Here is a 576716-nt window from a genome sequence, read left to right on the forward strand (position 1 = left end):
CTCAAGTCTGGATTGTTTGGACATGAAAATGAAGAGCTGACCACAGTTGTGTGGATACCCAGTAAAAAGCAGGGCTTAGAGTGTGAACAGACCGCTGAAAACCAGCATTGTGTTACTTGGACATTCATAAGTGGTGTAATGAAAGCCTACCTGGAGTGCAGATTCAGATGAATTCCAGATTGGCAGTGAATGAATGGAACATTCTGTACTGGCGATTCCAATGATTTCTGAAGTCTGATATTGTGGAAAAGAAAATGAAAGGCTGACCAGGTTTGAGTGGCTAGACAATTGAACAGCACACTGCGAGTGTGAAAAGGCGGCTGAAAACCAGCATTGGATTACTTGGTCATTCACCAGTGCTGTAATGAAAACCTGCCAGAAGCGGAGAGTCAGATGAATTGCAGAATCGCAGTGAATGAATGGAACAGTCTGTAGTGGAGATCCCAATGATTTCTGAAGGCTGGTTTGTGTGGAGAGGAAAATGAAGAGCTGACCAATATTGAGTGGATAGCCCATTGAACAGCACTTCTGCGAGTTGAACATGCCTCTGAAAACCAGTATTGAGTTACTTGGACATTCACCAGTGGCGTAACAAAAACCTGCCAGGAGTGGAGGTTCAGATTAATTCCAGATTCGCAGTGAATGAATGGAACATTCTCTAGTGGTGATTCCAATGATTTCTGAAGGCTGGGTTTTGTGGACACGAAAATGTAGAGCTGAACAGGGTGGAGTGGATAGCCAAATGAACAGCACGTCTCTTAGTATGAACAGGCCACTGAAAACCAGCATTGGCTTACTTGGACATTCACAAGTGGTGTAACGATAACCCGCCGGGAGTTGAGAGTCAGATGAATTTAAGATTCGCAGTGAATGAACGGAACATTCTGTGGAGGAGATACCAATTATTTCTGAAGGTTGGGTTATGAGGACAGGAAAATGTAGAGCTGAATAGGGTTGGGTGGATAGCAAATTGAACAGCACGGCTGAGAGTATAAGCAGGCGGCTTAAAACCAGCATTGGCTTCCTTGGACATATACCAGTGGTGTCACGAAAACCTGCCGGGAGTGGAGACTCTGATGAATTCCAGATTCGCGTGATTGAATGGAACATTCTGTAGTGGAGATTGCCAAGATTTAGAAATCTGGATAGTCTGGACAGGATATTGAAGAGCTGACCAATGTTGAGTGGATAGCCAGTGAACAGCACGGTTTCGAGTGTGAACAGACCACTAAGAAGCAGCATTGCATTACTTGGACATTCATCAGTGGTGTAACGAAAGCCTTCCTGGAATGCAGATTCAGATTATTTCCAGATTCACAGTGAATGAATGGAAATTTCTGTAGTAGAGATTCCAATGATTTCTGAACGCTGGGTTGTGTGGACATGAAAATGAAGAAGAGCTGACTAGGTTTGACTGGATTGCCAATTGAACAGCAAGGCTGTGAGTGTGAACAGCCGCTGAAAACCAGCATTGGATTACCTGGTCATTCACCAGTGTTGTTAGGAAAATCTGCCTGGTGTGGAGAGTCAGAGGAATTCCAGATTCGCAGGGAACGAATGGAACATTCTGAAGTGGAGATAAGAATGATTTCTGAAGGCTCGGTGTGTGGAAGGAAAATCAAGAGCTAACCAGCGTTCACTGGATAGCCAATTGAACAGCACGGCTGCGAGTGTTAACACGCAGCTGAAACCAGCCTTGGGTTGCTTGGACATTCACCAGTGGTGAAACGAAAACCTGCTGGGAGTGGAGAACAAGATGAATTCAAGATTCGCGTGAATGAATGAAACATTCTGTAGTGTAGATTGCAATGGTTTCTGGGGTTTGTATTGTCTGAACTGGAAAAAGAAGAACTCACCAGTGTTGAGTCGCTAGACCGTGAACAGCACGGGTTCGAGTGTGAATAGACCGCTGAAAACCATCATTGCGTTACTTGAACATTCAGCAGTGGTGCAATGAAAACCTGCCGGGAGTGGAGATTCAGATGAATTCCAGATTCACAGTGAATGAATGGAACATTCTCTAGTGGTGATTCCAATGATTTCTGAAGTCTGGGTTTTGTGGACACGAAAATGTAGAGCTGAACAGGGTGGAATGGATAGCCAAATGAACAGCACGTCTCGTAGTAAGAACAGGCCACTGAAAACCAGCTTTGGCTTAATTGGACATTCACAAGTGGTGTAACGAAAACCTGACGGGAGTTGAGAATTAGATGAATTTCAGATTTGCAGTCAATGAATGGAACATTCTGTGGAGGAGATAGCAATTGTTTCTGAAGTTTGGGTTATGTGGACAGGAAAATGGAGCTGAAGAGGGTTGAGTGGATAGCAAATTGAACAGCACGGCTGAGAGTATGAGCAGGCCACTTAAAACCAGCATTGGCTTACTTGGATATTTACCAGTGGTGTCACGAAAACCTGCCGGGAGTGGAGATTCAGATGAATTCCAGATTCGCTGTGAATGAATGGAACATTCTGTAGTGGAGATAACAATGATTTCTCCAGTCTCTGTGGTGTGGACAGGAAAATGTAGAGCTGGCCAGGGTTGAGTGGATAGCCAATTGAACAGCACCACTGCGCTTGTGAAGAAAACACTTAAAACATTGGGTTACTTGGACATTCAACAGTGGTGTAACGAAAACCTGCCGGGAGTGGAGGTTCAGAGGAATTCCAGATTCGCAGTGAATGAATGGAACATTCTCTAGTGGAGATTCCAATGATTTCTGAAGGCTGGGTCGTGTGGAAGGAAAATCAAGAACTAATCAGGATTTAGTGGAAAGCCAATTGTATAGCATGGCTGCGAGTGTGAACATGCAGCTGAAAACCAGCATTGGGTTACTTGGACATTCATAAGTGGTGTAAGGAAAACCTGCATGGAGTGGAGAGTCAGTTGAATTCCACATTCGCAGTGAATGAATGGAACATTCTGTAGAGGAGATTCCAATGATTTCTGAAGCCTGTGTTGTGTGGACAGGAAAATGAAGAGCTGACCAGGCTTGAATCGATAGCCAAGTAAACAGCAGGGCTGCGAATATGAACAGGCCGCTGAAAACCAGCATTGGGTTACTTGGACATTCAACAGTGGTGTAATGAAAACCTGCGTGGAGTTGAGAGTCAGATGAATTCCAGATTCGCAGTGAATGAATGGAACATTCTGTAGTGGAGATAACAAAGATTTCTGAAGGCTGGTAGTGTGGTGGGACAATGAAGAGCTGAACAGGGTGGAGTGAATTGTCAATTAAACAGCACGGCTGCGAGTATGAACAGGCCTCTGAAAACCAGCATTGGCTTACTTGGACATTCACAAGTGGTGTAATGTTAACCAGGCGGGAGTGGAGAATCAGATAAACTCCAGACTCGCAGTGAATGAATGGAACATTCTGTAGTGGAGATTGCAATGATTTCTGAAATCTGGATTGTGGGGACACGAAAATGAAGAGCTGACCAGTGTTGAGTGGATAGCCTGTAAAAAGCCTCGGCTTCGAATGTGAACAGACCACTGAAAACCAGTATTGCATTACTTCGACTTTCAGCAGTGGTGTAACGAAAGCCTGCGTGGAGTGCAGATTCAGATGAATTCCAGATTCCCAGTGAATGAATGGAACATCCTGTAGTGGAGATTACAATGATTTCTGAAGGCTGGGTTGTGTGCACAGGAAAATGAGGAGCAAAACAGGTTGAGTGGATAGCCAATTGAACAGCACGACTGCGAACATGAACAGGCCTCTGAAAACCAGCATTGTTTTACTTGGACATTCACAAGTGGTGTAAGATAAATCTGCAGGTAGTGGAGATTCAGTTGAATTCCAGATTCGCAGTGAATGAATGGAACATTCTGTACTGGAGATTGCAAAGATTTCTCAAGTCTGGATTGTTTGGACATGAAAATGAAGAGCTGACCACAGTTGTGTGGATACCCAGTAAAAAGCAGGGCTTAGAGTGTGAACAGACCGCTGAAAACCAGCATTGTGTTACTTGGACATTCATAAGTGGTGTAATGAAAGCCTAACTGGAGTGCAGATTCAGATGAATTCCAGATTGGCAGTGAATGAATGGAACATTCTGTACTGGCGATTCCAATGATTTCTGAAGTCTGATATTGTGGAAAAGAAAATGAAAGGCTGACCAGGTTTGAGTGGATAGACAATTGAACAGCACACTGCGAGTGTGAAAAGGCGGCTGAAAACCAGCATTGGATTACTTGGTCATTCACCAGTGCTGTAATGAAAACCTGCCTGGAGCGGAGAGTCAGATGAATTGCAGAATCGCAGTGAATGAATGGAACAGTCTGTAGTGGAGATCCCAATGATTTCTGAAGGCTGGTTTGTGTGGAGAGCGAAATGAAGAGCTGACCAATATTGAGTGGATAGCCCATTGAACAGCACTTCTGCGAGTTGAACATGCCTCTGAAAACCAGTATTGAGTTACTTGGACATTCACCAGTGGTGTAACGAAAAACTGCCGGGAGTGGAGGTTCAGATGAATTCCAGATTCGCAGTGAATTAATGGAACATTCTCTAGTGGTGATTCCAATGATTTCTGAAGGCTGGGTTTTGTGGACACGAAAATGTAGAGCTGAACAGGGTGGAGTGGATAGCCAAATGAACAGCACGTCTCTTAGTATGAACAGGCCACTGAAAACCAGCATTGGCTTACTTGGACATTCACAAGTGGTGTAACGATAACCCGCCGGGAGTTGAGAGTCAGATGAATTTAAGATTCGCAGTGAATGAACGGAACATTCTGTGGAGGAGATACCAATTATTTCTGAAGGTTGGGTTATGAGGACAGGAAAATGTAGAGCTGAATAGGGTTGGGTGGATAGCAAATTGAACAGCACGGCTGAGAGTATAAGCAGGCGGCTTAAAACCAGCATTGGCTTCCTTGGACATATACCAGTGGTGTCACGAAAACCTGCCGGGAGTGGAGACTCTGATGAATTCCAGATTCGCGTGATTGAATGGAACATTCTGTAGTGGAGATTGCCAAGATTTAGAAATCTGGATAGTCTGGACAGGATATTGAAGAGCTGACCAATGTTGAGTGGATAGCCAGTGAACAGCACGGTTTCGAGTGTGAACAGACCACTAAGAAGCAGCATTGCATTACTTGGACATTCATCAGTGGTGTAACGAAAGCCTTCCTGGAATGCAGATTCAGATTATTTCCAGATTCACAGTGAATGAATGGAAATTTCTGTAGTAGAGATTCCAATGATTTCTGAACGCTGGGTTGTGTGGACAGGAAAATGAAGAGCTGACTAGGTTTGACTGGATTGCCAATTGAACAGCAAGGCTGTGAGTGTGAACAGCCGCTGAAAACCAGCATTGGATTACCTGGTCATTCACCAGTGTTGTTAGGAAAATCTGCCTGGTGTGGAGAGTCAGAGGAATTCCAGATTCGCAGGGAACGAATGGAACATTCTGAAGTGGAGATAAGAATGATTTCTGAAGGCTCGGTGTGTGGAAGGAAAATCAAGAGCTAACCAGCGTTCACTGGATAGCCAATTGAACAGCACGGCTGCGAGTGTTAACACGCAGCTGAAACCAGCCTTGGGTTGCTTGGACATTCACCAGTGGTGAAACGAAAACCTGCTGGGAGTGGAGAACAAGATGAATTCAAGATTCGCGTGAATGAATGAAACATTCTGTAGTGTAGATTGCAATGGTTTCTGAGGTTTGTATTGTCTGAACTGGAAAAAGAAGAACTCACCAGTGTTGAGTCGCTAGACCGTGAACAGCACGGGTTCGAGTGTGAATAGACCGCTGAAAACCATCATTGCGTTACTTGAACATTCAGCAGTGGTGCAATGAAAACCTGCCGGGAGTGGAGATTCAGATGAATTCCAGATTCGCAGTGAATGCATGGAACATTCTCTAGTGGTGATTCCAATGATTTCTGAAGGCTGGGTTTTGTGGACACGAAAATGTAGAGCTGAACAGGGTGGAATGGATAGCCAAATGAACAGCACGTCTCGTAGTAAGAACAGGCCACTGAAAACCAGCTTTGGCTTAATTGGACATTCACAAGTGGTGTAACGAAAACCTGACGGGAGTTGAGAATTAGATGAATTTCAGATTTGCAGTCAATGAATGGAACATTCTGTGGAGGAGATAGCAATTGTTTCTGAAGTTTGGGTTATGTGGACAGGAAAATGGAGCTGAAGAGGGTTGAGTGGATAGCAAATTGAACAGCACGGCTGAGAGTATGAGCAGGCCACTTAAAACCAGCATTGGCTTACTTGGATATTTACCAGTGGTGTCACGAAAACCTGCCGGGAGTGGAGATTCAGATGAATTCCAGATTCGCTGTGAATGAATGGAACATTCTGTAGTGGAGATAACAATGATTTCTCCAGTCTCTGTGGTGTGGACAGGAAAATGTAGAGCTGGCCAGGGTTGAGTGGATAGCCAATTGAACAGCACCACTGCGCTTGTGAAGAAAACACTTAAAACATTGGGTTACTTGGACATTCAACAGTGGTGTAACGAAAACCTGCCGGGAGTGGAGGTTCAGAGGAATTCCAGATTCGCAGTGAATGAATGGAACATTCTCTAGTGGAGATTCCAATGATTTCTGAAGGCTGGGTCGTGTGGAAGGAAAATCAAGAACTAATCAGGATTTAGTGGAAAGCCAATTGTATAGCATGGCTGCGAGTGTGAACATGCAGCTGAAAACCAGCATTGGGTTACTTGGACATTCATCAGTGGTGTAAGGAAAACCTGCATGGAGTGGAGAGTCAGTTGAATTCCACATTCGCAGTGAATGAATGGAACATTCTGTAGAGGAGATTCCAATGATTTCTGAAGCCTGTGTTGTGTGGACAGGAAAATGAAGAGCTGACCAGGCTTGAATCGATAGCCAAGTAAACAGCAGGGCTGCGAATATGAACAGGCCGCTGAAAACCAGCATTGGGTTACTTGGACATTCAACAGTGGTGTAATGAAAACCTGCGTGGAGTTGAGAGTCAGATGAATTCCAGATTCGCAGTGAATGAATGGAACATTCTGTAGTGGAGATAACAAAGATTTATGAAGGCTGGTAGTGTGGTGGGACAATGAAGAGCTGAACAGGGTGGAGTGAATTGTCAATTAAACAGCACGGCTGCGAGTATGAACAGGCCTCTGAAAACCAGCATTGGCTTACTTGGACATTCACAAGTGGTGTAATGTTAACCAGGCGGGAGTGGAGAATCAGATAAACTCCAGACTCGCAGTGAATGAATGGAACATTCTGTAGTGGAGATTGCAATGATTTCTGAAATCTGGATTGTGGGGACACGAAAATGAAGAGCTGACCAGTGTTGAGTGGATAGCCTGTAAAAAGCCTCGGCTTCGAATGTGAACAGACCACTGAAAACCAGTATTGCATTACTTCGACTTTCAGCAGTGGTGTAACGAAAGCCTGCGTGGAGTGCAGATTCAGATGAATTCCAGATTCCCAGTGAATGAATGGAACATCCTGTAGTGGAGATTACAATGATTTCTGAAGGCTGGGTTGTGTGCACAGGAAAATGAGGAGCAAAACAGGTTGAGTGGATAGCCAATTGAACAGCACGACTGCGAACATGAACAGGCCTCTGAAAACCAGCATTGTTTTACTTGGACATTCACAAGTGGTGTAAGATAAATCTGCAGGTAGTGGAGATTCAGTTGAATTCCAGATTCGCAGTGAATGAATGGAACATTCTGTACTGGAGATTGCAATGATTTCTCAAGTCTGGATTGTTTGGACATGAAAATGAAGAGCTGACCACAGTTGTGTGGATACCCAGTAAAAAGCAGGGCTTAGAGTGTGAACAGACCGCTGAAAACCAGCATTGTGTTACTTGGACATTCATAAGTGGTGTAATGAAAGCCTACCTGGAGTGCAGATTCAGATGAATTCCAGATTGGCAGTGAATGAATGGAACATTCTGTACTGGCGATTCCAATGATTTCTGAAGTCTGATATTGTGGAAAAGAAAATGAAAGGCTGACCAGGTTTGAGTGGCTAGACAATTGAACAGCACACTGCGAGTGTGAAAAGGCGGCTGAAAACCAGCATTGGATTACTTGGTCATTCACCAGTGCTGTAATGAAAACCTGCCTGGAGCGGAGAGTCAGATGAATTGCAGAATCGCAGTGAATGAATGGAACAGTCTGTAGTGGAGATCCCAATGATTTCTGAAGGCTGGTTTGTGTGGAGAGGAAAATGAAGAGCTGACCAATATTGAGTGGATAGCCCATTGAACAGCACTTCTGCGAGTTGAACATGCCTCTGAAAACCAGTATTGAGTTACTTGGACATTCACCAGTGGTGTAACGAAAACCTGCCGGGAGTGGAGGTTCAGATGAATTCCAGATTCGCAGTGAATGAATGGAACATTCTCTAGTGGTGATTCCAATGATTTCTGAAGGCTGGGTTTTGTGGACACGAAAATGTAGAGCTGAACAGGGTGGAGTGGATAGCCAAATGAACAGCACGTCTCTTAGTATGAACAGGCCACTGAAAACCAGCATTGGCTTACTTGGACATTCACAAGTGGTGTAACGATAACCCGCCGGGAGTTGAGAGTCAGATGAATTTAAGATTCGCAGTGAATGAACGGAACATTCTGTGGAGGAGATACCAATTATTTCTGAAGGTTGGGTTATGAGGACAGGAAAATGTAGAGCTTAATAGTGTTGGGTGGATAGCAAATTGAACAGCACGGCTGAGAGTATAAGCAGGCGGCTTAAAACCAGCATTGGCTTCCTTGGACATATACCAGTGGTGTCACGAAAACCTGCCGGGAGTGGAGACTCTGATGAATTCCAGATTCGCGTGATTGAATGGAACATTCTGTAGTGGAGATTGCCAAGATTTAGAAATCTGGATAGTCTGGACAGGATATTGAAGAGCTGACCAATGTTGAGTGGATAGCCAGTGAACAGCACGGTTTCGAGTGTGAACAGACCACTAAGAAGCAGCATTGCATTACTTGGACATTCATCAGTGGTGTAACGAAAGCCTTCCTGGAATGCAGATTCAGATTATTTCCAGATTCACAGTGAATGAATGGAAATTTCTGTAGTAGAGATTCCAATGATTTCTGAACGCTGGGTTGTGTGGACAGGAAAATGAAGAGCTGACTAGGTTTGACTGGATTGCCAATTGAACAGCAAGGCTGTGAGTGTGAACAGCCGCTGAAAACCAGCATTGGATTACCTGGTCATTCACCAGTGTTGTTAGGAAAATCTGCCTGGTGTGGAGAGTCAGAGGAATTCCAGATTCGCAGGGAACGAATGGAACATTCTGAAGTGGAGATAAGAATGATTTCTGAAGGCTCGGTGTGTGGAAGGAAAATCAAGAGCTAACCAGCGTTCACTGGATAGCCAATTGAACAGCACGGCTGCGAGTGTTAACACGCAGCTGAAACCAGCCTTGGGTTGCTTGGACATTCACCAGTGGTGAAACGAAAACCTGCTGGGAGTGGAGAACAAGATGAATTCAAGATTCGCGTGAATGAATGAAACATTCTGTAGTGTAGATTGCAATGGTTTCTGGGGTTTGTATTGTCTGAACTGGAAAAAGAAGAACTCACCAGTGTTGAGTCGCTAGACCGTGAACAGCACGGGTTCGAGTGTGAATAGACCGCTGAAAACCATCATTGCGTTACTTGAACATTCAGCAGTGGTGCAATGAAAACCTGCCGGGAGTGGAGATTCAGATGAATTCCAGATTCGCAGTGAATGCATGGAACATTCTCTAGTGGTGATTCCAATGATTTCTGAAGGCTGGGTTTTGTGGACACGAAAATGTAGAGCTGAACAGGGTGGAATGGATAGCCAAATGAACAGCACGTCTCGTAGTAAGAACAGGCCACTGAAAACCAGCTTTGGCTTAATTGGACATTCACAAGTGGTGTAACGAAAACCTGACGGGAGTTGAGAATTAGATGAATTTCAGATTTGCAGTCAATGAATGGAACATTCTGTGGAGGAGATACCAATTGTTTCTGAAGTTTGGGTTATGTGGACAGGAAAATGGAGCTGAAGAGGGTTGAGTGGATAGCAAATTGAACAGCACGGCTGAGAGTATGAGCAGGCCACTTAAAACCAGCATTGGCTTACTTGGATATTTACCAGTGGTGTCACGAAAACCTGCCGGGAGTGGAGATTCAGATGAATTCCAGATTCGCTGTGAATGAATGGAACATTCTGTAGTGGAGATAACAATGATTTCTCCAGTCTCTGTGGTGTGGACAGGAAAATGTAGAGCTGGCCAGGGTTGAGTGGATAGCCAATTGAACAGCACCACTGCGCTTGTGAAGAAAACACTTAAAACATTGGGTTACTTGGACATTCAACAGTGGTGTAACGAAAACCTGCCGGGAGTGGAGGTTCAGAGGAATTCCAGATTCGCAGTGAATGAATGGAACATTCTCTAGTGGAGATTCCAATGATTTCTGAAGGCTGGGTCGTGTGGAAGGAAAATCAAGAACTAATCAGGATTTAGTGGAAAGCCAATTGTATAGCATGGCTGCGAGTGTGAACATGCAGCTGAAAACCAGCATTGGGTTACTTGGACATTCATCAGTGGTGTAAGGAAAACCTGCATGGAGTGGAGAGTCAGTTGAATTCCACATTCGCAGTGAATGAATGGAACATTCTGTAGAGGAGATTCCAATGATTTCTGAAGCCTGTGTTGTGTGGACAGGAAAATGAAGAGCTGACCAGGCTTGAATCGATAGCCAAGTAAACAGCAGGGCTGCGAATATGAACAGGCCGCTGAAAACCAGCATTGGGTTACTTGGACATTCAACAGTGGTGTAATGAAAACCTGCGTGGAGTTGAGAGTCAGATGAATTCCAGATTCGCAGTGAATGAATGGAACATTCTGTAGTGGAGATAACAAAGATTTCTGAAGGCTGGTAGTGTGGTGGGACAATGAAGAGCTGAACAGGGTGGAGTGAATTGTCAATTAAACAGCACGGCTGCGAGTATGAACAGGCCTCTGAAAACCAGCATTGGCTTACTTGGACATTCACAAGTGGTGTAATGTTAACCAGGCGGGAGTGGAGAATCAGATAAACTCCAGACTCGCAGTGAATGAATGGAACATTCTGTAGTGGAGATTGCAATGATTTCTGAAATCTGGATTGTGGGGACACGAAAATGAAGAGCTGACCAGTGTTGAGTGGATAGCCTGTAAAAAGCCTCGGCTTCGAATGTGAACAGACCACTGAAAACCAGTATTGCATTACTTCGACTTTCAGCAGTGGTGTAACGAAAGCCTGCGTGGAGTGCAGATTCAGATGAATTCCAGATTCCCAGTGAATGAATGGAACATCCTGTAGTGGAGATTACAATGATTTCTGAAGGCTGGGTTGTGTGCACAGGAAAATGAGGAGCAAAACAGGTTGAGTGGATAGCCAATTGAACAGCACGACTGCGAACATGAACAGGCCTCTGAAAACCAGCATTGTTTTACTTGGACATTCACAAGTGGTGTAAGATAAATCTGCAGGTAGTGGAGATTCAGTTGAATTCCAGATTCGCAGTGAATGAATGGAACATTCTGTACTGGAGATTGCAATGATTTCTCAAGTCTGGATTGTTTGGACATGAAAATGAAGAGCTGACCACAGTTGTGTGGATACCCAGTAAAAAGCAGGGCTTAGAGTGTGAACAGACCGCTGAAAACCAGCATTGTGTTACTTGGACATTCATAAGTGGTGTAATGAAAGCCTACCTGGAGTGCAGATTCAGATGAATTCCAGATTGGCAGTGAATGAATGGAACATTCTGTACTGGCGATTCCAATGATTTCTGAAGTCTGATATTTTGGAAAAGAAAATGAAAGGCTGACCAGGTTTGAGTGGCTAGACAATTGAACAGCACACTGCGAGTGTGAAAAGGCGGCTGAAAACCAGCATTGGATTACTTGGTCATTCACGAGTGCTGTTATGAAAACCTGCCTGGAGCGGAGAGTCAGATGAATTGCAGAATCGCAGTGAATGAATGGAACAGTCTGTAGTGGAGATCCCAATGATTTCTGAAGGCTGGTTTGTGTGGAGAGGAAAATGAAGAGCTGACCAATATTGAGTGGATAGCCAATTGAACAGCACTTCTGCGAGTTGAACATGCCTCTGAAAACCAGTATTGAGTTACTTGGACATTCACCAGTGGTGTAACGAAAACCTGCCGGGAGTGGAGGTTCAGATGAATTCCAGATTCGCAGAGAATGAATGGAACATTCTCTAGTGGTGATTCCAATGATTTCTGAAGGCTGGGTTTTGTGGACACGAAAATGTAGAGCTGAACAGGGTGGAGTGGATAGCCAAATGAACAGCACGTCTCTTAGTATGAACAGGCCACTGAAAACCAGCATTGGCTTACTTGGACATTCACAAGTGGTGTAACGATAACCCGCCGGGAGTTGAGAGTCAGATGAATTTAAGATTCGTAGTGAATGAACGGAACATTCTGTGGAGGAGATACCAATTATTTCTGAAGGTTGGGTTATGAGGACAGGAAAATGTAGAGCTGAATAGGGTTGGGTGGATAGCAAATTGAACAGCACGGCTGAGAGTATAAGCAGGCGGCTTAAAACCAGCATTGGCTTCCTTGGACATATACCAGTGGTGTCACGAAAACCTGCCGGGAGTGGAGACTCTGATGAATTCCAGATTCGCGTGATTGAATGGAACATTCTGTAGTGGAGATTGCCAAGATTTAGAAATCTGGATAGTCTGGACAGGATATTGAAGAGCTGACCAATGTTGAGTGGATAGCCAGTGAACAGCACGGTTTCGAGTGTGAACAGACCACTAAGAAGCAGCATTGCATTACTTGGACATTCATCAGTGGTGTAACGAAAGCCTTCCTGGAATGCAGATTCAGATTATTTCCAGATTCACAGTGAATGAATGGAAATTTCTGTAGTAGAGATTCCAATGATTTCTGAACGCTGGGTTGTGTGGACAGGAAAATGAAGAGCTGACTAGGTTTGACTGGATTGCCAATTGAACAACAAGGCTGTGAATGTGAACAGCCGCTGAAAACCAGCATTGGATTACCTGGTCATTCACCAGTGTTGTTAGGAAAATCTGCCTGGTGTGGAGAGTCAGAGGAATTCCAGATTCGCAGGGAACGAATGGAACATTCTGAAGTGGAGATAAGAATGATTTCTGAAGGCTCGGTGTGTGGAAGGAAAATCAAGAGCTAACCAGCGTTCACTGGATAGCCAATTGAACAGCACGGCTGCGAGTGTTAACACGCAGCTGAAACCAGCCTTGGGTTGCTTGGACATTCACCAGTGGTGAAACGAAAACCTGCTGGGAGTGGAGAACAAGATGAATTCAAGATTCGCGTGAATGAATGAAACATTCTGTAGTGTAGATTGCAATGGTTTCTGAGGTTTGTATTGTCTGAACTGGAAAAAGAAGAACTCACCAGTGTTGAGTCGCTAGACCGTGAACAGCACGGGTTCGAGTGTGAATAGACCGCTGAAAACCATCATTGCGTTACTTGAACATTCAGCAGTGGTGCAATGAAAACCTGCCGGGAGTGGAGATTCAGATGAATTCCAGATTCGCAGTGAATGAATGGAACATTCTCTAGTGGTGATTCCAATGATTTCTGAAGGCTGGGTTTTGTGGACACGAAAATGTAGAGCTGAACAGGGTGGAATGGATAGCCAAATGAACAGCACGTCTCGTAGTAAGAACAGGCCACTGAAAACCAGCTTTGGCTTAATTGGACATTCACAAGTGGTGTAACGAAAACCTGACGGGAGTTGAGAATTAGATGAATTTCAGATTTGCAGTCAATGAATGGAACATTCTGTGGAGGAGATACCAATTGTTTCTGAAGTTTGGGTTATGTGGACAGGAAAATGGAGCTGAAGAGGGTTGAGTGGATAGCAAATTGAACAGCACGGCTGAGAGTATGAGCAGGCCACTTAAAACCAGCATTGGCTTACTTGGATATTTACCAGTGGTGTCACGAAAACCTGCCGGGAGTGGAGATTCAGATGAATTCCAGATTCGCTGTCAATGAATGGAACATTCTGTAGTGGAGATAACAATGATTTCTCCAGTCTCTGTGGTGTGGACAGGAAAATGTAGAGCTGGCCAGGGTTGAGTGGATAGCCAATTGAACAGCACCACTGCGCTTGTGAAGAAAACACTTAAAACATTGGGTTACTTGGACATTCAACAGTGGTGTAACGAAAACCTGCCGGGAGTGGAGGTTCAGAGGAATTCCAGATTCGCAGTGAATGAATGGAACATTCTCTAGTGGAGATTCCAATGATTTCTGAAGGCTGGGTCGTGTGGAAGGAAAATCAAGAACTAATCAGGATTTAGTGGAAAGCCAATTGTATAGCATGGCTGCGAGTGTGAACATGCAGCTGAAAACCAGCATTGGGTTACTTGGACATTCATCAGTGGTGTAAGGAAAACCTGCATGGAGTGGAGAGTCAGTTGAATTCCACATTCGCAGTGAATGAATGGAACATTCTGTAGAGGAGATTCCAATGATTTCTGAAGCCTGTGTTGTGTGGACAGGAAAATGAAGAGCTGACCAGGCTTGAATCGATAGCCAAGTAAACAGCAGGGCTGCGAATATGAACAGGCCGCTGAAAACCAGCATTGGGTTACTTGGACATTCAACAGTGGTGTAATGAAAACCTGCGTGGAGTTGAGAGTCAGATGAATTCCAGATTCGCAGTGAATGAATGGAACATTCTGTAGTGGAGATAACAAAGATTTCTGAAGGCTGGTAGTGTGGTGGGACAATGAAGAGCTGAACAGGGTGGAGTGAATTGTCAATTAAACAGCACGGCTGCGAGTATGAACAGGCCTCTGAAAACCAGCATTGGCTTACTTGGACATTCACAAGTGGTGTAATGTTAACCAGGCGGGAGTGGAGAATCAGATAAACTCCAGACTCGCAGTGAATGAATGGAACATTCTGTAGTGGAGATTGCAATGATTTCTGAAATCTGGATTGTGGGGACACGAAAATGAAGAGCTGACCAGTGTTGAGTGGATAGCCTGTAAAAAGCCTCGGCTTCGAATGTGAACAGACCACTGAAAACCAGTATTGCATTACTTCGACTTTCAGCAGTGGTGTAACGAAAGCCTGCGTGGAGTGCAGATTCAGATGAATTCCAGATTCCCAGTGAATGAATGGAACATCCTGTAGTGGAGATTACAATGATTTCTGAAGGCTGGGTTGTGTGCACAGGAAAATGAGGAGCAAAACAGGTTGAGTGGATAGCCAATTGAACAGCACGACTGCGAACATGAACAGGCCTCTGAAAACCAGCATTGTTTTACTTGGACATTCACAAGTGGTGTAAGATAAATCTGCAGGTAGTGGAGATTCAGTTGAATTCCAGATTCGCAGTGAATGAATGGAACATTCTGTACTGGAGATTGCAATGATTTCTCAAGTCTGGATTGTTTGGACATGAAAATGAAGAGCTGACCACAGTTGTGTGGATACCCAGTAAAAAGCAGGGCTTAGAGTGTGAACAGACCGCTGAAAACCAGCATTGTGTTACTTGGACATTCATAAGTGGTGTAATGAAAGCCTACCTGGAGTGCAGATTCAGATGAATTCCAGATTGGCAGTGAATGAATGGAACATTCTGTACTGGCGATTCCAATGATTTCTGAAGTCTGATATTGTGGAAAAGAAAATGAAAGGCTGACCAGGTTTGAGTGGCTAGACAATTGAACAGCACACTGCGAGTGTGAAAAGGCGGCTGAAAACCAGCATTGGATTACTTGGTCATTCACCAGTGCTGTAATGAAAACCTGCCTGGAGCGGAGAGTCAGATGAATTGCAGAATCGCAGTGAATGAATGGAACAGTCTGTAGTGGAGATCCCAATGGTTTCTGAAGGCTGGTTTGTGTGGAGAGGAAAATGAAGAGCTGACCAATATTGAGTGGATAGCCCATTGAACAGCACTTCTGCGAGTTGAACATGCCTCTGAAAACCAGTATTGAGTTACTTGGACATTCACCAGTGGTGTAACGAAAACCTGCCGGGAGTGGAGGTTCAGATGAATTCCAGATTCGCAGAGAATGAATGGAACATTCTCTAGTGGTGATTCCAATGATTTCTGAAGGCTGGGTTTTGTGGACACGAAAATGTAGAGCTGAACTGGGTGGAGTGGATAGCCAAATGAACAGCACGTCTCTTAGTATGAACAGGCCACTGAAAACCAGCATTGGCTTACTTGGACATTCACAAGTGGTGTAACGATAACCCGCCGGGAGTTGAGAGTCAGATGAATTTAAGATTCGCAGTGAATGAACGGAACATTCTGTGGAGGAGATACCAATTATTTCTGAAGGTTGGGTTATGAGGACAGGAAAATGTAGAGCTGAATAGGGTTGGGTGGATAGCAAATTGAACAGCACGGCTGAGAGTATAAGCAGGCGGCTTAAAACCAGCATTGGCTTCCTTGGACATATACCAGTGGTGTCACGAAAACCTGCCGGGAGTGGAGACTCTGATGAATTCCAGATTCGCGTGATTGAATGGAACATTCTGTAGTGGAGATTGCCAAGATTTAGAAATCTGGATAGTCTGGACAGGATATTGAAGAGCTGACCAATGTTGAGTGGATAGCCAGTGAACAGCACGGTTTCGAGTGTGAACAGACCACTAAGAAGCAGCATTGCATTACTTGGACATTCATCAGTGGTGTAACGAAAGCCTTCCTGGAATGCAGATTCAGATTATTTCCAGATTCACAGTGAATGAATGGAAATTTCTGTAGTAGAGATTCCAATGATTTCTGAACGCTGGGTTGTGTGGACAGGAAAATGAAGAGCTGACTAGGTTTGACTGGATTGCCAATTGAACAGCAAGGCTGTGAGTGTGAACAGCCGCTGAAAACCAGCATTGGATTACCTGGTCATTCACCAGTGTTGTTAGGAAAATCTGCCTGGTGTGGAGAGTCAGAGGAATTCCAGATTCGCAGGGAACGAATGGAACATTCTGAAGTGGAGATAAGAATGATTTCTGAAGGCTCGGTGTGTGGAAGGAAAATCAAGAGCTAACCAGCGTTCACTGGATAGCCAATTGAACAGCACGGCTGCGAGTGTTAACACGCAGCTGAAACCAGCCTTGGGTTGCTTGGACATTCACCAGTGGTGAAACGAAAACCTGCTGGGAGTGGAGAACAAGATGAATTCAAGATTCGCGTGAATGAATGAAACATTCTGTAGTGTAGATTGCTATGGTTTCTGGGGTTTGTATTGTCTGAACTGGAAAAAGAAGAACTCACCAGTGTTGAGTCGCTAGACCGTGAACAGCACGGGTTCGAGTGTGAATAGACCGAGAGCTGAACAGGGTGGAATGGATAGCCAAATGAACAGCACGTCTCGTAGTAAGAACAGGCCACTGAAAACCAGCTTTGGCTTAATTGGACATTCACAAGTGGTGTAACGAAAACCTGACGGGAGTTGAGAATTAGATGAATTTCAGATTTGCAGTCAATGAATGGAACATTCTGTGGAGGAGATACCAATTGTTTCTGAAGTTTGGGTTATGTGGACAGGAAAATGGAGCTGAAGAGGGTTGAGTGGATAGCAAATTGAACAGCACGGCTGAGAGTATGAGCAGGCCACTTAAAACCAGCATTGGCTTACTTGGATATTTACCAGTGGTGTCACGAAAACCTGCCGGGAGTGGAGATTCAGATGAATTCCAGATTCGCTGTGAATGAATGGAACATTCTGTAGTGGAGATAACAATGATTTCTCCAGTCTCTGTGGTGTGGACAGGAAAATGTAGAGCTGGCCAGGGTTGAGTGGATAGCCAATTGAACAGCACCACTGCGCTTGTGAAGAAAACACTTAAAACATTGGGTTACTTGGACATTCAACAGTGGTGTAACGAAAACCTGCCGGGAGTGGAGGTTCAGAGGAATTCCAGATTCGCAGTGAATGAATGGAACATTCTCTAGTGGAGATTCCAATGATTTCTGAAGGCTGGGTCGTGTGGAAGGAAAATCAAGAACTAATCAGGATTTAGTGGAAAGCCAATTGTATAGCATGGCTGCGAGTGTGAACATGCAGCTGAAAACCAGCATTGGGTTACTTGGACATTCATCAGTGGTGTAAGGAAAACCTGCATGGAGTGGAGAGTCAGTTGAATTCCACATTCGCAGTGAATGAATGGAACATTCTGTAGAGGAGATTCCAATGATTTCTGAAGCCTGTGTTGTGTGGACAGGAAAATGAAGAGCTGACCAGGCTTGAATCGATAGCCAAGTAAACAGCAGGGCTGCGAATATGAACAGGCCGCTGAAAACCAGCATTGGGTTACTTGGACATTCAACAGTGGTGTAATGAAAACCTGCGTGGAGTTGAGAGTCAGATGAATTCCAGATTCGCAGTGAATGAATGGAACATTCTGTAGTGGAGATAACAAAGATTTCTGAAGGCTGGTAGTGTGGTGGGACAATGAAGAGCTGAACAGGGTGGAGTGAATTGTCAATTAAACAGCACGGCTGCGAGTATGAACAGGCCTCTGAAAACCAGCATTGGCTTACTTGGACATTCACAAGTGGTGTAATGTTAACCAGGCGGGAGTGGAGAATCAGATAAACTCCAGACTCGCAGTGAATGAATGGAACATTCTGTAGTGGAGATTGCAATGATTTCTGAAATCTGGATTGTGGGGACACGAAAATGAAGAGCTGACCAGTGTTGAGTGGATAGCCTGTAAAAAGCCTCGGCTTCGAATGTGAACAGACCACTGAAAACCAGTATTGCATTACTTCGACTTTCAGCAGTGGTGTAACGAAAGCCTGCGTGGAGTGCAGATTCAGATGAATTCCAGATTCCCAGTGAATGAATGGAACATCCTGTAGTGGAGATTACAATGATTTCTGAAGGCTGGGTTGTGTGCACAGGAAAATGAGGAGCAAAACAGGTTGAGTGGATAGCCAATTGAACAGCACGACTGCGAACATGAACAGGCCTCTGAAAACCAGCATTGTTTTACTTGGACATTCACAAGTGGTGTAAGATAAATCTGCAGGTAGTGGAGATTCAGTTGAATTCCAGATTCGCAGTGAATGAATGGAACATTCTGTACTGGAGATTGCAATGATTTCTCAAGTCTGGATTGTTTGGACATGAAAATGAAGAGCTGACCACAGTTGTGTGGATACCCAGTAAAAAGCAGGGCTTAGAGTGTGAACAGACCGCTGAAAACCAGCATTGTGTTACTTGGACATTCATAAGTGGTGTAATGAAAGCCTACCTGGAGTGGAGATTCAGATGAATTCCAGATTGGCAGTGAATGAATGGAACATTCTGTACTGGCGATTCCAATGATTTCTGAAGTCTGATATTGTGGAAAAGAAAATGAAAGGCTGACCAGGTTTGAGTGGCTAGACAATTGAACAGCACACTGCGAGTGTGAAAAGGCGGCTGAAAACCAGCATTGGATTACTTGGTCATTCACCAGTGCTGTAATGAAAACCTGCCTGGAGCGGAGAGTCAGATGAATTGCAGAATCGCAGTGAATGAATGGAACAGTCTGTAGTGGAGATCCCAATGATTTCTGAAGGCTGGTTTGTGTGGAGAGGAAAATGAAGAGCTGACCAATATTGAGTGGATAGCCCATTGAACAGCACTTCTGCGAGTTGAACATGCCTCTGAAAACCAGTATTGAGTTACTTGGACATTCACCAGTGGTGTAACGAAAACCTGCCGGGAGTGGAGGTTCAGATGAATTCCAGATTCGCAGAGAATGAATGGAACATTCTCTAGTGGTGATTCCAATGATTTCTGAAGGCTGGGTTTTGTGGACACGAAAATGTAGAGCTGAACAGGGTGGAGTGGATAGCCAAATGAACAGCACGTCTCTTAGTATGAACAGGCCACTGAAAACCAGCATTGGCTTACTTGGACATTCACAAGTGGTGTAACGATAACCCGCCGGGAGTTGAGAGTCAGATGAATTTAAGATTCGCAGTGAATGAACGGAACATTCTGTGGAGGAGATACCAATTATTTCTGAAGGTTGGGTTATGAGGACAGGAAAATGTAGAGCTGAATAGGGTTGGGTGGATAGCAAATTGAACAGCACGGCTGAGAGTATAAGCGGGCGGCTTAAAACCAGCATTGGCTTCCTTGGACATATACCAGTGGTGTCACGAAAACCTGCCGGGAGTGGAGACTCTGATGAATTCCAGATTCGCGTGATTGAATGGAACATTCTGTAGTGGAGATTGCCAAGATTTAGAAATCTGGATAGTCTGGACAGGATATTGAAGAGCTGACCAATGTTGAGTGGATAGCCAGTGAACAGCACGGTTTCGAGTGTGAACAGACCACTAAGAAGCAGCATTGCATTACTTGGACATTCATCAGTGGTGTAACGAAAGCCTTCCTGGAATGCAGATTCAGATTATTTCCAGATTCACAGTGAATGAATGGAAATTTCTGTAGTAGAGATTCCAATGATTTCTGAACGCTGGGTTGTGTGGACAGGAAAATGAAGAGCTGACTAGGTTTGACTGGATTGCCAATTGAACAGCAAGGCTGTGAGTGTGAACAGCCGCTGAAAACCAGCATTGGATTACCTGGTCATTCACCAGTGTTGTTAGGAAAATCTGCCTGGTGTGGAGAGTCAGAGGAATTCCAGATTCGCAGGGAACGAATGGAACATTCTGAAGTGGAGATAAGAATGATTTCTGAAGGCTCGGTGTGTGGAAGGAAAATCAAGAGCTAACCAGCGTTCACTGGATAGCCAATTGAACAGCACGGCTGCGAGTGTTAACACGCAGCTGAAACCAGCCTTGGGTTGCTTGGACATTCACCAGTGGTGAAACGAAAACCTGCTGGGAGTGGAGAACAAGATGAATTCAAGATTCGCGTGAATGAATGAAACATTCTGTAGTGTAGATTGCAATGGTTTCTGAGGTTTGTATTGTCTGAACTGGAAAAAGAAGAACTCACCAGTGTTGAGTCGCTAGACCGTGAACAGCACGGGTTCGAGTGTGAATAGACCGCTGAAAACCATCATTGCGTTACTTGAACATTCAGCAGTGGTGCAATGAAAACCTGCCGGGAGTGGAGATTCAGATGAATTCCAGATTCGCAGTGAATGAATGGAACATTCTCTAGTGGTGATTCCAATGATTTCTGAAGGCTGGGTTTTGTGGACACGAAAATGTAGAGCTGAACAGGGTGGAATGGATAGCCAAATGAACAGCACGTCTCGTAGTAAGAACAGGCCACTGAAAACCAGCTTTGGCTTAATTGGACATTCACAAGTGGTGTAACGAAAACCTGACGGGAGTTGAGAATTAGATGAATTTCAGATTTGCAGTCAATGAATGGAACATTCTGTGGAGGAGATACCAATTGTTTCTGAAGTTTGGGTTATGTGGACAGGAAAATGGAGCTGAAGAGGGTTGAGTGGATAGCAAATTGAACAGCACGGCTGAGAGTATGAGCAGGCCACTTAAAACCAGCATTGGCTTACTTGGATATTTACCAGTGGTGTCACGAAAACCTGCCGGGAGTGGAGATTCAGATGAATTCCAGATTCGCTGTGAATGAATGGAACATTCTGTAGTGGAGATAACAATGATTTCTCCAGTCTCTGTGGTGTGGACAGGAAAATGTAGAGCTGGCCAGGGTTGAGTGGATAGCCAATTGAACAGCACCACTGCGCTTGTGAAGAAAACACTTAAAACATTGGGTTACTTGGACATTCAACAGTGGTGTAACGAAAACCTGCCGGGAGTGGAGGTTCAGAGGAATTCCAGATTCGCAGTGAATGAATGGAACATTCTCTAGTGGAGATTCCAATGATTTCTGAAGGCTGGGTCGTGTGGAAGGAACATCAAGAACTAATCAGGATTTAGTGGAAAGCCAATTGTATAGCATGGCTGCGAGTGTGAACATGCAGCTGAAAACCAGCATTGGGTTACTTGGACATTCATCAGTGGTGTAAGGAAAACCTGCATGGAGTGGAGAGTCAGTTGAATTCCACATTCGCAGTGAATGAATGGAACATTCTGTAGAGGAGATTCCAATGATTTCTGAAGCCTGTGTTGTGTGGACAGGAAAATGAAGAGCTGACCAGGCTTGAATCGATAGCCAAGTAAACAGCAGGGCTGCGAATATGAACAGGCCGCTGAAAACCAGCATTGGGTTACTTGGACATTCAACAGTGGTGTAATGAAAACCTGCGTGGAGTTGAGAGTCAGATGAATTCCAGATTCGCAGTGAATGAATGGAACATTCTGTAGTGGAGATAACAAAGATTTCTGAAGGCTGGTAGTGTGGTGGGACAATGAAGAGCTGAACAGGGTGGAGTGAATTGTCAATTAAACAGCACGGCTGCGAGTATGAACAGGCCTCTGAAAACCAGCATTGGCTTACTTGGACATTCACAAGTGGTGTAATGTTAACCAGGCGGGAGTGGAGAATCAGATAAACTCCAGACTCGCAGTGAATGAATGGAACATTCTGTAGTGGAGATTGCAATGATTTCTGAAATCTGGATTGTGGGGACACGAAAATGAAGAGCTGACCAGTGTTGAGTGGATAGCCTGTAAAAAGCCTCGGCTTCGAATGTGAACAGACCACTGAAAACCAGTATTGCATTGCTTCGACTTTCAGCAGTGGTGTAACGAAAGCCTGCGTGGAGTGCAGATTCAGATGAATTCCAGATTCCCAGTGAATGAATGGAACATCCTGTAGTGGAGATTACAATGATTTCTGAAGGCTGGGTTGTGTGCACAGGAAAATGAGGAGCAAAACAGGTTGAGTGGATAGCCAATTGAACAGCACGACTGCGAACATGAACAGGCCTCTGAAAACCAGCATTGTTTTACTTGGACATTCACAAGTGGTGTAAGATAAATCTGCAGGTAGTGGAGATTCAGTTGAATTCCAGATTCGCAGTGAATGAATGGAACATTCTGTACTGGAGATTGCAATGATTTCTCAAGTCTGGATTGTTTGGACATGAAAATGAAGAGCTGACCACAGTTGTGTGGATACCCAGTAAAAAGCAGGGCTTAGAGTGTGAACAGACCGCTGAAAACCAGCATTGTGTTACTTGGACATTCATAAGTGGTGTAATGAAAGCCTACCTGGAGTGCAGATTCAGATGAATTCCAGATTGGCAGTGAATGAATGGAACATTCTGTACTGGCGATTCCAATGATTTCTGAAGTCTGATATTTTGGAAAAGAAAATGAAAGGCTGACCAGGTTTGAGTGGATAGACAATTGAACAGCACACTGCGAGTGTGAAAAGGCGGCTGAAAACCAGCATTGGATTACTTGGTCATTCACCAGTGCTGTAATGAAAACCTGCCTGGAGCGGAGAGTCAGATGAATTGCAGAATCGCAGTGAATGAATGGAACAGTCTGTAGTGGAGATCCCAATGATTTTTGAAGGCTGGTTTGTGTGGAGAGGAAAATGAAGAGCTGACCAATATTGAGTGGAGAGCCCATTGAACAGCACTTCTGCGAGTTGAACATGCCTCTGAAAACCAGTATTGAGTTACTTGGACATTCACCAGTGGTGTAACGAAAACCTGCCGGGAGTGGAGGTTCAGATGAATTCCAGATTCGCAGAGAATGAATGGAACATTCTCTAGTGTTGATTCCAATGTTTTCTGAAGGCTGGGTTTTGTGGACACGAAAATGTAGAGCTGAACAGGGTGGAGTGGATAGCCAAATGAACAGCACGTCTCTTAGTATGAACAGGCCACTGAAAACCAGCATTGGCTTACTTGGACATTCACAAGTGGTGTAACGATAACCCGCCGGGAGTTGAGAGTCAGATGAATTTAAGATTCGCAGTGAATGAACGGAACATTCTGTGGAGGAGATACCAATTATTTCTGAAGGTTGGGTTATGAGGACAGGAAAATGTAGAGCTTAATAGTGTTGGGTGGATAGCAAATTGAACAGCACGGCTGAGAGTATAAGCAGGCGGCTTAAAACCAGCATTGGCTTCCTTGGACATATACCAGTGGTGTCACGAAAACCTGCCGGGAGTGGAGACTCTGATGAATTCCAGATTCGCGTGATTGAATGGAACATTCTGTAGTGGAGATTGCCAAGATTTAGAAATCTGGATAGTCTGGACAGGATATTGAAGAGCTGACCAATGTTGAGTGGATAGCCAGTGAACAGCACGGTTTCGAGTGTGAACAGACCACTAAGAAGCAGCATTGCATTACTTGGACATTCATCAGTGGTGTAACGAAAGCCTTCCTGGAATGCAGATTCAGATTATTTCCAGATTCACAGTGAATGAATGGAAATTTCTGTAGTAGAGATTCCAATGATTTCTGAACGCTGGGTTGTGTGGACAGGAAAATGAAGAGCTGACTAGGTTTGACTGGATTGCCAATTGAACAGCAAGGCTGTGAGTGTGAACAGCCGCTGAAAACCAGCATTGGATTACCTGGTCATTCACCAGTGTTGTTAGGAAAATCTGCCTGGTGTGGAGAGTCAGAGGAATTCCAGATTCGCAGGGAACGAATGGAACATTCTGAAGTGGAGATAAGAATGATTTCTGAAGGCTCGGTGTGTGGAAGGAAAATCAAGAGCTAACCAGCGTTCACTGGATAGCCAATTGAACAGCACGGCTGCGAGTGTTAACACGCAGCTGAAACCAGCCTTGGGTTGCTTGGACATTCACCAGTGGTGAAACGAAAACCTGCTGGGAGTGGAGAACAAGATGAATTCAAGATTCGCGTGAATGAATGAAACATTCTGTAGTGTAGATTGCAATGGTTTCTGGGGTTTGTATTGTCTGAACTGGAAAAAGAAGAACTCACCAGTGTTGAGTCGCTAGACCGTGAACAGCACGGGTTCGAGTGTGAATAGACCGCTGAAAACCATCATTGCGTTACTTGAACATTCAGCAGTGGTGCAATGAAAACCTGCCGGGAGTGGAGATTCAGATGAATTCCAGATTCGCAGTGAATGAATGGAACATTCTCTAGTGGTGATTCCAATGATTTCTGAAGGCTGGGTTTTGTGGACACGAAAATGTAGAGCTGAACAGGGTGGAATGGATAGCCAAATGAACAGCACGTCTCGTAGTAAGAACAGGCCACTGAAAACCAGCTTTGGCTTAATTGGACATTCACAAGTGGTGTAACGAAAACCTGACGGGAGTTGAGAATTAGATGAATTTCAGATTTGCAGTCAATGAATGGAACATTCTGTGGAGGAGATACCAATTGTTTCTGAAGTTTGGGTTATGTGGACAGGAAAATGGAGCTGAAGAGGGTTGAGTGGATAGCAAATTGAACAGCACGGCTGAGAGTATGAGCAGGCCACTTAAAACCAGCATTGGCTTACTTGGATATTTACCAGTGGTGTCACGAAAACCTGCCGGGAGTGGAGATTCAGATGAATTCCAGATTCGCTGTGAATGAATGGAACATTCTGTAGTGGAGATAACAATGATTTCTCCAGTCTCTGTGGTGTGGACAGGAAAATGTAGAGCTGGCCAGGGTTGAGTGGATAGCCAATTGAACAGCACCACTGCGCTTGTGAAGAAAACACTTAAAACATTGGGTTACTTGGACATTCAACAGTGGTGTAACGAAAACCTGCCGGGAGTGGAGGTTCAGAGGAATTCCAGATTCGCAGTGAATGAATGGAACATTCTCTAGTGGAGATTCCAATGATTTCTGAAGGCTGGGTCGTGTGGAAGGAACATCAAGAACTAATCAGGATTTAGTGGAAAGCCAATTGTATAGCATGGCTGCGAGTGTGAACATGCAGCTGAAAACCAGCATTGGGTTACTTGGACATTCATCAGTGGTGTAAGGAAAACCTGCATGGAGTGGAGAGTCAGTTGAATTCCACATTCGCAGTGAATGAATGGAACATTCTGTAGAGGAGATTCCAATGATTTCTGAAGCCTGTGTTGTGTGGACAGGAAAATGAAGAGCTGACCAGGCTTGAATCGATAGCCAAGTAAACAGCAGGGCTGCGAATATGAACAGGCCGCTGAAAACCAGCATTGGGTTACTTGGACATTCAACAGTGGTGTAATGAAAACCTGCGTGGAGTTGAGAGTCAGATGAATTCCAGATTCGCAGTGAATGAATGGAACATTCTGTAGTGGAGATAACAAAGATTTCTGAAGGCTGGTAGTGTGGTGGGACAATGAAGAGCTGAACAGGGTGGAGTGAATTGTCAATTAAACAGCACGGCTGCGAGTATGAACAGGCCTCTGAAAACCAGCATTGGCTTACTTGGACATTCACAAGTGGTGTAATGTTAACCAGGCGGGAGTGGAGAATCAGATAAACTCCAGACTCGCAGTGAATGAATGGAACATTCTGTAGTGGAGATTGCAATGATTTCTGAAATCTGGATTGTGGGGACACGAAAATGAAGAGCTGACCAGTGTTGAGTGGATAGCCTGTAAAAAGCCTCGGCTTCGAATGTGAACAGACCACTGAAAACCAGTATTGCATTACTTCGACTTTCAGCAGTGGTGTAACGAAAGCCTGCGTGGAGTGCAGATTCAGATGAATTCCAGATTCCCAGTGAATGAATGGAACATCCTGTAGTGGAGATTACAATGATTTCTGAAGGCTGGGTTGTGTGCACAGGAAAATGAGGAGCAAAACAGGTTGAGTGGATAGCCAATTGAACAGCACGACTGCGAATATGAACAGGCCTCTGAAAACCAGCATTGTTTTACTTGGACATTCACAAGTGGTGTAAGATAAATCTGCAGGTAGTGGAGATTCAGTTGAATTCCAGATTCGCAGTGAATGAATGGAACATTCTGTACTGGAGATTGCAATGATTTCTCAAGTCTGGATTGTTTGGACATGAAAATGAAGAGCTGACCACAGTTGTGTGGATACCCAGTAAAAAGCAGGGCTTAGAGTGTGAACAGACCGCTGAAAACCAGCATTGTGTTACTTGGACATTCATAAGTGGTGTAATGAAAGCCTACCTGGAGTGCAGATTCAGATGAATTCCAGATTGGCAGTGAATGAATGGAACATTCTGTACTGGCGATTCCAATGATTTCTGAAGTCTGATATTGTGGAAAAGAAAATGAAAGGCTGACCAGGTTTGAGTGGATAGACAATTGAACAGCACACTGCGAGTGTGAAAAGGCGGCTGAAAACCAGCATTGGATTACTTGGTCATTCACCAGTGCTGTAATGAAAACCTGCCTGGAGCGGAGAGTCAGATGAATTGCAGAATCGCAGTGAATGAATGGAACAGTCTGTAGTGGAGATCCCAATGATTTCTGAAGGCTGGTTTGTGTGGAGAGGAAAATGAAGAGCTGACCAATATTGAGTGGATAGCCCATTGAACAGCACTTCTGCGAGTTGAACATGCCTCTGAAAACCAGTATTGAGTTACTTGGACATTCACCAGTGGTGTAACGAAAACCTGCCGGGAGTGGAGGTTCAGATGAATTCCAGATTCGCAGAGAATGAATGGAACATTCTCTAGTGATGATTCCAATGATTTCTGAAGGCTGGGTTTTGTGGACACGAAAATGTAGAGCTGAACAGGGTGGAGTGGATAGCCAAATGAACAGCACGTCTCTTAGTATGAACAGGCCACTGAAAACCAGCATTGGCTTACTTGGACATTCACAAGTGGTGTAACGATAACCCGCCGGGAGTTGAGAGTCAGATGAATTTAAGATTCGCAGTGAATGAACGGAACATTCTGTGGAGGAGATACCAATTATTTCTGAAGGTTGGGTTATGAGGACAGGAAAATGTAGAGCTGAATAGGGTTGGGTGGATAGCAAATTGAACAGCACGGCTGAGAGTATAAGCAGGCGGCTTAAAACCAGCATTGGCTTCCTTGGACATATACCAGTGGTGTCACGAAAACCTGCCGGGAGTGGAGACTCTGATGAATTCCAGATTCGCGTGATTGAATGGAACATTCTGTAGTGGAGATTGCCAAGATTTAGAAATCTGGATAGTCTGGACAGGATATTGAAGAGCTGACCAATGTTGAGTGGATAGCCAGTGAACAGCACGGTTTCGAGTGTGAACAGACCACTAAGAAGCAGCATTGCATTACTTGGACATTCATCAGTGGTGTAACGAAAGCCTTCCTGGAATGCAGATTCAGATTATTTCCAGATTCACAGTGAATGAATGGAAATTTCTGTAGTAGAGATTCCAATGATTTCTGAACGCTGGGTTGTGTGGACATGAAAATGAAGAAGAGCTGACTAGGTTTGACTGGATTGCCAATTGAACAGCAAGGCTGTGAGTGTGAACAGCCGCTGAAAACCAGCATTGGATTACCTGGTCATTCACCAGTGTTGTTAGGAAAATCTGCCTGGTGTGGAGAGTCAGAGGAATTCCAGATTCGCAGGGAACGAATGGAACATTCTGAAGTGGAGATAAGAATGATTTCTGAAGGCTCGGTGTGTGGAAGGAAAATCAAGAGCTAACCAGCGTTCACTGGATAGCCAATTGAACAGCACGGCTGCGAGTGTTAACACGCAGCTGAAACCAGCCTTGGGTTGCTTGGACATTCACCAGTGGTGAAACGAAAACCTGCTGGGAGTGGAGAACAAGATGAATTCAAGATTCGCGTGAATGAATGAAACATTCTGTAGTGTAGATTGCAATGGTTTCTGAGGTTTGTATTGTCTGAACTGGAAAAAGAAGAACTCACCAGTGTTGAGTCGCTAGACCGTGAACAGCACGGGTTCGAGTGTGAATAGACCGCTGAAAACCATCATTGCGTTACTTGAACATTCAGCAGTGGTGCAATGAAAACCTGCCGGGAGTGGAGATTCAGATGAATTCCAGATTCGCAGTGAATGAATGGAACATTCTCTAGTGGTGATTCCAATGATTTCTGAAGGCTGGGTTTTGTGGACACGAAAATGTAGAGCTGAACAGGGTGGAATGGATAGCCAAATGAACAGCACGTCTCGTAGTAAGAACAGGCCACTGAAAACCAGCTTTGGCTTAATTGGACATTCACAAGTGGTGTAACGAAAACCTGACGGGAGTTGAGAATTAGATGAATTTCAGATTTGCAGTCAATGAATGGAACATTCTGTGGAGGAGATACCAATTGTTTCTGAAGTTTGGGTTATGTGGACAGGAAAATGGAGCTGAAGAGGGTTGAGTGGATAGCAAATTGAACAGCACGGCTGAGAGTATGAGCAGGCCACTTAAAACCAGCATTGTCTTACTTGGATATTTACCAGTGGTGTCACGAAAACCTGCCGGGAGTGGAGATTCAGATGAATTCCAGATTCGCTGTGAATGAATGGAACATTCTGTAGTGGAGATAACAATGATTTCTCCAGTCTCTGTGGTGTGGACAGGAAAATGTAGAGCTGGCCAGGGTTGAGTGGATAGCCAATTGAACAGCACCACTGCGCTTGTGAAGAAAACACTTAAAACATTGGGTTACTTGGACATTCAACAGTGGTGTAAGGAAAACCTGCATGGAGTGGAGAGTCAGTTGAATTCCACATTCGCAGTGAATGAATGGAACATTCTGTAGAGGAGATTCCAATGATTTCTGAAGCCTGTGTTGTGTGGACAGGAAAATGAAGAGCTGACCAGGCTTGAATCGATAGCCAAGTAAACAGCAGGGCTGCGAATATGAACAGGCCGCTGAAAACCAGCATTGGGTTACTTGGACATTCAACAGTGGTGTAATGAAAACCTGCGTGGAGTTGAGAGTCAGATGAATTCCAGATTCGCAGTGAATGAATGGAACATTCTGTAGTGGAGATAACAAAGATTTCTGAAGGCTGGTAGTGTGGTGGGACAATGAAGAGCTGAACAGGGTGGAGTGAATTGTCAATTAAACAGCACGGCTGCGAGTATGAACAGGCCTCTGAAAACCAGCATTGGCTTACTTGGACATTCACAAGTGGTGTAATGTTAACCAGGCGGGAGTGGAGAATCAGATAAACTCCAGACTCGCAGTGAATGAATGGAACATTCTGTAGTGGAGATTGCAATGATTTCTGAAATCTGGATTGTGGGGACACGAAAATGAAGAGCTGACCAGTGTTGAGTGGATAGCCTGTAAAAAGCCTCGGCTTCGAATGTGAACAGACCACTGAAAACCAGTATTGCATTACTTCGACTTTCAGCAGTGGTGTAACGAAAGCCTGCGTGGAGTGCAGATTCAGATGAATTCCAGATTCCCAGTGAATGAATGGAACATCCTGTAGTGGAGATTACAATGATTTCTGAAGGCTGGGTTGTGTGCACAGGAAAATGAGGAGCAAAACAGGTTGAGTGGATAGCCAATTGAACAGCACGACTGCGAATATGAACAGGCCTCTGAAAACCAGCATTGTTTTACTTGGACATTCACAAGTGGTGTAAGATAAATCTGCAGGTAGTGGAGATTCAGTTGAATTCCAGATTCGCAGTGAATGAATGGAACATTCTGTACTGGAGATTGCAATGATTTCTCAAGTCTGGATTGTTTGGACATGAAAATGAAGAGCTGACCACAGTTGTGTGGATACCCAGTAAAAAGCAGGGCTTAGAGTGTGAACAGACCGCTGAATACCAGCATTGTGTTACTTGGACATTCATAAGTGGTGTAATGAAAGCCTACCTGGAGTGCAGATTCAGATGAATTCCAGATTGGCAGTGAATGAATGGAACATTCTGTACTGGCGATTCCAATGATTTCTGAAGTCTGATATTGTGGAAAAGAAAATGAAAGGCTGACCAGGTTTGAGTGGATAGACAATTGAACAGCACACTGCGAGTGTGAAAAGGCAGCTGAAAACCAGCATTGGATTACTTGGTCATTCACCAGTGCTGTAATGAAAACCTGCCTGGAGCGGAGAGTCAGATGAATTGCAGAATCGCTGTGAATGAATGGAACAGTCTGTAGTGGAGATCCCAATGATTTCTGAAGGCTGGTTTGTGTGGAGAGGAAAATGAAGAGCTGACCAATATTGAGTGGATAGCCCATTGAACAGCACTTCTGCGAGTTGAACATGCCTCTGAAAACCAGTATTGAGTTACTTGGACATTCACCAGTGGCGTAACGAAAACCTGCCGGGAGTGGAGGTTCAGATGAATTCCAGATTCGCAGTGAATGAATGGAACATTCTCTAGTGGTGATTCCAATGATTTCTGAAGGCTGGGTTTTGTGGACACGAAAATGTAGAGCTGAACAGGGTGGAGTGGATAGCCAAATGAACAGCACGTCTCTTAGTATGAACAGGCCACTGAAAACCAGCATTGGCTTACTTGGACATTCACAAGTGGTGTAACGATAACCCGCCGGGAGTTGAGAGTCAGATGAATTTAAGATTCGCAGTGAATGAACGGAACATTCTGTGGAGGAGATACCAATTATTTCTGAAGGTTGGGTTATGAGGACAGGAAAATGTAGAGCTGAATAGGGTTGGGTGGATAGCAAATTGAACAGCACGGCTGAGAGTATAAGCAGGCGGCTTAAAACCAGCATTGGCTTCCTTGGACATATACCAGTGGTGTCACGAAAACCTGCCGGGAGTGGAGACTCTGATGAATTCCAGATTCGCGTGATTGAATGGAACATTCTGTAGTGGAGATTGCCAAGATTTAGAAATCTGGATAGTCTGGACAGGATATTGAAGAGCTGACCAATGTTGAGTGGATAGCCAGTGAACAGCACGGTTTCGAGTGTGAACAGACCACTAAGAAGCAGCATTGCATTACTTGGACATTCATCAGTGGTGTAACGAAAGCCTTCCTGGAATGCAGATTCAGATTATTTCCAGATTCACAGTGAATGAATGGAAATTTCTGTAGTAGAGATTCCAATGATTTCTGAACGCTGGGTTGTGTGGACAGGAAAATGAAGAAGAGCTGACTAGGTTTGACTGGATTGCCAATTGAACAGCAAGGCTGTGAGTGTGAACAGCCGCTGAAAACCAGCATTGGATTACCTGGTCATTCACCAGTGTTGTTAGGAAAATCTGCCTGGTGTGGAGAGTCAGAGGAATTCCAGATTCGCAGGGAACGAATGGAACATTCTGAAGTGGAGATAAGAATGATTTCTGAAGGCTCGGTGTGTGGAAGGAAAATCAAGAGCTAACCAGCGTTCACTGGATAGCCAATTGAACAGCACGGCTGCGAGTGTTAACACGCAGCTGAAACCAGCCTTGGGTTGCTTGGACATTCACCAGTGGTGAAACGAAAACCTGCTGGGAGTGGAGAACAAGATGAATTCAAGATTCGCGTGAATGAATGAAACATTCTGTAGTGTAGATTGCAATGGTTTCTGGGGTTTGTATTGTCTGAACTGGAAAAAGAAGAACTCACCAGTGTTGAGTCGCTAGACCGTGAACAGCACGGGTTCGAGTGTGAATAGACCGCTGAAAACCATCATTGCGTTACTTGAACATTCAGCAGTGGTGCAATGAAAACCTGCCGGGAGTGGAGATTCAGATGAATTCCAGATTCGCAGTGAATGAATGGAACATTCTCTAGTGGTGATTCCAATGATTTCTGAAGGCTGGGTTTTGTGGACACGAAAATGTAGAGCTGAACAGGGTGGAATGGATAGCCAAATGAACAGCACGTCTCGTAGTAAGAACAGGCCACTGAAAACCAGCTTTGGCTTAATTGGACATTCACAAGTGGTGTAACGAAAACCTGACGGGAGTTGAGAATTAGATGAATTTCAGGTTTGCAGTCAATGAATGGAACATTCTGTGGAGGAGATACCAATTGTTTCTGAAGTTTGGGTTATGTGGACAGGAAAATGGAGCTGAAGAGGGTTGAGTGGATAGCAAATTGAACAGCACGGCTGAGAGTATGAGCAGGCCACTTAAAACCAGCATTGTCTTACTTGGATATTTACCAGTGGTGTCACGAAAACCTGCCGGGAGTGTGGAGATTCAGATGAATTCCAGATTCGCTGTGAATGAATGGAACATTCTGTAGTGGAGATAACAATGATTTCTCCAGTCTCTGTGGTGTGGACAGGAAAATGTAGAGCTGGCCAGGGTTGAGTGGATAGCCAATTGAACAGCACCACTGCGCTTGTGAAGAAAACACTTAAAACATTGGGTTACTTGGACATTCAACAGTGGTGTAACGAAAACCTGCCGGGAGTGGAGGTTCAGAGGAATTCCAGATTCGCAGTGAATGAATGGAACATTCTCTAGTGGAGATTCCAATGATTTCTGAAGGCTGGGTCGTGTGGAAGGAAAATCAAGAACTAATCAGGATTTAGTGGAAAGCCAATTGTATAGCATGGCTGCGAGTGTGAACATGCAGCTGAAAACCAGCATTGGGTTACTTGGACATTCATCAGTGGTGTAAGGAAAACCTGCATGGAGTGGAGAGTCAGTTGAATTCCACATTCGCAGTGAATGAATGGAACATTCTGTAGAGGAGATTCCAATGATTTCTGAAGCCTGTGTTGTGTGGACAGGAAAATGAAGAGCTGACCAGGCTTGAATCGATAGCCAAGTAAACAGCAGGGCTGCGAATATGAACAGGCCGCTGAAAACCAGCATTGGGTTACTTGGACATTCAACAGTGGTGTAATGAAAACCTGCGTGGAGTTGAGAGTCAGATGAATTCCAGATTCGCAGTGAATGAATGGAACATTCTGTAGTGGAGATAACAAAGATTTCTGAAGGCTGGTAGTGTGGTGGGACAATGAAGAGCTGAACAGGGTGGAGTGAATTGTCAATTAAACAGCACGGCTGCGAGTATGAACAGGCCTCTGAAAACCAGCATTGGCTTACTTGGACATTCACAAGTGGTGTAATGTTAACCAGGCGGGAGTGGAGAATCAGATAAACTCCAGACTCGCAGTGAATGAATGGAACATTCTGTAGTGGAGATTGCAATGATTTCTGAAATCTGGATTGTGGGGACACGAAAATGAAGAGCTGAACAGTGTTGAGTGGATAGCCTGTAAAAAGCCTCGGCTTCGAATGTGAACAGACCACTGAAAACCAGTATTGCATTACTTCGACTTTCAGCAGTGGTGTAACGAAAGCCTGCGTGGAGTGCAGATTCAGATGAATTCCAGATTCCCAGTGATTGAATGGAACATCCTGTAGTGGAGATTACAAAGATTTCTGAAGGCTGGGTTGTGTGCACAGGAAAATGAGGAGCAAAACAGGTTGAGTGGATAGCCAATTGAACAGCACGACTGCGAATATGAACAGGCCTCTGAAAACCAGCATTGTTTTACTTGGACATTCACAAGTGGTGTAAGATAAATCTGCAGGTAGTGGAGATTCAGTTGAATTCCAGATTCGCAGTGAATGAATGGAACATTCTGTACTGGAGATTGCAATGATTTCTCAAGTCTGGATTGTTTGGACATGAAAATGAAGAGCTGACCACAGTTGTGTGGATACCCAGTAAAAAGCAGGGCTTAGAGTGTGAACAGACCGCTGAAAACCAGCATTGTGTTACTTTGACATTCATAAGTGGTGTAATGAAAGCCTACCTGGAGTGCAGATTCAGATGAATTCCAGATTGGCAGTGAATGAATGGAACATTCTGTACTGGCGATTCCAATGATTTCTGAAGTCTGATATTGTGGAAAACAAAATGAAAGGCTGACCAGGTTTGAGTGGATAGACAATTGAACAGCACACTGCGAGTGTGAAAAGGCAGCTGAAAACCAGCATTGGATTACTTGGTCATTCACCAGTGCTGTAATGAAAACCTGCCTGGAGCGGAGAGTCAGATGAATTGCAGAATCGCTGTGAATGAATGGAACAGTCTGTAGTGGAGATCCCAATGATTTCTGAAGGCTGGTTTGTGTGGAGAGGAAAATGAAGAGCTGACCAATATTGAGTGGATAGCCCATTGAACAGCACTTCTGCGAGTTGAACATGCCTCTGAAAACCAGCATTGAGTTACTTGGACATTCACCAGTGGCGTAACGAAAACCTGCCGGGAGTGGAGGTTCAGATGAATTCCAGATTCGCAGTGAATGAATGGAACATTCTCTAGTGGTGATTCCAATGATTTCTGAAGGCTGGGTTTTGTGGACACGAAAATGTAGAGCTGAACAGGGTGGAGTGGATAGCCAAATGAACAGCACGTCTCTTAGTATGAACAGGCCACTGAAAACCAGCATTGGCTTACTTGGACATTCACAAGTGGTGTAACGATAACCCGCCGGGAGTTGAGAGTCAGATGAATTTAAGATTCGCAGTGAATGAACGGAACATTCTGTGGAGGAGATACCAATTATTTCTGAAGGTTGGGTTATGAGGACAGGAAAATGTAGAGCTGAATAGGGTTGGGTGGATAGCAAATTGAACAGCACGGCTGAGTGTGTTAGCAGGCGGCTTAAAACCAGCATTGTCTTCCTTGGACATTTACCAGTGGTGTCACGAAAACCTTCCAGGAGTGGAGACTCTGATGAATTCCAGATTCGCGTGATTGAATGGAACATTCTGTAGTGGTGATTGCCAACATTTAGAAATCTGGATAGTCTGGACAGGATATTGAAGAGCTGACCGATATTGAGTGGATAGCCAATGAACAGCACGGTTTCGAGTGTGAACAGACCACTAGGAAGCAGCATTGCATTACTTGGACATTCATCAGTGGTGTAACGAAAGCCTTCCTGGAATGCAGATTCAGATTATTTCCAGATTCACAGTGAATGAATGGAAATTTCTGTAGTAGAGATTCCAATGATTTCTGAACGCTGGGTTGTGTGGACATGAAAATGAAGAAGAGCTGACTAGGTTTGACTGGATTGCCAATTGAACAGCAAGGCTGTGAGTGTGAACAGCCGCTGAAAACCAGCATTGGATTACCTGGTCATTCACCAGTGTTGTTAGGAAAATCTGCCTGGTGTGGAGAGTCAGAGGAATTCCAGATTCGCAGGGAACGAATGGAACATTCTGAAGTGGAGATAAGAATGATTTCTGAAGGCTCGGTGTGTGGAAGGAAAATCAAGAGCTAACCAGCGTTCACTGGATAGCCAATTGAACAGCACGGCTGCGAGTGTTAACACGCAGCTGAAACCAGCCTTGGGTTGCTTGGACATTCACCAGTGGTGAAACGAAAACCTGCTGGGAGTGGAGAACAAGATGAATTCAAGATTCGCGTGAATGAATGAAACATTCTGTAGTGTAGATTGCAATGGTTTCTGAGGTTTGTATTGTCTGAACTGGAAAAAGAAGAACTCACCAGTGTTGAGTCGCTAGACCGTGAACAGCACGGGTTCGAGTGTGAATAGACCGCTGAAAACCATCATTGCGTTACTTGAACATTCAGCAGTGGTGCAATGAAAACCTGCCGGGAGTGGAGATTCAGATGAATTCCAGATTCGCAGTGAATGAATGGAACATTCTCTAGTGGTGATTCCAATGATTTCTGAAGGCTGGGTTTTGTGGACACGAAAATGTAGAGCTGAACAGGGTGGAATGGATAGCCAAATGAACAGCACGTCTCGTAGTAAGAACAGGCCACTGAAAACCAGCTTTGGCTTAATTGGACATTCACAAGTGGTGTAACGAAAACCTGACGGGAGTTGAGAATTAGATGAATTTCAGATTTGCAGTCAATGAATGGAACATTCTGTGGAGGAGATACCAATTGTTTCTGAAGTTTGGGTTATGTGGACAGGAAAATGGAGCTGAAGAGGGTTGAGTGGATAGCAAATTGAACAGCACGGCTGAGAGTATGAGCAGGCCACTTAAAACCAGCATTGGCTTACTTGGATATTTACCAGTGGTGTCACGAAAACCTGCCGGGAGTGGAGATTCAGATGAATTCCAGATTCGCTGTGAATGAATGGAACATTCTGTAGTGGAGATAACAATGATTTCTCCAGTCTCTGTGGTGTGGACAGGAAAATGTAGAGCTGGCCAGGGTTGAGTGGATAGCCAATTGAACAGCACCACTGCGCTTGTGAAGAAAACACTTAAAACATTGGGTTACTTGGACATTCAACAGTGGTGTAACGAAAACCTGCCGGGAGTGGAGGTTCAGAGGAATTCCAGATTCGCAGTGAATGAATGGAACATTCTCTAGTGGAGATTCCAATGATTTCTGAAGGCTGGTTCGTGTGGAAGGAAAATCAAGAACTAATCAGGATTTAGTGGAAAGCCAATTGTATAGCATGGCTGCGAGTGTGAACATGCAGCTGAAAACCAGCATTGGGTTACTTGGACATTCATCAGTGGTGTAAGGAAAACCTGCATGGAGTGGAGAGTCAGTTGAATTCCACATTCGCAGTGAATGAATGGAACATTCTGTAGAGGAGATTCCAATGATTTCTGAAGCCTGTGTTGTGTGGACAGGAAAATGAAGAGCTGACCAGGCTTGAATCGATAGCCAAGTAAACAGCAGGGCTGCGAATATGAACAGGCCGCTGAAAACCAGCATTGGGTTACTTGGACATTCAACAGTGGTGTAATGAAAACCTGCGTGGAGTTGAGAGTCAGATGAATTCCAGATTCGCAGTGAATGAATGGAACATTCTGTAGTGGAGATAACAAAGATTTCTGAAGGCTGGTAGTGTGGTGGGACAATGAAGAGCTGAACAGGGTGGAGTGAATTGTCAATTAAACAGCACGGCTGCGAGTATGAACAGGCCTCTGAAAACCAGCATTGGCTTACTTGGACATTCACAAGTGGTGTAATGTTAACCAGGCGGGAGTGGAGAATCAGATAAACTCCAGACTCGCAGTGAATGAATGGAACATTCTGTAGTGGAGATTGCAATGATTTCTGAAATCTGGATTGTGGGGACACGAAAATGAAGAGCTGACCAGTGTTGAGTGGATAGCCTGTAAAAAGCCTCGGCTTCGAATGTGAACAGACCACTGAAAACCAGTATTGCATTACTTCGACTTTCAGCAGTGGTGTAACGAAAGCCTGCGTGGAGTGCAGATTCAGATGAATTCCAGATTCCCAGTGAATGAATGGAACATCCTGTAATGGAGATTACAATGATTTCTGAAGGCTGGGTTGTGTGCACAGGAAAATGAGGAGCAAAACAGGTTGAGTGGATAGCCAATTGAACAGCACGACTGCGAACATGAACAGGCCTCTGAAAACCAGCATTGTTTTACTTGGACATTCACAAGTGGTGTAAGATAAATCTGCAGGTAGTGGAGATTCAGTTGAATTCCAGATTCGCAGTGAATGAATGGAACATTCTGTACTGGAGATTGCAATGATTTCTCAAGTCTGGATTGTTTGGACATGAAAATGAAGAGCTGACCACAGTTGTGTGGAAACCCAGTAAAAAGCAGGGCTTAGAGTGTGAACAGACCGCTGAAAACCAGCATTGTGTTACTTGGACATTCATAAGTGGTGTAATGAAAGCCTACCTGGAGTGCAGATTCAGATGAATTCCAGATTGGCAGTGAATGAATGGAACATTCTGTACTGGCGATTCCAATGATTTCTGAAGTCTGATATTGTGGAAAAGAAAATGAAAGGCTGACCAGGTTTGAGTGGATAGACAATTGAACAGCACACTGCGAGTGTGAAAAGGCGGCTGAAAACCAGCATTGGATTACTTGGTCATTCACCAGTGCTGTAATGAAAACCTGCCTGGAGCGGAGAGTCAGATGAATTGCAGAATCGCAGTGAATGAATGGAACAGTCTGTAGTGGAGATCCCAATGATTTCTGAAGGCTGGTTTGTGTGGAGAGGAAAATGAAGAGCTGACCAATATTGAGTGGATAGCCCATTGAACAGCACTTCTGCGAGTTGAACAGGCCTCTGAAAACCAGCATTGGCTTACTTGGACATTCACAATTGGTGTAACGATAACCCGCCGGGAGTTGAGAGTCAGATGAATTTAAGATTCGCAGTGAATGAACGGAACATTCTGTGGAGGAGATACCAATTATTTCTGAAGGTTGGGTTATGAGGACAGGAAAATGTAGAGCTGAATGGGGTTGGGTGGATAGCAAATTGAACAGCACGGCTGAGTGTGTTAGCAGGCGGCTTAAAACCAGCATTGTCTTCCTTGGACATTTACCAGTGGTGTCACGAAAACCTTCCAGTAGTGGAGACTCTGATGAATTCCAGATTCGCGTGATTGAATGGAACATTCTGTAGTGGTGATTGCCAACATTTAGAAATCTGGATAGTCTGGACAGGATATTGACCGATATTGAGTGGATAGCCAATGAACAACACGGTTTCGAGTGTGAACAGACCACTAAGAAGCAGCATTGCATTACTTGGACATTCATCAGTGGTGTAACGAAAGCCTTCCTGGAATGCAGATTCAGATTATTTCCAGATTCACAGTGAATGAATGGAAATTTCTGTAGTAGAGATTCCAATGATTTCTGAACGCTGGGTTGTGTGGACAGGAAAATGAAGAGCTGACTAGGTTTGACTGGATTGCCAATTGAACAGCAAGGCTGTGAGTGTGAACAGCCGCTGAAAACCAGCATTGGATTACCTGGTCATTCACCAGTGTTGTTAGGAAAATCTGCCTGGTGTGGAGAGTCAGAGGAATTCCAGATTCGCAGGGAACGAATGGAACATTCTGAAGTGGAGATAAGAATGATTTCTGAAGGCTCGGTGTGTGGAAGGAAAATCAAGAGCTAACCAGCGTTCACTGGATAGCCAATTGAACAGCACGGCTGCGAGTGTTAACACGCAGCTGAAACCAGCCTTGGGTTGCTTGGACATTCACCAGTGGTGAAACGAAAACCTGCTGGGAGTGGAGAACAAGATGAATTCAAGATTCGCCTGAATGAATGAAACATTCTGTAGTGTAGATTGCAATGGTTTCTGAGGTTTGTATTGTCTGAACTGGAAAAAGAAGAACTCACCAGTGTTGAGTCGCTAGACCGTGAACAGCACGGGTTCGAGTGTGAATAGACCGCTGAAAACCATCATTGCGTTACTTGAACATTCAGCAGTGGTGCAATGAAAACCTGCCGGGAGTGGAGATTCAGATGAATTCCAGATTCGCAGTGAATGAATGGAACATTCTCTAGTGGTGATTCCAATGATTTCTGAAGGCTGGGTTTTGTGGACACGAAAATGTAGAGCTGAACAGGGTGGAATGGATAGCCAAATGAACAGCACGTCTCGTAGTAAGAACAGGCCACTGAAAACCAGCTTTGGTTTAATTGGACATTCACAAGTGGTGTAACGAAAACCTGACGGGAGTTGAGAATTAGATGAATTTCAGATTTGCAGTCAATGAATGGAACATTCTGTGGAGGAGATACCAATTGTTTCTGAAGTTTGGGTTATGTGGACAGGAAAATGGAGCTGAAGAGGGTTGAGTGGATAGCAAATTGAACAGCACGGCTGAGAGTATGAGCAGGCCACTTAAAACCAGCTTTGGCGTACTTGGATATTTACCAGTGGTGTCACGAAAACCTGCCGGGAGTGGAGATTCAGATGAATTCCAGATTCGCTGTGAATGAATGGAACATTCTGTAGTGGAGATAACAATGATTTCTCCAGTCTCTGTGGTGTGGACAGGAAAATGTAGAGCTGGCCAGGGTTGAGTGGATAGCCAATTGAACAGCACCACTGCGCTTGTGAAGAAAACACTTAAAACATTGGGTTACTTGGACATTCAACAGTGGTGTAACGAAAACCCGCCGGGAGTGGAGGTTCAGAGGAATTCCAGATTCGCAGTGAATGAATGGAACATTCTCTAGTGGAGATTCCAATGATTTCTGAAGGCTGGGTCGTGTGGAAGGAAAATCAAGAACTAATCAGGATTTAGTGGAAAGCCAATTGTATAGCATGGCTGCGAGTGTGAACATGCAGCTGAAAACCAGCATTGGGTTACTTGGACATTCATCAGTGGTGTAAGGAAAACCTGCATGGAGTGGAGAGTCAGTTGAATTCCACATTCGCAGTGAATGAATGGAACATTCTGTAGAGGAGATTCCAATGATTTCTGAAGCCTGTGTTGTGTGGACAGGAAAATGAAGAGCTGACCAGGCTTGAATCGATAGCCAAGTAAACAGCAGGGCTGCGAATATGAACAGGCCGCTGAAAACCAGCATTGGGTTACTTGGACATTCAACAGTGGTGTAATGAAAACCTGCGTGGAGTTGAGAGTCAGATGAATTCCAGATTCGCAGTGAATGAATGGAACATTCTGTAGTGGAGATAACAAAGATTTCTGAAGGCTGGTAGTGTGGTGGGACAATGAAGAGCTGAACAGGGTGGAGTGAATTGTCAATTAAACAGCACGGCTGCGAGTATGAACAGGCCTCTGAAAACCAGCATTGGCTTACTTGGACATTCACAAGTGGTGTAATGTTAACCAGGCGGGAGTGGAGAATCAGATAAACTCCAGACTCGCAGTGAATGAATGGAACATTCTGTAGTGGAGATTGCAATGATTTCTGAAATCTGGATTGTGGGGACACGAAAATGAAGAGCTGACCAGTGTTGAGTGGATAGCCTGTAAAAAGCCTCGGCTTCGAATGTGAACAGACCACTGAAAACCAGTATTGCAATACTTCGACTTTCAGCAGTGGTGTAACGAAAGCCTGCGTGGAGTGCAGATTCAGATGAATTCCAGATTCCCAGTGAATGAATGGAACATCCTGTAGTGGAGATTGCAATGATTTCTCAAGTCTGGATTGTTTGGACATGAAAATGAAGAGCTGACCACAGTTGTGTGGATACCCAGTAAAAAGCAGGGCTTAGAGTGTGAACAGACCGCTGAAAACCAGCATTGTGTTACTTGGACATTCATAAGTGGTGTAATGAAAGCCTACCTGGAGTGCAGATTCAGATGAATTCCAGATTGGCAGTGAATGAATGGAACATTCTGTACTGGCGATTCCAATGATTTCTGAAGTCTGATATTGTGGAAAAGAAAATGAAAGGCTGACCAGGTTTGAGTGGATAGACAATTGAACAGCACACTGCGAGTGTGAAAAGGCGGCTGAAAACCAGCATTGGATTACTTGGTCATTCACCAGTGCTGTAATGAAAACCTGCCTGGAGTGGAGAGTCAGATGAATTGCAGAATCGCAGTGAATGAATGGAACAGTCTGTAGTGGAGATCCCAATGATTTCTGAAGGCTGGTTTGTGTGGAGAGGAAAATGAAGAGCTGACCAATATTGAGTGGATAGCCCATTGAACAGCACTTCTGCGAGTTGAACATGCCTCTGAAAACCAGTATTGAGTTACTTGGACATTCACCAGTGGCGTAACGAAAACCTGCCAGGAGTGGAAGTTCAGATGAATTCCAGATTCGCAGTGAATGAATGGAACATTCTCTAGTGGTGATTCCAATGATTTCTGAAGGCTGGGTTTTGTGGACACGAAAATGTAGAGCTGAACAGGGTGGAGTGCATAGCCAAATGAACAGCACGTCTCTTAGTATGAACAGGCCACTGAAAACCAGCATTGGCTTACTTGGACATTCACAAGTGGTGTAACGATAACCCGCCGGGAGTTGAGAGTCAGATGAATTTAAGATTCGCAGTGAATGAACGGAACATTCTGTGGAGGAGATACCAATTATTTCTGAAGGTTGGGTTATGAGGACAGGAAAATGTAGAGCTGAATAGGGTTGGGTGGATAGCAAATTGAACAGCACGGCTGAGTGTGTTAGCAGGCGGCTTAAAACCAGCATTGTCTTCCTTGGACATTTACCAGTGGTGTCACGAAAACCTTCCAGGAGTGGAGACTCTGATGAATTCCAGATTCGCGTGACTGAATGGAACATTCTGTAGTGGTGATTGCCAACATTTAGAAATCTGGATAGTCTGGACAGGATATTGAAGAGCTGACCGATATTGAGTGGATAGCCAATGAACAGCACGGTTTCGAGTGTGAACAGACCACTAAGAAGCAGCATTGCATTACTTGGACATTCATCAGTGGTGTAACGAAAGCCTTCCTGGAATGCAGATTCAGATTATTTCCAGATTCACAGTGAATGAATGGAAATTTCTGTAGTAGAGATTCCAATGATTTCTGAACGCTGGGTTGTGTGGACAGGAAAATGAAGAAGAGCTGACTAGGTTTGACTGGATTGCCAATTGAACAGCAAGGCTGTGAGTGTGAACAGCCGCTGAAAACCAGCATTGGATTACCTGGTCATTCACCAGTGTTGTTAGGAAAATCTGCCTGGTGTGGAGAGTCAGAGGAATTCCAGATTCGCAGGGAACGAATGGAACATTCTGAAGTGGAGATAAGAATGATTTCTGAAGGCTCGGTGTGTGGAAGGAAAATCAAGAGCTAACCAGCGTTCACTGGATAGCCAATTGAACAGCACGGCTGCGAGTGTTAACACGCAGCTGAAACCAGCCTTGGGTTGCTTGGACATTCACCAGTGGTGAAACGAAAACCTGCTGGGAGTGGAGAACAAGATGAATTCAAGATTCGCGTGAATGAATGAAACATTCTGTAGTGTAGATTGCAATGGTTTCTGGGGTTTGTATTGTCTGAACTGGAAAAAGAAGAACTCACCAGTGTTGAGTCGCTAGACCGTGAACAGCACGGGTTCGAGTGTGAATAGACCGCTGAAAACCATCATTGCGTTACTTGAACATTCAGCAGTGGTGCAATGAAAACCTGCCGGGAGTGGAGATTCAGATGAATTCCAGATTCGCAGTGAATGCATGGAACATTCTCTAGTGGTGATTCCAATGATTTCTGAAGGCTGGGTTTTGTGGACACGAAAATGTAGAGCTGAACAGGGTGGAATGGATAGCCAAATGAACAGCACGTCTCGTAGTAAGAACAGGCCACTGAAAACCAGCTTTGGCTTAATTGGACATTCACAAGTGGTGTAACGAAAACCTGACGGGAGTTGAGAATTAGATGAATTTCAGATTTGCAGTCAATGAATGGAACATTCTGTGGAGGAGATACCAATTGTTTCTGAAGTTTGGGTTATGTGGACAGGAAAATGGAGCTGAAGAGGGTTGAGTGGATAGCAAATTGAACAGCACGGCTGAGAGTATGAGCAGGCCACTTAAAACCAGCATTGGCTTACTTGGATATTTACCAGTGGTGTCACGAAAACCTGCCGGGAGTGGAGATTCAGATGAATTCCAGATTCGCTGTGAATGAATGGAACATTCTGTAGTGGAGATAACAATGATTTCTCCAGTCTCTGTGGTGTGGACAGGAAAATGTAGAGCTGGCCAGGGTTGAGTGGATAGCCAATTGAACAGCACCACTGCGCTTGTGAAGAAAACACTTAAAACATTGGGTTACTTGGACATTCAACAGTGGTGTAACGAAAACCTGCCGGGAGTGGAGGTTCAGAGGAATTCCAGATTCGCAGTGAATGAATGGAACATTCTCTAGTGGAGATTCCAATGATTTCTGAAGGCTGGGTCGTGTGGAAGGAAAATCAAGAACTAATCAGGATTTAGTGGAAAGCCAATTGTATAGCATGGCTGCGAGTGTGAACATGCAGCTGAAAACCAGCATTGGGTTACTTGGACATTCATCAGTGGTGTAAGGAAAACCTGCATGGAGTGGAGAGTCAGTTGAATTCCACATTCGCAGTGAATGAATGGAACATTCTGTAGAGGAGATTCCAATGATTTCTGAAGCCTGTGTTGTGTGGACAGGAAAATGAAGAGCTGACCAGGCTTGAATCGATAGCCAAGTAAACAGCAGGGCTGCGAATATGAACAGGCCGCTGAAAACCAGCATTGGGTTACTTGGACATTCAACAGTGGTGTAATGAAAACCTGCGTGGAGTTGAGAGTCAGATGAATTCCAGATTCGCAGTGAATGAATGGAACATTCTGTAGTGGAGATAACAAAGATTTCTGAAGGCTGGTAGTGTGGTGGGACAATGAAGAGCTGAACAGGGTGGAGTGAATTGTCAATTAAACAGCACGGCTGCGAGTATGAACAGGCCTCTGAAAACCAGCATTGGCTTACTTGGACATTCACAAGTGGTGTAATGTTAACCAGGCGGGAGTGGAGAATCAGATAAACTCCAGACTCGCAGTGAATGAATGGAACATTCTGTAGTGGAGATTGCAATGATTTCTGAAATCTGGATTGTGGGGACACGAAAATGAAGAGCTGACCAGTGTTGAGTGGATAGCCTGTAAAAAGCCTCGGCTTCGAATGCGAACAGACCACTGAAAACCAGTATTGCATTACTTCGACTTTCAGCAGTGGTGTAACGAAAGCCTGCGTGGAGTGCAGATTCAGATGAATTCCAGATTCCCAGTGAATGAATGTAACATCCTGTAGTGGAGATTACAATGATTTCTGAAGGCTGGGTTGTGTGCACAGGAAAATGAGGAGCAAAACAGGTTGAGTGGATAGCCAATTGAACAGCACGACTGCGAACATGAACAGGCCTCTGAAAACCAGCATTGTTTTACTTGGACATTCACAAGTGGTGTAAGATAAATCTGCAGGTAGTGGAGATTCAGTTGAATTCCAGATTCGCAGTGAATGAATGGAACATTCTGTACTGGAGATTGCAATGATTTCTCAAGTCTGGATTGTTTGGACATGAAAATGAAGAGCTGACCACAGTTGTGTGGATACCCAGTAAAAAGCAGGGCTTAGAGTGTGAACAGACCGCTGAAAACCAGCATTGTGTTACTTGGACATTCATAAGTGGTGTAATGAAAGCCTACCTGGAGTGCAGATTCAGATGAATTCCAGATTGGCAGTGAATGAATGGAACATTCTGTACTGGCGATTCCAATGATTTCTGAAGTCTGATATTGTGGAAAAGAAAATGAAAGGCTGACCAGGTTTGAGTGGCTAGACAATTGAACAGCACACTGCGAGTGTGAAAAGGCGGCTGAAAACCAGCATTGGATTACTTGGTCATTCACCAGTGCTGTAATGAAAACCTGCCTGGAGCGGAGAGTCAGATGAATTGCAGAATCGCAGTGAATGAATGGAACAGTCTGTAGTGGAGATCCCAATGATTTCTGAAGGCTGGTTTGTGTGGAGAGGAAAATGAAGAGCTGACCAATATTGAGTGGATAGCCCATTGAACAGCACTTCTGCGAGTTGAACATGCCTCTGAAAACCAGTATTGAGTTACTTGGACATTCACCAGTGGCGTAACGAAAACCTGCCGGGAGTGGAGGTTCAGATGAATTCCAGATTCGCAGTGAATGAATGGAACATTCTCTAGTGGTGATTCCAATGATTTCTGAAGGCTGGGTTTTTTGGACACGAAAATGTAGAGCTGAACAGGGTGGAGTGGATAGCCAAATGAACAGCACGTCTCTTAGTATGAACAGGCCACTGAAAACCAGCATTGGCTTACTTGGACATTCACAAGTGGTGTAACGATAACCCGCCGGGAGTTGAGAGTCAGATGAATTTAAGATTCGCAGTGAATGAACGGAACATTCTGTGGAGGAGATACCAATTATTTCTGAAGGTTGGGTTATGAGGACAGGAAAATGTAGAGCTGAATAGGGTTGGGTGGATAGCAAATTGAACAGCACGGCTGTGTGTGTTAGCAGGCGGCTTAAAACCAGCATTGTCTTCCTTGGACATTTACCAGTGGTGTCACGAAAACCTTCCAGGAGTGGAGACTCTGATGAATTCCAGATTCGCGTGACTGAATGGAACATTCTGTAGTGGTGATTGCCAACATTTAGAAATCTGGATAGTCTGGACAGGATATTGAAGAGCTGACCGATATTGAGTGGATAGCCAATGAACAGCACGGTTTCGAGTGTGAACAGACCACTAAGAAGCAGCATTGCATTACTTGGACATTCATCAGTGGTGTAACGAAAGCCTTCCTGGAATGCAGATTCAGATTATTTCCAGATTCACAGTGAATGAATGGAAATTTCTGTAGTAGAGATTCCAATGATTTCTGAACGCTGGGTTGTGTGGACAGGAAAATGAAGAGCTGACTAGGTTTGACTGGATTGCCAATTGAACAGCAAGGCTGTGAGTGTGAACAGCCGCTGAAAACCAGCATTGGATTACCTGGTCATTCACCAGTGTTGTTAGGAAAATCTGCCTGGTGTGGAGAGTCAGAGGAACTCCAGATTCGCAGGGAACGAATGGAACATTCTGAAGTGGAGATAAGAATGATTTCTGAAGGCTCGGTGTGTGGAAGGAAAATCAAGAGCTAACCAGCGTTCACTGGATAGCCAATTGAACAGCACGGCTGCGAGTGTTAACACGCAGCTGAAAACAGCCTTGGGTTGCTTGGACATTCACCAGTGGTGAAACGAAAACCTGCTGGGAGTGGAGAACAAGATGAATTCAAGATTCGCGTGAATGAATGAAACATTCTGTAGTGTAGATTGCAATGGTTTCTGAGGTTTGTATTGTCTGAACTGGAAAAAGAAGAACTCACCAGTGTTGAGTCGCTAGACCGTGAACAGCACGGGTTCGAGTGTGAATAGACCGCTGAAAACCATCATTGCGTTACTTGAACATTCAGCAGTGGTGCAATGAAAACCTGCCGGGAGTGGAGATTCAGATGAATTCCAGATTCGCAGTGAATGCATGGAACATTCTCTAGTGGTGATTCCAATGATTTCTGAAGGCTGGGTTTTGTGGACACGAAAATGTAGAGCTGAACAGGGTGGAATGGATAGCCAAATGAACAGCACGTCTCGTAGTAAGAACAGGCCACTGAAAACCAGCTTTGGCTTAATTGGACATTCACAAGTGGTGTAACGAAAACCTGACGGGAGTTGAGAATTAGATGAATTTCAGATTTGCAGTCAATGACTGGAACATTCTGTGGAGGAGATACCAATTGTTTCTGAAGTTTGGGTTATGTGGACAGGAAAATGGAGCTGAAGAGGGTTGAGTGGATAGCAAATTGAACAGCACGGCTGAGAGTATGAGCAGGCCACTTAAAACCAGCATTGGCTTACTTGGATATTTACCAGTGGTGTCACGAAAACCTGCCGGGAGTGGAGATTCAGATGAATTCCAGATTCGCTGTGAATGAATGGAACATTCTGTAGTGGAGATAACAATGATTTCTCCAGTCTCTGTGGTGTGGACAGGAAAATGTAGAGCTGGCCAGGGTTGAGTGGATAGCCAATTGAACAGCACCACTGCGCTTGTGAAGAAAACACTTAAAACATTGGGTTACTTGGACATTCAACAGTGGTGTAACGAAAACCTGCCGGGAGTGGAGGTTCAGAGGAATTCCAGATTCGCAGTGAATGAATGGAACATTCTCTAGTGGAGATTCCAATGATTTCTGAAGGCTGGGTCGTGTGGAAGGAAAATCAAGAACTAATCAGGATTTAGTGGAAAGCCAATTGTATAGCATGGCTGCGAGTGTGAACATGCAGCTGAAAACCAGCATTGGGTTACTTGGACATTCATCAGTGGTGTAAGGAAAACCTGCATGGAGTGGAGAGTCAGTTGAATTCCACATTCGCAGTGAATGAATGGAACATTCTGTAGAGGAGATTCCAATGATTTCTGAAGCCTGTGTTGTGTGGACAGGAAAATGAAGAGCTGACCAGGCTTGAATCGATAGCCAAGTAAACAGCAGGGCTGCGAATATGAACAGGCCGCTGAAAACCAGCATTGGGTTACTTGGACATTCAACAGTGGTGTAATGAAAACCTGCGTGGAGTTGAGAGTCAGATGAATTCCAGATTCGCAGTGAATGAATGGAACATTCTGTAGTGGAGATAACAAAGATTTCTGAAGGCTGGTAGTGTGGTGGGACAATGAAGAGCTGAACAGGGTGGAGTGAATTGTCAATTAAACAGCACGGCTGCGAGTATGAACAGGCCTCTGAAAACCAGCATTGGCTTACTTGGACATTCACAAGTGGTGTAATGTTAACCAGGCGGGAGTGGAGAATCAGATAAACTCCAGACTCGCAGTGAATGAATGGAACATTCTGTAGTGGAGATTGCAATGATTTCTGAAATCTGGATTGTGGGGACACGAAAATGAAGAGCTGACCAGTGTTGAGTGGATAGCCTGTAAAAAGCCTCGGCTTCGAATGTGAACAGACCACTGAAAACCAGTATTGCATTACTTCGACTTTCAGCAGTGGTGTAACGAAAGCCTGCGTGGAGTGCAGATTCAGATGAATTCCAGATTCCCAGTGAATGAATGGAACATCCTGTAGTGGAGATTACAATGATTTCTGAAGGCTGGGTTGTGTGCACAGGAAAATGAGGAGCAAAACAGGTTGAGTGGATAGCCAATTGAACAGCACGACTGCGAACATGAACAGGCCTCTGAAAACCAGCATTGTTTTACTTGGACATTCACAAGTGGTGTAAGATAAATCTGCAGGTAGTGGAGATTCAGTTGAATTCCAGATTCGCAGTGAATGAATGGAACATTCTGTACTGGAGATTGCAATGATTTCTCAAGTCTGGATTGTTTGGACATGAAAATGAAGAGCTGACCACAGTTGTGTGGATACCCAGTAAAAAGCAGGGCTTAGAGTGTGAACAGACCGCTGAAAACCAGCATTGTGTTACTTGGACATTCATAAGTGGTGTAATGAAAGCCTACCTGGAGTGCAGATTCAGATGAATTCCAGATTGGCAGTGAATGAATGGAACATTCTGTACTGGCGATTCCAATGATTTCTGAAGTCTGATATTGTGGAAAAGAAAATGAAAGGCTGACCAGGTTTGAGTGGCTAGACAATTGAACAGCACACTGCGAGTGTGAAAAGGCGGCTGAAAACCAGCATTGGATTACTTGGTCATTCACCAGTGCTGTAATGAAAACCTGCCTGGAGCGGAGAGTCAGATGAATTGCAGAATCGCAGTGAATGAATGGAACAGTCTGTAGTGGAGATCCCAATGATTTCTGAAGGCTGGTTTGTGTGGAGAGGAAAATGAAGAGCTGACCAATATTGAGTGGATAGCCCATTGAACAGCACTTCTGCGAGTTGAACATGCCTCTGAAAACCAGTATTGAGTTACTTGGACATTCACCAGTGGCGTAACGAAAACCTGCCGGGAGTGGAGGTTCAGATGAATTCCAGATTCGCAGTGAATGAATGGAACATTCTCTAGTGGTGATTCCAATGATTTCTGAAGGCTGGGTTTTGTGGACACGAAAATGTAGAGCTGAACAGGGTGGAGTGGATAGCCAAATGAACAGCACGTCTCTTAGTATGAACAGGCCACTGAAAACCAGCATTGGCTTACTTGGACATTCACAAGTGGTGTAACGATAACCCGCCGGGAGTTGAGAGTCAGATGAATTTAAGATTCGCAGTGAATGAACGGAACATTCTGTGGAGGAGATACCAATTATTTCTGAAGGTTGGGTTATGAGGACAGGAAAATGTAGAGCTGAATAGGGTTGGGTGGATAGCAAATTGAACAGCACGGCTGTGTGTGTTAGCAGGCGGCTTAAAACCAGCATTGTCTTCCTTGGACATTTACCAGTGGTGTCACGAAAACCTTCCAGGAGTGGAGACTCTGATGAATTCCAGATTCGCGTGACTGAATGGAACATTCTGTAGTGGTGATTGCCAACATTTAGAAATCTGGATAGTCTGGACAGGATATTGAAGAGCTGACCGATATTGAGTGGATAGCCAATGAACAGAACGGTTTCGAGTGTGAACAGACCACTAAGAAGCAGCATTGCATTACTTGGACATTCATCAGTGGTGTAACGAAAGCCTTCCTGGAATGCAGATTCAGATTATTTCCAGATTCACAGTGAATGAATGGAAATTTCTGTAGTAGAGATTCCAATGATTTCTGAACGCTGGGTTGTGTGGACAGGAAAATGAAGAAGAGCTGACTAGGTTTGACTGGATTGCCAATTGAACAGCAAGGCTGTGAGTGTGAACAGCCGCTGAAAACCAGCATTGGATTACCTGGTCATTCACCAGTGTTGTTAGGAAAATCTGCCTGGTGTGGAGAGTCAGAGGAATTCCAGATTCGCAGGGAACGAATGGAACATTCTGAAGTGGAGATAAGAATGATTTCTGAAGGCTCGGTGTGTGGAAGGAAAATCAAGAGCTAACCAGCGTTCACTGGATAGCCAATTGAACAGCACGGCTGCGAGTGTTAACACGCAGCTGAAACCAGCCTTGGGTTGCTTGGACATTCACCAGTGGTGAAACGAAAACCTGCTGGGAGTGGAGAACAAGATGAATTCAAGATTCGCGTGAATGAATGAAACATTCTGTAGTGTAGATTGCAATGGTTTCTGAGGTTTGTATTGTCTGAACTGGAAAAAGAAGAACTCACCAGTGTTGAGTCGCTAGACCGTGAACAGCACGGGTTCGAGTGTGAATAGACCGCTGAAAACCATCATTGCGTTACTTGAACATTCAGCAGTGGTGCAATGAAAACCTGCCGGGAGTGGAGATTCAGATGAATTCCAGATTCGCAGTGAATGAATGGAACATTCTCTAGTGGTGATTCCAATGATTTCTGAAGGCTGGGTTTTGTGGACACGAAAATGTAGAGCTGAACAGGGTGGAATGGATAGCCAAATGAACAGCACGTCTCGTAGTAAGAACAGGCCACTGAAAACCAGCTTTGGCTTAATTGGACATTCACAAGTGGTGTAACGAAAACCTGACGGGAGTTGAGAATTAGATGAATTTCAGATTTGCAGTCAATGAATGGAACATTCTGTGGAGGAGATACCAATTGTTTCTGAAGTTTGGGTTATGTGGACAGGAAAATGGAGCTGAAGAGGGTTGAGTGGATAGCAAATTGAACAGCACGGCTGAGAGTATGAGCAGGCCACTTAAAACCAGCATTGGCTTACTTGGATATTTACCAGTGGTGTCACGAAAACCTGCCGGGAGTGGAGATTCAGATGAATTCCAGATTCGCTGTGAATGAATGGAACATTCTGTAGTGGAGATAACAATGATTTCTCCAGTCTCTGTGGTGTGGACAGGAAAATGTAGAGCTGGCCAGGGTTGAGTGGATAGCCAATTGAACAGCACCACTGCGCTTGTGAAGAAAACACTTAAAACATTGGGTTACTTGGACATTCAACAGTGGTGTAACGAAAACCTGCCGGGAGTGGAGGTTCAGAGGAATTCCAGATTCGCAGTGAATGAATGGAACATTCTCTAGTGGAGATTCCAATGATTTCTGAAGGCTGGGTCGTGTGGAAGGAAAATCAAGAACTAATCAGGATTTAGTGGAAAGCCAATTGTATAGCATGGCTGCGAGTGTGAACATGCAGCTGAAAACCAGCATTGGGTTACTTGGACATTCATCAGTGGTGTAAGGAAAACCTGCATGGAGTGGAGAGTCAGTTGAATTCCACATTCGCAGTGAATGAATGGAACATTCTGTAGAGGAGATTCCAATGATTTCTGAAGCCTGTGTTGTGTGGACAGGAAAATGAAGAGCTGACCAGGCTTGAATCGATAGCCAAGTAAACAGCAGGGCTGCGAATATGAACAGGCCGCTGAAAACCAGCATTGGGTTACTTGGACATTCAACAGTGGTGTAATGAAAACCTGCGTGGAGTTGAGAGTCAGATGAATTCCAGATTCGCAGTGAATGAATGGAACATTCTGTAGTGGAGATAACAAAGATTTCTGAAGGCTGGTAGTGTGGTGGGACAATGAAGAGCTGAACAGGGTGGAGTGAATTGTCAATTAAACAGCACGGCTGCGAGTATGAACAGGCCTCTGAAAACCAGCATTGGCTTACTTGGACATTCACAAGTGGTGTAATGTTAACCAGGCGGGAGTGGAGAATCAGATAAACTCCAGACTCGCAGTGAATGAATGGAACATTCTGTAGTGGAGATTGCAATGATTTCTGAAATCTGGATTGTGGGGACACGAAAATGAAGAGCTGACCAGTGTTGAGTGGATAGCCTGTAAAAAGCCTCGGCTTCGAATGCGAACAGACCACTGAAAACCAGTATTGCATTACTTCGACTTTCAGCAGTGGTGTAACGAAAGCCTGCGTGGAGTGCAGATTCAGATGAATTCCAGATTCCCAGTGAATGAATGTAACATCCTGTAGTGGAGATTACAATGATTTCTGAAGGCTGGGTTGTGTGCACAGGAAAATGAGGAGCAAAACAGGTTGAGTGGATAGCCAATTGAACAGCACGACTGCGAACATGAACAGGCCTCTGAAAACCAGCATTGTTTTACTTGGACATTCACAAGTGGTGTAAGATAAATCTGCAGGTAGTGGAGATTCAGTTGAATTCCAGATTCGCAGTGAATGAATGGAACATTCTGTACTGGAGATTGCAATGATTTCTCAAGTCTGGATTGTTTGGACATGAAAATGAAGAGCTGACCACAGTTGTGTGGATACCCAGTAAAAAGCAGGGCTTAGAGTGTGAACAGACCGCTGAAAACCAGCATTGTGTTACTTGGACATTCATAAGTGGTGTAATGAAAGCCTACCTGGAGTGCAGATTCAGATGAATTCCAGATTGGCAGTGAATGAATGGAACATTCTGTACTGGCGATTCCAATGATTTCTGAAGTCTGATATTGTGGAAAAGAAAATGAAAGGCTGACCAGGTTTGAGTGGCTAGACAATTGAACAGCACACTGCGAGTGTGAAAAGGCGGCTGAAAACCAGCATTGGATTACTTGGTCATTCACCAGTGCTGTAATGAAAACCTGCCTGGAGCGGAGAGTCAGATGAATTGCAGAATCGCAGTGAATGAATGGAACAGTCTGTAGTGGAGATCCCAATGATTTCTGAAGGCTGGTTTGTGTGGAGAGGAAAATGAAGAGCTGACCAATATTGAGTGGATAGCCCATTGAACAGCACTTCTGCGAGTTGAACATGCCTCTGAAAACCAGTATTGAGTTACTTGGACATTCACCAGTGGCGTAACGAAAACCTGCCGGGAGTGGAGGTTCAGATGAATTCCAGATTCGCAGTGAATGAATGGAACATTCTCTAGTGGTGATTCCAATGATTTCTGAAGGCTGGGTTTTTTGGACACGAAAATGTAGAGCTGAACAGGGTGGAGTGGATAGCCAAATGAACAGCACGTCTCTTAGTATGAACAGGCCACTGAAAACCAGCATTGGCTTACTTGGACATTCACAAGTGGTGTAACGATAACCCGCCGGGAGTTGAGAGTCAGATGAATTTAAGATTCGCAGTGAATGAACGGAACATTCTGTGGAGGAGATACCAATTATTTCTGAAGGTTGGGTTATGAGGACAGGAAAATGTAGAGCTGAATAGGGTTGGGTGGATAGCAAATTGAACAGCACGGCTGTGTGTGTTAGCAGGCGGCTTAAAACCAGCATTGTCTTCCTTGGACATTTACCAGTGGTGTCACGAAAACCTTCCAGGAGTGGAGACTCTGATGAATTCCAGATTCGCGTGACTGAATGGAACATTCTGTAGTGGTGATTGCCAACATTTAGAAATCTGGATAGTCTGGACAGGATATTGAAGAGCTGACCGATATTGAGTGGATAGCCAATGAACAGCACGGTTTCGAGTGTGAACAGACCACTAAGAAGCAGCATTGCATTACTTGGACATTCATCAGTGGTGTAACGAAAGCCTTCCTGGAATGCAGATTCAGATTATTTCCAGATTCACAGTGAATGAATGGAAATTTCTGTAGTAGAGATTCCAATGATTTCTGAACGCTGGGTTGTGTGGACAGGAAAATGAAGAGCTGACTAGGTTTGACTGGATTGCCAATTGAACAGCAAGGCTGTGAGTGTGAACAGCCGCTGAAAACCAGCATTGGATTACCTGGTCATTCACCAGTGTTGTTAGGAAAATCTGCCTGGTGTGGAGAGTCAGAGGAACTCCAGATTCGCAGGGAACGAATGGAACATTCTGAAGTGGAGATAAGAATGATTTCTGAAGGCTCGGTGTGTGGAAGGAAAATCAAGAGCTAACCAGCGTTCACTGGATAGCCAATTGAACAGCACGGCTGCGAGTGTTAACACGCAGCTGAAAACAGCCTTGGGTTGCTTGGACATTCACCAGTGGTGAAACGAAAACCTGCTGGGAGTGGAGAACAAGATGAATTCAAGATTCGCGTGAATGAATGAAACATTCTGTAGTGTAGATTGCAATGGTTTCTGAGGTTTGTATTGTCTGAACTGGAAAAAGAAGAACTCACCAGTGTTGAGTCGCTAGACCGTGAACAGCACGGGTTCGAGTGTGAATAGACCGCTGAAAACCATCATTGCGTTACTTGAACATTCAGCAGTGGTGCAATGAAAACCTGCCGGGAGTGGAGATTCAGATGAATTCCAGATTCGCAGTGAATGCATGGAACATTCTCTAGTGGTGATTCCAATGATTTCTGAAGGCTGGGTTTTGTGGACACGAAAATGTAGAGCTGAACAGGGTGGAATGGATAGCCAAATGAACAGCACGTCTCGTAGTAAGAACAGGCCACTGAAAACCAGCTTTGGCTTAATTGGACATTCACAAGTGGTGTAACGAAAACCTGACGGGAGTTGAGAATTAGATGAATTTCAGATTTGCAGTCAATGACTGGAACATTCTGTGGAGGAGATACCAATTGTTTCTGAAGTTTGGGTTATGTGGACAGGAAAATGGAGCTGAAGAGGGTTGAGTGGATAGCAAATTGAACAGCACGGCTGAGAGTATGAGCAGGCCACTTAAAACCAGCATTGGCTTACTTGGATATTTACCAGTGGTGTCACGAAAACCTGCCGGGAGTGGAGATTCAGATGAATTCCAGATTCGCTGTGAATGAATGGAACATTCTGTAGTGGAGATAACAATGATTTCTCCAGTCTCTGTGGTGTGGACAGGAAAATGTAGAGCTGGCCAGGGTTGAGTGGATAGCCAATTGAACAGCACCACTGCGCTTGTGAAGAAAACACTTAAAACATTGGGTTACTTGGACATTCAACAGTGGTGTAACGAAAACCTGCCGGGAGTGGAGGTTCAGAGGAATTCCAGATTCGCAGTGAATGAATGGAACATTCTCTAGTGGAGATTCCAATGATTTCTGAAGGCTGGGTCGTGTGGAAGGAAAATCAAGAACTAATCAGGATTTAGTGGAAAGCCAATTGTATAGCATGGCTGCGAGTGTGAACATGCAGCTGAAAACCAGCATTGGGTTACTTGGACATTCATCAGTGGTGTAAGGAAAACCTGCATGGAGTGGAGAGTCAGTTGAATTCCACATTCGCAGTGAATGAATGGAACATTCTGTAGAGGAGATTCCAATGATTTCTGAAGCCTGTGTTGTGTGGACAGGAAAATGAAGAGCTGACCAGGCTTGAATCGATAGCCAAGTAAACAGCAGGGCTGCGAATATGAACAGGCCGCTGAAATCCAGCATTGGGTTACTTGGACATTCAACAGTGGTGTAATGAAAACCTGCGTGGAGTTGAGAGTCAGATGAATTCCAGATTCGCAGTGAATGAATGGAACATTCTGTAGTGGAGATAACAAAGATTTCTGAAGGCTGGTAGTGTGGTGGGACAATGAAGAGCTGAACAGGGTGGAGTGAATTGTCAATTAAACAGCACGGCTGCGAGTATGAACAGGCCTCTGAAAACCAGCATTGGCTTACTTGGACATTCACAAGTGGTGTAATGTTAACCAGGCGGGAGTGGAGAATCAGATAAACTCCAGACTCGCAGTGAATGAATGGAACATTCTGTAGTGGAGATTGCAATGATTTCTGAAATCTGGATTGTGGGGACACGAAAATGAAGAGCTGACCAGTGTTGAGTGGATAGCCTGTAAAAAGCCTCGGCTTCGAATGTGAACAGACCACTGAAAACCAGTATTGCATTACTTCGACTTTCAGCAGTGGTGTAACGAAAGCCTGCGTGGAGTGCAGATTCAGATGAATTCCAGATTCCCAGTGAATGAATGGAACATCCTGTAGTGGAGATTACAATGATTTCTGAAGGCTGGGTTGTGTGCACAGGAAAATGAGGAGCAAAACAGGTTGAGTGGATAGCCAATTGAACAGCACGACTGCGAACATGAACAGGCCTCTGAAAACCAGCATTGTTTTACTTGGACATTCACAAGTGGTGTAAGATAAATCTGCAGGTAGTGGAGATTCAGTTGAATTCCAGATTCGCAGTGAATGAATGGAACATTCTGTACTGGAGATTGCAATGATTTCTCAAGTCTGGATTGTTTGGACATGAAAATGAAGAGCTGACCACAGTTGTGTGGATACCCAGTAAAAAGCAGGGCTTAGAGTGTGAACAGACCGCTGAAAACCAGCATTGTGTTACTTGGACATTCATAAGTGGTGTAATGAAAGCCTACCTGGAGTGCAGATTCAGATGAATTCCAGATTGGCAGTGAATGAATGGAACATTCTGTACTGGCGATTCCAATGATTTCTGAAGTCTGATATTGTGGAAAAGAAAATGAAAGGCTGACCAGGTTTGAGTGGCTAGACAATTGAACAGCACACTGCGAGTGTGAAAAGGCGGCTGAAAACCAGCATTGGATTACTTGGTCATTCACCAGTGCTGTAATGAAAACCTGCCTGGAGCGGAGAGTCAGATGAATTGCAGAATCGCAGTGAATGAATGGAACAGTCTGTAGTGGAGATCCCAATGATTTCTGAAGGCTGGTTTGTGTGGAGAGGAAAATGAAGAGCTGACCAATATTGAGTGGATAGCCCATTGAACAGCACTTCTGCGAGTTGAACATGCCTCTGAAAACCAGTATTGAGTTACTTGGACATTCACCAGTGGCGTAACGAAAACCTGCCGGGAGTGGAGGTTCAGATGAATTCCAGATTCGCAGTGAATGAATGGAACATTCTCTAGTGGTGATTCCAATGATTTCTGAAGGCTGGGTTTTGTGGACACGAAAATGTAGAGCTGAACAGGGTGGAGTGGATAGCCAAATGAACAGCACGTCTCTTAGTATGAACAGGCCACTGAAAACCAGCATTGGCTTACTTGGACATTCACAAGTGGTGTAACGATAACCCGCCGGGAGTTGAGAGTCAGATGAATTTAAGATTCGCAGTGAATGAACGGAACATTCTGTGGAGGAGATACCAATTATTTCTGAAGGTTGGGTTATGAGGACAGGAAAATGTAGAGCTGAATAGGGTTGGGTGGATAGCAAATTGAACAGCACGGCTGTGTGTGTTAGCAGGCGGCTTAAAACCAGCATTGTCTTCCTTGGACATTTACCAGTGGTGTCACGAAAACCTTCCAGGAGTGGAGACTCTGATGAATTCCAGATTCGCGTGACTGAATGGAACATTCTGTAGTGGTGATTGCCAACATTTAGAAATCTGGATAGTCTGGACAGGATATTGAAGAGCTGACCGATATTGAGTGGATAGCCAATGAACAGCACGGTTTCGAGTGTGAACAGACCACTAAGAAGCAGCATTGCATTACTTGGACATTCATCAGTGGTGTAACGAAAGCCTTCCTGGAATGCAGATTCAGATTATTTCCAGATTCACAGTGAATGAATGGAAATTTCTGTAGTAGAGATTCCAATGATTTCTGAACGCTGGGTTGTGTGGACAGGAAAATGAAGAAGAGCTGACTAGGTTTGACTGGATTGCCAATTGAACAGCAAGGCTGTGAGTGTGAACAGCCGCTGAAAACCAGCATTGGATTACCTGGTCATTCACCAGTGTTGTTAGGAAAATCTGCCTGGTGTGGAGAGTCAGAGGAATTCCAGATTCGCAGGGAACGAATGGAACATTCTGAAGTGGAGATAAGAATGATTTCTGAAGGCTCGGTGTGTGGAAGGAAAATCAAGAGCTAACCAGCGTTCACTGGATAGCCAATTGAACAGCACGGCTGCGAGTGTTAACACGCAGCTGAAATCAGCCTTGGGTTGCTTGGACATTCACCAGTGGTGAAACGAAAACCTGCTGGGAGTGGAGAACAAGATGAATTCAAGATTCGCGTGAATGAATGAAACATTCTGTAGTGTAGATTGCAATGGTTTCTGAGGTTTGTATTGTCTGAACTGGAAAAAGAAGAACTCACCAGTGTTGAGTCGCTAGACCGTGAACAGCACGGGTTCGAGTGTGAATAGACCGCTGAAAACCATCATTGCGTTACTTGAACATTCAGCAGTGGTGCAATGAAAACCTGCCGGGAGTGGAGATTCAGATGAATTCCAGATTCGCAGTGAATGCATGGAACATTCTCTAGTGGTGATTCCAATGATTTCTGAAGGCTGGGTTTTGTGGACACGAAAATGTAGAGCTGAACAGGGTGGAATGGATAGCCAAATGAACAGCACGTCTCGTAGTAAGAACAGGCCACTGAAAACCAGCTTTGGCTTAATTGGACATTCACAAGTGGTGTAACGAAAACCTGACGGGAGTTGAGAATTAGATGAATTTCAGATTTGCAGTCAATGACTGGAACATTCTGTGGAGGAGATACCAATTGTTTCTGAAGTTTGGGTTATGTGGACAGGAAAATGGAGCTGAAGAGGGTTGAGTGGATAGCAAATTGAACAGCACGGCTGAGAGTATGAGCAGGCCACTTAAAACCAGCATTGGCTTACTTGGATATTTACCAGTGGTGTCACGAAAACCTGCCGGGAGTGGAGATTCAGATGAATTCCAGATTCGCTGTGAATGAATGGAACATTCTGTAGTGGAGATAACAATGATTTCTCCAGTCTCTGTGGTGTGGACAGGAAAATGTAGAGCTGGCCAGGGTTGAGTGGATAGCCAATTGAACAGCACCACTGCGCTTGTGAAGAAAACACTTAAAACATTGGGTTACTTGGACATTCAACAGTGGTGTAACGAAAACCTGCCGGGAGTGGAGGTTCAGAGGAATTCCAGATTCGCAGTGAATGAATGGAACATTCTCTAGTGGAGATTCCAATGATTTCTGAAGGCTGGGTCGTGTGGAAGGAAAATCAAGAACTAATCAGGATTTAGTGGAAAGCCAATTGTATAGCATGGCTGCGAGTGTGAACATGCAGCTGAAAACCAGCATTGGGTTACTTGGACATTCATCAGTGGTGTAAGGAAAACCTGCATGGAGTGGAGAGTCAGTTGAATTCCACATTCGCAGTGAATGAATGGAACATTCTGTAGAGGAGATTCCAATGATTTCTGAAGCCTGTGTTGTGTGGACAGGAAAATGAAGAGCTGACCAGGCTTGAATCGATAGCCAAGTAAACAGCAGGGCTGCGAATATGAACAGGCCGCTGAAAACCAGCATTGGGTTACTTGGACATTCAACAGTGGTGTAATGAAAACCTGCGTGGAGTTGAGAGTCAGATGAATTCCAGATTCGCAGTGAATGAATGGAACATTCTGTAGTGGAGATAACAAAGATTTCTGAAGGCTGGTAGTGTGGTGGGACAATGAAGAGCTGAACAGGGTGGAGTGAATTGTCAATTAAACAGCACGGCTGCGAGTATGAACAGGCCTCTGAAAACCAGCATTGGCTTACTTGGACATTCACAAGTGGTGTAATGTTAACCAGGCGGGAGTGGAGAATCAGATAAACTCCAGACTCGCAGTGAATGAATGGAACATTCTGTAGTGGAGATTGCAATGATTTCTGAAATCTGGATTGTGGGGACACGAAAATGAAGAGCTGACCAGTGTTGAGTGGATAGCCTGTAAAAAGCCTCGGCTTCGAATGTGAACAGACCACTGAAAACCAGTATTGCATTACTTCGACTTTCAGCAGTGGTGTAACGAAAGCCTGCGTGGAGTGCAGATTCAGATGAATTCCAGATTCCCAGTGAATGAATGGAACATCCTGTAGTGGAGATTACAATGATTTCTGAAGGCTGGGTTGTGTGCACAGGAAAATGAGGAGCAAAACAGGTTGAGTGGATAGCCAATTGAACAGCACGACTGCGAACATGAACAGGCCTCTGAAAACCAGCATTGTTTTACTTGGACATTCACAAGTGGTGTAAGATAAATCTGCAGGTAGTGGAGATTCAGTTGAATTCCAGATTCGCAGTGAATGAATGGAACATTCTGTACTGGAGATTGCAATGATTTCTCAAGTCTGGATTGTTTGGACATGAAAATGAAGAGCTGACCACAGTTGTGTGGATACCCAGTAAAAAGCAGGGCTTAGAGTGTGAACAGACCGCTGAAAACCAGCATTGTGTTACTTGGACATTCATAAGTGGTGTAATGAAAGCCTACCTGGAGTGCAGATTCAGATGAATTCCAGATTGGCAGTGAATGAATGGAACATTCTGTACTGGCGATTCCAATGATTTCTGAAGTCTGATATTGTGGAAAAGAAAATGAAAGGCTGACCAGGTTTGAGTGGCTAGACAATTGAACAGCACACTGCGAGTGTGAAAAGGCGGCTGAAAACCAGCATTGGATTACTTGGTCATTCACCAGTGCTGTAATGAAAACCTGCCTGGAGCGGAGAGTCAGATGAATTGCAGAATCGCAGTGAATGAATGGAACAGTCTGTAGTGGAGATCCCAATGATTTCTGAAGGCTGGTTTGTGTGGAGAGGAAAATGAAGAGCTGACCAATATTGAGTGGATAGCCCATTGAACAGCACTTCTGCGAGTTGAACATGCCTCTGAAAACCAGTATTGAGTTACTTGGACATTCACCAGTGGCGTAACGAAAACCTGCCGGGAGTGGAGGTTCAGATGAATTCCAGATTCGCAGTGAATGAATGGAACATTCTCTAGTGGTGATTCCAATGATTTCTGAAGGCTGGGTTTTGTGGACACGAAAATGTAGAGCTGAACAGGGTGGAGTGGATAGCCAAATGAACAGCACGTCTCTTAGTATGAACAGGCCACTGAAAACCAGCATTGGCTTACTTGGACATTCACAAGTGGTGTAACGATAACCCGCCGGGAGTTGAGAGTCAGATGAATTTAAGATTCGCAGTGAATGAACGGAACATTCTGTGGAGGAGATACCAATTATTTCTGAAGGTTGGGTTATGAGGACAGGAAAATGTAGAGCTGAATAGGGTTGGGTGGATAGCAAATTGAACAGCACGGCTGTGTGTGTTAGCAGGCGGCTTAAAACCAGCATTGTCTTCCTTGGACATTTACCAGTGGTGTCACGAAAACCTTCCAGGAGTGGAGACTCTGATGAATTCCAGATTCGCGTGACTGAATGGAACATTCTGTAGTGGTGATTGCCAACATTTAGAAATCTGGATAGTCTGGACAGGATATTGAAGAGCTGACCGATATTGAGTGGATAGCCAATGAACAGCACGGTTTCGAGTGTGAACAGACCACTAAGAAGCAGCATTGCATTACTTGGACATTCATCAGTGGTGTAACGCAAGCCTTCCTGGAATGCAGATTCAGATTATTTCCAGATTCACAGTGAATGAATGGAAATTTCTGTAGTAGAGATTCCAATGATTTCTGAACGCTGGGTTGTGTGGACAGGAAAATGAAGAAGAGCTGACTAGGTTTGACTGGATTGCCAATTGAACAGCAAGGCTGTGAGTGTGAACAGCCGCTGAAAACCAGCATTGGATTACCTGGTCATTCACCAGTGTTGTTAGGAAAATCTGCCTGGTGTGGAGAGTCAGAGGAATTCCAGATTCGCAGGGAACGAATGGAACATTCTGAAGTGGAGATAAGAATGATTTCTGAAGGCTCGGTGTGTGGAAGGAAAATCAAGAGCTAACCAGCGTTCACTGGATAGCCAATTGAACAGCACGGCTGCGAGTGTTAACACGCAGCTGAAACCAGCCTTGGGTTGCTTGGACATTCACCAGTGGTGAAACGAAAACCTGCTGGGAGTGGAGAACAAGATGAATTCAAGATTCGCGTGAATGAATGAAACATTCTGTAGTGTAGATTGCAATGGTTTCTGAGGTTTGTATTGTCTGAACTGGAAAAAGAAGAACTCACCAGTGTTGAGTCGCTAGACCGTGAACAGCACGGGTTCGAGTGTGAATAGACCGCTGAAAACCATCATTGCGTTACTTGAACATTCAGCAGTGGTACAATGAAAACCTGCCGGGAGTGGAGATTCAGATGAATTCCAGATTCGCAGTGAATGAATGGAACATTCTCTAGTGGTGATTCCAATGATTTCTGAAGGCTGGGTTTTGTGGACACGAAAATGTAGAGCTGAACAGGGTGGAATGGATAGCCAAATGAACAGCACGTCTCGTAGTAAGAACAGGCCACTGAAAACCAGCTTTGGCTTAATTGGACATTCACAAGTGGTGTAACGAAAACCTGACGGGAGTTGAGAATTAGATGAATTTCAGATTTGCAGTCAATGAATGGAACATTCTGTGGAGGAGATACCAATTGTTTCTGAAGTTTGGGTTATGTGGACAGGAAAATGGAGCTGAAGAGGGTTGAGTGGATAGCAAATTGAACAGCACGGCTGAGAGTATGAGCAGGCCACTTAAATCCAGCATTGGCTTACTTGGATATTTACCAGTGGTGTCACGAAAACCTGCCGGGAGTGGAGATTCAGATGAATTCCAGATTCGCTGTGAATGAATGGAACATTCTGTAGTGGAGATAACAATGATTTCTCCAGTCTCTGTGGTGTGGACAGGAAAATGTAGAGCTGGCCAGGGTTGAGTGGATAGCCAATTGAACAGCACCACTGCGCTTGTGAAGAAAACACTTAAAACATTGGGTTACTTGGACATTCAACAGTGGTGTAACGAAAACCTGCCGGGAGTGGAGGTTCAGAGGAATTCCAGATTCGCAGTGAATGAATGGAACATTCTCTAGTGGAGATTCCAATGATTTCTGAAGGCTGGGTCGTGTGGAAGGAAAATCAAGAACTAATCAGGATTTAGTGGAAAGCCAATTGTATAGCATGGCTGCGAGTGTGAACATGCAGCTGAAAACCAGCATTGGGTTACTTGGACATTCATCAGTGGTGTAAGGAAAACCTGCATGGAGTGGAGAGTCAGTTGAATTCCACATTCGCAGTGAATGAATGGAACATTCTGTAGAGGAGATTCCAATGATTTCTGAAGCCTGTGTTGTGTGGACAGGAAAATGAAGAGCTGACCAGGCTTGAATCGATAGCCAAGTAAACAGCAGGGCTGCGAATATGAACAGGCCGCTGAAAACCAGCATTGGGTTACTTGGACATTCAACAGTGGTGTAATGAAAACCTGCGTGGAGTTGAGAGTCAGATGAATTCCAGATTCGCAGTGAATGAATGGAACATTCTGTAGTGGAGATAACAAAGATTTCTGAAGGCTGGTAGTGTGGTGGGACAATGAAGAGCTGAACAGGGTGGAGTGAATTGTCAATTAAACAGCACGGCTGCGAGTATGAACAGGCCTCTGAAAACCAGCATTGGCTTACTTGGACATTCACAAGTGGTGTAATGTTAACCAGGCGGGAGTGGAGAATCAGATAAACTCCAGACTCGCAGTGAATGAATGGAACATTCTGTAGTGGAGATTGCAATGATTTCTGAAATCTGGATTGTGGGGACACGAAAATGAAGAGCTGACCAGTGTTGAGTGGATAGCCTGTAAAAAGCCTCGGCTTCGAATGTGAACAGACCACTGAAAACCAGTATTGCATTACTTCGACTTTCAGCAGTGGTGTAACGAAAGCCTGCGTGGAGTGCAGATTCAGATGAATTCCAGATTCCCAGTGAATGAATGGAACATCCTGTAGTGGAGATTACAATGATTTCTGAAGGCTGGGTTGTGTGCACAGGAAAATGAGGAGCAAAACAGGTTGAGTGGATAGCCAATTGAACAGCACGACTGCGAACATGAACAGGCCTCTGAAAACCAGCATTGTTTTACTTGGACATTCACAAGTGGTGTAAGATAAATCTGCAGGTAGTGGAGATTCAGTTGAATTCCAGATTCGCAGTGAATGAATGGAACATTCTGTACTGGAGATTGCAATGATTTCTCAAGTCTGGATTGTTTGGACATGAAAATGAAGAGCTGACCACAGTTGTGTGGATACCCAGTAAAAAGCAGGGCTTAGAGTGTGAACAGACCGCTGAAAACCAGCATTGTGTTACTTGGACATTCATAAGTGGTGTAATGAAAGCCTACCTGGAGTGCAGATTCAGATGAATTCCAGATTGGCAGTGAATGAATGGAACATTCTGTACTGGCGATTCCAATGATTTCTGAAGTCTGATATTGTGGAAAAGAAAATGAAAGGCTGACCAGGTTTGAGTGGCTAGACAATTGAACAGCACACTGCGAGTGTGAAAAGGCGGCTGAAAACCAGCATTGGATTACTTGGTCATTCACCAGTGCTGTAATGAAAACCTGCCTGGAGCGGAGAGTCAGATGAATTGCAGAATCGCAGTGAATGAATGGAACAGTCTGTAGTGGAGATCCCAATGATTTCTGAAGGCTGGTTTGTGTGGAGAGGAAAATGAAGAGCTGACCAATATTGAGTGGATAGCCCATTGAACAGCACTTCTGCGAGTTGAACATGCCTCTGAAAACCAGTATTGAGTTACTTGGACATTCACCAGTGGCGTAACGAAAACCTGCCGGGAGTGGAGGTTCAGATGAATTCCAGATTCGCAGTGAATGAATGGAACATTCTCTAGTGGTGATTCCAATGATTTCTGAAGGCTGGGTTTTGTGGACACGAAAATGTAGAGCTGAACAGGGTGGAGTGGATAGCCAAATGAACAGCACGTCTCTTAGTATGAACAGGCCACTGAAAACCAGCATTGGCTTACTTGGACATTCACAAGTGGTGTAACGATAACCCGCCGGGAGTTGAGAGTCAGATGAATTTAAGATTCGCAGTGAATGAACGGAACATTCTGTGGAGGAGATACCAATTATTTCTGAAGGTTGGGTTATGAGGACAGGAAAATGTAGAGCTGAATAGGGTTGGGTGGATAGCAAATTGAACAGCACGGCTGTGTGTGTTAGCAGGCGGCTTAAAACCAGCATTGTCTTCCTTGGACATTTACCAGTGGTGTCACGAAAACCTTCCAGGAGTGGAGACTCTGATGAATTCCAGATTCGCGTGACTGAATGGAACATTCTGTAGTGGTGATTGCCAACATTTAGAAATCTGGATAGTCTGGACAGGATATTGAAGAGCTGACCGATATTGAGTGGATAGCCAATGAACAGCACGGTTTCGAGTGTGAACAGACCACTAAGAAGCAGCATTGCATTACTTGGACATTCATCAGTGGTGTAACGAAAGCCTTCCTGGAATGCAGATTCAGATTATTTCCAGATTCACAGTGAATGAATGGAAATTTCTGTAGTAGAGATTCCAATGATTTCTGAACGCTGGGTTGTGTGGACAGGAAAATGAAGAAGAGCTGACTAGGTTTGACTGGATTGCCAATTGAACAGCAAGGCTGTGAGTGTGAACAGCCGCTGAAAACCAGCATTGGATTACCTGGTCATTCACCAGTGTTGTTAGGAAAATCTGCCTGGTGTGGAGAGTCAGAGGAATTCCAGATTCGCAGGGAACGAATGGAACATTCTGAAGTGGAGATAAGAATGATTTCTGAAGGCTCGGTGTGTGGAAGGAAAATCAAGAGCTAACCAGCGTTCACTGGATAGCCAATTGAACAGCACGGCTGCGAGTGTTAACACGCAGCTGAAACCAGCCTTGGGTTGCTTGGACATTCACCAGTGGTGAAACGAAAACCTGCTGGGAGTGGAGAACAAGATGAATTCAAGATTCGCGTGAATGAATGAAACATTCTGTAGTGTAGATTGCAATGGTTTCTGAGGTTTGTATTGTCTGAACTGGAAAAAGAAGAACTCACCAGTGTTGAGTCGCTAGACCGTGAACAGCACGGGTTCGAGTGTGAATAGACCGCTGAAAACCATCATTGCGTTACTTGAACATTCAGCAGTGGTGCAATGAAAACCTGCCGGGAGTGGAGATTCAGATGAATTCCAGATTCGCAGTGAATGAATGGAACATTCTCTAGTGGTGATTCCAATGATTTCTGAAGGCTGGGTTTTGTGGACACGAAAATGTAGAGCTGAACAGGGTGGAATGGATAGCCAAATGAACAGCACGTCTCGTAGTAAGAACAGGCCACTGAAAACCAGCTTTGGCTTAATTGGACATTCACAAGTGGTGTAACGAAAACCTGACGGGAGTTGAGAATTAGATGAATTTCAGATTTGCAGTCAATGAATGGAACATTCTGTGGAGGAGATACCAATTGTTTCTGAAGTTTGGGTTATGTGGACAGGAAAATGGAGCTGAAGAGGGTTGAGTGGATAGCAAATTGAACAGCACGGCTGAGAGTATGAGCAGGCCACTTAAAACCAGCATTGGCTTACTTGGATATTTACCAGTGGTGTCACGAAAACCTGCCGGGAGTGGAGATTCAGATGAATTCCAGATTCGCTGTGAATGAATGGAACATTCTGTAGTGGAGATAACAATGATTTCTCCAGTCTCTGTGGTGTGGACAGGAAAATGTAGAGCTGGCCAGGGTTGAGTGGATAGCCAATTGAACAGCACCACTGCGCTTGTGAAGAAAACACTTAAAACATTGGGTTACTTGGACATTCAACAGTGGTGTAACGAAAACCTGCCGGGAGTGGAGGTTCAGAGGAATTCCAGATTCGCAGTGAATGAATGGAACATTCTCTAGTGGAGATTCCAATGATTTCTGAAGGCTGGGTCGTGTGGAAGGAAAATCAAGAACTAATCAGGATTTAGTGGAAAGCCAATTGTATAGCATGGCTGCGAGTGTGAACATGCAGCTGAAAACCAGCATTGGGTTACTTGGACATTCATCAGTGGTGTAAGGAAAACCTGCATGGAGTGGAGAGTCAGTTGAATTCCACATTCGCAGTGAATGAATGGAACATTCTGTAGAGGAGATTCCAATGATTTCTGAAGCCTGTGTTGTGTGGACAGGAAAATGAAGAGCTGACCAGGCTTGAATCGATAGCCAAGTAAACAGCAGGGCTGCGAATATGAACAGGCCGCTGAAAACCAGCATTGGGTTACTTGGACATTCAACAGTGGTGTAATGAAAACCTGCGTGGAGTTGAGAGTCAGATGAATTCCAGATTCGCAGTGAATGAATGGAACATTCTGTAGTGGAGATAACAAAGATTTCTGAAGGCTGGTAGTGTGGTGGGACAATGAAGAGCTGAACAGGGTGGAGTGAATTGTCAATTAAACAGCACGGCTGCGAGTATGAACAGGCCTCTGAAAACCAGCATTGGCTTACTTGGACATTCACAAGTGGTGTAATGTTAACCAGGCGGGAGTGGAGAATCAGATAAACTCCAGACTCGCAGTGAATGAATGGAACATTCTGTAGTGGAGATTGCAATGATTTCTGAAATCTGGATTGTGGGGACACGAAAATGAAGAGCTGACCAGTGTTGAGTGGATAGCCTGTAAAAAGCCTCGGCTTCGAATGTGAACAGACCACTGAAAACCAGTATTGCATTACTTCGACTTTCAGCAGTGGTGTAACGAAAGCCTGCGTGGAGTGCAGATTCAGATGAATTCCAGATTCCCAGTGAATGAATGGAACATCCTGTAGTGGAGATTACAATGATTTCTGAAGGCTGGGTTGTGTGCACAGGAAAATGAGGAGCAAAACAGGTTGAGTGGATAGCCAATTGAACAGCACGACTGCGAACATGAACAGGCCTCTGAAAACCAGCATTGTTTTACTTGGACATTCACAAGTGGTGTAAGATAAATCTGCAGGTAGTGGAGATTCAGTTGAATTCCAGATTCGCAGTGAATGAATGGAACATTCTGTACTGGAGATTGCAATGATTTCTCAAGTCTGGATTGTTTGGACATGAAAATGAAGAGCTGACCACAGTTGTGTGGATACCCAGTAAAAAGCAGGGCTTAGAGTGTGAACAGACCGCTGAAAACCAGCATTGTGTTACTTGGACATTCATAAGTGGTGTAATGAAAGCCTACCTGGAGTGCAGATTCAGATGAATTCCAGATTGGCAGTGAATGAATGGAACATTCTGTACTGGCGATTCCAATGATTTCTGAAGTCTGATATTGTGGAAAAGAAAATGAAAGGCTGACCAGGTTTGAGTGGCTAGACAATTGAACAGCACACTGCGAGTGTGAAAAGGCGGCTGAAAACCAGCATTGGATTACTTGGTCATTCACCAGTGCTGTAATGAAAACCTGCCTGGAGCGGAGAGTCAGATGAATTGCAGAATCGCAGTGAATGAATGGAACAGTCTGTAGTGGAGATCCCAATGATTTCTGAAGGCTGGTTTGTGTGGAGAGGAAAATGAAGAGCTGACCAATATTGAGTGGATAGCCCATTGAACAGCACTTCTGCGAGTTGAACATGCCTCTGAAAACCAGTATTGAGTTACTTGGACATTCACCAGTGGCGTAACGAAAACCTGCCGGGAGTGGAGGTTCAGATGAATTCCAGATTCGCAGTGAATGAATGGAACATTCTCTAGTGGTGATTCCAATGATTTCTGAAGGCTGGGTTTTGTGGACACGAAAATGTAGAGCTGAACAGGGCGGAGTGGATAGCCAAATGAACAGCACGTCTCTTAGTATGAACAGGCCACTGAAAACCAGCATTGGCTTACTTGGACATTCACAAGTGGTGTAACGATAACCCGCCGGGAGTTGAGAGTCAGATGAATTTAAGATTCGCAGTGAATGAACGGAACATTCTGTGGAGGAGATACCAATTATTTCTGAAGGTTGGGTTATGAGGACAGGAAAATGTAGAGCTGAATAGGGTTGGGTGGATAGCAAATTGAACAGCACGGCTGTGTGTGTTAGCAGGCGGCTTAAAACCAGCATTGTCTTCCTTGGACATTTACCAGTGGTGTCACGAAAACCTTCCAGGAGTGGAGACTCTGATGAATTCCAGATTCGCGTGACTGAATGGAACATTCTGTAGTGGTGATTGCCAACATTTAGAAATCTGGATAGTCTGGACAGGATATTGAAGAGCTGACCGATATTGAGTGGATAGCCAATGAACAGCACGGTTTCGAGTGTGAACAGACCACTAAGAAGCAGCATTGCATTACTTGGACATTCATCAGTGGTGTAACGAAAGCCTTCCTGGAATGCAGATTCAGATTATTTCCAGATTCACAGTGAATGAATGGAAATTTCTGTAGTAGAGATTCCAATGATTTCTGAACGCTGGGTTGTGTGGACAGGAAAATGAAGAAGAGCTGACTAGGTTTGACTGGATTGCCAATTGAACAGCAAGGCTGTGAGTGTGAACAGCCGCTGAAAACCAGCATTGGATTACCTGGTCATTCACCAGTGTTGTTAGGAAAATCTGCCTGGTGTGGAGAGTCAGAGGAATTCCAGATTCGCAGGGAACGAATGGAACATTCTGAAGTGGAGATAAGAATGATTTCTGAAGGCTCGGTGTGTGGAAGGAAAATCAAGAGCTAACCAGCGTTCACTGGATAGCCAATTGAACAGCACGGCTGCGAGTGTTAACACGCAGCTGAAACCAGCCTTGGGTTGCTTGGACATTCACCAGTGGTGAAACGAAAACCTGCTGGGAGTGGAGAACAAGATGAATTCAAGATTCGCGTGAATGAATGAAACATTCTGTAGTGTAGATTGCAATGGTTTCTGAGGTTTGTATTGTCTGAACTGGAAAAAGAAGAACTCACCAGTGTTGAGTCGCTAGACCGTGAACAGCACGGGTTCGAGTGTGAATAGACCGCTGAAAACCATCATTGCGTTACTTGAACATTCAGCAGTGGTGCAATGAAAACCTGCCGGGAGTGGAGATTCAGATGAATTCCAGATTCGCAGTGAATGAATGGAACATTCTCTAGTGGTGATTCCAATGATTTCTGAAGGCTGGGTTTTGTGGACACGAAAATGTAGAGCTGAACAGGGTGGAATGGATAGCCAAATGAACAGCACGTCTCGTAGTAAGAACAGGCCACTGAAAACCAGCTTTGGCTTAATTGGACATTCACAAGTGGTGTAACGAAAACCTGACGGGAGTTGAGAATTAGATGAATTTCAGATTTGCAGTCAATGAATGGAACATTCTGTGGAGGAGATAGCAATTGTTTCTGAAGTTTGGGTTATGTGGACAGGAAAATGGAGCTGAAGAGGGTTGAGTGGATAGCAAATTGAACAGCACGGCTGAGAGTATGAGCAGGCCACTTAAAACCAGCATTGGCTTACTTGGATATTTACCAGTGGTGTCACGAAAACCTGCCGGGAGTGGAGATTCAGATGAATTCCAGATTCGCTGTGAATGAATGGAACATTCTGTAGTGGAGATAACAATGATTTCTCCAGTCTCTGTGGTGTGGACAGGAAAATGTAGAGCTGGCCAGGGTTGAGTGGATAGCCAATTGAACAGCACCACTGCGCTTGTGAAGAAAACACTTAAAACATTGGGTTACTTGGACATTCAACAGTGGTGTAACGAAAACCTGCCGGGAGTGGAGGTTCAGAGGAATTCCAGATTCGCAGTGAATGAATGGAACATTCTCTAGTGGAGATTCCAATGATTTCTGAAGGCTGGGTCGTGTGGAAGGAAAATCAAGAACTAATCAGGATTTAGTGGAAAGCCAATTGTATAGCATGGCTGCGAGTGTGAACATGCAGCTGAAAACCAGCATTGGGTTACTTGGACATTCATCAGTGGTGTAAGGAAAACCTGCATGGAGTGGAGAGTCAGTTGAATTCCACATTCGCAGTGAATGAATGGAACATTCTGTAGAGGAGATTCCAATGATTTCTGAAGCCTGTGTTGTGTGGACAGGAAAATGAAGAGCTGACCAGGCTTGAATCGATAGCCAAGTAAACAGCAGGGCTGCGAATATGAACAGGCCGCTGAAAACCAGCATTGGGTTACTTGGACATTCAACAGTGGTGTAATGAAAACCTGCGTGGAGTTGAGAGTCAGATGAATTCCAGATTCGCAGTGAATGAATGGAACATTCTGTAGTGGAGATAACAAAGATTTCTGAAGGCTGGTAGTGTGGTGGGACAATGAAGAGCTGAACAGGGTGGAGTGAATTGTCAATTAAACAGCACGGCTGCGAGTATGAACAGGCCTCTGAAAACCAGCATTGGCTTACTTGGACATTCACAAGTGGTGTAATGTTAACCAGGCGGGAGTGGAGAATCAGATAAACTCCAGACTCGCAGTGAATGAATGGAACATTCTGTAGTGGAGATTGCAATGATTTCTGAAATCTGGATTGTGGGGACACGAAAATGAAGAGCTGACCAGTGTTGAGTGGATAGCCTGTAAAAAGCCTCGGCTTCGAATGTGAACAGACCACTGAAAACCAGTATTGCATTACTTCGACTTTCAGCAGTGGTGTAACGAAAGCCTGCGTGGAGTGCAGATTCAGATGAATTCCAGATTCCCAGTGAATGAATGGAACATCCTGTAGTGGAGATTACAATGATTTCTGAAGGCTGGGTTGTGTGCACAGGAAAATGAGGAGCAAAACAGGTTGAGTGGATAGCCAATTGAACAGCACGACTGCGAACATGAACAGGCCTCTGAAAACCAGCATTGTTTTACTTGGACATTCACAAGTGGTGTAAGATAAATCTGCAGGTAGTGGAGATTCAGTTGAATTCCAGATTCGCAGTGAATGAATGGAACATTCTGTACTGGAGATTGCAATGATTTCTCAAGTCTGGATTGTTTGGACATGAAAATGAAGAGCTGACCACAGTTGTGTGGATACCCAGTAAAAAGCAGGGCTTAGAGTGTGAACAGACCGCTGAAAACCAGCATTGTGTTACTTGGACATTCATAAGTGGTGTAATGAAAGCCTACCTGGAGTGCAGATTCAGATGAATTCCAGATTGGCAGTGAATGAATGGAACATTCTGTACTGGCGATTCCAATGATTTCTGAAGTCTGATATTGTGGAAAAGAAAATGAAAGGCTGACCAGGTTTGAGTGGCTAGACAATTGAACAGCACACTGCGAGTGTGAAAAGGCGGCTGAAAACCAGCATTGGATTACTTGGTCATTCACCAGTGCTGTAATGAAAACCTGCCTGGAGCGGAGAGTCAGATGAATTGCAGAATCGCAGTGAATGAATGGAACAGTCTGTAGTGGAGATCCCAATGATTTCTGAAGGCTGGTTTGTGTGGAGAGGAAAATGAAGAGCTGACCAATATTGAGTGGATAGCCCATTGAACAGCACTTCTGCGAGTTGAACATGCCTCTGAAAACCAGTAGTGAGTTACTTGGACATTCACCAGTGGCGTAACGAAAACCTGCCAGGAGTGGAGGTTCAGATGAATTCCAGATTCGCAGTGAATGAATGGAACATTCTCTAGTGGTGATTCCAATGATTTCTGAAGGCTGGGTTTTGTGGACACGAAAATGTAGAGCTGAACAGGGTGGAGTGGATAGCCAAATGAACAGCACGTCTCTTAGTATGAACAGGCCACTGAAAACCAGCATTGGCTTACTTGGACATTCACAAGTGGTGTAACGATAACCCGCCGGGAGTTGAGAGTCAGATGAATTTAAGATTCGCAGTGAATGAACGGAACATTCTGTGGAGGAGATACCAATTATTTCTGAAGGTTGGGTTATGAGGACAGGAAAATGTAGAGCTGAATAGGGTTGGGTGGATAGCAAATTGAACAGCACGGCTGAGAGTATAAGCAGGCGGCTTAAAACCAGCATTGGCTTCCTTGGACATATACCAGTGGTGTCACGAAAACCTTCCAGGAGTGGAGACTCTGATGAATTCCAGATTCGCGTGATTGAATGGAACATTCTGTAGTGGAGATTGCCAAGATTTAGAAATCTGGATAGTCTGGACAGGATATTGAAGAGCTGACCAATGTTGAGTGGATAGCCAGTGAACAGCACGGTTTCGAGTGTGAACAGACCACTAAGAAGCAGCATTGCATTACTTGGACATTCATCAGTGGTGTAACGAAAGCCTTCCTGGAATGCAGATTCAGATTATTTCCAGATTCACAGTGAATGAATGGAAATTTCTGTAGTAGAGATTCCAATGATTTCTGTACGCTGGGTTGTGTGGACAGGAAAATGAAGAGCTGACTAGGTTTGACTGGATTGCCAATTGAACAGCAAGGCTGTGAGTGTGAACAGCCGCTGAAAACCAGCATTGGATTACCTGGTCATTCACCAGTGTTGTTAGGAAAATCTGCCTGGTGTGGAGAGTCAGAGGAATTCCAGATTCGCAGGGAACGAATGGAACATTCTGAAGTGGAGATAAGAATGATTTCTGAAGGCTCGGTGTGTGGAAGGAAAATCAAGAGCTAACCAGCGTTCACTGGAAAGCCAATTGAACAGCACGGCTGCGAGTGTTAACACGCAGCTGAAACCAGCCTTGGGTTGCTTGGACATTCACCAGTGGTGAAACGAAAACCTGCTGGGAGTGGAGAACAAGATGAATTCAAGATTCGCGTGAATGAATGAAACATTCTGTAGTGTAGATTGCAATGGTTTCTGAGGTTTGTATTGTCTGAACTGGAAAAAGAAGAACTCACCAGTGTTGAGTCGCTAGACCGTGAACAGCACGGGTTCGAGTGTGAATAGACCGCTGAAAACCATCATTGCGTTACTTGAACATTCAGCAGTGGTGCAATGAAAACCTGCCGGGAGTGGAGATTCAGATGAATTCCAGATTCGCAGTGAATGCATGGAACATTCTCTAGTGGTGATTCCAATGATTTCTGAAGGCTGGGTTTTGTGGACACGAAAATGTAGAGCTGAACAGGGTGGAATGGATAGCCAAATGAACAGCACGTCTCGTAGTAAGAACAGGCCACTGAAAACCAGCTTTGGCTTAATTGGACATTCACAAGTGGTGTAACGAAAACCTGACGGGAGTTGAGAATTAGATGAATTTCAGATTTGCAGTCAATGACTGGAACATTCTGTGGAGGAGATACCAATTGTTTCTGAAGTTTGGGTTATGTGGACAGGAAAATGGAGCTGAAGAGGGTTGAGTGGATAGCAAATTGAACAGCACGGCTGAGAGTATGAGCAGGCCACTTAAAACCAGCATTGGCTTACTTGGATATTTACCAGTGGTGTCACGAAAACCTGCCGGGAGTGGAGATTCAGATGAATTCCAGATTCGCTGTGAATGAATGGAACATTCTGTAGTGGAGATAACAATGATTTCTCCAGTCTCTGTGGTGTGGACAGGAAAATGTAGAGCTGGCCAGGGTTGAGTGGATAGCCAATTGAACAGCACCACTGCGCTTGTGAAGAAAACACTTAAAACATTGGGTTACTTGGACATTCAACAGTGGTGTAACGAAAACCTGCCGGGAGTGGAGGTTCAGAGGAATTCCAGATTCGCAGTGAATGAATGGAACATTCTCTAGTGGAGATTCCAATGATTTCTGAAGGCTGGGTCGTGTGGAAGGAAAATCAAGAACTAATCAGGATTTAGTGGAAAGCCAATTGTATAGCATGGCTGCGAGTGTGAACATGCAGCTGAAAACCAGCATTGGGTTACTTGGACATTCATCAGTGGTGTAAGGAAAACCTGCATGGAGTGGAGAGTCAGTTGAATTCCACATTCGCAGTGAATGAATGGAACATTCTGTAGAGGAGATTCCAATGATTTCTGAAGCCTGTGTTGTGTGGACAGGAAAATGAAGAGCTGACCAGGCTTGAATCGATAGCCAAGTAAACAGCAGGGCTGCGAATATGAACAGGCCGCTGAAAACCAGCATTGGGTTACTTGGACATTCAACAGTGGTGTAATGAAAACCTGCGTGGAGTTGAGAGTCAGATGAATTCCAGATTCGCAGTGAATGAATGGAACATTCTGTAGTGGAGATAACAAAGATTTCTGAAGGCTGGTAGTGTGGTGGGACAATGAAGAGCTGAACAGGGTGGAGTGAATTGTCAATTAAACAGCACGGCTGCGAGTATGAACAGGCCTCTGAAAACCAGCATTGGCTTACTTGGACATTCACAAGTGGTGTAATGTTAACCAGGCGGGAGTGGAGAATCAGATAAACTCCAGACTCGCAGTGAATGAATGGAACATTCTGTAGTGGAGATTGCAATGATTTCTGAAATCTGGATTGTGGGGACACGAAAATGAAGAGCTGACCAGTGTTGAGTGGATAGCCTGTAAAAAGCCTCGGCTTCGAATGTGAACAGACCACTGAAAACCAGTATTGCATTACTTCGACTTTCAGCAGTGGTGTAACGAAAGCCTGCGTGGAGTGCAGATTCAGATGAATTCCAGATTCCCAGTGAATGAATGGAACATCCTGTAGTGGAGATTACAATGATTTCTGAAGGCTGGGTTGTGTGCACAGGAAAATGAGGAGCAAAACAGGTTGAGTGGATAGCCAATTGAACAGCACGACTGCGAACATGAACAGGCCTCTGAAAACCAGCATTGTTTTACTTGGACATTCACAAGTGGTGTAAGATAAATCTGCAGGTAGTGGAGATTCAGTTGAATTCCAGATTCGCAGTGAATGAATGGAACATTCTGTACTGGAGATTGCAATGATTTCTCAAGTCTGGATTGTTTGGACATGAAAATGAAGAGCTGACCACAGTTGTGTGGATACCCAGTAAAAAGCAGGGCTTAGAGTGTGAACAGACCGCTGAAAACCAGCATTGTGTTACTTGGACATTCATAAGTGGTGTAATGAAAGCCTACCTGGAGTGCAGATTCAGATGAATTCCAGATTGGCAGTGAATGAATGGAACATTCTGTACTGGCGATTCCAATGATTTCTGAAGTCTGATATTGTGGAAAAGAAAATGAAAGGCTGACCAGGTTTGAGTGGCTAGACAATTGAACAGCACACTGCGAGTGTGAAAAGGCGGCTGAAAACCAGCATTGGATTACTTGGTCATTCACCAGTGCTGTAATGAAAACCTGCCTGGAGCGGAGAGTCAGATGAATTGCAGAATCGCAGTGAATGAATGGAACAGTCTGTAGTGGAGATCCCAATGATTTCTGAAGGCTGGTTTGTGTGGAGAGGAAAATGAAGAGCTGACCAATATTGAGTGGATAGCCCATTGAACAGCACTTCTGCGAGTTGAACATGCCTCTGAAAACCAGTAGTGAGTTACTTGGACATTCACCAGTGGCGTAACGAAAACCTGCCGGGAGTGGAGGTTCAGATGAATTCCAGATTCGCAGTGAATGAATGGAACATTCTCTAGTGGTGATTCCAATGATTTCTGAAGGCTGGGTTTTGTGGACACGAAAATGTAGAGCTGAACAGGGTGGAGTGGATAGCCAAATGAACAGCACGTCTCTTAGTATGAACAGGCCACTGAAAACCAGCATTGGCTTACTTGGACATTCACAAGTGGTGTAACGATAACCCGCCGGGAGTTGAGAGTCAGATGAATTTAAGATTCGCAGTGAATGAACGGAACATTCTGTGGAGGAGATACCAATTATTTCTGAAGGTTGGGTTATGAGGACAGGAAAATGTAGAGCTGAATAGGGTTGGGTGGATAGCAAATTGAACAGCACGGCTGAGAGTATAAGCAGGCGGCTTAAAACCAGCATTGGCTTCCTTGGACATATACCAGTGGTGTCACGAAAACCTTCCAGGAGTGGAGACTCTGATGAATTCCAGATTCGCGTGATTGAATGGAACATTCTGTAGTGGAGATTGCCAAGATTTAGAAATCTGGATAGTCTGGACAGGATATTGAAGAGCTGACCAATGTTGAGTGGATAGCCAGTGAACAGCACGGTTTCGAGTGTGAACAGACCACTAAGAAGCAGCATTGCATTACTTGGACATTCATCAGTGGTGTAACGAAAGCCTTCCTGGAATGCAGATTCAGATTATTTCCAGATTCACAGTGAATGAATGGAAATTTCTGTAGTAGAGATTCCAATGATTTCTGTACGCTGGGTTGTGTGGACAGGAAAATGAAGAGCTGACTAGGTTTGACTGGATTGCCAATTGAACAGCAAGGCTGTGAGTGTGAACAGCCGCTGAAAACCAGCATTGGATTACCTGGTCATTCACCAGTGTTGTTAGGAAAATCTGCCTGGTGTGGAGAGTCAGAGGAATTCCAGATTCGCAGGGAACGAATGGAACATTCTGAAGTGGAGATAAGAATGATTTCTGAAGGCTCGGTGTGTGGAAGGAAAATCAAGAGCTAACCAGCGTTCACTGGAAAGCCAATTGAACAGCACGGCTGCGAGTGTTAACACGCAGCTGAAACCAGCCTTGGGTTGCTTGGACATTCACCAGTGGTGAAACGAAAACCTGCTGGGAGTGGAGAACAAGATGAATTCAAGATTCGCGTGAATGAATGAAACATTCTGTAGTGTAGATTGCAATGGTTTCTGAGGTTTGTATTGTCTGAACTGGAAAAAGAAGAACTCACCAGTGTTGAGTCGCTAGACCGTGAACAGCACGGGTTCGAGTGTGAATAGACCGCTGAAAACCATCATTGCGTTACTTGAACATTCAGCAGTGGTGCAATGAAAACCTGCCGGGAGTGGAGATTCAGATGAATTCCAGATTCGCAGTGAATGCATGGAACATTCTCTAGTGGTGATTCCAATGATTTCTGAAGGCTGGGTTTTGTGGACACGAAAATGTAGAGCTGAACAGGGTGGAATGGATAGCCAAATGAACAGCACGTCTCGTAGTAAGAACAGGCCACTGAAAACCAGCTTTGGCTTAATTGGACATTCACAAGTGGTGTAACGAAAACCTGACGGGAGTTGAGAATTAGATGAATTTCAGATTTGCAGTCAATGACTGGAACATTCTGTGGAGGAGATACCAATTGTTTCTGAAGTTTGGGTTATGTGGACAGGAAAATGGAGCTGAAGAGGGTTGAGTGGATAGCAAATTGAACAGCACGGCTGAGAGTATGAGCAGGCCACTTAAAACCAGCATTGGCTTACTTGGATATTTACCAGTGGTGTCACGAAAACCTGCCGGGAGTGGAGATTCAGATGAATTCCAGATTCGCTGTGAATGAATGGAACATTCTGTAGTGGAGATAACAATGATTTCTCCAGTCTCTGTGGTGTGGACAGGAAAATGTAGAGCTGGCCAGGGTTGAGTGGATAGCCAATTGAACAGCACCACTGCGCTTGTGAAGAAAACACTTAAAACATTGGGTTACTTGGACATTCAACAGTGGTGTAACGAAAACCTGCCGGGAGTGGAGGTTCAGAGGAATTCCAGATTCGCAGTGAATGAATGGAACATTCTCTAGTGGAGATTCCAATGATTTCTGAAGGCTGGGTCGTGTGGAAGGAAAATCAAGAACTAATCAGGATTTAGTGGAAAGCCAATTGTATAGCATGGCTGCGAGTGTGAACATGCAGCTGAAAACCAGCATTGGGTTACTTGGACATTCATCAGTGGTGTAAGGAAAACCTGCATGGAGTGGAGAGTCAGTTGAATTCCACATTCGCAGTGAATGAATGGAACATTCTGTAGAGGAGATTCCAATGATTTCTGAAGCCTGTGTTGTGTGGACAGGAAAATGAAGAGCTGACCAGGCTTGAATCGATAGCCAAGTAAACAGCAGGGCTGCGAATATGAACAGGCCGCTGAAAACCAGCATTGGGTTACTTGGACATTCAACAGTGGTGTAATGAAAACCTGCGTGGAGTTGAGAGTCAGATGAATTCCAGATTCGCAGTGAATGAATGGAACATTCTGTAGTGGAGATAACAAAGATTTCTGAAGGCTGGTAGTGTGGTGGGACAATGAAGAGCTGAACAGGGTGGAGTGAATTGTCAATTAAACAGCACGGCTGCGAGTATGAACAGGCCTCTGAAAACCAGCATTGGCTTACTTGGACATTCACAAGTGGTGTAATGTTAACCAGGCGGGAGTGGAGAATCAGATAAACTCCAGACTCGCAGTGAATGAATGGAACATTCTGTAGTGGAGATTGCAATGATTTCTGAAATCTGGATTGTGGGGACACGAAAATGAAGAGCTGACCAGTGTTGAGTGGATAGCCTGTAAAAAGCCTCGGCTTCGAATGTGAACAGACCACTGAAAACCAGTATTGCATTACTTCGACTTTCAGCAGTGGTGTAACGAAAGCCTGCGTGGAGTGCAGATTCAGATGAATTCCAGATTCCCAGTGAATGAATGGAACATCCTGTAGTGGAGATTACAATGATTTCTGAAGGCTGGGTTGTGTGCACAGGAAAATGAGGAGCAAAACAGGTTGAGTGGATAGCCAATTGAACAGCACGACTGCGAACATGAACAGGCCTCTGAAAACCAGCATTGTTTTACTTGGACATTCACAAGTGGTGTAAGATAAATCTGCAGGTAGTGGAGATTCAGTTGAATTCCAGATTCGCAGTGAATGAATGGAACATTCTGTACTGGAGATTGCAATGATTTCTCAAGTCTGGATTGTTTGGACATGAAAATGAAGAGCTGACCACAGTTGTGTGGATACCCAGTAAAAAGCAGGGCTTAGAGTGTGAACAGACCGCTGAAAACCAGCATTGTGTTACTTGGACATTCATAAGTGGTGTAATGAAAGCCTACCTGGAGTGCAGATTCAGATGAATTCCAGATTGGCAGTGAATGAATGGAACATTCTGTACTGGCGATTCCAATGATTTCTGAAGTCTGATATTGTGGAAAAGAAAATGAAAGGCTGACCAGGTTTGAGTGGCTAGACAATTGAACAGCACACTGCGAGTGTGAAAAGGCGGCTGAAAACCAGCATTGGATTACTTGGTCATTCACCAGTGCTGTAATGAAAACCTGCCTGGAGCGGAGAGTCAGATGAATTGCAGAATCGCAGTGAATGAATGGAACAGTCTGTAGTGGAGATCCCAATGATTACTGAAGGCTGGTTTGTGTGGAGAGGAAAATGAAGAGCTGACCAATATTGAGTGGATAGCCCATTGAACAGCACTTCTGCGAGTTGAACATGCCTCTGAAAACCAGTATTGAGTTACTTGGACATTCACCAGTGACGTAACGAAAACCTGCCGGGAGTGGAGGTTCAGATGAATTCCAGATTCGCAGTGAATGAATGGAACATTCTCTAGTGGTGATTCCAATGATTTCTGAAGGCTGGGTTTTGTGGACACGAAAATGTAGAGCTGAACAGGGTGGAGTGGATAGCCAAATGAACAGCACGTCTCTTAGTATGAACAGGCCACTGAAAACCAGCATTGGCTTACTTGGACATTCACAAGTGGTGTAACGATAACCCGCCGGGAGTTGAGAGTCAGATGAATTTAAGATTCGCAGTGAATGAACGGAACATTCTGTGGAGGAGATACCAATTATTTCTGAAGGTTGGGTTATGAGGACAGGAAAATGTAGAGCTGAATAGGGTTGGGTGGATAGCAAATTGAACAGCACGGCTGTGTGTGTTAGCAGGCGGCTTAAAACCAGCATTGTCTTCCTTGGACATTTACCAGTGGTGTCACGAAAACCTTCCAGGAGTGGAGACTCTGATGAATTCCAGATTCGCGTGACTGAATGGAACATTCTGTAGTGGTGATTGCCAACATTTAGAAATCTGGATAGTCTGGACAGGATATTGAAGAGCTGACCGATATTGAGTGGATAGCCAATGAACAGCACGGTTTCGAGTGTGAACAGACCACTAAGAAGCAGCATTGCATTACTTGGACATTCATCAGTGGTGTAACGCAAGCCTTCCTGGAATGCAGATTCAGATTATTTCCAGATTCACAGTGAATGAATGGAAATTTCTGTAGTAGAGATTCCAATGATTTCTGAACGCTGGGTTGTGTGGACAGGAAAATGAAGAAGAGCTGACTAGGTTTGACTGGATTGCCAATTGAACAGCAAGGCTGTGAGTGTGAACAGCCGCTGAAAACCAGCATTGGATTACCTGGTCATTCACCAGTGTTGTTAGGAAAATCTGCCTGGTGTGGAGAGTCAGAGGAATTCCAGATTCGCAGGGAACGAATGGAACATTCTGAAGTGGAGATAAGAATGATTTCTGAAGGCTCGGTGTGTGGAAGGAAAATCAAGAGCTAACCAGCGTTCACTGGATAGCCAATTGAACAGCACGGCTGCGAGTGTTAACACGCAGCTGAAACCAGCCTTGGGTTGCTTGGACATTCACCAGTGGTGAAACGAAAACCTGCTGGGAGTGGAGAACAAGATGAATTCAAGATTCGCGTGAATGAATGAAACATTCTGTAGTGTAGATTGCAATGGTTTCTGAGGTTTGTATTGTCTGAACTGGAAAAAGAAGAACTCACCAGTGTTGAGTCGCTAGACCGTGAACAGCACGGGTTCGAGTGTGAATAGACCGCTGAAAACCATCATTGCGTTACTTGAACATTCAGCAGTGGTGCAATGAAAACCTGCCGGGAGTGGAGATTCAGATGAATTCCAGATTCGCAGTGAATGAATGGAACATTCTCTAGTGGTGATTCCAATGATTTCTGAAGGCTGGGTTTTGTGGACACGAAAATGTAGAGCTGAACAGGGTGGAATGGATAGCCAAATGAACAGCACGTCTCGTAGTAAGAACAGGCCACTGAAAACCAGCTTTGGCTTAATTGGACATTCACAAGTGGTGTAACGAAAACCTGACGGGAGTTGAGAATTAGATGAATTTCAGATTTGCAGTCAATGAATGGAACATTCTGTGGAGGAGATAGCAATTGTTTCTGAAGTTTGGGTTATGTGGACAGGAAAATGGAGCTGAAGAGGGTTGAGTGGATAGCAAATTGAACAGCACGGCTGAGAGTATGAGCAGGCCACTTAAAACCAGCATTGGCTTACTTGGATATTTACCAGTGGTGTCACGAAAACCTGCCGGGAGTGGAGATTCAGATGAATTCCAGATTCGCTGTGAATGAATGGAACATTCTGTAGTGGAGATAACAATGATTTCTCCAGTCTCTGTGGTGTGGACAGGAAAATGTAGAGCTGGCCAGGGTTGAGTGGATAGCCAATTGAACAGCACCACTGCGCTTGTGAAGAAAACACTTAAAACATTGGGTTACTTGGACATTCAACAGTGGTGTAACGAAAACCTGCCGGGAGTGGAGGTTCAGAGGAATTCCAGATTCGCAGTGAATGAATGGAACATTCTCTAGTGGAGATTCCAATGATTTCTGAAGGCTGGGTCGTGTGGAAGGAAAATCAAGAACTAATCAGGATTTAGTGGAAAGCCAATTGTATAGCATGGCTGCGAGTGTGAACATGCAGCTGAAAACCAGCATTGGGTTACTTGGACATTCATCAGTGGTGTAAGGAAAACCTGCATGGAGTGGAGAGTCAGTTGAATTCCACATTCGCAGTGAATGAATGGAACATTCTGTAGAGGAGATTCCAATGATTTCTGAAGCCTGTGTTGTGTGGACAGGAAAATGAAGAGCTGACCAGGCTTGAATCGATAGCCAAGTAAACAGCAGGGCTGCGAATATGAACAGGCCGCTGAAAACCAGCATTGGGTTACTTGGACATTCAACAGTGGTGTAATGAAAACCTGCGTGGAGTTGAGAGTCAGATGAATTCCAGATTCGCAGTGAATGAATGGAACATTCTGTAGTGGAGATAACAAAGATTTCTGAAGGCTGGTAGTGTGGTGGGACAATGAAGAGCTGAACAGGGTGGAGTGAATTGTCAATTAAACAGCACGGCTGCGAGTATGAACAGGCCTCTGAAAACCAGCATTGGCTTACTTGGACATTCACAAGTGGTGTAATGTTAACCAGGCGGGAGTGGAGAATCAGATAAACTCCAGACTCGCAGTGAATGAATGGAACATTCTGTAGTGGAGATTGCAATGATTTCTGAAATCTGGATTGTGGGGACACGAAAATGAAGAGCTGACCAGTGTTGAGTGGATAGCCTGTAAAAAGCCTCGGCTTCGAATGTGAACAGACCACTGAAAACCAGTATTGCATTACTTCGACTTTCAGCAGTGGTGTAACGAAAGCCTGCGTGGAGTGCAGATTCAGATGAATTCCAGATTCCCAGTGAATGAATGGAACATCCTGTAGTGGAGATTACAATGATTTCTGAAGGCTGGGTTGTGTGCACAGGAAAATGAGGAGCAAAACAGGTTGAGTGGATAGCCAATTGAACAGCACGACTGCGAACATGAACAGGCCTCTGAAAACCAGCATTGTTTTACTTGGACATTCACAAGTGGTGTAAGATAAATCTGCAGGTAGTGGAGATTCAGTTGAATTCCAGATTCGCAGTGAATGAATGGAACATTCTGTACTGGAGATTGCAATGATTTCTCAAGTCTGGATTGTTTGGACATGAAAATGAAGAGCTGACCACAGTTGTGTGGATACCCAGTAAAAAGCAGGGCTTAGAGTGTGAACAGACCGCTGAAAACCAGCATTGTGTTACTTGGACATTCATAAGTGGTGTAATGAAAGCCTACCTGGAGTGCAGATTCAGATGAATTCCAGATTGGCAGTGAATGAATGGAACATTCTGTACTGGCGATTCCAATGATTTCTGAAGTCTGATATTGTGGAAAAGAAAATGAAAGGCTGACCAGGTTTGAGTGGCTAGACAATTGAACAGCACACTGCGAGTGTGAAAAGGCGGCTGAAAACCAGCATTGGATTACTTGGTCATTCACCAGTGCTGTAATGAAAACCTGCCTGGAGCGGAGAGTCAGATGAATTGCAGAATCGCAGTGAATGAATGGAACAGTCTGTAGTGGAGATCCCAATGATTTCTGAAGGCTGGTTTGTGTGGAGAGGAAAATGAAGAGCTGACCAATATTGAGTGGATAGCCCATTGAACAGCACTTCTGCGAGTTGAACATGCCTCTGAAAACCAGTATTGAGTTACTTGGACATTCACCAGTGGCGTAACGAAAACCTGCCGGGAGTGGAGGTTCAGATGAATTCCAGATTCGCAGTGAATGAATGGAACATTCTCTAGTGGTGATTCCAATGATTTCTGAAGGCTGGGTTTTGTGGACACGAAAATGTAGAGCTGAACAGGGTGGAGTGGATAGCCAAATGAACAGCACGTCTCTTAGTATGAACAGGCCACTGAAAACCAGCATTGGCTTACTTGGACATTCACAAGTGGTGTAACGATAACCCGCCGGGAGTTGAGAGTCAGATGAATTTAAGATTCGCAGTGAATGAACGGAACATTCTGTGGAGGAGATACCAATTATTTCTGAAGGTTGGGTTATGAGGACAGGAAAATGTAGAGCTGAATAGGGTTGGGTGGATAGCAAATTGAACAGCACGGCTGTGTGTGTTAGCAGGCGGCTTAAAACCAGCATTGTCTTCCTTGGACATTTACCAGTGGTGTCACGAAAACCTTCCAGGAGTGGAGACTCTGATGAATTCCAGATTCGCGTGACTGAATGGAACATTCTGTAGTGGTGATTGCCAACATTTAGAAATCTGGATAGTCTGGACAGGATATTGAAGAGCTGACCGATATTGAGTGGATAGCCAATGAACAGCACGGTTTCGAGTGTGAACAGACCACTAAGAAGCAGCATTGCATTACTTGGACATTCATCAGTGGTGTAACGAAAGCCTTCCTGGAATGCAGATTCAGATTATTTCCAGATTCACAGTGAATGAATGGAAATTTCTGTAGTAGAGATTCCAATGATTTCTGAACGCTGGGTTGTGTGGACAGGAAAATGAAGAAGAGCTGACTAGGTTTGACTGGATTGCCAATTGAACAGCAAGGCTGTGAGTGTGAACAGCCGCTGAAAACCAGCATTGGATTACCTGGTCATTCACCAGTGTTGTTAGGAAAATCTGCCTGGTGTGGAGAGTCAGAGGAATTCCAGATTCGCAGGGAACGAATGGAACATTCTGAAGTGGAGATAAGAATGATTTCTGAAGGCTCGGTGTGTGGAAGGAAAATCAAGAGCTAACCAGCGTTCACTGGATAGCCAATTGAACAGCACGGCTGCGAGTGTTAACACGCAGCTGAAACCAGCCTTGGGTTGCTTGGACATTCACCAGTGGTGAAACGAAAACCTGCTGGGAGTGGAGAACAAGATGAATTCAAGATTCGCGTGAATGAATGAAACATTCTGTAGTGTAGATTGCAATGGTTTCTGAGGTTTGTATTGTCTGAACTGGAAAAAGAAGAACTCACCAGTGTTGAGTCGCTAGACCGTGAACAGCACGGGTTCGAGTGTGAATAGACCGCTGAAAACCATCATTGCGTTACTTGAACATTCAGCAGTGGTGCAATGAAAACCTGCCGGGAGTGGAGATTCAGATGAATTCCAGATTCGCAGTGAATGAATGGAACATTCTCTAGTGGTGATTCCAATGATTTCTGAAGGCTGGGTTTTGTGGACACGAAAATGTAGAGCTGAACAGGGTGGAATGGATAGCCAAATGAACAGCACGTCTCGTAGTAAGAACAGGCCACTGAAAACCAGCTTTGGCTTAATTGGACATTCACAAGTGGTGTAACGAAAACCTGACGGGAGTTGAGAATTAGATGAATTTCAGATTTGCAGTCAATGAATGGAACATTCTGTGGAGGAGATACCAATTGTTTCTGAAGTTTGGGTTATGTGGACAGGAAAATGGAGCTGAAGAGGGTTGAGTGGATAGCAAATTGAACAGCACGGCTGAGAGTATGAGCAGGCCACTTAAATCCAGCATTGGCTTACTTGGATATTTACCAGTGGTGTCACGAAAACCTGCCGGGAGTGGAGATTCAGATGAATTCCAGATTCGCTGTGAATGAATGGAACATTCTGTAGTGGAGATAACAATGATTTCTCCAGTCTCTGTGGTGTGGACAGGAAAATGTAGAGCTGGCCAGGGTTGAGTGGATAGCCAATTGAACAGCACCACTGCGCTTGTGAAGAAAACACTTAAAACATTGGGTTACTTGGACATTCAACAGTGGTGTAACGAAAACCTGCCGGGAGTGGAGGTTCAGAGGAATTCCAGATTCGCAGTGAATGAATGGAACATTCTCTAGTGGAGATTCCAATGATTTCTGAAGGCTGGGTCGTGTGGAAGGAAAATCAAGAACTAATCAGGATTTAGTGGAAAGCCAATTGTATAGCATGGCTGCGAGTGTGAACATGCAGCTGAAAACCAGCATTGGGTTACTTGGACATTCATCAGTGGTGTAAGGAAAACCTGCATGGAGTGGAGAGTCAGTTGAATTCCACATTCGCAGTGAATGAATGGAACATTCTGTAGAGGAGATTCCAATGATTTCTGAAGCCTGTGTTGTGTGGACAGGAAAATGAAGAGCTGACCAGGCTTGAATCGATAGCCAAGTAAACAGCAGGGCTGCGAATATGAACAGGCCGCTGAAAACCAGCATTGGGTTACTTGGACATTCAACAGTGGTGTAATGAAAACCTGCGTGGAGTTGAGAGTCAGATGAATTCCAGATTCGCAGTGAATGAATGGAACATTCTGTAGTGGAGATAACAAAGATTTCTGAAGGCTGGTAGTGTGGTGGGACAATGAAGAGCTGAACAGGGTGGAGTGAATTGTCAATTAAACAGCACGGCTGCGAGTATGAACAGGCCTCTGAAAACCAGCATTGGCTTACTTGGACATTCACAAGTGGTGTAATGTTAACCAGGCGGGAGTGGAGAATCAGATAAACTCCAGACTCGCAGTGAATGAATGGAACATTCTGTAGTGGAGATTGCAATGATTTCTGAAATCTGGATTGTGGGGACACGAAAATGAAGAGCTGACCAGTGTTGAGTGGATAGCCTGTAAAAAGCCTCGGCTTCGAATGTGAACAGACCACTGAAAACCAGTATTGCATTACTTCGACTTTCAGCAGTGGTGTAACGAAAGCCTGCGTGGAGTGCAGATTCAGATGAATTCCAGATTCCCAGTGAATGAATGGAACATCCTGTAGTGGAGATTACAATGATTTCTGAAGGCTGGGTTGTGTGCACAGGAAAATGAGGAGCAAAACAGGTTGAGTGGATAGCCAATTGAACAGCACGACTGCGAACATGAACAGGCCTCTGAAAACCAGCATTGTTTTACTTGGACATTCACAAGTGGTGTAAGATAAATCTGCAGGTAGTGGAGATTCAGTTGAATTCCAGATTCGCAGTGAATGAATGGAACATTCTGTACTGGAGATTGCAATGATTTCTCAAGTCTGGATTGTTTGGACATGAAAATGAAGAGCTGACCACAGTTGTGTGGATACCCAGTAAAAAGCAGGGCTTAGAGTGTGAACAGACCGCTGAAAACCAGCATTGTGTTACTTGGACATTCATAAGTGGTGTAATGAAAGCCTACCTGGAGTGCAGATTCAGATGAATTCCAGATTGGCAGTGAATGAATGGAACATTCTGTACTGGCGATTCCAATGATTTCTGAAGTCTGATATTGTGGAAAAGAAAATGAAAGGCTGACCAGGTTTGAGTGGCTAGACAATTGAACAGCACACTGCGAGTGTGAAAAGGCGGCTGAAAACCAGCATTGGATTACTTGGTCATTCACCAGTGCTGTAATGAAAACCTGCCTGGAGTGGAGAGTCAGATGAATTGCAGAATCGCAGTGAATGAATGGAACAGTCTGTAGTGGAGATCCCAATGATTTCTGAAGGCTGGTTTGTGTGGAGAGGAAAATGAAGAGCTGACCAATATTGAGTGGATAGCCCATTGAACAGCACTTCTGCGAGTTGAACATGCCTCTGAAAACCAGTATTGAGTTACTTGGACATTCACCAGTGGCGTAACGAAAACCTGCCGGGAGTGGAGGTTCAGATGAATTCCAGATTCGCAGTGAATGAATGGAACATTCTCTAGTGGTGATTCCAATGATTTCTGAAGGCTGGGTTTTGTGGACACGAAAATGTAGAGCTGAACAGGGTGGAGTGGATAGCCAAATGAACAGCACGTCTCTTAGTATGAACAGGCCACTGAAAACCAGCATTGGCTTACTTGGACATTCACAAGTGGTGTAACGATAACCCGCCGGGAGTTGAGAGTCAGATGAATTTAAGATTCGCAGTGAATGAACGGAACATTCTGTGGAGGAGATACCAATTATTTCTGAAGGTTGGGTTATGAGGACAGGAAAATGTAGAGCTGAATAGGGTTGGGTGGATAGCAAATTGAACAGCACGGCTGTGTGTGTTAGCAGGCGGCTTAAAACCAGCATTGTCTTCCTTGGACATTTACCAGTGGTGTCACGAAAACCTTCCAGGAGTGGAGACTCTGATGAATTCCAGATTCGCGTGACTGAATGGAACATTCTGTAGTGGTGATTGCCAACATTTAGAAATCTGGATAGTCTGGACAGGATATTGAAGAGCTGACCGATATTGAGTGGATAGCCAATGAACAGCACGGTTTCGAGTGTGAACAGACCACTAAGAAGCAGCATTGCATTACTTGGACATTCATCAGTGGTGTAACGCAAGCCTTCCTGGAATGCAGATTCAGATTATTTCCAGATTCACAGTGAATGAATGGAAATTTCTGTAGTAGAGATTCCAATGATTTCTGAACGCTGGGTTGTGTGGACAGGAAAATGAAGAAGAGCTGACTAGGTTTGACTGGATTGCCAATTGAACAGCAAGGCTGTGAGTGTGAACAGCCGCTGAAAACCAGCATTGGATTACCTGGTCATTCACCAGTGTTGTTAGGAAAATCTGCCTGGTGTGGAGAGTCAGAGGAATTCCAGATTCGCAGGGAACGAATGGAACATTCTGAAGTGGAGATAAGAATGATTTCTGAAGGCTCGGTGTGTGGAAGGAAAATCAAGAGCTAACCAGCGTTCACTGGATAGCCAATTGAACAGCACGGCTGCGAGTGTTAACACGCAGCTGAAACCAGCCTTGGGTTGCTTGGACATTCACCAGTGGTGAAACGAAAACCTGCTGGGAGTGGAGAACAAGATGAATTCAAGATTCGCGTGAATGAATGAAACATTCTGTAGTGTAGATTGCAATGGTTTCTGAGGTTTGTATTGTCTGAACTGGAAAAAGAAGAACTCACCAGTGTTGAGTCGCTAGACCGTGAACAGCACGGGTTCGAGTGTGAATAGACCGCTGAAAACCATCATTGCGTTACTTGAACATTCAGCAGTGGTGCAATGAAAACCTGCCGGGAGTGGAGATTCAGATGAATTCCAGATTCGCAGTGAATGAATGGAACATTCTCTAGTGGTGATTCCAATGATTTCTGAAGGCTGGGTTTTGTGGACACGAAAATGTAGAGCTGAACAGGGTGGAATGGATAGCCAAATGAACAGCACGTCTCGTAGTAAGAACAGGCCACTGAAAACCAGCTTTGGCTTAATTGGACATTCACAAGTGGTGTAACGAAAACCTGACGGGAGTTGAGAATTAGATGAATTTCAGATTTGCAGTCAATGAATGGAACATTCTGTGGAGGAGATAGCAATTGTTTCTGAAGTTTGGGTTATGTGGACAGGAAAATGGAGCTGAAGAGGGTTGAGTGGATAGCAAATTGAACAGCACGGCTGAGAGTATGAGCAGGCCACTTAAAACCAGCATTGGCTTACTTGGATATTTACCAGTGGTGTCACGAAAACCTGCCGGGAGTGGAGATTCAGATGAATTCCAGATTCGCTGTCAATGAATGGAACATTCTGTAGTGGAGATAACAATGATTTCTCCAGTCTCTGTGGTGTGGACAGGAAAATGTAGAGCTGGCCAGGGTTGAGTGGATAGCCAATTGAACAGCACCACTGCGCTTGTGAAGAAAACACTTAAAACATTGGGTTACTTGGACATTCAACAGTGGTGTAACGAAAACCTGCCGGGAGTGGAGGTTCAGAGGAATTCCAGATTCGCAGTGAATGAATGGAACATTCTCTAGTGGAGATTCCAATGATTTCTGAAGGCTGGGTCGTGTGGAAGGAAAATCAAGAACTAATCAGGATTTAGTGGAAAGCCAATTGTATAGCATGGCTGCGAGTGTGAACATGCAGCTGAAAACCAGCATTGGGTTACTTGGACATTCATCAGTGGTGTAAGGAAAACCTGCATGGAGTGGAGAGTCAGTTGAATTCCACATTCGCAGTGAATGAATGGAACATTCTGTAGAGGAGATTCCAATGATTTCTGAAGCCTGTGTTGTGTGGACAGGAAAATGAAGAGCTGACCAGGCTTGAATCGATAGCCAAGTAAACAGCAGGGCTGCGAATATGAACAGGCCGCTGAAAACCAGCATTGGGTTACTTGGACATTCAACAGTGGTGTAATGAAAACCTGCGTGGAGTTGAGAGTCAGATGAATTCCAGATTCGCAGTGAATGAATGGAACATTCTGTAGTGGAGATAACAAAGATTTCTGAAGGCTGGTAGTGTGGTGGGACAATGAAGAGCTGAACAGGGTGGAGTGAATTGTCAATTAAACAGCACGGCTGCGAGTATGAACAGGCCTCTGAAAACCAGCATTGGCTTACTTGGACATTCACAAGTGGTGTAATGTTAACCAGGCGGGAGTGGAGAATCAGATAAACTCCAGACTCGCAGTGAATGAATGGAACATTCTGTAGTGGAGATTGCAATGATTTCTGAAATCTGGATTGTGGGGACACGAAAATGAAGAGCTGACCAGTGTTGAGTGGATAGCCTGTAAAAAGCCTCGGCTTCGAATGTGAACAGACCACTGAAAACCAGTATTGCATTACTTCGACTTTCAGCAGTGGTGTAACGAAAGCCTGCGTGGAGTGCAGATTCAGATGAATTCCAGATTCCCAGTGAATGAATGGAACATCCTGTAGTGGAGATTACAATGATTTCTGAAGGCTGGGTTGTGTGCACAGGAAAATGAGGAGCAAAACAGGTTGAGTGGATAGCCAATTGAACAGCACGACTGCGAACATGAACAGGCCTCTGAAAACCAGCATTGTTTTACTTGGACATTCACAAGTGGTGTAAGATAAATCTGCAGGTAGTGGAGATTCAGTTGAATTCCAGATTCGCAGTGAATGAATGGAACATTCTGTACTGGAGATTGCAATGATTTCTCAAGTCTGGATTGTTTGGACATGAAAATGAAGAGCTGACCACAGTTGTGTGGATACCCAGTAAAAAGCAGGGCTTAGAGTGTGAACAGACCGCTGAAAACCAGCATTGTGTTACTTGGACATTCATAAGTGGTGTAATGAAAGCCTACCTGGAGTGCAGATTCAGATGAATTCCAGATTGGCAGTGAATGAATGGAACATTCTGTACTGGCGATTCCAATGATTTCTGAAGTCTGATATTGTGGAAAAGAAAATGAAAGGTTGACCAGGTTTGAGTGGCTAGACAATTGAACAGCACACTGCGAGTGTAAAAAGGCGGCTGAAAACCAGCATTGGATTACTTGGTCATTCACCAGTGCTGTAATGAAAACCTGCCTGGAGCGGAGAGTCAGATGAATTGCAGAATCGCAGTGAATGAATGGAACAGTCTGTAGTGGAGATCCCAATGATTTCTGAAGGCTGGTTTGTGTGGAGAGGAAAATGAAGAGCTGACCAATATTGAGTGGATAGCCCATTGAACAGCACTTCTGCGAGTTGAACATGCCTCTGAAAACCAGTATTGAGTTACTTGGACATTCACCAGTGGCGTAACGAAAACCTGCCAGGAGTGGAGGTTCAGATGAATTCCAGATTCGCAGTGAATGAATGGAACATTCTCTAGTGGTGATTCCAATGATTTCTGAAGGCTGGGTTTTGTGGACACGAAAATGTAGAGCTGAACAGGGTGGAGTGGATAGCCAAATGAACAGCACGTCTCTTAGTATGAACAGGCCACTGAAACCAGCATTGGCTTACTTGGACATTCACAAGTGGTGTAACGATAACCCGCCGGGAGTTGAGAGTCAGATGAATTTAAGATTCGCAGTGAATGAACGGAACATTCTGTGGAGGAGATACCAATTATTTCTGAAGGTTGGGTTATGAGGACAGGAAAATGTAGAGCTGAATAGGGTTGGGTGGATAGCAAATTGAACAGCACGGCTGAGTGTGTTAGCAGGCGGCTTAAAACCAGCATTGTCTTCCTTGGACATTTACCAGTGGTGTCACGAAAACCTTCCAGGAGTGTAGACTCTGATGAATTCCAGATTCGCGTGATTGAATGGAACATTCTGTAGTGGTGATTGCTAACATTTAGAAATCTGGATAGTCTGGACAGGATATTGAAGAGCTGACCGATATTGAGTGGATAGCCAATGAACAGCACGGTTTCGAGTGTGAACAGACCACTAAGAAGCAGCATTGCATTACTTGGACATTCATCAGTGGTGTAACGAAAGCCTTCCTGGAATGCAGATTCAGATTATTTCCAGATTCACAGTGAATGAATGGAAATTTCTGTAGTAGAGATTCCAATGATTTCTGAACGCTGGGTTGTGTGGACAGGAAAATGAAGAAGAGCTGACTAGGTTTGACTGGATTGCCAATTGAACAGCAAGGCTGTGAGTGTGAACAGCCGCTGAAAACCAGCATTGGATTACCTGGTCATTCACCAGTGTTGTTAGGAAAATCTGCCTGGTGTGGAGAGTCAGAGGAATTCCAGATTCGCAGGGAACGAATGGAACATTCTGAAGTGGAGATAAGAATGATTTCTGAAGGCTCGGTGTGTGGAAGGAAAATCAAGAGCTAACCAGCGTTCACTGGATAGCCAATTGAACAGCACGGCTGCGAGTGTTAACACGCAGCTGAAACCAGCCTTGGGTTGCTTGGACATTCACCAGTGGTGAAACGAAAACCTGCTGGGAGTGGAGAACAAGATGAATTCAAGATTCGCGTGAATGAATGAAACATTCTGTAGTGTAGATTGCAATGGTTTCTGAGGTTTGTATTGTCTGAACTGGAAAAAGAAGAACTCACCAGTGTTGAGTCGCTAGACCGTGAACAGCACGGGTTCGAGTGTGAATAGACCGCTGAAAACCATCATTGCGTTACTTGAACATTCAGCAGTGGTGCAATGAAAACCTGCCGGGAGTGGAGATTCAGATGAATTCCAGATTCGCAGTGAATGAATGGAACATTCTCTAGTGGTGATTCCAATGATTTCTGAAGGCTGGGTTTTGTGGACACGAAAATGTAGAGCTGAACAGGGTGGAATGGATAGCCAAATGAACAGCACGTCTCGTAGTAAGAACAGGCCACTGAAAACCAGCTTTGGCTTAATTGGACATTCACAAGTGGTGTAACGAAAACCTGACGGGAGTTGAGAATTAGATGAATTTCAGATTTGCAGTCAATGAATGGAACATTCTGTGGAGGAGATACCAATTGTTTCTGAAGTTTGGGTTATGTGGACAGGAAAATGGAGCTGAAGAGGGTTGAGTGGATAGCAAATTGAACAGCACGGCTGAGAGTATGAGCAGGCCACTTAAAACCAGCATTGGCTTACTTGGATATTTACCAGTGGTGTCACGAAAACCTGCCGCGAGTGGAGATTCAGATGAATTCCAGATTCGCTGTGAATGAATGGAACATTCTGTAGTGGAGATAACAATGATTTCTCCAGTCTCTGTGGTGTGGACAGGAAAATGTAGAGCTGGCCAGGGTTGAGTGGATAGCCAATTGAACAGCACCACTGCGCTTGTGAAGAAAACACTTAAAACATTGGGTTACTTGGACATTCAACAGTGGTGTAACGAAAACCTGCCGGGAGTGGAGGTTCAGAGGAATTCCAGATTCGCAGTGAATGAATGGAACATTCTCTAGTGGAGATTCCAATGATTTCTGAAGGCTGGGTCGTGTGGAAGGAAAATCAAGAACTAATCAGGATTTAGTGGAAAGCCAATTGTATAGCATGGCTGCGAGTGTGAACATGTAGCTGAAAACCAGCATTGGGTTACTTGGACATTCATCAGTGGTGTAAGGAAAACCTGCATGGAGTGGAGAGTCAGTTGAATTCCACATTCGCAGTGAATGAATGGAACATTCTGTAGAGGAGATTCCAATGATTTCTGAAGCCTGTGTTGTGTGGACAGGAAAATGAAGAGCTGACCAGGCTTGAATCGATAGCCAAGTAAACAGCAGGGCTGCGAATATGAACAGGCCGCTGAAAACCAGCATTGGGTTACTTGGACATTCAACAGTGGTGTAATGAAAACCTGCGTGGAGTTGAGAGTCAGATGAATTCCAGATTCGCAGTGAATGAATGGAACATTCTGTAGTGGAGATAACAAAGATTTCTGAAGGCTGGTAGTGTGGTGGGACAATGAAGAGCTGAACAGGGTGGAGTGAATTGTCAATTAAACAGCACGGCTGCGAGTATGAACAGGCCTCTGAAAACCAGCATTGGCTTACTTGGACATTCACAAGTGGTGTAATGTTAACCAGGCGGGAGTGGAGAATCAGATAAACTCCAGACTCGCAGTGAATGAATGGAACATTCTGTAGTGGAGATTGCAATGATTTCTGAAATCTGGATTGTGGGGACACGAAAATGAAGAGCTGACCAGTGTTGAGTGGATAGCCTGTAAAAAGCCTCGGCTTCGAATGTGAACAGACCACTGAAAACCAGTATTGCATTACTTCGACTTTCAGCAGTGGTGTAACGAAAGCCTGCGTGGAGTGCAGATTCAGATGAATTCCAGATTCCCAGTGAATGAATGGAACATCCTGTAGTGGAGATTACAATGATTTCTGAAGGCTGGGTTGTGTGCACAGGAAAATGAGGAGCAAAACAGGTTGAGTGGATAGCCAATTGAACAGCACGACTGCGAACATGAACAGGCCTCTGAAAACCAGCATTGTTTTACTTGGACATTCACAAGTGGTGTAAGATAAATCTGCAGGTAGTGGAGATTCAGTTGAATTCCAGATTCGCAGTGAATGAATGGAACATTCTGTACTGGAGATTGCAATGATTTCTCAAGTCTGGATTGTTTGGACATGAAAATGAAGAGCTGACCACAGTTGTGTGGATACCCAGTAAAAAGCAGGTCTTAGAGAGTGAACAGACCGCTGAAAACCAGCATTGTGTTACTTGGACATTCATAAGTGGTGTAATGAAAGCCTACCTGGAGTGCAGATTCAGATGAATTCCAGATTGGCAGTGAATGAATGGAACATTCTGTACTGGCGATTCCAATGATTTCTGAAGTCTGATATTGTGGAAAAGAAAATGAAAGGCTGACCAGGTTTGAGTGGCTAGACAATTGAACAGCACACTGCGAGTGTGAAAAGGCGGCTGAAAACCAGCATTGGATTACTTGGTCATTCACCAGTGCTGTAATGAAAACCTGCCTGGAGCGGAGAGTCAGATGAATTGCAGAATCGCAGTGAATGAATGGAACAGTCTGTAGTGGAGATCCCAATGATTTCTGAAGGCTGGTTTGTGTGGAGAGGAAAATGAAGAGCTGACCAATATTGAGTGGATAGCCCATTGAACAGCACTTCTGCGAGTTGAACATGCCTCTGAAAACCAGTATTGAGTTACTTGGACATTCACCAGTGGCGTAACGAAAACCTGCCAGGAGTGGAGGTTCAGATGAATTCCAGATTCGCAGTGAATGAATGGAACATTCTCTAGTGGTGATTCCAATGATTTCTGAAGGCTGGGTTTTGTGGACACGAAAATGTAGAGCTGAACAGGGTGGAGTGGATAGCCAAATGAACAGCACGTCTCTTAGTATGAACAGGCCACTGAAAACCAGCATTGGCTTACTTGGACATTCACAAGTGGTGTAACGATAACCCGCCGGGAGTTGAGAGTCAGATGAATTTAAGATTCGCAGTGAATGAACGGAACATTCTGTGGAGGAGATACCAATTATTTCTGAAGGTTGGGTTATGAGGACAGGAAAATGTAGAGCTGAATGGGGTTGGGTGGATAGCAAATTGAACAGCACGGCTGAGTGTGTTAGCAGGCGGCTTAAAACCAGCATTGTCTTCCTTGGACATTTACCAGTGGTGTCACGAAAACCTTCCAGGAGTGTAGACTCTGATGAATTCCAGATTCGCGTGATTGAATGGAACATTCTGTAGTGGTGATTGCCAACATTTAGAAATCTGGATAGTCTGGACAGGATATTGAAGAGCTGACCGATATTGAGTGGATAGCCAATGAACAGCACGGTTTCGAGTGTGAACAGACCACTAAGAAGCAGCATTGCATTACTTGGACATTCATCAGTGGTGTAACGAAAGCCTTCCTGGAATGCAGATTCAGATTATTTCCAGATTCACAGTGAATGAATGGAAATTTCTGTAGTAGAGATTCCAATGATTTCTGAACGCTGGGTTGTGTGGACAGGAAAATGAAGAAGAGCTGACTAGGTTTGACTGGATTGCCAATTGAACAGCAAGGCTGTGAGTGTGAACAGCCGCTGAAAACCAGCATTGGATTACCTGGTCATTCACCAGTGTTGTTAGGAAAATCTGCCTGGTGTGGAGAGTCAGAGGAATTCCAGATTCGCAGGGAACGAATGGAACATTCTGAAGTGGAGATAAGAATGATTTCTGAAGGCTCGGTGTGTGGAAGGAAAATCAAGAGCTAACCAGCGTTCACTGGATAGCCAATTGAACAGCACGGCTGCGAGTGTTAACACGCAGCTGAAACCAGCCTTGGGTTGCTTGGACATTCACCAGTGGTGAAACGAAAACCTGCTGGGAGTGGAGAACAAGATGAATTCAAGATTCGCGTGAATGAATGAAACATTCTGTAGTGTAGATTGCAATGGTTTCTGAGGTTTGTATTGTCTGAACTGGAAAAAGAAGAACTCACCAGTGTTGAGTCGCTAGACCGTGAACAGCACGGGTTCGAGTGTGAATAGACCGCTGAAAACCATCATTGCGTTACTTGAACATTCAGCAGTGGTGCAATGAAAACCTGCCGGGAGTGGAGATTCAGATGAATTCCAGATTCGCAGTGAATGAATGGAACATTCTCTAGTGGTGATTCCAATGATTTCTGAAGGCTGGGTTTTGTGGACACGAAAATGTAGAGCTGAACAGGGTGGAATGGATAGCCAAATGAACAGCACGTCTCGTAGTAAGAACAGGCCACTGAAAACCAGCTTTGGCTTAATTGGACATTCACAAGTGGTGTAACGAAAACCTGACGGGAGTTGAGAATTAGATGAATTTCAGATTTGCAGTCAATGAATGGAACATTCTGTGGAGGAGATACCAATTGTTTCTGAAGTTTGGGTTATGTGGACAGGAAAATGGAGCTGAAGAGGGTTGAGTGGATAGCAAATTGAACAGCACGGCTGAGAGTATGAGCAGGCCACTTAAAACCAGCATTGGCTTACTTGGATATTTACCAGTGGTGTCACGAAAACCTGCCGGGAGTGGAGATTCAGATGAATTCCAGATTCGCTGTGAATGAATGGAACATTCTGTAGTGGAGATAACAATGATTTCTCCAGTCTCTGTGGTGTGGACAGGAAAATGTAGAGCTGGCCAGGGTTGAGTGGATAGCCAATTGAACAGCACCACTGCGCTTGTGAAGAAAACACTTAAAACATTGGGTTACTTGGACATTCAACAGTGGTGTAACGAAAACCTGCCGGGAGTGGAGGTTCAGAGGAATTCCAGATTCGCAGTGAATGAATGGAACATTCTCTAGTGGAGATTCCAATGATTTCTGAAGGCTGGGTCGTGTGGAAGGAAAATCAAGAACTAATCAGGATTTAGTGGAAAGCCAATTGTATAGCATGGCTGCGAGTGTGAACATGCAGCTGAAAACCAGCATTGGGTTACTTGGACATTCATCAGTGGTGTAAGGAAAACCTGCATGGAGTGGAGAGTCAGTTGAATTCCACATTCGCAGTGAATGAATGGAACATTCTGTAGAGGAGATTCCAATGATTTCTGAAGCCTGTGTTGTGTGGACAGGAAAATGAAGAGCTGACCAGGCTTGAATCGATAGCCAAGTAAACAGCAGGGCTGCGAATATGAACAGGCCGCTGAAAACCAGCATTGGGTTACTTGGACATTCAACAGTGGTGTAATGAAAACCTGCGTGGAGTTGAGAGTCAGATGAATTCCAGATTCGCAGTGAATGAATGGAACATTCTGTAGTGGAGATAACAAAGATTTCTGAAGGCTGGTAGTGTGGTGGGACAATGAAGAGCTGAACAGGGTGGAGTGAATTGTCAATTAAACAGCACGGCTGCGAGTATGAACAGGCCTCTGAAAACCAGCATTGGCTTACTTGGACATTCACAAGTGGTGTAATGTTAACCAGGCGGGAGTGGAGAATCAGATAAACTCCAGACTCGCAGTGAATGAATGGAACATTCTGTAGTGGATATTGCAATGATTTCTGAAATCTGGATTGTGGGGACACGAAAATGAAGAGCTGACCAGTGTTGAGTGGATAGCCTGTAAAAAGCCTCGGCTTCGAATGTGAACAGACCACTGAAAACCAGTATTGCATTACTTCGACTTTCAGCAGTGGTGTAACGAAAGCCTGCGTGGAGTGCAGATTCAGATGAATTCCAGATTCCCAGTGAATGAATGGAACATCCTGTAGTGGAGATTACAATGATTTCTGAAGGCTGGGTTGTGTGCACAGGAAAATGAGGAGCAAAACAGGTTGAGTGGATAGCCAATTGAACAGCACGACTGCGAACATGAACAGGCCTCTGAAAACCAGCATTGTTTTACTTGGACATTCACAAGTGGTGTAAGATAAATCTGCAGGTAGTGGAGATTCAGTTGAATTCCAGATTCGCAGTGAATGAATGGAACATTCTGTACTGGAGATTGCAATGATTTCTCAAGTCTGGATTGTTTGGACATGAAAATGAAGAGCTGACCACAGTTGTGTGGATACCCAGTAAAAAGCAGGGCTTAGAGTGTGAACAGACCGCTGAAAACCAGCATTGTGTTACTTGGACATTCATAAGTGGTGTAATGAAAGCCTACCTGGAGTGCAGATTCAGATGAATTCCAGATTGGCAGTGAATGAATGGAACATTCTGTACTGGCGATTCCAATGATTTCTGAAGTCTGATATTGTGGAAAAGAAAATGAAAGGCTGACCAGGTTTGAGTGGCTAGACAATTGAACAGCACACTGCGAGTGTGAAAAGGCGGCTGAAAACCAGCATTGGATTACTTGGTCATTCACCAGTGCTGTAATGAAAACCTGCCTGGAGCGGAGAGTCAGATGAATTGCAGAATCGCAGTGAATGAATGGAACAGTCTGTAGTGGAGATCCCAATGATTACTGAAGGCTGGTTTGTGTGGAGAGGAAAATGAAGAGCTGACCAATATTGAGTGGATAGCCCATTGAACAGCACTTCTGCGAGTTGAACATGCCTCTGAAAACCAGTATTGAGTTACTTGGACATTCACCAGTGACGTAACGAAAACCTGCCGGGAGTGGAGGTTCAGATGAATTCCAGATTCGCAGTGAATGAATGGAACATTCTCTAGTGGTGATTCCAATGATTTCTGAAGGCTGGGTTTTGTGGACACGAAAATGTAGAGCTGAACAGGGTGGAGTGGATAGCCAAATGAACAGCACGTCTCTTAGTATGAACAGGCCACTGAAAACCAGCATTGGCTTACTTGGACATTCACAAGTGGTGTAACGATAACCCGCCGGGAGTTGAGAGTCAGATGAATTTAAGATTCGCAGTGAATGAACGGAACATTCTGTGGAGGAGATACCAATTATTTCTGAAGGTTGGGTTATGAGGACAGGAAAATGTAGAGCTGAATAGGGTTGGGTGGATAGCAAATTGAACAGCACGGCTGAGAGTATAAGCGGGCGGCTTAAAACCAGCATTGGCTTCCTTGGACATATACCAGTGGTGTCACGAAAACCTGCCGGGAGTGGAGACTCTGATGAATTCCAGATTCGCGTGATTGAATGGAACATTCTGTAGTGGAGATTGCCAAGATTTAGAAACCTGGATAGTCTGGACAGGATATTGAAGAGCTGACCAATGTTGAGTGGATAGCCAGTGAACAGCACGGTTTCGAGTGTGAACAGACCACTAAGAAGCAGCATTGCATTACTTGGACATTCATCAGTGGTGTAACGAAAGCCTTCCTGGAATGCAGATTCAGATTATTTCCAGATTCACAGTGAATGAATGGAAATTTCTGTAGTAGAGATTCCAATGATTTCTGAACGCTGGGTTGTGTGGACAGGAAAATGAAGAGCTGACTAGGTTTGACTGGATTGCCAATTGAACAGCAAGGCTGTGAGTGTGAACAGCCGCTGAAAACCAGCATTGGATTACCTGGTCATTCACCAGTGTTGTTAGGAAAATCTGCCTGGTGTGGAGAGTCAGAGGAATTCCAGATTCGCAGGGAACGAATGGAACATTCTGAAGTGGAGATAAGAATGATTTCTGAAGGCTCGGTGTGTGGAAGGAAAATCAAGAGCTAACCAGCGTTCACTGGATAGCCAATTGAACAGCACGGCTGCGAGTGTTAACACGCAGCTGAAACCAGCCTTGGGTTGCTTGGACATTCACCAGTGGTGAAACGAAAACCTGCTGGGAGTGGAGAACAAGATGAATTCAAGATTCGCGTGAATGAATGAAACATTCTGTAGTGTAGATTGCAATGGTTTCTGAGGTTTGTATTGTCTGAACTGGAAAAAGAAGAACTCACCAGTGTTGAGTCGCTAGACCGTGAACAGCACGGGTTCGAGTGTGAATAGACCGCTGAAAACCATCATTGCGTTACTTGAACATTCAGCAGTGGTGCAATGAAAACCTGCCGGGAGTGGAGATTCAGATGAATTCCAGATTCGCAGTGAATGCATGGAACATTCTCTAGTGGTGATTCCAATGATTTCTGAAGGCTGGGTTTTGTGGACACGAAAATGTAGAGCTGAACAGGGTGGAATGGATAGCCAAATGAACAGCACGTCTCGTAGTAAGAACAGGCCACTGAAAACCAGCTTTGGCTTAATTGGACATTCACAAGTGGTGTAACGAAAACCTGACGGGAGTTGAGAATTAGATGAATTTCAGATTTGCAGTCAATGAATGGAACATTCTGTGGAGGAGATAGCAATTGTTTCTGAAGTTTGGGTTATGTGGACAGGAAAATGGAGCTGAAGAGGGTTGAGTGGATAGCAAATTGAACAGCACGGCTGAGAGTATGAGCAGGCCACTTAAAACCAGCATTGGCTTACTTGGATATTTACCAGTGGTGTCACGAAAACCTGCCGGGAGTGGAGATTCAGATGAATTCCAGATTCGCTGTGAATGAATGGAACATTCTGTAGTGGAGATAACAATGATTTCTCCAGTCTCTGTGGTGTGGACAGGAAAATGTAGAGCTGGCCAGGGTTGAGTGGATAGCCAATTGAACAGCACCACTGCGCTTGTGAAGAAAACACTTAAAACATTGGGTTACTTGGACATTCAACAGTGGTGTAACGAAAACCTGCCGGGAGTGGAGGTTCAGAGGAATTCCAGATTCGCAGTGAATGAATGGAACATTCTCTAGTGGAGATTCCAATGATTTCTGAAGGCTGGGTCGTGTGGAAGGAAAATCAAGAACTAATCAGGATTTAGTGGAAAGCCAATTGTATAGCATGGCTGCGAGTGTGAACATGCAGCTGAAAACCAGCATTGGGTTACTTGGACATTCATCAGTGGTGTAAGGAAAACCTGCATGGAGTGGAGAGTCAGTTGAATTCCACATTCGCAGTGAATGAATGGAACATTCTGTAGAGGAGATTCCAATGATTTCTGAAGCCTGTGTTGTGTGGACAGGAAAATGAAGAGCTGACCAGGCTTGAATCGATAGCCAAGTAAACAGCAGGGCTGCGAATATGAACAGGCCGCTGAAAACCAGCATTGGGTTACTTGGACATTCAACAGTGGTGTAATGAAAACCTGCGTGGAGTTGAGAGTCAGATGAATTCCAGATTCGCAGTGAATGAATGGAACATTCTGTAGCGGAGATAACAAAGATTTCTGAAGGCTGGTAGTGTGGTGGGACAATGAAGAGCTGAACAGGGTGGAGTGAATTGTCAATTAAACAGCACGGCTGCGAGTATGAACAGGCCTCTGAAAACCAGCATTGGCTTACTTGGACATTCACAAGTGGTGTAATGTTAACCAGGCGGGAGTGGAGAATCAGATAAACTCCAGACTCGCAGTGAATGAATGGAACATTCTGTAGTGGAGATTGCAATGATTTCTGAAATCTGGATTGTGGGGACACGAAAATGAAGAGCTGACCAGTGTTGAGTGGATAGCCTGTAAAAAGCCTCGGCTTCGAATGTGAACAGACCACTGAAAACCAGTATTGCATTACTTCGACTTTCAGCAGTGGTGTAACGAAAGCCTGCGTGGAGTGCAGATTCAGATGAATTCCAGATTCCCAGTGAATGAATGGAACATCCTGTAGTGGAGATTACAATGATTTCTGAAGGCTGGGTTGTGTGCACAGGAAAATGAGGAGCAAAACAGGTTGAGTGGATAGCCAATTGAACAGCACGACTGCGAACATGAACAGGCCTCTGAAAACCAGCATTGTTTTACTTGGACATTCACAAGTGGTGTAAGATAAATCTGCAGGTAGTGGAGATTCAGTTGAATTCCAGATTCGCAGTGAATGAATGGAACATTCTGTACTGGAGATTGCAATGATTTCTCAAGTCTGGATTGTTTGGACATGAAAATGAAGAGCTGACCACAGTTGTGTGGATACCCAGTAAAAAGCAGGGCTTAGAGTGTGAACAGACCGCTGAAAACCAGCATTGTGTTACTTGGACATTCATAAGTGGTGTAATGAAAGCCTACCTGGAGTGCAGATTCAGATGAATTCCAGATTGGCAGTGAATGAATGGAACATTCTGTACTGGCGATTCCAATGATTTCTGAAGTCTGATATTGTGGAAAAGAAAATGAAAGGCTGACCAGGTTTGAGTGGCTAGACAATTGAACAGCACACTGCGAGTGTGAAAAGGCGGCTGAAAACCAGCATTGGATTACTTGGTCATTCACCAGTGCTGTAATGAAAACCTGCCTGGAGCGGAGAGTCAGATGAATTGCAGAATCGCAGTGAATGAATGGAACAGTCTGTAGTGGAGATCCCAATGATTACTGAAGGCTGGTTTGTGTGGAGAGGAAAATGAAGAGCTGACCAATATTGAGTGGATAGCCCATTGAACAGCACTTCTGCGAGTTGAACATGCCTCTGAAAACCAGTATTGAGTTACTTGGACATTCACCAGTGACGTAACGAAAACCTGCCGGGAGTGGAGGTTCAGATGAATTCCAGATTCGCAGTGAATGAATGGAACATTCTCTAGTGGTGATTCCAATGATTTCTGAAGGCTGGGTTTTGTGGACACGAAAATGTAGAGCTGAACAGGGTGGAGTGGATAGCCAAATGAACAGCACGTCTCTTAGTATGAACAGGCCACTGAAAACCAGCATTGGCTTACTTGGACATTCACAAGTGGTGTAACGATAACCCGCCGGGAGTTGAGAGTCAGATGAATTTAAGATTCGCAGTGAATGAACGGAACATTCTGTGGAGGAGATACCAATTATTTCTGAAGGTTGGGTTATGAGGACAGGAAAATGTAGAGCTGAATAGGGTTGGGTGGATAGCAAATTGAACAGCACGGCTGAGAGTATAAGCGGGCGGCTTAAAACCAGCATTGGCTTCCTTGGACATATACCAGTGGTGTCACGAAAACCTGCCGGGAGTGGAGACTCTGATGAATTCCAGATTCGCGTGATTGAATGGAACATTCTGTAGTGGAGATTGCCAAGATTTAGAAACCTGGATAGTCTGGACAGGATATTGAAGAGCTGACCAATGTTGAGTGGATAGCCAGTGAACAGCACGGTTTCGAGTGTGAACAGACCACTAAGAAGCAGCATTGCATTACTTGGACATTCATCAGTGGTGTAACGAAAGCCTTCCTGGAATGCAGATTCAGATTATTTCCAGATTCACAGTGAATGAATGGAAATTTCTGTAGTAGAGATTCCAATGATTTCTGAACGCTGGGTTGTGTGGACAGGAAAATGAAGAGCTGACTAGGTTTGACTGGATTGCCAATTGAACAGCAAGGCTGTGAGTGTGAACAGCCGCTGAAAACCAGCATTGGATTACCTGGTCATTCACCAGTGTTGTTAGGAAAATCTGCCTGGTGTGGAGAGTCAGAGGAATTCCAGATTCGCAGGGAACGAATGGAACATTCTGAAGTGGAGATAAGAATGATTTCTGAAGGCTCGGTGTGTGGAAGGAAAATCAAGAGCTAACCAGCGTTCACTGGATAGCCAATTGAACAGCACGGCTGCGAGTGTTAACACGCAGCTGAAACCAGCCTTGGGTTGCTTGGACATTCACCAGTGGTGAAACGAAAACCTGCTGGGAGTGGAGAACAAGATGAATTCAAGATTCGCGTGAATGAATGAAACATTCTGTAGTGTAGATTGCAATGGTTTCTGAGGTTTGTATTGTCTGAACTGGAAAAAGAAGAACTCACCAGTGTTGAGTCGCTAGACCGTGAACAGCACGGGTTCGAGTGTGAATAGACCGCTGAAAACCATCATTGCGTTACTTGAACATTCAGCAGTGGTGCAATGAAAACCTGCCGGGAGTGGAGATTCAGATGAATTCCAGATTCGCAGTGAATGCATGGAACATTCTCTAGTGGTGATTCCAATGATTTCTGAAGGCTGGGTTTTGTGGACACGAAAATGTAGAGCTGAACAGGGTGGAATGGATAGCCAAATGAACAGCACGTCTCGTAGTAAGAACAGGCCACTGAAAACCAGCTTTGGCTTAATTGGACATTCACAAGTGGTGTAACGAAAACCTGACGGGAGTTGAGAATTAGATGAATTTCAGATTTGCAGTCAATGAATGGAACATTCTGTGGAGGAGATAGCAATTGTTTCTGAAGTTTGGGTTATGTGGACAGGAAAATGGAGCTGAAGAGGGTTGAGTGGATAGCAAATTGAACAGCACGGCTGAGAGTATGAGCAGGCCACTTAAAACCAGCATTGGCTTACTTGGATATTTACCAGTGGTGTCACGAAAACCTGCCGGGAGTGGAGATTCAGATGAATTCCAGATTCGCTGTGAATGAATGGAACATTCTGTAGTGGAGATAACAATGATTTCTCCAGTCTCTGTGGTGTGGACAGGAAAATGTAGAGCTGGCCAGGGTTGAGTGGATAGCCAATTGAACAGCACCACTGCGCTTGTGAAGAAAACACTTAAAACATTGGGTTACTTGGACATTCAACAGTGGTGTAACGAAAACCTGCCGGGAGTGGAGGTTCAGAGGAATTCCAGATTCGCAGTGAATGAATGGAACATTCTCTAGTGGAGATTCCAATGATTTCTGAAGGCTGGGTCGTGTGGAAGGAAAATCAAGAACTAATCAGGATTTAGTGGAAAGCCAATTGTATAGCATGGCTGCGAGTGTGAACATGCAGCTGAAAACCAGCATTGGGTTACTTGGACATTCATCAGTGGTGTAAGGAAAACCTGCATGGAGTGGAGAGTCAGTTGAATTCCACATTCGCAGTGAATGAATGGAACATTCTGTAGAGGAGATTCCAATGATTTCTGAAGCCTGTGTTGTGTGGACAGGAAAATGAAGAGCTGACCAGGCTTGAATCGATAGCCAAGTAAACAGCAGGGCTGCGAATATGAACAGGCCGCTGAAAACCAGCATTGGGTTACTTGGACATTCAACAGTGGTGTAATGAAAACCTGCGTGGAGTTGAGAGTCAGATGAATTCCAGATTCGCAGTGAATGAATGGAACATTCTGTAGCGGAGATAACAAAGATTTCTGAAGGCTGGTAGTGTGGTGGGACAATGAAGAGCTGAACAGGGTGGAGTGAATTGTCAATTAAACAGCACGGCTGCGAGTATGAACAGGCCTCTGAAAACCAGCATTGGCTTACTTGGACATTCACAAGTGGTGTAATGTTAACCAGGCGGGAGTGGAGAATCAGATAAACTCCAGACTCGCAGTGAATGAATGGAACATTCTGTAGTGGAGATTGCAATGATTTCTGAAATCTGGATTGTGGGGACACGAAAATGAAGAGCTGACCAGTGTTGAGTGGATAGCCTGTAAAAAGCCTCGGCTTCGAATGTGAACAGACCACTGAAAACCAGTATTGCATTACTTCGACTTTCAGCAGTGGTGTAACGAAAGCCTGCGTGGAGTGCAGATTCAGATGAATTCCAGATTCCCAGTGAATGAATGGAACATCCTGTAGTGGAGATTACAATGATTTCTGAAGGCTGGGTTGTGTGCACAGGAAAATGAGGAGCAAAACAGGTTGAGTGGATAGCCAATTGAACAGCACGACTGCGAACATGAACAGGCCTCTGAAAACCAGCATTGTTTTACTTGGACATTCACAAGTGGTGTAAGATAAATCTGCAGGTAGTGGAGATTCAGTTGAATTCCAGATTCGCAGTGAATGAATGGAACATTCTGTACTGGAGATTGCAATGATTTCTCAAGTCTGGATTGTTTGGACATGAAAATGAAGAGCTGACCACAGTTGTGTGGATACCCAGTAAAAAGCAGGGCTTAGAGTGTGAACAGACCGCTGAAAACCAGCATTGTGTTACTTGGACATTCATAAGTGGTGTAATGAAAGCCTACCTGGAGTGCAGATTCAGATGAATTCCAGATTGGCAGTGAATGAATGGAACATTCTGTACTGGCGATTCCAATGATTTCTGAAGTCTGATATTGTGGAAAAGAAAATGAAAGGCTGACCAGGTTTGAGTGGATAGACAATTGAACAGCACACTGCGAGTGTGAAAAGGCAGCTGAAAACCAGCATTGGATTACTTGGTCATTCACCAGTGCTGTAATGAAAACCTGCCTGGAGTGGAGAGTCCGATGAATTGCAGAATCGCAGTGAATGAATGGAACAGTCTGTAGTGGAGATCCCAATGATTTCTGAAGGCTGGTTTGTGTGGAGAGGAAAATGAAGAGCTGACCAATATTGAGTGGATAGCCCATTGAACAGCACTTCTGCGAGTTGAACAGGCCTCTGAAAACCAGCATTGGCTTACTTGGACATTCACAAGTGGTGTAACGATAACCCGCCGGGAGTTGAGAGTCAGATGAATTTAAGATTCGCAGTGAATGAACGGAACATTCTGTGGAGGAGATACCAATTATTTCTGAAGGTTGGGTAATGAGGACAGGAAAATGTAGAGCTGAATAGGGTTGGGTGGATAGCAAATTGAACAGCACGGCTGAGTGTGTTAGCAGGCGGCTTAAAACCAGCATTGTCTTCCTTGGACATTTACCAGTGGTGTCACGAAAACCTTCCAGGAGTGGAGACTCTGATGAATTCTAGATTCGCGTGATTGAATGGAACATTCTGTAGTGGTGATTGCCAACATTTAGAAATCTGGATAGTCTGGACAGGATATTGAAGAGCTGACCGATATTGAGTGGATAGCCAGTGAACAGCACGGTTTCGAGTGTGAACAGACCACTAAGAAGCAGCATTGCATTACTTGGACATTCATCAGTGGTGTAACGAAAGCCTTCCTGGAATGCAGATTCAGATTATTTCCAGATTCACAGTGAATGAATGGAAATTTCTGTAGTAGAGATTCCAATGATTTCTGAACGCTGGGTTGTGTGGACAGGAAAATGAAGAGCTGACTAGGTTTGACTGGATTGCCAATTGAACAGCAAGGCTGTGAGTGTGAACAGCCGCTGAAAACCAGCATTGGATTACCTGGTCATTCACCAGTGTTGTTAGGAAAATCTGCCTGGTGTGGAGAGTCAGAGGAATTCCAGATTCGCAGGGAACGAATGGAACATTCTGAAGTGGAGATAAGAATGATTTCTGAAGGCTCGGTGTGTGGAAGGAAAATCAAGAGCTAACCAGCGTTCACTGGATAGCCAATTGAACAGCACGGCTGCGAGTGTTAACACGCAGCTGAAACCAGCCTTGGGTTGCTTGGACATTCACCAGTGGTGAAACGAAAACCTGCTGGGAGTGGAGAACAAGATGAATTCAAGATTCGCGTGAATGAATGAAACATTCTGTAGTGTAGATTGCAATGGTTTCTGAGGTTTGTATTGTCTGAACTGGAAAAAGAAGAACTCACCAGTGTTGAGTCGCTAGACCGTGAACAGCACGGGTTCGAGTGTGAATAGACCGCTGAAAACCATCATTGCGTTACTTGAACATTCAGCAGTGGTGCAATGAAAACCTGCCGGGAGTGGAGATTCAGATGAATTCCAGATTCGCAGTGAATGCATGGAACATTCTCTAGTGGTGATTCCAATGATTTCTGAAGGCTGGGTTTTGTGGACACGAAAATGTAGAGCTGAACAGGGTGGAATGGATAGCCAAATGAACAGCACGTCTCGTAGTAAGAACAGGCCACTGAAAACCAGCTTTGGCTTAATTGGACATTCACAAGTGGTGTAACGAAAACCTGACGGGAGTTGAGAATTAGATGAATTTCAGATTTGCAGTCAATGACTGGAACATTCTGTGGAGGAGATACCAATTGTTTCTGAAGTTTGGGTTATGTGGACAGGAAAATGGAGCTGAAGAGGGTTGAGTGGATAGCAAATTGAACAGCACGGCTGAGAGTATGAGCAGGCCACTTAAAACCAGCATTGGCTTACTTGGATATTTACCAGTGGTGTCACGAAAACCTGCCGGGAGTGGAGATTCAGATGAATTCCAGATTCGCTGTGAATGAATGGAACATTCTGTAGTGGAGATAACAATGATTTCTCCAGTCTCTGTGGTGTGGACAGGAAAATGTAGAGCTGGCCAGGGTTGAGTGGATAGCCAATTGAACAGCACCACTGCGCTTGTGAAGAAAACACTTAAAACATTGGGTTACTTGGACATTCAACAGTGGTGTAACGAAAACCTGCCGGGAGTGGAGGTTCAGAGGAATTCCAGATTCGCAGTGAATGAATGGAACATTCTCTAGTGGAGATTCCAATGATTTCTGAAGGCTGGGTCGTGTGGAAGGAAAATCAAGAACTAATCAGGATTTAGTGGAAAGCCAATTGTATAGCATGGCTGCGAGTGTGAACATGCAGCTGAAAACCAGCATTGGGTTACTTGGACATTCATCAGTGGTGTAAGGAAAACCTGCATGGAGTGGAGAGTCAGTTGAATTCCACATTCGCAGTGAATGAATGGAACATTCTGTAGAGGAGATTCCAATGATTTCTGAAGCCTGTGTTGTGTGGACAGGAAAATGAAGAGCTGACCAGGCTTGAATCGATAGCCAAGTAAACAGCAGGGCTGCGAATATGAACAGGCCGCTGAAAACCAGCATTGGGTTACTTGGACATTCAACAGTGGTGTAATGAAAACCTGCGTGGAGTTGAGAGTCAGATGAATTCCAGATTCGCAGTGAATGAATGGAACATTCTGTAGCGGAGATAACAAAGATTTCTGAAGGCTGGTAGTGTGGTGGGACAATGAAGAGCTGAACAGGGTGGAGTGAATTGTCAATTAAACAGCACGGCTGCGAGTATGAACAGGCCTCTGAAAACCAGCATTGGCTTACTTGGACATTCACAAGTGGTGTAATGTTAACCAGGCGGGAGTGGAGAATCAGATAAACTCCAGACTCGCAGTGAATGAATGGAACATTCTGTAGTGGAGATTGCAATGATTTCTGAAATCTGGATTGTGGGGACACGAAAATGAAGAGCTGACCAGTGTTGAGTGGATAGCCTGTAAAAAGCCTCGGCTTCGAATGTGAACAGACCACTGAAAACCAGTATTGCATTACTTCGACTTTCAGCAGTGGTGTAACGAAAGCCTGCGTGGAGTGCAGATTCAGATGAATTCCAGATTCCCAGTGAATGAATGGAACATCCTGTAGTGGAGATTACAATGATTTCTGAAGGCTGGGTTGTGTGCACAGGAAAATGAGGAGCAAAACAGGTTGAGTGGATAGCCAATTGAACAGCACGACTGCGAACATGAACAGGCCTCTGAAAACCAGCATTGTTTTACTTGGACATTCACAAGTGGTGTAAGATAAATCTGCAGGTAGTGGAGATTCAGTTGAATTCCAGATTCGCAGTGAATGAATGGAACATTCTGTACTGGAGATTGCAATGATTTCTCAAGTCTGGATTGTTTGGACATGAAAATGAAGAGCTGACCACAGTTGTGTGGATACCCAGTAAAAAGCAGGGCTTAGAGTGTGAACAGACCGCTGAAAACCAGCATTGTGTTACTTGGACATTCATAAGTGGTGTAATGAAAGCCTACCTGGAGTGCAGATTCAGATGAATTCCAGATTGGCAGTGAATGAATGGAACATTCTGTACTGGCGATTCCAATGATTTCTGAAGTCTGATATTGTGGAAAAGAAAATGAAAGGCTGACCAGGTTTGAGTGGATAGACAATTGAACAGCACACTGCGAGTGTGAAAAGGCAGCTGAAAACCAGCATTGGATTACTTGGTCATTCACCAGTGCTGTAATGAAAACCTGCCTGGAGTGGAGAGTCCGATGAATTGCAGAATCGCAGTGAATGAATGGAACAGTCTGTAGTGGAGATCCCAATGATTTCTGAAGGCTGGTTTGTGTGGAGAGGAAAATGAAGAGCTGACCAATATTGAGTGGATAGCCCATTGAACAGCACTTCTGCGAGTTGAACAGGCCTCTGAAAACCAGCATTGGCTTACTTGGACATTCACAAGTGGTGTAACGATAACCCGCCGGGAGTTGAGAGTCAGATGAATTTAAGATTCGCAGTGAATGAACGGAACATTCTGTGGAGGAGATACCAATTATTTCTGAAGGTTGGGTAATGAGGACAGGAAAATGTAGAGCTGAATAGGGTTGGGTGGATAGCAAATTGAACAGCACGGCTGAGTGTGTTAGCAGGCGGCTTAAAACCAGCATTGTCTTCCTTGGACATTTACCAGTGGTGTCACGAAAACCTTCCAGGAGTGGAGACTCTGATGAATTCTAGATTCGCGTGATTGAATGGAACATTCTGTAGTGGTGATTGCCAACATTTAGAAATCTGGATAGTCTGGACAGGATATTGAAGAGCTGACCGATATTGAGTGGATAGCCAATGAACAGCACGGTTTCGAGTGTGAACAGACCACTAAGAAGCAGCATTGCATTACTTGGACATTCATCAGTGGTGTAACGAAAGCCTTCCTGGAATGCAGATTCAGATTATTTCCAGATTCACAGTGAATGAATGGAAATTTCTGTAGTAGAGATTCCAATGATTTCTGAACGCTGGGTTGTGTGGACAGGAAAATGAAGACCTGACTAGGTTTGACTGGATTGCCAGTTGAACAGCAAGGCTGTGAGTGTGAACAGCCGCTGAAAACCAGCATTGGATTACCTGTTCATTCACCAGTGTTGTTAGGAAAATCTGCCTGGTGTGGAGAGTCAGAGGAATTCTAGTTTCGCAGGGAACGAATGGAACATTCTGAAGTGGAGATAAGAATGATTTCTGAAGGCTCGGTGTGTGGAAGGAAAATCAAGAGCTAACCAGCGTTCACTGGATAGCCAATTGAACAGCACGGCTGCGAGTGTTAACACGCAGCTGAAACCAGCCTTGGGTTGCTTGGACATTCACCAGTGGTGAAACGAAAACCTGCTGGGAGTGGAGAACAAGATGAATTCAAGATTCGCGTGAATGAATGAAACATTCTGTAGTGTAGATTGCAATGGTTTCTGAGGTTTGTATTGTCTGAACTGGAAAAAGAAGAACTCACCAGTGTTGAGTCGCTAGACCGTGAACAGCACGGGTTCGAGTGTGAACAGACCGCTGAAAACCATCATTGCGTTACTTGAACATTCAGCAGTGGTGCAATGAAAACCTGCCGGGAGTGGAGATTCAGATGAATTCCAGATTCGCAGTGAATGAATGGAACATTCTCTAGTGGTGATTCCAATGATTTCTGAAGGCTGGGTTTTGTGGACACGAAAATGTAGAGCTGAACAGGGTGGAATGGATAGCCAAATGAACAGCACGTCTCGTAGTAAGAACAGGCCACTGAAAACCAGCTTTGGCTTAATTGGACATTCACAAGTGGTGTAACGAAAACCTGACGGGAGTTGAGAATTAGATGAATTTCAGATTTGCAGTCAATGAATGGAACATTCTGTGGAGGAGATACCAATTGTTTCTGAAGTTTGGGTTATGTGGACAGGAAAATGGAGCTGAAGAGGGTTGAGTGGATAGCAAATTGAACAGCACGGCTGAGAGTATGAGCAGGCCACTTAAAACCAGCATTGGCTTACTTGGATATTTACCAGTGGTGTCACGAAAACCTGCCGGGAGTGGAGATTCAGATGAATTCCAGATTCGCTGTGAATGAATGGAACATTCTGTAGTGGAGATAACAATGATTTCTCCAGTCTCTGTGGTGTGGACAGGAAAATGTAGAGCCTGCCAGGGTTGAGTGGATAGCCAATTGAACAGCACCACTGCGCTTGTGAAGAAAACACTTAAAACATTGGGTTACTTGGACATTCAACAGTTGTGTAACGAAAACCTGCCGGGAGTGGAGGTTCAGAGGAATTCCAGATTCGCAGTGAATGAATGGAACATTCTCTAGTGGAGATTCCAATGATTTCTGAAGGCTGGGTCGTGTGGAAGGAAAATCAAGAACTAATCAGGATTTAGTGGAAAGCCAATTGTATAGCATGGCTGCGAGTGTGAACATGCAGCTGAAAACCAGCATTGGGTTACTTGGACATTCATCAGTGGTGTAAGGAAAACCTGCATGGAGTGGAGAGTCAGTTGAATTCCACATTCGCAGTGAATGAATGGAACATTCTGTAGAGGAGATTCCAATGATTTCTGAAGCCTGTGTTGTGTGGACAGGAAAATGAAGAGCTGACCAGGCTTGAATCGATAGCCAAGTAAACAGCAGGGCTGCGAATATGAACAGGCCGCTGAAAACCAGCATTGGGTTACTTGGACATTCAACAGTGGTGTAATGAAAACCTGCGTGGAGTTGAGAGTCAGATGAATTCCAGATTCGCAGTGAATGAATGGAACATTCTGTAGTGGAGATAACAAAGATTTCTGAAGGCTGGTAGTGTGGTGGGACAATGAAGAGCTGAACAGGGTGGAGTGAATTGTCAATTAAACAGCACGGCTGCGAGTATGAACAGGCCTCTGAAAACCAGCATTGGCTTACTTGGACATTCACAAGTGGTGTAATGTTAACCAGGCGGGAGTGGAGAATCAGATAAACTCCAGACTCGCAGTGAATGAATGGAACATTCTGTAGTGGAGATTGCAATGATTTCTGAAATCTGGATTGTGGGGACACGAAAATGAAGAGCTGACCAGTGTTGAGTGGATAGCCTGTAAAAAGCCTCGGCTTCGAATGTGAACAGACCACTGAAAACCAGTATTGCATTACTTCGACTTTCAGCAGTGGTGTAACGAAAGCCTGCGTGGAGTGCAGATTCAGATGAATTCCAGATTCCCAGTGAATGAATGGAACATCCTGTAGTGGAGATTACAATGATTTCTGAAGGCTGGGTTGTGTGCACAGGAAAATGAGGAGCAAAACAGGTTGAGTGGATAGCCAATTGAACAGCACGACTGCGAACATGAACAGGCCTCTGAAAACCAGCATTGTTTTACTTGGACATTCACAAGTGGTGTAAGATAAATCTGCAGGTAGTGGAGATTCAGTTGAATTCCAGATTCGCAGTGAATGAATGGAACATTCTGTACTGGAGATTGCAATGATTTCTCAAGTCTGGATTGTTTGGACATGAAAATGAAGAGCTGACCACAGTTGTGTGGATACCCAGTAAAAAGCAGGGCTTAGAGTGTGAACAGACCGCTGAAAACCAGCATTGTGTTACTTGGACATTCATAAGTGGTGTAATGAAAGCCTACCTGGAGTGCAGATTCAGATGAATTCCAGATTGGCAGTGAATGAATGGAACATTCTGTACTGGCGATTCCAATGATTTCTGAAGTCTGATATTGTGGAAAAGAAAATGAAAGGCTGACCAGGTTTGAGTGGATAGACAATTGAACAGCACACTGCGAGTGTGAAAAGGCGGCTGAAAACCAGCATTGGATTACTTGGTCATTCACCAGTGCTGTAATGAAAACCTGCTTGGAGCGGAGAGTCAGATGAATTGCAGAATCGCAGTAATGAATGGAACAGTCTGTAGTGGAGATCCCAATGATTTCTGAAGGCTGGTTTGTGTGGAGAGGAAAATGAAGAGCTGACCAATATTGAGTGGATAGCCCATTGAACAGCACTTCTGCGAGTTGAACATGCCTCTGAAAACCAGTATTGAGTTACTTGGACATTCACCAGTGGTGTAACGAAAACCTGCCGGGAGTGGAGGTTCAGATGAATTCCAGATTCGCAGTGAATGAATGGAACATTCTCTAGTGGTGATTCCAATGATTTCTGAAGGCTGGGTTTTGTGGACAAGAAAATGTAGAGCTGAACAGGGTGGAGTGGATAGCCAAATGAACAGCACGTCTCTTAGTATGAACAGGCCACTGAAAACCAGCATTGGCTTACTTGGACATTCACAAGTGGTGTAACGATAACCCGCCGGGAGTTGAGAGTCAGATGAATTTAAGATTCGCAGTGAATGAACGGAACATTCTGTGGAGGAGATACCAATTATTTCTGAAGGTTGGGTTATGAGGACAGGAAAATGTAGAGCTGAATAGGGTTGGGTGGATAGCAAATTGAACAGCACGGCTGAGAGTATAAGCAGGCGGCTTAAAACCAGCATTGGCTTCCTTGGACATATACCAGTGGTGTCACGAAAACCTGCCGGGAGTGGAGACTCTGATGAATTCCAGATTCGCGTGATTGAATGGAACATTCTGTAGTGGAGATTGCCAAGATTTAGAAATCTGGATAGTCTGGACAGGATATTGAAGAGCTGACCAATGTTGAGTGGATAGCCAGTGAACAGCACGGTTTCGAGTGTGAACAGACCACTAAGAAGCAGCATTGCATTACTTGGACATTCATCAGTGGTGTAACGAAAGCCTTCCTGGAATGCAGATTCAGATTATTTCCAGATTCACAGTGAATGAATGGAAATTTCTGTAGTAGAGATTCCAATGATTTCTGAACGCTGGGTTGTGTGGACAGGAAAATGAAGAGCTGACTAGGTTTGACTGGATTGCCAATTGAACAGCAAGGCTGTGAGTGTGAACAGCCGCTGAAAACCAGCATTGGATTACCTGGTCATTCACCAGTGTTGTTAGGAAAATCTGCCTGGTGTGGAGAGTCAGAGGAATTCCAGATTCGCAGGGAACGAATGGAACATTCTGAAGTGGAGATAAGAATGATTTCTGAAGGCTCGGTGTGTGGAAGGAAAATCAAGAGCTAACCAGCGTTCACTGGATAGCCAATTGAACAGCACGGCTGCGAGTGTTAACACGCAGCTGAAACCAGCCTTGGGTTGCTTGGACATTCACCAGTGGTGAAACGAAAACCTGCTGGGAGTGGAGAACAAGATGAATTCAAGATTCGCGTGAATGAATGAAACATTCTGTAGTGTAGATTGCAATGGTTTCTGAGGTTTGTATTGTCTGAACTGGAAAAAGAAGAACTCACCAGTGTTGAGTCGCTAGACCGTGAACAGCACGGGTTCGAGTGTGAATAGACCGCTGAAAACCATCATTGCGTTACTTGAACATTCAGCAGTGGTGCAATGAAAACCTGCCGGGAGTGGAGATTCAGATGAATTCCAGATTCGCAGTGAATGAATGGAACATTCTCTAGTGGTGATTCCAATGATTTCTGAAGGCTGGGTTTTGTGGACACGAAAATGTAGAGCTGAACAGGGTGGAATGGATAGCCAAATGAACAGCACGTCTCGTAGTAAGAACAGGCCACTGAAAACCAGCTTTGGCTTAATTGGACATTCACAAGTGGTGTAACGAAAACCTGACGGGAGTTGAGAATTAGATGAATTTCAGATTTGCAGTCAATGAATGGAACATTCTGTGGAGGAGATACCAATTGTTTCTGAAGTTTGGGTTATGTGGACAGGAAAATGGAGCTGAAGAGGGTTGAGTGGATAGCAAATTGAACAGCACGGCTGAGAGTATGAGCAGGCCACTTAAAACCAGCATTGGCTTACTTGGATATTTACCAGTGGTGTCACGAAAACCTGCCGGGAGTGGAGATTCAGATGAATTCCAGATTCGCTGTGAATGAATGGAACATTCTGTAGTGGAGATAACAATGATTTCTCCAGTCTCTGTGGTGTGGACAGGAAAATGTAGAGCTGGCCAGGGTTGAGTGGATAACCAATTGAACAGCACCACTGCGCTTGTGAAGAAAACACTTAAAACATTGGGTTACTTGGACATTCAACAGTGGTGTAACGAAAACCTGCCGGGAGTGGAGGTTCAGAGGAATTCCAGATTCGCAGTGAATGAATGGAACATTCTCTAGTGGAGATTCCAATGATTTCTGAAGGCTGGGTCGTGTGGAAGGAAAATCAAGAACTAATCAGGATTTAGTGGAAAGCCAATTGTATAGCATGGCTGCGAGTGTGAACATGCAGCTGAAAACCAGCATTGGGTTACTTGGACATTCATCAGTGGTGTAAGGAAAACCTGCATGGAGTGGAGAGTCAGTTGAATTCCACATTCGCAGTGAATGAATGGAACATTCTGTAGAGGAGATTCCAATGATTTCTGAAGCCTGTGTTGTGTGGACAGGAAAATGAAGAGCTGACCAGGCTTGAATCGATAGCCAAGTAAACAGCAGGGCTGCGAATATGAACAGGCCGCTGAAAACCAGCATTGGGTTACTTGGACATTCAACAGTGGTGTAATGAAAACCTGCGTGGAGTTGAGAGTCAGATGAATTCCAGATTCGCAGTGAATGAATGGAACATTCTGTAGTGGAGATAACAAAGATTTCTGAAGGCTGGTAGTGTGGTGGGTCAATGAAGAGCTGAACAGGGTGGAGTGAATTGTCAATTAAACAGCACGGCTGCGAGTATGAACAGGCCTCTGAAAACCAGCATTGGCTTACTTGGACATTCACAAGTGGTGTAATGTTAACCAGGCGGGAGTGGAGAATCAGATAAACTCCAGACTCGCAGTGAATGAATGGAACATTCTGTAGTGGAGATTGCAATGATTTCTGAAATCTGGATTGTGGGGACACGAAAATGAAGAGCTGACCAGTGTTGAGTGGATAGCCTGTAAAAAGCCTCGGCTTCGAATGTGAACAGACCACTGAAAACCAGTATTGCATTACTTCGACTTTCAGCAGTGGTGTAACGAAAGCCTGCGTGGAGTGCAGATTCAGATGAATTCCAGATTCCCAGTGAATGAATGGAACATCCTGTAGTGGAGATTACAATGATTTCTGAAGGCTGGGTTGTGTGCACAGGAAAATGAGGAGCAAAACAGGTTGAGTGGATAGCCAATTGAACAGCACGACTGCGAACATGAACAGGCCTCTGAAAACCAGCATTGTTTTACTTGGACATTCACAAGTGGTGTAAGATAAATCTGCAGGTAGTGGAGATTCAGTTGAATTCCAGATTCGCAGTGAATGAATGGAACATTCTGTACTGGAGATTGCAATGATTTCTCAAGTCTGGATTGTTTGGACATGAAAATGAAGAGCTGACCACAGTTGTGTGGATACCCAGTAAAAAGCAGGGCTTAGAGTGTGAACAGACCGCTGAAAACCAGCATTGTGTTACTTGGACATTCATAAGTGGTGTAATGAAAGCCTACCTGGAGTGCAGATTCAGATGAATTCCAGATTGGCAGTGAATGAATGGAACATTCTGTACTGGCGATTCCAATGATTTCTGAAGTCTGATATTGTGGAAAAGAAAATGAAAGGCTGACCAGGTTTGAGTGGCTAGACAATTGAACAGCACACTGCGAGTGTGAAAAGGCGGCTGAAAACCAGCATTGGATTACTTGGTCATTCACCAGTGCTGTAATGAAAACCTGCCTGGAGCGGAGAGTCAGATGAATTGCAGAATCGCAGTGAATGAATGGAACAGTCTGTAGTGGAGATCCCAATGATTTCTGAAGGCTGGTTTGTGTGGAGAGGAAAATGAAGAGCTGACCAATATTGAGTGGATAGCCCATTGAACAGCACTTCTGCGAGTTCAACATGCCTCTGAAAACCAGTATTGAGTTACTTGGACATTCACCAGTGGCGTAACGAAAACCTGCCGGGAGTGGAGGTTCAGATGAATTCCAGATTCGCAGTGAATGAATGGAACATTCTCTAGTGGTGATTCCAATGATTTCAGAAGGCTGGGTTTTGTGGACACGAAAATGTAGAGCTGAACAGGGTGGAGTGGATAGCCAAATGAACAGCACGTCTCTTAGTATGAACAGGCCACTGAAAACCAGCATTGGCTTACTTGGACATTCACAAGTGGTGTAACGATAACCCGCCGGGAGTTGAGAGTCAGATGAATTTAAGATTCGCAGTGAATGAACGGAACATTCTGTGGAGGAGATACCAATTATTTCTCAAGGTTGGGTTATGAGGACAGGAAAATGTAGAGCTGAATAGGGTTGGGTGGATAGCAAATTGAACAGCACGGCTGAGAGTATAAGCAGGCGGCTTAAAACCAGCATTGGCTTCCTTGGACATATACCAGTGGTGTCACGAAAACCTGCCGGGAGTGGAGACTCTGATGAATTCCAGATTCGCGTGATTGAATGGAACATTCTGTAGTGGAGATTGCCAAGATTTAGAAATCTGGATAGTCTGGACAGGATATTGAAGAGCTGACCAATGTTGAGTGGATAGCCAGTGAACAGCACGGTTTCGAGTGTGAACAGACCACTAAGAAGCAGCATTGCATTACTTGGACATTCATCAGTGGTGTAACGAAAGCCTTCCTGGAATGCAGATTCAGATTATTTCCAGATTCACAGTGAATGAATGGAAATTTCTGTAGTAGAGATTCCAATGATTTCTGAACGCTGGGTTGTGTGGACAGGAAAATGAAGAGCTGACTAGGTTTGACTGGATTGCCAATTGAACAGCAAGGCTGTGAGTGTGAACAGCCGCTGAAAACCAGCATTGGATTACCTGGTCATTCACCAGTGTTGTTAGGAAAATCTGCCTGGTGTGGAGAGTCAGAGGAATTCCAGATTCGCAGGGAACGAATGGAACATTCTGAAGTGGAGATAAGAATGATTTCTGAAGGCTCGGTGTGTGGAAGGAAAATCAAGAGCTAACCAGCGTTCACTGGATAGCCAATTGAACAGCACGGCTGCGAGTGTTAACACGCAGCTGAAACCAGCCTTGGGTTGCTTGGACATTCACCAGTGGTGAAACGAAAACCTGCTGGGAGTGGAGAACAAGATGAATTCAAGATTCGCGTGAATGAATGAAACATTCTGTAGTGTAGATTGCAATGGTTTCTGAGGTTTGTATTGTCTGAACTGGAAAAAGAAGAACTCACCAGTGTTGAGTCGCTAGACCGTGAACAGCACGGGTTCGAGTGTGAACAGACCGCTGAAAACCATCATTGCGTTACTTGAACATTCAGCAGTGGTGCAATGAAAACCTGCCGGGAGTGGAGATTCAGATGAATTCCAGATTCGCAGTGAATGAATGGAACATTCTCTAGTGGTGATTCCAATGATTTCTGAAGGCTGGGTTTTGTGGACACGAAAATGTAGAGCTGAACAGGGTGGAATGGATAGCCAAATGAACAGCACGTCTCGTAGTAAGAACAGGCCACTGAAAACCAGCTTTGGCTTAATTGGACATTCACAAGTGGTGTAACGATAACCTGACGGGAGTTGAGAATTAGATGAATTTCAGATTTGCAGTCAATGAATGGAACATTCTGTGGAGGAGATACCAATTGTTTCTGAAGTTTGGGTTATGTGGACAGGAAAATGGAGCTGAAGAGGGTTGAGTGGATAGCAAATTGAACAGCACGGCTGAGAGTATGAGCAGGCCACTTAAAACCAGCATTGGCTTACTTGGATATTTACCAGTGGTGTCACGAAAACCTGCCGGGAGTGGAGATTCAGATGAATTCCAGATTCGCTGTGAATGAATGGAACATTCTGTAGTGGAGATAACAATGATTTCTCCAGTCTCTGTGGTGTGGACAGGAAAATGTAGAGCTGGCCAGGGTTGAGTGGATAACCAATTGAACAGCACCACTGCGCTTGTGAAGAAAACACTTAAAACATTGGGTTACTTGGACATTCAACAGTGGTGTAACGAAAACCTGCCGGGAGTGGAGGTTCAGAGGAATTCCAGATTCGCAGTGAATGAATGGAACATTCTCTAGTGGAGATTCCAATGATTTCTGAAGGCTGGGTCGTGTGGAAGGAAAATCAAGAACTAATCAGGATTTAGTGGAAAGCCAATTGTATAGCATGGCTGCGAGTGTGAACATGCAGCTGAAAACCAGCATTGGGTTACTTGGACATTCATCAGTGGTGTAAGGAAAACCTGCATGGAGTGGAGAGTCAGTTGAATTCCACATTCGCAGTGAATGAATGGAACATTCTGTAGAGGAGATTCCAATGATTTCTGAAGCCTGTGTTGTGTGGACAGGAAAATGAAGAGCTGACCAGGCTTGAATCGATAGCCAAGTAAACAGCAGGGCTGCGAATATGAACAGGCCGCTGAAAACCAGCATTGGGTTACTTGGACATTCAACAGTGGTGTAATGAAAACCTGCGTGGAGTTGAGAGTCAGATGAATTCCAGATTCGCAGTGAATGAATGGAACATTCTGTAGTGGAGATAACAAAGATTTCTGAAGGCTGGTAGTGTGGTGGGTCAATGAAGAGCTGAACAGGGTGGAGTGAATTGTCAATTAAACAGCACGGCTGCGAGTATGAACAGGCCTCTGAAAACCAGCATTGGCTTACTTGGACATTCACAAGTGGTGTAATGTTAACCAGGCGGGAGTGGAGAATCAGATAAACTCCAGACTCGCAGTGAATGAATGGAACATTCTGTAGTGGAGATTGCAATGATTTCTGAAATCTGGATTGTGGGGACACGAAAATGAAGAGCTGACCAGTGTTGAGTGGATAGCCTGTAAAAAGCCTCGGCTTCGAATGTGAACAGACCACTGAAAACCAGTATTGCATTACTTCGACTTTCAGCAGTGGTGTAACGAAAGCCTGCGTGGAGTGCAGATTCAGATGAATTCCAGATTCCCAGTGAATGAATGGAACATCCTGTAGTGGAGATTACAATGATTTCTGAAGGCTGGGTTGTGTGCACAGGAAAATGAGGAGCAAAACAGGTTGAGTGGATAGCCAATTGAACAGCACGACTGCGAACATGAACAGGCCTCTGAAAACCAGCATTGTTTTACTTGGACATTCACAAGTGGTGTAAGATAAATCTGCAGGTAGTGGAGATTCAGTTGAATTCCAGATTCGCAGTGAATGAATGGAACATTCTGTACTGGAGATTGCAATGATTTCTCAAGTCTGGATTGTTTGGACATGAAAATGAAGAGCTGACCACAGTTGTGTGGATACCCAGTAAAAAGCAGGGCTTAGAGTGTGAACAGACCGCTGAAAACCAGCATTGTGTTACTTGGACATTCATAAGTGGTGTAATGAAAGCCTACCTGGAGTGCAGATTCAGATGAATTCCAGATTGGCAGTGAATGAATGGAACATTCTGTACTGGCGATTCCAATGATTTCTGAAGTCTGATATTGTGGAAAAGAAAATGAAAGGCTGACCAGGTTTGAGTGGCTAGACAATTGAACAGCACACTGCGAGTGTGAAAAGGCGGCTGAAAACCAGCATTGGATTACTTGGTCATTCACCAGTGCTGTAATGAAAACCTGCCTGGAGCGGAGAGTCAGATGAATTGCAGAATCGCAGTGAATGAATGGAACAGTCTGTAGTGGAGATCCCAATGATTTCTGAAGGCTGGTTTGTGTGGAGAGGAAAATGAAGAGCTGACCAATATTGAGTGGATAGCCCATTGAACAGCACTTCTGCGAGTTGAACATGCCTCTGAAAACCAGTATTGAGTTACTTGGACATTCACCAGTGGCGTAACGAAAACCTGCCGGGAGTGGAGGTTCAGATGAATTCCAGATTCGCAGTGAATGAATGGAACATTCTCTAGTGGTGATTCCAATGATTTCAGAAGGCTGGGTTTTGTGGACACGAAAATGTAGAGCTGAACAGGGTGGAGTGGATAGCCAAATGAACAGCACGTCTCTTAGTATGAACAGGCCACTGAAAACCAGCATTGGCTTACTTGGACATTCACAAGTGGTGTAACGATAACCCGCCGGGAGTTGAGAGTCAGATGAATTTAAGATTCGCAGTGAATGAACGGAACATTCTGTGGAGGAGATACCAATTATTTCTCAAGGTTGGGTTATGAGGACAGGAAAATGTAGAGCTGAATAGGGTTGGGTGGATAGCAAATTGAACAGCACGGCTGAGAGTATAAGCAGGCGGCTTAAAACCAGCATTGGCTTCCTTGGACATATACCAGTGGTGTCACGAAAACCTGCCGGGAGTGGAGACTCTGATGAATTCCAGATTCGCGTGATTGAATGGAACATTCTGTAGTGGAGATTGCCAAGATTTAGAAATCTGGATAGTCTGGACAGGATATTGAAGAGCTGACCGATGTTGAGTGGATAGCTAGTGAACAGCACGGTTTCGAGTGTGAACAGACCACTAAGAAGCAGCATTGCATTACTTGGACATTCATCAGTGGTGTAACGAAAGCCTTCCTGGAATGCAGATTCAGATTATTTCCAGATTCACAGTGAATGAATGGAAATTTCTGTAGTAGAGATTCCAATGATTTCTGAACGCTGGGTTGTGTGGACAGGAAAATGAAGAGCTGACTAGGTTTGACTGGATTGCCAGTTGAACAGCAAGGCTGTGAGTGTGAACAGCCACTGAAAACCAGCATTGGATTACCTGGTCATTCACCAGTGTTGTTAGGAAAATCTGCCTGGTGTGGAGAGTCAGAGGAATTCCAGATTCGCAGGGAACGAATGGAACATTCTGAAGTGGAGATAAGAATGATTTCTGAAGGCTCGGTGTGTGGAAGGAAAATCAAGAGCTAACCAGCGTTCACTGGATAGCCAATTGAACAGCACGGCTGCGAGTGTTAACACGCAGCTGAAACCAGCCTTGGGTTGCTTGGACATTCACCAGTGGTGAAACGAAAACCTGCTGGGAGTGGAGAACAAGATGAATTCAAGATTCGCGTGAATGAATGAAACATTCTGTAGTGTTGATTGCAATGGTTTCTGAGGTTTGTATTGTCTGAACTGGAAAAAGAAGAACTCACCAGTGTTGAGTCGCTAGACCGTGAACAGCACGGGTTCGAGTGTGAATAGACCGCTGAAAACCATCATTGCGTTACTTGAACATTCAGCAGTGGTGCAATGAAAACCTGCCGGGAGTGGAGATTCAGATGAATTCCAGATTCGCAGTGAATGCATGGAACATTCTCTAGTGGTGATTCCAATGATTTCTGAAGGCTGGGTTTTGTGGACACGAAAATGTAGAGCTGAACAGGGTGGAATGGATAGCCAAATGAACAGCACGTCTCGTAGTAAGAACAGGCCACTGAAAACCAGCTTTGGCTTAATTGGACATTCACAAGTGGTGTAACGAAAACCTGACGGGAGTTGAGAATTAGATGAATTTCAGATTTGCAGTCAATGACTGGAACATTCTGTGGAGGAGATACCAATTGTTTCTGAAGTTTGGGTTATGTGGACAGGAAAATGGAGCTGAAGAGGGTTGAGTGGATAGCAAATTGAACAGCACGGCTGAGAGTATGAGCAGGCCACTTAAAACCAGCATTGGCTTACTTGGATATTTACCAGTGGTGTCACGAAAACCTGCCGGGAGTGGAGATTCAGATGAATTCCAGATTCGCTGTGAATGAATGGAACATTCTGTAGTGGAGATAACAATGATTTCTCCAGTCTCTGTGGTGTGGACAGGAAAATGTAGAGCTGGCCAGGGTTGAGTGGATAGCCAATTGAACAGCACCACTGCGCTTGTGAAGAAAACACTTAAAACATTGGGTTACTTGGACATTCAACAGTGGTGTAACGAAAACCTGCCGGGAGTGGAGGTTCAGAGGAATTCCAGATTCGCAGTGAATGAATGGAACATTCTCTAGTGGAGATTCCAATGATTTCTGAAGGCTGGGTCGTGTGGAAGGAAAATCAAGAACTAATCAGGATTTAGTGGAAAGCCAATTGTATAGCATGGCTGCGAGTGTGAACATGCAGCTGAAAACCAGCATTGGGTTACTTGGACATTCATCAGTGGTGTAAGGAAAACCTGCATGGAGTGGAGAGTCAGTTGAATTCCACATTCGCAGTGAATGAATGGAACATTCTGTAGAGGAGATTCCAATGATTTCTGAAGCCTGTGTTGTGTGGACAGGAAAATGAAGAGCTGACCAGGCTTGAATCGATAGCCAAGTAAACAGCAGGGCTGCGAATATGAACAGGCCGCTGAAAACCAGCATTGGGTTACTTGGACATTCAACAGTGGTGTAATGAAAACCTGCGTGGAGTTGAGAGTCAGATGAATTCCAGATTCGCAGTGAATGAATGGAACATTCTGTAGTGGAGATAACAAAGATTTCTGAAGGCTGGTAGTGTGGTGGGACAATGAAGAGCTGAACAGGGTGGAGTGAATTGTCAATTAAACAGCACGGCTGCGAGTATGAACAGGCCTCTGAAAACCAGCATTGGCTTACTTGGACATTCACAAGTGGTGTAATGTTAACCAGGCGGGAGTGGAGAATCAGATAAACTCCAGACTCGCAGTGAATGAATGGAACATTCTGTAGTGGAGATTGCAATGATTTCTGAAATCTGGATTGTGGGGACACGAAAATGAAGAGCTGACCAGTGTTGAGTGGATAGCCTGTAAAAAGCCTCGGCTTCGAATGTGAACAGACCACTGAAAACCAGTATTGCATTACTTCGACTTTCAGCAGTGGTGTAACGAAAGCCTGCGTGGAGTGCAGATTCAGATGAATTCCAGATTCCCAGTGAATGAATGGAACATCCTGTAGTGGAGATTACAATGATTTCTGAAGGCTGGGTTGTGTGCACAGGAAAATGAGGAGCAAAACAGGTTGAGTGGATAGCCAATTGAACAGCACGACTGCGAACATGAACAGGCCTCTGAAAACCAGCATTGTTTTACTTGGACATTCACAAGTGGTGTAAGATAAATCTGCAGGTAGTGGAGATTCAGTTGAATTCCAGATTCGCAGTGAATGAATGGAACATTCTGTACTGGAGATTGCAATGATTTCTCAAGTCTGGATTGTTTGGACATGAAAATGAAGAGCTGACCACAGTTGTGTGGATACCCAGTAAAAAGCAGGGCTTAGAGTGTGAACAGACTGCTGAAAACCAGCATTGTGTTACTTGGACTTTCATAAGTGGTGTAATGAAAGCCTACCTGGAGTGCAGATTCAGATGAATTCCAGATTGGCAGTGAATGAATGGAACATTCTGTACTGGCGATTCCAATGATTTCTGAAGTCTGATATTGTGGAAAAGAAAATGAAAGGCTGACCAGGTTTGAGTGGCTAGACAATTGAACAGCACACTGCGAGTGTGAAAAGGCGGCTGAAAACCAGCATTGGATTACTTGGTCATTCACCAGTGCTGTAATGAAAACCTGCCTGGAGCGGAGACTCAGATGAATTGCAGAATCGCAGTGAATGAATGGAACAGTCTGTAGTGGAGATCCCAATGATTTCTGAAGGCTGGTTTGTGTGGAGAGGAAAATGAAGAGCTGACCAATATTGAGTGGATAGCCCATTGAACAGCACTTCTGCGAGTTGAACATGCCTCTGAAAACCAGTATTGAGTTACTTGGACATTCACCAGTGGCGTAACGAAAACCTGCCGGGAGTGGAGGTTCAGATGAATTCCAGATTCGCAGTGAATGAATGGAACATTCTCTAGTGGTGATTCCAATGATTTCTGAAGGCTGGGTTTTGTGGACACGAAAATGTAGAGCTGAACAGGGTGGAGTGGATAGCCAAATGAACAGCACGTCTCTTAGTATGAACAGGCCACTGAAAACCAGCATTGGCTTACTTGGACATTCACAAGTGGTGTAACGATAACCCGCCGGGAGTTGAGAGTCAGATGAATTTAAGATTCGCAGTGAATGAACGGAACATTCTGTGGAGGAGATACCAATTATTTCTGAAGGTTGGGTTATGAGGACAGGAAAATGTAGAGCTGAATAGGGTTGGGTGGATAGCAAATTGAACAGCACGGCTGAGTGTGTTAGCAGGCGGCTTAAAACCAGCATTGTCTTCCTTGGACATTTACCAGTGGTGTCACGAAAACCTTCCAGGAGTGGAGACTCTGATGAATTCCAGATTCGCGTGACTGAATGGAACATTCTGTAGTGGTGATTGCCAACATTTAGAAATCTGGATAGTCTGGACAGGATATTGAAGAGCTGACCGATATTGAGTGGATAGCCAATGAACAGCACTGTTTCGAGTGTGAACAGACCACTAAGAAGCAGCATTGCATTACTTGGACATTCATCAGTGGTGTAACGAAAGCCTTTCTGGAATGCAGATTCAGAATATTTCCAGATTCACAGTGAATGAATGGAAATTTCTGTAGTAGAGATTCCAATGATTTCTGAACGCTGGGTTGTGTGGACAGGAAAATGAAGAAGAGCTGACTAGGTTTGACTGGATTGCCAATTGAACAGCAAGGCTGTGAGTGTGAACAGCCGCTGAAAACCAGCATTGGATTACCTGGTCATTCACCAGTGTTGTTAGGAAAATCTGCCTGGTGTGGAGAGTCAGAGGAATTCCAGATTCGCAGGGAACGAATGGAACATTCTGAAGTGGAGATAAGAATGATTTCTGAAGGCTCGGTGTGTGGAAGGAAAATCAAGAGCTAACCAGCGTTCACTGGATAGCCAATTGAACAGCACGGCTGCGAGTGTTAACACGCAGCTGAAACCAGCCTTGGGTTGCTTGGACATTCACCAGTGGTGAAACGAAAACCTGCTGGGAGTGGAGAACAAGATGAATTCAAGATTCGCGTGAATGAATGAAACATTCTGTAGTGTAGATTGCAATGGTTTCTGGGGTTTGTATTGTCTGAACTGGAAAAAGAAGAACTCACCAGTGTTGAGTCGCTAGACCGTGAACAGCACGGGTTCGAGTGTGAATAGACCGCTGAAAACCATCATTGCGTTACTTGAACATTCAGCAGTGGTGCAATGAAAACCTGCCGGGAGTGGAGATTCAGATGAATTCCAGATTCGCAGTGAATGAATGGAACATTCTCTAGTGGTGATTCCAATGATTTCTGAAGGCTGGGTTTTGTGGACACGAAAATGTAGAGCTGAACAGGGTGGAATGGATAGCCAAATGAACAGCACGTCTCGTAGTAAGAACAGGCCACTGAAAACCAGCTTTGGCTTAATTGGACATTCACAAGTGGTGTAACGAAAACCTGACGGGAGTTGAGAATTAGATGAATTTCAGATTTGCAGTCAATGAATGGAACATTCTGTGGAGGAGATACCAATTGTTTCTGAAGTTTGGGTTATGTGGACAGGAAAATGGAGCTGAAGAGGGTTGAGTGGATAGCAAATTGAACAGCACGGCTGAGAGTATGAGCAGGCCACTTAAAACCAGCATTGGCTTACTTGGATATTTACCAGTGGTGTCACGAAAACCTGCCGGGAGTGGAGATTCAGATGAATTCCAGATTCGCTGTGAATGAATGGAACATTCTGTAGTGGAGATAACAATGATTTCTCCAGTCTCTGTGGTGTGGACAGGAAAATGTAGAGCTGGCCAGGGTTGAGTGGATAGCCAATTGAACAGCACCACTGCGCTTGTGAAGAAAACACTTAAAACATTGGGTTACTTGGACATTCAACAGTGGTGTAACGAAAACCTGCCGGGAGTGGAGGTTCAGAGGAATTCCAGATTCGCAGTGAATGAATGGAACATTCTCTAGTGGAGATTCCAATGATTTCTGAAGGCTGGGTCGTGTGGAAGGAAAATCAAGAACTAATCAGGATTTAGTGGAAAGCCAATTGTATAGCATGGCTGCGAGTGTGAACATGCAGCTGAAAACCAGCATTGGGTTACTTGGACATTCATCAGTGGTGTAAGGAAAACCTGCATGGAGTGGAGAGTCAGTTGAATTCCACATTCGCAGTGAATGAATGGAACATTCTGTAGAGGAGATTCCAATGATTTCTGAAGCCTGTGTTGTGTGGACAGGAAAATGAAGAGCTGACCAGGCTTGAATCGATAGCCAAGTAAACAGCAGGGCTGCGAATATGAACAGGCCGCTGAAAACCAGCATTGGGTTACTTGGACATTCAACAGTGGTGTAATGAAAACCTGCGTGGAGTTGAGAGTCAGATGAATTCCAGATTCGCAGTGAATGAATGGAACATTCTGTAGTGGAGATAACAAAGATTTCTGAAGGCTGGTAGTGTGGTGGGTCAATGAAGAGCTGAACAGGGTGGAGTGAATTGTCAATTAAACAGCACGGCTGCGAGTATGAACAGGCCTCTGAAAACCAGCATTGGCTTACTTGGACATTCACAAGTGGTGTAATGTTAACCAGGCGGGAGTGGAGAATCAGATAAACTCCAGACTCGCAGTGAATGAATGGAACATTCTGTAGTGGAGATTGCAATGATTTCTGAAATCTGGATTGTGGGGACACGAAAATGAAGAGCTGACCAGTGTTGAGTGGATAGCCTGTAAAAAGCCTCGGCTTCGAATGTGAACAGACCACTGAAAACCAGTATTGCATTACTTCGACTTTCAGCAGTGGTGTAACGAAAGCCTGCGTGGAGTGCAGATTCAGATGAATTCCAGATTCCCAGTGAATGAATGGAACATCCTGTAGTGGAGATTACAATGATTTCTGAAGGCTGGGTTGTGTGCACAGGAAAATGAGGAGCAAAACAGGTTGAGTGGATAGCCAATTGAACAGCACGACTGCGAACATGAACAGGCCTCTGAAAACCAGCATTGTTTTACTTGGACATTCACAAGTGGTGTAAGATAAATCTGCAGGTAGTGGAGATTCAGTTGAATTCCAGATTCGCAGTGAATGAATGGAACATTCTGTACTGGAGATTGCAATGATTTCTCAAGTCTGGATTGTTTGGACATGAAAATGAAGAGCTGACCACAGTTGTGTGGATACCCAGTAAAAAGCAGGGCTTAGAGTGTGAACAGACCGCTGAAAACCAGCATTGTGTTACTTGGACATTCATAAGTGGTGTAATGAAAGCCTACCTGGAGTGCAGATTCAGATGAATTCCAGATTGGCAGTGAATGAATGGAACATTCTGTACTGGCGATTCCAATGATTTCTGAAGTCTGATATTGTGGAAAAGAAAATGAAAGGCTGACCAGGTTTGAGTGGATAGACAATTGAACAGCACACTGCGAGTGTGAAAAGGCGGCTGAAAACCAGCATTGGATTACTTGGTCATTCACCAGTGCTGTAATGAAAACCTGCCTGGAGCGGAGAGTCAGATGAATTGCAGAATCGAAGTGAATGAATGGAACAGTCTGTAGTGGAGATCCCAATGATTTCTGAAGGCTGGTTTGTGTGGAGAGGAAAATGAAGAGCTGACCAATATTGAGTGGATAGCCCATTGAACAGCACTTCTGCGAGTTGAACATGCCTCTGAAAACCAGTATTGAGTTACTTGGACATTCACCAGTGGTGTAACGAAAACCTGCCGGGAGTGGAGGTTCAGATGAATTCCAGATTCGCAGAGAATGAATGGAACATTCTCTAGTGGTGATTCCAATGATTTCTGAAGGCTGGGTTTTGTGGACACGAAAATGTAGAGCTGAACAGGGTGGAGTGGATAGCCAAATGAACAGCACGTCTCTTAGTATGAACAGGCCACTGAAAACCAGCATTGGCTTACTTGGACATTCACAAGTGGTGTAACGATAACCCGCCGGGAGTTGAGAGTCAGATGAATTTAAGATTCGCAGTGAATGAACGGAACATTCTGTGGAGGAGATACCAATTATTTCTGAAGGTTGGGTTATGAGGACAGGAAAATGTAGAGCTGAATAGGGTTGGGTGGATAGCAAATTGAACAGCACGGCTGAGTGTGTTAGCAGGCGGCTTAAAACCAGCATTGTCTTCCTTGGACATTTACCAGTGGTGTCACGAAAACCTTCCAGGAGTGGAGACTCTGATGAATTCCAGATTCGCGTGACTGAATGGAACATTCTGTAGTGGTGATTGCCAACATTTAGAAATCTGGATAGTCTGGACAGGATATTGAAGAGCTGACCGATATTGAGTGGATAGCCAATGAACAGCACGGTTTCGAGTGTGAACAGACCACTAAGAAGCAGCATTGCATTACTTGGACATTCATCAGTGGTGTAACGAAAGCCTTCCTGGAATGCAGATTCAGATTATTTCCAGATTCACAGTGAATGAATGGAAATTTCTGTAGTAGAGATTCCAATGATTTCTGAACGCTGGGTTGTGTGGACAGGAAAATGAAGAAGAGCTGACTAGGTTTGACTGGATTGCCAATTGAACAGCAAGGCTGTGAGTGTGAACAGCCGCTGAAAACCAGCATTGGATTACCTGGTCATTCACCAGTGTTGTTAGGAAAATCTGCCTGGTGTGGAGAGTCAGAGGAATTCCAGATTCGCAGGGAACGAATGGAACATTCTGAAGTGGAGATAAGAATGATTTCTGAAGGCTCGGTGTGTGGAAGGAAAATCAAGAGCTAACCAGCGTTCACTGGATAGCCAATTGAACAGCACGGCTGCGAGTGTTAACACGCAGCTGAAACCAGCCTTGGGTTGCTTGGACATTCACCAGTGGTGAAACGAAAACCTGCTGGGAGTGGAGAACAAGATGAATTCAAGATTCGCGTGCAATGGTTTCTGAGGTTTGTATTGTCTGAACTGGAAAAAGAAGAACTCACCAGTGTTGAGTCGCTAGACCGTGAACAGCACGGGTTCGAGTGTGAATAGACCGCTGAAAACCATCATTGCGTTACTTGAACATTCAGCAGTGGTGCAATGAAAACCTGCCGGGAGTGGAGATTCAGATGAATTCCAGATTCGCAGTGAATGCATGGAACATTCTCTAGTGGTGATTCCAATGATTTCTGAAGGCTGGGTTTTGTGGACACGAAAATGTAGAGCTGAACAGGGTGGAATGGATAGCCAAATGAACAGCACGTCTCGTAGTAAGAACAGGCCACTGAAAACCAGCTTTGGCTTAATTGGACATTCACAAGTGGTGTAACGAAAACCTGACGGGAGTTGAGAATTAGATGAATTTCAGATTTGCAGTCAATGAATGGAACATTCTGTGGAGGAGATAGCAATTGTTTCTGAAGTTTGGGTTATGTGGACAGGAAAATGGAGCTGAAGAGGGTTGAGTGGATAGCAAATTGAACAGCACGGCTGAGAGTATGAGCAGGCCACTTAAAACCAGCATTGGCTTACTTGGATATTTACCAGTGGTGTCACGAAAACCTGCCGGGAGTGGAGATTCAGATGAATTCCAGATTCGCTGTGAATGAATGGAACATTCTGTAGTGGAGATAACAATGATTTCTCCAGTCTCTGTGGTGTGGACAGGAAAATGTAGAGCTGGCCAGGGTTGAGTGGATAGCCAATTGAACAGCACCACTGCGCTTGTGAAGAAAACACTTAAAACATTGGGTTACTTGGACATTCAACAGTGGTGTAACGAAAACCTGCCGGGAGTGGAGGTTCAGAGGAATTCCAGATTCGCAGTGAATGAATGGAACATTCTCTAGTGGAGATTCCAATGATTTCTGAAGGCTGGGTCGTGTGGAAGGAAAATCAAGAACTAATCAGGATTTAGTGGAAAGCCAATTGTATAGCATGGCTGCGAGTGTGAACATGCAGCTGAAAACCAGCATTGGGTTACTTGGACATTCATCAGTGGTGTAAGGAAAACCTGCATGGAGTGGAGAGTCAGTTGAATTCCACATTCGCAGTGAATGAATGGAACATTCTGTAGAGGAGATTCCAATGATTTCTGAAGCCTGTGTTGTGTGGACAGGAAAATGAAGAGCTGACCAGGCTTGAATCGATAGCCAAGTAAACAGCAGGGCTGCGAATATGAACAGGCCGCTGAAAACCAGCATTGGGTTACTTGGACATTCAACAGTGGTGTAATGAAAACCTGCGTGGAGTTGAGAGTCAGATGAATTCCAGATTCGCAGTGAATGAATGGAACATTCTGTAGTGGAGATAACAAAGATTTCTGAAGGCTGGTAATGTGGTGGGACAATGAAGAGCTGAACAGGGTGGAGTGAATTGTCAATTAAACAGCACGGCTGCGAGTATGAACAGGCCTCTGAAAACCAGCATTGGCTTACTTGGACATTCACAAGTGGTGTAATGTTAACCAGGCGGGAGTGGAGAATCAGATAAACTCCAGACTCGCAGTGAATGAATGGAACATTCTGTAGTGGAGATTGCAATGATTTCTGAAATCTGGATTGTGGGGACACGAAAATGAAGAGCTGACCAGTGTTGAGTGGATAGCCTGTAAAAAGCCTCGGCTTCGAATGTGAACAGACCACTGAAAACCAGTATTGCATTACTTCGACTTTCAGCAGTGGTGTAACGAAAGCCTGCGTGGAGTGCAGATTCAGATGAATTCCAGATTCCCAGTGAATGAATGGAACATCCTGTAGTGGAGATTACAATGATTTCTGAAGGCTGGGTTGTGTGCACAGGAAAATGAGGAGCAAAACAGGTTGAGTGGATAGCCAATTGAACAGCACGACTGCGAACATGAACAGGCCTCTGAAAACCAGCATTGTTTTACTTGGACATTCACAAGTGGTGTAAGATAAATCTGCAGGTAGTGGAGATTCAGTTGAATTCCAGATTCGCAGTGAATGAATGGAACATTCTGTACTGGAGATTGCAATGATTTCTCAAGTCTGGATTGTTTGGACATGAAAATGAAGAGCTGACCACAGTTGTGTGGATACCCAGTAAAAAGCAGGGCTTAGAGTGTGAACAGACCGCTGAAAACCAGCATTGTGTTACTTGGACATTCATAAGTGGTGTAATGAAAGCCTACCTGGAGTGCAGATTCAGATGAATTCCAGATTGGCAGTGAATGAATGGAACATTCTGTACTGGCGATTCCAATGATTTCTGAAGTCTGATATTGTGGAAAAGAAAATGAAAGGCTGACCAGGTTTGAGTGGATAGACAATTGAACAGCACACTGCGAGTGTGAAAAGGCGGCTGAAAACCAGCATTGGATTACTTGGTCATTCACCAGTGCTGTAATGAAAACCTGCCTGGAGCGGAGAGTCAGATGAATTGCAGAATCGAAGTGAATGAATGGAACAGTCTGTAGTGGAGATCCCAATGATTTCTGAAGGCTGGTTTGTGTGGAGAGGAAAATGAAGAGCTGACCAATATTGAGTGGATAGCCCATTGAACAGCACTTCTGCGAGTTGAACATGCCTCTGAAAACCAGTATTGAGTTACTTGGACATTCACCAGTGGTGTAACGAAAACCTGCCGGGAGTGGAGGTTCAGATGAATTCCAGATTCGCAGAGAATGAATGGAACATTCTCTAGTGGTGATTCCAATGATTTCTGAAGGCTGGGTTTTGTGGACACGAAAATGTAGAGCTGAACAGGGTGGAGTGGATAGCCAAATGAACAGCACGTCTCTTAGTATGAACAGGCCACTGAAAACCAGCATTGGCTTACTTGGACATTCACAAGTGGTGTAACGATAACCCGCCGGGAGTTGAGAGTCAGATGAATTTAAGATTCGCAGTGAATGAACGGAACATTCTGTGGAGGAGATACCAATTATTTCTGAAGGTTGGGTTATGAGGACAGGAAAATGTAGAGCTGAATAGGGTTGGGTGGATAGCAAATTGAACAGCACGGCTGAGTGTGTTAGCAGGCGGCTTAAAACCAGCATTGTCTTCCTTGGACATTTACCAGTGGTGTCACGAAAACCTTCCAGGAGTGGAGACTCTGATGAATTCCAGATTCGCGTGACTGAATGGAACATTCTGTAGTGGTGATTGCCAACATTTAGAAATCTGGATAGTCTGGACAGGATATTGAAGAGCTGACCGATATTGAGTGGATAGCCAATGAACAGCACGGTTTCGAGTGTGAACAGACCACTAAGAAGCAGCATTGCATTACTTGGACATTCATCAGTGGTGTAACGAAAGCCTTCCTGGAATGCAGATTCAGATTATTTCCAGATTCACAGTGAATGAATGGAAATTTCTGTAGTAGAGATTCCAATGATTTCTGAACGCTGGGTTGTGTGGACAGGAAAATGAAGAAGAGCTGACTAGGTTTGACTGGATTGCCAATTGAACAGCAAGGCTGTGAGTGTGAACAGCCGCTGAAAACCAGCATTGGATTACCTGGTCATTCACCAGTGTTGTTAGGAAAATCTGCCTGGTGTGGAGAGTCAGAGGAATTCCAGATTCGCAGGGAACGAATGGAACATTCTGAAGTGGAGATAAGAATGATTTCTGAAGGCTCGGTGTGTGGAAGGAAAATCAAGAGCTAACCAGCGTTCACTGGATAGCCAATTGAACAGCACGGCTGCGAGTGTTAACACGCAGCTGAAACCAGCCTTGGGTTGCTTGGACATTCACCAGTGGTGAAACGAAAACCTGCTGGGAGTGGAGAACAAGATGAATTCAAGATTCGCGTGCAATGGTTTCTGAGGTTTGTATTGTCTGAACTGGAAAAAGAAGAACTCACCAGTGTTGAGTCGCTAGACCGTGAACAGCACGGGTTCGAGTGTGAATAGACCGCTGAAAACCATCATTGCGTTACTTGAACATTCAGCAGTGGTGCAATGAAAACCTGCCGGGAGTGGAGATTCAGATGAATTCCAGATTCGCAGTGAATGCATGGAACATTCTCTAGTGGTGATTCCAATGATTTCTGAAGGCTGGGTTTTGTGGACACGAAAATGTAGAGCTGAACAGGGTGGAATGGATAGCCAAATGAACAGCACGTCTCGTAGTAAGAACAGGCCACTGAAAACCAGCTTTGGCTTAATTGGACATTCACAAGTGGTGTAACGAAAACCTGACGGGAGTTGAGAATTAGATGAATTTCAGATTTGCAGTCAATGAATGGAACATTCTGTGGAGGAGATAGCAATTGTTTCTGAAGTTTGGGTTATGTGGACAGGAAAATGGAGCTGAAGAGGGTTGAGTGGATAGCAAATTGAACAGCACGGCTGAGAGTATGAGCAGGCCACTTAAAACCAGCATTGGCTTACTTGGATATTTACCAGTGGTGTCACGAAAACCTGCCGGGAGTGGAGATTCAGATGAATTCCAGATTCGCTGTGAATGAATGGAACATTCTGTAGTGGAGATAACAATGATTTCTCCAGTCTCTGTGGTGTGGACAGGAAAATGTAGAGCTGGCCAGGGTTGAGTGGATAGCCAATTGAACAGCACCACTGCGCTTGTGAAGAAAACACTTAAAACATTGGGTTACTTGGACATTCAACAGTGGTGTAACGAAAACCTGCCGGGAGTGGAGGTTCAGAGGAATTCCAGATTTGCAGTGAATGAATGGAACATTCTCTAGTGGAGATTCCAATGATTTCTGAAGGCTGGGTCGTGTGGAAGGAAAATCAAGAACTAATCAGGATTTAGTGGAAAGCCAATTGTATAGCATGGCTGCGAGTGTGAACATGCAGCTGAAAACCAGCATTGGGTTACTTGGACATTCATCAGTGGTGTAAGGAAAACCTGCATGGAGTGGAGAGTCAGTTGAATTCCACATTCGCAGTGAATGAATGGAACATTCTGTAGAGGAGATTCCAATGATTTCTGAAGCCTGTGTTGTGTGGACAGGAAAATGAAGAGCTGACCAGGCTTGAATCGATAGCCAAGTAAACAGCAGGGCTGCGAATATGAACAGGCCGCTGAAAACCAGCATTGGGTTACTTGGACATTCAACAGTGGTGTAATGAAAACCTGCGTGGAGTTGAGAGTCAGATGAATTCCAGATTCGCAGTGAATGAATGGAACATTCTGTAGTGGAGATAACAAAGATTTCTGAAGGCTGGTAGTGTGGTGGGACAATGAAGAGCTGAACAGGGTGGAGTGAATTGTCAATTAAACAGCACGGCTGCGAGTATGAACAGGCCTCTGAAAACCAGCATTGGCTTACTTGGACATTCACAAGTGGTGTAATGTTAACCAGGCGGGAGTGGAGAATCAGATAAACTCCAGACTCGCAGTGAATGAATGGAACATTCTGTAGTGGAGATTGCAATGATTTCTGAAATCTGGATTGTGGGGACACGAAAATGAAGAGCTGACCAGTGTTGAGTGGATAGCCTGTAAAAAGCCTCGGCTTCGAATGTGAACAGACCACTGAAAACCAGTATTGCATTACTTCGACTTTCAGCAGTGGTGTAACGAAAGCCTGCGTGGAGTGCAGATTCAGATGAATTCCAGATTCCCAGTGAATGAATGGAACATCCTGTAGTGGAGATTACAATGATTTCTGAAGGCTGGGTTGTGTGCACAGGAAAATGAGGAGCAAAACAGGTTGAGTGGATAGCCAATTGAACAGCACGACTGCGAACATGAACAGGCCTCTGAAAACCAGCATTGTTTTACTTGGACATTCACAAGTGGTGTAAGATAAATCTGCAGGTAGTGGAGATTCAGTTGAATTCCAGATTCGCAGTGAATGAATGGAACATTCTGTACTGGAGATTGCAATGATTTCTCAAGTCTGGATTGTTTGGACATGAAAATGAAGAGCTGACCACAGTTGTGTGGATACCCAGTAAAAAGCAGGGCTTAGAGTGTGAACAGACCGCTGAAAACCAGCATTGTGTTACTTGGACATTCATAAGTGGTGTAATGAAAGCCTACCTGGAGTGCAGATTCAGATGAATTCCAGATTGGCAGTGAATGAATGGAACATTCTGTACTGGCGATTCCAATGATTTCTGAAGTCTGATATTGTGGAAAAGAAAATGAAAGGCTGACCAGGTTTGAGTGGATAGACAATTGAACAGCACACTGCGAGTGTGAAAAGGCGGCTGAAAACCAGCATTGGATTACTTGGTCATTCACCAGTGCTGTAATGAAAACCTGCCTGGAGCGGAGAGTCAGATGAATTGCAGAATCGAAGTGAATGAATGGAACAGTCTGTAGTGGAGATCCCAATGATTTCTGAAGGCTGGTTTGTGTGGAGAGGAAAATGAAGAGCTGACCAATATTGAGTGGATAGCCCATTGAACAGCACTTCTGCGAGTTGAACATGCCTCTGAAAACCAGTATTGAGTTACTTGGACATTCACCAGTGGTGTAACGAAAACCTGCCGGGAGTGGAGGTTCAGATGAATTCCAGATTCGCAGAGAATGAATGGAACATTCTCTAGTGGTGATTCCAATGATTTCTGAAGGCTGGGTTTTGTGGACACGAAAATGTAGAGCTGAACAGGGTGGAGTGGATAGCCAAATGAACAGCACGTCTCTTAGTATGAACAGGCCACTGAAAACCAGCATTGGCTTACTTGGACATTCACAAGTGGTGTAACGATAACCCGCCGGGAGTTGAGAGTCAGATGAATTTAAGATTCGCAGTGAATGAACGGAACATTCTGTGGAGGAGATACCAATTATTTCTGAAGGTTGGGTTATGAGGACAGGAAAATGTAGAGCTGAATAGGGTTGGGTGGATAGCAAATTGAACAGCACGGCTGAGAGTATAAGCAGGCGGCTTAAAACCAGCATTGGCTTCCTTGGACATATACCAGTGGTGTCACGAAAACCTGCCGGGAGTGGAGACTCTGATGAATTCCAGATTCGCGTGATTGAATGGAACATTCTGTAGTGGAGATTGCCAAGATTTAGAAATCTGGATAGTCTGGACAGGATATTGAAGAGCTGACCAATGTTGAGTGGATAGCCAGTGAACAGCACGGTTTCGAGTGTGAACAGACCACTAAGAAGCAGCATTGCATTACTTGGACATTCATCAGTGGTGTAACGAAAGCCTTCCTGGAATGCAGATTCAGATTATTTCCAGATTCACAGTGAATGAATGGAAATTTCTGTAGTAGAGATTCCAATGATTTCTGAACGCTGGGTTGTGTGGACAGGAAAATGAAGAGCTGACTAGGTTTGACTGGATTGCCAATTGAACAGCAAGGCTGTGAGTGTGAACAGCCGCTGAAAACCAGCATTGGATTACCTGGTCATTCACCAGTGTTGTTAGGAAAATCTGCCTGGTGTGGAGAGTCAGAGGAATTCCAGATTCGCAGGGAACGAATGGAACATTCTGAAGTGGAGATAAGAATGATTTCTGAAGGCTCGGTGTGTGGAAGGAAAATCAAGAGCTAACCAGCGTTCACTGGAAAGCCAATTGAACAGCACGGCTGCGAGTGTTAACACGCAGCTGAAACCAGCCTTGGGTTGCTTGGACATTCACCAGTGGTGAAACGAAAACCTGCTGGGATTGGAGAACAAGATGAATTCAAGATTCGCGTGAATGAATGAAACATTCTGTAGTGTAGATTGCAATGGTTTCTGAGGTTTGTATTGTCTGAACTGGAAAAAGAAGAACTCACCAGTGTTGAGTCGCTAGACCGTGAACAGCACGGGTTCGAGTGTGAATAGACCGCTGAAAACCATCATTGCGTTACTTGAACATTCAGCAGTGGTGCAATGAAAACCTGCCGGGAGTGGAGATTCAGATGAATTCCAGATTCGCAGTGAATGCATGGAACATTCTCTAGTGGTGATTCCAATGATTTCTGAAGGCGGGGTTTTGTGGACACGAAAATGTAGAGCTGAACAGGGTGGAATGGATAGCCAAATGAACAGCACGTCTCGTAGTAAGAACAGGCCACTGAAAACCAGCTTTGGCTTAATTGGACATTCACAAGTGGTGTAACGAAAACCTGACGGGAGTTGAGAATTAGATGAATTTCAGATTTGCAGTCAATGACTGGAACATTCTGTGGAGGAGATACCAATTGTTTCTGAAGTTTGGGTTATGTGGACAGGAAAATGGAGCTGAAGAGGGTTGAGTGGATAGCAAATTGAACAGCACGGCTGAGAGTATGAGCAGGCCACTTAAAACCAGCATTGGCTTACTTGGATATTTACCAGTGGTGTCACGAAAACCTGCCGGGAGTGGAGATTCAGATGAATTCCAGATTCGCTGTGAATGAATGGAACATTCTGTAGTGGAGATAACAATGATTTCTCCAGTCTCTGTGGTGTGGACAGGAAAATGTAGAGCTGGCCAGGGTTGAGTGGATAGCCAATTGAACAGCACCACTGCGCTTGTGAAGAAAACACTTAGAACATTGGGTTACTTGGACATTCAACAGTGGTGTAACGAAAACCTGCCGGGAGTGGAGGTTCAGAGGAATTCCAGATTCGCAGTGAATGAATGGAACATTCTCTAGTGGAGATTCCAATGATTTCTGAAGGCTGGGTCGTGTGGAAGGAAAATCAAGAACTAATCAGGATTTAGTGGAAAGCCAATTGTATAGCATGGCTGCGAGTGTGAACATGCAGCTGAAAACCAGCATTGGGTTTCTTGGACATTCATCAGTGGTGTAAGGAAAACCTGCATGGAGTGGAGAGTCAGTTGAATTCCACATTCGCAGTGAATGAATGGAACATTCTGTAGAGGAGATTCCAATGATTTCTGAAGCCTGTGTTGTGTGGACAGGAAAATGAAGAGCTGACCAGGCTTGAATCGATAGCCAAGTAAACAGCAGGGCTGCGAATATGAACAGGCCGCTGAAAACCAACATTGGGTTACTTGGACATTCAACAGTGGTGTAATGAAAACCTGCGTGGAGTTGAGAGTCAGATGAATTCCAGATTCGCAGTGAATGAATGGAACATTCTGTAGTGGAGATAACAAAGATTTCTGAAGGCTGGTAGTGTGGTGGGACAATGAAGAGCTGAACAGGGTGGAGTGAATTGTCAATTAAACAGCACGGCTGCGAGTATGAACAGGCCTCTGAAAACCAGCATTGGCTTACTTGGACATTCACAAGTGGTGTAATGTTAACCAGGCGGGAGTGGAGAATCAGATGAACTCCAGACTCGCAGTGAATGAATGGAACATTCTGTAGTGGAGATTGCAATGATTTCTGAAATCTGGATTGTGGGGACACGAAAATGAAGAGCTGACCAGTGTTGAGTGGATAGCCTGTAAAAAGCCTCGGCTTCGAATGTGAACAGACCACTGAAAACCAGTATTGCATTACTTCGACTTTCAGCAGTGGTGTAACGAAAGCCTGCGTGGAGTGCAGATTCAGATGAATTCCAGATTCCCAGTGAATGAATGGAACATCCTGTTGTGGAGATTACAATGATTTCTGAAGGCTGGGTTGTGTGCACAGGAAAATGAGGAGCAAAACAGGTTGAGTGGATAGCCAATTGAACAGCACGACTGCGAACATGAACAGGCCTCTGAAAACCAGCATTGTTTTACTTGGACATTCACAAGTGGTGTAAGATAAATCTGCAGGTAGTGGAGATTCAGTTGAATTCCAGATTCGCAGTGAATGAATGGAACATTCTGTACTGGAGATTGCAATGATTTCTCAAGTCTGGATTGTTTGGACATGAAAATGAAGAGCTGACCACAGTTGTGTGGATACCCAGTAAAAAGCAGGGCTTAGAGTGTGAACAGACCGCTGAAAACCAGCATTGTGTTACTTGGACATTCATAAGTGGTGTAATGAAAGCCTACCTGGAGTGCAGATTCAGATGAATTCCAGATTGGCAGTGAATGAATGGAACATTCTGTACTGGCGATTCCAATGATTTCTGAAGTCTGATATTGTGGAAAAGAAAATGAAAGGCTGACCAGGTTTGAGTGGATAGACAATTGAACAGCACACTGCGAGTGTGAAAAGGCGGCTGAAAACCAGCATTGGATTACTTGGTCATTCACCAGTGCTGTAATGAAAACCTGCCTGGAGCGGAGAGTCAGATGAATTGCAGAATCGCAGTGAATGAATGGAACAGTCTGTAGTGGAGATCCCAATGATTTCTGAAGGCTGGTTTGTGTGGAGAGGAAAATGAAGAGCTGACCAATATTGAGTGGATAGCCCATTGAACAGCACTTCTGCGAGTTGAACATGCCTCTGAAAACCAGTATTGAGTTACTTGGACATTCACCAGTGGTGTAACGAAAACCTGCCGGGAGTGGAGGTTCAGATGAATTCCAGATTCGCAGTGAATGAATGGAACATTCTCTAGTGGTGATTCCAATGATTTCTGAAGGCTGGGTTTCGTGGACACGAAAATGTAGAGCTGAACAGGGTGGAGTGGATAGCCAAATGAACAGCACGTCTCTTAGTATGAACAGGCCACTGAAAACCAGCATTGGCTTACTTGGACATTCACAAGTGGTGTAACGATAACCCGCCGGGAGTTGAGAGTCAGATGAATTTAAGATTCGCAGTGAATGAACGGAACATTCTGTGGAGGAGATACCAATTATTTCTGAAGGTTGGGTTATGAGGACAGGAAAATGTAGAGCTGAATAGGGTTGGGTGGATAGCAAATTGAACAGCACGGCTGAGAGTATAAGCAGGCGGCTTAAAACCAGCATTGGCTTCCTTGGACATATACCAGTGGTGTCACGAAAACCTGCCGGGAGTGGAGACTCTGATGAATTCCAGATTCGCGTGATTGAATGGAACATTCTGTAGTGGAGATTGCCAAGATTTAGAAATCTGGATAGTCTGGACAGGATATTGAAGAGCTGACCAATGTTGAGTGGATAGCCAGTGAACAGCACGGTTTCGAGTGTGAACAGACCACTAAGAAGCAGCATTGCATTACTTGGACATTCATCAGTGGTGTAACGAAAGCCTTCCTGGAATGCAGATTCAGATTATTTCCAGATTCACAGTGAATGAATGGAAATTTCTGTAGTAGAGATTCCAATGATTTCTGAACGCTGGGTTGTGTGGACAGGAAAATGAAGAGCTGACTAGGTTTGACTGGATTGCCAATTGAACAGCAAGGCTGTGAGTGTGAACAGCCGCTGAAAACCAGCATTGGATTACCTGGTCATTCACCAGTGTTGTTAGGAAAATCTGCCTGGTGTGGAGAGTCAGAGGAATTCCAGATTCGCAGGGAACGAATGGAACATTCTGAAGTGGAGATAAGAATGATTTCTGAAGGCTCGGTGTGTGGAAGGAAAATCAAGAGCTAACCAGCGTTCACTGGATAGCCAATTGAACAGCACGGCTGCGAGTGTTAACACGCAGCTGAAACCAGCCTTGGGTTGCTTGGACATTCACCAGTGGTGAAACGAAAACCTGCTGGGAGTGGAGAACAAGATGAATTCAAGATTCGCCTGAATGAATGAAACATTCTGTAGTGTAGATTGCAATGGTTTCTGAGGTTTGTATTGTCTGAACTGGAAAAAGAAGAACTCACCAGTGTTGAGTCGCTAGACCGTGAACAGCACGGGTTCGAGTGTGAATAGACCGCTGAAAACCATCATTGCGTTACTTGAACATTCAGCAGTGGTGCAATGAAAACCTGCCGGGAGTGGAGATTCAGATGAATTCCAGATTCGCAGTGAATGAATGGAACATTCTCTAGTGGTGATTCCAATGATTTCTGAAGGCTGGGTTTTGTGGACACGAAAATGTAGAGCTGAACAGGGTGGAATGGATAGCCAAATGAACAGCACGTCTCGTAGTAAGAACAGGCCACTGAAAACCAGCTTTGGCTTAATTGGACATTCACAAGTGGTGTAACGAAAACCTGACGGGAGTTGAGAATTAGATGAATTTCAGATTTGCAGTCAATGAATGGAACATTCTGTGGAGGAGATAGCAATTGTTTCTGAAGTTTGGGTTATGTGGACAGGAAAATGGAGCTGAAGAGGGTTGAGTGGATAGCAAATTGAACAGCACGGCTGAGAGTATGAGCAGGCCACTTAAAACCAGCATTGGCTTACTTGGATATTTACCAGTGGTGTCACGAAAACCTGCCGGGAGTGGAGATTCAGATGAATTCCAGATTCGCTGTGAATGAATGGAACATTCTGTAGTGGAGATAACAATGATTTCTCCAGTCTCTGTGGTGTGGACAGGAAAATGTAGAGCTGGCCAGGGTTGAGTGGATAGCCAATTGAACAGCACCACTGCGCTTGTGAAGAAAACACTTAAAACATTGGGTTACTTGGACATTCAACAGTGGTGTAACGAAAACCTGCCGGGAGTGGAGGTTCAGAGGAATTCCAGATTCGCAGTGAATGAATGGAACATTCTCTAGTGGAGATTCCAATGATTTCTGAAGGCTGGGTCGTGTGGAAGGAAAATCAAGAACTAATCAGGATTTAGTGGAAAGCCAATTGTATAGCATGGCTGCGAGTGTGAACATGCAGCTGAAAATCAGCATTGGGTTACTTGGACATTCATCAGTGGTGTAAGGAAAACCTGCATGGAGTGGAGAGTCAGTTGAATTCCACATTCGCAGTGAATGAATGGAACATTCTGTAGAGGAGATTCCAATGATTTCTGAAGCCTGTGTTGTGTGGACAGGAAAATGAAGAGCTGACCAGGCTTGAATCGATAGCCAAGTAAACAGCAGGGCTGCGAATATGAACAGGCCGCTGAAAACCAGCATTGGGTTACTTGGACATTCAACAGTGGTGTAATGAAAACCTGCGTGGAGTTGAGAGTCAGATGAATTCCAGATTCGCAGTGAATGAATGGAACATTCTGTAGTGGAGATAACAAAGATTTCTGAAGGCTGGTAGTGTGGTGGGACAATGAAGAGCTGAACAGGGTGGAGTGAATTGTCAATTAAACAGCACGGCTGCGAGTATGAACAGGCCTCTGAAAACCAGCATTGGCTTACTTGGACATTCACAAGTGGTGTAATGTTAACCAGGCGGGAGTGGAGAATCAGATAAACTCCAGACTCGCAGTGAATGAATGGAACATTCTGTAGTGGAGATTGCAATGATTTCTGAAATCTGGATTGTGGGGACACGAAAATGAAGAGCTGACCAGTGTTGAGTGGATAGCCTGTAAAAAGCCTCGGCTTCGAATGTGAACAGACCACTGAAAACCAGTATTGCATTACTTCGACTTTCAGCAGTGGTGTAACGAAAGCCTGCGTGGAGTGCAGATTCAGATGAATTCCAGATTCCCAGTGAATGAATGGAACATCCTGTAGTGGAGATTACAATGATTTCTGAAGGCTGGGTTGTGTGCACAGGAAAATGAGGAGCAAAACAGGTTGAGTGGATAGCCAATTGAACAGCACGACTGCGAACATGAACAGGCCTCTGAAAACCAGCATTGTTTTACTTGGACATTCACAAGTGGTGTAAGATAAATCTGCAGGTAGTGGAGATTCAGTTGAATTCCAGATTCGCAGTGAATGAATGGAACATTCTGTACTGGAGATTGCAATGATTTCTCAAGTCTGGATTGTTTGGACATGAAAATGAAGCGCTGACCACAGTTGTGTGGATACCCAGTAAAAAGCAGGGCTTAGAGTGTGAACAGACCGCTGAAAACCAGCATTGTGTTACTTGGACATTCATAAGTGGTGTAATGAAAGCCTACCTGGAGTGCAGATTCAGATGAATTCCAGATTGGCAGTGAATGAATGGAACATTCTGTACTGGCGATTCCAATGATTTCTGAAGTCTGATATTGTGGAAAAGAAAATGAAAGGCTGACCAGGTTTGAGTGGATAGACAATTGAACAGCACACTGCGAGTGTGAAAAGGCGGCTGAAAACCAGCATTGGATTACTTGGTCATTCACCAGTGCTGTAATGAAAACCTGCCTGGAGCGGAGAGTCAGATGAATTGCAGAATCGCAGTGAATGAATGGAACAGTCTGTAGTGGAGATCCCAATGATTTCTGAAGGCTGGTTTGTGTGGAGAGGAAAATGAAGAGCTGACCAATATTGAGTGGATAGCCCATTGAACAGCACTTCTGCGAGTTGAACATGCCTCTGAAAACCAGTATTGAGTTACTTGGACATTCACCAGTGGCGTAACGAAAACCTGCCGGGAGTGGAGGTTCAGATGAATTCCAGATTCGCAGTGAATGAATGGAACATTCTCTAGTGGTGATTCCAATGATTTCTGAAGGCTGGGTTTCGTGGACACGAAAATGTAGAGCTGAACAGGGTGGAGTGGATAGCCAAATGAACAGCACGTCTCTTAGTATGAACAGGCCACTGAAAACCAGCATTGGCTTACTTGGACATTCACAAGTGGTGTAACGATAACCCGCCGGGAGTTGAGAGTCAGATGAATTTAAGATTCGCAGTGAATGAACGGAACATTCTGTGGAGGAGATACCAATTATTTCTGAAGGTTGGGTTATGAGGACAGGAAAATGTAGAGCTGAATAGGGTTGGGTGGATAGCAAATTGAACAGCTCGGCTGAGTGTGTTAGCAGGCGGCTTAAAACCAGCATTGTCTTCCTTGGACATTTACCAGTGGTGTCACGAAAACCTTCCAGGAGTGGAGACTCTGATGAATTCCAGATTCGCGTGATTGAATGGAACATTCTGTAGTGGTGATTGCCAAGATTTAGAAATCTGGATAGTCTGGACAGGATATTGAAGAGCTGACCGATATTGAGTGGATAGCCAATGAACAGCACGGTTTCGAGTGTGAACAGACCACTAAGAAGCAGCATTGCATTACTTGGACATTCATCAGTGGTGTAACGAAAGCCTTCCTGGAATGCAGATTCAGATTATTTCCAGATTCACAGTGAATGAATGGAAATTTCTGTAGTAGAGATTCCAATGATTTCTGAACGCTGGGTTGTGTGGACAGGAAAATGAAGAGCTGACTAGGTTTGGCTGGATTGCCAATTGAACAGCAAGGCTGTGAGTGTGAACAGCCACTGAAAACCAGCATTGGATTACCTGGTCATTCACCAGTGTTGTTAGGAAAATCTGCCTGGTGTGGAGAGTCAGAGGAATTCCAGATTCGGAGGGAACGAATGGAACATTCTGAAGTGGAGATAAGAATGATTTCTGAAGGCTCGGTGTGTGGAAGGAAAATCAAGAGCTAACCAGCGTTCACTGGATAGCCAATTGAACAGCACGGCTGCGAGTGTTAACACGCAGCTGAAACCAGCCTTGGGTTGCTTGGACATTCACCAGTGGTGAAACGAAAACCTGCTGGGAGTGGAGAACAAGATGAATTCAAGATTCGCGTGAATGAATGAAACATTCTGTAGTGTAGATTGCAATGGTTTCTGAGGTTTGTATTGTCTGAACTGGAAAAAGAAGAACTCACCAGTGTTGAGTCGCTAGACCGTGAACAGCACGGGTTCGAGTGTGAATAGACCGCTGAAAACCATCATTGCGTTACTTGAACATTCAGCAGTGGTGCAATGAAAACCTGCCGGGAGTGGAGATTCAGATGAATTCCAGATTCGCAGTGAATGAATGGAACATTCTCTAGTGGTGATTCCAATGATTTCTGAAGGCTGGGTTTTGTGGACACGAAAATGTAGAGCTGAACAGGGTGGAATGGATAGCCAAATGAACAGCACGTCTCGTAGTAAGAACAGGCCACTGAAAACCAGCTTTGGCTTAATTGGACATTCACAAGTGGTGTAACGAAAACCTGACGGGAGTTGAGAATTAGATGAATTTCAGATTTGCAGTCAATGAATGGAACATTCTGTGGAGGAGATACCAATTGTTTCTGAAGTTTGGGTTATGTGGACAGGAAAATGGAGCTGAAGAGGGTTGAGTGGATAGCAAATTGAACAGCACGGCTGAGAGTATGAGCAGGCCACTTAAAACCAGCATTGGCTTACTTGGATATTTACCAGTGGTGTCACGAAAACCTGCCGGGAGTGGAGATTCAGATGAATTCCAGATTCGCTGTGAATGAATGGAACATTCTGTAGTGGAGATAACAATGATTTCTCCAGTCTCTGTGGTGTGGACAGGAAAATGTAGAGCCTGCCAGGGTTGAGTGGATAGCCAATTGAACAGCACCACTGCGCTTGTGAAGAAAACACTTAAAACATTGGGTTACTTGGACATTCAACAGTGGTGTAACGAAAACCTGCCGGGAGTGGAGGTTCAGAGGAATTCCAGATTCGCAGTGAATGAATGGAACATTCTCTAGTGGAGATTCCAATGATTTCTGAAGGCTGGGTCGTGTGGAAGGAAAATCAAGAACTAATCAGGATTTAGTGGAAAGCCAATTGTATAGCATGGCTGCGAGTGTGAACATGCAGCTGAAAACCAGCATTGGGTTACTTGGACATTCATCAGTGGTGTAAGGAAAACCTGCAAGGAGTGGAGAGTCAGTTGAATTCCACATTCGCAGTGAATGAATGGAACATCCTGTAGAGGAGATTCCAATGATTACTGAAGCCTGTGTTGTGTGGACAGGAAAATGACGAGCTGACCAGGCTTGAATCGATAGCCAAGTAAACAGCAGGGCTGCGAATATGAACAGGCCGCTGAAAACCAGCATTGGGTTACTTGGACATTCAACAGTGGTGTAATGAAAACCTGCGTGGAGTTGAGAGTCAGATGAATTCCAGATTCGCAGTGAATGAATGGAACATTCTGTAGTGGAGATAACAAAGATTTCTGAAGGCTGGTAGTGTGGTGGGACAATGAAGAGCTGAACAGGGTGGAGTGAATTGTCAATTAAACAGCACGGCTGCGAGTATGAACAGGCCTCTGAAAACCAGCATTGGCTTACTTGGACATTCACAAGTGGTGTAATGTTAACCAGGCGGGAGTGGAGAATCAGATAAACTCCAGACTCGCAGTGAATGAATGGAACATTCTGTAGTGGAGATTGCAATGATTTCTGAAATCTGGACTGTGGGGACACGAAAATGAAGAGCTGACCAGTGTTGAGTGGATAGCCTGTAAAAAGCCTCGGCTTCGAATGTGAACAGACCACTGAAAACCAGTATTGCATTACTTCGACTTTCAGCAGTGGTGTAACGAAAGCCTGCGTGGAGTGCAGATTCAGATGAATTCCAGATTCCCAGTGAATGAATGGAACATCCTGTAGTGGAGATTACAATGATTTCTGAAGGCTGGGTTGTGTGCACAGGAAAATGAGGAGCAAAACAGGTTGAGTGGATAGCCAATTGAACAGCACGACTGCGAACATGAACAGGCCTCTGAAAACCAGCATTGTTTTACTTGGACATTCACAAGTGGTGTAAGATAAATCTGCAGGTAGTGGAGATTCAGTTGAATTCCAGATTCGCAGTGAATGAATGGAACATTCTGTACTGGAGATTGCAATGATTTCTCAAGTCTGGATTGTTTGGACATGAAAATGAAGAGCTGACCACAGTTGTGTGGATACCCAGTAAAAAGCAGGGCTTAGAGTGTGAACAGACCGCTGAAAACCAGCATTGTGTTACTTGGACATTCATAAGTGGTGTAATGAAAGCCTACCTGGAGTGCAGATTCAGATGAATTCCAGATTGGCAGTGAATGAATGGAACATTCTGTACTGGCGATTCCAATGATTTCTGAAGTCTGATATTGTGGAAAAGAAAATGAAAGGCTGACCAGGTTTGAGTGGATAGACAATTGAACAGCACACTGCGAGTGTGAAAAGGCGGCTGAAAACCAGCATTGGATTACTTGGTCATTCACCAGTGCTGTAATGAAAACCTGCCTGGAGCGGAGAGTCAGATGAATTGCAGAATCGCAGTGAATGAATGGAACAGTCTGTAGTGGAGATCCCAATGATTTCTGAAGGCTGGTTTGTGTGGAGAGGAAAATGAAGAGCTGACCAATATTGCGCGGATAGCCCATTGAACAGCACTTCTGCGAGTTGAACATGCCTCTGAAAACCAGTATTGAGTTCTTGGACATTCACCAGTGGCGTAACGAAAACCTGCCGGGAGTGGAGGTTCAGATGAATTCCAGATTCGCAGTGAATGAATGGAACATTCTCTAGTGGTGATTCCAATGATTTCTGAAGGCTGGGTTTTGTGGACACGAAAATGTAGAGCTGAACAGGGTGGAGTGGATAGCCAAATGAACAGCACGTCCCTTAGTATGAACAGGCCACTGAAAACCAGCATTGGCTTACTTGGACATTCACAAGTGGTGTAACGATAACCCGCCGAGAGTTGAGAGTCAGATGAATTTAAGATTCGCAGTGAATGAACGGAACATTCTGTGGAGGAGATACCAATTATTTCTGATGGTTGGGTTATGAGGACAGGAAAATGTAGAGCTGAATGGGGTTGGGTGGATAGCAAATTGAACAGCACGGCTGAGTGTGTTAGCAGGCGGCTTAAAACCAGCATTGTCTTCCTTGGACATTTACCAGTGGTGTCACGAAAACCTTCCAGTAGTGGAGACTCTGATGAATTCCAGATTCGCGTGATTGAATGGAACATTCTGTAGTGGTGATTGCCAACATTTAGAAATCTGGATAGTCTGGACAGGATATTGACCGATATTGAGTGGATAGCCAATGAACAACACGGTTTCGAGTGTGAACAGACCACTAAGAAGCAGCATTGCATTACTTGGACATTCATCAGTGGTGTAATGAAAGCCTTCCTGGAATGCAGATTCAGATTATTTCCAGATTCACAGTGAATGAATGGAAATTTCTGTAGTAGAGATTCCAATGATTTCTGAACGCTGGGTTGTGTGGACAGGAAAATGAAGAGCTGACTAGGTTTGACTGGATTGCCAATTGAACAGCAAGGCTGTGAGTGTGAACAGCCGCTGAAAACCAGCATTGGATTACCTGGTCATTCACCAGTGTTGTTAGGAAAATCTGCCTGGTGTGGAGAGTCAGAGGAATTCCAGATTCGCAGGGAACGAATGGAACATTCTGAAGTGGAGATAAGAATGATTTCTGAAGGCTCGGTGTGTGGAAGGAAAATCAAGAGCTAACCAGCGTTCACTGGATAGCCAATTGAACAGCACGGCTGCGAGTGTTAACACGCAGCTGAAACCAGCCTTGGGTTGCTTGGACATTCACCAGTGGTGAAACGAAAACCTGCTGGGAGTGGAGAACAAGATGAATTCAAGATTCGCGTGAATGAATGAAACATTCTGTAGTGTAGATTGCAATGGTTTCTGAGGTTTGTATTGTCTGAACTGGAAAAAGTAGAACTCACCAGTGTTGAGTCGCTAGACCGTGAACAGCACGGGTTCGAGTGTGAATAGACCGCTGAAAACCATCATTGCGTTACTTGAACATTCAGCAGTGGTGCAATGAAAACCTGCCGGGAGTGGAGATTCAGATGAATTCCAGATTCGCAGTGAATGCATGGAACATTCTCTAGTGGTGATTCCAATGATTTCTGAAGGCTGGGTTTTGTGGACACGAAAATGTAGAGCTGAACAGGGTGGAATGGATAGCCAAATGAACAGCACGTCTCGTAGTAAGAACAGGCCACTGAAAACCAGCTTTGGCTTAATTGGACATTCACAAGTGGTGTAACGAAAACCTGACGGGAGTTGAGAATTAGATGAATTTCAGATTTGCAGTCAATGAATGGAACATTCTGTGGAGGAGATACCAATTGTTTCTGAAGTTTGGGTTATGTGGACAGGAAAATGGAGCTGAAGAGGGTTGAGTGGATAGCAAATTGAACAGCACGGCTGAGAGTATGAGCAGGCCACTTAAAACCAGCATTGGCTTACTTGGATATTTACCAGTGGTGTCACGAAAACCTGCCGGGAGTGGAGATTCAGATGAATTCCAGATTCGCTGTGAATGAATGGAACATTCTGTAGTGGAGATAACAATGATTTCTCCAGTCTCTGTGGTGTGGACAGGAAAATGTAGAGCTGGCCAGGGTTGAGTGGATAGCCAATTGAACAGCACCACTGCGCTTGTGAAGAAAACACTTAAAACATTGGGTTACTTGGACATTCAACAGTGGTGTAACGAAAACCTGCCGGGAGTGGAGGTTCAGAGGAATTCCAGATTCGCAGTGAATGAATGGAACATTCTCTAGTGGAGATTCCAACGATTTCTGAAGGCTGGGTCGTGTGGAAGGAAAATCAAGAACTAATCAGGATTTAGTGGAAAGCCAATTGTATAGCATGGCTGCGAGTGTGAACATGCAGCTGAAAACCAGCATTGGGTTACTTGGACATTCATCAGTGGTGTAAGGAAAACCTGCATGGAGTGGAGAGTCAGTTGAATTCCACATTCGCAGTGAATGAATGGAACATTCTGTAGAGGAGATTCCAATGATTTCTGAAGCCTGTGTTGTGTGGACAGGAAAATGAAGAGCTGACCAGGCTTGAATCGATAGCCAAGTAAACAGCAGGGCTGCGAATATGAACAGGCCGCTGAAAACCAGCATTGGGTTACTTGGACATTCAACAGTGGTGTAATGAAAACCTGCGTGGAGTTGAGAGTCAGATGAATTCCAGATTCGCAGTGAATGAATGGAACATTCTGTAGTGGAGATAACAAAGATTTCTGAAGGCTGGTAGTGTGGTGGGACAATGAAGAGCTGAACAGGGTGGAGTGAATTGTCAATTAAACAGCACGGCTGCGAGTATGAACAGGCCTCTGAAAACCAGCATTGGCTTACTTGGACATTCACAAGTGGTGTAATGTTAACCAGGCGGGAGTGGAGAATCAGATAAACTCCAGACTCGCAGTGAATGAATGGAACATTCTGTAGTGGAGATTGCAATGATTTCTGAAATCTGGATTGTGGGGACACGAAAATGAAGAGCTGACCAGTGTTGAGTGGATAGCCTGTAAAAAGCCTCGGCTTCGAATGTGAACAGACCACTGAAAACCAGTATTGCATTACTTCGACTTTCAGCAGTGGTGTAACGAAAGCCTGCGTGGAGTGCAGATTCAGATGAATTCCAGATTCCCAGTGAATGAATGGAACATCCTGTAGTGGAGATTACAATGATTTCTGAAGGCTGGGTTGTGTGCACAGGAAAATGAGGAGCAAAACAGGTTGAGTGGATAGCCAATTGAACAGCACGACTGCGAACATGAACAGGCCTCTGAAAACCAGCATTGTTTTACTTGGACATTCACAAGTGGTGTAAGATAAATCTGCAGGTAGTGGAGATTCAGTTGAATTCCAGATTCGCAGTGAATGAATGGAACATTCTGTACTGGAGATTGCAATGATTTCTCAAGTCTGGATTGTTTGGACATGAAAATGAAGAGCTGACCACAGTTGTGTGGATACCCAGTAAAAAGCAGGGCTTAGAGTGTGAACAGACCGCTGAAAACCAGCATTGTGTTACTTGGACATTCATAAGTGGTGTAATGAAAGCCTACCTGGAGTGCAGATTCAGATGAATTCCAGATTGGCAGTGAATGAATGGAACATTCTGTACTGGCGATTCCAATGATTTCTGAAGTCTGATATTGTGGAAAAGAAAATGAAAGGCTGACCAGGTTTGAGTGGCTAGACAATTGAACAGCACACTGCGAGTGTGAAAAGGCGGCTGAAAACCAGCATTGGATTACTTGGTCATTCACCAGTGCTGTAATGAAAACCTGCCTGGAGCGGAGAGTCAGATGAATTGCAGAATCGCAGTGAATGAATGGAACAGTCTGTAGTGGAGATCCCAATGATTTCTGAAGGCTGGTGTGTGTGGAGAGGAAAATGAAGAGCTGACCAATATTGAGTGGATAGCCCATTGAACAGCACTTCTGCGAGTTGAACATGCCTCTGAAAACCAGTATTGAGTTACTTGGACATTCACCAGTGGTGTAACGAAAACCTGCCGGGAGTGGAGGTTCAGATGAATTCCAGATTCGCAGAGAATGAATGGAACATTCTCTAGTGGTGATTCCAATGATTTCTGAAGGCTGGGTTTTGTGGACACGAAAATGTAGAGCTGAACAGGGTGGAGTGGATAGCCAAATGAACAGCACGTCTCTTAGTATGAACAGGCCACTGAAAACCAGCATTGGCTTACTTGGACATTCACAAGTGGTGTAACGATAACCCGCCGGGAGTTGAGAGTCAGATGAATTTAAGATTCGCAGTGAATGAACGGAACATTCTGTGGAGGAGATACCAATTATTTCTGAAGGTTGGGTTATGAGGACAGGAAAATGTAGAGCTGAATAGGGTTGGGTGGATAGCAAATTGAACAGCACGGCTGAGAGTATAAGCAGGCGGCTTAAAACCAGCATTGGCTTCCTTGGACATATACCAGTGGTGTCACGAAAACCTGCCGGGAGTGGAGACTCTGATGAATTCCAGATTCGCGTGATTGAATGGAACATTCTGTAGTGGAGATTGCCAAGATTTAGAAATCTGGATAGTCTGGACAGGATATTGAAGAGCTGACCAATGTTGAGTGGATAGCCAGTGAACAGCACGGTTTCGAGTGTGAACAGACCACTAAGAAGCAGCATTGCATTACTTGGACATTCATCAGTGGTGTAACGAAAGCCTTCCTGGAATGCAGATTCAGATTATTTCCAGATTCACAGTGAATGAATGGAAATTTCTGTAGTAGAGATTCCAATGATTTCTGAACGCTGGGTTGTGTGGACAGGAAAATGAAGAGCTGACTAGGTTTGACTGGATTGCCAATTGAACAGCAAGGCTGTGAGTGTGAACAGCCGCTGAAAACCAGCATTGGATTACCTGGTCATTCACCAGTGTTGTTAGGAAAATCTGCCTGGTGTGGAGAGTCAGAGGAATTCCAGATTCGCAGGGAACGAATGGAACATTCTGAAGTGGAGATAAGAATGATTTCTGAAGGCTCGGTGTGTGGAAGGAAAATCAAGAGCTAACCAGCGTTCACTGGATAGCCAATTGAACAGCACGGCTGCGAGTGTTAACACGCAGCTGAAACCAGCCTTGGGTTGCTTGGACATTCACCAGTGGTGAAACGAAAACCTGCTGGGAGTGGAGAACAAGATGAATTCAAGATTCGCGTGAATGAATGAAACATTCTGTAGTGTAGATTGCAATGGTTTCTGGGGTTTGTATTGGCTGAACTGGAAAAAGAAGAACTCACCAGTGTTGAGTCGCTAGACCGTGAACAGCACGGGTTCGAGTGTGAATAGACCGCTGAAAACCATCATTGCGTTACTTGAACATTCAGCAGTGGTGCAATGAAAACCTGCCGGGAGTGGAGATTCAGATGAATTCCAGATTCGCAGTGAATGCATGGAACATTCTCTAGTGGTGATTCCAATGATTTCTGAAGGCTGGGTTTTGTGGACACGAAAATGTAGAGCTGAACAGGGTGGAATGGATAGCCAAATGAACAGCACGTCTCGTAGTAAGAACAGGCCACTGAAAACCAGCTTTGGCTTAATTGGACATTCACAAGTGGTGTAACGAAAACCTGACGGGAGTTGAGAATTAGATGAATTTCAGATTTGCAGTCAATGACTGGAACATTCTGTGGAGGAGATACCAATTGTTTCTGAAGTTTGGGTTATGTGGACAGGAAAATGGAGCTGAAGAGGGTTGAGTGGATAGCAAATTGAACAGCACGGCTGAGAGTATGAGCAGGCCACTTAAAACCAGCATTGGCTTACTTGGATATTTACCAGTGGTGTCACGAAAACCTGCCGGGAGTGGAGATTTAGATGAATTCCAGATTCGCTGTGAATGAATGGAACATTCTGTAGTGGAGATAACAATGATTTCTCCAGTCTCTGTGGTGTGGACAGGAAAATGTAGAGCTGGCCAGGGTTGAGTGGATAGCCAATTGAACAGCACCACTGCGCTTGTGAAGAAAACACTTAAAACATTGGGTTACTTGGACATTCAACAGTGGTGTAACGAAAACCTGCCGGGAGTGGAGGTTCAGAGGAATTCCAGATTCGCAGTGAATGAATGGAACATTCTCTAGTGGAGATTCCAATGATTTCTGAAGGCTGGGTCGTGTGGAAGGAAAATCAAGAACTAATCAGGATTTAGTGGAAAGCCAATTGTATAGCATGGCTGCGAGTGTGAACATGCAGCTGAAAACCAGCATTGGGTTACTTGGACATTCATCAGTGGTGTAAGGAAAACCTGCATGGAGTGGAGAGTCAGTTGAATTCCACATTCGCAGTGAATGAATGGAACATTCTGTAGAGGAGATTCCAATGATTTCTGAAGCCTGTGTTGTGTGGACAGGAAAATGAAGAGCTGACCAGGCTTGAATCGATAGCCAAGTAAACAGCAGGGCTGCGAATATGAACAGGCCGCTGAAAACCAGCATTGGGTTACTTGGACATTCAACAGTGGTGTAATGAAAACCTGCGTGGAGTTGAGAGTCAGATGAATTCCAGATTCGCAGTGAATGAATGGAACATTCTGTAGTGGAGATAACAAAGATTTCTGAAGGCTGGTAGTGTGGTGGGACAATGAAGAGCTGAACAGGGTGGAGTGAATTGTCAATTAAACAGCATGGCTGCGAGTATGAACAGGCCTCTGAAAACCAGCATTGGCTTACTTGGACATTCACAAGTGGTGTAATGTTAACCAGGCGGGAGTGGAGAATCAGATAAACTCCAGACTCGCAGTGAATGAATGGAACATTCTGTAGTGGAGATTGCAATGATTTCTGAAATCTGGATTGTGGGGACACGAAAATGAAGAGCTGACCAGTGTTGAGTGGATAGCCTGTAAAAAGCCTCGGCTTCGAATGTGAACAGACCACTGAAAACCAGTATTGCATTACTTCGACTTTCAGCAGTGGTGTAACGAAAGCCTGCGTGGAGTGCAGATTCAGATGAATTCCAGATTCCCAGTGAATGAATGGAACATCCTGTAGTGGAGATTACAATGATTTCTGAAGGCTGGGTTGTGTGCACAGGAAAATGAGGAGCAAAACAGGTTGAGTGGATAGCCAATTGAACAGCACGACTGCGAACATGAACAGGCCTCTGAAAACCAGCATTGTTTTACTTGGACATTCACATGTGGTGTAAGATAAATCTGCAGGTAGTGGAGATTCAGTTGAATTCCAGATTCGCAGTGAATGAATGGAACATTCTGTACTGGAGATTGCAATGATTTCTCAAGTCTGGATTGTTTGGACATGAAAATGAAGAGCTGACCACAGTTGTGTGGATACCCAGTAAAAAGCAGGGCTTAGAGTGTGAACAGACCGCTGAAAACCAGCATTGTGTTACTTGGACATTCATAAGTGGTGTAATGAAAGCCTACCTGGAGTGCAGATTCAGATGAATTCCAGATTGGCAGTGAATGAATGGAACATTCTGTACTGGCGATTCCAATGATTTCTGAAGTCTGATATTGTGGAAAAGAAAATGAAAGGCTGACCAGGTTTGAGTGGATAGACAATTGAACAGCACACTGCGAGTGTGAAAAGGCGGCTGAAAACCAGCATTGGATTACTTGGTCATTCACCAGTGCTGTAATGAAAACCTGCCTGGAGCGGAGAGTCAGATGAATTGCAGAATCGCAGTGAATGAATGGAACAGTCTGTAGTGGAGATCCCAATGATTTCTGAAAGGCTGGTTTGTGTGGAGAGGAAAATGAAGAGCTGACCAATATTGAGTGGATAGCCCATTGAACAGCACTTCTGCGAGTTGAACATGCCTCTGAAAACCAGTATTGAGTTACTTGGACATTCACCAGTGGCGTAACGAAAACCTGCCGGGAGTGGAGGTTCAGATGAATTCCAGATTCGCAGTGAATGAATGGAACATTCTCTAGTGGTGATTCCAATGATTTCTGAAGGCTGGGTTTTGTGGACACGAAAATGTAGAGCTGAACAGGGTGGAGTGGATAGCCAAATGAACAGCACGTCTCTTAGTATGAACAGGCCACTGAAAACCAGCATTGGCTTACTTGGACATTCACAAGTGGTGTAACGATAACCCGCCGGGAGTTGAGAGTCAGATGAATTTAAGATTCGCAGTGAATGAACGGAACATTCTGTGGAGGAGATACCAATTATTTCTGAAGGTTGGGTTATGAGGACAGGAAAATGTAGAGCTGAATAGGGTTGGGTGGATAGCAAATTGAACAGCACGGCTGAGAGTATAAGCAGGCGGCTTAAAACCAGCATTGGCTTCCTTGGACATATACCAGTGGTGTCACGAAAACCTGCCGGGAGTGGAGACTCTGATGAATTCCAGATTCGCGTGATTGAATGGAACATTCTGTAGTGGAGATTGCCAAGATTTAGAAATCTGGATAGTCTGGACAGGATATTGAAGAGCTGACCAATGTTGAGTGGATAGCCAGTGAACAGCACGGTTTCGAGTGTGAACAGACCACTAAGAAGCAGCATTGCATTACTTGGACATTCATCAGTGGTGTAACGAAAGCCTTCCTGGAATGCAGATTCAGATTATTTCCAGATTCACAGTGAATGAATGGAAATTTCTGTAGTAGAGATTCCAATGATTTCTGAACGCTGGGTTGTGTGGACAGGAAAATGAAGAGCTGACTAGGTTTGACTGGTTTGCCAATTGAACAGCAAGGCTGTGAGTGTGAACAGCCGCTGAAAACCAGCATTGGATTACCTGGTCATTCACCAGTGTTGTTAGGAAAATCTGCCTGGTGTGGAGAGTCAGAGGAATTCCAGATTCGCAGGGAACGAATGGAACATTCTGAAGTGGAGATAAGAATGATTTCTGAAGGCTCGGTGTGTGGAAGGAAAATCAAGAGCTAACCAGCGTTCACTGGATAGCTAATTGAACAGCACGGCTGCGAGTGTTAACACGCAGCTGAAACCAGCCTTGGGTTGCTTGGACATTCACCAGTGGTGAAACGAAAACCTGCTGGGAGTGGAGAACAAGATGAATTCAAGATTCGCGTGAATGAATGAAACATTCTGTAGTGTAGATTGCAATGGTTTCTGGGGTTTGTATTGTCTGAACTGGAAAAAGAAGAACTCACCAGTGTTGAGTCGCTAGACCGTGAACAGCACGGGTTCGAGTGTGAATAGACCGCTGAAAACCATCATTGCGTTACTTGAACATTCAGCAGTGGTGCAATGAAAACCTGCCGGGAGTGGAGATTCAGATGAATTCCAGATTCGCAGTGAATGCATGGAACATTCTCTAGTGGTGATTCCAATGATTTCTGAAGGCTGGGTTTTGTGGACACGAAAATGTAGAGCTGAACAGGGTGGAATGGATAGCCAAATGAACAGCACGTCTCGTAGTAAGAACAGGCCACTGAAAACCAGCTTTGGCTTAATTGGACATTCACAAGTGGTGTAACGAAAACCTGACGGGAGTTGAGAATTAGATGAATTTCAGGTTTGCAGTCAATGAATGGAACATTCTGTGGAGGAGATACCAATTGTTTCTGAAGTTTGGGTTATGTGGACAGGAAAATGGAGCTGAAGAGGGTTGAGTGGATAGCAAATTGAACAGCACGGCTGAGAGTATGAGCAGGCCACTTAAAACCAGCATTGGCTTACTTGGATATTTACCAGTGGTGTCACGAAAACCTGCCGGGAGTGGAGATTCAGATGAATTCCAGATTCGCTGTGAATGAATGGAACATTCTGTAGTGGAGATAACAATGATTTCTCCAGTCTCTGTGGTGTGGACAGGAAAATGTAGAGCTGGCCAGGGTTGAGTGGATAGCCAATTGAACAGCACCACTGCGCTTGTGAAGAAAACACTTAAAACATTGGGTTACTTGGACATTCAACAGTGGTGTAACGAAAACCTGCCGGGAGTGGAGGTTCAGAGGAATTCCAGATTCGCAGTGAATGAATGGAACATTCTCTAGTGGAGATTCCAATGATTTCTGAAGGCTGGGTCGTGTGGAAGGAAAATCAAGAACTAATCAGGATTTAGTGGAAAGCCAATTGTATAGCATGGCTGCGAGTGTGAACATGCAGCTGAAAACCAGCATTGGGTTACTTGGACATTCATCAGTGGTGTAAGGAAAACCTGCATGGAGTGGAGAGTCAGTTGAATTCCACATTCGCAGTGAATGAATGGAACATTCTGTAGAGGAGATTCCAATGATTTCTGAAGCCTGTGTTGTGTGGACAGGAAAATGAAGAGCTGACCAGGCTTGAATCGATAGCCAAGTAAACAGCAGGGCTGCGAATATGAACAGGCCGCTGAAAACCAGCATTGGGTTACTTGGACATTCAACAGTGGTGTAATGAAAACCTGCGTGGAGTTGAGAGTCAGATGAATTCCAGATTCGCAGTGAATGATTGGAACATTCTGTAGTGGAGATAACAAAGATTTCTGAAGGCTGGTAGTGTGGTGGGACAATGAAGAGCTGAACAGGGTGGAGTGAATTGTCAATTAAACAGCACGGCTGCGAGTATGAACAGGCCTCTGAAAACCAGCATTGGCTTACTTGGACATTCACAAGTGGTGTAATGTTAACCAGGCGGGAGTGGAGAATCAGATAAACTCCAGACTCGCAGTGAATGAATGGAACATTCTGTAGTGGAGATTGCAATGATTTCTGAAATCTGGATTGTGGGGACACGAAAATGAAGAGCTGACCAGTGTTGAGTGGATAGCCTGTAAAAAGCCTCGGCTTCGAATGTGAACAGACCACTGAAAACCAGTATTGCATTACTTCGACTTTCAGCAGTGGTGTAACGAAAGCCTGCGTGGAGTGCAGATTCAGATGAATTCCAGATTCCCAGTGAATGAATGGAACATCCTGTAGTGGAGATTACAATGATTTCTGAAGGCTGGGTTGTGTGCACAGGAAAATGAGGAGCAAAACAGGTTGAGTGGATAGCCAATTGAACAGCACGACTGCGAACATGAACAGGCCTCTGAAAACCAGCATTGTTTTACTTGGACATTCACAAGTGGTGTAAGATAAATCTGCAGGTAGTGGAGATTCAGTTGAATTCCAGATTCGCAGTGAATGAATGGAACATTCTGTACTGGAGATTGCAATGATTTCTCAAGTCTGGATTGTTTGGACATGAAAATGAAGAGCTGACCACAGTTGTGTGGATACCCAGTAAAAAGCAGGGCTTAGAGTGTGAACAGACCGCTGAAAACCAGCATTGTGTTACTTGGACATTCATAAGTGGTGTAATGAAAGCCTACCTGGAGTGCAGATTCAGATGAATTCCAGATTGGCAGTGAATGAATGGAACATTCTGTACTGGCGATTCCAATGATTTCTGAAGTCTGATATTGTGGAAAAGAAAATGAAAGGCTGACCAGGTTTGAGTGGATAGACAATTGAACAGCACACTGCGAGTGTGGAAAGGCAGCTGAAAACCAGCATTGGATTACTTGGTCATTCACCAGTGCTGTAATGAAAACCTGCCTGGAGCGGAGAGTCAGATGAATTGCAGAATCGCTGTGAATGAATGGAAAAGTCTGTAGTGGAGATCCCAATGATTTCTGAAGGCTGGTTTGTGTGGAGAGGAAAATGAAGAGCTGACCAATATTGAGTGGATAGCCCATTGAACAGCACTTCTGCGAGTTGAACATGCCTCTGAAAACCAGTATTGAGTTACTTGGACATTCACCAGTGGCGTAACGAAAACCTGCCGGGAGTGGAGGTTTAGATGAATTCCAGATTCGCAGTGAATGAATGGAACATTCTCTAGTGGTGATTCCAATGATTTCCGAAGGCTGGGTTTTGTGGACACGAAAATGTAGAGCTGAACAGGGTGGAGTGGATAGCCAAATGAACAGCACGTCTCTTAGTATGAACAGGCCACTGAAAACCAGCATTGGCTTACTTGGACATTCAAAAGTGGTGTAACGATGACCCGCCGGGAGTTGAGAGTCAGATGAATTTAAGATTCCCAGTGAATGAACGGAACATTCTGTGGAGGAGATACCAATTATTTCTGAAGGTTGGGTTATGAGGACAGGAAAATGTAGAGCTGAATAGGGTTGGGTGGATAGCAAATTGAACAGCACGGCTGAGAGTATAAGCAGGCGGCTTAAAACCAGCATTGGCTTCCTTGGACATATACCAGTGGTGTCACGAAAACCTGCCGGGAGTGGAGACTCTGATGAATTCCAGATTCGCGTGATTGAATGGAACATTCTGTAGTGGAGATTGCCAAGATTTAGAAATCTGGATAGTCTGGACAGGATATTGAAGAGCTGACCAATGTTGAGTGGATAGCCAGTGAACAGCACGGTTTCGAGTGTGAACAGACCACTAAGAAGCAGCATTGCATTACTTGGACATTCACCAGTGGTGTAACGAAAGCCTTCCTGGAATGCAGATTCAGATTATTTCCAGATTCACAGTGAATGAATGGAAATTTCTGTAGTAGAGATTCCAATGATTTCTGAACGCTGGGTTGTGTGGACAGGAAAATGAAGAGCTGACTAGGTTTGACTGGATTGCCAATTGAACAGCAAGGCTGTGAGTGTGAACAGCCGCTGAAAACCAGCATTGGATTACCTGGTCATTCACCAGTGTTGTTAGGAAAATCTGCCTGGTGTGGAGAGTCAGAGGAATTCCAGATTCGCAGGGAACGAATGGAACATTCTGAAGTGGAGATAAGAATGATTTCTGAAGGCTCGGTGTGTGGAAGGAAAATCAAGAGCTAACCAGCGTTCACTGGATAGCCAATTGAACAGCACGGCTGCGAGTGTTAACACGCAGCTGAAACCAGCCTTGGGTTGCTTGGACATTCACCAGTGGTGAAACGAAAACCTGCTGGGAGTGGAGAACAAGATGAATTCAAGATTCGCGTGAATGAATGAAACATTCTGTAGTGTAGATTGCAATGGTTTCTGGGGTTTGTATTGTCTGAACTGGAAAAAGAAGAACTCACCAGTGTTGAGTCGCTAGACCGTGAACAGCACGGGTTCGAGTGTGAATAGACCGCTGAAAACCATCATTGCGTTACTTGAACATTCAGCAGTGGTGCAATGAAAACCTGCCGGGAGTGGAGATTCAGATGAATTCCAGATTCGCAGTGAATGCATGGAACATTCTCTAGTGGTGATTCCAATGATTTCTGAAGGCTGGGTTTTGTGGACACGAAAATGTAGAGCTGAACAGGGTGGAATGGATAGCCAAATGAACAGCACGTCTCGTAGTAAGAACAGGCCACTGAAAACCAGCTTTGGCTTAATTGGACATTCACAAGTGGTGTAACGAAAACCTGACGGGAGTTGAGAATTAGATGAATTTCAGATTTGCAGTCAATGAATGGAACATTCTGTGGAGGAGATACCAATTGTTTCTGAAGTTTGGGTTATGTGGACAGGAAAATGGAGCTGAAGAGGGTTGAGTGGATAGCAAATTGAACAGCACGGCTGAGAGTATGAGCAGGCCACTTAAAACCAGCATTGGCTTACTTGGATATTTACCAGTGGTGTCACGAAAACCTGCCGGGAGTGGAGATTCAGATGAATTCCAGATTCGCTGTGAATGAATGGAACATTCTGTAGTGGAGATAACAATGATTTCTCCAGTCTCTGTGGTGTGGACAGGAAAATGTAGAGCTGGCCAGGGTTGAGTGGATAGCCAATTGAACAGCACCACTGCGCTTGTGAAGAAAACACTTAAAACATTGGGTTACTTGGACATTCAACAGTGGTGTAACGAAAACCTGCCGGGAGTGGAGGTTCAGAGGAATTCCAGATTCGCAGTGAATGAATGGAACATTCTCTAGTGGAGATTCCAATGATTTCTGAAGGCTGGGTCGTGTGGAAGGAAAATCAAGAACTAATCAGGATTTAGTGGAAAGCCAATTGTATAGCATGGCTGCGAGTGTGAACATGCAGCTGAAAACCAGCATTGGGTTACTTGGACATTCATCAGTGGTGTAAGGAAAACCTGCATGGAGTGGAGAGTCAGTTGAATTCCACATTCGCAGTGAATGAATGGAACATTCTGTAGAGGAGATTCCAATGATTTCTGAAGCCTGTGTTGTGTGGACAGGAAAATGAAGAGCTGACCAGGCTTGAATCGATAGCCAAGTAAACAGCAGGGCTGCGAATATGAACAGGCCGCTGAAAACCAGCATTGGGTTACTTGGACATTCAACAGTGGTGTAATGAAAACCTGCGTGGAGTTGAGAGTCAGATGAATTCCAGATTCGCAGTGAATGAATGGAACATTCTGTAGTGGAGATAACAAAGATTTCTGAAGGCTGGTAGTGTGGTGGGACAATGAAGAGCTGAACAGGGTGGAGTGAATTGTCAATTAAACAGCACGGCTGCGAGTATGAACAGGCCTCTGAAAACCAGCATTGGCTTACTTGGACATTCACAAGTGGTGTAATGTTAACCAGGCGGGAGTGGAGAATCAGATAAACTCCAGACTCGCAGTGAATGAATGGAACATTCTGTAGTGGAGATTGCAATGATTTCTGAAATCTGGATTGTGGGGACACGAAAATGAAGAGCTGACCAGTGTTGAGTGGATAGCCTGTAAAAAGCCTCGGCTTCGAATGTGAACAGACCACTGAAAACCAGTATTGCATTACTTCGACTTTCAGCAGTGGTGTAACGAAAGCCTGCGTGGAGTGCAGATTCAGATGAATTCCAGATTCCCAGTGAATGAATGGAACATCCTGTAGTGGAGATTACAATGATTTCTGAAGGCTGGGTTGTGTGCACAGGAAAATGAGGAGCAAAACAGGTTGAGTGGATAGCCAATTGAACAGCACGACTGCGAACATGAACAGGCCTCTGAAAACCAGCATTGTTTTACTTGGACATTCACAAGTGGTGTAAGATAAATCTGCAGGTAGTGGAGATTCAGTTGAATTCCAGATTCGCAGTGAATGAATGGAACATTCTGTACTGGATTTCTCAAGTCTGGATTGTTTGGACATGAAAATGAAGAGCTGACCACAGTTGTGTGGATACCCAGTAAAAAGCAGGGCTTAGAGTGTGAACAGACCGCTGAAAACCAGCATTGTGTTACTTGGACATTCATAAGTGGTGTAATGAAAGCCTACCTGGAGTGCAGATTCAGATGAATTCCAGATTGGCAGTGAATGAATGGAACATTCTGTACTGGCGATTCCAATGATTTCTGAAGTCTGATATTGTGGAAAAGAAAATGAAAGGCTGACCAGGTTTGAGTGGATAGACAATTGAACAGCACACTGCGAGTGTGAAAAGGCAGCTGAAAACCAGCATTGGATTACTTGGTCATTCACCAGTGCTGTAATGAAAACCTGCCTGGAGCGGAGAGTCAGATGAATTGCAGAATCGCTGTGAATGAATGGAACAGTCTGTAGTGGAGATCCCAATGATTTCTGAAGGCTGGTTTGTGTGGAGAGGAAAATGAAGAGCTGACCAATATTGAGTGGATAGCCCATTGAACAGCACTTCTGCGAGTTGAACATGCCTCTGAAAACCAGTATGGAGTTACTTGGACATTCACCAGTGGCGTAACGAAAACCTGCCGGGAGTGGAGGTTCAGATGAATTCCAGATTCGCAGTGAATGAATGGAACATTCTCTAGTGGTGATTCCAATGATTTCTGAAGGCTGGGTTTTGTGGACACGAAAATGTAGAGCTGAACAGGGTGGAGTGGATAGCCAAATGAACAGCACGTCTCTTAGTATGAACAGGCCACTGAAAACCAGCATTGGCTTACTTGGACATTCACAAGTGGTGTAACGATAACCCGCCGGGAGTTGAGAGTCAGATGAATTTAAGATTCGCAGTGAATGAACGGAACATTCTGTGGAGGAGATACCAATTATTTCTGAAGGTTGAGTTATGAGGACAGGAAAATGTAGAGCTGAATAGGGTTGGGTGGATAGCAAATTGAACAGCACGGCTGAGAGTATAAGCAGGCGGCTTAAAACCAGCATTGTCTTCCTTGGACATTTACCAGTGGTGTCACGAAAACCTGCCGGGAGTGGAGACTCTGATGAATTCCAGATTCGCGTGATTGAATGGAACATTCTGTAGTGGAGATTGCCAAGATTTAGAAATCTGGATAGTCTGGACAGGATATTGAAGAGCTGACCAATGTTGAGTGGATAGCCAGTGAACAGCACGGTTTCGAGTGTGAACAGACCACTAAGAAGCAGCATTGCATTACTTGGACATTCATCAGTGGTGTAACGAAAGCCTTCCTGGAATGCAGATTCAGATTATTTCCAGATTCACAGTGAATGAATGGAAATTTCTGTAGTAGAGATTCCAATGATTTCTGAACGCTGGGTTGTGTGGACAGGAAAATGAAGAGCTGACTAGGTTTGACTGGACTGCCAATTGAACAGCAAGGCTGTGAGTGTGAACAGCCGCTGAAAACCAGCATTGGATTACCTGGTCATTCACCATTGTTGTTAGGATAATCTGCCTGGTGTGGAGAGTCAGAGGAATTCCAGATTCGCAGGGAACGAATGGAACATTCTGAAGTGGAGATAAGAATGATTTCTGAAGGCTCGGTGTGTGGAAGGAAAATCAAGAGCTAACCAGCGTTCACTGGATAGCCAATTGAACAGCACGGCTGCGAGTGTTAACACGCAGCTGAAACCAGCCTTGGGTTGCTTGGACATTCACCAGTGGTGAAACGAAAACCTGCTGGGAGTGGAGAACAAGATGAATTCAAGATTCGCGTGAATGAATGAAACATTCTGTAGTGTAGATTGCAATGGTTTCTGGGGTTTGTATTGTCTGAACTGGAAAAAGAAGAACTCACCAGTGTTGAGTCGCTAGACCGTGAACAGCACGGGTTCGAGTGTGAATAGACCGCTGAAAACCATCATTGCGTTACTTGAACATTCAGCAGTGGTGCAATGAAAACCTGCCGGGAGTGGAGATTCAGATGAATTCCAGATTCGCAGTGAATGCATGGAACATTCTCTAGTGGTGATTCCAATGATTTCTGAAGGCTGGGTTTTGTGGACACGAAAATGTAGAGCTGAACAGGGTGGAATGGATAGCCAAATGAACAGCACGTCTCGTAGTAAGAACAGGCCACTGAAAACCAGCTTTGGCTTAATTGGACATTCACAAGTGGTGTAACGAAAACCTGACGGGAGTTGAGAATTAGATGAATTTCAGATTTGCAGTCAATGAATGGAACATTCTGTGGAGGAGATACCAATTGTTTCTGAAGTTTGGGTTATGTGGACAGGAAAATGGAGCTGAAGAGGGTTGAGTGGATAGCAAATTGAACAGCACGGCTGAGAGTATGAGCAGGCCACTTAAAACCAGCATTGGCTTACTTGGATATTTACCAGTGGTGTCACGAAAACCTGCCGGGAGTGGAGATTCAGATGAATTCCAGATTCGCTGTGAATGAATGGAACATTCTGTAGTGGAGATAACAATGATTTCTCCAGTCTCTGTGGTGTGGACAGGAAAATGTAGAGCTGGCCAGGGTTGAGTGGATAGCCAATTGAACAGCACCACTGCGCTTGTGAAGAAAACACTTAAAACATTGGGTTACTTGGACTTTCAACAGTGGTGTAACGAAAACCTGCCGGGAGTGGAGGTTCAGAGGAATTCCAGATTCGCAGTGAATGAATGGAACATTCTCTAGTGGAGATTCCAATGATTTCTGAAGGCTGGGTCGTGTGGAAGGAAAATCAAGAACTAATCAGGATTTAGTGGAAAGCCAATTGTATAGCATGGCTGCGAGTGTGAACATGCAGCTGAAAACCAGCATTGGGTTACTTGGACATTCATCAGTGGTGTAAGGAAAACCTGCATGGAGTGGAGAGTCAGTTGAATTCCACATTCGCAGTGAATGAATGGAACATTCTGTAGAGGAGATTCCAATGATTTCTGAAGCCTGTGTTGTGTGGACAGGAAAATGAAGAGCTGACCAGGCTTGAATCGATAGCCAAGTAAACAGCAGGGCTGCGAATATGAACAGGCCGCTGAAAACCAGCATTGGGTTACTTGGACATTCAACAGTGGTGTAATGAAAACCTGCGTGGAGTTGAGAGTCAGATGAATTCCAGATTCGCAGTGAATGAATGGAACATTCTGTAGTGGAGATAACAAAGATTTCTGAAGGCTGGTAGTGTGGTGGGACAATGAAGAGCTGAACAGGGTGGAGTGAATTGTCAATTAAACAGCACGGCTGCGAGTATGAACAGGCCTCTGAAAACCAGCATTGGCTTACTTGGACATTCACAAGTGGTGTAATGTTAACCAGGCGGGAGTGGCGAATCAGATAAACTCCAGACTCGCAGTGAATGAATGGAACATTCTGTAGTGGAGATTGCAATGATTTCTGAAATCTGGATTGTGGGGACACGAAAATGAAGAGCTGACCAGTGTTGAGTGGATAGCCTGTAAAAAGCCTCGGCTTCGAATGTGAACAGACCACTGAAAACCAGTATTGCATTACTTCGACTTTCAGCAGTGGTGTAACGAAAGCCTGCGTGGAGTGCAGATTCAGATGAATTCCAGATTCCCAGTGAATGAATGGAACATCCTGTAGTGGAGATTACAATGATTTCTGAAGGCTGGGTTGTGTGCACAGGAAAATGAGGAGCAAAACAGGTTGAGTGGATAGCCAATTGAACAGCACGACTGCGAACATGAACAGGCCTCTGAAAACCAGCATTGTTTTACTTGGACATTCACAAGTGGTGTAAGATAAATCTGCAGGTAGTGGAGATTCAGTTGAATTCCAGATTCGCAGTGAATGAATGGAACATTCTGTACTGGAGATTGCAATGATTTCTCAAGTCTGGATTGTTTGGACATGAAAATGAAGAGCTGACCACAGTTGTGTGGATACCCAGTAAAAAGCAGGGCTTAGAGTGTGAACAGACCGCTGAAAACCAGCATTGTGTTACTTGGACATTCATAAGTGGTGTAATGAAAGCCTACCTGGAGTGCAGATTCAGATGAATTCCAGATTGGCAGTGAATGAATGGAACATTCTGTACTGGCGATTCCAATGATTTCTGAAGTCTGATATTGTGGAAAAGAAAATGAAAGGCTGACCAGGTTTGAGTGGATAGACAATTGAACAGCACACTGCGAGTGTGAAAAGGCAGCTGAAAACCAGCATTGGATTACTTGGTCATTCACCAGTGCTGTAATGAAAACCTGCCTGGAGCGGAGAGTCAGATGAATTGCAGAATCGCAGTGAATGAATGGAACAGTCTGTAGTGGAGATCCCAATGATTTCTGAAGGCTGGTTTGTGTGGAGAGGAAAATGAAGAGCTGACCAATATTGAGTGGATAGCCCATTGAACAGCACTTCTGCGAGTTGAACATGCCTCTGAAAACCAGTATTGAGTTACTTGGACATTCACCAGTGGCGTAACGAAAACCTGCCGGGAGTGGAGGTTCAGATGAATTCCAGATTCGCAGTGAATGAATGGAACATTCTCTAGTGGTGATTCCAATGATTTCTGAAGGCTGGGTTTTGTGGACACGAAAATGTAGAGCTGAACAGGGTGGAGTGGATAGCCAAATGAACAGCACGTCTCTTAGTATGAACAGGCCACTGAAAACCAGCATTGGCTTACTTGGACATTCACAAGTGGTGTAACGATAACCCGCCGGGAGTTGAGAGTCAGATGAATTTAAGATTCGCAGTGAATGAACGGAACATTCTGTGGAGGAGATACCAATTATTTCTGAAGGTTGAGTTATGAGGACAGGAAAATGTAGAGCTGAATAGGGTTGGGTGGATAGCAAATTGAACAGCACGGCTGAGAGTATAAGCAGGCGGCTTAAAACCAGCATTGTCTTCCTTGGACATTTACCAGTGGTGTCACGAAAACCTGCCGGGAGTGGAGACTCTGATGAATTCCAGATTCGCGTGATTGAATGGAACATTCTGTAGTGGAGATTGCCAAGATTTAGAAATCTGGATAGTCTGGACAGGATATTGAAGAGCTGACCAATGTTGAGTGGATAGCCAGTGAACAGCACGGTTTCGAGTGTGAACAGACCACTAAGAAGCAGCATTGCATTACTTGGACATTCATCAGTGGTGTAACGAAAGCCTTCCTGGAATGCAGATTCAGATTATTTCCAGATTCACAGTGAATGAATGGAAATTTCTGTAGTAGAGATTCCAATGATTTCTGAACGCTGGGTTGTGTGGACAGGAAAATGAAGAGCTGACTAGGTTTGACTGGATTGCCAATTGAACAGCAAGGCTGTGAGTGTGAACAGCCGCTGAAAACCAGCATTGGATTACCTGGTCATTCACCATTGTTGTTAGGATAATCTGCCTGGTGTGGAGAGTCAGAGGAATTCCAGATTCGCAGGGAACGAATGGAACATTCTGAAGTGGAGATAAGAATGATTTCTGAAGGCTCGGTGTGTGGAAGGAAAATCAAGAGCTAACCAGCGTTCACTGGATAGCCAATTGAACAGCACGGCTGCGAGTGTTAACACGCAGCTGAAACCAGCCTTGGGTTGCTTGGACATTCACCAGTGGTGAAACGAAAACCTGCTGGGAGTGGAGAACAAGATGAATTCAAGATTCGCGTGAATGAATGAAACATTCTGTAGTGTAGATTGCAATGGTTTCTGGGGTTTGTATTGTCTGAACTGGAAAAAGAAGAACTCACCAGTGTTGAGTCGCTAGACCGTGAACAGCACGGGTTCGAGTGTGAATAGACCGCTGAAAACCATCATTGCGTTACTTGAACATTCAGCAGTGGTGCAATGAAAACCTGCCGGGAGTGGAGATTCAGATGAATTCCAGATTCGCAGTGAATGCATGGAACATTCTCTAGTGGTGATTCCAATGATTTCTGAAGGCTGGGTTTTGTGGACACGAAAATGTAGAGCTGAACAGGGTGGAATGGATAGCCAAATGAACAGCACGTCTCGTAGTAAGAACAGGCCACTGAAAACCAGCTTTGGCTTAATTGGACATTCACAAGTGGTGTAACGAAAACCTGACGGGAGTTGAGAATTAGATGAATTTCAGATTTGCAGTCAATGAATGGAACATTCTGTGGAGGAGATAGCAATTGTTTCTGAAGTTTGGGTTATGTGGACAGGAAAATGGAGCTGAAGAGGGTTGAGTGGATAGCAAATTGAACAGCACGGCTGAGAGTATGAGCAGGCCACTTAAAACCAGCATTGGCTTACTTGGATATTTACCAGTGGTGTCACGAAAACCTGCCGGGAGTGGAGATTCAGATGAATTCCAGATTCGCTGTGAATGAATGGAACATTCTGTAGTGGAGATAACAATGATTTCTCCAGTCTCTGTGGTGTGGACAGGAAAATGTAGAGCTGGCCAGGGTTGAGTGGATAGCCAATTGAACAGCACCACTGCGCTTGTGAAGAAAACACTTAAAACATTGGGTTACTTGGACATTCAACAGTGGTGTAACGAAAACCTGCCGGGAGTGGAGGTTCAGAGGAATTCCAGATTCGCAGTGAATGAATGGAACATTCTCTAGTGGAGATTCCAATGATTTCTGAAGGCTGGGTCGTGTGGAAGGAAAATCAAGAACTAATCAGGATTTAGTGGAAAGCCAATTGTATAGCATGGCTGCGAGTGTGAACATGCAGCTGAAAACCAGCATTGGGTTACTTGGACATTCATCAGTGGTGTAAGGAAAACCTGCATGGAGTGGAGAGTCAGTTGAATTCCACATTCGCAGTGAATGAATGGAACATTCTGTAGAGGAGATTCCAATGATTTCTGAAGCCTGTGTTGTGTGGACAGGAAAATGAAGAGCTGACCAGGCTTGAATCGATAGCCAAGTAAACAGCAGGGCTGCGAATATGAACAGGCCGCTGAAAACCAGCATTGGGTTACTTGGACATTCAACAGTGGTGTAATGAAAACCTGCGTGGAGTTGAGAGTCAGATGAATTCCAGATTCGCAGTGAATGAATGGAACATTCTGTAGTGGAGATAACAAAGATTTCTGAAGGCTGGTAGTGTGGTGGGACAATGAAGAGCTGAACAGGGTGGAGTGAATTGTCAATTAAACAGCACGGCTGCGAGTATGAACAGGCCTCTGAAAACCAGCATTGGCTTACTTGGACATTCACAAGTGGTGTAATGTTAACCAGGCGGGAGTGGAGAATCAGATAAACTCCAGACTCGCAGTGAATGAATGGAACATTCTGTAGTGGAGATTGCAATGATTTCTGAAATCTGGATTGTGGGGACACGAAAATGAAGAGCTGACCAGTGTTGAGTGGATAGCCTGTAAAAAGCCTCGGCTTCGAATGTGAACAGACCACTGAAAACCAGTATTGCATTACTTCGACTTTCAGCAGTGGTGTAACGAAAGCCTGCGTGGAGTGCAGATTCAGATGAATTCCAGATTCCCAGTGAATGAATGGAACATCCTGTAGTGGAGATTACAATGATTTCTGAAGGCTGGGTTGTGTGCACAGGAAAATGAGGAGCAAAACAGGTTGAGTGGATAGCCAATTGAACAGCACGACTGCGAACATGAACAGGCCTCTGAAAACCAGCATTGTTTTACTTGGACATTCACAAGTGGTGTAAGATAAATCTGCAGGTAGTGGAGATTCAGTTGAATTCCAGATTCGCAGTGAATGAATGGAACATTCTGTACTGGAGATTGCAATGATTTCTCAAGTCTGGATTGTTTGGACATGAAAATGAAGAGCTGACCACAGTTGTGTGGATACCCAGTAAAAAGCAGGGCTTAGAGTGTGAACAGACCGCTGAAAACCAGCATTGTGTTACTTGGACATTCATAAGTGGTGTAATGAAAGCCTACCTGGAGTGCAGATTCAGATGAATTCCAGATTGGCAGTGAATGAATGGAACATTCTGTACTGGCGATTCCAATGATTTCTGAAGTCTGATATTGTGGAAAAGAAAATGAAAGGCTGACCAGGTTTGAGTGGATAGACAATTGAACAGCACACTGCGAGTGTGAAAAGGCGGCTGAAAACCAGCATTGGATTACTTGGTCATTCACCAGTGCTGTAATGAAAACCTGCCTGGAGCGGAGAGTCAGATGAATTGCAGAATCGCAGTGAATGAATGGAACAGTCTGTAGTGGAGATCCCAATGATTTCTGAAGGCTGGTTTGTGTGGAGAGGAAAATGAAGAGCTGACCAATATTGAGTGGATAGCCCATTGAACAGCACTTCTGCGAGTTGAACAGGCCTCTGAAAACCAGCATTGGCTTACTTGGACATTCACAAGTGGTGTAACGATAACCCGCCGGGAGTTGAGAGTCAGATGAATTTAAGATTCGCAGTGAATGAACGGAACATTCTGTGGAGGAGATAGCAATTATTTCTGAGGGTTGGGTTATGAGGACAGGAAAATGTAGAGCTGAATGGGGTTGGGTGGATAGCAAATTGAACAGCACGGCTGAGTGTGTTAGCAGGCGGCTTAAAACCAGCATTGTCTTCCTTGGACATTTACCTGTGGTGTCACGAAAACCTTCCAGTAGTGGAGACTCTGATGAATTCCAGATTCGCGTGATTGAATGGAACATTCTGTAGTGGTGATTGCCAACATTTAGAAATCTGGATTGTCTGGACAGGATATTGAAGAGCTGACCGATATTGAGTGGATAGCCAATGAACAACACGGTTTCGAGTGTGAACAGACCACTAAGAAGCAGCATTGCATTACTTGGACATTCATCAGTGGTGTAACGAAAGCCTTCCTGGAATGCAGATTCAGATTATTTCCAGATTCACAGTGAATAAATGGAAATTTCTGTAGTAGAGATTCCAATGATTTCTGAACGCTGGGTTGTGTGGACAGGAAAATGAAGAGCTGACTAGGTTTGACTGGATTGCCAATTGAACAGCAAGGCTGTGAGTGTGAACAGCCGCTGAAAACCAGCATTGGATTACCTGGTCATTCACCAGTGTTGTTAGGAAAATCTGCCTGGTGTGGAGAGTCAGAGGAATTCCAGATTCGCAGGGAACGAATGGAACATTCTGAAGTGGAGATAAGAATGATTTCTGAAGGCTCGGTGTGTGGAAGGAAAATCAAGAGCTAACCAGCGTTCACTGGATAGCCAATTGAACAGCACGGCTGCGAGTGTTAACACGCAGCTGAAACCAGCCTTGGGTTGCTTGGACATTCACCAGTGGTGAAACGAAAACCTGCTGGGAGTGGAGAACAAGATGAATTCAAGATTCGCGTGAATGAATGAAACATTCTGTAGTGTAGATTGCAATGGTTTCTGAGGTTTGTATTGTCTGAACTGGAAAAAGAAGAACTCACCAGTGTTGAGTCGCTAGACCGTGAACAGCACGGGTTCGAGTGTGAATAGACCGCTGAAAACCATCATTGCGTTACTTGAACATTCAGCAGTGGTGCAATGAAAACCTGCCGGGAGTGGAGATTCAGATGAATTCCAGATTCGCAGTGAATGAATGGAACATTCTCTAGTGGTGATTCCAATGATTTCTGAAGGCTGGGTTTTGTGGACACGAAAATGTAGAGCTGAACAGGGTGGAATGGATAGCCAAATGAGCAGCACGTCTCGTAGTAAGAACAGGCCACTGAAAACCAGCTTTGGCTTAATTGGACATTCACAAGTGGTGTAACGAAAACCTGACGGGAGTTGAGAATTAGATGAATTTCAGATTTGCAGTCAATGAATGGAACATTCTGTGGAGGAGATACCAATTGTTTCTGAAGTTTGGGTTATGTGGACAGGAAAATGGAGTTGAAGAGGGTTGAGTGGATAGCAAATTGAACAGCACGGCTGAGAGTATGAGCAGGCCACTTAAAACCAGCATTGGCTTACTTGGATATTTACCAGTGGTGTCACGAAAACCTGCCGGGAGTGGAGATTCAGATGAATTCCAGATTCGCTGTGAATGAATGGAACATTCTGTAGTGGAGATAACAATGATTTCTCCAGTCTCTGTGGTGTGGACAGGAAAATGTAGAGCCTGCCAGGGTTGAGTGGATAGCCAATTGAACAGCACCACTGCGCTTGTGAAGAAAACACTTAAAACATTGGGTTACTTGGACATTCAACAGTGGTGTAACGAAAACCTGCCGGGAGTGGAGGTTCAGAGGAATTCCAGATTCGCAGTGAATGAATGGAACATTCTCTAGTGGAGATTCCAATGATTTCTGAAGGCTGGGTCGTGTGGAAGGAAAATCAAGAACTAATCAGGATTTAGTGGAAAGCCAATTGTATAGCATGGCTGCGAGTGTGAACATGCAGCTGAAAACCAGCATTGGGTTACTTGGACATTCATCAGTGGTGTAAGGAAAACCTGCATGGAGTGGAGAGTCAGTTGAATTCCACATTCGCAGTGAATGAATGGAACATTCTGTAGAGGAGATTCCAATGATTTCTGAAGCCTGTGTTGTGTGGACAGGAAAATGAAGAGCTGACCAGGCTTGAATCGATAGCCAAGTAAACAGCAGGGCTGCGAATATGAACAGGCCGCTGAAAACCAGCATTGGGTTACTTGGACATTCAACAGTGGTGTAATGAAAACCTGCGTGGAGTTGAGAGTCAGATGAATTCCAGATTCGCAGTGAATGAATGGAACATTCTGTAGTGGAGATAACAAAGATTTCTGAAGGCTGGTAGTGTGGTGGGACAATGAAGAGCTGAACAGGGTGGAGTGAATTGTCAATTAAACAGCACGGCTGCGAGTATGAACAGGCCTCTGAAAACCAGCATTGGCTTACTTGGACATTCACAAGTGGTGTAATGTTAACCAGGCGGGAGTGGCGAATCAGATAAACTCCAGACTCGCAGTGAATGAATGGAACATTCTGTAGTGGAGATTGCAATGATTTCTGAAATCTGGATTGTGGGGACACGAAAATGAAGAGCTGACCAGTGTTGAGTGGATAGCCTGTAAAAAGCCTCGGCTTCGAATGTGAACAGACCACTGAAAACCAGTATTGCATTACTTCGACTTTCAGCAGTGGTGTAACGAAAGCCTGCGTGGAGTGCAGATTCAGATGAATTCCAGATTCCCAGTGAATGAATGGAACATCCTGTAGTGGAGATTACAATGATTTCTGAAGGCTGGGTTGTGTGCACAGGAAAATGAGGAGCAAAACAGGTTGAGTGGATAGCCAATTGAACAGCACGACTGCGAACATGAACAGGCCTCTGAAAACCAGCATTGTTTTACTTGGACATTCACAAGTGGTGTAAGATAAATCTGCAGGTAGTGGAGATTCAGTTGAATTCCAGATTCGCAGTGAATGAATGGAACATTCTGTACTGGAGATTGCAATGATTTCTCAAGTCTGGATTGTTTGGACATGAAAATGAATAGCTGACCACAGTTGTGTGGATACCCAGTAAAAAGCAGGGCTTAGAGTGTGAACAGACCGCTGAAAACCAGCATTGTGTTACTTGGACATTCATAAGTGGTGTAATGAAAGCCTACCTGGAGTGCAGATTCAGATGAATTCCAGATTGGCAGTGAATGAATGGAACATTCTGTACTGGCGATTCCAATGATTTCTGAAGTCTGATATTGTGGAAAAGAAAATGAAAGGCTGACCAGGTTTGAGTGGATAGACAATTGAACAGCACACTGCGAGTGTGAAAAGGCAGCTGAAAACCAGCATTGGATTACTTGGTCATTCACCAGTGCTGTAATGAAAACCTGCCTGGAGCGGAGAGTCAGATGAATTGCAGAATCGCAGTGAATGAATGGAACAGTCTGTAGTGGAGATCCCAATGATTTCTGAAGGCTGGTTTGTGTGGAGAGGAAAATGAAGAGCTGACCAATATTGAGTGGATAGCACATTGAACAGCACTTCTGCGAGTTGAACAGGCCTCTGAAAACCAGCATTGGCTTACTTGGACATTCACAAGTGGTGTAACGATAACCCGCCGGGAGTTGAGAGTCAGATGAATTTAAGATTCGCAGTGAATGAACGGAACATTCTGTGGAGGAGATACCAATTATTTCAGAAGGTTGGGTTATGAGGACAGGAAAATGTAGAGCTGAATGGGGTTGGGTGGATAGCAAATTGAACAGCACGGCTGAGTGTGTTAGCAGGCGGCTTAAAAGCAGCATTGTCTTCCTTGGACATTTACCAGTGGTGTCACGAAAACCTTCCAGTAGTGGAGACTCTGATGAATTCCAGATTCGCGTGATTGAATGGAACATTCTGTAGTGGTGATTGCCAACATTTAGAAATCTGGATAGTCTGGACAGGATATTGACCGATATTGAGTGGATAGCCAATGAACAACACGGTTTCGAGTGTGAACAGACCACTAAGAAGCAGCATTGCATTACTTGGACATTCATCAGTGGTGTAACGAAAGCCTTCCTGGAATGCAGATTCAGATTATTTCCAGATTCACAGTGAATGAATGGAAATTTCTGTAGTAGAGATTCCAATGATTTCTGAACGCTGGGTTGTGTGGACAGGAAAATGAAGAGCTGACTAGGTTTGACTGGATTGCCAATTGAACAGCAAGGCTGTGAGTGTGAACAGCCGCTGAAAACCAGCATTGGATTACCTGGTCATTCACCAGTGTTGTTAGGAAAATCTGCCTGGTGTGGAGAGTCAGAGGAATTCCAGATTCGCAGGGAACGAATGGAACATTCTGAAGTGGAGATAAGAATGATTTCTGAAGGCTCGGTGTGTGGAAGGAAAATCAAGAGCTAACCAGCGTTCACTGGATAGCCAATTGAACAGCACGGCTGCGAGTGTTAACACGCAGCTGAAACCAGCCTTGGGTTGCTTGGACATTCACCAGTGGTGAAACGAAAACCTGCTGGGAGTGGAGAACAAGATGAATTCAAGATTCGCGTGAATGAATGAAACATTCTGTAGTGTAGATTGCAATGGTTTCTGAGGTTTGTATTGTCTGAACTGGAAAAAGAAGAACTCACCAGTGTTGAGTCGCTAGACCGTGAACAGCACGGGTTCGAGTGTGAATAGACCGCTGAAAACCATCATTGCGTTACTTGAACATTCAGCAGTGGTGCAATGAAAACCTGCCGGGAGTGGAGATTCAGATGAATTCCAGATTCGCAGTGAATGCATGGAACATTCTCTAGTGGTGATTCCAATGATTTCTGAAGGCTGGGTTTTGTGGACACGAAAATGTAGAGCTGAACAGGGTGGAATGGATAGCCAAATGAACAGCACGTCTCGTAGTAAGAACAGGCCACTGAAAACCAGCTTTGGCTTAATTGGACATTCACAAGTGGTGTAACGAAAACCTGACGGGAGTTGAGAATTAGATGAATTTCAGATTTGCAGTCAATGAATGGAACATTCTGTGGAGGAGATACCAATTGTTTCTGAAGTTTGGGTTATGTGGACAGGAAAATGGAGCTGAAGAGGGTTGAGTGGATAGCAAATTGAACAGCACGGCTGAGAGTATGAGCAGGCCACTTAAAACCAGCATTGGCTTACTTGGATATTTACCAGTGGTGTCACGAAAACCTGCCGGGAGTGGAGATTCAGATGAATTCCAGATTCGCTGTGAATGAATGGAACATTCTGTAGTGGAGATAACAATGATTTCTCCAGTCTCTGTGGTGTGGACAGGAAAATGTAGAGCTGGCCAGGGTTGAGTGGATAGCCAATTGAACAGCACCACTGCGCTTGTGAAGAAAACACTTAAAACATTGGGTTACTTGGACATTCAACAGTGGTGTAACGAAAACCTGCCGGGAGTGGAGGTTCAGAGGAATTCCAGATTCGCAGTGAATGAATGGAACATTCTCTAGTGGAGATTCCAATGATTTCTGAAGGCTGGGTCGTGTGGAAGGAAAATCAAGAACTAATCAGGATTTAGTGGAAAGCCAATTGTATAGCATGGCTGCGAGTGTGAACATGCAGCTGAAAACCAGCATTGGGTTACTTGGACATTCATCAGTGGTGTAAGGAAAACCTGCATGGAGTGGAGAGTCAGTTGAATTCCACATTCGCAGTGAATGAATGGAACATTCTGTAGAGGAGATTCCAATGATTTCTGAAGCCTGTGTTGTGTGGACAGGAAAATGAAGAGCTGACCAGGCTTGAATCGATAGCCAAGTAAACAGCAGGGCTGCGAATATGAACAGGCCGCTGAAAACCAGCATTGGGTTACTTGGACATTCAACAGTGGTGTAATGAAAACCTGCGTGGAGTTGAGAGTCAGATGAATTCCAGATTCGCAGTGAATGAATGGAACATTCTGTAGTGGAGATAACAAAGATTTCTGAAGGCTGGTAGTGTGGTGGGACAATGAAGAGCTGAACAGGGTGGAGTGCATTGTCAATTAAACAACACGGCTGCGAGTATGAACAGGCCTCTGAAAACCAGCATTGGCTTACTTGGACATTCACAAGTGGTGTAATGTTAACCAGGCGGGAGTGGAGAATCAGATAAACTCCAGACTCGCAGTGAATGAATGGAACATTCTGTAGTGGAGATTGCAATGATTTCTGAAATCTGGATTGTGGTGACACGAAAATGAAGAGCTGACCAGTGTTGAGTGGATAGCCTGTAAAAAGCCTCGGCTTCGAATGTGAACAGACCACTGAAAACCAGTATTGCATTACTTCGACTTTCAGCAGTGGTGTAACGAAAGCCTGCGTGGAGTGCAGATTCAGATGAATTCCAGATTCCCAGTGAATGAATGGAACATCCTGTAGTGGAGATTACAATGATTTCTGAAGGCTGGGTTGTGTGCACAGGAAAATGAGGAGCAAAACAGGTTGAGTGGATAGCCAATTGAACAGCACGACTGCGAACATGAACAGGCCTCTGAAAACCAGCATTGTTTTACTTGGACATTCACAAGTGGTGTAAGATAAATCTGCAGGTAGTGGAGATTCAGTTGAATTCCAGATTCGCAGTGAATGAATGGAACATTCTGTACTGGAGATTGCAATGATTTCTCAAGTCTGGATTGTTTGGACATGAAAATGAAGAGCTGACCACAGTTGTGTGGATACCCAGTAAAAAGCAGGGCTTAGAGTGTGAACAGACCGCTGAAAACCAGCATTGTGTTACTTGGACATTCATAAGTGGTGTAATGAAAGCCTACCTGGAGTGCAGATTCAGATGAATTCCAGATTGGCAGTGAATGAATGGAACATTCTGTACTGGCGATTCCAATGATTTCTGAAGTCTGATATTGTGGAAAAGAAAATGAAAGGCTGACCAGGTTTGAGTGGATAGACAATTGAACAGCACACTGCGAGTGTGAAAAGGCAGCTGAAAACCAGCATTGGATTACTTGGTCATTCACCAGTGCTGTAATGAAAACCTGCCTGGAGCAGAGAGTCAGATGAATTGCAGAATCGCAGTGAATGAATGGAACAGTCTGTAGTGGAGATCCCAATGATTTCTGAAGGCTGGTTTGTGTGGAGAGGAAAATGAAGAGCTGACCAATATTGAGTGGATAGCACATTGAACAGCACTTCTGCGAGTTGAACAGGCCTCTGAAAACCAGCATTGGCTTACTTGGACATTCACAAGTGGTGTAACGATAACCCGCCGGGAGTTGAGAGTCAGATGAATTTAAGATTCGCAGTGAATGAACGGAACATTCTGTGGAGGAGATACCAATTATTTCAGAAGGTTGGGTTATGAGGACAGGAAAATGTAGAGCTGAATGGGGTTGGGTGGATGGCAAATTGAACAGCACGGCTGAGTGTGTTAGCAGGCGGCTTAAAAGCAGCATTGTCTTCCTTGGACATTTACCAGTGGTGTCACGAAAACCTTCCAGTAGTGGAGACTCTGATGAATTCCAGATTCGCGTGATTGAATGGAACATTCTGTAGTGGTGATTGCCAACATTTAGAAATCTGGATAGTCTGGACAGGATATTGACCGATATTGAGTGGATAGCCAATGAACAACACGGTTTCGAGTGTGAACAGACCACTAAGAAGCAGCATTGCATTACTTGGACATTCATTAGTGGTGTAACGAAAGCCTTCCTGGAATGCAGATTCAGATTATTTCCAGATTCACAGTGAATGAATGGAAATTTCTGTAGTAGAGATTCCAATGATTTCTGAACGCTGGGTTGTGTGGACAGGAAAATGAAGAGCTGACTAGGTTTGACTGGATTGCCAATTGAACAGCAAGGCTGTGAGTGTGAACAGCCGCTGAAAACCAGCATTGGATTACCTGGTCATTCACCAGTGTTGTTAGGAAAATCTGCCTGGTGTGGAGAGTCAGAGGAATTCCAGATTCGCAGGGAACGAATGGAACATTCTGAAGTGGAGATAAGAATGATTTCTGAAGGCTCGGTGTGTGGAAGGAAAATCAAGAGCTAACCAGCGTTCACTGGATAGCCAATTGAACAGCACGGCTGCGAGTGTTAACACGCAGCTGAAACCAGCCTTGGGTTGCTTGGACATTCACCAGTGGTGAAACGAAAACCTGCTGGGAGTGGAGAACAAGATGAATTCAAGATTCGCGTGAATGAATGAAACATTCTGTAGTGTAGATTGCAATGGTTTCTGAGGTTTGTATTGTCTGAACTGGAAAAAGAAGAACTCACCAGTGTTGAGTCGCTAGACCGTGAACAGCACGGGTTCGAGTGTGAATAGACCGCTGAAAACCATCATTGCGTTACTTGAACATTCAGCAGTGGTGCAATGAAAACCTGCCGGGAGTGGAGATTCAGATGAATTCCAGATTCGCAGTGAATGCATGGAACATTCTCTAGTGGTGATTCCAATGATTTCTGAAGGCTGGGTTTTGTGGACACGAAAATGTAGAGCTGAACAGGGTGGAATGGATAGCCAAATGAACAGCACGTCTCGTAGTAAGAACAGGCCACTGAAAACCAGCTTTGGCTTAATTGGACATTCACAAGTGGTGTAACGAAAACCTGACGGGAGTTGAGAATTAGATGAATTTCAGATTTGCAGTCAATGAATGGAACATTCTGTGGAGGAGATACCAATTGTTTCTGAAGTTTGGGTTATGTGGACAGGAAAATGGAGCTGAAGAGGGTTGAGTGGATAGCAAATTGAACAGCACGGCTGAGAGTATGAGCAGGCCACTTAAAACCAGCATTGGCTTACTTGGATATTTACCAGTGGTGTCACGAAAACCTGCCGGGAGTGGAGATTCAGATGAATTCCAGATTCGCTGTGAATGAATGGAACATTCTGTAGTGGAGATAACAATGATTTCTCCAGTCTCTGTGGTGTGGACAGGAAAATGTAGAGCTGGCCAGGGTTGAGTGGATAGCCAATTGAACAGCACCACTGCGCTTGTGAAGAAAACACTTAAAACATTGGGTTACTTGGACATTCAACAGTGGTGTAACGAAAACCTGCCGGGAGTGGAGGTTCAGAGGAATTCCAGATTCGCAGTGAATGAATGGAACATTCTCTAGTGGAGATTCCAATGATTTCTGAAGGCTGGGTCGTGTGGAAGGAAAATCAAGAACTAATCAGGATTTAGTGGAAAGCCAATTGTATAGCATGGCTGCGAGTGTGAACATGCAGCTGAAAACCAGCATTGGGTTACTTGGACATTCATCAGTGGTGTAAGGAAAACCTGCATGGAGTGGAGAGTCAGTTGAATTCCACATTCGCAGTGAATGAATGGAACATTCTGTAGAGGAGATTCCAATGATTTCTGAAGCCTGTGTTGTGTGGACAGGAAAATGAAGAGCTGACCAGGCTTGAATCGATAGCCAAGTAAACAGCAGGGCTGCGAATATGAACAGGCCGCTGAAAACCAGCATTGGGTTACTTGGACATTCAACAGTGGTGTAATGAAAACCTGCGTGGAGTTGAGAGTCAGATGAATTCCAGATTCGCAGTGAATGAATGGAACATTCTGTAGTGGAGATAACAAAGATTTCTGAAGGCTGGTAGTGTGGTGGGACAATGAAGAGCTGAACAGGGTGGAGTGAATTGTCAATTAAACAGCACGGCTGCGAGTATGAACAGGCCTCTGAAAACCAGCATTGGCTTACTTGGACATTCACAAGTGGTGTAATGTTAACCAGGCGGGAGTGGAGAATCAGATAAACTCCAGACTCGCAGTGAATGAATGGAACATTCTGTAGTGGAGATTGCAATGATTTCTGAAATCTGGATTGTGGGGACACGAAAATGAAGAGCTGACCAGTGTTGAGTGGATAGCCTGTAAAAAGCCTCGGCTTCGAATGTGAACAGACCACTGAAAACCAGTATTGCATTACTTCGACTTTCAGCAGTGGTGTAACGAAAGCCTGCGTGGAGTGCAGATTCAGATGAATTCCAGATTCCCAGTGAATGAATGGAACATCCTGTAGTGGAGATTACAATGATTTCTGAAGGCTGGGTTGTGTGCACAGGAAAATGAGGAGCAAAACAGGTTGAGTGGATAGCCAATTGAACAGCACGACTGCGAACATGAACAGGCCTCTGAAAACCAGCATTGTTTTACTTGGACATTCACAAGTGGTGTAAGATAAATCTGCAGGTAGTGGAGATTCAGTTGAATTCCAGATTCGCAGTGAATGAATGGAACATTCTGTACTGGAGATTGCAATGATTTCTCAAGTCTGGATTGTTTGGACATGAAAATGAAGAGCTGACCACAGTTGTGTGGATACCCAGTAAAAAGCAGGGCTTAGAGTGTGAACAGACCGCTGAAAACCAGCATTGTGTTACTTGGACATTCATAAGTGGTGTAATGAAAGCCTACCTGGAGTGCAGATTCAGATGAATTCCAGATTGGCAGTGAATGAATGGAACATTCTGTACTGGCGATTCCAATGATTTCTGAAGTCTGATATTGTGGAAAAGAAAGTGAAAGGCTGACCAGGTTTGAGTGGCTAGACAATTGAACAGCACACTGCGAGTGTGAAAAGGCGGCTGAAAACCAGCATTGGATTACTTGGTCATTCACCAGTGCTGTAATGAAAACCTGCCTGGAGCGGAGAGTCAGATGAATTGCAGAATCGCAGTGAATGAATGGAACAGTCTGTAGTGGAGATCCCAATGATTTCTGAAGGCTGGTTTGTGTGGAGAGGAAAATGAAGAGCTGACCAATATTGAGTGGATAGCCCATTGAACAGCACTTCTGCGAGTTGAACATGCCTCTGAAAACCAGTATTGAGTTACTTGGACATTCACCAGTGGCGTAACGAAAACCTGCCAGGAGTGGAGGTTCAGATGAATTCCAGATTCGCAGTGAATGAATGGAACATTCTCTAGTGGTGATTCCAATGATTTCTGAAGGCTGGGTTTTGTGGACACGAAAATGTAGAGCTGAACAGGGTGGAGTGGATAGCCAAATGAACAGCACGTCTCTTAGTATGAACAGGCCACTGAAAACCAGCATTGGCTTACTTGGACATTCACAAGTGGTGTAACGATAACCCGCCGGGAGTTGAGAGTCAGATGAATTTAAGATTCGCAGTGAATGAACGGAACATTCTGTGGAGGAGATACCAATTATTTCTGAAGGTTGGGTTATGAGGACAGGAAAATGTAGAGCTGAATAGGGTTGGGTGGATAGCAAATTGAACAGCACGGCTGTGTGTGTTAGCAGGCGGCTTAAAACCAGCATTGTCTTCCTTGGACATTTACCAGTGGTGTCACGAAAACCTTCCAGGAGTGGAGACTCTGATGAATTCCAGATTCGCGTGATTGAATGGAACATTCTGTAGTGGTGATTGCCAACATTTAGAAATCTGGATAGTCTGGACAGGATATTGAAGAGCTGACCGATATTGAGTGGATAGCCAATGAACAGCACGGTTTCGAGTGTGAACAGACCACTAAGAAGCAGCATTGCATTACTTGGACATTCATCAGTGGTGTAACGAAAGCCTTCCTGGAATGCAGATTCAGATTATTTCCAGATTCACAGTGAATGAATGGAAATTTCTGTAGTAGAGATTCCAATGATTTCTGAACGCTGGGTTGTGTGGACAGGAAAATGAAGAAGAGCTGACTAGGTTTGACTGGATTGCCAATTGAACAGCAAGGCTGTGAGTGTGAACAGCCGCTGAAAACCAGCATTGGATTACCTGGTCATTCACCAGTGTTGTTAGGAAAATCTGCCTGGTGTGGAGAGTCAGAGGAATTCCAGATTCGCAGGGAACGAATGGAACATTCTGAAGTGGAGATAAGAATGATTTCTGAAGGCTCGGTGTGTGGAAGGAAAATCAAGAGCTAACCAGCGTTCACTGGATAGCCAATTGAACAGCACGGCTGCGAGTGTTAACACGCAGCTGAAACCAGCCTTGGGTTGCTTGGACATTCACCAGTGGTGAAACGAAAACCTGCTGGGAGTGGAGAACAAGATGAATTCAAGATTCGCGTGAATGAATGAAACATTCTGTAGTGTAGATTGCAATGGTTTCTGAGGTTTGTATTGTCTGAACTGGAAAAAGAAGAACTCACCAGTGTTGAGTCGCTAGACCGTGAACAGCACGGGTTCGAGTGTGAATAGACCGCTGAAAACCATCATTGCGTTACTTGAACATTCAGCAGTGGTGCAATGGAAACCTGCCGGGAGTGGAGATTCAGATGAATTCCAGATTCGCAGTGAATGAATGGAACATTCTCTAGTGGTGATTCCAATGATTTCTGAAGGCTGGGTTTTGTGGACACGAAAATGTAGAGCTGAACAGGGTGGAATGGATAGCCAAATGAACAGCACGTCTCGTAGTAAGAACAGGCCACTGAAAACCAGCTTTGGCTTAATTGGACATTCACAAGTGGTGTAACGAAAACCTGACGGGAGTTGAGAATTAGATGAATTTCAGATTTGCAGTCAATGAATGGAACATTCTGTGGAGGAGATACCAATTGTTTCTGAAGTTTGGGTTATGTGGACAGGAAAATGGAGCTGAAGAGGGTTGAGTGGATAGCAAATTGAACAGCACGGCTGAGAGTATGAGCAGGCCACTTAAAACCAGCATTGGCTTACTTGGATATTTACCAGTGGTGTCACGAAAACCTGCCGGGAGTGGAGATTCAGATGAATTCCAGATTCGCTGTGAATGAATGGAACATTCTGTAGTGGAGATAACAATGATTTCTCCAGTCTCTGTGGTGTGGACAGGAAAATGTAGAGCTGGCCAGGGTTGAGTGGATAGCCAATTGAACAGCACCACTGCGCTTGTGAAGAAAACACTTAAAACATTGGGTTACTTGGACATTCAACAGTGGTGTAACGAAAACCTGCCGGGAGTGGAGGTTCAGAGGAATTCCAGATTCGCAGTGAATGAATGGAACATTCTCTAGTGGAGATTCCAATGATTTCTGAAGGCTGGGTCGTGTGGAAGGAAAATCAAGAACTAATCAGGATTTAGTGGAAAGCCAATTGTATAGCATGGCTGCGAGTGTGAACATGCAGCTGAAAACCAGCATTGGGTTACTTGGACATTCATCAGTGGTGTAAGGAAAACCTGCATGGAGTGGAGAGTCAGTTGAATTCCACATTCGCAGTGAATGAATGGAACATTCTGTAGAGGAGATTCCAATGATTTCTGAAGCCTGTGTTGTGTGGACAGGAAAATGAAGAGCTGACCAGGCTTGAATCGATAGCCAAGTAAACAGCAGGGCTGAGAATATGAACAGGCCGCTGAAAACCAGCATTGGGTTACTTGGACATTCAACAGTGGTGTAATGAAAACCTGCGTGGAGTTGAGAGTCAGATGAATTCCAGATTCGCAGTGAATGAATGGAACATTCTGTAGTGGAGATAACAAAGATTTCTGAAGGCTGGTAGTGTGGTGGGACAATGAAGAGCTGAACAGGGTGGAGTGAATTGTCAATTAAACAGCACGGCTGCGAGTATGAACAGGCCTCTGAAAACCAGCATTGGCTTACTTGGACATTCACAAGTGGTGTAATGTTAAACAGGCGGGAGTGGAGAATCAGATAAACTCCAGACTCGCAGTGAATGAATGGAACATTCTGTAGTGGAGATTGCAATGATTTCTGAAATCTGGATTGTGGGGACACGAAAATGAAGAGCTGACCAGTGTTGAGTGGATAGCCTGTAAAAAGCCTCGGCTTCGAATGTGAACAGACCACTGAAAACCAGTATTGCATTACTTCGACTTTCAGCAGTGGTGTAACGAAAGCCTGCGTGGAGTGCAGATTCAGATGAATTCCAGATTCCCAGTGAATGAATGGAACATCCTGTAGTGGAGATTACAATGATTTCTGAAGGCTGGGTTGTGTGCACAGGAAAATGAGGAGCAAAACAGGTTGAGTGGATAGCCAATTGAACAGCACGACTGCGAACATGAACAGGCCTCTGAAAACCAGCATTGTTTTACTTGGACATTCACAAGTGGTGTAAGATAAATCTGCAGGTAGTGGAGATTCAGTTGAATTCCAGATTCGCAGTGAATGAATGGAACATTCTGTACTGGAGATTGCAATGATTTCTCAAGTCTGGATTGTTTGGACATGAAAATGAAGAGCTGACCACAGTTGTGTGGATACCCAGTAAAAAGCAGGGCTTAGAGTGTGAACAGACCGCTGAAAACCAGCATTGTGTTACTTGGACATTCATAAGTGGTGTAATGAAAGCCTACCTGGAGTGCAGATTCAGATGAATTCCAGATTGGCAGTGAATGAATGGAACATTCTGTACTGGCGATTCCAATGATTTCTGAAGTCTGATATTGTGGAAAAGAAAATGAAAGGCTGACCAGGTTTGAGTGGCTAGACAATTGAACAGCACACTGCGAGTGTGAAAAGGCGGCTGAAAACCAGCATTGGATTACTTGGTCATTCACCAGTGCTGTAATGAAAACCTGCCTGGAGCGGAGAGTCAGATGAATTGCAGAATCGCAGTGAATGAATGGAACAGTCTGTAGTGGAGATCCCAATGATTTCTGAAGGCTGGTTTGTGTGGAGAGGAAAATGAAGAGCTGACCAATATTGAGTGGATAGCCCATTGAACAGCACTTCTGCGAGTTGAACATGCCTCTGAAAACCAGTATTGAGTTACTTGGACATTCACCAGTGGCGTAACGAAAACCTGCCAGGAGTGGAGGTTCAGATGAATTCCAGATTCGCAGTGAATGAATGGAACATTCTCTAGTGGTGATTCCAATGATTTCTGAAGGCTGGGTTTTGTGGACACGAAAATGTAGAGCTGAACAGGGTGGAGTGGATAGCCAAATGAACAGCACGTCTCTTAGTATGAACAGGCCACTGAAAACCAGCATTGGCTTACTTGGACATTCACAAGTGGTGTAACGATAACCCGCCGGGAGTTGAGAGTCAGATGAATTTAAGATTCGCAGTGAATGAACGGAACATTCTGTGGAGGAGATACCAATTATTTCTGAAGGTTGGGTTATGAGGACAGGAAAATGTAGAGCTGAATAGGGTTGGGTGGATAGCAAATTGAACAGCACGGCTGAGTGTGTTAGCAGGCGGCTTAAAACCAGCATTGTCTTCCTTGGACATTTACCAGTGGTGTCACGAAAACCTTCCAGGAGTGGAGACTCTGATGAATTCCAGATTCGCGTGATTGAATGGAACATTCTGTAGTGGTGATTGCCAACATTTAGAAATCTGGATAGTCTGGATAGGATATTGAAGAGCTGACCGATATTGAGTGGATAGCCAATGAACAGCACGGTTTCGAGTGTGAACAGACCACTAAGAAGCAGCATTGCATTACTTGGACATTCATCAGTGGTGTAACGAAAGCCTTCCTGGAATGCAGATTCAGATTATTTCCAGATTCACAGTGAATGAATGGAAATTTCTGTAGTAGAGATTCCAATGATTTCTGAACGCTGGGTTGTGTGGACAGGAAAATGAAGAAGAGCTGACTAGGTTTGACTGGATTGCCAATTGAACAGCAAGGCTGTGAGTGTGAACAGCCGCTGAAAACCAGCATTGGATTACCTGGTCATTCACCAGTGTTGTTAGGAAAATCTGCCTGGTGTGGAGAGTCAGAGGAATTCCAGATTCGCAGGGAACGAATGGAACATTCTGAAGTGGAGATAAGAATGATTTCTGAAGGCTCGGTGTGTGGAAGGAAAATCAAGAGCTAACCAGCGTTCACTGGATAGCCAATTGAACAGCACGGCTGCGAGTGTTAACACGCAGCTGAAACCAGCCTTGGGTTGCTTGGACATTCACCAGTGGTGAAACGAAAACCTGCTGGGAGTGGAGAACAAGATGAATTCAAGATTCGCGTGAATGAATGAAACATTCTGTAGTGTAGATTGCAATGGTTTCTGAGGTTTGTATTGTCTGAACTGGAAAAAGAAGAACTCACCAGTGTTGAGTCGCTAGACCGTGAACAGCACGGGTTCGAGTGTGAATAGACCGCTGAAAACCATCATTGCGTTACTTGAACATTCAGCAGTGGTGCAATGGAAACCTGCCGGGAGTGGAGATTCAGATGAATTCCAGATTCGCAGTGAATGAATGGAACATTCTCTAGTGGTGATTCCAATGATTTCTGAAGGCTGGGTTTTGTGGACACGAAAATGTAGAGCTGAACAGGGTGGAATGGATAGCCAAATGAACAGCACGTCTCGTAGTAAGAACAGGCCACTGAAAACCAGCTTTGGCTTAATTGGACATTCACAAGTGGTGTAACGAAAACCTGACGGGAGTTGAGAATTAGATGAATTTCAGATTTGCAGTCAATGAATGGAACATTCTGTGGAGGAGATACCAATTGTTTCTGAGGTTTGGGTTATGTGGACAGGAAAATGGAGCTGAAGAGGGTTGAGTGGATAGCAAATTGAACAGCACGGCTGAGAGTATGAGCAGGCCACTTAAAACCAGCATTGGCTTACTTGGATATTTACCAGTGGTGTCACGAAAACCTGCCGGGAGTGGAGATTCAGATGAATTCCAGATTCGCTGTGAATGAATGGAACATTCTGTAGTGGAGATAACAATGATTTCTCCAGTCTCTGTGGTGTGGACAGGAAAATGTAGAGCTGGCCAGGGTTGAGTGGATAGCCAATTGAACAGCACCACTGCGCTTGTGAAGAAAACACTTAAAACATTGGGTTACTTGGACATTCAACAGTGGTGTAACGAAAACCTGCCGGGAGTGGAGGTTCAGAGGAATTCCAGATTCGCAGTGAATGAATGGAACATTCTCTAGTGGAGATTCCAATGATTTCTGAAGGCTGGGTCGTGTGGAAGGAACATCAAGAACTAATCAGGATTTAGTGGAAAGCCAATTGTATAGCATGGCTGCGAGTGTGAACATGCAGCTGAAAACCAGCATTGGGTTACTTGGACATTCATCAGTGGTGTAAGGAAAACCTGCATGGAGTGGAGAGTCAGTTGAATTCCACATTCGCAGTGAATGAATGGAACATTCTGTAGAGGAGATTCCAATGATATCTGAAGCCTGTGTTGTGTGGACAGGAAAATGAAGAGCTGACCAGGCTTGAATCGATAGCCAAGTAAACAGCAGGGCTGCGAATATGAACAGGCCGCTGAAAACCAGCATTGGGTTACTTGGACATTCAACAGTGGTGTAATGAAAACCTGCGTGGAGTTGAGAGTCAGATGAATTCCAGATTCGCAGTGAATGAATGGAACATTCTGTAGTGGAGATAACAAAGATTTCTGAAGGCTGGTAGTGTGGTGGGACAATGAAGAGCTGAACAGGGTGGAGTGAATTGTCAATTAAACAGCACGGCTGCGAGTATGAACAGGCCTCTGAAAACCAGCATTGGCTTACTTGGACATTCACAAGTGGTGTAATGTTAACCAGGCGGGAGTGGAGAATCAGATAAACTCCAGACTCGCAGTGAATGAATGGAACATTCTGTAGTGGAGATTGCAATGATTTCTGAAATCTGGATTGTGGGGACACGAAAATGAAGAGCTGACCAGTGTTGAGTGGATAGCCTGTAAAAAGCCTCGGCTTCGAATGTGAACAGACCACTGAAAACCAGTATTGCATTACTTCGACTTTCAGCAGTGGTGTAACGAAAGCCTGCGTGGAGTGCAGATTCAGATGAATTCCAGATTCCCAGTGAATGAATGGAACATCCTGTAGTGGAGATTACAATGATTTCTGAAGGCTGGGTTGTGTGCACAGGAAAATGAGGAGCAAAACAGGTTGAGTGGATAGCCAATTGAACAGCACGACTGCGAACATTAACAGGCCTCTGAAAACCAGCATTGTTTTACTTGGACATTCACAAGTGGTGTAAGATAAATCTGCAGGTAGTGGAGATTCAGTTGAATTCCAGATTCGCAGTGAATGAATGGAACATTCTGTACTGGAGATTGCAATGATTTCTCAAGTCTGGATTGTTTGGACATGAAAATGAAGAGCTGACCACAGTTGTGTGGATACCCAGTAAAAAGCAGGGCTTAGAGTGTGAACAGACCGCTGAAAACCAGCATTGTGTTACTTGGACATTCATAAGTGGTGTAATGAAAGCCTACCTGGAGTGCAGATTCAGATGAATTCCAGATTGGCAGTGAATGAATGGAACATTCTGTACTGGCGATTCCAATGATTTCTGAAGTCTGATATTGTGGAAAAGAAAATGAAAGGCTGACCAGGTTTGAGTGGCTAGACAATTGAACAGCACACTGCGAGTGTGAAAAGGCGGCTGAAAACCAGCATTGGATTACTTGGTCATTCACCAGTGCTGTAATGAAAACCTGCCTGGAGCGGAGAGTCAGATGAATTGCAGAATCGCAGTGAATGAATGGAACAGTCTGTAGTGGAGATCCCAATGATTTCTGAAGGCTGGTTTGTGTGGAGAGGAAAATGAAGAGCTGACCAATATTGAGTGGATAGCCCATTGAACAGCACTTCTGCGAGTTGAACAGGCCTCTGAAAACCAGCATTGGCTTACTTGGACATTCACAAGTGGTGTAACGATAACCCGCCGGGAGTTGAGAGTCAGATGAATTTAAGATTCGCAGTGAATGAACGGAACATTCTGTGGAGGAGATACCAATTATTTCTGAAGGTTGGGTTATGAGGACAGGAAAATGTAGAGCTGAATGGGGTTGGGTGGATAGCAAATTGAACAGCACGGCTGAGTGTGTTAGCAGGCGGCTTAAAACCAGCATTGTCTTCCTTGGACATTTACCAGTGGTGTCACGAAAACCTTCCAGGAGTGGAGACTCTGATGAATTCCAGATTCGCGTGATTGAATGGAACATTCTGTAGTGGTGATTGCCAACATTTAGAAATCTGGATAGTCTGGACAGGATATTGAAGAGCTGACCGATATTGAGTGGATAGCCAATGAACAACACGGTTTCGAGTGTGAACAGACCACTAAGAAGCAGCATTGCATTACTTGGACATTCATCAGTGGTGTAACGAAAGCCTTCCTGGAATGCAGATTCAGATTATTTCCAGATTCACAGTGAATGAATGGAAATTTCTGTAGTAGAGATTCCAATGATTTCTGAACGCTGGGTTGTGTGGACAGGAAAATGAAGAGCTGACTAGGTTTGACTGGATTGCCAATTGAACAGCAAGGCTGTGAGTGTGAACAGCCGCTGAAAACCAGCATTGGATTACCTGGTCATTCACCAGTGTTGTTAGGAAAATCTGCCTGGTGTGGAGAGTCAGAGGAATTCCAGATTCGCAGGGAACGAATGGAACATTCTGAAGTGGAGATAAGAATGATTTCTGAAGGCTCGGTGTGTGGAAGGAAAATCAAGAGCTAACCAGCGTTCACTGGATAGCCAATTGAACAGCACGGCTGCGAGTGTTAACACGCAGCTGAAACCAGCCTTGGGTTGCTTGGACATTCGCCAGTGGTGAAACGAAAACCTGCTGGGAGTGGAGAACAAGATGAATTCAAGATTCGCATGAATGAATGAAACATTCTGTAGTGTAGATTGCAATGGTTTCTGAGGTTTGTATTGTCTGAACTGGAAAAAGAAGAACTCACCAGTGTTGAGTCGCTAGACCGTGAACAGCACGGGTTCGAGTGTGAATAGACCGCTGAAAACCATCATTGCGTTACTAGAACATTCAGCAGTGGTGCAATGAAAACCTGCCGGGAGTGGAGATTCAGATGAATTCCAGATTCGCAGTGAATGAATGGAACATTCTCTAGTGGTGATTCCAATGATTTCTGAAGGCTGGGTTTTGTGGACACGAAAATGTAGAGCTGAACAGGGTGGAATGGATAGCCAAATGAACAGCACGTCTCGTAGTAAGAACAGGCCACTGAAAACCAGCTTTGGCTTAATTGGACATTCACAAGTGGTGTAACGAAAACCTGACGGGAGTTGAGAATTAGATGAATTTCAGATTTGCAGTCAATGAATGGAACATTCTGTGGAGGAGATACCAATTGTTTCTGAAGTTTGGGTTATGTGGACAGGAAAATGGAGCTGAAGAGGGTTGAGTGGATAGCAAATTGAACAGCACGGCTGAGAGTATGAGCAGGCCACTTAAAACCAGCATTGGCTTACTTGGATATTTACCAGTGGTGTCACGAAAACCTGCCGGGAGTGGAGATTCAGATGAATTCCAGATTCGCTGTGAATGAATGGAACATTCTGTAGTGGAGATAACAATGATTTCTCCAGTCTCTGTGGTGTGGACAGGAAAATGTAGAGCTGGCCAGGGTTGAGTGGATAGCCAATTGAACAGCACCACTGCGCTTGTGAAGAAAACACTTAAAACATTGGGTTACTTGGACATTCAACAGTGGTGTAACGAAAACCTGCCGGGAGTGGAGGTTCAGAGGAATTCCAGATTCGCAGTGAATGAATGGAACATTCTCTAGTGGAGATTCCAATGATTTCTGAAGGCTGGGTCGTGTGGAAGGAAAATCAAGAACTAATCAGGATTTAGTGGAAAGCCAATTGTATAGCATGGCTGCGAGTGTGAACATGCAGCTGAAAACCAGCATTGGGTTACTTGGACATTCATCAGTGGTGTAAGGAAAACCTGCATGGAGTGGAGAGTCAGTTGAATTCCACATTCGCAGTGAATGAATGGAACATTCTGTAGAGGAGATTCCAATGATTTCTGAAGCCTGTGTTGTGTGGACAGGAAAATGAAGAGCTGACCAGGCTTGAATCGATAGCCAAGTAAACAGCAGGGCTGCGAATATGAACAGGCCGCTGAAAACCAGCATTGGGTTACTTGGACATTCAACAGTGGTGTAATGAAAACCTGCGTGGAGTTGAGAGTCAGATGAATTCCAGATTCGCAGTGAATGAATGGAACATTCTGTAGTGGAGATAACAAAGATTTCTGAAGGCTGGTAGTGTGGTGGGACAATGAAGAGCTGAACAGGGTGGAGTGAATTGTCAATTAAACAGCACGGCTGCGAGTATGAACAGGCCTCTGAAAACCAGCATTGGCTTACTTGGACATTCACAAGTGGTGTAATGTTAACCAGGCGGGAGTGGAGAATCAGATAAACTCCAGACTCGCAGTGAATGAATGGAACATTCTGTAGTGGAGATTGCAATGATTTCTGAAATCTGGATTGTGGGGACACGAAAATGAAGAGCTGACCAGTGTTGAGTGGATAGCCTGTAAAAAGCCTCGGCTTCGAATGTGAACAGACCACTGAAAACCAGTATTGCATTACTTCGACTTTCAGCAGTGGTGTAACGAAAGCCTGCGTGGAGTGCAGATTCAGATGAATTCCAGATTCCCAGTGAATGAATGGAACATCCTGTAGTGGAGATTACAATGATTTCTGAAGGCTGGGTTGTGTGCACAGGAAAATGAGGAGCAAAACAGGTTGAGTGGATAGCCAATTGAACAGCACGACTGCGAACATGAACAGGCCTCTGAAAACCAGCATTGTTTTACTTGGACATTCACAAGTGGTGTAAGATAAATCTGCAGGTAGTGGAGATTCAGTTGAATTCCAGATTCGCAGTGAATGAATGGAACATTCTGTACTGGAGATTGCAATGATTTCTCAAGTCTGGATTGTTTGGACATGAAAATGAAGAGCTGACCACAGTTGTGTGGATACCCAGTAAAAAGCAGGGCTTAGAGTGTGAACAGACCGCTGAAAACCAGCATTGTGTTACTTGGACATTCATAAGTGGTGTAATGAAAGCCTACCTGGAGTGCAGATTCAGATGAATTCCAGATTGGCAGTGAATGAATGGAACATTCTGTACTGGCGATTCCAATGATTTCTGAAGTCTGATATTGTGGAAAAGAAAATGAAAGGCTGACCAGGTTTGAGTGGATAGACAATTGAACAGCACACTGCGAGTGTGAAAAGGCAGCTGAAAACCAGCATTGGATTACTTGGTCATTCACCAGTGCTGTAATGAAAACCTGCCTGGAGTGGAGAGTCAGATGAATTGCAGAATCGCAGTGAATGAATGGAACAGTCTGTAGTGGAGATCCCAATGATTTCTGAAGGCTGGTTTGTGTGGAGAGGAAAATGAAGAGCTGACCAATATTGAGTGGATAGCCCATTGAACAGCACTTCTGCGAGTTGAACATGCCTCTGAAAACCAGTATTGAGTTACTTGGACATTCACCAGTGGTGTAACGAAAACCTGCCGGGAGTGGAGGTTCAGATGAATTCCAGATTCGCAGTGAATGAATGGAACATTCTCTAGTGGTGATTCCAATGATTTCTGAAGGCTGGGTTTTGTGGACACGAAAATGTAGAGCTGAACAGGGTGGAGTGGATAGCCAAATGAACAGCACGTCTCTTAGTATGAACAGGCCACTGAAAACCAGCATTGGCTTACTTGGACATTCACAAGTGGTGTAACGATAACCCGCCGGGAGTTGAGAGTCAGATGAATTTAAGATTCGCAGTGAATGAACGGAACATTCTGTGGAGGAGATACCAATTATTTCTGAAGGTTGGGTTATGAGGACAGGAAAATGTAAAGCTGAATAGGGTTGGGTGGATAGCAAATTGAACAGCACGGCTGAGTGTGTTAGCAGGCGGCTTAAAACCAGCATTGTCTTCCTTGGACATTTACCAGTGGTGTCACGAAAACCTTCCAGGAGTGGAGACTCTGATGAATTCCAGATTCGCGTGATTGAATGGAACATTCTGTAGTGGTGATTGCCAACATTTAGAAATCTGGATAGTCTGGACAGGATATTGAAGAGCTGACCGATATTGAGTGGATAGCCAATGAACAGCACGGTTTCGAGTGTGAACAGACCACTAAGAAGCAGCATTGCATTACTTGGACATTCATCAGTGGTGTAACGAAAGCCTTCCTGGAATGCAGATTCAGATTATTTCCAGATTCACAGTGAATGAATGGAAATTTCTGTAGTAGAGATTCCAATGATTTCTGAACGCTGGGTTGTGTGGACAGGAAAATGAAGAAGAGCTGACTAGGTTTGACTGGATTGCCAATTGAACAGCAAGGCTGTGAGTGTGAACAGCCGCTGAAAACCAGCATTGGATTACCTGGTCATTCACCAGTGTTGTTAGGAAAATCTGCCTGGTGTGGAGAGTCAGAGGAATTCCAGATTCGCAGGGAACGAATGGAACATTCTGAAGTGGAGATAAGAATGATTTCTGAAGGCTCGGTGTGTGGAAGGAAAATCAAGAGCTAACCAGCGTTCACTGGATAGCCAATTGAACAGCACGGCTGCGAGTGTTAACACGCAGCTGAAACCAGCCTTGGGTTGCTTGGACATTCACCAGTGGTGAAACGAAAACCTGCTGGGAGTGGAGAACAAGATGAATTCAAGATTCGCGTGAATGAATGAAACATTCTGTAGTGTAGATTGCAATGGTTTCTGAGGTTTGTATTGTCTGAACTGGAAAAAGAAGAACTCACCAGTGTTGAGTCGCTAGACCGTGAACAGCACGGGTTCGAGTGTGAATAGACCGCTGAAAACCATCATTGCGTTACTTGAACATTCAGCAGTGGTGCAATGGAAACCTGCCGGGAGTGGAGATTCAGATGAATTCCAGATTCGCAGTGAATGAATGGAACATTCTCTAGTGGTGATTCCAATGATTTCTGAAGGCTGGGTTTTGTGGACACGAAAATGTAGAGCTGAACAGGGTGGAATGGATAGCCAAATGAACAGCACGTCTCGTAGTAAGAACAGGCCACTGAAAACCAGCTTTGGCTTAATTGGACATTCACAAGTGGTGTAACGAAAACCTGACGGGAGTTGAGAATTAGATGAATTTCAGATTTGCAGTCAATGAATGGAACATTCTGTGGAGGAGATACCAATTGTTTCTGAGGTTTGGGTTATGTGGACAGGAAAATGGAGCTGAAGAGGGTTGAGTGGATAGCAAATTGAACAGCACGGCTGAGAGTATGAGCAGGCCACTTAAAACCAGCATTGGCTTACTTGGATATTTACCAGTGGTGTCACGAAAACCTGCCGGGAGTGGAGATTCAGATGAATTCCAGATTCGCTGTGAATGAATGGAACATTCTGTAGTGGAGATAACAATGATTTCTCCAGTCTCTGTGGTGTGGACAGGAAAATGTAGAGCTGGCCAGGGTTGAGTGGATAGCCAATTGAACAGCACCACTGCGCTTGTGAAGAAAACACTTAAAACATTGGGTTACTTGGACATTCAACAGTGGTGTAACGAAAACCTGCCGGGAGTGGAGGTTCAGAGGAATTCCAGATTCGCAGTGAATGAATGGAACATTCTCTAGTGGAGATTCCAATGATTTCTGAAGGCTGGGTCGTGTGGAAGGAAAATCAAGAACTAATCAGGATTTAGTGGAAAGCCAATTGTATAGCATGGCTGCGAGTGTGAACATGCAGCTGAAAACCAGCATTGGGTTACTTGGACATTCATCAGTGGTGTAAGGAAAACCTGCATGGAGTGGAGAGTCAGTTGAATTCCACATTCGCAGTGAATGAATGGAACATTCTGTAGAGGAGATTCCAATGATTTCTGAAGCCTGTGTTGTGTGGACAGGAAAATGAAGAGCTGACCAGGCTTGAATCGATAGCCAAGTAAACAGCAGGGCTGCGAATATGAACAGGCCGCTGAAAACCAGCATTGGGTTACTTGGACATTCAACAGTGGTGTAATGAAAACCTGCGTGGAGTTGAGAGTCAGATGAATTCCAGATTCGCAGTGAATGAATGGAACATTCTGTAGTGGAGATAACAAAGATTTCTGAAGGCTGGTAGTGTGGTGGGACAATGAAGAGCTGAACAGGGTGGAGTGAATTGTCAATTAAACAGCACGGCTGCGAGTATGAACAGGCCTCTGAAAACCAGCATTGGCTTACTTGGACATTCACAAGTGGTGTAATGTTAACCAGGCGGGAGTGGAGAATCAGATAAACTCCAGACTCGCAGTGAATGAATGGAACATTCTGTAGTGGAGATTGCAATGATTTCTGAAATCTGGATTGTGGGGACACGAAAATGAAGAGCTGACCAGTGTTGAGTGGATAGCCTGTAAAAAGCCTCGGCTTCGAATGTGAACAGACCACTGAAAACCAGTATTGCATTACTTCGACTTTCAGCAGTGGTGTAACGAAAGCCTGCGTGGAGTGCAGATTCAGATGAATTCCAGATTCCCAGTGAATGAATGGAACATCCTGTAGTGGAGATTACAATGATTTCTGAAGGCTGGGTTGTGTGCACAGGAAAATGAGGAGCAAAACAGGTTGAGTGGATAGCCAATTGAACAGCACGACTGCGAACATGAACAGGCCTCTGAAAACCAGCATTGTTTTACTTGGACATTCACAAGTGGTGTAAGATAAATCTGCAGGTAGTGGAGATTCAGTTGAATTCCAGATTCGCATTGAATGAATGGAACATTCTGTACTGGAGATTGCAATGATTTCTCAAGTCTGGATTGTTTGGACATGAAAATGAAGAGCTGACCACAGTTGTGTGGATACCCAGTAAAAAGCAGGGCTTAGAGTGTGAACAGACCGCTGAAAACCAGCATTGTGTTACTTGGACATTCATAAGTGGTGTAATGAAAGCCTACCTGGAGTGCAGATTCAGATGAATTCCAGATTGTCAGTGAATGAATGGAACATTCTGTACTGGCGATTCCAATGATTTCTGAAGTCTGATATTGTGGAAAAGAAAATGAAAGGCTGACCAGGTTTGAGTGGCTAGACAATTGAACAGCACACTGCGAGTGTGAAAAGGCGGCTGAAAACCAGCATTGGATTACTTGGTCATTCACCAGTGCTGTAATGAAAACCTGCCTGGAGCGGAGAGTCAGATGAATTGCAGAATCGCAGTGAATGAATGGAACAGTCTGTAGTGGAGATCCCAATGATTTCTGAAGGCTGGTTTGTGTGGAGAGGAAAATGAAGAGCTGACCAATATTGAGTGGATAGCCCATTGAACAGCACTTCTGCGAGTTGAACATGCCTCTGAAAACCAGTATTGAGTTACTTGGACATTCACCAGTGGCGTAACGAAAACCTGCCGGGAGTGGAGGTTCAGATGAATTCCAGATTCGCAGTGAATGAATGGAACATTCTCTAGTGGTGATTCCAATGATTTCTGAAGGCTGGGTTTTGTGGACACGAAAATGTAGAGCTGAACAGGGTGGAGTGGATAGCCAAATGAACAGCACGTCTCTTAGTATGAACAGGCCACTGAAAACCAGCATTGGCTTACTTGGACATTCACAAGTGGTGTAACGATAACCCGCCGGGAGTTGAGAGTCAGATGAATTTAAGATTCGCAGTGAATGAACGGAACATTCTGTGGAGGAGATACCAATTATTTCTGAAGGTTGGGTTATGAGGACAGGAAAATGTAGAGCTGAATAGGGTTGGGTGGATAGCAAATTGAACAGCACGGCTGAGTGTGTTAGCAGGCGGCTTAAAACCAGCATTGTCTTCCTTGGACATTTACCAGTGGTGTCACGAAAACCTTCCAGGAGTGGAGACTCTGATGAATTCCAGATTCGCGTGATTGAATGGAACATTCTGTAGTGGTGATTGCCAACATTTAGAAATCTGGATAGTCTGGACAGGATATTGAAGAGCTGACCGATATTGAGTGGATAGCCAATGAACAGCACGGTTTCGAGTGTGAACAGACCACTAAGAAGCAGCATTGCATTACTTGGACATTCATCAGTGGTGTAACGAAAGCCTTCCTGGAATGCAGATTCAGATTATTTCCAGATTCACAGTGAATGAATGGAAATTTCTGTAGTAGAGATTCCAATGATTTCTGAACGCTGGGTTGTGTGGACAGGAAAATGAAGAAGAGCTGACTAGGTTTGACTGGATTGCCAATTGAACAGCAAGGCTGTGAGTGTGAACAGCCGCTGAAAACCAGCATTGGATTACCTGGTCATTCACCAGTGTTGTTAGGAAAATCTGCCTGGTGTGGAGAGTCAGAGGAATTCCAGATTCGCAGGGAACGAATGGAACATTCTGAAGTGGAGATAAGAATGATTTCTGAAGGCTCGGTGTGTGGAAGGAAAATCAAGAGCTAACCAGCGTTCACTGGATAGCCAATTGAACAGCACGGCTGCGAGTGTTAACACGCAGCTGAAACCAGCCTTGGGTTGCTTGGACATTCACCAGTGGTGAAACGAAAACCTGCTGGGAGTGGAGAACAAGATGAATTCAAGATTCGCGTGAATGAATGAAACATTCTGTAGTGTAGATTGCAATGGTTTCTGAGGTTTGTATTGTCTGAACTGGAAAAAGAAGAACTCACCAGTGTTGAGTCGCTAGACCGTGAACAGCACGGGTTCGAGTGTGAATAGACCGCTGAAAACCATCATTGCGTTACTTGAACATTCAGCAGTGGTGCAATGAAAACCTGCCGGGAGTGGAGATTCAGATGAATTCCAGATTCGCAGTGAATGAATGGAACATTCTCTAGTGGTGATTCCAATGATTTCTGAAGGCTGGGTTTTGTGGACACGAAAATGTAGAGCTGAACAGGGTGGAATGGATAGCCAAATGAACAGCACGTCTCGTAGTAAGAACAGGCCACTGAAAACCAGCTTTGGCTTAATTGGACATTCACAAGTGGTGTAACGAAAACCTGACGGGAGTTGAGAATTAGATGAATTTCAGATTTGCAGTCAATGAATGGAACATTCTGTGGAGGAGATACCAATTGTTTCTGAGGTTTGGGTTATGTGGACAGGAAAATGGAGCTGAAGAGGGTTGAGTGGATAGCAAATTGAACAGCACGGCTGAGAGTATGAGCAGGCCACTTAAAACCAGCATTGGCTTACTTGGATATTTACCAGTGGTGTCACGAAAACCTGCCGGGAGTGGAGATTCAGATGAATTCCAGATTCGCTGTGAATGAATGGAACATTCTGTAGTGGAGATAACAATGATTTCTCCAGTCTCTGTGGTGTGGACAGGAAAATGTAGAGCTGGCCAGGGTTGAGTGGATAGCCAATTGAACAGCACCACTGCGCTTGTGAAGAAAACACTTAAAACATTGGGTTACTTGGACATTCAACAGTGGTGTAACGAAAACCTGCCGGGAGTGGAGGTTCAGAAGAATTCCAGATTCGCAGTGAATGAATGGAACATTCTCTAGTGGAGATTCCAATGATTTCTGAAGGCTGGGTCGTGTGGAAGGAAAATCAAGAACTAATCAGGATTTAGTGGAAAGCCAATTGTATAGCATGGCTGCGAGTGTGAACATGCAGCTGAAAACCAGCATTGGGTTACTTGGACATTCATCAGTGGTGTAAGGAAAACCTGCATGGAGTGGAGAGTCAGTTGAATTCCACATTCGCAGTGAATGAATGGAACATTCTGTAGAGGAGATTCCAATGATTTCTGAAGCCTGTGTTGTGTGGACAGGAAAATGAAGAGCTGACCAGGCTTGAATCGATAGCCAAGTAAACAGCAGGGCTGCGAATATGAACAGGCCGCTGAAAACCAGCATTGGGTTACTTGGACATTCAACAGTGGTGTAATGAAAACCTGCGTGGAGTTGAGAGTCAGATGAATTCCAGATTCGCAGTGAATGAATGGAACATTCTGTAGTGGAGATAACAAAGATTTCTGAAGGCTGGTAGTGTGGTGGGACAATGAAGAGCTGAACAGGGTGGAGTGAATTGTCAATTAAACAGCACGGCTGCGAGTATGAACAGGCCTCTGAAAACCAGCATTGGCTTACTTGGACATTCACAAGTGGTGTAATGTTAACCAGGCGGGAGTGGAGAATCAGATAAACTCCAGACTCGCAGTGAATGAATGGAACATTCTGTAGTGGAGATTGCAATGATTTCTGAAATCTGGATTGTGGGGACACGAAAATGAAGAGCTGACCAGTGTTGAGTGGATAGCCTGTAAAAAGCCTCGGCTTCGAATGTGAACAGACCACTGAAAACCAGTATTGCATTACTTCGACTTTCAGCAGTGGTGTAACGAAAGCCTGCGTGGAGTGCAGATTCAGATGAATTCCAGATTCCCAGTGAATGAATGGAACATCCTGTAGTGGAGATTACAATGATTTCTGAAGGCTGGGTTGTGTGCACAGGAAAATGAGGAGCAAAACAGGTTGAGTGGATAGCCAATTGAACAGCACGACTGCGAACATGAACAGGCCTCTGAAAACCAGCATTGTTTTACTTGGACATTCACAAGTGGTGTAAGATAAATCTGCAGGTAGTGGAGATTCAGTTGAATTCCAGATTCGCAGTGAATGAATGGAACATTCTGTACTGGAGATTGCAATGATGTCTCAAGTCTGGATTGTTTGGACATGAAAATGAAGAGCTGACCACAGTTGTGTGGATACCCAGTAAAAAGCAGGGCTTAGAGTGTGAACAGACCGCTGAAAACCAGCATTGTGTTACTTGGACATTCATAAGTGGTGTAATGAAAGCCTACCTGGAGTGCAGATTCAGATGAATTCCAGATTGGCAGTGAATGAATGGAACATTCTGTACTGGCGATTCCAATGATTTCTGAAGTCTGATATTGTGGAAAAGAAAATGAAAGGCTGACCAGGTTTGAGTGGATAGACAATTGAACAGCACACTGCGAGTGTGAAAAGGCGGCTGAAAACCAGCATTGGATTACTTGGTCATTCACCAGTGCTGTAATGAAAACCTGCCTGGAGCGGAGAGTCAGATGAATTGCAGAATCGCAGTGAATGAATGGAACAGTCTGTAGTGGAGATCCCAATTATTTCTGAAGGCTGGTTTGTGTGGAGAGGAAAATGAAGAGCTGACCAATATTGAGTGGATAGCCCATTGAACAGCACTTCTGCGAGTTGAACATGCCTCTGAAAACCAGTATTGAGTTACTTGGACATTCACCAGTGGCGAAACAAAAACCTGCCAGGAGTGGAGGTTCAGATGAATTCCAGATTCGCAGTGAATGAATGGAACATTCTCTAGTGGTGATTCCAATGATTTCTGAAGGCTGGGTTTTGTGGACACGAAAATGTAGAGCTGAACAGGGTGGAGTGGATAGCCAAATGAACAGCACGTCTCTTAGTATGAACAGGCCACTGAAAACCAGCATTGGCTTACTTGGACATTCACAAGTGGTGTAACGATAACCCGCCGGGAGTTGAGAGTCAGATGAATTTAAGATTCGCAGTGAATGAACGGAACATTCTGTGGAGGAGATACCAATTATTTCTGAAGGTTGGGTTATGAGGACAGGAAAATGTAGAGCTGAATAGGGTTGGGTAGATAGCAAATTGAACAGCACGGCTGAGTGTGTTAGCAGGCGGCTTAAAACCAGCATTGTCTTCCTTGGACATTTACCAGTGGTGTCACGAAAACCTTCCAGGAGTGGAGACTCTGATGAATTCCAGATTCGCGTGATTGAATGGAACATTCTGTAGTGGTGATTGCCAACATTTAGAAATCTGGATAGTCTGGACAGGATATTGAAGAGCTGACCGATATTGAGTGGATAGCCAATGAACAGCACGGTTTCGAGTGTGAACAGACCACTAAGAAGCAGCATTGCATTACTTGGACATTCATCAGTGGTGTAACGAAAGCCTTCCTGGAATGCAGATTCAGATTATTTCCAGATTCACAGTGAATGAATGGAAATTTCTGTAGTAGAGATTCCAATGATTTCTGAACGCTGGGTTGTGTGGACAGGAAAATGAAGAAGAGCTGACTAGGTTTGACTGGATTGCCAATTGAACAGCAAGGCTGTGAGTGTGAACAGCCGCTGAAAACCAGCATTGGATTACCTGGTCATTCACCAGTGTTGTTAGGAAAATCTGCCTGGTGTGGAGAGTCAGAGGAATTCCAGATTCGCAGGGAACGAATGGAACATTCTGAAGTGGAGATAAGAATGATTTCTGAAGGCTCGGTGTGTGGAAGGAAAATCAAGAGCTAACCAGCGTTCACTGGATAGCCAATTGAACAGCACGGCTGCGAGTGTTAACACGCAGCTGAAACCAGCCTTGGGTTGCTTGGACATTCACCAGTGGTGAAACGAAAACCTGCTGGGAGTGGAGAACAAGATGAATTCAAGATTCGCGTGAATGAATGAAACATTCTGTAGTGTAGATTGCAATGGTTTCTGAGGTTTGTATTGTCTGAACTGGAAAAAGAAGAACTCACCAGTGTTGAGTCGCTAGACCGTGAACAGCACGGGTTCGAGTGTGAATAGACCGCTGAAAACCATCATTGCGTTACTTGAACATTCAGCAGTGGTGCAATGAAAACCTGCCGGGAGTGGAGATTCAGATGAATTCCAGATTCGCAGTGAATGAATGGAACATTCTCTAGTGGTGATTCCAATGATTTCTGAAGGCTGGGTTTGTGGACACGAAAATGTAGAGCTGAACAGGGTGGAATGGATAGCCAAATGAACAGCACGTCTCGTAGTAAGAACAGGCCACTGAAAACCAGCTTTGGCTTAATTGGACATTCACAAGTGGTGTAACGAAAACCTGACGGGAGTTGAGAATTAGATGAATTTCAGATTTGCAGTCAATGAATGGAACATTCTGTGGAGGAGATACCAATTGTTTCTGAGGTTTGGGTTATGTGGACAGGAAAATGGAGCTGAAGAGGGTTGAGTGGATAGCAAATTGAACAGCACGGCTGAGAGTATGAGCAGGCCACTTAAAACCAGCATTGGCTTACTTGGATATTTACCAGTGGTGTCACGAAAACCTGCCGGGAGTGGAGATTCAGATGAATTCCAGATTCGCTTTGAATGAATGGAACATTCTGTAGTGGAGATAACAATGATTTCTCCAGTCTCTGTGGTTTGGACAGGAAAATGTAGAGCTGGCCAGGGTTGAGTGGATAGCCAATTGAACAGCACCACTGCGCTTGTGAAGAAAACACTTAAAACATTGGGTTACTTGGACATTCAACAGTGGTGTAACGAAAACCTGCCGGGAGTGGAGGTTCAGAGGAATTCCAGATTCGCAGTGAATGAATGGAACATTCTCTAGTGGAGATTCCAATGATTTCTAAAGGCTGGGTCGTGTGGAAGGAACATCAAGAACTAATCAGGATTTAGTGGAAAGCCAATTGTATAGCATGGCTGCGAGTGTGAACATGCAGATGAAAACCAGCATTGGGTTACTTGGACATTCATCAGTGGTGTAAGGAAAACCTGCATGGAGTGGAGAGTCAGTTGAATTCCACATTCGCAGTGAATGAATGGAACATTCTGTAGAGGAGATTCCAATGATTTCTGAAGCCTGTGTTGTGTGGACAGGAAAATGAAGAGCTGACCAGGCTTGAATCGATAGCCAAGTAAACAGCAGGGCTGCGAATATGAACAGGCCGCTGAAAACCAGCGTTGGGTTACTTGGACATTCAACAGTGGTGTAATGAAAACCTGCGTGGAGTTGAGAGTCAGATGAATTCCAGATTCGCAGTGAATGAATGGAACATTCTGTAGTGGAGATAACAAAGATTTCTGAAGGCTGGTAGTGTGGTGGGACAATGAAGAGCTGAACAGGGTGGAGTGAATTGTCAATTAAACAGCACGGCTGCGAGTATGAACAGGCCTCTGAAAACCAGCATTGGCTTACTTGGACATTCACAAGTGGTGTAATGTTAACCAGGCGGGAGTGGAGAATCAGTTAAACTCCAGACTCGCAGTGAATGAATGGAACATTCTGTAGTGGAGATTGCAATGATTTCTGAAATCTGGATTGTGGGGACACGAAAATGAAGAGCTGACCAGTGTTGAGTGGATAGCCTGTAAAAAGCCTCGGCTTCGAATGTGAACAGACCACTGAAAACCAGTATTGCATTACTTCGACTTTCAGCAGTGGTGTAACGAAAGCCTGCGTGGAGTGCAGATTCAGATGAATTCCAGATTCCCAGTGAATGAATGGAACATCCTGTAGTGGAGATTACAATGATTTCTGAAGGCTGGGTTGTGTGCACAGGAAAATGAGGAGCAAAACAGGTTGAGTGGATAGCCAATTGAACAGCACGACTGCGAACATGAACAGGCCTCTGAAAACCAGCATTGTTTTACTTGGACATTCACAAGTGGTGTAAGATAAATCTGCAGGTAGTGGAGATTCAGTTGAATTCCAGATTCGCAGTGAATGAATGGAACATTCTGTACTGGAGATTGCAATGATTTCTCAAGTCTGGATTGTTTGGACATGAAAATGAAGAGCTGACCACAGTTGTGTGGATACCCAGTAAAAAGCAGGGCTTAGAGTGTGAACAGACCGCTGAAAACCAGCATTGTGTTACTTGGACATTCATAAGTGGTGTAATGAAAGCCTACCTGGAGTGCAGATTCAGATGAATTCCAGATTGGCAGTGAATGAATGGAACATTCTGTACTGGCGATTCCAATGATTTCTGAAGTCTGATATTGTGGAAAAGAAAATGAAAGGCTGACCAGGTTTGAGTGGATAGACAATTGAACAGCACACTGCGAGTGTGAAAAGGCGGCTGAAAACCAGCATTGGATTACTTGGTCATTCACCAGTGCTGTAATGAAAACCTGCCTGGAGCGGAGAGTCAGATGAATTGCAGAATCGCTGTGAATGAATGGAACAGTCTGTAGTGGAGATCCCAATGATTTCTGAAGGCTGGTTTGTGTGGAGAGGAAAATGAAGAGCTGACCAATATTGAGTGGATAGCCCATTGAACAGCACTTCTGCGAGTTGAACATGCCTCTGAAAACCAGTATTGAGTTACTTGGACATTCACCAGTGGCGTAACGAAAACCTGCCAGGAGTGGAGGTTCAGATGAATTCCAGATTCGCAGTGAATGAATGGAACATTCTCTAGTGGTGATTCCAATGATTTCTGAAGGCTGGGTTTTGTGGACACGAAAATGTAGAGCTGAACAGGGTGGAGTGGATAGCCAAATGAACAGCACGTCTCTTAGTATGAACAGGCCACTGAAAACCAGCATTGGCTTACTTGGACATTCACAAGTGGTGTAACGATAACCCGCCGGGAGTTGAGAGTCAGATGAATTTAAGATTCGCAGTGAATGAACGGAACATTCTGTGGAGGAGATACCAATTATTTCTGAAGGTTGGGTTATGAGGACAGGAAAATGTAGAGCTGAATAGGGTTGGGTGGATAGCAAATTGAACAGCACGGCTGAGTGTGTTAGCAGGCGGCTTAAAACCAGCATTGTCTTCCTTGGACATTTACCAGTGGTGTCACGAAAACCTTCCAGGAGTGGAGACTCTGATGAATTCCAGATTCGCGTGATTGAATGGAACATTCTGTAGTGGTGATTGCCAACATTTAGAAATCTGGATAGTCTGGACAGGATATTGAAGAGCTGACCGATATTGAGTGGATAGCCAATGAACAGCACGGTTTCGAGTGTGAACAGACCACTAAGAAGCAGCATTGCATTACTTGGACATTCATCAGTGGTGTAACGAAAGCCTTCCTGGAATGCAGATTCAGATTATTTCCAGATTCACAGTGAATGAATGGAAATTTCTGTAGTAGAGATTCCAATGATTTCTGAACGCTGGGTTGTGTGGACAGGAAAATGAAGAAGAGCTGACTAGGTTTGACTGGATTGCCAATTGAACAGCAAGGCTGTGAGTGTGAACAGCCGCTGAAAACCAGCATTGGATTACCTGGTCATTCACCAGTGTTGTTAGGAAAATCTGCCTGGTGTGGAGAGTCAGAGGAATTCCAGATTCGCAGGGAACGAATGGAACATTCTGAAGTGGAGATAAGAATGATTTCTGAAGGCTCGGTGTGTGGAAGGAAAATCAAGAGCTAACCAGCGTTCACTGGATAGCCAATTGAACAGCACGGCTGCGAGTGTTAACACGCAGCTGAAACCAGCCTTGGGTTGCTTGGACATTCACCAGTGGTGAAACGAAAACCTGCTGGGAGTGGAGAACAAGATGAATTCAAGATTCGCGTGAATGAATGAAACATTCTGTAGTGTAGATTGCAATGGTTTCTGAGGTTTGTATTGTCTGAACTGGAAAAAGAAGAACTCACCAGTGTTGAGTCGCTAGACCGTGAACAGCACGGGTTCGAGTGTGAATAGACCGCTGAAAACCATCATTGCGTTACTTGAACATTCAGCAGTGGTGCAATGAAAACCTGCCGGGAGTGGAGATTCAGATGAATTCCAGATTCGCAGTGAATGAATGGAACATTCTCTAGTGGTGATTCCAATGATTTCTGAAGGCTGGGTTTTGTGGACACGAAAATGTAGAGCTGAACAGGGTGGAATGGATAGCCAAATGAACAGCACGTCTCGTAGTAAGAACAGGCCACTGAAAACCAGCTTTGGCTTAATTGGACATTCACAAGTGGTGTAACGAAAACCTGACGGGAGTTGAGAATTAGATGAATTTCAGATTTGCAGTCAATGAATGGAACATTCTGTGGAGGAGATACCAATTGTTTCTGGAGTTTGGGTTATGTGGACAGGAAAATGGAGCTGAAGAGGGTTGAGTGGATAGCAAATTGAACAGCACGGCTGAGAGTATGAGCAGGCCACTTAAAACCAGCATTGGCTTACTTGGATATTTACCAGTGGTGTCACGAAAACCTGCCGGGAGTGGAGATTCAGATGAATTCCAGATTCGCTGTGAATGAATGGAACATTCTGTAGTGGAGATAACAATGATTTCTCCAGTCTCTGTGGTGTGGACAGGAAAATGTAGAGCTGGCCAGGGTTGAATGGATAGCCAATTGAACAGCACCACTGCGCTTGTGAAGAAAACACTTAAAACATTGGGTTACTTGGACATTCAACAGTGGTGTAACGAAAACCTGCCGGGAGTGGAGGTTCAGAGGAATTCCAGATTCGCAGTGAATGAATGGAACATTCTCTAGTGGAGATTCCAATGATTTCTGAAGGCTGGGTCGTGTGGAAGGAAAATCAAGAACTAATCAGGATTTAGTGGAAAGCCAATTGTATAGCATGGCTGCGAGTGTGAACATGCAGCTGAAAACCAGCATTGGGTTACTTGGACATTCATCAGTGGTGTAAGGAAAACCTGCATGGAGTGGAGAGTCAGTTGAATTCCACATTCGCAGTGAATGAATGGAACATTCTGTAGAGGAGATTCCAATGATTTCTGAAGCCTGTGTTGTGTGGACAGGAAAATGAAGAGCTGACCAGGCTTGAATCGATAGCCAAGTAAACAGCAGGGCTGCGAATATGAACAGGCCGCTGAAAACCAGCATTGGGTTACTTGGACATTCAACAGTGGTGTAATGAAAACCTGCGTGGAGTTGAGAGTCAGATGAATTCCAGATTCGCAGTGAATGAATGGAACATTCTGTAGTGGAGATAACAAAGATTTCTGAAGGCTGGTAGTGTGGTGGGACAATGAAGAGCTGAACAGGGTGGAGTGAATTGTCAATTAAACAGCACGGCTGCGAGTATGAACAGGCCTCTGAAAACCAGCATTGGCTTACTTGGACATTCACAAGTGGTGTAATGTTAACCAGGCGGGAGTGGAGAATCAGATAAACTCCAGACTCGCAGTGAATGAATGGAACATTCTGTAGTGGAGATTGCAATGATTTCTGAAATCTGGATTGTGGGGACACGAAAATGAAGAGCTGACCAGTGTTGAGTGGATAGCCTGTAAAAAGCCTCGGCTTCGAATGTGAACAGACCACTGAAAACCAGTATTGCATTACTTCGACTTTCAGCAGTGGTGTAACGAAAGCCTGCGTGGAGTGCAGATTCAGATGAATTCCAGATTCCCAGTGAATGAATGGAACATCCTGTAGTGGAGATTACAATGATTTCTGAAGGCTGGGTTGTGTGCACAGGAAAATGAGGAGCAAAACAGGTTGAGTGGATAGCCAATTGAACAGCACGACTGCGAACATGAACAGGCCTCTGAAAACCAGCATTGTTTTACTTGGACATTCACAAGTGGTGTAAGATAAATCTGCAGGTAGTGGAGATTCAGTTGAATTCCAGATTCGCAGTGAATGAATGGAACATTCTGTACTGGAGATTGCAATGATTTCTCAAGTCTGGATTGTTTGGACATGAAAATGAAGAGCTGACCACAGTTGTGTGGATACCCAGTAAAAAGCAGGGCTTAGAGTGTGAACAGACCGCTGAAAACCAGCATTGTGTTACTTGGACATTCATAAGTGGTGTAATGAAAGCCTACCTGGAGTGCAGATTCAGATGAATTCCAGATTGGCAGTGAATGAATGGAACATTCTGTACTGGCGATTCCAATGATTTCTGAAGTCTGATATTGTGGAAAAGAAAATGAAAGGCTGACCAGGTTTGAGTGGCTAGACAATTGAACAGCACACTGCGAGTGTGAAAAGGCGGCTGAAAACCAGCATTGGATTACTTGGTCATTCACCAGTGCTGTAATGAAAACCTGCCTGGAGCGGAGAGTCAGATGAATTGCAGAATCGCAGTGAATGAATGGAACAGTCTGTAGTGGAGATCCCAATGATTTCTGAAGGCTGGTTTGTGTGGAGAGGAAAATGAAGAGCTGACCAATATTGAGTGGATAGCCCATTGAACAGCACTTCTGCGAGTTGAACATGCCTCTGAAAACCAGTATTGAGTTACTTGGACATTCACCAGTGGCGTAACAAAAACTTGCCAGGAGTGGAGGTTCAGATGAATTCCAGATTCGCAGTGAATGAATGGAACATTCTCTAGTGGTGATTCCAATGATTTCTGAAGGCTGGGTTTTGTGGACACGAAAATGTAGAGCTGAACAGGGTGGAGTGGATAGCCAAATGAACAGCACGTCTCTTAGTATGAACAGGCCACTGAAAACCAGCATTGGCTTACTTGGACATTCACAAGTGGTGTAACGATAACCCGCCGGGATTTGAGAGTCAGATGAATTTAAGATTCGCAGTGAATGAACGGAACATTCTGTGGAGGAGATACCAATTATTTCTGAAGGTTGGGTTATGAGGACAGGAAAATGTAGAGCTGAATAGGGTTGGGTGGATAGCAAATTGAACAGCACGGCTGAGTGTGTTAGCAGGCGGCTTAAAACCAGCATTGTCTTCCTTGGACATTTACCAGTGGTGTCACGAAACCTTCCAGGAGTGGAGACTCTGATGAATTCCAGATTCGCGTGATTGAATGGAACATTCTGTAGTGGTGATTGCCAACATTTAGAAATCTGGATAGTCTGGACAGGATATTGAAGAGCTGACCGATATTGAGTGGATAGCCAATGAACAGCACGGTTTCGAGTGTGAACAGACCACTAAGAAGCAGCATTGCATTACTTGGACATTCATCAGTGGTGTAACGAAAGCCTTCCTGGAATGCAGATTCAGATTATTTCCAGATTCACAGTGAATGAATGGAAATTTCTGTAGTAGAGATTCCAATGATTTCTGAACGCTGGGTTGTGTGGACAGGAAAATGAAGAAGAGCTGACTAGGTTTGACTGGATTGCCAATTGAACAGCAAGGCTGTGAGTGTGAACAGCCGCTGAAAACCAGCATTGGATTACCTGGTCATTCACCAGTGTTGTTAGGAAAATCTGCCTGGTGTGGAGAGTCAGAGGAATTCCAGATTCGCAGGGAACGAATGGAACATTCTGAAGTGGAGATAAGAATGATTTCTGAAGGCTCGGTGTGTGGAAGGAAAATCAAGAGCTAACCAGCGTTCACTGGATAGCCAATTGAACAGCACGGCTGCGAGTGTTAACACGCAGCTGAAACCAGCCTTGGGTTGCTTGGACATTCACCAGTGGTGAAACGAAAACCTGCTGGGAGTGGAGAACAAGATGAATTCAAGATTCGCGTGAATGAATGAAACATTCTGTAGTGTAGATTGCAATGGTTTCTGAGGTTTGTATTGTCTGAACTGGAAAAAGAAGAACTCACCAGTGTTGAGTCGCTAGACCGTGAACAGCACGGGTTCGAGTGTGAATAGACCGCTGAAAACCATCATTGCGTTACTTGAACATTCAGCAGTGGTGCAATGAAAACCTGCCGGGAGTGGAGATTCAGATGAATTCCAGATTCGCAGTGAATGAATGGAACATTCTCTAGTGGTGATTCCAATGATTTCTGAAGGCTGGGTTTTGTGGACACGAAAATGTAGAGCTGAACAGGGTGGAATGGATAGCCAAATGAACAGCACGTCTCGTAGTAAGAACAGGCCACTGAAAACCAGCTTTGGCTTAATTGGACATTCACAAGTGGTGTAACGAAAACCTGACGGGAGTTGAGAATTAGATGAATTTCAGATTTGCAGTCAATGAATGGAACATTCTGTGGAGGAGATACCAATTGTTTCTGAAGTTTGGGTTATGTGGACAGGAAAATGGAGCTGAAGAGGGTTGAGTGGATAGCAAATTGAACAGCACGGCTGAGAGTATGAGCAGGCCACTTAAAACCAGCATTGGCTTACTTGGATATTTACCAGTGGTGTCACGAAAACCTGCCGGGAGTGGAGATTCAGATGAATTCCAGATTCGCTGTGAATGAATGGAACATTCTGTAGTGGAGATAACAATGATTTCTCCAGTCTCTGTGGTGTGGACAGGAAAATGTAGAGCTGGCCAGGGTTGAGTGGATAGCCAATTGAACAGCACCACTGCGCTTGTGAAGAAAACACTTAAAACATTGGGTTACTTGGACATTCAACAGTGGTGTAACGAAAACCTGCCGGGAGTGGAGGTTCAGAGGAATTCCAGATTCGCAGTGAATGAATGGAACATTCTCTAGTGGAGATTCCAATGATTTCTGAAGGCTGGGTCGTGTGGAAGGAACATCAAGAACTAATCAGGATTTAGTGGAAAGCCAATTGTATAGCATGGCTGCGAGTGTGAACATGCAGCTGAAAACCAGCATTGGGTTACTTGGACATTCATCAGTGGTGTAAGGAAAACCTGCATGGAGTGGAGAGTCAGTTGAATTCCACATTCGCAGTGAATGAATGGAACATTCTGTAGAGGAGATTCCAATGATTTCTGAAGCCTGTGTTGTGTGGACAGGAAAATGAAGAGCTGACCAGGCTTGAATCGATAGCCAAGTAAACAGCAGGGCTGCGAATATGAACAGGCCGCTGAAAACCAGCATTGGGTTACTTGGACATTCAACAGTGGTGTAATGAAAACCTGCGTGGAGTTGAGAGTCAGATGAATTCCAGATTCGCAGTGAATGAATGGAACATTCTGTAGTGGAGATAACAAAGATTTCTGAAGGCTGGTAGTGTGGTGGGACAATGAAGAGCTGAACAGGGTGGAGTGAATTGTCAATTAAACAGCACGGCTGCGAGTATGAACAGGCCTCTGAAAACCAGCATTGGCTTACTTGGACATTCACAAGTGGTGTAATGTTAACCAGGCGGGAGTGGAGAATCAGATAAACTCCAGACTCGCAGTGAATGAATGGAACATTCTGTAGTGGAGATTGCAATGATTTCTGAAATCTGGATTGTGGGGACACGAAAATGAAGAGCTGACCAGTGTTGAGTGGATAGCCTGTAAAAAGCCTCGGCTTCGAATGTGAACAGACCACTGAAAACCAGTATTGCATTACTTCGACTTTCAGCAGTGGTGTAACGAAAGCCTGCGTGGAGTGCAGATTCAGATGAATTCCAGATTCCCAGTGAATGAATGGAACATCCTGTAGTGGAGATTACAATGATTTCTGAAGGCTGGGTTGTGTGCACAGGAAAATGAGGAGCAAAACAGGTTGAGTGGATAGCCAATTGAACAGCACGACTGCGAACATGAACAGGCCTCTGAAAACCAGCATTGTTTTACTTGGACATTCACAAGTGGTGTAAGATAAATCTGCAGGTAGTGGAGATTCAGTTGAATTCCAGATTCGCAGTGAATGAATGGAACATTCTGTACTGGAGATTGCAATGATTTCTCAAGTCTGGATTGTTTGGACATGAAAATGAAGAGCTGACCACAGTTGTGTGGATACCCAGTAAAAAGCAGGGCTTAGAGTGTGAACAGACCGCTGAAAACCAGCATTGTGTTACTTGGACATTCATAAGTGGTGTAATGAAAGCCTACCTGGAGTGCAGATTCAGATGAATTCCAGATTGGCAGTGAATGAATGGAACATTCTGTACTGGCGATTCCAATGATTTCTGAAGTCTGATATTGTGGAAAAGAAAATGAAAGGCTGACCAGGTTTGAGTGGCTAGACAATTGAACAGCACACTGCGAGTGTGAAAAGGCGGCTGAAAACCAGCATTGGATTACTTGGTCATTCACCAGTGCTGTAATGAAAACCTGCCTGGAGCGGAGAGTCAGATGAATTGCAGAATCGCAGTGAATGAATGGAACAGTCTGTAGTGGAGATCCCAATGATTTCTGAAGGCTGGTTTGTGTGGAGAGGAAAATGAAGAGCTGACCAATATTGAGTGGATAGCCCATTGAACAGCACTTCTGCGAGTTGAACATGCCTCTGAAAACCAGTATTGAGTTACTTGGACATTCACCAGTGGCGTAACAAAAACTTGCCAGGAGTGGAGGTTCAGATGAATTCCAGATTCGCAGTGAATGAATGGAACATTCTCTAGTGGTGATTCCAATGATTTCTGAAGGCTGGGTTTTGTGGACACGAAAATGTAGAGCTGAACAGGGTGGAGTGGATAGCCAAATGAACAGCACGTCTCTTAGTATGAACAGGCCACTGAAAACCAGCATTGGCTTACTTGGACATTCACAAGTGGTGTAACGATAACCCGCCGGGAGTTGAGAGTCAGATGAATTTAAGATTCGCAGTGAATGAACGGAACATTCTGTGGAGGAGATACCAATTATTTCTGAAGGTTGGGTTATGAGGACAGGAAAATGTAGAGCTGAATAGGGTTGGGTGGATAGCAAATTGAACAGCACGGCTGAGTGTGTTAGCAGGCGGCTTAAAACCAGCATTGTCTTCCTTGGACATTTACCAGTGGTGTCACGAAAACCTTCCAGGAGTGGAGACTCTGATGAATTCCAGATTCGCGTGATTGAATGGAACATTCTGTAGTGGTGATTGCCAACATTTAGAAATCTGGATAGTCTGGACAGGATATTGAAGAGCTGACCGATATTGAGTGGATAGCCAATGAACAGCACGGTTTCGAGTGTGAACAGACCACTAAGAAGCAGCATTGCATTACTTGGACATTCATCAGTGGTGTAACGAAAGCCTTCCTGGAATGCAGATTCAGATTATTTCCAGATTCACAGTGAATGAATGGAAATTTCTGTAGTAGAGATTCCAATGATTTCTGAACGCTGGGTTGTGTGGACAGGAAAATGAAGAAGAGCTGACTAGGTTTGACTGGATTGCCAATTGAACAGCAAGGCTGTGAGTGTGAACAGCCGCTGAAAACCAGCATTGGATTACCTGGTCATTCACCAGTGTTGTTAGGAAAATCTGCCTGGTGTGGAGAGTCAGAGGAATTCCAGATTCGCAGGGAACGAATGGAACATTCTGAAGTGGAGATAAGAATGATTTCTGAAGGCTCGGTGTGTGGAAGGAAAATCAAGAGCTAACCAGCGTTCACTGGATAGCCAATTGAACAGCACGGCTGCGAGTGTTAACACGCAGCTGAAACCAGCCTTGGGTTGCTTGGACATTCACCAGTGGTGAAACGAAAACCTGCTGGGAGTGGAGAACAAGATGAATTCAAGATTCGCGTGAATGAATGAAACATTCTGTAGTGTAGATTGCAATGGTTTCTGAGGTTTGTATTGTCTGAACTGGAAAAAGAAGAACTCACCAGTGTTGAGTCGCTAGGCCGTGAACAGCACGGGTTCGAGTGTGAATAGACCGCTGAAAACCATCATTGCGTTACTTGAACATTCAGCAGTGGTGCAATGAAAACCTGCCGGGAGTGGAGATTCAGATGAATTCCAGATTCGCAGTGAATGAATGGAACATTCTCTAGTGGTGATTCCAATGATTTCTGAAGGCTGGGTTTTGTGGACACGAAAATGTAGAGCTGAACAGGGTGGAATGGATAGCCAAATGAACAGCACGTCTCGTAGTAAGAACAGGCCACTGAAAACCAGCTTTGGCTTAATTGGACATTCACAAGTGGTGTAACGAAAACCTGACGGGAGTTGAGAATTAGATGAATTTCAGATTTGCAGTCAATGAATGGAACATTCTGTGGAGGAGATACCAATTGTTTCTGGAGTTTGGGTTATGTGGACAGGAAAATGGAGCTGAAGAGGGTTGAGTGGATAGCAAATTGAACAGCACGGCTGAGAGTATGAGCAGGCCACTTAAAACCAGCATTGGCTTACTTGGATATTTACCAGTGGTGTCACGAAAACCTGCCGGGAGTGGAGATTCAGATGAATTCCAGATTCGCTGTGAATGAATGGAACATTCTGTAGTGGAGATAACAATGATTTCTCCAGTCTCTGTGGTGTGGACAGGAAAATGTAGAGCTGGCCAGGGTTGAGTGGATAGCCAATTGAACAGCACCACTGCGCTTGTGAAGAAAACACTTAAAACATTGGGTTACTTGGACATTCAACAGTGGTGTAACGAAAACCTGCCGGGAGTGGAGGTTCAGAGGAATTCCAGATTCGCAGTGAATGAATGGAACATTCTCTAGTGGAGATTCCAATGATTTCTGAAGGCTGGGTCGTGTGGAAGGAAAATCAAGAACTAATCAGGATTTAGTGGAAAGCCAATTGTATAGCATGGCTGCGAGTGTGAACATGCAGCTGAAAACCAGCATTGGGTTACTTGGACATTCATCAGTGGTGTAAGGAAAACCTGCATGGAGTGGAGAGTCAGTTGAATTCCACATTCGCAGTGAATGAATGGAACATTCTGTAGAGGAGATTCCAATGATTTCTGAAGCCTGTGTTGTGTGGACAGGAAAATGAAGAGCTGACCAGGCTTGAATCGATAGCCAAGTAAACAGCAGGGCTGCGAATATGAACAGGCCGCTGAAAACCAGCATTGGGTTACTTGGACATTCAACAGTGGTGTAATGAAAACCTGCGTGGAGTTGAGAGTCAGATGAATTCCAGATTCGCAGTGAATGAATGGAACATTCTGTAGTGGAGATAACAAAGATTTCTGAAGGCTGGTAGTGTGGTGGGACAATGAAGAGCTGAACAGGGTGGAGTGAATTGTCAATTAAACAGCACGGCTGCGAGTATGAACAGGCCTCTGAAAACCAGCATTGGCTTACTTGGACATTCACAAGTGGTGTAATGTTAACCAGGCGGGAGTGGAGAATCAGATAAACTCCAGACTCGCAGTGAATGAATGGAACATTCTGTAGTGGAGATTGCAATGATTTCTGAAATCTGGATTGTGGGGACACGAAAATGAAGAGCTGACCAGTGTTGAGTGGATAGCCTGTAAAAAGCCTCGGCTTCGAATGTGAACAGACCACTGAAAACCAGTATTGCATTACTTCGACTTTCAGCAGTGGTGTAACGAAAGCCTGCGTGGAGTGCAGATTCAGATGAATTCCAGATTCCCAGTGAATGAATGGAACATCCTGTAGTGGAGATTACAATGATTTCTGAAGGCTGGGTTGTGTGCACAGGAAAATGAGGAGCAAAACAGGTTGAGTGGATAGCCAATTGAACAGCACGACTGCGAACATGAACAGGCCTCTGAAAACCAGCATTGTTTTACTTGGACATTCACAAGTGGTGTAAGATAAATCTGCAGGTAGTGGAGATTCAGTTGAATTCCAGATTCGCAGTGAATGAATGGAACATTCTGTACTGGAGATTGCAATGATTTCTCAAGTCTGGATTGTTTGGACATGAAAATGAAGAGCTGACCACAGTTGTGTGGATACCCAGTAAAAAGCAGGGCTTAGAGTGTGAACAGACCGCTGAAAACCAGCATTGTGTTACTTGGACATTCATAAGTGGTGTAATGAAAGCCTACCTGGAGTGCAGATTCAGATGAATTCCAGATTGGCAGTGAATGAATGGAACATTCTGTACTGGCGATTCCAATGATTTCTGAAGTCTGATATTGTGGAAAAGAAAATGAAAGGCTGACCAGGTTTGAGTGGCTAGACAATTGAACAGCACACTGCGAGTGTGAAAAGGCGGCTGAAAACCAGCATTGGATTACTTGGTCATTCACCAGTGCTGTAATGAAAACCTGCCTGGAGCGGAGAGTCAGATGAATTGCAGAATCGCAGTGAATGAATGGAACAGTCTGTAGTGGAGATCCCAATGATTTCTGAAGGCTGGTTTGTGTGGAGAGGAAAATGAAGAGCTGACCAATATTGAGTGGATAGCCCATTGAACAGCACTTCTGCGAGTTGAACATGCCTCTGAAAACCAGTATTGAGTTACTTGGACATTCACCAGTGGCGTAACGAAAACCTGCCAGGAGTGGAGGTTCAGATGAATTCCAGATTCGCAGTGAATGAATGGAACATTCTCTAGTGGTGATTCCAATGATTTCTGAAGGCTGGTTTTTGTGGACACGAAAATGTAGAGCTGAACAGGGTGGAGTGGATAGCCAAATGAACAGCACGTCTCTTAGTATGAACAGGCCACTGAAAACCAGCATTGGCTTACTTGGACATTCACAAGTGGTGTAACGATAACCCGCCGGGAGTTGAGAGTCAGATGAATTTAAGATTCGCAGTGAATGAACGGAACATTCTGTGGAGGAGATACCAATTATTTCTGAAGGTTGGGTTATGAGGACAGGAAAATGTAGAGCTGAATAGGGTTGGGTGGATAGCAAATTGAACAGCACGGCTGAGTGTGTTAGCAGGCGGCTTAAAACCAGCATTGTCTTCCTTGGACATTTACCAGTGGTGTCACGAAAACCTTCCAGGAGTGGAGACTCTGATGAATTCCAGATTCGCGTGATTGAATGGAACATTCTGTAGTGGTGATTGCCAACATTTAGAAATCTGGATAGTCTGGACAGGATATTGAAGAGCTGACCGATATTGAGTGGATAGCCAATGAACAGCACGGTTTCGAGTGTGAACAGACCACTAAGAAGCAGCATTGCATTACTTGGACATTCATCAGTGGTGTAACGAAAGCCTTCCTGGAATGCAGATTCAGATTATTTCCAGATTCACAGTGAATGAATGGAAATTTCTGTAGTAGAGATTCCAATGATTTCTGAACGCTGGGTTGTGTGGACAGGAAAATGAAGAAGAGCTGACTAGGTTTGACTGGATTGCCAATTGAACAGCAAGGCTGTGAGTGTGAACAGCCGCTGAAAACCAGCATTGGATTACCTGGTCATTCACCAGTGTTGTTAGGAAAATCTGCCTGGTGTGGAGAGTCAGAGGAATTCCAGATTCGCAGGGAACGAATGGAACATTCTGAAGTGGAGATAAGAATGATTTCTGAAGGCTCGGTGTGTGGAAGGAAAATCAAGAGCTAACCAGCGTTCACTGGATAGCCAATTGAACAGCACGGCTGCGAGTGTTAACACGCAGCTGAAACCAGCCTTGGGTTGCTTGGACATTCACCAGTGGTGAAACGAAAACCTGCTGGGAGTGGAGAACAAGATGAATTCAAGATTCGCGTGAATGAATGAAACATTCTGTAGTGTAGATTGCAATGGTTTCTGAGGTTTGTATTGTCTGAACTGGAAAAAGAAGAACTCACCAGTGTTGAGTCGCTAGGCCGTGAACAGCACGGGTTCGAGTGTGAATAGACCGCTGAAAACCATCATTGCGTTACTTGAACATTCAGCAGTGGTGCAATGAAAACCTGCCGGGAGTGGAGATTCAGATGAATTCCAGATTCGCAGTGAATGAATGGAACATTCTCTAGTGGTGATTCCAATGATTTCTGAAGGCTGGGTTTTGTGGACACGAAAATGTAGAGCTGAACAGGGTGGAATGGATAGCCAAATGAACAGCACGTCTCGTAGTAAGAACAGGCCACTGAAAACCAGCTTTGGCTTAATTGGACATTCACAAGTGGTGTAACGAAAACCTGACGGGAGTTGAGAATTAGATGAATTTCAGATTTGCAGTCAATGAATGGAACATTCTGTGGAGGAGATACCAATTGTTTCTGGAGTTTGGGTTATGTGGACAGGAAAATGGAGCTGAAGAGGGTTGAGTGGATAGCAAATTGAACAGCACGGCTGAGAGTATGAGCAGGCCACTTAAACCAGCATTGGCTTACTTGGATATTTACCAGTGGTGTCACGAAAACCTGCCGGGAGTGGAGATTCAGATGAATTCCAGATTCGCTGTGAATGAATGGAACATTCTGTAGTGGAGATAACAATGATTTCTCCAGTCTCTGTGGTGTGGACAGGAAAATGTAGAGCTGGCCAGGGTTGAGTGGATAGCCAATTGAACAGCACCACTGCGCTTGTGAAGAAAACACTTAAAACATTGGGTTACTTGGACATTCAACAGTGGTGTAACGAAAACCTGCCGGGAGTGGAGGTTCAGAGGAATTCCAGATTCGCAGTGAATGAATGGAACATTCTCTAGTGGAGATTCCAATGATTTCTGAAGGCTGGGTCGTGTGGAAGGAAAATCAAGAACTAATCAGGATTTAGTGGAAAGCCAATTGTATAGCATGGCTGCGAGTGTGAACATGCAGCTGAAAACCAGCATTGGGTTACTTGGACATTCATCAGTGGTGTAAGGAAAACCTGCATGGAGTGGAGAGTCAGTTGAATTCCACATTCGCAGTGAATGAATGGAACATTCTGTAGAGGAGATTCCAATGATTTCTGAAGCCTGTGTTGTGTGGACAGGAAAATGAAGAGCTGACCAGGCTTGAATCGATAGCCAAGTAAACAGCAGGGCTGCGAATATGAACAGGCCGCTGAAAACCAGCATTGGGTTACTTGGACATTCAAGAGTGGTGTAATGAAAACCTGCGTGGAGTTGAGAGTCAGATGAATTCCAGATTCGCAGTGAATGAATGGAACATTCTGTAGTGGAGATAACAAAGATTTCTGAAGGCTGGTAGTGTGGTGGGACAATGAAGAGCTGAACAGGGTGGAGTGAATTGTCAATTAAACAGCACGGCTGCGAGTATGAACAGGCCTCTGAAAACCAGCATTGGCTTACTTGGACATTCACAAGTGGTGTAATGTTAACCAGGCGGGAGTGGAGAATCAGATAAACTCCAGACTCGCAGTGAATGAATGGAACATTCTGTAGTGGAGATTGCAATGATTTCTGAAATCTGGATTGTGGGGACACGAAAATGAAGAGCTGACCAGTGTTGAGTGGATAGCCTGTAAAAAGCCTCGGCTTCGAATGTGAACAGACCACTGAAAACCAGTATTGCATTACTTCGACTTTCAGCAGTGGTGTAACGAAAGCCTGCGTGGAGTGCAGATTCAGATGAATTCCAGATTCCCAGTGAATGAATGGAACATCCTGTAGTGGAGATTACAATGATTTCTGAAGGCTGGGTTGTGTGCACAGGAAAATGAGGAGCAAAACAGGTTGAGTGGATAGCCAATTGAACAGCACGACTGCGAACATGAACAGGCCTCTGAAAACCAGCATTGTTTTACTTGGACATTCACAAGTGGTGTAAGATAAATCTGCAGGTAGTGGAGATTCAGTTGAATTCCAGATTCGCAGTGAATGAATGGAACATTCTGTACTGGAGATTGCAATGATTTCTCAAGTCTGGATTGTTTGGACATGAAAATGAAGAGCTGACCACAGTTGTGTGGATACCCAGTAAAAAGCAGGGCTTAGAGTGTGAACAGACCGCTGAAAACCAGCATTGTGTTACTTGGACATTCATAAGTGGTGTAATGAAAGCCTACCTGGAGTGCAGATTCAGATGAATTCCAGATTGGCAGTGAATGAATGGAACATTCTGTACTGGCGATTCCAATGATTTCTGAAGTCTGATATTGTGGAAAAGAAAATGAAAGGCTGACCACGTTTGAGTGGCTAGACAATTGAACAGCACACTGCGAGTGTGAAAAGGCGGCTGAAAACCAGCATTGGATTACTTGGTCATTCACCAGTGCTGTAATGAAAACCTGCCTGGAGCGGAGAGTCAGATGAATTGCAGAATCGCAGTGAATGAATGGAACAGTCTGTAGTGGAGATCCCAATGATTTCTGAAGGCTGGTTTGTGTGGAGAGGAAAATGAAGAGCTGACCAATATTGAGTGGATAGCCCATTGAACAGCACTTCTGCGAGTTGAACATGCCTCTGAAAACCAGTATTGAGTTACTTGGACATTCACCAGTGGCGTAACGAAAACCTGTCAGGAGTGGAGGTTCAGATGAATTCCAGATTCGCAGTGAATGAATGGAACATTCTCTAGTGGTGATTCCAATGATTTCTGAAGGCTGGGTTTTGTGGACACGAAAATGTAGAGCTGAACAGGGTGGAGTGGATAGCCAAATGAACAGCACGTCTCTTAGTATGAACAGGCCACTGAAAACCAGCATTGGCTTACTTGGACATTCACAAGTGGTGTAACGATAACCCGCCGGGAGTTGAGAGTCAGATGAATTTAAGATTCGCAGTGAATGAACGGAACATTCTGTGGAGGAGATACCAATTATTTCTGAAGGTTGGGTTATGAGGACAGGAAAATGTAGAGCTGAATAGGGTTGGGTGGATAGCAAATTGAACAGCACGGCTGAGAGTATGAGCAGGCCACTTAAAACCAGCATTGGCTTACTTGGATATTTACCAGTGGTGTCACGAAAACCTGCCGGGAGTGGAGATTCAGATGAATTCCAGATTCGCTGTGAATGAATGGAACATTCTGTAGTGGAGATAACAATGATTTCTCCAGTCTCTGTGGTGTGGACAGGAAAATGTAGAGCTGGCCAGGGTTGAGTGGATAGCCAATTGAACAGCACCACTGCGCTTGTGAAGAAAACACTTAAAACATTGGGTTACTTGGACATTCAACAGTGGTGTAACGAAAACCTGCCGGGAGTGGAGGTTCAGAGGAATTCCAGATTCGCAGTGAATGAATGGAACATTCTCTAGTGGAGATTCCAATGATTTCTGAAGGCTGGGTCGTGTGGAAGGAAAATCAAGAACTAATCAGGATTTAGTGGAAAGCCAATTGTATAGCATGGCTGCGAGTGTGAACATGCAGCTGAAAACCAGCATTGGGTTACTTGGACATTCATCAGTGGTGTAAGGAAAACCTGCATGGAGTGGAGAGTCAGTTGAATTCCACATTCGCAGTGAATGAATGGAACATTCTGTAGAGGAGATTCCAATGATTTCTGAAGCCTGTGTTGTGTGGACAGGAAAATGAAGAGCTGACCAGGCTTGAATCGATAGCCAAGTAAACAGCAGGGCTGCGAATATGAACAGGCCGCTGAAAACCAGCATTGGGTTACTTGGACATTCAAGAGTGGTGTAATGAAAACCTGCGTGGAGTTGAGAGTCAGATGAATTCCAGATTCGCAGTGAATGAATGGAACATTCTGTAGTGGAGATAACAAAGATTTCTGAAGGCTGGTAGTGTGGTGGGACAATGAAGAGCTGAACAGGGTGGAGTGAATTGTCAATTAAACAGCACGGCTGCGAGTATGAACAGGCCTCTGAAAACCAGCATTGGCTTACTTGGACATTCACAAGTGGTGTAATGTTAACCAGGCGGGAGTGGAGAATCAGATAAACTCCAGACTCGCAGTGAATGAATGGAACATTCTGTAGTGGAGATTGCAATGATTTCTGAAATCTGGATTGTGGGGACACGAAAATGAAGAGCTGACCAGTGTTGAGTGGATAGCCTGTAAAAAGCCTCGGCTTCGAATGTGAACAGACCACTGAAAACCAGTATTGCATTACTTCGACTTTCAGCAGTGGTGTAACGAAAGCCTGCGTGGAGTGCAGATTCAGATGAATTCCAGATTCCCAGTGAATGAATGGAACATCCTGTAGTGGAGATTACAATGATTTCTGAAGGCTGGGTTGTGTGCACAGGAAAATGAGGAGCAAAACAGGTTGAGTGGATAGCCAATTGAACAGCACGACTGCGAACATGAACAGGCCTCTGAAAACCAGCATTGTTTTACTTGGACATTCACAAGTGGTGTAAGATAAATCTGCAGGTAGTGGAGATTCAGTTGAATTCCAGATTCGCAGTGAATGAATGGAACATTCTGTACTGGAGATTGCAATGATTTCTCAAGTCTGGATTGTTTGGACATGAAAATGAAGAGCTGACCACAGTTGTGTGGATACCCAGTAAAAAGCAGGGCTTAGAGTGTGAACAGACCGCTGAAAACCAGCATTGTGTTACTTGGACATTCATAAGTGGTGTAATGAAAGCCTACCTGGAGTGCAGATTCAGATGAATTCCAGATTGGCAGTGAATGAATGGAACATTCTGTACTGGCGATTCCAATGATTTCTGAAGTCTGATATTGTGGAAAAGAAAATGAAAGGCTGACCACGTTTGAGTGGCTAGACAATTGAACAGCACACTGCGAGTGTGAAAAGGCGGCTGAAAACCAGCATTGGATTACTTGGTCATTCACCAGTGCTGTAATGAAAACCTGCCTGGAGCGGAGAGTCAGATGAATTGCAGAATCGCAGTGAATGAATGGAACAGTCTGTAGTGGAGATCCCAATGATTTCTGAAGGCTGGTTTGTGTGGAGAGGAAAATGAAGAGCTGACCAATATTGAGTGGATAGCCCATTGAACAGCACTTCTGCGAGTTGAACATGCCTCTGAAAACCAGTATTGAGTTACTTGGACATTCACCAGTGGCGTAACGAAAACCTGTCAGGAGTGGAGGTTCAGATGAATTCCAGATTCGCAGTGAATGAATGGAACATTCTCTAGTGGTGATTCCAATGATTTCTGAAGGCTGGGTTTTGTGGACACGAAAATGTAGAGCTGAACAGGGTGGAGTGGATAGCCAAATGAACAGCACGTCTCTTAGTATGAACAGGCCACTGAAAACCAGCATTGGCTTACTTGGACATTCACAAGTGGTGTAACGATAACCCGCCGGGAGTTGAGAGTCAGATGAATTTAAGATTCGCAGTGAATGAACGGAACATTCTGTGGAGGAGATACCAATTATTTCTGAAGGTTGGGTTATGAGGACAGGAAAATGTAGAGCTGAATAGGGTTGGGTGGATAGCAAATTGAACAGCACGGCTGAGAGTATGAGCAGGCCACTTAAAACCAGCATTGGCTTACTTGGATATTTACCAGTGGTGTCACGAAAACCTGCCGGGAGTGGAGATTCAGATGAATTCCAGATTCGCTGTGAATGAATGGAACATTCTGTAGTGGAGATAACAATGATTTCTCCAGTCTCTGTGGTGTGGACAGGAAAATGTAGAGCTGGCCAGGGTTGAGTGGATAGCCAATTGAACAGCACCACTGCGCTTGTGAAGAAAACACTTAAAACATTGGGTTACTTGGACATTCAACAGTGGTGTAACGAAAACCTGCCGGGAGTGGAGGTTCAGAGGAATTCCAGATTCGCAGTGAATGAATGGAACATTCTCTAGTGGAGATTCCAATGATTTCTGATGGCTGGGTCGTGTGGAAGGAAAATCAAGAACTAATCAGGATTTAGTGGAAAGCCAATTGTATAGCATGGCTGCGAGTGTGAACATGCAGCTGAAAACCAGCATTGGGTTACTTGGACATTCATCAGTGGTGTAAGGAAAACCTGCATGGAGTGGAGAGTCAGTTGAATTCCACATTCGCAGTGAATGAATGGAACATTCTGTAGAGGAGATTCCAATGATTTCTGAAGCCTGTGTTGTGTGGACAGGAAAATGAAGAGCTGACCAGGCTTGAATCGATAGCCAAGTAAACAGCAGGGCTGCGAATATGAACAGGCCGCTGAAAACCAGCATTGGGTTACTTGGACATTCAACAGTGGTGTAATGAAAACCTGCGTGGAGTTGAGAGTCAGATGAATTCCAGATTCGCAGTGAATGAATGGAACATTCTGTAGTGGAGATAACAAAGATTTCTGAAGGCTGGTAGTGTGGTGGGACAATGAAGAGCTGAACAGGGTGGAGTGAATTGTCAATTAAACAGCACGGCTGCGAGTATGAACAGGCCTCTGAAAACCAGCATTGGCTTACTTGGACATTCACAAGTGGTGTAATGTTAACCAGGCGGGAGTGGAGAATCAGATAAACTCCAGACTCGCAGTGAATGAATGGAACATTCTGTAGTGGAGATTGCAATGATTTCTGAAATCTGGATTGTGGGGACACGAAAATGAAGAGCTGACCAGTGTTGAGTGGATAGCCTGTAAAAAGCCTCGGCTTCGAATGTGAACAGACCACTGAAAACCAGTATTGCATTACTTCGACTTTCAGCAGTGGTGTAACGAAAGCCTGCGTGGAGTGCAGATTCAGATGAATTCCAGATTCCCAGTGAATGAATGGAACATCCTGTAGTGGAGATTACAATGATTTCTGAAGGCTGGGTTGTGTGCACAGGAAAATGAGGAGCAAAACAGGTTGAGTGGATAGCCAATTGAACAGCACGACTGCGAACATGAACAGGCCTCTGAAAACCAGCATTGTTTTACTTGGACATTCACAAGTGGTGTAAGATAAATCTGCAGGTAGTGGAGATTCAGTTGAATTCCAGATTCGCAGTGAATGAATGGAACATTCTGTACTGGAGATTGCAATGATTTCTCAAGTCTGGATTGTTTGGACATGAAAATGAAGAGCTGACCACAGTTGTGTGGATACCCAGTAAAAAGCAGGGCTTAGAGTGTGAACAGACCGCTGAAAACCAGCATTGTGTTACTTGGACATTCATAAGTGGTGTAATGAAAGCCTACCTGGAGTGCAGATTCAGATGAATTCCAGATTGGCAGTGAATGAATGGAACATTCTGTACTGGCGATTCCAATGATTTCTGAAGTCTGATATTGTGGAAAAGAAAATGAAAGGCTGACCAGGTTTGAGTGGCTAGACAATTGAACAGCACACTGCGAGTGTGAAAAGGCGGCTGAAAACCAGCATTGGATTACTTGGTCATTCACCAGTGCTGTAATGAAAACCTGCCTGGAGCGGAGAGTCAGATGAATTGCAGAATCGCAGTGAATGAATGGAACAGTCTGTAGTGGAGATCCCAATGATTTCTGAAGGCTGGTTTGTGTGGAGAGGAAAATGAAGAGCTGACCAATATTGAGTGGATAGCCCATTGAACAGCACTTCTGCGAGTTGAACATGCCTCTGAAAACCAGTATTGAGTTACTTGGACATTCACCAGTGGCGTAACGAAAACCTGTCAGGAGTGGAGGTTCAGATGAATTCCAGATTCGCAGTGAATGAATGGAACATTCTCTAGTGGTGATTCCAATGATTTCTGAAGGCTGGGTTTTGTGGACACGAAAATGTAGAGCTGAACAGGGTGGAGTGGATAGCCAAATGAACAGCACGTCTCTTAGTATGAACAGGCCACTGAAAACCAGCATTGGCTTACTTGGACATTCACAAGTGGTGTAACGATAACCCGCCGGGAGTTGAGAGTCAGATGAATTTAAGATTCGCAGTGAATGAACGGAACATTCTGTGGAGGAGATACCAATTATTTCTGAAGGTTGGGTTATGAGGACAGGAAAATGTAGAGCTGAATAGGGTTGGGTGGATAGCAAATTGAACAGCACGGCTGTGTGTGTTAGCAGGCGGCTTAAAACCAGCATTGTCTTCCTTGGACATTTACCAGTGGTGTCACGAAAACCTTCCAGGAGTGGAGACTCTGATGAATTCCAGATTCGCGTGATTGAATGGAACATTCTGTAGTGGTGATTGCCAACATTTAGAAATCTGGATAGTCTGGACAGGATATTGAAGAGCTGACCGATATTGAGTGGATAGCCAATGAACAGCACGGTTTCGAGTGTGAACAGACCACTAAGAAGCAGCATTGCATTACTTAGACATTCATCAGTGGTGTAACGAAAGCCTTCCTGGAATGCAGATTCAGATTATTTCCAGATTCACAGTGAATGAATGGAAATTTCTGTAGTAGAGATTCCAATGATTTCTGAACGCTGGGTTGTGTGGACAGGAAAATGAAGAAGAGCTGACTAGGTTTGACTGGATTGCCAATTGAACAGCAAGGCTGTGAGTGTGAACAGCCGCTGAAAACCAGCATTGGATTACCTGGTCATTCACCAGTGTTGTTAGGAAAATCTGCCTGGTGTGGAGAGTCAGAGGAATTCCAGATTCGCAGGGAACGAATGGAACATTCTGAAGTGGAGATAAGAATGATTTCTGAAGGCTCGGTGTGTGGAAGGAAAATCAAGAGCTAACCAGCGTTCACTGGATAGCCAATTGAACAGCACGGCTGCGAGTGTTAACACGCAGCTGAAACCAGCCTTGGGTTGCTTGGACATTCACCAGTGGTGAAACGAAAACCTGCTGGGAGTGGAGAAAAAGATGAATTCAAGATTCGCGTGAATGAATGAAACATTCTGTAGTGTAGATTGCAATGGTTTCTGAGGTTTGTATTGTCTGAACTGGAAAAAGAAGAACTCACCAGTGTTGAGTCGCTAGACCGTGAACAGCACGGGTTCGAGTGTGAATAGACCGCTGAAAACCATCATTGCGTTACTTGAACATTCAGCAGTGGTGCAATGAAAACCTGCCGGGAGTGGAGATTCAGATGAATTCCAGATTCGCAGTGAATGAATGGAACATTCTCTAGTGGTGATTCCAATGATTTCTGAAGGCTGGGTTTTGTGGACACGAAAATGTAGAGCTGAACAGGGTGGAATGGATAGCCAAATGAACAGCACGTCTCGTAGTAAGAACAGGCCACTGAAAACCAGCTTTGGCTTAATTGGACATTCACAAGTGGTGTAACGAAAACCTGACGGGAGTTGAGAATTAGATGAATTTCAGATTTGCAGTCAATGAATGGAACATTCTGTGGAGGAGATACCAATTGCTTCTGAAGTTTGGGTTATGTGGACAGGAAAATGGAGCTGAAGAGGGTTGAGTGGATAGCAAATTGAACAGCACGGCTGAGAGTATGAGCAGGCCACTTAAAACCAGCATTGGCTTACTTGGATATTTACCAGTGGTGTCACGAAAACCTGCCGGGAGTGGAGATTCAGATGAATTCCAGATTCGCTGTGAATGAATGGAACATTCTGTAGTGGAGATAACAATGATTTCTCCAGTCTCTGTGGTGTGGACAGGAAAATGTAGAGCTGGCCAGGGTTGAGTGGATAGCCAATTGAACAGCACCACTGCGCTTGTGAAGAAAACACTTAAAACATTGGGTTACTTGGACATTCAACAGTGGTGTAACGAAAACCTGCCGGGAGTGGAGGTTCAGAGGAATTCCAGATTCGCAGTGAATGAATGGAACATTCTCTAGTGGAGATTCCAATGATTTCTGAAGGCTGGGTCGTGTGGAAGGAAAATCAAGAACTAATCAGGATTTAGTGGAAAGCCAATTGTATAGCATGGCTGCGAGTGTGAACATGCAGCTGAAAACCAGCATTGGGTTACTTGGACATTCATCAGTGGTGTAAGGAAAACCTGCATGGAGTGGAGAGTCAGTTGAATTCCACATTCGCAGTGAATGAATGGAACATTCTGTAGAGGAGATTCCAATGATTTCTGAAGCCTGTGTTGTGTGGACAGGAAAATGAAGAGCTGACCAGGCTTGAATCGATAGCCAAGTAAACAGCAGGGCTGCGAATATGAACAGGCCGCTGAAAACCAGCATTGGGTTACTTGGACATTCAACAGTGGTGTAATGAAAACCTGCGTGGAGTTGAGAGTCAGATGAATTCCAGATTCGCAGTGAATGAATGGAACATTCTGTAGTGGAGATAACAAAGATTTCTGAAGGCTGGTAGTGTGGTGGGACAATGAAGAGCTGAACAGGGTGGAGTGAATTGTCAATTAAACAGCACGGCTGCGAGTATGAACAGGCCTCTGAAAACCAGCATTGGCTTACTTGGACATTCACAAGTGGTGTAATGTTAACCAGGCGGGAGTGGAGAATCAGATAAACTCCAGACTCGCAGTGAATGAATGGAACATTCTGTAGTGGAGATTGCAATGATTTCTGAAATCTGGATTGTGGGGACACGAAAATGAAGAGCTGACCAGTGTTGAGTGGATAGCCTGTAAAAAGCCTCGGCTTCGAATGTGAACAGACCACTGAAAACCAGTATTGCATTACTTCGACTTTCAGCAGTGGTGTAACGAAAGCCTGCGTGGAGTGCAGATTCAGATGAATTCCAGATTCCCAGTGAATGAATGGAACATCCTGTAGTGGAGATTACAATGATTTCTGAAGGCTGGGTTGTGTGCACAGGAAAATGAGGAGCAAAACAGGTTGAGTGGATAGCCAATTGAACAGCACGACTGCGAACATGAACAGGCCTCTGAAAACCAGCATTGTTTTACTTGGACATTCACAAGTGGTGTAAGATAAATCTGCAGGTAGTGGAGATTCAGTTGAATTCCAGATTCGCAGTGAATGAATGGAACATTCTGTACTGGAGATTGCAATGATTTCTCAAGTCTGGATTGTTTGGACATGAAAATGAAGAGCTGACCACAGTTGTGTGGATACCCAGTAAAAAGCAGGGCTTAGAGTGTGAACAGACCGCTGAAAACCAGCATTGTGTTACTTGGACATTCATAAGTGGTGTAATGAAAGCCTACCTGGAGTGCAGATTCAGATGAATTCCAGATTGGCAGTGAATGAATGGAACATTCTGTACTGGCGATTCCAATGATTTCTGAAGTCTGATATTGTGGAAAAGAAAATGAAAGGCTGACCAGGTTTGAGTGGCTAGACAATTGAACAGCACACTGCGAGTGTGAAAAGGCGGCTGAAAACCAGCATTGGATTACTTGGTCATTCACCAGTGCTGTAATGAAAACCTGCCTGGAGCGGAGAGTCAGATGAATTGCAGAATCGCAGTGAATGAATGGAACAGTCTGTAGTGGAGATCCCAATGATTTCTGAAGGCTGGTTTGTGTGGAGAGGAAAATGAAGAGCTGACCAATATTGAGCGGATAGCCCATTGAACAGCACTTCTGCGAGTTGAACATGCCTCTGAAAACCAGTATTGAGTTCTTGGACATTCACCAGTGGCGTAACGAAAACCTGCCGGGAGTGGAGGTTCAGATGAATTCCAGATTCGCAGTGAATGAATGGAACATTCTCTAGTGGTGATTCCAATGATTTCTGAAGGCTGGGTTTTGTGGACACGAAAATGTAGAGCTGAACAGGGTGGAGTGGATAGCCAAATGAACAGCACGTCTCTTAGAATGAACAGGCCACTGAAAACCAGCATTGGCTTACTTGGACATTCACAAGTGGTGTAACGATAACCCGCCGAGAGTTGAGAGTCAGATGAATTTAAGATTCGCAGTGAATGAACGGAACATTCTGTGGAGGAGATACCAATTATTTCTGAAGGTTGGGTTATGAGGACAGGAAAATGTAGAGCTGAATGGGGTTGGGTGGATAGCAAATTGAACAGCACGGCTGAGTGTGTTAGCAGGCGGCTTAAAACCAGCATTGTCTTCCTTGGACATTTACCAGTGGTGTCACGAAAACCTTCCAGTAGTGGAGACTCTGATGAATTCCAGATTCGCGTGATTGAATGGAACATTCTGTAGTGGTGATTGCCAACATTTAGAAATCTGGATAGTCTGGACAGGATATTGACCGATATTGAGTGGATAGCCAATGAACAACACGGTTTCGAGTGTGAACAGACCACTAAGAAGCAGCATTGCATTACTTGGACATTCATCAGTGGTTTAATGAAAGCCTTCCTGGAATGCAGATTCAGATTATTTCCAGATTCACAGTGAATGAATGGAAATTTCTGTAGTAGAGATTCCAATGATTTCTGAACGCTGGGTTGTGTGGACAGGAAAATGAAGAGCTGACTAGGTTTGACTGGATTGCCAATTGAACAGCAAGGCTGTGAGTGTCAAAAGCCGCTGAAAACCAGCATTGGATTACCTGGTCATTCACCAGTGTTGTTAGGAAAATCTGCCTAGTGTGGAGAGTCAGAGGAATTCCAGATTCGCAGGGAACGAATGGAACATTCTGAAGTGGAGATAAGAATGATTTCTGAAGGCTCGGTGTGTGGAAGGAAAATCAAGAGCTAACCAGCGTTCACTGGATAGCCAATTGAACAGCACGGCTGCGAGTGTTAACACGCAGCTGAAACCAGCCTTGGGTTGCTTGGACATTCACCAGTGGTGAAACGAAAACCTGCTGGGAGTGGAGAACAAGATGAATTCAAGATTCGCGTGAATGAATGAAACATTCTGTAGTGTAGATTGCAATGGTTTCTGAGGTTTGTATTGTCTGAACTGGAAAAAGAAGAACTCACCAGTGTTGAGTCGCTAGACCGTGAACAGCACGGGTTCGAGTGTGAATAGACCGCTGAAAACCATCATTGCGTTACTTGAACATTCAGCAGTGGTGCAATGAAAACCTGCCGGGAGTGGAGATTCAGATGAATTCCAGATTCGCAGTGAATGAATGGAACATTCTCTAGTGGTGATTCCAATGATTTCTGAAGGCTGGGTTTTGTGGACACGAAAATGTAGAGCTGAACAGGGTGGAATGGATAGCCAAATGAACAGCACGTCTCGTAGTAAGAACAGGCCACTGAAAACCAGCTTTGGCTTAATTGGACATTCACAAGTGGTGTAACGAAAACCTGACGGGAGTTGAGAATTAGATGAATTTCAGATTTGCAGTCAATGAATGGAACATTCTGTGGAGGAGATACCAATTGTTTCTGAAGTTTGGGTTATGTGGACAGGAAAATGGAGCTGAAGAGGGTTGAGTGGATAGCAAATTGAACAGCACGGCTGAGAGTATGAGCAGGCCACTTAAAACCAGCATTGGCTTACTTGGATATTTACCAGTGGTGTCACGAAAACCTGCCGGGAGTGGAGATTCAGATGAATTCCAGATTCGCTGTGAATGAATGGAACATTCTGTAGTGGAGATAACAATGATTTCTCCAGTCTCTGTGGTGTGGACAGGAAAATGTAGAGCTGGCCAGGGTTGAGTGGATAGCCAATTGAACAGCACCACTGCGCTTGTGAAGAAAACACTTAAAACATTGGGTTACTTGGACTTTCAACAGTGGTGTAACGAAAACCTGCCGGGAGTGGAGGTTCAGAGGAATTCCAGATTCGCAGTGAATGAATGGAACATTCTCTAGTGGAGATTCCAATGATTTCTGAAGGCTGGGTCGTGTGGAAGGAAAATCAAGAACTAATCAGGATTTAGTGGAAAGCCAATTGTATAGCATGGCTGCGAGTGTGAACATGCAGCTGAAAACCAGCATTGGGTTACTTGGACATTCATCAGTGGTGTAAGGAAAACCTGCATGGAGTGGAGAGTCAGTTGAATTCCACATTCGCAGTGAATGAATGGAACATTCTGTAGAGGAGATTCCAATGATTTCTGAAGCCTGTGTTGTGTGGACAGGAAAATGAAGAGCTGACCAGGCTTGAATCGATAGCCAAGTAAACAGCAGGGCTGCGAATATGAACAGGCCGCTGAAAACCAGCATTGGGTTACTTGGACATTCAACAGTGGTGTAATGAAAACCTGCGTGGAGTTGAGAGTCAGATGAATTCCAGATTCGCAGTGAATGAATGGAACATTCTGTAGTGGAGATAACAAAGATTTCTGAAGGCTGGTAGTGTGGTGGGACAATGAAGAGCTGAACAGGGTGGAGTGAATTGTCAATTAAACAGCACGGCTGCGAGTATGAACAGGCCTCTGAAAACCAGCATTGGCTTACTTGGACATTCACAAGTGGTGTAATGTTAACCAGGCGGGAGTGGAGAATCAGATAAACTCCAGACTCGCAGTGAATGAATGGAACATTCTGTAGTGGAGATTGCAATGATTTCTGAAATCTGGATTGTGGGGACACGAAAATGAAGAGCTGACCAGTGTTGAGTGGATAGCCTGTAAAAAGCCTCGGCTTCGAATGTGAACAGACCACTGAAAACCAGTATTGCATTACTTCGACTTTCAGCAGTGGTGTAACGAAAGCCTGCGTGGAGTGCAGATTCAGATGAATTCCAGATTCCCAGTGAATGAATGGAACATCCTGTAGTGGAGATTACAATGATTTCTGAAGGCTGGGTTGTGTGCACAGGAAAATGAGGAGCAAAACAGGTTGAGTGGATAGCCAATTGAACAGCACGACTGCGAACATGAACAGGCCTCTGAAAACCAGCATTGTTTTACTTGGACATTCACAAGTGGTGTAAGATAAATCTGCAGGTAGTGGAGATTCAGTTGAATTCCAGATTCGCAGTGAATGAATGGAACATTCTGTACTGGAGATTGCAATGATTTCTCAAGTCTGGATTGTTTGGACATGAAAATGAAGAGCTGACCACAGTTGTGTGGATACCCAGTAAAAAGCAGGGCTTAGAGTGTGAACAGACCGCTGAAAACCAGCATTGTGTTACTTGGACATTCATAAGTGGTGTAATGAAAGCCTACCTGGAGTGCAGATTCAGATGAATTCCAGATTGGCAGTGAATGAATGGAACATTCTGTACTGGCGATTCCAATGATTTCTGAAGTCTGATATTGTGGAAAAGAAAATGAAAGGCTGACCACGTTTGAGTGGCTAGACAATTGAACAGCACACTGCGAGTGTGAAAAGGCGGCTGAAAACCAGCATTGGATTACTTGGTCATTCACCAGTGCTGTAATGAAAACCTGCCTGGAGCGGAGAGTCAGATGAATTGCAGAATCGCAGTGAATGAATGGAACAGTCTGTAGTGGAGATCCCAATGATTTCTGAAGGCTGGTTTGTGTGGAGAGGAAAATGAAGAGCTGACCAATATTGAGTGGATAGCCCATTGAACAGCACTTCTGCGAGTTGAACATGCCTCTGAAAACCAGTATTGAGTTACTTGGACATTCACCAGTGGCGTAACGAAAACCTGCCAGGAGTGGAGGTTCAGATGAATTCCAGATTCGCAGTGAATGAATGGAACATTCTCTAGTGGTGATTCCAATGATTTCTGAAGGCTGGGTTTTGTGGACACGAAAATGTAGAGCTGAACAGGGTGGAGTGGATAGCCAAATGAACAGCACGTCTCTTAGTATGAACAGGCCACTGAAAACCAGCATTGGCTTACTTGGACATTCACAAGTGGTGTAACGATAACCCGCCGGGAGTTGAGAGTCAGATGAATTTAAGATTCGCAGTGAATGAACGGAACATTCTGTGGAGGAGATACCAATTATTTCTGAAGGTTGGGTTATGAGGACAGGAAAATGTAGAGCTGAATAGGGTTGGGTGGATAGCAAATTGAACAGCACGGCTGTGTGTGTTAGCAGGCGGCTTAAAACCAGCATTGTCTTCCTTGGACATTTACCAGTGGTGTCACGAAAACCTTCCAGGAGTGGAGACTCTGATGAATTCCAGATTCGCGTGATTGAATGGAACATTCTGTAGTGGTGATTGCCAACATTTAGAAATCTGGATAGTCTGGACAGGATATTGAAGAGCTGACCGATATTGAGTGGATAGCCAATGAACAGCACGGTTTCGAGTGTGAACAGACCACTAAGAAGCAGCATTGCATTACTTGGACATTCATCAGTGGTGTAACGAAAGCCTTCCTGGAATGCAGATTCAGATTATTTCCAGATTCACAGTGAATGAATGGAAATTTCTGTAGTAGAGATTCCAATGATTTCTGAACGCTGGGTTGTGTGGACAGGAAAATGAAGAAGAGCTGACTAGGTTTGACTGGATTGCCAATTGAACAGCAAGGCTGTGAGTGTGAACAGCCGCTGAAAACCAGCATTGGATTACCTGGTCATTCACCAGTGTTGTTAGGAAAATCTGCCTGGTGTGGAGAGTCAGAGGAATTCCAGATTCGCAGGGAACGAATGGAACATTCTGAAGTGGAGATAAGAATGATTTCTGAAGGCTCGGTGTGTGGAAGGAAAATCAAGAGCTAACCAGCGTTCACTGGATAGCCAATTGAACAGCACGGCTGCGAGTGTTAACACGCAGCTGAAACCAGCCTTGGGTTGCTTGGACATTCACCAGTGGTGAAACGAAAACCTGCTGGGAGTGGAGAACAAGATGAATTCAAGATTCGCGTGAATGAATGAAACATTCTGTAGTGTAGATTGCAATGGTTTCTGAGGTTTGTATTGTCTGAACTGGAAAAAGAAGAACTCACCAGTGTTGAGTCGCTAGACCGTGAACAGCACGGGTTCGAGTGTGAATAGACCGCTGAAAACCATCATTGCGTTACTTGAACATTCAGCAGTGGTGCAATGAAAACCTGCCGGGAGTGGAGATTCAGATGAATTCCAGATTCGCAGTGAATGAATGGAACATTCTCTAGTGGTGATTCCAATGATTTCTGAAGGCTGGGTTTTGTGGACACGAAAATGTAGAGCTGAACAGGGTGGAATGGATAGCCAAATGAACAGCACGTCTCGTAGTAAGAACAGGCCACTGAAAACCAGCTTTGGCTTAATTGGACATTCACAAGTGGTGTAACGAAAACCTGACGGGAGTTGAGAATTAGATGAATTTCAGATTTGCAGTCAATGAATGGAACATTCTGTGGAGGAGATACCAATTGCTTCTGAAGTTTGGGTTATGTGGACAGGAAAATGGAGCTGAAGAGGGTTGAGTGGATAGCAAATTGAACAGCACGGCTGAGAGTATGAGCAGGCCACTTAAAACCAGCATTGGCTTACTTGGATATTTACCAGTGGTGTCACGAAAACCTGCCGGGAGTGGAGATTCAGATGAATTCCAGATTCGCTGTGAATGAATGGAACATTCTGTAGTGGAGATAACAATGATTTCTCCAGTCTCTGTGGTGTGGACAGGAAAATGTAGAGCTGGCCAGGGTTGAGTGGATAGCCAATTGAACAGCACCACTGCGCTTGTGAAGAAAACACTTAAAACATTGGGTTACTTGGACATTCAACAGTGGTGTAACGAAAACCTGCCGGGAGTGGAGGTTCAGAGGAATTCCAGATTCGCAGTGAATGAATGGAACATTCTCTAGTGGAGATTCCAATGATTTCTGAAGGCTGGGTCGTGTGGAAGGAAAATCAAGAACTAATCAGGATTTAGTGGAAAGCCAATTGTATAGAATGGCTGCGAGTGTTAACATGCAGCTGAAAACCAGCATTGGGTTACTTGGACATTCATCAGTGGTGTAAGGAAAACCTGCATGGAGTGGAGAGTCAGTTGAATTCCACATTCGCAGTGAATGAATGGAACATTCTGTAGAGGAGATTCCAATGATTTCTGAAGCCTGTGTTGTGTGGACAGGAAAATGAAGAGCTGACCAGGCTTGAATCGATAGCCAAGTAAACAGCAGGGCTGCGAATATGAACAGGCCGCTGAAAACCAGCATTGGGTTACTTGGACATTCAACAGTGGTGTAATGAAAACCTGCGTGGAGTTGAGAGTCAGATGAATTCCAGATTCGCAGTGAATGAATGGAACATTCTGTAGTGGAGATAACAAAGATTTCTGAAGGCTGGTAGTGTGGTGGGACAATGAAGAGCTGAACAGGGTGGAGTGAATTGTCAATTAAACAGCACGGCTGCGAGTATGAACAGGCCTCTGAAAACCAGCATTGGCTTACTTGGACATTCACAAGTGGTGTAATGTTAACCAGGCGGGAGTGGAGAATCAGATAAACTCCAGACTCGCAGTGAATGAATGGAACATTCTGTAGTGGAGATTGCAATGATTTCTGAAATCTGGACTGTGGGGACACGAAAATGAAGAGCTGACCAGTGTTGAGTGGATAGCCTGTAAAAAGCCTCGGCTTCGAATGTGAACAGACCACTGAAAACCAGTATTGCATTACTTCGACTTTCAGCAGTGGTGTAACGAAAGCCTGCGTGGAGTGCAGATTCAGATGAATTCCAGATTCCCAGTGAATGAATGGAACATCCTGTAGTGGAGATTACAATGATTTCTGAAGGCTGGGTTGTGTGCACAGGAAAATGAGGAGCAAAACAGGTTGAGTGGATAGCCAATTGAACAGCACGACTGCGAACATGAACAGGCCTCTGAAAACCAGCATTGTTTTACTTGGACATTCACAAGTGGTGTAAGATAAATCTGCAGGTAGTGGAGATTCAGTTGAATTCCAGATTCGCAGTGAATGAATGGAACATTCTGTACTGGAGATTGCAATGATTTCTCAAGTCTGGATTGTTTGGACATGAAAATGAAGAGCTGACCACAGTTGTGTGGATACCCAGTAAAAAGCAGGGCTTAGAGTGTGAACAGACCGCTGAAAACCAGCATTGTGTTACTTGGACATTCATAAGTGGTGTAATGAAAGCCTACCTGGAGTGCAGATTCAGATGAATTCCAGATTGGCAGTGAATGAATGGAACATTCTGTACTGGCGATTCCAATGATTTCTGAAGTCTGATATTGTGGAAAAGAAAATGAAAGGCTGACCACGTTTGAGTGGATAGACAATTGAACAGCACACTGCGAGTGTGAAAAGGCGGCTGAAAACCAGCATTGGATTACTTGGTCATTCACCAGTGCTGTAATGAAAACCTGCCTGGAGCGGAGAGTCAGATGAATTGCAGAATCGCAGTGAATGAATGGAACAGTCTGTAGTGGAGATCCCAATGATTTCTGAAGGCTGGTTTGTGTGGAGAGGAAAATGAAGAGCTGACCAATATTGAGCGGATAGCCCATTGAACAGCACTTCTGCGAGTTGAACATGCCTCTGAAAACCAGTATTGAGTTCTTGGACATTCACCAGTGGCGTAACGAAAACCTGCCGGGAGTGGAGGTTCAGATGAATTCCAGATTCGCAGTGAATGAATGGAACATTCTCTAGTGGTGATTCCAATGATTTCTGAAGGCTGGGTTTTGTGGACACGAAAATGTAGAGCTGAACAGGGTGGAGTGGATAGCCAAATGAACAGCACGTCTCTTAGTATGAACAGGCCACTGAAAACCAGCATTGGCTTACTTGGACATTCACAAGTGGTGTAACGATAACCCGCCGAGAGTTGAGAGTCAGATGAATTTAAGATTCGCAGTGAATGAACGGAACATTCTGTGGAGGAGATACCAATTATTTCTGAAGGTTGGGTTATGAGGACAGGAAAATGTAGAGCTGAATGGGTTTGGGTGGATAGCAAATTGAACAGCACGGCTGAGTGTGTTAGCAGGCGGCTTATAACCAGCATTGTCTTCCTTGGACATTTACCAGTGGTGTCACGAAAACCTTCCAGTAGTGGAGACTCTGATGAATTCCAGATTCGCGTGATTGAATGGAACATTCTGTAGTGGTGATTGCCAACATTTAGAAATCTGGATAGTCTGGACAGGATATTGACCGATATTGAGTGGATAGCCAATGAACAACACGGTTTCGAGTGTGAACAGACCACTAAGAAGCAGCATTGCATTACTTGGACATTCATCAGTGGTTTAATGAAAGCCTTCCTGGAATGCAGATTCAGATTATTTCCAGATTCACAGTGAATGAATGGAAATTTCTGTAGTAGAGATTCCAATGATTTCTGAACGCTGGGTTGTGTGGACAGGAAAATGAAGAGCTGACTAGGTTTGACTGGATTGCCAATTGAACAGCAAGGCTGTGAGTGTGAAAAGCCGCTGAAAACCAGCATTGGATTACCTGGTCATTCACCAGTGTTGTTAGGAAAATCTGCCTAGTGTGGAGAGTCAGAGGAATTCCAGATTCGCAGGGAACGAATGGAACATTCTGAAGTGGAGATAAGAATGATTTCTGAAGGCTCGGTGTGTGGAAGGAAAATCAAGAGCTAACCAGCGTTCACTGGATAGCCAATTGAACAGCACGGCTGCGAGTGTTAACACGCAGCTGAAACCAGCCTTGGGTTGCTTGGACATTCACCAGTGGTGAACCGAAAACCTGCTGGGAGTGGAGAACAAGATGAATTCAAGATTCGCGTGAATGAATGAAACATTCTGTAGTGTAGATTGCAATGGTTTCTGAGGTTTGTATTGTCTGAACTGGAAAAAGAAGAACTCACCAGTGTTGAGTCGCCAGACCGTGAACAGCACGGGTTCGAGTGTGAATAGACCGCTGAAAACCATCATTGCGTTACTTGAACATTCAGCAGTGGTGCAATGAAAACCTGCCGGGAGTGGAGATTCAGATGAATTCCAGATTCGCAGTGAATGAATGGAACATTCTCTAGTGGTGATTCCAATGATTTCTGAAGGCTGGGTTTTGTGGACACGAAAATGTAGAGCTGAACAGGGTGGAATGGATAGCCAAATGAACAGCACGTCTCGTAGTAAGAACAGGCCACTGAAAACCAGCTTTGGCTTAATTGGACATTCACAAGTGGTGTAACGAAAACCTGACGGGAGTTGAGAATTAGATGAATTTCAGATTTGCAGTCATTGAATGGAACATTCTGTGGAGGAGATACCAATTGTTTCTGAAGTTTGGGTTATGTGGACAGGAAAATGGAGCTTAAGAGGGTTGAGTGGATAGCAAATTGAACAGCACGGCTGAGAGTATGAGCAGGCCACTTAAAACCAGCATTGGCTTACTTGGATATTTACCAGTGGTGTCACGAAAACCTGCCGGGAGTGGAGATTCAGATGAATTCCAGATTCGCTGTGAATGAATGGAACATTCTGTAGTGGAGATAACAATGATTTCTCCAGTCTCTGTGGTGTGGACAGGAAAATGTAGAGCTGGCCAGGGTTGAGTGGATAGCCAATTGAACAGCACCACTGCGCTTGTGAAGAAAACACTTAAAACATTGGGTTACTTGGACATTCAACAGTGGTGTAACGAAAACCTGCCGGGAGTGGAGGTTCAGAGGAATTCCAGATTCGCAGTGAATGAATGGAACATTCTCTAGTGGAGATTCCAATGATTTCTGAAGGCTGGGTCGTGTGGAAGGAAAATCAAGAACTAATCAGGATTTAGTGGAAAGCCAATTGTATAGCATGGCTGCGAGTGTGAACATGCAGCTGAAAACCAGCATTGGGTTACTTGGACATTCATCAGTGGTGTAAGGAAAACCTGCATGGAGTGGAGAGTCAGTTGAATTCCACATTCGCAGTGAATGAATGGAACATTCTGTAGAGGAGATTCCAATGATTTCTGAAGCCTGTGTTGTGTGGACAGGAAAATGAAGAGCTGACCAGGCTTGAATCGATAGCCAAGTAAACAGCAGGGCTGCGAATATGAACAGGCCGCTGAAAACCAGCATTGGGTTACTTGGACATTCAACAGTGGTGTAATGAAAACCTGCGTGGAGTTGAGAGTCAGATGAATTCCAGATTCGCAGTGAATGAATGGAACATTCTGTAGTGGAGATAACAAAGATTTCTGAAGGCTGGTAGTGTGGTGGGACAATGAAGAGCTGAACAGGGTGGAGTGAATTGTCAATTAAACAGCACGGCTGCGAGTATGAACAGGCCTCTGAAAACCAGCATTGGCTTACTTGGACATTCACAAGTGGTGTAATGTTAACCAGGCGGGAGTGGAGAATCAGATAAACTCCAGACTCGCAGTGAATGAATGGAACATTCTGTAGTGGAGATTGCAATGATTTCTGAAATCTGGATTGTGGGGACACGAAAATGAAGAGCTGACCAGTGTTGAGTGGATAGCCTGTAAAAAGCCTCGGCTTCGAATGTGAACAGACCACTGAAAACCAGTATTGCATTACTTCGACTTTCAGCAGTGGTGTAACGAAAGCCTGCGTGGAGTGCAGATTCAGATGAATTCCAGATTCCCAGTGAATGAATGGAACATCCTGTAGTGGAGATTACAATGATTTCTGAAGGCTGGGTTGTGTGCACAGGAAAATGAGGAGCAAAACAGGTTGAGTGGATAGCCAATTGAACAGCACGACTGCGAACATGAACAGGCCTCTGAAAACCAGCATTGTTTTACTTGGACATTCACAAGTGGTGTAAGATAAATCTGCAGGTAGTGGAGATTCAGTTGAATTCCAGATTCGCAGTGAATGAATGGAACATTCTGTACTGGAGATTGCAATGATTTCTCAAGTCTGGATTGTTTGGACATGAAAATGAAGAGCTGACCACAGTTGTGTGGATACCCAGTAAAAAGCAGGGCTTAGAGTGTGAACAGACCGCTGAAAACCAGCATTGTGTTACTTGGACATTCATAAGTGGTGTAATGAAAGCCTACCTGGAGTGCAGATTCAGATGAATTCCAGATTGGCAGTGAATGAATGGAACATTCTGTACTGGCGATTCCAATGATTTCTGAAGTCTGATATTGTGGAAAAGAAAATGAAAGGCTGACCAGGTTTGAGTGGCTAGACAATTGAACAGCACACTGCGAGTGTGAAAAGGCGGCTGAAAACCAGCATTGGATTACTTGGTCATTCACCAGTGCTGTAATGAAAACCTGCCTGGAGCGGAGAGTCAGATGAATTGCAGAATCGCAGTGAATGAATGGAACAGTCTGTAGTGGAGATCCCAATGATTTCTGAAGGCTGGTTTGTGTGGAGAGGAAAATGAAGAGCTGACCAATATTGAGTGGATAGCCCATTGAACAGCACTTCTGCGAGTTGAACATGCCTCTGAAAACCAGTATTGAGTTACTTGGACATTCACCAGTGGCGTAACGAAAACCTGCCAGGAGTGGAGGTTCAGATGAATTCCAGATTCGCAGTGAATGAATGGAACATTCTCTAGTGGTGATTCCAATGATTTCTGAAGGCTGGGTTTTGTGGACACGAAAATGTAGAGCTGAACAGGGTGGAGTGGATAGCCAAATGAACAGCACGTCTCTTAGTATGAACAGGCCACTGAAAACCAGCATTGGCTTACTTGGACATTCACAAGTGGTGTAACGATAACCCGCCGGGAGTTGAGAGTCAGATGAATTTAAGATTCGCAGTGAATGAACGGAACATTCTGTGGAGGAGATACCAATTATTTCTGAAGGTTGGGTTATGAGGACAGGAAAATGTAGAGCTGAATAGGGTTGGGTGGATAGCAAATTGAACAGCACGGCTGTGTGTGTTAGCAGGCGGCTTAAAACCAGCATTGTCTTCCTTGGACATTTACCAGTGGTGTCACGAAAACCTTCCAGGAGTGGAGACTCTGATGAATTCCAGATTCGCGTGATTGAATGGAACATTCTGTAGTGGTGATTGCCAACATTTAGAAATCTGGATAGTCTGGACAGGATATTGAAGAGCTGACCGATATTGAGTGGATAGCCAATGAACAGCACGGTTTCGAGTGTGAACAGACCACTAAGAAGCAGCATTGCATTACTTAGACATTCATCAGTGGTGTAACGAAAGCCTTCCTGGAATGCAGATTCAGATTATTTCCAGATTCACAGTGAATGAATGGAAATTTCTGTAGTAGAGATTCCAATGATTTCTGAACGCTGGGTTGTGTGGACAGGAAAATGAAGAAGAGCTGACTAGGTTTGACTGGATTGCCAATTGAACAGCAAGGCTGTGAGTGTGAACAGCCGCTGAAAACCAGCATTGGATTACCTGGTCATTCACCAGTGTTGTTAGGAAAATCTGCCTGGTGTGGAGAGTCAGAGGAATTCCAGATTCGCAGGGAACGAATGGAACATTCTGAAGTGGAGATAAGAATGATTTCTGAAGGCTCGGTGTGTGGAAGGAAAATCAAGAGCTAACCAGCGTTCACTGGATAGCCAATTGAACAGCACGGCTGCGAGTGTTAACACGCAGCTGAAACCAGCCTTGGGTTGCTTGGACATTCACCAGTGGTGAAACGAAAACCTGCTGGGAGTGGAGAACAAGATGAATTCAAGATTCGCGTGAATGAATGAAACATTCTGTAGTGTAGATTGCAATGGTTTCTGAGGTTTGTATTGTCTGAACTGGAAAAAGAAGAACTCACCAGTGTTGAGTCGCTAGACCGTGAACAGCACGGGTTCGAGTGTGAATAGACCGCTGAAAACCATCATTGCGTTACTTGAACATTCAGCAGTGGTGCAATGGAAACCTGCCGGGAGTGGAGATTCAGATGAATTCAAGATACGCAGTGAATGAATGGAACATTCTCTAGTGGTGATTCCAATGATTTCTGAAGGCTGGGTTTTGTGGACACGAAAATGTAGAGCTGAACAGGGTGGAATGGATAGCCAAATGAACAGCACGTCTCGTAGTAAGAACAGGCCACTGAAAACCAGCTTTGGCTTAATTGGACATTCACAAGTGGTGTAACGAAAACCTGACGGGAGTTGAGAATTAGATGAATTTCAGATTTGCAGTCAATGAATGGAACATTCTGTGGAGGAGATACCAATTGTTTCTGAAGTTTGGGTTATGTGGACAGGAAAATGGAGCTGAAGAGGGTTGAGTGGATAGCAAATTGAACAGCACGGCTGAGAGTATGAGCAGGCCACTTAAAACCAGCATTGGCTTACTTGGATATTTACCAGTGGTGTCACGAAAACCTGCCGGGAGTGGAGATTCAGATGAATTCCAGATTCGCTGTGAATGAATTGAACATTCTGTAGTGGAGATAACAATGATTTCTCCAGTCTCTGTGGTGTGGACAGGAAAATGTAGAGCTGGCCAGGGTTGAGTGGATAGCCAATTGAACAGCACCACTGCGCTTGTGAAGAAAACACTTAAAACATTGGGTTACTTGGACTTTCAACAGTGGTGTAACGAAAACCTGCCGGGAGTGGAGGTTCAGAGGAATTCCAGATTCGCAGTGAATGAATGGAACATTCTCTAGTGGAGATTCCAATGATTTCTGAAGGCTGGGTCGTGTGGAAGGAAAATCAAGAACTAATCAGGATTTAGTGGAAAGCCAATTGTATAGCATGGCTGCGAGTGTGAACATGCAGCTGAAAACCAGCATTGGGTTACTTGGACATTCATCAGTGGTGTAAGGAAAACCTGCATGGAGTGGAGAGTCAGTTGAATTCCACATTCGCAGTGAATGAATGGAACATTCTGTAGAGGAGATTCCAATGATTTCTGAAGCCTGTGTTGTGTGGACAGGAAAATGAAGAGCTGACCAGGCTTGAATCGATAGCCAAGTAAACAGCAGGGCTGCGAATATGAACAGGCCGCTGAAAACCAGCATTGGGTTACTTGGACATTCAACAGTGGTGTAATGAAAACCTGCGTGGAGTTGAGAGTCAGATGAATTCCAGATTCGCAGTGAATGAATGGAACATTCTGTAGTGGAGATAACAAAGATTTCTGAAGGCTGGTAGTGTGGTGGGACAATGAAGAGCTGAACAGGGTGGAGTGAATTGTCAATTAAACAGCACGGCTGCGAGTATGAACAGGCCTCTGAAAACCAGCATTGGCTTACTTGGACATTCACAAGTGGTGTAATGTTAACCAGGCGGGAGTGGAGAATCAGATAAACTCCAGACTCGCAGTGAATGAATGGAACATTCTGTAGTGGAGATTGCAATGATTTCTGAAATCTGGATTGTGGGGACACGAAAATGAAGAGCTGACCAGTGTTGAGTGGATAGCCTGTAAAAAGCCTCGGCTTCGAATGTGAACAGACCACTGAAAACCAGTATTGCATTACTTCGACTTTCAGCAGTGGTGTAACGAAAGCCTGCGTGGAGTGCAGATTCAGATGAATTCCAGATTCCCAGTGAATGAATGGAACATCCTGTAGTGGAGATTACAATGATTTCTGAAGGCTGGGTTGTGTGCACAGGAAAATGAGGAGCAAAACAGGTTGAGTGGATAGCCAATTGAACAGCACGACTGCGAACATGAACAGGCCTCTGAAAACCAGCATTGTTTTACTTGGACATTCACAAGTGGTGTAAGATAAATCTGCAGGTAGTGGAGATTCAGTTGAATTCCAGATTCGCAGTGAATGAATGGAACATTCTGTACTGGAGATTGCAATGATTTCTCAAGTCTGGATTGTTTGGACATGAAAATGAAGAGCTGACCACAGTTGTGTGGATACCCAGTAAAAAGCAGGGCTTAGAGTGTGAACAGACCGCTGAAAACCAGCATTGTGTTACTTGGACATTCATAAGTGGTGTAATGAAAGCCTACCTGGAGTGCAGATTCAGATGAATTCCAGATTGGCAGTGAATGAATGGAACATTCTGTACTGGCGATTCCAATGATTTCTGAAGTCTGATATTGTGGAAAAGAAAATGAAAGGCTGACCAGGTTTGAGTGGCTAGACAATTGAACAGCACACTGCGAGTGTGAAAAGGCGGCTGAAAACCAGCATTGGATTACTTGGTCATTCACCAGTGCTGTAATGAAAACCTGCCTGGAGCGGAGAGTCAGATGAATTGCAGAATCGCAGTGAATGAATGGAACAGTCTGTAGTGGAGATCCCAATGATTTCTGAAGGCTGGTTTGTGTGGAGAGGAAAATGAAGAGCTGACCAATATTGAGTGGATAGCCCATTGAACAGCACTTCTGCGAGTTGAACATGCCTCTGAAAACCAGTATTGAGTTACTTGGACATTCACCAGTGGCGTAACGAAAACCTGCCAGGAGTGGAGGTTCAGATGAATTCCAGATTCGCAGTGAATGAATGGAACATTCTCTAGTGGTGATTCCAATGATTTCTGAAGGCTGGGTTTTGTGGACACGAAAATGTAGAGCTGAACAGGGTGGAGTGGATAGCCAAATGAACAGCACGTCTCTTAGTATGAACAGGCCACTGAAAACCAGCATTGGCTTACTTGGACATTCACAAGTGGTGTAACGATAACCCGCCGGGAGTTGAGAGTCAGATGAATTTAAGATTCGCAGTGAATGAACGGAACATTCTGTGGAGGAGATACCAATTATTTCTGAAGGTTGGGTTATGAGGACAGGAAAATGTAGAGCTGAATAGGGTTGGGTGGATAGCAAATTGAACAGCACGGCTGTGTGTGTTAGCAGGCGGCTTAAAACCAGCATTGTCTTCCTTGGACATTTACCAGTGGTGTCACGAAAACCTTCCAGGAGTGGAGACTCTGATGAATTCCAGATTCGCGTGATTGAATGGAACATTCTGTAGTGGTGATTGCCAACATTTAGAAATCTGGATAGTCTGGACAGGATATTGAAGAGCTGACCGATATTGAGTGGATAGCCAATGAACAGCACGGTTTCGAGTGTGAACAGACCACTAAGAAGCAGCATTGCATTACTTGGACATTCATCAGTGGTGTAACGAAAGCCTTCCTGGAATGCAGATTCAGATTATTTCCAGATTCACAGTGAATGAATGGAAATTTCTGTAGTAGAGATTCCAATGATTTCTGAACGCTGGGTTGTGTGGACAGGAAAATGAAGAAGAGCTGACTAGGTTTGACTGGATTGCCAATTGAACAGCAAGGCTGTGAGTGTGAACAGCCGCTGAAAACCAGCATTGGATTACCTGGTCATTCACCAGTGTTGTTAGGAAAATCTGCCTGGTGTGGAGAGTCAGAGGAATTCCAGATTCGCAGGGAACGAATGGAACATTCTGAAGTGGAGATAAGAATGATTTCTGAAGGCTCGGTGTGTGGAAGGAAAATCAAGAGCTAACCAGCGTTCACTGGATAGCCAATTGAACAGCACGGCTGCGAGTGTTAACACGCAGCTGAAACCAGCCTTGGGTTGCTTGGACATTCACCAGTGGTGAAACGAAAACCTGCTGGGAGTGGAGAACAAGATGAATTCAAGATTCGCGTGAATGAATGAAACATTCTGTAGTGTAGATTGCAATGGTTTCTGAGGTTTGTATTGTCTGAACTGGAAAAAGAAGAACTCACCAGTGTTGAGTCGCTAGACCGTGAACAGCACGGGTTCGAGTGTGAATAGACCGCTGAAAACCATCATTGCGTTACTTGAACATTCAGCAGTGGTGCAATGAAAACCTGCCGGGAGTGGAGATTCAGATGAATTCCAGATTCGCAGTGAATGAATGGAACATTCTCTAGTGGTGATTCCAATGATTTCTGAAGGCTGGGTTTTGTGGACACGAAAATGTAGAGCTGAACAGGGTGGAATGGATAGCCAAATGAACAGCACGTCTCGTAGTAAGAACAGGCCACTGAAAACCAGCTTTGGCTTAATTGGACATTCACAAGTGGTGTAACGAAAACCTGACGGGAGTTGAGAATTAGATGAATTTCAGATTTGCAGTCAATGAATGGAACATTCTGGGGAGGAGATACCAATTGTTTCTGAAGTTTGGGTTATGTGGACAGGAAAATGGAGCTGAAGAGGGTTGAGTGGATAGCAAATTGAACAGCACGGCTGAGAGTATGAGCAGGCCACTTAAAACCAGCATTGGCTTACTTGGATATTTACCAGTGGTGTCACGAAAACCTGCCGGGAGTGGAGATTCAGATGAATTCCAGATTCGCTGTGAATGAATGGAACATTCTGTAGTGGAGATAACAATGATTTCTCCAGTCTCTGTGGTGTGGACAGGAAAATGTAGAGCTGGCCAGGGTTGAGTGGATAGCCAATTGAACAGCACCACTGCGCTTGTGAAGAAAACACTTAAAACATTGGGTTACTTGGACATTCAACAGTGGTGTAACGAAAACCTGCCGGGAGTGGAGGTTCAGAGGAATTCCAGATTCGCAGTGAATGAATGGAACATTCTCTAGTGGAGATTCCAATGATTTCTGAAGGCTGGGTCGTGTGGAAGGAAAATCAAGAACTAATCAGGATTTAGTGGAAAGCCAATTGTATAGCATGGCTGTGAGTGTGAACATGCAGCTGAAAACCAGCATTGGGTTACTTGGACATTCATCAGTGGTGTAAGGAAAACCTGCATGGAGTGGAGAGTCAGTTGAATTCCACATTCGCAGTGAATGAATGGAACATTCTGTAGAGGAGATTCCAATGATTTCTGAAGCCTGTGTTGTGTGGACAGGAAAATGAAGAGCTGACCAGGCTTGAATCGATAGCCAAGTAAACAGCAGGGCTGCGAATATGAACAGGCCGCTGAAAACCAGCATTGGGTTACTTGGACATTCAAGAGTGGTGTAATGAAAACCTGCGTGGAGTTGAGAGTCAGATGAATTCCAGATTCGCAGTGAATGAATGGAACATTCTGTAGTGGAGATAACAAAGATTTCTGAAGGCTGGTAGTGTGGTGGGACAATGAAGAGCTGAACAGGGTGGAGTGAATTGTCAATTAAACAGCACGGCTGCGAGTATGAACAGGCCTCTGAAAACCAGCATTGGCTTACTTGGACATTCACAAGTGGTGTAATGTTAACCAGGCGGGAGTGGAGAATCAGATAAACTCCAGACTCGCAGTGAATGAATGGAACATTCTGTAGTGGAGATTGCAATGATTTCTGAAATCTGGATTGTGGGGACACGAAAATGAAGAGCTGACCAGTGTTGAGTGGATAGCCTGTAAAAAGCCTCGGCTTCGAATGTGAACAGACCACTGAAAACCAGTATTGCATTACTTCGACTTTCAGCAGTGGTGTAACGAAAGCCTGCGTGGAGTGCAGATTCAGATGAATTCCAGATTCCCAGTGAATGAATGGAACATCCTGTAGTGGAGATTACAATGATTTCTGAAGGCTGGGTTGTGTGCACAGGAAAATGAGGAGCAAAACAGGTTGAGTGGATAGCCAATTGAACAGCACGACTGCGAACATGAACAGGCCTCTGAAAACCAGCATTGTTTTACTTGGACATTCACAAGTGGTGTAAGATAAATCTGCAGGTAGTGGAGATTCAGTTGAATTCCAGATTCGCAGTGAATGAATGGAACATTCTGTACTGGAGATTGCAATGATTTCTCAAGTCTGGATTGTTTGGACATGAAAATGAAGAGCTGACCACAGTTGTGTGGATACCCAGTAAAAAGCAGGGCTTAGAGTGTGAACAGACCGCTGAAAACCAGCATTGTGTTACTTGGACATTCATAAGTGGTGTAATGAAAGCCTACCTGGAGTGCAGATTCAGATGAATTCCAGATTGGCAGTGAATGAATGGAACATTCTGTACTGGCGATTCCAATGATTTCTGAAGTCTGATATTGTGGAAAAGAAAATGAAAGGCTGACCAGGTTTGAGTGGCTAGACAATTGAACAGCACACTGCGAGTGTGAAAAGGCGGCTGAAAACCAGCATTGGATTACTTGGTCATTCACCAGTGCTGTAATGAAAACCTGCCTGGAGTGGAGAGTCAGATGAATTGCAGAATCGCAGTGAATGAATGGAACAGTCTGTAGTGGAGATCCCAATGATTTCTGAAGGCTGGTTTGTGTGGAGAGGAAAATGAAGAGCTGACCAATATTGAGTGGATAGCCCATTGAACAGCACGTCTGCGAGTTGAACATGCCTCTGAAAACCAGTATTGAGTTACTTGGACATTCACCAGTGGCGTAACGAAAACCTGCCAGGAGTGGAGGTTCAGATGAATTCCAGATTCGCAGTGAATGAATGGAACATTCTCTAGTGGTGATTCCAATGATTTCTGAAGGCTGGGTTTTGTGGACACGAAAATGTAGAGCTGAACAGGGTGGAGTGGATAGCCAAATGAACAGCACGTCTCTTAGTATGAACAGGCCACTGAAAACCAGCATTGGCTTACTTGGACATTCACAAGTGGTGTAACGATAACCCGCCGGGAGTTGAGAGTCAGATGAATTTAAGATTCGCAGTGAATGAACGGAACATTCTGTGGAGGAGATACCAATTATTTCTGAAGGTTGGGTTAAGAGGACAGGAAAATGTAGAGCTGAATAGGGTTGGGTGGATAGCAAATTGAACAGCACGGCTGAGTGTGTTAGCAGGCGGCTTAAAACCAGCATTGTCTTCCTTGGACATTTACCAGTGGTGTCACGAAAACCTTCCAGGAGTGGAGACTCTGATGAATTCCAGATTCGCGTGATTGAATGGAACATTCTGTAGTGGTGATTGCCAACATTTAGAAATCTGGATAGTCTGGACAGGATATTGAAGAGCTGACCGATATTGAGTGGATAGCCAATGAACAGCACGGTTTCGAGTGTGAACAGACCACTAAGAAGCAGCATTGCATTACTTGGACATTCATCAGTGGTGTAACGAAAGCCTTCCTGGAATGCAGATTCAGATTATTTCCAGATTCACAGTGAATGAATGGAAATTTCTGTAGTAGAGATTCCAATGATTTCTGAACGCTGGGTTGTGTGGACAGGAAAATGAAGAAGAGCTGACTAGGTTTGACTGGATTGCCAATTGAACAGCAAGGCTGTGAGTGTGAACAGCCGCTGAAAACCAGCATTGGATTACCTGGTCATTCACCAGTGTTGTTAGGAAAATCTGCCTGGTGTGGAGAGTCAGAGGAATTCCAGATTCGCAGGGAACGAATGGAACATTCTGAAGTGGAGATAAGAATGATTTCTGAAGGCTCGGTGTGTGGAAGGAAAATCAAGAGCTAACCAGCGTTCACTGGATAGCCAATTGAACAGCACGGCTGCGAGTGTTAACACGCAGCTGAAACCAGCCTTGGGTTGCTTGGACATTCACCAGTGGTGAAACGAAAACCTGCTGGGAGTGGAGAACAAGATGAATTCAAGATTCGCGTGAATGAATGAAACATTCTGTAGTGTAGATTGCAATGGTTTCTGAGGTTTGTATTGTCTGAACTGGAAAAAGAAGAACTCACCAGTGTTGAGTCGCTAGACCGTGAACAGCACGGGTTCGAGTGTGAATAGACCGCTGAAAACCATCATTGCGTTACTTGAACATTCAGCAGTGGTGCAATGAAAACCTGCCGGGAGTGGAGATTCAGATGAATTCCAGATTCGCAGTGAATGAATGGAACATTCTCTAGTGGTGATTCCAATGATTTCTGAAGGCTGGGTTTTGTGGACACGAAAATGTAGAGCTGAACAGGGTGGAATGGATAGCCAAATGAACAGCACGTCTCGTAGTAAGAACAGGCCACTGAAAACCAGCTTTGGCTTAATTGGACATTCACAAGTGGTGTAACGAAAACCTGACGGGAGTTGAGAATTAGATGAATTTCAGATTTGCAGTCAATGAATGGAACATTCTGGGGAGGAGATACCAATTGTTTCTGAAGTTTGGGTTATGTGGACAGGAAAATGGAGCTGAAGAGGGTTGAGTGGATAGCAAATTGAACAGCACGGCTGAGAGTATGAGCAGGCCACTTAAAACCAGCATTGGCTTACTTGGATATTTACCAGTGGTGTCACGAAAACCTGCCGGGAGTGGAGATTCAGATGAATTCCAGATTCGCTGTGAATGAATGGAACATTCTGTAGTGGAGATAACAATGATTTCTCCAGTCTCTGTGGTGTGGACAGGAAAATGTAGAGCTGGCCAGGGTTGAGTGGATAGCCAATTGAACAGCACCACTGCGCTTGTGAAGAAAACACTTAAAACATTGGGTTACTTGGACATTCAACAGTGGTGTAACGAAAACCTGCCGGGAGTGGAGGTTCAGAGGAATTCCAGATTCGCAGTGAATGAATGGAACATTCTCTAGTGGAGATTCCAATGATTTCTGAAGGCTGGGTCGTGTGGAAGGAAAATCAAGAACTAATCAGGATTTAGTGGAAAGCCAATTGTATAGCATGGCTGCGAGTGTGAACATGCAGCTGAAAACCAGCATTGGGTTACTTGGACATTCATCAGTGGTGTAAGGAAAACCTGCATGGAGTGGAGAGTCAGTTGAATTCCACATTCGCAGTGAATGAATGGAACATTCTGTAGAGGAGATTCCAATGATTTCTGAAGCCTGTGTTGTGTGGACAGGAAAATGAAGAGCTGACCAGGCTTGAATCGATAGCCAAGTAAACAGCAGGGCTGCGAATATGAACAGGCCGCTGAAAACCAGCATTGGGTTACTTGGACATTCAACAGTGGTGTAATGAAAACCTGCGTGGAGTTGAGAGTCAGATGAATTCCAGATTCGCAGTGAATGAATGGAACATTCTGTAGTGGAGATAACAAAGATTTCTGAAGGCTGGTAGTGTGGTGGGACAATGAAGAGCTGAACAGGGTGGAGTGAATTGTCAATTAAACAGCACGGCTGCGAGTATGAACAGGCCTCTGAAAACCAGCATTGGCTTACTTGGACATTCACAAGTGGTGTAATGTTAACCAGGCGGGAGTGGAGAATCAGATAAACTCCAGACTCGCAGTGAATGAATGGAACATTCTGTAGTGGAGATTGCAATGATTTCTGAAATCTGGATTGTGGGGACACGAAAATGAAGAGCTGACCAGTGTTGAGTGGATAGCCTGTAAAAAGCCTCGGCTTCGAATGTGAACAGACCACTGAAAACCAGTATTGCATTACTTCGACTTTCAGCAGTGGTGTAACGAAAGCCTGCGTGGAGTGCAGATTCAGATGAATTCCAGATTCCCAGTGAATGAATGGAACATCCTGTAGTGGAGATTACAGTGATTTCTGAAGGCTGGGTTGTGTGCACAGGAAAATGAGGAGCAAAACAGGTTGAGTGGATAGCCAATTGAACAGCACGACTGCGAACATGAACAGGCCTCTGAAAACCAGCATTGTTTTACTTGGACATTCACAAGTGGTGTAAGATAAATCTGCAGGTAGTGGAGATTCAGTTGAATTCCAGATTCGCAGTGAATGAATGGAACATTCTGTACTGGAGATTGCAATGATTTCTGAAGGCTGGGTTTTGTGGACACGAAAATGTAGAGCTGAACAGGGTGGAATGGATAGCCAAATGAACAGCACGTCTCGTAGTAAGAACAGGCCACTGAAAACCAGCTTTGGCTTAATTGGACATTCACAAGTGGTGTAACGAAAACCTGACGGGAGTTGAGAATTAGATGAATTTCAGATTTGCAGTCAATGAATGGAACATTCTGTGGAGGAGATACCAATTGTTTCTGAAGTTTGGGTTATGTGGACAGGAAAATGGAGCTGAAGAGGGTTGAGTGGATAGCAAATTGAACAGCATGGCTGAGAGTATGAGCAGGCCACTTAAAACCAGCATTGGCTTACTTGGATATTTACCAGTGGTGTCACGAAAACCTGCCGGGAGTGGAGATTCAGATGAATTCCAGATTCGCTGTGAATGAATGGAACATTCTGTAGTGGAGATAACAATGATTTCTCCAGTCTCTGTGGTGTGGACAGGAAAATGTAGAGCTGGCCAGGGTTGAGTGGATAGCCAATTGAACAGCACCACTGCGCTTGTGAAGAAAACACTTAAAACATTGGGTTACTTGGACATTCAACAGTGGTGTAACGAAAACCTGCCGGGAGTGGAGGTTCAGAGGAATTCCAGATTCGCAGTGAATGAATGGAACATTCTCTAGTGGAGATTCCAATGATTTCTGAAGGCTGGGTCGTGTGGAAGGAAAATCAAGAACTAATCAGGATTTAGTGGAAAGCCAATTGTATAGCATGGCTGCGAGTGTGAACATGCAGCTGAAAACCAGCATTGGGTTACTTGGACATTCATCAGTGGTGTAAGGAAAACCTGCATGGAGTGGAGAGTCAGTTGAATTCCACATTCGCAGTGAATGAATGGAACATTCTGTAGAGGAGATTCCAATGATTTCTGAAGCCTGTGTTGTGTGGACAGGAAAATGAAGAGCTGACCAGGCTTGAATCGATAGCCAAGTAAACAGCAGGGCTGCGAATATGAACAGGCCGCTGAAAACCAGCATTGGGTTACTTGGACATTCAACAGTGGTGTAATGAAAACCTGCGTGGAGTTGAGAGTCAGATGAATTCCAGATTCGCAGTGAATGAATGGAACATTCTGTAGTGGAGATAACAAAGATTTCTGAAGGCTGGTAGTGTGGTGGGACAATGAAGAGCTGAACAGGGTGGAGTGAATTGTCAATTAAACAGCACGGCTGCGAGTATGAACAGGCCTCTGAAAACCAGCATTGGCTTACTTGGACATTCACAAGTGGTGTAATGTTAACCAGGCGGGAGTGGAGAATCAGATAAACTCCAGACTCGCAGTGAATGAATGGAACATTCTGTAGTGGAGATTGCAATGATTTCTGAAATCTGGATTGTGGGGACACGAAAATGAAGAGCTGACCAGTGTTGAGTGGATAGCCAGTAAAAAGCCTCGGCTTCGAATGTGAACAGACCACTGAAAACCAGTATTGCATTACTTCGACTTTCAGCAGTGGTGTAACGAAAGCCTGCGTGGAGTGCAGATTCAGATGAATTCCAGATTCCCAGTGAATGAATGGAACATCCTGTAGTGGAGATTACAATGATTTCTGAAGGCTGGGTTGTGTGCACAGGAAAATGAGGAGCAAAACAGGTTGAGTGGATAGCCAATTGAACAGCACGACTGCGAACATGAACAGGCCTCTGAAAACCAGCATTGTTTTACTTGGACATTCACAAGTGGTGTAAGATAAATCTGCAGGTAGTGGAGATTCAGTTGAATTCCAGATTCGCAGTGAATGAATGGAACATTCTGTACTGGAGATTGCAATGATTTCTCAAGTCTGGATTGTTTGGACATGAAAATGAAGAGCTGACCACAGTTGTGTGGATACCCAGTAAAAAGCAGGGCTTAGAGTGTGAACAGACCGCTGAAAACCAGCATTGTGTTACTTGGACATTCATAAGTGGTGTAATGAAAGCCTACCTGGAGTGCAGATTCAGATGAATTCCAGATTGGCAGTGAATGAATGGAACATTCTGTACTGGCGATTCCAATGATTTCTGAAGTCTGATATTGTGGAAAAGAAAATGAAAGGCTGACCAGGTTTGAGTGGCTAGACAATTGAACAGCACACTGCGAGTGTGAAAAGGCGGCTGAAAACCAGCATTGGATTACTTGGTCATTCACCAGTGCTGTAATGAAAACCTGCCTGGAGCGGAGAGTCAGATGAATTGCAGAATCGCAGTGAATGAATGGAACAGTCTGTAGTGGAGATCCCAATGATTTCTGAAGGCTGGTTTGTGTGGAGAGGAAAATGAAGAGCTGACCAATATTGAGTGGATAGCCCATTGAACAGCACTTCTGCGAGTTGAACATGCCTCTGAAAACCAGTATTGAGTTACTTGGACATTCACCAGTGGCGTAACGAAAACCTGCCAGGAGTGGAGGTTCAGATGAATTCCAGATTCGCAGTGAATGAATGGAACATTCTCTAGTGGTGATTCCAATGATTTCTGAAGGCTGGGTTTTGTGGACACGAAAATGTAAAGCTGAACAGGGTGGAGTGGATAGCCAAATGAACAGCACGTCTCTTAGTATGAACAGGCCACTGAAAACCAGCATTGGCTTACTTGGACATTCACAAGTGGTGTAACGATAACCCGCCGGGAGTTGAGAGTCAGATGAATTTAAGATTCGCAGTGAATGAACGGAACATTCTGTGGAGGAGATACCAATTATTTCTGAAGGTTGGGTTATGAGGACAGGAAAATGTAGAGCTGAATAGGGTTGGGTGGATAGCAAATTGAACAGCACGGCTGAGTGTGTTAGCAGGCGGCTTAAAACCAGCATTGTCTTCCTTGGACATTTACCAGTGGTGTCACGAAAACCTTCCAGGAGTGGAGACTCTGATGAATTCCAGATTCGCGTGATTGAATGGAACATTCTGTAGTGGTGATTGCCAACATTTAGAAATCTGGATAGTCTGGACAGGATATTGAAGAGCTGACCGATATTGAGTGGATAGCCAATGAACAGCACGGTTTCGAGTGTGAACAGACCACTAAGAAGCAGCATTGCATTACTTGGACATTCATCAGTGGTGTAACGAAAGCCTTCCTGGAATGTAGATTCAGATTATTTCCAGATTCACAGTGAATGAATGGAAATTTCTGTAGTAGAGATTCCAATGATTTCTGAACGCTGGGTTGTGTGGACAGGAAAATGAAGAAGAGCTGACTAGGTTTGACTGGATTGCCAATTGAACAGCAAGGCTGTGAGTGTGAACAGCCGCTGAAAACCAGCATTGGATTACCTGGTCATTCAGCAGTGTTGTTAGGAAAATCTGCCTGGTGTGGAGAGTCAGAGGAATTCCAGATTCGCAGGGAACGAATGGAACATTCTGAAGTGGAGATAAGAATGATTTCTGAAGGCTCGGTGTGTGGAAGGAAAATCAAGAGCTAACCAGCGTTCACTGGATAGCCAATTGAACAGCACGGCTGCGAGTGTTAACACGCAGCTGAAACCAGCCTTGGGTTGCTTGGACATTCACCAGTGGTGAAACGAAAACCTGCTGGGAGTGGAGAACAAGATGAATTCAAGATTCGCGTGAATGAATGAAACATTCTGTAGTGTAGATTGCAATGGTTTCTGAGGTTTGTATTGTCTGAACTGGAAAAAGAAGAACTCACCAGTGTTGAGTCGCTAGACCGTGAACAGCACGGGTTCGAGTGTGAATAGACCGCTGAAAACCATCATTGCGTTACTTGAACATTCAGCAGTGGTGCAATGAAAACCTGCCGGGAGTGGAGATTCAGATGAATTCCAGATTCGCAGTGAATGAATGGAACATTCTCTAGTGGTGATTCCAATGATTTCTGAAGGCTGGGTTTTGTGGACACGAAAATGTAGAGCTGAACAGGGTGGAATGGATAGCCAAATGAACAGCACGTCTCGTAGTAAGAACAGGCCACTGAAAACCAGCTTTGGCTTAATTGGACATTCACAAGTGGTGTAAAGAAAACCTGACGGGAGTTGAGAATTAGATGAATTTCAGATTTGCAGTCAATGAATGGAACATTCTGTGGAGGAGATACCAATTGTTTCTGAAATTTGGGTTATGTGGACAGGAAAATGGAGCTGAAGAGGGTTGAGTGGATAGCAAATTGAACAGCACGGCTGAGAGTATGAGCAGGCCACTTAAAACCAGCATTGGCTTACTTGGATATTTACCAGTGGTGTCACGAAAACCTGCCGGGAGTGGAGATTCAGATGAATTCCAGATTCGCTGTGAATGAATGGAACATTCTGTAGTGGAGATAACAATGATTTCTCCAGTCTCTGTGGTGTGGACAGGAAAATGTAGAGCTGGCCAGGGTTGAGTGGATAGCCAATTGAACAGCACCACTGCGCTTGTGAAGAAAACACTTAAAACATTGGGTTACTTGGACATTCAACAGTGGTGTAACGAAAACCTGCCGGGAGTGGAGGTTCAGAGGAATTCCAGATTCGCAGTGAATGAATGGAACATTCTCTAGTGGAGATTCCAATGATTTCTGAAGGCTGGGTCGTGTGGAAGGAAAATCAAGAACTAATCAGGATTTAGTGGAAAGCCAATTGTATAGCATGGCTGCGAGTGTGAACATGTAGCTGAAAACCAGCATTGGGTTACTTGGACATTCATCAGTGGTGTAAGGAAAACCTGCATGGAGTGGAGAGTCAGTTGAATTCCACATTCGCAGTGAATGAATGGAACATTCTGTAGAGGAGATTCCAATGATTTCTGAAGCCTGTGTTGTGTGGACAGGAAAATGAAGAGCTGACCAGGCTTGAATCGATAGCCAAGTAAACAGCAGGGCTGCGAATATGAACAGGCCGCTGAAAACCAGCATTGGGTTACTTGGACATTCAAGAGTGGTGTAATGAAAACCTGCGTGGAGTTGAGAGTCAGATGAATTCCAGATTCGCAGTGAATGAATGGAACATTCTGTAGCGGAGATAACAAAGATTTCTGAAGGCTGGTAGTGTGGTGGGACAATGAAGAGCTGAACAGGGTGGAGTGAATTGTCAATTAAACAGCACGGCTGCGAGTATGAACAGGCCTCTGAAAACCAGCATTGGCTTACTTGGACATTCACAAGTGGTGTAATGTTAACCAGGCGGGAGTGGAGAATCAGATAAACTCCAGACTCGCAGTGAATGAATGGAACATTCTGTAGTGGAGATTGCAATGATTTCTGAAATCTGGATTGTGGGGACACGAAAATGAAGAGCTGACCAGTGTTGAGTGGATAGCCTGTAAAAAGCCTCGGCTTCGAATGTGAACAGACCACTGAAAACCAGTATTGCATTACTTCGACTTTCAGCAGTGGTGTAACGAAAGCCTGCGTGGAGTGCAGATTCAGATGAATTCCAGATTCCCAGTGAATGAATGGAACATCCTGTAGTGGAGATTACAATGATTTCTGAAGGCTGGGTTGTGTGCACAGGAAAATGAGGAGCAAAACAGGTTGAGTGGATAGCCAATTGAACAGCACGACTGCGAACATGAACAGGCCTCTGAAAACCAGCATTGTTTTACTTGGACATTCACAAGTGGTGTAAGATAAATCTGCAGGTAGTGGAGATTCAGTTGAATTCCAGATTCGCAGTGAATGAATGGAACATTCTGTACTGGAGATTGCAATGATTTCTCAAGTCTGGATTGTTTGGACATGAAAATGAAGAGCTGACCACAGTTGTGTGGATACCCAGTAAAAAGCAGGGCTTAGAGTGTGAACAGACCGCTGAAAACCAGCATTGTGTTACTTGGACATTCATAAGTGGTGTAATGAAAGCCTACCTGGAGTGCAGATTCAGATGAATTCCAGATTGGCAGTGAATGAATGGAACATTCTGTACTGGCGATTCCAATGATTTCTGAAGTCTGATATTGTGGAAAAGAAAATGAAAGGCTGACCAGGTTTGAGTGGATAGACAATTGAACAGCACACTGCGAGTGTGAAAAGGCGGCTGAAAACCAGCATTGGATTACTTGGTCATTCACCAGTGCTGTAATGAAAACCTGCCTGGAGCGGAGAGTCAGATGAATTGCAGAATCGCAGTGAATGAATGGAACAGTCTGTAGTGGAGATCCCAATGATTTCTGAAGGCTGGTTTGTGTGGAGAGGAAAATGAAGAGCTGACCAATATTGAGTGGATAGCCCATTGAACAGCACTTCTGCGAGTTGAACATGCCTCTGAAAACCAGTATTGAGTTACTTGGACATTCACCAGTGGCGTAATGAAAACCTGCCAGGAGTGGAGGTTCAGATGAATTCCAGATTCGCAGTGAATTAATGGAACATTCTCTAGTGGTGATTCCAATGATTTCTGAAGGCTGGGTTTTGTGGACACGAAAATGTAGAGCTGAACAGGGTGGAGTGGATAGCCAAATGAACAGCACGTCTCTTAGTATGAACAGGCCACTGAAAACCAGCATTGGCTTACTTGGACATTCACAAGTGGTGTAACGATAACCCGCCGGGAGTTGAGAGTCAGATGAATTTAAGATTCGCAGTGAATGAACGGAACATTCTGTGGAGGAGATACCAATTATTTCTGAAGGTTGGGTTATGAGGACAGGAAAATGTAGAGCTGAATAGGGTTGGGTGGATAGCAAATTGAACAGCACGGCTGAGTGTGTTAGCAGGCGGCTTAAAACCAGCATTGTCTTCCTTGGACATTTACCAGTGGTGTCACGAAAACCTTCCCGGAGTGGAGACTCTGATGAATTCCAGATTCGCGTGATTGAATGGAACATTCTGTAGTGGTGATTGCCAACATTTAGAAATCTGGATAGTCTGGACAGGATATTGAAGAGCTGACCGATATTGAGTGGATAGCCAATGAACAGCACGGTTTCGAGTGTGAACAGACCACTAAGAAGCAGCATTGCATTACTTGGACATTCATCAGTGGTGTAACGAAAGCCTTCCTGGAATGCAGATTCAGATTATTTCCAGATTCACAGTGAATGAATGGAAATTTCTGTAGTAGAGATTCCAATGATTTCTGAACGCTGGGTTGTGTGGACAGGAAAATGAAGAAGAGCTGACTAGGTTTGACTGGATTGCCAATTGAACAGCAAGGCTGTGAGTGTGAACAGCCGCTGAAAACCAGCATTGGATTACCTGGTCATTCAGCAGTGTTGTTAGGAAAATCTGCCTGGTGTGGAGAGTCAGAGGAATTCCAGATTCGCAGGGAACGAATGGAACATTCTGAAGTGGAGATAAGAATGATTTCTGAAGGCTCGGTGTGTGGAAGGAAAATCAAGAGCTAACCAGCGTTCACTGGATAGCCAATTGAACAGCACGGCTGCGAGTGTTAACACGCAGCTGAAACCAGCCTTGGGTTGCTTGGACATTCACCAGTGGTGAAACGAAAACCTGCTGGGAGTGGAGAACAAGATGAATTCAAGATTCGCGTGAATGAATGAAACATTCTGTAGTGTAGATTGCAATGGTTTCTGAGGTTTGTATTGTCTGAACTGGAAAAAGAAGAACTCACCAGTGTTGAGTCGCTAGACCGTGAACAGCACGGGTTCGAGTGTGAATAGACCGCTGAAAACCATCATTGCGTTACTTGAACATTCAGCAGTGGTGCAATGAAAACCTGCCGGGAGTGGAGATTCAGATGAATTCCAGATTCGCAGTGAATGAATGGAACATTCTCTAGTGGTGATTCCAATGATTTCTGAAGGCTGGGTTTTGTGGACACGAAAATGTAGAGCTGAACAGGGTGGAATGGATAGCCAAATGAACAGCACGTCTCGTAGTAAGAACAGGCCACTGAAAACCAGCTTTGGCTTAATTGGACATTCACAAGTGGTGTAACGAAAACCTGACGGGAGTTGAGAATTAGATGAATTTCAGATTTGCAGTCAATGAATGGAACATTCTGTGGAGGAGATACCAATTGTTTCTGAAGTTTGGGTTATGTGGACAGGAAAATGGAGCTGAAGAGGGTTGAGTGGATAGCAAATTGAACAGCACGGCTGAGAGTATGAGCAGGCCACTTAAAACCAGCATTGGCTTACTTGGATATTTACCAGTGGTGTCACGAAAACCTGCCGGGAGTGGAGATTCAGATGAATTCCAGATTCGCTGTGAATGAATGGAACATTCTGTAGTGGAGATAACAATGATTTCTCCAGTCTCTGTGGTGTGGACAGGAAAATGTAGAGCTGGCCAGGGTTGAGTGGATAGCCAATTGAACAGCACCACTGCGCTTGTGAAGAAAACACTTAAAACATTGGGTTACTTGGACATTCAACAGTGGTGTAACGAAAACCTGCCGGGAGTGGAGGTTCAGAGGAATTCCAGATTCGCAGTGAATGAATGGAACATTCTCTAGTGGAGATTCCAATGATTTCTGAAGGCTGGGTCGTGTGGAAGGAAAATCAAGAACTAATCAGGATTTAGTGGAAAGCCAATTGTATAGCATGGCTGCGAGTGTGAATATGCAGCTGAAAACCAGCATTGGGTTACTTGGACATTCATCAGTGGTGTAAGGAAAACCTGCATGGAGTGGAGAGTCAGTTGAATTCCACATTCGCAGTGAATGAATGGAACATTCTGTAGAGGAGATTCCAATGATTTCTGAAGCCTGTGTTGTGTGGACAGGAAAATGAAGAGCTGACCAGGCTTGAATCGATAGCCAAGTAAACAGCAGGGCTGCGAATATGAACAGGCCGCTGAAAACCAGCATTGGGTTACTTGGACATTCAACAGTGGTGTAATGAAAACCTGCGTGGAGTTGAGAGTCAGATGAATTCCAGATTCGCAGTGAATGAATGGAACATTCTGTAGCGGAGATAACAAAGATTTCTGAAGTCTGGTAGTGTGGTGGGACAATGAAGAGCTGAACAGGGTGGAGTGAATTGTCAATTAAACAGCACGGCTGCGAGTATGAACAGGCCTCTGAAAACCAGCATTGGCTTACTTGGACATTCACAAGTGGTGTAATGTTAACCAGGCGGGAGTGGAGAATCAGATAAACTCCAGACTCGCAGTGAATGAATGGAACATTCTGTAGTGGAGATTGCAATGATTTCTGAAATCTGGATTGTGGGGACACGAAAATGAAGAGCTGACCAGTGTTGAGTGGATAGCCTGTAAAAAGCCTCGGCTTCGAATGTGAACAGACCACTGAAAACCAGTATTGCATTACTTCGACTTTCAGCAGTGGTGTAACGAAAGCCTGCGTGGAGTGCAGATTCAGATGAATTCCAGATTCCCAGTGAATGAATGGAACATCCTGTAGTGGAGATTACAATGATTTCTGAAGGCTGGGTTGTGTGCACAGGAAAATGAGGAGCAAAACAGGTTGAGTGGATAGCCAATTGAACAGCACGACTGCGAACATGAACAGGCCTCTGAAAACCAGCATTGTTTTACTTGGACATTCACAAGTGGTGTAAGATAAATCTGCAGGTAGTGGAGATTCAGTTGAATTCCAGATTCGCAGTGAATGAATGGAACATTCTGTACTGGAGATTGCAATGATTTCTCAAGTCTGGATTGTTTGGACATGAAAATGAAGAGCTGACCACAGTTGTGTGGATACCCAGTAAAAAGCAGGGCTTAGAGTGTGAACAGACCGCTGAAAACCAGCATTGTGTTACTTGGACATTCATAAGTGGTGTAATGAAAGCCTACCTGGAGTGCAGATTCAGATGAATTCCAGATTGGCAGTGAATGAATGGAACATTCTGTACTGGCGATTCCAATGTTTTCTGAAGTCTGATATTGTGGAAAAGAAAATGAAAGGCTGACCAGGTTTGAGTGGCTAGACAATTGAACAGCACACTGCGAGTGTGAAAAGGCGGCTGAAAACCAGCATTGGATTACTTGGTCATTCACCAGTGCTTTAATGAAAACCTGCCTGGAGCGGAGAGTCAGATGAATTGCAGAATCGCAGTGAATGAATGGAACAGTCTGTAGTGGAGATCCCAATGATTTCTGAAGGCTGGTTTGTGTGGAGAGGAAAATGAAGAGCTGACCAATATTGAGTGGATAGCCCATTGAACAGCACTTCTGCGAGTTGAACATGCCTCTGAAAACCAGTATTGAGTTACTTGGACATTCACCAGTGGCGTAACGAAAACCTGCCAGGAGTGGAGGTTCAGATGAATTCCAGATTCGCAGTGAATGAATGGAACATTCTCTAGTGGTGATTCCAATGATTTCTGAAGGCTGGGTTTTGTGGACACGAAAATGTAGAGCTGAACAGGGTGGAGTGGATAGCCAAATGAACAGCACGTCTCTTAGTATGAACAGGCCACTGAAAACCAGCATTGGCTTACTTGGACATTCACAAGTGGTGTAACGATAACCCGCCGGGAGTTGAGAGTCAGATGAATTTAAGATTCGCAGTGAATGAACGGAACATTCTGTGGAGGAGATACCAATTATTTCTGAAGGTTGGGTTATGAGGACAGGAAAATGTAGAGCTGAATAGGGTTGGGTGGATAGCAAATTGAACAGCACGGCTGAGTGTGTTAGCAGGCGGCTTAAAACCAGCATTGTCTTCCTTGGACATTTACCAGTGGTGTCACGAAAACCTTCCAGGAGTGGAGACTCTGATGAATTCCAGATTCGCGTGATTGAATGGAACATTCTGTAGTGGTGATTGCCAAGATTTAGAAATCTGGATAGTCTGGACAGGATATTGAAGAGCTGACCGATATTGAGTGGATAGCCAATGAACAGCACGGTTTCGAGTGTGAACAGACCACTAAGAAGCAGCATTGCATTACTTGGACATTCATCAGTGGTGTAACGAAAGCCTTCCTGGAATGCAGATTCAGATTATTTCCAGATTCACAGTGAATGAATGGAAATTTCTGTAGTAGAGATTCCAATGATTTCTGAACGCTGGGTTGTGTGGACAGGAAAATGAAGAAGAGCTGACTAGGTTTGACTGGATTGCCAATTGAACAGCAAGGCTGTGAGTGTGAACAGCCGCTGAAAACCAGCATTGGATTACCTGGTCATTCACCAGTGTTGTTAGGAAAATCTGCCTGGTGTGGAGAGTCAGAGGAATTCCAGATTCGCAGGGAACGAATGGAACATTCTGAAGTGGAGATAAGAATGATTTCTGAAGGCTCGGTGTGTGGAAGGAAAATCAAGAGCTAACCAGCGTTCACTGGATAGCCAATTGAACAGCACGGCTGCGAGTGTTAACACGCAGCTGAAACCAGCCTTGGGTTGCTTGGACATTCACCAGTGGTGAAACGAAAACCTGCTGGGAGTGGAGAACAAGATGAATTCAAGATTCGCGTGAATGAATGAAACATTCTGTAGTGTAGATTGCAATGGTTTCTGAGGTTTGTATTGTCTGAACTGGAAAAAGAAGAACTCACCAGTGTTGAGTCGCTAGACCGTGAACAGCACGGGTTCGAGTGTGAATAGACCGCTGAAAACCATCATTGCGTTACTTGAACATTCAGCAGTGGTGCAATGAAAACCTGCCGGGAGTGGAGATTCAGATGAATTCCAGATTCGCAGTGAATGAATGGAACATTCTCTAGTGGTGATTCCAATGATTTCTGAAGGCTGGGTTTTGTGGACACGAAAATGTAGAGCTGAACAGGGTGGAATGGATAGCCAAATGAACAGCACGTCTCGTAGTAAGAACAGGCCACTGAAAACCAGCTTTGGCTTAATTGGACATTCACAAGTGGTGTAACGAAAACCTGACGGGAGTTGAGAATTAGATGAATTTCAGATTTGCAGTCAATGAATGGAACATTCTGTGGAGGAGATACCAATTGTTTCTGAAGTTTGGGTTATGTGGACAGGAAAATGGAGCTGAAGAGGGTTGAGTGGATAGCAAATTGAACAGCACGGCTGAGAGTATGAGCAGGCCACTTAAAACCAGCATTGGCTTACTTGGATATTTACCAGTGGTGTCACGAAAACCTGCCGGGAGTGGAGATTCAGATGAATTCCAGATTCGCTGTGAATGAATGGAACATTCTGTAGTGGAGATAACAATGATTTCTCCAGTCTCTGTGGTGTGGACAGGAAAATGTAGAGCCTGCCAGGGTTGAGTGGATAGCCAATTGAACAGCACCACTGCGCTTGTGAAGAAAACACTTAAAACATTGGGTTACTTGGACATTCAACAGTGGTGTAACGAAAACCTGCCGGGAGTGGAGGTTCAGAGGAATTCCAGATTCGCAGTGAATGAATGGAACATTCTCTAGTGGAGATTCCAATGATTTCTGAAGGCTGGGTCGTGTGGAAGGAAAATCAAGAACTAATCAGGATTTAGTGGAAAGCCAATTGTATAGCATGGCTGCGAGTGTGAACATGCAGCTGAAAACCAGCATTGGGTTACTTGGACATTCATCAGTGGTGTAAGGAAAACCTGCATGGAGTGGAGAGTCAGTTGAATTCCACATTCGCAGTGAATGAATGGAACATTCTGTAGAGGAGATTCCAATGATTTCTGAAGCCTGTGTTGTGTGGACAGGAAAATGAAGAGCTGACCAGGCTTGAATCGATAGCCAAGTAAACAGCAGGGCTGCGAATATGAACAGGCCGCTGAAAACCAGCATTGGGTTACTTGGACATTCAACAGTGGTGTAATGAAAACCTGCGTGGAGTTGAGAGTCAGATGAATTCCAGATTCGCAGTGAATGAATGGAACATTCTGTAGTGGAGATAACAAAGATTTCTGAAGGCTGGTAGTGTGGTGGGACAATGAAGAGCTGAACAGGGTGGAGTGAATTGTCAATTAAACAGCACGGCTGCGAGTATGAACAGGCCTCTGAAAACCAGCATTGGCTTACTTGGACATTCACAAGTGGTGTAATGTTAACCAGGCGGGAGTGGAGAATCAGATAAACTCCAGACTCGCAGTGAATGAATGGAACATTCTGTAGTGGAGATTGCAATGATTTCTGAAATCTGGATTGTGGGGACACGAAAATGAAGAGCTGACCAGTGTTGAGTGGATAGCCTGTAAAAAGCCTCGGCTTCGAATGTGAACAGACCACTGAAAACCAGTATTGCATTACTTCGACTTTCAGCAGTGGTGTAACGAAAGCCTGCGTGGAGTGCAGATTCAGATGAATTCCAGATTCCCAGTGAATGAATGGAACATCCTGTAGTGGAGATTACAATGATTTCTGAAGGCTGGGTTGTGTGCACAGGAAAATGAGGAGCAAAACAGGTTGAGTGGATAGCCAATTGAACAGCACGACTGCGAACATGAACAGGCCTCTGAAAACCAGCATTGTTTTACTTGGACATTCACAAGTGGTGTAAGATAAATCTGCAGGTAGTGGAGATTCAGTTGAATTCCAGATTCGCAGTGAATGAATGGAACATTCTGTACTGGAGATTGCAATGATTTCTCAAGTCTGGATTGTTTGGACATGAAAATGAAGAGCTGACCACAGTTGTGTGGATACCCAGTAAAAAGCAGGGCTTAGAGTGTGAACAGACCGCTGAAAACCAGCATTGTGTTACTTGGACATTCATAAGTGGTGTAAAGAAAGCCTACCTGGAGTGCAGATTCAGATGAATTCCAGATTGGCAGTGAATGAATGGAACATTCTGTACTGGCGATTCCAATGATTTCTGAAGTCTGATATTGTGGAAAAGAAAATGAAAGGCTGACCAGGTTTGAGTGGCTAGACAATTGAACAGCACACTGCGAGTGTGAAAAGGCGGCTGAAAACCAGCATTGGATTACTTGGTCATTCACCAGTGCTGTAATGAAAACCTGCCTGGAGTGGAGAGTCGGATGAATTGCAGAATCGCAGTGAATGAATGGAACAATCTGTAGTGGAGATCCCAATGATTTCTGAAGGCTGGTTTGTGTGGAGAGGAAAATGAAGAGCTGACCAATATTGAGTGGATAGCCCATTGAACAGCACTTCTGCGAGTTGAACAGGCCTCTGAAAACCAGCATTGGCTTACTTGGACATTCACAAGTGGTGTAACGATAACCCGCCGGGAGTTGAGAGTCAGATGAATTTAAGATTCGCAGTGAATGAACGGAACATTCTGTGGAGGAGATACCAATTATTTCTGAAGGTTGGGTAATGAGGACAGGAAAATGTAGAGCTGAATAGGGTTGGGTGGATAGCAAATTGAACAGCACGGCTGAGTGTGTTAGCAGGCGGCTTAAAACCAGCATTGTCTTCCTTGGACATTTACCAGTGGTGTCACGAAAACCTTCCAGGAGTGGAGACTCTGATGAATTCTAGATTCGCGTGATTGAATGGAACATTCTGTAGTGGTGATTGCCAACATTTAGAAATCTGGATAGTCTGGACAGGATATTGAAGAGCTGACCGATATTGAGTGGATAGCCAATGAACAGCACGGTTTCGAGTGTGAACAGACCACTAAGAAGCAGCATTGCATTACTTGGACATTCATCAGTGGTGTAACGAAAGCCTTCCTGGAATGCAGATTCAGATTATTTCCAGATTCACAGTGAATGAATGGAAATTTCTGTAGTAGAGATTCCAATGATTTCTGAACGCTGGGTTGTGTGGACAGGAAAATGAAGACCTGACTAGGTTTGACTGGATTGCCAGTTGAACAGCAAGGCTGTGAGTGTGAACAGCCGCTGAAAACCAGCATTGGATTACCTGGTCATTCACCAGTGTTGTTAGGAAAATCTGCCTGGTGTGGAGAGTCAGAGGAATTCCAGTTTCGCAGGGAACGAATGGAACATTCTGAAGTGGAGATAAGAATGATTTCTGAAGGCTCGGTGTGTGGAAGGAAAATCAAGAGCTAACCAGCGTTCACTGGATAGCCAATTGAACAGCACGGCTGCGAGTGTTAACACGCAGCTGAAACCAGCCTTGGGTTGCTTGGACATTCACCAGTGGTGAAACGAAAACCTGCTGGGAGTGGAGAACAAGATGAATTCAAGATTCGCGTGAATGAATGAAACATTCTGTAGTGTAGATTGCAATGGTTTCTGAGGTTTGTATTGTCTGAACTGGAAAAAGAAGAACTCACCAGTGTTGAGTCGCTAGACCGTGAACAGCACGGGTTCGAGTGTGAACAGACCGCTGAAAACCATCATTGCGTTACTTGAACATTCAGCAGTGGTGCAATGAAAACCTGCCGGGAGTGGAGATTCAGATGAATTCCAGATTCGCAGTGAATGAATGGAACATTCTCTAGTGGTGATTCCAATGATTTCTGAAGGCTGGGTTTTGTGGACACGAAAATGTAGAGCTGAACAGGGTGGAATGGATAGCCAAATGAACAGCACGTCTCGTAGTAAGAACAGGCCACTGAAAACCAGCTTTGGCTTAATTGGACATTCACAAGTGGTGTAACGAAAACCTGACGGGAGTTGAGAATTAGATGAATTTCAGATTTGCAGTCAATGAATGGAACATTCTGTGGAGGAGATACCAATTGTTTCTGAAGTTTGGGTTATGTGGACAGGAAAATGGAGCTGAAGAGGGTTGAGTGGATAGCAAATTGAACAGCACGGCTGAGAGTATGAGCAGGCCACTTAAAACCAGCATTGGCTTACTTGGATATTTACCAGTGGTGTCACGAAAACCTGCCGGGAGTGGAGATTCAGATGAATTCCAGATTCGCTGTGAATGAATGGAACATTCTGTAGTGGAGATAACAATGATTTCTCCAGTCTCTGTGGTGTGGACAGGAAAATGTAGAGCCTGCCAGGGTTGAGTGGATAGCCAATTGAACAGCACCACTGCGCTTGTGAAGAAAACACTTAAAACATTGGGTTACTTGGACATTCAACAGTGGTGTAACGAAAACCTGCCGGGAGTGGAGGTTCAGAGGAATTCCAGATTCGCAGTGAATGAATGGAACATTCTCTAGTGGAGATTCCAATGATTTCTGAAGGCTGGGTCGTGTGGAAGGAAAATCAAGAACTAATCAGGATTTAGTGGAAAGCCAATTGTATAGCATGGCTGCGAGTGTGAACATGCAGCTGAAAACCAGCATTGGGTTACTTGGACATTCATCAGTGGTGTAAGGAAAACCTGCATGGAGTGGAGAGTCAGTTGAATTCCACATTCGCAGTGAATGAATGGAACATTCTGTAGAGGAGATTCCAATGATTTCTGAAGCCTGTGTTGTGTGGACAGGAAAATGAAGAGCTGACCAGGCTTGAATCGATAGCCAAGTAAACAGCAGGGCTGCGAATATGAACAGGCCGCTGAAAACCAGCATTGGGTTACTTGGACATTCAACAGTGGTGTAATGAAAACCTGCGTGGAGTTGAGAGTCAGATGAATTCCAGATTCGCAGTGAATGAATGGAACATTCTGTAGTGGAGATAACAAAGATTTCTGAAGGCTGGTAGTGTGGTGGGACAATGAAGAGCTGAACAGGGTGGAGTGAATTGTCAATTAAACAGCACGGCTGCGAGTATGAACAGGCCTCTGAAAACCAGCATTGGCTTACTTGGACATTCACAAGTGGTGTAATGTTAACCAGGCGGGAGTGGAGAATCAGATAAACTCCAGACTCGCAGTGAATGAATGGAACATTCTGTAGTGGAGATTGCAATGATTTCTGAAATCTGGATTGTGGGGACACGAAAATGAAGAGCTGACCAGTGTTGAGTGGATAGCCTGTAAAAAGCCTCGGCTTCGAATGTGAACAGACCACTGAAAACCAGTATTGCATTACTTCGACTTTCAGCAGTGGTGTAACGAAAGCCTGCGTGGAGTGCAGATTCAGATGAATTCCAGATTCCCAGTGAATGAATGGAACATCCTGTAGTGGAGATTACAATGATTTCTGAAGGCTGGGTTGTGTGCACAGGAAAATGAGGAGCAAAACAGGTTGAGTGGATAGCCAATTGAACAGCACGACTGCGAACATGAACAGGCCTCTGAAAACCAGCATTGTTTTACTTGGACATTCACAAGTGGTGTAAGATAAATCTGCAGGTAGTGGAGATTCAGTTGAATTCCAGATTCGCAGTGAATGAATGGAACATTCTGTACTGGAGATTGCAATGATTTCTCAAGTCTGGATTGTTTGGACATGAAAATGAAGAGCTGACCACAGTTGTGTGGATACCCAGTAAAAAGCAGGGCTTAGAGTGTGAACAGACCGCTGAAAACCAGCATTGTGTTACTTGGACATTCATAAGTGGTGTAATGAAAGCCTACCTGGAGTGCAGATTCAGATGAATTCCAGATTGGCACTGAATGAATGGAACATTCTGTACTGGCGATTCCAATGATTTCTGAAGTCTGATATTGTGGAAAAGAAAATGAAAGGCTGACCAGGTTTGAGTGGATAGACAATTGAACAGCACACTGGGAGTGTGAAAAGGCGGCTGAAAACCAGCATTGGATTACTTGGTCATTCACCAGTGCTGTAATGAAAACCTGCTTGGAGCGGAGAGTCAGATGAATTGCAGAATCGCAGTAATGAATGGAACAGTCTGTAGTGGAGATCCCAATGATTTCTGAAGGCTGGTTTGTGTGGAGAGGAAAATGAAGAGCTGACCAATATTGAGTGGATAGCCCATTGAACAGCACTTCTGCGAGTTGAACATGCCTCTGAAAACCAGTATTGAGTTACTTGGACATTCACCAGTGGTGTAACGAAAACCTGCCGGGAGTGGAGGTTCAGATGAATTCCAGATTCGCAGTGAATGAATGGAACATTCTCTAGTGGTGATTCCAATGATTTCTGAAGGCTGGGTTTTGTGGACACGAAAATGTAGAGCTGAACAGGGTGGAGTGGATAGCCAAATGAACAGCACGTCTCTTAGTATGAACAGGCCACTGAAAACCAGCATTGGCTTACTTGGACATTCACAAGTGGTGTAACGATAACCCGCCGGGAGTTGAGAGTCAGATGAATTTAAGATTCGCAGTGAATGAACGGAACATTCTGTGGAGGAGATACCAATTATTTCTGAAGGTTGGGTTATGAGGACAGGAAAATGTAGAGCTGAATAGGGTTGGGTGGATAGCAAATTGAACAGCACGGCTGAGAGTATAAGCAGGCGGCTTAAAACCAGCATTGGCTTCCTTGGACATATACCAGTGGTGTCACGAAAACCTGCCGGGAGTGGAGACTCTGATGAATTCCAGATTCGCGTGATTGAATGGAACATTCTGTAGTGGAGATTGCCAAGATTTAGAAATCTGGATAGTCTGGACAGGATATTGAAGAGTTGACCAATGTTGAGTGGATAGCCAGTGAACAGAACGATTTCGAGTGTGAACAGACCACTAAGAAGCAGCATTGCATTACTTGGACATTCATCAGTGGTGTAACGAAAGCCTTCCTGGAATGCAGATTCAGATTATTTCCCGATTCACAGTGAATGAATGGAAATTTCTGTAGTAGAGATTCCAATGATTTCTGAACGCTGGGTTGTGTGGACAGGAAAATGAAGAGCTGACTAGGTTTGACTGGATTGCCAATTGAACAGCAAGGCTGTGAGTGTGAACAGCCGCTGAAAACCAGCATTGGATTACCTGGTCATTCACCAGTGTTGTTAGGAAAATCTGCCTGGTGTGGAGAGTCAGAGGAATTCCAGATTCGCAGGGAACGAATGGAACATTCTGAAGTGGAGATAAGAATGATTTCTGAAGGCTCGGTGTGTGGAAGGAAAATCAAGAGCTAACCAGCGTTCACTGGATAGCCAATTGAACAGCACGGCTGCGAGTGTTAACACGCAGCTGAAACCAGCCTTGGGTTGCTTGGACATTCACCAGTGGTGAAACGAAAACCTGCTGGGAGTGGAGAACAAGATGAATTCAAGATTCGCGTGAATGAATGAAACATTCTGTAGTGTAGATTGCAATGGTTTCTGAGGTTTGTATTGTCTGAACTGGAAAAAGAAGAACTCACCAGTGTTGAGTCGCTAGACCGTGAACAGCACGGGTTCGAGTGTGAACAGACCGCTGAAAACCATCATTGCGTTACTTGAACATTCAGCAGTGGTGCAATGAAAACCTGCCGGGAGTGGAGATTCAGATGAATTCCAGATTCGCAGTGAATGAATGGAACATTCTCTAGTGGTGATTCCAATGATTTCTGAAGGCTGGGTTTTGTGGACACGAAAATGTAGAGCTGAACAGGGTGGAATGGATAGCCAAATGAACAGCACGTCTCGTAGTAAGAACAGGCCACTGAAAACCAGCTTTGGCTTAATTGGACATTCACAAGTGGTGTAACGAAAACCTGACGGGAGTTGAGAATTAGATGAATTTCAGATTTGCAGTCAATGAATGGAACATTCTGTGGAGGAGATACCAATTGTTTCTGAAGTTTGGGTTATGTGGACAGGAAAATGGAGCTGAAGAGGGTTGAGTGGATAGCAAATTGAACAGCACGGCTGAGAGTATGAGCAGGCCACTTAAAACCAGCATTGGCTTACTTGGATATTTACCAGTGGTGTCACGAAAACCTGCCGGGAGTGGAGATTCAGATGAATTCCAGATTCGCTGTGAATGAATGGAACATTCTGTAGTGGAGATAACAATGATTTCTCCAGTCTCTGTGGTGTGGACAGGAAAATGTAGAGCCGGCCAGGGTTGAATGGATAACCAATTGAACAGCACCACTGCGCTTGTGAAGAAAACACTTAAAACATTGGGTTACTTGGACATTCAACAGTGGTGTAACGAAAACCTGCCGGGAGTGGAGGTTCAGAGGAATTCCAGATTCGCAGTGAATGAATGGAACATTCTCTAGTGGAGATTCCAATGATTTCTGAAGGCTGGGTCGTGTGGAAGGAAAATCAAGAACTAATCAGGATTTAGTGGAAAGCCAATTGTATAGCATGGCTGCGAGTGTGAACATGCAGCTGAAAACCAGCATTGGGTTACTTGGACATTCATCAGTGGTGTAAGGAAAACCTGCATGGAGTGGAGAGTCAGTTGAATTCCACATTCGCAGTGAATGAATGGAACCTTCTGTAGAGGAGATTCCAATGATTTCTGAAGCCTGTGTTGTGTGGACAGGAAAATGAAGAGCTGACCAGGCTTGAATCGATAGCCAAGTAAACAGCAGGGCTGCGAATATGAACAGGCCGCTGAAAACCAGCATTGGGTTACTTGGACATTCAACAGTGGTGTAATGAAAACCTGCGTGGAGTTGAGAGTCAGATGAATTCCAGATTCGCAGTGAATGAATGGAACATTCTGTAGTGGAGATAACAAAGATTTCTGAAGGCTGGTAGTGTGGTGGGACAATGAAGAGCTGAACAGGGTGGAGTGAATTGTCAATTAAACAGCACGGCTGCGAGTATGAACAGGCCTCTGAAAACCAGCATTGGCTTACTTGGACATTCACAAGTGGTGTAATGTTAACCAGGCGGGAGTGGAGAATCAGATAAACTCCAGACTCGCAGTGAATGAATGGAACATTCTGTAGTGGAGATTGCAATGATTTCTGAAATCTGGATTGTGGGGACACGAAAATGAAGAGCTGACCAGTGTTGAGTGGATAGCCTGTAAAAAGCCTCGGCTTCGAATGTGAACAGACCACTGAAAACCAGTATTGCATTACTTCGACTTTCAGCAGTGGTGTAACGAAAGCCTGCGTGGAGTGCAGATTCAGATGAATTCCAGATTCCCAGTGAATGAATGGAACATCCTGTAGTGGAGATTACAATGATTTCTGAAGGCTGGGTTGTGTGCACAGGAAAATGAGGAGCAAAACAGGTTGAGTGGATAGCCAATTGAACAGCACGACTGCGAACATGAACAGGCCTCTGAAAACCAGCATTGTTTTACTTGGACATTCACAAGTGGTGTAAGATAAATCTGCAGGTAGTGGAGATTCAGTTGAATTCCAGATTCGCAGTGAATGAATGGAACATTCTGTACTGGAGATTGCAATGATTTCTCAAGTCTGGATTGTTTGGACATGAAAATGAAGAGCTGACCACAGTTGTGTGGATACCCAGTAAAAAGCAGGGCTTAGAGTGTGAACAGACCGCTGAAAACCAGCATTGTGTTACTTGGACATTCATAAGTGGTGTAATGAAAGCCTACCTGGAGTGCAGATTCAGATGAATTCCAGATTGGCAGTGAATGAATGGAACATTCTGTACTGGCGATTCCAATGATTTCTGAAGTCTGATATTGTGGAAAAGAAAATGAAAGGCTGACCAGGTTTGAGTGGCTAGACAATTGAACAGCACACTGCGAGTGTGAAAAGGCGGCTGAAAACCAGCATTGGATTACTTGGTCATTCACCAGTGCTGTAATGAAAACCTGCCTGGAGCGGAGAGTCAGATGAATTGCAGAATCGCAGTGAATGAATGGAACAGTCTGTAGTGGAGATCCCAATGATTTCTGAAGGCTGGTTTGTGTGGAGAGGAAAATGAAGAGCTGACCAATATTGAGTGGATAGCCCATTGAACAGCACTTCTGCGAGTTGAACATGCCTCTGAAAACCAGTATTGAGTTACTTGGACATTCACCAGTGGCGTAACGAAAACCTGCCAGGAGTGGAGGTTCAGATGAATTCCAGATTCGCAGTGAATGAATGGAACATTCTCTAGTGGTGATTCCAATGATTTCAGAAGGCTGGGTTTTGTGGACACGAAAATGTAGAGCTGAACAGGGTGGAGTGGATAGCCAAATGAACAGCACGTCTCTTAGTATGAACAGGCCACTGAAAACCAGCATTGGCTTACTTGGACATTCACAAGTGGTGTAACGATAACCCGCCGGGAGTTGAGAGTCAGATGAATTTAAGATTCGCAGTGAATGAACGGAACATTCTGTGGAGGAGATACCAATTATTTCTCAAGGTTGGGTTATGAGGACAGGAAAATGTAGAGCTGAATATGGTTGGGTGGATAGCAAATTGAACAGCACGGCTGAGAGTATAAGCAGGCGGCTTAAAACCAGCATTGGCTTCCTTGGACATATACCAGTGGTGTCACGAAAACCTGCCGGGAGTGGAGACTCTGATGAATTCCAGATTCGCGTGATTGAATGGAACATTCTGTAGTGGAGATTGCCAAGATTTAGAAATCTGGATAGTCTGGACAGGATATTGAAGAGCTGACCGATGTTGAGTGGATAGCTAGTGAACAGCACGGTTTCGAGTGTGAACAGACCACTAAGAAGCAGCATTGCATTACTTGGACATTCATCAGTGGTGTAACGAAAGCCTTCCTGGAATGCAGATTCAGATTATTTCCAGATTCACAGTGAATGAATGGAAATTTCTGTAGTAGAGATTCCAATGATTTCTGAACGCTGGGTTGTGTGGACAGGAAAATGAAGAGCTGACTAGGTTTGACTGGATTGCCAGTTGAACAGCAAGGCTGTGAGTGTGAACAGCCACTGAAAACCAGCATTGGATTACCTGGTCATTCACCAGTGTTGTTAGGAAAATCTGCCTGGTGTGGAGAGTCAGAGGAATTCCAGATTCGCAGGGAACGAATGGAACATTCTGAAGTGGAGATAAGAATGATTTCTGAAGGCTCGGTGTGTGGAAGGAAAATCAAGAGCTAACCAGCGTTCACTGGATAGCCAATTGAACAGCACGGCTGCGAGTGTTAACACGCAGCTGAAACCAGCCTTGGGTTGCTTGGACATTCACCAGTGGTGAAACGAAAACCTGCTGGGAGTGGAGAACAAGATGAATTCAAGATTCGCGTGAATGAATGAAACATTCTGTAGTGTAGATTGCAATGGTTTCTGAGGTTTGTATTGTCTGAACTGGAAAAAGAAGAACTCACCAGTGTTGAGTCGCTAGACCGTGAACAGCACGGGTTCGAGTGTGAATAGACCGCTGAAAACCATCATTGCGTTACTTGAACATTCAGCAGTGGTGCAATGAAAACCTGCCGGGAGTGGAGATTCAGATGAATTCCAGATTCGCAGTGAATGCATGGAACATTCTCTAGTGGTGATTCCAATGATTTCTGAAGGCTGGGTTTTGTGGACACGAAAATGTAGAGCTGAACAGGGTGGAATGGATAGCCAAATGAACAGCACGTCTCGTAGTAAGAACAGGCCACTGAAAACCAGCTTTGGCTTAATTGGACATTCACAAGTGGTGTAACGAAAACCTGACGGGAGTTGAGAATTAGATGAATTTCAGATTTGCAGTCAATGACTGGAACATTCTGTGGAGGAGATACCAATTGTTTCTGAAGTTTGGGTTATGTGGACAGGAAAATGGAGCTGAAGAGGGTTGAGTGGATAGCAAATTGAACAGCACGGCTGAGAGTATGAGCAGGCCACTTAAAACCAGCATTGGCTTACTTGGATATTTACCAGTGGTGTCACGAAAACCTGCCGGGAGTGGAGATTCAGATGAATTCCAGATTCGCTGTGAATGAATGGAACATTCTGTAGTGGAGATAACAATGATTTCTCCAGTCTCTGTGGTGTGGACAGGAAAATGTAGAGCTGGCCAGGGTTGAGTGGATAGCCAATTGAACAGCACCACTGCGCTTGTGAAGAAAACACTTAAAACATTGGGTTACTTGGACATTCAACAGTGGTGTAACGAAAACCTGCCGGGAGTGGAGGTTCAGAGGAATTCCAGATTCGCAGTGAATGAATGGAACATTCTCTAGTGGAGATTCCAATGATTTCTGAAGGCTGGGTCGTGTGGAAGGAAAATCAAGAACTAATCAGGATTTAGTGGAAAGCCAATTGTATAGCATGGCTGCGAGTGTGAACATGCAGCTGAAAACCAGCATTGGGTTACTTGGACATTCATCAGTGGTGTAAGGAAAACCTGCATGGAGTGGAGAGTCAGTTGAATTCCACATTCGCAGTGAATGAATGGAACCTTCTGTAGAGGAGATTCCAATGATTTCTGAAGCCTGTGTTGTGTGGACAGGAAAATGAAGAGCTGACCAGGCTTGAATCGATAGCCAAGTAAACAGCAGGGCTGCGAATATGAACAGGCCGCTGAAAACCAGCATTGGGTTACTTGGACATTCAACAGTGGTGTAATGAAAACCTGCGTGGAGTTGAGAGTCAGATGAATTCCAGATTCGCAGTGAATGAATGGAACATTCTGTAGTGGAGATAACAAAGATTTCTGAAGGCTGGTAGTGTGGTGGGTCAATGAAGAGCTGAACAGGGTGGAGTGAATTGTCAATTAAACAGCACGGCTGCGAGTATGAACAGGCCTCTGAAAACCAGCATTGGCTTACTTGGACATTCACAAGTGGTGTAATGTTAACCAGGCGGGAGTGGAGAATCAGATAAACTCCAGACTCGCAGTGAATGAATGGAACATTCTGTAGTGGAGATTGCAATGATTTCTGAAATCTGGATTGTGGGGACACGAAAATGAAGAGCTGACCAGTGTTGAGTGGATAGCCTGTAAAAAGCCTCGGCTTCGAATGTGAACAGACCACTGAAAACCAGTATTGCATTACTTCGACTTTCAGCAGTGGTGTAACGAAAGCCTGCGTGGAGTGCAGATTCAGATGAATTCCAGATTCCCAGTGAATGAATGGAACATCCTGTAGTGGAGATTACAATGATTTCTGAAGGCTGGGTTGTGTGCACAGGAAAATGAGGAGCAAAACAGGTTGAGTGGATAGCCAATTGAACAGCACGACTGCGAACATGAACAGGCCTCTGAAAACCAGCATTGTTTTACTTGGACATTCACAAGTGGTGTAAGATAAATCTGCAGGTAGTGGAGATTCAGTTGAATTCCAGATTCGCAGTGAATGAATGGAACATTCTGTACTGGAGATTGCAATGATTTCTCAAGTCTGGATTGTTTGGACATGAAAATGAAGAGCTGACCACAGTTGTGTGGATACCCAGTAAAAAGCAGGGCTTAGAGTGTGAACAGACCGCTGAAAACCAGCATTGTGTTACTTGGACATTCATAAGTGGTGTAATGAAAGCCTACCTGGAGTGCAGATTCAGATGAATTCCAGATTGGCAGTGAATGAATGGAACATTCTGTACTGGCGATTCCAATGATTTCTGAAGTCTGATATTGTGGAAAAGAAAATGAAAGGCTGACCAGGTTTGAGTGGATAGACAATTGAACAGCACACTGCGAGTGTGAAAAGGCGGCTGAAAACCAGCATTGGATTACTTGGTCATTCACCAGTGCTGTAATGAAAACCTGCCTGGAGCGGAGAGTCAGATGAATTGCAGAATCGCAGTGAATGAATGGAACAGTCTGTAGTGGAGATCCCAATGATTTCTGAAGGCTGGTTTGTGTGGAGAGGAAAATGAAGAGCTGACCAATATTGAGTGGATAGCCCATTGAACAGCACTTCTGCGTGTTGAACATGCCTCTGAAAACCAGTATTGAGTTACTTGGACATTCACCAGTGGCGTAACGAAAACCTGCCGGGAGTGGAGGTTCAGATGAATTCCAGATTCGCAGTGAATGAATGGAACATTCTCTAGTGGTGATTCCAATGATTTCTGAAGGCTGGGTTTTGTGGACACGAAAATGTAGAGCTGAACAGGGTGGAGTGGATAGCCAAATGAACAGCACGTCTCTTAGTATGAACAGGCCACTGAAAACCAGCATTGGCTTACTTGGACATTCACAAGTGGTGTAACGATAACCCGCCGGGAGTTGAGAGTCAGATGAATTTAAGATTCGCAGTGAATGAACGGAACATTCTGTGGAGGAGATACCAATTATTTCTGAAGGTTGGGTTATGAGGACAGGAAAATGTAGAGCTGAATAGGGTTGGGTGGATAGCAAATTGAACAGCACGGCTGAGTGTGTTAGCAGGCGGCTTAAAACCAGCATTGTCTTCCTTGGACATTTACCAGTGGTGTCACGAAAACCTTCCAGGAGTGGAGACTCTGATGAATTCCAGATTCGCGTGACTGAATGGAACATTCTGTAGTGGTGATTGCCAACATTTAGAAATCTGGATAGTCTGGACAGGATATTGAAGAGCTGACCGATATTGAGTGGATAGCCAATGAACAGCACGGTTTCGAGTGTGAACAGACCACTAAGAAGCAGCATTGCATTACTTGGACATTCATCAGTGGTGTAACGAAAGCCTTCCTGGAATGCAGATTCAGATTATTTCCAGATTCACAGTGAATGAATGGAAATTTCTGTAGTAGAGATTCCAATGATTTCTGAACGCTGGGTTGTGTGGACAGGAAAATGAAGAAGAGCTGACTAGGTTTGACTGGATTGCCAATTGAACAGCAAGGCTGTGAGTGTGAACAGCCGCTGAAAACCAGCATTGGATTACCTGGTCATTCACCAGTGTTGTTAGGAAAATCTGCCTGGTGTGGAGAGTCAGAGGAATTCCAGATTCGCAGGGAACGAATGGAACATTCTGAAGTGGAGATAAGAATGATTTCTGAAGGCTCGGTGTGTGGAAGGAAAATCAAGAGCTAACCAGCGTTCACTGGATAGCCAATTGAACAGCACGGCTGCGAGTGTTAACACGCAGCTGAAACCAGCCTTGGGTTGCTTGGACATTCACCAGTGGTGAAACGAAAACCTGCTGGGAGTGGAGAACAAGATGAATTCAAGATTCGCGTGCAATGGTTTCTGAGGTTTGTATTGTCTGAACTGGAAAAAGAAGAACTCACCAGTGTTGAGTCGCTAGACCGTGAACAGCACGGGTTCGAGTGTGAATAGACCGCTGAAAACCATCATTGCGTTACTTGAACATTCAGCAGTGGTGCAATGAAAACCTGCCGGGAGTGGAGATTCAGATGAATTCCAGATTCGCACTGAATGCATGGAACATTCTCTAGTGGTGATTCCAATGATTTCTGAAGGCTGGGTTTTGTGGACACGAAAATGTAGAGCTGAACAGGGTGGAATGGATAGCCAAATGAACAGCACGTCTCGTAGTAAGAACAGGCCACTGAAAACCAGCTTTGGCTTAATTGGACATTCACAAGTGGTGTAACGAAAACCTGACGGGAGTTGAGAATTAGATGAATTTCAGATTTGCAGTCAATGAATGGAACATTCTGTGGAGGAGATACCAATTGTTTCTGAAGTTTGGGTTATGTGGACAGGAAAATGGAGCTGAAGAGGGTTGAGTGGATAGCAAATTGAACAGCACGGCTGAGAGTATGAGCAGGCCACTTAAAACCAGCATTGGCTTACTTGGATATTTACCAGTGGTGTCACGAAAACCTGCCGGGAGTGGAGATTCAGATGAATTCCAGATTCGCTGTGAATGAATGGAACATTCTGTAGTGGAGATAACAATGATTTCTCCAGTCTCTGTGGTGTGGACAGGAAAATGTAGAGCTGGCCAGGGTTGAGTGGATAGCCAATTGAACAGCACCACTGCGCTTGTGAAGAAAACACTTAAAACATTGGGTTACTTGGACATTCAACAGTGGTGTAACGAAAACCTGCCGGGAGTGGAGGTTCAGAGGAATTCCAGATTCGCAGTGAATGAATGGAACATTCTCTAGTGGAGATTCCAATGATTTCTGAAGGCTGGGTCGTGTGGAAGGAAAATCAAGAACTAATCAGGATTTAGTGGAAAGCCAATTGTATAGCATGGCTGCGAGTGTGAACATGCAGCTGAAAACCAGCATTGGGTTACTTGGACATTCATCAGTGGTGTAAGGAAAACCTGCATGGAGTGGAGAGTCAGTTGAATTCCACATTCGCAGTGAATGAATGGAACATTCTGTAGAGGAGATTCCAATGATTTCTGAAGCCTGTGTTGTGTGGACAGGAAAATGAAGAGCTGACCAGGCTTGAATCGATAGCCAAGTAAACAGCAGGGCTGCGAATATGAACAGGCCGCTGTAAACCAGCATTGGGTTACTTGGACATTCAACAGTGGTGTAATGAAAACCTGCGTGGAGTTGAGAGTCAGATGAATTCCAGATTCGCAGTGAATGAATGGAACATTCTGTAGTGGAGATAACAAAGATTTCTGAAGGCTGGTAGTGTGGTGGGACAATGAAGAGCTGAACAGGGTGGAGTGAATTGTCAATTAAACAGCACGGCTGCGAGTATGAACAGGCCTCTGAAAACCAGCATTGGCTTACTTGGACATTCACAAGTGGTGTAATGTTAACCAGGCGGGAGTGGAGAATCAGATAAACTCCAGACTCGCAGTGAATGAATGGAACATTCTGTAGTGGAGATTGCAATGATTTCTGAAATCTGGATTGTGGGGACACGAAAATGAAGAGCTGACCAGTGTTGAGTGGATAGCCTGTAAAAAGCCTCGGCTTCGAATGTGAACAGACCACTGAAAACCAGTATTGCATTACTTCGACTTTCAGCAGTGGTGTAACGAAAGCCTGCGTGGAGTGCAGATTCAGATGAATTCCAGATTCCCAGTGAATGAATGGAACATCCTGTAGTGGAGATTACAATGATTTCTGAAGGCTGGGTTGTGTGCACAGGAAAATGAGGAGCAAAACAGGTTGAGTGGATAGCCAATTGAACAGCACGACTGCGAACATGAACAGGCCTCTGAAAACCAGCATTGTTTTACTTGGACATTCACAAGTGGTGTAAGATAAATCTGCAGGTAGTGGAGATTCAGTTGAATTCCAGATTCGCAGTGAATGAATGGAACATTCTGTACTGGAGATTGCAATGATTTCTCAAGTCTGGATTGTTTGGACATGAAAATGAAGAGCTGACCACAGTTGTGTGGATACCCAGTAAAAAGCAGGGCTTAGAGTGTGAACAGACCGCTGAAAACCAGCATTGTGTTACTTGGACATTCATAAGTGGTGTAATGAAAGCCTACCTGGAGTGCAGATTCAGATGAATTCCAGATTGGCAGTGAATGAATGGAACATTCTGTACTGGCGATTCCAATGATTTCTGAAGTCTGATATTGTGGAAAAGAAAATGAAAGGCTGACCAGGTTTGAGTGGATAGACAATTGAACAGCACACTGCGAGTGTGAAAAGGCGGCTGAAAACCAGCATTGGATTACTTGGTCATTCACCAGTGCTGTAATGAAAACCTGCCTGGAGCGGAGAGTCAGATGAATTGCAGAATCGACGTGAATGAATGGAACAGTCTGTAGTGGAGATCCCAATGATTTCTGAAGGCTGGTTTGTGTGGAGAGGAAAATGAAGAGCTGACAAATATTGAGTGGATAGCCCATTGAACAGCACTTCTGCGAGTTGAACATGCCTCTGAAAACCAGTATTGAGTTACTTGGACATTCACCAGTGGTGTAACGAAAACCTGCCGGGAGTGGAGGTTCAGATGAATTCCAGATTCGCAGAGAATGAATGGAACATTCTCTAGTGGTGATTCCAATGATTTCTGAAGGCTGGGTTTTGTGGACACGAAAATGTAGAGCTGAACAGGGTGGAGTGGATAGCCAAATGAACAGCACGTCTCTTAGTATGAACAGGCCACTGAAAACCAGCATTGGCTTACTTGGACATTCACAAGTGGTGTAACGATAACCCGCCGGGAGTTGAGAGTCAGATGAATTTAAGATTCGCAGTGAATGAACGGAACATTCTGTGGAGGAGATACCAATTATTTCTGAAGGTTGGGTTATGAGGACAGGAAAATGTAGAGCTGAATAGGGTTGGGTGGATAGCAAATTGAACAGCACGGCTGAGTGTGTTAGCAGGCGGCTTAAAACCAGCATTGTCTTCCTTGGACATTTACCAGTGGTGTCACGAAAACCTTCCAGGAGTGGAGACTCTGATGAATTCCAGATTCGCGTGACTGAATGGAACATTCTGTAGTGGTGATTGCCAACATTTAGAAATCTGGATAGTCTGGACAGGATATTGAAGAGCTGACCGATATTGAGTGGATAGCCAATGAACAGCACGGTTTCGAGTGTGAACAGACCACTAAGAAGCAGCATTGCATTACTTGGACATTCATCAGTGGTGTAACGAAAGCCTTCCTGGAATGCAGATTCAGATTATTTCCAGATTCACAGTGAATGAATGGAAATTTCTGTAGTAGAGATTCCAATGATTTCTGAACGCTGGGTTGTGTGGACAGGAAAATGAAGAAGAGCTGACTAGGTTTGACTGGATTGCCAATTGAACAGCAAGGCTGTGAGTGTGAACAGCCGCTGAAAACCAGCATTGGATTACCTGGTCATTCACCAGTGTTGTTAGGAATATCTGCCTGGTGTGGAGAGTCAGAGGAATTCCAGATTCGCAGGGAACGAATGGAACATTCTGAAGTGGAGATAAGAATGATTTCTGAAGGCTCGGTGTGTGGAAGGAAAATCAAGAGCTAACCAGCGTTCACTGGATAGCCAATTGAACAGCACGGCTGCGAGTGTTAACACGCAGCTGAAACCAGCCTTGGGTTGCTTGGACATTCACCAGTGGTGAAACGAAAACCTGCTGGGAGTGGAGAACAAGATGAATTCAAGATTCGCGTGCAATGGTTTCTGAGGTTTGTATTGTCTGAACTGGAAAAAGAAGAACTCACCAGTGTTGAGTCGCTAGACCGTGAACAGCACGGGTTCGAGTGTGAATAGACCGCTGAAAACCATCATTGCGTTACTTGAACATTCAGCAGTGGTGCAATGAAAACCTGCCGGGAGTGGAGATTCAGATGAATTCCAGATTCGCAGTGAATGCATGGAACATTCTCTAGTGGTGATTCCAATGATTTCTGAAGGCTGGGTTTTGTGGACACGAAAATGTAGAGCTGAACAGGGTGGAATGGATAGCCAAATGAACAGCACGTCTCGTAGTAAGAACAGGCCACTGAAAACCAGCTTTGGCTTAATTGGACATTCACAAGTGGTGTAACGAAAACCTGACGGGAGTTGAGAATTAGATGAATTTCAGATTTGCAGTCAATGAATGGAACATTCTGTGGAGGAGATACCAATTGTTTCTGAAGTTTGGGTTATGTGGACAGGAAAATGGAGCTGAAGAGGGTTGAGTGGATAGCAAATTGAACAGCACGGCTGAGAGTATGAGCAGGCCACTTAAAACCAGCATTGGCTTACTTGGATATTTACCAGTGGTGTCACGAAAACCTGCCGGGAGTGGAGATTCAGATGAATTCCAGATTCGCTGTGAATGAATGGAACATTCTGTAGTGGAGATAACAATGATTTCTCCAGTCTCTGTGGTGTGGACAGGAAAATGTAGAGCTGGCCAGGGTTGAGTGGATAGCCAATTGAACAGCACCACTGCGCTTGTGAAGAAAACACTTAAAACATTGGGTTACTTGGACATTCAACAGTGGTGTAACGAAAACCTGCCGGGAGTGGAGGTTCAGAGGAATTCCAGATTCGCAGTGAATGAATGGAACATTCTCTAGTGGAGATTCCAATGATTTCTGAAGGCTGGGTCGTGTGGAAGGAAAATCAAGAACTAATCAGGATTTAGTGGAAAGCCAATTGTATAGCATGGCTGCGAGTGTGAACATGCAGCTGAAAACCAGCATTGGGTTACTTGGACATTCATCAGTGGTGTAAGGAAAACCTGCATGGAGTGGAGAGTCAGTTGAATTCCACATTCGCAGTGAATGAATGGAACATTCTGTAGAGGAGATTCCAATGATTTCTGAAGCCTGTGTTGTGTGGACAGGAAAATGAAGAGCTGACCAGGCTTGAATCGATAGCCAAGTAAACAGCAGGGCTGCGAATATGAACAGGCCGCTGAAAACCAGCATTGGGTTACTTGGACATTCAACAGTGGTGTAATGAAAACCTGCGTGGAGTTGAGAGTCAGATGAATTCCAGATTCGCAGTGAATGAATGGAACATTCTGTAGTGGAGATAACAAAGATTTCTGAAGGCTGGTAGTGTGGTGGGACAATGAAGAGCTGAACAGGGTGGAGTGAATTGTCAATTAAACAGCACGGCTGCGAGTATGAACAGGCCTCTGAAAACCAGCATTGGCTTACTTGGACATTCACAAGTGGTGTAATGTTAACCAGGCGGGAGTGGAGAATCAGATAAACTCCAGACTCGCAGTGAATGAATGGAACATTCTGTAGTGGAGATTGCAATGATTTCTGAAATCTGGATTGTGGGGACACGAAAATGAAGAGCTGACCAGTGTTGAGTGGATAGCCTGTAAAAAGCCTCGGCTTCGAATGTGAACAGACCACTGAAAACCAGTATTGCATTACTTCGACTTTCAGCAGTGGTGTAACGAAAGCCTGCGTGGAGTGCAGATTCAGATGAATTCCAGATTCCCAGTGAATGAATGGAACATCCTGTAGTGGAGATTACAATGATTTCTGAAGGCTGGGTTGTGTGCACAGGAAAATGAGGAGCAAAACAGGTTGAGTGGATAGCCAATTGAACAGCACGACTGCGAACATGAACAGGCCTCTGAAAACCAGCATTGTTTTACTTGGACATTCACAAGTGGTGTAAGATAAATCTGCAGGTAGTGGAGATTCAGTTGAATTCCAGATTCGCAGTGAATGAATGGAACATTCTGTACTGGAGATTGCAATGATTTCTCAAGTCTGGATTGTTTGGACATGAAAATGAAGAGCTGACCACAGTTGTGTGGATACGCAGTAAAAAGCAGGGCTTAGAGTGTGAACAGACCGCTGAAAACCAGCATTGTGTTACTTGGACATTCATAAGTGGTGTAATGAAAGCCTACCTGTAGTGTAGATTCAGATGAATTCCAGATTGGCAGTGAATGAATGGAACATTCTGTACTGGCGATTCCAATGATTTCTGAAGTCTGATATTTTGGAAAAGAAAATGAAAGGCTGACCAGGTTTGAGTGGATAGACAATTGAACAGCACACTGCGAGTGTGAAAAGGCGGCTGAAAACCAGCATTGGATTACTTGGTCATTCACCAGTGCTGTAATGAAAACCTGCCGGGAGCGGAGAGTCAGATGAATTGCAGAATCGAAGTGAATGAATGGAACAGTCTGTAGTGGAGATCCCAATGATTTCTGAAGGCTGGTTTGTGTGGAGAGGAAAATGAAGAGCTGACCAATATTGAGTGGATAGCCCATTGAACAGCACTTCTGCGAGTTGAACATGCCTCTGAAAACCAGTATTGAGTTACTTGGACATTCACCAGTGGTGTAACGAAAACCTGCCGGGAGTGGAGGTTCAGATGAATTCCAGATTCGCAGAGAATGAATGGAACATTCTCTAGTGGTGATTCCAATGATTTCTGAAGGCTGGGTTTTGTGGACACGAAAATGTAGAGCTGAACAGGGTGGAGTGGATAGCCAAATGAACAGCACGTCTCTTAGTATGAACAGGCCACTGAAAACCAGCATTGTCTTACTTGGACATTCACAAGTGGTGTAACGATAACCCGCCGGGAGTTGAGAGTCAGATGAATTTAAGATTCGCAGTGAATGAACGGAACATTCTGTGGAGGAGATACCAATTATTTCTGAAGGTTGGGTTATGAGGACAGGAAAATGTAGAGCTGAATAGGGTTGGGTGGATAGCAAATTGAACAGCACGGCTGAGAGTATAAGCAGGCGGCTTAAAACCAGCATTGGCTTCCTTGGACATATACCAGTGGTGTCACGAAAACCTGCCGGGAGTGGAGACTCTGATGAATTCCAGATTCGCGTGATTGAATGGAACATTCTGTAGTGGAGATTGCCACGATTTAGAAATCTGGATAGTCTGGACAGGATATTGAAGAGCTGACCAATGTTGAGTGGATAGCCAGTGAACAGCACGGTTTCGAGTGTGAACAGACCACTAAGAAGCAGCATTGCATTACTTGGACATTCATCAGTGGTGTAACGAAAGCCTTCCTGGAATGCAGATTCAGATTATTTCCAGATTCACAGTGAATGAATGGAAATTTCTGTAGTAGAGATTCCAATGATTTCTGAACGCTGGGTTGTGTGGACAGGAAAATGAAGAGCTGACTAGGTTTGACTGGATTGCCAATTGAACAGCAAGGCTGTGAGTGTGAACAGCCGCTGAAAACCAGCATTGGATTACCTGGTCATTCACCAGTGTTGTTAGGAAAATCTGCCTGGTGTGGAGAGTCAGAGGAATTCCAGATTCGCAGGGAACGAATGGAACATTCTGAAGTGGATATAAGAATGATTTCTGAAGGCTCGGTGTGTGGAAGGAAAATCAAGAGCTAACCAGCGTTCACTGGATAGCCAATTGAACAGCACGGCTGCGAGTGTTAACACGCAGCTGAAACCAGCCTTGGGTTGCTTGGACATTCACCAGTGGTGAAACGAAAACCTGCTGGGAGTGGAGAACAAGATGAATTCAAGATTCGCGTGAATGAATGAAACATTCTGTAGTGTAGATTGCAATGGTTTCTGAGGTTTGTATTGTCTGAACTGGAAAAAGAAGAACTCACCAGTGTTGAGTCGCTAGACCGTGAACAGCACGGGTTCGAGTGTGAATAGACCGCTGAAAACCATCATTGCGTTACTTGAACATTCAGCAGTGGTGCAATGAAAACCTGCCGGGAGTGGAGATTCAGATGAATTCCAGATTCGCAGTGAATGCATGGAACATTCTCTAGTGGTGATTCCAATGATTTCTGAAGGCTGGGTTTTGTGGACACGAAAATGTAGAGCTGAACAGGGTGGAATGGATAGCCAAATGAACAGCACGTCTCGTAGTAAGAACAGGCCACTGAAAACCAGCTTTGGCTTAATTGGACATTCACAAGTGGTGTAACGAAAACCTGACGGGAGTTGAGAATTAGATGAATTTCAGATTTGCAGTCAATGACTGGAACATTCTGTGGAGGAGATACCAATTGTTTCTGAAGTTTGGGTTATGTGGACAGGAAAATGGAGCTGAAGAGGGTTGAGTGGATAGCAAATTGAACAGCACGGCTGAGAGTATGAGCAGGCCACTTAAAACCAGCATTGGCTTACTTGGATATTTACCAGTGGTGTCACGAAAACCTGCCGGGAGTGGAGATTCAGATGAATTCCAGATTCGCTGTGAATGAATGGAACATTCTGTAGTGGAGATAACAATGATTTCTCCAGTCTCTGTGGTGTGGACAGGAAAATGTAGAGCTGGCCAGGGTTGAGTGGATAGCCAATTGAACAGCACCACTGCGCTTGTGAAGAAAACACTTAAAACATTGGGTTACTTGGACATTCAACAGTGGTGTAACGAAAACCTGCCGGGAGTGGAGGTTCAGAGGAATTCCAGATTCGCAGTGAATGAATGGAACATTCTCTAGTGGAGATTCCAATGATTTCTGAAGGCTGGGTCGTGTGGAAGGAGAATCAAGAACTAATCAGGATTTAGTGGAAAGCCAATTGTTTAGCATGGCTGCGAGTGTGAACATGCAGCTGAAAACCAGCATTGGGTTACTTGGACATTCATCAGTGGTGTAAGGAAAACCTGCATGGAGTGGAGAGTCAGTTGAATTCCACATTCACAGTGAATGAATGGAACATTCTGTAGAGGAGATTCCAATGATTTCTGAAGCCTGTGTTGTGTGGACAGGAAAATGAAGAGCTGACCAGGCTTGAATCGATAGCCAAGTAAACAGCAGGGCTGCGAATATGAACAGGCCGCTGAAAACCAGCATTGGGTTACTTGGACATTCAACAGTGGTGTAATGAAAACCTGCGTGGAGTTGAGAGTCAGATGAATTCCAGATTCGCAGTGAATGAATGGAACATTCTGTAGTGGAGATAACAAAGATTTCTGAAGGCTGGTAGTGTGGTGGGACAATGAAGAGCTGAACAGGGTGGAGTGAATTGTCAATTAAACAGCACGGCTGCGAGTATGAACAGGCCTCTGAAAACCAGCATTGGCTTACTTGGACATTCACAAGTGGTGTAATGTTAACCAGGCGGGAGTGGAGAATCAGATAAACTCCAGACTCGCAGTGAATGAATGGAACATTCTGTAGTGGAGATTGCAATGATTTCTGAAATCTGGATTGTGGGGACACGAAAATGAAGAGCTGACCAGTGTTGAGTGGATAGCCTGTAAAAAGCCTCGGCTTCGAATGTGAACAGACCACTGAAAACCAGTATTGCATTACTTCGACTTTCAGCAGTGGTGTAACGAAAGCCTGCGTGGAGTGCAGATTCAGATGAATTCCAGATTCCCAGTGAATGAATGGAACATCCTGTAGTGGAGATTACAATGATTTCTGAAGGCTGGGTTGTGTGCACAGGAAAATGAGGAGCAAAACAGGTTGAGTGGATAGCCAATTGAACAGCACGACTGCGAACATGAACAGGCCTCTGAAAACCAGCATTGTTTTACTTGGACATTCACAAGTGGTGTAAGATAAATCTGCAGGTAGTGGAGATTCAGTTGAATTCCAGATTCGCAGTGAATGAATGGAACATTCTGTACTGGAGATTGCAATGATTTCTCAAGTCTGGATTGTTTGGACATGAAAATGAAGCGCTGACCACAGTTGTGTGGATACCCAGTAAAAAGCAGGGCTTAGAGTGTGAACAGACCGCTGAAAACCAGCATTGTGTTACTTGGACATTCATAAGTGGTGTAATGAAAGCCTACCTGGAGTGCAGATTCAGATGAATTCCAGATTGGCAGTGAATGAATGGAACATTCTGTACTGGCGATTCCAATGATTTCTGAAGTCTGATATTGTGGAAAAGAAAATGAAAGGCTGACCAGGTTTGAGTGGATAGACAATTGAACAGCACACTGCGAGTGTGAAAAGGCGGCTGAAAACCAGCATTGGATTACTTGGTCATTCACCAGTGCTGTAATGAAAACCTGCCTGGAGCGGAGAGTCAGATGAATTGCAGAATCGCAGTGAATGAATGGAACAGTCTGTAGTGGAGATCCCAATGATTTCTGAAGGCTGGTTTGTGTGGAGAGGAAAATGAAGAGCTGACCAATATTGAGTGGATAGCCCATTGAACAGCACTTCTGCGAGTTGAACATGCCTCTGAAAACCAGTATTGAGTTACTTGGACATTCACCAGTGGCGTAACGAAAACCTGCCGGGAGTGGAGGTTCAGATGAATTCCAGATTCGCAGTGAATGAATGGAACATTCTCTAGTGGTGATTCCAATGATTTCTGAAGGCTGGGTTTTGTGGACACGAAAATGTAGAGCTGAACAGGGTGGAGTGGATAGCCAAATGAACAGCACGTCTCTTAGTATGAACAGGCCACTGAAAACCAGCATTGGCTTACTTGGACATTCACAAGTGGTGTAACGATAACCCGCCGGGAGTTGAGAGTCAGATGAATTTAAGATTCGCAGTGAATGAACGGAACATTCTGTGGAGGAGATACCAATTATTTCTGAAGGTTGGGTTATGAGGACAGGAAAATGTAGAGCTGAATAGGGTTGGGTGGATAGCAAATTGAACAGCACGGCTGAGAGTATAAGCAGGCGGCTTAAAACCAGCATTGGCTTCCTTGGACATATACCAGTGGTGTCACGAAAACCTGCCGGGAGTGGAGACTCTGATGAATTCCAGATTCGCGTGATTGAATGGAACATTCTGTAGTGGAGATTGCCAAGATTTAGAAATCTGGATAGTCTGGACAGGATATTGAAGAGCTGACCAATGTTGAGTGGATAGCCAGTAAACAGCACGGTTTCGAGTGTGAACAGACCACTAAGAAGCAGCATTGCATTACTTGGACATTCATCAGTGGTGTAACGAAAGCCTTCCTGGAATGCAGATTCAGATTATTTCCAGATTCACAGTGAATGAATGGAAATTTCTGTAGTAGAGATTCCAATGATTTCTGAACGCTGGGTTGTGTGGACAGGAAAATGAAGAGCTGACTAGGTTTGACTGGATTGCCAATTGAACAGCAAGGCTGTGAGTGTGAACAGCCGCTGAAAACCAGCATTGGATTACCTGGTCATTCACCAGTGTTGTTAGGAAAATCTGCCTGGTGTGGAGAGTCAGAGGAATTCCAGATTCGCAGGGAACGAATGGAACATTCTGAAGTGGAGATAAGAATGATTTCTGAAGGCTCGGTGTGTGGAAGGAAAATCAAGAGCTAACCAGCGTTCACTGGATAGCCAATTGAACAGCACGGCTGCGAGTGTTAACACGCAGCTGAAACCAGCCTTGGGTTGCTTGGACATTCACCAGTGGTGAAACGAAACCTGCTGGGAGTGGAGAACAAGATGAATTCAAGATTCGCGTGAATGAATGAAACATTCTGTAGTGTAGATTGCAATGGTTTCTGGGGTTTGTATTGTCTGAACTGGAAAAAGAAGAACTCACCAGTGTTGAGTCGCTAGACCGTGAACAGCACGGGTTCGAGTGTGAATAGACCGCTGAAAACCATCATTGCGTTACTTGAACATTCAGCAGTGGTGCAATGAAAACCTGCCGGGAGTGGAGATTCAGATGAATTCCAGATTCGCAGTGAATGCATGGAACATTCTCTAGTGGTGATTCCAATGATTTCTGAAGGCTGGGTTTTGTGGACACGAAAATGTAGAGCTGAACAGGGTGGAATGGATAGCCAAATGAACAGCACGTCTCGTAGTAAGAACAGGCCACTGAAAACCAGCTTTGGCTTAATTGGACATTCACAAGTGGTGTAACGAAAACCTGACGGGAGTTGAGAATTAGATGAATTTCAGATTTGCAGTCAATGAATGGAACATTCTGTGGAGGAGATACCAATTGTTTCTGAAGTTTGGGTTATGTGGACAGGAAAATGGAGCTGAAGAGGGTTGAGTGGATAGCAAATTGAACAGCACGGCTGAGAGTATGAGCAGGCCACTTAAAACCAGCATTGGCTTACTTGGATATTTACCAGTGGTGTCACGAAAACCTGCCGGGAGTGGAGATTCAGATGAATTCCAGATTCGCTGTGAATGAATGGAACATTCTGTAGTGGAGATAACAATGATTTCTCCAGTCTCTGTGGTGTGGACAGGAAAATGTAGAGCTGGCCAGGGTTGAGTGGATAGCCAATTGAACAGCACCACTGCGCTTGTGAAGAAAACACTTAAAACATTGGGTTACTTGGACATTCAACAGTGGTGTAACGAAAACCTGCCGGGAGTGGAGGTTCAGAGGAATTCCAGATTCGCAGTGAATGAATGGAACATTCTCTAGTGGAGATTCCAATGATTTCTGAAGGCTGGGTCGTGTGGAAGGAAAATCAAGAACTAATCAGGATTTAGTGGAAAGCCAATTGTATAGCATGGCTGCGAGTGTGAACATGCAGCTGAAAACCAGCATTGGGTTACTTGGACATTCATCAGTGGTGTAAGGAAAACCTGCATGGAGTGGAGAGTCAGTTGAATTCCACATTCGCAGTGAATGAATGGAACATTCTGTAGAGGAGATTCCAATGATTTCTGAAGCCTGTGTTGTGTGGACAGGAAAATGAAGAGCTGACCAGGCTTGAATCGATAGCCAAGTAAACAGCAGGGCTGCGAATATGAACAGGCCGCTGAAAACCAGCATTGGGTTACTTGGACATTCAACAGTGGTGTAATGAAAACCTGCGTGGAGTTGAGAGTCAGATGAATTCCAGATTCGCAGTGAATGAATGGAACATTCTGTAGTGGAGATAACAAAGATTTCTGAAGGCTGGTAGTGTGGTGGGACAATGAAGAGCTGAACAGGGTGGAGTGAATTGTCAATTAAACAGCACGGCTGCGAGTATGAACAGGCCTCTGAAAACCAGCATTGGCTTACTTGGACATTCACAAGTGGTGTAATGTTAACCAGGCGGGAGTGGAGAATCAGATAAACTCCAGACTCGCAGTGAATGAATGGAACATTCTGTAGTGGAGATTGCAATGATTTCTGAAATCTGGATTGTGGGGACACGAAAATGAAGAGCTGACCAGTGTTGAGTGGATAGCCTGTAAAAAGCCTCGGCTTCGAATGTGAACAGACCACTGAAAACCAGTATTGCATTACTTCGACTTTCAGCAGTGGTGTAACGAAAGCCTGCGTGGAGTGCAGATTCAGATGAATTCCAGATTCCCAGTGAATGAATGGAACATCCTGTAGTGGAGATTACAATGATTTCTGAAGGCTGGGTTGTGTGCACAGGAAAATGAGGAGCAAAACAGGTTGAGTGGATAGCCAATTGAACAGCACGACTGCGAACATGAACAGGCCTCTGAAAACCAGCATTGTTTTACTTGGACATTCACAAGTGGTGTAAGATAAATCTGCAGGTAGTGGAGATTCAGTTGAATTCCAGATTCGCAGTGAATGAATGGAACATTCTGTACTGGAGATTGCAATGATTTCTCAAGTCTGGATTGTTTGGACATGAAAATGAAGAGCTGACCACAGTTGTGTGGATACCCAGTAAAAAGCAGGGCTTAGAGTGTGAACAGACCGCTGAAAACCAGCATTGTGTTACTTGGACATTCATAAGTGGTGTAATGAAAGCCTACCTGGAGTGCAGATTCAGATGAATTCCAGATTGGCAGTGAATGAATGGAACATTCTGTACTGGCGATTCCAATGATTTCTGAAGTCTGATATTGTGGAAAAGAAAATGAAAGGCTGACCAGGTTTGAGTGGATAGACAATTGAACAGCACACTGCGAGTGTGAAAAGGCAGCTGAAAACCAGCATTGGATTACTTGGTCATTCACCAGTGCTGTAATGAAAACCTGCCTGGAGCGGAGAGTCAGATGAATTGCAGAATCGCTGTGAATGAATGGAACAGTCTGTAGTGGAGATCCCAATGATTTCTGAAGGCTGGTTTGTGTGGAGAGGAAAATGAAGAGCTGACCAATATTGAGTGGATAGCCCATTGAACAGCACTTCTGCGAGTTGAACATGCCTCTGAAAACCAGTATTGAGTTACTTGGACATTCACCAGTGGCGTAACGAAAACCTGCCGGGAGTGGAGGTTTAGATGAATTCCAGATTCGCAGTGAATGAATGGAACATTCTCTAGTGGTGATTCCAATGATTTCCGAAGGCTGGGTTTTGTGGACACGAAAATGTAGAGCTGAACAGGGTGGAGTGGATAGCCAAATGAACAGCACGTCTCTTAGTATGAACAGGCCACTGAAAACCAGCTTTGGCTTACTTGGACATTCACAAGTGGTGTAACGATAACCCGCCGGGAGTTGAGAGTCAGATGAATTTAAGATTCGCAGTGAATGAACGGAACATTCTGTGGAGGAGATACCAATTATTTCTGAAGGTTGGGTTATGAGGACAGGAAAATGTAGAGCTGAATAGGGTTGGGTGGATAGCAAATTGAACAGCACGGCTGAGAGTATAAGCAGGCGGCTTAAAACCAGCATTGGCTTCCTTGGACATATACCAGTGGTGTCACGAAAACCTGCCGGGAGTGGAGACTCTGATGAATTCCAGATTCGCGTGATTGAATGGAACATTCTGTAGTGGAGATTGCCACGATTTAGAAATCTGGATAGTCTGGACAGGATATTGAAGAGCTGACCAATGTTGAGTGGATAGCTAGTGAACAGCACGGTTTCGAGTGTGAACAGACCACTAAGAAGCAGCATTGCATTACTTGGACATTCATCAGTGGTGTAACGAAAGCCTTCCTGGAATGCAGATTCAGATTATTTCCAGATTCACAGTGAATGAATGGAAATTTCTGTAGTAGAGATTCCAATGATTTCTGAACGCTGGGTTGTGTGGACAGGAAAATGAAGAGCTGACTAGGTTTGACTGGATTGCCAATTGAACAGCAAGGCTGTGAGTGTGAACAGCCGCTGAAAACCAGCATTGGATTACCTGGTCATTCACCAGTGTTGTTAGGAAAATCTGCCTGGTGTGGAGAGTCAGAGGAATTCCAGATTCGCAGGGAACGAATGGAACATTCTGAAGTGGAGATAAGAATGATTTCTGAAGGCTCGGTGTGTGGAAGGAAAATCAAGAGCTAACCAGCGTTCACTGGATAGCCAATTGAACAGCACGGCTGCGAGTGTTAACACGCAGCTGAAACCAGCCTTGGGTTGCTTGGACATTCACCAGTGGTGAAACGAAACCTGCTGGGAGTGGAGAACAAGATGAATTCAAGATTCGCGTGAATGAATGAAACATTCTGTAGTGTAGATTGCAATGGTTTCTGAGGTTTGTATTGTCTGAACTGGAAAAAGAAGAACTCACCAGTGTTGAGTCGCTAGACCGTGAACAGCACGGGTTCGAGTGTGAATAGACCGCTGAAAACCATCATTGCGTTACTTGAACATTCAGCAGTGGTGCAATGAAAACCTGCCGGGAGTGGAGATTCAGATGAATTCCAGATTCGCAGTGAATGAATGGAACATTCTCTAGTGGTGATTCCAATGATTTCTGAAGGCTGGGTTTTGTGGACACGAAAATGTAGAGCTGAACAGGGTGGAATGGATAGCCAAATGAACAGCACGTCTCGTAGTAAGAACAGGCCACTGAAAACCAGCTTTGGCTTAATTGGACATTCACAAGTGGTGTAACGAAAACCTGACGGGAGTTGAGAATTAGATGAATTTCAGGTTTGCAGTCAATGAATGGAACATTCTGTGGAGGAGATACCAATTGTTTCTGAAGTTTGGGTTATGTGGACAGGAAAATGGAGCTGAAGAGGGTTGAGTGGATAGCAAATTGAACAGCACGGCTGAGAGTATGAGCAGGCCACTTAAAACCAGCATTGGCTTACTTGGATATTTACCAGTGGTGTCACGAAAACCTGCCGGGAGTGGAGATTCAGATGAATTCCAGATTCGCTGTGAATGAATGGAACATTCTGTAGTGGAGATAACAATGATTTCTCCAGTCTCTGTGGTGTGGACAGGAAAATGTAGAGCTGGCCAGGGTTGAGTGGATAGCCAATTGAACAGCACCACTGCGCTTGTGAAGAAAACACTTAAAACATTGGGTTACTTGGACATTCAACAGTGGTGTAACGAAAACCTGCCGGGAGTGGAGGTTCAGAGGAATTCCAGATTCGCAGTGAATGAATGGAACATTCTCTAGTGGAGATTCCAATGATTTCTGAAGGCTGGGTCGTGTGGAAGGAACATCAAGAACTAATCAGGATTTAGTGGAAAGCCAATTGTATAGCATGGCTGCGAGTGTGAACATGCAGCTGAAAACCAGCATTGGGTTACTTGGACATTCATCAGTGGTGTAAGGAAAACCTGCATGGAGTGGAGAGTCAGTTGAATTCCACATTCGCAGTGAATGAATGGAACATTCTGTAGAGGAGATTCCAATGATTTCTGAAGCCTGTGTTGTGTGGACAGGAAAATGAAGAGCTGACCAGGCTTGAATCGATAGCCAAGTAAACAGCAGGGCTGCGAATATGAACAGGCCGCTGAAAACCAGCATTGGGTTACTTGGACATTCAACAGTGGTGTAATGAAAACCTGCGTGGAGTTGAGAGTCAGATGAATTCCAGATTCGCAGTGAATGAATGGAACATTCTGTAGTGGAGATAACAAAGATTTCTGAAGGCTGGTAGTGTGGTGGGACAATGAAGAGCTGAACAGGGTGGAGTGAATTGTCAATTAAACAGCACGGCTGCGAGTATGAACAGGCCTCTGAAAACCAGCATTGGCTTACTTGGACATTCACAAGTGGTGTAAGATAAATCTGCAGGTAGTGGAGATTCAGTTGAATTCCAGATTCGCAGTGAATGAATGGAACATTCTGTACTGGAGATTGCAATGATTTCTCAAGTCTGGATTGTTTGGACATGAAAATGAAGAGCTGACCACAGTTGTGTGGATACCCAGTAAAAAGCAGGGCTTAGAGTGTGAACAGACCGCTGAAAACCAGCATTGTGTTACTTGGACATTCATAAGTGGTGTAATGAAAGCCTACCTGGAGTGCAGATTCAGATGAATTCCAGATTGGCAGTGAATGAATGGAACATTCTGTACTGGCGATTCCAATGATTTCTGAAGTCTGATATTGTGGAAAAGAAAATGAAAGGCTGACCAGGTTTGAGTGGATAGACAATTGAACAGCACACTGCGAGTGTGAAAAGGCGGCTGAAAACCAGCATTGGATTACTTGGTCATTCACCAGTGCTGTAATGAAAACCTGCCTGGAGCGGAGAGTCAGATGAATTGCAGAATCGCAGTGAATGAATGGAACAGTCTGTAGTGGAGAGCCCAATGATTTCTGAAGGCTGGTTTGTGTGGAGAGGAAAATGAAGAGCTGACCAATATTGAGTGGATAGCCCATTGAACAGCACTTCTGCGAGTTGAACAGGCCTCTGAAAACCAGCATTGGCTTACTTGGACATTCACAAGTGGTGTAACGATAACCCGCCGGGAGTTGAGAGTCAGATGAATTAAAGATTCGCAGTGAATGAACGGAACATTCTGTGGAGGAGATACCAATTATTTCTGAAGTTTGGGTTATGAAGACAGGAAAATGTAGAGCTGAATGGGGTTGGGTGGATAGCAAATTGAACAGCACGGCTGAGTGTGTTAGCAGGCGGCTTAAAACCAGCATTGTCTTCCTTGGACATTTACCAGTGGTGTCACGAAAACCTTCCAGTAGTGGAGACTCTGATGAATTCCAGATTCGCGTGATTGAATGGAACATTCTGTAGTGGTGATTGCCAACATTTAGAAATCTGGATAGTCTGGACAGGATATTGACCGATATTGAGTGGATAGCCAATGAACAACACGGTTTCGAGTGTGAACAGACCACTAAGAAGCAGCATTGCATTACTTGGACATTCATCAGTGGTGTAACGAAAGCCTTCCTGGAATGCAGATTCAGATTATTTCCAGATTCACAGTGAATGAATGGAAATTTCTGTAGTAGAGATTCCAATGATTTCTGAACGCTGGGTTGTGTGGACAGGAAAATGAAGAGCTGACTAGGTTTGACTGGATTGCCAATTGAACAGCAAGGCTGTGAGTGTGAACAGCCGCTGAAAACCAGCATTGGATTACCTGGTCATTCACCAGTGTTGTTAGGAAAATCTGCCTGGTGTGGAGAGTCAGAGGAATTCCAGATTCGCAGGGAACGAATGGAACATTCTGAAGTGGAGATAAGAATGATTTCTGAAGGCTCGGTGTGTGGAAGGAAAATCAAGAGCTAACCAGCGTTCACTGGATAGCCAATTGAACAGCACGGCTGCGAGTGTTAACACGCAGCTGAAACCAGCCTTGGGTTGCTTGGACATTCACCAGTGGTGAAACGAAAACCTGCTGGGAGTGGAGAACAAGATGAATTCAAGATTCGCGTGAATGAATGAAACATTCTGTAGTGTAGATTGCAATGGTTTCTGGGGTTTGTATTGTCTGAACTGGAAAAAGAAGAACTCACCAGTGTTGAGTCGCTAGACCGTGAACAGCACGGGTTCGAGTGTGAATAGACCGCTGAAAACCATCATTGCGTTACTTGAACATTCAGCAGTGGTGCAATGAAAACCTGCCGGGAGTGGAGATTCAGATGAATTCCAGATTCGCAGTGAATGAATGGAACATTCTCTAGTGGTGATTCCAATGATTTCTGAAGGCTGGGTTTTGTGGACACGAAAATGTAGAGCTGAACAGGGTGGAATGGATAGCCAAATGAACAGCACGTCTCGTAGTAAGAACAGGCCACTGAAAACCAGCTTTGGCTTAATTGGACATTCACAAGTGGTGTAACGAAAACCTGACGGGAGTTGAGAATTAGATGAATTTCAGATTTGCAGTCAATGAATGGAACATTCTGTGGAGGAGATACCAATTGTTTCTGAAGTTTGGGTTATGTGGACAGGAAAATGGAGCTGAAGAGGGTTGAGTGGATAGCAAATTGAACAGCACGGCTGAGAGTATGAGCAGGCCACTTAAAACCAGCATTGGCTTACTTGGATATTTACCAGTGGTATCACGAAAACCTGCCGGGAGTGGAGATTCAGATGAATTCCAGATTCGCTGTGAATGAATGGAACATTCTGTAGTGGAGATAACAATGATTTCTCCAGTCTCTGTGGTGTGGACAGGAAAATGTAGAGCTGGCCAGGGTTGAGTGGATAGCCAATTGAACAGCACCACTGCGCTTGTGAAGAAAACACTTAAAACATTGGGTTACTTGGACATTCAACAGTGGTGTAACGAAAACCTGCCGGGAGTGGAGGTTCAGAGGAATTCCAGATTCGCAGTGAATGAATGGAACATTCTCTAGTGGAGATTCCAATGATTTCTGAAGGCTGGGTCGTGTGGAAGGAAAATCAAGAACTAATCAGGATTTAGTGGAAAGCCAATTGTATAGCATGGCTGCGAGTGTGAACATGCAGCTGAAAACCAGCATTGGGTTACTTGGACATTCATCAGTGGTGTAAGGAAAACCTGCATGGAGTGGAGAGTCAGTTGAATTCCACATTCGCAGTGAATGAATGGAACATTCTGTAGAGGAGATTCCAATGATTTCTGAAGCCTGTGTTGTGTGGACAGGAAAATGAAGAGCTGACCAGGCTTGAATCGATAGCCAAGTAAACAGCAGGGCTGCGAATATGAACAGGCCGCTGAAAACCAGCATTGGGTTACTTGGACATTCAACAGTGGTGTAATGAAAACCTGCGTGGAGTTGAGAGTCAGATGAATTCCAGATTCGCAGTGAATGAATGGAACATTCTGTAGTGGAGATAACAAAGATTTCTGAAGGCTGGTAGTGTGGTGGGACAATGAAGAGCTGAACAGGGTGGAGTGAATTGTCAATTAAACAGCACGGCTGCGAGTATGAACAGGCCTCTGAAAACCAGCATTGGCTTACTTGGACATTCACAAGTGGTGTAATGTTAACCAGGCGGGAGTGGAGAATCAGATAAACTCCAGACTCGCAGTGAATGAATGGAACATTCTGTAGTGGAGATTGCAATGATTTCTGAAATCTGGATTGTGGGGACACGAAAATGAAGAGCTGACCAGTGTTGAGTGGATAGCCTGTAAAAAGCCTCGGCTTCGAATGTGAACAGACCACTGAAAACCAGTATTGCATTACTTCGACTTTCAGCAGTGGTGTAACGAAAGCCTGCGTGGAGTGCAGATTCAGATGAATTCCAGATTCCCAGTGAATGAATGGAACATCCTGTAGTGGAGATTACAATGATTTCTGAAGGCTGGGTTGTGTGCACAGGAAAATGAGGAGCAAAACAGGTTGAGTGGATAGCCAATTGAACAGCACGACTGCGAATATGAACAGGCCTCTGAAAACCAGCATTGTTTTACTTGGACATTCACAAGTGGTGTAAGATAAATCTGCAGGTAGTGGAGATTCAGTTGAATTCCAGATTCGCAGTGAATGAATGGAACATTCTGTACTGGAGATTGCAATGATTTCTCAAGTCTGGATTGTTTGGACATGAAAATGAAGAGCTGACCACAGTTGTGTGGATACCCAGTAAAAAGCAGGGCTTAGAGTGTGAACAGACCGCTGAAAACCAGCATTGTGTTACTTGGACATTCATAAGTGGTGTAATGAAAGCCTACCTGGAGTGCAGATTCAGATGAATTCCAGATTGGCAGTGAATGAATGGAACATTCTGTACTGGCGATTCCAATGATTTCTGAAGTCTGATATTGTGGAAAAGAAAATGAAAGGCTGACCAGGTTTGAGTGGCTAGACAATTGAACAGCACACTGCGAGTGTGAAAAGGCGGCTGAAAACCAGCATTGGATTACTTGGTCATTCACCAGTGCTGTAATGAAAACCTGCCTGGAGCGGAGAGTCAGATGAATTGCAGAATCGCAGTGAATGAATGGAACAGTCTGTAGTGGAGATCCCAATGATTTCTGAAGGCTGGTTTGTGTGGAGAGGAAAATGAAGAGCTGACCAATATTGAGTGGATAGCCCATTGAACAGCACTTCTGCGAGTTGAACATGCCTCAGAAAACCAGTATTGAGTTACTTGGACATTCACCAGTGGCGTAACGAAAACCTGCCAGGAGTGGAGGTTCAGATGAATTCCAGATTCGCAGTGAATGAATGGAACATTCTCTAGTGGTGATTCCAATGATTTCTGAAGGCTGGGTTTTGTGGACACGAAAATGTAGAGCTGAACAGGGTGGAGTGGATAGCCAAATGAACAGCACGTCTCTTAGTATGAACAGGCCACTGAAAACCAGCATTGGCTTACTTGGACATTCACAAGTGGTGTAACGATAACCCGCCGGGAGTTGAGAGTCAGATGAATTTAAGATTCGCAGTGAATGAACGGAACATTCTGTGGAGGAGATACCAATTATTTCTGAAGGTTGGGTTATGAGGACAGGAAAATGTAGAGCTGAATAGGGTTGGGTGGATAGCAAATTGAACAGCACGGCTGAGTGTGTTAGCAGGCGGCTTAAAACCAGCATTGTCTTCCTTGGACATTTACCAGTGGTGTCACGAAAACCTTCCAGGAGTGGAGACTCTGATGAATTCCAGATTCGCGTGATTGAATGGAACATTCTGTAGTGGTGATTGCCAACATTTAGAAATCTGGATAGTCTGGACAGGATATTGAAGAGCTGACCGATATTGAGTGGATAGCCAATGAACAGCACGGTTTCGAGTGTGAACAGACCACTAAGAAGCAGCATTGCATTACTTGGACATTCATCAGTGGTGTAACGAAAGCCTTCCTGGAATGCAGATTCAGATTATTTCCAGATTCACAGTGAATGAATGGAAATTTCTGTAGTAGAGATTCCAATGATTTCTGAACGCTGGGTTGTGTGGACAGGAAAATGAAGAAGAGCTGACTAGGTTTGACTGGATTGCCAATTGAACAGCAAGGCTGTGAGTGTGAACAGCCGCTGAAAACCAGCATTGGATTACCTGGTCATTCACCAGTGTTGTTAGGAAAATCTGCCTGGTGTGGAGAGTCAGAGGAATTCCAGATTCGCAGGGAACGAATGGAACATTCTGAAGTGGAGATAAGAATGATTTCTGAAGGCTCGGTGTGTGGAAGGAAAATCAAGAGCTAACCAGCGTTCACTGGATAGCCAATTGAACAGCACGGCTGCGAGTGTTAACACGCAGCTGAAACCAGCCTTGGGTTGCTTGGACATTCACCAGTGGTGAAACGAAAACCTGCTGGGAGTGGAGAACAAGATGAATTCAAGATTCGCGTGAATGAATGAAACATTCTGTAGTGTAGATTGCAATGGTTTCTGAGGTTTGTATTGTCTGAACTGGAAAAAGAAGAACTCACCAGTGTTGAGTCGCTAGACCGTGAACAGCACGGGTTCGAGTGTGAATAGACCGCTGAAAACCATCATTGCGTTACTTGAACATTCAGCAGTGGTGCAATGGAAACCTGCCGGGAGTGGAGATTCAGATGAATTCCAGATTCGCAGTGAATGAATGGAACATTCTCTAGTGGTGATTCCAATGATTTCTGAAGGCTGGGTTTTGTGGACACGAAAATGTAGAGCTGAACAGGGTGGAATGGATAGCCAAATGAACAGCACGTCTCGTAGTAAGAACAGGCCACTGAAAACCAGCTTTGGCTTAATTGGACATTCACAAGTGGTGTAACGAAAACCTGACGGGAGTTGAGAATTAGATGAATTTCAGATTTGCAGTCAATGAATGGAACATTCTGTGGAGGAGATACCAATTGTTTCTGAAGTTTGGGTTATGTGGACAGGAAAATGGAGCTGAAGAGGGTTGAGTGGATAGCAAATTGAACAGCACGGCTGAGAGTATGAGCAGGCCACTTAAAACCAGCATTGGCTTACTTGGATATTTACCAGTGGTGTCACGAAAACCTGCCGGGAGTGGAGATTCAGATGAATTCCAGATTCGCTGTGAATGAATGGAACATTCTGTAGTGGAGATAACAATGATTTCTCCAGTCTCTGTGGTGTGGACAGGAAAATGTAGAGCTGGCCAGGGTTGAGTGGATAGCCAATTGAACAGCACCACTGCGCTTGTGAAGAAAACACTTAAAACATTGGGTTACTTGGACATTCAACAGTGGTGTAACGAAAACCTGCCGGGAGTGGAGGTTCAGAGGAATTCCAGATTCGCAGTGAATGAATGGAACATTCTCTAGTGGAGATTCCAATGATTTCTGAAGGCTGGGTCGTGTGGAAGGAAAATCAAGAACTAATCAGGATTTAGTGGAAAGCCAATTGTATAGCATGGCTGCGAGTGTGAACATGCAGCTGAAAACCAGCATTGGGTTACTTGGACATTCATCAGTGGTGTAAGGAAAACCTGCATGGAGTGGAGAGTCAGTTGAATTCCACATTCGCAGTGAATGAATGGAACATTCTGTAGAGGAGATTCCAATGATTTCTGAAGCCTGTGTTGTGTGGACAGGAAAATGAAGAGCTGACCAGGCTTGAATCGATAGCCAAGTAAACAGCAGGGCTGCGAATATGAACAGGCCGCTGAAAACCAGCATTGGGTTACTTGGACATTCAACAGTGGTGTAATGAAAACCTGCGTGGAGTTGAGAGTCAGATGAATTCCAGATTCGCAGTGAATGAATGGAACATTCTGTAGTGGAGATAACAAAGATTTCTGAAGGCTGGTAGTGTGGTGGGACAATGAAGAGCTGAACAGGGTGGAGTGAATTGTCAATTAAACAGCACGGCTGCGAGTATGAACAGGCCTCTGAAAACCAGCATTGGCTTACTTGGACATTCACAAGTGGTGTAATGTTAACCTGGCGGGAGTGGAGAATCAGATAAACTCCAGACTCGCAGTGAATGAATGGAACATTCTGTAGTGGAGATTGCAATGATTTCTGAAATCTGGATTGTGGGGACACGAAAATGAAGAGCTGACCAGTGTTGAGTGGATAGCCTGTAAAAAGCCTCGGCTTCGAATGTGAACAGACCACTGAAAACCAGTATTGCATTACTTCGACTTTCAGCAGTGGTGTAACGAAAGCCTGCGTGGAGTGCAGATTCAGATGAATTCCAGATTCCCAGTGAATGAATGGAACATCCTGTAGTGGAGATTACAATGATTTCTGAAGGCTGGGTTGTGTGCACAGGAAAATGAGGAGCAAAACAGGTTGAGTGGATAGCCAATTGAACAGCACGACTGCGAACATGAACAGGCCTCTGAAAACCAGCATTGTTTTACTTGGACATTCACAAGTGGTGTAAGATAAATCTGCGGGTAGTGGAGATTCAGTTGAATTCCAGATTCGCAGTGAATGAATGGAACATTCTGTACTGGAGATTGCAATGATTTCTCAAGTCTGGATTGTTTGGACATGAAAATGAAGAGCTGACCACAGTTGTGTGGATACCCAGTAAAAAGCAGGGCTTAGAGTGTGAACAGACCGCTGAAAACCAGCATTGTGTTACTTGGACATTCATAAGTGGTGTAATGAAAGCCTACCTGGAGTGCAGATTCAGATGAATTCCAGATTGGCAGTGAATGAATGGAACATTCTGTACTGGCGATTCCAATGATTTCTGAAGTCTGATATTGTGGAAAAGAAAATGAAAGGCTGACCAGGTTTGAGTGGCTAGACAATTGAACAGCACACTGCGAGTGTGAAAAGGCGGCTGAAAACCAGCATTGGATTACTTGGTCATTCACCAGTGCTGTAATGAAAACCTGCCTGGAGCGGAGAGTCAGATGAATTGCAGAATCGCAGTGAATGAATGGAACAGTCTGTAGTGGAGATCCCAATGATTTCTGAAGGCTGGTTTGTGTGGAGAGGAAAATGAAGTGCTGACCAATATTGAGTGGATAGCCCATTGAACAGCACTTCTGCGAGTTGAACATGCCTCTGAAAACCAGTATTGAGTTACTTGGACATTCACCAGTGGCGTAACGAAAACCTGCCAGGAGTGGAGGTTCAGATGAATTCCAGATTCGCAGTGAATGAATGGAACATTCTCTAGTGGTGATTCCAATGATTTCTGAAGGCTGGGTTTTGTGGACACGAAAATGTAGAGCTGAACAGGGTGGAGTGGATAGCCAAATGAACAGCACGTCTCTTAGTATGAACAGGCCACTGAAAACCAGCATTGGCTTACTTGGACATTCACAAGTGGTGTAACGATAACCCGCCGGGAGTTGAGAGTCAGATGAATTTAAGATTCGCAGTGAATGAACGGAACATTCTGTGGAGGAGATACCAATTATTTCTGAAGGTTGGGTTATGAGGACAGGAAAATGTAGAGCTGAATAGGGTTGGGTGGATAGCAAATTGAACAGCACGGCTGTGTGTGTTAGCAGGCGGCTTAAAACCAGCATTGTCTTCCTTGGACATTTACCAGTGGTGTCACGAAAACCTTCCAGGAGTGGAGACTCTGATGAATTCCAGATTCGCGTGATTGAATGGAACATTCTGTAGTGGTGATTGCCAACATTTAGAAATCTGGATAGTCTGGACAGGATATTGAAGAGCTGACCGATATTGAGTGGATAGCCAATGAACAGCACGGTTTCGAGTGTGAACAGACCACTAAGAAGCAGCATTGCATTACTTGGACATTCATCAGTGGTGTAACGAAAGCCTTCCTGGAATGCAGATTCAGATTATTTCCAGATTCACAGTGAATGAATGGAAATTTCTGTAGTAGAGATTCCAATGATTTCTGAACGCTGGGTTGTGTGGACAGGAAAATGAAGAAGAGCTGACTAGGTTTGACTGGATTGCCAATTGAACAGCAAGGCTGTGAGTGTGAACAGCCGCTGAAAACCAGCATTGGATTACCTGGTCATTCACCAGTGTTGTTAGGAAAATCTGCCTGGTGTGGAGAGTCAGAGGAATTCCAGATTCGCAGGGAACGAATGGAACATTCTGAAGTGGAGATAAGAATGATTTCTGAAGGCTCGGTGTGTGGAAGGAAAATCAAGAGCTAACCAGCGTTCACTGGATAGCCAATTGAACAGCACGGCTGCGAGTGTTAACACGCAGCTGAAACCAGCCTTGGGTTGCTTGGACATTCACCAGTGGTGAAACGAAAACCTGCTGGGAGTGGAGAATAAGATGAATTCAAGATTCGCGTGAATGAATGAAACATTCTGTAGTGTAGATTGCAATGGTTTCTGAGGTTTGTATTGTCTGAACTGGAAAAAGAAGAACTCACCAGTGTTGAGTCGCTAGACCGTGAACAGCACGGGTTCGAGTGTGAATAGACCGCTGAAAACCATCATTGCGTTACTTGAACATTCAGCAGTGGTGCAATGAAAACCTGCCGGGAGTGGAGATTCAGATGAATTCCAGATTCGCAGTGAATGCATGGAACATTCTCTAGTGGTGATTCCAATGATTTCTGAAGGCTGGGTTTTGTGGACACGAAAATGTAGAGCTGAACAGGGTGGAATGGATAGCCAAATGAACAGCACGTCTCGTAGTAAGAACAGGCCACTGAAAACCAGCTTTGGCTTAATTGGACATTCACAAGTGGTGTAACGAAAACCTGACGGGAGTTGAGAATTAGATGAATTTCAGATTTGCAGTCAATGAATGGAACATTCTGTGGAGGAGATACCAATTGTTTCTGAAGTTTGGGTTATGTGGACAGGAAAATGGAGCTGAAGAGGGTTGAGTGGATAGCAAATTGAACAGCACGGCTGAGAGTATGAGCAGGCCACTTAAAACCAGCATTGGCTTACTTGGATATTTACCAGTGGTGTCACGAAAACCTGCCGGGAGTGGAGATTCAGATGAATTCCAGATTCGCTGTGAATGAATGGAACATTCTGTAGTGGAGATAACAATGATTTCTCCAGTCTCTGTGGTGTGGACAGGAAAATGTAGAGCTGGCCAGGGTTGAGTGGATAGCCAATTGAACAGCACCACTGCGCTTGTGAAGAAAACACTTAAAACATTGGGTTACTTGGACATTCAACAGTGGTGTAACGAAAACCTGCCGGGAGTGGAGGTTCAGAGGAATTCCAGATTCGCAGTGAATGAATGGAACATTCTCTAGTGGAGATTCCAATGATTTCTGAAGGCTGGGTCGTGTGGAAGGAAAATCAAGAACTAATCAGGATTTAGTGGAAAGCCAATTGTATAGCATGGCTGCGAGTGTGAACATGCAGCTGAAAACCAGCATTGGGTTACTTGGACATTCATCAGTGGTGTAAGGAAAACCTGCATGGAGTGGAGAGTCAGTTGAATTCCACATTCGCAGTGAATGAATGGAACATTCTGTAGAGGAGATTCCAATGATTTCTGAAGCCTGTGTTGTGTGGACAGGAAAATGAAGAGCTGACCAGGCTTGAATCGATAGCCAAGTAAACAGCAGGGCTGCGAATATGAACAGGCCGCTGAAAACCAGCATTGGGTTACTTGGACATTCAACAGTGGTGTAATGAAAACCTGCGTGGAGTTGAGAGTCAGATGAATTCCAGATTCGCAGTGAATGAATGGAACATTCTGTAGTGGAGATAACAAAGATTTCTGAAGGCTGGTAGTGTGGTGGGACAATGAAGAGCTGAACAGGGTGGAGTGAATTGTCAATTAAACAGCACGGCTGCGAGTATGAACAGGCCTCTGAAAACCAGCATTGGCTTACTTGGACATTCACAAGTGGTGTAATGTTAACCAGGCGGGAGTGGAGAATCAGATAAACTCCAGACTCGCAGTGAATGAATGGAACATTCTGTAGTGGAGATTGCAATGATTTCTGAAATCTGGATTGTGGGGACACGAAAATGAAGAGCTGACCAGTGTTGAGTGGATAGCCTGTAAAAAGCCTCGGCTTCGAATGTGAACAGACCACTGAAAACCAGTATTGCATTACTTCGACTTTCAGCAGTGGTGTAACGAAAGCCTGCGTGGAGTGCAGATTCAGATGAATTCCAGATTCCCAGTGAATGAATGGAACATCCTGTAGTGGAGATTACAATGATTTCTGAAGGCTGGGTTGTGTGCACAGGAAAATGAGGAGCAAAACAGGTTGAGTGGATAGCCAATTGAACAGCACGACTGCGAACATGAACAGGCCTCTGAAAACCAGCATTGTTTTACTTGGACATTCACAAGTGGTGTAAGATAAATCTGCAGGTAGTGGAGATTCAGTTGAATTCCAGATTCGCAGTGAATGAATGGAACATTCTGTACTGGAGATTGCAATGATTTCTCAAGTCTGGATTGTTTGGACATGAAAATGAAGAGCTGACCACAGTTGTGTGGATACCCAGTAAAAAGCAGGGCTTAGAGTGTGAACAGACCGCTGAAAACCAGCATTGTGTTACTTGGACATTCATAAGTGGTGTAATGAAAGCCTACCTGGAGTGCAGATTCAGATGAATTCCAGATTGGCAGTGAATGAATGGAACATTCTGTACTGGCGATTCCAATGGTTTCTGAAGTCTGATATTGTGGAAAAGAAAGTGAAAGGCTGACCAGGTTTGAGTGGCTAGACAATTGAACAGCACACTGCGAGTGTGAAAAGGCGGCTGAAAACCAGCATTGGATTACTTGGTCATTCACCAGTGGCGTAACGAAAACCTGCCAGGAGTGGAGGTTCAGATGAATTCCAGATTCGCAGTGAATGAATGGAACATTCTCTAGTGGTGATTCCAATGATTTCTGAAGGCTGGGTTTTGTGGACACGAAAATGTAGAGCTGAACAGGGTGGAGTGGATAGCCAAATGAACAGCACGTCTCTTAGTATGAACAGGCCACTGAAAACCAGCATTGGCTTACTTGGACATTCACAAGTGGTGTAACGATAACCCGCCGGGAGTTGAGAGTCAGATGAATTTAAGATTCGCAGTGAATGAACGGAACATTCTGTGGAGGAGATACCAATTATTTCTGAAGGTTGGGTTATGAGGACAGGAAAATGTAGAGCTGAATAGGGTTGGGTGGATAGCAAATTGAACAGCACGGCTGTGTGTGTTAGCAGGCGGCTTAAAACCAGCATTGTCTTCCTTGGACATTTACCAGTGGTGTCACGAAAACCTTCCAGGAGTGGAGACTCTGATGAATTCCAGATTCGCGTGACTGAATGGAACATTCTGTAGTGGTGATTGCCAACATTTAGAAATCTGGATAGTCTGGACAGGATATTGAAGAGCTGACCGATATTGAGTGGATAGCCAATGAACAGCACGGTTTCGAGTGTGAACAGACCACTAAGAAGCAGCATTGCATTACTTGGACATTCATCAGTGGTGTAACGAAAGCCTTCCTGGAATGCAGATTCAGATTATTTCCAGATTCACAGTGAATGAATGGAAATTTCTGTAGTAGAGATTCCAATGATTTCTGAACGCTGGGTTGTGTGGACAGGAAAATGAAGAAGAGCTGACTAGGTTTGACTGGATTGCCAATTGAACAGCAAGGCTGTGAGTGTGAACAGCCGCTGAAAACCAGCATTGGATTACCTGGTCATTCACCAGTGTTGTTAGGAAAATCTGCCTGGTGTGGAGAGTCAGAGGAATTCCAGATTCGCAGGGAACGAATGGAACATTCTGAAGTGGAGATAAGAATGATTTCTGAAGGCTCGGTGTGTGGAAGGAAAATCAAGAGCTAACCAGCGTTCACTGGATAGCCAATTGAACAGCACGGCTGCGAGTGTTAACACGCAGCTGAAACCAGCCTTGGGTTGCTTGGACATTCACCAGTGGTGAAACGAAAACCTGCTGGGAGTGGAGAACAAGATGAATTCAAGATTCGCGTGAATGAATGAAACATTCTGTAGTGTAGATTGCAATGGTTTCTGAGGTTTGTATTGTCTGAACTGGAAAAAGAAGAACTCACCAGTGTTGAGTCGCTAGACCGTGAACAGCACGGGTTCGAGTGTGAATAGACCGCTGAAAACCATCATTGCGTTACTTGAACATTCAGCAGTGGTGCAATGAAAACCTGCCGGGAGTGGAGATTCAGATGAATTCCAGATTCGCAGTGAATGAATGGAACATTCTCTAGTGGTGATTCCAATGATTTCTGAAGGCTGGGTTTTGTGGACACGAAAATGTAGAGCTGAACAGGGTGGAATGGATAGCCAAATGAACAGCACGTCTCGTAGTAAGAACAGGCCACTGAAAACCAGCTTTGGCTTAATTGGACATTCACAAGTGGTGTAACGAAAACCTGACGGGAGTTGAGAATTAGATGAATTTCAGATTTGCAGTCAATGAATGGAACATTCTGTGGAGGAGATACCAATTGTTTCTGAGGTTTGGGTTATGTGGACAGGAAAATGGAGCTGAAGAGGGTTGAGTGGATAGCAAATTGAACAGCACGGCTGAGAGTATGAGCAGGCCACTTAAAACCAGCATTGGCTTACTTGGATATTTACCAGTGGTGTCACGAAAACCTGCCGGGAGTGGAGATTCAGATGAATTCCAGATTCGCTGTGAATGAATGGAACATTCTGTAGTGGAGATAACAATGATTTCTCCAGTCTCTGTGGTGTGGACAGGAAAATGTAGAGCTGGCCAGGGTTGAGTGGATAGCCAATTGAACAGCACCACTGCGCTTGTGAAGAAAACACTTAAAACATTGGGTTACTTGGACATTCAACAGTGGTGTAACGAAAACCTGCCGGGAGTGGAGGTTCAGAGGAATTCCAGATTCGCAGTGAATGAATGGAACATTCTCTAGTGGAGATTCCAATGATTTCTGAAGGCTGGGTCGTGTGGAAGGAACATCAAGAACTAATCAGGATTTAGTGGAAAGCCAATTGTATAGCATGGCTGCGAGTGTGAACATGCAGCTGAAAACCAGCATTGGGTTACTTGGACATTCATCAGTGGTGTAAGGAAAACCTGCATGGAGTGGAGAGTCAGTTGAATTCCACATTCGCAGTGAATGAATGGAACATTCTGTAGAGGAGATTCCAATGATTTCTGAAGCCTGTGTTGTGTGGACAGGAAAATGAAGAGCTGACCAGGCTTGAATCGATAGCCAAGTAAACAGCAGGGCTGCGAATATGAACAGGCCGCTGAAAACCAGCATTGGGTTACTTGGACATTCAACAGTGGTGTAATGAAAACCTGCGTGGAGTTGAGAGTCAGATGAATTCCAGATTCGCAGTGAATGAATGGAACATTCTGTAGTGGAGATAACAAAGATTTCTGAAGGCTGGTAGTGTGGTGGGACAATGAAGAGCTGAACAGGGTGGAGTGAATTGTCAATTAAACAGCACGGCTGCGAGTATGAACAGGCCTCTGAAAACCAGCATTGGCTTACTTGGACATTCACAAGTGGTGTAATGTTAACCAGGCGGGAGTGGAGAATCAGATAAACTCCAGACTCGCAGTGAATGAATGGAACATTCTGTAGTGGAGATTGCAATGATTTCTGAAATCTGGATTGTGGGGACACGAAAATGAAGAGCTGACCAGTGTTGAGTGGATAGCCTGTAAAAAGCCTCGGCTTCGAATGTGAACAGACCACTGAAAACCAGTATTGCATTACTTCGACTTTCAGCAGTGGTGTAACGAAAGCCTGCGTGGAGTGCAGATTCAGATGAATTCCAGATTCCCAGTGAATGAATGGAACATCCTGTAGTGGAGATTACAATGATTTCTGAAGGCTGGGTTGTGTGCACAGGAAAATGAGGAGCAAAACAGGTTGAGTGGATAGCCAATTGAACAGCACGACTGCGAACATGAACAGGCCTCTGAAAACCAGCATTGTTTTACTTGGACATTCACAAGTGGTGTAAGATAAATCTGCAGGTAGTGGAGATTCAGTTGAATTCCAGATTCGCAGTGAATGAATGGAACATTCTGTACTGGAGATTGCAATGATTTCTCAAGTCTGGATTGTTTGGACATGAAAATGAAGAGCTGACCACAGTTGTGTGGATACCCAGTAAAAAGCAGGGCTTAGAGTGTGAACAGACAGCTGAAAACCAGCATTGTGTTACTTGGACATTCATAAGTGGTGTAATGAAAGCCTACCTGGAGTGCAGATTCAGATGAATTCCAGATTGGCAGTGAATGAATGGAACATTCTGTACTGGCGATTCCAATGATTTCTGAAGTCTGATATTGTGGAAAAGAAAATGAAAGGCTGACCAGGTTTGAGTGGATAGACAATTGAACAGCACACTGCGAGTGTGAAAAGGCGGCTGAAAACCAGCATTGGATTACTTGGTCATTCACCAGTGCTGTAATGAAAACCTGCCTGGAGCGGAGAGTCAGATGAATTGCAGAATCGCAGTGAATGAATGGAACAGTCTGTAGTGGAGATCCCAATGATTTCTGAAGGCTGGTTTGTGTGGAGAGGAAAATGAAGAGCTGACCAATATTGAGTGGATAGCCCATTGAACAGCACTTCTGCGAGTTGAACATGCCTCTGAAAACCAGTATTGAGTTACTTGGACATTCACCAGTGGTGTAACGAAAACCTGCCGGGAGTGGAGGTTCAGATGAATTCCAGATTCGCAGTGAATGAATGATACATTCTCTAGTGGTGATTCCAATGATTTCTGAAGGCTGGGTTTTGTGGACACGAAAATGTAGAGCTGAACAGGGTGGAGTGGATAGCCAAATGAACAGCACGTCTCTTAGTATGAACAGGCCACTGAAAACCAGCATTGGCTTACTTGGACATTCACAAGTGGTGTAACGATAACCCGCCGGGAGTTGAGAGTCAGATGAATTTAAGATTCGCAGTGAATGAACGGAACATTCTGTGGAGGAGATACCAATTATTTCTGAAGGTTGGGTTATGAGGACAGGAAAATGTAGAGCTGAATAGGGTTGGGTGGATAGCAAATTGAACAGCACGGCTGAGTGTGTTAGCAGGCGGCTTAAAACCAGCATTGTCTTCCTTGGACATTTACCAGTGGTGTCACGAAAACCTTCCAGGAGTGGAGACTCTGATGAATTCCAGATTCGCGTGATTGAATGGAACATTCTGTAGTGGTGATTGCCAACATTTAGAAATCTGGATAGTCTGGACAGGATATTGAAGAGCTGACCGATATTGAGTGGATAGCCAATGAACAGCACGGTTTCGAGTGTGAACAGACCACTAAGAAGCAGCATTGCATTACTTGGACATTCATCAGTGGTGTAACGAAAGCCTTCCTGGAATGCAGATTCAGATTATTTCCAGATTCACAGTGAATGAATGGAAATTTCTGTAGTAGAGATTCCAATGATTTCTGAACGCTGGGTTGTGTGGACAGGAAAATGAAGAAGAGCTGACTAGGTTTGACTGGATTGCCAATTGAACAGCAAGGCTGTGAGTGTGAACAGCCGCTGAAAACCAGCATTGGATTACCTGGTCATTCACCAGTGTTGTTAGGAAAATCTGCCTGGTGTGGAGAGTCAGAGGAATTCCAGATTCGCAGGGAACGAATGGAACATTCTGAAGTGGAGATAATGATTTCTGAAGGCTCGGTGTGTGGAAGGAAAATCAAGAGCTAACCAGCGTTCACTGGATAGCCAATTGAACAGCACGGCTGCGAGTGTTAACACGCAGCTGAAACCAGCCTTGGGTTGCTTGGACATTCACCAGTGGTGAAACGAAAACCTGCTGGGAGTGGAGAACAAGATGAATTCAAGATTCGCGTGAATGAATGAAACATTCTGTAGTGTAGATTGCAATGGTTTCTGAGGTTTGTATTGTCTGAACTGGAAAAAGAAGAACTCACCTGTGTTGAGTCGCTAGACCGTGAACAGCACGGGTTCGAGTGTGAATAGACCGCTGAAAACCATCATTGCGTTACTTGAACATTCAGCAGTGGTGCAATGAAAACCTGCCGGGAGTGGAGATTCAGATGAATTCCAGATTCGCAGTGAATGAATGGAACATTCTCTAGTGGTGATTCCAATGATTTCTGAAGGCTGGGTTTTGTGGACACGAAAATGTAGAGCTGAACAGGGTGGAATGGATAGCCAAATGAACAGCACGTCTCGTAGTAAGAACAGGCCACTGAAAACCAGCTTTGGCTTAATTGGACATTCACAAGTGGTGTAACGAAAACCTGACGGGAGTTGAGAATTAGATGAATTTCAGATTTGCAGTCAATGAATGGAACATTCTGTGGAGGAGATACCAATTGCTTCTGAAGTTTGGGTTATGTGGACAGGAAAATGGAGCTGAAGAGGGTTGAGTGGATAGCAAATTGAACAGCACGGCTGAGAGTATGAGCAGGCCACTTAAAACCAGCATTGGCTTACTTGGATATTTACCAGTGGTGTCACGAAAACCTGCCGGGAGTGGAGATTCAGATGAATTCCAGATTCGCTGTGAATGAATGGAACATTCTGTAGTGGAGATAACAATGATTTCTCCAGTCTCTGTGGTGTGGACAGGAAAATGTAGAGCTGGCCAGGGTTGAGTGGATAGCCAATTGAACAGCACCACTGCGCTTGTGAAGAAAACACTTAAAACATTGGGTTACTTGGACATTCAACAGTGGTGTAACGAAAACCTGCCGGGAGTGGAGGTTCAGAGGAATTCCAGATTCGCAGTGAATGAATGGAACATTCTCTAGTGGAGATTCCAATGATTTCTGAAGGCTGGGTCGTGTGGAAGGAACATCAAGAACTAATCAGGATTTAGTGGAAAGCCAATTGTATAGCATGGCTGCGAGTGTGAACATGCAGCTGAAAACCAGCATTGGGTTACTTGGACATTCATCAGTGGTGTAAGGAAAACCTGCATGGAGTGGAGAGTCAGTTGAATTCCACATTCGCAGTGAATGAATGGAACATTCTGTAGAGGAGATTCCAATGATTTCTGAAGCCTGTGTTGTGTGGACAGGAAAATGAAGAGCTGACCAGGCTTGAATCGATAGCCAAGTAAACAGCAGGGCTGCGAATATGAACAGGCCGCTGAAAACCAGCATTGGGTTACTTGGACATTCAACAGTGGTGTAATGAAAACCTGCGTGGAGTTGAGAGTCAGATGAATTCCAGATTCGCAGTGAATGAATGGAACATTCTGTAGTGGAGATAACAAAGATTTCTGAAGGCTGGTAGTGTGGTGGGACAATGAAGAGCTGAACAGGGTGGAGTGAATTGTCAATTAAACAGCACGGCTGCGAGTATGAACAGGCCTCTGAAAACCAGCATTGGCTTACTTGGACATTCACAAGTGGTGTAATGTTAACCAGGCGGGAGTGGAGAATCAGATAAACTCCAGACTCGCAGTGAATGAATGGAACATTCTGTAGTGGAGATTGCAATGATTTCTGAAATCTGGATTGTGGGGACACGAAAATGAAGAGCTGACCAGTGTTGAGTGGATAGCCTGTAAAAAGCCTCGGCTTCGAATGTGAACAGACCACTGAAAACCAGTATTGCATTACTTCGACTTTCAGCAGTGGTGTAACGAAAGCCTGCGTGGAGTGCAGATTCAGATGAATTCCAGATTCCCAGTGAATGAATGGAACATCCTGTAGTGGAGATTACAATGATTTCTGAAGGCTGGGTTGTGTGCACAGGAAAATGAGGAGCAAAACAGGTTGAGTGGATAGCCAATTGAACAGCACGACTGCGAACATGAACAGGCCTCTGAAAACCAGCATTGTTTTACTTGGACATTCACAAGTGGTGTAAGATAAATCTGCAGGTAGTGGAGATTCAGTTGAATTCCAGATTCGCAGTGAATGAATGGAACATTCTGTACTGGAGATTGCAATGATTTCTCAAGTCTGGATTGTTTGGACATGAAAATGAAGAGCTGACCACAGTTGTGTGGATACCCAGTAAAAAGCAGGGCTTAGAGTGTGAACAGACCGCTGAAAACCAGCATTGTGTTACTTGGACATTCATAAGTGGTGTAATGAAAGCCTACCTGGAGTGCAGATTCAGATGAATTCCAGATTGGCAGTGAATGAATGGAACATTCTGTACTGGCGATTCCAATGATTTCTGATGTCTGATATTGTGGAAAAGAAAATGAAAGGCTGACCAGGTTTGAGTGGATAGACAATTGAACAGCACACTGCGAGTGTGAAAAGGCAGCTGAAAACCAGCATTGGATTACTTGGTCATTCACCAGTGCTGTAATGAAAACCTGCCTGGAGCGGAGAGTCAGATGAATTGCAGAATCGCAGTGAATGAATGGAACAGTCTGTAGTGGAGATCCCAATGATTTCTGAAGGCTGGTTTGTGTGGAGAGGAAAATGAAGAGCTGACCAATATTGAGTGGATAGCCCATTGAACAGCACTTCTGCGAGTTGAACATGCCTCTGAAAACCAGTATTGAGTTACTTGGACATTCACCAGTGGTGTAACGAAAACCTGCCGGGAGTGGAGGTTCAGATGAATTCCAGATTCGCAGTGAATGAATGGAACATTCTCTAGTGGTGATTCCAATGATTTCTGAAGGCTGGGTTTTGTGGACACGAAAATGTAGAGCTGAACAGGGTGGAGTGGATAGCCAAATGAACAGCACGTCTCTTAGTATGAACAGGCCACTGAAAACCAGCATTGGCTTACTTGGACATTCACAAGTGGTGTAACGATAACCCGCCGGGAGTTGAGAGTCAGATGAATTTAAGATTCGCAGTGAATGAACGGAACATTCTGTGGAGGAGATACCAATTATTTCTGAAGGTTGGGTTATGAGGACAGGAAAATGTAGAGCTGAATAGGGTTGGGTGGATAGCAAATTGAACAGCACGGCTGAGTGTGTTAGCAGGCGGCTTAAAACCAGCATTGTCTTCCTTGGACATTTACCAGTGGTGTCACGAAAACCTTCCAGGAGTGGAGACTCTGATGAATTCCAGATTCGCGTGATTGAATGGAAGATTCTGTAGTGGTGATTGCCAACATTTAGAAATCTGGATAGTCTGGACAGGATATTGAAGAGCTGACCGATATTGAGTGGATAGCCAATGAACAGCACGGTTTCGAGTGTGAACAGACCACTAAGAAGCAGCATTGCATTACTTGGACATTCATCAGTGGTGTAACGAAAGCCTTCCTGGAATGCAGATTCAGATTATTTCCAGATTCACAGTGAATGAATGGAAATTTCTGTAGTAGAGATTCCAATGATTTCTGAACGCTGGGTTGTGTGGACAGGAAAATGAAGAAGAGCTGACTAGGTTTGACTGGATTGCCAATTGAACAGCAAGGCTGTGAGTGTGAACAGCCGCTGAAAACCAGCATTGGATTACCTGGTCATTCACCAGTGTTGTTAGGAAAATCTGCCTGGTGTGGAGAGTCAGAGGAATTCCAGATTCGCAGGGAACGAATGGAACATTCTGAAGTGGAGATAAGAATGATTTCTGAAGGCTCGGTGTGTGGAAGGAAAATCAAGAGCTAACCAGCGTTCACTGGATAGCCAATTGAACAGCACGGCTGCGAGTGTTAACACGCAGCTGAAACCAGCCTTGGGTTGCTTGGACATTCACCAGTGGTGAAACGAAAACCTGCTGGGAGTGGAGAACAAGATGAATTCAAGATTCGCGTGAATGAATGAAACATTCTGTAGTGTAGATTGCAATGGTTTCTGAGGTTTGTATTGTCTGAACTGGAAAAAGAAGAACTCACCAGTGTTGAGTCGCTAGACCGTGAACAGCACGGGTTCGAGTGTGAATAGACCGCTGAAAACCATCATTGCGTTACTTGAACATTCAGCAGTGGTGCAATGAAAACCTGCCGGGAGTGGAGATTCAGATGAATTCCAGATTCGCAGTGAATGAATGGAACATTCTCTAGTGGTGATTCCAATGATTTCTGAAGGCTGGGTTTTGTGGACACGAAAATGTAGAGCTGAACAGGGTGGAATGGATAGCCAAATGAACAGCACGTCTCGTAGTAAGAACAGGCCACTGAAAACCAGCTTTGGCTTAATTGGACATTCACAAGTGGTGTAACGAAAACCTGACGGGAGTTGAGAATTAGATGAATTTCAGATTTGCAATCAATGAATGGAACATTCTGTGGAGGAGATACCAATTGCTTCTGAAGTTTGGGTTATGTGGACAGGAAAATGGAGCTGAAGAGGGTTGAGTGGATAGCAAATTGAACAGCACGGCTGAGAGTATGAGCAGGCCACTTAAAACCAGCATTGGCTTACTTGGATATTTACCAGTGGTGTCACGAAAACCTGCCGGGAGTGGAGATTCAGATGAATTCCAGATTCGCTGTGAATGAATGGAACATTCTGTAGTGGAGATAACAATGATTTCTCCAGTCTCTGTGGTGTGGACAGGAAAATGTAGAGCTGGCCAGGGTTGAGTGGATAGCCAATTGAACAGCACCACTGCGCTTGTGAAGAAAACACTTAAAACATTGGGTTACTTGGACATTCAACAGTGGTGTAACGAAAACCTGCCGGGAGTGGAGGTTCAGAGGAATTCCAGATTCGCAGTGAATGAATGGAACATTCTCTAGTGGAGATTCCAATGATTTCTGAAGGCTGGGTCGTGTGGAAGGAACATCAAGAACTAATCAGGATTTAGTGGAAAGCCAATTGTATAGCATGGCTGCGAGTGTGAACATGCAGCTGAAAACCAGCATTGGGTTACTTGGACATTCATCAGTGGTGTAAGGAAAACCTGCATGGAGTGGAGAGTCAGTTGAATTCCACATTCGCAGTGAATGAATGGAACATTCTGTAGAGGAGATTCCAATGATTTCTGAAGCCTGTGTTGTGTGGACAGGAAAATGAAGAGCTGACCAGGCTTGAATCGATAGCCAAGTAAACAGCAGGGCTGCGAATATGAACAGGCCGCTGAAAACCAGCATTGGGTTACTTGGACATTCAACAGTGGTGTAATGAAAACCTGCGTGGAGTTGAGAGTCAGATGAATTCCAGATTCGCAGTGAATGAATGGAACATTCTGTAGTGGAGATAACAAAGATTTCTGAAGGCTGGTAGTGTGGTGGGACAATGAAGAGCTGAACAGGGTGGAGTGAATTGTCAATTAAACAGCACGGCTGCGAGTATGAACAGGCCTCTGAAAACCAGCATTGGCTTACTTGGACATTCACAAGTGGTGTAATGTTAACCAGGCGGGAGTGGAGAATCAGATAAACTCCAGACTCGCAGTGAATGAATGGAACATTCTGTAGTGGAGATTGCAATGATTTCTGAAATCTGGATTGTGGGGACACGAAAATGAAGAGCTGACCAGTGTTGAGTGGATAGCCTGTAAAAAGCCTCGGCTTCGAATGTGAACAGACCACTGAAAACCAGTATTGCATTACTTCGACTTTCAGCAGTGGTGTAACAAAAGCCTGCGTGGAGTGCAGATTCAGATGAATTCCAGATTCCCAGTGAATGAATGGAACATCCTGTAGTGGAGATTACAATGATTTCTGAAGGCTGGGTTGTGTGCACAGGAAAATGAGGAGCAAAACAGGTTGAGTGGATAGCCAATTGAACAGCACGACTGCGAACATGAACAGGCCTCTGAAAACCAGCATTGTTTTACTTGGACATTCACAAGTGGTGTAAGATAAATCTGCAGGTAGTGGAGATTCAGTTGAATTCCAGATTCGCAGTGAATGAATGGAACATTCTGTACTGGAGATTGCAATGATTTCTCAAGTCTGGATTGTTTGGACATGAAAATGAAGAGCTGACCACAGTTGTGTGGATACCCAGTAAAAAGCAGGGCTTAGAGTGTGAACAGACCGCTGAAAACCAGCATTGTGTTACTTGGACATTCATAAGTGGTGTAATGAAAGCCTACCTGGAGTGCAGATTCAGATGAATTCCAGATTGGCAGTGAATGAATGGAACATTCTGTACTGGCGATTCCAATGATTTCTGAAGTCTGATATTGTGGAAAAGAAAATGAAAGGCTGACCAGGTTTGAGTGGCTAGACAATTGAACAGCACACTGCGAGTGTGAAAAGGCGGCTGAAAACCAGCATTGGATTACTTGGTCATTCACCAGTGCTGTAATGAAAACCTGCCTGGAGCGGAGAGTCAGATGAATTGCAGAATCGCAGTGAATGAATGGAACAGTCTGTAGTGGAGATCCCAATGATTTCTGAAGGCTGGTTTGTGTGGAGAGGAAAATGAAGAGCTGACCAATATTGAGTGGATAGCCCATTGAACAGCACTTCTGCGAGTTGAACATGCCTCTGAAAACCAGTATTGAGTTACTTGGACATTCACCAGTGGCGTAACGAAAACCTGCCAGGAGTGGAGGTTCAGATGAATTCCAGATTCGCAGTGAATGAATGGAACATTCTCTAGTGGTGATTCCAATGATTTCTGAAGGCTGGGTTTTGTGGACACGAAAATGTAGAGCTGAACAGGGTGGAGTGGATAGCCAAATGAACAGCACGTCTCTTAGTATGAACAGGCCACTGAAAACCAGCATTGGCTTACTTGGACATTCACAAGTGGTGTAACGATAACCCGCCGGGAGTTGAGAGTCAGATGAATTTAAGATTCGCAGTGAATGAACGGAACATTCTGTGGAGGAGATACCAATTATTTCTGAAGGTTGGGTTATGAGGACAGGAAAATGTAGAGCTGAATAGGGTTGGTTGGATAGCAAATTGAACAGCACGGCTGAGTGTGTTAGCAGGCGGCTTAAAACCAGCATTGTCTTCCTTGGACATTTACCAGTGGTGTCACGAAAACCTTCCAGGAGTGGAGACTCTGATGAATTCCAGATTCGCGTGATTGAATGGAACATTCTGTAGTGGTGATTGCCAACATTTAGAAATCTGGATAGTCTGGACAGGATATTGAAGAGCTGACCGATATTGAGTGGATAGCCAATGAACAGCACGGTTTCGAGTGTGAACAGACCACTAAGAAGCAGCATTGCATTACTTGGACATTCATCAGTGGTGTAACGAAAGCCTTCCTGGAATGCAGATTCAGATTATTTCCAGATTCACAGTGAATGAATGGAAATTTCTGTAGTAGAGATTCCAATGATTTCTGAACGCTGGGTTGTGTGGACAGGAAAATGAAGAAGAGCTGACTAGGTTTGACTGGATTGCCAATTGAACAGCAAGGCTGTGAGTGTGAACAGCCGCTGAAAACCAGCATTGGATTACCTGGTCATTCACCAGTGTTGTTAGGAAAATCTGCCTGGTGTGGAGAGTCAGAGGAATTCCAGATTCGCAGGGAACGAATGGAACATTCTGAAGTGGAGATAAGAATGATTTCTGAAGGCTCGGTGTGTGGAAGGAAAATCAAGAGCTAACCAGCGTTCACTGGATAGCCAATTGAACAGCACGGCTGCGAGTGTTAACACGCAGCTGAAACCAGCCTTGGGTTGCTTGGACATTCACCAGTGGTGAAACGAAAACCTGCTGGGAGTGGAGAACAAGATGAATTCAAGATTCGCGTGAATGAATGAAACATTCTGTAGTGTAGATTGCAATGGTTTCTGAGGTTTGTATTGTCTGAACTGGAAAAAGAAGAACTCACCAGTGTTGAGTCGCTAGACCGTGAACAGCACGGGTTCGAGTGTGAATAGACCGCTGAAAACCATCATTGCGTTACTTGAACATTCAGCAGTGGTGCAATGAAAACCTGCCGGGAGTGGAGATTCAGATGAATTCCAGATTCGCAGTGAATGAATGGAACATTCTCTAGTGGTGATTCCAATGATTTCTGAAGGCTGGGTTTTGTGGACACGAAAATGTAGAGCTGAACAGGGTGGAATGGATAGCCAAATGAACAGCACGTCTCGTAGTAAGAACAGGCCACTGAAAACCAGCTTTGGCTTAATTGGACATTCACAAGTGGTGTAACGAAAACCTGACGGGAGTTGAGAATTAGATGAATTTCAGATTTGCAGTCAATGAATGGAACATTCTGTGGAGGAGATACCAATTGTTTCTGAGGTTTGGGTTATGTGGACAGGAAAATGGAGCTGAAGAGGGTTGAGTGGATAGCAAATTGAACAGCACGGCTGAGAGTATGAGCAGGCCACTTAAAACCAGCATTGGCTTACTTGGATATTTACCAGTGGTGTCACGAAAACCTGCCGGGAGTGGAGATTCAGATGAATTCCAGATTCGCTGTGAATGAATGGAACATTCTGTAGTGGAGATAACAATGATTTCTCCAGTCTCTGTGGTGTGGACAGGAAAATGTAGAGCTGGCCAGGGTTGAGTGGATAGCCAATTGAACAGCACCACTGCGCTTGTGAAGAAAACACTTAAAACATTGGGTTACTTGGACATTCAACAGTGGTGTAACGAAAACCTGCCGGGAGTGGAGGTTCAGAGGAATTCCAGATTCGCAGTGAATGAATGGAACATTCTCTAGTGGAGATTCCAATGATTTCTGAAGGCTGGGTCGTGTGGAAGGAACATCAAGAACTAATCAGGATTTAGTGGAAAGCCAATTGTATAGCATGGCTGCGAGTGTGAACATGCAGCTGAAAACCAGCATTGGGTTACTTGGACATTCATCAGTGGTGTAAGGAAAACCTGCATGGAGTGGAGAGTCAGTTGAATTCCACATTCGCAGTGAATGAATGGAACATTCTGTAGAGGAGATTCCAATGATTTCTGAAGCCTGTGTTGTGTGGACAGGAAAATGAAGAGCTGACCAGGCTTGAATCGATAGCCAAGTAAACAGCAGGGCTGCGAATATGAACAGGCCGCTGAAAACCAGCATTGGGTTACTTGGACATTCAACAGTGGTGTAATGAAAACCTGCGTGGAGTTGAGAGTCAGATGAATTCCAGATTCGCAGTGAATGAATGGAACATTCTGTAGTGGAGATAACAAAGATTTCTGAAGGCTGGTAGTGTGGTGGGACAATGAAGAGCTGAACAGGGTGGAGTGAATTGTCAATTAAACAGCACGGCTGCGAGTATGAACAGGCCTCTGAAAACCAGCATTGGCTTACTTGGACATTCACAAGTGGTGTAATGTTAACCAGGCGGGAGTGGAGAATCAGATAAACTCCAGACTCGCAGTGAATGAATGGAACATTCTGTAGTGGAGATTGCAATGATTTCTGAAATCTGGATTGTGGGGACACGAAAATGAAGAGCTGACCAGTGTTGAGTGGATAGCCTGTAAAAAGCCTCGGCTTCGAATGTGAACAGACCACTGAAAACCAGTATTGCATTACTTCGACTTTCAGCAGTGGTGTAACGAAAGCCTGCGTGGAGTGCAGATTCAGATGAATTCCAGATTCCCAGTGAATGAATGGAACATCCTGTAGTGGAGATTACAATGATTTCTGAAGGCTGGGTTGTGTGCACAGGAAAATGAGGAGCAAAACAGGTTGAGTGGATAGCCAATTGAACAGCACGACTGCGAACATGAACAGGCCTCTGAAAACCAGCATTGTTTTACTTGGACATTCACAAGTGGTGTAAGATAAATCTGCAGGTAGTGGAGATTCAGTTGAATTCCAGATTCGCAGTGAATGAATGGAACATTCTGTACTGGAGATTGCAATGATTTCTCAAGTCTGGATTGTTTGGACATGAAAATGAAGAGCTGACCACAGTTGTGTGGATACCCAGTAAAAAGCAGGGCTTAGAGTGTGAACAGACCGCTGAAAACCAGCATTGTGTTACTTGGACATTCATAAGTGGTGTAATGAAAGCCTACCTGGAGTGCAGATTCAGATGAATTCCAGATTGGCAGTGAATGAATGGAACATTCTGTACTGGCGATTCCAATGATTTCTGAAGTCTGATATTGTGGAAAAGAAAATGAAAGGCTGACCAGGTTTGAGTGGCTAGACAATTGAACAGCACACTGCGAGTGTGAAAAGGCGGCTGAAAACCAGCATTGGATTACTTGGTCATTCACCAGTGCTGTAATGAAAACCTGCCTGGAGCGGAGAGTCAGATGAATTGCAGAATCGCAGTGAATGAATGGAACAGTCTGTAGTGGAGATCCCAATGATTTCTGAAGGCTGGTTTGTGTGGAGAGGAAAATGAAGAGCTGACCAATATTGAGTGGATAGCCCATTGAACAGCACTTCTGCGAGTTGAACATGCCTCTGAAAACCAGTATTGAGTTACTTGGACATTCACCAGTGGCGTAACGAAAACCTGCCGGGAGTGGAGGTTCAGATGAATTCCAGATTCGCAGTGAATGAATGGAACATTCTCTAGTGGTGATTCCAATGATTTCTGAAGGCTGGGTTTTGTGGACACGAAAATGTAGAGCTGAACAGGGTGGAGTGGATAGCCAAATGAACAGCACGTCTCTTAGTATGAACAGGCCACTGAAAACCAGCATTGGCTTACTTGGACATTCACAAGTGGTGTAACGATAACCCGCCGGGAGTTGAGAGTCAGATGAATTTAAGATTCGCAGTGAATGAACGGAACATTCTGTGGAGGAGATACCAATTATTTCTGAAGGTTGGGTTATGAGGACAGGAAAATGTAGAGCTGAATAGGGTTGGGTGGATAGCAAATTGAACAGCACGGCTGTGTGTGTTAGCAGGCGGCTTAAAACCAGCATTGTCTTCCTTGGACATTTACCAGTGGTGTCACGAAAACCTTCCAGGAGTGGAGACTCTGATGAATTCCAGATTCGCGTGACTGAATGGAACATTCTGTAGTGGTGATTGCCAACATTTAGAAATCTGGATAGTCTGGACAGGATATTGAAGAGCTGACCGATATTGAGTGGATAGCCAATGAACAGCACGGTTTCGAGTGTGAACAGACCACTAAGAAGCAGCATTGCATTACTTGGACATTCATCAGTGGTGTAACGAAAGCCTTCCTGGAATGCAGATTCAGATTATTTCCAGATTCACAGTGAATGAATGGAAATTTCTGTAGTAGAGATTCCAATGATTTCTGAACGCTGGGTTGTGTGGACAGGAAAATGAAGAAGAGCTGACTAGGTTTGACTGGATTGCCAATTGAACAGCAAGGCTGTGAGTGTGAACAGCCGCTGAAAACCAGCATTGGATTACCTGGTCATTCACCAGTGTTGTTAGGAAAATCTGCCTGGTGTGGAGAGTCAGAGGAATTCCAGATTCGCAGGGAACGAATGGAACATTCTGAAGTGGAGATAAGAATGATTTCTGAAGGCTCGGTGTGTGGAAGGAAAATCAAGAGCTAACCAGCGTTCACTGGATAGCCAATTGAACAGCACGGCTGCGAGTGTTAACACGCAGCTGAAACCAGCCTTGGGTTGCTTGGACATTCACCAGTGGTGAAACGAAAACCTGCTGGGAGTGGAGAACAAGATGAATTCAAGATTCGCGTGAATGAATGAAACATTCTGTAGTGTAGATTGCAATGGTTTCTGAGGTTTGTATTGTCTGAACTGGAAAAAGAAGAACTCACCAGTGTTGAGTCGCTAGACCGTGAACAGCACGGGTTCGAGTGTGAATAGACCGCTGAAAACCATCATTGCGTTACTTGAACATTCAGCAGTGGTGCAATGAAAACCTGCCGGGAGTGGAGATTCAGATGAATTCCAGATTCGCAGTGAATGAATGGAACATTCTCTAGTGGTGATTCCAATGATTTCTGAAGGCTGGGTTTTGTGGACACGAAAATGTAGAGCTGAACAGGGTGGAATGGATAGCCAAATGAACAGCACGTCTCGTAGTAAGAACAGGCCACTGAAAACCAGCTTTGGCTTAATTGGACAATCACAAGTGGTGTAACGAAAACCTGACGGGAGTTGAGAATTAGATGAATTTCAGATTTGCAGTCAATGAATGGAACATTCTGTGGAGGAGATACCAATTGTTTCTGAGGTTTGGGTTATGTGGACAGGAAAATGGAGCTGAAGAGGGTTGAGTGGATAGCAAATTGAACAGCACGGCTGAGAGTATGAGCAGGCCACTTAAAACCAGCATTGGCTTACTTGGATATTTACCAGTGGTGTCACGAAAACCTGCCGGGAGTGGAGATTCAGATGAATTCCAGATTCGCTGTGAATGAATGGAACATTCTGTAGTGGAGATAACAATGATTTCTCCAGTCTCTGTGGTGTGGACAGGAAAATGTAGAGCTGGCCAGGGTTGAGTGGATAGCCAATTGAACAGCACCACTGCGCTTGTGAAGAAAACACTTAAAACATTGGGTTACTTGGACATTCAACAGTGGTGTAACGAAAACCTGCCGGGAGTGGAGGTTCAGAGGAATTCCAGATTCGCAGTGAATGAATGGAACATTCTCTAGTGGAGATTCCAATGATTTCTAAAGGCTGGATCGTGTGGAAGGAACATCAAGAACTAATCAGGATTTAGTGGAAAGCCAATTGTATAGCATGGCTGCGAGTGTGAACATGCAGATGAAAACCAGCATTGGGTTACTTGGACATTCATCAGTGGTGTAAGGAAAACCTGCATGGAGTGGAGAGTCAGTTGAATTCCACATTCGCAGTGAATGAATGGAACATTCTGTAGAGGAGATTCCAATGATTTCTGAAGCCTGTGTTGTGTGGACAGGAAAATGAAGAGCTGACCAGGCTTGAATCGATAGCCAAGTAAACAGCAGGGCTGCGAATATGAACAGGCCGCTAAAAACCAGCGTTGGGTTACTTGGACATTCAACAGTGGTGTAATGAAAACCTGCGTGGAGTTGAGAGTCAGATGAATTCCAGATTCGCAGTGAATGAATGGAACATTCTGTAGTGGAGATAACAAAGATTTCTGAAGGCTGGTAGTGTGGTGGGACAATGAAGAGCTGAACAGGGTGGAGTGAATTGTCAATTAAACAGCACGGCTGCGAGTATGAACAGGCCTCTGAAAACCAGCATTGGCTTACTTGGACATTCACAAGTGGTGTAATGTTAACCAGGCGGGAGTGGAGAATCAGATAAACTCCAGACTCGCAGTGAATGAATGGAACATTCTGTAGTGGAGATTGCAATGATTTCTGAAATCTGGATTGTGGGGACACGAAAATGAAGAGCTGACCAGTGTTGAGTGGATAGCCTGTAAAAAGCCTCGGCTTCGAATGTGAACAGACCACTGAAAACCAGTATTGCATTACTTCGACTTTCAGCAGTGGTGTAACGAAAGCCTGCGTGGAGTGCAGATTCAGATGAATTCCAGATTCCCAGTGAATGAATGGAACATCCTGTAGTGGAGATTACAATGATTTCTGAAGGCTGGGTTGTGTGCACAGGAAAATGAGGAGCAAAACAGGTTGAGTGGATAGCCAATTGAACAGCACGACTGCGAACATGAACAGGCCTCTGAAAACCAGCATTGTTTTACTTGGACATTCACAAGTGGTGTAAGATAAATCTGCAGGTAGTGGAGATTCAGTTGAATTCCAGATTCGCAGTGAATGAATGGAACATTCTGTACTGGAAATTGCAATGATTTCTCAAGTCTGGATTGTTTGGACATGAAAATGAAGAGCTGACCACAGTTGTGTGGATACCCAGTAAAAAGCAGGGCTTAGAGTGTGAACAGACCGCTGAAAACCAGCATTGTGTTACTTGGACATTCATAAGTGGTGTAATGAAAGCCTACCTGGAGTGCAGATTCAGATGAATTCCAGATTGGCAGTGAATGAATGGAACATTCTGTACTGGCGATTCCAATGATTTCTGAAGTCTGATATTGTGGAAAAGAAAATGAAAGGCTGACCAGGTTTGAGTGGCTAGACAATTGAACAGCACACTGCGAGTGTGAAAAGGCGGCTGAAAACCAGCATTGGATTACTTGGTCATTCACCAGTGCTGTAATGAAAACCTGCCTGGAGCGGAGAGTCAGATGAATTGCAGAATCGCAGTGAATGAATGGAACAGTCTGTAGTGGAGATCCCAATGATTTCTGAAGGCTGGTTTGTGTGGAGAGGAAAATGAAGAGCTGACCAATATTGAGTGGATAGCCCATTGAACAGCACTTCTGCGAGTTGAACATGCCTCTGAAAACCAGTATTGAGTTACTTGGACATTCACCAGTGGCGTAACGAAAACCTGCCAGGAGTGGAGGTTCAGATGAATTCCAGATTCGCAGTGAATGAATGGAACATTCTCTAGTGGTGATTCCAATGATTTCTGAAGGCTGGGTTTTGTGGACACGAAAATGTAGAGCTGAACAGGGTGGAGTGGATAGCCAAATGAACAGCACGTCTCTTAGTATGAACAGGCCACTGAAAACCAGCATTGGCTTACTTGGACATTCACAAGTGGTGTAACGATAACCCGCCGGGAGTTGAGAGTCAGATGAATTTAAGATTCGCAGTGAATGAACGGAACATTCTGTGGAGGAGATACCAATTATTTCTGAAGGTTGGGTTATGAGGACAGGAAAATGTAGAGCTGAATAGGGTTGGGTGGATAGCAAATTGAACAGCACGGCTGAGTGTGTTAGCAGGCGGCTTAAAACCAGCATTGTCTTCCTTGGACATTTACCAGTGGTGTCACGAAAACCTTCCAGGAGTGGAGACTCTGATGAATTCCAGATTCGCGTGATTGAATGGAACATTCTGTAGTGGTGATTGCCAACATTTAGAAATCTGGATAATCTGGACAGGATATTGAAGAGCTGACCGATATTGAGTGGATAGCCAATGAACAGCACGGTTTCGAGTGTGAACAGACCACTAAGAAGCAGCATTGCATTACTTGGACATTCATCAGTGGTGTAACGAAAGCCTTCCTGGAATGCAGATTCAGATTATTTCCAGATTCACAGTGAATGAATGGAAATTTCTGTAGTAGAGATTCCAATGATTTCTGAACGCTGGGTTGTGTGGACAGGAAAATGAAGAAGAGCTGACTAGGTTTGACTGGATTGCCAATTGAACAGCAAGGCTGTGAGTGTGAACAGCCGCTGAAAACCAGCATTGGATTACCTGGTCATTCACCAGTGTTGTTAGGAAAATCTGCCTGGTGTGGAGAGTCAGAGGAATTCCAGATTCGCAGGGAACGAATGGAACATTCTGAAGTGGAGATAAGAATGATTTCTGAAGGCTCGGTGTGTGGAAGGAAAATCAAGAGCTAACCAGCGTTCACTGGATAGCCAATTGAACAGCACGGCTGCGAGTGTTAACACGCAGCTGAAACCAGCCTTGGGTTGCTTGGACATTCACCAGTGGTGAAACGAAAACCTGCTGGGAGTGGAGAACAAGATGAATTCAAGATTCGCGTGAATGAATGAAACATTCTGTAGTGTAGATTGCAATGGTTTCTGAGGTTTGTATTGTCTGAACTGGAAAAAGAAGAACTCACCAGTGTTGAGTCGCTAGACCGTGAACAGCACGGGTTCGAGTGTGAATAGACCGCTGAAAACCATCATTGCGTTACTTGAACATTCAGCAGTGGTGCAATGAAAACCTGCCGGGAGTGGAGATTCAGATGAATTCCAGATTCGCAGTGAATGAATGGAACATTCTCTAGTGGTGATTCCAATGATTTCTGAAGGCTGGGTTTTGTGGACACGAAAATGTAGAGCTGAACAGGGTGGAATGGATAGCCAAATGAACAGCACGTCTCGTAGTAAGAACAGGCCACTGAAAACCAGCTTTGGCTTAATTGGACATTCACAAGTGGTGTAACGAAAACCTGACGGGAGTTGAGAATTAGATGAATTTCAGATTTGCAGTCAATGAATGGAACATTCTGTGGAGGAGATACCAATTGTTTCTGAGGTTTGGGTTATGTGGACAGGAAAATGGAGCTGAAGAGGGTTGAGTGGATAGCAAATTGAACAGCACGGCTGAGAGTATGAGCAGGCCACTTAAAACCAGCATTGGCTTACTTGGATATTTACCAGTGGTGTCACGAAAACCTGCCGGGAGTGGAGATTCAGATGAATTCCAGATTCGCTGTGAATGAATGGAACATTCTGTAGTGGAGATAACAATGATTTCTCCAGTCTCTGTGGTGTGGACAGGAAAATGTAGAGCTGGCCAGGGTTGAGTGGATAGCCAATTGAACAGCACCACTGCGCTTGTGAAGAAAACACTTAAAACATTGGGTTACTTGGACATTCAACAGTGGTGTAACGAAAACCTGCCGGGAGTGGAGGTTCAGAGGAATTCCAGATTCGCAGTGAATGAATGGAACATTCTCTAGTGGAGATTCCAATGATTTCTGAAGGCTGGGTCGTGTGGAAGGAACATCAAGAACTAATCAGGATTTAGTGGAAAGCCAATTGTATAGCATGGCTGCGAGTGTGAACATGCAGCTGAAAACCAGCATTGGGTTACTTGGACATTCATCAGTGGTGTAAGGAAAACCTGCATGGAGTGGAGAGTCAGTTGAATTCCACATTCGCAGTGAATGAATGGAACATTCTGTAGAGGAGATTCCAATGATTTCTGAAGCCTGTGTTGTGTGGACAGGAAAATGAAGAGCTGACCAGGCTTGAATCGATAGCCAAGTAAACAGCAGGGCTGCGAATATGAACAGGCCGCTGAAAACCAGCATTGGGTTACTTGGACATTCAACAGTGGTGTAATGAAAACCTGCGTGGAGTTGAGAGTCAGATGAATTCCAGATTCGCAGTGAATGAATGGAACATTCTGTAGTGGAGATAACAAAGATTTCTGAAGGCTGGTAGTGTGGTGGGACAATGAAGAGCTGAACAGGGTGGAGTGAATTGTCAATTAAACAGCACGGCTGCGAGTATGAACAGGCCTCTGAAAACCAGCATTGGCTTACTTGGACATTCACAAGTGGTGTAATGTTAACCAGGCGGGAGTGGAGAATCAGATAAACTCCAGACTCGCAGTGAATGAATGGAACATTCTGTAGTGGAGATTGCAATGATTTCTGAAATCTGGATTGTGGGGACACGAAAATGAAGAGCTGACCAGTGTTGAGTGGATAGCCTGTAAAAAGCCTCGGCTTCGAATGTGAACAGACCACTGAAAACCAGTATTGCATTACTTCGACTTTCAGCAGTGGTGTAACGAAAGCCTGCGTGGAGTGCAGATTCAGATGAATTCCAGATTCCCAGTGAATGAATGGAACATCCTGTAGTGGAGATTACAATGATTTCTGAAGGCTGGGTTGTGTGCACAGGAAAATGAGGAGCAAAACAGGTTGAGTGGATAGCCAATTGAACAGCACGACTGCGAACATGAACAGGCCTCTGAAAACCAGCATTGTTTTACTTGGACATTCACAAGTGGTGTAAGATAAATCTGCAGGTAGTGGAGATTCAGTTGAATTCCAGATTCGCAGTGAATGAATGGAACATTCTGTACTGGAGATTGCAATGATTTCTCAAGTCTGGATTGTTTGGACATGAAAATGAAGAGCTGACCACAGTTGTGTGGATACCCAGTAAAAAGCAGGGCTTAGAGTGTGAACAGACCGCTGAAAACCAGCATTGTGTTACTTGGACATTCATAAGTGGTGTAATGAAAGCCTACCTGGAGTGCAGATTCAGATGAATTCCAGATTGGCAGTGAATGAATGGAACATTCTGTACTGGCGATTCCAATGATTTCTGAAGTCTGATATTGTGGAAAAGAAAATGAAAGGCTGACCAGGTTTGAGTGGCTAGACAATTGAACAGCACACTGCGAGTGTGAAAAGGCGGCTGAAAACCAGCATTGGATTACTTGGTCATTCACCAGTGCTGTAATGAAAACCTGCCTGGAGCGGAGAGTCAGATGAATTGCAGAATCGCAGTGAATGAATGGAACAGTCTGTAGTGGAGATCCCAATGATTTCTGAAGGCTGGTTTGTGTGGAGAGGAAAATGAAGAGCTGACCAATATTGAGTGGATAGCCCATTGAACAGCACTTCTGCGAGTTGAACATGCCTCTGAAAACCAGTATTGAGTTACTTGGACATTCACCAGTGGCGTAACAAAAACCTGCCAGGAGTGGAGGTTCAGATGAATTCCAGATTCGCAGTGAATGAATGGAACATTCTCTAGTGGTGATTCCAATGATTTCTGAAGGCTGGTTTTTGTGGACACGAAAATGTAGAGCTGAACAGGGTGGAGTGGATAGCCAAATGAACAGCACGTCTCTTAGTATGAACAGGCCACTGAAAACCAGCATTGGCTTACTTGGACATTCACAAGTGTTGTAACGATAACCCGCCGGGAGTTGAGAGTCAGATGAATTTAAGATTCGCAGTGAATGAACGGAACATTCTGTGGAGGAGATACCAATTATTTCTGAAGGTTGGGTTATGAGGACAGGAAAATGTAGAGCTGAATAGGGTTGGGTGGATAGCAAATTGAACAGCACGGCTGAGTGTGTTAGCAGGCGGCTTAAAACCAGCATTGTCTTCCTTGGACATTTACCAGTGGTGTCACGAAAACCTTCCAGGAGTGGAGACTCTGATGAATTCCAGATTCGCGTGATTGAATGGAAGATTCTGTAGTGGTGATTGCCAACATTTAGAAATCTGGATAGTCTGGACAGGATATTGAAGAGCTGACCGATATTGAGTGGATAGCCAATGAACAGCACGGTTTCGAGTGTGAACAGACCACTAAGAAGCAGCATTGCATTACTTGGACATTCATCAGTGGTGTAACGAAAGCCTTCCTGGAATGCAGATTCAGATTATTTCCAGATTCACAGTGAATGAATGGAAATTTCTGTAGTAGAGATTCCAATGATTTCTGAACGCTGGGTTGTGTGGACAGGAAAATGAAGAAGAGCTGACTAGGTTTGACTGGATTGCCAATTGAACAGCAAGGCTGTGAGTGTGAACAGCCGCTGAAAACCAGCATTGGATTACCTGGTCATTCACCAGTGTTGTTAGGAAAATCTGCCTGGTGTGGAGAGTCAGAGGAATTCCAGATTCGCAGGGAACGAATGGAACATTCTGAAGTGGAGATAAGAATGATTTCTGAAGGCTCGGTGTGTGGAAGGAAAATCAAGAGCTAACCAGCGTTCACTGGATAGCCAATTGAACAGCACGGCTGCGAGTGTTAACACGCAGCTGAAACCAGCCTTCGGTTGCTTGGACATTCACCAGTGGTGAAACGAAAACCTGCTGGGAGTGGAGAACAAGATGAATTCAAGATTCGCGTGAATGAATGAAACATTCTGTAGTGTAGATTGCAATGGTTTCTGAGGTTTGTATTGTCTGAACTGGAAAAAGAAGAACTCACCAGTGTTGAGTCGCTAGACCGTGAACAGCACGGGTTCGAGTGTGAATAGACCGCTGAAAACCATCATTGCGTTACTTGAACATTCAGCAGTGGTGCAATGAAAACCTGCCGGGAGTGGAGATTCAGATGAATTCCAGATTCGCAGTGAATGAATGGAACATTCTCTAGTGGTGATTCCAATGATTTCTGAAGGCTGGGTTTTGTGGACACGAAAATGTAGAGCTGAACAGGGTGGAATGGATAGCCAAATGAACAGCACGTCTCGTAGTAAGAACAGGCCACTGAAAACCAGCTTTGGCTTAATTGGACATTCACAAGTGGTGTAACGAAAACCTGACGGGAGTTGAGAATTAGATGAATTTCAGATTTGCAGTCAATGAATGGAACATTCTGTGGAGGAGATACCAATTGTTTCTGAAGTTTGGGTTATGTGGACAGGAAAATGGAGCTGAAGAGGGTTGAGTGGATAGCAAATTGAACAGCACGGCTGAGAGTATGAGCAGGCCACTTAAAACCAGCATTGGCTTACTTGGATATTTACCAGTGGTGTCACGAAAACCTGCCGGGAGTGGAGATTCAGATGAATTCCAGATTCGCTGTGAATGAATGGAACATTCTGTAGTGGAGATAACAATGATTTCTCCAGTCTCTGTGGTGTGGACAGGAAAATGTAGAGCTGGCCAGGGTTGAGTGGATAGCCAATTGAACAGCACCACTGCGCTTGTGAAGAAAACACTTAAAACATTGGGTTACTTGGACATTCAACAGTGGTGTAACGAAAACCTGCCGGGAGTGGAGGTTCAGAGGAATTCCAGATTCGCAGTGAATGAATGGAACATTCTCTAGTGGAGATTCCAATGATTTCTGAAGGCTGGGTCGTGTGGAAGGAACATCAAGAACTAATCAGGATTTAGTGGAAAGCCAATTGTATAGCATGGCTGCGAGTGTGAACATGCAGCTGAAAACCAGCATTGGGTTACTTGGACATTCATCAGTGGTGTAAGGAAAACCTGCATGGAGTGGAGAGTCAGTTGAATTCCACATTCGCAGTGAATGAATGGAACATTCTGTAGAGGAGATTCCAATGATTTCTGAAGCCTGTGTTGTGTGGACAGGAAAATGAAGAGCTGACCAGGCTTGAATCGATAGCCAAGTAAACAGCAGGGCTGCGAATATGAACAGGCCGCTGAAAACCAGCATTGGGTTACTTGGACATTCAACAGTGGTGTAATGAAAACCTGCGTGGAGTTGAGAGTCAGATGAATTCCAGATTCGCAGTGAATGAATGGAACATTCTGTAGTGGAGATAACAAAGATTTCTGAAGGCTGGTAGTGTGGTGGGACAATGAAGAGCTGAACAGGGTGGAGTGAATTGTCAATTAAACAGCACGGCTGCGAGTATGAACAGGCCTCTGAAAACCAGCATTGGCTTACTTGGACATTCACAAGTGGTGTAATGTTAACCAGGCGGGAGTGGAGAATCAGATAAACTCCAGACTCGCAGTGAATGAATGGAACATTCTGTAGTGGAGATTGCAATGATTTCTGAAATCTGGATTGTGGGGACACGAAAATGAAGAGCTGACCAGTGTTGAGTGGATAGCCTGTAAAAAGCCTCGGCTTCGAATGTGAACAGACCACTGAAAACCAGTATTGCATTACTTCGACTTTCAGCAGTGGTGTAACGAAAGCCTGCGTGGAGTGCAGATTCAGATGAATTCCAGATTCCCAGTGAATGAATGGAACATCCTGTAGTGGAGATTACAATGATTTCTGAAGGCTGGGTTGTGTGCACAGGAAAATGAGGAGCAAAACAGGTTGAGTGGATAGCCAATTGAACAGCACGACTGCGAACATGAACAGGCCTCTGAAAACCAGCATTGTTTTACTTGGACATTCACAAGTGGTGTAAGATAAATCTGCAGGTAGTGGAGATTCAGTTGAATTCCAGATTCGCAGTGAATGAATGGAACATTCTGTACTGGAGATTGCAATGATTTCTCAAGTCTGGATTGTTTGGACATGAAAATGAAGAGCTGACCACAGTTGTGTGGATACCCAGTAAAAAGCAGGGCTTAGAGTGTGAACAGACCGCTGAAAACCAGCATTGTGTTACTTGGACATTCATAAGTGGTGTAATGAAAGCCTACCTGGAGTGCAGATTCAGATGAATTCCAGATTGGCAGTGAATGAATGGAACATTCTGTACTGGCGATTCCAATGATTTCTGAAGTCTGATATTGTGGAAAAGAAAATGAAAGGCTGACCAGGTTTGAGTGGCTAGACAATTGAACAGCACACTGCGAGTGTGAAAAGGCGGCTGAAAACCAGCATTGGATTACTTGGTCATTCACCAGTGCTGTAATGAAAACCTGCCTGGAGCGGAGAGTCAGATGAATTGCAGAATCGCAGTGAATGAATGGAACAGTCTGTAGTGGAGATCCCAATGATTTCTGAAGGCTGGTTTGTGTGGAGAGGAAAATGAAGAGCTGACCAATATTGAGTGGATAGCCCATTGAACAGCACTTCTGCGAGTTGAACATGCCTCAGAAAACCAGTATTGAGTTACTTGGACATTCACCAGTGGCGTAACGAAAACCTGCCAGGAGTGGAGGTTCAGATGAATTCCAGATTCGCAGTGAATGAATGGAACATTCTCTAGTGGTGATTCCAATGATTTCTGAAGGCTGGGTTTTGTGGACACGAAAATGTAGAGCTGAACAGGGTGGAGTGGATAGCCAAATGAACAGCACGTCTCTTAGTATGAACAGGCCACTGAAAACCAGCATTGGCTTACTTGGACATTCACAAGTGGTGTAACGATAACCCGCCGGGAGTTGAGAGTCAGATGAATTTAAGATTCGCAGTGAATGAACGGAACATTCTGTGGAGGAGATACCAATTATTTCTGAAGGTTGGGTTATGAGGACAGGAAAATGTAGAGCTGAATAGGGTTGGGTGGATAGCAAATTGAACAGCACGGCTGTGTGTGTTAGCAGGCGGCTTAAAACCAGCATTGTCTTCCTTGGACATTTACCAGTGGTGTCACGAAAACCTTCCAGGAGTGGAGACTCTGATGAATTCCAGATTCGCGTGATTGAATGGAAGATTCTGTAGTGGTGATTGCCAACATTTAGAAATCTGGATAGTCTGGACAGGATATTGAAGAGCTGACCGATATTGAGTGGATAGCCAATGAACAGCACGGTTTCGAGTGTGAACAGACCACTAAGAAGCAGCATTGCATTACTTGGACATTCATCAGTGGTGTAACGAAAGCCTTCCTGGAATGCAGATTCAGATTATTTCCAGATTCACAGTGAATGAATGGAAATTTCTGTAGTAGAGATTCCAATGATTTCTGAACGCTGGGTTGTGTGGACAGGAAAATGAAGAAGAGCTGACTAGGTTTGACTGGATTGCCAATTGAACAGCAAGGCTGTGAGTGTGAACAGCCGCTGAAAACCAGCATTGGATTACCTGGTCATTCACCAGTGTTGTTAGGAAAATCTGCCTGGTGTGGAGAGTCAGAGGAATTCCAGATTCGCAGGGAACGAATGGAACATTCTGAAGTGGAGATAAGAATGATTTCTGAAGGCTCGGTGTGTGGAAGGAAAATCAAGAGCTAACCAGCGTTCACTGGATAGCCAATTGAACAGCACGGCTGCGAGTGTTAACACGCAGCTGAAACCAGCCTTGGGTTGCTTGGACATTCACCAGTGGTGAAACGAAAACCTGCTGGGAGTGGAGAACAAGATGAATTCAAGATTCGCGTGAATGAATGAAACATTCTGTAGTGTAGATTGCAATGGTTTCTGAGGTTTGTATTGTCTGAACTGGAAAAAGAAGAACTCACCAGTGTTGAGTCGCTAGACCGTGAACAGCACGGGTTCGAGTGTGAATAGACCGCTGAAAACCATCATTGCGTTACTTGAACATTCAGCAGTGGTGCAATGGAAACCTGCCGGGAGTGGAGATTCAGATGAATTCCAGATTCGCAGTGAATGAATGGAACATTCTCTAGTGGTGATTCCAATGATTTCTGAAGGCTGGGTTTTGTGGACACGAAAATGTAGAGCTGAACAGGGTGGAATGGATAGCCAAATGAACAGCACGTCTCGTAGTAAGAACAGGCCACTGAAAACCAGCTTTGGCTTAATTGGACATTCACAAGTGGTGTAACGAAAACCTGACGGGAGTTGAGAATTAGATGAATTTCAGGTTTGCAGTCAATGAATGGAACATTCTGTGGAGGAGATACCAATTGTTTCTGAAGTTTGGGTTATGTGGACAGGAAAATGGAGCTGAAGAGGGTTGAGTGGATAGCAAATTGAACAGCACGGCTGAGAGTATGAGCAGGCCACTTAAAACCAGCATTGGCTTACTTGGATATTTACCAGTGGTGTCACGAAAACCTGCCGGGAGTGGAGATTCAGATGAATTCCAGATTCGCTGTGAATGAATGGAACATTCTGTAGTGGAGATAACAATGATTTCTCCAGTCTCTGTGGTGTGGACAGGAAAATGTAGAGCTGGCCAGGGTTGAGTGGATAGCCAATTGAACAGCACCACTGCGCTTGTGAAGAAAACACTTAAAACATTGGGTTACTTGGACATTCAACAGTGGTGTAACGAAAACCTGCCGGGAGTGGAGGTTCAGAGGAATTCCAGATTCGCAGTGAATGAATGGAACATTCTCTAGTGGAGATTCCAATGATTTCTGAAGGCTGGGTCGTGTGGAAGGAAAATCAAGAACTAATCAGGATTTAGTGGAAAGCCAATTGTATAGCATGGCTGCGAGTGTGAACATGCAGCTGAAAACCAGCATTGGGTTACTTGGACATTCATCAGTGGTGTAAGGAAAACCTGCATGGAGTGGAGAGTCAGTTGAATTCCACATTCGCAGTGAATGAATGGAACATTCTGTAGAGGAGATTCCAATGATTTCTGAAGCCTGTGTTGTGTGGACAGGAAAATGAAGAGCTGACCAGGCTTGAATCGATAGCCAAGTAAACAGCAGGGCTGCGAATATGAACAGGCCGCTGAAAACCAGCATTGGGTTACTTGGACATTCAACAGTGGTGTAATGAAAACCTGCGTGGAGTTGAGAGTCAGATGAATTCCAGATTCGCAGTGAATGAATGGAACATTCTGTAGTGGAGATAACAAAGATTTCTGAAGGCTGGTAGTGTGGTGGGACAATGAAGAGCTGAACAGGGTGGAGTGAATTGTCAATTAAACAGCACGGCTACGAGTATGAACAGGCCTCTGAAAACCAGCATTGGCTTACTTGGACATTCACAAGTGGTGTAATGTTAACCAGGCGGGAGTGGAGAATCAGATAAACTCCAGACTCGCAGTGAATGAATGGAACATTCTGTAGTGGAGATTGCAATGATTTCTGAAATCTGGATTGTGGGGACACGAAAATGAAGAGCTGACCAGTGTTGAGTGGATAGCCTGTAAAAAGCCTCGGCTTCGAATGTGAACAGACCACTGAAAACCAGTATTGCATTACTTCGACTTTCAGCAGTGGTGTAACGAAAGCCTGCGTGGAGTGCAGATTCAGATGAATTCCAGATTCCCAGTGAATGAATGGAACATCCTGTAGTGGAGATTACAATGATTTCTGAAGGCTGGGTTGTGTGCACAGGAAAATGAGGAGCAAAACAGGTTGAGTGGATAGCCAATTGAACAGCACGACTGCGAACATGAACAGGCCTCTGAAAACCAGCATTGTTTTACTTGGACATTCACAAGTGGTGTAAGATAAATCTGCAGGTAGAGGAGATTCAGTTGAATTCCAGATTCGCAGTGAATGAATGGAACATTCTGTACTGGAGATTGCAATGATTTCTCAAGTCTGGATTGTTTGGACATGAAAATGAAGAGCTGACCACAGTTGTGTGGATACCCAGTAAAAAGCAGGGCTTAGAGTGTGAACAGACCGCTGAAAACCAGCATTGTGTTACTTGGACATTCATAAGTGGTGTAATGAAAGCCTACCTGGAGTGCAGATTCAGATGAATTCCAGATTGGCAGTGAATGAATGGAACATTCTGTACTGGCGATTCCAATGATTTCTGAAGTCTGATATTGTGGAAAAGAAAATGAAAGGCTGACCAGGTTTGAGTGGCTAGACAATTGAACAGCACACTGCGAGTGTGAAAAGGCGGCTGAAAACCAGCATTGGATTACTTGGTCATTCACCAGTGCTGTAATGAAAACCTGCCTGGAGCGGAGAGTCAGATGAATTGCAGAATCGCAGTGAATGAATGGAACAGTCTGTAGTGGAGATCCCAATGATTTCTGAAGGCTGGTTTGTGTGGAGAGGAAAATGAAGAGCTGACCAATATTGAGTGGATAGCCCATTGAACAGCACTTCTGCGAGTTGAACATGCCTCTGAAAACCAGTATTGAGTTACTTGGACATTCACCAGTGGCGTAACGAAAACCTGCCAGGAGTGGAGGTTCAGATGAATTCCAGATTCGCAGTGAATGAATGGAACATTCTCTAGTGGTGATTCCAATGATTTCTGAAGGCTGGGTTTTGTGGACACGAAAATGTAGAGCTGAACAGGGTGGAGTGGATAGCCAAATGAACAGCACGTCTCTTAGTATGAACAGGCCACTGAAAACCAGCATTGGCTTACTTGGACATTCACAAGTGGTGTAACGATAACCCGCCGGGAGTTGAGAGTCAGATGAATTTAAGATTCGCAGTGAATGAACGGAACATTCTGTGGAGGAGATACCAATTATTTCTGAAGGTTGGGTTATGAGGACAGGAAAATGTAGAGCTGAATAGGGTTGGGTGGATAGCAAATTGAACAGCACGGCTGAGTGTGTTAGCAGGCGGCTTAAAACCAGCATTGTCTTCCTTGGACATTTACCAGTGGTGTCACGAAAACCTTCCAGGAGTGGAGACTCTGATGAATTCCAGATTCGCGTGATTGAATGGAAGATTCTGTAGTGGTGATTGCCAACATTTAGAAATCTGGATAGTCTGGACAGGATATTGAAGAGCTGACCGATATTGAGTGGATAGCCAATGAACAGCACGGTTTCGAGTGTGAACAGACCACTAAGAAGCAGCATTGCATTACTTGGACATTCATCAGTGGTGTAACGAAAGCCTTCCTGGAATGCAGATTCAGATTATTTCCAGATTCACAGTGAATGAATGGAAATTTCTGTAGTAGAGATTCCAATGATTTCTGAACGCTGGGTTGTGTGGACAGGAAAATGAAGAAGAGCTGACTAGGTTTGACTGGATTGCCAATTGAACAGCAAGGCTGTGAGTGTGAACAGCCGCTGAAAACCAGCATTGGATTACCTGGTCATTCACCAGTGTTGTTAGGAAAATCTGCCTGGTGTGGAGAGTCAGAGGAATTCCAGATTCGCAGGGAACGAATGGAACATTCTGAAGTGGAGATAAGAATGATTTCTGAAGGCTCGGTGTGTGGAAGGAAAATCAAGAGCTAACCAGCGTTCACTGGATAGCCAATTGAACAGCACGGCTGCGAGTGTTAACACGCAGCTGAAACCAGCCTTGGGTTGCTTGGACATTCACCAGTGGTGAAACGAAAACCTGCTGGGAGTGGAGAACAAGATGAATTCAAGATTCGCGTGAATGAATGAAACATTCTGTAGTGTAGATTGCAATGGTTTCTGAGGTTTGTATTGTCTGAACTGGAAAAAGAAGAACTCACCAGTGTTGAGTCGCTAGACCGTGAACAGCACGGGTTCGAGTGTGAATAGACCGCTGAAAACCATCATTGCGTTACTTGAACATTCAGCAGTGGTGCAATGGAAACCTGCCGGGAGTGGAGATTCAGATGAATTCCAGATTCGCAGTGAATGAATGGAACATTCTCTAGTGGTGATTCCAATGATTTCTGAAGGCTGGGTTTTGTGGACACGAAAATGTAGAGCTGAACAGGGTGGAATGGATAGCCAAATGAACAGCACGTCTCGTAGTAAGAACAGGCCACTGAAAACCAGCTTTGGCTTAATTGGACATTCACAAGTGGTGTAACGAAAACCTGACGGGAGTTGAGAATTAGATGAATTTCAGGTTTGCAGTCAATGAATGGAACATTCTGTGGAGGAGATACCAATTGTTTCTGAAGTTTGGGTTATGTGGACAGGAAAATGGAGCTGAAGAGGGTTGAGTGGATAGCAAATTGAACAGCACGGCTGAGAGTATGAGCAGGCCACTTAAAACCAGCATTGGCTTACTTGGATATTTACCAGTGGTGTCACGAAAACCTGCCGGGAGTGGAGATTCAGATGAATTCCAGATTCGCTGTGAATGAATGGAACATTCTGTAGTGGAGATAACAATGATTTCTCCAGTCTCTGTGGTGTGGACAGGAAAATGTAGAGCTGGCCAGGGTTGAGTGGATAGCCAATTGAACAGCACCACTGCGCTTGTGAAGAAAACACTTAAAACATTGGGTTACTTGGACATTCAACAGTGGTGTAACGAAAACCTGCCGGGAGTGGAGGTTCAGAGGAATTCCAGATTCGCAGTGAATGAATGGAACATTCTCTAGTGGAGATTCCAATGATTTCTGAAGGCTGGGTCGTGTGGAAGGAAAATCAAGAACTAATCAGGATTTAGTGGAAAGCCAATTGTATAGCATGGCTGCGAGTGTGAACATGCAGCTGAAAACCAGCATTGGGTTACTTGGACATTCATCAGTGGTGTAAGGAAAACCTGCATGGAGTGGAGAGTCAGTTGAATTCCACATTCGCAGTGAATGAATGGAACATTCTGTAGAGGAGATTCCAATGATTTCTGAAGCCTGTGTTGTGTGGACAGGAAAATGAAGAGCTGACCAGGCTTGAATCGATAGCCAAGTAAACAGCAGGGCTGCGAATATGAACAGGCCGCTGAAAACCAGCATTGGGTTACTTGGACATTCAACAGTGGTGTAATGAAAACCTGCGTGGAGTTGAGAGTCAGATGAATTCCAGATTCGCAGTGAATGAATGGAACATTCTGTAGTGGAGATAACAAAGATTTCTGAAGGCTGGTAGTGTGGTGGGACAATGAAGAGCTGAACAGGGTGGAGTGAATTGTCAATTAAACAGCACGGCTGCGAGTATGAACAGGCCTCTGAAAACCAGCATTGGCTTACTTGGACATTCACAAGTGGTGTAATGTTAACCAGGCGGGAGTGGAGAATCAGATAAACTCCAGACTCGCAGTGAATGAATGGAACATTCTGTAGTGGAGATTGCAATGATTTCTGAAATCTGGATTGTGGGGACACGAAAATGAAGAGCTGACCAGTGTTGAGTGGATAGCCTGTAAAAAGCCTCGGCTTCGAATGTGAACAGACCACTGAAAACCAGTATTGCATTACTTCGACTTTCAGCAGTGGTGTAACGAAAGCCTGCGTGGAGTGCAGATTCAGATGAATTCCAGATTCCCAGTGAATGAATGGAACATCCTGTAGTGGAGATTACAATGATTTCTGAAGGCTGGGTTGTGTGCACAGGAAAATGAGGAGCAAAACAGGTTGAGTGGATAGCCAATTGAACAGCACGACTGCGAACATGAACAGGCCTCTGAAAACCAGCATTGTTTTACTTGGACATTCACAAGTGGTGTAAGATAAATCTGCAGGTAGTGGAGATTCAGTTGAATTCCAGATTCGCAGTGAATGAATGGAACATTCTGTACTGGAGATTGCAATGATTTCTCAAGTCTGGATTGTTTGGACATGAAAATGAAGAGCTGACCACAGTTGTGTGGATACCCAGTAAAAAGCAGGGCTTAGAGTGTGAACAGACCGCTGAAAACCAGCATTGTGTTACTTGGACATTCATAAGTGGTGTAATGAAAGCCTACCTGGAGTGCAGATTCAGATGAATTCCAGATTGGCAGTGAATGAATGGAACATTCTGTACTGGCGATTCCAATGATTTCTGAAGTCTGATATTGTGGAAAAGAAAATGAAAGGCTGACCAGGTTTGAGTGGCTAGACAATTGAACAGCACACTGCGAGTGTGAAAAGGCGGCTGAAAACCAGCATTGGATTACTTGGTCATTCACCAGTGCTGTAATGAAAACCTGCCTGGAGCGGAGAGTCAGATGAATTGCAGAATCGCAGTGAATGAATGGAACAGTCTGTAGTGGAGATCCCAATGATTTCTGAAGGCTGGTTTGTGTGGAGAGGAAAATGAAGAGCTGACCAATATTGAGTGGATAGCCCATTGAACAGCACTTCTGCGAGTTGAACATGCCTCTGAAAACCAGTATTGAGTTACTTGGACATTCACCAGTGGCGTAACGAAAACCTGCCAGGAGTGGAGGTTCAGATGAATTCCAGATTCGCAGTGAATGAATGGAACATTCTCTAGTGGTGATTCCAATGATTTCTGAAAGCTGGGTTTTGTGGACACGAAAATGTAGAGCTGAACAGGGTGGAGTGGATAGCCAAATGAACAGCACGTCTCTTAGTATGAACAGGCCACTGAAAACCAGCATTGGCTTACTTGGACATTCACAAGTGGTGTAACGATAACCCGCCGGGAGTTGAGAGTCAGATGAATTTAAGATTCGCAGTGAATGAACGGAACATTCTGTGGAGGAGATACCAATTATTTCTGAAGGTTGGGTTATGAGGACAGGAAAATGTAGAGCTGAATAGGGTTGGGTGGATAGCATATTGAACAGCACGGCTGTGTGTGTTAGCAGGCGGCTTAAAACCAGCATTGTCTTCCTTGGACATTTACCAGTGGTGTCACGAAAACCTTCCAGGAATGGAGACTCTGATGAATTCCAGATTCGCGTGATTGAATGGAACATTCTGTAGTGGTGATTGCCAACATTTAGAAATCTGGATAGTCTGGACAGGATATTGAAGAGCTGACCGATATTGAGTGGATAGCCAATGAACAGCACGGTTTCGAGTGTGAACAGACCACTAAGAAGCAGCATTGCATTACTTGGACATTCATCAGTGGTGTAACGAAAGCCTTCCTGGAATGCAGATTCAGATTATTTCCAGATTCACAGTGAATGAATGGAAATTTCTGTAGTAGAGATTCCAATGATTTCTGAACGCTGGGTTGTGTGGACAGGAAAATGAAGAAGAGCTGACTAGGTTTGACTGGATTGCCAATTGAACAGCAAGGCTGTGAGTGTGAACAGCCGCTGAAAACCAGCATTGGATTACCTGGTCATTCACCAGTGTTGTTAGGAAAATCTGCCTGGTGTGGAGAGTCAGAGGAATTCCAGATTCGCAGGGAACGAATGGAACATTCTGAAGTGGAGATAAGAATGATTTCTGAAGGCTCGGTGTGTGGAAGGAAAATCAAGAGCTAACCAGCGTTCACTGGATAGCCAATTGAACAGCACGGCTGCGAGTGTTAACACGCAGCTGAAACCAGCCTTGGGTTGCTTGGACATTCACCAGTGGTGAAACGAAAACCTGCTGGGAGTGGAGAACAAGATGAATTCAAGATTCGCGTGAATGAATGAAACATTCTGTAGTGTAGATTGCAATGGTTTCTGAGGTTTGTATTGTCTGAACTGGAAAAAGAAGAACTCACCAGTGTTGAGTCGCTAGACCGTGAACAGCACGGGTTCGAGTGTGAATAGACCGCTGAAAACCATCATTGCGTTACTTGAACATTCAGCAGTGGTGCAATGAAAACCTGCCGGGAGTGGAGATTCAGATGAATTCCAGATTCGCAGTGAATGAATGGAACATTCTCTAGTGGTGATTCCAATGATTTCTGAAGGCTGGGTTTTGTGGACACGAAAATGTAGAGCTGAACAGGGTGGAATGGATAGCCAAATGAACAGCACGTCTCGTAGTAAGAACAGGCCACTGAAAACCAGCTTTGGCTTAATTGGACATTCACAAGTGGTGTAACGAAAACCTGACGGGAGTTGAGAATTAGATGAATTTCAGATTTGCAGTCAATGAATGGAACATTCTGTGGAGGAGATACCAATTGTTTCTGAGGTTTGGGTTATGTGGACAGGAAAATGGAGCTGAAGAGGGTTGAGTGGATAGCAAATTGAACAGCACGGCTGAGAGTATGAGCAGGCCACTTAAAACCAGCATTGTCTTACTTGGATATTTACCAGTGGTGTCACGAAAACCTGCCGGGAGTGGAGATTCAGATGAATTCCAGATTCGCTGTGAATGAATGGAACATTCTGTAGTGGAGATAACAATGATTTCTCCAGTCTCTGTGGTGTGGACAGGAAAATGTAGAGCTGGCCAGGGTTGAGTGGATAGCCAATTGAACAGCACCACTGCGCTTGTGAAGAAAACACTTAAAACATTGGGTTACTTGGACATTCAACAGTGGTGTAACGAAAACCTGCCGGGAGTGGAGGTTCAGAGGAATTCCAGATTCGCAGTGAATGAATGGAACATTCTCTAGTGGAGATTCCAATGATTTCTGAAGGCTGGGTCGTGTGGAAGGAAAATCAAGAACTAATCAGGATTTAGTGGAAAGCCAATTGTATAGCATGGCTGCGAGTGTGAACATGCAGCTGAAAACCAGCATTGGGTTACTTGGACATTCATCAGTGGTGTAAGGAAAACCTGCATGGAGTGGAGAGTCAGTTGAATTCCACATTCGCAGTGAATGAATGGAACATTCTGTAGAGGAGATTCCAATGATTTCTGAAGCCTGTGTTGTGTGGACAGGAAAATGAAGAGCTGACCAGGCTTGAATCGATAGCCAAGTAAACAGCAGGGCTGCGAATATGAACAGGCCGCTGAAAACCAGCATTGGGTTACTTGGACATTCAACAGTGGTGTAATGAAAACCTGCGTGGAGTTGAGAGTCAGATGAATTCCAGATTCGCAGTGAATGAATGGAACATTCTGTAGTGGAGATAACAAAGATTTCTGAAGGCTGGTAGTGTGGTGGGACAATGAAGAGCTGAACAGGGTGGAGTGAATTGTCAATTAAACAGCACGGCTGCGAGTATGAACAGGCCTCTGAAAACCAGCATTGGCTTACTTGGACATTCACAAGTGGTGTAATGTTAACCAGGCGGGAGTGGAGAATCAGATAAACTCCAGACTCGCAGTGAATGAATGGAACATTCTGTAGTGGAGATTGCAATGATTTCTGAAATCTGGATTGTGGGGACACGAAAATGAAGAGCTGACCAGTGTTGAGTGGATAGCCTGTAAAAAGCCTCGGCTTCGAATGTGAACAGACCACTGAAAACCAGTATTGCATTACTTCGACTTTCAGCAGTGGTGTAACGAAAGCCTGCGTGGAGTGCAGATTCAGATGAATTCCAGATTCCCAGTGAATGAATGGAACATCCTGTAGTGGAGATTACAATGATTTCTGAAGGCTGGGTTGTGTGCACAGGAAAATGAGGAGCAAAACAGGTTGAGTGGATAGCCAATTGAACAGCACGACTGCGAACATGAACAGGCCTCTGAAAACCAGCATTGTTTTACTTGGACATTCACAAGTGGTGTAAGATAAATCTGCAGGTAGTGGAGATTCAGTTGAATTCCAGATTCGCAGTGAATGAATGGAACATTCTGTACTGGAGATTGCAATGATTTCTCAAGTCTGGATTGTTTGGACATGAAAATGAAGAGCTGACCACAGTTGTGTGGATACCCAGTAAAAAGCAGGGCTTAGAGTGTGAACAGACCGCTGAAAACCAGCATTGTGTTACTTGGACATTCATAAGTGGTGTAATGAAAGCCTACCTGGAGTGCAGATTCAGATGAATTCCAGATTGGCAGTGAATGAATGGAACATTCTGTACTGGCGATTCCAATGATTTCTGAAGTCTGATATTGTGGAAAAGAAAATGAAAGGCTGACCAGGTTTGAGTGGATAGACAATTGAACAGCACACTGCGAGTGTGAAAAGGCAGCTGAAAACCAGCATTGGATTACTTGGTCATTCACCAGTGCTGTAATGAAAACCTGCCTGGAGTGGAGAGTCACATGAATTGCAGAATCGCAGTGAATGAATGGAACAGTCTGTAGTGGAGATCCCAATGATTTCTGAAGGCTGGTTTGTGTGGAGAGGAAAATGAAGAGCTGACCAATATTGAGTGGATAGCCCATTGAACAGCACTTCTGCGAGTTGAACATGCCTCTGAAAACCAGTATTGAGTTACTTGGACATTCACCAGTGGTGTAACGAAAACCTGCCGGGAGTGGAGGTTCAGATGAATTCCAGATTCGCAGTGAATGAATGGAACATTCTCTAGTGGTGATTCCAATGATTTCTGAAGGCTGGGTTTTGTGGACACGAAAATGTAGAGCTGAACAGGGTGGAGTGGATAGCCAAATGAACAGCACGTCTCTTAGTATGAACAGGCCACTGAAAACCAGCATTGGCTTACTTGGACATTCACAAGTGGTGTAACGATAACCCGCCGGGAGTTGAGAGTCAGATGAATTTAAGATTCGCAGTGAATGAACGGAACATTCTGTGGAGGAGATACCAATTATTTCTGAAGGTTGGGTTATGAGGACAGGAAAATGTAGAGCTGAATAGGGTTGGGTGGATAGCAAATTGAACAGCACGGCTGAGTGTGTTAGCAGGCGGCTTAAAACCAGCATTGTCTTCCTTGGACATTTACCAGTGGTGTCACGAAAACCTTCCAGGAGTGGAGACTCTGATGAATTCCAGATTCGCGTGATTGAATGGAACATTCTGTAGTGGTGATTGCCAACATTTAGAAATCTGGATAGTCTGGACAGGATATTGAAGAGCTGACCGATATTGAGTGGATAGCCAATGAACAGCACGGTTTCGAGTGTGAACAGACCACTAAGAAGCAGCATTGCATTACTTGGACATTCATCAGTGGTGTAACGAAAGCCTTCCTGGAATGCAGATTCAGATTATTTCCAGATTCACAGTGAATGAATGGAAATTTCTGTAGTAGAGATTCCAATGATTTCTGAACGCTGGGTTGTGTGGACAGGAAAATGAAGAAGAGCTGACTAGGTTTGACTGGATTGCCAATTGAACAGCAAGGCTGTGAGTGTGAACAGCCGCTGAAAACCAGCATTGGATTACCTGGTCATTCACCAGTGTTGTTAGGAAAATCTGCCTGGTGTGGAGAGTCAGAGGAATTCCAGATTCGCAGGGAACGAATGGAACATTCTGAAGTGGAGATAAGAATGATTTCTGAAGGCTCGGTGTGTGGAAGGAAAATCAAGAGCTAACCAGCGTTCACTGGATAGCCAATTGAACAGCACGGCTGCGAGTGTTAACACGCAGCTGAAACCAGCCTTGGGTTGCTTGGACATTCACCAGTGGTGAAACGAAAACCTGCTGGGAGTGGAGAACAAGATGAATTCAAGATTCGCGTGAATGAATGAAACATTCTGTAGTGTAGATTGCAATGGTTTCTGAGGTTTGTATTGTCTGAACTGGAAAAAGAAGAACTCACCAGTGTTGAGTCGCTAGACCGTGAACAGCACGGGTTCGAGTGTGAATAGACCGCTGAAAACCATCATTGCGTTACTTGAACATTCAGCAGTGGTGCAATGAAAACCTGCCGGGAGTGGAGATTCAGATGAATTCCAGATTCGCAGTGAATGAATGGAACATTCTCTAGTGGTGATTCCAATGATTTCTGAAGGCTGGGTTTTGTGGACACGAAAATGTAGAGCTGAACAGGGTGGAATGGATAGCCAAATGAACAGCACGTCTCGTAGTAAGAACAGGCCACTGAAAACCAGCTTTGGCTTAATTGGACATTCACAAGTGGTGTAACGAAAACCTGACGGGAGTTGAGAATTAGATGAATTTCAGATTTGCAGTCATTGAATGGAACATTCTGTGGAGGAGATACCAATTGCTTCTGAAGTTTGGGTTATGTGGACAGGAAAATGGAGCTGAAGAGGGTTGAGTGGATAGCAAATTGAACAGCACGGCTGAGAGTATGAGCAGGCCACTTAAAACCAGCATTGGCTTACTTGGATATTTACCAGTGGTGTCACGAAAACCTGCCGGGAGTGGAGATTCAGATGAATTCCAGATTCGCTGTGAATGAATGGAACATTCTATAGTGGAGATAACAATGATTTCTCCAGTCTCTGTGGTGTGGACAGGAAAATGTAGAGCTGGCCAGGGTTGAGTGGATAGCCAATTGAACAGCACCACTGCGCTTGTGAAGAAAACACTTAAAACATTGGGTTACTTGGACATTCAACAGTGGTGTAACGAAAACCTGCCGGGAGTGGAGATTCAGATGAATTCCAGATTCGCAGTGAATGAATGGAACATTCTGTAGTGGAGATAACAATGATTTCTCCAGTCTCTGTGGTGTGGACAGGAAAATGTAGAGCTGGCCAGGGTTGAGTGGATAGCCAATTGAACAGCACCACTGCGCTTGTGAAGAAAACACTTAAAACATTGGGTTACTTGGACATTCAACAGTGGTGTAACGAAAACCTGCCGGGAGTGGAGGTTCAGAGGAATTCCAGATTCGCAGTGAATGAATGGAACATTCTCTAGTGGAGATTCCAATGATTTCTGAAGGCTGGGTCGTGTGGAAGGAAAATCAAGAACTAATCAGGATTTAGTGGAAAGCCAATTGTATAGCATGGCTGCGAGTGTGAACATGCAGCTGAAAACCAGCATTGGGTTACTTGGACATTCATCAGTGGTGTAAGGAAAACCTGCATGGAGTGGAGAGTCAGTTGAATTCCACATTCGCAGTGAATGAATGGAACATTCTGTAGAGGAGATTCCAATGATTTCTGAAGCCTGTGTTGTGTGGACAGGAAAATGAAGAGCTGACCAGGCTTGAATCGATAGCCAAGTAAACAGCAGGGCTGCGAATATGAACAGGCCGCTGAAAACCAGCATTGGGTTACTTGGACATTCAACAGTGGTGTAATGAAAACCTGCGTGGAGTTGAGAGTCAGATGAATTCCAGATTCGCAGTGAATGAATGGAACATTCTGTAGTGGAGATAACAAAGATTTCTGAAGGCTGGTAGTGTGGTGGGACAATGAAGAGCTGAACAGGGTGGAGTGAATTGTCAATTAAACAGCACGGCTGCGAGTATGAACAGGCCTCTGAAAACCAGCATTGGCTTACTTGGACATTCACAAGTGGTGTAATGTTAACCAGGCGGGAGTGGAGAATCAGATAAACTCCAGACTCGCAGTGAATGAATGGAACATTCTGTAGTGGAGATTGCAATGATTTCTGAAATCTGGATTGTGGGGACACGAAAATGAAGAGCTGACCAGTGTTGAGTGGATAGCCTGTAAAAAGCCTCGGCTTCGAATGTGAACAGACCACTGAAAACCAGTATTGCATTACTTCGACTTTCAGCAGTGGTGTAACGAAAGCCTGCGTGGAGTGCAGATTCAGATGAATTCCAGATTCCCAGTGAATGAATGGAACATCCTGTAGTGGAGATTACAATGATTTCTGAAGGCTGGGTTGTGTGCACAGGAAAATGAGGAGCAAAACAGGTTGAGTGGATAGCCAATTGAACAGCACGACTGCGAACATGAACAGGCCTCTGAAAACCAGCATTGTTTTACTTGGACATTCACAAGTGGTGTAAGATAAATCTGCAGGTAGTGGAGATTCAGTTGAATTCCAGATTCGCAGTGAATGAATGGAACATTCTGTACTGGAGATTGCAATGATTTCTCAAGTCTGGATTGTTTGGACATGAAAATGAAGAGCTGACCACAGTTGTGTGGATACCCAGTAAAAAGCAGGGCTTAGAGTGTGAACAGACCGCTGAAAACCAGCATTGTGTTACTTGGACATTCATAAGTGGTGTAATGAAAGCCTACCTGGAGTGCAGATTCAGATGAATTCCAGATTGGCAGTGAATGAATGGAACATTCTGTACTGGCGATTCCAATGATTTCTGAAGTCTGATATTGTGGAAAAGAAAATGAAAGGCTGACCAGGTTTGAGTGGATAGACAATTGAACAGCACACTGCGAGTGTGAAAAGGCAGCTGAAAACCAGCATTGGATTACTTGGTCATTCACCAGTGCTGTAATGAAAACCTGCCTGGAGTGGAGAGTCACATGAATTGCAGAATCGCAGTGAATGAATGGAACAGTCTGTAGTGGAGATCCCAATGATTTCTGAAGGCTGGTTTGTGTGGAGAGGAAAATGAAGAGCTGACCAATATTGAGTGGATAGCCCATTGAACAGCACTTCTGCGAGTTGAACATGCCTCTGAAAACCAGTATTGAGTTACTTGGACATTCACCAGTGGTGTAACGAAAACCTGCCGGGAGTGGAGGTTCAGATGAATTCCAGATTCGCAGTGAATGAATGGAACATTCTCTAGTGGTGATTCCAATGATTTCTGAAGGCTGGGTTTTGTGGACACGAAAATGTAGAGCTGAACAGGGTGGAGTGGATAGCCAAATGAACAGCACGTCTCTTAGTATGAACAGGCCACTGAAAACCAGCATTGGCTTACTTGGACATTCACAAGTGGTGTAACGATAACCCGCCGGGAGTTGAGAGTCAGATGAATTTAAGATTCGCAGTGAATGAACGGAACATTCTGTGGAGGAGATACCAATTATTTCTGAAGGTTGGGTTATGAGGACAGGAAAATGTAGAGCTGAATAGGGTTGGGTGGATAGCAAATTGAACAGCACGGCTGAGTGTGTTAGCAGGCGGCTTAAAACCAGCATTGTCTTCCTTGGACATTTACCAGTGGTGTCACGAAAACCTTCCAGGAGTGGAGACTCTGATGAATTCCAGATTCGCGTGATTGAATGGAACATTCTGTAGTGGTGATTGCCAACATTTAGAAATCTGGATAGTCTGGACAGGATATTGAAGAGCTGACCGATATTGAGTGGATAGCCAATGAACAGCACGGTTTCGAGTGTGAACAGACCACTAAGAAGCAGCATTGCATTACTTGGACATTCATCAGTGGTGTAACGAAAGCCTTCCTGGAATGCAGATTCAGATTATTTCCAGATTCACAGTGAATGAATGGAAATTTCTGTAGTAGAGATTCCAATGATTTCTGAACGCTGGGTTGTGTGGACAGGAAAATGAAGAAGAGCTGACTAGGTTTGACTGGATTGCCAATTGAACAGCAAGGCTGTGAGTGTGAACAGCCGCTGAAAACCAGCATTGGATTACCTGGTCATTCACCAGTGTTGTTAGGAAAATCTGCCTGGTGTGGAGAGTCAGAGGAATTCCAGATTCGCAGGGAACGAATGGAACATTCTGAAGTGGAGATAAGAATGATTTCTGAAGGCTCGGTGTGTGGAAGGAAAATCAAGAGCTAACCAGCGTTCACTGGATAGCCAATTGAACAGCACGGCTGCGAGTGTTAACACGCAGCTGAAACCAGCCTTGGGTTGCTTGGACATTCACCAGTGGTGAAACGAAAACCTGCTGGGAGTGGAGAACAAGATGAATTCAAGATTCGCGTGAATGAATGAAACATTCTGTAGTGTAGATTGCAATGGTTTCTGAGGTTTGTATTGTCTGAACTGGAAAAAGAAGAACTCACCAGTGTTGAGTCGCTAGACCGTGAACAGCACGGGTTCGAGTGTGAATAGACCGCTGAAAACCATCATTGCGTTACTTGAACATTCAGCAGTGGTGCAATGAAAACCTGCCGGGAGTGGAGATTCAGATGAATTCCAGATTCGCAGTGAATGAATGGAACATTCTCTAGTGGTGATTCCAATGATTTCTGAAGGCTGGGTTTTGTGGACACGAAAATGTAGAGCTGAACAGGGTGGAATGGATAGCCAAATGAACAGCACGTCTCGTAGTAAGAACAGGCCACTGAAAACCAGCTTTGGCTTAATTGGACATTCACAAGTGGTGTAACGAAAACCTGACGGGAGTTGAGAATTAGATGAATTTCAGATTTGCAGTCAATGAATGGAACATTCTGTGGAGGAGATACCAATTGCTTCTGAAGTTTGGGTTATGTGGACAGGAAAATGGAGCTGAAGAGGGTTGAGTGGATAGCAAATTGAACAGCACGGCTGAGAGTATGAGCAGGCCACTTAAAACCAGCATTGGCTTACTTGGATATTTACCAGTGGTGTCACGAAAACCTGCCGGGAGTGGAGATTCAGATGAATTCCAGATTCGCTGTGAATGAATGGAACATTCTATAGTGGAGATAACAATGATTTCTCCAGTCTCTGTGGTGTGGACAGGAAAATGTAGAGCTGGCCAGGGTTGAGTGGATAGCCAATTGAACAGCACCACTGCGCTTGTGAAGAAAACACTTAAATCATTGGGTTACTTGGACATTCAACAGTGGTGTAACGAAAACCTGCCGGGAGTGGAGGTTCAGAGGAATTCCAGATTCGCAGTGAATGAATGGAACATTCTCTAGTGGAGATTCCAATGATTTCTGAAGGCTGGGTCGTGTGGAAGGAACATCAAGAACTAATCAGGATTTAGGTGAAAGCCAATTGTATAGCATGGCTGCGAGTGTGAACATGCAGCTGAAAACCAGCATTGGGTTACTTGGACATTCATCAGTGGTGTAAGGAAAACCTGCATGGAGTGGAGAGTCAGTTGAATTCCACATTCGCAGTGAATGAATGGAACATTCTGTAGAGGAGATTCCAATGATTTCTGAAGCCTGTGTTGTGTGGACAGGAAAATGAAGAGCTGACCAGGCTTGAATCGATAGCCAAGTAAACAGCAGGGCTGCGAATATGAACAGGCCGCTGAAAACCAGCATTGGGTTACTTGGACATTCAACAGTGGTGTAATGAAAACCTGCGTGGAGTTGAGAGTCAGATGAATTCCAGATTCGCAGTGAATGAATGGAACATTCTGTAGTGGAGATAACAAAGATTTCTGAAGGCTGGTAGTGTGGTGGGACAATGAAGAGCTGAACAGGGTGGAGTGAATTGTCAATTAAACAGCACGGCTGCGAGTATGAACAGGCCTCTGAAAACCAGCATTGGCTTACTTGGACATTCACAAGTGGTGTAATGTTAACCAGGCGGGAGTGGAGAATCAGATAAACTCCAGACTCGCAGTGAATGAATGGAACATTCTGTAGTGGAGATTGCAATGATTTCTGAAATCTGGATTGTGGGGACACGAAAATGAAGAGCTGACCAGTGTTGAGTGGATAGCCAGTAAAAAGCCTCGGCTTCGAATGTGAACAGACCACTGAAAACCAGTATTGCATTACTTCGACTTTCAGCAGTGGTGTAACGAAAGCCTGCGTGGAGTGCAGATTCAGATGAATTCCAGATTCCCAGTGAATGAATGGAACATCCTGTAGTGGAGATTACAATGATTTCTGAAGGCTGGGTTGTGTGCACAGGAAAATGAGGAGCAAAACAGGTTGAGTGGATAGCCAATTGAACAGCACGACTGCGAACATGAACAGGCCTCTGAAAACCAGCATTGTTTTACTTGGACATTCACAAGTGGTGTAAGATAAATCTGCAGGTAGTGGAGATTCAGTTGAATTCCAGATTCGCAGTGAATGAATGGAACATTCTGTACTGGAGATTGCAATGATTTCTCAAGTCTGGATTGTTTGGACATGAAAATGAAGAGCTGACCACAGTTGTGTGGATACCCAGTAAAAAGCAGGGCTTAGAGTGTGAACAGACCGCTGAAAACCAGCATTGTGTTACTTGGACATTCATAAGTGGTGCAATGAAAGCCTACCTGGAGTGCAGATTCAGATGAATTCCAGATTGGCAGTGAATGAATGGAACATTCTGTACTGGCGATTCCAATGATTTCTGAAGTCTGATATTGTGGAAAAGAAAATGAAAGGCTGACCAGGTTTGAGTGGATAGACAATTGAACAGCACACTGCGAGTGTGAAAAGGCAGCTGAAAACCAGCATTGGATTACTTGGTCATTCACCAGTGCTGTAATGAAAACCTGCCTGGAGTGGAGAGTCAGATGAATTGCAGAATCGCAGTGAATGAATGGAACAGTCTGTAGTGGAGATCCCAATGATTTCTGAAGGCTGGTTTGTGTGGAGAGGAAAATGAAGAGCTGACCAATATTGAGTGGATAGCCCATTGAACAGCACTTCTGCGAGTTGAACATGCCTCTGAAAACCAGTATTGAGTTACTTGGACATTCACCAGTGGTGTAACGAAAACCTGCCGGGAGTGGAGGTTCAGATGAATTCCAGATTCGCAGTGAATGAATGGAACATTCTCTAGTGGTGATTCCAATGATTTCTGAAGGCTGGGTTTTGTGGACACGAAAATGTAGAGCTGAACAGGGTGGAGTGGATAGCCAAATGAACAGCACGTCTCTTAGTATGAACAGGCCACTGAAAACCAGCATTGGCTTACTTGGACATTCACAAGTGGTGTAACGATAACCCGCCGGGAGTTGAGAGTCAGATGAATTTAAGATTCGCAGTGAATGAACGGAACATTCTGTGGAGGAGATACCAATTATTTCTGAAGGTTGGGTTATGAGGACAGGAAAATGTAGAGCTGAATAGGGTTGGGTGGATAGCAAATTGAACAGCACGGCTGAGTGTGTTAGCAGGCGGCTTAAAACCAGCATTGTCTTCCTTGGACATTTACCAGTGGTGTCACGAAAACCTTCCAGGAGTGGAGACTCTGATGAATTCCAGATTCGCGTGATTGAATGGAACATTCTGTAGTGGTGATTGCCAACATTTAGAAATCTGGATAGTCTGGACAGAATATTGAAGAGCTGACCGATATTGAGTGGATAGCCAATGAACAGCACGGTTTCGAGTGTGAACAGACCACTAAGAAGCAGCATTGCATTACTTGGACATTCATCAGTGGTGTAACGAAAGACTTCCTGGAATGCAGATTCAGATTATTTCCAGATTCACAGTGAATGAATGGAAATTTCTGTAGTAGAGATTCCAATGATTTCTGAATGCTGGGTTGTGTGGACAGGAAAATGAAGAAGAGCTGACTAGGTTTGACTGGATTGCCAATTGAACAGCAAGGCTGTGAGTGTGAACAGCCGCTGAAAACCAGCATTGGATTACCTGGTCATTCACCAGTGTTGTTAGGAAAATCTGCCTGGTGTGGAGAGTCAGAGGAATTCCAGATTCGCAGGGAACGAATGGAACATTCTGAAGTGGAGATAAGAATGATTTCTGAAGGCTCGGTTTGTGGAAGGAAAATCAAGAGCTAACCAGCGTTCACTGGATAGCCAATTGAACAGCACGGCTGCGAGTGTTAACACGCAGCTGAAACCAGCCTTGGGTTGCTTGGACATTCACCAGTGGTGAAACGAAAACCTGCTGGGAGTGGAGAACAAGATGAATTCAAGATTCGCCTGAATGAATGAAACATTCTGTAGTGTAGATTGCAATGGTTTCTGAGGTTTGTATTGTCTGAACTGGAAAAAGAAGAACTCACCAGTGTTGAGTCGCTAGACCGTGAACAGCACGGGTTCGAGTGTGAATAGACCGCTGAAAACCATCATTGCGTTACTTGAACATTCAGCAGTGGTGCAATGAAAACCTGCCGGGAGTGGAGATTCAGATGAATTCCAGATTCGCAGTGAATGAATGGAACATTCTCTAGTGGTGATTCCAATGATTTCTGAAGGCTGGGTTTTGTGGACACGAAAATGTAGAGCTGAACAGGGTGGAATGGATAGCCAAATGAACAGCACGTCTCGTAGTAAGAACAGGCCACTGAAAACCAGCTTTGGCTTAATTGGACATTCACAAGTGGTGTAACGAAAACCTGACGGGAGTTGAGAATTAGATGAATTTCAGATTTGCAGTCAATGAATGGAACATTCTGTGGAGGAGATACCAATTGCTTCTGAAGTTTGGGTTATGTGGACAGGAAAATGGAGCTGAAGAGGGTTGAGTGGATAGCAAATTGAACAGCACGGCTGAGAGTATGAGCAGGCCACTTAAAACCAGCATTGGCTTACTTGGATATTTACCAGTGGTGTCACGAAAACCTGCCGGGAGTGGAGATTCAGATGAATTCCAGATTCGCTGTGAATGAATGGAACATTCTATAGTGGAGATAACAATGATTTCTCCAGTCTCTGTGGTGTGGACAGGAAAATGTAGAGCTGGCCAGGGTTGAGTGGATAGCCAATTGAACAGCACCACTGCGCTTGTGAAGAAAACACTTAAAACATTGTGTTACTTGGACATTCAACAGTGGTGTAACGAAAACCTGCCGGGAGTGGAGGTTCAGAGGAATTCCAGATTCGCAGTGAATGAATGGAACATTCTCTAGTGGAGATTCCAATGATTTCTGAAGGCTGGGTCGTGTGGAAGGAACATCAAGAACTAATCAGGATTTAGGTGAAAGCCAATTGTATAGCATGGCTGCGAGTGTGAACATGCAGCTGAAAACCAGCATTGGGTTACTTGGACATTCATCAGTGGTGTAAGGAAAACCTGCATGGAGTGGAGAGTCAGTTGAATTCCACGTTCGCAGTGAATGAATGGAACATTCTGTAGAGGAGATTCCAATGATTTCTGAAGCCTGTGTTGTGTGGACAGGAAAATGAAGAGCTGACCAGGCTTGAATCGATAGCCAAGTAAACAGCAGGGCTGCGAATATGAACAGGCCGCTGAAAACCAGCATTGGGTTACTTGGACATTCAACAGTGGTGTAATGAAAACCTGCGTGGAGTTGAGAGTCAGATGAATTCCAGATTCGCAGTGAATGAATGGAACATTCTGTAGTGGAGATAACAAAGATTTCTGAAGGCTGGTAGTGTGGTGGGACAATGAAGAGCTGAACAGGGTGGAGTGAATTGTCAATTAAACAGCACGGCTGCGAGTATGAACAGGCCTCTGAAAACCAGCATTGGCTTACTTGGACATTCAACAGTGGTGTAATGTTAACCAGGCGGGAGTGGAGAATCAGATAAACTCCAGACTCGCAGTGAATGAATGGAACATTCTGTAGTGGAGATAACAAAGATTTCTGAAGGCTGGTAGTGTGGTGGGACAATGAAGAGCTGAACAGGGTGGAGTGAATTGTCAATTAAACAGCACGGCTGCGAGTATGAACAGGCCTCTGAAAACCAGCATTGGCTTACTTGGACATTCACAAGTGGTGTAATGTTAACCAGGCGGGAGTGGAGAATCAGATAAACTCCAGACTCGCAGTGAATGAATGGAACATTCTGTAGTGGAGATTGCAATGATTTCTGAAATCTGGATTGTGGGGACACGAAAATGAAGAGCTGACCAGTGTTGAGTGGATAGCCAGTAAAAAGCCTCGGCTTCGAATGTGAACAGACCACTGAAAACCAGTATTGCATTACTTCGACTTTCAGCAGTGGTGTAACGAAAGCCTGCGTGGAGTGCAGATTCAGATGAATTCCAGATTCCCAGTGAATGAATGGAACATCCTGTAGTGGAGATTACAATGATTTCTGAAGGCTGGGTTGTGTGCACAGGAAAATGAGGAGCAAAACAGGTTGAGTGGATAGCCAATTGAACAGCACGACTGCGAACATGAACAGGCCTCTGAAAACCAGCATTGTTTTACTTGGACATTCACAAGTGGTGTAAGATAAATCTGCAGGTAGTGGAGATTCAGTTGAATTCCAGATTCGCAGTGAATGAATGGAACATTCTGTACTGGAGATTGCAATGATTTCTCAAGTCTGGATTGTTTGGACATGAAAATGAAGAGCTGACCACAGTTGTGTGGATACCCAGTAAAAAGCAGGGCTTAGAGTGTGAACAGACCGCTGAAAACCAGCATTGTGTTACTTGGACATTCATAAGTGGTGTAATGAAAGCCTACCTGGAGTGCAGATTCAGATGAATTCCAGATTGGCAGTGAATGAATGGAACATTCTGTACTGGCGATTCCAATGATTTCTGAAGTCTGATATTGTGGAAAAGAAAATGAAAGGCTGACCAGGTTTGAGTGGCTAGACAATTGAACAGCACACTGCGAGTGTGAAAAGGCGGCTGAAAACCAGCATTGGATTACTTGGTCATTCACCAGTGCTGTAATGAAAACCTGCCTGGAGCGGAGAGTCAGATGAATTGCAGAATCGCAGTGAATGAATGGAACAGTCTGTAGTGGAGATCCCAATGATTTCTGAAGGCTGGTTTGTGTGGAGAGGAAAATGAAGAGCTGACCAATATTGAGTGGATAGCCCATTGAACAGCACTTCTGCGAGTTGAACATGCCTCTGAAAACCAGTATTGAGTTACTTGGACATTCACCAGTGGCGTAACGAAAACCTGCCAGGAGTGGAGGTTCAGATGAATTCCAGATTCGCAGTGAATGAATGGAACATTCTCTAGTGGTGATTCCAATGATTTCTGAAGGCTGGGTTTTGTGGACACGAAAATGTAGAGCTGAACAGGGTGGAGTGGATAGCCAAATGAACAGCACGTCTCTTAGTATGAACAGGCCACTGAAAACCAGCATTGGCTTACTTGGACATTCACAAGTGTTGTAACGATAACCCGCCGGGAGTTGAGAGTCAGATGAATTTAAGATTCGCAGTGAATGAACGGAACATTCTGTGGAGGAGATACCAATTATTTCTGAAGGTTGGGTTATGAGGACAGGAAAATGTAGAGCTGAATAGGGTTGGGTGGATAGCAAATTGAACAGCACGGCTGTGTGTGTTAGCAGGCGGCTTAAAACCAGCATTGTCTTCCTTGGACATTTACCAGTGGTGTCACGAAAACCTTCCAGGAGTGGAGACTCTGATGAATTCCAGATTCGCGTGATTGAATGGAACATTCTGTAGTGGTGATTGCCAACATTTAGAAATCTGGATAGTCTGGACAGGATATTGAAGAGCTGACCGATATTGAGTGGATAGCCAATGAACAGCACGGTTTCGAGTGTGAACAGACCACTAAGAAGCAGCATTGCATTACTTGGACATTCATCAGTGGTGTAACGAAAGCCTTCCTGGAATGCAGATTCAGATTATTTCCAGATTCACAGTGAATGAATGGAAATTTCTGTAGTAGAGATTCCAATGATTTCTGAACGCTGGGTTGTGTGGACAGGAAAATGAAGAAGAGCTGACTAGGTTTGACTGGATTGCCAATTGAACAGCAAGGCTGTGAGTGTGAACAGCCGCTGAAAACCAGCATTGGATTACCTGGTCATTCACCAGTGTTGTTAGGAAAATCTGCCTGGTGTGGAGAGTCAGAGGAATTCCAGATTCGCAGGGAACGAATGGAACATTCTGAAGTGGAGATAAGAATGATTTCTGAAGGCTCGGTGTGTGGAAGGAAAATCAAGAGCTAACCAGCGTTCACTGGATAGCCAATTGAACAGCACGGCTGCGAGTGTTAACACGCAGCTGAAACCAGCCTTGGGTTGCTTGGACATTCACCAGTGGTGAAACGAAAACCTGCTGGGAGTGGAGAACAAGATGAATTCAAGATTCGCGTGAATGAATGAAACATTCTGTAGTGTAGATTGCAATGGTTTCTGAGGTTTGTATTGTCTGAACTGGAAAAAGAAGAACTCACCAGTGTTGAGTCGCTAGACCGTGAACAGCACGGGTTCGAGTGTGAATAGACCGCTGAAAACCATCATTGCGTTACTTGAACATTCAGCAGTGGTGCAATGAAAACCTGCCGGGAGTGGAGATTCAGATGAATTCCAGATTCGCAGTGAATGAATGGAACATTCTCTAGTGGTGATTCCAATGATTTCTGAAGGCTGGGTTTTGTGGACACGAAAATGTAGAGCTGAACAGGGTGGAATGGATAGCCAAATGAACAGCACGTCTCGTAGTAAGAACAGGCCACTGAAAACCAGCTTTGGCTTAATTGGACATTCACAAGTGGTGTAACGAAAACCTGACGGGAGTTGAGAATTAGATGAATTTCAGATTTGCAGTCAATGAATGGAACATTCTGTGGAGGAGATACCAATTGTTTCTGAGGTTTGGGTTATGTGGACAGGAAAATGGAGCTGAAGAGGGTTGAGTGGATAGCAAATTGAACAGCACGGCTGAGAGTATGAGCAGGCCACTTAAAACCAGCATTGGCTTACTTGGATATTTACCAGTGGTGTCACGAAAACCTGCCGGGAGTGGAGATTCAGATGAATTCCAGATTCGCTGTGAATGAATGGAACATTCTGTAGTGGAGATAACAATGATTTCTCCAGTCTCTGTGGTGTGGACAGGAAAATGTAGAGCTGGCCAGGGTTGAGTGGATAGCCAATTGAACAGCACCACTGCGCTTGTGAAGAAAACACTTAAAACATTGGGTTACTTGGACATTCAACAGTGGTGTAACGAAAACCTGCCGGGAGTGGAGGTTCAGAGGAATTCCAGATTCGCAGTGAATGAATGGAACATTCTCTAGTGGAGATTCCAATGATTTCTGAAGGCTGGGTCGTGTGGAAGGAACATCAAGAACTAATCAGGATTTAGTGGAAAGCCAATTGTATAGCATGGCTGCGAGTGTGAACATGCAGCTGAAAACCAGCATTGGGTTACTTGGACATTCATCAGTGGTGTAAGGAAAACCTGCATGGAGTGGAGAGTCAGTTGAATTCCACGTTCGCAGTGAATGAATGGAACATTCTGTAGAGGAGATTCCAATGATTTCTGAAGCCTGTGTTGTGTGGACAGGAAAATGAAGAGCTGACCAGGCTTGAATCGATAGCCAAGTAAACAGCAGGGCTGCGAATATGAACAGGCCGCTGAAAACCAGCATTGGGTTACTTGGACATTCAACAGTGGTGTAATGAAAACCTGCGTGGAGTTGAGAGTCAGATGAATTCCAGATTCGCAGTGAATGAATGGAACATTCTGTAGTGGAGATAACAAAGATTTCTGAAGGCTGGTAGTGTGGTGGGACAATGAAGAGCTGAACAGGGTGGAGTGAATTGTCAATTAAACAGCACGGCTGCGAGTATGAACAGGCCTCTGAAAACCAGCATTGGCTTACTTGGACATTCACAAGTGGTGTAATGTTAACCAGGCGGGAGTGGAGAATCAGATAAACTCCAGACTCGCAGTGAATGAATGGAACATTCTGTAGTGGAGATAACAAAGATTTCTGAAGGCTGGTAGTGTGGTGGGACAATGAAGAGCTGAACAGGGTGGAGTGAATTGTCAATTAAACAGCACGGCTGCGAGTATGAACAGGCCTCTGAAAACCAGCATTGGCTTACTTGGACATTCACAAGTGGTGTAATGTTAACCAGGCGGGAGTGGAGAATCAGATAAACTCCAGACTCGCAGTGAATGAATGGAACATTCTGTAGTGGAGATTGCAATGATTTCTGAAATCTGGATTGTGGGGACACGAAAATGAAGAGCTGACCAGTGTTGAGTGGATAGCCAGTAAAAAGCCTCGGCTTCGAATGTGAACAGACCACTGAAAACCAGTATTGCATTACTTCGACTTTCAGCAGTGGTGTAACGAAAGCCTGCGTGGAGTGCAGATTCAGATGAATTCCAGATTCCCAGTGAATGAATGGAACATCCTGTAGTGGAGATTACAATGATTTCTGAAGGCTGGGTTGTGTGCACAGGAAAATGAGGAGCAAAACAGGTTGAGTGGATAGCCAATTGAACAGCACGACTGCGAACATGAACAGGCCTCTGAAAACCAGCATTGTTTTACTTGGACATTCACAAGTGGTGTAAGATAAATCTGCAGGTAGTGGAGATTCAGTTGAATTCCAGATTCGCAGTGAATGAATGGAACATTCTGTACTGGAGATTGCAATGATTTCTCAAGTCTGGATTGTTTGGACATGAAAATGAAGAGCTGACCACAGTTGTGTGGATACCCAGTAAAAAGCAGGGCTTAGAGTGTGAACAGACCGCTGAAAACCAGCATTGTGTTACATGGACATTCATAAGTGGTGTAATGAAAGCCTACCTGGAGTGCAGATTCAGATGAATTCCAGATTGGCAGTGAATGAATGGAACATTCTGTACTGGCGATTCCAATGATTTCTGAAGTCTGATATTGTGGAAAAGAAAATGAAAGGCTGACCAGGTTTGAGTGGCTAGACAATTGAACAGCACACTGCGAGTGTGAAAAGGCGGCTGAAAACCAGCATTGGATTACTTGGTCATTCACCAGTGCTGTAATGAAAACCTGCCTGGAGCGGAGAGTCAGATGAATTGCAGAATCGCAGTGAATGAATGGAACAGTCTGTAGTGGAGATCCCAATGATTTCTGAAGGCTGGTTTGTGTGGAGAGGAAAATGAAGAGCTGACCAATATTGAGTGGATAGCCCATTGAACAGCACTTCTGCGAGTTGAACATGCCTCTGAAAACCAGTATTGAGTTACTTGGACATTCACCAGTGGCGTAACGAAAACCTGCCAGGAGTGGAGGTTCAGATGAATTCCAGATTCGCAGTGAATGAATGGAACATTCTCTAGTGGTGATTCCAATGATTTCTGAAGGCTGGGTTTTGTGGACACGAAAATGTAGAGCTGAACAGGGTGGAGTGGATAGCCAAATGAACAGCACGTCTCTTAGTATGAACAGGCCACTGAAAACCAGCATTGGCTTACTTGGACATTCACAAGTGTTGTAACGATAACCCGCCGGGAGTTGAGAGTCAGATGAATTTAAGATTCGCAGTGAATGAACGGAACATTCTGTGGAGGAGATACCAATTATTTCTGAAGGTTGGGTTATGAGGACAGGAAAATGTAGAGCTGAATAGGGTTGGGTGGATAGCAAATTGAACAGCACGGCTGTGTGTGTTAGCAGGCGGCTTAAAACCAGCATTGTCTTCCTTGGACATTTACCAGTGGTGTCACGAAAACCTTCCAGGAGTGGAGACTCTGATGAATTCCAGATTCGCGTGATTGAATGGAACATTCTGTAGTGGTGATTGCCAACATTTAGAAATCTGGATAGTCTGGACAGGATATTGAAGAGCTGACCGATATTGAGTGGATAGCCAATGAACAGCACGGTTTCGAGTGTGAACAGACCACTAAGAAGCAGCATTGCATTACTTGGACATTCATCAGTGGTGTAACGAAAGCCTTCCTGGAATGCAGATTCAGATTATTTCCAGATTCACAGTGAATGAATGGAAATTTCTGTAGTAGAGATTCCAATGATTTCTGAACGCTGGGTTGTGTGGACAGGAAAATGAAGAAGAGCTGACTAGGTTTGACTGGATTGCCAATTGAACAGCAAGGCTGTGAGTGTGAACAGCCGCTGAAAACCAGCATTGGATTACCTGGTCATTCACCAGTGTTGTTAGGAAAATCTGCCTGGTGTGGAGAGTCAGAGGAATTCCAGATTCGCAGGGAACGAATGGAACATTCTGAAGTGGAGATAAGAATGATTTCTGAAGGCTCGGTGTGTGGAAGGAAAATCAAGAGCTAACCAGCGTTCACTGGATAGCCAATTGAACAGCACGGCTGCGAGTGTTAACACGCAGCTGAAACCAGCCTTGGGTTGCTTGGACATTCACCAGTGGTGAAACGAAAACCTGCTGGGAGTGGAGAACAAGATGAATTCAAGATTCGCGTGAATGAATGAAACATTCTGTAGTGTAGATTGCAATGGTTTCTGAGGTTTGTATTGTCTGAACTGGAAAAAGAAGAACTCACCAGTGTTGAGTCGCTAGACCGTGAACAGCACGGGTTCGAGTGTGAATAGACCGCTGAAAACCATCATTGCGTTACTTGAACATTCAGCAGTGGTGCAATGAAAACCTGCCGGGAGTGGAGATTCAGATGAATTCCAGATTCGCAGTGAATGAATGGAACATTCTCTAGTGGTGATTCCAATGATTTCTGAAGGCTGGGTTTTGTGGACACGAAAATGTAGAGCTGAACAGGGTGGAATGGATAGCCAAATGAACAGCACGTCTCGTAGTAAGAACAGGCCACTGAAAACCAGCTTTGGCTTAATTGGACATTCACAAGTGGTGTAACGAAAACCTGACGGGAGTTGAGAATTAGATGAATTTCAGATTTGCAGTCAATGAATGGAACATTCTGTGGAGGAGATACCAATTGTTTCTGAGGTTTGGGTTATGTGGACAGGAAAATGGAGCTGAAGAGGGTTGAGTGGATAGCAAATTGAACAGCACGGCTGAGAGTATGAGCAGGCCACTTAAAACCAGCATTGGCTTACTTGGATATTTACCAGTGGTGTCACGAAAACCTGCCGGGAGTGGAGATTCAGATGAATTCCAGATTCGCTGTGAATGAATGGAACATTCTGTAGTGGAGATAACAATGATTTCTCCAGTCTCTGTGGTGTGGACAGGAAAATGTAGAGCTGGCCAGGGTTGAGTGGATAGCCAATTGAACAGCACCACTGCGCTTGTGAAGAAAACACTTAAAACATTGGGTTACTTGGACATTCAACAGTGGTGTAACGAAAACCTGCCGGGAGTGGAGGTTCAGAGGAATTCCAGATTCGCAGTGAATGAATGGAACATTCTCTAGTGGAGATTCCAATGATTTCTGAAGGCTGGGTCGTGTGGAAGGAACATCAAGAACTAATCAGGATTTAGTGGAAAGCCAATTGTATAGCATGGCTGCGAGTGTGAACATGCAGCTGAAAACCAGCATTGGGTTACTTGGACATTCATCAGTGGTGTAAGGAAAACCTGCATGGAGTGGAGAGTCAGTTGAATTCCACATTCGCAGTGAATGAATGGAACATTCTGTAGAGGAGATTCCAATGATTTCTGAAGCCTGTGTTGTGTGGACAGGAAAATGAAGAGCTGACCAGGCTTGAATCGATAGCCAAGTAAACAGCAGGGCTGCGAATATGAACAGGCCGCTGAAAACCAGCATTGGGTTACTTGGACATTTAACAGTGGTGTAATGAAAACCTGCGTGGAGTTGAGAGTCAGATGAATTCCAGATTCGCAGTGAATGAATGGAACATTCTGTAGTGGAGATAACAAAGATTTCTGAAGGCTGGTAGTGTGGTGGGACAATGAAGAGCTGAACAGGGTGGAGTGAATTGTCAATTAAACAGCACGGCTGCGAGTATGAACAGGCCTCTGAAAACCAGCATTGGCTTACTTGGACATTCACAAGTGGTGTAATGTTAACCAGGCGGGAGTGGAGAATCAGATAAACTCCAGACTCGCAGTGAATGAATGGAACATTCTGTAGTGGAGATTGCAATGATTTCTGAAATCTGGATTGTGGGGACACGAAAATGAAGAGCTGACCAGTGTTGAGTGGATAGCCTGTAAAAAGCCTCGGCTTCGAATGTGAACAGACCACTGAAAACCAGTATTGCATTACTTCGACTTTCAGCAGTGGTGTAACGAAAGCCTGCGTGGAGTGCAGATTCAGATGAATTCCAGATTCCCAGTGAATGAATGGAACATCCTGTAGTGGAGATTACAATGATTTCTGAAGGCTGGGTTGTGTGCACAGGAAAATGAGGAGCAAAACAGGTTGAGTGGATAGCCAATTGAACAGCACGACTGCGAACATGAACAGGCCTCTGAAAACCAGCATTGTTTTACTTGGACATTCACAAGTGGTGTAAGATAAATCTGCAGGTAGTGGAGATTCAGTTGAATTCCAGATTCGCAGTGAATGAATGGAACATTCTGTACTGGAGATTGCAATGATTTCTCAAGTCTGGATTGTTTGGACATGAAAATGAAGAGCTGACCACAGTTGTGTGGATACCCAGTAAAAAGCAGGGCTTAGAGTGTGAACAGACCGCTGAAAACCAGCATTGTGTTACTTGGACATTCATAAGTGGTGTAATGAAAGCCTACCTGGAGTGCAGATTCAGATGAATTCCAGATTGGCAGTGAATGAATGGAACATTCTGTACTGGCGATTCCAATGATTTCTGAAATCTGATATTGTGGAAAAGAAAATGAAAGGCTGACCAGGTTTGAGTGGCTAGACAATTGAACAGCACACTGCGAGTGTGAAAAGGCGGCTGAAAACCAGCATTGGATTACTTGGTCATTCACCAGTGCTGTAATGAAAACCTGCCTGGAGCGGAGAGTCAGATGAATTACAGAATCGCTGTGAATGAATGGAACAGTCTGTAGTGGAGATCCCAATGATTTCTGAAGGCTGGTTTGTGTGGAGAGGAAAATGAAGAGCTGACCAATATTGAGTGGATAGCCCATTGAACAGCACTTCTGCGAGTTGAACATGCCTCTGAAAACCAGTATTGAGTTACTTGGACATTCACCAGTGGCGTAACAAAAACCTGCCAGGAGTGGAGGTTCAGATGAATTCCAGATTCGCAGTGAATGAATGGAACATTCTCTAGTGGTGATTCCAATGATTTCTGAAGGCTGGTTTTTGTGGACACGAAAATGTAGAGCTGAACAGGGTGGAGTGGATAGCCAAATGAACAGCACGTCTCTTAGTATGAACAGGCCACTGAAAACCAGCATTGGCTTACTTGGACATTCACAAGTGGTGTAACGATAACCCGCCGGGAGTTGAGAGTCAGATGAATTTAAGATTCGCAGTGAATGAACGGAACATTCTGTGGAGGAGATACCAATTATTTCTGAAGGTTGGGTTATGAGGACAGGAAAATGTAGAGCTGAATAGGGTTGGGTGGATAGCAAATTGAACAGCACGGCTGAGTGTGTTAGCAGGCGGCTTAAAACCAGCATTGTCTTCCTTGGACATTTACCAGTGGTGTCACGAAAACCTTCCAGGAGTGGAGACTCTGATGAATTCCAGATTCGCGTGATTGAATGGAACATTCTGTAGTGGTGATTGCCAACATTTAGAAATCTGGATAGTCTGGACAGGATATTGAAGAGCTGACCGATATTGAGTGGATAGCCAATGAACAGCACGGTTTCGAGTGTGAACAGACCACTAAGAAGCAGCATTGCATTACTTGGACATTCATCAGTGGTGTAACGAAAGCCTTCCTGGAATGCAGATTCAGATTATTTCCAGATTCACAGTGAATGAATGGAAATTTCTGTAGTAGAGATTCCAATGATTTCTGAACGCTGGGTTGTGTGGACAGGAAAATGAAGAAGAGCTGACTAGGTTTGACTGGATTGCCAATTGAACAGCAAGGCTGTGAGTGTGAACAGCCGCTGAAAACCAGCATTGGATTACCTGGTCATTCACCAGTGTTGTTAGGAAAATCTGCCTGGTGTGGAGAGTCAGAGGAATTCCAGATTCGCAGGGAACGAATGGAACATTCTGAAGTGGAGATAAGAATGATTTCTGAAGGCTCGGTGTGTGGAAGGAAAATCAAGAGCTAACCAGCGTTCACTGGATAGCCAATTGAACAGCACGGCTGCGAGTGTTAACACGCAGCTGAAACCAGCCTTGGGTTGCTTGGACATTCACCAGTGGTGAAACGAAAACCTGCTGGGAGTGGAGAACAAGATGAATTCAAGATTCGCGTGAATGAATGAAACATTCTGTAGTGTAGATTGCAATGGTTTCTGAGGTTTGTATTGTCTGAACTGGAAAAAGAAGAACTCACCAGTGTTGAGTCGCTAGACCGTGAACAGCACGGGTTCGAGTGTGAATAGACCGCTGAAAACCATCATTGCGTTACTTGAACATTCAGCAGTGGTGCAATGAAAACCTGCCGGGAGTGGAGATTCAGATGAATTCCAGATTCGCAGTGAATGAATGGAACATTCTCTAGTGGTGATTCCAATGATTTCTGAAGGCTGGGTTTTGTGGACACGAAAATGTAGAGCTGAACAGGGTGGAATGGATAGCCAAATGAACAGCACGTCTCGTAGTAAGAACAGGCCACTGAAAACCAGCTTTGGCTTAATTGGACATTCACAAGTGGTGTAACGAAAACCTGACGGGAGTTGAGAATTAGATGAATTTCAGATTTGCAGTCAATGAATGGAACATTCTGTGGAGGAGATACCAATTGTTTCTGAGGTTTGGGTTATGTGGACAGGAAAATGGAGCTGAAGAGGGTTGAGTGGATAGCAAATTGAACAGCACGGCTGAGAGTATGAGCAGGCCCCTTAAAACCAGCATTGGCTTACTTGGATATTTACCAGTGGTGTCACGAAAACCTGCCGGGAGTGGAGATTCAGATGAATTCCAGATTCGCTGTGAATGAATGGAACATTCTGTAGTGGAGATAACAATGATTTCTCCAGTCTCTGTGGTGTGGACAGGAAAATGTAGAGCTGGCCAGGGTTGAGTGGATAGCCAATTGAACAGCACCACTGCGCTTGTGAAGAAAACACTTAAAACATTGGGTTACTTGGACATTCAACAGTGGTGTAACGAAAACCTGCCGGGAGTGGAGGTTCAGAGGAATTCCAGATTCGCAGTGAATGAATGGAACATTCTCTAGTGGAGATTCCAATGATTTCTGAAGGCTGGGTCGTGTGGAAGGAACATCAAGAACTAATCAGGATTTAGTGGAAAGCCAATTGTATAGCATGGCTGCGAGTGTGAACATGCAGCTGAAAACCAGCATTGGGTTACTTGGACATTCATCAGTGGTGTAAGGAAAACCTGCATGGAGTGGAGAGTCAGTTGAATTCCACATTCGCAGTGAATGAATGGAACATTCTGTAGAGGAGATTCCAATGATTTCTGAAGCCTGTGTTGTGTGGACAGGAAAATGAAGAGCTGACCAGGCTTGAATCGATAGCCAAGTAAACAGCAGGGCTGCGAATATGAACAGGCCGCTGAAAACCAGCATTGGGTTACTTGGACATTTAACAGTGGTGTAATGAAAACCTGCGTGGAGTTGAGAGTCAGATGAATTCCAGATTCGCAGTGAATGAATGGAACATTCTGTAGTGGAGATAACAAAGATTTCTGAAGGCTGGTAGTGTGGTGGGACAATGAAGAGCTGAACAGGGTGGAGTGAATTGTCAATTAAACAGCACGGCTGCGAGTATGAACAGGCCTCTGAAAACCAGCATTGGCTTACTTGGACATTCACAAGTGGTGTAATGTTAACCAGGCGGGAGTGGAGAATCAGATAAACTCCAGACTCGCAGTGAATGAATGGAACATTCTGTAGTGGAGATTGCAATGATTTCTGAAATCTGGATTGTGGGGACACGAAAATGAAGAGCTGACCAGTGTTGAGTGGATAGCCTGTAAAAAGCCTCGGCTTCGAATGTGAACAGACCACTGAAAACCAGTATTGCATTACTTCGACTTTCAGCAGTGGTGTAACGAAAGCCTGCGTGGAGTGCAGATTCAGATGAATTCCAGATTCCCAGTGAATGAATGGAACATCCTGTAGTGGAGATTACAATGATTTCTGAAGGCTGGGTTGTGTGCACAGGAAAATGAGGAGCAAAACAGGTTGAGTGGATAGCCAATTGAACAGCACGACTGCGAACATGAACAGGCCTCTGAAAACCAGCATTGTTTTACTTGGACATTCACAAGTGGTGTAAGATAAATCTGCAGGTAGTGGAGATTCAGTTGAATTCCAGATTCGCAGTGAATGAATGGAACATTCTGTACTGGAGATTGCAATGATTTCTCAAGTCTGGATTGTTTGGACATGAAAATGAAGAGCTGACCACAGTTGTGTGGATACCCAGTAAAAAGCAGGGCTTAGAGTGTGAACAGACCGCTGAAAACCAGCATTGTGTTACTTGGACATTCATAAGTGGTGTAATGAAAGCCTACCTGGAGTGCAGATTCAGATGAATTCCAGATTGGCAGTGAATGAATGGAACATTCTGTACTGGCGATTCCAATGATTTCTGAAATCTGATATTGTGGAAAAGAAAATGAAAGGCTGACCAGGTTTGAGTGGCTAGACAATTGAACAGCACACTGCGAGTGTGAAAAGGCGGCTGAAAACCAGCATTGGATTACTTGGTCATTCACCAGTGCTGTAATGAAAACCTGCCTGGAGCGGAGAGTCAGATGAATTACAGAATCGCTGTGAATGAATGGAACAGTCTGTAGTGGAGATCCCAATGATTTCTGAAGGCTGGTTTGTGTGGAGAGGAAAATGAAGAGCTGACCAATATTGAGTGGATAGCCCATTGAACAGCACTTCTGCGAGTTGAACATGCCTCTGAAAACCAGTATTGAGTTACTTGGACATTCACCAGTGGCGTAACAAAAACCTGCCAGGAGTGGAGGTTCAGATGAATTCCAGATTCGCAGTGAATGAATGGAACATTCTCTAGTGGTGATTCCAATGATTTCTGAAGGCTGGTTTTTGTGGACACGAAAATGTAGAGCTGAACAGGGTGGAGTGGATAGCCAAATGAACAGCACGTCTCTTAGTATGAACAGGCCACTGAAAACCAGCATTGGCTTACTTGGACATTCACAAGTGGTGTAACGATAACCCGCCGGGAGTTGAGAGTCAGATGAATTTAAGATTCGCAGTGAATGAACGGAACATTCTGTGGAGGAGATACCATTTATTTCTGAAGGTTGGGTTATGAGGACAGGAAAATGTAGAGCTGAATAGGGTTGGGTGGATAGCAAATTGAACAGCACGGCTGAGTGTGTTAGCAGGCGGCTTAAAACCAGCATTGTCTTCCTTGGACATTTACCAGTGGTGTCACGAAAACCTTCCAGGAGTGGAGACTCTGATGAATTCCAGATTCGCGTGATTGAATGGAACATTCTGTAGTGGTGATTGCCAACATTTAGAAATCTGGATAGTCTGGACAGGATATTGAAGAGCTGACCGATATTGAGTGGATAGCCAATGAACAGCACGGTTTCGAGTGTGAACAGACCACTAAGAAGCAGCATTGCATTACTTGGACATTCATCAGTGGTGTAACGAAAGCCTTCCTGGAATGCAGATTCAGATTATTTCCAGATTCACAGTGAATGAATGGAAATTTCTGTAGTAGAGATTCCAATGATTTCTGAACGCTGGGTTGTGTGGACAGGAAAATGAAGAAGAGCTGACTAGGTTTGACTGGATTGCCAATTGAACAGCAAGGCTGTGAGTGTGAACAGCCGCTGAAAACCAGCATTGGATTACCTGGTCATTCACCAGTGTTGTTAGGAAAATCTGCCTGGTGTGGAGAGTCAGAGGAATTCCAGATTCGCAGGGAACGAATGGAACATTCTGAAGTGGAGATAAGAATGATTTCTGAAGGCTCGGTGTGTGGAAGGAAAATCAAGAGCTAACCAGCGTTCACTGGATAGCCAATTGAACAGCACGGCTGCGAGTGTTAACACGCAGCTGAAACCAGCCTTGGGTTGCTTGGACATTCACCAGTGGTGAAACGAAAACCTGCTGGGAGTGGAGAACAAGATGAATTCAAGATTCGCGTGAATGAATGAAACATTCTGTAGTGTAGATTGCAATGGTTTCTGAGGTTTGTATTGTCTGAACTGGAAAAAGAAGAACTCACCAGTGTTGAGTCGCTAGACCGTGAACAGCACGGGTTCGAGTGTGAATAGACCGCTGAAAACCATCATTGCGTTACTTGAACATTCAGCAGTGGTGCAATGAAAACCTGCCGGGAGTGGAGATTCAGATGAATTCCAGATTCGCAGTGAATGAATGGAACATTCTCTAGTGGTGATTCCAATGATTTCTGAAGGCTGGGTTTTGTGGACACGAAAATGTAGAGCTGAACAGGGTGGAATGGATAGCCAAATGAACAGCACGTCTCGTAGTAAGAACAGGCCACTGAAAACCAGCTTTGGCTTAATTGGACATTCACAAGTGGTGTAACGAAAACCTGACGGGAGTTGAGAATTAGATGAATTTCAGATTTGCAGTCAATGAATGGAACATTCTGTGGAGGAGATACCAATTGTTTCTGAGGTTTGGGTTATGTGGACAGGAAAATGGAGCTGAAGAGGGTTGAGTGGATAGCAAATTGAACAGCACGGCTGAGAGTATGAGCAGGCCACTTAAAACCAGCATTGGCTTACTTGGATATTTACCAGTGGTGTCACGAAAACCTGCCGGGAGTGGAGATTCAGATGAATTCCAGATTCGCTGTGAATGAATGGAACATTCTGTAGTGGAGATAACAATGATTTCTCCAGTCTCTGTGGTGTGGACAGGAAAATGTAGAGCTGGCCAGGGTTGAGTGGATAGCCAATTGAACAGCACCACTGCGCTTGTGAAGAAAACACTTAAAACATTGGGTTACTTGGACATTCAACAGTGGTGTAACGAAAACCTGCCGGGAGTGGAGGTTCAGAGGAATTCCAGATTCGCAGTGAATGAATGGAACATTCTCTAGTGGAGATTCCAATGATTTCTGAAGGCTGGGTCGTGTGGAAGGAACATCAAGAACTAATCAGGATTTAGTGGAAAGCCAATTGTATAGCATGGCTGCGAGTGTGAACATGCAGCTGAAAACCAGCATTGGGTTACTTGGACATTCATCAGTGGTGTAAGGAAAACCTGCATGGAGTGGAGAGTCAGTTGAATTCCACATTCGCAGTGAATGAATGGAACATTCTGTAGAGGAGATTCCAATGATTTCTTAAGCCTGTGTTGTGTGGACAGGAAAATGAAGAGCTGACCAGGCTTGAATCGATAGCCAAGTAAACAGCAGGGCTGCGAATATGAACAGGCCGCTGAAAACCAGCATTGGGTTACTTGGACATTCAACAGTGGTGTAATGAAAACCTGCGTGGAGTTGAGAGTCAGATGAATTCCAGATTCGCAGTGAATGAATGGAACATTCTGTAGTGGAGATAACAAAGATTTCTGAAGGCTGGTAGTGTGGTGGGACAATGAAGAGCTGAACAGGGTGGAGTGAATTGTCAATTAAACAGCACGGCTGCGAGTATGAACAGGCCTCTGAAAACCAGCATTGGCTTACTTGGACATTCACAAGTGGTGTAATGTTAACCAGGCGGGAGTGGAGAATCAGATAAACTCCAGACTCGCAGTGAATGAATGGAACATTCTGTAGTGGAGATTGCAATGATTTCTGAAATCTGGATTGTGGGGACACGAAAATGAAGAGCTGACCAGTGTTGAGTGGATAGCCTGTAAAAAGCCTCGGCTTCGAATGTGAACAGACCACTGAAAACCAGTATTGCATTACTTCGACTTTCAGCAGTGGTGTAACGAAAGCCTGCGTGGAGTGCAGATTCAGATGAATTCCAGATTCCCAGTGAATGAATGGAACATCCTGTAGTGGAGATTACAATGATTTCTGAAGGCTGGGTTGTGTGCACAGGAAAATGAGGAGCAAAACAGGTTGAGTGGATAGCCAATTGAACAGCACGACTGCGAACATGAACAGGCCTCTGAAAACCAGCATTGTTTTACTTGGACATTCACAAGTGGTGTAAGATAAATCTGCAGGTAGTGGAGATTCAGTTGAATTCCAGATTCGCAGTGAATGAATGGAACATTCTGTACTGGAGATTGCAATGATTTCTCAAGTCTGGATTGTTTGGACATGAAAATGAAGAGCTGACCACAGTTGTGTGGATACCCAGTAAAAAGCAGGGCTTAGAGTGTGAACAGACCGCTGAAAACCAGCATTGTGTTACTTGGACATTCATAAGTGGTGTAATGAAAGCCTACCTGGAGTGCAGATTCAGATGAATTCCAGATTGGCAGTGAATGAATGGAACATTCTGTACTGGCGATTCAAATGATTTCTGAAGTCTGATATTGTGGAAAAGAAAATGAAAGGCTGACCAGGTTTGAGTGGCTAGACAATTGAACAGCACACTGCGAGTGTGAAAAGGCGGCTGAAAACCAGCATTGGATTACTTGGTCATTCACCAGTGCTGTAATGAAAACCTGCCTGGAGCGGAGAGTCAGATGAATTGCAGAATCGCAGTGAATGAATGGAACAGTCTGTAGTGGAGATCCCAATGATTTCTGAAGGCTGGTTTGTGTGGAGAGGAAAATGAAGAGCTGACCAATATTGAGTGGATAGCCCATTGAACAGCACTTCTGCGAGTTGAACATGCCTCTGAAAACCAGTATTGAGTTACTTGGACATTCACCAGTGGCGTAACGAAAACCTGCCGGGAGTGGAGGTTCAGATGAATTCCAGATTCGCAGTGAATGAATGGAACATTCTCTAGTGGTGATTCCAATGATTTCTGAAGGCTGGGTTTTGTGGACACGAAAATGTAGAGCTGAACAGGGTGGAGTGGATAGCCAAATGAACAGCACGTCTCTTAGTATGAACAGGCCACTGAAAACCAGCATTGGCTTACTTGGACATTCACAAGTGGTGTAACGATAACCCGCCGGGAGTTGAGAGTCAGATGAATTTAAGATTCGCAGTGAATGAACGGAACATTCTGTGGAGGAGATACCAATTATTTCTGAAGGTTGGGTTATGAGGACAGGAAAATGTAGAGCTGAATAGGGTTGGGTGGATAGCAAATTGAACAGCACGGCTGAGTGTGTTAGCAGGCGGCTTAAAACCAGCATTGTCTTCCTTGGACATTTACCAGTGGTGTCACGAAAACCTTCCAGGAGTGGAGACTCTGATGAATTCCAGATTCGCGTGATTGAATGGAACATTCTGTAGTGGTGATTGCCAACATTTAGAAATCTGGATAGTCTGGACAGGATATTGAAGAGCTGACCGATATTGAGTGGATAGCCAATGAACAGCACGGTTTCGAGTGTGAACAGACCACTAAGAAGCAGCATTGCATTACTTGGACATTCATCAGTGGTGTAACGAAAGCCTTCCTGGAATGCAGATTCAGATTATTTCCAGATTCACAGTGAATGAATGGAAATTTCTGTAGTAGAGATTCCAATGATTTCTGAACGCTGGGTTGTGTGGACAGGAAAATGAAGAAGAGCTGACTAGGTTTGACTGGATTGCCAATTGAACAGCAAGGCTGTGAGTGTGAACAGCCGCTGAAAACCAGCATTGGATTACCTGGTCATTCACCAGTGTTGTTAGGAAAATCTGCCTGGTGTGGAGAGTCAGAGGAATTCCAGATTCGCAGGGAACGAATGGAACATTCTGAAGTGGAGATAAGAATGATTTCTGAAGGCTCGGTGTGTGGAAGGAAAATCAAGAGCTAACCAGCGTTCACTGGATAGCCAATTGAACAGCACGGCTGCGAGTGTTAACACGCAGCTGAAACCAGCCTTGGGTTGCTTGGACATTCACCAGTGGTGAAACGAAAACCTGCTGGGAGTGGAGAACAAGATGAATTCAAGATTCGCGTGAATGAATGAAACATTCTGTAGTGTAGATTGCAATGGTTTCTGAGGTTTGTATTGTCTGAACTGGAAAAAGAAGAACTCACCAGTGTTGAGTCGCTAGGCCGTGAACAGCACGGGTTCGAGTGTGAATAGACCGCTGAAAACCATCATTGCGTTACTTGAACATTCAGCAGTGGTGCAATGAAAACCTGCCGGGAGTGGAGATTCAGATGAATTCCAGATTCGCAGTGAATGAATGGAACATTCTCTAGTGGTGATTCCAATGATTTCTGAAGGCTGGGTTTTGTGGACACGAAAATGTAGAGCTGAACAGGGTGGAATGGATAGCCAAATGAACAGCACGTCTCGTAGTAAGAACAGGCCACTGAAAACCAGCTTTGGCTTAATTGGACATTCACAAGTGGTGTAACGAAAACCTGACGGGAGTTGAGAATTAGATGAATTTCAGATTTGCAGTCAATGAATGGAACATTCTGTGGAGGAGATACCAATTGTTTCTGGAGTTTGGGTTATGTGGACAGGAAAATGGAGCTGAAGAGGGTTGAGTGGATAGCAAATTGAACAGCACGGCTGAGAGTATGAGCAGGCCACTTAAAACCAGCATTGGCTTACTTGGATATTTACCAGTGGTGTCACGAAAACCTGCCGGGAGTGGAGATTCAGATGAATTCCAGATTCGCTGTGAATGAATGGAACATTCTGTAGTGGAGATAACAATGATTTCTCCAGTCTCTGTGGTGTGGACAGGAAAATGTAGAGCTGGCCAGGGTTGAGTGGATAGCCAATTGAACAGCACCACTGCGCTTGTGAAGAAAACACTTAAAACATTGGGTTACTTGGACATTCAACAGTGGTGTAACGAAAACCTGCCGGGAGTGGAGGTTCAGAGGAATTCCAGATTCGCAGTGAATGAATGGAACATTCTCTAGTGGAGATTCCAATGATTTCTGAAGGCTGGGTCGTGTGGAAGGAAAATCAAGAACTAATCAGGATTTAGTGGAAAGCCAATTGTATAGCATGGCTGCGAGTGTGAACATGCAGCTGAAAACCAGCATTGGGTTACTTGGACATTCATCAGTGGTGTAAGGAAAACCTGCATGGAGTGGAGAGTCAGTTGAATTCCACATTCGCAGTGAATGAATGGAACATTCTGTAGAGGAGATTCCAATGATTTCTGAAGCCTGTGTTGTGTGGACAGGAAAATGAAGAGCTGACCAGGCTTGAATCGATAGCCAAGTAAACAGCAGGGCTGCGAATATGAACAGGCCGCTGAAAACCAGCATTGGGTTACTTGGACATTCAACAGTGGTGTAATGAAAACCTGCGTGGAGTTGAGAGTCAGATGAATTCCAGATTCGCAGTGAATGAATGGAACATTCTGTAGTGGAGATAACAAAGATTTCTGAAGGCTGGTAGTGTGGTGGGACAATGAAGAGCTGAACAGGGTGGAGTGAATTGTCAATTAAACAGCACGGCTGCGAGTATGAACAGGCCTCTGAAAACCAGCATTGGCTTACTTGGACATTCACAAGTGGTGTAATGTTAACCAGGCGGGAGTGGAGAATCAGATAAACTCCAGACTCGCAGTGAATGAATGGAACATTCTGTAGTGGAGATTGCAATGATTTCTGAAATCTGGATTGTGGGGACACGAAAATGAAGAGCTGACCAGTGTTGAGTGGATAGCCTGTAAAAAGCCTCGGCTTCGAATGTGAACAGACCACTGAAAACCAGTATTGCATTACTTCGACTTTCAGCAGTGGTGTAACGAAAGCCTGCGTGGAGTGCAGATTCAGATGAATTCCAGATTCCCAGTGAATGAATGGAACATCCTGTAGTGGAGATTACAATGATTTCTGAAGGCTGGGTTGTGTGCACAGGAAAATGAGGAGCAAAACAGGTTGAGTGGATAGCCAATTGAACAGCACGACTGCGAACATGAACAGGCCTCTGAAAACCAGCATTGTTTTACTTGGACATTCACAAGTGGTGTAAGATAAATCTGCAGGTAGTGGAGATTCAGTTGAATTCCAGATTCGCAGTGAATGAATGGAACATTCTGTACTGGAGATTGCAATGATTTCTCAAGTCTGGATTGTTTGGACATGAAAATGAAGAGCTGACCACAGTTGTGTGGATACCCAGTAAAAAGCAGGGCTTAGAGTGTGAACAGACCGCTGAAAACCAGCATTGTGTTACTTGGACATTCATAAGTGGTGTAATGAAAGCCTACCTGGAGTGCAGATTCAGATGAATTCCAGATTGGCAGTGAATGAATGGAACATTCTGTACTGGCGATTCCAATGATTTCTGAAGTCTGATATTGTGGAAAAGAAAATGAAAGGCTGACCAGGTTTGAGTGGCTAGACAATTGAACAGCACACTGCGAGTGTGAAAAGGCGGCTGAAAACCAGCATTGGATTACTTGGTCATTCACCAGTGCTGTAATGAAAACCTGCCTGGAGCGGAGAGTCAGATGAATTGCAGAATCGCAGTGAATGAATGGAACAGTCTGTAGTGGAGATCCCAATGATTTCTGAAGGCTGGTTTGTGTGGAGAGGAAAATGAAGAGCTGACCAATATTGAGTGGATAGCCCATTGAACAGCACTTCTGCGAGTTGAACATGCCTCTGAAAACCAGTATTGAGTTACTTGGACATTCACCAGTGGCGTAACGAAAACCTGCCAGGAGTGGAGGTTCAGATGAATTCCAGATTCGCAGTGAATGAATGGAACATTCTCTAGTGGTGATTCCAATGATTTCTGAAGGCTGGGTTTTGTGGACACGAAAATGTAGAGCTGAACAGGGTGGAGTGGATAGCCAAATGAACAGCACGTCTCTTAGTATGAACAGGCCACTGAAAACCAGCATTGGCTTACTTGGACATTCACAAGTGGTGTAACGATAACCCGCCGGGAGTTGAGAGTCAGATGAATTTAAGATTCGCAGTGAATGAACGGAACATTCTGTGGAGGAGATACCAATTATTTCTGAAGGTTGGGTTATGAGGACAGGAAAATGTAGAGCTGAATAGGGTTGGGTGGATAGCAAATTGAACAGCACGGCTGTGTGTGTTAGCAGGCGGCTTAAAACCAGCATTGTCTTCCTTGGACATTTACCAGTGGTGTCACGAAAACCTTCCAGGAGTGGAGACTCTGATGAATTCCAGATTCGCGTGATTGAATGGAACATTCTGTAGTGGTGATTGCCAACATTTAGAAATCTGGATAGTCTGGACAGGATATTGAAGAGCTGACCGATATTGAGTGGATAGCCAATGAACAGCACGGTTTCGAGTGTGAACAGACCACTAAGAAGCAGCATTGCATTACTTGGACATTCATCAGTGGTGTAACGAAAGCCTTCCTGGAATGCAGATTCAGATTATTTCCAGATTCACAGTGAATGAATGGAAATTTCTGTAGTAGAGATTCCAATGATTTCTGAACGCTGGGTTGTGTGGACAGGAAAATGAAGAAGAGCTGACTAGGTTTGACTGGATTGCCAATTGAACAGCAAGGCTGTGAGTGTGAACAGCCGCTGAAAACCAGCATTGGATTACCTGGTCATTCACCAGTGTTGTTAGGAAAATCTGCCTGGTGTGGAGAGTCAGAGGAATTCCAGATTCGCAGGGAACGAATGGAACATTCTGAAGTGGAGATAAGAATGATTTCTGAAGGCTCGGTGTGTGGAAGGAAAATCAAGAGCTAACCAGCGTTCACTGGATAGCCAATTGAACAGCACGGCTGCGAGTGTTAACACGCAGCTGAAACCAGCCTTGGGTTGCTTGGACATTCACCAGTGGTGAAACGAAAACCTGCTGGGAGTGGAGAACAAGATGAATTCAAGATTCGCGTGAATGAATGAAACATTCTGTAGTGTAGATTGCAATGGTTTCTGAGGTTTGTATTGTCTGAACTGGAAAAAGAAGAACTCACCAGTGTTGAGTCGCTAGACCGTGAACAGCACGGGTTCGAGTGTGAATAGACCGCTGAAAACCATCATTGCGTTACTTGAACATTCAGCAGTGGTGCAATGAAAACCTGCCGGGAGTGGAGATTCAGATGAATTCCAGATTCGCAGTGAATGAATGGAACATTCTCTAGTGGTGATTCCAATGATTTCTGAAGGCTGGGTTTTGTGGACACGAAAATGTAGAGCTGAACAGGGTGGAATGGATAGCCAAATGAACAGCACGTCTCGTAGTAAGAACAGGCCACTGAAAACCAGCTTTGGCTTAATTGGACATTCACAAGTGGTGTAACGAAAACCTGACGGGAGTTGAGAATTAGATGAATTTCAGATTTGCAGTCAATGAATGGAACATTCTGTGGAGGAGATACCAATTGCTTCTGAAGTTTGGGTTATGTGGACAGGAAAATGGAGCTGAAGAGGGTTGAGTGGATAGCAAATTGAACAGCACGGCTGAGAGTATGAGCAGGCCACTTAAAACCAGCATTGGCTTACTTGGATATTTACCAGTGGTGTCACGAAAACCTGCCGGGAGTGGAGATTCAGATGAATTCCAGATTCGCTGTGAATGAATGGAACATTCTGTAGTGGAGATAACAATGATTTCTCCAGTCTCTGTGGTGTGGACAGGAAAATGTAGAGCTGGCCAGGGTTGAGTGGATAGCCAATTGAACAGCACCACTGCGCTTGTGAAGAAAACACTTAAAACATTGGGTTACTTGGACATTCAACAGTGGTGTAACGAAAACCTGCCGGGAGTGGAGGTTCAGAGGAATTCCAGATTCGCAGTGAATGAATGGAACATTCTCTAGTGGAGATTCCAATGATTTCTGAAGGCTGGGTCGTGTGGAAGGAAAATCAAGAACTAATCAGGATTTAGTGGAAAGCCAATTGTATAGAATGGCTGCGAGTGTGAACATGCAGCTGAAAACCAGCATTGGGTTACTTGGACATTCATCAGTGGTGTAAGGAAAACCTGCATGGAGTGGAGAGTCAGTTGAATTCCACATTCGCAGTGAATGAATGGAACATTCTGTAGAGGAGATTCCAATGATTTCTGAAGCCTGTGTTGTGTGGACAGGAAAATGAAGAGCTGACCAGGCTTGAATCGATAGCCAAGTAAACAGCAGGGCTGCGAATATGAACAGGCCGCTGAAAACCAGCATTGGGTTACTTGGACATTCAACAGTGGTGTAATGAAAACCTGCGTGGAGTTGAGAGTCAGATGAATTCCAGATTCGCAGTGAATGAATGGAACATTCTGTAGTGGAGATAACAAAGATTTCTGAAGGCTGGTAGTGTGGTGGGACAATGAAGAGCTGAACAGGGTGGAGTGAATTGTCAATTAAACAGCACGGCTGCGAGTATGAACAGGCCTCTGAAAACCAGCATTGGCTTACTTGGACATTCACAAGTGGTGTAATGTTAACCAGGCGGGAGTGGAGAATCAGATAAACTCCAGACTCGCAGTGAATGAATGGAACATTCTGTAGTGGAGATTGCAATGATTTCTGAAATCTGGACTGTGGGGACACGAAAATGAAGAGCTGACCAGTGTTGAGTGGATAGCCTGTAAAAAGCCTCGGCTTCGAATGTGAACAGACCACTGAAAACCAGTATTGCATTACTTCGACTTTCAGCAGTGGTGTAACGAAAGCCTGCGTGGAGTGCAGATTCAGATGAATTCCAGATTCCCAGTGAATGAATGGAACATCCTGTAGTGGAGATTACAATGATTTCTGAAGGCTGGGTTGTGTGCACAGGAAAATGAGGAGCAAAACAGGTTGAGTGGATAGCCAATTGAACAGCACGACTGCGAACATGAACAGGCCTCTGAAAACCAGCATTGTTTTACTTGGACATTCACAAGTGGTGTAAGATAAATCTGCAGGTAGTGGAGATTCAGTTGAATTCCAGATTCGCAGTGAATGAATGGAACATTCTGTACTGGAGATTGCAATGATTTCTCAAGTCTGGATTGTTTGGACATGAAAATGAAGAGCTGACCACAGTTGTGTGGATACCCAGTAAAAAGCAGGGCTTAGAGTGTGAACAGACCGCTGAAAACCAGCATTGTGTTACTTGGACATTCATAAGTGGTGTAATGAAAGCCTACCTGGAGTGCAGATTCAGATGAATTCCAGATTGGCAGTGAATGAATGGAACATTCTGTACTGGCGATTCCAATGATTTCTGAAGTCTGATATTGTGGAAAAGAAAATGAAAGGCTGACCAGGTTTGAGTGGCTAGACAATTGAACAGCACACTGCGAGTGTGAAAAGGCGGCTGAAAACCAGCATTGGATTACTTGGTCATTCACCAGTGCTGTAATGAAAACCTGCCTGGAGTGGAGAGTCAGATGAATTGCAGAATCGCAGTGAATGAATGGAACAGTCTGTAGTGGAGATCCCAATGATTTCTGAAGGCTGGTTTGTGTGGAGAGGAAAATGAAGAGCTGACCAATATTGAGTGGATAGCCCATTGAACAGCACGTCTGCGAGTTGAACATGCCTCTGAAAACCAGTATTGAGTTACTTGGACATTCACCAGTGGCGTAACGAAAACCTGCCAGGAGTGGAGGTTCAGATGAATTCCAGATTCGCAGTGAATGAATGGAACATTCTCTAGTGGTGATTCCAATGATTTCTGAAGGCTGGGTTTTGTGGACACGAAAATGTAGAGCTGAACAGGGTGGAGTGGATAGCCAAATGAACAGCACGTCTCTTAGTATGAACAGGCCACTGAAAACCAGCATTGGCTTACTTGGACATTCACAAGTGGTGTAACGATAACCCGCCGGGAGTTGAGAGTCAGATGAATTTAAGATTCGCAGTGAATGAACGGAACATTCTGTGGAGGAGATACCAATTATTTCTGAAGGTTGGGTTATGAGGACAGGAAAATGTAGAGCTGAATAGGGTTGCGTGGATAGCAAATTGAACAGCACGGCTGAGTGTGTTAGCAGGCGGCTTAAAACCAGCATTGTCTTCCTTGGACATTTACCAGTGGTGTCACGAAAACCTTCCAGGAGTGGAGACTCTGATGAATTCCAGATTCGCGTGATTGAATGGAACATTCTGTAGTGGTGATTGCCAACATTTAGAAATCTGGATAGTCTGGACAGGATATTGAAGAGCTGACCGATATTGAGTGGATAGCCAATGAACAGCACGGTTTCGAGTGTGAACAGACCACTAAGAAGCAGCATTGCATTACTTGGACATTCATCAGTGGTGTAACGAAAACCTTCCTGGAATGCAAATTCAGATTATTTCCAGATTCACAGTGAATGAATGGAAATTTCTGTAGTAGAGATTCCAATGTTTTCTGAACGCTGGGTTGTGTGGACAGGAAAATGAAGAAGAGCTGACTAGGTTTGACTGGATTGCCAATTGAACAGCAAGGCTGTGAGTGTGAACAGCCGCTGAAAACCAGCATTGGATTACCTGGTCATTCACCAGTGTTGTTAGGAAAATCTGCCTGGTGTGGAGAGTCAGAGGAATTCCAGATTCGCAGGGAACGAATGGAACATTCTGAAGTGGAGATAAGAATGATTTCTGAAGGCTCGGTGTGTGGAAGGAAAATCAAGAGCTAACCAGCGTTCACTGGATAGCCAATTGAACAGAACGGATGCGAGTGTTAACACGCAGCTGAAACCAGCCTTGGGTTGCTTGGACATTCACCAGTGGTGAAACGAAAACCTGCTGGGAGTGGAGAACAAGATGAATTCAAGATTCGCGTGAATGAATGAAACATTCTGTAGTGTAGATTGCAATGGTTTCTGAGGTTTGTATTGTCTGAACTGGAAAAAGAAGAACTCACCAGTGTTGAGTCGCTAGACCGTGAACAGCACGGGTTCGAGTGTGAATAGACCGCTGAAAACCATCATTGCGTTACTTGAACATTCAGCAGTGGTGCAATGAAAACCTGCCGGGAGTGGAGATTCAGATGAATTCCAGATTCGCAGTGAATGAATGGAACATTCTCTAGTGGTGATTCCAATGATTTCTGAAGGCTGGGTTTTGTGGACACGAAAATGTAGAGCTGAACAGGGTGGAATGGATAGCCAAATGAACAGCACGTCTCGTAGTAAGAACAGGCCACTGAAAACCAGCTTTGGCTTAATTGGACATTCACAAGTGGTGTAACGAAAACCTGACGGTAGTTGAGAATTAGATGAATTTCAGATTTGCAGTCAATGAATGGAACATTCTGTGGAGGAGATACCAATTGCTTCTGAAGTTTGGGTTATGTGGACAGGAAAATGGAGCTTAAGAGGGTTGAGTGGATAGCAAATTGAACAGCACGGCTGAGAGTATCAGCAGGCCACTTAAAACCAGCATTGGCTTACTTGGATATTTACCAGTGGTGTCACGAAAACCTGCCGGGAGTGGAGATTCAGATGAATTCCAGATTCGCTGTGAATGAATGGAACATTCTGTAGTGGAGATAACAATGATTTCTCCAGTCTCTGTGGTGTGGACAGGAAAATGTAGAGCTGGCCAGGGTTGAGTGGATAGCCAATTGAACAGCACCACTGCGCTTGTGAAGAAAACACTTAAAACATTGGGTTACTTGGACATTCAACAGTGGTGTAACGAAAATCTGCCGGGAGTGGAGGTTCAGAGGAATTCCAGATTCGCAGTGAATGAATGGAACATTCTCTAGTGGAGATTCCAATGATTTCTGAAGGCTGGGTCGTGTGGAAGGAAAATCAAGAACTAATCAGGATTTAGTGGAAAGCCAATTGTATAGCATGGCTGCGAGTGTGAACATGCAGCTGAAAACCAGCATTGGGTTACTTGGACATTCATCAGTGGTGTAAGGAAAACCTGCATGGAGTGGAGAGTCAGTTGAATTCCACATTCGCAGTGAATGAATGGAACATTCTGTAGAGGAGATTCCAATGATTTCTGAAGCCTGTGTTGTGTGGACAGGAAAATGAAGAGCTGACCAGGCTTGAATCGATAGCCAAGTAAACAGCAGGGCTGCGAATATGAACAGGCCGCTGAAAACCAGCATTGGGTTACTTGGACATTCAACAGTGGTGTAATGAAAACCTGCGTGGAGTTGAGAGTCAGATGAATTCCAGATTCGCAGTGAATGAATGGAACATTCTGTAGTGGAGATAACAAAGATTTCTGAAGGCTGGTAGTGTGGTGGGACAATGAAGAGCTGAACAGGGTGGAGTGAATTGTCAATTAAACAGCACGGCTGCGAGTATGAACAGGCCTCTGAAAACCAGCATTGGCTTACTTGGACATTCACAAGTGGTGTAATGTTAACCAGGCGGGAGTGGAGAATCAGATAAACTCCAGACTCGCAGTGAATGAATGGAACATTCTGTAGTGGAGATTGCAATGATTTCTGAAATCTGGATTGTGGGGACACGAAAATGAAGAGCTGACCAGTGTTGAGTGGATAGCCTGTAAAAAGCCTCGGCTTCGAATGTGAACAGACCACTGAAAACCAGTATTGCATTACTTCGACTTTCAGCAGTGGTGTAACGAAAGCCTGCGTGGAGTGCAGATTCAGATGAATTCCAGATTCCCAGTGAATGAATGGAACATCCTGTAGAGGAGATTACAATGATTTCTGAAGGCTGGGTTGTGTGCACAGGAAAATGAGGAGCAAAACAGGTTGAGGGGATAGCCAATTGAACAGCACGACTGCGAACATGAACAGGCCTCTGAAAACCAGCATTGTTTTACTTGGACATTCACAAGTGGTGTAAGATAAATCTGCAGGTAGTGGAGATTCAGTTGAATTCCAGATTCGCAGTGAATGAATGGAACATTCTGTACTGGAGATTGCAATGATTTCTGAAGGCTGGGTTTTGTGGACACGAAAATGTAGAGCTGAACAGGGTGGAATGGATAGCCAAATGAACAGCACGTCTCGTAGTAAGAACAGGCCACTGAAAACCAGCTTTGGCTTAATTGGACATTCACAAGTGGTGTAACGAAAACCTGACGGGAGTTGAGAATTAGATGAATTTCAGATTTGCAGTCAATGAATGGAACATTCTGTGGAGGAGATACCAATTGTTTCTGAAGTTTGGGTTATGTGGACAGGAAAATGGAGCTGAAGAGGGTTGAGTGGATAGCAAATTGAACAGCACGGCTGAGAGTATGAGCAGGCCACTTAAAACCAGCATTGGCTTACTTGGATATTTACCAGTGGTGTCACGAAAACCTGCCGGGAGTGGAGATTCAGATGAATTCCAGATTCGCTGTGAATGAATGGAACATTCTGTAGTGGAGATAACAATGATTTCTCCAGTCTCTGTGGTGTGGACAGGAAAATGTAGAGCTGGCCAGGGTTGAGTGGATAGCCAATTGAACAGCACCACTGCGCTTGTGAAGAAAACACTTAAAACATTGTGTTACTTGGACATTCAACAGTGGTGTAACGAAAACCTGCCGGGAGTGGAGGTTCAGAGGAATTCCAGATTCGCAGTGAATGAATGGAACATTCTCTAGTGGAGATTCCAATGATTTCTGAAGGCTGGGTCGTGTGGAAGGAAAATCAAGAACTAATCAGGATTTAGTGGAAAGCCAATTGTATAGCATGGCTGCGAGTGTGAACATGCAGCTGAAAACCAGCATTGGGTTACTTGGACATTCATCAGTGGTGTAAGGAAAACCTGCATGGAGTGGAGAGTCAGTTGAATTCCACATTCGCAGTGAATGAATGGAACATTCTGTAGAGGAGATTCCAATGATTTCTGAAGCCTGTGTTGTGTGGACAGGAAAATGAAGAGCTGACCAGGCTTGAATCGATAGCCAAGTAAACAGCAGGGCTGCGAATATGAACAGGCCGCTGAAAACCAGCATTGGGTTACTTGGACATTCAACAGTGGTGTAATGAAAACCTGCGTGGAGTTGAGAGTCAGATGAATTCCAGATTCGCAGTGAATGAATGGAACATTCTGTAGTGGAGATAACAAAGATTTCTGAAGGCTGGTAGTGTGGTGGGACAATGAAGAGCTGAACAGGGTGGAGTGAATTGTCAATTAAACAGCACGGCTGCGAGTATGAACAGGCCTCTGAAAACCAGCATTGGCTTACTTGGACATTCACAAGTGGTGTAATGTTAACCAGGCGGGAGTGGAGAATCAGATAAACTCCAGACTCGCAGTGAATGAATGGAACATTCTGTAGTGGAGATTGCAATGATTTCTGAAATCTGGATTGTGGGGACACGAAAATGAAGAGCTGACCAGTGTTGAGTGGATAGCCAGTAAAAAGCCTCGGCTTCGAATGTGAACAGACCACTGAAAACCAGTATTGCATTACTTCGACTTTCAGCAGTGGTGTAACGAAAGCCTGCGTGGAGTGCAGATTCAGATGAATTCCAGATTCCCAGTGAATGAATGGAACATCCTGTAGTGGAGATTACAATGATTTCTGAAGGCTGGGTTGTGTGCACAGGAAAATGAGGAGCAAAACAGGTTGAGTGGATAGCCAATTGAACAGCACGACTGCGAACATGAACAGGCCTCTGAAAACCAGCATTGTTTTACTTGGACATTCACAAGTGGTGTAAGATAAATCTGCAGGTAGTGGAGATTCAGTTGAATTCCAGATTCGCAGTGAATGAATGGAACATTCTGTACTGGAGATTGCAATGATTTCTCAAGTCTGGATTGTTTGGACATGAAAATGAAGAGCTGACCACAGTTGTGTGGATACCCAGTAAAAAGCAGGGCTTAGAGTGTGAACAGACCGCTGAAAACCAGCATTGTGTTACTTGGACATTCATAAGTGGTGTAATGAAAGCCTACCTGGAGTGCAGATTCAGATGAATTCCAGATTGGCAGTGAATGAATGGAACATTCTGTACTGGCGATTCCAATGATTTCTGAAGTCTGATATTGTGGAAAAGAAAATGAAAGGCTGACCAGGTTTGAGTGGCTAGACAATTGAACAGCACACTGCGAGTGTGAAAAGGCGGCTGAAAACCAGCATTGGATTACTTGGTCATTCACCAGTGCTGTAATGAAAACCTGCCTGGAGCGGAGAGTCAGATGAATTGCAGAATCGCAGTGAATGAATGGAACAGTCTGTAGTGGAGATCCCAATGATTTCTGAAGGCTGGTTTGTGTGGAGAGGAAAATGAAGAGCTGACCAATATTGAGTGGATAGCCCATTGAACAGCACTTCTGCGAGTTGAACATGCCTCTGAAAACCAGTATTGAGTTACTTGGACATTCACCAGTGGCGTAACGAAAACCTGCCAGGAGTGGAGGTTCAGATGAATTCCAGATTCGCAGTGAATGAATGGAACATTCTCTAGTGGTGATTCCAATGATTTCTGAAGGCTGGGTTTTGTGGACACGAAAATGTAGAGCTGAACAGGGTGGAGTGGATAGCCAAATGAACAGCACGTCTCTTAGTATGAACAGGCCACTGAAAACCAGCATTGGCTTACTTGGACATTCACAAGTGGTGTAACGATAACCCGCCGGGAGTTGAGAGTCAGATGAATTTAAGATTCGCAGTGAATGAACGGAACATTCTGTGGAGGAGATACCAATTATTTCTGAAGGTTGGGTTATGAGGACAGGAAAATGTAGAGCTGAATAGGGTTGGGTGGATAGCAAATTGAACAGCACGGCTGTGTGTGTTAGCAGGCGGCTTAAAACCAGCATTGTCTTCCTTGGACATTTACCAGTGGTGTCACGAAAACCTTCCAGGAGTGGAGACTCTGATGAATTCCAGATTCGCGTGATTGAATGGAACATTCTGTAGTGGTGATTGCCAACATTTAGAAATCTGGATAGTCTGGACAGGATATTGAAGAGCTGACCGATATTGAGTGGATAGCCAATGAACAGCACGGTTTCGAGTGTGAACAGACCACTAAGAAGCAGCATTGCATTACTTGGACATTCATCAGTGGTGTAACGAAAGCCTTCCTGGAATGCAGATTCAGATTATTTCCAGATTCACAGTGAATGAATGGAAATTTCTGTAGTAGAGATTCCAATGATTTCTGAACGCTGGGTTGTGTGGACAGGAAAATGAAGAAGAGCTGACTAGGTTTGACTGGATTGCCAATTGAACAGCAAGGCTGTGAGTGTGAACAGCCGCTGAAAACCAGCATTGGATTACCTGGTCATTCACCAGTGTTGTTAGGAAAATCTGCCTGGTGTGGAGAGTCAGAGGAATTCCAGATTCGCAGGGAACGAATGGAACATTCTGAAGTGGAGATAAGAATGATTTCTGAAGGCTCGGTGTGTGGAAGGAAAATCAAGAGGTAACCAGCGTTCACTGGATAGCCAATTGAACAGCACGGCTGCGACTGTTAACACGCAGCTGAAACCAGCCTTGGGTTGCTTGGACATTCACCAGTGGTGAAACGAAAACCTGCTGGGAGTGGAGAACAAGATGAATTCAAGATTCGCGTGAATGAATGAAACATTCTGTAGTGTAGATTGCAATGGTTTCTGAGGTTTGTATTGTCTGAACTGGAAAAAGAAGAACTCACCAGTGTTGAGTCGCTAGACCGTGAACAGCACGGGTTCGAGTGTGAATAGACCGCTGAAAACCATCATTGCGTTACTTGAACATTCAGCAGTGGTGCAATGAAAACCTGCCGGGAGTGGAGATTCAGATGAATTCCAGATTCGCAGTGATTGAATGGAACATTCTCTAGTGGTGATTCCAATGATTTCTGAAGGCTGGGTTTTGTGGACACGAAAATGTAGAGCTGAACAGGGTGGAATGGATAGCCAAATGAACAGCACGTCTCGTAGTAAGAACAGGCCACTGAAAACCAGCTTTGGCTTAATTGGACATTCACAAGTGGTGTAACGAAAACCTGACGGGAGTTGAGAATTAGATGAATTTCAGATTTGCAGTCAATGAATGGAACATTCTGTGGAGGAGATACCAATTGTTTCTGAAGTTTGGGTTATGTGGACAGGAAAATGGAGCTGAAGAGGGTTGAGTGGATAGCAAATTGAACAGCACGGCTGAGAGTATGAGCAGGCCACTTAAAACCAGCATTGGCTTACTTGGATATTTACCAGTGGTGTCACGAAAACCTGCCAGGAGTGGAGATTCAGATGAATTCCAGATTCGCTGTGAATGAATGGAACATTCTGTAGTGGAGATAACAATGATTTCTCCAGTCTCTGTGGTGTGGACAGGAAAATGTAGAGCTGGCCAGGGTTGAGTGGATAGCCAATTGAACAGCACCACTGCGCTTGTGAAGAAAACACTTAAAACATTGGGTTACTTGGACATTCAACAGTGGTGTAACGAAAACCTGCCGGGAGTGGAGGTTCAGAGGAATTCCAGATTCGCAGTGAATGAATGGAACATTCTCTAGTGGAGATTCCAATGATTTCTGAAGGCTGGGTCGTGTGGAAGGAAAATCAAGAACTAATCAGGATTTAGTGGAAAGCCAATTGTATAGCATGGCTGCGAGTGTGAACATGCAGCTGAAAACCAGCATTGGGTTACTTGGACATTCATCAGTGGTGTAAGGAAAACCTGCATGGAGTGGAGAGTCAGTTGAATTCCACATTCGCAGTGAATGAATGGAACATTCTGTAGAGGAGATTCCAATGATTTCTGAAGCCTGTGTTGTGTGGACAGGAAAATGAAGAGCTGACCAGGCTTGAATCGATAGCCAAGTAAACAGCAGGGCTGCGAATATGAACAGGCCGCTGAAAACCAGCATTGGGTTACTTGGACATTCAACAGTGGTGTAATGAAAACCTGCGTGGAGTTGAGAGTCAGATGAATTCCAGATTCGCAGTGAATGAATGGAACATTCTGTAGTGGAGATAACAAAGATTTCTGAAGGCTGGTAGTGTGGTGGGACAATGAAGAGCTGAACAGGGTGGAGTGAATTGTCAATTAAACAGCACGGCTGCGAGTATGAACAGGCCTCTGAAAACCAGCATTGGCTTACTTGGACATTCACAAGTGGTGTAATGTTAACCAGGCGGGAGTGGAGAATCAGATAAACTCCAGACTCGCAGTGAATGAATGGAACATTCTGTAGTGGAGATTGCAATGATTTCTGAAATCTGGATTGTGGGGACACGAAAATGAAGAGCTGACCAGTGTTGAGTGGATAGCCAGTAAAAAGCCTCGGCTTCGAATGTGAGCAGACCACTGAAAACCAGTATTGCATTACTTCGACTTTCAGCAGTGGTGTAACGAAAGCCTGCGTGGAGTGCAGATTCAGATGAATTCCAGATTCCCAGTGAATGAATGGAACATCCTGTAGTGGAGATTACAATGATTTCTGAAGGCTGGGTTGTGTGCACAGGAAAATGAGGAGCAAAACAGGTTGAGTGGATAGCCAATTGAACAGCACGACTGCGAACATAAACAGGCCTCTGAAAACCAGCATTGTTTTACTTGGACATTCACAAGTGGTGTAAGATAAATCTGCAGGTAGTGGAGATTCAGTTGAATTCCAGATTCGCAGTGAATGAATGGAACATTCTGTACTGGAGATTGCAATGATTTCTCAAGTCTGGATTGTTTGGACATGAAAATGAAGAGCTGACCACAGTTGTGTGGATACCCAGTAAAAAGCAGGGCTTAGAGTGTGAACAGACCGCTGAAAACCAGCATTGTGTTACTTGGACATTCATAAGTGGTGTAATGAAAGCCTACCTGGAGTGCAGATTCAGATGAATTCCAGATTGGCAGTGAATGAATGGAACATTCTGTACTGGCGATTCCAATGATTTCTGAAGTCTGATATTGTGGAAAAGAAAATGAAAGGCTGACCAGGTTTGAGTGGCTAGACAATTGAACAGCACACTGCGAGTGTGAAAAGGCGGCTGAAAACCAGCATTGGATTACTTGGTCATTCACCAGTGCTGTAATGAAAACCTGCCTGGAGCGGAGAGTCAGATGAATTGCAGAATCGCAGTGAATGAATGGAACAGTCTGTAGTGGAGATCCCAATGATTTCTGAAGGCTGGTTTGTGTGGAGAGGAAAATGAAGAGCTGACCAATATTGAGTGGATAGCCCATTGAACAGCACTTCTGCGAGTTGAACATGCCTCTGAAAACCAGTATTGAGTTACTTGGACATTCACCAGTGGCGTAACGAAAACCTGCCAGGAGTGGAGGTTCAGATGAATTACAGATTCGCAGTGAATGAATGGAACATTCTCTAGTGGTGATTCCAATGATTTCTGAAGGCTGGGTTTTGTGGACACGAAAATGTAGAGCTGAACAGGGTGGAGTGGATAGCCAAATGAACAGCACGTCTCTTAGTATGAACAGGCCACTGAAAACCAGCATTGGCTTACTTGGACATTCACAAGTGGTGTAACGATAACCCGCCGGGAGTTGAGAGTCAGATGAATTTAAGATTCACAGTGAATGAACGGAACATTCTGTGGAGGAGATACCAATTATTTCTGAAGGTTGGGTTATGAGGACAGGAAAATGTAGAGCTGAATAGGGTTGGGTGGATAGCAAATTGAACAGCACGGCTGAGTGTGTTAGCAGGCGGCTTAAAACCAGCATTGTCTTCCTTGGACATTTACCAGTGGTGTCACGAAAACCTTCCAGGAGTGGAGACTCTGATGAATTCCAGATTCGCGTGACTGAATGGAACATTCTGTAGTGGAAATTGCCAACATTTAGAAATCTGGATAGTCTGGACAGGATATTGAAGAGCTGACCGATATTGAGTGGATAGCCAATGAACAGCACGGTTTCGAGTGTGAACAGACCACTAAGAAGCAGCATTGCATTACTTGGACATTCATCAGTGGTGTAACGAAAGCCTTCCTGGAATGCAGATTCAGATTTTTTCCAGATTCACAGTGAATGAATGGAAATTTCTGTAGTAGAGATTCCAATGATTTCTGAACGCTGGGTTGTGTGGACAGGAAAATGAAGAGCTGACTAGGTTTGACTGGATTGCCAATTGAACAGCAAGGCTGTGAGTGTGAACAGCCGCTGAAAACCAGCATTGGATTACCTGGTCATTCACCAGTGTTGTTAGGAAAATCTGCCTGGTGTGGAGAGTCAGAGGAATTCCAGATTCGCAGGGAACGAATGGAACATTCTGAAGTGGAGATAAGAATGATTTCTGAAGGCTCGGTGTGTGGAAGGAAAATCAAGAGCTAACCAGCGTTCACTGGATAGCCAATTGAACAGCACGGCTGCGAGTGTTAACACGCAGCTGAAACCAGCCTTGGGTTGCTTGGACATTCACCAGTGGTGAAACGAAAACCTGCTGGGAGTGGAGAACAAGATGAATTCAAGATTCGCGTGAATGAATGAAACATTCTGTAGTGTAGATTGCAATGGTTTCTGAGGTTTGTATTGTCTGAACTGGAAAAAGAAGAACTCACCAGTGTTGAGTCGCTAGGCCGTGAACAGCACGGGTTCGAGTGTGAATAGACCGCTGAAAACCATCATTGCGTTACTTGAACATTCAGCAGTGGTGCAATGAAAACCTGCCGGGAGTGGAGATTCAGATGAATTCCAGATTCGCAGTGAATGAATGGAACATTCTCTAGTGGTGATTCCAATGATTTCTGAAGGCTGGGTTTTGTGGACACGAAAATGTAGAGCTGAACAGGGTGGAATGGATAGCCAAATGAACAGCACGTCTCGTAGTAAGAACAGGCCACTGAAAACCAGCTTTGGCTTAATTGGACATTCACAAGTGGTGTAACGAAAACCTGACGGGAGTTGAGAATTAGATGAATTTCAGATTTGCAGTCAATGAATGGAACATTCTGTGGAGGAGATACCAATTGTTTCTGAAGTTTGGGTTATGTGGACAGGAAAATGGAGCTGAAGAGGGTTGAGTGGATAGCAAATTGAACAGCACGGCTGAGAGTATGAGCAGGCCACTTAAAACCAGCATTGGCTTACTTGGATATTTACCAGTGGTGTCACGAAAACCTGCCGGGAGTGGAGATTCAGATGAATTCCAGATTCGCTGTGAATGAATGGAACATTCTGTAGTGGAGATAACAATGATTTCTCCAGTCTCTGTGGTGTGGACAGGAAAATGTAGAGCTGGCCAGGGTTGAGTGGATAGCCAATTGAACAGCACCACTGCGCTTGTGAAGAAAACACTTAAAACATTGGGTTACTTGGACATTCAACAGTGGTGTAACGAAAACCTGCCGGGAGTGGAGGTTCAGAGGAATTCCAGATTCGCAGTGAATGAATGGAACATTCTCTAGTGGAGATTCCAATGATATCTGAAGGCTGGGTCGTGTGGAAGGAAAATCAAGAACTAGTCAGGATTTAGTGGAAAGCCAATTGTACAGCATGGCTGCGAGTGTGAACATGCAGCTGAAAACCAGCATTGGGTTACTTGGACATTCATCAGTGGTGTAAGGAAAACCTGCGTGGAGTGGAGAGTCAGTTGAATTCCAGAATCGCAATGAATGAATGGAACATTCAGTAGAGGAGATTCCAATGATTTCTGAAGCCTGGGTTGTGTGGACAGGAATATGAAGAGCTGACCAGGGTTGAATCGATAGCCAAGTAAACAGCAGGGCTGCGAATATGAACAGGCCGCTGAAAACCAGCATTGGTTTACTTGGACATTCACAAGTGTTGTAACGAAAACCTGCCAGAGTGGAGATTCAGATGAATTCCCCATTCGCAGTGAATGAATGGAACTTTCTGTAGTGGATATTCCAATGATTTCTGAAGGCTGGTTTGTGTGGACAGGAAAGTGAATAGCTGACCAGTAGTGAGTATATTGCCATTGAAAAGCACCTCTGTGAGTAGAACATGTCGCTGAAAACCAGCATACGGTTACTTGGACTTTCACCAGTGGAATCCCGAAAGACTGCCTGCAGTGCAGATTCCAATGACTTGCAGATTCGCCTTGAATGATTGGAACATTCTATAGTGGAGGTAACAATGATTTCTGAAGTCTCGGTGGTGTGGACAGGAAAATGTAGAGCTGACCAGATTTGAGTGGATAGCCAATTGAACAGCACACCTGCGCTTGTGAACAAAAAACTTAAATCCAGCATTGGGTTACTTGGATATTCAACAGTGGTGTAACGAAAACCTGCGTGGAGTTGAGAGTCAGATGAATTCCAGATTCGGAGTGAAAGAATGGAACATTCTGTAGTGGAGATAACAAAGATTTCTGAAGGCTGGTAGTGTGGTGGACAATGAAGAGCTGAACAGGGTGGAGTGAAGAGTCAATTAAACAGCACGGCTGCGAGTATGAATAGGCCTCTGAAATCCAGCATTGGTTTACTTGGACATTCACAAGCGGTGTAAGAAAAATCTGTAGGTAGTGGAGATTCAGATGAATTCCAGATTCGCAGTGAATGAATGGAACATTGTGTGCTGGAGATTGCAATGATTTTTGAAGTCTGGATCGTTTGGACATGAAAATGAATAGCTGACCCATGTTGTCTGGATCCCCAGTAAATATCAGGGCTTCCAGTGTGAACATACCACTGAAAACCAGCATTGCGTTACTTGGACATTCATAAGTGGTGTAAGGAAAGACTACCCGGAGTGCAGATTCAGATGAATTCCCCACTCGCAGTGAATGAATGGAACATTCTGTAGTGGATATTCCAATGCTTTCTGAAGGGTGGTTTGTGTGGACAGGAATGTGAATAGCTGACCAGTATTGAGTGTACTGCCATTGAAAAGCACCTCTGTGAGTAAAACATGCCGCTGAAAAAAAATGGGCTCAGAACTCTGCCTAACACCGTGTACAAAAGTAAGATCAAAATGGATTAAAGGCCTCAACATCAGACCAGAAACCATAAGGTACATTGAAGCAAAGTTGGCAGAACCCGCCATGACATTGAAGCTAATGGTATCTTCAAAGATGCCACGCCACTGTCTGAGCAAGTGAAAACAGAGATAGATAAATGGGACTATCTAAAACTAAGAAGCTTCTGCACCTCCAAAGAAACAGTGACCAAAATACAAAGACAGTCTACAGAATGGGAAAGGATATTCGCCGAATACCCATCTGACAAGGGGTTGATATCCAGGATATACAAAATACTGGTTAAACTCCACAAGAAGAGAACATCCAACCCATTCCAAAAATGGGGCAATGAAATGAACAGAAACTTTCTCAAAGAAGAAATCCGAATGGCAAAAAAGCACATGAGAAAATGCTCTACATCATTAATCATCAGGGAGATGCAGATCAAAACCACAATGAGATACCATCTCACACCTCAGAGACTGGCCCACATTCAAAAGAACAAAAGCAACCTATGCTGGCGCGGATGTGGCGAGAAAGGGACACTCCTTCACTGTTGGTGGGAATGTTGACTGGTTCAGCCCTTCTGGAAAACAGTATGCACGATTCTCAAAAAATTAGAAATTGAGCTCCCATTTGACCCAGCAATACCACTCCTAGGAATATATCATAGAGAGGCAAAAATGTATAGTTGAAGTGACATCTGCACTTGTTTGTTCATTGCAGCACTCATTACAATAGCCAGAAACTGGAAGAAACCTGAATGCCCAAGAACAGATGACTGGATAAAGAAACTTTGGTACATCTACACAATGGAGTACTATGTAGCTGTTAGAAAAGATGAAGTCATGAAATTTACATACAAGTGGTACAACATGGAAAGTATCATGCTAAGCAAAATGAGTCAGAAAGAGAGGGATAGACATAGAAAGATTGCATTCATCTGGGGGACATAAAGTAACAAAATATGAGATTAATACCCAAGAATAGCTGAGATCAGCACCAGGAGGATTACTACATAGCGTAGTGGCCAGTCGGGCATTCTAGAGGAAAGGGCAGCTCAGATAGAGAAGGGAACACCAAATAAAGGGTGTTAGGAGGTTCCTCCCAGGAGGGGAGATGCATGTCAAAAGTGGACTATGGACTGAACATGTTTGCCACTCAATGCCTCTTTTGCAGACCACAACACCCAAAAGGAGAGAGAGAACAAAGGGGATTGCCCTGCCACAGAGGCAGGGAGGGATGGGAGGAAGGGGGTGGGGGGGATATTATCCATGGTGGTGGAAAATGGGCACTGGTGGAGGGATGGGTATCTGATCATTGTATAATCAAACCCAAGCACAAAAAATTGTAAATCTACAACTGTACCTCATGGTGTTTCACTAATAAAAAAAATTAAAAAAAAAACTCAGTGCTTTGCCATCAAGAAAGGTATTCATTCATGATGCTTAATACGATTTTTAAATAAAGTCTGATTTCATATAAAAAAAGAACATACTGCTGAAAACCAGCATACGGTTTCTTGGACTTTCAGCAGTGGTTTACCGAAAGACTGCCTGCATTGCTGATTCCGATGAATTCCAGATTCGCCGTGAATGATTGGAACATTCTGTAGTGGAGGTAACAATGATTTCTGAAGTCTCGGTGGTGTGGACAGGAAAATGTAGAGCTGACCAGATTTGAGTGCATAGGCAATTGAACAGCGCAACTGCGCTTGTGAACAAAAAACTTAAAACCAGCATTGGCTTACTTGGACATTCACAAGTGGTGTAACGATAACCTGCAAAGAGTTGAGAATCAGATGAATTTCAGATTCGCAGTTAATGAATGGAACATTCTGTGGAGGAGATACCAATGATTTCTGAAGGTTGGGTTATGTGGACAGGAAAATGTAGAGCTGAAGAGCGTTGAGTGGATAGCAAATTGAACAGCACGGCTGAGAGTGTGAACAGGCCGCTTAAAACCAGCATTGGTTTACTTGGACATTCACAAGTGGTGTAACAAAAATCTGCAGGTAGTGGAGATTCAGTTGAATTCCAGATTCGCAGTGAATGAATGGAAAATTCTGTACTGGAGATTGCAATGATTTCTGAAGTCTGGATTGTTTGGACATGGAAATGAAGAGCTGACCACTGTTGTGTGGATACCCAGTAAAAAGCAGGGCGTCGAGTGCAAACAGACTGCTGAAAACCAGCATTGCGTTACTTGCACATTCATAAGTGGTGTAAGGAAAGCCTACCTGGAGTGCAGATTTAGATGAATTCCAGATTGGCAGTGAATGAATGGAACATTCTGTACTGGCGATTCAAATGATTTCAGAAGTCTAATTTTGTGGAAAAGAAAATGAAGGGCTGACCAGGGTTGAGTGGATAGACAATTGAACAGCACACTGCGAGTGTGAAAAGGCGGCTGAGAACCAGCATTGGAGTACTTGGTCATTCACCAGAGCTGTAATGAAAACCTGCCTGGAGCGGAGAGTCAGATGAATTGCAGAATCGCAGTGAATGAATGGAACAGTCTGTAGTGGAGATCCCAATGATTTCTGAAGGCTGGTTTGTGTGGAGAGGAAAATGAAGAGCTGATCAATATTGAGTGGATAGCCCATTGAACAGCACTTCTGCGAGTTGAACATGCCTCTGAAAACCAGTATTGGGTTACTTGGACATTCGCCAGTGGTGTAACGAAGACCTGCCGGGAGTGGAGGTTCAGATGAATTCCAGATTCGCAGTGAATGAATGGATCATTCTCTAGTGGTGATTCCAATGATTTCTGAAGGCTGGGTTTTGTGGACACAAAAATGTAGAGCTGAACAGGGTGGAGTGGATAGCCAAATGAACAGCACGTCTCTTAGTAAGAACAGGCCACTGAAAACCAGCATTGGCTTACTTGGACATTCACAAGTGGTGTAACGACAACCTGCCAGGAGTTGCGAATCAGATGAATTTCAGATTCGCAGTGAATGAACGGAACATTCTGTGGAGGAGATACCAATGATTTCTGAAGGTTGGGTTATGTGGACAGGAAAATGTAGAGCTGAAGAGGGTTGAGTGGATAACAAATTGAACAGCACGGCTGAGAGTATGAACAGGCCGCTTAAAACCAGCATTTGCTTACTTGGACAAGACCAGTGGTGTCACGAAAACCTGCCGGGAGTGGAGATTCAGATGAATTCCAGATTCGCTGTGAATGAATGGAGCATTCTGTAGTGGAGATAACAATGATTTCTGCAGTCTCGGTGGTGTGGACAGCAAAATGTAGAGCTGACCAGGTTTGAGTGGATAGCCAATTGAACAGCACGACTGCGCTTGTGAACAAAACACTTAAAACCAGCATTGGGTTACTTGGACATTCAACAGTGGTGTAACGAAAAGCTGCCTGGAGTGGAGAGTCAGAGGAATTCCAGATTCTCAATGAATGAATGGAACATTCTCTAGTGGAGATTCCAATGATTTCTGAAGGCTGGGACGTATGGAAGGAAAATCAAGAATTAATCAGGATTTAGTGGAAATCTAATCGTATAGCATGGCTGCGAGAGTGAACATGCTGCTGAAAACCAGCATTGGGTTACTTGGACATTCATCAGTGGTGTAAGGAAAACCTGCGTTGAGTGGAGAATCAGTTGAATTCCAGATTCGCAGTGAATGAATGGAACATTCTGTAGAGGAGATTCCAATGATTTCTGAAGCCTGGGTTGTGTGGACAGGAATATGAAGAGCTGACCAGGGTTGAATCGATAGCCAAGTAAACAGCAGGGCTGCGAATATGAACAGGCCGCTGAAAACCAGCATTGGTTTACTTGGACATTCACAAGTGGTGTAACGAAAACCTGCCAGAGTGGAGATTCAGATGAACTCCCCATTCGCAGTGAATGAATGGAACATTCCATAGTGAATATTCCAATGCTTTCTGTAGGCTGGTTTGTGTGGACAGGAAAGTGAATAGCTGACCAATATTGAGTGTATTGCCATTGAAAAGCACCTCTGTGAGTAGAACCTGCCGCTGAAAACCAGCATACGGTTTCTTGGACTTTCAGCAGTGGTGTACCGAAAGACTGCCTGCAGTGCAGATTCCGATGAATACCAGATTCGCCGTGAATGATTGGACCATTCTGTAACAATGATTTCTGAAGTCTCGGTGGTGTGGACAGGAAAATGTAGAGCTGACTAGATTTGAGTGGATAGGCAATTGAACAGCGCACCTGCGCTTTTGAACAAAAAACTTAAAACCAGCATTGTCTTACTTGGACATTCACAAGTGGTGTAACGATAACCTGCCAGGAGTTGAGAATCTGAAGAATTTCAGATTCGCAGTGAATGAATGCAACATTCTGTGGAGGAGATACCAATGATTTCTGAAGTCTGATTTTGTGGAAAAGAAAATGAAGGGCTGACCACTGTTGAGTGGATAGACAATTGAACAGCACACTGCGAGTGTGAAAAGGAGGCTGAAAACCAGCATTGGTCATTCACCAGTGCTGTAATGAAAACCTGCCTGGAGCGGAGAGTCAGATGAATTGCAGAATCGCAGTGAATGAATGGAACAGTTTGTAGTGGAGATCCCAATGATTTCTGAAGGCTGGTTTGTGTGGAGAGGAAAATGAAGAGCTGACCAATATTGAGTGGATAGCCAAATGAACAGCACTTCTTCGAGTTGAACATGCCTCTGAAAACCAGTATTGGGTTACTTGGACATTCACAAGTGTTGTAACGATAACCTGCCAGGAGTTGAGGATCAGATGAATTTCAGATTCGCAGTGAATGAATGCAACATTCTGTGGAGGACATACCAATGATTTCTGAAGGTTGGGTTATGTGGACAGGAAAATGTGGAGCTGAAGAGGGTTGAGTGGATAGCAAATTGAACAGCACGGCTGAGAATGTGAACAGGCCGCTTCAAACAAGCTGTGGTTTACTTGGACATTCACAATTGCTGTAACCAAAATCTGCAGGTAATGGAGATTCAGTTGAATTCCAGATTCGCAGTGAATGACTGGAACATTCTGTACTGGAGATTGCAATGTTTTCTCAAGTCTGGATTGTTTGGACATGAAAATGAAGAGCTGACCACTGTTGTATGGATACCCAGTAAAAAGCAGGGCTTCGAGTGCAAACAGACCACTGAAAACCAGCATTGCGTTACTTGAACATTCATAAGTGGTGTAAGGAAAGCCTACCTGGAGTGCAGATTTAGATGAATTCCGGATTGGCAGTGAATGAATGGAACATTCTGTGCTGGTGATTCCAATCATTTCTGAAGTCTGATTTTGTGGAAAAGAAAATGAAGGGCTGACCAGGGTTGAGTGGATAGACAATTGAACAGAACACTGCGATTGTGAAAAGGAGGCTGAAAACGAGCATTGGATTACTTGGTCATTCACCAGTGCTGTAATGAAAACCTGCCTGGAGCGGAGAGTCAGATGAATTGCAGAATCGCAGTGAATGAATGGAACAGTTTGTAGTGGAGATCCCAATGATTTCTGAAGGCTGGTTTGTGTGGAGAGGAAAATGAAGAGCTGACCAATATTGAGTGGATAGCCAATTGAAAAGCACTTCTGCGAGTTGAACATGCCTCTGAAAACCAGTATTGAGTTACTTGGACATTCACCAGTGGCGTAACGAAAACCTGCCGGGAGTGGAGGTTCAGATGAATTCCAGATTCGCAGTGAATGAATGGAACATTCTCTAGTGGTGATTCCAATGATTTCTGAAGGCTGGATTTTGCGGACACGAAAATGTAGAGCTGAACAGGGTGGAGTGGATAGCCAAATGAACAGCACGTCTCTTAGTAAGAGCAGGCCACTGAAATCCAGCATTGGCTTACTTGGACATTCACAAGTGGTGTAACGATTACCTGCCAGGAATTGAGAATCTGATGAATTTCAGATTCGCAGTGAATGAATGGAACATTCTGTGGAGGAGATACCAATGATTTCTGAAGTCTGATTTTGTTTAAAAGAAAATGAAGGGCTGACCAGGGTTGAGTGGATAGACAATTGAACAGCACACTGCGAGTGTGAAAAGGCGGCTGAAAACCAGCATTGGTCATTCACCAGTGCTGTAATGAAAACCTGCCTGGAGCAGAGAGTCAGATGAATCGCAGAATCGCAGTGAATGAATGGAACAGTCTGTAGTGGAGTTCCCAATGATTTCTGAAGACTGGTTTGTGTGGAGAGGAAAATGAAGAGCTGATCAATATTGAGTGGATAGCCAATTATACAGCACTTCTGCGAGTTGAACATGCCTCTGAAAACTGTGATGGAAACACTGATGGAAACTGGTTTTGGTTTTATCACAGTGTGGAGCCAGTGACGTATGGGTTAATGCAAGGCTGCAACCCTAAATGGAAAGACAGATCATGGTGGGCCACTGAAATCATCTCACCATAAACGCATCCTGTCCAGGATCAATGAGATTTTTTTGTTCGTTTTTGATTTGTAATTTTGTACTTTTTTTGAGGTGGGCCACAACCAAGCATTGCCAGGGATCATTTATGGTGCCAGGGACCACCCTACGCCAACTGTGCTATCACTCCAGTCCATATGTTGGTTTAAAGTATACAAATCAATCAACAGCATACACCATATCAATAAAAGAAAAAACAAAAAACATAATCAGATTAATAGAAGACAAGGTATTTGATAAGATCCAGCACTCATTCATTCAAAAAACACTCAACCAAATGAGACATAAAACAATATTTTCTTCAGTATTTTCAAGCCATCTATTAAAAGCCCACGGCAAGATTTCTTCTCAATGGCAAATCTAAAAGTGTTTCCTCTTAGTTCAGTCACAAAAGAACACTGGCCACTCTCTTCACTCTTATTTGATATAATATTAGAAGCATTTTCCATAGCAAGTAGGCAAGAAACAGATACCGAGCACATCTAGATAGGAATAGAATTCAAACTCTCAGTATTTCTAGAAAACATGATACGGTACCTAGAAAATCCTAAACACTCTAAAACAAAGTTCCTAGAAACAATAGATTTACATAGTAGAGTGGCAGATTGCAAAATCAATATGCAAAGGTCTATGAATTTTTTATATACAAGTAAAGAAATAGAGGAAGAAAATATTTTAAAATCGAATTGGCAGTGTAGGACTCAGAAAAACGAGTAACTCTGAATCAGCCTAACCAAATAGTTAAAAGACCTATTCAAAGATAAATATAAAAGTTACTTCGAGAAATAAAAGAGGACATGAGGAAATGGAAACATATCCATTGCACATGGATTGGGATGATTAATATCATCAAGATGGCAATAATCCCCAAAGCATTACAGATAAGGAACAGTCCCTGTAAAGATGTCTATGTCATTTTTAAAAGAAAGCGATAAACACTCCTGAAGTTCATATAGAAATATGTCCCTCACCTCTCCACAACAAGCAAATGAAGTATTACTTGGGTAGAGAGGAAAGGGAGACATCACTTTCCCCAACTTAAAAATGGAATGCAAAGCACAAGTAGGTACAGCAGCATGACGTTGGCATATGGACAAACACTTAGATCAATAACTTGAATATCCTGAGGCAGACCTTCAGGTATATGATCTAATGATAATTAAAGAGTTAATGATTATTAACAGTTGATATTAATATTTTATGAATATTATTAATAAATTAATATTAATCAACATTATAATATATAATATTTTGCAATGTTTAAAATTAATATTGATAAATTAATATTAAATAAATTAATATCAATACCAATATTTTAATTAATCATAATATTAGTGATATTAATAATTAATATTGGAATGTTGAATATTATTAATTATTATAAATATTAATATCATTGATATTATTATTAATATTATTAATATTACAGTAGAGGGTTACAAGGCAGTAAGCAGAAGTCCCCTGGTCTTGTAGTGGACAAAAATATGAACCAATGCTCTCACACACAGTCCATCAGAAAAAAATGAAAAGGGGGTTCATTCGAAGTAAAAGATGCAGATAGATAGTGGGTGGGGCATGGGACAATGAGTTTCTCTGGGAAGCTATCAATAAAGATGTGTTGAAAGCAGTGACTCCCAATCCAGCTATGGAGATGCAGAGAGGAACAGGTCTGGCAGCAGCCCAGAGAGTCGAAGAGACCCTGGAACAGGAGAAAAGGCTGGTAACAACAGAGAGCACTTCCAGTAAAGGCTCTACCCCTTGATAACACATGAGTACAGGACTCTCACCTACAAGGAAAACCCAAGAGGCAGTTTCAGAACAAAAATTTAAACACTGAGAGACAGGAGAGTGCGTTGGCACCTGCCGTGAACTTGGTCGACCTCAGTTCCATCCCTGGCATCCTATATGGGGTCTGCGCACCACCAGGAGTGACTCTTAAGAACTGCAAGGTGTGCCACAAACAAAAACATATAATTAAGTAAATTAAATGCAGCATGTGGACCATCCCAGAATGAAGGCATACATGAAACACCAGGCAGTAAAGGAGACTGTTCATGTTGTGCCCTTCCTTGGCATTTTGCACAGATGTTAACAGTGTTTAACATTCTGGTGAATATTAGATTGTTGGAATTTTACTGATTCCAAGTAAAAGTGTGACCTTTCTTTTTCTCTCCCAAGTACGAATGAATTGAGGGCAGTAGAACCCAGGAAGGTAACTGCCCTTTATTACTAGTAATCATTGTTTAGTGAATTGCCTACCGAGATGGGGGCGGGAGTTGTAGAATCTCTCATGTTCCCACCATTTGTAACATATTTGATTCATAGGGTCCATGAATTATCTCAAAGAACCGGCAAAAGTCTATACACAGTAAAGGCCACGCAAAGTGTCTCTATCCACCCTATTAAAGAAACTTGCCAAGTTCATTTTGCTAACTTGATACTTTCTGGATTTTTTTTTCCTTAATGCTTCTATAAATCTAATGGAAACCTCAAGGTCGAGAGTGCAGAGATACTGCAGCAGGTAAGGTGCTTCCTGCACACAGCTGACATGGACACCAACCCAAGGACACCATAAGTTTCCCTGAGTCCCCCAGTCATGGACTGCTGACCTCGGAGGCATGAGAAGGCCCTGAGCACAGCTCAGTGTGTCTCCACAGACTTAGTACAAGGGGGCTTGAAGAATGGAGGTTTGTGTGTTTTTCTAATTTCAAGGATTCGCAGCAGCATCATGGTTAATCTCTGTCATTAACTCCTGAAACCAAAGTAGGGCCTGTGAACCAAACCAGAGTGGAAGCAAAGAATGAAACAGTGGTGGGCCTTGACAGTCTGAAGTGAACGATTTGGTACCTGTTTACTTAGTTCTAGTTTTTCCAGGCTTCTATCACCAAGTCCCACTATTTATAAGTTCACAGACACATCAAGTGCAAATGCTGGGACATTGCCACAGATGCACCTGGGCGATAACAAGGAATTACCTTTCACTTATGTGCTGACATCATGGGAAGGGTGTCTCACACGACCAGGATTATTTCCTTCTTACCTCCATATTGGGGCACCCCCACTCCTTATAAAAAACAAACCATGTAATACTAAAGGGGCCGGTTCTTACTGGGGGTTTGCTACTAGGATATCAGTCATCCAGTATGAATTTAACGTTTTCTTCTAGGACCTGAGTGGAACACCAAGGCCTCCCCACATTTCTAACATTCATAAGATTTCACACTGCTATGCATTTCCATGACGAGTAAGGCAGGATCATTGAAAAACAGCTTTTCCACGTTCATGTGATATATATACATACATATGTGTATATATATATATATATATATACATATATAGTTTCTCTCCAGTGTGAATTCTGAGATGCACAGCAAAGCCAGAGTACAGAGCGAAGGCCTTCCCACATGTGTGACATAGCCGTGGCGTCTCTGTATTATGAACATTCATACATTGATTAAGACTAAAGGTCTTCCCACATCTCTGACATGCATGAGGATTCTCTCCACAATGAATTTTCTGGTGCTTAGGAACCTATAGAGACTGAAAAAAGACCTTCGAACATGCCTTAAAAAAAGTTTTCTCTCCACTATGCATTTTCATATGTCTAGTGAAGGTTGAGGAATTAGTTAAGGCCTTCGCACACTCATCACATAGATATGGCTTCTCTCCAGTATAACTTCTCAGAAGCATAGAAAGTCCTAAGAGTCTCAAGAGTGAAGGATTTCCCACCTGGAAGACACTGATGAATTTTCTCTCCACTGTTTATTAAGGTCCCCAGATTGAAAGAAGACATTCTCACATTCCGTACAATCATAAGGTTTCTCTCCGGTATGTATTTTCCCATGATTACAAAGACTTGGGGAAAGAACAAATACCCTCCCACATTCACAATATACAAAAGATTTCTCTCCAGTATGAAGTATTCTATTCTGATGAAGCCTGGAGGTGAGTATGAAGGTCTTCTCACATTCCTTGCATGTATATGCTCCCTCTCCCACGTGAATTGTCCTCTGTACAGTAAGTCTAGAGGATCTAGTAAAGTCATTCCGACACTCCTGATATATAGAAGGCTTCTCTCCAGAACGAGTTTTCATATGCACAGTAAGGCATAAAGATAGAGTGTTCTCACTTATAGAAGGCTTTTTTTCCTGGAAGAGTTTCCGGATGATTCAAAAGGTTTGAGCAACTAAAAAAGGCTTCAACACAGAATGCCTAGAACCCACGGAAATGAATGCCTAGATTAGTGACAAGGAAAACGATACAGGTCAACACCCACGTGTCCCTGAAAACTCTCAGGAAAGTACAGAAAAGGAGAGAACAAAATCTCCATTTCCATATGCCCAGATTGGTGCCTAGCAGAGATACAAGACTCAGGTTTCAGAGATATATTGAGTCATGCTGAAGGTCCCCAAGAATCTTAAGAAGAAAACCCACACAGTGAAATAGTGCAGCATCTGGCGAGGTGAGGCCCAAAGCAACTTAATTCTTAGGCCCAGAGCAATAATATAGTAGGGAGCATGTTTGCCTTGCACGAGAATGACCCGAGTTCAATCCCAGGTATTGTAGATGGTCCCCTAACCATTGGCAGAAGTAATTCTGAAGTACAGAGCCAGAACAACCACTGAGTATAGCCAGGTATGACCCAAAATGCCAGAATAGGAAAAGAAATGAACCTGTGACCAGAGTGACAGTACAGTGGGGCAGGCACATTCCTGATACACAAATATGGATTTCATCCTTGGCATCCATATGGTTCTGGAGCCATACGTGTGTGCCATACGACTCTGAACGAAGGTTTCAGGGCCACCCTCAATCGCTCTCAAAGCAGGTGTCTCAATCGGGGAAACCTTTGCTGGCCCCAGAGATCCTATGCTCCCGTTCCCTGGGACTGTGGAACTGAGTAGGTGAAGCTCTTCTAAGCAACAGGACAATATAGGGGAAACACAGGTCCTGGGGCCCGAGTCACTGTAGCTGCCAGGGCACATAAGGTACCAGCATATCCCGGAGACCCCCACAGCCGATGAGAGTGAATATGGAGCACAGAGCCAAGAGGAAGTTATGAGCACCTCCCCTGTAGGATGAAAAATATGAAAAGAAACATAGCAGCAGGATGGAGTAAAGGACAGTGGGACCGGGAACATGAGTAGGCGGGCGATCCCCACCATACCATCTGGTCAATCAAGCACTGCCAGGTGCAACATTGAATATAGAACGAGAACTTACCTGAAAATCATTGGGTGTGACCCTCCCATCACCTCACCTCACCTCAGCTCATCAAACAAAACAAACCTGAACAAATAGGACACTTATACCGCCACATCAAAGGGTTCCTAAAACTTGGCATGTGGGATCCTTGAGCACTCATCTGCGAGTATTCCTTAAGCATCACTCCACTCGGGTATGGCCCAAAACCCAAATTGAACAAAACAAACAGGGAGAAAAATATAGTCAGACAGCAGGGCATGGGGCACTCGGACCAGTAGCCACATCCCAGGACTCCTTCCAGAATCAACTCAGAGATAGACGGCCCTGGACACCTGTGTGCTCCTGTCACTGCATTCTGTCAGCTTGTCACTCTCCTCCTACCTGGGCATGGTCTGCCAGATGGCACGTTATCACTGTCTCCAACTTCTGTTTCCCTAGATCAGCAGGAAGCTCTTTCCAAAGACCTGGAGGACAAATCAAAGCTGCGAGCATCATAGAGAACCAGCACAGGGCTCTAACCAGAACTTCCTTCTCTGGCACCAGAAATGTTCTCACTGGTCTCATCCTTTGGCCCGAGCTCACGGCACTCCCAGAGGAGAAACTGACAGATGCTTCTTCCTCTTCAGGGGATGCAGAAGTAGGTTGGCATTCGGGCTACCCACAGTGAAGGCAAGGCAAATAGGTCCGTTGATTCCACTGTCACTGAAAATATACTATAATAGCTTACAGGATTCTAGTGTGAGAGATGGAAATTAGTTCCAGGAGCCAGAATGGCAGCACATCGAGAGATGGTCAGTGGGTAGAGCTAGGCTGAAACTTGACAGGTGAACCATAAACTATTTTTCTGTGGAAAATAATTACATAAGATTAGCAGAGATAGTACAATCAATAGGGTGCTTTTCTTTCCAGCAATTAAGCCAGATTCAATTCTCCACAGCAGATAGGGGCCCCCTGAGCACTGCGAGGCACGGTGTTGAGCTCAGATCCTAGACTAAGTCCTGACCTCCGAATGCTGTGAACCAAAATCTACAATTCAGAAATAACAAATCAAAAATTTTCTGTGCACATAAGATGCAGACATAGTACAGATGCAAATGGGCTCGTCTTACTGGAGAAAAATGGTATTTCACTACTGGGATCCCATATGGTTCCTTGAGCTCCACTTGGAGTAATCTGAGTATAGTCAGGTCTGCCCCCCAAAAAACCTACTAGAAGTTAATTAAAACAAATCGGTAGAGGCAAGGGAGCCATGGTGATGATTTATTCTACGTGAAAGGGCTCAGGACATGCACTGAAAGTGCAGAGGCGACGTCCTGCTAACATCGCACACTTGATTGCAGGACCCCTGTTCCCCCGGGTACCCCAACACCGGCTCCTTCCCCGCCCCTCAACTATGCCAACAATGGCGCCTGAGCGGAACTTCCGCCCGGAAAGTGGAGCCACTGGAGGGAAAGACCCGGGTTCCATGACCTCACAGGCATGGCCAGTCACAGTCTTAAAAGGCCAGGCGCCGAGTTTTCCTGACCAGGTTTGTTCTGGTAAGGAACACATTTTTTTGTTTGTTTTTTTTCTTTCCTTCAATCTAGTGACCAGGACATCTGTGGGCAGCCAGATCTAGGATAGATGGAGAGTGAGGGACTGAACAGATGGCATATGCTGCAGAAAGCCTTTATTAAAGTTTTTATTCACAGTCCGGCTCAGGGTCCTCCCATTAATAATCAATTTGCTAGAGTGGGCCCAGTAAAGGCTCCACTGTGAGACTTGTTGTTACTATATTTGGCATATTGAATACACCATGGGCAGCTTGCCAGGCTTTGCCGTGCAGGCGAGATACTCTCGGTAGCTTGCGAGGCTCTCCGAGAGGGGCGGAGGAATGAAACCCAGCTCCACCGGGCTGCCTATGCCCAAGGCAAACTCCTACCGCTGTGCTATCCTTTGGCTGCAACATCTGTCACGCCATTGATCGCCAGGGTTGATACGGTTGATCCGGCTAGCCAGGTGGGGGCCCCCTTCCTCCCTCACTTCTCCATGTGCTTCCCTCCCAAAGCTGCGCATTCAAAGAGGACGGCCTTTCTGGAATAGAGATAGACTTGGTCTTTGCTCGAGGGTATACGAGTAGCAGAGCTCCCCTGTTAGAACCTCCAAAGTTTCATAAAAGGACTAAAATTCACAAAGACTTTTTTTGCCAACAATCTCCAGGACCAAGGCTCAGGACCACCTGGTCCTGCCCATTATTTTACAGCTCAGCGTTAGACTCCAAACAAAGACCTGGAGAAGTCAGAGTTGTGAGCCGAGAAAGGACAGATATCTAGCCCTGACCTCGAATATTCCTGTCTTGGACATGGAAATGTCCTGATGGCAGGCTCCCTTGGGCACCAAGTCACCACCCTCTCCACCAGGAGGCACTACCAGATGCTCCTTCCTCCCCCAGGAATGCATAGAAGTCTGGAATTCGGCTGTCTCTCAGGACAACTGCTGCCTCTATCTACAGGGCAGGAAACTGCAGCCCTGAGACCTGAACTGGGATACCACCCTGGGCCAAACAGGAAGGTCCTTATGAGCCTAGCCAGGGACTGACTTCTAGACGGGGAACTCCTTTTATTAAGTGCCCGCTGAGCTTAAAGGCTGCCCACAGCAACCACAGCTCCCAAAGTGGTTCTACCATAGGGCACTCACAGGGCCTCAGATGGACAAACTTTAAGGCTCTTTTTGCTCACACAATTATTGTGGGTGTGTGGTGTTTCAATTAGGAGCCACAACAGGCAGTGCTTGGGGCTTATTTCAAGTTCCACACTGAGGGATCATCCCTAGTGTGGCTCGGGAGACTGCTGGAATGTCTGGGAATTGAACCTGTGCATGGGATGTGCCCTCCCCACAGCAATACCACACCACTCTTTTCTAAATAAATTTTGTTCCAACACATCAGGATTGATCCCTGAATAAATATCTCCTCACCTCCCCCCAAAAAACCAAATACCTTGCTTTAAAAAGAACTCCATTTACAAGCAACATCCACTCTACATCTGGGGCTCGCCTAGTCAGAGTCAGGGAGTTGATGAAGACTGGAGGGATACTTTTCAACTTGACTTGAAGGACCAGAAATTTTTTATCAGCAAAAAAGATAACAATGTGGGGCCAGTTAGATAGTTACGAGTATATGGTGCCTGGGGATGGAGAAATACCACAGCAGGTATGGTGTTTGCCTTGCACGTGGCCAATCCGGGTTCGATTCCCAGCATGCCATATTGTGCTCTGATCACTGCAAGGAGGAATTCCTGGGTGCAGTACAAGGAGCAAACACTGAGTATTTCTGCATGTGACACACACACACACAAAATAAATGATATACAGTGCTTCCCTTACTAATAAAGATTAATCATCGGTATCCCGTATGAAACCACGATCACATGGCTTCACGTGATGGATGAAAATTATTTTGATGGAATGATGGAAATTATTTCTGAGGGTATAAACTAGAGCCTGGAGCAACCTCTTAGCACATATAGGTATGCCCCCCCCAAAAAGAAACCCCAAAATTGTCTGAAAAGTAAATATTCATTTACAAACCAAAACCATGGGAAAGGACCATGTCTGCAGGATGCCCTGCCTCATTCAAACCTTTAGCCTCATTCTGCTCACAAGAGTGTGTGTATCTTTCTGAGAGTTTGAATGTCAGGAATTGAACCTGGCTTGGCCTTGTGTAAGCCCTCCCCACTGTACTACTACTGCGGCTCTTTCTGAATAAATTTCTTTTTAATGCAGCAGGAGTGATTCCTAAACCAATATCTCCACCTCTTCAAAAAACCCAACTAGCTAAGATTGGTGTTTGAATAAGAAACGGAATCAAATGTAGTAAACTACCTTATAAAATAGAAAAAAAAGTAACCTCTTATTTAATATAAAATCCTTTACTTGCAGTAGTCACCCCAATAGCCAGGGTCGCTGGGCCAGGGTCAGAGAACTGATGAAGATTGGAGAAATGCTAATCAACTTAACTTGTGGTTGCCGAAATTCTTTAGCAGAAAAAAGACACCAAAATGAGGCTGGAGAGACAATTAAGAGAATATGTGCTTCCCTTAGTGAAAATGATCAACCCTCTCAGCATTCCATATGAAGCCATGGTCACTGATGGAAACAATTTCTGAGGGTAGAGCCTGGAGGAACCTTTGGGGAACTACAGGTGTGCTCACCCCCCAAAAAACACCAACCAAAATAGTCAGAAAAGTAAATATTTGTTTACAACACCACTCCACATGCTAGGACCAGGCCCGCAGGATTCCTACTGGCGACCGCCAATGAAAACGATGGGCTTCAACAGGGTCTCTCGCCATTGGGTGCAGAGGAGCAGCCCTTCAAAGTGCTCTGGCAGTTTTACATACGCATGTCTACACCAAAAGTTTCAGAATAGGGTGCGTCACAACCCCTGGATGAGAGGGTTGGGATGGACAAGACCTCTGCTCTCAAGAGGTGCGTCATTCCCACCCAAGACCGGCAGACCCCATTCTCAGGTCCACAACCAGGCAACGCTGCCCCATCACAGAGCTAGAGGTGAAAATACCCCCAAGAATCACACACTCACATTCGAGATCCCTGTGCTGCGTCAAATTCCCCCCATTGCAATCACCAAAGCCCCGCCTCCTCCTAAAGTCTCCGAAGCAAGTCAAAACCCAGGAACCGATGAGATATGTGTGGAGTGAGTGAAAAACAACCACAAAAGCACCCCAAAAGCTGGCACGACCCATTGGTCACAGTGCAGGGACTGTAGCTGAGAGGTCCTCACGTCCTGCCACTAATTGGTGTTCAGTGTCCCCTTGGACAGTGAAGTGTCACTTTGTCCTTTAAATGTGTGCCCATAAGAGGCCTGATCCTCTTGATACCATTAGGAAGTAAACGTGCACATGGAAGACTCCCACCTGTGACCTCATCCATCGCCAAGGAGCTTTAAAGTGCAACGTTCCAATGTAGACAGTCCATTCTATCAGCCAGGTGAATCAATGCAAGGAGGGTAAAGGAGAAGAGAGGCAAGAGCTGGTGGGGCCTGTGACAGAATTCAGGGCAGCGAGTTAAAGCAGAGTCCCTTGATCCTGTACTCGTCAAACATGGAACCAATGTTATCACACACACTTTCATCATAAAAACAGAAGTAGGTTGATTCAAGGTAAAAGAGCAAAATGAGTTTCTCGGGGAAATCGTCACTCAAGGTGAGGATGAAAGCAGTGGCTCTGAAGCCAACCCTGAGGGTGCAGAGAAACTGGCCTAGCAACAACCTAGAGAGCTGGAGAAACACTGGACAGGACCAAAGGCTGCTAAGAACATCAGAGAGCACTGTGCAGTGACCACTGTACCCCTTGAAAACACGCGAGTAGAGAACGCTCACCTACAAGGAAACACCAGGATGCAGCTAAAGAAGCACATTTTCAACCAAGAGGTTGGGGCCAGAGGTTAGTATGTGGCTTAATGCTTGTGTTGAACATGCTTTACCTGAGTTCCATTTCTGGCATCCAGAACAACACCAGGACAAACTCCTAAGAGCTGCTGAGTGTGCAATAAATTACATAAAACATACTTCAATAAAGAAATCCCAGTATATACCAACTCTAAGAATGGAGGTGCACAGGAGCTAATGAGCACCAAGCCACACCAGATCATTTCTCTCAAGTGTGAATTCTCCTATGTAGAGTAAGTACTAAGGATCTACTAAACTTCTTCCCACGCTCCTGACATACGCAAGCCTTCTCTCCAGTATGAGTATTCATATGGTTTTCAGGACTGAGAGATGAGCGAAGGCCTTTCCACATGTCTTCCAGATATACCGTTTCTCTCCAGTGTGATTTTCCTTGTGCCCAGAAAGGCTCGAGTACTGAGCAAAAACCTTCCCACAGTCCTGACATGAGTAAGTTTTGAATCCTATATGAAATTTCCCAAGGACACTAAGTTGTCAGGACAGGATAATGGTCTCTCAACATTACTCACACACATGAGGTTGCTCTGCGGTCTGAAGTCTTCAATGTATAATATGTTTAAATGGGGAAATGAAAGTCTTCCCACAGTTCATACACATAGAAGGTTTTTCTCCGGTTTGGATCTTTGGGCTATGACACCGCAAAGACACCTGACTCAAAATTTGTCCTCCATGGTGACAATCCTGGGTATTCACCCAGATCTGGTTTTGGTTTTAGCACAGTGTGGAGCCAGTGATGTATGGGTTAAGGCAAGGCTGCAACCCTAACTGGAAAGACAGACCGTGGGGGGCCACTGAAATCATCGCACCACAAACGCATCCTGTCCAGGATCAATGAGATTTTTTTGTTCGTTTTTGATTTGTAGTTTGTACTTATTTTGAGGTGGGCCACAACCAAGCATTGCCAGGGATCACTTATGGTGCCAGGGACCACCCTACGCCAACTGTGCTATCACTCCAGTTCATATGTTGGTTTAAAGTATACAAATCAATCAACAGCATACACCATATCAATAAAAGAAAAAACAAAAAACATAATCAGATTAATAGAAGACAAGGTATTTGATAAGATCCAGCACTCATTCATTCAAAAAACACTCAACCAAATGAGACTTAAAAAATATTTTCTTCAGTATTTTCAAGCCATCTATTAAAAGCCCACGGCAAGATTTCTTCTCAATGGCAAATCTAAAAGTGTTTCCTCTTAGTTCAGTCACAAAAGAACACTGGCCACTCTCTTCACTCTTATTTGATATAATACTAGAAGCATTTTCCATAGCAAGTAGGCAAGAAACAGATACCGAGCACATCTAGATAGGAACAGAATTCAAACTCTCAGTATTTGCAGAAAACATGATACGGTACCTAGAAAATCCTAAACACTCTAAAACAAAGTTCCTAGAAACAATAGATTTATATAGTAGAGTGGCAGATTGCAAAATCAATATGCAAAGGTCTATGATTTTTCATATACAAGTAAAGAAATAGAAAAAAAATTTAAAACCGAACTGGCAGTTAGGACTCAGAAAAACGAGTACTTCTGAATCAGCCTAACCAAATATTTAAAAGTCCTATTCAAAGATAATTATAAAAGTTACTTCGAGAAATAAAAGAGGACATGAGGAAATGGAAACATATCCATTGCACATGGATTGGGATGATTAATATTATCAAGATGGCAATAATCTCCAAAGCGTTGCAGATAAGGAAGAGTCCCTGTAAAGATGTCTGTCATTTTTAAAAGAAAGTGATAAACACTCCTGAAGTCCATACAGAAAAATATCCCTCACCTCTCCACAACAAGCAAATGAAGTATTACTTGGGTGGAGAGGAAAGGGAGACATCACTTTCCCCAACTTAAAAATGGAATGCAAAGCACAAGTAGGTACAGCAGCATGATGTTCGCATATGAACAAACACTTAGATCAATAACTTGAATATCCTGAGACAGACCTTCAGGTATATGATCTAATGATAATTAAAGAGTTAATGATTATTAATAGTTAATATTATTATTAATAAATTAATATTAATCAATATTATGATATATTATATTTTGTGATGTTTAAAATTAATATTAATAAATTAATATTCAATAAATTAATATCAACACCAATATTTTAATTATAATGTTAGTGATATTAATAATATTAATAATAAATATTGGATTGTTGAATATTATTAATTATTATAGACTTTAATATTATTATAAATATTAATATTATTAATATTACAGTAGAGGGTTACAAGGCAGTAAGCAGAAGTCCCCTGGTCTTGTAGTGGACAAAAAAATGAACCAATGCTCTCACACACAGTCCATCAGAAAAAAATGAAAAGGGGGTTCATTCGAAGTAAAAGATGCAGACAAATAGTGGGTGGGGCATGGGACAATGAGTTTCTCTGGGAAGCTATCAATAAAGATGTGTTGAAAGCAGTGACTCCCAAGCCAGCTATGGAGATGCAGAGAGGAACAGGTCTGGCAGCAGCCCAGAGAGTCGAAGAGACGCTGGAACAGGAGAAAAGGCTGGTAACAACAGAGAGCACTTTCAGTAAAGACTCTACCCCTTGATAACACCTGAGTTATCATGAGTTATCATGCAGATTCAGAGACATTCCACTTGTGCTGGCTGCTTCCCGGTACAATGCAAAGGATTCTAATTATTGCTCCATTCATTAGGAGTCTCCATGTGAAAAAAAAAACTAAAACAAACAAAAACTGAAGCTTGAAAGTTGTTTCCAACATTTCCACCGCAAGGAATGCAATTGCAAAAAACTTGGTTGGATGTTCCACGGAACAACCCAATGATTCCACATGCTGGATGCCCAAAATTGAAAGCTGCGAAATCATTAATTTGTTTTTTTTTTCAACTCAATAAGCATATACCTCAAATGGACAGACGACCGTCTGCAGAAAGTTAAAGAAGTCCTTTCCAGCAAAGTAAAATACACCCAGCTCTGGTTTTGGTTTTAGCACAGTGCGGAGCCAGTGACGTATGGGTTAAGGCAAGGCTGCAACCCTAACCGGAAAGACAGACCGTGGAGGGCCACTGAAATCATCTCACCACAAACGCATCCTGTCCAGGATCAATGAGATTTTTTTGTTCGTTTTTTGATTTGTAGTTTGTACTTATTTTGAGGTGGGCCACAACCAAGCATTGCCAGGGATCACTTATGGTGCCAGGGACCACCCTACGACAACTGTGCTATCATTCCAGTTCATATGTTGGTTTAAAGTATACAAATCAATCAACAGCATACACCATATCAATAAAAGAAAAAACAAAAAACATAATCAGATTAATAGAAGACAAGGTATTTGATAAGATCCAGCACCCATTCATTAAAAAAACACTCAACCAAATGAGACTTAAAAAAATATTTTCTTCAGTATTTTCAAGCCATCTATTAAAAGCCCACGGCAAGATTTCTTCTCAATGGCAAATCTAAAAGTGTTTCCTCTTAGTTCAGTCACAAAAGAACACTGGCCACTCTCTTCACTCTTATTTGATATAATACTAGAAGCATTTTTCATAGCAAGTAGGCAAGAAAAACATACCAAGCACATCTAGATAGGAACGGAATTCAAACTCTCAGTATTTGCAGAAAATATGATACGGTACCTACAAAATCCTAAACACTCTAAAACAATGTTCCTAGAAACAATAGATTTATATAGTAGAGCGGCAGATTGCAAAATCAATATGCAAAGGTCTATAAATTTTTTATATCACTTAATCACTTAATCCCCGTTATTCATCGATTTATTCGAGCGGGTGCCAGTAACGTCTCCATTCATCCCGGTTGCGTGCTAGCGTAGCCCAATGGTATCTGTTCGTTTTAGGAACATGTAGAGCCTCAAACCGATCATTTAGGGTCTTGACGAAGAAGTCTGACCATCTTATAGGTGGGCGTCCACGTGATCTTTTGATGTCTCGTGGAATCCAATCAGTAATGGCTCTAGTCCAGCGGTTGTCTGCAAACCTCATTACGTGTCCAGCCCATCTGATTTTTGATGTCTTGGCAAATGAGACAGCGTCCCTGATTCTTGAGCGTTGACGAAGATCAGAACTCCTGATTCTATCTCTCATTTGAGTGAATCGTGATATTCCAAGCATAGTTCTTTCGATTCCTCTTTGAGAGACCCGAATAGTATTCTCATCCTGTTTTCGTAGGGTCCAGGTCTCTGAGGCATATGTTAATGCAGGAAGAATAGTGGAATCAAAGAGATGTGCTCGTAGCTGGAGGTTCTTTGTCCTTTTAGTTATTTCTTCAATGCTCTTGAAGGCATTCCAAGCCGCTCTCTTCCTCCTGCGCAACTCAGGTGCCAGGTCATTCATCATGTTGATTTCTCAACCTAGGTATATATAACTGTTGCATTCGGAGATGGTGGTTCCGTTGAGAGCGAATGGAGCATCAGGAACAAGGCTGTTTCTCATAAACATTGTCTTCGTAAGATTCAGCTGTGGTCCGACCTTTCCACATTCACGGTCAAAGTCGTTCAGCATTTGTGCCGCTTGGCTGATGTTTGGTGTTATTAGAACGATGTCATCAGCAAAGCGGAGGTGGTGTAGTTGCCGACCATCTATCTTCACTCCCATGTTTTCCCATTCCAGTCGTTGCATGATGTTCTCGAGGGTGGCACTGAAGAGTTTTGGTGAAATGGTATCACCCTGCCGAACCCCTCTCTTGATATGGATGATAACTTCTTTGTAGAATGGTGAAATCTTGGTAGTGAATCCGCAATAGAGCTCATGAAGGATCCTGATGTATTGAGTTTGTACGCCCTGATTGGCTAGGGCTTCCATGACCGCTTCTGTCTCAACAGAATCAAAGGCCTTCTTTAAATCAATGAACGTTAGACAGAGTGGCATCTTGAACTCCCGAGATACCTCAATGAGCTTGGTTATTGTGTGGATATGGTCGATGGTACTGAATCCTTTTCGGAATCCAGCTTGTTCACATGGTTGTCCTTCATCTAGTGTTCTGCTAATCCTATTCAGGATGACTCGAGTGAATAGTTTGTAGATGACAGACAATAGGCAGATTGGGCGATAGTTGCCAATGTCGTGGATGTCTCCTTTCTTGTATAGTAGTACAGTCTTGCTGGTTTTCCATTGGGATGGAACCTTGCATTCAGACAGGTAGCGTGTGAAGAGTCGAGCCAATGAATTGATGAGTACTGATGGTAAGTTCTTCAGGTGTTCAGGTCTGATCTTGTCTGGGCCAGGTGCTCTTTGTTTCTTTACCGACGAGATGGCATGTTGGATTTCGGAAGGGAGAACATTGGGAACGACATATCCATCATGTGGTATGTGGTATGTGGGCAAGTGGATGTGGTTATTAAAGAGATCTGAGTAGAAGTCATGAATAATCTTCTCCATTGCCCTTCTGGAAGATGTGATAGATCCATCATGATGTCTTAGGGCAGTCATCTTGGTTTTGTAGTTGGTGAAGGACAGGCGGGCATTACGAATGTTTTTCCCAGCTTCTGCTGCATCTACCAGTACTGCTGCTCTCCTGTTTTTGAGGTCATCCTTGATGGCTTCTCTGCACTGTTTTGCCAGTTCGGACGTTTGTTTGTGGTTGCCTGAGGCACGTGCCAAGTCACGTTGGCGAATAAGTTCAAGAGTGTTCGAAGAAAGACGGTTTTTTGTGGTTATCTCTCTCTTGGCATTCCTTGCACAATCATGGAGGTGCTGAATCATTTGATCGTATTCTTCATCAATGTTGTCAATGACGGCATCTTCCCATGTTGCCGCAACAGAGCCAAAGAGTTCCCAGTTGGTGGTTGTTCTGGGAGTCCTCTTCTTAAACCTTGTATTCTTTTCTCCTCGTTCTGTGAGGTAGAATTTTGCACGAAGAAGACGGTGGTCTGATCCCGTTTGGAATTTTGGGACAACAGCTACATCGGTTAGGCAAAACCGCCGATTGAATATGATGTGGTCTATTTCATTGTGGAACCGTCCATCGGGAGACTCCCATGTCCAACGTTTAGATTTAGCCTTTTGGAATTGTGAGTTACCATGGAAGGTTTTGGTTGACATGATGAACTCAGATAGTCTGTCACCCTGTTCGTTCCATTCCAGGCCATGGGTTCCGATGTGGAGTTCATCGACTGATCTTCTTGGTCCTATCTTGGCATTAAAATCACCGACAATGATCTTGTAGAAGGTGTGATCTTCTTTATAGAATTTCTCCAGCTCCATGTAGAATTTCTCAGTTTCTCTTTCACCATAACTGGATGTTGGTGCATAGACAACAAATATAGAGACTGCCGGTAGTGAGCCACATTTATTCAAGTGTAATCGTCCGATTCGGGTTGTTAGGCATTCAAATGAATCAATGCTCGTGACTAAGTTTGTGTTGACAAGGATACCGACACCACCGACGCCTCTTTTATCACATGTTCCAAGGAACAGTTCTTCTCCAGTGTCGAAAACAGCATGATGGGATTGATGTCTTCTCGTTTCGGTCAGACCAATGATGTCGTACTTGATCTTTCGTGCTTGTACCATAAGGTCTTCAATGGATGCAGCAGATGCCAGCGTACGAGCATTAAAAGTACAGACAATCATTTTTGTTTTTCTGCGTTTTGGCAGCCTATGTCTGCCTTGGTGTTTTATCAGCCTCTCCTTCCATATCCTTCTCGACTCTGCATATTCAGGGTTAGGGAAATGAGATCCATTTATTACTGGATTTGGCATATCAATTTGGTCTATTTGGCATAGATCACGGATAGCTTGCCAGGCTCTGCATTTTTATATATTTATATAAAATTTATTTATATTTTTATATTTATTTATATTTATATTTATATACAAGTAAATAAATAGAAAAAAATTTAAAACCGAACTTGTAGTTAGGACTCAGAAATACGAGTACCTCTGAATCAGCCTAACCAAATAGTTAAAAGTCCTATTCAAAGATAATTATCAAAGTTACTTCGAGAAATAAAAGAGGACATGAGGAAATGGAAACATATCCATTGCACATGGATTGGGATGATTAATATCATCAAGATGTAAATAATCCCCAAAGCGTTACAGATAAGGAATAGTCCCTGTAAAGATGTCAATGTCATGTTTAAAAGAAAGAGAGAAACACTCCTGAAGTTCATATAGAAAAATATCCCTCACCTCTCCACAACAAGTAAATGAAGTATTACTTGGGTGGAGAGGAAAGGGAAACATCACTTTCCCCAACTTAAAAATGTAATGCAAACCACAAGTAGGTACAGCAGCATGATGTTGGCATATGCACATACACTTAGATCAATAACTTGAATATCCTGAGACAGACCTTCAGGTATATGATCTAATAATACTCAAGGAGTTAATGATTATTAATAGTCAATATTAATATTAATATTCTAATTAACATTGAATTAATTAATATTACCATTAAATTAATTAATATCAATATTACTATATTGATATTAATTAATATCATATTATATATTATATAACATATAAAATTAATATTAAAAATTAATACTAAACTAATATTAACATTTTAATTAATATTTATATTTAATAATTTATAATAATTATAATATTAATACCGTTAATAATATTTATATTATTATGATATCAATAATTAATACTTATTAATGATTATATTAATTAACCCATAATTAATGAATTATTAATATATTGATGACCGTTAATAATTACTAATATGTATTTTATATATACATATTTCATGTTTATAAATATTTATTTAAAGATTATAAATATTTAATAATGTATATTAATATTTATTGTTAATATTTAATGTTAATAAATATTAACGTCAATAAATATCGATAAATATTAATATTAATATTTAACATTGAATATTTAATGTTAAACATAATAAATAATATTAATATTAAATAATATTAAATACAATAAATTATACAGATTATAGTAAATATAATATTTAAGTAATTATTCATATTATAAATATATATTTTACATTTTATATTTTTATAATAAATATTAAAATTAATATTAAATACTAAATATAATAAATGATATTAATGTTAAATAATATCAAATATAATAAATAACATAAATAATATTAAATATATATTTGAATAAATATTTATGTATTATAATATATACTTTGTATTTATATAATTATTAATAATTATTGATATGTAGACGAGAGTCCGACATGCTACCGAGAGTATTCGATATGCCAGACACAGTAACAACAAAGTCTCCAATGGAGACGTTACTGGGCCCGCTTGAGCAAATCGACGATCAATGGGAGGGCCTTTACCTTTACCTTTATTGATATGTAATGATTATTAAGAATTAATAATTTTCAATGATATTAATATTCATGAATGATAATTAATAATTAAGGAGTGAAACAGGAAATGGAGTAAGGAAAGCCTCTTCATGAAGTGGATTTGGGAAAACTGGTCATCTACATGTAACAGAAATAACCTCTTTTCTTAGGACGTCTTTCTAATACCATGCACAAAAATAAAAATAGCTTAAAGACCTTGGTGGCAGACATGAATTCATATGTTACGTAGAGAAAAATGTAGGCAGAACGTTCCATAGCTAAAGACATCTTCAAGGATGAAGCACCACTCATCATGCAAGTGGAAGCAAAGATAAACAAGTGGGACTACATACAACTGAAAGGTTCTGCACTTGAAAGGAAAAGATGACCCAGATACAAAGACAGCTACAGAATGGGAAAAAATATTTAACCAACAATTATTTGATCAGGGCTTAATATCAAAGATATGTAAGGCACTGGCAGAACTTTACAAGATAAAAACTATACAACCTTATCAAAAAATGGGGAGACGAGATGAATAGCAACTTCCTTCTGAAAACTACAGATAGCAAAAAGCAGATGAAAAAGTTCTCTACATCACTATCAGAGAGATATAATTTTTTTTTGATTTTGAGGTAAACATATTTGCAAAACGAAAGTATATGAGAAATTTTTGAGATTTTCCTAGATAGTATTTAGGTTTAACTCAATACTGATTTTAGTACCCCCAAATGATTATCAGATATCTGGTGAAAAATGTGGTTTACATAGTCACACAGCGGTAGGGCATTTGCCTTGCACGCAGCCAACATGGCCACTCGAGTTCGATTCTTCCGCCCCTCTCGGGGAGCCCCGCAAGCTACCAAGAGTACCTCGCCGCACGGCAGAGCCTGGCAAGCTAGCCGTGATGTATTCGATATGCCAAACACAGTAACAACAAAGTCTCCACTGGAGACGTTACTGGGCACGCTCACGCAAATCGATGAACAAGTGACAGTGAAACTCAATACTGATTTTAGTACCCCAAAATGATTATCAGATATCTGGTGAAAAATGTGGTTTTCATAGTCATTCTGAGCATGTCATTCACATTCTTCAACTGAGTTTTTGTTTTACATAGCATCAGCCAGATGAAACAATAAATATGAAATAAATAAGAAATAATAAAATAATAATAATAATAGGAATATCTTTAGATTATAAATGACTGATTTTAGCACCAGTGAAACTACAGGCCCTCTACTCCCAGCATTAGCCTGCAAATTCCTCCCTGCAGTGGCCAGACCTCCTCCTTTCAAGCCACATTCTTGTTCCAGTGAACTATGCCGCTGGCATGGTATTTATATTCAATGTGCAATTCTTACCAGCTCAGTCCTATTCAGTGATCCATTTCCCAAATCAAATTGCTGCAATGAAAAACCCTGAAGCTGTGAGGAAAGTTCTGAAATCAAACTCAACACACAATGGAAGAATTAGCAATGGAATGGAGTTGACTGAGGTCCACTGTGGGGAATGCTGGGAGCAGCTTGGGAATCCACAAAATAGCTTTTTGGGGTTTTCTTTTTTAACCAGACCTGGTGATACCTGGGGAACCAAACACAATACAAAGGATTCAACCTGGTTCAGATGTATGAAAGGCAAGTGCCCTCCCTGCTGTACTGCCGCTCCTGCTCAGATTACCTTGGTTATGGGCTCACTCATTCACTATTTCAACAGAAAAGCAAAAGATATTCTCAGTGTGTTGGAGAGAATAGCAGGTAGGGCATTTGCCTGGCATGAAGCTGACGGGCTGATCTTGGAGTACCACCAAAAGTAAACTCAGAACTACCAGGAATAAATACTGAAAATTCCCAGGCCCAAAACCAAACAAAAAGTTGTTAATATACTGACAAAACATGCTAATGACCTGAGGGCAAAACTAAGCATGAAAGACAAGGCAGAGGTGGGTCTAACTGCTCCTGAAAGGGAACATCATCACTGGAGGCTATATAGACAGGCTGGTGAAGCACAGATGGGTGGCCAAGGCCAACTCAATTGCCATGACTCTTCTGCATGGCTAACATATAAGGAATACCGACGACAAACCCAAGAGAGAAAAGCTCAGGATCATTCCATGACAGGCAATTCATGAAATGAAGAGCAGCATGAGCGTAGCACAGAAGCAGCTTTCAGGAGCCCAACAGCCCTGTGTTCAGCAGCACATTTCACATGTGCTCAGGGCACCCACACACTTCCCAGGGCACAAGCCATGAGGGGGGTGGGGGTCCTCAGACACTCACGTGCACAAATGCCTCTCCTCCCTGGCCTCAGGACTCCTCCTTCTGGCCAGGAGATCACCACAGGCTTCACTCTGGAAAGCCCTGTCACCATTGAGACTGGGTATGAATTAGTGATAAGGAAAACATGACAAGCCAACTCCCTGTGCTCCTAACAAAATCAGGCAATTCCTGAAAAGGCGTGAACGGAATCTCCACTTCTGATATGCCCTAAATTGGTAGTTATCAGTGACATAAGTTCAGATTTTAATTTCATTCTGATATTTATTCATGCTGAAGCCCCCCAAAAAGCACTGGAATTGACTCCAAGCACCGAAATACAATAGCACCTAATGGGGTGAGGCCCCTCAAAAGAAAGGAAATCGTGTTCAGAATGAGACTCCAGCAGGACTGGCACCTAGTGACACACACATACGGTTTGATTCCTGGCAAGGAACAGTGCCAGGGGAAATTCCTGAGCATTACGGGGTGTAGTCCCCTAATCAAATCGAAACTGAAGAAAAAATAATAAAAATGAAGTTGCAGGCCTGGTGAAGGAGTCCAGTGGGAAAGGCACCTGCCTTGTAGGTGCTGACCTGGTTTAGTCCACAGCACCCCCATGGGCCCCTGAGCACTGCCAAGAGTGATCCTTCAGCACAGAGCTAAGAGGAATGTGGACTGTCACCCCGAATCAAAACCCAAAGAAGGGCCGCAGCGATAGAAGAGTGGGCAGGGCATTTGCCTTGCACGTGGCTGACCCGAGTTCGATCCCCGGCATGCCATATGATCCCCCGTGCACTGCCGCGTGTAATTCCTGAGTGCAGAAGCAGGAGCAAACTGGGTGTGACCCAAAAACGCTAAAGAAATAAATGCCATAAAAAAAGAAAGAAAAAAAACCAAACATACTGAAGGAAAGGGCAGTACAAGAAGTAAATTGATGTAACAATGGAAGAAATTATTTACAGGAACCTGAGACCATTGTACTATCGCTTTGATTCCTGTGCCCCTCTCGGAGAGCCCGGCAAAGCCACTGAGAGTATCTCGCCCGCACGGCAAAGTCTGGCAAACTACTCGTGGCATATTCAACATGCCAAACACTGTAACAACAAGTCTCAAAATGGAATTGTTACTGAGCAAACCGATGAACAACAGGAGGACATTGAGACCATTACTGGGGCACTTTACCATGCTCATGACTGACCTGAAGATGCTCTCAGGAGTAAGGCCCGTCAGGGGTGAATCCAGAGCACAGAACCAAGAAGAAGCCCTGAGCACCTCCCTTTGGGATACAACAAATACAATAGAAAACTAAATAGCAGGATGAAGTAGGATAATAGGACAGTGGGTCCAGGAACAGCGGGTAGGACTGTCAATCTCCAATGTCCCATCTGGTCTCCCACGCACTGCCAGGTGCAATGTCGAGTGTAGAGCCAGGAGAAACCCCTGGGGATCACTGGGTGTGACCCAGCCATTACCTCCTAAAACAAAAGAAACTGAATATGTCAGCTGCGCATTCACAGAACCTCATAGGGTCCCCGAGAACTGTCAGGAGTGATCCTTGAGCACTGATGTGGGGATCTCATTCAGCACAGCTTTGGGTGGGTAAACCCAAATACAGCAAAACAAATAAACATGGAGAAAGTGGCCTCAAGCAGCAGAGAATCAGTCACTCAGGCCAGGAACCACATCCCAAAGCTTCTTACTGAAACTTAAGAGACGGGCGGCGCCAGAAGCCTGCATATGCCTGTCAACACATCATGAGAGCACATCACTCTCCTCCTACCTGGGCACTGTGAGTCAGATCGCATGTCACTATTGTTTCCATCCTCTGTAATTCCCAAGGGTCAGTAGGAGGCTCCAAGGAAACACCTGGGAGAGAAGTCAGAGCTGTGAGCACCAGAGAGGAGCCTTTTGAATGTTTCTGGGTTTTGGGCAACCAACACCTGATAACCTCACATTCTGAGGGTGTGCCTACCCTCGTCTAGAAAGATGTGCTGGATGGACAAAGATACAGCTCCTCAAGTCGGGGTGAGGGAATCTGCCATCAAGCAATGGAAGCTGCTTTGTTTTTATTTCTTTGTTTGCTTGATGTTTATGGTTGAGGGTACACCCGAATATGCTCAGGGGGTTCTCCTGGGTTTGCACTCAGAAACCACTCTGACACGATGGTGGGACCCTATGGATAGCCGAAGGAAAAAAAACAGGGTCTTGTGACTGCAGTCAAGAGCCCTAACTGCTCTGCTTCCGCTGCATATAGGCCCAAGTGGCTTGCTTGATCCTCAATGACCCTATACTTAACATTGGACTGGAGTGATAGCACAGCGGGAGGGCGTTTGCCTTGCGAGCGGCTGGCCTGCCCGAGCTGGGTTTGATATCTTTGCCCCTCTCAGTGAGCCCGGCAAGCTATTGAGAGTATCTCGCCCACCCAGCAAAGCCTGGCAAGCTCCCTGTGACGTATTCGATATGCCAAACACAGTAACATGTCTCACAATGGAGATGTTACTGGGCCCGCTCGAGCAAATCGATGCAAATTGATGAAGAACGAGAGGACAGTGCTACAGTGCTAATTAACATTGAAGCGAAGAATAAATAGGGCTGAAAATCTTAAGTGTGGAAAAATCAAGCCTAAATAGTTCCGGTGAATTGCTAAGATATGCTGCTGTGGGCATTTCCATCGGTCCCCAGGCCATTTTCTCTTAAAGTTTCCCACCCTTGGGTTTGCTTCAATGTCTTACATTATCACTGTCACTGTCACTGTTCTCCCGGTTGTTCATCGATTCGCTCGAGCTGGCACAGTAATATCCTCATTGTGACAATTGTTACTGGGTTTGGCATATCGAATACGTCATGGGTTGCTTTCCAGGACTTGCCGCGGGGGCAAGATACTCTTGGGAGCTTGCGGGGCTTTCCAAGAGGGGCGGAGGAATCGAATTTTGGTCGGCCATGTTGGCCGCTTGCAAGGCAAATGGGGTAATTAAGGATCAAGCATGCAGCTTCTACAGGTGCAGTGGTAGGAGACCCATGTGAGTGCTTGTCATTCACACGGATGACCAGAACTTGATTCCCACCTTCAGACTTTTGTGGGGTACATGGCGAAATGTCCTCTGGGGTTCGGTTGGGTTGTCCCAGTTTGGTCTCTGGACAATGAGGAGTGCAGGGGTTTGATCCCGATCTGGAACGAACAAGGCAATTATTGTCCTTTTGTTGTTGCTGTTCTCTTCGCTGTGAGCAGGAAAGCTTCTGAAGCCAGTTTGCTATGTCTGTGACCAAGCCATTTACAAATGTTCCTGTTATGGGTAGTTTTTTCCTGGAGCCCAAAAGCCTCAGTCCCTCTCGAAGAGCCTGGCAAGCTACCCGTGGTGTATTTGATATGCTAAAAATAGTAACAATAACTGGCCTCAGTTGCTCCTGGAGCCAGCAGAAGCTAGCACGTGACACGGTCACACTAGCACATGACACGGATGAATGGAGACATTATCGGTGTCTCCTTTGATCGATGGAACAACAGTGATACAATGACACAGGAACAGGAAAGTGTAACAATAAAGTCAATGTCTGTCACCTGACAGATATGAGGTAACGAAGGTGGAAAGGAGGCTGAACATTTACCAAGGGACAGGGAGTAACAAACACGCTGGGATTTACTACAGGGTCATCTGACCACCAACACGCTTGGGTACCGGGGCCACACACAAAAACACTCTGTGGCTTGTGATAATACTCCAAACGTCAGAAGGAGGAAAATAGGTTCACGGGTCACTCATTCTGTGCCTTCTTGGGGGGGGGGGGTCCAACCACGGTGGCTGATTATGTCCTCAAGATTGTTTAGCTTTTTTATGCACGCAGACGCAATCCAAGCCTGGGGGACCATCTGCAAGCGGACATTGGTGCTTGATGTCACAAGTGACTTTTCTTTGGGAGATACCAGAAATGATTCAGTTCTTCCTGGCTCTACGCTCAGGAGTGAGTCCTGGCCATGCTCCAGGGATTCTAGACAGTGAAGAGGTTGAAGCAGCTACAATGCAAGGCAAGTGCTTTAACCTCCATTGTGCTCTCTTTGGTCCTGTCTTTTGCTTTGATTTGTTTTGTAACAGATGTCTCGAGAGATGGGACACAGGTGAATTCCCATGCCATGCACTTGGGAATACTCAGCAGTTTACTGCTTTTTGTCTGTTTGTTTTGTTTTGCTTTTTTTGGATCACACCGGGTGATGCACTGGGTTACTCCTGGCTCATGCACTCAGGAATTACTCGTGGCGGTGCTCAGGAGACTATATGGGATGCTGCTGGGAATGGAACCCAGGTCAGCTGCATGTAAGGCAAATGACCTACCCGCTGTACTATCACTCCAGCCCCAGCAGTTTACTGTTAATCTCAGTTTCTTTCTTTCTTCGCTCCCCCACTCCCACGCTGCCCATTTTGGGCCACACCCGGAGGTGCTCAGGGCATACTTCTGGATTAGCAGTCAGTAATTACTCCTGGTGATGTTCAGGGGACCATATGGGATGCCAGGGATTAAACCCAGGTCAACTGCATGTAAAACAAATGCCCCCACTGCTCGACTAAGGCTCTGTCCCCAAATCCTTAAGTTTCTTAAGAGACCAAGTTGGGTTGGGCCTGTTGGGGCTATTGTCTCTATGAGGGTGCTTGCCTTACACGTGGGTAGCCTGGGTTTGATTTCTGGCACCCTACTTACTGGGTTCCCTGAGCTCCATCAGGTCTGATTGACCACAGAGCCAGGAAGAAGCCCTGAGCACTTCCAGGTGTGGGACAAAAGTGGGAAAACAAAAGTGAGGGGGTGGAGCCATTAGCACAGTGGGGAGGGTATTTATCGTGCATGCAGCCAACTCAGGTTGGATTCCCAGCATCCCATGTGATCCCCTGTTAGGGTCTCAGCATTGAGCCTAAGACATTGACCAAATCCCCTGCCACTGGGAACAGGAGCGGGCCCTGTTCATAGTGGCCCAGAAACTCTCTCCAGCACTCTGCCCACATAGGCACTCTGGTTGAAGAGATAACGGAATGGTTGTGACGTTTACAATCTGCCTGTGATGCACACCTGTCCTGAAAGCGGGAAATGTAAATAATTAGCTGAATCTGTACTGAGCTGTGACTAGGTGAACGTGGTATGTGTGCTACAATGCTCCCTGAACTACATATATGTAAACCTCTGTGTAAAGTCTAATAGATGAAGAACCGCTTGACCTCCAGCCTCCACACACCAAAAACTACTGTGCAGTTCTTTCTCGGTTTTAATAATGCAAACCCTCAAAATGCTTTTCGTGTCCTTTTCAGTCACGGCCATGAGGGAATAAGGTACACAAAGGATTTTGAGAATTCACTGCTGGCAAGCAAAGGATTTTGAGAATTCACTGCTGGTCAGAATTATGTACGCTTCAGCCTGTTGGAGCCAATATGGAGATTTCTCAGTCCATTGAAAGGTGAGCGGCTTTGTGGTCAGGAACCCCAAGGAGGGAAAAATATTCCTTCAAAAGGCTGTCAGCACACCACTCTTTATGGAAAGACTAAGGAAAGAGCTAAGGTCTATAATCAACCTAGAGATTCAACAGCTGTTCAGCGGATCCTGAAGATGTATCAGAAAAATGGTGTCTCCGTGTACCTATATATCCTACTCAGCTCTCAGAAATGACGAAGTCCTGCCACTTGATGCAGCATGAAAGAGAACCGGACCATGTCGCGTTTACTGGAGGACGGGAGGAGAAGGAGATACACCAGAGGATATCACTAAGAAGTGGTATTTCGGGGAACTGGAGGAGATGGGTAGACTCTTGGAACCAGACCATAGAGACAGAGGAAGGAAAGTGTGAGAAGGGAGAGAGATGGGGGCAGAATTGAAGGGAACTCAGGTACATCAGTGGGAGTGACAAAATTCTAGAGATCAATATTCAAAGCGATATTCAGTTCCTAACACTGCAATTCCAAGACTCAAACCTTCCTCACAGGATTTTCAAGGTGCCTGTCAAAACAGTACGTTCAGATTGGGGAAGGGGCGGAGGAGAGAGAGTCCAGAAACACTGGTGGAGGGATTGGGGATGGAACATTGGATGCCAAAAGAAGAATTTTGGGATTCCCATTGCTTTAGCACTGCACTGTCCTCCCGCGGTTCCTGAACTTGTATGAGCGGACCCAGTAATGTCTCAATTTTGGAACTTGGCTTGTTGTTTATTTGGCCTCTGCAATAGATAGAATCCAGCATGGGGAGCTTTCCAGGCGATGCCCTTCAGTCCAGAGTCTCTGGGAAGCTGGCCAGTCTCCAGAGAGAGGGGCGGAGCAGTTAAAGCCAGCATGGTGGGGCAGGCGGCTGCTGCGCTGCAGGCAAACGTCCTGCCACTGTGCTAGCGCTCCAGCCTCCAAATCCTGCAAACCATCCAAAATCCTTTGCACGAAAACGATTTGAAGACTTCACTGCTATAGTTCGAATTATATTTGTTTCAGCCTGATGAAGCCAGTATGTAGAGTTCTCAGTCCATTGAAAGGTGATCTGTGTAGGGGTCTAAAACCCCCGGGAGAGAGAAATATTCCTTCACAGGGCTGTCAGCACACCACTCTTCATGGACAGACTAAGGAAAATAGCTAAGCTACATAATCAACCCAGAGAATCAACAGCAGTTCAGCGGATCCTGATGAAGGATCAGAAAAACGGGGTCTCCGTGGACATACGTGTCCTACTCAGCTCTCAGAAATGATGAAGTCCTGCAACCTGCTGCAGCATGAAAGAGAGCCGGACCACATCGTGTTCACTAGAGGACCAGAGAATAGAACCACCGGAGGATATCGCTTAGAAGTGGGGTTTCGGGGAACTGGAGGAGATGTGTAGACCCCTTGGCCCAGATCATAGGGACGGAAGAAGGAAAGTGTGAGGAGAGAGAGAGGTGGGGAAGAGCAGAAGGGAACTCAGGTGACATCCACGGTTGTGCCGAAATGCTAGACCTAAATATTCAAGGCCGTATTCAGTACATAACACTGCAATATCAAGATGCAATCGCTGTTCACCAGATTTTAAAGGTAAGGTGCCTGTCAAGAGGACACGTTCAGACTAAGGGAGGGGTGAAGGAGAGAGAGCCCAGAAATCACTGATGGAGATTCAACAGCAGTTCAGGGGATCATGAAGATGGATCAGAACAAAGGGGTCTCCGTGGACATATGTGTCCTACTGAGCTCTCAGAAATGATGAAGTCCTGCAACCTGCTGCAGCATGAAAGAGAACCGGACCATGTTGTGTTCACTGGAGGACCGGAGGAGAAGGAGAAACACTGGATGATATCACTTAGAAGTGTATTTCGGGGAACTGTAGGAGATATGTAGACCCCTGGACCCAGATTATAGAGACAGAGGAAGGAAAGTGTGAGAAGAGAGGAGGTGGGGGCAGAGCCAAAGAGAACTCAGGTGACATCCGTGGTAGAGAGGAAATGCTAGAGCTAAATATTCAAGTTGGTATTCAGTTCATAACACTGCAATTCCAAGGGCTGTCAGCACACCACTCTTCATGGAAAGGAAAAGAGCTAAGCTACATAAGCAACCTGGAAATTCAACAGCAGTTCAGGGAATCCTGAAGATGGATCAGAAAAACGGGGTCTCTGTGGACATACGTGTCCGACTCAGCTCTCAGAAATGATGAAGTCCTGCAACTTGCTCCAGCATGAAAGAGAACTGGACCAGATCGTCTTCACTGAAGGACGGGAGGAGAAGGTGAAACAGCGGAGGAGATCGCTTAGACGTGGCATTTCGAGGAACTGGAGGACATTAAACACTTGGACCTAGACCATAGAGATGGAGGAAGGAGAGAGAGAGAGACAGAGACAGAGAGAGAGAAAGATGGGGGTAGAGGTGAAGGTATCTCAGGTACATACGTGGGAGTGACAAAATGCTAGAGTTAAATATTCAAACCGATATTCGGTTCATCACACTGCAATTCCAAGACTCAAACTTTCCTCAAAAGATTTTCAAGGTTCCTGTCAAGAGGACACATTCGGACAATGAGGTGGAGGAGACAGTGTTCAGAAACACATCGTGGAAGGATTGGGGATGGAACATTGGGTGCCAAAAACCACACTCTGAAGAATTTGGGGATTCCAGTTGCTTTAGCACTGCACTGTCCTCCCGTGGTTCCTCGATTTGCACTAGCGGACCCAGTAACGTCTCAATTTTGGGATTGGATTATTGTGTGTTTGGCACAGGGACTACATGGTATCCGACACGGGGAGCTTGCAGGCGTTTCCCAAGCTGGCAACGGCTCTGGGAAGCTTGCCAGACTCTTGAGAGAGGGGCAGAGGAATTAAAACCGGCAAGGCTGGGGGCCAGCAAGGCTGGCTGAGCGGAAAGCAAATGCCCTGTCACTGTGCTAGAGCTCCAGCCTCCAAATCCTGCAAACCCTCGAATTCCTTTCCATGTCCTTATTTCCCCGTGAGGGAATAAGGACACAAAAAAGGATTTGGAGAATTCACTGCTCATCCATATTATGTGTGTTTCAGACTGGTGAAACCAGTACGGAGAGTTCTCAGTATGGAGAGTTTTCAGTCCATTGAAAGGTGAGCGTCTTTGGGGTCTGGAAGACCCAGGAGGGAAAAATATTCCTTCAAAACGCTGTCAGCACAGCACTCTTCATGGAAACTCTAAGGAAAATAGCTAACCTCTATAATCAACCTAGAGATTCAACAGCAATTCAGCAGATGCTGAAGATGGATAAGAAAAAGGGTGTCTCTGTGTACATATATATCCTACTCAGCTATCAGAAATGATGAAGTCCTGCAACTTGCTGCAGCATAAAAGAGAACTGGACCAGATCGTGTTCACTGTAGGACAGGAGGAGAAGGAGAAACAGTGGAGGAGATCGCTCACAACTGGAGGAGATGTTTATTCCCTTGGACCCAGACCTTTGAGATGTCGTAAGGAAAGTCTGAGGAGAGTAATAGAGATGAGAGAAGAGAGAGAGACAGAGACAGAGAGACAGAGTTGGGGGCAGAGGTGAAGGAAACTCAGGTACATCCGTGGGAGTGACAAAATGCTAGAGCTAAATATTCAAAGCTATATTCAGTTCCTCACACTGGAATTCCAAGAGGCAAGCCTTCCTCACAAGATATTCACGGTGCCAGTGGGGAGGGCAAGTTCGGACAGGGAGAGGGGCAGAGGAGCGAGAGTCCAGAGAAACTGGTGGAGGGACTGGGGATGCAAAGTCGGACGACAAAAGCCACACCTGAAAAGGTGGGGGTTCGTTTAGCGTTAGCACTGTACTGTCCTCCCGCAGTTCCTCGATGTGGACGAGTGGACGCAGTTAACGTCTCCTTTTTGAGACTTGGGTTGTTGTGTTTGGCCTCGGGAATACATGGGATAGGGCACGGAGGAGCTTGCCAGGCGTTGCCTGGAGGGCCAGAGGCTCTGGGAAGCTTGCTGGTAGAGGGGTGGCAGAGGAGTTCAAGTCGCGAGGCAGGGCCGGCTGCGGCTGCGCAGAAGGCAAAAGCCCCGCCGCTATTCTAGTGCTCCAGCCTCCATATCCGGCAAAATCTCCAAATCCTTTTCATGTCCTTAAGCCGGGCATAAGGACACGAAAAGTATATGGAGAATTAACTACACGTCCGAATTATGTCCGTTTCAGCCTGGCGGAGTCGGTATGGAGAGTTTTAAGTCCACTGCCAGCTGAGCTGCTTTGAGGTCTTGAACCCCCAGGAGAGAAAATTATTCCTTCCAAACGCTGTCTGCACACCACTATTCATGTAAAGACTAAAGAAAAGAGCTAAGTTTCATAATTAACCTCGAGATTCAACAGCAGTTCAGCGGATCCTGAAGACATACCAGAAAAATGGTGTCTCCGTGTACATAGATATTCTACTCCGCTCTCAGAAACGATGAAGTCCTGCAACTTGCAGCAGCATAAGGGGGCAAGAAAAATGAAGTAGAGCAGGAAAAGCCTCTTTATCAAATTGTGCTGGCAAAACTGGACGGCTACATGCAAAAAAAATAGGCTCATATCTCTGACAAAATCAGATCTCCATGTACAAAAGTAAGATCTAAGTGAATTAAAGACCTCAACATCACATCGGAATCCATCAGGTACATTGAGGGAAAAGTTGGCAAAATCATCAATGATATACAAGCAAATGATGTCACACCGCTGGCCAAGCATGTGAAAACAGAGATAGACAAATGGGACGATCTTCTGCACCTCAAAAGAAACAGTGACCAAAATACAAAGACAGTCTACAGAATGGCAAGGGATATTCGCCAAATACACATCCGATAAGCGGTTAATGTCAAGGATATACAAACAAAAAATATCAAAAAATAGGAAGATGAAATGAATAGAAACTTTCACAAAGAAGAAATCCGAATGGCTAAAAGACACATAAGAAAATGCTCCACATCATTAATCAGCAGGGAGATGCAGATCAAAACCACAATGAGATACCATCTCACGTCACAGAGACTGGCCCACATCGAAAAGAACAAACGCAACCGGTGCTGGTGCGGATGTGCCGAGAAAGGGACCCTCCTCCTCTGCTGGTGGGAATGCCGACTATCCGGTTCAGCCCTTTTGGAAAACAGTATGGACGATTCTCAAGAAATTAGAAATTGAGCTCCCATTTGATCTAGCAATACCACTCCTGGGAATATATTCCAGAGAGGCAAAAAATGTATAGTCGAAGTGACATCTGCAATTGTCTGTTCATTGCAGCACTCTTTAATATAGCCAGAATCTTGAAAAAACCTGAGTTCCTGAGAACAGATGACTGGTTAAAGAAACTTTGGTACATCTACACAATGCAGTACTATGTAGCTGTTAGAAAAGATGAAGTCACGAAATTTACATGCAAGTGGTACCACATGGAAAGTATCATGTTAAGTGAAATGACTCAGAAAGAAAGGGAAAGATTGCACTCATCTGGGGAACATAAAGTAACAAAATAGGAGACTAACACCCAGGAATGGCCAAGATTAGTACCAGGAATTTTACTCCATGATTTGGAGGCCAAGAACACATACTAGGGGAAAAGGGAGCTCAGATAGAGAAGGGAAAACCAAATAAAGGTGTTTGGAGGATCCTCCCAGGATGGGAGATGCATGCGGAAAGTAGACTATAGACTAAACAGGATTGTCACCCATTGCCTCTTTTGCAAACTACAACACCCAATAAGGGAGAGAGAACAAAAGCGAATGCCCTACCACAGAGGCAAGGTGGGATGGGGGGATGGGGGGGTGGGAGGGATACTGGGATCCTTGGTGGTGGCAAATGGGCACTGGTGGGGGCATGGGTATTTGATCATTTTATAATTGAAACCCAAGCACAAAAATGTGTAAGTCTGTAATGGTATCTCATGATGTCTCACTATTAAAAATAAATAAATAAATAAAAATTAAAAAAATAAAGAGGACCTACTGCCAGTCCTTCTCAAGCTTTTCCAGGAAATCGAAAAAACAGAGACTCTCCCAAAGAATTTCTATGATATCTCTCTAATACCAAAAGGAAACAAAGACACCACAAGAAAAGAAAACTACTGGCCAATATCTCTGATGAACACAGTCACGGTTCTCCTGTTGTTCATCGATTTTCTCGAGCGTGCCCAGTAACGTCTCCATATTTTGACTTGTTTCTCCTGTGTTTGGCATATCCAATACGACACGTCTGGCTTGATATTCTGGGGAGCTTGCTGGGCTCTCCAAGAGGGGCAGAGGTATTGAACCCGGCTCTACAGTCCAGCTGCGCGCAAGGCAAACGTCCTACTGCGGTGCTATTGCTCCAGCCTCCAAATCCTCCAAATCCTCCAAATCCTTTCATGGCATTAATCCCTTGCACCAAAAGCACATAATACAAAGTGAAACCAAACGTGAAATATAAGGAATGCATTAAGTATATGCCATGAACAGAAACAAGAGTTTGCCTGCAGGCATCACTGTGTTCACAGGAATGAGGGTACTCAGAATAGCTGCTCACCGTCAGGCAACAAATAGATGCCTTTCCTTAATGTTACTGGACCTTACACAGTCAGGGTTGACGCATGACTCTGTGTTATGTGATAACTGCTGGCAGTGATGACTCCATATGGAAAGTCATGGGTTGAACCCCAGCTGGCCAGGGTGCAAGGAACTGCTCTACATGCTGCACTATCACTTCAAGCCACAAAGTAGAGAACATAAATAAATAGTTATTGATATTGCAATAGCACCATCATTAGTATGAGTAGGAGACGATTAGAGCCACTGTGTTATATGGTAAGTCAGAGACAGAGAGCATAGGTTAAGTATTAGGAAATAAATAATAGCGGTGTATAAAATGTTTAATCAATGAAAGAACAGGCTGAAGGACGCCCTTTTCAAAGTCTAGTCACAAATGCCACTTGGGAAACCTACCACGTGAAGTCAAGAAGAATAAAATATTTTCCACTATGTTCTGGTGTTGAACCTGAGGGAAGGTGCAGTGCTTGTTACTGCCGATTGCAGTGAACACAACAGTGTAAAGTGCTGCGAGCCGGACTACAGGTAAACCAGTGAAATGTGTACTGAAGAAAGGCCTGCCTGCGAAAGCTTAAGCTATCATCACACTCCACAAACCAAACGCAGTACTGAGAATCAAATTCAAGCATGTGACAATCTGGAAGGTAAATCAACTTTGCATGTCCAAGTGAGGATTAAGGTAACCACAAGCAGGTGTCTGCTTAGCAAACATGCTGGGGTGGCAAAACACAACAAATGCTCGCATGTGACTAGGTGAGAAAGGAGAAACTCCATGTTTTCTGCAATGAGGAAGCAATTGTGCTCACACAAATATCACAGGAATGCACACAGGGAATGTGCACAGCAGTGCTCAGGGAAAGGATTCCCAAAGAAGGGCCCATACACTGGATTGCACCTTCATGACCCTGATTTTAGAATTGATGTGAGAAACACTAGTTGAGATGTGCATGCTTCAACTGTGGCTAACTAGTACTAACGCTGGGCATGTGTGATCACGGAATAAAATATTTATAACTATGATATTTGTGCCATGAAATTATAAAGATGCCAACCTCAAAATAGGGATGTTGGACAACAGAACATTTGATTCCTGTTAGTCTATCAAATGTCACATATTAAGTGTGAGCCACAAGAGGCAACAGCAGCAGCATCCTTAAAAGTAGTTCATAAACCAGACTATCCTGAAAACAGTACAATGAGCACTGAAGCAAGAGCTGTTTGTGACAGCTTAAGCTCTTTGCACACTAAAAACAAACACAGTACTTAGGATACAAAGCAAATTTGCACACCCAAGTGAGCACCAAGATACACAAGAAGGTGTGTGTTAGTCTGCCCGGCTCAGAGAAGCTTAGCCAAAAATTCCTGTTTCCTACGCAAATAAATTGCCATGGTCTGAGCGCGTGTGTGCATGTAGGGGTGTGTGTGCCGGGGCGGGGGGGGGAGTGAACATGCAAGAGATAGTAGATAGACATTTGGCTGTGAAGTTTGCATCTGCCAGTTACTTCCATAGAACATGACTGATTAAAAGGAACCTTCAGTGAATGTGCTCACGTGGATGGGAGTCCACAGGCATGTGAATGAACACGCATGCCTGTGTCTGCTCTAAGGATCAGGATCAGGAAATAAAGCAAAGAATACTTATGATTATTTAATCAATTCTGTGACACAGAATTATGGAACAGAAATATGCAAAATATAGGTACACAAGAAATATGCAATATACAGGCATAGCAAGAAATACAAAACATACAGGTAAAATAAGAAATAGGGTGCATAGAGAATTTAAGAAAATGGTTAGCACTACATGTTAATCAATGGCTTACTTAAGTAAAAGCCAAAGCATGAAAACCAAACCACGTGAGGATAAGTAATAATTTGAACCCTGTTTTCAGCAGCTGGTTGGAAATAGGGGATTTCTGCAAATGCATCTTATATGAGCAATGAATTATCGAGACCATCTGTGTTCGCCTGTATCCTGTGATCCCAGATTCAGTGAGTTTTATAAACATCAGTAACCACAATCTTAACATCCCCACGTAACCATTGTAACATTAATCTAATGTAACCACACCAATGTTCAGAAACACTAAGTCATGAGCATTTCAGCCACGATGTAAAACCTAATAGCAAAAGAAGCAGCACCATGATGAAGCACACACAAACACATCGCATAAATATATGGGAGCAGCACAGGGGCAATAGCACAAACAAACACTACCGAAGGAAAATAATAAAAAGATCAGGCACAGATCTTTTATTCGTCTCCTCGAAACACACCCAGTGATGGTGAATGGGTGATCCCTGCTCAGGAGAGAGAACACAGCCAAACTGTAATGAAAACTTAAAACACCCAACACCATCTAGTGGTAGTGAAAGACAAACTGCAACAGCACCCCAACCACACCAAGTCAAACTTCTACAGGATGTCCAGAATACAAGTCAATGGCCAGCATCATAAAAGATGTGCAAATGTCCACGAGGCAGTCAGACTAGGAACCCAGCTAACACTCCTCCATTCACTCAACAGGGGCATTCCTGAGTTACTACCGGAATGCCAAATAGAGCAACATGGACTGAAATGCCCATCCACAGACTTGACCATACACACATAACTTGCAGGAGTCTACCCAAAGTGTCTGGTTTCACTCCAAGTTGGCAAAAGGCACAGTGTAAACTGAAAAGAGAAATAAAGGCCTCCCAAGTGTTCGTACTTACAGTGAATACTCTGATACATATTAATTACGTGCCTTGAATGTCGTCATAAATGCACCTTCTTCAGGATCGATGGGTGCCTTGAAAACATGGGCCTCCCACGGCCCCCAGTTCACTTCCCCTCTCTCACTGGGACTTCCTCTCTGGCCTACTTCTAAGGCAGTAAAGGGAGAAAACTTTCAAAGCCACATACTGAAAGAACCAGTCCATAGGCAAATCATCCTTCAGGATGAATGCAGTAGCAGACAATCCAAAACATTGACACTGTTGCAACTACTAATACAGTATCAGTAGAGAATAAAAGCACCCTTGGATAATACATGGAAACAGTATAGCATGCCACATATTATGCAGGGGTGTCAAATCCATACAAGAATGCAACAAGACTGGACTCCCCAAAAGAAACTCGAGGACTCACTTTGCATCCATGTGAAAGTGGAAATCCATCAGAAATAGTGCATATATTTTTGCATATCTATTGCATATATATGTATATGTATATTGCAACATAGTACATATGTTGACAGTGGTCTTTCAAAGTGCGCTTGTCATGGAGTTGCTGAGTCTTAAAAAGCTCTTCAGTACTTACTGTCATAAAATACAGATGGTGCTTCCCAGGAAGTTCCTTGTGGGAAAAGATGACCAATTTTCAGTGCAAGACAGCTGTGTTACACGCAGATGACAGCATGCAATCCCTGAAACTTCCTGTGCCCAAACGCAGGAAATAAAGCAATGGCGATCATACCCAGAGGGTGAGCTCTGCAGGCTTATACATGCCAGCAAGTGTAGGATAATAATGGCACAGGGAGCTTGGGTTTATTGGTTACACCCATCACAGTGCTCCAGAGTCACTCCCATTCATCTGTATTTATCTGTAAACTCTTCTCTGTGCTCTCCTCCCCAGTCAGCTAATCACCTTTTCTCCCTAATCAGATTCTGTTCGCTTATACGATCAGATCCTTCTAAGACAAAAGAACTTGTAGTTTAAGTTACATCTTAAAGCAATGTCCTTTCTGTATGGACACAGGAAGTCAGTTAATGTTATGCTTTTGTAACTTGGGAGTTGATTGACTCCAAATCATATTAGCACCTGGGCATCTGCTTTCTTTACTCAGTTGCCCTTAGTTCCTAGCACGTCAAAAGCAGGGTCCTGACAAGGGACTGAATTGACCCAGGGCAAGCTGTGAGCTACCCTGGCATCAAAATGAGCCAGGCCGAAGCGCCACATATAAATTGAGGGCATTATCATGAACAAGAGCTGCCATGATAACGATGAGACTAGGACCCTGCTGGGGTTAAGAAGACTAACCTGGCCTGAGGACTGCGGAATATATAGCGAGATGTCCTCAGAAAGAACCAAACCTTAAGTTTATCACTCTTACTGTGCTCCTACAGAATGAAATTGCTAGAAATATTAGAAGTAGATTTACTACAATTTAAGTGGATTACTAGCTGAGGAAAGAACACACCCTCGTTGGATCCCACCCTTGAGCAGATCTCCTAGTAATCTGGAGTCATCTCTTTAGATGAGATTTTATCCTTGACTTAATCTCCTGGAGGAATGGTCTTACCTGTCTTTGTTGATTTGTTAATTTTCAACCCACCTTTGTGTCACCACCTACCTGATTGCTGTATAAAATAAGACTGTTAGGTCAGAAGGAGCTCGGGCTCCAGGGGTCAGAGTCAGATCCAGAGACAGGAGGATAATGGGGGGGGGAGTCAGAAGTGAGCGGGGCTTGGGGTGGGGGAGGGGAGAATAGGAGAGAGAGAGAGAGAGAGAGAGAGAGAGAGAGAGAGAGAGAAGCAGAAGGGGAGTGAAGATTGGAACAAACCAGCCTGGTCCTTGTTCCTTCCTTCGCCTACCTATAGACATCAGCCTCCCCGCGGTGGGGGAAATGGTGGTCCGGAGACCACCGAATGTGGGTGGCAAGAGAAAACACACAAGCAAGTACATGTGCAAGTAACTAAGGCATAAAACCACGTTCTGTGTCTCTAGGCATGGGTGTGTGCATGTGTGGTTAATAAATCATTAGTAAATCATGTGTCACAGACATGTGCCACAAGAGTGCATATACAGTAACACAGCACTGGAGAAAGTATGAAGTAATGGTGTCTGAGACAAGATGCAGACACGTTTCTGACCTGACACTGTGATAGGGTTGGTCTGTGCAGCTGTGTGGAAAAAGCACTGCCACTATACGGCACATGAGCAGTGATGCTCTGTGTGCGTCTGTTAGAAATCAAGCCATTAAAACGTAAATGCAAGCCACAAAATCTAAATGCACAGACTGCAAAACAAATTCTGAAAAATAACAAGGCATGCCATGCAGACAATCAGATGCGACGTCCAACCAAGAGCCACCAGAGGGACATGGAGCCATGAGAATGAGTCATGACTTACTCTTGTGTCAAACAGCCTGCTAGATAATGGTGATTTCTGCAAATGCATCTTATGTGAGGGTTGAATTTGTGAGAGCATCTGTGTTTGCTTACATTCAGGTCCTCAGTTCATGAGGCCCCTGACCCCATGCTTTCTCTCTCATTTCTGTCTCTTTCCTGAATCCTCACAATGTTACTGCTTCAAAGACTTTTCAACTCTGTCTGGTCCCAGGTTACTGGCACCAGAAGAGGGACCGCAACGGTAAGGACTCTCTGATATAGAATCTAATCAGAAAACCCCAATAAACTGTGAGGAGGACCCAAAACTGAAGGAGCGGATCCCTGATGAAAGAGTGAGTGAAGCTCCAAGGGTGAGTGTGTTCTGGGGATTTGTTACTCAGGGTAATAATCAGCCAAAGTACCTCCAAAGACGGGGAGTACATTCCAGTCCTTTGACAAGGCTAAGGTAGTTGTTGGAAAGCTTCAAGAACATTAAAACCAGCAGGAGAAAAATCAGATAATTAAAGTTCACAATGACATTGGGTACTGAACACAGCAGAAACAACATTGTCATAGCACAAACGCACACAGCTAATGTGTGGAACTACCGCTTACAGACCATGGAAATACAATCTGAACAACTGAGCGTCATGAGGTGAACTTCACAATAAAAGGACTCTGCAATGGTTACAAGTGTATAGTAGTAGTACATCACAGCAGACTGAACCATTCAGATGGATCGTTTATAACCTAATAAACAGTCCAACAAGGCAATGGGTCTGGAAAGCATCCTGGAGTGTGGCGGCGGCTGGGTAGAGGAGGTAGTGTTGGTAGTGGAGGTCTGCCAGTGGGGTTTTTATCTGCTCCCGGTATGGGTAGGGTGGGTCTTCTGTGCGCAATCCGATCCCTGAGTCTCTGGTGGTTGGTGGAAGCAGACAGGGCAGGGTAGGATGGGGCACCTGCTTATAATCCCTTTGTCACCTGTGGTTGGTGGGAGCAAGCAGAGAATCTCTGTCCCTGGGTCCGTTGAGTCTCTGGCACATCGGTACCAACCACAGCAAGGTAATGTGCAAGCCTGAGGGTCCTGACCTGCCCGCTCTGTGGTCCCTGTGGCTCAGTTGTAAGACAAGCCCAAGCATGCCCTGGGGCTACCATGGGCCCATCTGCAGTGCTTGGAGGGAAACAGAAATCCCACAATCCTGCCTTAGGGGTCATTTCTGGACCATACCCCAGGTGCTAAATGCCTGGACTTTCGGGGGGAAAAACCTAGAGCCTGGCAACTGTTACGCCTTCATGAAGCAAATGGTGTATTTTTGAAAATCTAATCCCTTATCATGCTCTATAGTGATGTCAATGAACACTCCTAGGAAACAGCTGCATGATGTAAACGAATAGACACAGAAGACGTGCAGCAAGGTTCTGTTCATTACATATGTTTCACTGTATAGAGAAACTTCATTCCTGAATCATACTTAGGCACTGTAAAAATTGGAAAAGATTAACCACAGTTGAATGGAACAAAACTTGTCCACGTGATGTGAAAATGAGCATGTGACACTTGTGCGTTGTGTGTGATCGGCGATGACTCAACTGCACAGTGCCTCCATCTCAGGCACTCTGGAGAGGGAAGCTGAGAGTGTTGCAGCCGGCCCCGCCTCTCCAGATTCAACTGCTCCGCCCCACTCTCCAGAGATTGGTGAGCTCCGCAGAGACTCTGACCCGCAGGGAAACGCCTGGCAGGGTCCCCTGTGCCCGGTTCATGGTTTTCCCGATGCCAAACACACCACAACCCAAGTCCCAAAATGGAGACGTTTCTGGGTCCGCTCGTGCAAATCCAGGAATCACGGGAGGACCATGCAGTGCTAACGCAGTGGAAATTCAATGTTCTTCATAGTGTGACTTTTGGCGTCCGGGGACCCATCCCCAGTCCCTCCACCAGTGTTTCTGGATTCTCTCTCCTGCCGCCCCTCCCCCCAGTGCCAAAGTGTCACCTCGACAGGCACCCGGAGAATCTTGTGAGGCAGGCTGCAGTCTTGGAACTGCAGGGTTCTGAATGGAACACGGCTTGGAATATGTACCTCTAGCACTTTTACTCTGCCACAGATGTCTCCGAGTCCCCTTCACCTCTGCCCCTGTCTCTCTCCCATCTGACACTTTCCCTCCTCCATGACTAGGGTCTGGGTCCAAAGGGCTAAGCATCTCCTCCAGTTCCCCAAAATACCACCCCGACGAGATACCCTCCGCTGTTTCCCCTTATCCTCCCTTCCTACAGGGCACACCACATGGTCCGGTTCTCTCTCATGCTGCATCAAGTTGCACAACTCCATCATTTCTGATAGCTGAGTAGGATAGATATGTACAGGGAGACACTGTTTTTCTGATGCATCTTAAGTATCCGCGGAACTACTGTAGAATCTGTCGGTTGGTTCGGGAGCTTAGCTCTATTGCTTAGTGTTTCCATGTTTAGTGGTGTGCTGATAGCGCTTGCAAGGAATATTTTCCTCTCCTGGGGGTTCCAGACTGCCAAGAGGCTCGCCTTTCAGTGGATTGAGAAGTCTCCATCCTTGCTCCACCAGGCTGAAAGTTACAGAATTCAGACGAGCAGCAAATTCTCCAAATCCTGTTCGTGGCCCTATTCCCTCACGACTGTGAAGGAATAGGGACACGAAAAGGATTTGGACTGTTTGTAGGATTTGGTGGCTGGAGCACTAGAAAATCGGCAGGGGGTATTACTGCCTCAGGAGCCAGAGCAGGCCCCGCCTCTCGGGCATCAACTGCTCCTCCCCTCTCTACGGAGACGTGTGAGCGCCCAGAGGTTCTGTCCCGCAGGGAAAGGCCTGGCAGGCTCCCCTGTGCCCGGTTCCAGGTTCGCCCGAGGCCAAACACACCACAACCCAAGTCCCAAAATGGAGACGTTTCTGGGTCCGTTCGTGCAAATTTAGGAACCACGGGAGGACCGTGCAGTGCTAATGGATCAGAAATACAATGTTTTTCAGAGTGTGGCTTTTGGTATCTGGGAACCCATCCCCAGTCCCTCCACCAGTGATTCTGGACTCTCTCTGTCCGCCGCCCTTTCCACCAGTGCCAACGTGCCGCCCTGACAGGCACCCGGAGAACCTTTTGAGGCAGGCTCCATTCTTGGAACTGCAGGGTTCCGAAAGGAACATGGCTTGGAATATGTTTCCTCTAGCACTTTGTCTCTGCCACGGATGTCCCCGAGTCCCCTTCACCTCTGCCCCCGTCTCTCTCCCTTCTCACACTTTCCCTCCTCCGTCTCTAGGGTCTGGGTCCAAGGGGCTATGCATCTCCTCCAGTTCCCCGAAATACCATCCCGACGCGGTAGCCTCCGCTGTTTCCCCTTCTCCTCCTGTCCTCTAGGGCACACAACATGGTCCGCTTCTCTCTCATGCTGCGGCAAGTTGCAGAACTCCATCATTTCTGTTAGCTGAGTAGGATAGTTATGTACAGGGAGACACCGTTTTTCTGATCCATCCTCAGGATCCGCGGAACTCCTGCTGAATCTGTCGGTTGGTTAGGGAGCTTAGCTCTTTTGCTTAGTTTTTACATGATTAGTGGAGTGCTGAGAGCGCTTGCAAGGAATATTTTTCTCTACTGGGGGTTCCAGTCCGCCAAGCGGCTCGCCGTTCAGTGGATTGAGAAGTCTCCATACTGGCTCCACCATGCTGAAATAGACAGAATTCGAACGAGCAGCGAATTCTCCAAATCCTTTTCATGTCGCAATTCCCTCACGACCATGAGGGAATAGGACACGAAAAGGATTTGGACGTTTTGCAGGATTTGGAGGCTGGAGCGCTAGCAAATCATCTGGGCGTTTTCCTGCCTTGGGAGAGGCAGCCGGCCCCGCCTCTCCAGATTCAGCTGCTCCCCCCCACTCTCCAGAGATTGGTGAGCTCTGGAGAGACTCTGGCCCACAGGGAAACGCCTGGCAGGGTCCCGTGTGCCCGGTTCATGGTTTTCCCGCGGCCAAACACACCACAAACCATGTCCCAAAATGCAGACGTTTCTGGGTCCGCTCGTGCAAATCCAGGAACCTCGGGAGGACCGTGCAGTGCTAACGCAGCGGAAATTCAATGTTCTTCAGAGTGTGGCTTTTTTGGCGTCCGGGAACCGATCCCCAGTCCTTTCACCAGTGTTTCTGGATTCTCTCTCCTGCGGTCCCTCCCCCCAGTGCCAAAGTGCCGCCTCGACAGGCACCCGGGGAATCTTGTGAGGCGGGCTGCAGTCTTGGAACTGCAGGGTTCAGAACGGAACCTGGCTTGGAATATGTACCTCTAGCACTTTTTCTCTTCCACCGATGTCCCCGCGTCCCCTTCACCTCTGCCCCTGTCTCTCTCCCATCTCACACGTTCCCTCCTCCATTAGGAGGGTCTGGGTCCAAATTGCTAAGCATCTCCTCCAGTTCCCCCAAATACCACCCCGACGAGATACCCTCCGCTGTTTCCCCTTCTCCTCCCTTCCTACAGGGCACACGACATGGTCCGGTTCTGTCTCATGCTGCATCAAGTTGCAGAACTCCATCATTTCTGATAGCTGAGTAGGATACATATATACAGGGAGACACCGTTCTTCTGATCCATCCTCAGGATCCGCGGAACTGCTGCTGAATCTGTCGGTTGGTTAGGGAGGTTAGGTCTTTTGCTTAGTCTTTCCATGATTAGTGGAGTGCTGAGAGCGCTTGAAGGAATAATTTTCTCTCCTGGGTGTTCCAGACCGCCAAGCGGCTCACCGTTCAGTGGATTGAGAAGTTTCCATACTTGCTCCACCAGGCTGATAGGGACACAATTCAGAGGAGCAGCGAATTCGCCAAATCCTTTTCGTGTTCTTAATCCCTCACGACCGTGAGGGAATAGGGACAAGAAAAGGATTTGGACGGTTAGCAAGATTTCGAGCCTGGAGCGCTAGCAAATCGGCGGGGCAATTTCCTGCCTTGCGAGCTGGAGCCGGCCCCGCCTCTCGGGCTTCAATTTCTCCGCCCCTCGCTCCTGAGCCGGGTGAGCTACCCAGAGGCTCTGCCCCACAGGGAAACTCCTGGCAGGCTCTCCTGTGCCCGGTTCCAGGTACGCCCGAGGCCAAACACACCAAAACCCAAGTTCCAAAATGGAGACGTTACAGGGTCAGCTCGTGCAAATACAGGAATCGCGGGAGGACCGTGCAGTTCTAACGCATAGGGAATTCAACGTTCTTCAGAGTGTGGCTTTTGGAGTCCGGTGAATCATCCCCAGTCCCTCCAAGAGTGTTTCTGGACTCTCTCTCCGCCACTCCCCCACCCCCAGTGCCAAAGTGCCGCCTCGAGAGGCACCAGGAGAATCTTGTGAGGCGGGCTGGAGTCTTGGAAGTGCAGGGTTCCGAACGGAACATGGCGTGGAATATGTACCTCTAGCACTTTATCTCTGCCAAGGATGTCCCCGAGTCCCCTTCACCTCTGCCCCCCGTCTCTCTCCCTTCTCACACTTTCTCTCCTCCATCTCTAGAGTCTGGGTTCAAGTGGCTATGCATCTTCTCCAGTTCCCCGAAATACCAACCCGACGCGGTAGCCTCTGCTGTTTCCCCTTCTCCTCCTGTCCTCCAGGGCACACAACGTGGTCTGCTTCTCTCTCATGCTGCAGCAAGTTGCAGAACTCCATCATTTCTGATAGCTGAGTAGGATAGTTATGTACAGGGAGACACCGTTTTTCTGATCCATCCTCAGGATCCGCGGAACTGCTGATGAATCTGTCGGTTGGTTAGGGAGCTTAGCTCTTTTGCTTAGTCTTTCCAAGATTAGTGCTGTGCTGAGTGCGCTTGAAGGTATATTTTTCTGTCCTGGGGGTTCCAGACTGCCAAGCGGCTCGCCAGTCAGTGGATTGAGAATTTTCCATACTTCTCCACCAGGCTGAAAGGGACAGAATTCAGATGAGCAGTGAATTCTCCAAATCATTTTCGTGTCCCAATTCCTCACGACCATGAGGGAATTGGGACACGAAAATGATTTGGACGTTTTGCAGGATTTGGAGGCTGGAGCGCTAGCAAATCATCTGATCGTTTTCCTGCCTTGGGAGCGGCAGCCGGCCCCACCTATCCAGATTCAACTGCTCTGCTCCACTCTCCAGAGATTGGTGAGCTCCACAGAGAATCTGGCTCGCAGGGAAACGCCTGGCGGGTTCCCCTGTGCCGGGTTCATGGTTTTCCCGAAGCCAAACACACCACAACCCAAGTCCCAAAATGGAGACGTTTCTGGGTCCGCTCGTGCAAATCGAGGAACCACGGGCGGACCATGCATTGCAAACGCAGCGGAAATTCAATGTTCTTCAGAGTGTGGCTTTTGGCATCCGTGGACCCATCCCCAGTCCCTCCACCAGTGTTTCTGGACTCTCTCCTGCTGCCCCTCCCTCCAGTGCCAAAGTGCCGCCTTGGTACCCGGAGACTCTTGTGAGGCGTCCTACAGTCTTGGAACTGCAGGCATCAGAACGGAACATGGCTTGAAATATGTACCTCTAGCACTTTTTCTCTGCCACGGATGTCCCCGAGTCCCCTTCACCTCTGCCCCTGTCTCTCTCCCATCTCACACTTTCCCTCCTCCGTGACTAGTGTCTGGGTCCAAGGGGCTAAGTATCTCCTCCAGTTCCCCAACATACCACCCTGACGACATACCCTCTGCTGTTTCCCCTTCTCCTCCCTTCAAACAGGGCACACAACATGGTCCGGTTCTCTCTCATGCTGCATCACGTTGCAGAACTCCATCATTTCTGATAGCTGAGTAGGATACATATGTACAGGGAGACACTGTTCTTCTGATCCATCCTCAGGATCCGCGGAACTGCTGCTGAATCTGTAGGTTGGTTAGGGAGCTTAGCTCGTTTTCTTAGTCTTTCCATGATTATTGGAGTGCTGAGAGCGCTTGAAAGAATATTTTTCTCTCCTGGGTATTCCAGACCTCCAATCGGCTTGCTGTTCAGTGGATTGAGAAGTTTCCATACTGGCTCCACCAGGCTGAAAGGGAAAGAATTCAGAGGAGCAGCGAATTCGCCCAATCCTTTTCGTGTCCCTATTCCCTCACGACCGTGAGGGAATAGGGCACGGAAAGGATTTGGACGGTTTGCAAAATTTCGAGCCTGGAGCGCTAGCAAATCGGCGGGGCGTTTTCCTGCCTTGCGAACTGCAGCCGGCCCCGCCTCTCTGGGTTCCACTGCTCCGCCCCTCTCTCCTAATCCGGGTGAGATCCTCAGAGCCTCTGCCCAGCAGGGAAACGCCTGGCAGGCTCCCCTGTGCCCGGTTCCAGGTTCGACCGAGGTCAAACACACCACAACCCAAGTCCCAAAATCTAGATGTGTCTGGGTCCGCTCGTGCAAATCCAGGAACAGCGGGAGGACCGTGCAGTGCTAACGCAGTGGAAATTCAATGTTCTTCAGAGTGTGGCTTTTGGCGTCCGGAAACCCATCCCCAGTCCCTCCACCAGTGTTTCTGGACTCTCTCTCTCTGCCGTCCCTCCCCCCAGTGCCAACGTGCCGCCTTGAGAGGCACCAGGAGTATCTTGTGAGGCATGCTGGAGTCTTGTAATTGCAGGGTTCTGAATGGAACATGCCTTGGAATTTGTGCCTCTAGCAAATTGTCTCTGCCACAGATGTCCCCGTGTCCCCTTCATCTCTGCCCCCGTCTCTCTCCCTTCTCACACTTTCGCTCCTCCCTCTCTAGGGTCTGGGTCCAAGGGCTATGCTTCTCGTCCAGTTCCCCGAAATAGCACCCCGACGCAATACCCTCCGTTGTTTCCCCTTTTCCTCCGGTCCTCCAGGGCACACGATGTGGTCCGCTTCTCTTCATGCTGCAGCAAGTTGCAGGATTCCATCATTTCTGATAGCTGAGTAGGATAGTTATGTACAGGGAGACACCGTTTTTCTGATCCATCCTCAGGATCCGCGGAACTGCTGCTGAATCTGTCTTTTGGTTAGGGAACTTAGCTCTTTTGCTTAGTCTTTCCATGATTAGTGGAGTTCTGAGAGCGCTTGAAGGAATATTTTTCTCTCCTGGGCGTTCTAGACCGCCAAGCGACTCGCCGTTCAGTGGATTGAGAAGTCTCCATACTGGATCCACCAGTCTGAAAGGGACAGAATTCAGAGGTGCAGCGAATTCGCCAAATCCTTTTTGTGTCCCTATTCCCTCACGGTCGAAAAGGATTTGGACGGTTTGCAAGATTTCGAGCCTGGAGCTCTAGCTAATCCGCGGGGCGTTTTCTTGCCTTGCGAGCTGGAGCTGGCCCCGCCTCTCCGGCTTCAATTGCACCGCCCCTCTCTCTTGAGCCGGGTGAGCTCCCCAGAGCCTCTGCCCCACAGGGAATCTCTTGGCAGGCTCCCTTTTGCCCGGTTCCAGGTACGCCCGAGGCCACACACCACAGCCCAAGTCCCAAAATGGAGACGTTACAGGGTCAGCTGGTGCAAATACAGGAATCGCGGGAGGACCGTGCAGTTCTAACGCATCGGGAATTCAACGTTCATCCCAGTGTGGCTTTTGGAGTCCGGGGAATCATCCCCAGTCCCTCCAGGAGTGTTTCTGGACTCTCTCTCTCCGCCACCCCTCCCCCCAGTGCCAACCTGCCACCTCGAGAGGCAACAGGAGAATCTTGTGAGGCAGGCTGGAGTCTTGGAAGTGAAGGGTTCCGAACGGAACATGGCTTGGAATATGTACCTCTAGCACTTTATCTCTGCCAAGGATGTCCCCGAGTCCCTTTCACCTCTGCCCCTGTCTCTCTCCCATCTCACACGTTCCCTCCTCCATTACGAGGGTCTGGGTCCAAAGGGCTAAGCATCTCCTCCAGTTCCCCAAAATACCACCCCGACGAGATACCCTCCGCTGTTTCCCCTTCTCCTCCCTTCCTAAAGGGCACACGAAATGGTCCGGTTCTCTCTCATGCTGCATCACGTTGCAGAACTCCATCATTTCTGATCGCTGAGTAGGATGCATATGTACAGGGAGACACCGTTTTTCTGATCCATCCTCAGGATCCGCGGAACTGCTACTGAATCTGTCGGTTGTTTAGGGAGCTTAGGTCTTTTGCTTAGTCTTTCCATGATTAGTGGAGTGTTGAGAGCGCTTGAAGGAATATTTTTCTCTCCTGGGGGTTCCAGACCACCATCCGGCTCGCCGTTCAGTGGATTCAGAAGTTTCCATACTGGATCCACCAGGCTGAAAGGGACAGAATTCAGAGGAGCAGCGAATTCACCAAATCCTTTTCGTGTCCCTATTCCCTCACGAAAAGGATTTGGACGGTTTGCAAGATTTCGAGCCTGGAGCGCTAGCAAATCGGCGGGGCAATTTCCTGCCTTGCGAGCTGGAGCCGGCCCCGCCTCTCCGGCTTCAATTTCTCCGCCCCTCGCTCCTGAGCCGTGTGAGCTCCCCAGAGCCTCTGCCCCGCAGGGAAACTCCTGGCAGGCTCCCCTGTGCCCGGTTCCAGGTACGCCCGAGGCCAAACACACCACCACCCAAGTCCCAAAATGGAGACGTTACTGGGTCTGCTCGTGCAAATCCAGGAATCGCGGGAGGACTGTGCAGTTCTAACGCATCGGGAATTCAACGTTCTTCAGAGTGTGGCTATTGCAGTCCGGGGAATCATCCCCAGTCCCTCCAAGAGTGTTTCCTGTCTCTCTCTCTCTCCACCACCCCTCCCCCCAGTGCCAACGTGCCGCCTCGAGAGGCACCAGGAGAATCTTGTGAGGCAGGCTGAAGTCTTGGAAGTGAAGGGTTCCGAACGGAACATGGCTTGGAATATGTACCTCTAGCACTTTATCTCTGCCAAGGATGTCCTCGAGTTACCTTCCCCTCTGCCCCTGTCTCTCTCCATTCTCACACTTTCCCTCCTCCGTCTCTAGGGTCTGGGTCCAAGGGGCTATTCATCTCCTCCAGTTCACCGAAATACCACCGTGACGTGGTAGCCTCCGCTGTTTCCCCTTCTCCTCCCGTCCTACAGGACACACGACGTGGTCTGCTTCTCTCTCATGCTGCAGCAAGTTGCAGAACTCCATCATTTCTGATAGATGAGTAGGATAGTATGTACAGGGAGACACCGTTTTTCTGATCCATCCTCAGGATCCGCGGAACTGCTGCTGAATATATAGATTGGTTAGGGAGCTTAACTCTTTTGCTTAGTCTTTCCATGATTAGTGGAGTGCTGAGAGCGCTTGAAGGAATATTTTTCTCTCCTGGGGGTTCCAGACCGCCAAGCTGCTCGCCGTTCGGTGGATTGAGAAGTCTCCATACTGGCTCCACCAGGCTGATAGAGACAGAATTCGGACGAGCAGCGAATTCTCCAAATCCTTTTCGTGTCCCAAATCCCTCAGGACCATGAGGGAATAGGGACACGAAAAGGGTTTGGACGTTTTGCAGGATTTGGAGGCTGGAGTGCTAGCAAATCATCTGGGCGTTTTCCTGCATTGGGAGCGGCTGCCTGCCCCGCATCTCCAGATTCCACTGCTCCGCCACACTCTCCAGAGATTGGTGAGCTCCGCAGAGACTCTGGCCCGCAGGGAAACGCCTGGCAGGGTCCCCTGTGCCCGGTTCCAGGTTCGCACGAGGACAAACACCCCACCACCCAAGTCCCAAAGTGGACACTTTTCTGGGTCCGCTCGTGCAAATCCAGGAACCGCGGGAGGTCCGTGCAGTGCTAACGCAGCGGAAATTCAGTGTTCTTCAGTGTGGCTTTTGGCGTCCGGGAACCCATCTCCAGTCCCTCCAAGAGTGTTTTTGGACTCTCTCTCTACCTACCCTCCCCCCTGTGCCAACTGCCGCCTTGAGAGGCACCAGGAGAATATTGCGAGGCAGGCTGGAGTCTTGAAACTGCAGGGTTCCGAATGGAAAATGGCTTGGAATATGTAACTCTAGCAATTTGTCTCTGCCACGGATGTCCCCAAGTCCCCTTCATCTCTGCCACCGTACTCTCCCTTCTAATACTTTCCCTCCTCCGTCTCTAGGGTCTGGGTCCAAGGGGCTATGCATCTCCTCCAGTTCCCCGAAATACTACGCCGATGCAATACCCTCCGCTGTTTCCCCTTTTCCTCCGGTCCTCCAGGGCACACGACGTGGTCTGCTTCCCTCTCATGCTGCTGCAAGTTGCAGAACTCCATCATTTCTCATAGCTGAGTAGGATAGTTATGTACAGGGAGATACAGTTTTTCTGATCCTTCCTCAGGATCCGCACAACTGCTGCTGAATCTGTTGGTTGGTGCGGGAGCTTAGCTCTTTTGCTTAGTCTTTCCATGATTAGTGGAGTGCTGAGAGCGCTTGAAGGAATACTTTTCTCTCCTGGGGGTTCCAGACTGCCAAGCGTCTCGCCGTTCAGTGGATTGAGAAGTTTCCATACTGGCTCCACCAGGCTGAGAGGGACAGAATTCAGACGAGCAGCGAATTCGCCAAATCCTTTTCGTGTCCCTATTCCCTCACGGTCATGAGGGAATATGGACACGAAAAGGATTTGGACGGTTTGCAAGATTTCGAGCCTGGAGCCCTAACAAAACAGCGGGGCGTTTTCCTGCCTTTCGAGCTGGAGCCGGCACCGCCTCTCTGGCTTCAATTGCTCCGCCCCTCTCTCCTGAGCCGGTTGAGCTCCACAGAGCTTCTGACCCACAGGGAAACTCCTGGCAGGCTACCCTGTGCCCGGTTCCAGGTATGGCCGAGGCCAAACACACCACAACCCAAGTCCCAAAATGGAGACGTTACTGGGTCAGCTCGTGCAAATATAGGAATCGCGGGAGGACCGTGAAGTTCTAACGCATCAGGAATTCAACGTTCTTCAGAGTGTGGCTTTTGGAGTCCGGGGAATCATCCCCAGTCCCTCCAGAGTGTTTCTGTACTCTCTCTCTCTGCCACCCCTGATGTCCCGAGTCCCCTTCTTCTCTGCCGCCGTCTCTCTCCCTTCTCACACTTTCCCTCCTCCGTCTCTAGTGTCTTTGTCCAAGGGGTTATGCATCTCCTCTAGTTCCCCGAAATACCACCCCGACAGGTTAACCTCCGCTGTTTCCCTTCTCCTCCCGTCCTCCAGGGCACAGGACGTGGTCCGCTTCTCTCTCATGCTGCAGCACGTTGCAGAATTCCATCATTTCTGATAGCGTACTCGATAGATACGTACAGGGAGACAAAGTTTTTCTGATCCATCATCAGGATCCGCGGAACTGCTGCTAAATCTGTCGGTTGGTTAGGGACCTTAGCTCTTTTCCTTAGTCTTTCCATGATTAGTGCTGCGCATGCCAGCTAGCTCGATCTCATATCACAGCCATTTTTTTTCCATTGAACTGTGCGGGATGGTAACTGAGCCCCACGGCTCGACAGCAGAGCTGAACGGGTCCCCTCACCTCCGTCCAATCAGGTACAGCTCGCCTTCAGGGCCTGGGACTCCCTGCGCATGTGCAGCTAGATGGATCTCATAGCACATCGGTTTTTTCCCTGATCTGTGTGGGATAGGAACTGAGCCCCAACGGCTTGGCAACAAAGCTGAAGGCGACACCTTTCCTCCTTCCAATCAGGCACAGCACGGCTCCAGGTCTTGGGACTCTCTCTGCATGCACAGCGAGCTCGATCTCATAGCACAGCCTTTTTTTCCCGGTGATATCGCGGGACCGTAATTGAGCACCACGGCTCGGCTACAGCACTGCAGGTGACCCCTCTCCTACTACCAATCAGTTACAGCTCACATCCAGGGCCTGGGAATCTCTGTGCATGTGCAGCTAGCTCGGTCTCATAGAACAGCCTGGTTTTTCCCCGAATACGCGCGGGACGGGAACTGAGCCCCACGGCTCGGCACCGGAGCAGAACGGGACCTATCTCCTCCTTCCTGTCAGATAGAGCTCACATCCAGGGCCTGGGACTATCTGTGAATGAGCAGCTACCTCGATCTCATAGCACTGCCGTTTTTTCCCCCTGATCTGCGCGGGAGAGGAACTGAGCCCCAATGGCTCGGCAACAAAGCTGAAGTCGACCTCTCTCCTCCTTCCAATCAGGCACAGCTAGCCTCCAGGTCTTGGGACTCTCTGCGCATGCGCAGCCAGCTCTATCTTATAGCACTTCCGCTTTTTCCCTGATCTACACGAGGTGGGAATTGAGCACCACGGCTTGGCAACAGAGCTAAAGGGGAACCCACTCCTCCTACCAATCAGGTACAGCTCGCGTCCAGGGCCTGGGACTCTCTGCGCATGCGCAGCTAGCTTGATCTCATAGCACAGCCTGGTTTTTCCCCTGATCTGCCGGGAGGGGAACTGAGCCCCACGGCTGGGCAACGGAGCTGAAGGGGACCCCTCTCCTCATACTAATCAGGTGGAGCTTACAACCAGGGCCGGTGACTCTCTATGCATGCGCAGCTAGCTCAATCTCATAGCACAGCCGTTTTTTTCCCCTGATATCACGGGACCGGACCTGAGACAGAACATTCTGCAACAAAGCTGAAGGCGACCCCTCTCCTTCTTCCAATCAGGTACAGCTCGCCTCTAGGGCCTTGGACTATCTGAGCATGCGCAGCCAGCTCTATCTCATAGCACATCTGTTTTTTCCCCTGATCTACGCGAGACAGGACCTGAGCACCACTGCTCGGTAACAGAGCTGAAGGGGATGCCTCTTCTCCTTCTAATAAGGTACAGCTCGCCTCCTGGGCCTGGGACTTTCTGCGCATGCGCAGTTACCTCGATCTCATAGCACAGCCTGGTTTTCCCCTGATATGTGCGGGACGGGAACTGAGCCCCACGGCTGGGCAATGGAGCTGAAGGGGTCCCCTCTCCTACTACCAATCACGTGGAGCTCACATCCAGGGCCTGGGACTCTCTGAGCATGCACAGCTAGCCGATCTCATAGCACAGCGTGTTTTTTCCCCTGATCTGCGTGGGATAGGAACTGAGACCCAACAGCTCAGCAACAAAGCTGAAGGCGACCCTTCTTCTCCTTCCAATCAGGCACAGCTCGCCTCCAGGTCTTGGGACTCTCTGTGCATTCTCAGCTAGGTCAATCTCATTGCACAGCCGTTTTGTTCCCTGATATTGCGGGACTGGAACTGAGCCCCAACACTCGGCAAGAAAGTTGAAGGGGACCCCTCTCCTCATTCCAATCATGTACAGCTCGCCTCCGGGTCTTGGAACTCTCTGCGCATCCGCAGCTAGCTCAATGTCATAGCACAGCCGTTTTTTTTCCCATTGAGATGCGCGGCATGGTAAATGAGCCCCATGCCTCGGCAACAGAGCGAAGGGGTCCCCTCTCCTCCGTCCAATCAGGTACAGCTCGCCTCCATGGCAGAGGACTCTCTGCGCATGTGCAGCTAGATAGATCTCATAGCACAGCAATTTTTTTCCACCTGATCTGCACGGGATAGGAACTGAGCCCCACGTCCCAAAAACAGAGCTGAAGGGGACCCCTCTGTTCCATCGAATCAGGAACAGCACGCCTCCAGTGCCTGGGACTCTCTGCGAATGTGCAGCTACCTCGATCTCATAGTACCACCGTTTTTTTGCCCTGACCTGCAAGGGATAGGGACTGAGCCGCAAGGGCTCGGCAACAAAGCTGAAGTTGACCCCTCTCCTCCTTCCAATCAGACACAGCTGCCCTCCAGGTCTTGGGACACTCTGCGCATGTGCAGCCAGCTCTATCTCATAGCACATCCGTTTTCCCCCTGATCTAAGCGAGATGGGAACTGAGCACCACAGCTCAACAACGGAGCTGAAGGGGACCCCTCTCCTCCTTCGAATCTGGTACAGCACGCCTCAGGGCCTGGGACTCTCTGTGCATGCACAGCTAGCTAAATCTCATAGCACAGCAGGTGTTTTTCCCCTCATATCGCGGGACGGGAACTGAGCCCCAACAGTCGGCAACAAAGCTGAAGGGGACCCCTTTCCTCCTTCCAATCAGGCACAGCTCGCCTCCAGGACCTTGGAATCTCTGCGCATGTGCAAACAGCTCTATCTCATAGCACATCCGTTTTTTCCCCTGATCTACGAAAGACAGGAACTGAGCTGAAGGGGATCCCTCTTCTCCTTCCAATCAGGTACAGCTCGCCTCCAGGGCCTGGGGCTTTCTGCGCATGCGCAGCGAGATAGATCTCATAGAACAGCAGTTATTTTCACCTGACCTGCATGGGATTGGAACTGAGCCCCCATGGCTCTGAAACGGAGCTGAGGCGGACCCCTCTCTTCCTTCGAATCAGGAACATCACGCCTCCAGTGCCTGGGACTCTCTGCGCATGCGCAGCTACCTCGATCTCATAGCACAGCCGTGTTTTCACCCTGATCTGCGCGGGATAGGAACTGAGGCCCAAGGGCTCGGTAACAAAGCTTAAGTCAACCGCTCTCCGGCGTCCAATCAGGCACAGCTGACCTCAAGGTCTTGGGACTCTCTGCGCATGTGCAGCCAGCTCTATCTCATAGCACATCCGTTTTTTCCCCTGATCTACGCGAGACGGGAACTGAGCACCATGGCTCAGCAACGGGGCTGAAAGGGACCCCTCTCCTTCCAATCAGGTACAGCTCGCCTCCAGGGCCTGGGACTCTGCGCATGCGCAGCTAGTTAAATCTCATAGCACAGCTGTTTTTTCCCCCTCATATTGCGGGACGGGAACTGAACCCCAACAGTCGGCAACAAAGCTGAAGGGGATCCCTCTCCTCCTTCCAATCAGTTACAGCTCACCTCCAGGACCTTGGAATCTCTGTGCATGTGCACCCAGCTCTATCTCATAGCACATCCGTTTTACCCCTGATCTATGAAAGACGGGAACTGAGCACCATGGCTCGGTAACAGAGCTGAAGGGGATCCCTTTTCTCCTTCCAATCAGGTACAGCTCACATCCAGGGCCTGGGACTCTCTGCGCATGCGCAGCTCGCTCGATATTATAGCACAGCCTGATTTTTCTCCTGATCTGCGCGGGACGGGAACTGAGCCCCACGGCTCGGCAGCAACGGAGCTGAAGGGGACCCCTTTCCTCCTTCCAATCAGGTACAGCTCGCTTCCAGGGCCTGGGACTCTCTGCACATTCGCAGCTAGCTAAATCTCATAGCGTAGCCATTTTTTTCCCCTGATATTGTGGGAAGGGAACTGAGCCCCAACACTCGGCAACAAAGCTGAAGGGGACCCCTCTCCTCCTTCCAATCAGGTACACATCACCTCCAGTACCTTGGAATCTCTGCGCATGTGCACCCAGCTCTATCTCATAGCACATTCGTTTTTCCCCCTGATCTACGAGAGAAGGGAACTGAGCACCATGGCTCGGTAACAGAGCTGAAGGGGATCCCTCTTCTCCCTCCAATCAGGTACAGCTCGCCTCCAGGGCCTAGGACTTTCTGCGCATGCGTAGCTAGCTCGATCTCATAAAACAGCCTGGTTTTTCACCTGATCTGCGCGGGACAGGAACTGAGCCCCACGGCTTGTCAAAGGAGCTGAAGGGGACCCCTCTCCTACTACCAATCAGGTACAGCTCACATCCAATACCTGGAACTCTCTGCGCATGCGCAGCTACCTCGATCTCATAGCACAGCCGTTTTTTCCCCTGATCTGCACGGGATAGGAACTTAGCCCCAACGGCTAGGCAACAAAGCTGAAGGCGACCCCTCTCCTCCTTCCAATCAGGCACAGCTCGCATCCAGGACTTGGGACGCTCCACGCATGCGCAGCCAGCTCGATCTCATAGCACAGTCATTTTTTTCTCCTTATATTGCGGGACTGGAACTCAGCCCCAAAAAACGGCAACAAGGCTGAAGTGGGCAGCTCTCCTCCTTCCAATCAGGTACAGCTCGCCTCCAGAGTCTTGTACTATCTGCGCATGATTAGCCAGCTCTATCTCATAGCACATCCGTTTATTCCTTTGATCTACGCGAGACAGGAACTGAGCACCACGGCTCGGTAACAGAGTTGAAGGGGACCCCTTTCCTCCTTCCAATCAGGTACAGCTCGCATCCAGGGTCTGGGACTCTCTGCGCATGCGCAGCTAGCTCGATCACATAGCACAGCCTGATTTTTCCCCTGGTCTTAGCGGGAGGGGAACTGAGCCCCACGGCTTGGCAACGGACCTGAAGGGGACCACTTTCCTCCTACCAATCAGGTGGAGATCAAAACCAGGGACCGGGACTCTCTACGCATGTGCAGCTAGCTCGATCTCATAGCACAGCCTGGTTTTTCCCCTGATCTGAGCGGGATGGGAACTGAGCCCCAAGGCTCGGAAACGGAGCTGAAGGGGAATCCTAGCCTCCTTCCAATCAGTTACAGCTCGATTCCAGGGCCTGGGACTCTCTGCGCATGCACAGCTACATCGATCTCATAGCACAGCCGTTTTTTTTCCCCAGTATCTGCGTGGGATAGGAACTGAGCCCCAGTGGCTCAGCAACAAAGCTGAAGGCGACCCCTCTCCTCCTTCCAATCAGGCAGAGCTTGCCTCCAGGTCTTGGGACTCCTATGCATGCACAGCTAGCTCGATCTCATAGCACAGCCATTTTTGTTCCCCTGATATCGCGGGACCGGACCTGAGACACAACACTCGGCAACAAAGCTGAAGGGGACCCCTCTCCTCCTTCGAATCAGGTACAGCTCGGGCCTGGGACTCTCTGCCCGGGACTCTCTGCCCAAGAGCAGCTACCTTGATCTCATAGCACAGACTTTTTTTCCCCTGATCTGCGCGGGATAGGAACTGAGCCCCAACCGCTTGGCAAGAAAGCTGAAGGCGACCCCTCTCCTCCTTCCAAATAGTCACAGCTCGCCGCCAGGTTTTGGAACTCTCTGCGCATGCGCAGCTAGCTCGATCTCATAGCACAGCCGTATTTTTTCCCCTGATAATGCCGGTCGGGAACTGAGCCCCAACACTCGGCAACAAAGCTGAAGGGGACCACTCTCCTCCTTCTATTCAGGCACAGCTCGCCTCCAGGTGTTGGGACTCTATGCGCATCCGCAGCTAGCTCGATGTCATGGCACAGCCGTTTTTTTCCATTGATTTGCGCGGCACAGTAACTGAGCCCCATGGCTCGGCAACAGAGCTGAAGGGGTCCTCTCTCCTCCGTCCAATCAGGTACAGCTCGCCTCCAGGACCTGGGACTCTCTCCGCATGCGCAGGTAGATAGATCTCATAGCACAGCAGTTTTTTTCACCTGATCTGCACCGGATAGGAACTGAGTCCCCACGGATAGGAAACGGAGCTGAAGGGGAACCCCTCTTCCTTCGAATCAGGAACAGCACGCCTCCATTGCCTGGGACTCTCTGCGCATGCGCAGCTACCTCGATCTCATAGAACAGCGTTTTTTCCCCCCTGATCTGCGTGGGATAGGAACTGAGCCCCCACCGCTCAGCAACGTGGCTGAAGGGGACCCCTCTACTCCTTCCAATCAGATACAGCTCGCCTCCAGGGCCTGGGACTCTCTGCGCATGCGCAGCTAGCTAAATCTCATAGCGCAGCCATTTTTTCCCCTGATATCGTGGGACGGGAACTGAGCCCCAACACTCGGCAACAAAGCTGAAGGGGACCCCTCTCCTCCTTCCAATCAGGTACAGCTCGCCTCCAGAGCCTTGTACTCTCTGCGCATGCGCAGCCAGCTCTATCTCATAGCACATCCGTGTATTCCCCTGATCTACGCGAGACGGGAACTGAGCACCACGGCTCGGTAACAGAGCTGAAGGGGACCCCTCTCCTCCTTCCAATCAGGTACAGCTCGCGTCCAGGGCCTGGGGCTCTCTGCGCATGCGCAGCTAGCTGGATCTCATAGCACAGCCTGGCTTTTCCCCTGATATTAGCGGGAGGGAAATTGAGCCCCACGGCTCATCAACGGACCTGAAGGGGACCCCTCTCCTCCTACAAATCAGGTGGAGCTCACAACCAGGGCCTGGGACTCTCTACGCATGTGTATCTAGCTCGATCTCATAGCACAGCCTGATTTTTCCCCTGATCTGAGCGGGACGGGAACTGAGCCCCACGGCTCGGCAATGGAGCTGAAGGGGAACCCTCGCCTCCTTCCAATCAGTTACAGCTCGATTCCAGGGCCTGGGACTCTCTGCGCAAGCACAGCTACATCGATCTCATAGCACAGCCGTTTTTTTCCCAGTATCTGTGTGGGATAGGAACTGAGGCCCAACGGCTCGGCAACAAAGCTGAAGTCGACCCCTCTCCTCCTTCTAATCAGATATAGCTCGCCTCCAGGTCGTGGTACTCTCTGCGCATGCACATCTAGCTCTATCTCAAATCACATTCATTTTTCCCCCTGATCTACGCGAGACGGGAACTGAGAACCATGGCTCGGCAACAGAGCTGAAGGGGATCCCTCTCCTCCTTCCAATCAGGTACAGCTCGCATCCAGGGCCTGGTACTTTCTTCGCATGCACAGCTAGGTCGATCTCAGAGCACAGCCTGGTTTATCCCCTGATCTGCACGGGATGGGAACTGAGCCCCACGGCTCGGCAACAGAGCTGAAGGGGACCCCTCTCTTCCTTCGAATCAGGTACAGCTCGCCTCCAGGTCTTGGGACTCTCTGTGCATGCGCACCTAGGTTGATCTCATTGCACAGCCGTTTTTTTTCCCCCTGAAATCGCGGGACGGGAACTAAGCCCCAACACTCGGCAACAAAGCTGAATGCGACCCTCTCCTCGTTCCAATCAGGCACAGCTCGCCTCCATGTCTTGGGTCTCTCTGCGCATGCGCAGCTACCTCAGTCTAATAGCACATCCATTGTTTCCACTGATCTACGCGAGACGGGAATTGAGCCCCACGGCTCGGCAACGGAGCTGAAGGGGACCCCTCTCCTCCTTCGAATCAGGTACCGCTCGGGCCCGGGACTCTCTGCCCAAGAGCAGCTACCACGATCTCATAGCACAGCCGTTATTTTCCCCTGATCTGCGCGGGATAGGAACTGAGCCCTAACCGCTTGGCAAGAAAGCTGAAGAAGACCCCTCTCCTCCTTCCAATTAGTCACAGCTCGCTGCCAGGTTTTGGAACTCTCTGCGCATGCGCAGCTAGCTCGATCTCATAGCACAGCCGTATTTTTCCCCTGATATCGCGGGTCGGGAACTGAGCCCCAACACTCGGCAACAAAGCTTAAGGGGACCACTCTCCTCCTTCTATTCAGGCACAGCTCGCCTCCAGGTGTTGGGACTCTCTGCGCATCCGCAGCTAGCTCGATGTCATGGCACAGCCGTTTTTTCCCATTGATCTGCGCGGCACAGTAACTGAGCCCCATGGCTCGGCAACAGAGCTGAAGGGGTCCTCTCTCCTCCGTCCAATCAGGTACAGCTCGCCTCCAGGACCTGGGACTCTCTCCGCATGCGCAGGTAGATAGATCTCATAGCACAGCCATTTTCTCATAGCACAGTAGTTTTTTTCACCTGATCTGAACAGGATAGGAACTGAGCCCCCAAGGCTCGGAAACGGAGCTGAAGGGGACCCCACTCTTAGTTTGAATCAGGAACAGCATGCCTCCATTGCCTGGGACTCTCTGCGCATGCGCTGCTACCTCGATCTCATGGAACAGCATATTTTTCCCCATGATCTGCACAGGATAGGAACTGAGCCCCCACGGCTCAGCAACGTGGCTGAAGGGGACCCCTCTTCTCCTTCCAATCAGGTACAGCTCGCCTCCAGGGCCTGGGACTCTCTGCGCATGCGCAGCTAGCTAAATCTCATAGCACAGCCATTTTTTCCCCTGATATGGCGGGACGGGAATTGAGCCCCAACACTCGGCAACAAAGCTGAAGGGGACCCCTCTCCTCCTTCCAATCAGGTACAGCTCGCCCCCAGAGCCTTGTACTCTCTGCGCATGCGCAGCCAGCTCTATCTCATAGCACATCCGTTTATTCCCCTGATCTACGCGAGACGGGAACTGAGCACCACGGCTCGGTAACAGAGCTGAAGGGGACCCCTCTCCTCCTTCCAATCAGGTACAGCTCGCGTCCAGGGCCTGGGGCTCTCTGCGCAGGCGCAGCTAGCTGGATCTCATAGCACAGCCTGGTTTTTCCCCTGATATTAGCGGGAGGGAAATTGAGCTCCACGGCTCGTCAACGGACCTGAAGGGGACCCCTCTCCTCCTACCGATCAGGTGGAGCTTACAACCAGGGCCTGGGACTTTCTACGCATGTGTATCTAGCTCGATCTCATAGCACAGCCTGGTTTTTCCCCTGATCTGAGCGGGACGGGAACTGAGCCCCACGGCTCGGCAATGGAGCTGAAGGGGAACCCTCGCCTCCTTCTAATCAGTTACAGCTCGATTCCAGGGCCTGGGACTCTCTGCGCAAGCACAGCTACATCGAGCTCATAGCACAGCCGTTTTTTTCCCAGTATCTGCGTGGGATAGGAACTGAGGCCCAACGGCTCGGCAACAAAGCTGAAGTCGACCCCTATCCTCCTTCCAATCAGGTACAGTTCGCATCCAGGGCCTGGTACTTTCTTCGCATGCACAGCTAGGTCTATCTCAGAGCACAGCCTGGTTTATCCCCTGATCTGCGCGGGATGGGAACTGAGCCCCACGGCTCGGCAACGGAGCTGAAGGGGACCCCTCTCCTCCTTCGAATCAGGTACAGCTCGCCTCCAGGTCTTGGGAATCTCTGTGCATGCGCACCTAGGTCGATCTCATTGCACAGCCTTTTTTTTTTCCCCTGAAATCGCCGTATGGGAACTAAGTCCCAACACTCGGCAAAAAAGCTGAATGCGACCCCTCTCCTCATTCCAATCAGGCACAGCTCGCCTCCATGTCTTGGGACTCTCTGCGCATGCGCAGCTAGCTCAGTCTAATAGCACATCCGTTGTTTCCGCTGATCTACGCGAGACGGGAATTGAGCCCCACGGCTCGGTAATGGAGCTGAAGGGGACCCCTCTCCTCCTTCGAATCAGGTACAGCTCGGGCCTGGGACACTCTGCCCGGGACTCTCTGCCCAAGGGCAGCTACCTCAATCTCATAGCACAGCCGTTATTTTCCCCTGATCTGCGCGGGATAGGAACTGAGCCCCAACCGCTCGGCAAGAAAGCTGAAGGCGACCCCTCTCCTCCTTCCAATTAGTCACAGCTCGCCGCCAGGTTTTGGAACTCTCTGCGCATGCGCAGCTAGCTCGATCTCATAGCACAGCCGTATTTTTTCCCCAGATATCGCGGGTCAGGAACTGAGCCTAAATACTCGGCAACAAAGCTTAAGGGGACCACTCTCCTCCTTCTATTCAGGCACAGCTCGCCTCCAGGTGTTGGGACTCTCTGTGCATCCGCAGCTAGCTCGATGTCATAGCACAGCCATTTTTTTCCATTGATCTGCGCGGCACAGTAACTGAGCCCCATGGCTCGGCAACAGAGCTGAAGGGGTCCTCTCTCCTCCATCCAATCAGGTACAGCTCGCCTCCAGGACCTGGGACTCTCTCCGCATGCGCAGGTAGATCGATCTCATAGCACAGCAGTTTTTTTCACCTGATCTGCACGGGACAGGAACTGAGCCCCCACGGCTCGGAAACGGAGCTGAAGGGGAACCTCTCTTCCTTCTAATCAGGAACAGCATGCCTCCATTGCCTGGGACTCTCTGCGCATGCGCAGCTACCTCATAGAACAGCATATTTTTCCCCATGATCTGCGCGGGATAGGAACTGAGCCCCCACGGCTCAGCAACGTTGCTGAAGGGGACCCCTCTCCTTCCAATCAGGTACAGCTCGCCTCCAGGGCCTGGGACTCTCTGCGCATGCGCAGCTAGCTAAATAACATAGCACAGCCATTTTTTTCCCCCTGATATCGCGGGACGGGAACTGAGCCCCAACACTCGGCAACAAAGCTGAAGGGGACCCCTCTCCTCCTTCCAATCAGGTAGAGCTCGCCTCCAGAGCCTTGTACTCTCTGCGCATGCGCAGCCAGGTCTATCTCATAGCACATCCGTTTATTCCCCTCATCTATGCGATACGGGAACTGAGCACCATGGCTCGGTAACAGAGCTGAACGGGTCCCCTCTCCTACCAATCAGGTGGATCTCACAACGAGGGCCTGGGACTCTCTACGCATGTGCATCTAGCTCGATCTCATAGCACAGTCTGGTTTTTCCCCTGATATCGCGGGACGGGAACTGAGCCCCAACACTCGGCAACAAACTGAAGGGGACCCCTCTCCTCCTTCCAATCAGGTACAGCTCGCCTCCAGAGCCTTGTACTCTCTGCGCATGCGCAGTCAGCTCTATCTCATAGCACCTCCGTTTATTCCCCTGATCTACGCGATAGGGGAACTGAGCACCACAGCTCGGTAACAGAGCTGAAGGGGACCCCTCTCCTCCTACCAATGAGGTGAAGCTCACATCCAGGGCCTGGGACTCTCTGCAAATGCACAGCTAGCTTGATCTCATAGCACAGCCTGGTTTTTCCCCTGATCTGCGCGGGACGGGAACTGAGCCCCACGGCTCGGCAAGGGAGCTGAAGGGGACCCCTCGTTTCCTTCCAATCAGGTACAGCTCTATTCCAGGGCCTGGGACTCTGTGCGCTTGCGCAGCTACCTCTATCTCTTAGCACAGCCCTTTTCCCCCCTGATCTGTGCGGGATAGGAACTGAGCCCTAACCACTCGGCAACAAAGCTGAAGTCGACCCCTCTCCTACTTCTAATCAGTTACAGCTCGCCTCCAGGTCGTGGTACTCTCTTTGCATGCGCAGCCCGCTTTATCTCATAGCACATCCGTTTTTTCCCGTGATCTACGCGAGTTGGGAACTGAGCACCACGGCTCGGTAACAGAGCTGAAGGGGACTCCTCTCCTCCTCCCAATTAGGTACACCTCGCATCCAGTGCCTGGGACTCTGTGCGCATGCGCAGCTAGCTCAATCTATTAGCACAGCCATTTTTTCCCCCTGATATGCGCGGGACGGGAACGGGGCTCAACGCTCGGAAACAAAGCTGAAGGCGACCCCTCTCCTTCCAATCAGCCAAAGCTCGCCTCCAGGTCTTGGTACTCTCTGCGCATGTGCAGCTAGCTCGATCTCATAGAACAGCTGTTTTTTTTTCACCTGATATAGCGGGACGGGAACTGAGCCCCAACACTTTGTTACAAATCTGAAGGAGACCACTCTCCTCGATCCAATCAGGCACAGCTCGCATCCAGGTCTAGGGACTCTCTGCGCCTGTGCAGCTAGTTCAATCTCATAACACAGCAGTTTTTTTCCCCCTGATATCGCAGCACGGGAACTGAGCCCCAACACTCGGCAACAAAGCTGAAGGGAACCCCTTTCCTCCTTCCAATCAGGTAGAGCTCGCCTCCAGGGCCTTGAACTCTCTGCGCATGCTCAGCCAGCTCTATCTTATAGCACATCCGTTTTTTCCCCTGATCTACGCGAGACGGGAACTGAGCACCACGGCTCGGTAACAGAGCTGAAGGTGACCCCTCTCCTCCTTCCAATCAGGTACAGATCGCATCCAGGGCCTGGGACTCTTTGCGCATGCGCAGCTAACTCAATCTCATAGCACAGCCGGTTTTTTTTTTTTTTTTGCCCTGATTTCGCAGGACGGGAACCGAGCACCACTGCTCGGAAATGGAGCTTAAGGGGACACCTCTCCTCCTTCCAATCAGGTGAAGGTCACATCCAGGGCCTGGGACTCTCTGCGCACGCTCAGCTAGCTCAATCTCATTGGACAGCCATTTATTTTTCCCCTGATATCGCGGGACGGGAAATGAGCCCTACGGCTCGGCAACGGAGCTGAACGGGACCCCTCTCCTCCTCCCAATCAGGTACAGCTTACATCCAGTTCCTGGGACTCTCTGCGTATGCGCAGCTAGCTCGATCTCATAGCCCAGTCCTTTTTTTTCACCTGATCTGCTCGGGATAGGAACTGAGGCCCAACGGCTCAGCAACAAAGCTGAAGGCGACCCCTCTCCTTGTTCCAATCAGACACAGCTCGCCTCCAGGTCTTGGGACTCTCTGTGCATGCGCAGCTAGCTCGATCTCATAGCACATCCGTTTTGTTCCCCCTGATATCGCGAGATGGGAACTGAGCCTCAACACTTGGCAACAAAGCTGAAGCGACCTCTCTCCTCATTCCAATCAGGCACAGCTCGCCTCCAGGTCTCGGGACCTTCTGCGCCTGCGCAGCTAGCTCAATCTCATAGCACAGCCGTTTTATTTCTCCTGATATCGCGGACCGGGAACTGAGCCCGAACAGTCGGCAACAAAGCTGAAGGGGACCCCTCTCCTCATTCCAATCAGGTACAACTCGCCTCCAGGGCCTGGGACTTTCTGCGCATGCCCAGGTAGCTCGATCTCATAGCACTGCCTGGTTTTTCCCCTGATCTGCACAGGACGGGAACTGAGCCCCAGGGCTCGCAACGGAGCTGAAGGGCCCTCTCTCCTCCTAACAATCAGGTGCAGCAAATTCCACGGCCTGGGACTCTCTGCGCATGCGCAACTAGCTCGATCTCATAGCACAGCCTGGTTTTTCCCCTGAACTTGCGCGGGACGGGAACTGAGACCCACGGCTCAGCAACGGAGCTGAAGGGGACCCCTTCTCCTCATTCCAATCAGGTACAGCTCGAATCCAGGGCCTGGGACTCTCTGCGCATGCGCAGCTACCTCCATCTCATAGCACAGCCATTTTGTCCCCTGATCTGTGCTCGATAGGAATTGAGTCCCAACGGCCCCGGAACAAAGCTGAAGGCGATCCCTCTCCTCCTTCCAATCAGGCTCAGCTCACCTCAAGGTCTTTGGACACTCTGCGCATGCGCAGCTAGCTTGATCTCATCGCACAGCCGTTTTTTTTCTCCCTGATATAGCGGGATGGTAACTGAGCACCACTGCTCGGCAACAGAGCTGCAGGGGACCCCTCTCCTCTTACCAATCAGTTACGGCTCACATCCAGGGCCTGGGACTCTCTGTGCATGCGCAGCTAACTCGATCTCATAGCACAGCAGTTTTTTCCCCTGTTCTGCGCGGGATAGGAACTGAGCCCCAACGGTTCGGCAACAAAGCTGAAGTTGACCCCTCTCCTCCTTCCAATCAGGCACAGCTCGCCTCCAGGTCTTGGGACTCTCTGTGCATGCACACTTACCTCGATCTCATTGCACAGCCGTTTTTTCCCCCCTGAAATCACGGGACAGGAACTAAGCCCCAACACTCGGCAACAAAGCTGAATGCGACCCCTCTCCTCATTCCAATCAGGCACAGCTCGCCTCTATGTCTTGGTTCTCTCTGCGCAGGCGCAACTAGCTCAGTCTAATTGCACATCCGTTGTTTCCGCTGATCTACGCGAGACGGGAATTGAGCCCCACGGCTTGGCAACGGAGCTGAAGGGGACCCCTCTCCTCCTTCAAATCAGGTACAGCTCGGGCCTGGGACTCTCTGCCCGGGACTCTCTGCCCAAGAGCAGCTACCTCGACCTCAGAGCACAGCCGTTTTTTTCCCCTGATCTGCGCGGGATAGGAACTGAGTCCCAACCGCTCGGCAAGAAAGCTGAAGGCGACCCCTCTCCTCCTTCCAATTAGTCACAGCTCGCCGCCAGGTTTTGGAACTCTCTGCACATGCGCAGCTAGCTCGATCTCATAGCACAGCCTTATTTTTTCCCCTGATATCGCCGGTCGGGAACTGAGCCCCAAAACTTGGCAACAAACCTCAAGGGGACCGCTCTCCTCCTTCCATTCAGGTACAGCTTGCCTCCAGGTGTTGGGACTCTCTGCGCATCCACAGCTAGCTCGATGTCATGGCACAGACGTTTTTTCCCATTGATCTGCGCGGCACAGTAACTGAGCCCCATGGCTCGGCAACAGAGCTGAAGGGGTCCTCTCTCCTCCGTCCAATCAGGTACAGCTCGCCTCCAGGACCTGGGACTCTCTCCGCATTCGCAGGTAGATAGATCTCATAGCACAGCAGTTTTTTTCACCTGATCTGCACGGGATAGGAACTGAGTCCCCATGGATCGGAAACGGAGCTGAAGGGGACCCCACTCGTCCTTCGAATCAGGAACAGCACGCCTCCATTGCCTGGGACTCTCTGCGCATGCGCAGCTACCTCGATCTCATAGAACAGCGTTTTTTTCCCCCTGATCTGCGCGGGATAGGAACTGAGCCCCCACGGCTCAGCAACGTGGCTGAAGGGGACCCCTCTCCTCCTTCCAATCAGGTACAGCTCGACTCCAGGGCCTGGGACTCTCTGCGCATGCACAGCTAGCTAAATCTCATAGCACAGCCGTTTTTTCCCCCTGATATCGCGGGACGGGAACTGAGCCCCAACACTCGGCAACAAAGCTGAAGGGGACCCCTCTCCTCCTTCCAATCAGGTACAGCTCGCCTCCAGAGCCTTGTACTCTCTGCGCATGCGCAGCCAGCTCTATCTCATAGCACATCCGTGTATTCCCCTGATCTACGCGAGACGGGAACTGAGCACCACGGCTCGGTAACAGAGCTGAAGGGGACCCCTCTCCTCCTTCCAATCAGGTACAGCTCGCGTCCAGGGCCTGGGGCTCTCTGCGCAGGCGCAGCTAGCTGGATCTCATAGCACAGCCTGGTTTTTCCCCTGATATTAGCGGGAGGGAAATTGAGCCCCACGGCTCGTCAACGGACCTGAAGGGGACCCCTGTCCTCCTCCCAATCAGGTGGAGCTCACAACCAGGGCCTGGGACTCTCTACGCATGTGTATCTAGCTCGATCTCATAGCACAGCCTGGTTTTTCCCCTGATCTGAGCGGGACGGGAACTGAGTCCCACGGCTCGGCAATGGAGCTGAAGGGGAACCCTCGCCTCCTTCTAATCAGTTACAGCTCGATTCCTGGGCCTGGGACTCTCTGCGCAAGCACAGCTACATCGATCTCATAGCACAGCCGTTTTTTTCCCAGTATCTGCGTGGGATAGGAACTGAGGTCCAACGGCTCGGCAACAAAGCTGAAGTCGACCCCTCTCCTCCTTCTAATCAGATATAGCTCGCCTCCAGGTCGTGGTACTCTCTGCGCATGCACATCTAGCTCTATCTCAAATCACATTCATTTTTCCCCCTGATCTACGCGAGACGGGAACTGAGAACCATGGCTCGGCAACAGAGCTGAAGGGGATCCCTCTCCTCCTTCCAATTAGGTACAGCTCGCATCCAGGGCCTGGTACTTTCTTCGCATGCACAGCTCGGTCGATCTCAGAGCACAGCATGGTTTATCCCCTGATCTGCGCGGGATGGGAACTGAGCCCCACGGCTCGGCAACAGAGCTGAAGGGGACCCCTCTCTTCCTTCGAATCAGGTACAGCTCGCCTCCAGGTCTTGGGACTCTCTGTGCATGCGCACCTAGGTTGATCTCATTGCACAGCCGTTTTTTTTCCCTTGAAATCGCGGGACGGGAACTAAGCCCCAACACTCGGCACCAAAGCTGAATGCGACCCCTCTCCTTGTTCCCATCAGGCACAGCTCACCTCCATGTCTTGGGACTCTCTGCGCATGCGCAGCTAGCTCAGTCTAATAGCACATCCGTTGTTTCCGCTGATCTACGCGAGACGGGAATTGAGCCCCACGGCTCGGCAACGGAGCTGAAGGGGACCCCTCTCCTCCTTCGAATCAGGTACCGCTCGGGCCCGGGACTCTCTGCCCAAGAGCAGCTACCACGATCTCATAGCACAGCCGTTATTTTCCCCTGATCTGCGCGGGATAGGAACTGAGCCTCAACCGCTCGGCAAGAAAGCTGAAGACGACCCCTCTCCTCCTTCCAATTAGTCACAGCTCGCTGCCAGGTTTTGGAACTCTCTGCGCATGCGCAGCTAGCTCGATCTCATAGCACAGCCGTATTTTTCCCCTGATATCGCGGGTCGGGAACTGAGCCCCAACACTCGGCAACAAAGCTGAAGGGGACCACTCTCCTCCTTCTATGCAGGCACAGCTCTCCTCCAGATGTTGGGACTCTCTGCGCATCCGCAGCTAGCTTGATGTCATGGCACAGCCGTTTTTTTCCATTGATCTGCGCGGCACAGTAACTGAGCCCCATGGCTCGGCAACAGAGCTGAAGGGGTCCTCTCTCCTCCATCCAATCAGGTACAGCTCGCCTCCAGGACCTGGGACTCTCTCCGCATGCGCAGGTAGATAGATCTCATAGCACAGCAGTTTTTTTCACCTGATCTGCACGGGATAGGAACTGAGCCCCCAAGGCTCGGAAACGGAGCTGAAGGGGACCCCCCTCTTAGTTCGAATCAGGAACAGCATGCCTCCATTGCCTGGGACTCTCTGCGCATGCGCAGCTACCTCGATCTCATAGAACAGCATATTTTTCCCCATGATCTGCGAGGGATAGGAACTGAGCCCCCACGGTACAGCAACGTGGCTGAAGGGGACCCCTCTTCTTCCAATCATGTACAGCTCGCCTCCAGGGCCTGGGACTCTCTGCGCATGTGCAGCTAGCTAAATCTCATAGCACAGCCATTTTTTTCCCCTGATATCGCGGCACGGGAACTGAGCCCCAACACTCGGCAACAAAGCTGAAGGGGACCCCTCTCCTCCTTCCAATCAGGTACAGCTCGCCTCCAGAGCCTTGTACTCTCTGAGCATGCGCAGCCAGCTCTATCTCATAGCACATCCGTTTATTCCCCCGATCTACGCGATATGGGAACTGAGCACCACGGCTCGGTAACAGAGCTGAAGGGGACCCATCTCCTCCTACCAATCAGATGGATCTCACAACCAGGGCCTGCGACGCATGTGTATCTAGCTCGATCTCATAGCACAGCCTGGTTTTTCCCCTGATCTGAGCGGGACGGGAACTGAGCCCCACAGCTCGGCAACGGAGCTGAAGGGGAACCCTCGCCTCCTTCCAATCAGTAACAGCTCGATTCCAGGGCCTGGGACTCTCTGCGCAAGCACAGCTACATCGATCTCATAGCACAGCCATTTTTTTCCCAGTATCTGCATGATATAGGAACTGAGGCCCAACGGCTCGGCAACAAAGCTGAAGTCGACCCCTTCCTCCTTCTAATCAGATATAGCTCGCCTCCAGGTTGTGGGACTCTCTGCGCATGCGCATCTAGCTCTATCTCAAATCACATTCATTTTTTCCCCTGATCTACGTGAGACGGGAACTGAGAACCATGCCTCGGCAACAGAGCTGAAGGGGATCCCTCTCCTTCCAATCAGGTACAGCTCGCATCCAGGGCCTGGTACTTTCTTTGCATGCGCCATTAGGTCGATCTCAGAGCACAGCCTGGTTTATCCCCTGATCTGCGCGGGATGGGAACTGAGCCCCACGGCTCGGCAACGGAGCTGAAGGGGACCCCACTCCTCCTTCCAAACAGGTACAGCTCACATCCAGGGCCTGGGACTCTCTGCTAATGCGCAGCTACCTCGATCTCATAGCACAGCCGTTTTTTCCCCCTTCTCTGCGTGGGATAGGAAGTGAGCCCCAACGGCTCAGAAACAAAGCTGAAGGCGACCCCTCTCCTCGTTCCAATCAGGCACAGCTTGCGTCCAGGGCCTGGGGCTCTCTATGCATGCGCAGCTAGCTGGATCTGATAGCAGCCGTTTTTGTTCCCCTGATATCGTGGGACCGGACCTGAGACACAACGCTCGGCAACAAAGATGAAGGGGACCCCTCTCCTCCTAACAATCAGGTGGAGCTCATTTCCAGGGCCTGGGACTCTCTGCGCATGCACAGCTAGCTCGATCTCATAGCACAGCCTGGTTTTTCCCCTGATCTGCGCGGGACTGGAACTGAGCCCCACGGCTCAGCAATGGAGCTGAAGGGGACCCCTAGCGTCCTTCCAATAAGGTCAGCTCTATTCCAGAGCCTGGGACTCTCTGCACACGCCCAGCTAGCTCAGTCTATTAGCACAGCCCTTTTTTTCCCCTGATCTGCGCGGGATAGGAACTGAGCCCCAACCACTCGGCAACAAAGCTGAAGTTGACCCCTCTCCTCCTTCCAATCAAGCACAGCTTGCCTCCAGGTCTTGAGAATCTCTGTGCATGCGCAGCTAGCTCAATCTCATAGCCCAGTCGTTTTTTCCCTGATGTGCACGGGATAGGAACTGAGGCCCAACGGCTCGGCAACAAAGCTGAAGGCGACCCCTCTCCTTGTTCCATTCAGACACAGCTCGCCTCCAGGTCTTGGGACTCTGCGCATGCGCAGCTAGATCGATCGCATAGAACAGACATTTTGTTCCCCCTGATATCGCGGGACGGGAACTGAGCCTCAACACTTGGCAACAAAGCTGAAGCGACCTCTCTCCTCATTCCTATCAGGCACAGCTCGTCTACAGGTATTGGGACTCTATGCGACTGCGCAGGTAGCTCAATCTCATATCAAAGCCGTTTTTTTCCCCCTGATATCGCGGACCGGGAACTGAGCCCGAACAGTCGGCAACAAAGCTGAAGGTGACCCGTCTCCTCATTCAAATCAGGTACAACTCGCCTTCAGGGCCTGGGACTTTCTGCGCATGCCCAGCTAGCTCGATCTCATAGCACTGCCTGGTTTTTCCCCTGATCTTCACGGATGGGAACTGAGCCCCACAGCTCGCAACGGAGCTGTAGGGACCCCTATCCTCCTACCAAGCAGGTGCAGCAACATCCAGGGCCTGGGACTCTCTGCGCATGCGCAACTAGCTCGATCTCATAGCACAGCCTGGTTTTTCCCTTGAACTGCACGGACGGGAACTGAGCCCCACGGCTTGGCAAAGGAGCTGAAGGGGACCCCTCTCCTCCTTCCAATCAGGCACAGCTTGCATCCAGGTCCTGGGACTCTCTGCGCATGCGCAGCTATCTCGATTTATTAACACAACCATTTTTTCCCCCTAATATCGCGGGGCGGGAACTGAGCCCAAACACTATGCAACAAAGCTGAAGGGGACCCCTCTCCTCCTTCCAATCAGGTACAGCTCGCTTCCAGGGCCTTGAACATCTGCGGAATCACAGCAGCTCTATCTCATAGCACATCCGTTTTATCCACCGATCTACGCGAGACGGGAAGTGAGCACCACGGATTGGTTTCAGAGCTGAACGGGACCCCTCTCCTCCTTCCAAACATTTACAGCTTGCATCCAGGTCTTGGGACTCTCAGCGCATGCACACCTAGCTCAATCTATTAGCACAGACGTTTTTTATCCCCTGATATCGCGGGACAGGATCTGAGCCCGAACACTCGGCAACAAAGCTGACGGCGTCCCCTCTCTTCATTCCAATGAGGCACAGCTCGCCTCTAGGTCTTGGGACTCTCTGCGCATGTGCACCAAGCTCAATTTCATAGCACAGCCTGGTTTATTCCCTGATCTGCGTGGGATGGGAACAGAGTCCCACGGCTCGGCAACGGAGCTAAAGGGGACCCCTCTCCTCCTACCAGTCAGGTACAGCTCACATCAAGGGCCTGGGACTCTCTGCGGATGCGCAGCAAGCTCGATCTCATAGCACAGCCGTTTTCTTTCCCCGTGATATCGCGGGACGGGAACTGAGCCCCAACACTCGGTAACAAAGCTGAAGGGGACACCACTCCTCCTTCCAATCAGGTACACGTTGTCTCCAGGGCCCGAGACTCTCTGCGCATGTGCAGCTAGCTCGATCTCATAGCACATCCTTGTTTTTCCCCTGATGGGCGCGGGACGGGAACTGAGCCCCACAGCTCGGCAACGGAGCTGAAGGGGACCCATCTCCTCCTACCAATCAGGTACAGCTCACATCCAGGGCCTGGGACTCTGCGCATGCGCAGCTAGCTTGATCTCATAGGACATCCTGATTTTTCCCCTGATCTGCGTCGGACGGGAACTGAGCCCCACGGCTAGGCAACGGAGCTGAAGGGGAACCCTCTCCTCCTTCCAATCAGGTACAGCTCGCATCTAGGGCCTGGGATTCTCTGCGCATGCGCAGCTACCTCGAACTCATAGCACAACCGTTTTTTCCACCTGATCTGCGCGGGATAGGAACTGGGCCCCAACGGCTCGGCAACAAAGATGAAGGCGAGCCCTCTACTCCTTCCAATCAGGCACAGCTCGACTCCATGTCTTGGGACTCTCTCCGCATGCGCAGCTAGCTCAATTTCATAGTACAGCCGTTTATTTTCCCCTGATATCGTGGGACGGGAACTGAGCCACAACACCTGGCAACAAAACTGAAGGCGACTCCTCTCCTCATTCCAAACAGGCACAGCTTGCCTCTAGGTCTTGGGACTCTCTGCGCATGCGCAGCTAGCTCAATCTCATAGCACAGCCATTTTTTTCCCCTGATATCGTCAGAGCACCACGACTTGGTAACAGAGTGAAAGGGGACCACTCTCCTCCTACCAATCAGGTACAGCTCGCCTCCAGGGCCTGGGACTCTCTGCGCATGCGCAGCTAGCTCGATCTCATAGCACAGCCTGGTTTTTCCCCTGATCTGCGAGGGATGAGAACTGAGCCCCACGGCTCAGCAACGGAGTTGAAGGGGACACCTCTCCTCCTTCCAATCAGGTATAGCTCGCATCCAGCGCCTGGGTCTCTCTGCGCATGCGCATCTAGCTCGATCTCATAGCACAGCTTGGTTTTTCCCCTGATATGCGCGGGATGGAAGCTGAGCCCCACGGCTTGGCAAAGGAGCTGAAGGGGACCCCTCTCCTCCTTCAAATCAGGTACAGCATGCCATGGGGCATGGGACTCTCTGCGCATGCGCAGGTACCTCGATATCATAGCACAGCCGTTTTTTCCCCTGATCTGCACGTGATAGGAACTGAGCCCCAACAGCTCGGCAACAAAGCTGAAGGGGACCCCTCTCCTCCTTCAATCAGATACAGCTTGCTTCCAGGGTCTTGGACTCTCTGCGACTGCGCAGGAGACCTATATATTAGTACATCCGTTGTATCCCCTGATCTATGCGAGATGGGAACTGAACATCGCTGCTCAGTAACAGAGCTGAAGGGGACTCCTCTCCTCCTTCCAATCAGGTACAGCTGACATCCAGGGCCTGAAACACTCTGCGCATTCGCAGCTATATAGATCTCATAGCACAGCAGTTTTTTCCCCTGATCTGCACGGGATAGGAACTTAGCCCCCACGGCTCAGCAACGGAGCTGAAAGGGACCCCTCTCCTCCTTCGAATCAGGTACAGCACGCCTACAGGGCCTGGGACGCTCTGCGCATACGCAGCCAGCTCTATCACAATGCACATCCTTTTCTCCCCCTGTTCTACGCGAGACAAGAACTGAGCCACAATAGCTCGGCAGCAAAGCTGAAGTCAACCCCTCTCTTCCATCCAATCAGTCACAGCTTGCCTCCAGGTCTTGGTACTCTCTGCGCATGCGCAGCCAGCTCGATTTCATAGCACAGCCTGGTTTTTCCCCTGATCTGTGCGGAACGGGAACTGAGCCCCACGGATCGGCAATGGAGCTGAAGAGTACCCCTCTCCTCCTTCCAATCATGTACAGCTCGCATCCAGGGCCTGGGTCTCTCTGCACATGCGCAGCTATCTCGATCTCATAGCACAGCCGTTTTTTCCCCTGATGTGCGACGGATAGGAACTGAGGCCCAACGGCTCGTCAACAAAGCTGAAGGTGACCATTCTCCTACTTCCAATCAGGCACAGCTTGCCTCCAGGTCTTGGGACTCTCAGCGTATGCGCACCTAGCTCAATCTATTAGCACAGATTTTTTTTATCCCCTGATATTGCGGGACAGGAACTGTGCCTGAACACTCTGCAACAAAGCTTAAGGCGACCCCTCTCCTCGTTCCAATCAGGCAGAGCTAGCCTCTAGGTCTTGGGACTCTCTGCGCATGTGCAGCTAGCTCGATCTCATAGCACAGCCTGGTTTTTCCCCTGATCTATGCGAGACGGAAACTGAGCCCCACGGCATGGCAACGGAGCTGAAGGGGACCCATCTCCTCCTACCAATCAGGTACAGCTCACATCCAGGGCCTGGGATTCTCTGCGCAAGCGCAGCTAGCTCGATCTCATAGCACATCCTGGTTTTTCCCCTGATCTGCGTCGGACGGGAACGGAGCCCCACGGCTCGTCAACAGAGCTGAAGGGTACCCATCTCCTCCTTCCAATCAGGTACAGCTCGCATCTAGGGCCTGGTACTCTCTGCGCATGTGCAGCTACCTCCAACTCAGAGCACAACCGTTTTTTTCCCCTGATCTGCGCGGGATAGGAACTGGTCCCCAAAGGCTCGGCAACAAAGCTGAAGGCGAGCCCTCTACTCCTTCCAATCAGGCACAGCTCGCCTCCATGTCTTGGGATTCTCTGCGCATGTGCAGCTAGCTCAATCTCATAGCACAGCCGTTTTTTTCCCCCTGATATCTCGGGACCAGAACTGAGCCCCAACACTTGGCAACAAAGCTGAATGCGACCCCTCTCCTCGTTCCAAACAGGCACAGCTTGCCTCCAGGTCTTGGAACTCACTGCGCATGTGCAGCTAGCTCAATCTCATAGCATAGCCGTTTTTTCCCCTGATATCGCGGGACGGGAACTGAGCCCCAACACCCGGGAACAAAGCTGAAGGGGACCCCTCTCCTCCTTCCAATCAGTCACAGCTCGCCTCCAGTTCTTGAAACACTCTTCGCATTCACACTTAGCTCGATCTATTAGCACAGATTTTTTCCCCCTGATATCGCTGGACGGACACTGAGCCCCAACATTCGGCAAGAAAGCTGAAGGGGACCTCTCTCCTCCTTCCTATCAGGTACAGCTTGCTTCCAGGGCCTTGGATCCTCTGCGCATGCGCAGCAGCTCTATCTCATAGCAAATCCGTTTTTTTCCCTGATCTACGCGAGACGGGAAATGAGCCCCCACAGCTCGGAAACGGAGCTGAAGGGGACCCCCCTCTTCCTTCGAATCAGGAACAGCATGCCTCCAGGGCCTGGGACTCTCTGCGTATGCGCAGCTAGTTCGATCTCATAGAACAGCATTATTTTCCCCCTGATCTGCGCGGGATAGGAACTGAGCCCCACGGCTCAGCAACGGAGTTCAAGGGGACACCTCTCCTCCTTCCAATCAGGTATAGCTCGCATCCAGGGCCTGGGACTCTCTGCACATGCGCAGCTAGCTCGATCTCATAGCACAGCCTGGTTTTTCCCCTGATATGCGCGGGACGGAAACTGAGCCCCACAGCTCGGCATCGGACCTGAAGGTGACCCTTCTCCTCCTTCGAATCAGGTAGAGCACGCCTCGGGGCCTGGGACTCTCTGAGCATGCGCAGGTACCTCGATCTCATAGCACAGCTGTTTTTTCCCCTGATCTGCTTGTGATAGGAACTGAGCCCCAACAGCTCGGCAACAAGGCTGAAGAGGACCCCTCTCCTCCTTCAATCAGATACAGCTTGCTTCCAGGGTCTTGGACTCTCTGCGACTGAGCAGCGACCTATATATTAGCACATCCGTTGTATCCCCTGATCTATGAGAGATGGGAACTGAACACCGTGGCTCGGTAACAGAGCTGAAGGGGACCCCTCTCCTCCTTCCAATCAGGTACAGCTGACATCCAGGGCCTGAAACTCTCTGCGCATTCGCAGCTATATATATCTCATAGCACAGCAGTTTTTTCCCCTGTTCTACACGGAAGAGGAATTTAGCCCCCACGGCTCGGCAATAGAGCTGAAAGGGACCCCTCTCCTCCTTCGAATCAGGTACAGCACGCCTCTAGGGCCTGGGACTCTCTGTGCATACGCAGCCAGCTCTATCTCATAGCACATCCGTTTTTTCCCCTGATCTACGCGAGACGGGAACTGAGCCACAACAGCTCGGCAACAAAGCTGAAGTCAACCCCTCTCCTCCATCCAATCAGTCACAGCTGGCCTCAAGGTCTTGGTACTCTCTGCGCATGCGCAGCCAGCTCGATCTCATAGCACAGCCTGGTTTTTCCCCTGATCTGCGTGGAACTGGAACTGAGCCCCACGGATCGGCAATGGAGCTGAAGAGGACACCTCTCCTCCTTCCAATCATGTACAGCTTGTATCCAGGGCCTGGGACTCTCTGCGCATGTGCAGCTATCTCTATCTCATAACACAGTCGTTTTTTTCCCTCATCTGCGCGGGACGGGAACTAAGCCTCACGGCTCGGCCACAAAGCTGAAGTTGACCCCTCTCCTCCTTCCGATCAGGTACCGCTCGCCTCCAGGGCCTGGCACTCTCTGCGCATGTGCAGCTAGATCAATCTATTAGCACATCCTTTTTTTCCCACTGATCTGCGCGGGACGTGAACTGAGCCCCACGGCGCGGCAACAGAGCTGAAGGGTACCCCTCTCCTCCTTCCAATCAGGTACAGCTCGCCTTTAGGGCCTGGCACTCTCTGTGCATGCGCAGCTAGCTTGATCTATTAGCACAACCATTTTTCCCCTGATCTGCGCGGGACGGGAACTGAGCCCCATGGCTTGGCCACAAAGCTGAAGGGGACCCTTCTCCTCCTTCCAATCAGGTACAGCTCGTCTCCAGGGTGTGGAACTCTCTGCATATGCGCAGCTAGCTCGATCTATTAGCACATCCGTTTTTTTCCCCTTATCTGCGCGAGATAGGAACGTAGCCCCACGGCTCGGCCACAAAGCTGAAGGAGACCCCTCTCCTGATACTAATCAGGAACAGCGGGATTCCAGGGCCTGGGATTCTCTGGGCATGCGCAGCTAGCTTGATCTCATAGCACAGCCTGTTTATTCCCCTGATCTGCGCCGGATGGGAACTGAGCCCCATGGCTCGGCAACAGAGCTGAAAGCGTCCCCTCTCCTTCCAATCAGGAACAGCTCGCCTCAGGGCCTGGGACTCTCTGTGCATCCGCAGCTAGCTCGAACTAATAGCACAGCCTTTTTGGTCCCCTGATCTGCAGGGGACGGGAACTGAGCCCCAGGGCTCGGCAACAGAGCTGAAAGGGCCCTCTCTCCTCCTTCCAATCAGGTACAGATCGCCTCCAGGGCCGGGGACTCTCTGCCCATGCTCAGCGAGCTTGATCTCATAGAACAGCATGTTTTTCCCCTGTTCCGCGCGGGATTTGAACTGAGCCCCACGTCTCAGCAACAGTGCTGAAGGGGACCCCTCTCCTTCTTCCAATCAGGTACAGCTCGCCTCCAGGGCCTGGGATTCTCTGTGCATGCGTAGCAAGCTCGATCTCCTAGCACAGCCATTTTTTCCACTGATCTGCGCAGGATGAGATCTGAGCCCCACGGCTCAGAATAGAGCTGAAGGGGACCCCTCTCCTCCTTCCAATCAGGTACAGCTCGCCTCAGGGTCTGGAACTCTCTGTGCATGCGCAGCTAGATAGATCTCATAGCACAGCCTTTTTTTCCCCTGATATGTACGGGAAAAGAACTGAGCCCCCACGGCTCTGGAACAAAGCTGAAGGGGACTCCTCTCCTCCTTCCAATCAGGTAGAGATGGCCATCAGGACTTGGGACTGTATGCGCATGCGCAGCTAGCTCGATCTCATGCCACAAACTCTTATTCGCCCTATCTGCGCTGGATGGGAACTGAGCCCCACGTCTCAGTAACAAAGCTGAAGAGGACCGCTCTCCTCCTTTCTATCAGGAACAGCTTGCCTCCAGGGCCTGGGATTCTTTGCGCATGCACAGCTAGCTCGATCTCATAGCACAGGCTGTTAATTCCCCTGATCTGCGCCGGACGGGAACTGAACCCCACGGCTCAGACACAAAGCTGAAGGGGACCCATGTCCTCCTTCCAATCAGGAACAGCTCGCCTCCATGGCCTGGGACTGTCTGTGCATGCGCAGCTACCTCGATCTCATACCACAGCCGTTTTTTCCCCCTGATCTGCACTGGACGGGAACTGAGCCCCACGGCTCGGACATGAGCCTGAAAGGGACCTCTCTCCTCCTTCCAATCAGGTACAGCTCGCCTCCAGAGCCTGGGACTCTCTGCGCATGTCCCCTTCAGCTCTGTTGCCGAGCCGTTGGGCTCATTTCCTGTCCCTCACAATTCATTGGAAAAAACGGCTGTGCTATTAGATAGATCTAGCTGCGCATGAGCAGAGAGTCGCAGACTGTGGTGGCGAGCTGTAACTGATTGGAAGGAGGAGATTGGTCCCTCTTTGCTCTGTTGCCCAGCCGTGGGGCTCAGATCCAGTCCCGTGCAGATCAGGGGAAAAACATGCTGTGCTATGAGATCGAGATAGCTGCGCATGCAAGGAGAATCCCAGGCCCTGAAAGTGAGCTGTACCTGATTGGAAGGAGGAGAGGGGTCCCCTAAAGCTCTGTTGCCGAGTCGTGGGGCTCAGTTCCCGTCCCGCGCAGATCAGGGGAGAAAAACGGCTGTGCTATGAGATCGAGCTAGGTGCTCATGCGCAGAGAGTCTCAGGCCCTGGAGGCGAGCTGTACCTGATTGGAAGGAGGAGTGGGGTCCACTTCAGCTCTGTTGCCGAGCCGTGAGACTCAGTTCTTGTCCCGCACAGATCTGGGGAAAAACCCGGCTGTGCTATGAGATCGAGCTAGCTGCGCATGCGAAGAGAGTTCCAGGCCCTGGAGGCGAGCTGTACCTGATTGGAAGGAGGAGAGTTGTCCCCTATAGCTTTGTGCCAGATCCGTGATAATAACTTCCCATCCCGCGCAGATGAGGGAAAAAATGCTGTGCTATGAGTTCGATCTAGCAGTGCATGCACATAGAGTCCCAGGTTCTGGATGCGAGCTGTACCTGATTCGAAGGAGGAAAGTGGTTCCCTTCAGCTTTTATGCAGAGCCGTGTGGCTCAGTTCCCATCTCGCGCAGATCAGGCGAAAAAAGAGGCTGTGCCATGAGATCGAGCTAGCTGTGCATGCGCAGAGAGTCCGAAGCCCTGGATGTGAGCTGTACCTGATTGGCAGGAGGAGAGGGGTTCCCTTCAGCTCCGTTGCCGAGCCGTGGGGCTCAGTTCCTGCCCCGCGCAGATCGGGGGAAAAACAAGTCTGTGCTATGAGAGCAAGCTAGCTGCGCATGCGCAGAGAGTCCTAGGCCCAGGAGGAGAGCTGTACACGATTGGAAGGAGGAGAGGGGTCCCCTTCAGCTCTGTTGCCGAGATGTGGTGCTCAGTTCCCGTCTCGCGTACATTAGGGGATAAAACGGATGTGCTATGAGATAGAGTGGCTTCGCATGCACAGAGAGTCCAAGGCCCTGGAAGCGAGTTGTACCTGATTGGAAGGAGGAGAGGGGTCCCCATCAGCCTTGTTGCCGAGTGTTGGGGCTCAGTTCCAGTCCCGCGATATCAGAGGAAAAAAAACGGCTGTGTAAGAGATTGAGCTAGCTGCGCATGCGCAGAGATTCCCAAGACCTGGAGGCAAGCTGTGCCTGATTGGAAGGAGAGGGGTCGCCTTCAGCTTTGTTGCTGAGCCGTTGGGGTTCAGTTCCTATTCCACGCAGATCAGGGGAAAAAAACAGCTGTGCTATGAAATCGAGGTAGCTGCGCATGCGCAGAGAGTTCTCAGCCGTGGAAGTGAGTTGTACTTGATTGGAAGGAGGAGAGGGTGCCACTTCAGCTTTGTTGCCGAGTGTTAGAGCTCAGTTCCCGTCCCGCGATATCAGGGAATAAAAACCGCTGTGCTATGAGATTGAGCTAGCTGCACATGGGCAGAGAGTCCCAAGAACCGGAGGCGAGCTATGCCTGATTGGAATGAGGAGACGGGTCGCCCTCAGCTTTGTTGCCGAGTGTTGGGGCTCAGTTCCCATCCCGCAATATCAGGGAATAAAAACGACTGTGCTAATAGATTGAGCTAGCTGCGCATACGCAGAGAGTCCCAGGCCCTGGATGGGAGCTGTACCTGATTGGAAGGAGGAGAGGGGTCCCCTTCAGCTCCGTTGCCGAGCCGTGGGGCTCAGTTCCCATCCCTCGCAGATCAGAGGAAAAACCAGTCTGTGCTATGAGATCGAGCTTGCTGCGCATGCGCACAATCCCAGGCCCTGGTTGTGAGCTGTACCTGATTGGTAGGAGGAGAGGGGTCCCCGTCAGGTCCGTTGCCGAGCCGTGGGGCTCTGTTCCCGTCCCGCACAGATCATGGGAAAAAATAGGCTGTGCTATGAGATTGAGCTAGCTAGGCTTGCGCAGAACGTTCCAGGACCTGGAGTCGAGCTGTACCTGATTGGAAGGAGGAGAGGGGTCCCCTTCAGCTCTGTTGCCGAGCCGTGGTTCTCAGTTCCCGTCTCGCGTTGATCAGGGGAAAAAAACGGATGTGCTATGAGATAGAGCTGGCTGCGCATGCGCAGAGTCCCAAGACCTGGAGGCCAGCTGTCCCTGATTGGAAGGAGAAGAGGGGTCGACTTCAGCTTTGTTCCCGAGCCGTTGGGGCTCAGTTCCTATCCCGCGCAGATCAGGGGGAAAAAACGGCTATGCTACGAGTTTGAGGTAGCTGCACATGCGCAGAGAGTCCCAGATCCTGGATGTGAGCTGTACCTGATTGGAAGGAGGAGAGGGGTCCCCTTCAGCTCCGTTGCCGAGTCGTGGGGCTCAGTTCCAATCAGGCGCAGATCAGGGGAAAAACCAGGTTGTGCTATGAGATCGAGCTAGCTGCGCATGCGCAGAGAGTCCCAGGCCCTGGGTGTGAGCTGTACCTGATTGGTAGGAGGAGAGGGGTCCCCTTCATCTCCGTTGCCGAGCCGTGGGGCTCAGTTCCCGCCCCGCACAAATAGGGGGAAAACCTGGCTGTGCTATGAGATTGAGCAAGCTGCGCATGTGCAGAAAGTCCCAGGCCCTGGAGGCGAGCTGTACCTGATTGGAAGGAGGAAAGGGGTCCCCTTCAGCTCCGTTGCCGAGCCGTGGTGCTCAGTTCCCGTCTCGCGTTGATCAGGGGAAAAAAACGGATGTGCTATGAGATAGAGCTGGCTGCGCATGTGCAGAGAGTCCCAAGTCCTGGAGGCCAGCTCTGCCTGATAGGAAGGAGGAGAGGGATTGACTTCAGCTTTGTTGCCGAGCCTTTGGGGATCAGTTCCTATCCCGCGATATCAGGGGAAAGAAAACGGCTGTGCTATGAGATTGAGCTAGCTGCGCATGTGCAGAGACCCCCAAGACCCGGAAGCCAGCTGTGCCTGATTGGAAGAAGGCGAGGGGTCGACTTCAGCTTTGTTGCCAATCTGTTGGGTCTCAGTTCCTATCCCGCGCAGATCAGGAAAAAAAAACGGCTGTGCTATACGATCGAGGTAGCTGCGCATGCGCAGAGTGTTCTAGGCCCCGGAGGTGTGCTGAACCTGATTCCAAGGAGGAGAGGGGTCCCCTTCAGCTCTGTTTCCGAACAGTGGGTCTCATTTCCCGTCCCGAGCAGGGAAAACTCCAGGATGTGCTAGGAGAAAGAGCTAGCTGCGCATGCTCAGAGAGTCCCAAGACCTGGAGGCGAGCGGTGCCTGATTGGAATGAGGAGAGGGGTCGCCTTCAGCTTTGTTGCCGAATGTTGGGGCTCACTTCCCATCCCGCGATATCAGGGGAAAAAAAACGACTGTGGTAATAGATTGAGCTAGCTGCGCATGCGCAGAGGGTCCCAGGCTCTGGATGCGAGCTGTACCTGATTGAAAGGAGGAGAGGGGTCCCCTTCAGCTCCGTTGCCGAGCCGTGGGGCTCCGTTCCCATCCCGCGCAGATCAGAGGAAAAACCAGTCTGTGCTATGAGATCGAGCTTGCTGCGCATGCGCAGAATCCCTGGCCCTGGATGCGAGCTGTACCTGATTGGTAGGAGGAGAGGGGTCCCCGTCAGGTCCGTTGCCGAGTCGTGGGGCTCTGTTCCCGTCCCGCACAGGTAAAGGTAAAGGTAAAGGCCCTCCCGTTGATCGTCGATTTGCTCGAGCGGGCCCAGTAAAGTCTCCATTGGAGACTTTGTTGTTACTGTGTCTGGCATATCGAATACTCTCGGTAGCTTGCCGGGCTCTCCGAGAGGGGCGGAGGAATCGAACTCGGGTCGGCCATATTGGCCACTTGTAAGGCAAACGCCCTACCCGCTGTGCTATAGGCTGTGCTATGAGATTGAGCTAGCTAGGCTTGCGCAGAACGTTCCAGGACCTGGAGTCGAGCTGTACCTTATTGGAAGGAGGAGAGGGGTCCCCTTCAGCTCTGTTGCCGAGCCGTGGTTCTCAGTTCCCGTCTCGCGTTGTTCAGGGGAAAAAAACGGATGTGCTATGAGATAGAGCTGGCTGCGCATGCGCAGAGTCCCAAGACCTGGAGGCCAGCTGTCCCTGATTGGAAGGAGAAGAGGGGTCGACTTCAGCTTTGTTCCCGAGCCGTTGGGGCTCAGTTCCTATCCCGCGCAGATCAGGGGGAAAAAACGGCTATGCTACGAGTTTGAGGTAGCTGCACATGCGCAGAGAGTCCCAGATCCTGGATGTGAGCTGTACCTGATTGGAAGGAGGAGAGTGGTCCCCTTCAGCTCCGTTGCCGAGACGTGGGGCTCAGTTCCAATCAGGCGCAGATCAGGGGAAAAACCAGGGTGTGCTATGAGATCGAGCTAGCTGCACATGCGCAGAGAGTCCCAGGCCCTGGGTGTGGGCTGTACCTGATTGGTAGGAGGAGAGGGGTCCCCTTCAGCTCCGTTGCCGAGTCGTGGGGCTCAGTTCCCGTCCCGCGCAAATAGGGGGAAAACCTGGCTGTGCTATGAGATTGAGCAAGCTGCGCATGCGCAGAAAGTCCCAGGCTCTGGAGGCGAGCTGTACCTGATTGGAAGGAGGAAAGGGGTCCCCTTCAGCTCCGTTCCCGAGTTGTGGTGCTCAGTTGCCGTCTCGCGTAGATCAGGGGAAAAAACGGATGTGCCATGAGATAGAGCTGGCTGCGCATGTGCAGAGAGTCCCAAGTCCTGGAGACCAGCTGTGCCTGATTGGAAGGAGAAGAGGGATCGACTTTAGCTTTGTTGCCGAGCCTTTAGGGATCAGTTCCTATCCCGCGATATCAGGGGAAAGAAAACGGCTGTACTATGAGATTGAACTAGCTGCGCATGTGCAGAGACCCCCAAGACCCGGAAGCCAGCTGTGCCTGATTGGAAGAAGGCGAGGGGTCGACTTCAGCTTTGTTGCCAATCTGTTGGGTCTCAGTTCCTATCCCGCGCAGATCAGGAAAAAAAAAAAAACGGCTGTGCTATACGATCGAGGTAGCTGCGCATGCGCAGAGTGTTCTAGGCCCCGGAGGTGTGCTGAACCTGATTCCAAGGAGGAGAGGGGTCCCCTTCAGCTCTGTTTCCGAACAGTGGGTCTCATTTCCCGTCCTGCGCAGGGGAAAAATCAGGATGTGCTATGAGAAAGAGCTAGCTGCGCATGCTCAGAGAGTCCCAGGCCTTGGATGTGAGCTGAACCTGATTGGTAGGAGGGGAGGGGACCCGGTCAGCTATGTCACAGAGCCGTGGTGCTCAAGTTCCTTCTCGCATAGACTAGGGGAAAAAATAGATATGCTATGAGATTGAGCTGCTGTGCATGCGCAGAGAGTTCTCGGCCTTGGAAGCGAGTTGTACCTATTGGAAGGAGGAGAGGGTGCCCCTTCATGTTTGTTGCCGAGTGTTGGAGCTCAGTTCCCGTCCTGCGATATCAGGGGAAAAAAACCGCTGTGCTATGAGATTGAGCTAGATGCGCATGCGCAGAGAGTCCCAGGCCCTGGATGCGAGCTGTACCTGATTGGAAGGAGGAGAGGGGTCCCCTTCAGCTCCGTTGCCGAGCCGTGGTGATCTGTTCCCGTCCCGCGCAAATTAGGGGACAATCCTGGCTGTGCTATGAGATCGAGCTAGTTGCACATGCGCAGAAAGTCCCAGGCCCTCGAGGCAAGCTGTACCTGATTGGAAGGAGGAGAGGGGTCCCCTTCAGCTCCGTTGCCGAGCTGTGGTGCTCAGTTCCCGTTTCGCGTAGGTCAGGGGAAAAAATGGATGTGCTACGAGACAGAGCTGGCTACGCATGTGCAGAGAGTCCCAAGACCTGGAGGCCAGCTGTGCCTGATTGCAAGGAGGAGAGGGGTCGACTTCAGCTTGGTTGTTGAGCCATTGGGGCTCAGTTCCTATCCCGCGATATCAGGGGAAAATAACGGCTGTATACTATGAGATTGAGCTAGCTGCGCATGCACAGAAAGTCCCAGGCCCTGGATGTGAGCTGTACCTGATTGGAAGAAGGAGAGGGGTACCCTTCAGCTCTGTTCCCGAGCTGTGGTGATCAGTTCCCGTCTCGCGTAGATCAGGAAAAAAAACTTATGTGCTATGAGATAGTGCTGCTGTGCATGCGCAGAGAGTCCAAGGCCCTGGAAGCAAGCTGTACCTGATTGGAAGGAGGAGAGAAGTCCCCTTCAGCTTTGTTTCCGAGTGTTGTGGCTCAGTTCCCGTCCCGCGATATCACGGGAAAAAATACGGCTGTGCTATGAGATTGAGCTAGCTGCACATGTGCAGAGAGAACCAAAACCCAGAGGCGAGCTCTGCGTGATTGGACCGAGGAGAGGGGTCACCTTCAGCTTTATTGCCGAGTGTTGGGGCACAGTTCCCTTCCCGCGATATCAGGGGAAAAAAACGGCTGTGCTAATAGATCGAGCTAGCTGCGCATGCGCAGAGAGTCCCAGGCCCTGGATGTGAGCTGTACCTGATTGTTAGGAGGAGACGAGTCCCCTTCAGGTCCGTTGCCGAGCCGTGGGGCTCAGTTCCCGTCCCGCGCAGATCATGGGAAAAACTAGTCTGTGCTATGAGATCAAGCTTGCTGGGCTTGCGCAGAACATTCCAGGGCCTGAAGTCGAGCTGTCCCTGATTGGAAGGAGGAGAGGGGTCCCCTTCAGCTCTGTTGCCGAGCCGTGGTGCTCAGTTCCCTTCACGCATAGAACAGGGGAAAAAACGGATGTGCTATGTGATAGAGCTGGCTGCGCATGCGCAGAGTGTCCCAAGACCTGGAGGCCAGCTGTGCCTGATTGAAAGGAGGAGAGGGGTTGACTTCAGCTTTGTTACTGAGCCGTTGGGGCTCCGTTCCTATCCCGCGTAGATCAGGGGAAAAAAACGGCTGTGCTATGAGATTGAGGTAGCTGCACTTCCGCAGAGAGTCCCAAGCCCTGGATGCGAGCTGTACCTGATTGGAACGAGGAGAGGGGTCCCCCTCAGCTCTGTTGCCGAGACCTAGGGCTCAGTTCCCATCCCGAGCAGATCAGGGGAAAAACCAGGCTGTGCTATGAGTTCGAGCTAGCTGCGCATGCGCAGAAATTCCCAGGCCCTGGAGGCAAGCTGTACCTGATTGGAAGGAGGAGAGTGGTCCCCTTTAGCTCCGTTGCTGAGCCGTGGTGCTCAGTTCCCGTCTCCCGTAGATCAGGGGAAAAAACGGATGTGCCACGAGATAGAGCTGGCTGCCCATGTGCAGAGAATCCCAGGCCCTGGAGGCGAGCTGTACCTGATTGGAAGGAGGAGAGGGGTTGCCTTCAGCTTTGTTGCCAAGTGTTGGGGCTAAGTAACCATCCCGCGCAGATCAGGGGAAAACCCAGTCTGTGCTATGAGATCGAGCTAGCTGCGCATGCGCAGAGTCCCAGGCCCTGGATGTGAGCTGTACCTGATTGGTAGGAGGAGAGGTGTCCCCGTCAGGTCCGTTTCCGATCCGTGGGGCTCAGTTCCCCTCCCGCGCAGATCATGGGAAAAAATAGGCTGTGCTAAGAGATCGAGCTAGCTAGGCTTGCGCACAACGTTCCAGGTCCTGGAGTTGAGCTGTACCTGATTGGAAGAAGGAGAGGGGTCCCCTTCAGCTCTGTTGCCGAGCCTTGGTGCTCAATTCCCGTCTCGCGTAGATCAGGGGAGAAAACGGATGTGCTATGAGATAGAGCTGGCTGCGCATGCGCAAAGTGTCCCAAGACCTGGAGGCCAGCTGTGCCTGATTGGAAGGAGGAGAGGGGTCCCCTTCAGCTTTGTTGCCGAGTGTTGGGGCTCAGTTCCTGTTCCGCAATATCAGGGAAAAAAAACGGCTGTGCTATGTGATTGAGCTAGCTGCCCATGCGCAGAGAGTCCCAACACATGCAGGCGAGCTGTGCCTGATTGGAAGGAGGAGAGGGGTCGCCTTCAGCTTTGTTGCTGAGTGTTGGGGCTCAGTTTCCGACCACGCATATCAGGGGAAAAACCAGGCTGTGCTATGAGATCGAGGTAGTTGCCCATGCGCAGAGTCCCAGGCCCTGGAGGCGAGCCGTACCTGATTGGTAGGAGGAGGGGTGTCCCCTTCACCTCTGTTACCGAGCCGTGGTACTCAGTTCCCGTCTCGCGTCTATCAGGGGAAAACACTTATGTGCTATGAGATAGAGCTGCTGCGCATGTGCAGAGAGTCCAAGGCCCTGGAAGCGAGCTGTACCTGATTGAAAGGAGGAGAGGGGTCCCCTTTAGCTCCGTTGCCGAGCCGTGGGGCTCAGTTCCCGACCCACGCAGATAAGGGGAAAAACCAGACTGTGCTATGAGATCGAGCAAGCTGCCCATGCGCAGAAAGTCGCAGGCCCTGGAGGCGAGCACTCCCTGATTGGAACCAGGAGAGGGGTCGCCTTCAGCTTTGTTGCCGAGTGTTGGGACTCAATTCCCATCCCGCGATATCAGGCGAAAAAAACGGATTTGATAATAGATCGAGCTAGAGGCGCATGCGCAGAGAGTCCCGGGCCCTGGATGTGAGCTCTACCTGATTGGTAGGAGGAGAGGGGTCCCCTTCAGCTCCGTACTCAAGCCGAGGTGCTCATTTCCCATCTCGCGTAGATAAGGGGGAAAAACGGATGTGCTATAAGATAGAGCTGGCTGCGCATCCTCAGAGAGAGTCCGAAAAGCTGAAGGCCAGCTGTGCCTGATTGGAAGGAGGAGAGGGCTACCCTTCAACTCACTTGCCGAGCTGTGGGGCTCAGATCCCATCCTGCGCCGATCAGAGGAACAACCAGGCTGTGCTGTGAGATCGAGCTCGCTGCTCATGCGCAGAGAGTCCCAAGACCTGGAAGCCAGCTGTGCCTGATTGGAAGGAGGAGAGGGGTCATCTTCAGCTCCGTTGCTGAGCCGTGGGGCTCTGTTCCCGTCCCGCGCAGATCAGAGGAAAAACCAGGCTGTGCTATGAGATCGAGCTAGCTGCGCATGCGCAGAGAGTCCCTGGAAGCTAGCTCTGCCTTTTTGGAAGGAGGAGAGGAGTGACTTCAGCTTTGTTGCTGAGCCATTGGGGCTCCGTTCCTATCCCGCACAGACCAGGGAAAAAAAAACAGCTGTGCTATGAGATCGAGGTAGCTGCGGATGCGCAGAGAGTTCCAGGACCTGGAGAAGTGCTGTACCTGATTCGAAGGGGGAGCGGGGTCCCCTTCAGTTTCATTGCTGAGCCGTGGAGCTCAGTTCCCGTACCGCGCAGATCAGGGGAAAAACCAGGCTGTGCTATGAGATCGAGCTAGCTGCGTATGTGCAGAGTCCCAGGCCCTGGATGTGAGCTGCACCTGATTGGTAGGAGGAGAGGGATCCCCTTCAGCTCTGTTACTGGCCATGGTGCTCAGTTCCCGTCTCGCATAGATCAGGGGAAAAACGGATGTGCTATGCGATAGAGCTGGCTGCGCATGCGCAGAGAGTCCCAAGACCTGGAGGCCAGCTGTCCCTGCTTAGAAGGAGGAGAGGGGTCACCTTCAGCTTTGTTGCCAAGTGTTGGGGCTCTCTTCCTGTTCGGCGATATCAGGGGAAAAAAACGGCTGTGATAATAGATCGAGCGAGCGGTGCATGCGTAGAGAGTCCCAGGCCCTGGATGTGAGCTGTACCTGATTGGTAGGAGGAGAGGTGTCCGCTTCAGCTCCGTTGTCGAGCTGTGGGGCTCAGTTTCCGTCCCACGCAGATCAGGGGAATAACCAGGCTCTGCTATGAGATAGCGCTGGCTGCACATGCGCAGAGAGTCCCAGGCTCTGGAGGCGAGCTGTACCTGATTGGTAGGAGGAGCGGGGTCCCCTTCAGTTATGTTACTGAACCGTGGTGCTCAGTTCCCATCTCGCGTAGATCAGGGGAAAAAACGGATGTGGTATGAGATAGACCTGCTGCGCATGCGCAGAGAGTCCAAGACCCTGGAGGCGAGCTGTACCTGATTGGAACCAGGAGAGAGGTCGCCTTCAGCTTTGTTGCCAAGTGTTGGGGCTCAGTTCCCGTTCCACTATATAAGGGGAATAAAAAGAGCTGTGCTATGAGATTGAGCTAGCTGCACATGCGCAGAGTGTCCCAAGACCTGGAGGCGAGCTGTGCCTGATTGGAAGGAGGAGAGTGGTCCCCTTCAGCTCCGTTGCTGAGTCGTGCGGCTCAGTTCCCGTCCCGCGCACATCAGGGGAAAAACCAGGCTGTGCTATGAGATCGAGTTAGCTGAACATGTGCAAAAAGTCCCAGGACCTGGAGGCGAGCCGTACCTGACTGGAAAGAGGAGAGGGGTACACTACAGTGCTGCTGCCGATCCGTGGTGATCATTTCCCGTCTTGCATAGGTAATGGGAAAAAACGGATGTGCTTTGGGATAGAGCTGGCTGCTCATGCGCAGAGAGTCCAAAGACCTGGAGGGCAGCTCTGCCTGATTGGAAGGAGGAGAGGGGTCAACTTCAGCTTTGTTGCCGAGTTGTTGGGGCTCGGTTCCTATCCCGCGCAGATCAGAGGAAAAATCTGCTGTGCTATGAGATCAAGGAAGCTGCGCATGTGCAGAGAGTCCCATGCCCTGGAGACGTGCTATACCTGATTCGAAGGAGGAGAGGGGTCCCCGTCAGTTCCGTTGCCGAGCCGTGGGGCTCAGTACCCGTCCCACGCAGATCAGGGGAAAATCCAGTCTGTGCTATGAGATCGAGCTAGCTGCGAATGCGCAGAGAGTCCCAGGCCCTAGATGTGAGCTGCACATGATTGGTAGGAGGAGAGGGGACCCCATCACCTCCGTTTCTGAGCCGTGGGGCTCAGTTCCCATCCCGCGCAGATCAGGGGAAAAACCAGGCTGTGCTATGAGATCGAGCTAGCTGCGCATGTGCAGAGAGTCCCAGGCCCTGGAGGCAAGCTGCACCTGATTGGAAGGAGAGGGGTCCCCTTCAGCTCTATTACAGAGCCGTGGTGCTCAGTTCCTGTTTCGTGTAGATCACGGGAAGAAACCGATGTGTTATAAGATAGAGATGGCTGCGCATGCCCAGAAAGTCCAAGGCCCTGAAGGCGAGCTGTACCTGATTGGAACCAGGAGAGGGGTCGCCTTCAGCTCTGTAGCCGAGTGTTGGGGCTCAGTTCCCGTCCCGGGATATCAGGGGAATAAAAAGAGCTGTGCTATGAGACTGAGCTTGCTGCAAATGCTCAGAGAGTACCAAGACCTGGAGGCGAGCTGTGCCTGATTGGTAGGAGGAGAGGGGTCCCCTTCATCTCCGTTGCCAAGCCCTGGGGCTCAGTTCCCTTCCCGCACAGATCAAGGGAAAAACCAAGCTATGGTATGAGATCGAGCTAGCTATGCATGTGCAGAGAGTCCCAAGACCTGGAGGCCACCTGTGCCTGATTGGAAGGAGGAGAGGGGTCGACTTCAGCTTTGTTGCCGAGCAGTTGGAGCTCAGTTCCTATCCGGCACAGATCAGGGGAAAAAAGAGGCTGTGCTATGAGAGTGAGGTAGTTGCGCATGCGCAGAGATTCCCGGGCACTGGAGACGAGCTGCACCTGATTCGAAGAAGGAGAGGGGTCCCCTTCAGTGCCGTTGCCGAGCCGTGGGTATACATTCCCTTCCCCCGCAGATCAGGGGAAAAAACCAGGCTGTGCAATGAGATCGAGCTACCTGTGCATGCGCAGAGAGTCCCAGGCCCTGGATGTGAGCTGCACCTGATTCGTAGGAGGAGAGGGGAACCCTTCAGCTCCGTTGCCAAGCCGTTGGGCTCAGTTCCCCTCCCGCACAGATCAGGGGAAAAACCAGGCTGTGCTATGAGATAGAGCTGGCTGTGCATGCCCAGAAAGTCCAAGGCTCTTGAGGCGAGCTGTACCTGATTGGAAGGAGGAGAGGGGTCCCCTTCATCTCCATTGCCGAGCCGTGGGGCTCAGTTCCCATCCCGCGCAGATCAGGGAAAAAACCAGGCTGTGCTATGAGATCGAGCTAGCTGCGCATGCGCAGAGTCCCAGGCCTGGATGTGAGCTGCACCTGATTGGAAGGAGAGGGGTCCCCTTCAGCTCTGTTACCGAGCCATGGTGCTCAGTTCCCATCTCACGTAGATCAGGGGAAAAAACCGATGTGCTATGAGATAGAGCTGGCTGCGTATGCGCAGAGAGTCCGAAGACCTGGAGGCCAGCTGTGCCTGATTGGAAGGAGGAGAGGGGTCGACTTCAGCTTTGTTGCCGAGCCGTGGGGCTCAGTTCCCGTCCCGCGCAGATCAGGGGAAAAACCAGGCTGTGCTATAAGATCGAGCCAGCTGCGCATGCGCAGAGAGACCCAGGCCCTGGACGCGAGCTGTACCTGATTGGTAGGAGGAGATGGGTTCACTTCAGCTCTGTTACCGAGCCGTGGTGCTCAGTTCCTGTCTCGCGTCTATCAGGGGAAAAAACGGATGTGCTATGCGACAGAGCTGCTGCGCATGGGCAGAGAGTCCAAGGCCCTGGAAGGGAGCTGTACCTGATTGCAAGGAGGAGAGGGGTCCCCTTCTGCTCCGTTGCCGAGCCTTGGGGCTCAGTTCCCGTCCCGCGATATCAGGGGAATAAAAACAGCTGTGCTATGAAATTGAGCTAGCTGCACATGCGCAGAGAGTCTCAAGACCTGGAGGTGAGCTGTGCCTGATTGGAAGGAGGAGAGTGGTAGCCTACAGGTTTTTTGCTGAGCCGTTGGGGCTCAGTTCCTATCCCGCGCAGATCAGGGGAAAAACCAGACTGTACTATGAGATCGAGGTAGCTGCGCATGTGCAGAAAGTGCCCGGCCCTGGTGGCAAGTTCTGCCTTATTGGAAGGAGGAGAGGGGTCGCCTTCAGCTTTGTTGCCGAGTGTTGTGGCTCAGTTCCCGTCCCGTGATATCAGGGGCTCAATTTCCGTCCTGCAATATCAGGGGAATAAAAGGGCTGTGATAATAGATCGAGCTAGCGGCGCATGTGCAAAGAGTCCCAGGCCCTGGATGTGAGCTGTACCTCATTGGTAGGAGAGGGTTCCCCTTCAGCTCCGTTGTCGAGCCGTGTTGCTCAGTTCCCATCCCGCGCAGATCAGGGGAAACACCAGACTGCGCTATGAGATAGAGCTGGCTGCGCATGCCCAGAACGTCCAAGGCCCTCGAGGCGAGCTGTACCTGATTGGAACAAGGAGAGGAGTCGCCTTCAGCTTTGTAGCCGAGTGTTGGGGCTCAGTTACCGTCCCGCGATATCAGGGAATAAAAAGAGCTGTGCTATGAGATTGAGCTAGCTGCAAATGCTCAGAGAGTCCCAAGACCTGGAGGCGAGCTGTGCCTGATTGGAAGGACGAGAGGGGTCACCGTCAGCTTTGTTGCCGAACCGTTGGGGCTCAGTTCCTATCCCGCGCAGATCAGGAGAAAAAAACAGGCTGTGCTATGAGATCGAGGTAGCTGCGCATGCGCAGAGAGTCCCAGGCCCTGGAGGCGAGCTGTACCTGATTGGAAGGAGGAGAGGGGTCCTCCTGATTGGAAGGAGGTTGGGGCTCATTTCCCGTATTGCCATATCAGCGGAAAAATAACGACGGTGCTATGAGATAGAGCCGGCTGCGCATGCGCAGAGAGTCCAAAGACCTGGAGGCGAGCTGTACCTGATTGGAAGGAGGAGAGGGGTCCCCTTCAGCTCCATTGCTGAGCCGTGGGGCTCAGTTCCCATTCCGCGCAGATCAGGGAAAAAAACAGGCTGTGCTATGAGATCGAGCTAGCTGCGCATGCGCAGAGATTCCCAGGCCCTAGAGGCGAGCTGTACCTGATTGGAACGATGGGAGGGGGCGCCTTCAGCTTTGTTGCCGAGTGTTGGGGCTCAGTTCCCATCCCACGATATCAGGGGAAAAAAACGGCTGTGCTATGAGATTGAGCTAGCTGCGCATGCTCAGAGAGTCCCAAGACCTGGAGGCGAGCGCTGCCTGATTGGAACGAGGAGAGGGGTCGACTTCAGCTTTGTTGCCGAGTGTTGGGGCTCAATTTCCGTCCTGCGATATCAGGGGAATAAAAGGGCTGTGATAATAGATCGAGCTAGCTGCGCATGCGCAGAGAGTCCCAGGCCCTGGATGTGAGCTGTACCTGATTGGAAGGAGGAGAGGGGTCCCCTTCAGCTTCGTTGCCGAGCCGTGGTGCTCAATTCCCTTGTCGCGTTGTTCAGGCAAAAAAATGGATGGGCTATGAGATAGAACTGCTGCGCATACACAGAGAGTCCAAGGCCCTGGAATCGAGCTGTAGGTGATTGGAAGGAGGAGAGGGGTCCCCTTATGCTCTGTTGCCGAGCCGTGGGGCTCAGTTCCCGTCCCGCGCACATCAGGGGAAAAACCAGGCTGTGCTATAAGATGGAGTTAGCTGCACATGTGCAGAAAGTCCCAGGACCTGGATGCGCGCTGTCCCTGATTGGATGGAGGAGATCGGTCCCCTTCAGCTCTGTTCCCGAGCCGTGGTGCTCAGTTCCCGTCTCACGTAGATAAGGGGGAAAAATGGATATGCTATGAGATAGAGCTGACTGCGAATGTGCAGAGAGTCCGAAGACCTGGAGGCCAGCTGTGCCTGATTGGAAGGAGGGGAGGGGTCGACTTCAGCTTTGTTGCCGTGCCGTTGGTGCTCACTTCATATCCCACGCAGATCAGGGGAAAAAAATGGATTTGCTATGAGATCGAGCTAGCTGCGCATGCGCAGAGATTCCCAGGCCCTGGAGGCGAGCTGTCCCTTATTGGAACGATGGGAAGGGGCGCCTTCAGCTTTGTTGCCGAGTGTTGGGGCTCAGTTCCCGTCTCGCGATATCAGGGCAAAAAAACGGCTGTTCTATGAGATTGAGCTAGCTGTGCATGCGCAGAGAGTCCCAAGACCTGGAGGTGAGCTCTGCCTGATTGGAACGAGGAGAGGGGTCGCCTTCAGCTTTGTTGCCGAGTGTTGGGCTCAATTCCCGTCCCACGATATCAAGGGAATAAAACGGCTGTGATAATAGATCGAGCTAGCTGAGCATGCGCAGAGAGTCCCAGGCCCTGGATGTCAGCTGTACCTGATTGGAAGGAGGAGAGGTGTCCCCTTCAGGACCGTTGTCGAGCTGTGGGGCTCAGTTCCCCGACCCGCGTAGATCAGGGAAAAACCAGGCTGTGCTATGAAATTGAGCTAGCTGCGCATGCGCCGAAAGTTCAAGGACCGGGAGGCGACCTGTACCTGATTGGAAGGAGGAGTGGGGTCCCCTTCTGCTCTGTTGCCGAACCGTGGTGCTCAGTTCCCGTCTCGCATAGATCAAGGGAAAAAATGGATGCGCCCTGAGATAGAACTGGCCGCGCATTCGCTGAGAGTTCCAAGACCTGGAGGCCAGGTGTGCCTGACTGGAAGGAGGAGAGGGGTAGACTTCAGGTTTGTTGCTGAGCCGTTGGGGCTCAGTTCCTATCCCGCGCAGATCACGGGAAAAAAACGGCTGTGCTATGCGATCGAGGTAGCTGCGCATGCGCAGAGATTCCCAGGCCCTGGAGGCGTGCTGTACCTGATTCGAAGTAGGAGAGGGGTCCCGTTCAGCTCCATTGCCGAGCCGTTGGGCTCATATCCCGTCCCACGTAGATTAGGGTAAAACCCAGGCTGTGCTATGAGATCGAGCTAGCTGCGCTTGCGCAGAGAGTCCCAGGCCGTGGATGTGAGCTGCACCTGATTGGATGGAGGAGAGGGGTCCCATTCAGCTCTGTTGTGGAGCCCTGGTGCTCAGTTCCCGTCTCGCGTAGTTCAGGGGAAAAAATGGATGTGCTATGAGATAGAGCTGCTGCGCATGCGCAGAGTCCAAGGCCCTGGAATCGAGCTGTACCTGATTGGAAGGAGGAGAGTGCTCCCATTCAGCTCTGTTACCGAGCCGTGCTGCTCAGTTCCCGTCTCGCGTAGATCAGGGAAAAAAAAACAGATGTGCTATGAGATCGAGCAAGTTTCGCATGCGCAGAGAGTCCAAGGCCATGGAAGAGAGCTGTACCTATTGGAAGGAGGAGAGGGGTCCCCTTCAGCTCCGGTGCCGAGCTGTGGGGCTCAGTTCCTGTCCAGTGCAGATCAATGGGAATAAAACGGCTCTGCTATGAGATCGAGCAAGCTGCGCATGCGCAGAGAGTCCCAAGACCTGGAGGCGAGTTGTCCCTGATTGGAAGAAGGAGAGGGGTTGCCTTCAGCTTTGTTGCCTATCCCTTGGGGTTCAGTTCCTATCCCGCGCAGATCAGGGGAAAAAAACGACAGTGCTTTGAGATCGAGGTAGCTGCACATGCGCAAAGAGCCCCTGGCGCTGTATGCGAGCTGTTCCTGATTTGAAGGAGGAGAGGGTTCCCCTTCAGATCCATTGCCGAGCCGTGGGGCTCAGTTCCCGTCCTGCGCTGATCAGGGGAAAAACCTCTCTTTGCTATGACATCGGGCTAGCTGCGCATGCGCAGTGTCCCAGGCCCTGGATGTGAGCTGTTCCTGATTGGTAGGAGGAGAGGGGACCCCTTCAACACTGTTGACGTGCCGTGGTGCTCATTTCCCATCTCGTGTATATCAGGGTAAAAAACGGATGTGTTATGAGATAGAGCTGGCTGCTGCATGCACAGAGATTCCCAGGCCCAGGAGGCGAGCTGTACCTGATTGGAAGCAGGAGAGTTGTCCCCTTTAGCTCTCTTACCGAGCCGTGGTGCTCAGTTCCCGTCTAGCGTCGATCCGGGAAAAAAACGGATGTGTTATGAGATAGAGCTGGCTGCGCATGCGCAGAGAGTCCAAGGCCCTGGAAGCGAGCTGCACCTCATTGGAAGGAGGAGAGGAGTCGCCTTAAACTTTGTTGCCGAGTGTTGGGGCTCAGTTTCCGTCCCGCGATATCTGGGGAAAAAAACGGCTGTGCTATGAGATTGAGCGAGCTGCGCATCCGCAGAGATTCTCAGTCCCTGGAGCGAGCTCTACCTGATTGGAAGTACTAGATGGGTCCCCTTCAGCTCTGTTGTCCAGCCCGTGGTGCTCAGTTAACGTCCCGTGCAGATCAGGGGAAAAAAACGGGTGATCTATGAGATCACGTTAGCTGAGCATGTGCAGAGAGTCTCTGGCCCTGCAGGCGAGCTCTACCTGATTGGAAGGAGGAGAGGGGTCCCCTTAAGCTTTGTGTCTGAGCCGTAGTGCTCCTTTCCCATCCAGCGCACATCAGGGAAATAAACGGCTCTGCTATGAGATCGATGTAGCTGCGCATGTGCAGAGAGTTGCAGGCCCTGGAGGCGAGCTCTACCCGATTGGTAGGAGGCGAGGGTACCCTTCAGCTCTGTTGCCGAGACGTGAGGGCTCAGTTCCTATCCCGCGCAGATCAGCGCAAAAAACTAGTGTGGTCTGAGATCTATCTGAGCAAGTGCAGAGAGTCCCAGGTCGTGGAGGCAACCTGTTCCTGAGTGGAAGGAGGAGAGCTGTCCCCTTCAGCTCTGTTGCCGAGCTGTGGGGCTCAGTTACCGTCCCACGCAGATCAATGGAAAAAACGGCTGTGCTATGAGATTGAGCTAGCTGCGCATGCGCAGAGAGTCTCAGTCCCTGGACCAAGCTCTACCTGATTGGAAGTACTAGAGGGGTCCCCTTAGGATCTGTTGCCAAGCCAGTGGAGCTCAGTTAATGTCTTGGGCAGATCAATGGAAAAAAACCGCTGTGCTATGAGATCGAGCTAGCTGCGCATGCGCAGAGAGTCCCAAGATCTGGAGGTGAGCTATGCCTGATTGGAAGGAGGAGAGGGGTCGCCTTCAGCTTTGTTGCCGAGCTGTTGGGGCTCAGTTCCTATCCCGCGCAGTTCAGGGGAAAAAAACGGCTGTGCTATGAGATCGAGGTAACTGCGCATGCGCAGAGAGTCCCAGACCCTGGCGAAGTGCTGTACCTGATTCGAAGGGGGAGAGGGATCCCCTCCAGTTCCATTGCTGAGCCGTGGGGCTCAGTTCCCGTACCGCATAGATAAGGGGGAAAAATGGATGTACTATGAGATAGAGCTGGCTGCGCATGCGCAGAGGGTCCGAAAACCTGGAGGCTGACTCCCAGGACCTGGATGCGAGCTGTACCTGATGGGTAGGAGGAGAGGTGTCCCCTTCAGCTCCGTTGCTGAGCGTTTGGCTAAGTTCCGATCCTGCACATATCAGGGGAAACACCAGGCTGTCCTATAGGATCGAGCTAGCTGTGCATGCGCAGAAAGTCCCAGGTCCTGGAGGCAAGCTATACCTGATTGGAAGGAGGAGAGGGTACCCTTTAGCTCCGTTGCCAAGCTGTGGGGCTCAGTTCCTATCCCGCGCAGATCAGGGGGAAAATGGCTGTTCTTTGAGATCGAGGTAGCTGCACATGCGCAGAGAGTCCCAGGCCCTGGATGCGAGCAGTACCTGATTGGAAGGAGGAGAGGGGTCCCCTTCAGCTCCGTTGCCGAGCCGTGTGGCTCAGTTCCCGTCCCACGCAGATCAGGGGAAAAACCAGGTGTGCTATGAGATCGAGCTAGCTGCGCATGCGCAGAGAGTCCCAGGCCCTGGATGTGAGCTGCACCTGATTGGTAGAAGGAGAGGGGTCCCCTTCAGCTCTGTTGCCGAGACGTGGGGCTCAGTTCCTGTCCTGCGCAGATCAGAGGAAAAAACAGGCTGTGCTATGAGATCAATGTAGCTGCGCAAGCGCAAAAACTCCCAGGCCCTGGAAGCGAGCTGTACGTGTTTGGCAGAAGGAGACGGGTCTCCTTCAGCTCTGTTGCTGAGCCGTGTGTCTCAGTTACCGTCCTGCGCAGATCAATAGAAAAAAATGGCTGTGCTATGAGATCGAGGTAGCAGCGCATGCGCAGAGTCTCCGGACCTGGATGCGAGCTGTACCTGATTGGATGGAGGAGAGGTGTCCCCTTCAGCTCTGTTGCCGAGCCGTGGGGCTCAGTTCCATTGCTGCGCAGATCACGGGAATAACCAGGTTGTGCTATGAGATTGAGCTAGCTGCGCATGCGCAGAGTGTCCCATGCCCTGGATGTGAGCTGTACCTGATTGTTAGGAGGAGAGGGGTCCCCTTCAGATCTGTTGCCGAGCCGTGGTGCTCAGTTCCTGTCTCGCATAGATCAGGGGAAGAAACGGATGTGCTATGAGATAGAGCTGGCTGCGCATGCGCAGAGAGTCCAAGGCCCTGGAGTCGAGGTGTACCTGATTGGAAGGCGGACAGGGGTCCCCTTAAGCTTTGCTGCCGAGTGTTGGGGCTCAGTTCCCGTCCCGCGATATCATGGGGAAAAAAAGTCTGTGCTATGAGGTCGAGGTAGCTGCGCATGCGCAGAGAGTCGCAGGCCCTGGAGGCGAGCTGTACCTGATGGAAGTAGGAGAGGGTACCCTTCAGCTCTGTAGCCGAGACGTGGGGGCTCAGTTCCTAACCCGCGCAGATCAGGGGAAAAAACTGCTGTGCTCTGAGATCTATCTATCTGCGCAAGCGCCGAGAATCCCAGGCCATGGAGGCAACTTGTACCTGATTGGAAGGAGGAGAGGTGTCCCCTTCAGCTCTGTTGCCGAGCCGTGGGGCTCAGTTACCGTCCCGCACAGATCAATGGAAAAATACGGCTGTGCTATGAGATCGAGCTAGCTGCGTATGCGTAGAGAGTCCCAACATTTGGTGGCGAAATGTGCGTGATTGGAAGGAGGAGAGAGGTCGCCTTCAGCTTTGTTGCCGAGCCGTTGGGTCTCAGTTCCTATCCCTCAGAGTCCAGGGGAAAAAACCGGCTGTGCTATGAGATCAAGGTAGTTGCGCATGCGCAGAGAGTCCCCGGCCCTGGATGCGAGGTGTACCTGATTGGAAGGAGGAGAGGGGTTCCCTTAAGCTTTGCTGCCGAGTGTTGGGGCTCAGATCCCGTCCCGCGATATCAGGGGAAATAAAAGATCTGTGCTATGAAATTGAGCTAGCTGCGCATGCGCAGAGAATCCGAAAGACATGGAGGCGAGCTGTGCCTGATTGGAAGGAGGATAGAGGTCGCCTCAGCTTTGTTGCCTATCCATTGCGTTTCAATTCCTATCCTGCGCAGATCAGGGGAAAAACCAGGCTGTGCTATGATATCGAGTTAGCTGCGCAGAGTTCCAGGCCCTGGATGTGAGCTGTACCTGATTGGTAACAGGAGAGGTTCCCCTTCAGCTTCGTTGCTGAGCCGTGGGGCTCAGTTCCCGTCCCGCGCAGATCAGGGGAAAAACCAGGCTGTGCTATGAGATCGAGCTAGCTACGCATGCGCAGAGAGTCCCTGGCCCTGGAGGCGAGCTGTGCCTGATTGGAATGAGGAGAGGGGTCGTCTTCAGCTTTGTTGCTGAGTGTTGGGGCTCATTTCCCGTATCATGATATCAGGGGAAAAATAACGACTGTGCTATGAGATCGAGCTAGCTGTGCATGCGCAGAGAGTCCCAGGCCTTGGATGTGAGGTGTACCTCACTGGTAGAGAGGGGTTCCCTTCAGCTCCGTTGTCGAGCCATGTTGCTCAGTTCCCGTCCCGCGCAGATCAGGGGAAAAACAAGGCTGTGCTATGAGATAGAGCTGACTGCGCATGCCCAGAAAGTCCAAGGCCCTCGAGGCGAGCTGTACCTGATTGGAACCAGGAGAGGGGTCGCCTTCAGCTTTGTAGCCGAGTGTTTGGGCTCAGTTACCGTCCCGCGATATCAGGGGAATAAAAAGAGCTGTGCTATGAGATTGAGCTAGCCACAAATGCTCAGAGAGTCCCAAGACCTGGAGGCGAGCTGTGCCTGATTGGAAGGACGAGAGGGGTCGCCTTCAGCTTCGTTGCCGAACCGTTGGGGCTCAGTTCCTATCCCGCGCAGATCAGGAGAAAAAAACAGCTGTGCTACGACATCGAGGTAGCTGCGCATGCGCAGATAGTCCCAGGACCTGGATGCGAGCTGTTCATGATTGGAAGAAGGAGAGGGGTCCCCTTCATCTCCGTTGCCTAGCCATGGGGCTCAGTTCCCGTCCCGTTCTTCAGGGGAAAAACCAGGCTGTGCTATAAGATGGAGCTAGCTGCACATGTGCAGAAAATCCCAGGACCTGGATGCGAGCTGTCCCTGATTGGAAGGAGGAGAGGGGTCCCCTTCAGCTCTGTTGCCAAGCCGTGGTGCTCAGTTCCCGTCTCGTGTAGATAATGGGGAAAAACGGATGTGCTATGAGATAGAGCTGGCTACTCATTTGCAGAGAGTCTGAAGACCTGGAGGCCAGCTGTGCCTGATTGGAAGGAGGAGAGGGGTCGACTTCAGCTTTGTTGCCGTGCCGTTGGGGCTCAGTTCCTATCCAGTGCAGATCACAGGGAAAAAATGGCTTTGCTATGAGATCGAGGTAGCTGCGCATGCGCAGAGAGTCCCAAGCCCGGGAGGCGTGCTGTGTCTGATAGGAACGAGGAGAGGGGTCGCCTTCAGCTTTGTTGCTGAGTGTTGGGGCTCATTTCCCGTATCGCGATATCAGGGGAAAAATATCGACTGTGCTGTGAGATCGAGCTAGCTGTGGATGCGCAGAGTGTCCCAGGCCTTGGATATGAGGTGTACCTCATTCGTAGAGAGGGGTCCCCTTCAGCTCCGTTGTCGAGCCGTGTTGCTCAGTTCCCGTCCCGCGCAGATCAGGGGAAAAACAAGGCTGTGCTATGAGATAGAGCTGGCTGCGCATGCCCAGAAAGTCCAAGGCCCTCGAGGCGAGCTGTACCTGATTGGAACCAGGAGAGGGGTCGCCTTCAGCTTTGTAGCCGAGTGTTTGGGCTCAGTTACCGTCCCCCGATATCAGGGGAATAAAAAGAGCTGTGCTATGAGATTGAGCTAGCTGCAAATGCTCAGAGAGTCCCAAGACCTGGAGGCGAGCTGTGCCTGATTGGAAGGACGAGAGGGGTCGCCTTCAGCTTCGTTGCCGAACCGTTGGGGCTCAGTTCCTATCCCGTGCAGATCAGGAGAAAAAAACAGCTGTGCTACGAGATCGAGGTAGCTGCGCATGCGCAGATAGTCCCAGGACCTGGATGCGAGTTGTACCTGATTGGAAGGAGGAGAGGGGTCCCCTTCATCTCCGTTGCCTAGCCATGGGGCTCAGTTCCCGTCCCGTTCTTCAGGGGAAAAACCAGGCTGTGCTATAAGATGGAGTTAGCTGCACATGTGCAGAAAGTCCCAGGACCTGGATGCGAGCTGTCCCTGATTGGAAGGAGGAGAGGCGTCCCCTTCAGCTCTGTTGCCAAGCCGTGGTGCTCAGTTCCCGTCTCGCGTAGATAAGGGGGAAAAACGGATGTGCTATGAGATAGAGCTGGCTGCTCATTTGCAGAGAGTCTGAAGACCTGGAGGCCAGCTGTGCCTGATTGGAAGGAGGAGAGGGGTCGACTTCAGCTTTGTTGCCGTGCCGTTGGGGCTCAGTTCTTACCCAGTGCAGATCACAGGGAAAAATGGCTTTGCTATGAGATCGAGGTAGCTGAGCATGCGCAGAGAGTCCCAAGCCTGGGGGCGTGCTGTGCCTGATAGGAACGAGGAGAAGGGTTGCCTTCAGCTTTGTTGCTGAGTGTTGGGGCTCATTTCCCATATCGCGAAATCAGGGGAATAATAATGTCTGCTCTTTGAGATTGAGCTAGCTGTGCATGCTCAGAGAGTCCCAAGTCCTGGAGGTGAGCTGTACCTAATTGTAAGTTGTAAAGGGGTCCTATTCAGCTCTGTTGCGGAGCCGTGGGGCTTGGTTCCCGTCCCGCGCAGATCAGGGGAATAAAAGGGCTGTGCTATGAGATTGAGCTAGCTGCGCATGCGCGGAGAGTCCCAGGATCTGGATGTGAGCTGTAACTGATTGGTAGGAGGAAAGGGGTCCGCTTCAGCTCGGTTTCCGAGCTGTGGGGCTCAGTTCCCGTCCCGCGCAGATCAGGGGAAAAACCAGGCAGTGCTATGAGATCGAGCTAGCTGTGCATGTGCAGAGAGGCCCAGGCCCTGGATGCGAGCTTTACTTGATTGGAAGGAGGAGAGGGGTCCCCTTCAACTCCATTGCCGAGCTGTGGGGCTCAGTTCCTGTCCTGCACAGATCAGGGAAAAAACCAGGCTGTGCTATGAGATCGAGCTAACTGCGCATGCGCAGAGATTCCCAGGCCCTGGAGGCGAGCTGTACCTGATTGGAACGATCGGCGGGGGCACCTTCAGCTTTGTTGTTGTGTGTTGGGGCTCAGTTCCCGTCCCGCAATATCGGGGGAAAAATGGCTTTGTTATGCAATCAAGGTAGCTGCGCATGCGCCGATAGTCCCAGGCCCTGGAGGTGTGCTGTACCTGATTCAAAGGCGGAGAGGGGTCCCCTACAGCTCCATTGGCATTCAGTGGGGCTCATTTCCCGTCCCGCACAGATCAGGGGAAAAACCAGGCTGTGCTATGAGATTGAGCTAGCTGCGCTTGCGCAGAGAGTCCCAGGCCATGAATGTGAACTGCACCTGATTGGATGGAGGAGAGGGGTCCCATTCAGCTCTGTTGCAGAGTCGTGGTGCTCAGTTCCCGTCTCACGTAGTTCAGGGGAAAAAATGGATGTGCTATGAGATAGAGCTGGCTGTGCATGCGCAGAGAGTCCAATGCCCTGGAGTCGAGGTGTACCTGATTGGAAGGAGGAGGGGGGTCCCCTTAAGCTTTGCTGTCGAGTGTTGGGGCTAAGTTCCCGTCCCGCGATATCATGGGGAAAAAAGTCTGTGCTATGAGTTTGAGCTAGCTGGGCATGCGCAGAGAATCCCAAGAGATCGAGGCGAGCTGTGCCTGTTTGGAAGGAGGAGAGGGGTCCCCTTCAGCTCTGTTGCTGAGCCGTGGGGCTATCTATTCCCGTCCACCGCACATCAGGGAAAAACACGGTTGTGCTATGAGATCGAGGTAGTTGCGCATGCGCAGAGAGTCGCAGGCCCTGGTGGCGAGCTGTACCTGATGGAAGTAGGAGAGGGTACCCTTCAGCTCTGTTGCCGAGACGTGGGGCTCAGATCCTATCCCGCGCAGAGCAGGGGAAAAAAAACTGCTGTGCTCTGAGATCTATCTATCTGTGCCAGCGCCGAGAATCCCAGGCCTTGGAGGCAACTTGTACCTGATTGGAAGGAGGAGAGGTGTCCCCTTCAGCTCTGTTGCCGAGCCGTGGGGCTCAGTTACCGTCCCACACAGATCAATGGAAAAACACGGCTGTGCTATGAGATCGAGCAAGCTGCGCATGCACAGAAAGTCCCAACATCTGGTGGCGAAATGTGCGTGATTGGAAGGAGGAGAGGGGTTAACTTCAGCTTTGTTGCCGAGCCGTTGGGGCTCAGTTCCTATCCCGCAGAAAATAGGGGAAAAAAAACGGCTGTTCTATGAGATCAAGGTAGCTGCGCATGCGCAGAGAGTCCCCGGCCCTGGATGCGAGCTGTACCTGATTGGAAGGAGGAGAGGGGTTCCCTTAAGCTTTGCTGCTGAGTGTTGGGGCTCAGATCCCGTCCCACGATATCAGGGGAAATAAAAGATCTGTGCTATGAGATTGAGCTAGCTGCGCATGCGCAGAGAATCCGATAGACATGGAGGTGAGCTGTGCCTGATTGGATGGAGGAGAGGGGTCGCCTTCAGCTTTGTTGCCGAGCCTTTGGGGCCCAGTCATTATCCTGCGCAGATGAGGGGAAAACAAGCTGTGCTATGAGATCGAGGTAGCGCTGCATGCGCAGATAGCCCCAGGCCCTGTATGTGAGCTGTACCTGATTGGAAGGAGGAAAGGGGTCCCCTTAAGCTCCATTGCCGACCCATGGGGCTCAGTTCCCGTGCCGCGCAGATCATGGGAAAAACCAGGCTCTGCTATGAGATTGAGCTAGCTGCGTATGCGCAGAGAGTCCCACGCCCTGGATGTGAGCTGTATCTGATTGTTAGGAGGAGAGGGCTCCCCTTCAACTCTGTTGACGAGCCGTGGTTCTCATTTCCCGTCTCGCGTAGATTAGGGTAAAAAACGGATGTGCTATGAGATAGAGCTGGCTGCGCATGCGCAGGGATTCCCACGCGCTGGAGGCGAGCTGTACCTGATTAGAAGCAGGTGAGTTGTCCCCTTCAGCTCTCTTACCAAGTCTTGGTGTTCAGTTCCCGTCTCGCGTCGATACTGGAAAAAACAGATGTGTTATGAGATAGAGCTGGCTACGCATGCGGAGAGAATCCCAGGCCCTGGAGGCGAGCTGCACCTCATTGGAAGGAGGAGAGGAGTAGTCTTAAACTTTGTTGCCGAGTGTTGGGGCTCAGTTCCTGTGCCGTGATATCAGGGGAAAAAACGGCTGTGCTATGAGATTGAGCTGGCTGCGCATGGGCAGAGATTCTCAATCCCTGGAGCGAGCTCTACCTGATAGGAAGTACCAAAGGGGTCCCCTTCAGCTCTGTTGCCGAGCCCGTGGTGCTCAGTTAACGTCCCGTGCAGATCAGGGGATAAAACCGGGTGATCTATGAGATCAAGTTAGCTGAGCATGTGCAGAGAGTCTCTGGCCCTGGAGGCGAGCTCTACCTGATTGGAAGGAGAAGAGGGGTCCCCTTCAGTTTGGTGTCCGAGCTGTGGAGCTAAGTTCCCGTCCAGCGCATATCAGGCAAAAAACCGGCTGTGCTATGAGATCGAGGTAGCTGCACATGCGCAGAGAGTCACAGGCCCTGGAGGCGAGCTCTACATCATTGGAAGGAGGAGAGGGTACTCTTCAGCTCTGTAGCCGAGACGTGGGGGCTCAGTTCCTATCACGCGCAGATCAGAGGAAAAAACTGCTGTGCTCTGAGGTCTATCTATCTGCGCAAGCGTAGAGATTCCCAGGCATTGGAGGTGACCTGTACCTGATTGGAAGGAGGAGAGGTGTCCCCTTCAGCTCTGTTGCCGAGTTGTGGGGCTCAGTTACCGTCACGCACAGATCAATGGAAAAACACGGCTGTGCTATGAGATCGAGCTAGCTGCGCATGCGCAACGAGTCCCAACATCTGCTGGCCAACTGTGCGTGATTAGAAGGAGTAGAGGGGTCGCCTTCAGCTTTGTTGCTGAGCCGTTGGGGCTCAGTTCCTATCCCGCACAGATCAGGGGAAAATAATGGCTGTGCTATGAGATCAAGGTAGCTGCGCATGTGCAGAGAGTCCCCAGGCCTGGATGCGAGCTGTACCTGATTGGAAGGAGGAGAGGGGTCCCCTTAAGCTCTGTTGTCAAGCCGTGGTCTCAGTTACCGTCCTGCGAAGATCAATGGGAAAAAAGTCTGTGCTATGAGATCGAGCTAGCTGGGCATGCACATAGAGTCCCAAGACCTGGAGTCGAGATGTGCCTGATTGGAAGGAGGATAGGGGTCGCCTCAGTTTTGTTGCCTATCCATTGGGTTTCAGTTCCTATCCTGCGCAGATCAGGGGAAAAACCAGGCTGTGCTATGATATCGAGTTAGCTGCACAGAGTTCCAGGCCCTGGATGTGAGCTGTACCTGATTGGTAACAGGAGGGGGGTCCCCTTCAGCTACGTTGCTGAGCCGTGGGGCTCAGTTACCGTCCCGCGCAGATCAGGGGAAAAACCAGGCTGTGCTATGAGATCGAGCTAGCTGCGCATGCGCAGAGAGTCCCAGGCCCTGGAGGCGAGCTGTCCCTGATTGGAACGAGGAGAGGGGTCGCCTTCAGCTTTGTTGCTGAGTGTTGGGGCTCATTTCCCGTATCGCGATATCAGGGGAAAAATAACGACTGTGCTGTGAGATCGAGCTAGCTGTGCATGCGCAGAGAGTCCCAGGCCTTGGATGTGAGGTGTACCTCATTCGTAGAGAGGGGTCCCCTTCAGCTCCATTGTCGAGACTTGTTGCTCAGTTCCCGTCCCGCGCAGATCAGGGGAAAAACAAGGCTGTGCTATGAGATAGAGCTGGCTGCGCATGCCCAGAAAGTCCAAGGCCCTCGAGGCGAGCTGTACCTGATTGGAACCAGGAGAGGGGTCGCCTTCAGCTTTGTAGCCGAGTGTTTGGGCTCAGTTACCGTCCCGCGATATCAGGGGAATAAAAAGAGCTGTGCTATGAGATTGAGCTAGCTGCAAATGCTCAGAGAGTCCCAAGACCTGGAGGCGAGCTGTGCCTGATTGGAAGGACGAGAGGGGTCGCCTTCAGCTTCGTTGCCGAACCGTTGGGGCTCAGTTCCTATCCCGCGCAGATCAGGAGAAAAAAACGGCTGTGCTACGAGATCGAGGTAGCTGCGCATGCGCAGATAGTCCCAGGACCTGGATGCGAGCTGTTCATGATTGGAAGAAGGAGAGGGGTCCCCTTCATCTCCGTTGCCTAGCCGTGGGGCTCAGTTCCCGTCCCGTTCTTCAGGGGAAAAACCAGGCTGTGCTATAAGATGGAGTTAGCTGCACATGTGCAGAAAGTCCCAGGACCTGGATGCGAGCTGTCCCTGATTGGAAGGAGGAGAGGGGTCAACTTCAGCTTTGTTGCCATGCCGTTGGGGCTCAGTTTCTATCCCGTGCAGATCAGGGGGAAAAAAATGGCTTTGCTATGAGATCGAGGTAGCTGCGCATGCGCAGAGAGTCCCAAGCCATGGAGGCGAGCTGTGCCTGATAGGAACGAGGAGAGGGGTCGCCTTCAGCTTTGTTGCTGAGTGTTGGGGTTCATTTCCCGTATCACGATATCAGGGGAAATATAACGACTGTGCTATGAGATCGAGCTAGCTGTGCATGCGCAGAGAGTCCCAGGTCCTGGAGGCTAGCTGTACGTAATTGTAAGTTGTAAAGGGGTCCCGTTCAGCTCCATTTCCGAGCCGTGGGTCTCAGCTCCCATCCCGCGCAGATCAGGGGAAAAAAAGGGCTGTGCTATGAGATCGAGCTAGCTGCGCATGCGCGGAGAGTCCCAGGATCTGGATGTGAGCTGTATCTGATTGGTAGGAGGAAAGGGGTTGCATTCACTCCGTTTCCGAGCCGTGGGGCTCAGTTCCCATCCTGAGCAGATCAGGGGAAAAACCAGGCTGTGCTATGAGATCGAGCAAGCTGTGCATGTGCAGAGAGTCCCAGGCCCTGGATGCGAGCTGTACCTGATTGGAAGGAGGAGAGGGGTCCCCTTCATCTCCATTGCCGAGCTGTGGGACTCAGTTCCCGTCCCGGGCAGATCAGGGAAAAAACCAGGCTGTGCTATGAGATCGAGCTAACTGCGCATGCGCAGAGATTCCCAGTCCCTGCAGGCGAGCTGTACCTGATTGGAACGATGGGTGGGGGCGCCTTCAGCTTTGTTGCCGAGTGTTGGGGCTCAGTTCCCTTCCCGCGATATCAGGGGAAAAAAAACGGCTGTTCTATGAGATTGATCTATCTGTGCATGTGCAGAGAGTCCCAAGACCTGGAGGTGAGCTGTGCCTGATTGGAAGAAGGAGAGGGGTCGCCTTCAGCTTTGTTGCCTATCCATTGGGGTTCAGTTCCTATCCCGGGCAGATCAGGTGAAAAAAATTACTGTGCTATTAGATAGAGGTAGCTGCGCATGCGCAGAGAGCCTCTGGCCCTGTATACGAGCTGTACCTGATTTGAAGGAGGAGAAGGTTCCCCTTCAGATCCGTTGCCGAACAATGGGGCTCAGTTCCCGACCTGCGCTGATCAGGGGAAAAACCTCTCTGTGCTATGACATCGAGCTAGCTGCGCATGCGCAGTGTCCCAGGCCCTGGATGTGAGCTGTTCCTGATTGGTAGGAGGAGAGGGGTCCCCTTCAACTCTGTTGACGAGCCGTGGTGCTCATTTCCCATCTCGTGTATATTAGGGTATAAAACGAATATGTTATGAGATAGAGCTGGCTGCGCATGCGCGAGATTCTCAGGCCCAGGAGGCGAGCTGTAACTGATTGGAAGCAGGAGAGTTGTCCCCTTCAGCTCTCTTACCGAGTCTTGGTGCTCAGTTCCCGTCTCGCGTTGATCAGGGGAAAAAACGGATGTGTTATGAGATAGAGCTGGCTGTGCATGCCCAGAGAGTCCCAGGCCCTGGAGGCGAGCTGCACCTCATTGGAAGGAGGAGAGGAGTCGCCTTAAACTTTGTTGCCGAGTGTTGGGGCTCAGTTCCCGTCCCGCGATATCAGGGGAAAAAAACGGCTGTGCTATGAGATTGAGCTGGCTGCGCATGCGCAGAGATTCTCAGTCCCTGGAGCGATCTCTACTTGATTGGAAGTATTAGATGGGTCCCCTTCAGCTCTGTTGTCTAGCCCGTGGTGCTCAGTTAACGTCCCGTGCAGATCAGGGGAAAAAACCGGGTGATCTATGAGATCAAGTTAGCTGAGCATGTGCAGAGAGTCTCTGGCTCTGGAGGCGAGCTCTACCTGATTGGAAGGAGGAGAGGGGTCCCATTCAGCTTTGTGTCTGAGCCGTAGTGCTCTTTTCTCGTCCAGCGCACATCAGGTAAAAAAGCGGCTCTGCTATGAGATCGAGGTAGCAGCGCATGTGCAGAGAGTCGCAGGCCCTGGAGGCGAGCTGTACCCGATTGGAAGGAGGCGAGGGTACCCTTCAGTTCTGTTGCCAAGACGTGAGGGCTCAGTTCCTATCCCGCGCAGATCATCGGAAAAAACTAGTGTGGTCTGAGATCTATCTGCGCAAGTGCAGATAGTCCCTGGCCGTGGAGGCAACCTGTTCCTGAGTGGAAGGAGGAGAGCTGTCCCCTTCAGCTCTGTTGCCGAGCTGTGGGGCTCAGTTACCGTCCCACACAGATCAATGGAAAAAAACGGCTGTGCTATGAGATTGAGCTAGCTGCGCATGCGTAGAGAGTCTCAGTGCCTGTACCAAGCTCTGCCTGATTGGAAGTACTAGAGGGGTCCCCTTAGGATCTGTTGCCAAGCCAGTGGAGCACAGTTAATGTCCTGGGCAGGTCAATGGAAAAAAACCACTGTGCGATGAGATCGAGCTAGCTGCAAATGCTCAGAGAGTCCCAAGACCTGGAGGCGAGCTGTGCCTGATTGGAAGGACGAGAGGGGTCGCCTTCAGCTTCGTTGCCGAACCGTTGGGGCTCAGTTCCTATCCCGCGCAGATCAGGAGAAAAAAACGGCTGTGCTACCAGATCGAGGTAGCTGCGCATGCGCAGATAGTCCCAGGACCTGGATGCGAGCTGTTCATGATTGGAAGAAGGAGAGGGGTCCCCTTCATCTCCGTTGCCTAGCCGTGGAGCTCAGTTCCCGTCCCGTTCATCAGGGGAAAAACCAGGCTGTGCTATAAGATGGAGTTAGCTGCACATGTGCAGAAAGTCCCAGGACCTGGATGTGAGCTGTCCCTGATTGGAAGGAGGAGAGGGGCCCCCTTCAGCTCTGTTGCTGAGCCGTGGTGCTCAGTTCCCTTCTCACGTAGATAAGGGGGAAAACGGATGTGCTATGAGATAGAGCTGGCTGCGCATATGCAGAGTCCGAAGACCTGGAGGCCAGCTGTGCCTGATTGGAAGGAGGAGAGGGGTCGACTTCAGCTTTGTTGCTGTGCCGTTGGGGCTCAGTTCCTATCCCTTGCAGATCAGGGGGAAAAAATGGCTTTGCTATGAGAGCGAGGTAGCTGCGCATGCGCAGAGAGTCCCAAGCCATGGAGGCGAGCTGTGCCTGATAGGAACGAGGAGAGGGGTCGCCTTCAGCTTTGTTGCTGAGTGTTGGGGTTCATTTCCCCTATCACGATATCAGGTGAAAAATAACGACTGTGCTATGAGATCGAGCTAGCTGTGCATGCGCAGAGAGTCCCAGGTCCTGGAGGCTAGCTGTACGTAATTGTAAGTTGTAAAGGGGTCCCGTTCAGCTCCATTTCCGAGCCGTGGGGCTCAGTTCCCATCCCGCGCAGATCAGGGGAAAAAAAGGGCTGTGCTATGAGATCGAGCAAGCTGTGCATGTGCAGAGAGTCCCAGGCCCTGGATGCAAGCTGTACCTGATTGGAAGGAGGAGAGTGGTCCCCTTCATCTCCATTGCCGAGCTGTGGGACTCAGTTCCCGTCCCGCGCAGATCAGGGAAAAAACCAGGCTGTGCTATGAGATCGAGCTAACTGCGCATGTGCAGAGATTCCCAGTCCCTGGAGGCGAGCTGTACCTGATTGGAACAATGGGAGGGGGCGCCTTCAGCTTTGTTGCCGAGTGTTGGGGCTCAGTTCCCTTCCCGCAATATCAGGGGAAAAAAAACGGCTGTTCTATGAGATTGATCTATCTGTGCATGTGCAGAGAGTCCCAAGACCTGGAGGTGAGCTGTGCCTGATTGGAAGAAGGAGAGGGGTCGCCTTCAGCTTTGTTGCCTATCCATTGGGGTTCAGTTAATATCCCGGGCAGATCAGGGGAAAAAAATTACTGTGCTATTAGATAGAGGTAGCTGCGCATGCGCAGAGAGCCTCTGGCCCTTTATACGAGCTGTACCTGATTTGAAGGAGGAGAAGGTTCCCCTTCAGATCCGTTGCCGAGCCATGGGGCTCAGTTCCCGTCCTGCGCTGATCAGGGGAAAAACCTCTCTGTGATATGACATCGAGCTAGCTGCGCATGTGCAGTTTCCCAGGCCCTGGATGTGAGCTGTTCCTGATTGGTAGGAGGAGAGGGGTCCCCTTCAACTCTGTTGACGAGCCGTGGTGCTCATTTCTCATCGCGTGTATATTAGGGTATAAAACGAATGTGTTATGAGATAGAGCTGGCTGCGCATGCGCGAGATTCCCAGGCCCAGGAGGCGAGCTGTAACTGATTGGAAGCAGGAGAGTTGTCCCCTTCAGCTCTCTTACCGAGTCTTGGTGCTCAGTTCCCGTCTCGCGTCGATCAGGGGAAAAAACGGAAGTGTTATGAGATAGAGCTGGCTGCGCATGCGCAGAGAGTCCCAGGCCCTGGAGGCGAGCTGCACCTCATTGGAAGGAGGAGAGGAGTTTCCTTAAACTTTGTTGCCGAGTGTTGGGGCTCAGTTCCCGTCCAGCGATATCAGGGGAAAAAAACGGCTGTGCTATGAGATTGAGCTGGCTGCGCATGCGCAGAGATTCTCAGTCCCTGGAGCGAGCTCTACCTGATTGGAAGTACCAGAGGGGTCCCCTTCAGCTCTGTTGCCGAGCCCGTGGTGCTCAGTTAACGTCCCGTGCAGTTCAGGGGAAGAAAAACGGGTGATCTATGAGATCAAGTTAGCTGAGCATGTGCAGAGAGTCTCTGGCCCTGGAGGCGATCTCGACCTGATTGGAAGGAGGAGAGGGGTCCCCTTCAGCTTTGTGTCCGAGCTGTGATGCTAAGTTCCCGTCCAGCGCACATCAGGGAAAAAAAGGGCTGTGCTATGAGATCGAGCTAGCTGTGCATGTGCAGAGAGTTCCAGGCCCTGGAGGCGAGCTCTACCTCATTGGAAGGAGGAGAGGGTACCCTTCAGCTCTGTAGCTGAGACGTGGGGGCTCAGTTCCTATCCTGCGCAGATCAGGGGATAAAACTGCTGTGCTCTGAGATCTATCTATCTGCGCAAGTGTAGAGATTCCCAGGCCTTGGAGGTGACCTGTACCTGATTGGAAGGAGGAGAGGTGACCCCTTCAGCTCTGTTGCCGAGCCATGGGCCTCAGTTACCGTCCCGCACAGATCAATCGAAAAAATTGGTTGTGCTATGAGATCGAGCTAGCTGCGCATGCGCAACGAGTCCCAACATCTGCTGGCCAACTGCGTGATTAGAAGGAGGAGAGGGGTCGCCTTCAGCTTTGTTGCTGAGCCTTTGGGGCTCAGTTCCTATCCCGCGCAGATCAGGGGAAAATAATGGCTGTGCTATGAGATCAAGGTAGCTGCGCATGTGCAGAGAGTCCCCAGGCCTGGATGCGAGCTGTACCTGATTGGAAGGAGGAGAGGGGTCCCCTTAAGCTCTGTTGTCAAGCCGTGGGGCTCAGTTACCGTCCTGCGCAGATCAATGGGAAAAAAGTCTGTGCTATGAGATCGAGCTAGCTGCGCATGCGCATAGAGTCCCAAGACCTGGAGTCGAGCTGTGCCTGATTGGAAGGAGGATAGGGGTCGCCTTCAGCTTTGTTGCCTATCCATTGGTGTTCATTTCCTATCCTGCGCAGATCAGGGGAAAAACCAGGCTGTGCTATGAGATTGAGCTAGCTGCGCATTCCCAGAAAGTCCAAGGCCCTCGAGGCGAGCTGTACCTGATTGGAACCAGGAGAGCGGTCCCCTTCAGCTCTGTTGCTGAGCCATGGTACTCAGTTCCAGTCTCCCGCAGATCAGGGCAAAAAACGGCTGTGCTAATAGATCGAGCTAGGTGCACATGCGCAGAGAGTCCCAGGCCCTGGAGGCGAGCTCTACCTGACTGGAAGGAGGTGAGGGTACCATTCAGCTCTGTTGCTGAGCCGTGGGGGCCCAGTTCCTATCCTGTGCAGATCATGGGAAAGAAACTGCTGTGCTATGAGATCTATCTAGCTGCGCATGTGCAGAGAATCCCAGGTCCTGTATGCAAGCTGTACCTGATTGGAAGTAGGAGTTGGGTCCGCTTCAGCTCCATTGCCGAGCCGTGGGGCTCAGTTCCCGTCTCGCGCCTATTAGGGGAAAAACCAGGCTGTGCTATGAAAACAAGCTAACTGCACTTGCGCAGATATTCCCAGGCCCTGGATGTGAGCTGTACCTGATTGGAAGGAGGAGAGTGGTCCCCTTCAGCTCTGTTGCCAAGCCGTGGGGCTCAGTTCCCGTCTCGTGTAGATCAGGGAAATAAACGGATGTGCTATGAGATTGGGCTGGCTGCGCATGTGCAGAGAGTCCAAGAACCTGGAGGCGAGCTGTACCTGATTGGAAGGAGGAGAGGGGTCCCATTCAGCTATGTTGCCGAGTGTTGGGGCTCAGTTCCCGTCCCGGAATATCAGGGGGAAATACAGTTGTGCTATGAGATTGAGCTAGCTCTGCATGCGCAGAGAGTCTCAGGCCCTGGAGGCGAGCTCTACCTGATCTGAAGGAGGAGAGTGGTCCCCTTCAGCTCTGTTTCTGAGGCGTGGGGCTCAGTTAACGTCCCGGCGCAGATCAGGGAAGAAAACGGCTGTGCTATGAGATCGAACTAGCTGCGCATGTGCAGAGAGTCCCACGCCATGGATGCGAGCTGTACCTGATTGGAAGGAGGAGAGGGTACCCTTCAGCTCTGTTGCTGAGCTGTGGTACTCAGTTCCCGTCTTCCGCAGATCAGGGAAAAAAACGGCTGTGCTAGTAGATCGCGCTAGCTGCACATGCGCAGAGAGTTCCAGGCCCTGGAGTCGAGCTGAACCTGATTGGAAGGAGGAGAGTGGTCCCTTTCTGCTCTGTTACCGAGCCAGTGGGGCTCAGATCCCGTCCGGGGCAGATAAGGGGATAAAACAGGCTCTGCTATGAGATCCAGCTAGCTGCGCATGCACAGTGAACCCCAAGCCCTGGAGGCGAGCTGTTCCTGACTGGAAGGAGGAGAGGGTACCCTTCAGCTCTGTTACCAAGCCGTGGTGCTCAGTTCCCATCTCGCGTAGATCAGGGGAATAAACGGATGTGCTATAACATAGAGCTGGCTGCGAACGCGCAGAGAGTCCAAGGCCATGGAGGCCAGCTGTACCTGATTGGAAGGAGGAGAGGGGTTCCTTCAGCTTTGTTGCCGAGAAAAGGGGCTCAGTTCCCATCCTGCAATATCAGGGGAAAAAAACGGCTGTGCTATGAGATCGAGCTTGCTGCGCATGTGCAGACAGTCCCAGGCTCTGGATGCGAGCTGTACCTGATTGGAAGGAGGAGCGGGGTCCCGTTCAGCTTTGTGTCCGAGCCGTGGGGCTCAGTTCCTATCCCGTGCAGATCAATGGAAAAAAACTGCTGTGCTATGAGATCCAGCTATCTGCCCATGTGCAGAGAGTCCCAAGACCTGGAGGCGAGCTGTGCCTGACTGGAAGGAGGAGAGGGGTCGCCTTCACTTTGTTGCCGAGCCGTTGGGGCTCAATTCCTATACCTAGCCGATTAGGTGAAAAAAAAAACGGCTGTGGTATGAGATCGAAGTACTGCGCCTGCGTAGAGAGTCCCAGGCCCTGGATGCGAGCTGTACCTGATTGGAAGAAGGAGAAGGGTCCCCTTCAGCTCCATTGGAGAGCCGTGGAGTTCAGTTCCCATCCTGCGCAGAACAGGGGAAAAACCAGGCTCTGCTATGAGATCGAGCTTGCTGCGCTTGCGCAGAGAGTCCCAGGCCCTGATGTGAGCTGTACCTGATTGGTAGGAGAAGTGTCCTCTTCAGTTCCGTTGCCGAGCCGTGGGGCTCAGTTTCCGTCCTGCGCAGATCAGGGGAAAAATACGGCTGTGCTAATAAACCGAGCTAGCTGCGCATGCGCAGAGAGTCCCAGGCCCTGGAGGCGAGCTGTACCTCATTGGATGGAGGAGAGGGGTCCCCTTTAGCTCTGTTGTCGAGGCTTGGGTCTCAGTTACCGTGCCGCGCAGATCAGGGGAAAAACCAGGGTTTGCTATGAGATCGAAGTAGCTGCGCAAGCGCAGAGAGTCCCAGGCCCTGGACGTGAGCTGTACCTAATTGGTAGGAGGAGAGGGATCCCCTTCTGCTCCGTTGCCGATCCGTGGGTCTCAGTTTCCGTCCCGCACAGATCAGGGGAAATCCAGGCTGTGCTATGAGATAGAGCTAGCTGCGCATGCGCAAGACAGTCCCAGGCTCTGGATGCGAGCTGTACCTGATTGGAAGGAGGAGAGGGGTCCCATTCAGCTTTGTGTCCGAGCCGTGGGGCTCAGTTCCTATCCCGTGCAGATCAGGGGAAAAAACTGCTGTGCTATGAGATCTATCTAGTTGTGCATGCGCACAGAGTCTGAGGCCCTGGAGGCGAGCTGTACTTGATTGGATGGAGGAGAGGGGTCCCCTTCAGCTCTGTTGCCGAGCCGTGGTGCTCAGCTCCCGTATCGCGTACATCAGGAGAATAAATGGATGTGCTATGAGATAGAGCTGGCTGCGCATGCGCAGAGAGTCCAAGATCTTGGAGGCGAGCTGTACCTGATTGGAAGGAGGAAAGGATCCAACTCAGCTTTGTTGCCGAGTGTTGGGTCTCAGTTCCCGTCCCACGATATCAGGGGGAAAAAACTGCTGTGCTACGAGTTTGACCTAGCTGCACATGCGCAGAGAGTCTCAGGTCCTGGAGGCGAGCTCTACCTGATTGGAAGTACTAGAGTGGTCCCCTTCAGCTCCGTTGCCTAGCCCGTGGGGCTCAGTTAATGTCCCGCGTAGATCAGGGTAAAAAACCAGCTGTGCTATGAGATCAAGTTAGCTGAGCATGTGCAGAGAGTCTCAGGCCCTGGAGGTGAGCTGTACCTGATTGGAAGGAGGAGAGGTGTCCCCTTCAGCTTTGAGTCCGAGCCGAGGGGGTCACTTCCCGTCCAGCGCAGATCAGGGGGAAAAATGGCTGTGCTATGAGATAGAGGTCACTGCGCATGCGCAGAGCGTCCAAAGACCTGGCGGCGAGCTCTGCCTGATTGGAAGGAGGAGAGGGGTTGCCTTCAGCTTTGTTGCCGAGCCCTTGGGGCTCAGTTCCAATCCCGCGCAGATTAGGGGAAAAAAACGGCTGTGCAATGAGATTGAGGTAGCTGCGCATACGCAAAGAATCCCAGGCACTCGATGCGAGCTGTTCCTTATTGGAAGGAGGAGTGGGGTCCCCTTCGGCTTTGATTCTGAGCCGTGGGCTCAGTTCCCGTCCAGAGCAGATGAAGTGAAAAAATGGCTGTCCTATGAGATAGAGATAGCTGCGCATGCGCAGAGACTCCCAGGCCCTGAAGGTGAGCTATACCTGATTGGATGGAGGAGATGGGTCCCCTTCAGCTCTGTTTCTGAGCCGTGGGGCTCAGATCCCATCTGGTGCAGATCAGGGGATAAAACAGGCTGTGCAGTGAGATCCAGCTAGCTGCGCATACGCAGAGTATCCCAGGCCCTTGAGGCGAGCTGTTCCTGATTGGAAGGAGGAGAGGGGTTTACCCTTCAGCTCTGTTGCCGAGCTCATGGTGCTCAGTTAACATTCCGCGCAGATCAGAAGAAAAAACCGGCTGTGCTATGAGATCAAGCTAGCTGAGCATATGCAGACAGTCTCAGGGCCTGGAGGCGAGCTGTACCTGATAGGAAGGAGGAGAGGTGTCCCATTTAGCTTTGAGTCCGAGCCGTGGGGTTCGGTTCCCGTCCAGCGCAGATTAGGGGAATAAAACGGCAGTGCTATGAGATAGAGGTAGCTGCGCATGCACAGAGAGTCCAAAGACCTGGAGGCGAGCTGTGCCTGAATGGAAGGAGGAGAGGGGTCGCCTTCAGCTTTGTTGCCGAGCCCTTGGGTCTCAGTTCCTATCGCGCGCAGACCTGGGGGAAAAATGGCTGTGCTATGAGATCGAGGTAGCTGCGAATGCGCAGAGAGTCCCAGGCACTGGATGCGAGCTGTACCTGATTGGAATGTGGAGAGGTGTCCCCTTCAGCTCCGTCACCGAGCCGTGGGGCTCAGTTCCCATCCCGCGTAGATCAGAGGAAACACCACGCTGTGCTATGAGATCAAGCTAGCTTCGCATGCGCAGAGAGTCCCAGGGCCTGGATGTTAGCTGTACCTGATTGGTAGGAGGAGAGGGGTCCCCTTCAGCTCCGTTGCCGAGCCGTGGGGCTCAGTTCCCGTCCCGCGCAGATCAGGGAATAAGGAGGCTGTGCTATGAGATCGAGCAAGCTGCGCATGCACAGAGAGTCCCAGGCCCTGGAAGCGAGCTGTACCTGATTGAAAGGAGGAGACGGGTCCCATTGAGCTCTGTTGCCGAGCTGTGGTGCTCAGTTCCCGTCTCTCGTAGATCAGGGGAATAAACGGATGTGTTATGAGATAGACCTGGCTGCGCATGCGCAGAGAGTCCAAGGGCCTGGAGGCAAGCTCTACCTGATTGGAAGAGGAGAGGATCCCCTTCAGCTTTGTTGCCGAGTGTTGGGGCTCAGTTCCCGTCCCGTGATATCAGGGGGAAAAAACTGCTGTCCTACAAGATTGACCTAGCTGCGCATGCGCAGAGAGTCTCAGGCCCTGGAGGCGAGCTCTACCTGATTGGAAGTACTAGAGTGGTCACCTTCAGCTCCGTTGCCTAGCCCGTGGGGCTCAGTTAACGTCCCGCGTAGATCAGGGTAAAAAACCCGCTGTGCTATGAGATCAAGTTAGCTGAGCATGTGCAGAGAGTCTCAGGCCTTGGAGTCGAGCTCTACCTGATTCGAAGAAGAGCGTTCCCCATCAATTCTGTTGCCGAGCCGTGGGGCTCAGTTGTCGTCCTGCGCAGATCAGGGAAAAAAACGGCTGTGCTATGAGATCGAGTTCGCTGCGCATGCGCAGAGAGTTCCAGGCTCTGGAGTCGAGCTGTACCTTTTTGGAAGGAGGAGAGGGGTCCCCTTCTGCTTTGTGTCTGAGTCGTCGGACTCAGATCCCGTACAGCGAAGATCAGGGAAAAAAAACGGCTGTGCTAATAGATCTATCTAGCTGTGCATGCGCAGAGTGTCCCAGGCCCTGGAGGAGAGATGTCCCTGATTAGACCGAGGAGAGGGGTACCCCTTCAGTTCTGTTGCCGAGCCTTGGGGCTCAGTTATCGTCCGAGAATATCAATGGGAATAAACGGCTCTGCTATGAGATCGAGCTAGCTGCGCATGCGCAGAGATTCCCAAGACCTGGTGGCGAGCTGTGCCCGATTGGAAGGAGGAGTGAGGTCGCCTTCACCTTTGTTGCCGAGCTATTGGGGCTCAGTTCCTATCCCACGCAGATCAGGGGAGAAAAACGGCTGTCCTCTGAGATCGAGGTAGCTGCGCATGCACAGAGAGTCCCAGGCCCTGGAGGCGAGCTGTACCTGACTGGACGGAGGACAGGGGTCCCCTTGAGCTCTGTTGCCGAGCCATGGTGCTCAGTTCCCGTCCAGCGCAGATGAGGGTAAACAATGGCAGTGCTATGAGATAGAGGTAGCTGCACATGCGCAGAGAGTCCAAAGACCTGGAGGCGAGCTGTACCTGATTGAAAGGAGGAGACGGGTCCCATTGAGCTCTGTTGCCGAGCCCTTGGGTCTCAGTTCCTATCGCGTGCAGACCTGGGGAAAAAACGGCTGTGCTATGAGATCGAGGTAGCTGCGAATGCGCAGAGAGTCCCAGGCACTGGATGCGAGCTGCACCTTTTTGGAAGGAGGAGAGGTGTCCCCTTCAGCTCCGTTGCTGAGCCGTGGGGCTCAGTTCCCATCCCAAGAAGATCAGAGGAAACACCAGGCTGTGCTATGAGATCGAGCTAGCTGCGCATGCGCAGAGAGTCCCAGGGCCTGGATCTTAGCTGTACCTGATTGGTAGGAGGAGAGGGGTCCCCTTCAGCTGCGTTGCCGAGCAGTAGGGCTCAGTTTCCATCCCACGCAGATCAGGGGAAAAACCAGGTTGTGCTATGAGCTGAGCTAGCTGCGCATGCGCAGAGATTCCCAGGGCCTGGATGCGAGCTGTACCTGATTGGTAGGAGGAGAGGGGTCCCCTCCAGCTCCGTTCCCGAGCCGTGGGGCTCACTTCCCATCCCGCGCAGATCAGGGGGAAAACCAGGCTGTGCTATGAGATCGAGCTAGCTGCGCATGCGCAGAGAGTCCCAGGGCTTGGATGTGAGCTGTACCTGATTGGTAGGAGGAGAGGGGTCCCCTTCAGCTCCGTTGCCGAGCTGTGGGGCTCAGTTCCCGCCCCGCGCAGATCAGGGGAATAACCAGGCTGTGCTATGAGATAGAGCTAGCTGCGCATGCACAGAGAGTCCCAGGCCCTGGAAGCGAGCTGTACCTGATTGAAAGGAGGAGACGGGTCCCATTGAGCTCCGTTGCCGAGCCGTGGTGCTCAGTTCCTGTCTCTCATAGATCAGAGGAATAAACGGATGTGCTATGAGATAGACCTGGCTGCGCATGCGCAGAGAGTCCAAGGGCCTGGAGGCAAGCTGTACCTGATTGGAAGGAGGAGAGGATCCCCTTCAGCTTTGTTGCCGAGTGTTGGGGCTCAGTACCCGTCCCGTGATATCTGGGGGAAAAATCTGCTGTCCTACAAGATTGACCTAGCTGCGCATGCGCAGAGAGTCTCAGGCCCGGGAGGCGAGCTCTACCTGATTGAAAGTACTAGAGTGGTCACCTTCAGCTCCGTTGCCCACCCCGTGGGGCTCAGTTAACGTCCCACGTAGATCAGGGTTAAAAACCGGCTCTGCTATGAGATCAAGTTAGCTGAGCATGTGCAGAGAGTCTCAGGCCCTGGATTCAAGCCCTACCTGATTCGAAGAAGAAGAGCATTCCCCTTCAATTCTGTTGCAGATCCGGGGGGCTCAGTTGTCGTCCCACGCAGATCAGGGAAAAAAAAAGGGCTGTGCTATGAGAGCGAGTTCGCTGTGCATGCGCAGAGAGTTCCAGGCTCTGGAGTCGAGCTGTACCTTTTTGGAAGGAGGAGAGGGGTCCCCTTCTGCTTTGTGTCTGAGTCGTCGGACTCAGATCCCGTACAGCGCAGATCAGGGAAAAAAAACGGCTGTGCTAATAGATCTATCTAGCTGTGCATGCGCAGAGTGTCCCAGGCCCTGGAGGAGAGATGTCCCTGATTAGTCCGAGGAGAGGGGTACCCCTTCAGTTCTGTTGCCGAGCCTTGGGGCTCAATTACCGTCCGAGAATATCAATGGGAAAAAACGGCTCTGCTAGGAGATCGAGCTAGCTGCGCATGCGCAGAGATTCCCAAGACCTGGTGGCGAGCCGTGCCTGATTGGAAGGAGGAGTGAGGTCGCCGTCACCTTTGTTGCCGAGCTATTGGGGCTCAGTTCCTATCCCACGCAGATCAGGGGAAAAAAAGGGCTGTCCTCTGAGATCGAGTTAGCTGCGCATGCGCAGAGAGTCCCAGGCCCTGGAGGCGAGCTGTACCTGATTGGACGGAGGACAGGGGTCCCCTTGAGCTCTGTTGCCGAGCTGTGGGGCTCAGTACCCGTCCAGCGCAGATGAGGGGAAACAATGGCAGTGCTATGAGATAGAGGTAGCTGCACATGCGCAGAGAGTTCCAGGCCCTGGAGGCGAGCTCTACCTGATTGGACATAGGAGAGGTGTCCTCTTCAGCTCTGTTGCCGAGCCGTGGGGCTCAGATCCCTTCCAGTGCAGATCAGGGGAAAAAAAACAGGCTGTGCGATGAGATCCAGCTAGATGAGCATACGCAGAGAATCCCAGGCCCTGGAGGCGAGCTCTTCCTGATTGGAAGGAGGAGAGGGGTTTACCTTTCAGCTCTGTTGCCGAGCTCATGGTGCTCATTTAACATTCCGCGCATATAAGAAGAAAAAACTGGTTGTGCTATGAGATCAAGCTAGCTGAGCATATGCAGACAGTCTCAGGGCCTGGAGGCGAGCTGTACCTGATTGGAAGGAGGAGAGGTGTCCCCTTCAGCTTTGAGTTCGAGCCGTGGGATTCAGTTCCCGTCCAGCGCAGATTAGGGGAAAAAAACGGCTGTACTATGAGATAGAGGTAGCTGCGCATGCACAGAGAGTCCAAAGACCTGGAGGTGAGCTGTGCCTGAATGGAAGGAGGAGAGGGGTCGCCTTCAGCTTTGTTGCCGAGCCCTTGGGTCTCAGTTCCTATCCCCCGCAGACCAGGGGAAAAAACGGCTGTGCTATGAGATAGAGCCAGCTGCGCATGCGCAGAGAGTTCCAGGGCCTGGATGTTAGGTGTACCTGATTGGTAGGAGGAGAGGGGTCCCTTTCAGCTCGGTTGCCGAGCCATGGGGCTCAGTTTCCATCCCGCGCAGACCAGGGGAATAACCAGGCTGTGCTATGAGCTCGAGCTAGCTGCGCATGCGCAGAGAATCCCAGGGCCTGGATGTGAGCTGCACCTGATTGTTAGGAGGAGAGGGGTCCCTTTCAGCTCCGTTGCCGAGCCGTGGGGCTCACTTCCCATCCCCCGCAGATCAGGGGGTAAAGCAGGCTGTGCTATGAGATCGAGCTAGCTGCGCATGCGCAGAGAGTCCCAGGGCTTGGATGTGAGCTGTACCTGATTGGTAGGAGGAGAGGGGTCCCCTTCAGCTCCATTGCTGAGCCGTGGGGCTCAGTTCCCGTCCCGTGCAGATCAGGGGAATAACAAGGCTGTGCTATGAGATCGAGCTAGCTGTGCATGCACAGAGAGTCCCAGGCTCTTGAAGCGAGCTGTACCTGATTGAAAGGAGGAGACGGGTCCCATTGAGCTCTGTTGCCGAGCCGTGGTGCTCAGTTCGCGTCTCTCGTAGATCAGGGGAATAAATGGATGTGCTATGAGATAGACCTGGCTGCGCTTGCGCAGAGAGTCCAAGGGCCTGGAGGCAAGCTGTACATGATTGGAAGGAGGAGAGGATCCCCTTCAGCTCTGTTGCCTAGTGTTGGGGCTCAGTTCCCATCCCGCGATATCAGGGGGGAAAAACGGCTGTGCTATTAGATTGAGCTAGCTGCGCATGCGCAGAGAATCTCAGTCCCTGGACGCGAGCTCTACCTAATTGGAAGTACTAGAGGGTTCCCCTTGAGCTCCGTTGCCCAACCCGTGGGGCTTAATTAATGTCCCACGCAGATGAGGGGAAAAAACAGGCTGTGCTATGAGATCAAGTTAGCTGAGCATCTGCAGAGTGTCTCAGCCCATGGAGGAGAACTCTACCTGATTCGAAGGAGGAGAAGGGTCCCCTTCAGCTCTGATGCTGAGACGTGGGGCTCAGTTAACATTCCGGACAGATCCAGGAAAAAAAATGGCTGTGCTATGAGATCGAGCTAACTGCCAAAGTGCAGAGATTCCCAGGATCTGGAGGCGAGCTGTACCTGATTGGAAGGAGGAGAGGGGTCACCTTCTGCTTTGTGTCTGAGCCGTGGGTCTCAGTTGCTATCGCATGCAGATCAGGGGAAAAAAACTGCTGTGCGATGACATCTATCTGGCTACACATGCGCACAGAGTCCCAGGCCCTGGAGGTGAGCTGTACCTGATTGGACGGAGGACAGGGTTCCCCTTCAGCTCTGTTGCCGAACCGTGGGGATCAGTTACCATCCCACGGAGATCAATGGAAAAAAACGGCTGTGCTATAAGATCGAGCTAGCTGCGCATGCGCAGAGAGTCCCAGAACCTGGGGGCGAGATGTACATGATTGGAAGGAGGAGAGGGGTTTAACTTTGAGCTCTGTTGCCGCGCCTTAGAGCTCAGATCCCATCCGGTGCAGATGAGGGGAAAAAACAGGCTGTGCTATGAGATCAAGCTAGCTGAGGATGTGCAGAGTGTCTCAGGCCCTGGAGGCTAGCTGTACCTGTTTGGAAGGAGGAGAGGGGTCCCCTTCAGCTTTGAGTCCGAGCCGTGGGCTCAGTTCCCGTCCAGCGCAGATGAGGGGAAATAAACGGTTGTGCTATGATATCGAGCTTGCTGCACATGCGCAGAGAGTCCCAGGGCTTGGATGTGAGCTGTACCTGATTGGTAGGAGGAGAGGGGTCCCCTTCAGCTCCGTTGCCGAGCCATTGGGCTCAGTTCCCATCCCGCGCAGATCAGGGGAAAAACCAAGCTGTGCTATGAGATCGAGCTAGCTGCACATTCGGAGAGAGTCCCAGGGCTTGGATGTGAGCTGTACCTGATTGGTAGGAGGAGAGGGGTCCCCTTCAGCTCCGTTGCCGAGCCGTGGGGCTCAGTTCCAATCCGCGCAGATCAGGGGAAAAACCAGGCTGTGCTATGAGTTCAAGCTAGCTGCGCATGCGCAGAGAGTCCCAGGGCTTGGATGTGAGCTGTACCTGATTGGTAGAAGGAGTGGGGTCCCCTTCAGCTCCGTTGCTGAGTGGTGGGCCTCAGTACCCATCCGCGCAGATCAGGGGAATAACCAGGCTGTGCTATGAGATCGAGCTAGCTGCGCATGCACAGAGAGTCCCAGGCCCTGGAGGCTACCTATACCTGATTGATAGGAGGAGACGGGTCCCATTCAGCTCTGTTGCCGAGCCGTGGTGCTCAGTTCCCGTCTCGCGTAGATCAGGCAAAAAAAAGGCAGTGCTATGACTTTGAGCTAGCTGCGCATGCGCAGAGTGTCCCAGGCTCTGGAGGCGAGCTGTACCTGATTGGAAGGAGGAGAGGGGTCCCCTTAAGCTTTTTGTGCGAGTCGTGGGACTCAGTTCCCGTCCAGCGCAGATCAGGGAAAAAAACGGCTGTGCTAATAGATCTATCTAGCTTTGCATGCGCAGAGTGTCCCAGGCCCTGGAGGCGAGATGTCCCTGATTAGACTGAGCAGAGGAGTCCCCTTCAGCTCTGTTGCTGAGCCGTGGGGCTCAGTTACTGTCCCGAGCATATCAATGGGAAAAAACGGCTCTGCTCTGAGATCGAGCTAGCTGCGCATGCGCAGAGATTCCCAAGACCTGGTGGTGAGCTGTGCCTGATTGGAAGGAGGAGAGAGGTCGCCTTCAACTTTGTTGCCGAACCTTTGGGGCTCAGTTCCTATCCACGCAGATCAGGGGAAAAAAACGGCTGTGCTCTGAGATCGAGGTAGCTGCGCATGCGCAGAGAGTCTCAGGCCCTGGATGCGAGCTGTACCTGATTGGAAGTAGGAGAGGGGTCCCCTTCAGCTCTGTTGCCGAGTGTTGGGGCTCAGTTCCCATCCCACGATATCAGCGGGAGAAAAACGGCTGTGCTATTAGATTGAGCTAGCTGCGCATGCGCAGAGAGTCTCAGGCCCTGGAGGCTAGTTCTGCGTAATTGGAAGTACTAGAGGGTTCCCCTTCAGCTCCGTTGCCCAGCCCGCGGGGCTTAATTAATGTCCCGCGCAGATCAGGGGAAAAAACCGGCTGTGCAATGAGATCAAGTTAGCTGAGCATGTGCAGAGGGTCTCAGGCCCTGGAGGAGAATTCTACCTGATTCGAAGGAGGAGAAGGGTCTCCTTCAGCTCTGATGCTGAGCCGTGGGGCTCAGTTAACATTCCGGGCAGATCAGCGAGAAAAAAGGCTGTGCTATGAGATCGAGCTAGCTGCCCATGTGCAGAGAGTCCCAGGCTCTGGAGGCAAGCTGTACCTGACTGGAAGGAGGAGAGGGGTCACCTTCAGCTTTGTGTCTGAGCCGTGGGGCTCAGTTCCTATGTCGTGCAGATCAGGGTAAAAAAACGTCTGTGCTATGAGATCTATCTGGCTGTGCATGCGCACAGAGTCCCATGCCCTGGAGGCGAGCTTACCTGATTGGACGGAGGACAGGGGTCCCCTTCAGCTCTCTTGCTGAGTTGTGGGGCTCAGTTACCGTCCCACGCAGATCAATGGAAAAAAAAACGGCTGTGCTTTGCGATCAAGCTAGCTGCGCATGCGCAGAGAGTGTCAAGAACTGGAGGCGAGCTGTGCCTGATTGGAAGGAGGAGAGGGGTCGCCCTTCACCTTTTATGCCGTGCCGTTCGGGCTCAGTTCCTATCCCGCGCAGAGAAGGGGAAAAACACGGCTGTGCTATGAGATCGATATAGTTACGCATTCGCAGAGAGTCCCCAGCCCTGGATGCGAGCTCTACCTAATTGGAAAGAGGAGAGGGTACCCTTCAGCTCTGTTGTCGAGGCGTGGTACTAAGTTCCCGTATCGCGCCGATAATGGTAAAAATAACGGCTGTGCTAAAAGATCGAGATAGCTGCGCATGCGCAGAGTGTCCCCCGCCCTTGAGGTGAGCTCTACCTGATTGGAAGTACTATATGGGTCCCCTTCAGCTCCATTGCCTAGCCCGTGGGGTCATTTAACATCCCGCATAGATCAATGGGAAAGAAACAGCTGTGCTTTGAGATCGAGCTAGCTGCACATTTGCAGAGAGTGCCACGAACTGGAGGTGAGCTGTGCCTGATTGGAAGGAGGAGAGGGGTCGCCCTTCAGCTTTTATGCCGAGCCGTTCGGGCTCCGTTGATGTCCCGTGCAGATAAGGGGAAAAAATGGCTATGCTAATAGATCGAGCTAGCTGCGCATGCGCAGAGATTCTCAGGCCCTGGAGGCGAGCTGTACCTCTTTGGAAGCAGGAGAGTGTACCCTTCAGCTCTGTTGCTGAGCCTTAGGGGCTCAGTTCTTATCCCTTGCAGATCAGGCAAAAAAATGGCTGTGGTTAGAGATCGAGCTAGCTGCGCATGCGCAGAGTCCCAGGGCTTGGATGTGAGCTGTACCTGATTGTTAGGAGGAGAGGGGTCCCCTTCAGCTCCATTGCCGAGCCGTGGGGCTCAGTTCCCATCCCGCGCAGATCAGGGGAAAAACCAGGCTGTGCTATGAGATCGAGCTAGCTGCGCATGCACAGAGTCCCAGGGCCTGGATGTGAGCTGTATCTGATTGGTAGGAGGAGAGGTGTCCCCTTCAGCTCCGTTGCCGAGCTGTGGGGCTCAGTTCCCATCCCGCACAGATCAGGGATAAAACCAGTCGGTGCTATGAGCTCGAGCTAGCTGCGCATGCGCAGAGTCCCAGGGCCTGGATGTGAGCTGTACCTGATTGGTAGGAGTAGAGGTGTCCCCTTCAGCTCCGTTACTGAGCCGTGGGGCTCAGTTCCCATCCCGCGAAGATCAGGGGGAAAACCAGGCTGTGCTATGAGATCGAGCTAGCTGCACATGCGCAGAGAGTCCCAGGGCCTGGATGTGAGCTGTAACTGATTGGTAGGAGGAGAGGGGTCCCCTTCAGCTCTGTTGCCGAGCCGTTGGGGCTCAGTTCCCGTCCCGCGCAGATCAGGGAATAAGGAGGCTGTGCTATGAGATCGAGCTAGCTGCGCATCCACAGAGAGTCCAGGCCCTGGACGAGCTATACCTGATTGAAAGGAGGAAACGGGTCCCATTCAGCTCTCTTGCCAAGCTGTGGTGCTCACTTCCCGTATTGCGTAGATCAGGGGAATAAACGGATGTGCTATGAGATAGACTTGGCTGCGCATGCGCACAGAGTCCAAGGTCCTGGAGGCAAGTTGTACCTGACTGGAAGGAGAGGATCCCCTTCAGCTTTGTTGCCGAGTGTTGGGGCTCAGTTCCCGTCCCGCGATATCTGGGGGAAAATCTGCTGTGATACGAGATTGACATAGCTGCGCATGCGCAGAGAGTCTCAGGCCCTGGAGGCGAGATCTACCTGATTCGAAGGAGGAGAGCGTTCCCCTTCAATTCTGTTGCCGAGCCGTGGGGCTCAGTTGACGTACCGCGCAGATCAGTGAAAAAAAAAAAAAACGGCTGTGGTATGAGATCGAGCTAGCTGCGCATGCACAGAGTGTCCCAGGCTCTGGAGGCGAGCTGTACCTATTTGGAAGGTGGAGAGGGGTCCCCTTCAGCTTTATATCCGAGTCGGGACTCAGTTCCCGTCGAGCGCAGATCAGGGAAAAAAACAGCTGTGCTAATAGATCTATCTAGCTGTGCATGCGCAGAGTGTCCCAGTACCTGGGGGCGAGATGTCCCTGATTAGAACGAGGAGAGGGGTCCCCTTCAGCTCTGTTGCCGAGCAGTGGGGCTCAGTTACCGTCCCTAGCATATCAATGGGAAAAAACGGCTCTGCTATGAGATCGAGGTAGCTGCGCTTGCGCCGAGATTCCCAAGACCTGGTGGCAAGCTGTGCCTGATTGGAAAGAGGACAGAGGTCGCCTTTAGCTGTATTGCCGTGCCGTTGGGGCTCAGATCCTATCCCGTGCAGATCAGGGGAAAAAAACGGTTGTGCTCTGAGATCGAGGTAGCTGCGCATGCGCAGAGAGTCCCAGGCCCTGGATGCGAGCTGTACCTGATTGAAAGGAGGAGAGCGGTCCACTTCAGCTCTGTTGCCCAGTGTTGGGGATCAGTTCCCATCCCACGATACCAGGGGGGAAAAAACGGCTGTGCTATTAGATTGAGCTAGCTGCGCATGCGCAGAGTGTCTCAGGCCATGGCGGAGAACTCTACCTGATTCGAAGGAGGAGAAGGGTCCCCTTCAGCTCTGATGCTGAGACGTGGGGCTCCGTTAACGTTCTGGACAGATCAGGGAAAAATATGGCTGTGCTATGAGATCGAGCTAGCTGCCCATGTGCAGAGATTCCCAGGATCTGGAGGCGAGCTGTACCTGATTGGAAGGAGGAGAGGGGGCACCTTCAGCTCTGTTGCCGAACCGTGGGTCTCAGTTACCGTCCCACGCAGATCAATGGAAAAAAACGGCTGTGCTATAAGATCGAGCTAGCTGTGCATGCGCAGAGAGTCCCAGGCCCTGGGTGGCGAGCTGTACCTGATTGGAAGGAGGAGTGGGGTTTACCTTTGCGCTCTGTTGCCACGCCATGGAGCTCAGATCCCATCCGGTGCAGATGAGGGGAAAAAACCAGCTGTGCTATGAGATCAAGCTAGCTGAGCATGTGCAGAGTGTCTCAGGCCCTGGAGGCTATCTGTACCTGATTGGAAGGAGGAGAAGGGTCCCCTTCAGCTTTGAGTCCGCGCTGGGGTCTCAGTTCCCGTCCAGCTCATATGAGGGGAAAAAAATGGCGGTGCGACGAGATCGAGCTAACTGCACATGCGCAGAGAGTCCCAGGGCTTGTATGTGAGCTGTACTTGATTGGTAGGAGGAGAGGGGTCCCCTTCAGATCCGTTGCCGAGCCGTGGGGCTCAGTTCCCATCCCGCATAAATCAGGAGAAAAACAAAGGCTGTGCTATGAGATCGAGCTAGCTGTGCATGCTCAGAGAGTCCCAGGGCTTGGATGTGAGCTGTACCTGATTGGTAGGAGTAGACTGGTCCCCTTCAGCTCCGTTGCCGAGCTGTGGGGCTCAGTTCCCATCCCGCGCAGATCAGGGGGAAAAGCAGGCTGTGCTATGAGATCGAGCTAGCTGCGCATGCGCAGAGAGTCCCAGGGCCTGGATGTGAGCTGTACTTGATTGGTAGGAGGAGAGGGGTCCCCTTCAGATCCATTGCCGAGCCGTGGGGCTCAGTTCCCATCCCGCATAAATCAGGAGAAAAACAAAGGCTGTGCTATGAGATCGAGCTAGCTGCGAATGCTCAGAGAGTCCCAGGGCTTGGATGTGAGCTGTACCTGATTGGTAGGAGTAGAGTGGTCCCCTTCAGCTCCGTTGCGGAGCCGTGGGGCTCAGTTCCCATCCCGCGCAGATCAGGGGGAAAAGCAGGCTGTGCTATGAGATCAAGCTAGCTGCGCATGCTCAGAGAGTCCCAGGGCCTCGATGTGTGCTGTACCTGATTGGTAGGAGGAGAGGGGTCGCCTTGAGCTCCGTTGCCGAGCCGTGGGGCTCAGTTCCCATCCCGCGCAGTTCAAGGGAATAACCAGGCTGTGCTATGAGATCAAGCTAGCTGCGCATGCACAGAGAGTCCCAGGCCCTGGAGGCGAGCTGTACCTGATTGAAAGGAGGAGACGGGTCCAATTCAGCTCTGTTGCCGAGCCGTGGTGCTCAGTTCGCGTCTCGCGTATATCAGGGGAATAAACGGATGTGCTATGAGATAGACCTGGCTGCGCATGCGCAGAATGTCCAAGGGCCTGGAGGCAAGCTGTACCTGATTGGAAGGAGGAGAGGATCCCCTTCAGCTTTGTAGCCGAGTGTTGGGGCTCAGTTCCTGTCCTGAGATATCTGGGGGAAAAAACTGCTGTGATACGAGATTGACATAGCTGCGCATGCGCAGAGAGTCGCAGACCCTGGAGGCGAGCTCTGCCTGATTGGAAGTATTAGAGTGGTCCCCTTCAGCTCCGTTGCCCAACCCGTGGGGCTCAGTTAACGTCCCGCGTAGATCAGGGTAAAAAACCGGCTGTGCTATGAGATCAAGTTAGCTGAGCATGTCCAGAGAGTCTCAGGCCCTGGAGCCGAGCTCTAACTGATTCGAAGGAGGAGAGCGTTCCTCTTAAATTCTGTTGCCGAGCCGTGGGGCTCAGTTGACGTCCCGCGCAGATCAGTGAAAAAAAACGGCTGTGCTATGAGATCGAGCTAGCTGCGCATGCGCAGAGTGTCCCAGGCTCTGGAGGCGAGCTGTACCAATTTGCAAGGAGGAGAGGGGTCCCCTTTAGCTTTGTGTCCGAGTCGTGGCACTCAGTTTACGTCCAGCGCAGATCACGGAAAAGAAACGGGTGTGCTAATAGATCTATCTAGCTGTGCATGCGCAGAGTGTCCCAGGCCCTGGAGGCGAGATGTCCCTGATTTGACTGAGCAGAGGAGTCCCCTTCAGCTCTTTTGCTGAGCAGTGGGGCTCAGTTACCGTCCCTAGCATATCAATGGGAAAAATCGGCTCTGCTATGAGATCGAGCTAGCTGCGCATGCGCAGAGTTTCCCAAGACCAGGTGGTGAGCTGCGCCTGATTGGAAGGAGTGAGGTCGCCTTTAGCTTTATTGCCGAGCCGTTGGGGCTCAGATCCTATCCCGCGCAGATCAGGGGAAAAAATGGCTATGCTCTGAGATCGAGGTAGCTGCGCATGCGCAGGGAGTCCCAGGCCCTGGATGCGAGCTGTACCTGATTGAAAGGAGGAGATCGGTCCCCTTCAGCTCTGTTGCCGAGTGTTGGGGATCAGTTCCCATCCCGCGATATCAGGGGGGTAAAAAAGGCTGTGCTATTAGATTGAGCTAGCTGCGCATGCGCAGAGAGTCTCAGGCCGTGGACGCGAGCTCTACCTAATTGAAAGTACTAGAGTGTTCCCCTTCAGCTCCGTTGCCCAACCCGTGGGGCTTAATTAATGTCCCGCGCTGATCAGGGGAAAAAACCGGCTGTGCTATGAGATCAAGTTAGCTGAGCATGTGCAGAGGGTCTCAGGCCCTGGAGGAGAACTCTACCTGATTCGAAGGAGGAGAAGTGTCCCCTTCAGCTTTGAGTCTGAGCTGTGGGCTCAGTTCCCGTCTAGCGCAGATGAGGGGGAAAAAACGGCTGTGCTATGAGATCGAGCTAGCTGTGCATGCACAGAGTCACAGGGCCTGGATGTGAGCTGTACCTGATTGTTAGGAGGAGAGGGGTCCCCTTCAGCTCCGTTGCCGAGCGGTGGGGCTCAGTTCCCATCCCGCGCAGATCAGGGGAATAACCAGGCTGTGCTATGAGATCGAGCTAGCTGCGCATTCGGAGAGAGTCCCAGGGCTTGGATGTGAGCTGTACCTGATTGGTAGGAGGAGAGGGGTCCCCTTCAGTTCCGTTGCCGAGCGGTGGGGCTCAGTTCCCATTCCGCGCAGATCAGGAGAAAAACCAGGCTGTGCTATGAAATCGAGCTAGCTGCGCATTCGGAGAGAGTCCCAGGGCTTGGATGTGAGCTGTACCTGATTGGTAGGAGGAGAGGGGTCCCCTTCAGCTCCGTTGCCGAGCCGTGGGGCTCAGTTCCAATCCCCGCAGATCAGGGGAAAAACCAGGCTGTGCTATGAGCTCAAGCTAGCTGCACATGCGCAGAGTGTCCCGGGGCCTGGACGTGAGCTGTACCTGATTGGTAGGAGGAGAGGGGTCCCCTTCTGCTCCGTTTCTGAGCCCTGGGGCTCAGTTCCCGTCCCGCGCAGATCAGGGGAAAACCCAGGCTGTGCTATGAGCTCAAGCTAGCTGCGCATGCGGAGAGAGTCCCAGGGCTTGGATGTGAGCAGTACCTGATTGGTAGAAGGAGAGGGGTCCCCTTCAGCTCCGTTGCCGAGCCGTGGGCCTCAGTACCCGTCCCGCGCAGATCAGGGGAAAACCCAGGCTGTGCTATGAGCTCAAGCTAGCTGCGCATGCGGAGAGAGTCCCAGGGCTTGGATGTGAGCAGTACCTGATTGGTAGAAGGAGAGGGGTCCCCTTCAGCTCCGTTGCCGAGCCGTGGGCCTCAGTACCCGTGCCGCGGAGATCAGGGGAATAACCAGGTTGTGCTCTGAGATCGAGCTACCTGCGCATGCACAGAGAGTCCCAGGCCCTGGAGGCGACCTATACCTGATTGAAAGGAGGAGACGGGTCCCATTCAGCTCTGTTGCCGAGCCGTGGTTCTCAGTTCCCGTCTCGCGTAGATTAGGCAAAAAAAAGGCAGTGCTAAGACTTCGAGCTAGCTGCGCATGCGCAGAGTGTCCCAGGCTCTGGAGGCGAGCTGTACCTGATTGGAAGGAGGAGAGGGGTCCCCTTAAGCTTTGTGTGCGAGTCGTGGGACTCAGTCCCCGTCCAGCGCAGATCAGGGAAAAAAATGGCTGTGCTAATAGATCTATCTAGCTTTGCATGCGCAGAGTGTCCCAGGCCCTGGAGGCGAGATGTCCCTGATTAGACTGAGCAGAGGAGTCCCATTCAGCTCTGTTGCTGAGCCGTGGGGCTCAGTTACTGTCTCGAGCATATCAATGGGAAAAATCGACTCTGCTCTGAGATCGAGCTAGCTGCGCATGCGCAGAGGTTCCCAAGACCTGGTGGTGAGCTCTGCCTGATTGGAAGGAGGAGAGAGGTCGCCTTCAACTTTGTTGCCGAGCCTTTGGGGGCTCAGTTCCTATCCACGCAGATCAGGGGAAAAAAACGGCTGTGCTCTGAGATCGAGGTAGCTGCGCATGCGCAGAGAGTCCCAGGCCCTGGATGCGAGCTGTACCTGATTGGAAGGAGGAGAGGGGTCCGCTCCAGTTTTGTTGCCGAGTGTTGGGGCTCAGTTCCCATCCCCCGATATCAGCGGGAGAAAAACGGCTGTGCTATTAGATTGAGCTAGCTGCGCATGCGCAGAGAGTCTCAGGAGCTGGAGGCGAGCTCTGCATAATTGGAAGTACTAGAGGGTTCCCCTTTAGCTCCGTTGCCCAGCCCTCGGGGCTTAATTAATATCCCGCGCAGATCAGGGGAAAAAACCGGCTGTGCAATGAGATCAAGTTAGCTGAGCATTTGCAGAGGGTCTCAGGCCCTGGAGGAGAAATCTACCTGATTCGAAGGAGGAGAAGGGTCTCCTTCAGCTCTGATGCTGAGCCGTGGGGCTCAGTTAACATTCCGGGCAGATCAGGGAAAAAAAAGGCTGTGCTATGAGATCGAGCTAGCTGCCCATGTGCAGAGAGTCCCAGGCTCTGGAGGCGAGCTGTACCTGACTGGAAGGAGGAGAGGGGTCACCTTCAGCTTTGTGTCTGAGCCGTGGGGCTCAGTTCCTATGTCGTGCAGATCAGGGGAAAAAAACTTCTGTGCTATGAGGTCTATCTGGCTGTGCATGCGCACAGAGTCCCATGCCCTGGAGGCGAGCTTACCTGATTGGACGGAGGACAGGGGTCCCCTTCAGCTCTCTTGCTGAGTTGTGGGGCTCAGTTACCGTCCCGCGCAGATCAATGGAAAAAAACGGTTGTGCTTTGAGATCGAGCTAGCTGCGCATGCGCAGAGAGTGCCAAGAACTGGAGGCGAGCTGTGCCTGATTGGAAGGAGGAGAGGGGTCGCCCTTCACCTTTTATGCCGTGCCGTTCGGGCTCAGTTCCTATCCCACGCAGAGAAGGGGAAAAATACGGCTGTGCTATGAGATCGATATAGTTACGCATTCGCAGAGAGTCCCCAGCCCTGGATGCGAGCTCTAGCTAATTGGAAAGAGGAGAGGGTACCCTTCAGCTCTGTTGCCGAGGCGTGGTACTAAGTTCCCGTCTCGCGCAGATCATGGTAAAAATAACGGCTGTGCCAAAAGATCGAGATAGCTGCGCATGCACAGAGTGTCCCCCGCCCTTGAGATGAGCTCTACCTGATTGGAAATACTATATGGGTCCCCTTCAGCTCCTTTGCCTAGCCCGTGGGGTCAGTTAACGTCCCGCGTAGATCAATGGGAAAAAAATGGCTGTGCTTTGAGATCGAGCTAGCTGCACATGTGCAGAGAGTGCCACGAACTGGAGGCGAGCTGTGCCTGATTGGAAGGAGGAGAGGGTTCGCCCTTCAGCTTTTATGCTGAGCCGTTCGGGCTCCATTGATGTCCCGCGCAGATAAGGGGAAAAAACGGCTATGCTAATAGATCGAGCTAGCTGTGCATGCGCAGAGATTCACAGGCCCTGGAGGCGAGCTGTACCTGTTTGGAAGGAGGATAGGGTACCCTTCAGCTCTGTTGCTGAGCTTTAGGGGCTCAGTTCTTATCCCTTGCAGATCAGGCAAAAAAACAGCTGTGGTATGAGATCGAGCTAGCTTCGCATGCGCAGAGAGTCCCAAGACCTGGAGGCCCGCTGTGCCTGATTGGAAGGAGGATAGGGGCCTACTTCAGCTTTGTTGCCGAGGCGTTGGGTCTCAGTTGCTATCCCGCGCAGATCAGGGGAATAAAACGGCTGTGCTATGAGATCGATGTAACTGCGCATTCCCAGAGAGTCCCCAGCCCTGGATGGGAGCTCTACCTGATTGTAAAGAGGAGAGGGTACCCTTCAGCTCTGTTGCCGAGCCGTGGTACTCAGTTCCCGTCCTGGCCAGATCAGGGTAAAAAAAACGGCTGTGCTAATAGATCGATCTAGCTGAGCATGCGCAGAATGTCCCCCGCCCTGGACGCGAGCTCTACCTGATTGAAAGTACTATAGGGGTCCACTTCAGCTCTGTAGCCCAGCCCGTGGGGCTCAGTCAACGTCCCACGCCAATCAGGGGAAAAAACCGGCTGTGCTATGAGATCAAGTTAGCTGAGCATGTGCAGAGATTCCCAGGCCCTGGAGGCGAGCTCTCCCTGATTTGACGGAGGAGAGCGTTCCCCTTCATTTCTGTTGCCGAGCCGTGGGGCTCAGTTGACGTCCCGCGCAGATAAGGGGAAAAAAACGGCTATGCTAATAGATCGAGCTAGCTGCGCATGCGCAGAGATTCCCAGGACCTGGAGGCGAGCTGTACCTGTTTGGAAGGAGGAGAGGGTACCCTTCAGCTCTGTTGCCGAGCCTTAGGGGCTCAGTTCCTATCCCTTGCAGATCAGGGAAAAAACGGCTGTGGTACGAGATCGAGCTAGCTGCGCATGCGCAGAGTGTCGCAAGACCTGGTGGTGAGCTGTGCCTGATTGGGAGGAGGAGAGAGGTCGCCTTCAGCTTTGTTGCCGAGCCGTTGGGGCTCAGTTCCTATCCCGTGCAGATCAGGGGAAAAACCAGGGGTGCTATGAGATCGAGCTAGCTGTGCATGTGCAGAGTGTCCCAGGCCCTGGAGGCGAGCTGTACCTGATTGCAAGGCTGATAGTGGTTTACCTTTCAGCACTGTTGCCGAGCCGTGGGGCTCAGATCCCATCCAGTGCAGATCGGGGGAAATAACTGGCTGTGCCATGAGATCCAGCTAGCTGCGCATACGCAGAGAATCCCAGGCCCTGGAGTCGAGCTGTTCCTGATTGGAAGGAGTAGAGGGGTTTACCTTTCAGCTCTGTTGCCGATTTCGTGGTGCTCAGTTAACGTCACACGCAAATCAGGGTAAAAAACCAGCTGTGCTATGAGATCAAGCTAGCTGAGCATGTGCAGAGAGTCTCAGGCCCTGGAGGCGAGCTGTACTTGATTGGAAGGAGGAGATGATCCCCTTCAGCTTTGTTGCCGAGAATTGGGGCTCAGTTCCCGCCCCGCGATATCAGGGGGGAAATCTGCTGTGCTACAAGATTGACCTAGCTGCACATGCGCAGAGAGTCTCAGGCCCTGGAGGCGAGCTCTACCTGATTGGAAGTACTAGAGTGGTCCCCTTCAGCTCCGTTTCCCAGCCCGTGGGGCTCAGTTAACGTCCCGCGTAGATCAGGGTAAAAAACCCGCTGTGCTATGAGATCAACTTAGCTGAGCATGTGCAGAGAGTCCCAGGCTCTGGAGGCAAGCTGTAGCTGATTGGAAGGAGAGGGGTCCCCTTCAGCTTTGTGTCCGAGTCGTGGGACTCAGTTCCCGTCCAGCTCAGATCTGGGAAAAAAACGGCTGTGCTAATAGATCTATCTAGCTGTGCATGCGCAGAGAGTCCTAGGCCCTGGAGGCGAGCTGTGCCTGATTGGACGGAGGAAGTGGGTCCCCTTCAGCTCTGTTGCCGAGTCATGGTGCTCAGTTCCTGTCCCGCTATATCAGGGGGAAAAAATGGCTGTGATATGAGCTTGAGCTTGCTGCGCATGTGCAGAAAGTCTCCGGCCCTGGAGGTGAGCTCTACCTGATTCGTAGCAGGACAGGGATCACCTTCACCTCCGTTGCCAAACCATGAGGCTCGGTTAACGTCCCGCACAGATCATGGAAAAGAACGGCTGTGCGATGAGTTTGAGCTAGCTGCTCATGCGCAGAGAGTCCCAGGTCCTGGAGGCAAGCTGTACCTGATTGGATGGATGAGAGGGTACCCTTCAGGTCAGTTGCCGAGACGTGGTACTCCGTTCCCGTCCAGCGCAGATCAGGGGAAAAACGGCTTTGCTAATAAATCGAGCTAGCTGCGCATGCGCAGAGAATCCCAAGACCGGGAGGCGAGCTGTGCCTGATTGGAAGGAGGAGAGTGGTCGCCTTCAGCTCTGTTGCTGAGCCGTGGTGGTCAGTTCCCTTCTTGCATAGATCAGGGGAAAAAACGGATGTGCTATGAGATCGAGGTAGCTGCGCATGCGCAGAGAGTCCCAGGCTCTGGAGGCGAGCTGTACCTGACTGGAAGGAGGAGAGGTGTCCCCTTCAGCTCCGTTGCCCAGCCCACGGGGCTTAATTAATTTCCCGCGCAGATCAGGGGATAAAACCGGCTGTGCTATGAGATCAAGTTAGCTGAGCATTTGCAGAGAGTCCCAAGAACTGGAGGCGAGCTGTGCCTGATTGGAAGGAGGAGAGGGGTCGCCCTTCAGCTTTTTTGCTGAGCCGTTGGGGCTCAGTTCCTATCCCGCGCAGAGAAGGGGGAAAAATGGCTGTGCTATGAGATCGATATAGCTGCGCATTCGCAGAGAGTCCCCAGCCCTGGATGTGTGCTCTACCTGATTGGAAAGAGGAGAGGGTACCCTTCAGCTCTGTTGCCGAGCCGTGGTACTAAGTTCCCGTCTCGCTCAGATCAGGTTAAAAATTTCGGCTCTGCTAATAGATCGAGAAAGCTGCGCATGCGCAGAGAGTCCCCCGCCCTGGAGGCAAGCTCTACCTGATTGGAAGTACTTTAGGGGTCCACTTCAGCTCCGTTGCCCAGCCCGTGGGGATCAGTTAAATTCCCACGCAGATCAGGGGAAAAACCGGCTGTGCTATGAGATCAAGTTTGCTGAGCATGTGCAGAGAGTCTCAGTCCCTGGAGGCAAGCTCTCCCTGATTTGAAGGAGGAGAGCATTCCCATTCAGTTCTCTTGCCGAGCTGTGGGGCTCATTTCCCGTCCCGCGCAGATCAGGGGAAAAAACCTCTTTGTGCTAGCTGCGCATGCGCAGAGAGTCCCAGGTCCTGGATGCGAGCTTTACCTGTTTGGAAGGAGGAGAGCGGTCCCCTTCAGCTCCGCTGCTGAGCCGTGGGGCTCAGTTCCCGTCCCGTGATATCAGGGGGGAAAAAAAGGCTGTGCTATGAGATCGAGGTAGCTGCGCATGCGCAGAGAGTCCCAGGCCCTGGATGTGAGCTGTACCTGATTGGAAAGAGGAGAGGGGTCAACTTCAGCTCTGTCGCTGAGCCGTGGGTCTCAGTTCCCGTCCTGCACAGATCAGGGGGAAAAACCAGGCTGTGCTATGAGATAGAGCTGGCTGCGCATGTGCAGAGAGTCCCGGGCCCTGGAGGCGAGCTGTAACTGATTGGAAGGAGGAGACGCGTCCCCTTCATCTTTGTTACCAAGTCATGGTGCTCAGTTCGTTCTCCCGCGTATGTCAGGGTAAATAATGGATGTGATATGAGATAGAGCTGGCTGCGCATGCGCAGACAGTCCAAGGCCCTGGAGGGGAGCTGTACCAGATTGGAAGGAGGAGAGGGGTAACCTTCAGCTTTGTTGGCGAGTGTTGGGGCTCAGTTCCCTTCCCGTGATATCAGGGGGAAAAATGGCTGTGCTATGAGATAGAGGTAGCTGCGCATGCGCAGAGAGTCTCAGGCCCTGGAGCAGAGCTCTACCTGATTGGAAGTACTAGAGGGTTACCCTTCAGCTCTGTTTCCGAGCCCGTAGGGCTCAGTTAACGTCATGCGCAGATCAGGGGAAAGCATCTGCTGTGCCATGAGATCAAGCTAGCTGCGCATGCGCAGAGTCCCAGGCCCTGGAGGTGAGCTCTAACTGATTCGAAGGAGGAGAGGGTACCCTTCAGCTCTGTTGCCAAGCCGTGGGGGCTCAGTTCCTGTCCTGTACAGATCAGGGGAAAAAACCTGCTGTGCTTTGAGATCTTTCTATCTGCGCATGCGCAGAGAGTCCGAGGCATTGTAGGCGAGCTGTACCTGATTGGACGGAGGAGAGGAGACCACTTCAGCTCTGTTGCCTAGCCGTGGGGCTCAGTTACTGTCCCGCGCAGATCAATGGAAAACAACGGCTCTGCTATGAGATCGAGCTAGCTGCGCATCCGCAGAGAGTCCCAAGAACTGGAGCCAAGCTGTGCCTGATTGGAAGGAGGAGAGGGGTCGCCTTCAGATTTGTAGCTGAGCCGTTGTAGCTCAGTTCCTATCCGTGGCAGATCAGGAGAAAAAAACGTCTGTGCTAGGAGATCCAGCTAGGTGCGCATGCGCAGAGAGTCCCAGGCCCTGGATGTGTGCTGTACCTGAATGGTAGGAGGAGAGGGGTCCCCTTTTGCTCTGTTGCTTAGCCGTAGTGCTCAGTTTTCGTCTCTGGTACATCAGGGGAAAAACGGATGTACTATGAGATAGAGCTGCCTGAGCATGCGCACAGAGTGCAAGGTCCAGGAGGCGAGCTCTTCCTGATTGGAAGGAGGAGAGGGATCCTATTCAGCTTTTTCGCCGAGTGTTTGGGCTGAGTTCCTGTTCCGACATATCAGGGGCAAAAAAAAAGTCTGTGCTATGAGATTGCGCTAGCTGCACATGCGCAGAGAGTCCCAAGATTGGAGGCGAGCTGTGCCTGATTGGAACGAGGAAAGGGTTCGCCTTCAGCTTTGTTGCCAGGTGTTGGGGCTCAGTTCCCGCCCGTGATATCAAGGGGAAAAAAAGGCTGTGCTATGAGATTGAGTTAGCTGTGCATGCGCAGAGAGTCCCAAGACCTGGAGGCGAGTTATACCTGATTTGAAGGAGAGAGGGGTCCCGTTCAGCTCCGTAGCCGATCCGTGGGGCTCAGTTCCCGTCACCCGCAGATCAGGTGTAAAACCAGGCTGTGCTATGATATCGAAGTAGCTGTGCATGCGCAGAAAGTCCCAGGCTCTGGAGGCGACCTGTACCTGATTGGAAGGAGGAGAGAGAGGGGTCCCCTTCAGCTCTATTGCCGAGCCGTGGTGCTCAGTTCCCATCTCGAGTAGATCAGGGGAAAAAACGGATGTGGTATGAGATAGAGCTGGCTGCACATGCGCAGAGAGTCCCAAGACCTGGAGAGCAGCTGTGCCTGATTGGAAGGAGGAGAGGGGTCGACTTCAGCTTTGGTGCAGAGCCGTTGGGGCTCAGTTCCTATCCCCTGCAGATCAGGGGAAAAAAACTTCTGTGCTATGAGATCTTTCTAGCTGCGCATGCGAAGAGAGTCAAAGGCCCTAAAGTAAAGCTGCAACTGATTAGACGGAGTAGATGGGATCCCTTCAGCTCTGTTTCCGAGCCATGGGGCTCAGTTACAGTCCCCCGCAGATGAATGGAAAAAATGCCTGTGCTATGAGATCGAAGTAGCTGCGCATGCGCAGAGAGTCCAAGGCCCTGGTGGCAAGCTGTACCTGATTGGAATGAGGAGAGGGGTCCCCTTCAGCTCCGTTGCCGAGCCTTGTGGCTCAGTTCCCGTCCCGCGTACATCAGGGGAAAAAACAGACTGTGCTATGAGATGGAGCTCGCTTCGCATGCGCAGAAAGTCCCAGGCTCTGGAGGCCACCTGTGCCTGATTGGAAGGAGGAGAGGGGTCCCCTTCAGCTCTGTTGCCGACCCGTGGTGCTCTGTTCCCGTCTCGAGTTGATCAGGGGAAAAAACGGATGTCCTATGATATAGAGCTGGCTGCGGCTGTGCAGAGAGTCCCCAGACCTGGAGGGCAGCTGTGCCTGATTGGAAGGAGGAGAGGCATCGACTTCAGCTTTGTTGCAGAGCCGTGGTGACTCAGTTCCTATCCCCTGCAGATCAGAGGAAAAAATCTTCAGTGTTATGAGATCTATCTAGCTGCGCATGTGCAGAGAGTCCCAGGCCCTAAAGTAAAGCTGTACCTGATTGGACGGAGTAGATGGGATCCCTTCAGCTCTGTTGCTGAGCCGTGGGGCTCAGTTACAGTCCCCCGCAGATTAATGGAAAAAATGCCTTTGCTATGAGATCGAGATAGCTCTGCATGCGCAGAGAGTTCCACGACCTGGAGGCGAGCTGTACCTGATTGGAAGGAGGAGAGTGGTCGACTTGAGCTTTGTTGCCAAGCTGTTGGTGCTCAGTTCCTATCCCGCGCAGATCAGTGGAAAAAAACGGCTGTGCTATAAGATCGAGATAGCTGCACATGCGCAGAGAGTCCAAGGCCCTGGTGGCAAGCTGTACCTGATTGGAAGGAGGAGAGGGGTCCCCTTCAGCTCCGTTGCCGAGCCGTGTGGCTCAGTTCCAGTCCCGTGTACATCAGGGGAAAAACCAGACGGTGCTAGTAGATGGAGCTAGCTGCGCCTGCGCAGAGTGTCCCAGGCCCTGGATGTGAGCTGTACCTGATTGGTAGGAGAAGAGGGGTCCCCTTCAGCTCCGTTGCTGAGCCGTGGGGTTCAGTTCCAGTCCTTCGCAGATCAGGTGAAAAACCAGGCTCTGCTATGATATCCTGCTAGTTGTGCATGCGTAGAAAGTCCCAGGCCCTGGAGGCGAGCTGTACATGATTGGAAGGAGAGGGTTCCACTTCAGCTCTGTTGCCGAGCCCGTGAGGCTCAGTTAACGTCCCTCGCAGATCAGGGGAAAAAACCGGCTGTGCTATGAGATCGAGCTAGCTGCACATGCGCAGAGAGTCCCAAGGCCTGGAGGCAAGCTGTGCCTTATTGGAAGGAGGAGAGGGGTCGCCTTCACCTTTTTTGTCGAGCCATTGGGGCTCAGTTTCATTCCCGCGCAGATCAGGGGAAAAAAACGGCTGTGCTATGAGATCGAGCTAGCTGCGTATGCGCAGAGAGTCCTAGGCCCTGGAGGCGAGCTGTGCCTGATTGGTCGGAGGAAGGGGGTCCCCTTCAGCTCTGTTGCCGAGCCATGGGGCTCAGTTACCGTCCCGCGCAGATCAATGGGAAAAAACGGCTGTGTTAAGAGATCGAGCTAGCTGCACATGCGCAGAGAGTCCCAAGGCCTGGAGGCAAGTTGTGCCTGATTGGAAGGAGGAGAGGGGTCGCCTTCAGATTTGTAGCTTAGCCGTTGTAGCTCAGTTCCTATCCGTCGTAGATCATGAGAAAAAAAACGGCTGTGCTAGGAGATCGAGCTAGCTGCACATGCGCAGAGAGTCCCAGGCCCTGGATGTGTGCTGTACCTGAATGGTAGGAGGAGAGGGGTCCCCTTTTGCTCCGTTGCCTAGCCGTGGTGCTCAGTTTTCGTCTCTGGTACATCAGGGGAAAAACAGATGTACTATGAGATAGAGCTGCCTGAGCATGCGCACAGAGTGCAAGGTCAGGGAGGCGAGCTCTTCCTGATTGGAAGGAGGAGAGGGATCCTATTCAGCTTTTTTGCTGAGGGTTCGGGCTGAGTTCCTGTTCCGACATATCAGGGGCAAAAAAAAGTCTGTGCTATGAGATTGCGCTAGCTGCACATGTGCAGAGAGTCCCAAGATTGGAGGCGAGCTGTGCCTGATTGGAACGAGGAAAGGGTTCGCCTTCAGCTTTGTTGCCAGGTGTTGGGGCTCAGTTCCTGCCCGTGATATCAGGGGAAAAAAAGGCTGTGCTATGAGATTGAGTTAGCTGTGCATGCGCAGAGAGTCCCAAGACCTGGAGGCGAGTTATACCTGATTCGAAGGAGAGAGGGTTCCCGTTCAGCTCCGTAGCCGAGCCGTGGGGCTCAGTTCCCGTCCCCCGCAGATCAGGGGTAAAACCAGGCTGTGCTATGAGATCGAAGTAGCTGTGCATGCGCAGAAAGTCCCAGGTTCTGGAGGTGACCTGTACCTGATTGGAAGGAGGAGAGAGAGGGGTCCCCTTCAGCTCTATTGCCGAGCCGTGGTGCTCAGTTCCCATCTCGAGTATATCAGGGGAAAAAACGGATGTGGTATGAGATAGAGCTGGCTGCGCATGCACAGAGAGTCCCAAGACCTGGAGGGCAGCTGTGCCTGATTGGAAGGAGGAGAGGGGTCGACTTCAGCTTTGTTGCAGAGCCGTTGGGGCTCAGTTCCCATCACCTGCAGATCAGGGGAAAAAATTCTGTGCTATGAGATCTATCTAGCTGCGCATGCGCAGAGAGTCACAGGCCCTAAAGTAAAGCTGTAACTGATTGGACAGTGTAGATGGGATCCCTTCAGCTCTGTTTCCGAGCCATGGGGCTCAGTTACAGTCCCCGCAGATCAATGGAAAAAAACGCCTGTGCTATGAGATCGAGGTAGCTGCGCATGCGCAGAGAGTCCAAGGCCCTGGTGGCAAGCTGTACCTGATTGGAAGGAGGAGAGGGGTCCCCTTCAGCTCCGTTGCCGAGCCGTGTGGCTCAGTTCCCGTCCAGCGTACATCAGGGGAAAAAACAGACTGTGCTATGAGATGGAGCTAGCTGCGCAAGCGCAGAGTGTCCCAGGCCCTGGATGTGAGCTGTACCTGCTTTGTAGGAGGAGAGGATTCCCCTTCAGCTCCGTTGCCGAGCTCTGGGGTTCAGTTCCCGTCCCTTGCAAATCAGGTGAAAAACCAGGCTCTGTTATGAGATCCTGCTAGCTGCGCATGTGTAGAAAGTCCCAGGCCCTGGAGGCGAGCTGTTCCTGATTGAAAGGAGGAGAGGGGTCCCCTTCAGCTTTGTTGCCGAGCCGTGGTGCTCAGTTCCCTTCTCGCATAGATCAGGCGAAAAACCAGGCTCTGCTATGAGATCTATCTAGATGTGCATGCGCAGACAGTCCAAGGCCCTGGAAGCGATCTGTACCTGATTGGAAGGAGGAGAGGGGTCCGCTTCAGCTTTGTTGCCGAGTGTTGGTGCTCAGTTCCAGTCCCGTGATATCAGCGGGAAAAAAAGCTGTGCTATGAGATCGAGCTAGCTGCACATCTGCTGAGAGTCCCAAGGCCTGGAGGCAAGCTTTGCCTGATTGGAAGGAGGAGAGGGGTCGCCTTCAGCTTTGTTGCCGAGGCGTTGGGTCTCAGTTCCTATCCCGCGCAGATCAGTGGAAAAAATCGGCTGTGCTATAAGATCGAGGTAGCTGCACATGCGCAGAGTCCCACGACCAGGAGGCGAGTTTTGCCTGATTCAAAGGAGGGGAGGGGTCGATTTCAGTTTGTTGCCCTGCCGTTGGGACTCAGTTCCTATCCCGCGCAGATCAGGGGGAAAAAACAGCAGGGCTATGTGATAGAGCTAGCTGCGCATGCGCAGAGAGTCCCAGGCCCTGGATGCGACCTATACCTGATTGGAAGGAGGAGAGGGGTCCCCTTCAGCTCCGTTGCCGAGCCGTGGGGCTCAGTTCCCTTCCCGCGTAGATCAGGGGAATAAACGGATGTGCTATGAGGTAGAGCTGGCTGCGCATGCGCAGAGAGTACAAGGCCCTGGAGGCGAGCTGTACCTGATTGGATAGAGGAGAGGATCCCCTTCAGCTTTGTTGCCGAGTGTTGCGGCTCAGTTCCCATCCCGCGATATCAGGGGGAAAAAACTGCTGTCCTACAAGATTGACCTAGCTGCGCATGCACAGAGAGTCTCAGGCCCTGGAGGCGAGCTCTACCTGATTGGAAGTACTAGAGTGGTCCCCTTCAACTCCGTTGCCCAGCCCGTGGCACTCAGTTAACGTCCCTCATAGATCAGGGTAAAAAACGGGCTGTGCTATGAGATCGATATAGTTACGCATTCGCAGAGAGTCCCCAGCCCTGGATGCGAGCTCTACCTAATTGGAAAGAGGAGAGGGTACCCTTCAGCTCGGTTGCCGAGGCATGGTACTAAGTTCCTGTCTCACGCAGATCATGGTAAAAATAACGGCTGTGCTAATAGATCGAGATAGCTGCACATGCGCAGAGAGTCCCCCGCCCTTGAGGCGAGCTCTACCTGATTGGAAGTACTATAGGGGTCCCCTTCAGCTCCGTTGCCCAGCCCGTGGGGCTCAGTTAATGTCCCGCGCAAATCAGGGGTAAAAACCGGCTGTGCTATGAGATCAAGTTAGCTGAGCATGTGCAGAGATTCCCAGGCCCTGGAGGCGAGCTCTCCCTGATTTGACGGAGGAGAGCGATCCGCTTCATTTCCGTTGCCGAGCCGTGGGGCGCAGTTGACGTCCCGCGCAGATAAGGGGAAAAAAACGGCTATGCTAATAGATCGAGCTAGCTGCGCATGCGCAGAGATTCCCAGGACCTGTAGGCGAGCTGTACCTGTTTGGAAGGAGGAGAGGGTACCCTTCAGCTCTGTTGCCGGGCCTTAGGGGCTCAATTCCTATCCCTTGCAGATCAGGGGAAAAATACGGCTGTGGTATGAGATCGAGCTAGCTGTGCATGCGCAGAGAGTCCCACGACCTGGTGGCGAGCTGTGCCTGATTGGAAGGAGGAGAGAGGTCGCCTTCAGCTTTGTTGCCAAGCCGTTGGGGCTCAGTTCCTATCCCGCGCAGATCAGGGGAAAAACCAGGGGTGCTATGAGATCGAGCTAGCTGTGCATGCGCAGAGTGTCCCAGGCCCTGGAGGCGAGCTGTACCTGATTGCAAGGCTGATAGTGGTTCATGTTTCAGCACTGTTGCCGAGCCGTGGGGCTCAAATCCCATCCTGTTCAGATCAGGGGAAAAAACAGGCTGTGCGATGAGATCCAGCTAGCTGCGCATACGCAGAGAATCCCAGGTCCTGGAGGCGAGCTGTTCCTGATTGGAAGGAGTAGAGGGGTTTACCTTTCAGCTCTGTTGCCGATTTCGTGGCGCTCAGTTAACGTCCCACGCAAATCAGGGTAAAAAACCGGCTGTGCTATGAGATCAAGCTAGCTGAGCATGTGCAGAGAGTCTCAGGCCCTGGAGGCGAGCTGTACCTGATTGGAAGGAGATGATCCCCTTCAGCTTTGTTGTCGAATGTTGGGGCTCAGTTCCCGTCCCGCGATATCAGGGGGAAAAACTGCTGTGCTACAAGATTGACCTAGCTGCGCATGCGCAGAGAGTCTCAGGCCCTGGAGGCGAGCTCTACCTGATTGGAAGTACTAGAGTGGTCCCCTTCAGCTCCGTTGCCCAGCCTGTGGGGCTCAGTTAATGTCCCGCGTAGATCAGGGGAAAACACTGGCTATGCTATGATATCAACTTAGCTGAGCATGTGCAGAGAGTCCCAGGCTCTGGAGTCAAGCTGTAGCTGATTGGAAGGAGGAGAGGGGTCCCCTTCAGCATTGTGTCCGAGTCGTGGGACTCAGTTCCCGTCCAGTGCAGATCAGGGAAAAAAACGGCTGTGCTAATAGATCTATCAAGTTGTGCATGCGTAGAGTGTCCCAGGCCCTGGAGGCGAGATGTCCCTGATTAGACCGAGGAGAGGGGTCCCATTTCTCTCTGTTGCGGAGCCGTGGTGCTCAGTTACCATCCCGAGCATATCAATGGGAAAAAATGTCTCTGCTATGAGATCGAGCTAGGTGCGCATGCACAGAGGTTCTCAAGACTTGGTGGCGAGCTGTGCCTGATTGGAAAGAGGAGAGAGGTCGCCTTCAGCTTTGTTGCCGAGCCGTTGGGGCTCAGTTCCTATCTGCGCAGATCAGGGGAAAAAAACGGCTGTGCTAGGAGATCAAACTAGCTGCGCATGCGCAGAGTGTACCAGGCCCTAGATGTGTGCTCTACCTGAATGGTAGGAGGAGAGGGATCCCCTTTAGCTCTGTTGCCTAGCCGTGGTGCTCAGTTTTCGTCTCTGGTACATCAGGGGAAAAACGGATGTAGTATGAGATAGAGCTGCCTGAGCATGCGCAGAGAGTCCAAGGTCCAGGAGGCGAGCTCTTCCTGATTGGAAGGAGGAGAGGGATCCTATTCAGCTTTTTCGCTGAGTGTTCGGGCTGAGTTCCTGTTCCGACATATCAGGGGCAAAAAAAAGTCTGTGCTATGAGATTGCGCTAGCTGCACATGCGCAGAGAGTCTCAAGATTGGAGGCGAGCTGTGCCTGATTGGAACGATTAAAGGGTTTGCCTTCAGCTTTGTTGCCAGGTGTTGGTGATCAGTTCCCGCCCGTGATAACAGGGGGAAAAAAGGCTGTGCTATGAGATTGAGCTAGCTGCCCATGCGCAGATAGTCCCAAGACCTGGAGGCGAGTTATACCTGATTCGAAGGAGGAAAGGGCTCCAGTTCAGCTCCGTAGCAGAGCCGTGGGGCTCAGTTCCCGTCCCCCGCAGATCAGGGGTAAAACCAGGCTGTGCTATGTGATCGAAGTAGCTCTGCATGCGCAGAAAGTCCCAGGCTCTGGAGGCGACCTGTACCTGATTGGAAGGAGGAGAGAGCGGGGTCCCCTTCAGCTCTGTTGCCGAGCCGTGGTGCTCAGTTCCCATCTCACGTAGATCAGTGGAAAAAACGGATGTGGTATGCGATAGAGCTGGCTGCGCATGCACAGAGAGTCCCAAGACCTGGAGGGCAGCTGTGCCTGATTGGAAGGAGGAGAGGGGTCAACTTCAGCTTTGTTGCAGAGCCGATGGGGCTCAGTTCCTATCCCCTGCAGATCAGGGGAAAAAAATTCTGTGCTATGAGATCTTTCTAGCTGCGCATGTGTAGAGAGTCACAGGACCTAAAGTAAAGCTGTACCTGATTGGACAGAGTAGATGGGATCCCTTTAGCTCTGTTTCCGAGCCATGGGGCTCAGTTACAGTCCCCCGCAGATCAATGGAAAAAAACGCCTGTGCTATGAGATTGAGGTAGCTGCGCATGCGCAGAGAGTCCCAGGCCCTGGTGGCAAGCTGTACCTGATTGGAAGGAGGAGAGGGGTCCCCTTCAGCTCCGTTGCCGAGCCGTGTGGCTCAGTTCCCGTCCCGAGTACATCAGGGGAAAAAACAGATGGTGCTATGAGATGGCGCTCGCTGCGCATGCGCAGAGTGTCCCAGGCCCTGGAAGCGAGCTGTACCTGATTGGAAGGAGGAGAGGGGTCCCCTTCAGCTTTGTTGCCGAGTGTTGGGTCTCATTTCCCGTCCTGCGATATCAGGGGGAATTAAACGGCTGTGTAATGAGATTGAACTAGCTGCGCAGGCGCAGAGAGTCCCAAGACCTGCAGGCGAGCTGTGCCTGATAGGAAGGAGGACAGGGGTAGCCTTCAGCTTTGCTGCCGAGCCATTGGGTCTCAGTTCCTATCCTGCGCAGATCAGTGGAAAAAACGGCTGTGCTATGAGAGCTAGAAAGCTGCGCATGCGCAGAGAGTCCCAGTACCTGGATCCGCACTGTACATGATTGGACGGAGGAGCTTGGTCCCCTTCAGCTGTTGCCGAGCCGTGGGGCTCAGTTCCCTTCCCACAAGATCAGGTGAAAAACCAGGCTCTGCTATGAGATCCTGCTTGCTGCGCATGCGTAGAAAATACCAAGCCCTGGAGGCTAGCTGTATTTGATTGGAAGGAGGAGAGGGGTCCCCTGCAGCTCTGTTGCCGAACCATGGTGCTCAGTTCCCATCTCGCGTAGATCAGGCGAAAAACCAGGCTGTGCTATGAGATCTATCTAGATGCGCATGTGCAGAGAGTATCTGGTCCTGAAGGTGAGCTGTACCTGATTGGAAGGAGAAGGTGGGTCCCCTTCAGCTCTGTTACCGACCGTGGTTCACAGTTCCAGTCTCATGTAGATCAGGGGAAAAAACGGATGTGCTATATGATAGAGCTTCTGCGCATGCGCAGAGAGTCCAAGAACCTGGAAGCCAGCTGTACCTGATTGGAAGGAGGAGAGGGGTCCCCTTCAGCTTTGTTGCCAAGTGTTGGGTCTCAGTTCCCATCCTGCGATATCAGGGGGAAAGATACGGCTGTGCTATGAAATTGAGCTAGCTGCGCAGGAGCAGAGAGTCCCAAGACCCTAGGCGAGCTGTGCCTGATAGGAAGGAGGAGAGGGGTAGCCTTCAGCTTTGCTGCCGAGCCATTGGGTCTCAGTTCCTATCCCGCGCAGATCAGGGGAAAAAAAACGGCTGTGCTATGAGATCGAGAAAGCTGCGCAGGCACAGAGAGTCCCAGTACCTGGATGCGAGCTGTACATGATTGGAAGGAGGAGATGGGTCCCCTTAATCTCTGTTGCCGAGCCGTGGGGCGCAGTTCCCTTCCTGATAAGATCAGGGGAAAAACCAGGCTGTGCTATGAGATCGAGCTAGCTGCTCATGCGCAGAGAGTGCGAGGCCCTGGAGGCGAGCTCTAAATTATTCGAAGGAGGAGAGTGTACCCTTCATCTCTGTTGCCAAGCAATGGGGGCTCAGCTCCTGTCCTGTACAGATCAGGGGAAAAAACCTGCTGTGCTTTGAGATCTTTCTATCTGCGCATGCGCAGAGAGTCCGAGGCCTTGTAGGCGAGCTGTACCTGATTGGACGGAGGAGAGGCGACCACTTCAGCTCTGTTGCCAAGCCATGGCGCTCAGTTACCGTCCCGTGCAGATCAATGGAAAAAAACGGCTGTGCTATGAGATCGAGCTAGCTGCGCATGCGCAGGACTCCCAAGACCTGGAGGCGAGTTATACCTGATTCGAAGGAGGAGAGGCGTCCCCTTTAGCTCCGTTGCCGCGCTGTGGGGCTCAGTTACCGTCCCGCGCAGATCAGGGGAAAAAACAGGCAGTGCTATTAGATCGAGCTAGCTGCGCATGCGCAGAGTCCCCGGCCCAGGATGTGAGCTGTACTTGATAGGTGAGAGAAGAGGGGTCCCCGTCAGCTCCATTGCCGAGCCGTGAGGCTCAGTTCCCGTCCCCCGGAGATCAGGGGAAAAACCAGGCTGTGCTATGAGATCGAAGTAGCTGCGCAGGCACAGAAATTCCCAGGCTCTGGAGGCCATCTGTACCTGATTAGAAGGAGGAGAGGGCTCCCCTACAGTTCTGCTGCCGACCCATGGTGCTCAATTCCCGTCTCGAGGAGATCAGGGGAAAAAACGGATGTGCTATGAGATAGAGCTGGTTGCGCATGCGCAGAGAGTCCCAACATCTGGAGTGCAGCTGTGCCTGATTGGAAGGAGGAGAGGGGTCGACTTCAACTTTGTTGCAGAGCCGTGGGGGCTCAGATCCTATCCCCTGCAGATCAGAGGAAAAAATCTTCTGTGCTATGAGATCTATTAAGCTGCGCATGTGCAGAGATTCCCAGGCCCTAAAGGAAGCTGTACCTGATTGGATGGAGTAGATGGGATCCCTTCAGCTATGTTGCCGAGCCGTGGGGCTCAGTTACAGTCCCCCGCTGATCAATGGAAAAAACGCCTGTGCTATGAGATTGAGATAGCTGCGCATGCGCAGAGAGTCCCACGACCTGCAGGCGAGCTGTACCTGATAGGAAGGAGGAGAGTGGTCGAGTTGAGCTTTGTTGCCGAGCTGTTGGTGCTCAGTTCCTATCCCGCGCAGATCAGGGGAAAAAAAATGGCTGTTCTATGAGATCGAACTAGCTGCGCAGGCACAGAGAATCCCAAGACCTGCAGGCAAGCTGTGCCTGATAGGAAGGAGGAGAGGAGTAGCCTTCCGCCTTGCTGCCGAGCCATTGGGTCTCAATTCCTATCCCACGCAGATCAGGGGAAAAAAATGGCTGTGCTATGAGAACGAGAAAGCTGCGCAGGCGCAGAGCTTCCCAGTACCTGGATCCGAGCTGTACATGATTGGAAGGAGGAGCTGGGTCCCCTTCAGCTCTGTTGCTGAGCCGTGGGGCTCAGTTCCCTTCCCGACAGGATTAGGGGAAATACCAGGCTGTGCTATGAGATCGAGCTAGCTGCTCATGCGCAGAGAGTGCCTGGCCCTGGATGTGAGCTGTACCTGTTGTTAGGAGGGGAGGGGTCCCTGTCAGCTCCGTTGCCGAGCCGTGGGGCTCTGTTCCCGACCCACGCTGATCCGGGGAACAACCATGCTCTGCTATGAGATCGAGCGAGTGGCGCATGCGCAAAAATTCCCAAGTCCAAGAGGTGAGCTCCACCTGATTGGCAGGAGGAGATTGGTCCCCTTCAGCTCTGTTGCCAAGCCGTGGTGCTATTCCCGTCTCGCATAGATCAGGGGAAAAATGGATGTGTTATGAGATAATGCTGGCTGCGCATGCGCAGAGAGTCCAAGACCTGGAGGCCAGCTGTGCCTGATTGGAAGGAGGAGAGGGGCCGACTTCAGCTTTGTTGCCGAGGCGTTGGGGCTCAGTTCCTATCCCACGCAGATCAGTGGAAAAAAACGGCTGTGCTATAAGATCGAGGTAGCTGCGCATGCACAGAGAGTCCCACGACCTGGTGGTGAGCTGTGCCTGATTCGAAGGAGGGGAGGGGTCGATTTCAGTTTGTTGCCCTGCCATTGGGGCTCAGTTCCTATCCTGTGCAGATCAGGGGGAAAAAATGGCTGTGCTATGAGATAGAGCTCGCTGCGCATGCGCAGAGATTCCGAGGCCCTGGATGCGAACTATACATTATTGGAAGGAGGAGAGTGGTCCCCTTCAGCTCCGTTGCCGAGCCATGGGGCTCAGTTCCCTTCCCGCACAGATTAGGGGAATAACCAGGCTGTGCTATGACATCAAGCTAGCTGCGCAGGCGCAGAGAGTCCCAGGCCCTGGAGGCGAGCTGTACCTGATTGAAAGGAGGAATCGGGTCCCATTCAGCTCTGTTGCCGAGCCGTGGTGCTCAGTTCCCTTCTCGCGTAGATCAGGGGAATAAACGGATGTGCTATGAGATAGAGCTGGCTGCGCATGCGCAGAGAGTACAAGGCCCTGGAGGTGAGCTGTACTGATTGGAAGGAGGAGAGGATCCCCTTCAGCTTTGTTGCCGAGTGTTGGGGCTCAGTTCCCGTCCCGCGATATCAGGGGGAAAAAACTGCTGTGCTACAAGATTGACCTAGCTGCGCATGCGCAGAGAGTCTGAGGCCCTGGAGGCGAGCTCTACCTGATTGGAAGTACTAGAGTGGTCCCCTTCAGCTCCGTTGCCCAGCCCGTGGTGCTCAGTTAAGGTCCCGCGTAGATCAGGGTAAAAAACGGGCTGTGCTGTGAGATTAAGTTAGCTGAGCATGTGCAGAGAGTCTCAGGCCCTGGATGCGAGCTCTACCTGATTCGAAGGGGGGAGCGTTCCCCTTCAATTCTGTTGCCGAGTCGTGGGTCTCAGTTGACATCCCGCGCAGATCAGGGAAAAAACGGCAGTGCTATGAGATCGAGCTAGCTGCACATGCGCAGAGTGTCCCAGGATCTGGAGGCGAGCTGTACCTGATTGGAAGGAGGAGAGGGGTCCCCTTAAGTTTTGTGTCCGAGTCGTGGGACTCAGTTCCCGTCCAGCGCAGGTCAGGGAAAAAAACGGCTGTGCTAATAGATCTATCTAGCTGTGCATGCGCAGAGTGTCCCAGGCCCTGGAGGCGAGATGTCCCTGATTAGACAGAGCAGAGGAGTCCCCTTCAGCTCTGTTGCTGAGCCGTGGGGCTCAGTTACCATCCCGAGCATATCAATGGGAAAAAACGGCTCTGCTCTGAGATCGAGCTAGCTGCACATGCGCACAGATTCCCAAGACCTGGTGGCGAGCTGTGCCTGATTGGAAGGAGGAGAGAGGTCGCCTTCAGCTTTGTTGCCGAGCCGTTCGGGCTCAGTTCCTATCCACGTAGATCAGGGGAACAAAACGGCTGTGCTCTGAGATCGAGGTAGCTGCGCATGCGCAGAGAGTCCCAGGCCCTGGATGCGAGCTGTACCTGATTGGAAGGAGGAGAGGGGTCCGCTCCAGTTCTGTTGCCGAGTGTTGGGGCTCAGTTCCCATCCCCCGATATCAGCGGGAGAAAAACGGCTGTGCTATTAGATTGAGCTAGCTGCGCATGCGCAGAGAGTCTCAGGCCCTGGAGGCTAGCTCTGCGTAATTGGAAGTACTAGAGGGTTCCCCTTCAGCTCCGTTGCCCAGCCTCGGGGCTTAATTAATGTCCCGCGAAGATCAGGGGAATAACCGGCTGTGCAATGAGATCAAGTTAGCTGAGCATGTTCAGAGAGTCTCAGGCCCTGGAGGAGAACTCTACCTGATTCAAAGGAGGAGAAGGGTCCCCTTCAGCTCTGATGCCGAGCTGTGGGGCTCAGTTAACGTTCCGGGCAGATCAGGGGAAAAAAAAGGCTGTGCTTTGAGATCGAGCCATCTGCCCATGTGCAGAGATTCCCAGGCTCTGGAGGCGAGCTGTACCTGACTGGAAGGAGGAGAGGGGTCACCTTCAGCTTTGTGTCTGAGCCGAGGGGCTCAGTTCCTATGGCGTGCAGATCAGGGGAAAAAAACGTCTGTGCTATGACATCTATCTGGCTGTGCATGCGCACAGAGTCCCATGCACTGGAGGCAAGCTTACCTGATTGGACGGAGGACAGGGGTCCCCTTCAGCTCTGTTGCTGAATCGTGGGGCTCAGTTACTGTCCCGCGCAGATCAATGGAAAAAAACGGCTGTGCTTTGAGAGCGAGCTAGCTGCGCATGCGCAGAGAGTGCCAAGAACTGGAGGCGAGCTGTGCCTGATTGGAAGGAGGAGAGGGGTCGCCCTTCAGCTTTTATGCCTTGCCATTCGGGCTCAGTTCCTATCCCGCGCAGAGAAGGGGAATAACAAGGCTGTGCTATGAGATCGATATAGTTACGCATTCGCAGAGAGTCCCCAGCCCTGGATGCGAGCTCTAGCTAATTGGAAAGAGGAGAGGGTACCCTTCAGCTCTGTTGCCAAGGCATGGTACTAAGTTCCCGTCTCGCGCAGATCATGGTAAAAATAACGGCTGTGCTAATAGATCGAGATAGCTGCACATGCGTAGAGAGTCCCCCGCCCTTGAGGCGAGCTCTACCTGATTGGAAGTACTATAGGGGTCCCCTTCAGCTCCGTTGCCCAGCCCGTGGGGCTCAGTTAACTTCCCGCGCAGATCAGGGGAAAAAACTGGCTGTGCTATGAGGTCAAGTTAGCTGAGCATGTGCAGAGATTCCCAGGCCCAGAATGTGAGCTCTCACTGATTTGACGGAAGAGAGTGTTCCCCTTCATTTCTGTTGCCAAGCCGTGGGGCTCAGTTGACGTCCCACGCAGATTGAGCTAGCTGCGCATGCGCAGAGATTCCCAGGACCTGGAGGCGAGCTGTACCTGTTTGGAAGGAGGATAGGGTACCCTTCAGCTCTGTTGCCGAGCCTTAGGGGCTCAGTTCCTATCCCTTGCAGATCAGGGGGAAAAAATGTCTGTGGTATGAGATCAAGCTAGCTTCGCATGCGCAGAGAGTCCCAAGACCTGGTGGTGAGCTGTGCCTGATTGGAAGGAGAAGAGAGGTCGCCTTCAGCTTTGTTGCCGAGCCGTTGGGGCTCAGTTCCTATCCCGCGCAGACCAGGGGGAAAAAACGGCTGTGCTATAAGATCGAGCTATCTGTGCTTGCGCAGAGAGTCCCAGGCCCTGGATGCAAGCTGTACCTGATTGGAAGGAGGAGAGGGGTCTCGTTCAGCTCCGTTGCCGAGATGTTGGGCTCAGTTCCAATACCGCGATATCAGGGGGAAAAAAACAGATGTGCTATGAGATCGAGCTAGCTGTGCATGCACAGAGAGTCCCAATGACTGGAAGTGAGCTGTGCCTGATTGGAAGGAGTAGAGGGGTCCCCCTCAGCTCCCTTGCCGAGCCGTGGGTCTCAGTTCCCGTCCTGGGTACATCAGGTGAAAAACCAGACGGTACTATGAGATGGATCTAGCTGCGCATGCGCAGAGTGTCCCAGTCCCTGGATGTGAGCTGTTCTTGATTGGTAGGAGGAGAGGGGTCCCCTTCAGCTCCGTTGCCGAGCCGTGGGGCTCAGTTCCCGTCCCGCGCCGATCAGGGGAAAAACCAGGCTGTGCTATGAGATCTAGCTAGCTGCGCAGCGCAAAGGGTCCCAGGCCCTGGAGGCGAGCTGTAGGTAATAGGAAGGATCAGAGGGGTCCCCTTCAGCTCTATTGCCGAGCCGTGGTGCTCAGTTCCCATCTCGCATAGATCAGGGGAAAAAACGGATGTGCTATGAGATAGAGCTGGCTGCGCATGCACAGAGAGTCCCACGACCTGGAGGCGAGCTGTGACTGATTGGAAGGAGGAGAGGGGTCGACTTCAGCTTTGTTGCCGAGCCGTTGGGGCTCAGTTCCTATCCCGCGCAGACCAGGGGGAAACAACGGCTGTGCTATAAGATCGAGCTAGCTGCACATGCGCAGAGATTCCCAGGCCCTAGATGCGAGCTGTACCTGATTGGAAGGAGGAGAGGGGTCTCGTTCAGCTCCGTTGCCGAGATGTTGGGCTCAGTTCCAATACCGCGATATCAGGGGAAAAAAAACGGATGTGCTATGAGATCGAGCTAGCTGCGCATGCACAGAGAGTCCCAATGACTGTAAGCGAGCTGTGCCTGATTGGAAGGAGTAGAGGGGTCCCCCTCAGCTCCCTTGCCGAGCCGTGGGTCTCAGTTCCCGTCCTGGGTACATCAGGTGAAAAACCAGACGGTACTATGAGATGGATCTAGCTGCGCATGCGCAGAGTGTCCCAGTCCCTGGATGTGAGCTGTTCTTGATTGGTAGGAGGAGAGGGGTCCCCTTCAGCTCCGTTGCCGAGCCGTGGGGTTCAGTTCCCGTCCCTCGCAGATCAGGTGAAAAACCAGGCTCTGCTATGAGATCCTGCTAGCTGCGCATGCGTAGAAAGTCCCAGGCCCTGGAGGTGAGCTGTACCTGATTGGAAGGAGGAGAGGGGTCCCCTTCAGCTCTGTTGCCGAGCCGTGGTGCTCAGTTCCCGTCTCGCATAGATCAGGCGAAAAACGAGGCTGTGCTATGAGATCTATGTAGCTCCGCATACGCAGAGAGTATCTGGCCCTGAAGGTGAGCTGTACCTGATTGGAAGGAGGAGGTGGGTGCCCTTCAGCTCTGTTACCGAGCCGTTGTGCACAGTTCCTGGCTCGCGTAGATCATGGGAAAAAACGGATGTGCTCTGAGATAAAGCTGCTGCGCATATGCAGAGAGTCCAAGGCACTGGAAGCGAGATGTACCTGATTGGAAGGAGGAGAGGGGTCGCCTTCAGCTTTGTTGCCGAGTGTTGGGTCTCAGATCCTATCCCGCGCAGATCAGGGGAAAAAAATGGCTCTGCTATGAGATGGAGAAAGCTGCACAGGTACAGAGAGTCCCAGTACCTGGATGCGAGCTGTACATGATTGTTAGGAGGATAGGGCTCCCCGTCAGCTCTGTTGACGAGCCGTGGGGCTCAGTTCCGTTCCCGCGCAGATCTGGGGAAAAACCAGGCTCTGTTATGAGATCGAGCTAGTTTTGCATGCGCAAAAAGTCCCAAGTCCAAGAGGTGAACTGCACCTGATTGGAAGGAGGAGAGTGGGCCCTTCAGCTCTGTTGCTGATCCGTGGTGCTCAGTTCCCGTCTCACATAGATAAGGGGAAAAAATGGATGTGCTATGAGATAATGCTGTCTGCGCATTCGCAGAGAATCCCAAGTTGTGGAGGCCAGCGCTGCCTGATTGGAAGGAGGAGCGGGGTCCCGTTCAGCGTTGTTGCCGAGTGTTGGGTCTCAGTTCCCGTCCCGCGATATCAGGGGGAAAAAACGGCTGTGCTATGAGATCAAGGTGGCTGCACATGCACAGAGAGTCCCACGACCTGGAGGTGAGCTGTGACTGATTGGAAGGAGGAGAGCGGTCGACTTCACGTTTGTTGCCATGCCGTTGGGGCTCTCTTCCTATCCCGCGCAGATCACGTGGAAATAATGGCTGTGCTATAAGATCGAGCTAGCTGCACATGCACAGATAGTCCCTCGACCTGGAGGCGAGCTGTGACTGATTGGGAGGAGGAGAGCGGTCGACTTCACGTTTGTTGCTATGCTGTTGGGGCTCTCTTCCTATCCCGCGAAGATCAGGTGGAAAAAATGTCTTTGCTATAAGATCGAGCTAGCTGCACATGTACAGAGAGTCCCACGACCTGGAGGCGAGCTGTGACTGATTGGAAGGAGGAGAGGGGTCGACTTCAGCTTTGTTGCCGAGCCGTTGGGGCTCAGTTCCTATCCCGCGCAGATCAGGGGGAAAAAACGGCTGTGCTATATGATCGAGCTAGCTGCACATGCGCAGAGAGTCCCAGGCCCTGGATGCGATCTATACCTGATTAGAAGGAGGAGAGGGGTCGCTTTGAGCTCCGTTGCCAAGACGAGGGGCTCAGTTCCCGTCCCGCGAAAATCAGGGGAAAAACCAGGCTGTGATATGAGAACGAGGTAGCTGCTCATGCGCAGAGTGCCAAGCCCTGGATGTGAGCTGTACCTGATTGTTAGGAGGAGAGGGGTCCCCGTCAGCTCCGTTGCCGAGCTGTGGGGCTCATTTCCGATCCCCCGCAGATCCGGGGAAAAACCAGGCTCTGCTATGAGATCGAACTAGCTGAGCATGCGCAAAAAGTCCCAAGTACCAGAGGTGAGCTGCACCTGATTGGAAGGAGGAGAGGGGTCCCCTTCAGCTCTGTTGCCGAGCCAAGGTGCTCAGTTCCCGTCTCGCATAGATCAGGGGAAAAAATGGATGTGCTATGAGATAATGCTGGCTGCGCATGCGCAGAGAATCCCAAGACCTGGAGGCCAGCTGTGCCTGATTGGAAGGAGGAGCGGGGTCCCCTTCAGCGTTGCTGCCAAGTGTTGGGTCTCAGTTCCCGTCCCGCGATATCAGGGGAAAAAATGGCTGTGCTATGAGATCGAGGTGGCTGCACATGCGCAGAGAGTCCCACGAACTGGAGGCGAGCTATGACTGATTGGAAGGAGGAGAGGGGTCGACTTCAGCTTTGTTGTCATGCCGTTGGGGCTCTCTTCCTATCCCGCGTTGATCAGGTGGAAATAATGTCTGTGCTATAAGATCGAGCTAGCTGCACATGCACAGAGAGTCCCACGACCTGGAGGCGAACTGTGACTGATTGGAAGGAGGAGAGGGGTCGACTTCAGCTTTGTTGCCGAGCCGTTGGGGCTCAGTTCCTATCCCGCGCAGATCAGGGGGAAAAAACGGCTGTGCTATATGATCGAGCTAGCTGCATATGCGCAGAGAGTCCCAGGCCCTGGATGCGATCTGTACCTGATTGGAAGGAGGAGAGGGGTCTCTTTCAGCTCCGTTGCCGAGACGTGGGGCTCAGTTCCCGTTCTGCGCAGATCAGGGGAACAACCATGCTCTTCTATGACATCGAGCTAGCAGCCCATGCCTAGAAAGTCCCAAGCCCTAGAGGAGAGCTGCAACTGATTTGAAGGGGGAGAGGGGTCCCCTTCAGCTCTGTTGCCGAGCCGTGGTGCTCAGTTCCCGTCTCTCATAGATCAGGGGAAAAAACAGATGTGCTATGAGATAGAGCTGGCTGCGCATGTGCAGAGAGTCCCAAGACCTGGAGGCCAGCTGTGGCTGATTGGAAGGAGAACAGCGGTCGCCTTCACCTTTGTTGCCGAGCCGTTGGGTCTCAGTTCCTATCTCGCACAGATCAGGGGAAAAAAACGGCTGTGCTATGAGATCGAGGTAGCTGCGCAGCGCAAAGGGTCCCAGGCCCTGGATGCGAGCTGTACCTGATTGGAAGGAGGAGATGGGTCCCCTTTAGCTGTGTTGCCGAGCCGTGGGGCTCAGTTCCCATCACGCAGATCAGGGGAAAAACCAGGCTGTGCTATGAGATCTAGCTAGCTGCGAAGCGCAAAGATTCCCAGGCCCTTGAAGCGAGCTGTACCTAATAGGAAGGAGGAGAGGGGTCCCCTTCAGCTCTATTGCCGAGACGTGGTTGCTCAGTTCCTATCGGCGCAGATCAGGGAAAAAGCTGCTCTGCTATGAGATCTATCTAGCTGCGTATGCGCAGAGAGTCCCTGGCCCTGGAGGCGTGCTGTACCTGATTGAATGGTGGAGAGGGGACACCTTCAGCTATGTTGCCGAGCCGTGGGGCTCATTTACCATCACCCGCAGATCAATGGGAAAAAAACTGCTGTGCTGTGAGATCGAGCTAGCTGCGCATGCTCAGAGAGTTCCAGGCCCTGGAGGCGAGCTGTACTTGATTGGAAGGAGTAGAGGGGTCCCTTTCAGCTCTGTTCCCGAGCCGTGGTACTCAGTTCCTGTCTCTCGTAGACCAGGGGAAAAAACGGATGTGCTATGAGATCGAGCTAGTGGCGCATGCGCAGAAATTTCCAGGCACTGAATGCGAGCTGTACCTGATTGGTAGGAGAGGGGTTTGTTTCAGCTCCGTTGCCGAGATGTGGGGCTCAGGTCCCCTCCCGCGCAGATCAGAGGAAAAACCAGGCTGTGCTATGAGATCGAGCTAGCGGCGCATGCGCAGAAATTTCCAGGCCCTGGATGCGAACTATACCTGATTGGTAGGAGAGGGGTCTCTTTCAGCTCCGTTGCCGAGATGTGGGGCTCAGTTCCCACCCCGCGCAGATCAGAGGAAAAACCAGGCTGTGCTATGAGATCGAGCTAGATGCGCATGCGCAGAAATTTCCAGGCCCTGGATGCGAACTATATCTGATTGTTAGGAGAGGGGTCTCTTTCAGCTCCGTTGCCGAGACGTGGGGCTCAGTTCCCATCCCGCGCAGATCAGGGAAAAAACCTGGCTGTGCTATGAGATTGAGCTAGATGCGCATGCGCAGAGAGTCTCAGTCCCTGGAGGCGAGCTGTACCTGATTGGAAGGAGGAGGTGGGTCCCCTTCAGCTCTGTTACTGAGCCGTGGTGCTCAGTTCCCGTTTCGCATAGATTAGGGGAAAAAAGTGATGTGCTATTAGATAGAGCTGCTGCGCATGCGCAGAGAGTCCAAAGGCCTGGAATCGAGCTGTACCTGATTGGAAGCAGGAGAGGTGTCCCCTTCAGCTCTGTTGCCGAGCCATGGTGCTCGGTTCCCGTCTCGCATAGATCAGGGGAAAAAATGGATGTGCTATGAGATAATGCTGGCTGCGCATGCGCAGAGAATCCCACGACCTGGAGGCCAGCTGTGCCTGATTGCAAGGAGGAGCGGTGTCCCCTTCAGCGTTGCTGCCGACTGTTGGGTCTCAGTTCCCTTCCCGCGATATCAGGGGAAAAAAACGGCTGTGCTATGAGATCGAGGTGGCTGCATATGCGCAGAGAGTCCCACGACCTGGAGGCGAGCTGTGACTGATTGGTAGGAGGAGAGCGGTCGACTTCACGTTTGTTGCCATGCCGTTGGGGCTCTCTTCCTATCCCGCGTAGATCAGGTGGAAAAAATGGCTGAGCTATAAGATCGAGCTAGCTGCACATGCACAGAGAGTCCCACTACCTGGAGACGAGCTGTGACTGATTGGAAGGAGGAGAGGGGTCGACTTCAGCTTTGTTGCCGAGATGTTGGGGCTCAGTTCCTATCCCGCGCAGATCAGGGGGAAAAAACGGCTGTGCTGTATGATCGAGCTAGCTGCACATGCGCAGAGAGTCCCAGGCCCTGGATGCGAGCTGTACCTGATTGGAAGGAGGAGAGGGGTCTCTTTGAGCTCCGTTGCTAAGACGTGGGGTTCAGTTCCCGTCCCGCGAAAATCAGGGGAAAAACCAGGCTGTCCTATGAGATCGAGGAAGCTGCTCATGCGCAGAGTGCCAAGCCCTGGATGTGAGCTGTACCTCATTGTTAGGAGGAGAGGGGTCCCCGTCAGCTCCGTTGCCGAGCTGTGGGGCTCATTTCCGATCCCGCGCAGATCCGGGGAAAAACCAGGCTCTGCTATGAGATCGAGGTAGCTGCGCATGCGCAAAAAGTCCCAAGTCCAAGAGGTGAGCTGCACCTGATTGGAAGGAGGAGAGGGGTCCCCTTCAGCTCTGTTGCCGAGCCATGGTGCTCAGTTCCCATTTCGCATAGATCAGGGGAAAAAAGTGATGTGCTATTAGATAGAGCTGCTGCGCATTGGCAGAGAGTCCAAAGGCCTGGAATCGAGCTGTACCTGATTGGAAGCAGGAGAGGTGTCCCCTTCAGCTCTGTTGCCGAGCCATGGTGCTCAGTTCCCGTCTCACATAGAACAGGGGAAAAAATGGATGTGCTATGAGATAATGCTGGCTGCGCATGCGCAGAGACTCCCAAGACCTGGAGGCCAGCTGTGCCTGATTGGAAGGAGGAGCGGGGTCCCCTTCAGCGTTGCTGCCGAGTGTTGGGTCTCAGTTCCCATCCCGCGATATGACGGGAAAAAAACGGCTGTGCTATGAGATCGAGGTGGCTGCACATGCGCAGAGAGTCCCACGACCTGGAGTTGAGCTGTGACTGATTGGGAGGAGGAGAGCGGTCGACTTCACATTTGTTGCCATGCCGTTGGGGCTCTCTTCCTATCCCGTGCAGATCACGTGGAAATAATGGCTGTGCTATAAGATCGAGCTTGCTGCACATGCACAGAGAGTCCCACGACCTGGAGTCGAGCTGTGACTGATTGGAAGGAGGAGAGGGGTCGACTTCAGCTTTGTTGCCGAGCCGTTGGGGCTCAGTTCCTATCCCGCGCAGATCAGGGGAAAAAAACGGCTGTGCTATGAGATAGAGCTGGCTGCGCATGTGCAGAGAGTCCCAAGACCTGGAGGCCAGCTGTGCCTGATTGGAAGGAGGAGAGGGGTCTCCTTCACCTTTGTTGCCAAGCCGTTGGGTCTCAGTTCCTATCCCGCGCAGATCAGGGGAAAAAAACGGCTGTGCTATGAGATCGAGGTAGCTGCGCAGCGCAAAGGGTCCCTGGCCCTGGTTGCGAGCTGTACCTGATTGGAAGGAGGAGATGGGTCCCCTTTAGCTGTGTTGACGAGCCGTGGGGCTCAGTTCCCCTCACGCACAGATCAGGGGAAAAACCAGGCTGTACTATGAGATCGAGCTAGCTGCGCATGCGCAGAGTGTCCCAGGCCCTGGATGCGAGCTGTATCTGATTGGAATCCAGAGAGGGGTTCACTTCAGCTCTATTGCCGAGCCGTGGGGCTCAGTTCCCCTCCCCGCGCAGATCAGGGTAAATACCAGGCTGTGCTATGATATCTAGCTAGCTGCGCAGCGCAAAGATTCCCAGGCCCTGGAGGCGAGCTGTACCTAATAGGAAGGAGGAGAGGGGTCCCCTTCAGCTCTATTGCCGAGCCGTGGTTGCTCAGTTCCTATCGGGGCAGATCAGGGAAAGAAACGGCTCTGCTACGAGATGGAGAAAACTGCACAGGTACAGAGAGTCCCAGTACCTGGATGCGAGCTGTACATGATTGTTAGGAGAGGGCTCCCTGTCAGCTCTGTTGACGAGCCGTGGGGTTCAGTTCCGTTCCCGCGCAGATCTGGGAAAAAACCAGGCTCTGTTATGAGATCGAGCTAGCTTCGCATGCGCAAAAAGTCCCAAGTCCAAGAGGTAAGCTGCACCTGATTGGAAGGAGGAGAGGGGTCCCCTTCAGCTCTGTTGCCGAGCCGTGGTGCTCAGTTCCCATCTCGCATAGATAAGGGGAAACAATGGATTTGCTATGAGATAATGCTGTCTGCGCATTCGCAGAGAATCCCAAGTTGTGGAGGCCACCGCTGCCTGATTGGAAGGAGGAGCGGGGTCCCATACAGTGTTGCTGCCGAGTGTTGGGTCTCAGTTCCCGTCCCGCGATATCAGGGGAAAAAAACGGCTGTGCTATGAGATCGAGGTGGCTGCGCATGCGCAGTGAGTTCCACGACCTGGAGGCGAGCTGTGACAGATTGGAAGGAGGAGAGCGGTTGACTTCACGTTTGTTGCCATGCCGTTGGGGCTCTCTTCCTATCCCGCGAAGATTAGGTGGAAAAAATGTCTGTGCTATAAGATCGAGCTAGCTGCACATGCACAGAGAGTCCCACGACCTGGAGGCGAGCTGTGACTGATTGGAAGGAGGAGAGGGATCGACTTCAGCTTTGTTGCCGTGCCGTTGGGGCTCAGTTACTATCCCGCGAAGATCAGGGGGAAAAAACGGCTGTGCTATATGATCGAGCTAGCTGCACATGCGCAGAGAGTCCCAGGCCCTGGATGCAAGCTGTACCTGATTGGAAGGAGGAGAGGGGTCTCTTTGAGCTCCGTTGCAGAGACGTGGGGCTCAGTTCCCATCCCGCGAAAATCAGGGGAAAAACCAGGCTGTGCTATGAGAACGAGGTTGCTGCTCATGCGCAGAGTGCCAAGCCCTGGATGTGAGCTGTACCTCATTGTTAGGAGGAGAGGGGTCCACGTCAGCTCCGTTGCCGAGCTGTGGGGCTCATTTCCGATCCCGCGCAGATCCGGGGAAAAACCAGGCTCTGCTATGAGATAGAGCTAGCTGCGCATGCGCAAAAAGTCCCAAGTCCAAGAGGTGAGCTGCACCTGATTGGAATGATGAGAGCGGTCCCCTTCAGCTCTGTTGCCGAGCCATGGTGCTCAGTTCCCGTCTCGCATAGATCAGGGGATAAAATGGATGTGCTATGAGATAATGCTGGCTGCGCATGCGCAGAGAATCCCAAGACCTGGAGGCCAGCTGTGCCTGATTGGAAGGAGGAGCGGGGTCCTGTACAGCGTTGCTGCCGAGTGTTGGGTCTCAGTTCCCGTCCCGCGATATCAGGGGAAAAAAACGGCTGTGCTATGAGATCGAGGTGGCTGCGCATGCGCAGTGAGTTCCACGACCTGGAGGCGAGCTGTGACAGATTGGAAGGAGGAGAGTGGTTGACTTCACGTTTGTTGCCATGCCGTTGGGGCTCTCTTCCTATCCCGCGAAGATCAGGTGGAAAAAATGTCTGTGCTATAAGATCGAGCTTGCTGCACATGCACAGAGAGTCCCACGACCTGGAGGCGAGCTGTGACTGATTGGAAGGAGGAGAGGGATCGACTTCAGCTTTGTTGCCGTGCCGTTGGGGCTCAGTTACTATCCCGCGAAGATCAGGGGGAAAAAACGGCTGTGCTATATGATCGAGCTAGCTGCACATGCGCAGAGAGTCCCAGGCCCTGGATGCGAGCTGTACCTGATTGGAAGGAGGAGAGGGGTCTCTTTGAGCTCCATTGCAGAGACGTGGGGCTCAGTTCCCATCCCGCGAAAATCAGCGGAAAAACCAGGCTGTGCTATGAGAACGAGGTAGCTGCTCATGCGCAGAGTGCCAAGCCCTGGATGTGAGCTGTACCTCATTGTTAGGAGGAGAGGGGTCCCCGTCAGCTCCGTTGCCGAGCTGTGGGGCTCATTTCCGATCCCGCGCAGATCCGGGGAAAAACCAGGCTCTGCTATGAGATAGAGCTAGCTGCGCATGCGCAAAAAGTCCCAAATCCAAGAGGTGAGCTGCACCTGATTGGAATGATGAGAGGGGTCCCCTTCAGCTCTGTTGCCGAGCCATGGTGCTCAGTTCCCGTCTTGCATAGATCAGGGGAAAAAATGGATGTGCTATGAGATAATGCTGGCTGCGCATGCGCAGAGAATACCAAGACCTGCGGGCCAGCTGTGCCTGATTGGAAGGAGGAGCGGGGTCCCCTTCAGCGTTGCTGCCGAGTATTGGGCCTCAGTTCCCGTCCCGCGATATCAGGGGAAAAAAAAGGCTGTGCTATGAGATCGAGGTGGCTGCACATGCGCAGAGAGTCCCATGACCTGGAGGCGAGCTGTGATTGATTCGAAGGAGGAGAGCGGTCGACTTCACGTTTGTTGCCATGCCATTGGGGCTCTCTTCCTATCCAGCGCAGATCAGGTGGAAATAATGGCTGTTCTATAAGATCGAGCTAGCTGCACATGCACAGATAGTCCCACGTCCTGGAGGCGAGCTGTGACTGATTGGAAGTAGGAGAGCGGTCGACTTCACGTTTATTGCCATGCCGTTGGGCTCTCTTCCTATCCCGCGAAGATCAGGTGGAAAAAATGTTGTGCTGTAAGATCGAGCTAGCTGCACATGCACAGAGAGTCCCACGACCTGGAGGCGAGCTGTGACTGATTGGAAGGAGAGGGGTCGACTTCAGCTTTGTTGCCGAGCCGTTGGGGCTCAGTTCCTATACCGCGCAGATCAGGGGGAAAAAACGGCTGTGCTATATGATCGAGCTAGCTGCACATGCGCAGAGAGTCCCAGGCCCTGGATGCGAGCTGTACCTGATTGGAAGGAGGAGAGGGGTCTATTTGAGCTCCGTTGCTGAGACGTGGGGTTCAGTTTCCGTCCCGCGAAAATCAGGGGAAAAACCAGGCTGTGCTATGAGATCGAGGAAGCTGCTCATGCGCAGAGTGCCAAGCCCTGGATGTGAGCTGTACCTCATTGTTAGGAGGAGAGGGGTCCCCGTCAGCTCCGTTGCCGAGCTGTGGGGCTCATTTCCAATCCCGCGCAGATCCGGGGAAAAACCAGGCTCTGCTATGAGATCGAGGTAGCTGCGCATGCGCAAAAAGTCCCAAGTCCAAGAGGTGAGCTGCACCTGATTGGAAGGAGGAGAGGGGTCCCCTTCAGCTCTGTTGCCAAGCCATGGTGCTCAGTTCCCGTCTCGCATAGATCAGGGGAAAAAATGGATGTGCTATGAGATAATGCTGGCTGCGCATGCGCAGAGAATCCCAAGACCTGGAGGCCAGCTGTGTCTGATTGGAAGGAGGAGCGGGGTCCCCTTCAGCGTTGCTGCCGAGTGTTGGGTCTCAGTTCCCCTCCCGCGATATCAGGGGGAAAAAACGGCTGTGCTATGAGATCGAGGTGGCTGCACATGCGCAGAGAGTCCCACGACCTGGAGGCGAGCTATGACTGATTGGAAGGAGGAGAGGGGTCGACTTCAGCTTTGTTGCCGAGCTGTTGGGGCTCAGTTCCTATCCCTGGCAGATGAGGTGGAAAAAATGTCTGTGCTATAAGATCGAGCTAGCTGCACATGCACAGAGAGTCCCACGACCTGGAGGCGAACTGTGACTGATTGGAAGGAGGAGAGGGGTCGACTTCAGCTTTGTTGCCGTGCCGTTGGGGCTCAGTTCCTATACCGCGCAGATCAGGGGGAAAAAACGGCTGTGCTATATGATCGAGCTAGCTGCACATGCGCAGAGAGTCCCAGGCCCTGGATGCGATCTGTACCTGATTGGAAGGAGGAGAGGGGTCTCTTTCAGCTCCGTTGCCGAGACGTGGGGCTTAGTTCCCGTCCCGCGCAGATCAGGGGAACAACCATGCTCTTCTATGACATCGAGCTAGCAGCCCATGCACAGAAGTCCCAAGCCCTAGAGGGGAGCTGCAACTAATTTGAAGGGGGAGAGGGGTCCCCTTCAGCTCTGTTGCCGAGCCGTGGTGCTCAGTTCCCGTCTCACATAGATCAGGGTAAAAATGGATGTGCTATGAGATAGAGCAGGCTGCGCATGTGCAGAGAGTCCCAAGACCTGGAGGCCATCTGTGCCTGATTGGAAGGAGGAGAGCGGTCGTCTTCACCTTTCTTGCTGAGCCGTTGGGTCTCAGTTCCTATCCCGCGCAGATCAGGGGAAAAAAACAGCTGTGCTATGAGATCGAGGTAGCTACGCAGCGCAAAGGGTCCCAGGCCCTGGATGCGAGCTGTATCTGATTGGTAGCTGGAGAGCGGTCCCTTTCAGCTCCGTTGCCGAGCCGTGGGGCTCAGTTCCCCTCCCGCGCAGATCAGGGTAAAAACCAGGCTGTGCTATGAGATCTAGCTAGCTGCGGAGTGCAAAGATTCCCAGGCCCTTGAGTCGAGCTGTACCTAATAGGAAGGAGGAGAGGGGTCCCCTTCAGCTCTATTGCCGAGATGTGGTTGCTCAGTTCCTATCGGTGCAGATCAGGGAAAGAAACGGCTCTGCTATGAGATGGAGAAAACTGCACAGGTACAGAGAGTCCCAGTACCTGGATGCGAGCCGTACATGATTGTTAGAAGGAGAGGGCTCCCCGTCAGCTCTGTTGACGAGCCGTGAGGCTCAGTTACCGTCACCCACAGATCAATGGAAAAAAAACGGCTGTGCTATCAGATCGAGCTAGCTGCGCATGCTCAGAGAGTCCCAGGCCCTGGAGGCGAGCTGTACCTGATTGGAAGGAGTAGGGAGTCCCTTTCAGCTCTGTTCCCGAGCCGTGGTGCTCAGTTCCTGTCTCTCGTAGATCAGGGGAAAAAACGTATGTGCTATGAGATCGAGCTAGTGGCGCATGCACAGAAATTTCCAGGCACTGAATGCGAGCTGTACCTGATTGGTAGGAGAGGGTTCTGTTTCAGCTCCGTTGCCGAGACGTGGGGCTCAGGTCCCGTCCCGCGCAGATCAGAGTAAAAACCAGGCTGTGCTATGAGATCGAGCTAACGGCGCATGCGCAGAAATTTCCAGGCCCTGGATGCAAACTATATCTGATTGTTAGGAGAGGGGTCTCTTTCAGCTCCGTTGCCGAGACGTGGGGCTCAGTTCCCATCCCGCACAGATCAGGGGAAAAACCTGGCTGTGCTATGAGATTGAGCTAGATGCGCATGCGTAGAGAGTCTCAGTCCCTGGAGGCGAGCTGTACCTGATTGGAAGCAGGAGAGGTGTTCCCTTCAGCTCTGTTGCCGAGCCATGGTGCTCAGTTCCCGTTTCGCATAGATCAGGGGAAAAATGGATGTGCTATGAGATAATGCTGGCTGCGCATTCGCAGAGAATCCGAAGACCTGGAAGCCATCTGTGCCTGACTGGAAGGAGGAGCGGGGTCCCCTTCAGCGTTGCTGCTGAGTGTTGGGTCTCAGTTCCCGTCCCGCGATATCAGGGGGGAAAAACGGCTGTGCTATGAGATCGAGGTGGCTGCACATGCACAGAGAGTCCCACGACCTGGAGGCGAGCTGTGACTGATTGGAAGGAGGAGAGCGGTGGACTTCACGTTTGTTGCCATGCCGTTGGGACTCTCTTCCTATCCCACGAAGATCAGGTGGAAAAAATGGCTGTGTTATAAGATCGAGCTAGCTGCACATGCACAGAGAGTCCCACGACCGGGAGGCGTGCTGTGACTGATTGGAAGGAGGAGAGGGGTCGACTTCAGCTTTGTTGCTGAGCCGTTGGGGCTCAGTTCCTATCCCGCGCAGATCAGGGGATAAAAACGGCTGTGCTATATGATCGAGCTAGCTGCACATGCGCAGAGAGTCCCAGGCCCTGGATGCGATCTGTACCTGATTGGAAGGAGGAGAGGGGTCTCTTTCAGCTCCGTTGCCGAGACGTGGGGCTCAGTTCCCGTCCCGCGCAGATCAGGGGAACAACCATGCTCTGCTATGACATCGAGCTAGCAGCCCATGCGCAGAATGTGCCAAGCCCTAGAGGAGAGTTGCAACTGATTTGAAGGGGGAGAGGGGTCCCCTTCAGCTCTGTTGCCGAGCTGTGGTGCTCAGTTCCCATCTCGCATAGATCCGGGGAAAAAACGGATGTACTATGAGATAGAGGTGGCTGCGCATGTGCAGAGAGTCCCAAGACCTGGATGCCAGCTGTGCCTGATTGGAAGGAGGAGAGGGGTCGCCTTCACCTTTGTTGCCGAGCCATTGGGTCTCAGTTCCTATCCCACGCAGATCAGGGGAAAAAAACGGCTGTGCTATGAGATCGAGGTAGCTGCGCAGCGCAAAGGGTCCCAGGCCCTGGATGCGAGCTGTATCTGATTGGAAGCCAGAGAGGGGTACCCTTCAGGTCCGTTGCCGAGCCGTGGGGCTCAGTTCCCCTCCCGCGCAGATCAGGGTAAAATCCAGGCTGTGCTATGAGATCTAGCTAGCTGTGCAGCGCAAAGATTCCCAGGCCCTGGAGGCGAGCTTTACCTAATAGGAAGGAGGAGAGGGGTCCCCTTCAGCTCTATTGCCGAGACGTGGTTGCTCAGTTCCTATTGGCGCAGATCAGGGAAAAAGCTGCTCTGCTATGAGAGCTATCTAGCTGCGCATGCGCAGGGAGTCCCTGGCCCTGGGTCCGAACTGTACCTGATTGGTAGGAGAGGGGTCTCTTTCAGCTCCGTTGCCGAGACGTGGCGCTCAGTTCCCATCCCGCGCAGATCAGGGGAAAAACCTGGCTGTGCTATGAGATTGAGCTAGATGCGCATGCGCAGAGAGTCTCAGTCCCTGGAGGCGAGCTGTACCTGATTGGAAGGAGAAGGTCGGTCCCCTTCAGCTCTGTTACTGAGCCATGGGGCTCAGTTACCGTTTCGCATAGATCAGGGGAAAAGTGATGTGCTATTAGATAGAGCTGCTGCGCATGCGCAGAGAGTCCAAAGGCCTGGAATCGAGCTGTACCTGATCGGAAGCAGGAGAGGGGTCCCCTTCAGCTTTGTTGCCGAGTGTTGTGGCTCAGATCCCGTCCCGCGATATCAGGGGAAAAAAGCGGCTGTGCTATGAGATTGAGCTAGCTGCACATGCGCAGATAGTCCCAAGACCTGGAGGCAAGCTGTGCCTGATTCGAATGAGGAGAGGGGTCGCCTTCAGCTTTGTTGCCAAGTGTTTTGGCTCAGTTCCCGTCCCACGATATCAGGGGGAAAAAAACAGCTGTGCTATGATATAGAGCTAGCTGCGCATGCGCAGAGAGTCCCAAGACCTGGAGGCGAGCTCTACCTGATTGGAAGTACTAGAGGGGTCTCCTTCAGCTCTATTGCTGAGCCCATGGATCTCCGTTAAAGTCCCGCGCAGATCAGGGGAAAAACAGGCTGTGCTATGAGATCAAGTTAGCTGAGAATGTGCAGAGTGTCTCAGGCCCTGCAGGTGGGCTCTACCTTATTCTTAAGAGTAGAGGGGTACCCTTAAGCTCTGTTGCCGATCTGTGGGGCTCACTTACCATCCCATACAGATCAATGGAAAAAAATGGCTGTGCTATGAGATCGAGCTAGCTGCGCATGCGCAGAGAGTCCCAAGACCTTGAGGCGAACTGTGCCTGATTTGAAAGAGGAGAGGGGTCACGTGCATCTTTGTTGCCGAGCCATTGGTGCTCAGTTTCTATCCCACACAGATCAGGGGAAAGAAACGGCTGTGCTATGAGTTCAAGGTAGCTGCGCATGTGCAGTAGAGTCCCCGGCCCTGGATGCAAGCTGTACCCAATTGCAAGGAGGAGTGGGGTCCCGTTCAACTCTGTTTCCGCGCCGTGGGGCTCAGTTACCGTCCGGCGCAGATCAATGGAAAAAAACGGATGTGCTATGAGATTGAGCAAGCTGCGCATGCGCAGAGAGTCCCAAGACCTGGAGGTGATCAGTGCCTGATGGGAAGTAGAAGAGGGGTCGCCTTCAGATTTCTTACCGAGTGTTGGGGCTCAGTTACCGTCCCGCGATATCAGGGGAAAAAAAGGGCTGTGCTATGAGATCGAGCTAGCTGCACATGCGCAGAGAGTCCCAGACCGTGGATGTGAGCTGTTCCTGATTGGTAGGAGGAGAGGGGTCCCATTCAGCTCCATTGCCGAGCCGTGGGGCTCAGTTCCCCTCCCGCGCAGATCAGGGGAAAAACCAGGCTGTGCTATGAGATCGAGCTAGCTACGCATGCGCAAAGAGTCCCAGGCCCTGGAGGCGAGCTGTACCTGATTGGAAGGAGGAGATGGGTCCCCTTAAGCTCTGTTACCGAGCCGTGGTGCTCAGTTCCCGTCTCGCGTAGATCAGGGGAAAAAACGAATGTGCTATGAGATAGAGCTGCTGCGCACGCTCAGAGTGTCCAAGGCCCTGGAAGCGAGCTGTACCTGATTGGAAGGAGGGTAGGGTTCCCCTTCAACTTTTTGGCTGAGTGTTGGGGCTCAGTTCCCGACCCACGATATCAGAGGAAAAAAAAGGTGTGCAAATAAATCAAGCTAGATGCGCATGCACAGAAAGTGCCAAGACCTGGAGGCGAGCTGTGCCTGACTTGAAGGAGGAGAGTAGTCCCCTTCAGCTTTGTTGCCGAGAGTTGGGGCTCAGTTCCCGTCCCACAATATCAGAGGCGGGGCCGCAGGTCGGCCAGGGCGCGCGGCCCGGCCCTCGGCTGGCGGGTGCCACGGAGCTAAGCCCCGGAGTCGGCAGCGGCCGGGAGCGGGGCTGTGGGGAGGCCTGCGCGCGCGGCCCAGCCCTCGTCCGGCGCGTGCCTCGGAGCTAAGCCCTGGGGTCGGCAGTGGCCAGGAGCGGGACCAAGGGCCGGAACGGGCGCGGGGCGGCCCAGGCGGGCGGCCGGCCCTGGGCCGGCGGGTTCCGCGGAGCTAAGCCCCCGGGTCGGCAGCAGCCCGGAGCGGGGCCGAGGGCCGGGCCGGGCGCAGGGCGGACCGGGCGCATGGCATGGCCCTCCTCCGGCGGGTACCGTGGAGCTAAGCCCCGGGGTTGGCAGCGGCCCGGAGCAAGGTCGAGGGCCGGAACGGGCGCGGGGCAGCCCTGGCGCGTGGCCCGGCCCTCGGTCGGCGGGTGCCGCGGAGCTAAGCCCCGGGGTCGGCAGCGGCCTGGAGCGGGGTGGAGGGCGGGCCGGGCGCTGGGTGGCCCGGGCATGTGGCCCGGCCCTCAGCCGGCGGGTGCTGCGGAGCTAAGCTCCGGGGTCGGCAGTGGCCCGGAGCGGGGCCGCGGGGTGGCCTGGGCACGCGGCCAGGCCCTCGGCCAGCGGGTGCCTTGGAGCTAAGCCCCGGGGTCAGCAGCAGCCCGGAACGGGGCCATGGGTCGTCTTGGGCACGCGGCCCGAACATAGGCCGGCGGGTGCCGCGGAGCTAAGCCCCGGGGTCGTCAGCGGCCCAGAGCGGGGCCGCGGGCTGGCTTGGATGCGCGGCCCGGACCTCGGCCGTCGGGTGCCGCAAAGCTAAGCCCTGGGGTCGGCAGCAGCCCGGAGCGGGGCTGCGGGGAGGCCTGCGCACGCAGCCCAGCCCTCGTCCGGCGCGTGCGTCGGAGCTAAGCCCTGGGGTCCGCAGCGGCCAGGAGCGGGACCAAGGGCTGGGCCGGGCGCGGGGCGCCCCGGGCGGGTGGCCCGGGCCTCCGCCGGTGGATGCCGTGGAGCTTAGCCCCGGGGTCGGCAGCAGTATGGAACGGGGCCGATGGCCGGGCAGCGCGCGGGGCGACCTGAGCGTGCGGCCCAGCCCTCCGCCGGTGGGTGCCGCGGAGCTAAGCCCTGGGGTCGGCAGCGGCCCGGTGCGGGGCCGAGTGCCGGTCCGGGCGTGGGGTGGACATGTCGCGCGATCTGGCCCTCGGCCGGCGGGTGCCGCGGAGCTAAGCCCCGATTAAGCAGCGTTCCGGAGCGGGGCCGACGGCCGGGCCGGGCGCGGGGTGGACATGGCGCGCGGCCCGGTCCTCGGCCGGCGGGAGCCTCGGAGCTAAGCCCTGGGGTCGGCAGGGGTCAGGAGTGGGGGGAGGGCCGGGTCGGGCGCGGGGCGGCATGGGTGCGCGGCCCGGCCCTCAGCTGGCGGGTGCTGCGGAGCTAAGCCCCGGGTTCAGCAGAGGCCCGGAGCAGGGCCGCTGGGCGGCCCAGGCGCGCAGCCCGGCCCTCGGCCGGCGGGAGCCTCTGAGCTAAGCCCCGGAGTCGGCAGCGGGCAGGGGCGGGGCCGCGGTTCGGCTCGCACGCGCAGCCCGGACCTTGGCCGGCGGGTGCCGTGGAGCTACGCCCCAGGGTCGGCAGCGGCCTGGAGCGGGGCCGAGGGAGGGCCGGGTGTGGGGTGGCCCAGGCGCAGGACCAGGCCGTCGGCCGGCGGGTGCCTCGGAGCTAAGCTCCGGGGTTGGCAGGAGCCCGAAACAGGGCCATGGGTCGCTCGGGCGCGCGGCCCAAACCTCGGCCGGCGGGTGCCGCGGAGCTAAGACCCGGGGTCGTCATTGGCCCGGAGCGGGGCCGAGGGCCGGTCTGGGCGCGGGGCCGCCTGGGCGCTCGGACCGGCCCTCAGCCGACGGGTGCTGCGGATCTAATCCCTGGGGTCGGCAGCGTCCCAGAGCGGGGCCGAGGGCCGGGCCGGGCGGGGAGCGGACATGGCGTGCGACCCGGCCCTTGGCCGGCGGGTGCCTCGGAGCTAAGCCCGGGGTCGACAGCAGCCCGGAGCGGGGCGGCAGTGCCGCCCGGACGCGCGACCCCGAACTTTGGGCGGCAGGTGCACGGAGCTCAGCCCCGGGGTCAGCAGCGGCCCGCAGCAGGGCCGTGGAGAGGCCCGGACGCGCGGCCCGGACTTTGGGAGGCCGGTGCCTCGGAGCTAAGCCCCGGGGTCGGCAGCGGCACGGAGCGGGGCTGCGAGGCGGCCCAGTTACGTGGCCCTGCCCTCGGCCGGTGGGTGCCGCGGAGCTAAGCCACGGGGTCGGAAGCTGCCAGGAGGGGGGCCGAGGGCCGGGCCTGGCGCGCGGCGGCCCAGGCGCGTGGCCTGGCCCTCGGCCGGTGGGTGCCACTGAGTTAAGCCCCGGGGTCGGCAGCGGCCCGGAGCGGGGCCGAGGGACGGGCCTGCTGCGGGGCAGCCCGGGCGCGTGGCCCGGCCCTCAGCCCGCGGGTGCCATGGAGCTAAGCCCCGGGGTCGGCAGCAGTCCGGAGCAGGGCTTAGGGCCGTGCTGCGCGCGGGGCATCATGAGCGCGCGGCCCAGCCCTCAGCTGGCGGGTGCCACAGAGCTAAGCCCCGGGGTCGGTAACAGTCTGGAACGGGGCCGAAGGCCAGGTCGGGTGCAGGGCGGCATGGGCGCGCGGCCTGGCCGTCAGACGGCGGGAGCCTCGGAACTAAGCCCCGGGGTCGGCAGTGACCCGTAGCGGGGCAGAGGGCCGCGGGTGACATGGAGCTAAGCCACGGGGTCGGAAGCGGCCTGAAGCGGGGCCGATGGCAGGGCCGGGCGCGGGGCGGCCCGGTCGCACAGCCCGGCCCTGGGCCGGCGGGTGCCACGGAGCTAAGCCCCGCGGTTGGCAGTGGCCCGGAGCGAGGCTGAGGGCTGGAACAAGCTTGGGGCGGCCCGGTCGCGGGGCCCGGTCCTCGGCTGGCGGGAACCTCGGAGCTAAGCCCCGGGGTCGGCAGGGGCCAGGAGCGGGGCCGAGGTCCGAGCCGGGTGCGGGGCGGCCCGGCGCACGGCCCAGCCCTTGGCCGGCGGGAGCCGTGGAGTTAAGCCCTGGGGTCGGCAGCGGCCCGGAGCGGGGCCGAGGGCCAACCGGGCATGGAGCAGCCCGGCTGCGCGGCCCGGCACTCGGCCGGCGGGTGCCGCGGAGCTAAGCCCCAGGGTCGGCAGCAGTCCGGATCGGGGCAGAGGGCTGGGCCGGGCTCGGGGCGGCCCGGTCGCACGGCCCGGCCCTCGACCGGCGGGTGCCGCGGAGCTAAGCCCCGGGGTCGTCAGCGGCCCGGAGCGGGGGGAGGGCTGGGTCGGGCGTGGGGTGGCATGGGCGCGCGGCCCGGCGCTCAGCTGGCGGGTGGCGCGGAGCTAAGCCCCGGCGTCAGCAGAAGCCCGGAGCGGGGCCGCTGGGCGGCCCAGGTGCGCGCCCCGGCCCTCGGCCGGCGGGAGCATCTGAGCTAAGCCCCGGAATCGGCAGCGGCCCAGGGCGGGGATGCGGGTCGGCTCACACGCGCTGCCTGGACCTCGGCCGGCGGGTGCCGTGGAGCTACGCCCCGGGGTCGGCAGCGGCCCAGAGCGCGGCCGAGGGAGGGCCGGGCGCGGGGCGGCCCGGGCGCTTGGCCCGGCCCTCAGCCGGCGGGTGCCGCGGAGCTAAGCCCCGGGGTCGGCAGCGGTCCGGAGCGGGCCCACTGGGTGGCCCGGGCGCGCGGCCAGGCTGTCGGCTGGCGGGTGCCTCAGAGCTAAGCCCCGGGGTCGTCAGCGGCCCGGAGCGGGTCCGAGGGCCGCTCTGGGCGCGGGGCCGCCCGGGCGCGCGGACCGGCCCTCAGCCGACGGGTGCCGCGGATCTAATCCCTGGGGTCGGCAGCGTCCCAGAGCGGGGCCGAGGGCCGGGCCGGGCGCGGAGCGGAAATGGTGCGCGACCTGGCCCTTGGCTGGCGGGTGCCGCGGAGCTAAGCCCCGGGTCGGCAGCTTTCTGGAGCGGGGCCGATGGCCGGGTCGGTCGTGTAGCGGACCTCGCGCGCAACCCGGCCCTAGGCTGGCGGGTGCCTCGGAGCTAAGCCCGGGGTCATCAGCAGCCCGGAGCGGGGCGGCAGTGCGGCCCGGACGTGCGGCCCCGGACTTTGGGCGGCGGGTGCACGGAGCTCAGCTCCGGGGTCTGCAACGGCCCGCAGCGGGGACGCGGAGGGGCCTGGATGCGCAACCCGGACTTTGGGAGGCGGGTGCCTCGGAGATAAGCCCCGGTGTCGGCAGAGGCACGGAGCGGGGCTGCGAGGCGGCCCAGTCACGTGGCCCTGCCCTCGGCCGGTGGGTGCCGCGGAGCTAAGCCACGGGGTCGGAAGCGGCCAGGAGCGGGGCTGAGGGCCAGGCCAGGCGAGAGGCGGCCCAGGCGCGTGGCCCGGCCCTCGGCCGTCGGGTGCTGCTGAGTTAAGCCCCGGGGTCGGCAGCGGCCCAGAGCCGGGCCGAGGGCCGGGCCAGCAGCGGGGTGGCGCGGGAGCGTGGCCCGGACCTCAGCCAGCGGGTGCCATGGAGCTAAGCCCCCGGGTCGGCAGCAGTCCGGAGCGGGGCTTAGGGCCGTGCTGTGCACGGGGCAGCATGAGCACGCGGCCCAGCCCTCAGCTGGCGGGTGCCACGGAGCTAAGCCCCGGGGTCAGTAACAGTCTGGAGCAGGGCCGAGGGCCAGGTCGGGCGCGGGGCGGCATGGGTGCGCGGCCTGGCCGTCAGACGGCGGGTGCCGAGGAGCTCAGCCCCGGGGTTGGAAGCGGTCTAGAGTGGGGCCGAGGGCCGGGCCGGGCTCGGGGTGGCCCGAGTGCGCGGCCAGTAACCCAGCCGGCGGTAGCCTCGGAGCTAAGCCCTGGGGTCGGCATGACCCGTAGCGGGGCAGAGGGCCGCAGGTGACGCGGAGCTAAGCCCCGGGGTCAGCAGAGGCCCGGAGCGGGGCTGCTGGGCGGCCCGGGCTCGCGTCCCAGCCCTCGGCCGGCGGGAGCCTCTGACCTAAGCCCCGCAGTCGGCAGCGGCCCAGGGCAGGGCCGCGGTCGGCTCTCTCGCGCGGCCCGGACCTTGGCCGCCGGGTGCCGTGGAGCTACGCCCCGGGGTCGGCAGCGGCCCGGAGCAGGGCCTAGGGAGGGATGGGCGCGGGGCGGCCCGGGCGCTTGGCCCGGCCCTCAGCCGGCGTGTGCCGCGAAGCTAAGCCCCGGGGTAGGCAGTGGCCCGGATCGGGCCCATGGGGTGGCCCGGGCGCGCGGCCAGGCCGTTGGTCGGCGGGTGCCTCGGAGCTAAGCCCCGGGGTCGGCAGCAGCCTGAAACGGGGCCGTGGGTCGCTCAGGCGCGCGGCCCCAACCTCGGCAGCGGCCTGGAGCGGGGGGAGGGCCGGGACGGGCGCGGGGCGGCATGGGCGCACGGCCCGGCCCTCAGCCGGCGGGTGCCGCAGAGCTAAGCCCCGGGGTCAGCAGAGGCCCGGAGCGGGGTCGCTGGGCGGCCCGGGCGCGCGGCCTGGACCTCAGCCGGCGGGAGCCTCTGAGCTAAGCCCCGGAGTCGGCAGCGGCCCGGGGCGAGGCCGCGGGTCGGCTCGCACGCGCGGCGTGACCTTGGCCGGCGGGTGCTGCAGAGCTACGCCCCGGGGTCCGCAGCAGTCCGGAGCGGGGCTTAGGGCCGTGCTGCGCGCGGGGCATCATGAGGGCGCGGCCCAGCCCTCAGCTGGCGGGTGCCACGGAGCTCAGCCCTGGGGTCGGCAGTGGCCGGGAGTGGGGCCGCGGAGAGGCCCGGACGCGCAGCCCGGAGTTTGGGCGGCGAGTGCCACGGAGCTAAGCCCCGGGATTGGCAGCGGCCCGGAGCGGGTCTACTGGGCGGCCCGGGCGCGGGGTCCGTCCCTCGGCCGGCGGGAGCCGCGGAGCTAACCCCGGGGTCTGCAGCGGTCCGGAGCGGTGCCGAGGGCTGGGCCGCGTGCTGGGCGGCCCAGGCGCGCAGCCAGGCCCTCGGCCGTCAGGTGCCGCGGAGCTAAGCCCCGGAGTCGGAAGATGCCCGGAGCAGGGCCAAGGGCCGGGCCAGGCGTGAGGCGGCCCAGGCGCGCGGCCCGGCCCTCGGCCAGCGGGTGCTGCAGAGTTAAGTCCCGGGGTCCCCAGCGGCCCGGAGCGGGGCTGCCGGTCGGCTCGGGTGCGCGACCCGGACCTCGGCCGGCGGGTGCGCGGAGCTAAGCCCCGTGGTCGGTAGTATCCCGGAGCGGGGCTGCGGGGCGGCCCGGGCGCGCGGCCCTGCCCTCAGCCGGCGGGTGCCGCGGAGCTAAGCCTCAGATTCGGCAGCGGCCTGTAGCGGGGCCGAGGACCGGGTCAGGCGTGAGGTGGCCCGGCCGCACGTCCCGGCCCTCGGCCGGCGGGTGCTGCAGAGCTAAGCCCCGGGGTCGTCAGCGGTCCAGAGCATGGCTGATAGCCGGGCCGCGTGCGTGGCGGCCTGGCGCGCGACCCTGCCCTCGGCCGGCGGTTGCCGCTGAGCTAAGCCACGGCGTCGGCAACGGCCCGGAGCGGGGCCAAGGGCCGGGCCGGGCGAGGGGCGGCCCGGGCGCGCGGCCCGGCCTTCAGCCGGCGGGTGCCATGGAGCTAAGCCCCGGGGTCGGCTGCAGTCCGGAGCGGGGCTTAGGGCCGTGCCGCGCGCGGGGCAGCATGAGCGCGTGGCCTGGCCCTCAGCTGGCGGGTGCCACGGAGCTAAGCCCCGGGATCAGCAACAGTCCGGAGCAGGGCCAAGATCCAGGTCGGGCGCAGGGAGGCATGGGCGCGCGGCCCGTCCCTAAGACGGCGGGTGCCAAGGAGCTAAGCCCCGGGGTCGGAAGCGGTCCGGAGTGGGGCCGAAGGCCGGGCCGGGCTCGGGGCGGCCCGTGCACGTGGCCAGTCCCCCGGCCGGCGGGAGCCTCGGAGCTAAGCCCCGGGGTCGGCAGTGACCTGTAGCGGGGCAGAGGGCCGCTTGTGACGTGGAGCTAAGCCACGGGATCGGCAGCGGTCCGGAGCGGGGCCGATGGCCGGGCCGGGTGCGGGGGGACCTGGTCGCACGGCCCAGCCCCTGGCTGGCGGGAGCCTCGGAGCTAAGCCCCAGGGTCGGCAGTGGCCCGGAGCGGGACTGCGAGGCCGCCCAGTCACCTGGCCCTGCCCTCGGCCGGCGGGTCCCTCGGAGCTAAGCCTCAGGGTCGGCAGCGGCCCGGAGTGGGGCCGAGGGCCGGGTCGGGCGTGAGGCGGCCCGGCCGCGCGTCCCGGCCCTCGGCCGGCGGGTGCTGCAGGGCTAAGCCCCGGGGTCGGCAGCGGTCCGGAGCGGGGATGATGGCCGGGCTGCGCGTGGGGCGGCCTGGGCGCACGACCCTGCCCTCGGCCGGCGGTTGCCGTGGAGCTAAGCCACAGTGTCGGCAATGGCCCGGAGCGGGGCCAAGGGCCGGGCCAGGCGAGGGGCGGCCCGGGCGCGGGGCCCGGCCTTCAGCCAGCGGGTGCCATGGAGCTCAGCCCCGGGGTCTGCAGCGGCCTGGAGCGGGGCCGCGGGGTGACCCAGGCACGCGGCCAACCCTCTGCTGGTGGGTTCTTCGGATCTAAGCCGCGGGGTTTGCAGCGGCCCAGAGCGGGGCTGCCTGTCGGCTCAAGCGCGCGACCCAGATCTCGGCCGGCGGGTGCGCGGAGCTAAGCCCCGTGGTCGGTAGTGGCCCGGAGCGGGGCTGCGGGGCAGCCTGGGCGCGCGGCCCATTCCTCTGCCGGCGGGAGCCGCGGAGCTAAGCCCCAGGGGGCGGCCGTGGCCTGGAGCGGGCCAGAGGGCTGGGCCGAGCGCGGGGCAGCATGGGCGCGCGGCCCGGCCCTCATCCTTCGGGTGCCGCATAGCTAAGCCCCGGGGTCAGCAGAGGCCTGGAGCGGGGCCGCTGGGCGGCCCGGGCGTGCGGCCCGGCCCTCGGCCGGCGCGAGCCTTGGAGCCAAGCCCCAGGGTCGTCAGAGGCCCGGGGCGGGGCCCCGAGTTGGCTCGGACGCGCAGCCCGGACCTCTGCCGACGGGTGCTGTGGAGATATGTCCCGGGATCGGCAGCGGTGAGAGCGGGGCCGAGGGTTGGGCCAGGCGCTGGGCGGAAGGGGCGTGCGGCCCGGCCTCGGCCGGCGGGAGCCGTGGAGCTAAGCCCTGGGGTCAGCAGCGGCCCGGAGCGGGGCTGAGGGCGGGCCAGGCGCTGGGCGGCCCGGGCGCGTGGCCTGGCCCTCAGCCGGCGGGTGCCGTGGAACTAAGACCCGGGGTCGGCAGCGGCCCAGAGCGGGGCTGCAGGGCGACCTGCGTGCACGGCCCGGCCCTCGGCCGGCGGGTGCCTTGGAGCTAAGCCCCGGGGTCGGCAGCGGCCAGGAGCGGGGCCGAGGGCCGGGTCAGGCG

This window comes from Sorex fumeus, unplaced genomic scaffold (assembly GCF_029834395.1).
Source record: "Sorex fumeus unplaced genomic scaffold, SorFum_2.1 ptg000139l, whole genome shotgun sequence".
Taxonomy (NCBI): Eukaryota; Metazoa; Chordata; class Mammalia; order Eulipotyphla; family Soricidae; genus Sorex; species Sorex fumeus.